The following is a 468,851-nucleotide window of genomic DNA, read 5'->3' on the forward strand; positions in this document are numbered from 1 at the left end:
TTTGGACTTGGTCTTGACTCGGTCTCGGACCCCTTGTCCCCTCCCGGTCTCGGTCTTGATCAAATTAAGATCCTACATTTGTAGGTAGGGGTTACATTTGGCAGGTGTAGATTATACAGGAATGTACCACCTGTTGACATACAGCAAATAGGTACCAGTCCATTTCTACTCTAGCCAACATGTCATTGTCTTGTCAAACAAGGCAACAACATAAAATCATTGAATGCAGGAACATTCTGGCACACATGCTAGCTGACACATATATGTACTGAGGCTGCATCTGAAATGGCACCCTGTTCCTTGTATAAAGCACTGCTTTTGGCCAGAGCACTATGAGGCAAACAAGTATTGGACTAAGTAAGGAATAGGATGCCATTTCAGACTTGCCCAAATACTAAGTACAGTATCTAGAACTCCATCCCCCAAAACCCCCACTAAAATTCCCTGGTCCCTCCCCAGGTGCCAATGCCAAGTTGCGCTACCAGATCACGTCGGGCAACACCGGAGGGGTGTTTGACATGGAGCCTGAGGTTGGAACCATCTTCATCGCTCAGCCTCTGGACTACGAGCAGCAGAAGAGGTACAAGCTGCTGGTGCTGGCATCAGACGGGAAGTGGGAGGACTATGCCGCCGTGGTGGTCAACGTGGTCAACAAGAACGACGAGGCGCCCGTCTTCTCCATGAATGAGTACTACGGCTCAGTGACAGAGGAGCTGGATGGCTCGCCGGTCTTTGTGCTCCAGGTGTGTGTTCTTTCTCTAACCTGGGTTTCTGCTTGAGCAGTCAGGTACTGAGGCTCAATCAACCATGTCAAATGCATGCTTCTGTATACTAACTGTACATGTGCTTGATATAGCTAATGACGACATGTCACTCTACATGTTATTTCTGTCTCTAGCCTGGGTGACTATCTGTTTCAGTTTGAGTCAACACATTGTTTTGTTCATTGACAAGGCAGGAATTAATTTTGAATGCACAAACAGTTAGGTACCCATGATAATCTTTATCAAGCATAAATATCAAATGCATGCTTCTGTATGTCATGCATGTACATGACTAATCTGCTATCTATTACATAAACAATGGATGAAAAGATAGATTGATGGGATGTTTGCTTATAAAGACAGGCATATGCGCATGCATGCACGCACACACACACACACACACACACACACACACACACACACACTCACACACACACTCTTAGATGTTGATTGTTGATGAGTTGGGTGTCTCTCCAGGTGACGGCCACGGACCCAGACAAGGATGCCGACCAGGGAGCCGTGCGCTACTCTCTCCATGGTCAGGGGGCGGACTCTCAGTTTGTGATTAATGAGATCACGGGGGAGATGTATGCCCAGAAGATGCTGGACCGCGAGGAGCGGGCTGTGTGGCGCTTCGTGGTCCTGGCCACAGACGAGGAAGGGGAGGGGCTCACCGGCTTCACTGATGTCATCATCAACGTGTGGGACATCAACGACAACGAGCCCGCTTTCACCTGCGCGCCCGATGGCTGCTATGGCAACGTGGCCGAGAACTCATCCCCAGGTACCTTCGTCATGGAGATGACGGCGGCAGACCTTGACGACACAGCAGTGGGTCAGAACGCCATCCTCACCTATCGTATCATTGAGAACGCCCGTGACGCGGATTCTGAGGACCTATTTACCATCGATGCTAGTACGGGCACCGTCTCCCTGGTGACCGGCGGGCTGGACAGGGAGATGGCAGAGCGGCACCAGCTGGTGGTCGAAGCCAGGGATGGAGGGGACATGGTGGGCACAGCTACCGCCACTATCATCATCGTGGACCTGAACGACCATACCCCCCGGTTCAAAGACGAGTGGTGCGGGGCTCGTGTGTCTGAGAGCAGCCCTCCAGACTCAACCGTGCTGGAGCTGGAAGCTGTGGACCCAGACTCGGGCCCTCACGGCCTGCTGGGCTTCAGTGTCGTGGCGGGGGACCAGGGGGAGAGGTTCTACATGGTGAACCACAGAGCAGAGCAGTCTGGGAGTCTGAGGCTGAGGAAGAGGCTGGACTATGAGAGGCCCGGCGAGCAGCGCTTCAACCTCACCATCCGGGTGGAGGACTCTGACTTCTCCAGCCTCATCCACTGCATCATCCAGGTGGTGGATGAGAATGACCACATCCCCGTGTTCACCCCCACCTCCTACCCCCTCGCCCCTCTAGTGGAGGATGTTGCCGTGGGAACCAGCATCACCCAGGTGATGGCCAGTGACTCAGACTCTGACCTGAATGGGGAAATAGTCTACAGGATCTCCCCGGAGTCAGACCCGTACGGTCATTTCATAGTGGACCGAGACGGCATTGTGACCGTGACCCGCCCGCTGGACAGAGAGACGATTCCAGAGTACCAGCTGGTTGTCATGGCGACAGACCGCGGGAGTCCAGCATTGACGGGGAGCGCCACAGTCCAGCTGAGCCTGTTGGATGTAAATGACAATGGGCCAGAGCTGGAAGTGGCCTACACCCCTGTCCTCTGGGAGAACAGCCCTGCTCCACAGCTGGTGTGGCTCAACCAGACCTCCACCCTGCTCCACGTTATCGACAGGGACTCCCCAGAGAACGGGCCTCCCTTCTCCCTCTCCCTCTTCCGCCTCTACACCCCCGACTTCCATCTGCAGGACCATGGCAATGGCACGGCAACGCTCACCGCGCTACGCCGCTTCGACCGTGAGCGCCAGAGGGAGATCCTCCTGCCCGTGGTCATGACGGACAGCGGCCGTCCGCCAATGACGGTCACCAACACGCTCACCATCACCGTGGGCGACCAGAATGACAACGCCCACCAGGAGGGAGAGAAGGAAATTTATGTTCACAGCCGGAGGGGTGAGTCCAAACCTTCAGTCAACTTTCAGACATTCGTATTCACGAAGTGTCTAAGAGTAGGAGTGTCTAAGAGTAGGCGTGCTGATCTAGGATCACGTCCCCCCTTTTATTCATTATAAACACTCCCAACTCTAAGATGCTTTGTGAATATGGACCCAGGCTTTTACCCAAGTTAGCACAGCATGGAGGTGTTCTTTCTGTCTTTCTGTGTACCTATTCTGTATTGTCTGAATGAGTAATTGATACACCTGAATTGTATATTAACATTTTATTGCAGCATTTCATGATTCTTGATTACAAATCCTTCCTTCGGGCTTAAGAAAATTCTACCCCCACACACTCTTTCCACTCTGCTAATTGTATCTGGCCCTGATGTTAACTTGAACATTATAAGATCTGTGGTGTTCCTCAGGGGTGATTGTTAGGCCCGTTAAAGTTCTGATCATGGACATGGCTTTTTTAGTTTACTTTTCAGTAATTGTGTGAAACACTGCAGCAGCGTTGTTGTTTACCCAGCTGCAGTATGCTGGCACTGGGGCTCGATAATATCATAATCCATACTGAGATAGCCCTGACTTCCTTAAGATCTCAGCGCTCCTCGCATCTCAAGTAGTGGAAGCCTATTCAACCCAGACAGTGGGACTTCACACTCATGAACAGAATAGAAAGAACAGAAACAGCAGAATCACAGAACAGCAGATAAGAAAATGGCTGAAGATAAGCGGCCTGGGGCCTCTATCACGTTCGGTTTGGAAACCGTTGTTTTCAGACAAAATCAAAGTCTTTGTGTGTGTTGGACAGGAAGCATGCGGACTACTTCGCTGGGCAAGGTCTATGCCCCTGATCCTGATGATTGGGACAACAAGACCTACACCTTAGACGCAGGAGGAATGAGGTAGGTGTTATGTTTGTCTGTAACCAGCGTGAGTCATAACAGGACAGTTAATCAGTTAACATGTGAGGGATGCAAATATGTATCCCTATAAATATGACCTACTCTCATCTCACTCAAAGTCTCAGAGTCAAATCTTCCCGAGTGGCGCAGTGGTCTAAGGCACTGCATCACAGTGCTAGCTGTGCCACTAGAGATCCTGGTTCGAATCCAGGCTCTGTCGTAGTCGGCCGCGACCGGGAGACCCATGGGGCTGCGCACAATTGGCCCAGGGTAGGGGAGGGAATGGCCGGCAGGGATGTAGCTCACTTGGTAGAGCATGGCGTTTGCAACGCCAGGGTTGTGGGTTCGATTTCCACGGGGGGCCAGTATGAAAAATAAAAAATGTTATGTATGCACTCACTAACTGTAAGTCGCTCTGGATAAGCGCGTCTGCTAAATGACTAAAATGAAAATGTAAATCAAATCAAGTTAACTAACAGTGAAATGCTTACTTACGGGCCCTTTCCAACGATGCAGAGAGAAAAAATATAAAAATAATAACATGAGGGATAAATACACAATGAGTAACGATAACTTGGCTATATACACAGAGTACCAGTACCGAGTCGATGTGCAGGAGTACAAGGTAATTGAGGTAGAGTGACTAGGCAACAGGATAGACAATAAACAGCAACAGTCAAAGAAATGGTAAGGATGGAGGACTACCACAACTCCTACTTGGCCAACAAGTGCCTCTTGCTCAACATGCACTTAACCCTAATTGCTCCTGTAAGTTGCTCTGGATAAGAGCATTTGCTAAATGACTAAAATGTCAAATATGAATGTAATTAGAGCAATTAGAGGATGCATTTGTATCATATCAACTGGTGGACTCGCTGGGGAACAAGGATCAATAATATTTACACCAAGATTGTTTGTAATTTAGCATCTAACACAGTCAGGGAACAGAAGAAAATCCCAATTGCATATTTTACACATTCCTGTTTTATTCATATGCCAATCCCGACCTGTTTCTATGACAACTACCGAGCTCCTTTGGTGGAGATGTAAACAGAATAGCATTTACCTCCCAGCAGGAACAAAATATTTGTATTTCCATTCATTTCCTTTGGTAGTCCAGGGTTGTAGGCACCAAACGGAATAAAACACGGAATAAACACTTAAACAAGGAGGGACTGCTTATTTCCATTTTCTGTTGTCTTTTAAAATGTTTTTTTTTTTTTATCTTCCCTTAATGAATACCACCCAGCCATTTATGTTTTCCACACCATTTATTTCCCCCCCTACAGGTATTTCACTCTAGACAAGAGTACAGGCCACCTGGCCATCAGACAGAACACCCTAGCAGGCAGCTACTATCTCAGAGTGGTCGTGTCGGACGGGGTGTGGCCGGACGTGGTGTCAGGGGTTACAGTTCATGTCCGGGAGCTAGAGGACAAGGCCATCCACTCGTCAGCCTCCCTGCGTCTGACCGGTAAGCTACTGCAGCATGACAACATCGTATTATCTACTCTACAGTTTATGCCATGAGTCATGATTACACTCAGAAAAAAAGGTGCTATCTAGAACCTAAAAGGGTTCTTCACTGTCCCAATAGGGTTCCAGGTAAAACCCTTTTGGTTCCAGGTAGAACCTTTTTGGGTTCAGCAACTAAAGTTGTGCTACTTCAGCTGCTGTTACTCCACAGCAGGGATGCTCTATATGAGATGATAAGTCTGAACCTGTCAACATTAATAACTTTTTCCATTTGTTTTCCTTTCTCTTGCGCTCTATCAGTCATCTTTCCACCCACACCAAACGTCAGGCTTTTTATTTTACTTTGTTCGGTTGTTGGAGAGATAGACAATGTAGCTTTCGAGACATTTGTTTGGTTTGAGAAAGACAATAACAGACAAGGTTTTGTCATTAGGATTCAATAATAATATGCCATTTAGCAGACGCTTTTATCCAAAGCGACTTACAGTCATGCGTGCATACATTTTTGTGTATGGGTGGTCCCGGGGATCGAACCCACTACCTTGACATTACAAGCGCCGTGCTCTACCAGCTGAGCTACAGAGGACCACGTCAATCAGGTTGTCAAATGAATTAATGTGGAATCAGCTGCTGCTCTCTGGATCGAAAGAGAAGAAAGAATAAATTAATTATTAAAAAATGAATGAATTAAAAAACATACAGAAACCTGTAGACTTATACACCTTAAAATAGGGAGTATCTCTGGATCTAGAACTGGTACTTTTAAATCTGAGGCTGCACTGTGAGTCAGCAAATTCAATGGATTGGATTTATGTTAAGCTTTTACAAAAGATTGAAGTGTTTTACGTCGAATGGGGGGATCTCACCTTCTCACCTTTACAAGCTGTGAGGTATGTACTTTATAACAAATCTATTACGTCAACCTATAGTCCCTATCACAAAAAAGCAGCAGTGTGTATCACACCTCTGCTGCCGTTTTCACAAGCGTGAAGTTTAATGTCTTGGTCTTTTGGCTCTCTCTGGGCAAATCCCAATTGTAAAGGTCAATTTCAAAACTGCCAGGTTAGTCCATGACATTTGAAAATCCATTTTATGAATAGACTGCAAGGCTATTAGGCTTGCCAGGGCATCAATTTCACTTTGTAGAGATTAAAGATGACGTTTTCCACCCTCTCCGATATTATTAGAAGAGATGCATTGCATTGCTAATGCTTCGACCTCTAAATCTATTTGTCAGTGAGGCCGTCAATGTTTTATACTGGAGCCAAGAATCGGTCTCAGTGGAAATAATTAGAGAACGGTAAGTTAAATAGTTTCACCACATGATTGAGTGAATCAATGTGAGGCCAGTATAGATCAATCGAGAGGAATGTTGGAAATTCTATTTGCTGATGGAACCAAGACTGAGTTCACTTTGATCAACTTCCCTTGTCAGTGAATAGTGAATGCTCTTGTTTCTATTGCCTGAGGTGTGTTTCTGTGTGTGTGTGTGTGTGTGTGTGTGCGTGCGTGTGTGTGTGTGCGTGTGTGTGTGTGTGTGCGTGCGTGTGTGTGTGATGTTTCCCCCTTCTGCAGGCATCACTTCCAGGGAGTTTATTGAGTCCCGGGTGGACGAGAGGAGTCGACAGGGTATGTTCAGGGGCTTCCTGTCTGAACACCTGTCCGTCAGATCAGGGGCAATCAACGTCTTCAGCCTGACAGACGTAGGACCGAACACGCTGGACGTGCGCTTCTCTGTGCACAGCAAAGGCTACCTGCGCCCAGAGAAACTACACGGATACCTGGCGGCGCATACAAAGAAGGTGCACGCCTCAATGTTTTCCTGTCTTGAAGATAGGGATCTTACCTCATACATCTCTTGCTGCAGAGCTTGGTGTTGTCAATATCGTTTCTTTATCAGCCAATAGGTGCAATGTGCATTCATATCTTTTTTATGAATGTTGTTCTCACCAACTCTCCCCCTTCTGTGTTCATAACTGCTTCCTTACTCATTATCTCTCTCCCTCACCTCATCCCCTCTATCTCTCACTCTCTCGCCGACCCTCCTTTCTCTGTCTGTCTATCTCAGTTCTCATTATTTTATTGAAAATAAATCTGCCATTTTGGAGATGCAGTCTTGTTTCTTTTTAAGTAAATATTTGTATGTCATCACACTCCGTCCTCCCTTACTTCCCTCACCCTCTCTATCTATATCTCTATCTATATCTCTATCTATCTATCTATCTATCTATCTATCTATCTATCTATCTATCTATCTATCTATCTATCTATCTATCTATCTATCTATCTATCTATCTATCTATCTATCTATCTATCTATCTATCTATCTATCTATCTATCTATCTATCTATCTATCTATCTATCTATCTATCTATCTATCTATCTATCTATCTATCTATCTATCTATCTATCTATCTATCTATCTCATCTCTCTCTCTCTCTCTCTCTCTCTCTCTCTCTCTCTCTCTCTCTCTCTCTCTCTCTCTCTCTCTCTCTCTCTCTCTCTCTCTCTCTCCCCCCCCCTCTCTCTCTCTCTCTCTCTCTCTCTCTCTCTCTCTCTCTCTCTCTCTCTCTCTCTCTCCATCTCTCTCTCCCTCTCTCCCTCTCTCTTTCTCTCCCCCCTCTCTCCCTCCCTCACTCTCTTTCTCTCCACCTCTCTCTCCCTCTCTCTCTCCATCTCTCTCTCTATCCCCCCCTCCCCCGTCCCCCCCGTCCCTCTCCTTAGCTGCAGTCTCTGCTGCAGGTGAACGTGTCCCAGGTAGAGGTGGATGAGTGTGTGTACACAGACTGCAGGCCGGGTGGTGGCTGCTCCACACAGCTCAGCGTCAGTGACACACCCACCCTGGTCGATGCCGGGAACATGGCCCTGGTGTCTGTGACGATGATGTCCTCAGCCGTGTGTGGATGCTCTGCCAGGGACCGTGTCCATCAGGCCTGTTCCTCCTACCCCACAAACCCCTGCTTCAATGGAGGCACCTGCATGGATACCCTCAGTGGGTACAGGTGAGCAGAGAGCAGGGACCAAAGCAACACCATCACCTGAGGACTATGTGAACTGGGTTGTGTTCATTAGGGCACATCATAGCAGAAAACACAAATAAGAGTGTCTTATTGGACATGTGCAGATAGTTCCTCCTTTTTTTATTCTATTTCTGACCTTTTTCTTCCAATTTAACTCTACCGAACATGATCGTCTCCTGTCTTTATTGTATTTAATTTATTACACAAGATAAAGATCCTTTCATCGGAGACAGTTGAGAGATAATTAAGAGAAGGTGATAGAGATAGTCAGGATGAAATCTAGACAGATGGTGATGTGGAGAAAATTATATCATGATCAGAAATGACACTAATCAGAATACATTACAGAAGAAGAATGACGATAAATTCAGGGCAAAGAAAATCTACAGTTTGATGATCAATTACCTCCTAATAAAAAAAATTTGTGATGCAATTGACATTTGAGTCATTTAGCAGACGCTCTTATCCAGAGCGACTTAAAATTATTGAGTGCATACATTTTCATACTGGCCCCCCGTGGGAGATATATACTAGAGCCTTGAACGCTAAGCATATACAGTAGTCAGAAATCAATAAAAAAAGTACAAGGCCCCACGTGGGTGTATCACAGAGGAAACAGCATGGAGCTAATTTAAAGATGAGAATTTGTAGGATTTAAGAAATGTGAGATTACAACAAGCACTACCCACCCCTCTCCCAAGTGCTGACAACTTTTCAGAATCCCACTTAATACCATTTACATGAACATGTAAAGTTAAATTAGCCAGACAGACGCACAGGCAGAAGCGCACGTCCGCCTTAAAACCTTAGAACATGAAGATCACACTCATGGAGTGTGTCTCAGAGCCCTATGGGCACTAGTCAAAAGCATGCTGCGGTTTTTATCTGCCACATCTGCTGCAGTCTGCAGTCTTGTGAGAGAGCCCTAGTCAGAATATGGATGCTGCTATATAACCCAATGTGAATTCAGAATGTGTGTGAAAAATCCAATTTTGGGGCCATCCCATGTAGAGAGAGCTTAATATCCAGACTGAGACATTGGCCTTATCAGATCGTGTCAGTCAGAGGAAGAAACATGCCCTGTGCTCTGGAGTCTGGATTGGCATTGCTCTCTGGAGTCACATGGAGAACGCCAGGGAAGGTGTGTTTGTGTTTGTGTGTGTGTGTGTACGTGTGTGTACGTGTATGTATGTGTGTGTAGTGTGTTCTTTCGCCCATGTGTGTATGTCCCGTCTCTCTCTGTATGGATCAGTATTCCTGACATGTCTTGGCCCTCTATAGAATAAATAGAGTTGGAGACATTGAGAAAAAGAGAAAACAGCCCTTAACTGTACATAGCAGAGCCATCCACTCAGATACAACGCCACATGAAAATAAATGACTCTGACATTATCTACCAAGCCCAGTTATTCTCACATCACATTTTGCCAGGGGTCTGCACTGTTTGGGATCGAAAGTGATGTTTTTCTCCCTGCTTGTATTTCTTTTCTCATTTCTTTGATTCCGGTTTACGGCTAGTAGGCATGCAGATTCACTAGTGGAGGCATACAATAAAGAAGTGGAGAAATAGCATGAAGAAGTGGAGGAATAGCATGAAGAAGTGGAGGAATAGCATGAAGAAGTGGATGAATAGCATGAAGAAGTGGAAGAATAGCATGAAGAAGTGGAAGAATAGCATGAAGAAGTGGAAGAATAGCATGAAGAAGTGGAAGTGGAAGAATAGCATGAAGAAGTGGAAGAATAGCATGAAGAAGTGGAGGAATAGCATGAAGAAGTGGAGGAATAGAATGAAGAAGTGGAAGAATAGCATGAAGAAGTGGAGGAATAGCATGAAGAAGTGGAAGAATAGCATGAAGAAGTGGAAGTGGAAGAATAGCATGAAGAAGTGGAAGAATAGCATGAAGAAGTGGAGGAATAGCATGAAGAAGTGGAGGAATAGCATGAAGAAGTGGAAGAATAGCATGAAGAAGTGGAGGAATAGCATGAAGAAGTGGAGGAATAGCATGAAGAAGTGGAGGAATAGCATGAAGAAGTGGAGGAATAGCATGAAGAAGTGGAAGAATAGCATGAAGAAGTGGAAGAATAGCATGAAGAAGTGGATGAATAGCATGAAGAAGTGGAAGAATAGCATGAAGAAGTGGAAGAATAGCATGAAGAAGTGGAGTAATAGCATAAAGAAGTGGAAGAATAGCATGAAGAAGTGGAGGAATAGCATGAAGAAGTGGATGAATAGCATGAAGAAGTGGAAGAATAGCATGAAGAAGTGGAAGAATAGCATGAAGAAGTGGAAGAATAGCATGAAGAAGTGGAGGAATAGCATGAAAAAGTGGAGGAATAGCATGAAGAAGTGGAAGAATAGCATGAAGAAGTGGAAGAATAGCATGAAGAAGTGGAAGAATAGCATGAAGAAGTGGAAGAATAGCATGAAGAAGTGGAAGAATAGCATGAAGAAGTGGAAGTGGAAGAATAGCATGAAGAAGTAGAAGAATAGCATGAAGAAGTGGAAGTGGAAGAATAGCATGAAGAAGTAGAAGAATACCATGAAGAAGTGGAAGAATAGCATGAAGAAGTGGAGGAATAGCATGAATAAGTGGAAGAATAGCATGAAGAAGTAGAAGAATACCATGAAGAAGTGGAAGAATAGCATGAAGAAGTGGAAGAATAGCATGAAGAAGTGGAAGAATAGCATGAAGAAGTGGAGGAATAGCATGAATAAGTAAAGGAATCAGCCATGTCACCCATGATACAAGTCAGTTTTTGAGATCCATCCAGAGACTGAAAAACAGCTTCTATCTCAAGGCCATCAGACTGGGATAGGATAAAGTAATCCTTCTAACCCCCCCCTTACCCCCAAAAAAAAAAAAAAAACTTTGTAAAGTGGTTATCCCACTGGCTATAAGGTGAATGCACCAATTTGTAAGTCGCTCTGGATAAGAGCGTCTGCTAAATGACGTAAATGTAAAATGTAAATGGGCGGCAGGTAGCTTAGTGGTTAAGAGCGTAGTGCCAGTAACCGAAAGGTCGCTGGTTCTAATCCCCGAGCCAACTAGGTGAAAAATCTGTCGATGTGCCCTTGAGCAAGGCACTTAACCCTAATTGCTCCTGTAAGTCGCTCTGGATAAGAGCGTCTGCTAAATGACAAAAATAAAATAAATTAATAAATTAAATAGCCATCACTAACTGGCCTCCACCCAGTACCCTGCCCTGAACTTAGTCACTGTCACTAGCCGGCTACCACCCTGCTGTCCTATGTACATAGGCATGGAATCACTGGTAACTTTAATAATGGAACACTGGTCACTTGAATTATGTTTACATATTGTTTTACTCATTTCACATGTACAGTATATACTGTATTCTAGTAAATGGCATCCTGTTCAACTATTGCTTTATATATACTATTATATCCTACGTATTCTACAGATATACTAAATATTCTATCCACATACTGTCCATAATGTCTATTCATCCCATCACATATATAAATATTACTCGTCTGATATACATTGCTCGTCCTAATATTTATAGATTTCTTAATTCCATTATTTTAAATCAAATCAAATCAACTTTTATTTGTCACATGTGCCAAATACAACAGGTGTAGGCCTTACCATGAAATGCTTACTTACGAGCCCTTAACCAACAACGCAGTTCAAGAAATAGAGTTAAGAATATATTTACTAAATAAACTAAAGTAAAAAATGAAATGAAAAGTAACACAATAAAATAACAATAACGAGGCTATATACAGGGGGTACCATTACCGAGTCAATGTGCGGGGGTACAGGTTAGTCAAGGTAATTTGTACATATAAGTAGTGGTAAAGTGACTATGCATAGATAATAAACAGCGAGTAGCAGCAGTGTAAAAACAAAGGGTGGGGGGGTGTCAATGCAAATAGTCCGGGTGGCCATTTGATTAATTGTTCAGCAGTCTTATGGCTTGGGGGGTAGAAGCTGTTAAGGAGCCTTTAGGACCTAGACTTGGCGCTCCGGTACCGCTTGCCATGCGGTAGCAGAGAGAACAGTCTATGACTTGGGTGACTGGAGTCTTTGACAATTTTTTGGGCCTTCCTCTGACACCGCCTAGTATATAGGTCCTGGATGGCAGGAAGCTTAGCCCCAGTGATGTACTGGGCTGTACGCAGTACCCTCTGTAGCGCATTATGGTCGGATGCCGAGCAGTTGCCATACCAGGCGGTGATACAAATGGTCAGGATGCTCTCAATGGTGCAGCTGTATAATTTTTTGAGGAACTGGGGACCCATGCCAAATCTTTTCAGTCTCCTGAGGGGGAAAAGGCGTTGTTGTGCCCTCTTCACGACTTTCTTGGTGTGTTTGGACCATGATAGTTTGTTGGTGATGTGGACACCAAGGTACTTGAAACTCTCGACCCGCTCCACTACAGCCCCGTCGATGTGAATGGGGGAGTGTTCGGCCCTCCTTTTCCTGTAGTCCATGATCATCTCCTTTGTCTTGCTCACGTTGAGGGAGAGGTTGTTGTCCTTGCACCACACTGCCAGGTCTCTGACCTCCTCCCTATAGGCCGCCTCATCGTTGTCGGTGATCAGGCCTACCACCGTTGTGTCGTCAGCAAACTTAATGATGGTGTTGGAGTCATGCTTGGCCACGCAGTCGTGGGTGAACAGGGAGTACAGGAGGGGACTAAGCATGCACCCCTAAGGGGTCCCAGTGTTGAGGATCAGCGTGGCAGATGTGTTGTTGCCTACCCTTACCACCTGGGGGGCGGCCCGTCAGGAAGTCAAGGATCCAGTTGCAGAGGGAGGTGTTTAGTCCCAGGGTCCTTAGCTTAGTGATGAGCTTTGTGGGCACTATGGTGTTGAACGCTGAGCTGTAGTCAATGAACAGCATTTTGGCATAGGTGTTTTTTTTGTCCAGGTGGGAAAGGGCAGAGTGGAGTGCGATTGAGATTGCGTAATCTGTGGATCTGTTGGGGCAGTATGCGAATTGGAGTAGGTCTAGGGTTTCCGGGAAGATGGTGTTGATGTGAGCCATGACCAACCTTTCAAAGCACTTCATGGCTACCGACGTGAGTGCTACGGGGCGGTAGTCATTTAGGCAGGTTACCTTCGCTTTCTTGGGCACAGGGACTATGGTGGTCTGCTTGAAACATGTAGGTATTACAGACTCGGTCAGGGAGAGGATGAAAATGTCAGTGAAGACACTTTCCAGCTGGTCCGCGCATGCTCTGAGTACATGTCCTGGTAATCTGCCTTGTGAATGTTGACCTGTTTAAAGGTCTTGCTCACATCGGCTACGGAGAGTGTGATCACACAGTCTTCCGGAACAGCTGGTGCTCTCATGCATGCTTCAGTGTTGCTTGCCTCGAAGCGAGCATAAAAGGCATATAACTCGTCTGGTAGGCTCGCATCACTGGGCAGCTCGCGGCTAGGTTTCCCTTTGTAGTCCGTAATAGTTTGCAAGCCCTGCCACATCTGACGAGCATCAGAGCCGGTGTAGTAGTAGGATTCAATCTTAGTCCTGTATTGACGCTTTGCCTGTTTGATGGTTCGTCTGAGGGCATAGCGGGATTTCTTATAAGCGTCCGGATTAGTGTCCTGCTCCTTGAGCCTTTAGCTCGGTGTGGATGTTGCCTGTAATCCATGGCTTCTGGTTGGGATATGTTTGTACGGTCACTGTGGGGACAACCTCGTCGATGCAATTATTGAAGAAGCCGGTGACTGAGGTGGTATACTCCTCAATGCCATGGGATGAATCCCGGAACATAGTCCAGTCTGTGCTAGCAAAACAGTCCTGTAGCATAGCATCCGTGTCATCTGACCACTTCCGTATTGAGCGAGTCACTGGTACTTCCTGCTTTAGTTTTTGCTTGTAAGCAGGAATCAGGAGGATATAATTATGGTCAGATTTGCCAAATGGAGGGCGAGGGAGAGATTTGTATGTGTCTTTGTGTGTGGAGTAAAGGTGTTCTAGAGTTTATTTTCCTCTGGTTGCACGTGACATGAGGTAAAACTGATTTATGTTTGCCTGCATTAAAGTCCTCGGCCACTAGGAACGCCGCTTCTGGATGACCATTTTCTAGTTTGCTTATGGCCTCACTGAGTGCGGTCTTAGTGCCAGCATTGGTTTGTGGTGGTAAATAGACGGCTACGAAAAATATAGATGAAAACTCTCTTGGTAGATAGTGTGGTCTACAGCTTATCATGAGGTACTCTACCTCAGGCGAGCAATACCTCGAGACTTCTTTAATATTAGACATAGCCCACCAGCTGTTATTGACAAATAGACACACACCACCACCCCTCATCTTACCAGACGCAGCAGTTCTGTCCTGCCGATGCACGGAAAATCCAGCCAACTGAATATTATCCGTGTCGTCGTTCAGCCACGACTCGGTGAAACACAAGATATTACAGTTTTTAATGTCCTGTTGGTAGGATAGTCTCGAACGGAGCTCATAAAGTTTATTCAGTGATTGCACGTTGGTCAATAGAACGGATGGTAGAGGCCACTCGCCGACTAATTTTCACAAGGCACCCCGATTTCTGCCCCCTGTACCTCCATATTTTCTTCACGCGAATGATGGGGTTTGGGCCTGGTCTTGGAGAAGCAGTATATCCTTTGATTCATTATATAAAAAATCTTCATCCAGTTCGAGGTGAGTAATCGCTGTTCTGATATCCAGAAGCTCTTTTCGGTCATAAGAGATGGTAGCAGCAACATTATGTACAAAATAAGTTACAAACAATGCGAAGAAACACACAAAATAGCACATTTGGTTAGGAGCCATCCCCTCTGGCGCCATGGTATTGCTTTTAGATTTGTGTGTGCTGTTGTGAATTGTTAGATATTACTGCACTGTTGGAGCTAGGAACACAAGCATTTCACTACACCCGCAATAACGTCTGCTAAATATGTGTATACGACCAATAAAATTCGATTTGATTTATGATTTGATTTGATGTCTGTCAGAAGATGATGTGGAAACCGGCCACTATGGGCAACAGTGAGCCCTGTTACCTTCAAGTAGGTTTTGGTTTTGCTAGGGTGTTGGGGATGGGATAGGAGATGGGCATAAGTATCTGCCTCTGATTCCAAAGGTTGCACGTTCAAATCTTTTTGGGATTTTTGTTTTAAGCCTTTCCCAAACCTTAACCCTTACCTTAACCATTCGGAGTTAATGCCTAACTTTAAGATTTCGGAGTTAATGCCTAAACTTAACCCTAACTTTAAACATTCTGAGTTAAACCTTAAACACTTCGAAATTTGAAGTTTGCAACAACTTCGAAATTTGATGTTTGGATTAACGTCTAATTCTGACGTGATACTGTGTGAGCTAGTTGGGAGGAATACCATGAAGAAGTGGAGGAATAGCATGAAGAGGCACTCTAGCTGATTTATCTGTGATTACCTCTCCTTTCCCTTCCTTTGCCTTGATTATAGACTAGAACGCTTCTATGGACCACTGCTAGCACAACACACACATGCACTTCATCATGCCAGGGAATCTGTACAGCAGAGTAATGGAACGGAAACAAGGAGAGATTGAGAATCAGTGATACTGTAGGGTGCCTAGAAAAGTATGAATCATGTTCTTAATCATGTTTGAACAAAGGGATCTGATGTGCTGCTGAACAGTTGTAAGAGGTTTTTCAGCAACGAAACCTGTTTCGGCTCACAGGCTAAACAATGTGATAAGGCTATCTAATGTATTAAATGCAGTATTTTATATATACTTGATGTGTTTCATGCCTAATGCACTAGCAGCAACTGTATGTAGTGTGTTTTATTAGTCCTATTCTCCTGTCTGTCTAGGAGCCACTGTATGTTGTCATTTGTAAAGATAGACACGTCCCACAGCACTTTACACGCAGCGATATGACAGTAGAGTCAGCCCCATCATAATGTTTCAATAGGGAAAAATCACTGTTAATGTTCTCTGGGGTGCTTTTGTTTCATGCCACCACAGGTGCCAGTGCCCACCGCAGTACGAGGGTCCTGAGTGCCAGCAGACGAGGCGAAGTTTCCTTGGCAACGGCTATGCCTGGTTTCCTCCCATAAGGCCGTGCTTTGATAGCCATCTCTCCCTGGAGTTCATCACAGAGGCTGAGGACGGCCTGCTGCTCTACAGCGGGCCCCTGGCCACCCTGCAGCCCGGAGACCCAGAGGACTACATGGCTATAGGTAGGGTAATGTGTTACCCACCCAGGATTTGAACCCGGGTCATGGAAATCACAAAAGCCCTCTGAGCTAAAGCCTAGGCATTAACTGGAAGCTACTGTAACTCAGGATTTTAGGTCTCAGGCAAGGTTACTCATCATCTTGGGATTTGAACTTGGGTCGTCCGCGTGCCTCAATATGACACATTAGCCCTCTGAGCTAAGAGCTAGGCATTAGCTGGGAGCTAACTTGTTTTTTGGGGGATTCAAGCAAGGTTATTCATCAGCCTAATATGGTTTACCAAACCACCTCTGTTACACAATGGCAAATGTATACTGTCGCTGCCTCCCAGTCCAACCGAGGTGCATGAATTGGTCATCCCCAAAACCAACACCTCCTTTGGCCGCCATTCCTTCCAGTTCTCTGCTGCCAATGACTGGAACGAACTGCAAAAATCTCTGAAGCTGGAGACTCTTATCTCCCTCACTAACTTTAAGCATCAGTTGCCAGAGCACCTTACCGATCACTGCACCTGTACACAGCCATTCTGAAATTAGCCCACCCAACTACCTCATCCCCATATTGTTATTTATTTTGCTCATTTGCACCCCAGTATCTCTATTTGCACATCATCTCTTGTACATCTATCATTCCAGTGTTAACCCTCCCGTTGTCCTAGGGTCAAAATGACCCGCCACTGTGTTGAACCAACTTTATTTAATTTTTATATTTTTGGGATCATTTGTGAGAAGGAGGCAGTGAGACTTTAAAGAAAGTATCACTGCCTCCTTCTCACAAATGATCCAAAAAATATAAAAATTATATAAAGTTGGTTCAATACAGTGGCGGGTCATTTTGACCCTAGGACAACGGGAGGGTTAATACTAATTGTAATTATTTTGCACTATGGCCTATTTATTGCCTTACCTCCATAACTTGCTACATTTGCACACACTGTATATATATATTTTCTGTTGTATTTTTGACTTTATGTTTTGTTTTACCCCATATGTAACTCTGTGTTGTTGTTTTTATCGCACTGCTTTGCTTTATCTTGGCCAGGTCGCAGTTGTAAATGAGAACTTGTTCTCAACTGGCTTACCTGGTTAAATAAAGGTGAAATAAAAATAAAAAATAAAAATGGTTTATTGGTTGACTTTCTCATCATCGTAGACCAAGATAATGGTCCATACCTTTGGGATGAACTATATATGGTGTGGTACCGGAGCGCCAAGTCTAGTTCCAAAAGGCTCCTTAACAGCTTCTACCCCCCAAGCCATAAGACTGCTGAACAATTAATCAAATGGCCACCTGGACTATTTGCACTGACACCCCCCCCCCCCACCCTTTGTTTTTACATTGTTGCTACTCGCTGTTTATTATCAATGCATGTTCACTTTACCCCTACCTACATGTACAAATTACCTCGACTAACCTGTACCCCCGCACATTGACTCGGTACCGATATCCCCTATATGTAGCCTTTATTGTGTTACTTTTTTAATTTAATTTTTTACTTTTATTTTATTTAGTAAATATTTTCTTAACTCTATTTTCTTAAAACTGCATTGTTGGTTAAGGGCTTGTAAGTAAGCATTTCACGGTAAGGTTTACACCTGTTGTATTCGGTGCATGTGACAAATAACATTTGATTTGATTTTGATATATACCGTTTCATGTAAAGTATGCATATTTGTATGAATTGACTATTTGACACTGAACAACATCCCTCTAAGAGTATAAGAAGAGCATCCTACACCACTGTTGAACTTTGACCCTTTAAATCTGTAGGTGGAATGGCATGGTGCTGATATTGATGACCTCTCTTCTCCTCAGAGCTGATTGGTGGGACACCCAGTCTGAAGATCAACCACGGGTCTGGGACCCTGGTCCTGCAGTTGCAGGGCAACGTGGCTGTGTCCGACAGACGCTGGCACCGACTGGATGTTAGGAGCAACAGTAAAGTAAATGGACTATTAGATGGCTGTTTTCACTTCCCCCAACACATTCTTTCATGTTCTTACGTGTGTGTGTGTGTGTATGTGGGTGTGTGTATGTGTATGTGTGTACGCACACACACATGCCCACACACACCCACACACACAGACACACAAGATTGTCACCTCGCTCCTCTTCTCTGGGGTTTTCAGGATGTGCATTTCACCCTGGACCGCTGCTCCAGTGCCATCATTATGGAGGCTGAGGGCGTGGACAGCTGGGCCATGACCGAGGACCGCTCCTCCTGTGAGGTCAGAGGAGTCACGCCTAATAGGGACAGGTAATGTTCTCCTCAGAACCCCGCCCCTTGGGACGTCACACCAATCACACCTGCTAGCCAAGGCATTGTGGATGGACAAAATGGTTCCTCTGAAAGGCATAACAAAAACTACGACCCTCCATCCACAATTCATTCATGGTTATCTGTGATCATGGTAGCATCCACATTCATGTAGAAGTGTTCACAAACATATTCTATTCTTATTTACAGTAAAAGTGACTCCAAAATGACACATTACAATATTTACCATTCATTTCTATTGGGCACAACATAATCTGAAACACACCAAAACAAACTGCAAATGCACAAGCTTGATGTAGTCATTGCGTGCTAGGAATACAGGACCAAATACTAAACTTTTGACTACTTTAATACACATATAAGTTAATTTGTCCAAATACTTATGGCACCTTCAAATGGGGGGACTAGATACATAAAGAGCCTTCATTTCTAAACGGTAAAACAGATATGTACAAAAATACCAGAAAATAAAAGGTGACATTCTGTACTGTCGCCTCATATGAAACATTTGATCTCAAATCCAAAATATGGAGTATAGAGCCAAAAAAACGTTTAGCTTCACTGTCAAAATAAATACGTAGGAGAATGTATATCATGTGTATATGGCAAATAAACAAACGTGAACTTGAACTTGAACTTGATGGATGGATGGATGGATGGATGGATGGATGGATGGATGGATGGATGGATGGATGGATGGATGGATGGATGGATGGATGGATGGATGGACGGAATGGTCAGGCATTGACAGTGAAGTGTGTCCTCCTCCACAGGTACCTGAATGGTAGTCAGGTGTTGCAGCTAGGTGGGGTCAACGAGAACATGTCCTATGAGTATCCACAGCTACAGCACAAGCACTTCACTGGGTGTCTGCGCAACCTGGTTGTGGACAGTAAGGTAAGACACACAAGTCTACAGCTCTGCCCTAAAACACTAACAAGAAAATAGTCTACCTCTCTAACTCCATCTCGGCTCTAGACATTGCAGTTTTATTTATTTTCTCACACCTTGACCTGTTTGGTTGACTCGCTGGAAGGTGTCTTTAAAAATGAGAGTTCAAGAGGATATGTAAATGTGAGCTCAAGGCTAAGCTGGGAGTATCTTCTGAATGCTGATGTCTCTCAGTCATCACATTCCTCTTTAGTCAGGCTCTATCAGTGCTGTCAGACAGGTTACATGTGCTGGTAGAATGTATTCTCCTTCAAGTTCTTTCTCTAATGTATGCCCATGATCTTTGTGCCTCTACTTTAGGCTTCAGAAAAGGATGTATTGTGCATTATTGAAGATACACCTAAAATCTCTCTCTCTCTCTCTCTCTCTCTCTCTCTCTCTCTCTCTCTCTCTCTCTCTCCCCTTATTCTTTTCTCTCTCTCGCCCTAATTTTTTCAAATTTGTTCTCTGTCTCTCTTCTCTCTCCCTCCACATCTCTCTTTCTCCCTCTCTCTTTCCCAATCACCCTCCATCTGTCTCTCTCCTTCCCCTCATTCCTCCCTCCCCTCTCACTCTCCCTCTCTTCCAGCTCTATGACCTTGGTTCTCCCTCGGAGTCCTCCAGCACTGCCCCAGGCTGCGCTCTGACTGATGGGAACTGTATGAACATGGGGGTACCAGTCTGTGGCGCCAGGGGGCGCTGTAACGGGCAGTGGGACTCCTTCAGCTGCCGATGTGGGCCCGGGTACACAGGGATCCACTGTGAAGACGGTATGTCCTTAGAGAATATACAGTCGGATTATAACGGGTGTTGTCTCTGGGTATCATAAGGTGTAGAGTGGACTACATTGCATAGCAGAGTCCTAATATGGGATGTATGTTTTGTTTTCCACCAATATCTAAATGCCATAGCTTTGAATTCTAGGTTTAGCACTCCTGTTAGAGTCAAGATTTAACTATTTTTTAATTGTCCTATCTTGTGGAATGGAAATGTGTCTTAAGGCTTTACATGCATGGCTCACACGTAAGATGACTGTGTTTGGCTCCTCTCACATATGTGAATTGTCTTGAATTGTCTACTGAGTGCATACAGTAGTAGGTACAGTATAATTAATTAATAATATACTGTATTTGAAGCCCTCATTGTATCTCTATTCAACTCTATGTTTTTCTCTCTTGAACTGACAGAAGTCCCAGAGTTCTCCTTCAATGGGAGGAGCCATGTCCAGTACCAGGTGGGCTGGTCACTCCCCACTCGTCACACCAGCGTGCAGCTCCAGGTGCGAACCCACGCCCCCAGCGGTGTCCTCTTCAGCCTCCTCTCCCAGGAGCAGAATGAATACTTACGTCTGGAGGTGAGTCTTGTATTTGTATTTGTATTTATTATGGATCCCCATTAGCTGCTGCCAAGGGTCCAGCAACATAAGACAGTTACATACAGTTTAAAATGCTACATGACGTTACATTTCATAACACCTTACCCAACACATTCAGTGTGTTCCCTCAGGCCACCACGCCACCACAACACATTTACAATACAACATCCATGTGCACGTGTGTGTAGAGTGCATGTCATAATCATGTGTATGTGTGTCTGTGCCTGTGTGTCTCTTCACAGTCCCCGCTGTTCCATAAGGTGTATTTTTATCTGTTTTTTAAATCTGATTTTACTGCTTGCATCAGTTATCTGATGTGGAATAGAGTTTCATGTAGTCATGGCTCTATGTAGTACTGTGCACCTCCAATAGTCTGTTCTTGACTTGGGGATTGTGACCTTTGGTGGCATGTTTTGTGGGGTATGCATGGGTGTCCGAACTGTGTGCTAGTAGTTTAAACAGACACCTCGGTACATTCAGCATGTCAACACTTCTTACAAAAACAAGTAATGATGAAGTCAATCTCTCCTCCACTTTGAGCCATAAGAGATTTACATGCATATTATTAATGTTAGCGCTCCGTGTACATTTAAGGGCCAGCCGTGCTGCCCTGTTCTGAGCCAATTGTAATTTTCTGAGGTCCCTCTTTGTGGCACCTGACCACACGACTTAACAGTAGTCTAGGTGTGACAAAACTAGAGCCTGTTGGACCTACCTTGTTGATAGTGTTGTTAAAAAGGCAGAGCAGCGCTTTATTATGGACAGACTTCTCCCCGTCTTAGCTACTGTTGTATCAACATGTTTTGACCATTACAGTTTAAAATCCAGGGTTACTCCAAGCAGTTTAGTCACCTCAACTTGCTCAATTTCCACATTATTTATTACAAGATTTAGTTGAGGTTTATGGTTTAGTGAATGATTTGTCCCAAATACAATGCTTTTAATTTTTTTAATATTTAAGACTAACTTATTCCTTGCCACCCATTCTGAAACTAACTGCAGCTCTTTGTTAAGTGTTGCAGTGATTTCAGTAACTGTAGTAGCTGACGTGTATAGTGTTGAGTCATCCGCATACATAGCCACACTGGCTTTACTCAAGGCCAGTGGCATGTCATTAGTAAAGATTTTAAAAAGTGAGGGGCCTAGACAGCTGCCCTGGGGAATTCCTGATTCTACCTGGATTACTTTGTAGAGGCTTCCATTAAAGAACACCCTCTGTGTTCTGTTAGACAGGTAACTCTTTATCCACAATATAGCAGGGGGTGTAAATCCATAACACATACATTTTTCCAAGAGCAGACTATGATCGATAATGTCAAAAGCCGTACTGAAGTCTAACAAAACAGCTCCCACAATCTTTTTATCATCAATTTCTCTCAGCCAATCATCAGTCATTTGTGTAAGTGCTGTGCTTGTTGAATGTCCTTCCCTATAAGCGTGCTGAAAGTCTCTTGTCAATTTGTTTACAGTAAAAAAGCATTTTATCTGGTCAAACACATACAAAAAAAATGCAATAGTTTACTAAGGGTTGGTAACAGGCTGATTGGTTGTCTATTTGAGCCAGTAAAGGGGGCTTTACTATTCTTGGGTAGCGAAATTAATTTTACTTCTCTCCAGGCCTGAGGGCACACACTTTCTAGTAGGCTTAGATTGAAGATATGGCAAATAGGAGTGGCAATATCGTCGGCTATTACCCTCAGTAATTTAACATCCAAGTTGTCAGACCCCGGTGGCTTGCCATTGTTGACAAACAACAATGTCAGTTTACCAAATTCAAAATTACAATTCTTGTCTTTCATTATTTGATCAGTTATACTTGGATGTGTAGTGTCAGCGTTTGTTGCTGGCATGTCATGCCTAAGTTTGCTAATCTTGCCAATGATTAAAGTAGTTGGCAATATCAGTGGGTTTTGTGATGAATGAGCCATCGATTCAATGAATGATGGAGCTGAGTTTGCCTTTTTGCCCAAAATGTCATTTAAGGTGCTCCAAAGCTTTTTTTCTATCATTCTTTATGTCATTTATCTTTGTTTCATAGTGTAGTTTATTCTTCTTTTTATTCAGTTGAGTCACATGATTACTCAATTTGCAGCACGTTTGCCATTCGGCAGGTAGCCTGGCGGGTAGGAGCGTTGGGCCAGTAACCAAAAGGTTGCTGGATTGAATCCCCGAGCAGACAAGTTAAAAATCTGTCCTTCTGCCCCTGAGCAAGGCAGTTAACCCACTGTTCCCCGGATGTGGATGTCGATTAAGGCAGCCCCCCGCACCTCTCTGATTTAGAGGGGTTGGGTTAAATGTGGAAAATGCATTCAGTTGTACAACTGACTAGGTGTCATCCTTTCTTTTCCCCAATCAGTTGTGCAGCCAGATTTATTTGCCATTCCTATTGCCTCATCCCTCTCAACCATACCATTGTTTCAATTCCTCATCAATCCACGGGGATTTAACAGTTTTTACAGTCATTTTCTTAATGGGTGTATGCTTATTAATAACTGGGATAAGCAATTTCATAAATGTGTCAAATTGCAGCATCTGGTTGCTCCTCATTACACACCACAGACCACCAAATATTATTTACATCAACAACATAGTAATCACTACAAAACGTATTGAATGACCTCTTATACACTGCTCAAAAAAATAAAGGGAACACTTAAACAACACAATGTAACTCCAAATCAATCACACTTCTGTGAAATCAAACTGTCCACTTAGGAAGCAACACTGATTGACAATACATTTCACATGCTGTTGTGCAAATGGAATAGACAACAGGTGGAAATGATAGGCAATTAGCAAGACACCCCCAATAAAGGACTGGTTTTGCAGGTGGTGACCACAGACCACATCTCAGTTCCTATGCTTCCTGGCTGATGTTTTGGTCACTTTTGAATGCTGGCGGTGCTTTCACTCTAGTGGTAGCATGAGACGGAGTCTACAACCCACACAAGTGGCTCAGGTAGTGCAGCTCATCCAGGATGGCACATAGTGTCCAGAGCATGGAGGCGCTACCAGGAGACAGGCCAGTACATCAGGAGACGTGGAGGAGGCCATAGGAGGGCAACAACCCAGCAGCAGGACTGCTACCTCCGCCTTTGTGCAAGGAGGAGCAGGAGGAGCACTGCCAGAGCCCTGCAAAATGACCTCCAGCAGGCCACAAATGTGCATGTGTCTGCTCAAACGGTCAGAACAGACTCCATGAGGGTGGTATGAGGGCCCGACGTCCACAGGTGGGGGTTGTGCTTACAGCCCAACACCGTGCAGGACGTTTGGCATTTGCCAGAGAACACCAAGATTGGCAAATTCGCCACTGGAGCCCTGTGCTCTTCACAGATGAAAGCAGGTTCACACTGAGCACGTGACAGAGTCTGGAGACGCCGTGGAGAACGTTCTGCTGCCTGCAACATCCTCCAGCATGACCGGTTTGGCGGTGGGTCAGTCATGGTGTGGGGTGGCATTTCTTTGGGGGGCCGCACAGCCCTCCATGTGCTTGCCAGAGATAGCCTGACTGCCATTAGGTACCGAGATGAGATCCTCAGACCCCTTGTGAGACCATATGCTGGTGCGGTTGGCCCTGGGTTCCTCCTAATGCAAGACAATGCTAGACCTCATGTGGCTGGAGTGTGTCAGCAGTTCCTGCAAGAGGAAGGCATTGATGCTATGGACTGGCCCGCCCGTTCCCCAGACCTGAATCCAATTGAGCACATCTGGGACATCATGTCTCGCTCCATCCACCAACGCCACGTTGCACCACAGACTGTCCAGGAATTGGCGGATGCTTTAGTCCAGGTCTGGGAGGAGATCCCTCAGGAGACCATCCGCCACCTCTTCAGGAGCATGCCCAGGCGTTGTAGGGAGGTCATACAGGCACGTGGAGGCCACACACACTACTGAGCCTCATTTTGACTTGTTTTAAGGACATTACATCAAAGTTGGATCAGCCTGTAGTGTGGTTTTCCACTTTAATTTTGAGGGTGACTCCAAATCCAGACCTCCATGGGTTGATACATTTGATTTCTATTGATCATTTTTGTGTGATTTTGTTGTCAGCACATTCAACTATGTAAAGAAAAAAGTATTTAATAAGATTATTTCATTCATTCAGATCTAGGATGTGTTATTTTAGTGTTCCCTTTATTTTTTTGAGCAGTGTTCATTATATTAGTCCCAGCCTTTGGAACTTTGGTTTTCCTAGATATGGCTACTATATTGTGATCACTACATCCAATGGATTTAGATACCACTTTAAAGGACATTTCTGCAGCATTAGTAAAATGTGTTCAATACATGTTGATGATTTAATTCCTGTGCTGTTTGTAACTACCCTGGTAGGTTGACTGATAACCTGAACCAGGTTGCAAGAACTAGTTACAGTTTGAAGCTTTCTCTTGAGTGGGCAGCCTGATGAAAGGCAGTCAATATTTAAATCACCCAGAAATATACTGTACCTCTCTGTTGATATCACATACATTATCAAGCATTTCACACATGTTATCCAGATACTGACTGTTAGCACTTGGTGGACTATAGCATCTTCCCATCAGAATGGGCTTTAGGTGAGGCAGATGAACCTGTAGCCATTTTACTTCAACAGTATTTAACATGAGATCCTCTCTAAGCTTTACAGGAATGTGGTTCTGAATATAAACGGCAACACCTCCATCTTTAGCATTTCTGTCTTTTCTGTAGATGTTATAACCATGTATTGCTATCACTGTATCATCAAAGGTATTTTCTAAGTGAGTTTCAGAGATTGTCTGAATATTAATGTAATCCGTTACTAGCAAATGTTTGATTTAATGAACCTTGTTTCTTAAGCTTCATATGTTAACGTGGGCTATGTTTAGCGCTTTTCTGGGATGCTTGATTGTTTTCATTGCTTTACTGGGAAGCATAGTTGGAGTGATCGTCACTCTGCCTGCAGAAAGGCAATTTTATTGGGTCCTGATGTGGCCTGCTCGTCAACGTTTTTATTATGTTGCATGAATGACTGTTATGATGGCTTGACAATGTTGACAGTGGAGTAAGTAATGGCAGGCTTGGAAGATAGGGTGGGTACTATATGTATGTTCGGAGTGTACTTATATTGCCTTAGGGTTGTTTTGAGATGTGCCTATGGAACATTGCAGAACAGTATTCAGGTATTATTTTAGTGACTAGTGTCTACTGTCTAGTTATAAGCACATCTCTCCTTCAGTAGTACGGTCTAGGAAAGTGGGTAGCTGTTATTAGTTGGATGTAAGACCTCTCTTAAGTGGAAAGATCTAATTCTGTCTTTTCTTCAAGCTCTTATTGAGGGCTTTTTCAGTGGAGCATTTTTGTGTACCCTATTTGAACTGGAAAACATGGAGTGGCATTTACAATCAACGTCACTTGCCTTTAGTGTCTGCTACATCATAAGGCTCTGCTTTGCCATGAAAATAGAAGACATTTTCTGAGTGTGAATGCCATTTCTGTGGAGATAGGATGTTAGGGTTGAACGGTTGTAGGAGCCTTTGGCCTCTTTGAGTGACAGTGTGTCCACAGCACCTGGCAGGAGACTGCTCGGCTAGCGTCTGTCACGCAAGAACACCTACCCAAACAGGTCAGCTGTTTCCACTGCTCTCATCCTACTGTTGCTTCCTCGTGACAAACATATCTCTCCAACAGCTTGTTGGTGTCGAAGAGAGCACCAACATGCAGTCTCACTGCTATAGCTCCTCTTGGAATATCAGAGTCAGTGTAGCAGCAACCCCTCTGTCACGGAATCAGCCGAGGCTGCTCCTCCTTGCTCGGGCAGGTTTCGGCGTTCGTCGTCCCCGGAGTACTAGCTGCCACCGATCTAAGTTTCGGTGTTTGATTTGTTTTGTCCTGATTGTGTACACCTGTTCCCCATTATGTTGTATTGTTTCCCCTATTTAACCCTCTGTCGTGCATTGTGTGTTGTGTGTTATTGTATTCGTCTTCGGCAGTGTTAGTGTGCGGGTTGTTTTCCTCCTTGTATGGAGATGGTTTTCTTTTGACTTCGCCTACCGCATTTCACCGTCGCCACCTGACACCCTCTCTACCCTTCTCTGCCTACCAGCCCCATATATCGAGACCTTGGGACTATAAGGTTCTGTCTGCTAAATAATTATTCTGAGATAATTGGCTTTAAAGTTTCAAACCCTAATGGGTTTGAATGATGTCAGCAATTTTTTTTTTTTTTTTTTTGTTTGCTCTGATGGGTAAGAAGTGGTGGAAATGGATGAGGATGCGCCTGCTGAATGAATAACTAGACATTCACAAGGTTTACCGGGGACTGTTGAGTTTTAGGTTCTTCCTGTTGATGTGTCTTTAACTTTACATAATGGCATCCTTGAACGTGTTTTTAAAACCCACAGGGTTACATTATTTTGTTAAGTGTTAGTGTAAAGGTGTAAATCAATGCTTATAACCCTCATCGCTTATTGAGATGCTTTTTTTTTTTTTCTAGCTGGGGTTTTAAAGGTCTAATAGAAAGGTTTACTCAATAAAATAGTGTCCGTTTTTACTTTGTAGTGAAATGTTTGCATGGTTGGATTCTGTACAAAGTTGGGATCGATTGAGCTCATTGTCTTTTGTTTGCTTAGGCTGTCTGGACTGCATGGGAAGCAAGCAATTAGATGCATTGAGGGGAGCCTATATGCTGTCAAGGGGGGAGAGATTGAAGGGGGGTACAGTGGGGGCGGGGGTTGTTGTCCATAGGGGGGCCGGGGGGGAATAGAATGTTGGCATTATGACCTGATGACAATGCTGAGGGACAATAGTTAAAACAAGCTGGGCTATATTGCTACATATATTAAAACACAGTATTGAATTATCTCTGTCCCACAGTTTCCAACTAGGGGATGGACATGTACAAACTGCGGTTATAGCAGTCAGCAGCCCCTCTCAGCCCTATCTCCAGCCTAGTGTGTTTGCTCAGCCTTAGCTGCTGTGGATAATTGTTGTCTGTGATATTCTCCCTCTGGACTAAATTAATTCATGTCCGTGGCAGTTTTGTAAAGCATGATTTAATACAATGGGCTTAATTGAATTGAAAATAGAAAATTGCCTTCTTAATTGAACATTGCCGTTTTTGCATTGCAAGTTTTAAAGGCGAAATCTGTGATTTTTACAGCAGTTTTTGATTATTTTAATTGATTGATATATACTACATATTTCAGATGTTTCAGGGGCTACTGGCTGTCTTTTACAACCTGGGTGACAGACCCTACAACCTCACGCTGCCCTTCCATCGCCTTGACAACGGAGAATGGCACGAGGTGGAGCTTGATCGTCATGGCAAAGAGTTCACCCTTCAATTGGATGGTGGTGGCGGAAGGCGGGAGGTCACGGCCGCTCCTGGGCGGAGTCAGGAGATAGTCATCAACCAATCAGTGGTGATGCTGGGAAACTCCTTCCCCTCAGGACACAACCGCAGCTTCCTAGGTATGGTACTGATACTGCCATCTGGTACTGACCATTAGTACTGTCCACTTGTACTGCCCCTTGGTACTGCCCCCTGTACTGCCCCCTGATACTGCCCCCTGGTACTGCCCGCTGGTACAGCCCACTAATACTGTACAATCCACCTAACTTCCACTGGTGTACCACACACCCCTCCAGCCCCCACAAGGCTGGGGGCCCACGAGCTTTGGGGGCTCAGGAGGTCGGCCCCCCAGATAGCATATGAACACGTCATAAGCGATGAAATAAAAAAATGTAATTACACAAAATTAGCTTTAAAACGGCAAAATCCTCTCTCAGCCTCATGGAAAACTGTGTAGAATAGAGGTAAATTAGCTCAGAGATTCTTGAAAGTTGGGACAATCCTTGTCCAGCAGGGAAACTTTATTTTTATAGTTGAATTTTTTTTATTGTGTTCCATTATTTGAGCTTAACATTTACAAACAAAATTGCTACTGTGAATACCACTTGAATGAAGAAGAATGAACTTTTTGTCAATTCAATAAAGCATGAACTCCGCAGGTTTTTGTCTTTTTGGGGATTTTTAAATGAATAATTTTCCATATTTTACAAATGTTTGTACTGAACTTTTATTTTTAGAGGCAAAAATATGTCTGTTTTGAGTATCTGTCTATTCCATCAGTGGCTTGTCAACTGCGTCACTGATGGAGGCAATATGTTTTGGTCAATATTCAGAAAATAAGTTTGAAGATTTGTATTACATATTTGAATAATGTAATGTTAGAATTAAACAATGGCCATTAACCACTTGTTGGACTATAATTGTCAAAATGAAATGCCTTTTATTATCACGGCTCAGGCTAAGACCCAGATGCAGACACAGGAGGCAGATAGTACGAGTCTCAGTGTTTAATATAGTTAAAGGGGCAGGCAAAAGATAAGTCAAGGCAGGCAAAGGGTCGTAATCCAATTCAGAGTCAGGCAGGTACAGGACGGCGGGCAGGATCAGGGTCAGGACAGGCAGAAAGGTCAGAACTGGGAAGACTAAGAAAAACTAAAACTAGAGCACAGGAAACACGGGAACACGCTGGTAGGACTTGACGGGACAAGACGAACTGGCAACAGACAAACAGAAAATGCAGGTATAAATGTACAGGGGATAATGAGGGGAGATGGGAGACACCTGGTGGGGGGTGGAGACAAGTACAAAGACAGGTGAACGAGATCAGGGTGTGACATTTATGGTGTCTGACGAAGTTGACATAAATCCAGTTAGTTACATTTTATGAAGAAAAAAATATAATTAGGAGGTTGTTCCTTTACATGGTGTGATAGATCATACTTTGGTCTATCAAAATATATACATTTCTATTACAAATTATGTAAAATTAAAACAAATATTTGTGGTAAAATAGTTGAGATTGTCCAAGCATTTCACTGTAATGTCTGCACCTGTTGTATTCGGCGCATGTGACCAATAAAATTTGATTTGATTTGATTTGATCTTTCAAGAATCCCTGAGCTATAAAACAGCATGAGATTAGCTATAATACTTCACATTTTTCTCTCTGCCCCATGGAAGGAGAACCCCCCAAAAAAAAACAATACCTTGCCTTGCTTGAACCTTGTGGGGAGGGGGGCCGCAAAACTGCGCTACGCCACTGGCATTTCCTATTAGTTGTTACTACCACTCCCATAGGGCCATTAGGAAAGATAACGGATGAATGAAAGTGGTATAAAATCATGTATTATCTGTATGTGATTGGCAACACAAGACTGATGCACTGTCGTGTTTCACTCTTCTAAATCTCAAATGGTTTTAGACTCTGAGGAGGTAGGATATGGATTTAGGGCTGAGGCAGATGAAGTGTGAAGGACTTGATTCAGAAGCAGGCATGTGTCTGTCTGTATAAATGATGTGTTACGCCTCTCCCTCCCAGAGGATGGCCAGACAAACTAACAGAGTAAATATCCTCCAAAACAGAGGGCTTGCACTGACAGCTAAGCCCTGGGCTATCTCAGTGTGTGTGTGTGTGTGTGTGTGTGTGTGTGTGTGTGTGTGTGTGTGTGTGTGGCCTGTGTGTCTGTGTTCCTCTATGCATGTGTGGTCATGTGTTTCCATCCCTTCATGAAACTTACTTAAAAGCTTTTTGCCTCAGGCCTGGTGTGTATGTCTGTGAATGTCACTTATATTGCTGTGTCTCATCTCTCTTTCCCTCTCTGTGTTTTTCCTCCAGGGTGTCTGCGAGACCTGAGGCTGAACGGGCGGCCCATGCCCATTACCAAGCAGCCCTCCGTGGGGTCTGAGGGTCTGAGGGTGGTCACTTCTCAAGGGGTCTCCCCAGGTTGCACCTCAGACGCCTGCAGGAAACACCAGTGCTCTCCCCCCTTCATCTGCATGGACCTCTGGAGGAAACATGAGTGCAGGTACATAAATGGCAGCAGGAAATCATGTAAGGAAAAACTCTTGGCTATAACTGAGGCCCAGTAAAGAAAAATCTAACGAGGTCACATGCTCAGGAATAATTGGTTATAAGCTACAACTCTTTGCTCTATGCCAGCACTGGCCACTCACTGTCCCAGTATAACAAAGAGACACAAACTTCCATTCAAGCAGAAAACATCCCCCCAGACAAGGACAGGTCAGTCGTGCCTGGACTAGATATGTAGCAGCCAAACAACTGGACAAGGCTTAGTAGTCAACAGCATGGCCTATTTTGACCTGTCCTGACCGTTACAACCCTAGCCAGGTCAGACAGGGACACTCTTCTTCTCTGTCTTTCTCTCTTCTCTTTCTCTCTCATTCTCTCTATCTCTTTTGAGAATCCTAGCGGTGTGTCAACCTGAGCTGAATAAAGCCCTGTTCTAATCGTAGTGACAGGGAGTGTCTCGGCAGCAGTGTCTTAAAAGTCCCCAGGACTCCAGTGTTTCCTGTCGTACTGGCTGGGATCAGAGCGTGTGAAACTGCTCAAAGGCCTTTCATCACTATGGGATGTCCACACAGGGTACTAAGCTTGGAGAGACCATCTTCAGGAGCGGCGGAAATATACTGACAGAAAAGAGTAAAGGAAAAACTGGGCTACTGTTACTGAGAGTGCTTTGCTTGGAGTAGATTTCAAATCGTTTTCCAAAAAGAATGAAGAATTATAAAATTACGGGCTCTTTTCCTGTAGTTGTATATTTTGTCCTAATTTATTACAGTAATAAATCTTTCTGAAAGCACAACATTGTATCAGATATACAGTGCCTTTGGAAAGTATTCAGACCCCTTGACTTTTTCCACATTTTCTTACGTTACAGCCTTTTTCTAAAATTGATGAAATAAATAAAATCCTCAGCAACCACACGTAATAAAAAACTGAAATACCTTATTTACATAAGTATTCAGACCCTTTGCTATGAGACTCGAAATTGAGCTCATGTGCATCCTGTTTCCATTGATCATCCTTGAGATGTTTCTACAACTTGATTGCTGTCCACCTGTGGTAAATTCAATTGATTGGACATGATTTGGAAAGGCACACACCTGTCTATATAAGGTCCTACAGTTGACAGTGCATGTCAGAGCAAAAAACAAGCCATGAGGTCGAAGGAATTGTTCGTAGAGCTCCGAGACAGGATTGTGTCGAGGCACAGATCTGGGGAAGGGTACCAAAAAATGTCTGCACCATTGAAGGTCCCCAAGAACACAGTGGCCTCCATCATTCTTAAATGGAAGACGTTTGGAATCACCAAGACTCTTCCTAGAGCTGGCCGCCCGGCCAAACTGAGCAATCGGGGGAGAAGGGCCTTGGTCAGGGAGGTAACCAAGAACCCGATGGCCACTCTGACAGAGCTCTAGAGTTCCTCTGTGGAGATGGGAGAACCTTCCAGAAGGACCATCTCTCTGCAGCACTCCACCAGTCAGGCCTTTATGGTAGAGTGACCAGACGGAAGCCACTCCTCAGTAAAAGGCACATGACAGCCCGCTTGGAGTTTGCCAAAGGCACCAAAAGACTCTCAGACCATGAGAAACAAGATTCTCTGGTCTGATGAAACCAATATTGAACTCTTTGGCCTGAATGCCAAGCATCACGTCTGGAGGAAACCTGGCACCATCCCTACGGTGAAGCATGGTGGTGGCAGCATCATGCTGTGGGGATGTTTTTCAGCGGCAGGGACTGGGAGACTAGTCAGGATCGAGGGAAAAATGAACGGAGCAAAATACAAAGAGATCCTTGATGAAAACCTGCTCCAGAGCGCTCAGGACCTCAGATGGGGAGAAGATTCACCTTCCAACAGGACAACGACCCTAAGCACACAGCCAAGACAACGCAAGAGTGGTTTCGGGACAAGTCTGAATGTCCTTGAGTGGCCCAGCCAGAGCCCGGACTTGAACCCGATCGAACATCTCTGGAGAGACCTGAAAATAGCTGTGCAGCAACGCTCCCCATTCAACCTGACAGAGCTTGAGAGGATCTGCAGAGAAGAATTGGTGAAACTCCCCAAATACAGGTGTGCCAAGCTTGTAGCATCATATCCAAGAGGACTCGAGGCTGTAATCACTGCCAAAGGTACTCCAACAAAGTACTGAGTAAAGGGCCTGAATACTTACGGAAATGTCATATTTCCGTTTTTTTTATAAATTAGCAAACTTTTCTAAAAACCTGTTTTTGCTTTGTCATTATGGGGTATTGTGTGTATATTGATGAGAGGAAAAAACTATGTAATACAGTTTAAAATAAGGCTATAATCTAAAAAAATAATGGAAAAGTCAAGGGGTCTGAATACTTTCCGAAGGCACAATACATTCTTAGAAAAAAAGGGTTCTTTAGCTGTCCCCATAGAATAACCCTTTTTGGTTCCAGGTAGAACCCTTTTGAGTTCCATATAGAACCCTCTGTGGAAAGGATTCTAAATAGAACCCAAAAGGGTTCTACCTGGAACCAAAAAGGGTTATTCAAATGTGTCTCCTATGGGGACAGCCGAAGAACCCTTTTAGGTTCTAGGTAGCACCTTTTTTTCGAAGGGTGTACCTATAGATTTTCACAGTGCCAGGTTGGCTAAACCCTTATAATTAAAAGTTGTCACAATCCAATGAATCCCAGGTGCGGTAGCCTACACACTCACCACAACCTCTTCCTCATTTGCATCTCCACAGGTGCCCCCCTGGTCACATGATGAAGAAGAATGCCTCGGGCAAGGTGTGCGTCTACACGCAGTGCGCCAGCAGGCCCTGTCGCCATGGCACCTGTGTGGCCCACTCCCCCACCAAGTACTCGTGTCACTGCTCGGAGGGTTATCGCGGGCGCCACTGTGAGGTCTCTCTGGCGCTATACCACAACGATGACAACAACACGCTGAGCCTCAGCTCTGCGTTTGCCATCAGTATCTGTGTCCTGGCCTTCCTAGGTAGCTATATGGACTACGTCATCTACTACCTGTGGTGAACATACCGTCTTTCATCTTCACTCTCTCATCTGGTTTCATCTAGTTAAATGTGATTTCATCTGGTTTTGGTTGTTCCCAAGGCTGGAATTTAACGGAACACACCATATTAACGTTTATGCAGTGTCATTATTTATAAACTGGGTACACAGATTTCTAGATCTGAGAACTGAATGCTTAAACCTGTGAGACGTGTCTACCTGGTAATAGGTTATTGCAGTACCCAAAACCATCTGTGATTTTATTTGGCCATGGGAAAAAGAGATACTGTACTGCAGTGTGGGTTCGATGGTATTGAGCCCCAAGTGTTTTGTTAGTTTGGATCTCAGGATCTGTGAGTGGCCTCAGTCAGTGTGGCTGCATGGGTCCTGGCTAGAAACATTGATTTTGTTGACTCTGTGAGCCACAAGAAAACTCAGAAAGCTTTCACTGGGTCACAGTTCAAAAGGTTTGATGGCCCTTCAGTCATCCCCTCCTCACATCTATTTTGTCTTTCCTGATGTTTGTGATGTAAATTCAGACTTTTATTTGTCATCCTCCTTTGTCTTACCTTTTTATCTGTCCAACATGTTTTATCTCATCTGTTTGTCATTCCAGTCCTGTTATGTCTGTTTATGTCTGTTTTTATCTCTCCCTCCGTATTTCTTTGTCAATTACTTTCTCCTCCCTTCTTCCTCTAACCTAAATGTGTCCATGTCTGGGGTCATTCCACCAATTCAGTGCCTTTTGAGAAGTGTAACTCTGATTTCACCCAATTTCAACATTCTGCTACAAAGAGCACATGTTCAACTTAATAAAAAACACGTTTTCCCATCTCAAGAGTGCCAAATAAAGAAACAGGGTTGACGATTGCTTCTTAAATCAGCAATGAATCCCCTTGTGACAGGCAGAATGGAAACTTGTTGTGTGAAACAGGGAGTGGCAATTGAATGCAAGCTTCGCAAAAAAATATTACATTGTTAAGACATTTCTAGCCTGTCTGTACATGGGTAACAGGGTTGAGGTGTGATGCTCGACCCACTCAGTTTTCCACCACAAAACACCATAAAATGGTCAAAAAGAGTAGAACCAGCTCACCTGCTTTTACAATATGATTTGACTATTAGATGTTCAATGTTTCTTTTGAAAAAAATATTTAAAAAGGAATAGTTTCACCATATAAAAAAAAAGAATTCAGTTCACATAACAGGACCGACCCAAAAATGAGGGAGAGACGTAAATTAATCACTAATCACATGAAATAAATAATAATCTTCAAATGACTTTGTCAAAGCAACAAAATAACTAGGGCTTTGCAATGATGGTGAAATTTGGATAAATGTTTGGGTTACTAGAAGTGACAGGGTTGATGAAGGGCACTTTTAGCAAGCCTTTATTCATATAGAAAATCAGATTGATTTAATTATTTATGTAGTCTATATTAAAGGGCACTTCATTTAATATAACAGGCTTTTAAAATGCAATATTGGTGCACAATTTCTGTTTAATATGTCAAAGGGCACTCATTTCGTGGAACGACCCATTTGTTTGTGTTGTTGTGTCCAGTGCAGAGGGCTATCTCTCCATGGAGCTACTACTATACAGTTTATGAGGCTCTCTGTCACAAACAAGGTTATAAAATGGTCTGACGATTCAATACACAGCCTCTGCTACCTCTTTAACTGACTCAACAACCCAACACCTTCCTGGGGCATTTGGCTGGTGAATTGCAACATCAGTTATTTTGACACGCTGGCTCCCTGAGAGAAACCGATAAAACGCTACTTCAGTATTTGATATAATGAATACAAAGATAACAAACTGAGGCCTTGGCATCATTTATGAACATTAATGTGTTGAATGTGTAAATGAAACTGCCTGATGGCGTCATCTAAGGTACCTAGTTGTTACAGTTACTTTAGTTCCTGGCATTTATAAGCTCCACTCAAACTTTTGACCTCCAGAGGTATTAGGCTAATTCCTCAATATATATCAAATTGGAAGTGGGAGGTCACCAAGAGTTTATATTAACTTTTCTCCAACCATCTCTGTAACAGGAAATACAGTACAGTAGCTAGCAACACTTGTCTGTCTCTTACAAGACTCAGGCTACAGTTCTTAGACTGGGGCCGTCTGTAACGTGATAACACGGTTGAAGGTATTTTCATGAACTGTTAAAGTGTTCAGTTGTTGTCATGGTGACCATCTCATCTTCCTCCCTTTACTTCATAACTCCATATACTCCTGAGTGGCGCAGTGGTCTAAGGCACTGCATCGCAGTGCTAACTGTGCCACTAGAGATCCTGGTTCGAATCCAGGCTCTGTCGCAGCCGGCCGCGACCGGGAGACTCATGGGCGGCGCACAATTGGCCCAGCGTCGTCCAGGGTAGGGGAGGGAATGGCCGGCAGGGATGTAGCTCAGTTGATAGAGCATGGCGTTTGCAATGCCAGGGTTGTGGGTTCGATTCCCACGGGGGGCCAGTATAAAAAAAAAAATGTATTCACTAACTGTAAGTCGCTCTGGATAAGAGCGTCTGCTAAATGACGTAAAATGTAGAGAGACTGAGTCAGCACCAGACAAGGCTTGGTGGAGATGACAGCGGCAGGTAGGTTAGTGGTTAAGAGCATTGTGCCAGTAACCGAAAGGTCGCTGGTTCTAATTCCTGAGCCGACTAGGTGAAAAATCTGTTGATGTGCCCTTGAGCAAGGCACTTAACCCTAATTGCTCCTGTAAGTCGCTCTGGATAAGAGTGTCCACTAAATTACTAAAATGTAAATGTGCATGTGTGTTCATGTGTTTGTGAGCGCGCAAGTGACAAACAAGCCTCATAGGCCCAGACAGACTGCGACACCGGGACACAACACACACTAAGGCGGGGTGAAGTCACGCTGCTAAATTAAACTGGAACTCTCTGTCTCTGCTCCTCTGCCTCAAACTCCATTTGTTATGATGTCATTTCATAGTGTTGTGGGAACCAGGTTAAATTTAGTAGATAACTGATTCTGGGTGCCGCAAAGTCTGAATACCAAGGATTCCATTATGTCGAGGGAGCTTACTGAGGTTTATCTTAGAATGATTGATGGACATGATATACTGACTTGGGGTACAAGGTAATAACATCAAAGAAGGGAGTGCCCACTGATGGTTAACAGATGTTGTTGAAGAAACATGTAACATGACGTATATAAACGGAGAGGTTTTCTTTGTCTAGTAGTTCGGATGGCAAGAGGCGAAGCACGTGCCTTTTGTTAGATGAACCCGGTACCGAATCTATTAAATATTTGTATGAACTCTCCATCTAAGTGTTAAATATCTTCTTGCATCATGAATTACTTGATACCCGAGAAACTCATCATAACACCATTAAAAGTGATCATCCATAATTCAGATTGACATAACCCATCAGACTGGCTGATTGCCAAGTTCAACTTGTGCTACAGACAGAACCAGAGACGGGCACATTTGGGCAATATAAGTCTGCTTCATTAAGCCTGTTAAATGGGTTTGAAATTCTAAATTTTAAATCTTTATTGTCCATCACATTTACATTTTTACTGTTGTGTCATTGGATTTGATATTCAATGAAGAGGATATTGCCTTTCTATATATAATGGAAATGGATGTAAATAGTCGTAAAAGTGACTGCATTTTTGTATTAGAACATACTTTTCCTAAAAAAGCCTTCTCACACCATTTCTCTTCTCTCATCTGTCTCCACTTTATGTCCTTCTTTTCTCCTTGCAATTTATATTTTCTATCAATTTTCTATGTTGTGTTGTATATCATTGACTTTCTGACACCTACATTAACATGCATACATTTTTTATGTTTACATCATACTCATTTATCCCTGTCATACCCTTCATGTTACTGTAAACATTCAACCAAACATCCCAAGACCACCATGGTTGGTGGATAACCTCAAAGCAGCAGCATGTGGATTGATGGATAGGAGCTGTGTAAGGTCTCCAGCCTGAGTTATATTGATCTATTTGGAGATATCACAACATGACCACTGCACACCTCTATGTGTGTCTGTGTGTTTTCATCTGTGTCTGTATGTGTGCGTATGCATGCGTGTGTTCTTCCTTGTCCATGGCTTTGCGTGTGTGTGTGTTCGTCCATTTCTCTGTGTGTGTGGCAAAGCCCCCCTGCTGGGTGTGTTGACTGATTGGCCCATAGAGGTGTGTGTGTGTTTGATGTGAGGTTCAAGTGATTGGGGGTGTGTGTGGAGATAAAAGTGGTAAGCACTGTGGAGCTGGTAATACTGTAGCTGAGGGGGAGGTCTGAGTACTGCTGGTAATACTGTGGCTGAGGGGGAGGTCTGAGTACTGCTGGTAATACTGTGGCTGAGGGGGAGGTCTGAGTACTGCTGGTAATACTGTGGCTGAGGGGGAGGTCTGAGAACTGCAGGTAATACTGTGGCTGAGGGCGAGGTCTGAGTACTGCTGGTAATACTGTGGCTGGGGGAGGTCTAAGTACTGCTGGTAATACTGTGGCTGAGGGGAGGACTGAGTACTACTGGTAATACTGTGGCTGAGGGGGAGGTCTGAGTACTGCTGGGATCCTAGCTCATCTGGATTCCTCAGCATGTTTCTCTGGATCTGTACAGCACAGTGATTTGATTTTATGGAGCAAGGTTAGCTGATCAATAGAACTCTACAGTACATATACCTCCAGCACACGCTGAGCAGGCCTGGGGAAGCTTAGCTGGAGCTTTACCTTTTCAGTCGTTGCAGTCAATGGTTACATATCTGTTTTGGCTCTCTTGCCAACTCCTATGGTCCTATGGCCATTGTCATGCTAGAATGACCATAGGAGTTGGCAAGACAACACAAAAAGATCTGGGTCCAGGCTAAGTCAATGTTAGGAAGAGTGAGCTAACTTTTTGGTGCCTCATGAGTTGGCCCTGGTTAATAAAGATATGTGTCCAGATTTCTCTATTGAGGCTCATATCAAATGTAAGTGATTTGCTTTTTTTAGTGTGCTTTTTTAAAAACATTTTATGGAAGTACAGACTCAGAGCTTCAAAATAAATGGTATATCATACACTGTAGTTGGATAAAACATGGGAAAATTATGCTGCTTTACAAGTTGATAAAGTCGTTACCTATCCCACTTGAGACAAGTAGAAGGAAATGCCTTTAGAAAGTTTGATGAGATTTTCACAATTTCTAGAGTTCTTCTTTGTTTACGCCCAGCAGCAATGTTTTTGAGAGCTGTAACAACACTTTTGCTGTTGTCCAAAGCTATATCTTTCCGAAACCCGATTCTGTTATAGACAGAAGCCTGTGACATGACAGACCAATCAGGACTCATCTCTCGGCATGTCCAACCACCCTATTATCTCAGCCAATTATTTCTCCCTGCATAGCTCAGTGCTTTCTCCACGAAAGTTCACAAAGAACGTCCCTACTGTGAAGTAGGAAATAGCATCAAACGCCTCAGATCCTGTAACCGGTCACATATAATCATAGATATAATCATATATATTATAGAATATAAATATATAATTGCTGATTGGTGCCTTGAGTTAAGACGCATAATTGAAAGTCAAATTCCAGCCGCAGACAGTGAGTCTTTTTCTAATCACAATTTTGTAAAACAATTTTAATAGATGGATTTGAAAACCTATTCAGTTGAGTGACCTTGATGAGTGTGATATGGGTTCAGTAAACCATTACTTCAGTCTAGTGTGATTACTGCAATGCACTTTATCAAACAATCCTCAATTATTAAATGGATGAACGGATGCTTCCAAACCTACCGCACAAGAAAAACACAATAGAAAAGATGCCAGTTCTAATGCATCACCTTTAGTGTGAGAGATAAAAGCCGTACAGTCAAGAGAGACAAGGAGAACGGCGGAAAGAAAAACAAGAGAGTCAAACAAGAATGAGAGAGAGAATGAGAGAGATAAAGAAAGGAGAATGGAAGCGGGAGACGGAGAGAGATGGCAGACAGGAGAATAAATATTGGTTGAGATTAATTAACTTTAAAGGTCAGTGCAACATACTGTATAATTCAACACACAATAGATGTGATTGATGTCAGTGCTTCAGCAGCATTCCTACAACGCTCTCACAACATTTCAGGGAGTGTAGGTTCTGTGAACAGGGTTGAGGGTTTTAAGGGGCGTCATCTTTGATAGGATAGAAAACACAACAGAAGGATGTATCTCTAGTGCTTTGTCGTCATTGATCTTACAGGACTGGATAAATGCAGATTAGCAATGTGATGGAAAGGCAACAAACCCTGCCCATTCTCAATTACACTATACTGCTTTTTTACAAAGAAAGGCTGGTATCGAGAGTTATTGTGTATCCCATATCTGGGTGTAAGGTGTCCATTTTGTGTTGTTGGCCCATCTATCGGACATGTTGTACCCTAAGAAGTGAGGCACAAAATGTGGTTATCGGGTACCACACCCCACGCCCCCAATCACCTTCACAGTCCATTTTAACTTCTTTATTACAAATAGTTGCTGACTCTGTCTGGGACACTGATTTCTTTATAGTGTTTTTAATTGATGGAATTGTGGTCCCTTGTAGCTCAGTTGGTAGAGCATGGCGCTTGCAACGCCAGGGTTGTGGGTTCGAGTATGAAAAATGTATGCACTCACTAACTGTAAGTCGCTCTGGATAAGAGCGTTTGCTAAATGACTAAAATGTAAATGAAATGGAACATTGTGTGAAGACTTCTACCCCTGTCCTAACTTGCTCTATGGCGCCCCCCAGTGCTGATGCTGGGCCTGTTCCTCTACTCCTTCTGGAGGAGACACAAGGGCCTGAAGGAGAGCGTCTACCACGTATCAGCCCACCACGGAGAATGGGAGGACATCCGAGAGAACGTGCTCAACTATGACGAGGAGGGCGGAGGGGAGCAGGACCAGGTACAGATAGACACTGAATCCCAAAATAAGCCAGAGTCCCTGGTTACCCCCATAGGCACTTGTGTAGAACAGAAAGGATGGGATCGGTTTAAACTGTATAATAATTGCTTCACCATACCTTCTGATAGGCTGGGTGAAGCATACACATATACAGGAGTGCCTATAGTGTGTATGAGCTAGGAGATGATTGGGAATTCAAGGAGACACTGGTATTCAGATGGAGGTAGTGAAGCAGGTACAATACAGCTACTGCTGTTTAGACAGGACAGAGACAGTAGAGGAAAAGTATGTCCTTCAACACAGCACAACTACCTATATCTTATAGGTCTATGTAGTGGTTGTATGAGTCAATAGTATGGCTCATAAGACCACTGCAATACAGTAGAGTAGAATACAACTTTATTGATTCCCTTAGGGCAATTAGTATCAAAGCTACAGCTATGCATCAGACACATACCTGTACAACTACTCACACAGGAGAAACCATACAAATCATTGATTAACACAAACTATATAAACGAAGGAAGCGTGGGAAGATATTCACAGTTTACATAGTAAGTGTTAGTTTGGTAGCACAGCTAGGGGAGGACTGGTGTTGGAAGATGCTTGGAAATGAACACCAAACTAATGATCTTAGGAGAGTCAGTTAGAGGAAATGATGTGAGTAGATACTACAGAGAATGATAGTGGCCTAAAGGCCGTATTAGCATGGGCAGCACCATTGAGGGCTTCCACCATTGTAATGTAGTCAACTGGGTGGGACTTCCAACTTCATTGGCTGATCCCTCCTGGTGACCCTGTTGGAGTCATGTCCAACCGGGTCATCAGGAGGGATCAGCCAATCGTGAAGAAGAAAATAGCCTCAATAGCGCTTCCCATGCTGTCACAGACACTATAAATAGCACAGATACAATTACCATTAGTCCATAATGCCTGTATTTGTTTAATTGCGCTGGTAATAGCACTTTTCCCAACTGCAATCAGATAATTAATTACAAGTTTGGCCAATTAATGGGGCTGTTGCTGCCAACGTTGGTGCTTAGGCCGCATGTCTTTTTCTTAGGTAGAAATAAAAAGCATAGCAGACTGGCATTTTTCATAGACAAATATGATTATAAATGCATGTCCTGCTGTTGAGAGTTTTCTATTAGTCTTTATAAACAGCTCATCTCTAATCAACTCTCTCATCTTCATCTCTCTCTCTCTCTCTCTCTCTCTCTCTCGCTCTCTCTCTCTCTGTCTCTGTCTCCCTCTCTTCTCTCTCTCTGTCTCTCTATCCGTCTCCTTCTCCCTCTCCCTCTCTCTCTCTCTCTCTCTCTCTCTCACTCACTCACTATTCCCTCTCTCTCTCTCTCTCTCTCTCTCTCTCTCTCTCTGTCTCTGTCTCTCTCTGTCTCTCTCTCTCTCTCTCTCTCTCTCTCTCTCTCTCTCTCTCTCTCTCTCTCTCTCTCTCTCTCTCTCTCTCTCTCTCTCTCTCTCTCTCTCTGTGTCTCTGTAACCCCCCCCACCCCCCCTCTCTCTCTCTCTCTCTCTCTCTCTCTCTCTCTCTCTCTCTCTCTCTCTCTCTCTCTCTCTCTCTCTCTCTCTCTCTCTCTCTCTCTCACTCTCACTCTCACTCTCACTCTCACTCTCTCTCTCTCTCTCTCCCTCCAGAATGCCTTCAACATGGTGGAGTTACAGAGGTCTCTGCAGCCCAGCCCAGCTCAGTCACTGAGATACAGCTATCCACAATGCATCATCTCCTACCCTCAGACGACCAAGCCACCGGACCACAAGAATGGGACCAAACCAAAAGGACCAAACGGACCCAAAAACGGCAGCACGGCGATCGCCCTGCGCCTGGCCCACCCTCCGTCCGGGTCGGCCACCCTCCCCTCTCCCCTCGCCATGCGGCGATCGCACAAGTCCCGGTCCTTCTCCAGTCAGGACCTGGCCCGCTACCTGTGTGAGGTCATAAGGGACACGGACCGCCCCCTGTTGGACAACCCTGGCTACATGACCTCACCGCGTCTCCTGTCCAATAGGGGGCAGCATGGTTGGCTGGCTGTGCGCTCACTTAGTTCCCTCAGTGCTGGAGGTCAGGGGTCAGAGGTTAGGATTCAGGGGAGTCAGGAGAGCCTGGAGCGTCAGAGAGCCCAGAGCCCATGGCTGGACAGCCTCAAAGCCCTACGAGCTGTAGTCAGTGAGCTCAGAGTGGACGCTGCTGTAGACTCTGCTGCCGCCAAGAACACAGAAGGACAGAAGGACGAAGTGGAGAGGGAGACCAAGGGGCAGCCCAACTGTGAGAAGAGCGGATGAGACTGGAGTTGTGAAATGTTTCAATCGATTGATCCAAAGATGGTGTTGGGGAAAAACCAAATGAGAACAAATATTTAAGAAATTTACATTTCTGATTTGTAATCCCTTTGGAAAGTATTCCATGGGTGGATTGTGGCAAAAATGTGACACATCTTTGATATTACATATTTTAAGACCAATCTGGAAAAGCAGTCACCATTTTATTGGCAATGCCATGTATATACCCCACAAAAACATATGTAAAAGAAGGCAAAAGTAATCCGGATTTTTAAAAGGGTTCTTTTTTGTTGTTGATCATTATCGTAATATAATTTCTGTGAGAAAAAATAATAATATTTAGTTTGTTTTGATTTAACTCCTTTTAAATAAATTAATATCTTTGATACAGAAATCAGAAGAACATTTAGAAATTGATGTCTGTGATAATAAGCCGATTACTATCTTTGAGGTTCATTTTTGTGATACATTTTTTATTTCATATTTTTACCAACCCATTTTCTTTATCAAAAGCTATGTTGGGTAAATGCATGCCTCTATTCCTCAGCAAGTTAAGTATGTCAATGCAGACTTGTTGTCATGCACCACCTCTTATTTACTGATTCATAATAGCGCCTAAATATTATATGCAATTAAAACCCACTTGTCTAGACTGGAAAGTTTGTGGGTTGAGAACCAGGATCAGTATGTACCAATATCCTGACTATGACTACCTCACTCCCCTGAGTATTGTCTCAAACTCGTCATCAACCATGAGCACACAGGTGCTGTTGACCTGGTTAGAACTCTGAAATTCAGCTGAAAAAGGTGTGAAAATTTTACAAAAAGGTAGCATAGCATCCGACTCATGATGGACAATGTAAGAATCAAGAAAACACACAACCACCACACAACGTTGTGCTCCAAAGGTTTTAAAATGACTCCAATGTCCAACGTGTGACTCTAGCAGTTAGCAACAGGCTACAGTACATTTAAATATGATGAGGATGAGGATGATCATGATCATGATGATGAGTTAATTCCTGCTCTAAACCTTGCTGACCCTTTTGGATTTCTCTGACATGCAGTTAAAGAGTATGTAGCTCCCGGCAGACTGACTTGAGTTAAATGGTGGTGAAACTGGAGCTTATCATAGGGGAAGGAAGCAGTGCTGCCTTCATAGAAATATAATTACTAGAATGTACCAAGTCCCTTTTGACCGCACCCTCATGGGTAACTCTATTTCTATGTTGCTTTAGTGCTGCTCAGTGCTTGACTTGGACTGAAATAAGTTCTGGTACTCATTTTGGGTGCAGGTACTGTTTATATTTAGGTGCAGGTGCTCCACAATACTTTTGAGCTAATATTCTATAAGAGGAACAGGAGGAGCTCAAGCAGTAGAAGATCTGAGGTGCGGTACTCAGCTCCGGTGAGATCCTGCCCAAGTCAAGCACTGGTGCTGCTGTTGATAAGTATACCGACCTGCATAAAACAAGTTATACATAACATGAGCTGTAGAGGTCTTACATGTGCCATCTAGACATGGAACACATGCTTATCTATGTCAGTGATGTCACACATAATGGCCTCGTGTTGAAACATGCATAGACCCATAAGCCTTGGAGCCAGAGAAATATAAAAGCATAATTCAGCCGGAAATAGCATCTTCAAGTTCAAACATCCCCAAGACTTATGTAGCTATTTGTAACATAAGCCTTGCTCCTGTAACACATTGCAACCTGTATTTCTGTACCAAGCAGTCTTCTGTCTCTATTGTAGTCTTGAATATGCCTGTTACCATATTCCCATCTAGTGGTAACTTACTAGAATCACATTTCCTCATGATTTCTTTCTTCCATGCATGTAGTTCTCCAATTGACCACTACAGGACAGTGCTAGTCCATTAACTAGACAGCCGGGTCAGGAAAGAGCCTGGAACAGTAACAAAATACACTACCATTCAAAAGTTTGGGGTCACTTAGAAATGTCCTTGTTTTCCATGAAAGCATACATGAAATTAGTTTGAATAGGAAATATAGCAAAATGAATAGGAAATGTAGTCATTGACAAGGTTAGAAATAATGATTTTAATTGAAATAATAATTGTGTCCTTCAGACTTTGCTTTTGTCAAAGAATCCTCCATTTGCAGCAATTACAGCCTTGCAGACCTTTGGCATTCCAGTTGTCAATTTGTTGAGGTAATCTGAAGAGATTTCACCCCATGCTTCCTGAAGCACCTCCCACAAGTTGGAGTGGCTTGATGGGCACTTCTTACGTACCATACGGTCAAGCTGCTCCCACAACAGCTCAATACGGTTGAGATCTGGTGACTGTGCTGGCCACTCCATTATAGACAGAATACCAGCTGACTGCTTCTTCCCTAAATAGATATTGCATAGTTTGGAGCTGTGCTTTGGGTCATTGTCCTGTTGTAGGAGGAAATTGGCTCCAATCAAGCGCCGTCCACAGGGTATGACATGGCGTTGCAAAATGGAGTGATAGCCTTCCTTCTTCAAGATCCCTTTTACCCTGTACAAATCTCCCACTTTACCACCACCAAAGCACCCCCAGACCATCATATTGCCTCCACCATGCTTGACAGATGGCATCAAGCACTCCTGCAGCATCTTTTCATTTGGTCTGCGTCTCACAAATGTTCTTCTTTGTGATCCGAACACCTCAAACTTCGATTCGTCTGTCCATAACACTTTTTTTTGGCCAGTCTGAGATATGGCTTTTTCTTTGCAACTCTGCCTAGAAGGTCAGCATCCCGGAGTCGCCTCTTCACTTCACTGTTGATGTTGAGACTGGTGTTTTGCGGGTGCTATTTAATAAAGCTGCCAGTTGAGGACCTGTGAGGCGTCTGTTTCTCAAACTAGACACTCTAATGTATTTGTCCTCTTGCTCAGTTGTGCACCGGGGCCTCCCACTCCTCGTTCTATTCTGGTTCGAGCCAGTTTGCGCTGTTCTGTGAAGGGAGTAGTATACAGCGTTGTACGAGATCTTCCGTTTCTTGGCAATTTCTTGCATAGAATAGCCTTCATTTCTCAGAACAAGAATAGACTGACGAGTTTCAGAAGAAAGTTATTTGTTTCTGGCCAAATTTTGAGCCTGTAATCGAACCCACAATTGCTGATGCTCCAGATACTCAACTAGTCTCAAGAAGGCCAGTTTTATTACTTCTTTAATCAGCACAACAGTTTTCAGCTGTGCTAACATAATTGCAAAAGGGTTTTCTAATGATCAATTAGCCTTTTAAAATGATAAACTTGGATTAGCAAACACAACGTGCCATTGGAACACATGACTGATGGTTGCTGATAATGGGCCTCTGTACGCCTACAGTGAGGGAAAAAAGTATTTGATCCCCTGATGATTTTGTATGTTTGCCCACTGACAAAGACATGATCAGTCTATAATTTTAATGGTAGGTTTATTTGAACAGTGAGAGACAAAATAACAACAATTTTTTTTTAGAAAAATGCATGTCAAAATGTTATAAATTGATTTGCATTTTAATGAGGGAAATAAGTATTTGACCCTTCTGCAAAACATGACTTAGTACTTGGTGGCAAATCCCTTGTTGGCAATCACAGAGGTCAGATGTTTCTTGTAGTTGGCCACCAGGTTTGCACACATCTCAGGAGGGATTTTATCCCACTCCTCTTTGCAGATCTTCTCCAAGTCATTAAGGTTTCGAGGCTGACGTTTGGCAACTCGAACCTTCAGCTCCCTCCACAGATTTTCTATGGGATTAAGGTCTGGAGACTGGCTAGGCCACTCCAGGACCTTAATGTGCTTCTTTTTGAGCCACTCCTTTGTTGCCTTGGCCGTGTGTTTTGGGTCATTGTCATGCTGGAATACCCATCCACGACCCATTTTCAATGCCCTGGCTGAGGGAAGGAGGTTCTCACCCAAGATTTGACGGTACATGGCCCCGTCCATCGTCCCTTTGATGCGGTGAAGTTGTCCTGTCCCCTAAGCAGAAAAACACCCCCAAAGCATAATGTTTCCACCTCCACGTTTGACGGTGGGGATGGTGTTCTTGGGGTCATAGGCAGCATTCCTCCTCCTCCAAACACGGCGAGTTGAGTTGATGCCAAAGAGCTCGATTTTGGTCTCATCTGACCACAACACTTTCACCCAGTTCTCCTCTGAATCATTCAGATGTTCATTGGCAATCTTCAGACGGGCCTGTATATGCGCTTTCTTGAGCAGGGGGACCTTGCGGGCACTGCAGGATTTCAGTCCTTCACGGCGTAGTGTGTTACCAATTGTTTTCTTGGTGACAATGGTCCCAGCTGCCTTGAGATCATTGACAAGATCCTCCTGTGTAGTTCTGGGCTGATTCCTCACCGTTCTCATGATCATTGCAACTCCACGAGGTGAGAACTTGCATGGAGCCCCAGGCCGAGGGAGATTGACAGTTCTTTTGTGTTTCTTCCATTTGCGAATAATCACACCAACTGTTGTCACCTTCTCACCAAGCTGCTTGGCGATGGTCTTGTAGCCCATTCCAGCCTTGTGTAGGTCTACAATCTTGTCCCTGACATCCTTGGAGAGCTCTTTGGTCTTGGCCATGGTGGAGAGTTTGGAATATGATTGATTGATTGCTTCTGTGGACAGGTGTCTTTCATACAGGTAACAAGTTGAGATTAGGAGCATTACCTTTAAGAGTGTGCTCCTAATCTCAGCTCGTTACCTGTATAAAAGACACCTGGGAGCCAGAAATCTTTCTGATTGAGAGGGGGTCAAATATTTATTTCCCTCATTAAAATGCAAATCAATTGCCAAACGTCCTGCACGGTGTTGGGCTGTAAGCACAACCCCCACCTGTGGACGTCGGGCCCTCATACCACCCTCATGGAGTCTGTTTCTGACCGTTTGAGCAGACACATGCACATTTGTGGCCTGCTGGAGGTCATTTTGCAGGGCTCTGGCAGTGCTCCTCCTGCTCCTCCTTGCACAAAGGCGGAAGTAGCAGTCCTGCTGCTGGGTTGTTGCCTTCCTACGGCCTCCTCCACGTCTCCTGATGTACTGGCCTGTCTCCTGGTAGCGCCTCCATGCTCTGGACACTACGCCTGACAGACACAGCAAACCTTCTTGCCACAGCTTGCATTGATGTGCCATCCTGGATGAGCTGCACTACCTGAGCCACTTGTGTGGGTTGTAGACTCCGTCTCATGCTACCACTAGAGTGAAAGCACCGCCAGCATTCAAAAGTGACCAAAACATTAGCCAGGAAGCATAGGAACTGAGAAGTGGTCTGTGGTCACCAACTGCAAAACCAGTCCTTTATTGGGGGTGTCTTGCTAATTGCCTATAATTTCCACCTGTTGTCTATTCCATTTGCACAACAGCATGTGAAATGTATTGTCAATCAGTGTTGCTTCCTAAGTGGACAGTTTGATTTCACAGAAGTGTGATTGACATGGAGTTACATTGTGTTGTTTAAGTGTTCCCTTTATTTTTTTGAGCAGTGTATTTATAGCCATTGTACCAGATCCAAATGGTTTCATTCAAAATGTTTATGTCAACACCAATCTGTGGTGTTCTATACTGTAGGCCTATAGATGCAGTTCAACTGATCCATCAGAAAGTGGCAATATCTTGGTCTGTCAAGTGATGCAGCGAAACTATCAAGCTAATGCGATCTCAGTGAAGAATGGATAGGGAGAAGAGAGAGATGTGCGAGAAGGGAAGTGGGGAGGTGGTGTAGGAGGGGGAAGGGCAACTGCTTGATGTGAAAGCTGGAGATTGTTGGAATGAGGGGTGACAGAGCCAGAGCCCTAGCCCCAGCCAGTCAGTCAATCGTCACTCCCACAGACGGTGTGCCCCCTTCTCACCCCTGTGTCATCACACTGTGTGTGTGTGTTTCTGTGTGTGTCTGTTTCTGTCTGTGTCTGTTTGTGTGTCTGTGTCTGTTTGTGTGTGTGTGTGTGTGTGTGTGTGTGTGTGTGTGTGTGTGTGTGTGTGTGTGTGTGTGTGTGTGTGTGTATGCGCTTGCATGTTTGTGCCTGCGAATGTTTACACATATCCCCAGGCTATGGATCCAGGAATGAGACGTTATGGAGGCCTCCTCTGTCAGTCGTGCCAAAAAATGGGACGCATGTCAGCTCCACTGACAAACGCACTCATCCTCCTGCCCACGATCCCGGCTGCAAATGCGGGCCATGTCTTCTGACAGAGCGACACAGCGACACAGCCTACACGACAACACAGTGACATCACAGAGGACAGACAGAACACGAGCAGTCAGGTTTGATGTGAGGGGTCACAGACAAGAGACGGCAGGGTGAGTGAAAGCACTCTGATGTCAACACAGCTCTAGCTGCACCTTACTGACATCCCTTTGTTCCCATAGGAGAAGCCATTATCAACAAGTTTTCATCTTAAAAATAGAATTTGTGAATGCTGGGTAACATATAATGAGACATAAGAATTGAGGGTATGTTTGCTTTGTATGGAATGTATAAGCGGACAGACAGAGGTAATCTATAGAGATTGTAATTCTTCATTTTAGATCTATAGTGTAGAAGGGATTTTGACAGTCATGTTATGCTGTACCTCTGTGTAATTCTGGCAATACGTCTACAGGTGGCAGTCTAATCCACATCTGAGGAGTGTCACACCACTGGTCTGTGCACTGGTCTGTCCTCAATTTTCTTTATGCTCTCATACCTTACCTGTGTGGTTTAGCTCTAACATTCACTCTGCTCTGCAATGTTGTAGGAATGTTGTAGAAATGTTGTGATGTCTATCGTTGGAGTTATTGGGATTGTCTAATGACACAAACCTGATTGATTCTAGAAGAAAGGTTGTATTGATTATATCTCCTCAGCATAGCTGTGAATAATCAAAGAGTTAGCATTCACCTCTGTAGTAAACCACCTCTGGATTTCCCCCTAATTTCTCAAGAGTTTAGCATTGTCTCTTTATCCAACGCTTCTTGATTCCTCCATATTCCTTCATTATTATGAAAGTGGTGTAGTCTAAGTTCCATGTCTGTCTGTCTGTCTGTCTGTCTGTCTGTCTGTGAGAATGTGAGATATTCTGTTGTCAAGTTTCATAAGAACACATTGGTGTCGAATGTGAGACATTCTGTTGTCTCATGTAACTTACCATTTTGTGGATACGCAGCACAGCCATCCGTCATGGAGGAAGAGGAGGTAGGAGAGGAGAGGAGGAGAGGAGGAGAGGAGGAGAGGACAGGCAGTTGGGCCTGACAGATGGGCTTAGTGAGTGAATCATTGACAGGGTCATGCTAACGGATGCTGGGCCCATCAATAGCTCAAAGCCCCCGTGATGAATTACTGCAGACAAACAATGCTGACCGAGCAAATGTGCTTTTAACAAAGTCAGGCCAAATATTACAGCTTCTTTGGAAGAGGGCTGAGGGAGAGAGAGAGATCTAAAGACAACTGTAGTACTGATCTCACCTGTTCTTAGTTGGTGGAGTCTAACTTGTGGTGCAAAGTATTACTTTAGTTTTTTTTTAAACAACAGGAAGGAGTGTGTGTATGTGTGTATGTGTGTATGTGTGTATGTGTGTGTGTGTGCATGTGCATTAGAGAGAGCATTAATCATTCATATCTAATGAAATAAGAATGAAACATCGCAATCCTAATTTGTGTTGGAGAGAATGATGTTGTGTATGTTCCTAAAAAGAGAAGTAGAAACCCCCCTCTACTTCATCTTTTTCTCTACTCCTTTTTCCTCATCCTTCAGAGACTGTTCTGCACGTTGTTTCCTCTCTCTCATTACAAGCCAGTGCTACACCACGTGCAGGGATAAACAATGGCTCTGGCCCTACAGGGATCAATGCCAGTTCACTCAGAACGAGTGTCTCATTCCTTCAAGAGGTGATAAATAACATGGTCCATATGTCTCAGCAGCATCCAGATTACTGCTGAAGGAGCCCTGCCCAGACTACAAGCCTGCCTGCAGCCTCAATTGTTTGAACATCAAGAGGGAGTTACACGGTGACATAACACAATCACACACCCATAGCTAAAGTCCCAACAATATGTCAATGGCAAACTCCAGTCTTGTATTTCATCAATATTACAAATTGCTCAAAAATTATTGCATTTTTAAACAATGTCTCTATGTGGATGCTTTATGAATCTCACTGAAAGTCTGTGTGCTGTGTGCTGGCCCTTCCGTGTCCCAGGCATCTTGTCACCTGTCAGAGACAGCCGCCTGCAGACAGGGATGACATGACCGGTAGGCCGGGGCTGTGGAGGACGGGTCAGCAGCGTCAGTGTTACAGGCAGACAGAAAGACAGACAGACAGACAGACATGGGGCAGGGATCTCCCAGTAACAGGCTGTCTGTCAGCCCACCTCATCTGACTACAGGGGGGCCACCTCTGCATTAACGCAAAAACTAGTATTAAATATTCAACATTATTTACTGTATTTACTTGTATTTATTCAGGGGAGCCCAATTGAGACTACTCTCTCATTTGTAATGGTGCCCTGAGGACAAAAATTCCATCAACACAACAACAAAAATATAAAAAACTACAAGACAGCTATACATACATTACATCAGGTTATTACAACAAGTTATAATAATCAATTGAAACAATTGCACACTTCAGTGAATCATTTAACAGAGTTTTAAACTGCCCTATTGGCACCAGGGAATCCAGGTGTAATATAACTCCAATTGGGTCCATCACTTAACTTTGTGGATTCGCTTCACCCCCTCATCCTCAAAATATAGGCTGCACAGGTTTCTTCTTTCAACATGAGATAAAATGGGTGTCACCGTCATCATGTTACATGTTACATGTATTGTTTCAAACATAGCCCTGTACCTTTAAGGTCATATGTCTGTCTAGTTATCCACACATTTTGAGTTCCACAGGAGATGTGTGTTGCCATTTGTAATGCTGGCAGGGTCACAGACAGCAGTATGACCTGTTGGAGGCAGGGACACAGAGAGAAAACAATAGCCTATCAGATCAATACAGGACACAGATAGGTCATTGACTGCTGTCAATCCATTGTGTTTGTCATGTGGTCATTACCTGCCCCTCACTGTGTGTCTCTGCGCTGGACAAACAAGCAGGGTTGGTGAGGCTGGAGGTTTGTAAACACAATCTTCACGAAAGTGACTCAGTTCAATCAAAGCTACATTGCATACTCTTAGAAAACAAGTGGCTACCTAGAATCATAAAAAAGGTCCCTGGCTGTCCCTGTAGGAGAACCCTTTCTGGTTCCAAGTAGAATCTTAACACCTAAGGGTTCTTTGTGAATTCTTTGTTGGGTAAAAAATGCTCAAACTGCAAGCGAAAGTATTCTATCCTGAACCAAGAAAGGGTTTGCCTACTTACAGGAACAACAACCGAAGATCCCTTCATGGTTCTAGATATAACCTTTTTTTCAAAGAGTGTAGCGTTAAAAAACATACTTTCCACTCTGAAGGACTCTGTGAAATAGCACAGACAAGTACTCCCCTTAGAAGAAGATACTGTACTTTCACAAAGAGACACATACATTACAGTGCAGACCAGGCAGTATGGTGGAGTAAACAAAGCCACTGCATAAACACTGCTGTGGCAGGACTGATTGAACACCAGCCTGTAAGCTAGTGTCTGTGTTAAAGCCCAGTGATGTATGCCGGTGCTGTGGAAGCCTATTGTCTGCTCAGGTCTAACTAGAGAGGTATGTGAGGTACTGGAGAGATGGAAGATGACATCAGAATATGCACAAAAAAATACTTTTTTAATGATTAATATATTCATTATGGAATGAGGTCATTATGCTTTTTTGTTGTGGAAAGTACATATTCATCATGAATCCACCCAAGAACAAGTCTGTTGTTTTGCTTTACAGCACGACCTTGGGTGTAGCTTTTACAAAGTTAACAATTATATAAATATAAACACGCACACACAGACACACACAGGGTGGGGAGTAACTGATTACATGTCATCTGATTACAAAACAACTTTAACTGTAATCAGTTACGTTACCAGCAAAAATATTATAAGCAGATTACAGATACTTTTGTAAAATGATATGATTACTTCTTGGATTACTTTTACATTTAGAAAGAATGTGTGCAAAACAAAAATACATTATGACACCTTTCTGTTTTTTTCAGTGACATTCAATTCATTATTGAAAAAAGGCGCAAGTTTAAATTTGTTCCACGGGAGCAAATCTGACCCCAATTCAGAGATCACAAGTCAGAGACAACTATGATGACACAGAAAATGTGTTTGATGGATCCTTTTTGTCTTCTTCTAATGCCTCTTAAAGGGAAAGTAATCCAAAAGTTACGTTACTGATTAAAATGTTGGACAGATAACTAGTTACTTTAACGGATTACATTTAGAAAGTAAGTTACCCAACCCTGCACACACACACAAACACACACACACACACACACTTTCATGGCTACATTTGTCAAAACATTTGAGACAAGGCAAAAGGTTTTCTATTTTCCCCCCTGTGGGAAGTTCATCAGTGCTGTAACATCATTACAATATCACCCAGATATATGAGCCTGTAATCAAACATTTTATGCTAATTGTATTTGTTTATGAGCAAATTAACGTCAGGGATGCAAAACAAATGATGATGTGAGTGCGCACTGCACACAACATGATGGGATTCCTGAAGAATTCATTAGTTATTTACAGGTAATTAGAGGTTAAAATTAAGGTGATTAGTGTGCATGACACAGACACGCACACATACACACGCATGCACACATGGATGAATGAAGGCACAAATGCACGCACACACACACACGCACACACACACACACAACATCAAATGATCTAATTCTCCCCTGTACCTCCCTCCCTGGGTTTCTCAGTGTCATTATGGAAAGTGCTGACTTAGTTGTCTGCTATAACCCAAGTGTTGGATGTAGTGAGTTTTGGTAACACGTTATTTTAAGGGTTCATACTAAACCCTCAGTGTCATTTATAAGGCAATTACAAACCGTTTGCTCACCATTTATGAATTATTACTCCAACAATTGTAAATGTTAGTAAGCTAGTTATTCACACGTGAATATACTGTATATATATATATATATATACTTTACCATACTACCTCACTTCTACCAACACGTCTCCTGCGCCTCTAGGGGCTGCAAGACTGTTTTGCTAGTACAGACTGGGATATGTTCTGGGATTCATCCGATAGAATTGAGTAGTTTACCACAACTGTCACGGGCTTTATAAATGAGTGCATAGACGATGCTGTCCCCACAGTAACTATAAGAACATATCCAAACCAAAAACCATGGATTACAGGCAATATCCGCACTGAGCTAAAGGCTAGAGCTACCGCTTACAAGGAATGGAACATGGACATGGACACATACAAGAAAGCCCACTACGACCTCCGACGAGACATCAAACATGCAAAAGGACAATATAGGAGGAAGGTGGAATTCTATTTCACCGGCTCCAACGCTCGTCGAATGTGGCAGGGCTTGCAGACGATAACGGATTACAAAGGGAAACCCAGCCATGCGCTGCCCAGCGATGCAGAACTCCCAAACAAACTAAATGCCTTTTATGGTTACTTCGATGAATATAACACTGTGCCTTGCGTGAAAGCCCCTGTTTTTCCGGATGACTGTGTGATCTCGCTCTCCGTGGCCGATGTGAGCAAAACGCTTAAACACATTAACAATCACAAGGCTGCCAGGCCAGACGGAATACCAAGGCACGTTCTCAAAGCATGCGCAGACCAGCTGGCAAGTGTCTTCACAGACATTTTCAATCTGACGTTGTCCCAGTCTTTAATCCCAAAATGTTTCAAGCTGACCACCATTGTCTCTGTTCCCAAGAGCTCCAAGGTAACCTGCCTAAATGACTATCGCCCTGTAGCACTTACATCTGTAAGTATGAAGTGCTTTGAAAGGCTGGTCATGACAAACATCAACACCATAATCCCAGACACCCTAGACAGACTCCAATTCACATACTACCAGAGCAGATCCACAGATGACGCAATCTCAATTGCACTTCACACTGCCCTCTCCTACCTGGACAAACGGGGAAATAACTACAGTATGTGAGAATGATGTTATTCAACACCATAGTCCTCTCCAAGCTCATCACCAACTCAATATTAGGAAGATGTTCCTAATGTTTGGTATACTCAGTGTATACACACCATATACACACTTACTTACACACACTACATTGACACTCCCACACAAAACCCATACACATTCACATACACTACATGTGCACACACACACGTAACACACACACATAACGACACAACACAAACACACATACATACACATTACACACACACGTACACTCACACACTTTTACACTCATCATTTGCTGGTGCTACTCTGTTCTTTATTTTACTCTTATTATTATTTATCCTGATGCCTAATCACTTAACCCTGCCTTCATCTACATATCTACCTGAAATACCTCGTACCGCTACACATTGATCTGGTACTGGTACTCCCTGTATATAACTCCATACTTGTGTATTTTATTTTATTCCTCTTGTGTTACTATTTTATTTTTACTATTATTTTCAAATTCTGCATAGTTGGGAAGGGTTCGTAAGCAAGCATTTCATGGTAAAGTCTACACTAGTTTTTCAGCGCATGTGACAAATAAACATTTATTTGATTTGATTTGATTTCCTTAAACATCCTGTGTTTGTGTGATTATTCTTTACCAGGTACTGCAGGAATGTCTACCAATGGCATGCCCATCTTTTGTGCTACATTTCACTGCTCACTCAAAATATTTATAAAGCATTTATTAAGTATAAATAGCGCTCACTTTAGATTAGGGACAAAAAAAATACTTTACTAATGATTAGTAAATTGTTTATAAATGTGGGAGTATCAATCAAATTTCAATCACATTTATTTACATCAGCAGAGGCCCAGCCTAAAACCCCAAACAGCAAGCAATGCAGATGTAGAATCACGGTGGCTAGGAAAAACTCCCTAGAAAGGCAGGAACCTAGGAAGAAACCTAAAGAGGAAGCAGGCTCTGAGGGGTGGCCAGTCCTCTTCTGGCTGTGCCGGGTGGAGATTATAAGAGTACATGGCCATTAAGGCCAGATTGTTCTTCAAGATATTCAAACATTCATAGGTGACCAGAGTAATGATGAATAGATGGTAAACAGACTGAACACAGAATGTATAAATGCCTTATAAATGGTTTATTACAGGCCCTTAAAATAAAGTCTTACTGAGTGTTTTTTGAACCCCCTCTCTCTCCCCCATCACTGTTTTTCCTTCTTTCTACCATTCCCCTCCAGTAATAAATCCCTCACACCAAGCAGAGTAGGAATCTGACACAGGCAGATGGCATATATTGGCACACTAAAACTATTGCAGATCTATGCTTCTACAGTACAGTACAGCCTAAATCATTGAATCATTAAATATCCAATCCCCTATCTTTCATTAGACAATATCTCACTTCCCACCTGGGTCGAAGCCTACAAGTACAGAATAAAACCAGGTGATTATTTTACGGTGCTAAGCGGCTAGGCAGCAGCCAGTAGCCCCTCCCTCCTGGAGGTGTAATTTGCCTGCAATAGGTTCTGAGTACAGGGCAGTCCTTGTGCACAAGAATACATTTGGAGCACTAGCTATACGTTTATTTAAGAGTATTATGGATAGGCAGTAGTAGATAAGATGGCTGCTACTGACAAAGGCTGAAACGTTTCTTCATATTGATAAACTAAGAGCTGAGAATGTTCCAGTGTGTGAAGGGATTATTGTGTAAAAATTGTATAACACTGCCTCTCATTGGCTTAGACAGGGGTTCTGGGCAGATTCTAGGTAGTGACTGATGATCCTGGATGAGACCCAGACAGTCTGAAACTCAGACTCAGACATTTAAAGTTACATGCCACCTGCACTAGAAGTCATTTAAAATGTCACAGTTACAGTGAGAAATTCAATCACCTTGTCTGCTAGTGAAGGGGGACAACTTTCTCCTAAGATTACTAAGAAGAAGCGTAATAGCTAAGAGCATTAAAAGCGGGTTCCTGCTAGCCCGGCTGCCAATAGTGAATAAATGATTGGGTCGCTGCATCCAGACAGCAAAATCAATGCAGCGTACCAGAGGCCTTCTTGTGTTAGTTGTGCTGCTGTGTTCGTGTCAACATGGGAAGTGGTTTTGCTGACATCTCAGAGCTTCATTAGACTATACCTCTTACCACCATAAGCCTAGCTGTGGACCAATCCTCCACCTTCTGCTTCTTTTGGATGTGGTGGAAAGTGAGTGGCGCAGTGGTCTAAGGCACTGCATCGCAGTGCTAGCTGTGCCACTAGAGATCCTGGTTCGAATCCAGGCTCTGCTGTAGCCGGCCGCAACCGGGAGACCAATGGGGCGGCGCACAATTGGCCCAGCGTCATCCAGGGTAGGGGAGGGAATGGCCAGCAGGGAGGTAGCTCAGTTGATAGAGCATGGCGTTTGCAACGCCAGGGTTGTGGGTTCGATTCCTACGGGGGGCCAGTATGAAAATAAAAAAATATTTAAAAAAGAATAATGTATGCACTAACTGTAAGTCGCTCTGGATAAGAGCGTCTGCTAAATGACTAAAATGTAAAATGTATGCTAGATACATTCAGTCGAAGGATAATTGAGCCAGTTATAAGCCTCTTGTCAAATACACTACTTTGTCATGTGAACTTGCTTCATTGAATGGCTCCTAATACTTCTGCCTTCTGCCTTGTCCCTTGTCCCCTATCCCTTTCACCTGTCCCCTCTTTGCTATCCTGTCCCTGAGACTGGGGGACAAGGGAGGTTGAACAGAGGAGTAGAGGGGGATAGCTCTGCTCAGCCGGAGTTACCAGGTGAAAAGGCAGTGCAGATGTAATTTGTCCTCAATGGCTGTTTGGGAAGAGTAATTGTGGTGACATTGGCCGGTCGATAGTATGGATTTTTTGTTTGGAGTGCCCTGCGTGTGTGGTGCTAGGGGGAGGCCAGGAAATATAAGACGGCGTCTCAAACACAATAAAAATGGATCGAGGGTGTGGTGGTTGTTTGCTGGGCTGGTATCCATTGTTTGGCTGTTTGGCTGTGTGTGGATGTTATACTGTAGCCGGGTTGTTTCACAATCACAAATACCCCCTCTGTCCTTGCTTGCATGGCAGGATATTACCATTGGCTTGATGGACATTGAAATAGATATAAATCCTTAAAATATGCATTAAAAACATGTCAGTCAAACCATAACCCAAACACAATTCTTCCTGTGTATGCCCACTAAAAGTCATAGCACACTGAAAAGAAGCCATAATGCCATTATGACTATCAACTATTAAGATGGCTGTAATCATGCAAAACCACCACATACTGTAGTGTAAAGTACTCTGAAATGCTACAGTGGGTAGTTAATTTATGGAAAAGCTCTACTGTGTTTCTACTATAATACATGATGGTGGTGGACAGAGGGAGTTAGTGTGTGGGGTGGACTGACCCCTGCACTGCTGGTACATACAGTCCTGTGACAGTAGGGGGTGAGTAGCCCCGGGGTAGACCACTGGAAGAAGCCTGCTATGGTGTCCCAGTCAGACCTGAATACATGAGGCAACGGTGTGAGCGCTGTGTTCTGCTGTGTGTTGTATGCTCAACCCAGCATGAGTGAGAAGGAAAGGGCTATAACACAGTGGACACACAGTGGACAGACATAGGCTACACTCCCTATCCAGACGTTACACACACGCCCACACACATGCACACACCCATACAAACACACACACATAAACAGACACACACACACAGATGCACGTTCACACACATGGACTTACACACGGATGCACACACATGGACGCACTCACGTACACACACGCACGCACGCATGCACACACACGCATGCACACACACACACACACAGATGAACGTATTCATACAAATACTGTATCTTTGTGATCGTCTTGGTTAATAAAAGGGACAATGTTCTACAGCTGTGATGTTCATTTTAATCATGTCAATTTCACATAGTGGTTTTATTATACCGTACACATTCTCACTACAGTATACCCATAATGCTACCTCACTGCAGTACATGCTGATTAGCCTGGTCTAATCCATCCCCCCAGCAGCATGGAGGTGCCTGGTCTCAGTGTCTGGTCTCAGTGCCTGGTCTCAGTGCCTGGTCTCAGTGCCTGGTCTCAGTGCCTGGTCTCAGTGTCTGGTCTCAGTGCCTGGTCTCAGTGCCTGGTCTCAGTGTCTGGTCTCAGTGCCTGGTCTCAGTGCCTGGTCTCAGTGCCTGGTCTCAGTGCCTGGTCTCAGTGCCTGGTCTCAGTGCCTGATCTCAGTGTCTGGTCTCAGTGCCTGGTCTCAGTGTCTGGTCTCAGTGTCTGGTCTCAGTGTCTTGTCTACTGCATGCACTGATGGGATATGGGCATAAGGGCAACCCCCCTGTCTTCTCTCTCTCTCTAACTATCCCCCACACCCCCCTCTCCCTCTTTCTCTCTCCCTCCCTCTTTCTCAGTCCAGTGTGTGGAGTAATGTCTCTAACCCGAGTTGACTGGCCCTGCCTCCACACTGTCCTCCCTGCAGTCTGGGGGTGTCACCACACGGCCTCTTCTCAGCTTTCGTCTTGGCAGCTGTCCACCACCGCCTGGGTAATGAACAGTGTGTGGTACGTCTTCTTGGGACACCTCCCACTGCGCCCGGGCAACCTCACCCTCCTCGCCCTCTTCGCCTCGACCTGCGCCAGACCGCCTTGTCAGCGTCACCGCTGTATCACAGCTGTCATCTCGCGTCAGGTCCCGTTTCACTCCAAAGCGGCCACTCGATGGGAACAAACAGGAACGTTGGGGAACGTTCACTGAGTCAAAAGAGGCTGAGGGGGCCCCGTTGTGACACGGCGTCCACTGCCCTGACGTAACGGAGCGCGACACCTGACAGGGAAAAAGGTCACATGGCTCGTCAGCGAGCGGAGCGGAGGTTGGACAGCGAGCATCGCTTCAAACGGGATGGCAGGGTCACAAACGAGATGCCTCCCGACAGTGCTGATGGACACATAGCTGGAGCATGGCCTTCTGGGAGCGGTGGGTAGGACAGGAGTCCTGCTGGGAAGTGTCCCTTCTGGTTTCACAGCCAGGGTGACGAGCCGACCTCCAAGCTGGACTGAGACAATGAGGATCACGCTAAGTATTATCATCACAATAGAGTGTACTAAGAAGACATCTGAAATCAAGACAGTTGCTTGAAGATGCAGGTCCCCAGTGAAGTACAGTATATCAAACAAGAGTGTATTTTTGAAAGGACTAAGGCCTAGATTCAATCCGGACCGTGGAAGATCGGCGCTGTAGCGTGCTTGACATTTAATTGAGACAACATATGCAGCGTTTACCGTGAATGCAGTCTCTGCGGGAACATTGCCTTTACAAGCTGCATAGCTGAAAAGGGCAGATCGGATTGAATCCCGGCCTAAGAACATTTCTGAAACCAACACAGTTGCTTGAAGCTACCATTCCACCATAGTGAAATAAGCCACCATCACTGATCAGAAACAAATATGAATAGACAGAATTCCAAGTAGTAGGATGGTGGAGTGAGTGATGATGCAGCTTTGTGTTTTATGCAGTGTTGGGGAGTAGTGAACTACATGTATTTCAACAAGTAATGTATCTACATTTTGCAGTAGCTTGGTGGTAGTTGAACTAAATTCTAATCTTGGTTGTGTTTTCAGTAGTTATTACTTTTCTGCAATGTAGTGGTGGAGTTAACTACTGGAACTACACTACTGTTTTACAAAAAAAAAAGTAGGCAAAAATGTCCTTTCTTTTTCGGCATCAGACCTGCCTAATTCTAATTTGAAACCTAGTTTTTGTGTTTATTGGCTAAATTACATATTCTGTTAACATATGACCCCAAAGTGAGTGTATGACATTTCAGATTTATATATGATAATTTTTCACAAATCTAATCAAATAAAAAAAAAATGCCACATGAGCCAAATACAACAGGTGTAGACCTTACAGTGAAATGCTTACGTACAAGCCCTTAACCAACAATGCATTAAAAAAAATGAGTTAAGTAAAAAATTGATAAGTAAAAAAATAGAAAATTAAAGAGAAGCAGTAAAATAAAATAACAGTAGGGAGGCTATATACAGGGGGTAGCGGTACAGAGTCAATGTGCGGGGGCACCGGTTAGTCGAGGTTATTGAGGTAATATGTACATGTGGGTAGAGTTAAAGTGTCTATGCATAAATAATAAACAGAGTAGCAGCAGCGTGAAAGAGGGGGTTGGGGTGGGGTGGGGTGGGGGGGCAATGCAAATAGTCCGGGTAGCCATGACTAGCTGTTCAGGAGTCTTATGGTTTGGGGGTAGAAGCTGTTAAGAAGCCTTTTGGACCTAGACTTGGCGCTCCGGTACCGCTTGCCGTGCGGTAGCAGAGAGAACAGTCTACGACTAGGGTGGCTGGAGTCTTTGACAATTTTTAGCGCCGTCCTCTGACACCGCCTGGTATAGAGGTCCTGGATGGCAGGAAGCTTGGCCCCAGTGATGTACTGGGCCGTACGCACTACCCTCTGTAGTGCCTTGCGGTCGGAGGCTGAGCAGTTGCCATACCAGGCGGTGATGCAACCAGTCAGAATGCTCTCGATGGTGCAGCTGTAGAACTTTTTAGGATCTGAGGACCCATGCCAAATCTTTTCAGTCTCCTGAGGGGGAATAGGCTTTGTCGTGCCCTCTTCACGACTGTCTTGGTGTGTTTGGACCATGATAGTTTGTTGGTGATGTGGACACCAAGGAACTTGAAGCTCTCAACCTGTTCCACTACAGCCCTGTCGATGAGAATGGGGGCGTGCTCAGTCCTCTTTTTTTTCCTGTAGTCCAAAATCATCTCCTTTGTCTTGATCACGTTGAGGGAGAGGTTGTTATCCTGGCACCACATGGCCAGGTCTCTGACCTCCTCCCTTTAGGCTGTCTCATCGTTGTCGGTGATTAGGCCTACCACTGTTGTGTCATCGGTAAACTTAATGATGGTGTTGGAGTCGTGCCTGGCCATGCAGTCATGGGTGAACAGGGAGTACAGGAGGGGACTGAGCACGCAACCCTGAGGGGCCCCCGTGTTGAGGATCAGCGTGGCAGATGTGTTGTTACCTACCCTTACCACCTGGGGGCGGCCCGTCAGGAAGTCCAGGATCCAGCTGCAGAGGGAGGTGTTTAGTCCCAGGGTCCTTAGCTTAGTGATGAGCTTTGAGGGCACTATGGTGTTGAACGCTGAGCTTTAGTCAATGAATAGCATTCTCACATATGTGTTCCTCTTGTCCAGGTGGGAATAGGCAGTGTGGAGTGCAATAGAGATTGCATCATCTGTGGATCTGTTGGGGAGGTATGCATTGGAGTGGGTCTAGGGTTTCTGGGATAATGGTGTTCATGTGAGCCATGACCAGCCTTTCAAAGCACTTCATTGCTACAGACATGAGTGCTATGGGTCGGTAGTCATTTAGGCAGGTTATCTTAGTGTTCTTGGGCACAGGGACTATGGTGGTCTGCTTGACACATGTTGGTATTACAGACTCAGTCAGGGACATGTTGAAAATGTCAGTGAAGACACTTGCCAGTTGGTCAGCACATGCTCGGAGTACACGTACTGGTAATCCGTCTGGCCCTGCGGCCTTGTGAATGTTGACCTGCTTAAAAGTCTTACTCACATCGGCTACGGAGAGCGTGATCACATAGTCATCCAGAACAGCTGATGCTCTCATGCATGCTTCAGTGTTGCCTTGAAGCGAGCATAGAAGTGATTTAGCTCGTCTGGTAGGCTTGTGTCACTGGGCAGCTCGCGGCTGTGCTTCCCTTTGTAGTCTGTAATAGTTTTCAAGCCCTGCCACATCCGACGAGCGTCAGAGCCGGTGTAGTATGATTCAATCTTAGTCCTGTATTGACTCTTTGCTTGTTTGATGGTTCGTCGGAGGGCATAGCAGGATTTCTTATAAGCGTCCGGGTTAGAGTCCCGCTCCTTGAAAGCGGCAGCTCTACCCTTTAGATCAGTGCGGATGTTTCCTGTAATCCATGGCTTCTGGTTGGGGTATGTACGTACGGTCACTGTGGGGACGACGTCATCGATGCACATATTGATGAAGCCAGTGACTGATGTGGTGTACTCCCTCAATGCTATCGGAAGAATCCCGAACATATTCCAGTCTGTGCTAGCAAAACAGTCCTGTAGCTTAGCATCTGCGTCATCTGACCACTTCCTTATTAACCGAGTCACTGGTGCTTCCTGCTTTAGTTTTTGCTTATAAGCAGGAATCAGGAGGATTAGAGTTATGGTCAGATTTGCCAAATGGAGGGTGAGGAAGAGCTTTGTACATGTCACGATCGTCTACGAGAGAGGACCAATGCGCAGCGTTGAAGGTGAACATAATATATATTTATTAACTGATCACACGATCAAAACAATAACCAACGATGCGTGACGTCTAAGGTTACAACACGAACAAACCTTAACGGAACAAGAAACCACAACACAAAGTGAAAAGACCGATAGTTAAATATGGCTCCCAATCAGAGACAACCAGCTGACACTCGTTGCCTCTGATTGGGAGTCACTCAGGCCCACATAGATATACAAACATAGACTTACATACCCTGGCTCAACATAACATAGTCCCCAGAGCCAGGGCGTGACAGTACCCCCCAAAGGCGCGGACTCCGACCGCGCCAAACAACCACAACAGGGGAGGGACCGGGTGGGCATCTCCGCCTCGGCGGCGGATCCGGCTCGGACATGACCCAGGCACGGGTTGTGCTGGACTGACGACCGCGCACCCCTGGCTTGGTGCGTGGAGGAGGAACGGGCCTTACCAGGCTGACGACGCACACCGTAGGCTTGGTGCGTGGAGCAGGGACAGGCCGGACTGGGCTGACGAAGCACACCACTGACTTGGTGCGGGGAGCAGGAACGGCCGGACCGGGCTGACGAGCGCACCCCTGACTTGGTGCGGGGAGCTTGGATGGGCCGGACTGGGCTGGCGGCACGCACCACAGACTTGGTGCGGAGAGCAGGAACGGGCCGGACAGGGCTGACGAAAGCGCACCACAGACTTGGGTGCGGAGAGCAGGCACGGGCCGTGCCGGACTGACGACGCACACCACTGGCTTGGTGCGGGGAGCTTGGATGGGCCGGACTGGGCTGGCGACGCGCACCACAGACTTGGTGCGGAGAGCAGGAACGGGCCGGGCTGGGCTGTCGACGCACACCGTAGGCTTGGTGCGTGGAGTAGGAACGGGCCGAACCGGGCTGACGCTGCGCACCCCTGACTTGGTGCGGGGAGCAGGAATAGACCGGACCGTACTGGGGACACACACCACTGGCCCTACACCGGGATCTGGAACGGGCCGGACCGGACTGGCAACACACGCCAGTACCTCTCGCCGTGCCTCTACATCCTCCATCCCCTCTTCGACCAGTGGCCCCCATAACCTGGCGGCCTCCTCTGGCAACCCACTGGGCCGCTCTATCGCGGCCTCCTGCTGGTCCGACGTCGTGAGCCCCCCCCTAAAAAAATTCTGGGAGTCTCTCTTCCCTGTGGGCCAGGCCTCGATAATTCTCGCCCACCTCTCGCTCCTCTGCTTCCAATCTCCGTCATTCAGCTCCTCACTAGGCTGCTTGGTCCAGTTCTGGTGGTTTCTTCTGTCACGATCGTCTACGAGAGAGGACCAATGCGCAGCGTTGAAGGTGAACATAATATATATTTATTAACTGATCACACGATCAAAACAATAACCAACGATGCGTGACGTCTAAGGTTACAACACGAACAAACCTTAACGGAACAAGAAACCACAACACAAAGTGAAAAGACCGATAGTTAAATATGGCTCCCAATCAGAGACAACCAGCTGACACTCGTTGCCTCTGATTGGGAGTCACTCAGGCCCACATAGATATACAAACATAGACTTACATACCCTGGCTCAACATAACATAGTCCCCAGAGCCAGGGCGTGACAGTACACGTCTCTGTGTGTGGAGTAAAGGTGGTCTAGAGTTTTTTTCCCTCTGGTTGCACATTTAACATGCTGGTAGAAATGAGGTAGAACGGATTTAAGTTTCCCTGCATTAAAGTCCCCGGCCACTAGGAGCGCTGCCTCTTGATGAGCGTTTTCCTGTTTACTTACGGCCTTATACAGCTCAATGAGTGCAATCTTAGTGCCAGCATCAGTTTGTGGTGGTAAATAGACAGCTACGAAAAATATAGATGAAAACTCTCTTGGTCTACAGCTTATCATGAGATACTCTACCTCAGGCGAGCAAAACCTTGAGACTTCCTTAATATTAGATTTTATGCACCAGCTGTTGTTTACAAATGTCAAGGCTGAGGTGTATGTGGTGTGGGAGTCAGGCGCAGGACACCGAAGCTTAGTCCAACAAAGTTTACTGTGAAACCACTAGGCAAAGATACAGTAAACGGCCTCAAAACAAAACAGAGGCGAGCAATACGCAAACTATGCGTATTACACTAAACAACGAAACAGATACAAAAACACGCAGCACTACGGACAGGCGAAAAACAACACACAACCTAACCAATACAAAACAGGCAACTTATAGGACACGTAATCAGACACAAACGGACACAGGTGTAAGAGACAGACAAAAGCAATCAAACATAGAAACATTCAACGGTGGCAGCTAGTACTCCGGGGACGACGAACGCCGAAGCCTGCCCGAACCAGGAGGAGGAGCAGCCTCGGCAGAATCCGTGACAGTACCCCCCCCCTTGACGCGCGGCTCCAGCCGTGCGCCGACCCCGGCCTCGGGGACGGCCAGGAGGATGCGGACCCGGGCGCGTGGGATGCCCACGGTGGAACTCAGTCAGGAGGGATGGATCTAGGATGTCCCTCCTAGGCACCCAGCACCGTTCCTCCGGACCGTACCCCTCCCACTCCACGAGATACTGGAGACCACTCATCCGGCGCCTCGAGTCCAAGATGGTCCGGACTCTGTACGCCGGGGCCCCCTCGATGTCCAAAGGGGGCGGAGGGGTCTCTCTTATCTCATCTTCTTGGAGTGGGCCAGCCACCACCGGCCTGAGAAGAGACACATGGAACGAGGGGTTAATATTCTTGTACTCAATAGGCAGTTGTAACCTGTAACACACCTCGTTCAATCTTCTCAGGACTTTAAAGGGCCCCACAAACCGCCGACCCAGCTTCCGGCAGGGCAGGCGGAGGGGCAGGTTTCGGGTCGAGAGCCAGACTCGATCTCCCGGTGCATATACCGGTCCCTCACTGCGGTGGCGATCGGTGCTCGCCTTTTGTTGACGGATGGCCCGCTGCAGATGGACATGGGCAGCGTCCCACGTCTCCTCCGAGCGCCGAATCCACTCATCCACTGCAGGGGCCTCGATCTGGCTCTCGTGCCATGGTGCCAGGACCGGCTGATACCCTAAAACACACTGGAAAGGTGTTAAATTGGTGGAGGAGTGGCGGAGAGAGTTCTGGGCAATCTCTGCCCAGGGGATATATCTAGACCACTCCTCCGGCCGGCCCTGGCAATAGGACCTCAGAAACCTACCCACATCCTGGTTGACTCGTTCAACCTGCCCATTGCTCTCTGGGTGGTACCCCGAGGTAAGGCTCACCGAGACCCCCAAGCGTTCCATGAACGCCCCCCAGACTCTGGAGGTGAACTGGGGACCTCGGTCAGACACAATATCCTCGGGGACCCCATAGTGCCGGAACACGTGGGTAAATAGGGCCTCAGCGGTCTGTAGGGCAGTAGGGAGACCCGGCATTGGGAGGAGACGACAGGCCTTGAAAAACCGATCCACAACGACTAAAATGGTGGTATTCCCCTGGGAGGGGGGTAGGTCGGTCATAAAATCCACCGAGAGGTGGGACCATGGTCGTTGTGGAACGGGCAGGGGATGTAACTTTCCCCTGGGCAAATGTCTAGGCGCCTTACACTGGGCGCACACCAAGCAGGAGGAGACATAAACCCTCACATCCTTAGCTAACGTTGGCCACCAGTATTTCACGCTAAGGCAGTGCACTGTCCGGCCAATAGCTGGATGTCCAGAGGAGGGTGATGTATGAGCCCAATAAATAAGGCGATCACGAACCTCGAGCGGAACGTACGTCCGCCCCACCGGACACTCGGGGGGAGTAGGGTCGGTACGCAGTGCCCGCTCGATCTCCGCATCGACCTCCCACACCACCGGAGCCACCAGACAAGACTCCGGCAGTATGGGAATAGGCTCAATGGACCTCTCCTCTGTGTCATACCGCCGGGACAGGGCGTCTGCCTTACCGTTCTGGGACCCTGGGATGTATGTGATCTTAAAAACAAACCGGGTCAGGAACATGTTCCACCTAGCCTGACGAGGGTTCAATTTCCTAGCTGCCCGGATGTACTCCAGGTTACGGTGATCAGTCAGAATGAGGAAAGGGTGTTGAGCCCCCTCAAGCCAATGCCTCCACACCTTTAGGGCCTGGACTACAGCTAACAGCTCCCTGTCCCCTACGTCATAATTACGCTCCGCCGAGCTGAGCTTCTTGGAATAGAACGCACAGGGGCGGAGCTTAGGTGGCGTGCCGGACCGTTGTGACAGGACTGCCCCAATACCGGCCTCGGACGCGTCTACCTCTACTTGGAATGGTAAAGAGGGATTCGGATGCGCCAGCACCGGAGCCGAGGTGAACAGGTTCTTCAGTTTGACAAATGCCCTGTCCGCCTCAGCTGACCACTGCAAACGAACCGGACCCCCCTTTAGCAGGGACGTAATGGGAGCTGCAACCTGTCCAAAGCCCCCGGATAAACCTCCGGTAGTAATTAGCAAAACCCAAAACTGCTGCACCTCTTTTACAGTGGTTGGAGTTTGCCAATTACGCACGGCCGACACACGGTCAACCTCTATCTTCACACCAGACGCGGACAACCGATAACCCAAAAAGGAGACTGACTCCTGGAAGAACAAGCATTTTTCTGCCTTGACATACAAGTCATGCTCCAACAGTCTCCTCAACACTCGGCGCACCAGGGCTACATGCTCGGCTCGTGTAGAAGAGTACACTAGGATGTCGTCGATGTATACTACCACACCCTGCCCATGCATGTCCCGGAAAATCTCGTCAACAAAGGATTGGAAAATTGAAGGAGCATTCATTAACCCGTATGGCATGACGAGATACTCGTAATGACCCGAGGTGGTGCTAAATGCTGTTTTCCATTCATCCCCCTCCCTAATGCGCACCAGATTGTACGCGCTCCTGAGATCCAACTTTGTGAAGAACCGCGCTCCGCGTAATGATTCTGTCATAGTCGCAATCAGTGGAAGAGGGTAACTGTACTTAACCGTGATCTGATTGAGACTACGGTAATCAATACACGGAGCAGCAAACCCCGTCCTTCTTCTTCACAAAGAAGAAACCGGGGAAGTGGAAGACCGTATGTATCCCTGTGCCAAGGACTCGGCTATGTAAGTCTCCATAGCCGCTGTCTCCTCTTGAGACAGGGGATACACACGGCTCCGCGGAAGTGCCGCTCCTGTTTGGAGATCTATCGCACAATCCCCCCTGTCTATGAGGTGGTAGCCGTGTTGCCCTCGTTTTGCTGAACACCAGTGCTAAATCCTCATATTCAGGGGGGAATGCGCATTGCGGGCACTTGGTTCGGACTCTCTACCGAGGTCGCCCCTAAGGAAACCCCTAGACATCTCCCTACACACTGGGCAGACCACTCCATAAGAGCCCTCTGTTGCCACGCAATGGTAGGATCATGGGCGCTTAACCAGGGAAGCCCCAGCACCACGGGATACGCAGGAGAGTCAATCAGATAAAACTGAATGATCTCCTCATGACCCCCTGCGTCGTCATCTTAAGTGGTGCTGTGACTTCTCTGATCAACCCCGACCCCAACGGCCGGCTGTCTAGGGCATGAAGAGGAAAGGGGGCTTCTACCGGCCGAAGGGGAATTCCTAACCTATAACAAAATGCACGATCAACAAAATTCCCAGCTGCGCCTGAATCTACTAGCGCCTTATGCTGGGAATGAGGTGCCACCTGTGGAAATCTCACAGGTATACACATGTGACCAACAGAGAGCTCTGGGTAAGTGGGGCGCCTACTCACCTGAAATGACTCCCCAGTGCGTGACCTGTTGTCCCCTCTCCCAGGAGACCCTCCCCAGCACCTGGCCGCGGTGTGTCCTCCACGGCCACAGTTGGTGCAGGGGATGGCCCCCCCTCGGGTTCTCTCTCCTCCTCTCTCTAGCGCCAGCACCTCCGAGCTCCATGGGAATCGGCTCGGAGGTGCTGGAGGGTGGAATGGACGACCCCCACTTCGGGACGTCCGCGGGTAGCCAGCAGGGTGTCGAGACGGATGGAGATGTCCACCAACTGGTCGAAGGATAGGTTGGTGTCCCTGCAGGCCAGCTCACAACGAACGTCCTCTCGTAGGCTACACCGGTAATGGTCGATGAGGGCCCTCTCATTCCACCCCGCATCCGCCGCTAGAGTCCGGAACTCCAGGGCGAACTCCTGTGCGCTCCTCTTCCCCTGTCGGAGGTGGAACAGACGCTCCCCCGCCGCCTTCCCTCAGGTGGATGATCGAAGACAGCCCTGAAGCGGCGGGGAGAACTCCGCGTAGGTGATGGTAGCGGCGTCTATTCCCCTCCCTTCGGCGTTGGCCCACTCCAACGCCTTGCCGGATAGACAGGAGATGAGGGCGGAGACGCTCTCGTATCCCGAGGGCGCTGGGTGTATGGTGGCCAGGTAGAGTTCCACCTGCAGGAGGAACCCCTGACACCCGGCTGCAGAACCATCATATGCCCTCGGGAGCGAGAGCCGAATGCCACTGGGTTCCGGTGCTGAGAGAGGAGGACTGGCCGTTGGTAATGGGATGGTGTGAGAAGACGTGGGCACCTCTCCCGTAACCAACCGGCACAGAGTGTTGGACACCTCGTTCATGGCGGCCCCAAGTTGCCGGATCATGATGTCTTGGTCGCTGATCCGATCCTCCAGCGACTTGGGTGCCGCCACTGCTCCTGCTGACTCCATACTGGTGTGTTGTTCTGTCAAGGCTGAGGTGTATGTGGTGTGGGAGTCAGGCGCAGGACACCGAAGCTTAGTCCAACAAAGTTTACTGTGAAACCACTAGGCAAAGATACAGTAAACGGCCTCAAAACAAAACAGAGGCGAGCAATACGCAAACTATGCGTATTACACTAAACAACGAAACAGATACAAAAACACGCAGCACTACGGACAGGCGAAAAACAACACACAACCTAACCAATACAAAACAGGCAACTTATAGGACACGTAATCAGACACAAACGGACACAGGTGTAAGAGACAGACAAAAGCAATCAAACATAGAAACATTCAACGGTGGCAGCTAGTACTCCGGGGACGACGAACGCCGAAGCCTGCCCGAACCAGGAGGAGGAGCAGCCTCGGCAGAATCCGTGACAACAAATATACACCGAACGCCACCCCTTGTCTTACCGGAGTCAGCCGTTCTATCCTGCCGATGTAGCGTATATCCCGCCAGCTGTATGTTATCGATGTCGTCGTTCAGCCACGACTCGGTGAAACATAAGATATTACAGTTTTTAATGTCCCGTTGGTAGGATAACCTTAATCTTAGGTTGTCCAATTTATTCTCAAATGATTGAACATTGGCTAATAGGATTGATGGAAGAGGCAGTTTACTCGCTCGCTGTCGGAGCCTTACAAGGCACCCCGACCTACGTCCACGATATCTCCGTCTCTTTCTCATGCGAATGACGCGGATTTGGACCTTGTCTGGTGTCTGTAGACTATCCTTCACGTCCGACTCGTTCAAGAAATTGTTTTTGTCCAATACGAAGTGAGTATTCGCTGTCCTGATTTCCAGAAGCTCTTTTTGGTCATAAGAGACAGTGGCAGAAACATTATGTACAGAATAAATTACAAATAACGCGAAAAAACACATAATAGGACAATTGGTTAGAGGGCTGTAAAACGGCAGCCATCTTCTCCGGCGCCATTCTTCAAGTAGTTTGGATGTAGTGAACTATTTTTCAAAGTAACTTTATTTAGGTAAACTGTATTTTTCTTAAGGGTGGCTTTAGTGTAGCTTAACTTCTTCCAGTGTGAAGTAATTGGTAAGTTGGTCAACTATATTTTCAGAGTAACTTTCCCAACACTGTGTGACAAGGTGGAAAGTTACAGGTTCTATGTCTGGGTTGAGCAGGCAGAGTCAAGCTGAGGCAGACAAAGGGACAGTTTTCAAGATGTATTTTCTATTATTGGTTTTCTATTATTCCGTTTAAACACATTCCAGTTTTATATTTCCGTTCAATTGCTTTGTTTCCATCAATATCATTTATCTTTCTTTTTACACTAAAGACCATGTTGGCAAAAAAGGGGCACAGGAAGCGACGCAGTCCAGCAGGCAGGCATCCATTTTCTCAGACTTAGTCTCTACAGCACAAACTCCATTAACCATGTGCTCCCTCACCAAACACTTCAGCCATAAGCTCTCTGACACAAGGCTCCACCATGCCTCCGGACTTAATCACTTACATTTTACATTTACATTTTAGTCATTTAGCAGACGCTCTTATCCAGAGCGACTTACAGGAGCAATTAGGGTTAAGTGCCTTGCTCAAGGGCACATTTACGTCATTTAGCAGACGCTCTTATCCAGAGCGACTCACAAATTGGTGCATTCACCCTATAGCCAGTGGGATAACCACTTTACAATTTTGGGGGGTAGAAGGATTACTTTATCCTATCCCAGGTATTCCTTAAAGAGGTGGGGTTTCAAATGTCTCCGGAAGGTGGTGAGTGACTCCGCTGTCCTGGCGTCGTGAGGGAGCTTGTTCCACCATTGGGAGCCAGAGCAGCGAACAGTTTTGACTGGGCTGAGCAGGAACTATGCTTCCGCAGAGGAAGGGAGCCAGCAGGCCAGAGGTGGATGAACGCAATGCCCTCGTTTGGGTGTAGGGACTGATCAGAGCCCGAAGGTACAGAGGTGCCGTTCCCCTCACTGCTCCATAGGCAAGCACCATGGTCTTGTAACGGATGCGAGCTTCAACTGGAAGCCAGTGGAGTGTGCGGAGGAGGGGGTGACGTGAGAGAACTTGGGAAGGTTGAACACCAGACGGGCTGCGGCGTTCTGGATGAGTTGTAGGGGTTTAATGGCACAGGCAGGGAGGCCAGCCAACAGCGAGTTGCAGTAATCCAGACGGGAGATGACAAGTGCCTGGATTAGGACCTGTGCCGCTTCCTGTGTAAGGCAGGGTCGTACTCTCCGAATGTTGCAGGAGCGGGTCACCGCCTTGATGTTAGCGGAGAACGACAGGGTGTTGTCCAGGGTCACGCCAAGGCTCTTCGCACTCTGGGAGGAGGACACAACGGAGTTGTCAACCGTGATGGCGAGATCATGGAACGGGCAGTCCTTCCCCGGGAGGAAGAGCAGCTCCGTCTTGCCAGGGTTCAGCTTGAGGTGGTGATCCGTCATCCATACTGATATGTCTGCCAGACATGCAGAGATGCGATTCGCCACCTGGTTATCAGAAGGGGGAAAGGAGAAGATTAGTTGTGTATCGTCAGCGTAGCAATGATAGGAGAGGCCATGTGAGGATATGACAGAGCCAAGTGACTTGGTGTATAGGGAGAAAAGGAGAGGGCCTAGAACTGAGCCCTGGGGGACACCAGTGGTGAGAGCACGTGGTGCGGAGACAGCTTCTCGCCACGCCACTTGGTAGGAGCGACCGGTCAGGTAGGACGCAATCCAGGAGTGAGCCGCGCCGGAGATGCCCAGCTCGGAGAGGGTGGAGAGGAGGATCTGATGGTTCACAGTATCAAAGGCAGCAGACAGGTCTAGAAGGACAAGAGCAGAGGAGAGAGAGTTAGCTTTAGCAGTGCGGAGACTCTCCGTGACACAGAGAAGAGCAGTCTCAGTTGAATGACCAGTCCTGAAACCTGACTGGTTTGGATCAAGAAGGTCATTCTGAGAGAGATAGCAAGAGAGTTGGCTAAAGACGGCACGCTCAATAGTTTTGGAAAGAAAAGAAAGAAGGGATACTGGTCTGTAGTTGTTGACATCAGTGGGATCGAGTGTTGGTTTTTTGAGAAGGGGAGCAACTCTCGCTCTCTTGAAGACGGAAGGGACATGGCCAGCGGTCAAGGATGAGTTGATCAGCGAGGTGAGGTAGGGGAGAATGTCACCGGAGATGGTCTGGAGAAGAGAGGAGGGGATGGGGTCAAGCGGGCAGGTTGTTGGGCGGCCTGCAGTCACAAGTCGCAGGATTTTATCTGGAGAGAGAGGGGAGAAAGAAGTCAAAGCATAGGGTAGGGCAGTGTGAGTAGGCCCAGCAGTGTCATTAGACTTAACAAACGAGGATCGGATGTCGTCAACCTTCTTTTCAAAGTGGTTGACGAAGTCATCCACAGAGAGAGAGGAGGGGGGATTCAGGAGGGAGGAAAATGTGCCAAAGAGCTTCCTAGGGTTAGAGGCAGATGCTTGGAATTTAGAGTGGTAGAAAGTGGCCTTAGCAGCAGAAACAGATGAAGAAAATGTAGAGAGGAGGGAGTGAAAAGATGCCAGGTCGGCAGGGAGTTTAGTTGTCTTCCATTTCCGCTCCGCTGCCCGGAGCTCTGTTCTGTGAGCTCGCAATGAGTCATCGAGCCACGGAGCTGGAGGGGGAGGACCGAGCCGGCCGGGAGGATAGGGGGACACAGAGAGTCAAAGGATGCAGAAAGGGAGGAGAGGAGGGTTGAGGAGGCAGAATCAGGAGATTGGAGGGAGAAGGATTGAGCAGAGGGAAGAGATGATAGGATGGAAGAGGAGAGAGTAGTGGGAGAGAGAGAGCGAAGGTTGCGGCGGCGCATTACCATCTGTGTAGGGGCAGAGTGAGTAGTGTTGGAGGAGAGCGAGAGAGAAAAGGAAACAAAGTAGTGGTCGGAGACATGGAGGGAGTTGCAGTGAGATTAGTAGAAGAGCAGCATCTAGTAAAGATGAGGTCAAGCGTATTGCCTGCCTTGTGAGTAGGGGGGACGGTGAGAGGGTGAGGTCAAAAGAGGAGAGGAGTGGAAAGAAGGAGGCAGAGAGAAATGAGTCAAATGTGGACATAGGGAGGTTGAAATCCCCCAAAACTGTGAGGGTGAGCCATCCTCAGGAAAGGAACTTATCAAGGCGTCAAGCTCATTGATGAACTCTCCAAGGGAACCTGGAGGGCGATAGATGACAAGGATATTAAGCTTAAATGGGCTAGTGACTGTGACAGCATGGAATTCAAATGAGGAGATAGACAGGTGGGTTAGGGGAAAAATTGAGAATGTCCACTTGGGAGAGATGAGGATTCCTGTGCCACCACCCCTCTGACCAGATGCTCTCGGGGTATGCGAGAACACATGGTCAGACGAGGAGAGAGCAGTAGGAGTAGCAGTGTTTTCAGTGGTAATCCATGTTTCCGTCAGCGCCAGGAAGTCGAGGGACTGGAGGTTAGCATAGGCTGGGATGAAGTCAGCTTTGTTGGCAGCAGAACGGCAGTTCCAGAGGCTGCCTGAGACCTGGAACTCCAGGTGTGGGGTGCGTGCAGGGACCACCAGGTTAGAGAGGCAGCAGCCACGCGGTGTGAGGCGTTTGTGTAGCCTGTGCAGAGAGGAGAGAACAGGGATAGGCAGAGGCATAGTTGACAGGCTGTAGCAAATGGCTACAATAATGCAGAGGAGATCGGAATGAAATGAACTAAACATCTGGAAGAGGAGAGAGCAGGGCCTCCCTCACCAAAACCTCCACCTCAGAAACTATAATTGTTTCACTGAACCACCCGAGCAAAAAACTCTCCCAACTTCCACCTTTAGAAATCAGAATTGTTGTGAACCACAGCGGTTCAATGTTTAAAGGAGTAGACTCAACCCACTTTATTCAGCTAGCTAACTATGACACCATAGCTAACTAGCATGCTAGCATCCAATAACACACAGTTTAGCACCAACACTTGGTCACAACAAACCACCAATAGTGTGTTAACACACTAAGCAGATAATTCGTGTCCGTGTCTAGTTCCTTTCATAACGCAGCAATAATTAAACGTTGGCTAGCTTAGCACAAATATATTGTATTTAGCTGCCACAGTACAGCACACAATGGCTACTGTGTTGACTCTGTTCGAAAAACGGCTAGCTAGCTAGCTTCGTGCAACACCGAAGACAATTCCAACCTACAGTAACTACCCACAACAGCCCACGATGCCTAACTATGACACCATAGCTAACTAGCATGCTAGCATCCAATAACACACAGTTTAGCACCAATACTTGGTTACAACAGACTACCAATAGTGTGTTAACACACTAAACAGATCATTCGTGTCCGTGTCTAGTTCCTTTCATAACGCAGCAATAATTAAACGTTGGCTAGCATAAGTATATTGTATTTAGCTACTACAGTAACCTATAGTAGATAAATGCATACATGACTCAAAATCCATTTAGTACAAGGTTACAGTTAGTTTTAGACAGCACTGTGTGCTAATTTCCTGAAGAACCTTGTCTTCACTGTATTACTTCAATCAAAAAACAATTGTATTTCCTGTTCACACCATAGCAACATTTATTGATAAAGACAGCAACTAGTGAATGTGTCTGAATATTAGTACACATGTAGAAAACTGATAATCATTACATTCAGCTTCAAAACAGTAGTGCGACCGTGAAATTGTCTCTCTGATGCACCCGCACTGTCCTCACTTAAGTCCGTCGACGCTGACCGAGAGTAGCCGCCATTTTACCAGCATGAGAATTTTACACAAAAGTAATAATTTGCTAAACGAACTCAGTAATCTCAAATAAATTGATTATTTATTAAACTAAAATTAGAAAATTATGTACATTCACTCAGACAAACGAAAAATCTCTAGCTATGTGACTTGTAAAATAGTTTTTATCACGTTCTTTCACTTACTCGGTTTGACACAAAACTAACACATCAAACCTTTACCAAACGTGATAATACCTTAACGGATGTGTTACCAAACATGGTATGACATGTTCTTTCGACATTAGAAAGTTTAAACGTGCTATTACATACCTGTAGTAATACAATGAAACGGACACAAAGGTTATCTTCAGGGGGAGAGCACTTCCTGTGGGCGGCCGCCTGGAAACACAAAACAGGGGGTTTAAAGACATGCAGTTCAAATCATATGAACTATCAATTAACCAATAGGAATTATTAATATAGATTGCATTCAAATAGGTTAGACCTGTGACATGCATCTCCCCCTAACTTCCACATGGAGCAGCAGTATGCTCGTGGAGATCCTCCTCCTAGTGAGAGGCCAAAGACAATGTCCCTGGGGTCCCATTAGTGTGGCTTTGCTGTGAGCTGGTGACATCTGACTAGATCAGCGCTGCCTCAGACTGCTGCTCTCCTCTTATCCACTGGAATCAATAAGCACATCACCTACACCGTGTAACTGGCCACCAAGGGGAGAGCACATTAATTTGGTGGAAACTGTTTGTCTTTGTGAAGTTAAAGAATGTAATAAGTACTCATCTAGATTTCCTGTGCCATTTCATCAATTCCATTTGTAAAATGTTTTGATGATCGAAACCGTTAACGCAATCCATAAAAATAAGTGTTATGTTGTTGAATGCATTATCTTTTATGTTGTGTGACAACATAAACACATTTACACATTATTATGCTTATATTTCTAAATTCACCAATCTAACGGAGGCATTTTAGGTTGATGAAAAATGCAATTCCTAACAAGATATTTGTATGTTCACTAATAACCAATCTGTCCTGTGCAAGCATTTCTCCCCCCATAAAGGGTGAAACTTTGAAAGTCAAGGGTTCCTTTATCCTTCCCTGCTCTGACCTTTCTGCTAGGCTGCCCTGTATTCACTGGCTGTCAGTGGCTGTTTGTCAGCAGCCATCCATCTCTGTCCGCCTCCTCCCCCTCCCCAAATCCCAGCCGACCCATTAGGCGCGAGGATCCAGGGAGCGGCAGCGCGGCCAGCCTATGGGAGATGGGCTCAGCCTGCCTCAGGGCCCTAGGAGCCCGCCTGGTATCCTTTGGTATCCAGGTAGTGGTACCCAAGTACCCCAGAGAGCTAGCTAGCTCTATATATAACATATAACAAAAACATCAACACAGCACAACTGTCTGACACGGACCCATGGGAGAGGGGAGCTTCGGAGTAGCTGATCACCATTGGGACATGGAGCGGGGGAGAGAGAGCCGGTGGCATCACTGCAGGGGGAGAGAAATGGTTATGCTGTTAGAGAAGGCTCTAGGGTCTGGTCCAATCTAACTGCCACCTGAATCTGTACAAGAGGAAGGGATTACTTTAGACCTGTCTTGAAAATGTGGCGTTATAATGTATTGCATAGCTGTTATGAAGGCTTTATGAAGGCCAAAATGTTCAGGTCTGTTACCAAAATGTTCAGGTCTGTTGATCAGTTTAAAAGCATTCTGCATTACTGGAGTTGCATTGTAAGCTCTGGTGTAACATAGAGCCTTGTTGTGCACCCTCCTACCCAAAAGACAAGAAAGAGGGGAGAATGTTAGGATGAGAGGTAGAGGTAGAGTGTGAGAGAGAAGCAGATAGACAGAGACAGACAAACAAACAGACAGACAGACAGACAGACAGACAGACAGACAGACAGACAGACAGACAGACAGACAGACAGACAGACAGACAGACAGACAGACAGACAGACAGACAGACAGACAGCAGGAAAGAAAGAAAGAGAGAGACGGAGAGGGAGGGAGGCATTTGTAGCAGGTGATTAATCCTGGGGTGGTATTGGGGAGGTGGAGGCAGACTAGGAAAGAGAGAGAGAGAGTAGAGTGACAGTAATAAAGTGAACCTGCCTCCCATTCATCTCCCTCACCCTGTCTCCTGTCTCGCTGTCAGGGCCTTACACCCACTGACTAATGCCACGCTCCACACACTGCCTTACCACACAAACAACGAGTTGGGTTGCCCTGTAACTGGTCTTGTTGGAGCCCAGACTCATTCTATTGACCTCCAAGATGAAAACACTTAAAGATCAGTAGTAATGTAGCTGAGATTTCTGATCTCTAGAATATAGACAATGTTGTTGTGTATGAACATCCATAGTGTTTTTCTATCACATGTTCTGTAGCCTAAATGTGGAGTACCCAGACATTTTTCTTTAAAAGAATGATGGTGACCAAAATGAGTTGTGAAGGTGATATTCTTTTCCTTTTCAATATCAGAACTCAGGACAAGACCCAGATGCAGACAGTTCGAATCACAGATGTTTATTAACAAAACAGGGGGCAGGCAGACGACAGGTCAAGGGCAGGCAGAGGTCGGTAATCCAGGGCAGAGTCAATAAAGTACAGAACGGCAGGCAGCCTCAGGGTCAGGGCAGGCAGAGGTCAGTAATCCAGGGCAGTGTCAGACAGGTACAGAACGGCAGTCAGGGTCAGGGCAGGCATGGTCAAAACCGGAAACACTAGAAAAACAGGGGCTAGAGAGAAACAGGAGTACGGGAAACAGGAGACAGAGGGCTGTGAGACAGAGGTTTAATCCTTGATCAATGAAAAGTGGGATGTATACGGAGGGTGCGGGGGTGCGGGGCAACAGAAGACAAACAGCAGAGGGGCTAAGGATCTTAGAGATGGGAAAAGGGCTGATAAAGCGGGGGGAAGGTTTGCGGGACTCCACCCGGGGGGTCAGATCCCGAGTGGACAGCCATTCCCTCTCTCCGAGATGATAACAGGGAGCCAGGGTCCGGTGGCGGTCCGCCTGTTGTCGATACCTGGAGGTGGTCTTGAGAAGAGCAGACCGGGCTCTCTACCAGGTACGGCGACAGCGGCGGATGAACATCTGGCCTGAGGGTATGTTGATCTCTTCCTCTTGCTCAGGGAAGAGCGGGTGCTGATAACCCATCGAACACTCGAAAGGCGAGAGACCAGTGACTGAGCAGGGGAGGTTGTTGTGTGCATATTCTACCCACACAAGTTTCTGGCTCCAGGTGGTGGGGTTGGCGGAGACGAGGCAACGAAGAGTTGTCTCCAGGTCCTGATTGGCTCGCTCCGACTGGCCTATAGACTGTGGGTGAAACCCAGAGGACAGGCTGATCGACGACCAAATGAGTGTGCAGAATGCCTTCTAGAACCGGGACAAAAACTGAGGACCATGGTCGGAGACCATGTCCACCGGAAGTCCATGGATCCGGAAGAAGTGCTGCACCATGAGCTGGGCCATCTCCTTGGCAGAGGGTAGCTTGAGGATGGGAATGAAATGGGCAGCTTTGGAAAACCTGTCCACCAACGTGAGGATAGTGGTGTTGCCATCAGACGAAGGGAGACTAGTGATGAAGTCCAGGGATATACACTACCGTTCAAAAGTTTGGGGTCACTTAGAAATGTCCTTGTTTTCGAAAGAAAAGCTATTTTTTTGTCCATTAAAATAACATCAAATTGATCAGAAATACAGTGTAGACATTGTTAATGTTGTAAATGGCTATCGTAGCTGGAAACGGCTGGTTTTTTATGGAATATCTACATAGGCGTACAGAGGCCCATTATCAGCAACCATTAGTCCTGTGTTCCAATGGCACGTTTTGTTTGCTAATCCAAGTTTATCATTTTAAAAGGCTAATTGATCATTAGAAAACCCTTTTGCAATTCTGTTAACACAGCTGAAAACTGTTGTGCTGATTAAAGAAGCAATAAAACTGGCCTTGAGACTAGTTGAGTATCTGGAGCATCAGCAATTGTGGGTTTGTCTTTAACCTCCTCCGATAACCCATGAAGGAATGTGTCAAACAGGGATTCCTGGTTCCAGGCACTCTCGGCAGCCAACATGAAATCAACCGCATAGTCCGCCATACTGCGAGAGTCTTGACTAAGCTGGAGTAACTTCCGGGCAGCCTCTCTCCTGGAAAACGGAGAATTGAAAACCTTTTTTACCTCAGCCACGAACTCCTCCAGACTGAAGCACACAGCAGATTGTCGTTCCCACACCGCCGTAGCCCAGGCGAGAGCCCTCCTGGACATCAGCGTTATGAGGTACGCTATCTTTGCGCAGTCCTTTGAGGAAGGACGAGGTCTATAGCTTGAAGATGAGGGAACACTGGGAGAGAAACGCCCGACAGGTTCCTGACTCTCCAGCAAAGCGTTCCGGAGGAGGTAAGCCGGGTTCTCTGGAAGCCGGGGTGGCCTGGAGAGACGCACTGCTGACAGCGGGGTTACTGAGGGGCTGGGAGGTTACTGTCGTGGCCGGCTGCCTAACAGATAATCTGCAGAATTGCTCCAGCAATGTATTCAAGGCACAGTCATGGCGTTCCGCCAAGGTCTGGAATCCTTCCATAAGACATCGAAGTAACTCCTCGTGCCTCCCAATGGTGGCTCCTTGGGAAGAGACAGCATTGCGGAGCTGGTCCGAGTCTGCTGGGTCAGTCATGGCCAGCTCTTACTATCAGAACTCAGGATAAGACCCAGATGCAGTCAGTTCGAATCACAGATGTTTATTAACAAAACAGGGGGCAGGCAGATGATAGGTCAAGGGCAGGCAGAGGTCGGTAATCCAGGGCAGAGTCAGTAAGGTACAGAACGGCAGGCAGGCTCAGGGTCAGGGCAGGCAGAGTGGTCAAAACCGGAAAAACAAGAAAAACAGGGGCTAGAGAGAAACAGGAGTATGGGAAAAACACGCTGGTAGGCTTGACAAGACAAGACGAACTGGCAACAGACAAACAGAAAACACAGGTATAAATGCACAGGGGATAATGGGGAAAATGGCTGACACCTGGACAGGGGTGGAGACAAGCACAAGACAGGTGAAACAGATCAGGGTGTGACATTCAAGGCTGAACATTATTACAAGAGTTGTACAGGCAAATTCCTCACTCTTTTATTAGATATTATTTGGTTAACTTTGGCCTCTTTTCAAAGCTGAGTATTACATGAGATGTTCAGGTGATTTCCTTTTTCATTAATTTGATATTATTTGGTTCATTTTGGCCTCTGTTCAAGGCTATGGTTGTTGTTCCATGAACATCAGTATTTCCCTTTCCTGACCTCCCCCCTGGCTGGCCGTAGTAAGCTAGCTGTGGTAATGATATGCACATCCCACTGTGACCCCATTAACCTGTCCTGAGCTGTTTCAGGTCACTAGCTTTTCATTGATTTGACACTGGGGAAGAATACTGTCCCTGTAATAGGGTTGTGTCAGGCTTGTTACCTCTTCCATTACGCTTTACCTTTAGAGCAAGCCCTGCTATAATTAATGGAAATCAGGCCTGCTAGCATATGTAACGTTCATTAAGGGATGAAGCTCAGAAGCTGAATATTCGTGGTTTTGTTTTAAAAACCAAACCTTTGCTGCAACATGACCTCTCTGGTGCATTACATGGGTTCTTTCCATTGCAGACGCATAAATTACTGCTAAATTAGTAGAACCGGCAGTTGTAAATTTAAAAACAGTGTTTGTAACCGCTCTGTGGTGGTCGGACTAAAACTACAAGGCTACAGATTAGTCTGCTTTGTGTGTTTCTGTGTTTCAAACGAAAATCAAATGTACAACCAATTGGCAAGGCATGGCACTTCTTGATCGAGGACTCCCCGTGTTATTTCAATCATTAGCGACTTTAATTGCACCCAGGTATAATGAAGACATAACTAATTAATAATGAAACCCAAGCAGAGTAGAAACATTAAAACCTCTCCCTCGCTGTGCCCCACTTGCATGGGGTAAATCTGTCTTCATATCAGGCCCCTGACTTTAGCCCGGCCAGACAATAGATTAAACAATGAATGAATGATTTATTAGCTGTCGTTGTCATGCTATTTAGATGGATGGCTGTACACGTGGCGTCACCTCACTTCCTTGTAAGCGAGGGTGTGAGGGAGGGGTGGGGGCGAGGGGGGGAACGGGGGACGGGGGACGTGGCAGGGCGGGGCAGGTCAGGCACACCACTGGCCAGTGACAGAACCCAGCCTCTTGATCAATGATCCCAGGATTCAGTTGTGTCGTTGTGTGTGTGTGTGTGTGTGTGTGTGTGTGTGTGTGTGTGTGTGTGTGTGTGTGTGTGTGTGTGTGTAGGGAGGGGGATAAGAGAGTGTGAAACAACGAGAGAATGTACTTACTCTCCAACCTCACCCCTCTCTCTCTCTCGCTCTCTCTCCATCCATCCTTCCCTCCCTCCCTCCCTCCTTCTCTCTCTCCCTTTTTCTCTCTCTCTCTCTCAAATGGGTAATTCTGGCGATGCCCCTGACAGGCCATGGTTTGGATTTTGATTTATGTTCCTGTGAAGCTCAAATCAAAGATTCCATCTATTGCTGCTTTATGGCAGCTGCTATGATGAATGGTGCAGTCTCTCGGTCAAACCAAGCCGCTGTGTCTTTGCCCCACATTTTAATTGCTAAAGTAGCCAGTTATTGCTCAGCCAGTTTTGCTACCCCCTTCTCTTTCTGTCTCTAAACCTCATCCTTTTCTTTCACTTGCTTTTCTCCCCCATTGTCTTTCCCTTATTCTCACTTTGATTTGTCACCTTATTTACTGGGTATTTTACTGTTCCTTAATAATGCTTTACTAAAGTTGGTGGATGAGAATTTGCCATGACGCCATCTGAAACATGTACAATCGCTATTCCATCTTCAACCCTTAGCGGTATAAAGTCAAACAGACATCGCTCAGTATTTCCAAATAGCATCTTTCTTCTCCTCTGGCCTACATAATGTTTTCACACTTCAAGCGTTGCCGCATGATACACTGCAAACAAGTCTGATGAGGGGGGAAATTCATTCCCTGAATCAACATAAAAAGCCACTTTATTTGGGTAGGAAGAATGTGTTGATGTCAGGCTCTGATAGAGTTTATGTTTTCTCGCAATTTTTCAAAAGTAAACACATTCTCGGTTAGATGACATTACTAAGTAGGTTAAGTATAGCCTGAAGCCATCATACATCACGACGGAAATGAACGTAGCATAAAATTATTTTGCTTCGATGAGAGGTGAAAGTTTTCCACTGTGCCAAGATGACATTTAATTTTTCACATCTCCTGCGTAGTCCTGGGAAGAACTTTGGCAGACCTGGTGCAATTTAGCTGCTTGGCCGATGATTCACAATGTGGATTCAATGGGAGCCAGTCATCATGTAATATTTTTTCTATGTCAGAGACGAGAGGGAGTAGGAGAGAGGGGTGCTGAGGAGGCTTTGGACAATAGTCTCCAATCATCTTTCTCGTTCTCAGCCTCTCTTCCCTCCCTCCCCCTTTCAAAGACAAAGAGCGGAGTCGCAGAGTCCACCTCTATATGGAGAGCCATGTGTGGGTGTCTAGGAGGTGACAAGGTCTGTAAGGTCTGGGGTTTGATATTTTGACAAAGAGCACTAAGGAGAAAAATCTAGAAAGTCAACCCTGGCAGAGCCACTAACTCTAACCCAAAACAAACTCATATGAGCAAAGAATAGACTGACACTGTTCCTGACACAAGCCATTTATTAGCCAGGCAATACGAAACGATGGTGATACAGAGGATTGGACAACTTATGGTCTGTGTCAGTGTATCAGACCACACTGAAAGCACGATACTTTTGACTGGATGTTGTTGGGGAGAATTCAGCCACAGTCATAGTCTGGGCCCAGATCTGTTTGTGGCGTCTTGCCAACTCCTAGTGTCATTCATGTCAGCAGGACAGTATAAACAGACATGGGACCAGGCTAGGGCACTCATACCACGCATGTTTGTTTAGAGCTATACAACTGTATAGTGGGCTATTATGCGTAGGACATGTGATGCATACATGTATGGGGGATTGGTTGTAAATTATTGTATTGTTGTTTGCAGTGATTTGCAGAATGATGCCAGTATTCACCATTCAATTGTAGCCGTTTAAGCCACCAATCAGGCCTCTCAGGCTGGCGGACTCTGCTGCTGTCTGAGCCGGTCAGGCCGACCCAGAGTTCCCATATCCCCACTGCCCCAGAGTGTGAGCGCCTCCACTTTCACTGTGTAAAATCACATTACCCTAATGAGAAGCCAAATAATGAAAGCATAGTGCTGTGGAATGGCCATAGACAAATGAGATGTCAACCAGTTATATTTTCTGCAATAAAGAGAGAGAAGAGAGGGGAGAGAGAGCGAGAAGAGGAGGAGGGAGAAAGAGAGAGAGTGGAAAAGGAGAGAGAGAGGTGAGGAATAAGGAGAGTTCTCAACAAGGTAATGCTTCCTGTTATATTGGCTGGGTGCCAGCGATGAAGCCATCTTGGCTCTACTATGTGTCACTATTGTGATTGCTGCTTCGCAGTTAAAGTCTGAAGTTGGTGTTTCTCAACCATTGCAACTCACTGACTACACTCACTACATTAAAAACAAGAGAGACCATCTTCATGTTGTATCCTATTGTACTGACTGACAAAATGAGCCCATCTTTATACACAGAGCTCTCTGTCTCGTTGAACCTCCTCTGTTGCTTTAAAGTGACATACGGACGGAAAATGTGAAGTGAAATCTGTATGTGTATGGTGAGGATGATTCAAATTGCCACTCAGCTGTGTGAGGACAGCCTTCACAAATACACTCGTCACACAGAGATGTTGTCATGTTCCTCACCCTTGTTGTGTGCTAAGTGATGTCGCCAAGCACCATCAAATACATGTAGGCTACACCCACTAACATTCATTTCTACTCCTCCTCTTCGGGGGAAACTGAGGCATAGCAAAAGGAGATCTTTGAATGTGAGGGTTTTCTGTAGCCGCCCAGTTGAGTCAACATTTTATTAGCACAGATAGTGCTTCTGGGAAATGCTATGTCAACACATACACAGTATACAAATCATTGTTTTAGGAAAGACAATAAACATGGCTCATGGAGCCTTAGACGTTTCATTTGAGTAGCTTTAAGTTACATTCTGAGACAGTTGTATGGAACAACTGCAATATTACAGTGCTTGGCGCCACACTAAGTTATTTCAGTCCCTGTTTAGGTGACTAGTCCATTAAGGCTGTCTCCAGTAGTTACAATGGAGCCAGTGAAGACATTTGGCAGCCCCACTACAGCTTTAGTCCCTCCATCCCCCAAATATCTCTTCTCATTACCTGATCGACCTGGAGGGACCGAGGGAGTGCATTCGTTACACAAAAAGCCTGGCCAGGGCTCCCTGCAGAGTAGTTCAGATAGATTTCCCATTTGAGATCAGAGCAAACTGAAGTCAGCTTTGATTGCACCAGACAACTAGGAGTTATTCGGGGCAAACCAGCTGTGACTGGGCTGATGTGTAGCTGTCACCGCGCCGTGACATTAAATAATATGAAATGATATTGAACAACGCCAGTTTGGCACTAAATTGTTAGCAGGGCTTTAGCTCTGACAGCAGTCAGTTTACGGCCTTAATTCCATTCCATTTTAACCTTGGTTGGCTTTTGGAGAGAGAAAAAACAAATGACAGAGGAAACAATTGATGTCCTTCTTCCTTTTTGCCTCAGCTAAAAACGTTTCTTTCTGATACGGTAATGCTACCAATCAGTGGTTTTGATCTTGTCTGAGCCAATAAATTAGATTGAGATGTAAATGTAGAGGACTTTTATGTGTGTGTGTGTGTGTGTGTGTGTGTGCGCGCGTGCGTGTGTGTGCGTAAGTGCGTGCATGCGTGTGTCGTATCTGATGAATGGTGGCCATTATTGCTGTCAACAAAGAGTCCGTTTTATGCTGCATCGTGTTAGAGGCTTTTAATAAAATCACGAGGTTACAGCATAAATGACAGGTGACATGACACCCGGAGAACGGCTCCCCCGATTGCCATGGCCGTTCTGACGTCTTCCTCGCCTAACCCCCCTATTTATAAACAATGAAACTCCCTCCTCTGGCCAATCACCAGTTTACAACACACTTCCTGTCTATTATATGTGACATTATACTAAACATTGCCTTTTGATACTAACATAACCAACATTCCATTTCTTCATGAAAAACATTTAACAAAGGCATAATCTTCAGATACTATATTCCCCCCTTCGAGACGAACTAAACGTCTCGAAAACAAACAGAATAGGATTATGACTAGTAACAATTTATCTTATTGAGTATCTTTAACATTAAACCAAAAACATTCTCCTCTAGAGTGTAAATACCTTTCTATGCAATAACTGTTTATGAAGTGTGAATACATTACTATGAAATATGAAGAAATCTCTATGGAGTGTAAGAGCGAAAAACTGTCCGGCAGCCATCTTTTCAGATATCCATCCATCAATCAAGACAGTAAAATTCTCTCACGGTCCCTCTGCCCCAGGCAACCACCGTCGGTACTCCAGATAACCTCATAAACCATGTAAATGCATTTTAAACTATGATGCAATTAAATACACATGTAAGCCCCTGCAAACAAAATCCTATCCATAAACATCCACTGTACGGCTGGTCAACCCATCGGATCGTACAATGAATCTCTCCCTTCCTAGCCTCTCTGTCCCTAAACATTCACGAAATAAACACAAACATCTAAGATCCTCACATGTATTCAATAACATCAAATATCATTCTACAAAAATTAATACCTGAGACTATTACACAATTATGTATTACACATGTCTATATTTCATTGCAGACACTGGAATGTAGTCCACTACACTTCATCTCCCTGTAGTCTTGACTTCCAATGGATTGTTGATGATGAAATCGGCCACACCCTCCTTGTTTCATCTCCTCCAGTCATATTGTCCCTTCATATTGTCTTTGTTTGAGTATTTCAATCTCCACATGTTCTCCCAAATGCTTCTGGAATGAAAAGAAAAGAAACAACCAAACAGTATCTTTTGCAAAACAACCCTTTCAAATTAAACATCAATATCCACTAGGAATATAACAATGATATATAAATGATGCATGAATCACATAAACCTATTCCCCCCTTTGATTCATAAATCATACCAACATCACCCTAATATTGAGAAGAAAATTTTTGAAAAATAATCAACTCATAAAAAATGATATTTATCCATCAGTAGTCCATCCATCTTCCTCCAGATCAGGAACAGTCAACACCGGCATCTGAGTGTTGTCTCCAGGAATCACTCTCCAACCTATCTCAATATCATAGCTTTCTCAAAGGTCAGTAACAAATTACAAACATCACACAGAGTTATCAAAGCTGAAACTAAAATCTGACCCATCACTGCCCCTACTGGGCCTAACTGATCTTGCAACCAAGTCTTCCAAATGCATCCCTTATTTAACCCCAGTGATATTATCTGAAAGTATAACTAATATTTATCACTATGATCTTCCCAAATGTTACACCATACCATGAATAAAGTCCCCCCTTCTCCCTTAGACTTATCCTTCAATGATAGGCTTGAAGCCTATGACATGTCCCTTTTCATCCTATTTTGAACTCTAGTTTCAAATTGATCTGTGTTCGGTGCTACTCCTCTTTTAATAGTAAAAGCCTCATATGGAAGCTTCAACGTTGACATGTAACCAAATCCTGTCCATTCATAATGTAAGAATATATATTTTATCATCACAAACCCACCAAATATCTCTAAAATTCTCCATAGTCACATTGTCAGTCAAAAGCTAATCGTTTAACCATCAAAGTCCTGCTCTTCTTACTACCTGGTATATTAAAAATTACATTATATTTGTCATCTCTAACCTTATGTTCATGCTTATCCAAAGTTATCATATAACATCCCAATCTGATATTCCCATAAACATACCCTTTACCTCATATGTTTTATTAGAACAAAAACAACTTTTAGCCCTCAATGTTTCACCTGAATACTTCAGGTTTCCGTTGTTACCTGATTTTCCTTTCCCATTTAACAATTCCCATAGGGTAATTCATTTAACCAAGAATACTTAAACCTAGGCTTAAACCACTGTTCTGACAACGACATTATTTTATCTGTCAATGACTGTTGCTAATACCACAGTCATGACAAAGCATAAGACTGACCCATACCTGATAGAGGCCGCGCGACCGTCTAACATGTTTGGTGCTGGAATCCTCAACAGACATGGACCCTCAAGATTCCTCACTGATCTTACAGAATGAGTTAATCTATCTCTAATTTCCACAACAGAAGAACGAGCGGTACTGATCAGATACCTCTCCTTGTCTGTCATTAAAATCAAAGACCTCATCCTGTATCTCCATGATGAATCTATATTCTCTCTACTACTATCTGTTCTCCTATTTTAACCCCATTCGTACTATCATTGACAGCCCTCTCCATCCGTAACATAACCCATGAGTCTAAAATTCCCCATTTAATTTCAGAAAAGTTGTTGTCGATGTCATACTCCCTCCTTTGCTATTGCCATCGTATCACTAATCCCTTCCAAAGTTACCATTAAAGTAGTTGACTTAATTGCTGTATCAACCCTAATTACTTCTAGTGCAAAAGTTCCCATTATCCTCTGTGTATTATCTACTGTTGGAGTGACTACTGTAATCTACTCCTCCTGAACTCCTTCGGTGACTGCGGAAGCTTCAACAGCTTTCAAATCTTCCATTATAGGCATTACTTTACGAATTACATAGCCCTTTAACCCATAATTCTTAACCGGAACAACTTCTAATGCTTGCACTAGATAAGTATACATATATTCTCCCTGACCTTTCTCTGTAACATTACGCCAAATAAGTGAACAGTCACTCCTAACCTCTTCCACTTCATATCGTTGTACAAACTATCCCTCCTTTGACTAGGTGCAACAGCTTCTACTCCTGGTCCTGATAACAATACTTATTCTCCATAATTATCTCTCCATATGGGAGAAACGTCCCCATCCTAAACCCTAATAAGTATTCTTTCCCCTAAAATTGGTGCTGTCTTCGTTCCCTTATAATCAAATGCGATATATTTATGGCTTTAATAACTATTAATGTTGAAAGAGTTAAATTGCTTCTCCCTGTTGTTCTAATAAACTGAAGTGTTAATGTCCTTAGTTACTCCTAGTTTTCCCCAAAGAAAAGATGTCTCTGCTTGTACTTCCATCTATCACCACTAGTGTCACTTTTTCCCCAAATCTCAGTCCTTTCTCTAAATCCCTGACTTTCAAACTTTTGATTACACAAAATACACCTATAATTACCTTGATCTTCCTGCTGGGAACTGTAACTATAGATACTCAATCACCCTCAATCTTTTCTTATCATTCAGCAACACATACTTTCTCAATGCATCTGCCCCTAACAGATCTAACCTCCTACCATATCTTCCCACTAAACTTCTAAAAATGTCCTTCATCACTGTTCTCTCTCTCTCTTATTACTAACTTTGAAACTTAGCTTACTGTCTCAGAGTTCCTTCAACCCTAATCTACTCCTAACTTATTTTAATCTAATCTTTTCTCCCATAACTTTTAAACCTTTTTCCACTGATATATTTACAAAATCCCTTTACCACCAAATGTTAGAATATGTGATTGGGAAAGTTCCCAACTGCCTTCGACTTTTTACACACAGACTTGGCAAAACGACTAAACACCTTTTAGCCTAGCCTGAAATCCCTTAGTGTAAGAATGTAACCCAGAATAATAGTCACCCCTTTTAACTTTATTTTTCCAGACAGATTGTCTAATAGACAGAACAATAGATTATCATCCTTCCTATGATATTATATTTTTTAAGCAAATGATTCCCAAAAACCCAGTCGTCTAGTGTACATCCTATTGTACAATTCAATTTAAACAATGCATCTCTTCCCAACACTGCCATAACGGTATCTTCTAATATTAGTATGTCTATTTTGATTTCTCTTTGATTTTTATAGCAGAGCTCCATTGATTCCCTAACTTCAATTGTTAGCTATTTTCTCTTCTTCTCTAATCGATTCTCTCAGCTGACACCCCCCTTCGTCTCTTCTAGGCACTAACAGGTGATCTTCACTTACTCCTTTATCTTCCTCTGTTGTTTTCTCCCGACTCATTTTCATCCCAGGTAAAGTACCCAATCTGTCCACAATTATAACAGTCTTCTGAAAGTTGCTGGAAGTGTAGCTGAAATCTTCCTCCTTCTTCTATTTCTTCTTTGTTCTTCTCCAATTCTTGGGATCCTCTCAGCAGTTTCTCCTCTTCTGTATCTTCAGCGTCTCGAGCTGTTCCTCTAGCTCTCTTACCTCTCCCAAAGTCGTCGCTTCCTCCAGGCCTGATACGCTTCGGTCTATATCTCCTATTTCTTCTTTGCCAGTCATTGTAGGATAAAATCCTCTTGAACATAAAGCACCCTTCATCTCCAAATCTTCATCGCTTTCTTCATCAGAACTCGAATCTCTTGTCTCCTTCTTCGTTCAACTTTCATCAGAGATCAAATCTCGTGTATCCTTCTTCGCTTCTCTCTTGCCAACTTCCTTCTGATCACCGAGTCATATCCACCCATAACCTCTTCATCATCACTCTCATCTTCATCATCCTCATCTTCTTTAACCTCACTCTTCTCTTCCATACATCACATTTTCTTTCTTCTGGAGTTCTGGATTCATCTTCATCGTCGTTTCTGCTTGTCCTCTATCTATTATTCGTCTTCATCTCTGATGCCATAATCACCCTGCTGGATGATCACTGAAAGCTGAGGATAAACATCCCTAAGCTGTACTTTTTGCTGAATCCGTATGTGAGAAAGGTGTACTAACATCTGCCATTAGTCTTTCTAACACTACTTTAGTTAAAGGATTACTATTTTTTCCCTATATCAAATCGGTGTAATCACCTTCATCTAGCCTTGCTGTCCTTTCTCCCCATTGTAAAAACCCTTTTATATTCCTTTATTATGAATTAGCTTCTTTTAGACTGTATAGCCTAAGGCTTCCCCCCCTCTAATTATTAATATAACCTAACAACTCCAAATAAATTCAAATAAACTCCAAATAAATCAATTAAAAATCATGAATAATTAAAACCAATTTTTATTCCTATATTACCAATTTATCAATTAGTGTTGGTTATCTTACCACAACCCATCAACTGCAAGTAAATGCAAGTTAGTCATCTTCCGACTAAAATACCCATAAACAAAGCCTGTAACCCCTTGCTCCATAACCCCTAATTATCATAAATTTACAGAAGAATGTCAGTCTTCAATTCCCAACACATCTGTAATCAAACCCCAGTGATACACAGAGCTTCCAAAATGCAATTTTTAATGAAATAGTATTTGCCAAGCCTATGTAAAATTGTCATAACATCACATATCTTGTAACAGTCTCAAAACCTTATTTTTTGACTTGATCCTCTGCCGCGTCACGTGATCACTTCCTGTATCTCCTCGCTCCCCCTCTCTCCTGTCTCTCATGACAAGGGACAAAGACACAGAAACAGCTTTTAGTAGTTAATGCCATCACTGAGTATATCCAACCATTCAATATTCCTTCGTTCACCCATTATTCACTCTAAGACTAAAATCAGAACTAAATAGATCGCTCAAAAACATTTTTATTTTATTTTAATCCGTCATTTAATTCAATTCATTATACTTCGCCAACATATATTTAATGTATAAATTCAATAGGTCACAAAACAAGTTTCATCTTTAACCATCGCCGTTTAAACTAGAATACTCATGTTAAAATCTCTCCTCTTTTGTCTGTGTCCATTTCCCCCTTGCAGGGTAACGCCAAATGGGACCTATGACCTGTACCCACCATTTTGTTTTGTAGGCTTAGCACAACCGCATGTCGTAGTTTTAGCCCCGTAAAATCAAGCACATGCGCACATCCATTCAAAAATACCTTTTCACCGTGAAAGGAAGATTCTCTACTCTCTCTCCCCAAACAGACAGAATAACACTCCAGCTGTAACTCCCGTTTCCCCCTTATAGTCAAACAACATTTAACAGCGCTCACAAAACATATAACCTGACTTACACACAGAGACAAATTTAAGAGACTTTAATCCATCGCAATGGAGTCTCTAAGGATACATTAGCATGTAGCACACAACACAATCAGCATTTAGCATTGACATTAGCCTTAGCCTCTAGCTAACTGCGGCCTATTACACAGAAACATACCCTGCACTGCCCTATCAATTTTAAACATATTTATCCTACCGTTTTTGCTACCGGGACTAATGAGCATTACACCGAGAAATCAAACCCAATCAAACACCCCGTCGGACGAAAGTCAAATCCTAATCACAATCAGATAAACCTCCTTAATCCGAGCTCTCTTTAAAAAGAAAAAACCCACCGTCCACCCATTCTATCGTGTGAACGGATTTGCCGGCCCGACATCTAAAATGGCCCCCCCTGGAGGTCTTAAAGCGGTACAGTGCCCTAAAGAATGCGCATATCTGCCTTAATCGTCACTTCAATACTTAAATCCTACCGTTTTATGCTCTACATTCCAATTATCTGCCGTTTCAATGGAATAACATTTTAGCAGACTCTAGTCAACAGCAACAACACCACCCGAGGCAAGGTCGAAATGGTACATCTCTCCAGTGTACACAAGTCGTATCCAATCTAACAAACTCCGAAGCGGTAAGAAACACTCACCATTTTTGGCCATGCTTCAAAGGGAGTTAGCCTGGCGGTTGACTGAAACAAGGAAGAGACGCAAACCCAGCCCCACGTTGGGCGCCATTATGTCGTATCTGATGAATGGTGGCCATTATTGCTGTCAACAAAGAGTCCGTTTTATGCTGCATCGTGTTAGAGGCTTTTAATAAAATCACGAGGTTACAGCATAAATGACAGGTGACATGACACCCGGAGAACGGCTCCCCCGATTGCCATGGCCGTTCTGACGTCTTCCTCGCCTAACCCCCCTATTTATAAACAATGAAACTCCCTCCTCTGGCCAATCACCAGTTTACAACACACTTCCTGTCTATTATATGTGACATTATACTAAACATTGCCTTTTGATACTAACATAACCAACATTCCATTTCTTCATGAAAAACATTTAACAAAGGCATAATCTTCAGATACTATACGTGCCCATGTGTACATCATAAGAGGCCGGTGGGAGGAGCTATTGGAGGATGGGGTCATTGTAATGGAATAAATGGAACGGTATCAAACACAACAAACATATGGAAACCACATGTTTGACTCCGTTCCATTAATTTCATTCCAGCCATTACAATGAGCCCTTCCTCCTATAGCTCCTCCCACCAGCCCTCTCTGGTGTACATGCATGTATATATGGTGCGTGTATACATACAGTATGTTTGTGTGTCTACTAGACCATATGCATGCATGACAGGGACCTCAAGTCAGATCAAGTGTCTCCATCTGGATGTACTATAGCAGGACCTCAGTGTCACAGAGTGACACTGCACACCTCCACCACCCCTAGAGAGTCGTGTCTCTCTCCAGCTGAACCAGCCCAGCCAGCCCATCACACTGTGATCCATGATTGATCTGCTATGTAAAGTGTCAATGGAAGCTCCTGAACACAGATCAGAAGAAACATTCACCATGACTAATGTCTCAGCTGACAGGGAAAGATAAGAGTCATCGCTCAACTCACCCAAGCCCATTTCTCAGCACTAACGCTTCATAATGAAGGGCTCCCGGCCGGGTCGTTATTGTGTGAATAATTGAAATGGTGATTTAAGTTATTGGGGGCTGAGGTGAAGTCAGAGTCAAAACACCCCAATGAGATGAGATATCGCTTCATTCTGGAAGACGTCGGACTAGGTGGAAACGTATCTAGAGTTACAGTACAGAGAGAGACAAAATAGCACAGACCAAAAAGCTCAAAAACATGGTATGTTACTTAGCTAGATGTTGTGGTGGCATCTGTTTTGAAAGGGAAACTGTAACTACTGCACATAAATTCACAATGAGTAGGGTGTCAGACCAGGATTCAGGCCGTGAATTCAGATATAGGATCTTAATTTGACCACACTGTTGCAGGATAACTTTCCTGCAATGCAGGACATTTAAATTGAGTTGTGTTTTTGAGGTTTTAAAAGGCTGCTGCAATTTGTGATTTCCACTTTGAAATTTCAGACTTCATCTTCCCTTAAGAAAAATGTATCAACCCCTACATAAATGTCCATTAATTTTCATCCATTTAATAATTCACATTTCCTGTTGCTGCATTATTTTCCTGCTGTAGCAAACTGGCTCAAATTAAGATCTGTAATGTTGTGATGCTTTTCCATCTGTTTGGCAAAAATGCTGCATGCTCCTCAGATATTGGCACAGGTACAGGAGAAGAGGGATTCAAAATGGGCTAATGCTGATTGGAATGTCTCTGAAGGGTAAAATGGAACCAAGATGGAGTGGACATTACACCACTGAATCTTAGTTAAGGACGCCTCAAAAGTGGGTGACAGTGTCATTAATCTCATGATATGAACAAAGAATCCAATACAATTGAATCCGGGGACTAATAGAATGCAGTCCTCTATGTGCACTGCAAAAATACCCTGTGAAAAACATCATGTGACTATCAGGATTTATTTCAGTATTACTTTAGCCTTTGGGCAATGTAACATAAACACAGCCTTTTCTGTTTCTGTCTGACTAGATGAAGAGGGCCTCTGCCAGTGTTTCCAGCCTATGTAGCACTGGAGTCCAAGGAGGCCACTTGGCATATGGAGTGACTGCCTGTCATCAGCATGTTAAGATGGGAATCTGAATTATGTTCACTCACTGATAATTAGTGATGGGGGGAAAAATCGATACAGTTATATATCGGGATATTATTTTCGACGATATATCGCATAATTTTGACAATATCGCAATATAATTTTTGTGCTAAACTGGTTTTCAGCACTTTTATTTCCATGACTGATCAAAACTCATTTTCTCATGGCTCTCTCTTGTCCCTCTGGTCCCTCTTGTCCCTCTGGTCCCTCTTGTCCCTCTGGTCCCTCTGGTCCCTCTGGTCCCTCTTGTCCCTCTGGTCCCTCTGGTCCCTCTTGTCCCTCTGGTCCCTCTGGTCCCTCTGGTCTCTCTGGTCCCTCTGGTCCCTCTGGTCTCTCTGGTCCCTCTGGTCCCTCTGGTCCCTCTGGTCCCTCTGGTCTCTCTTGTCCCTCTGGTCCCTCTGGTCTCTCTTGTCCCTCTGGTCTCTCTGGTCCCTCTGCAGCAGATATACAGTATGGTGAGCAAAATGTTTGGAACATCGAATCGCAATCACAGTATTGAATCGCAATACATATAGAATCGTGAGAATCGCAATACACATCATAACAGCACCTAAGTATCGTGACAATATTGTATTGTGAGGTCCCTGGCAATTTCCAGCCCTACTGATAATAACAGGTGATTTACGATACGGGCCACATCCAGAGTGGTTTACGACACATGGCAAAGTCAAGGGGCAAACTTTAAAATCCCAGCAAATGGAGTTGGTACAATTGGCCTCCGTGATCTGTATGCATTAACAGGCAGCTTTGCCTTCCGATTTCTGGCTGGTGAGATATTTCGACAACAAATCCCTCTCTTAAACTATCTCTCCTTTCTATCTTCACACCTTTCTAAGCCCAGGAAGATCAAAGGGTAATTGGTGAATAGGATAAGAAATACGGAGGGGAATGAAATGTATTCACTTTTTGGAGGGTGTGAATTTATGAGATTATTTCCAAGATTGTTCAACCAGCATGCTTTTTCCTAAAACTCAGAAAAACTAAACTCAGAAAAGAAAAGTAATTTTGTCAAGGTAGTGTAGATGTAGCCTACTCAGTATGCTGTGGATGCCATGTAGGCCTATTCAATGTCAAAAAACAGCTGATGTGTTTTATCATGCAAACTTTAACAGTATCCATATCATATGTGATTGTGAGTGGGAAGAAAGTACACTTTTTACACTTTCAAACATTCGGTCACTTTAAATCACAGCTTTTAAATTACAATAAATGACTGAAGTCATAGAAATCAGTCATTGACTGAAATGGTAACTGTAATGGCCATCCTACCCCTCTGTCACCCTCTCACCTTCTCTGCTTCCCTGTCTTCTGGATCCATCACCCTCTCTCTGGAGGAGTGATGATGCTGTCTGTCGTCTCAGCTCAGAATCCCTGGCCTCAACCCGACATGTGGAAAAAGAATGTTCCTGTCTCATCACATCACAAACGTCCTGACTCCACTCCCTTTCTCTCACCCGACACTGTGATTATTTTATTTTCAAATCTGCCTGTCCATCATAAACATGTTCTCTTTTATGTTCCCCACCTGTCTCAGACAGGAAGGAGAAGAGAGAAACCTGACGTCTCACAATATCCAAACTGACAACAATGGCTAACAGTAGACCGATATCAGAACTGATGCCTGTTTTATATAGTGTGTTGTCATTAAACAACACCACAGTATTTTTATTAATTTATCCAAAAATCAATAGTTCTCAAAGTTATTTTTCTGAAATGCTATTAATATACATCCTAGTCCTTTAATCAGTCTTCTCCCAAATGATCTGAGCAATAGTGCCCTGAACCTAAATTAAATATTTCACCTTGACTCTCCATATAAATGTAATTATGTCAATATAAGAGATATAAATAGATAGGCGTGTAACCATTCATAATCTACCTGAATATTTAATGGAATCTTTGGGCGACAAGGGAGAGAAAAGACTTGATCAATCGTCTGAGTTCCACCTCCACAATCGGAAACGTGCTAATTAGAACTGTGATATCATCCATTCTACCACATGTTAACACCATGTAGAGTAATGATGAGACTCATGTTTAGTAGATTTAACATTACAGTAGTAGCATGATAGCCTGGGCACCAGTCTGTTTCTGCTCTCTTGTCAACTCCTTATGAAATTGTCATGCCAAACATGTGAGCAGAAACATACTGGTACCCAGTCCAAAGGCTAGTAGCACTGCACTACAGCCTTATTCTAAAATCTACTCTCCTATCACAAATGCATCTAATAATCTGTCTGGGCATTGATAAATACATTCATTGAGACAGTGTTAGCGGTTGTTGTCTAGGGAGGAATTTTCTGCACTGAGAAATGTTAGGGAGACCTTTTCACTGTTGCACTCAGCACAGTGTGCGAATGTTAATGTTCCTAATGAAGACATGAGCAGAAGTCCCTGAACTATACAACCGTATGAAGAACAAGACAGGGAAGAAACAGGACAGGGAAGAATAATTTGATGAATACTGTAGCTACTGCAAAAATGACCAAAAACAGTTGATGAAAAATAAATGAATATGGGATTGTAAAGTATGGGAATATGATAGGATGGGATGTGATAGGATTGGATAGGTTAACAAATTCTGAATCCTCATCAGATGTCCACCTCTTTTCTATTTTCAGTGTGAAACTAATGAATCTGGTTCTGGAAATGTTCCTCTGCAGGCTTACAATGAGCAATGATGAGAGATTATTTTAGCAAGAAGATCAATGACAACGCCTAAAAGGTAAGTGTGACTATGAAAGCTAAGGAATGAAAGGAGATCCGTAACCCAAGGCAAGACAGTCATCTCATGATCCCTCTACCAGTTAGTAAAAATACCCCACGTCATATACCGCCGATTTATGACCATCGAGTTATTAATAGTTAGAAATGCATATGTTAAACAAAATTAGTAAAGGTAGCTTTAATTATGTATGTATTACGAAACCTGTTTAACTTCAGTGACTTCTAGGCTATGGGACTGGTTGGTTTGGGGCATTAATTATTACTCACTCACAACAACAGTAGACTGGCAAGCAGACATAAAAGTCTGTTTTTCCAAGTTACTGAACTTGTGATTCCAATGATCGGATGATCAGATGCACCCTGAAATTGATGTCTATTTCAAACAATGCATTACTTCGCTATATTGACAAGAAATTTAGAAATGTATGTATTTTATTTTAGGCCAATATTCTTGCCATTCTGTTGTCTTTCAATGTTATCATAAATCAAAACATTACCAAACTATTTTAAACAAAAACAGATTGAATCCATGTTAAATTGAACAGTGATACTGGTGCAGTACAGTTTGGGGACACTAGGCCCTAACAGATGACTATACTGGCCCCCTCTGGTGTTTGAGAGGGACATTGCATTGACCACGGCGTCACCTATCCCTTGGGGGATACCACCATGTGATTTGTGGTGCTGCAAGACTGATGAAGTGCTGTTGCCACCCTGCTTCTTTGCTAGATCAATTCTACATGTCGGAGTGGGCTTTATGAATGATGGAGACCTCCTCAAGTCATCCACACAGCTGCCCAAACACACAGCCCTGGCCACTGTAGCCCTCCAAGGCCAGAATAAAGCAATCACTCTTCTCTACAGGGCCATGCATTACACACCCACACAATGATACACACACACACATCTGTATGTCTGTCGTGTCATTGAGATAGTGTGAATATGACCCCTGTATATTTATCTAATTCAGTATTTCCAATCACATTGCTGAAAATAACCAGATATTAGTTCACAAAAACGAATATACAATCTCTTTTTCTTCAACTACTTTAGTTTAATTCTACTTTTTTAGTTATATCCAGTTGGGACTGATGTGCCTTCTTCTTATGAGAGAAGAGCACAGTCATAGTGCAGTACACTCTGGTATCTCTGGATGGGCCCACAACTGGGTGCATGCCAAGTTGGAGACTAAAAAGATTTGGCATGGGTCCTCAGATCCTCAAAAAATTCTACAGCTGCACCATCGAGAGCATCCTGACTGGTTGCATCACCGCCTGGTATGGCAACTGCTTGGCCTCTGACCGCAAGGCACTACAGAGGGTAGTGCGTACGGCCCAGTACATCACTGGGGCAAAGCTCCCTGCCATCCAAGACCTCTATACCAGGCGGTGTCAGAGGAAGGCCCTCAAAATTGTCAAAGACTCCAGCCACCCTAGTCATAGACTGTTCTCTCTGCTACCGCACGGCAAGCGGTACCGGAGTGCCAAGTCTAGGTCCAAAAGACTTCTCAACAGCTTCTACCCACAAGCCATAAGACTCCTGAACAGCTAATCATGGCTACCCGGACTATTTGCACTGCCCCCCCCACCCCATCCTTTTTACGCTGCTGCTACTCTGTTAAGTATTTATGCATAGTCACTTTAACTCTACCCACATGTACATATTACCTCAACTACCTCAACTAGCCGGTGCCCCCGCACATTGACTCTGCACCGTTACCCCCCTGTATATATATCCTCCCTACTGTCACTTTATTTTACTTCTGCTCTTTGTTTTTCTCAACACTTTTTTTTTTTTTTGTTGTTGTTTTATTCTTACTTTTTTTGTTTAAAATAAACGCACTGTTGGTTAAGGGCTGTAAGTAAGCATTTCACTGTAATGTCTGCACTTGTTGTATTCGGCGCATGTGACCAATAAAAATTTGATTCTTGATTCTTTGATTCTTTGATAAGAGAGATCTGATGGTATTGAGGGATCACTCCCAGCACTCCTCTGAAGGCTGAATAGCATCTTGAAACAGAGCGGCACACATACAGTAGAATGTCATGAGTCCTGCCTCCTGTGGAGAGGTTGAAAGAGAAAAGTAGAGCGCAATGAATACTTGAGTGTTCTGGAGGCTATGAAATTGAAAGGCCTCTCCCCATTTTTTTCAGAAGATTTCAATAGAAGAAAGAAGCAGCGCATACTTTTTAATCACAACTTTTAGATTGATTGGTTGAACTTATGTGTGCAAATCAATGCGGCTCTGACTCTTTTATGGTAATCCTCGTGAGAACAAGGAGGAGAGAACAGCAAGGCTACCTCACGCACAAAGTGGAGCACATGAGCCTTGTACAAAAATAACTATTTTATGTTGTTTGTGTCTTATCAAAGAAACAAGTTAATTATGATTTTCCATGCTTTTTATTTTTACAACTATCAGGAGCATATGCTTCATTTCATAATTCATCATGTTTTATGCCCATGATTCAAGGACATTTACAGTATCTGTGACACAATATGTAAATCAAATTTTTCCCCCATTGGTGTACAGTGTAAGTTATCTACAAGAAGGTATTTTATGTACAGGCGTTCTACAGTCTCCCCCACCAAGACATATGGCACAGATAGTGGAGGAAAAGCACATAGGATGCTGCAGTATTTATGGGTTAATCGATACGCCATCGAGATGACACCATGTTCCTGTTACTTTCTGTCACCATGATGACTCACTAATTTTGGAGAGGATTCTTTCCCCGCCTCCGACAGGCCCTGAGCCAGTTTAATTTGGCCATAAAAATGCCAATCAGCCGGTTACTGTCGGTTACTTGTTGTTCCTTGGGAAGGTCATGATGAGCGGTGAATCCATGGGAGAAATATATATTCACATACTGCAGCTAGACACTTCTAACCCCTGACATCCCATTTGGGTTGTAATTTCATGTTGTTAAAGTGACACTAAGGCTGAGACTGCAGCCACTGTGCTGTTAGAAGGGAGCACGGCCAGATCAGGGGGCTTAATGCTTTAATTTGTGTGCGTGTGTGTGTTTGTTTGTGCAGGCAATCATTTGTGTGTGTGTGTGTGTGTATTGCTGACAGGGGTCAGTATTGGTCAAAAGCAAAAAAGGAGAATCCAAGGACCTTACCCCCCTTGAAGAGTAGGGGAAATGAACATAAGTAATCATTACCCTAATTCCAACACTAAAAATGCATCCTTCCAGTTTCAGTTGCATCCTTCCAGTGCCATAACTGGTAGTTGATTAGAAAAAAAAGCAGCACCATACTTTCATTTAATTTCCTAATGCACTATGATTATTATGAGGCTATTATAAAAAGAGGAGCAGGCAATATTGTCACCTCTGACCACTTGCATATCTAGTGAATTGACTTATATTCTATCTGAAAATGACGTTTTATTGTAGTTCTTATATTCTATTATTTTATATTCTAATTAAATATTTTTTATTGTAGCAAAAAAATATATATATAGAACATTGTAGTCTAATATTAGACTAAAGAAGCCTGTCATTTCTCCTTAGTCCAAGGGACTTACATGTTCTGATTAAAGGGCGAATTGGCTCTGGAAGCCAAAACAGCCAAATACTCCATCCAAAGTTGAATTGATTCTCAATTGCGGTATGGTTCTTGAAACATAAATCCCTCTACTTTCATATCACATCAAAATAATTTCACAAATGAAAAATACACAATTACTTTACACAGTTGCAGCCGATAGTATTTTACAGTGTCAACACGTTTGTGGCGTCCATCTTTCGTTTATACACAGGTGTTCAGAGACGCAAATAGCTAATTAACACAGGTAGTCAGTCCACTCTTGTCTTCCATCTGTTTTCCGTAAACAAGCGCTGTAACATGAAAGATAAGGTCCTTATGCTTCCAAAACCATACAGCAAGCGATGCTTTAGGCTAATGTTCAGACCGAGTGTCGCGGCTCTTAACAAAACTTCGTCCAATGCCTTATGTGTAATGAATGTAATGGAACTGAGCGGGCTAAGAACATTGTAAACTTTAATCATATAGGTCTAGGCCTAATGTAGACTAGACTAAAATGATGTCCCTATCAAAACGTAAACTATTCTAATACTAGTCGTGTTCCCTCTGTCAATAGACGTAACGTTAGCCCACACATTATTGACAGTAAAGAGAATAAGACAGACAGCCTCGTGTCATAATGTCCCTCCCCTCTCGAGGTGTAAAGTGGGTTTGCCCATTCTCATGCTTTGAGTGACGCTATCATCTCGGTTTCGCTGAAGTTTGCCTGTTGCTTCCACAAGAGAGGATCCGACGTGGCCGCGTTTAACGCTGTTGATCATTACCTGTGGTTGCGCCGCAGGGGGATGAAAGACAGATATTCGCAGTTTTTCCCCGACTTGCTTCGTTTTTCTGTGCTATTTGAAAAACAATGCTCTTAGCTTTTTTACGGATAACACTCACTGTTTCGTGTATGAAGGCGTAATTGCTGTGTAGTGGAGCAGCTCTGATTCTGAGGCCAAAGAGAACTCTTTGGGAAAGCAAACATGCCGCGGAGGAAACAAGAAGCGCCCAAGCGCGCTGCAGGTACGTAGGCTACTACGACGGGAATGGTTAAATGTGTAGCTATAGCAGCTGAACGATTTGTTGTTATCAATCTCAAACCTCTGGATTTCCGTTTCCAGTATTTTTTAATAGGAGTGCTAGTGCTTTCACTCGATGTATAGGCTAACTTGATTTGTAACACTCTGTAATGCGAGCCTATTATCCCAGGAGTAGCACGCTACTGTAACTATCCCTCGAATGTTGCCATTTGTTTCCCCTTGTTACAAAGTAGCCATACTATTTTTCACAGTAGCACTCACATCGGATGGCTACAGTCAACTTTCCCCTTCCTATTGTTCCCATGGATAGCTTACTTTCCCGGTAAACGTTAACTTACCGTGGTGGAAGAATTAGAATGTGGGGAAACGGTGCTCAGTCTGCTATAACGGAATGCCCAAGGCGGTGCCAGAGCCTACTGTCTCTGTAGTAGGGTCTTTGTGAACATTTGAGCCAAGCGGCTAACTTTGGAATTGGGAGGTGGAAGAATGACCTCTCCTTTTCTTTGATAAAATAAACAATTGGGTACAGACAAAAGGATTATGTGGACTGGAAGAAGCTATAATCAACCGTTGCCATGTCTGATTTGACGGTTGATTGATTGGCTGTCATCCGGCTTTGATCTGTTCCTTCCCGATCTACATCAGGAAATCACTCCCCCCATGTGATGCAGCCCCTTGACGTCACATTAAAACCACTTTGAAAGCATTGTGTACTTTTTCCTCCCTCTCCTCTGCAATGGTCAAGTGACACACGAAAAAGCAAGGGGGTAAAGTGGTTTCATAGTCAGACATCACTGGCTCTCTAACACACACAAACACACACACATTGCCTGACACACGGGGGGGAGTAGGTAAAAGGAGACGTGAGCTATGTAATGGAGGGGAGGAATGGTTTTCTCTGTCAGACCGGGCCGTCAGGACAGCTTTGTTTCATGTTTGATTTAATTCTCTCCTCTGACAGCCCCATTCATCAATGGCTTTAATGGTCAATCAGAGACAGGCTGAGTGAGTGCTCCCATTCTGTTTAGCCATACGCTGGCCCAGGCTTTTATTTCATCAAAATGCCCCTGCCTAATGTACACGCTCAATCTCATCCAGAGAGAGAGAGAGAGGCTGGGGGGAGCACATAAAGAATGACTGAAAGCTTTCTGATTTGAGATCAGTGGAATATCTTGTTTCTCCTTATTTTTTAAAATTATTTTTATTAACTTGTTTTGTTGTCTCTCTGATGCAGGATCATGGCACATTGTAATATAGACCCATTCTGTGTTTGTTGTGGAAATGTTAGGAAACGTTTTATTTCGACTTCTTTGTTCATTCATTCGTCCATTGATTATTTTCGTTTTTTTTACCTCCTCTTAGTCAGTGGGTCCTTTGCAGCTGCAAGTTATAAAGTTGTCAACTGTTCAGTTGCACACAAAGGGTGATGATGAATTGATTGCAGCACAGAGCATGGGGATGGAGAGAGCAAAGAAAAGGCTGACAGATGATGGGCCTTGATTAGGGACTTTGGGAGAGAGCCGGCCCAAAGCAACCTTGAGACTTGCATGAAAAACCTCTCTCTCTCTCTCTCTCTGCCCCACTCATTTCTCTGCCCCACTTCTCTCTCAGCCTTGTTCTCGGCCAGTAGAAAAAGCGAAGTTGTTTTGCTAGCTTAATTAGAGTTCACCTAATTAGTTGGAAGGACTGATGGAGTCTTGACGGGCTTAATGATTGGAGATGACAAGCCTTGGTGTGCCCGGCCCCAACCAACCAGGTTTGCCACCACTTTGATGTAATCAAGTTGATATTACACAGTGCCTCGGTTCCCGGCGCAGCACTCAGCTTTGGTCGTGCTGTAACTCAATTTTCCGCTGCAGGTGACAAATGGCCCAGCGTACCTGCATAGGTCAGGTTTGAGTGCTCTGAAGGCAGCCTAACAGGAGAAACTCAAACAGCTGGGGAGGAAACTCGGGATGCATTCAGGTGGCTTGTGATTAGCTTAGACTATAGGCCCAGGGGCAATGCTTTTTGCTCTGAAGCATTGTAGTGAGTGTACTCGGTGTAGTGACTGGAACCTAACAGGATGGCCCTTAGGTTAGCCTCCTCACAGTTAGTGGCTGTATTTGGTGTAGGTGTGTGGGTGGGTGTTTCTATGGATGTGAGAGTGAGTTTTTCTGTCCCAGCCAGGTATCGAGTCTCCTACTCAGGCCAGGGTAGTGAAATGCAGGCCCCTGCTCTAATCTGTCCTGTGCTCCAGTCGTGTGTGAGCTAGCGACAGCAGGTGGGGTTCTGGTTTAGACTGGGCTCAACGGCTAGAGGTCTCTTGTTTCTGCAGGGTCAGGCCTATGGCTGCCAGGTCAGCTGTGCCAGAGTGGTAGCAATCAGTCGTGTGTTCAGTGTGTGGTTTGGATGGCAGGGGTGATGAAAGGAATAGCAACTATAGAGTCCGCAGTGAGGAGGGTCAGTCATATGCCATCGTTCCTCTGAACCCTTTTCACCCTCTATCCCTCCTCTCTCTATCTCCTCGCCTCCTCATTCTTCCTTCTAACCCCATCCTCATCGTCACTCAACCATTGTCGTCACTGCAGCATCTCTTATACTTAGACAGAAATGGGCTCAGATACTGTAGATTATCATTAGCGCACATTACAGAAATAACAAATATATACATAGAAATTGAAAAGGCATGCGCTCACTTACAAACTTGCTTATAGACATATGGATTACAGAGACCAACAGCTATTGTAGACAGACACACGTTTATATAGTGTCTGGATTGGAAATCACACCAAAACAAAATATAGTTTTTCTCTGTGGGTGACTGGGTGTTGTCTGCATGTGAGTGTTCTGTATATGTCATTACGGGAATGAGGGTGCATGTAATTGTTCCAGTAAACAATAGATAGGGCTAGACCATGCAGGTGCGAGTCTCGAGGAAGTCTTGTTTTGTACACCGCTCAGCCCATTGCTAATGAACGTTACTGTGGTTGGATTCCGGCGAGGTTGAGTCATGTCTGTGATCTATTTGTCTGATAAGTGCATACCTAATGAGCTCTCCACGCCTGTCTGCCTGGCCATGGAGGGGTGGGTGACAGAGTGCTTCCCACTAGTATTGACAGATGCCTTTTTGTTTTTGCCATAGGGCCTGGCTCCATAAATCCACCCAGTGTAATGATAACAATACCACCCTGAACTGCCAGTGAATGAGGGAAGAGAGGAGAGGAGAGGTGGAACGGGCTCCTCCCTTTTAAACCCCACTTGGCAGATGTCAGACCATAGGGCCGGGCTCTAGAAAAGAAAAGTGAACCTTATGACAGAAATGAAAAACTTTTGCCATCCTCCTCTGTGTTTTAGAGCCCGCCTGTATGTAAGAGCCCTCTGTCTGGACTGGAGTAGGCCTACCTAGGTTTTTATTTTAAAAAGTCCCACCGTACGTTGTTGTGATAGATTCAGCTGTGCTATGGCGACAATTGGAACAGCCTCGCTCACTCAAACCCTCCTCCCCGGGGGTAATGCGTCAGAGCCTAGTGGGATGTGTGCTCTTTTCGGGAAACTGAGCCGACTCTGGTCTTCAGGGGTCCTGAAACTGAATCCAGGAGGAGAATAGCCCGGCCATGCCAAAAAGCCGATTTCCTTTTCAACAGAGTCATTTATCACTGGCCCACCCTTCGCTCCTGACAAACTGACGTGTGTCATTTATCATACTGGCTTTAGCAGACACACAGGGAGGGGGTGAAAGAGGGAGATAATGAAAGAGGAGAAAAGTGGACTGGGAGAAACAAAGAGGGAGAGAGAAGAGAAAGGAATGGAGAAAGAGGGGCAGAGTGAGTAGTGAGAGAAGTAGGAGAAAGAAAGAAATGGAAGGAAAAATAGCAGTTTTACACATTTCTCACAACAGTGTGGCACTGTACAAAGCACTGGTCTAGAGGTGATGGTGGAGGAGGACAAGGAGGTGTTTTTAGATGACAGAGGATTGAGTTACATGAGTTATGTTTTGATGAGTGACAGAATGTTTTTCCATGACGGTCTCTGGATGTTTGTACAAACGTGAGAAATATCTGGTTATTGGATATGTGTTTGTTGAGTGTGTGTGTGTGTGTGTGAATATGTATGTGTGTGTTATGTGTGTAATGACACTTTGTGTAATGTGTGTGCGTGTATCTGTGGCTGTATGTGAGCGAGGGAGGCTTTGTGTGTCTGTAGCCTAACTCCCTGATGAGCAGGCCGACAGGTATCACTCATGCTAGGCTGGCCTCAAAATGAACCCAAGCTGGTCTGCTCTCCCGTGGTCCTAACCGGGGATGCTTCTTTAAAAAGTAGATTAATGATGGATCCCAGGCTTATAGTGCCATTTATCATGGAGAATATTATTTAGGCTGGCCGTGTAGGGCTGTAACTGGAGAGCAGGCCGAGCAGAGGCAGGGTGGAAAGCCTTAGACAGACACTCACTGTGTGATGGATGACCATGCTCTCTGCCTGAGTGTAACTAGATAGCCACGCCACAGCAGTTGTGCCGAATCAGATGGCCCAGCTATAGTGGATGATATGATGTTTATCCCTCAACTACACTACCCAGGTTGCTTTGCTTTGCCGGGAGGGTTCTGCCCTTTGAAAGAGTAGATCCCAGTCTATTATAAGCGAACAATGTGCTTGCAAATCATTTCGTGTGTGAAATTAGCTTTTCTTCCAAGACAGAAAAAAATAGTGATGGTTCGTTTTAATGTATAATCAGTCAGTTGATTGTGTAGTGTAGATTAGAAATACAAACAACTATGCGTCAGACCAAAACCCTCCCATTTGACACTTTCCTGAGGAGGTCGGCAGGCGTCTGCCCCATCGTGCTCCGTGTAGTTACACCACAATCATGAATAAGAGCTCAGTGAGAGGTCAAGGCAAGGCCAGCGCCACTGCTGCTGCTACTTCCCCTCTCTTCCACAAAGAGAGAAAAGGTTGTTTTGTTTTTGTACTTCTTTCTTTCGTTTCTCTCTCTTTTCCTCCCCCCACACACTGGTGTTGTGTGATTTATGGTGGCCATCCATCTTAGGGCCGTCCATCACCACCTCGTTGCTAGGCGATCATCGCAACAGCTGTTTGTTGGGAGTGAAGTGGGCCCTGAAAGGTTGGCCCTATGTCCCGTCAGAGGTACAGGCTAAGGCAGAGGCAGGTGACCTTTGCTGGAGTCACACCATCGTCAGGACATTAATCTAAGGAGCAGTTAAAACATACGACCCATGGAGCTAGCTATAGTGGGGTGGACTAGAGAGATGAGAACAAATAAAAGGAAGTAGGCGTTATGTGGGTAGAGCAACTGTAAGACAAGTGTACTGGCGTGGATAATGTCATCCTATCATACATGGTAGATCTTGAAGGATATAGGTTTGATGTAGAGCCGAGGGGAATTACTGAGTGATATGGGTAGAGCAACTGTACAAGGACTGGATAATATGTGACCCTATGTTATAGTGCTTGGTCTTGGACAATAGGTTTGGTGTAGATCTGAGAGCACAGCTTTCCCATAACATAGAGTTCTTCTACTCTGATGTTTGAGCTTGTGAACCCACTGCCCCTTGATTCTGCACCTGTGTAAGCTGTTTAGGTAGCATTCATTTGTTTGTTTCCATTTATCCATCAGTTATTGTGACTGGGTCTAGTTCTAAACACTTTGATAGGGCGAGAACATAACATCTGAACCGGTCTCTCTCTCCCTCGTCTCCCCCCTCTCTCTCTCTCCCTCTCCCCTCCGATATCTTTTTGTGTGTGGGAGATCGTAATGTCTTTGTACTGTACCCGTTTGAAACCAATATAGCTCGGGTCCTGAAGGTCTGTATATACAGCTGCCCGTTGGAGGTACAGTCATAAAACAACGATGCAGCATTCTGGGAGTACAGTACAGTACAGTACAGTACAGTTTGATATATCTGCCTGCCCAGCCTCTCTCTCTCTTCTCTCTCGCTCTTCTCTCTCTCTTCCCCTGCTTTGACATGGTACAGCGCTAAGGCTTGCCTGGGGCGAGAGGGATCGCTCTGATTTTCCCATCTCCCAGAGCACACTTCCTGCACTACAATCAGCGGACACAGTGTATTCACTCATTCATTAGGGGCTAGAAAATAGGAACAGAATAGGAGGAACAGTGATGTACAGTTACAATAGACTGTCGTGAGCATCTCTTTTTGAGCGACCAGGCGCAGGCACATATTAGTAGTGATGGGGGAAAAATCTATAGTTACATATTGCATAATTATTTTGGGTGATATTATATAGATACTTTGACTCCATGTATCGATTTGTAAAACTATAATAATAATTGCTAGGTTGCGTTAGCTAGTGCTAGTCGGCTGTACATGTGCCAAACTCCTGTGTTTTTCATCCTATAGTTTATTCTCCATCTTCTTTTTAAATGGTGAGCCAAGCTGTTTTCAGCACTTTTATTTCTATGACTGATCAAAACTAATTTTCTCATGCTCTCTCTTGTCTCTTTGCAGCTGACATATAATGAGCAATATGTTTGGAACATCAGATCGCAATAAAATTGCAATATTGAATCGCAATACATATAGAATCATGAGAATCGCAATACATATCGTATCGGCACCTAAGTATCGTGATAATGTCGTATCATGCGGTCCCTGGAAATTCCCATTCCTACATATTAGTAAATCTTTCTCTTGAGGGTATGACTTATGACACCTGTAGCCTATTTGTTCTCTGACAGTGAGTGTCATTTCACCTCATCGTGCTTCCTCCTTCCTAGCAACAGAGGCCACAAGAGGGGAATACCACTGTTAGACCAAGGAGTGGTTAGCCTAGCATGACAAATGCTAATGGAATAAAGACATTTCAATGGGTATAATACTCTCTCCTCCTCCTTTTCCCACTAATCTCAGGACAGTTTAACAGAACCAAACAAGGCTGTTATTGTATGGAATGATTGCCTTCTATTTTAAAGCCTCTTCTCAGTCGACTGCTGGGAAACTGGAGCTAGTGGAAGTCAGTGGCTTGCGGTTGTGTGATTGTGGCAGAAGTGATTTCCTGCCTGGAGGTTCTAAGTGTTTTAAGGCTTCTTCCTGTCAGTAAGGGCCCCCCGCCGAGGGGCTGTATTGCTTTAAGGGCGAGAGGGCCCAGTTAAAGAACACATCAGGAATAAGAAACGCCACGGCCGTGTAGTGAGGCCCCGTTTAACTCTCTGCACTCTCAGTACCCTACCTGTGATCTAGCTATGATCATAGCTCTACTGTAGAGTGTTGTTCCTTACCACCTCAGGATCCTCTAAGGAATTTTTACCACTTTAAATAATATTTTTTTTCACACCTACCTCTATTTTCCAGTTACCCTGAAGGCAGTATATGGGCCAGGATAGATGAATCTACAGTTTGGATTTTTTTAAATAGCCACTGCTAACTCGAGCTAGCATTAGTCAATTATAACTGGACAACGCCTGGCCTCCTAGCTGTGGATCTGTTATTGTTACGTGGTACAGTAGCAGAATGAGAGGCTTAATGATGGAATCCCTTTCCTATGAATATTCATTAGCCACATTTTGCTGCGGTGCTAGATGATGGCCTACGTCTGCAGCTTTAGGCTAGGCAGTGGTTGGACCACCAATGAATATAATACTACTCCTTCCCTTCTCCCTCCTCTCCCTCTTTTCAGCTGCTCTCCGCTCAGCTACTGTAGCTAGCTGTTACAGTATGTCATGCAGTGGTCGTAGTGCAGATTCTGGTAGTAGTGTCTTGGTTACACATCCTGTTTACCCCGGTGTTGTGTGTGATTTGGCTCCCAGCTCTACTGGCAGTTTCCCCAGCTGTGGAGGATGAGTGAGGAGGTTAGTTGTGGGCAGTGGAGGGAGCAGGGAACTGAGGGGCAACAGAGATCCTCCAACACCCTTACCATTCTTAAAGGCTGATTCTTACAAATTGATAACTTCAGTTTACATGTGTTGTTTTCTTTCAACAACAAAAAATCTGGTTGTAGACTAAATCGTGTCTTGCTTCCTTCACTCAACAAGCTTTCCAGTCCAGACTCTGACTATATGATTACTGATGATGAACTAGGGTGTGCCTCTTACTTTGAGACATGCTCTGCTTTGATTATACTATCTACCGTCAGAAGAGGGGGCCTGGTTTTGTTTCTTTTACTTGTGGTGTATAGTCACAGTACCTTTTTATCCCATGTCTCTGCAGCATTTCTATCAGATGATCTATCCTTCTGCGTCTGCAGCCCTGATGTTTATGAAATTGATACTCCACAGGAATGTCGTGAGCATGCCAAGATGTCACTGTCTTTTCTCATTGCCCTGTGTGTGCGTGTGTTGCAACCGACGACAGACTATATTTGTAATTTGTAGGGTTGTGTTTGAGTTTGTGTTCGGGCAGGATGTGTTTCTCTACATGTGAGAGATTCCTGTGTGTGTGTTCTGGTCTTGCTATTTCTGTGTTCTGGTCTCGCTATTTCTGTGTGAAGCGTGACTGAGATGTGAAACTGTGCCTCCCACACTAAGTCCAAAGTGCAGCATTTGGCAGATTTAATCATGATAAAGCCCGCACAACCACTATTAGCAAATACACCACCCAGATACTTTACACTCATAGAATAAAAGGTGCTAGCTAGAAACATAAAGGGTTCCTCAGATGACAAAGCTTCCATGTAGAACCCTACCCCACCACAAATAAACTTTTGAGAACCCATGAGAGTGTAGCGATCTTAATTCTCCATCCAGGTGTATTCTTATTTCTTAATAATCCATTCTGTTTCTCAGAATGAACCCACAAAACCCATCACATTTTATTAGCGTGATAAATCACCTCTGTTGTCAGTCAAACCAGGGAGAATAATTGGATGGTGGTTGTCACCCACAGTGATGGATGATCAGTCATTGGGGATCAAATTAACAGATAGTGCTCAGATGTAATGGCTGTTGTTTGGCATTTTGAATTGCCTGGGACTTTACACTAATGAACAGTAACCTACAGTAGGTTGTATGTCTCCGTGTCTGTATTTAAATGGGCAGAAAAGCTATTTTTTTAAGGACACTGGAATTCTGATCCCTTTTAAAAATTTGTACGGAAAAGTAAGAAAGGATGGCTAGATGACTGGCTCACTTTCAGGTCATATAAAGATAGAACAGAGGTTTTAAGAAATACATGAGACATGTTCATGATAGGTCAAGACTATAAGAGCGACCTAAGGACTTGTTCAACCTGCCTGCTAATACCAGAGTCATAACCTCCGTGATTAAACCTGACATCTGTGACCAGCTGCTCTGGACACAAACACATCAACATAGCTACCTCATCCTGACTGTATATCCTCCTTCAAATGAGACACTCTCACAAACACCATCCGGAGAGGAGAGAAAAAACAACGACCGAGATATGTTCCCTGCCGGTTTGACTGCCGAGCGGTGAGCGATTTACCTCCTCCTTTCACATTATCATAATTGTGTCCAGGACATGGGAGGCCAGGGAAGTGATCATGTCATTTTATTTACACCCTGTTTGGCCCTCTTTACGAGCGGTGTGCCAGGCCCTGCCAAGCGCACGGAGCCCGGTGACATCTTTTGATCAGAGCTGTCGCAGGCGATCAGCGGAGACTGGCAGTTAATGGATACCCAGTGACAAACCAAATCTACGGGCAGGATGGGAGACTAGGCCGCACCTGTCAGGTCCCCATTAGACTGGCCCTCTCAGTGGGGCTGCCTGCCTGCTGACACCCACCGCCCTCAGGGCCCACATCAGACCAGCGCCGCCACTAGTCGCCCAGCCAACCACCTCCCGCCCTGAGATTGGCTGTTAGCACTGGAAGTAGGAGTTATTCCAGCGATTACATTTTTGTTTAGACTGGACGTGTTTGTATTTTTGTGTGTAGGGGATGTGGGATTTGAAGTGGATAGTGTGTGCGTGCGTGCGTAGTTGGATGGGTGGGGCTGGTGGTGGGTGGGTGTTTGGGGTTGGTGGGTGTTTGGGCTTGGTGGGTGTTTGGGCTGGTGGATTGGTGGGTGTGTGTGAGCTGGTGGTGGGTGGGCTGGTGGTGGGTGTGATGGTGGGTGCGTGCGTGCAGAGCCAGTATGCTCGCCTGCATCTATCTGTCATAAGTATACCAGATGTTCCAAACATCTTTGCTCATTGTTTTGAAGATTTAGTTTTTTTGGGGGGGAGTTGAGTCCATAATGAAGTGGACAGCAGAAAGGGAAGGGGCAGAGGGAAGAGGCTGGTGACGCAGCCTTCACTAAGACATTTGTCCCACTTAGCTGTGTCAGTGATGGTGTGTGGGGACCCGGGTGGAGGACAGTCTGTCACTAAAGGGGACCGTCATTCTCTGAGGACGGGAGGAGGGCACTGAGGGACGGGTCGGTGTCCCCTGTGATCTGTCAGGGCCAGGCACCCATCACACACACACCAACACCAACAAGTCACCTGTCTAAGGTGAGCTGAGGGCGCACACATGCAAAGTGACAGGTCGCTTATGTGTTGCCATCGTCTCCTCTTCAACCTCACACACTCTTCTTCCCTCCCTCTCTTTCTCTCTGGGGAAATGTCTCTGATGTCCTGATAGTGTGTGTGTGTTTGCCTAACACCAAGCACCTGTTAGGGACATACAGGGAGACCGCTCCAAAAACCATTCCTGCCCTGTCTGCGATACTCATAATCCACATCACTCTTGATAATCTGTGGTGCCTGACTTCAATCTAGATGACATTGAAAAATGTCATTCAAACATTTACCTAGTCAGTAACACTTTATTTGAAGGGTCCATAATAAAACATTTATAAGGCATTTACAAACAGTTTGCGCACCATTTATTCATCATTACTCCCACATTTGTAAATGTTAGTAAGATAATTATTCACACATATATTTCTTTAAACATCCTGTGTTGACTGGAATGTTTACCAATGGCATGCCCCTCTTTTTGTGAGAAATTAGTGGTCATTCAAAACATTTATAAAGTATAAATAGCACTCACTTTAGGGACTGCAAAAATACTTTACTAATGATTAGTAAATGGTTTCTTAATGTGGGAGTAATTATGAACAAATGGTGAACACAGAATTCATAAATGCCTTTTTAAATGGTTTATTGCGGACCCTAAAAGTAGTGTTACCATATAGTCTTATCGTCATAAATCCGGCTTCCCTTTTTTAGTAATGAGTGACACTTCTTTCTTAATGTGGATGGCATTTGCGTGTGTGTAAGGAGACAGAAGAGAGGCAGATGAAGAGGCGTCAGACATATTAACTGACAGATGGAGGTTGATCCAACTCATTTATTACCCCAGAGGAGAATGCCACTGCGCGATTGGGCTTCATTAATTTCAGATTTAGCTTTCATTTCAAGCTGTTGCGCCCTGAGATAAATAAAATGGCACATTATGTTTTTGCCAAGATTTTAGTTTTTTCCACGCCATAAGCAAAGTCAAGGGGAGAGGAGCATCAATGAGTTATACATGTGGCTGGGGTAGTATATAAACACCTTAACGGTTGATGAGGTGAAATGGGATGACTGTCATTTCTCAACTTGGCTTTATCTCGGATGCCTCACAAATGGCTCATTTATTCCTGTGAGTCCTCAGGCACCCGTAGAAGATAAACTTTCTCTACTGTGTTCACTGGCCTTAATATAACTCTCTCGCTCTCTTTTCTGTTTTCCCTCCAGCCTACTCTCCAGAGGAGTTGGAGGAGATGAAGGAGGAGGTGGAAGGAGAGGACGTGGACTTTCCAGAGGAGGAAGAGAGCTCAGAAAAGGACCTCCTCACCAAAGAGCCACTGGGTGACCAGTACTCCATTACTGGGGCTGAGCTCTCTACTCAGGAGATGGACAGTGAATCACACGTGAGTGAAGCCAGCGACCCCCTGTCAGACTTTGAAACCGCCTCGGTCAAATCCGAGGAGGGGCCTGTCAAAGAGCCTCTGAACAGAGCAGGGGTGAGGGTAGGGACCCCCTCGGGCCTGGACACTCCCTTGGCGCAGGACACCCTGGAACAGATGAAGGCAATCTACTCCAGCTTCCTGACAAACTCCTATTGGTCGCCCCTGAACTTTAACTCAACCCTGACACAGACTCAGACGCCCGTGGAGAAGCCACCGCGGACTAGCAGTACTAGCAGTAGCTGCAGCAGCAGTAGTTATGACTGGCACCAGTCCGCGGTGGCTAAGTCCCTGCAGCAGCAGGCCTCTCAGAGCCTCCACAACCCTCCTCCCTCAGTGCCCAGTCTCTTCAGCACAGTGCAGCTCCACAGGCAGAACCCCAGACTGTACGGCAACATCTTCACCGGGGCCAGCAAGTTTCGCTGCAAGGGTTGCAGCGCCGCCTACGACACCCTGGTGGACCTCACTGTGCACATGAACGATACGGGCCACTACCGCGATGACAACCACGAGAGGGGAACCAATGGGGCCAAGGGGCGCTGGTCCAAGCCTCGCAAGCGCTCCCTACTGGAGATGGAGGGCAAGGAGGATGCCGCGAAGGTGCTGAAGTGCATGTACTGTGGCCACTCCTTCGAGTCCCTGCAGGACCTGAGCGTCCACATGATCAAAACCAAACACTACCAGAAAGTACCTCTGAAGGAGCCCATGGCCCCTGTGGCAGCCAAAATTATCTCAAGGAAGAGAGCCCCACTCTCTGGGAGCCTGGACCTCCCTGGCTCCCCATGCTCAAGAGAGGTGACCCACAAACACAAAACCTCCCTGGGTGGTGACCACAACATCCCCTCCCACAAGGCTTCCAACCCCTACATCACCCCCAACAACCGCTTTGGCCACCAGAACGGCGCCAGCTATGCGTGGCAGTTCGAATCTCGCAAGTCCCAGATCCTCAAGTGCATAGAGTGCGGGAGTTCCCACAATACACTGCAGGAGCTGACTTCCCACATGATGGTGACGGGTCATTTCCTCCGGGTCACCAACGGCAACCCCCCTAGTAAGAGAGGAGGTTGTCCCGTTCCAGGGGCCACCACCCCCAGCCCTGTACAGGCCATGCCCCCCAATGAGGAGCAGGTTCAATCAATCCCATTGGCTCCTTCTACATTCTCCCCTCCTCCACCCTCTGCCATATCACCCCCGGCCATCTCCCCTCCTCTCAAAGACATTAAGAAAGAAGAGATGGAGGAAGAGTTTACCCAGGACATGGTCAGCCATGACAAGCAGGTGTTGAACTGGGACGATGATGAGGAGGTGGAGGAGGAGAAGTTTGACATCTCCACCAAGTATAACTATCTGACTGAGGAGGACCTGAAAGAGAGCCCCAAGGGCGGCTTCGACATCCTCAAGTCCCTGGAGAACACGGTGACGTCGGCGATCAACAAAGCCCAGAGTGGTAACCCCAGCTGGGGGGGATACCCCAGTATCCACGCTGCCTATCAGTTCCCCAACTCCCTGAAAATGCCCCAGGGTAGCCCTGAAAAGAGCTCCCCTGTCAAGTACCTGTTCACTGGAGGGGAGGTGAGGCTCTCCTCCCTCAGTAAGTCCCAGCCCCTGATCTCCCCACCCGGTAGTCAGAGCACCGCCCTCCCCCACCTCAACAACTTCCAGGCCATGGAGGAGCTGGTGAAGAAGGTGACAGAGAAAGTGGCCAAAGTGGAGTGGAAGGTAAAGAACGAGGTGTCCCCCAAGAAAGAGGTGAACCTGTCCCCCTGTAGCATTGAGGGGGCGGAATCCACTGGAGCAGACTCACCCCGAGAGTGGAGGTCAGTGACCCTGGCTAGCAGCGACAGAGGTAGCCATAGCGACAGGGTCTCACCGTCCGAGAGAGAGCGCAGGAGAGAAATGGTCCAATCGCCTGCCTCCGCTTTGAGCTGCAGCACAGCCTTCATAACAGGCCACGCCCCTCTGGAGCAGCCCTTTGTTAACCCTTTAAGTGCTCTTCAGTCTGTGATGAATGTCCACCTGGGGAAAGCAGCCAAGGCCACCCTGCCCAGCCAGGACCCTCTCAGTCTGCTGTCCAGGCTGAGCCAGAGTATGGCCGAGAGGGCTGCCGTGGCCGCTCCCCCCACACACAACAAAAAACACCCAGTGCCCGTGGCTCGTAGTAGTGTCTGTCAGTCCAGTGATGACCAGCCCATGGACCTGACCAAAGGGAAGAGTGATCGAGGGGGCTCTATTGGCTCTGCTCCTCTGACTCCCTCCTCAACAGCCTCCTCCGTCTCCCCTTCCTCAATGGTGACCACTGCTAAGATGACCGTGGTCTCTCCCTTCACATCCAGCAGCCCGCTCCATGAAAACGCCCTGTCGGACATCTCCGACATGCTGAGGAACCTGACGCAATCAGCACACCACATCTCCAAGCCCCCCTCACGGACCCGGATCACGGAGCGGGTCACAGACATAGTGGGCTCCACCACCCCAGAGGAGGCTGAGGGGTCCATGTCCAATAAGCGGAAGGGCCGTCAGTCCAACTGGAACCCCCAACACCTGCTCCTCCTGCAGGCCCAGTTCTCCTCCAGCCTCAGGCAGATGTCCGAGGGGAAGTACATCATGTCCGACCTGAGCCCCCAGGAGAGGATGCACGTGTCCCGCTTCACGGGCCTCTCCATGACCACCATCAGCCACTGGCTGGCCAATGTTAAGTACCAGCTGAGGAGGACTGGCCGGACCAAATTCCTCAAGAACCTAGACTCTGGCCACCCAGTGTTCTTCTGCAGCGAGTGCGCTTCACAGATTCGGACCCCCGCTGCCTACATTTGCCACCTGGAGGCCCACCTGGGCTTCAGACTGAAGGACCTGGCCAAGCTCTCCCCCAAACAGACCCTGAGGGACTCCTTGAAAGGTGTGTCTGATAAACTGCCCCAACTGGACCCCTTCCTCCTCTCTTCTCCACCCTCCTCCCAGTCACAGGAGGAGGGCAGTGGGACTGTGTACCGATGCCAGCTGTGTATCCGTAAGTTTGCCAGTAAGCATGCCATCAAGCTCCACCTCAGCAAGAGCCACGGGATGTCCCCAGAGGACCATCTGCTGTATGTCACTGAGATGGAGAAACACTAGAAGTAGAACTGACATTACATTACATTATAGAAATACTTGAGTGCTCCCAGCATTGGACATACTGGAATATACGCTGTAAAAAAAATTGTTTTCTTGAAAACTTAAAAATAATAAAAGAAAACAAATGAAGTGTGTGACAAATGCACGATGATGCCATTAACTACTGTTAAGTGTCAGCACATGGTGTTTACATCCATGGCCTTTGCTTGTCTGTATTTTTCTCTATTTCAAAAGACGTTAATTTCATATGTTGAAGATATAGGTCATGAATATTCAGCTTTCAAAGGGATAGTTCGCTCGAATTGCAAAGTTACATGTTTCCTTACCTTTTACCGTAAGTTGTCTATTTGCCAGGAAAGACCACGATACACACTTTAGATTTGTTTTCTTCGCTGAAGGTTAGGAAACATTTAAGTCATTTTGTGTTTTGGGTAAACTCTCCCTTTGGAAAATATAGTCATTTCAGATTTATGACGGTGTATTTATTTTGTGAAGTTGATATACATTTGTTGACTCTTGTTGAACTGTATGTATGCATTGAAAAGTTAACAGTTCAAAACAAGTTGAGTGCTTCAGTTTTTATTTGGCCCATTTAAACTGTAAGAGATCTGGCAAGAACATGAGTGCTCTTTCTGAGAATTTGCGAATTGACAACATAGTAGTCTGTTACATCACATTTTATATGATTTTATATACAGTTTCTGTTGCAGATCTGTCGAATCTGCCGCATTGCTTATCATCAAGTCAGGGGACCTCAAAATCCGGGTCTATGTAAAAATGTACATACAGTAGATAGGCTTACCACTTGCTGTTATGCATACTTGTTATATTTCCTCATTTAAGAGGACTATGACTATCCACTGGTGCAGAGCCTTTGAAGAAGACGTACATGAATATGTTTTGCACAATAGTTTTCTAAATGTTATTTGATAAAACAAAATATATAAAATTTAACTTTGTTCATGCCCTGTTGCTTCTATTATTAAATTGACTTAAATTGCTTCACGCAACTGTTGTTTCTTAAAGTATCACAAATGCTTTTTACACCTGATTTTATTATATTGTTACGCAGTCCCAAAACACACCCCAGCAATACAGAAAGTAGCATCCACATCAACACTGTTAGTTACTGCAGGCAGAGCCTTCAGATCTGTCTAGACTGAATTGTCTGCACAGGCCAACCAAACACCAACCAAGCTGTGTGCGCGAGCTAAGAGCAGGGTGTGTTGCACTGAGGCGTCTGCCAGGTGGTGCGTGCTGCATGTAAACAGCCAGATGTTCCTGAAACGAGCCACTGGAGGAGAGAGCAACAGCAGGCAGAGTGGGCTGATGACCACCAGGCTTCAATGCCATCATCATGAGGCAGCTAGGGGCAGAGGAGCTGGGACATCACCGGTTAATGTTCATGACAGACATACAGATGATCCTCACACTCAGACTTACACTGTTCAGTTGCATCCCTAAACAGCTAGGACACTAAACAAACTCAAATTCTGTCTCATGAGGTACTGTAACTTACAACACAGACTCTAACTGCTAGGTCACACTGCATCCTTGAGGCCATGAATAAATTGAATATACACACACACTTTGTTACCGAATGAATGCAGAGTTTGTTATTATGGTATCATGTGCCTTTTGTATTTTGAAAAAATATATACGGTACCAGTCAAAAGTTTGGACACCTCATTCAAGGGTTTTTTCTTTATTTTTTACTATTTTCTACATTGTAGAATAATAGTGAAGACATCAAAACTATGAAATAACACATATGGAATCATGCAGTAACCAACAAAGTGTTAAACAAATCAAAATATATTTTATATTTGAGATTCTTTAAAGTAGCCACCCTTTGCCTTGATGACAGCTTTGCACACTCTTGGCATTCTCTCAACCAGCTTCATGAGGTAGTCACCTGGAATGCATTTCAATTAACAGGTGTGCCTTGTTAAAAGTTAATTTGTGGAATTTCTTTCCTTCTTAATGCATTTGAGACAATCAGTTGTGTTGTGACAAGGTAGGGGTGGTATACAGAACATAGCCCTATTTGGTAAATGACCAAGTCCATATTATGGCAAGAACAGCTCAAATAAGCAAAGAGAAATGACAGTCCATCATTACTTTAAGACATGAAGGTCAGTCAATCAGGAAAATGTCAAGAACTTTGAAAGTTTCTTCAAGTGCAGTCGCAAAAACCATCAAGCGCTATGATGAAACTGGCTCTCATGAGGACCGCCATAGGAAAGGAAGACCCAGAGTTACCTCTGCTGCAGAGAATAAGTTCATTCGAGTTACCAGCCTCAGAAATTGCAGCCCAAATAAATGCTTCACAGAGTTCAAGTAACAGACACATCTCAACATCAACTGTTCAGAGGGGACTGCGTGAATCAGGCCTTCATGGTCGAATTGCTGCAAAGAAACCACTACTAAAGGACACCAATAAGAAGAAGAGACTTGCTTGGGCCAAGAAACACGAGCAATGGACATTATACCGGTGGAAATCTGTTCTTTGGTCTGATGAGTACAAATTTGAGATTTCTGGTTCCAACTGCTGTGTCTTTGTGAGATGCAGAGTAGGTGAACGGATGATCTCCGCATGTGTGGTTCCCATCGTGAAGCATGGAGGAGGAGGTGTGATGGTGTGGGGGTGCTTTGCTGGTGACACTGTCAGTGATTTATTTAGAATTCAAGGCACACTTAACCAGCATGGCTACCACAGCATTCTGCAGCGATACGCCATCCCATCTGGTTTGCGCTTAGTGGGACTATCATTTGTTTTTCAACAGGACAATGACCCAACACACCTCCAGGCTGTGTAAGGGCTATTTGACCAAGAAGGAGAGTGGAGTGCTGCATCAGATGACCTGGCCTCCACCCAATTGAGATGATTTGGGATGAGTTGCACCGCAGATTGAAGGAAAAGCAGTGAACAAGTGCTCAACATACAGTGGGGAAAAAAAGTATTTAGTCAGCCACCAATTGTGCAAGTTCTCCCACTTAAAAAGATGAGAGAGGCCTGTAATTTTCATCATAGGTACACGTCAACTATGACAGACAAAATGAGAAAAAAAAATCCAGAAAATCACATTGTAGGATTTTTAATCAATTTATTTGCAAATTATGGTGGAAAATAAGTATTTGGTCACCTACAAACAAGCAAGATTTCTGGCTCTCACAGACCTGTAACTTCTTCTTTAAGAGGCTCCTCTGTCCTCCACTTGTTACCTGTATTAATGGCACCTGTTTGAACTTGTTATCAGTATAAAAGACACCTGTCCACAACCTCAAACAGTCACACTCCAAACTCCACTATGGCCAAGACCAAAGAGCTGTCAAAGGACACCAGAAACAAAATTGTAGACCTGCACCAGGCTGGGAAGACTGAATCTGCAATAGGTAAGCAGCTTGGTTTGAAGAAATCAACTGTGGGAGCAATTATTAGGAAATGGAAGACATACAAGACCACTGATAATCTCCCTCGATCTGGGGCTCCACGCAAGATCTCACCCTGTGGGGTCAAAATGATCACAAGAACGGTGAGCAAAAATCCCAGAACCACACGGGGGGACCTAGTGAATGACCTGCAGAGAGCTGGGACCAAAGTAACAAAGCCTACCATCAGTAACACACTACGCTGCCAGGGACTCAAATCCTGCAGTACGAGACGTGTCCCCCTGCTTAAGCCAGTACATGTCCAGGCCCGTCTGAAGTTTGCTAGAGTGCATTTGGATGATCCAGAAGAGGTTGGGAGAATGTCAGATGAAACCAAAATATAACTTTTTGGTAAAAACTCAACTCGTCGTGTTTGGAGGACAAAGAATGCTGAGTTGCATCCAAAGAACACCATACCTACTGTGAAGCATGGGGGTGGAAACATCATGCTTTGGGGCTGTTTTTCTGCAAAGGGACCAGGACGACTGATCCGTGTAAAGGAAAGAATGAATGGGGCCATGTATCATGAGATTTTGAGTGAAAACCTCCTTCCATCAGCAAGGGCATTGAAGATGAAACGTGGCTGGGTCTTTCAGCATGACAATGATCCCAAACACACCGCCCGGGCAACGAAGGAGTGGCTTCGTAAGAAGCATTTCAAGGTCCTGGAGTGGCCTAGCCAGTCTCCAGATCTCAACCCCATAGAAAATCTTTGGCGGGAGTTGAAAGTCCGTATTGCCCAGCGACAGCCCCAAAACATCACTGCTCTAGAGGAGATCTGCATGGAGGAATGGGCCAAAATACCAGCAACAGTGTGTGAAAACCTTGTGAAGACTTACAGAAAACGTTTGACCTGTGTCATTGCCAACAAAGGGTATATAACAAAGTATTGAGAAACTTTTGTTATTGACCAAATACTTATTTTCCACCATAATTTGCAAATAAATTCATTAAAAATCCTACAATGTGATTTTCTGGAATTTTTTTTCTCATTTTCTCTGTCATAGTTGACGTGTACCTATGATGAAAATTACAGGCCTCTCTCATATTTTTAAGTGGGAGAACTTGCACAATTGGTGGCTGACTAAATACTTTTTTTCCCCACTGTATGTGGGAACTCCTTCAAGACTGTTTGAAAAGCATTCCAGGTGAAGCTGGTTGAGAGAATGCCAAGAGTGTGCAAAGCTGTCATCAAGGCAAAGGGTGGCTACTTTGAAGAATCTCAAATATAAAATATATTTTGATTTGTTTAACACTTTTTTGGTTACTACATTATTCCGTATGTGTTATTTCATAGTTTTGATGTCTTCACTATTATTCTACAATGTATAAAATTGTAAAAATAAAGAAAAACCCTTGAATGAGTAGGTGTGTCCAAACCTTTGACTGGGACTGTATATATTTAAATTCCGATACAATGCTACATTGACAAGCCACAACATATTTATTTATTGGTCTAAACTGAGTGATCTTGGTTGGAGTTGGCTTGGTTACTATGGTGAGTGATGCAGTTGCCCAGACTCTAACACCCTGTTCTCTCCCCCTCTCACTCACGGAGGACAGTCCGCTCAAGCAGCACACCATTTACTCTTTTAAATCTCATCTCGCTTCAGTTCCTCTCATCCGGGAACACATTAATTAACACACACTGTCCTGAACCCGTCTTCTCACACAAACTCATTACCGCCTCAGACTGCTTACGGCTCCGTCTCAGACATTTGGAATATGTTGCACTAACGTTGCATGAGAACCTTGTGATGAGTTACTTCAGACTAGCCGAATAAAGCCTCTAGCTAACAAAGACTGACCATTGAAAAATGGGGCGTAACACGTAATTGATTATAGTATAGTTCAACTGACAACATTGTGGTGCAGAACGTAAGACTGAGGACATGAAAATGTATACAGTATTCTGTGACTTAAAGGTACAGCCCTGAATCTAAGTGTTTGTCGTTAATGCCTTAGGAATTGATGGGTGAGTGAATCGTATTGACTTCTTGGGGCGAAGATAAGATAGTTGACACTATGGGGGTTAATGAGGGGCTTGAGGGGAAAGTCCTAAATTATTGGACTTCTGTTTGAATGACCATTAATACAGACCGTTATCTAGGCTAAGCAACTGCCTTAGCCCTTGAAAAGCGACCCTTGAAAAGCGACATGTCTGTATGTCAGGAGACTGAGGAAAATGCTTCTAGATGGTTTTATATTGTAGAAAGTAATTCAGATGCGATGTCTCTTCTTTGTCTCGAGGATACCCGAGCCGAGGGAAGGGATAGGCGATGCCACGCCTCACTGATCCCAAAACAAAGTCACTCAGCGTCGGGCAGGCGGGTGGAGAGATAGAGAGGGAGAAAAATGAGTCCCCTCTCCTCCAGAGAGGCCCATCAGCTCTTGTCATCTCTCTAATGAATATCAGTTAAATTGCTCTGTGTGTATCTGACGAGTTAGGATGTCAATGTGATTTGTGTTAGTGTGGCGGACGGAGGGGCCCAGACTAATAAAGAAGAGCCCGGGCTGACAGTGTGATGAGCATCAGACCATCACACCAATCTGAACAGAGAGGCTGACTGACAGGAAAGACAGCTCAGTGTTTTAGGAAAACAAAATGGCTGCCATTGTTTCAGGGGGTTGATTTGGATCAAGCCAAGGATACACTGCACCGGTCTCAAAATGCTAGTGATAGTGTGAAATTCTTGGTGTATATTTCTGTATATATTTATGTCTAAATCAATAGAGATAAAACGTCTAAATCAGTCTTGAAACCAATGACATTGTGTGCCATTGATTCAATGAATTAGTTGTTATTATCTAGGCCAAGAAGTAACGATACAACATTTATATCAGTCCCTTTAGGATTTCGCAGGGATTTTTTGTGATATTTGCAAGCAGAAATGCTTGATGTTGCTGTGGCAATTCTGACATTTTGCATGGCAATATGCAATGATTTTGTCCAATTTGTCATGAAAATGCGTCGACGAGGAAAAAGGTTTGTTGATGTGTGGCTTGAATTAACCATTTTATGCTGTAAATGTGTGGTGATGGGTTGAAATTGCAAGCCCTCTTTTTGTACTGCGGTGATTTGACTGTTTTATGCGGAAATAGTGCAGTGATTGGTCAAATTTGCAAGCCCTCACATAATATGCAGTGGATTGTTGATTTTGCACAAAATAAATAGAAATTGCGGAATCCTGGAGGGACTGATAGATAGAGTATAGCTAGGCTACTGTAAAAAGTAATCAACAACTTTCAGTAACTGACTTGGTGACAAGAAAGACACAACAGCTCATATGTCCAATCCAATTACGGATTACTTTGAGTATCAACTGTATCGCATACTCCACTCTGACATTTGAGTTTCTTAGAACCCTTGCGTGCTTCTTAGGAGTGTGTCTCTTCCCACTGCGGCCGCTCCATCCGAGGTGACATGATGCTTTATGACAGCACAGAGGGGGTAGTGCTGAGATGGCTTCACCTTTGACCCTTGACCTCTGTGTCTACTGAAAGGAAGGGGTCAACACATCCTATGATGACAGCCAGTGTCAAGGTCATTGGCCTGTCCCTTACTAACGCCTAACACTTTGCTTTACCAGGAATGTGTTAAAAACTCAAGATTTAGCGTATTACATGAGTTAGCCTAAAGAACAAGCCAAGAGGGTGATAGAAAAAGGAGAATGCTGAGAAGAGACAAATAGGAGGAAAAAAAATCAGATTTAACAACTTTTCTGTGACTGGCGGGAAGGGTTTCATGCTGCTGAGTTGCAGTGAGGCCCGGCACGACACCTCCATCCTGAGATAGCTGTCAGAAGCGTTTTGCGCTGATATCTGACAGATTTGCTAAAGACACTCTTCTCAGGGCAGTACTCTTTATATCGTTAGTTTAATGCACAATGACATGACCAATTATAGCGAGCTCCATGCTCAAATAGCATGTCAAAACCCGTGTATCAATCCATTAGATCCTGTCTCCTAGCACATTAAGTGGTACCTTAAGAAATCTCTCAAGCGGTACAGAAGTGCTGACTGAATGGAAAATCTGCCTCAGCTCACCATGCTGTCTTTTTTAGAGAGGCACTGGAAGATACATGAACAATATATCTAGATAATGGCTGGCATTGTTTACTTTGCACTGGAAAGTAAACAATGTGTGAAAGCCTAGAATGCATTTTTAGGCATATTAGTCATTTGATTTAAAGCTTTGTTGATACTATGAGCTTTCAAAAACTGGAGAGGTGTCATGACACCATCATATATTATAGTGTCCTGTCAGATTAGTTGATATGATTCACAGGAACCAAAAGTATGGGAACCAAACCTCTGACAAGTCCACTGACTCACTCTGCGCATTGCTCTGCAGCTCTCCCTCCCAATAATCTGTCCTTTCTGAAGTGTCCTCTTGTACTCTCCTTCCCACAATTTTAAAAAGAGTTACAGTAGGGACTTTCCACCATATTTCTTATACCAGTCATTTCTTTTCAAATCCACGAAGGGAAGTGAACACTGAGAAATGACAGACTATTGGAACGCAGGCTCTGTCTTTGTGTTCTCCTGCCCTGTCGACTATGACAGTCAGTGGGCCTGTGGTGTGTGTGTGCGGTGCGTGTGTGTGTGTGTGTGTGATTTAGTACAGCCGGTCCTAACGACCTCCCTGTCCTTGTGATGAGGACACCCCCTCAGGGCGCTGGCATGGAGGATGCATCTCGGACCGACTGGCACCTCGCCTGGCTGGCACCACGCTGCCCACATGGCACCACGTCCACACTCTGCCACCCCTCTGATAGATACCTCTTTGATGCCACCTTTATTAAACTATCCGGTAAATCACTTTTTGATTTGTTGTCATGTTTTTCTGGTGAGTTTTTGTGGATAAAAATACCCTCCAGCTAAGGCATAGGAGTAATTGCATCACCCTTCTATAAATCAGTTAATGCAAGCGCACCTGTTTGTGTGTGGGTGTGTGTGTGTGTGTGCGTTTGTGCGTGCGTAAAACAGTTATTGCAGCAGGTCCACATTACAGAATAGAATTGAATGTCCGGTGACATGGCCACTATATGAAACTGTTGCCTGTAGGGGTGACTGCTCTTTCCAATGTGCCATTTCAGAGCAACCACATCAATAAGGCATGATTACAAGGCTGACAAAATGAATCTCAACTGTCATTATGGTTTGGACAGGCTCTGATCAAGTTACATTAGTGTGAAAGCCAATGAATGATTTGGACCAAGTCTAAATCAATTTAGGCCACACTTTATTTGAATAGTCTGGATTATCCATCTACAGATGGTCATACTATCAACAAACTATCTGTTGATATGCAACTGCTTGCTAAGGTTACGGTTAGGGTTAGGTTTAGAATAAGGGTTAGGGTTAAGTTTAAGGTTAGGATAAGGGTTAAGGTTAGGGCTAGGGTTAGGGTTCGTAGATAGTTAGTTGACATGTTACTGATATTTTGTAGATAGTCTGTAGAGCATCTACAGATGGACTATCCAAATAAAGTGTTAACTGAATTTATCAAGCCTTCTATTTGCCAAGGGATTATTACGTTCAAGAATCATATTCTGTTTGAGACAATTTACATATGGAGCTATGAATTTTAAATCCTCGTTCTTGAGCCTCTGCATTATGAAGCAATTTAGCAGGTAACAGTTTGGGTTACAGTTCAACAATTGGATGTTGTTGGCATGTGTTTACAGTATGGTGTGGCTTTTATTCCCACCACACACACACACACGCACACACACACACACACACACACACACACACACACACACACACACACACACATTGTAGCCTACTGCACAGATGCATACGAGATTTATATGGGTCAAAGATAGAAATGTATAAACAAGAGAGGCCTTACAAATTGTGTTAAATTAACATTTACAGTATCTTGACATTAATGTATACCAGAGAGAGAGAGAGAGCATACAGAGACCAATATTTGGATAAATCAAGTCACTCCTTAAAGCTAAAAAGGCTTCTTTCTTTTTTTTAGCTAAACTGAGAGTTAATTTTTTCCATCTGAAAAGTCTTAAACGTCCTTCAAGACAAGGATTCAGCTTCTGGACAGAGAAGGTAAGAAGGCCAGCTCAGGGCATCCTTTCCTCTCCTCTGCAATCCAGACACAGTGGTTAGACACGGCAGACATTTTGGCACAGTGCGTCAGGCTAATTCAACAAGACATCCTCATGTTTTATCAGAGCTTTCAAAAACGGGCCGTCGGTCTCCCTCTGCGTCTTCCGTATGTCAGTCTGTCTCCTCCCGAATGCGTGGTGTCGTGTAGGTGGCGTTGCCGACTTCTCGAGGAGACTGAGTGCCTGAAAGAAGCAGCAAGCGAGCGGAGCCTGCGCCGTGACCTCCTCGGCTATGCGACGTGTCTGGAGTTGGCAGGGGACGCAATTGAGAGTGACACTCCTGGTTGGAGCTGCCAAACTGCCACTTCCTGTCCTCTTTATTCACACGTAGCGGGAGTTTAGAGTGGACGTTTGAAAAGCCCAGAACAGACATGTGTCTCCACGTCCAACCATCCCATCTGACTGTCATTACCGTAGTGCAGAGCCACTCAGTCAAGATCAGTGCCAGGGCTAGGGCCTGTCTGGGTGAGAGAGATGGCTAGAAAAAGCCATTCACATGAATCCAATGCCTACTTATCATCAGAGTGTGAAGGGAATACTGTATGTATGTATACTTGTTTATTTGTCATGTTAACTCCATTTTATGCCTCCACAATCATTGTGTATTATCTGGACATGGTTATATGTTATCTACTTGGCATAATTGATCTCTTTATTTGAGAGATGAGAGTGAGTCAATCAAGGGAGGCCTCTCACTTCATTGCCCTTCAATTTCATACAAAATAATGTATTTTTTATGTATTTGTACCCAGATCCCCTCCTAGATAAACAAGGGGCCCAACTGAGTAGGTCGTAGCTTTTACATTGGCAAATTGAACACATAGACTGCCTTAAGAAAGTATTCATACCCCTTGACTTATTCCACATTTTGTTGTGTTACAGCTAGAATTCAAAATGGATTAAATATATTTTTTCCCCACACCCATCTACACACAATACCCCATAATGACAAGGTGAAAACATGTTTTTAGACATTTCATTAGAAATTAAATACAGAAATATCTCATTTACATAAGTATTCAACCCCCTGAGTCAATACTTTGTAGATTACAGCTGTGTGTCTTTCTGGGTAAGTCTCTAAGAGCTTTCCACACCTGGATTGTTCCACATTTGCCCATTATTATTTTCAAAATTCTTCAAGCTCTGTCATTGGTCGTTGATCATTGCTAGGCAACCATTTTCAAGTCTTGCCGTAGATAGATTTTTAAGTAGATTTAAGTCAAAACTGTAAATCGGACACTCAGGCCACTCAGGAACATTCACTGTCTTCTTGGTAAGCAACTCCAGTGTAGATTTAGCCTTGTGTTTTAGGTTATTGTCTTGATGAAAGGTGAATTAATCTCCAAGTGTCTGGTGGAAAGCAGATTGAACCAGGTTTTCCTCTAGGATTTTGCCTCTGCTTAGCTCCATATCGTTAATTTTTTTCCCCCTGAAAAACTCCCCAGTCCTAAACGATTACAAGCATACCCATAACATGATACAGCCATCACTATGCTTGAAAATATGGAGAGTGGTACTCAGTAATGTGTTGTATTGGATTTGTATTTCTTGCAGTATTACTTTAGTGCCTTGGTCCAAACAGGACACTGTGTTAACAAACCTCCACACGAGCTTCAATGCCATACAACACTCCTTCCGTAGCCTCCAATTGCTCTTAAACGCTAGTAAAACTAAATGCATGCTCTTCAATCGAACGCTGCTTGCACCCGCCCGCCCGACTAGAATCACTACTCTCGGTAGGTCTGACTTAGAATATGTGGACAACTACAAATACCTAGGTGTCTGGTTAGACCGTAAACTCTCCTTCCAGACTCACATTAAGCATCTCCAATCCAAAGTTAAATCTAGAATCAGCTTCTTATTTCGCAACAAAGCCTCCTTCACTCATGCTGCCAAACATGCCCTCTTAAAACGGACTATCCTACCGATCCTTGACTTCGGCGTTGTCATTTACAAAATAGCCTCCAACACTCTACGCAGCAAATTGGATGTAGTCTATCACAGTGCCATCCGTTTTGTCACCAAAGCCCCATATACTACCCACCATTGTGACCTGTACGCTCTTGTTGGCTGGCCCTCACTACATATTCGTCGCCAAACCCACTGGCTCCAGGTCATCTATAAATCACTGCTAGGCAAATCCCCGCTTTATCTTAGCTCATTGGTCACCATAGCAACACCCACCCGTAGTATGCGCTCCAGCAGGTATATCTCACTGGTCATTCCCAAAGCCAACACCTCCTTTGGCTGCCATTCCTTCCAGTTCTCTGCTGCCAATGACTGGAACGAACTGCAAAAATCTCTGAAGCTGGAGACTCTTATCTCCCTCACTAACTTTAAGCATCAGTTGTCAGAGCAGCTTACTGATCACTGCACCTGTACACAGCCCATCTGTAATTAGCCCACCCAACTACCTCATCCCCATATTGTTATTTATTTTGCTCATTTGCACCCCAGTATCTCTATTTGCACATCGTCTTCTGCACATCTATCACTCCAGTTTTTTTTAATACTAAATTGTAATTATTTTGCACTATGGCCTATTTATTGCCTTACCTCCATAACTTACTACATTTGCACACACTGTATATAGATTTTCTATTTTTCTATTGTGTTATTGACTGTACGTTTTTGTTTATCCCATATGTAACTCTGTGTTGTTGTTGTTTTTATCGCACTGCTTTGCTTTATCTTGGCCAGGTCACAGTTGTAAATGAGAACTTGTTCTCAACTGGCCTACCTGGTTAAATAAAGGTGAAATAAATAAATAAAAATGTTTCGGAATATTTGTATTCTGTAAAAGCTTCCTTCTTTTCACTCTGTCAATTAGGTTAGTATTGTGGAATAATTACACTGTTGAGCCATCCTCAGTTTTCTCCTTTCACAGTCATTAAACTCTGTAACTATTTTTTAAGTCACCACTGGCCTCATGGTGAAACCTTGAGCGGTTTCCTTCCTCTCCCGCAACTGAGTTAGGACGGATGCCTGTATCTTTGTGTATTGATACACCCAAAGTATAATTAATAACTTTACCATGCTCAAAGGGATATTCAATGTCTGCTTATTTATTTTTACCCATCTTTCCAATAGGTGCCCTTCTTTCCGAGGCATTGGTCTTTGTGGTTGAATCTGTGTTTGAAATTCACTGCTCGACTGAGGGACCTTACAGATAATTGTATGTGCGGGGTACAGCAATGAAGTAGTCATTCAGAAATCATGTTAAACACTATTGTTGCACACAGCGAGTCCATGCAATTTATTATGTGACTTGTTAAGCACATTTTTACTCCTGAACTTATTTAGGCTTGCCATAACAAAGGGGTTGAATACTTATTGACTCAAGACATTTCAGCTTTTCATTTTTAATTAATTAGTAAAAAACAAAAACAAAAATTCCATTCCGACATTAAGGGGTATTGTGTGTAGGCCAGTGATAAAAAATCTAAATGTTATCCATTTCAAATTCAGGCTGTAACACAACAAAATGTGGAATAAATCAAGGGGTATGAATACTTTCTGAAGGCACTGTTTATTTTAATGTTTGTGTTGAAAAGGCTTTTAACTTTAGAAGGGATCAAGTTTGTCACTCTCTCCCTCCTCCCTTCTCTGCTTTAATGTCTTTGTTTTTCTCCTTCTGAGTATCCCTAATAACACTTTAGCTGGCCATGAGTCACTTTCACCAATACAAAATCAGATTCAAAGTGATATGTGTCCAGACTGTGGTTTCCATTCAACTCTGTCCCCTCAGGTCAAGTTTGCTTTATGTCTGTGATCTCTCTCTCTCTCTCTCTCTCTCTCTCTCTCTCTCTCTCTCTCTCTCTCTCTCTCTCTCTCTCTCTCTCTCTCTCTCTCTCTCTCTCTCTCTCTCTCTCTCTCTCTCTCTCTCTCTCTCTCTCTCTCTCTCTCTCTCTTGCGCTCTCTCTCTCTCTCTCTCTCTCACACACACATGCATGTGCATATCCTCAAGCTATTACCAGAATAAGCCAATTGTATTCACCCAGCCAAATGGAAATGTAATATATTCTGAAGAGACCACAAGAAGATAGAAAGGCTTCAAGCTTCTTTCTCAGGTCATTGCATCCAGTCATTCTGAGTTCACAAATCAATACATAATAGATCTATAGACATATAGATCTGTTGTTTTAAATGTCACTCTAAAGAACAGCTTTATACAAGTTTGTGCTTTGGCACAATGTCTTCTATTCATCTGTGAGTCACAGACAGAGAGCTGCCAGCGAATGTAAAGAATTGCTGCTGTGACTTAGAGGGCAGCAGGGAGGGAAAAAGTGAGATGTTACAGTGAGTGGAGGGAGGCAGGCACACAGAGCAGAAAAAGTTGGAGCTGGGACAAAAATGTGTCTATTCATGTCAACTGGTGTCCTGACCCTCCTCCAGGCAACCATTGCCTTCTGTCAGGGAGAGGAATTACAGGGACTGGGGAAAAGGACAATACATAGCTGGACAAACATTTTAGACAAAGGAACCAAGTTACTGTTCGTTCATCTTTACAGGTAGTTGTTTCAATCCCAATCCCTATACAGGGTTCAAGCTGATAAAAAGGGAGTGTAGAGAAAATAGGTTTCTGTCACTTTAAGGTGAAACATTGAGGTGCCAAACAGTGAACTGTTCCTTCCAGAGGAGAGAAGGGGAAGGTCACGCAGAGTTCAGCAGTGAGAGAGGATGACTGATGGCTATAGTGAGGGGCTCTGGTGTCTGCTCTCCTCTGCCATGTTCTCTCTGCTGCAACTCTCCCAGGCAGAGAATGGGCACGCACGCACACACACACACACACACACACGTACGCATGCTCGCACACACACACACACACACACACACACACACACACACACACACACACACACAGTGAGTGAACTGCCCCCCACCCCCCTCCCCCAGCTGTGCTTGCAGTCCCCCAGGTGATGTGACCGAAGAGAGGGGATATGTATGTAGGTAGGCAGTATCACAAGGTAAGGTCAGGACATCCTGTGGTGTCTGATGTGTTACCGCTTAGTGCTTTACCATTGCAAGCTGTAGCCTAGGCTAAACCAGGCCTGGGCAACCAACATAAAGAGAGAGAGAGAGAGAGAGAGAGAGAGAGAGAGAGAGAGAGAGAGAGAGAGAGAGAGAGCAGAGAGAGACAGAGAGAGACAGAGAGAGAGCGAGACGGACGGACGGACAGACGGACGGACGACAATTGTATGACTGATGACTGACACGTTTGGGATCTGAATCCCCCTCCTTATCCTCCTCTAGCATTTTCAGCAACCCTCCGTAACACCAGTGGTCATGTTCTCAGGCTGCTCTTCTGTGAAGTGGCCCTTGCCATAAAACAACAGTGACGTGACTGATTGATCCAGCAATGAGGATGGCAATGGTGTTCTGCATCAATATGAGGCCGGGCAGGCAGCCTGGGGGACTGGAGGCCTTTCAGACAGCTCTCGGCTTCTCCTCCTCGGAGGGAAAATCCATACACAATTGATGGCAGTTCAAAGGGAGGCTTTATTGTGGGATATCAAATAAAACATCAGAGAAAGAGAGGGAGAGAATTCGAGGTAGAGAGGGATGGAGAGAGAGAGGGATGGAGGGAGAGAGGGATGGAGAGAGAGTATGTGGGAAATAGAGATGGGAAATGTGCTCTGCATTCTGTGCTGTTGTTTTCACCTGGTAGTGAACTGGACTGGCTGAAATAAGAGGACATTTACATGAAACATCTCACTCTTGGATGTATGTCCTCAATTAATTTTACCTTGATACATTTTTGTCCAATATAGGTACATACAGTACAGTTGCAGTACAGTAGCATCATGTAGTAAAAGGTAGACAAACAACAAACAATTGTCTCTATGAATGAGTGCAATGACCTCTGGATGGGGTTAAACCACAATATTTCTAAGAGTATGACAGGGTGCAGAACAGTGTGACTGACCAGTGACAGAGACATCAGTCCTGCCCTGCATGCATGTCATCCTCTCTGTCCTCTGTACCTGAGCCTCCAGCAGGCCCCTGCATGATTTCATCAACACAACCCCTAATCCACTTTGCTTAATGAAATACATAATTAACATAGCCTAATTGCAGTAAGGACAGTTTTGACAGAAATCATTTCCTGTGGTTAACAGCGTGCTAATTGAACGTGTTCCTCGCTCCCTATCAAGACCTTAGGTTGTTTATTTTTCCTTTAATATGTTTTTTTTATTTTGACTGATCTCTCCTGGATTTGATTGATGGGTGTGTCAGGCTTTGATGGGGCGTCATGGAAGGCAGAGCGGGTTGGCGGAGAGGTCCAACAGCAGATGGTACAGTGGAGTATTAGACAGGGTTCACCTGCTGTGTGGTCTCCTGCATCCACCCTGAGTTATCAAACATCACTGAGAGATAGTGGCGGGGTAGAGAGGAAGGAGGGAGAGGGAAGGAGGGAAGGAAATGGGGAGAGAGAGAAAGGGAGCGGGGGAGGGAAGCAGGGTGAGAAGGAGAGGGCTGATAATTTACACAGGGAAAGAGATAGCAGAGAGAAAAAATAAGTGCTACTAAGATGAACAGTCATATACCTCCTCTCCTCTTTTCTCTTCTACTCTCAACATCACTCCTATTCCCTCCCTCCCCCTTTCTCTCAGTACATAGAAAAGGCCCATAATGGAGATGTTGACTAGGACCCATTAAACACACCTTATAGACCATAGGATGGCCATAGATGTCCATGGAGGGCCTGTAAAGAACATAGAATAACTATGAGTGATCACTGAGTGGGACTACTCCAGGGAACATCCTCTATGTAATTCTCTTAGAGCAGAGCAGTGTCATTTATACTCACAAATAGACATAATGACCCTGCAACACTCCTGTGTCACACAGAGTTCAAGACAGAGTGCAGGAAGAGAGGATCATGCACACACACATGCGCATGTGCACATGTAGGCATTTGCACGAGTTCACACACATTTCATGCACAGGATACAGCAGGTGTAAAACAGTACAGTGAAATGCCTGCGAGCTCTTTCCCAACAATGTGCAATAAAGGTAATAATATGCACTGAACAAAAATATAAACGCAACATGTAAAGTGTTGGCCCCATGTTTCATGAGCTGAAATAAAAGATCCCAGAAAATTTCTATAGGCACAAAAAGCTTATTTCTCTAAACTGTTGTGCACAAATTGGTTTACATCCCTGTTAGTGAGCATTTCTCCTTTGCCAAGATAATCCATCCACCTGACAGGTGTGGCATATCAAGAAGCTGATAAACAGCATGATCATTACACAGGTGCACCATGTGCTGGGGACAATAAAAGGCTACTCTAAAATGTGTAGTTTTGTCACACAACACAATGCCACAGTGCAATTGGCATGCTGACTGCAGGAATGTCCACCAGAGCTGTTGCCAGAGAATTGAATGTTCATTTTCTCTACCATATGCCATTCTTTAAATGTTGTTTTAGAGAATTTGGCAGTATGTCCAACCGGCCTCACAACCGCAGACCACGTGTAACCACGCCAGCCCAGGACCTTCCCATCCGGCTTCTTCACCTGCGGGATCATCTGAGACCAGCCACCGGACAGCTGATGAAACTGTGGATTTGCACAACCGAAGAATTTCTGCACAAACTGTCAGAAACCGTCTCAGGGAAGCTCATCTGCATGCTCGTCGTCCTCACCAGGGCCTTGACCTGATTGCAGTTCGGCGCCGTAACCGACTTCAGTGGGCAAATACTCACCTTCGATGGCCACTGGCACGCAGGAGTAGTGTGCTCTTCACAGATGAATCTCGGTTTAAACTGTACTGAGGAAGATGGCAGACAGCGTGTATGGCATCGTGTGGGCAAGCGGTTTCCTGATGTCAACAGAGTGCCCCATGGTGGCGGTGGGGTTATGGTATGGGCAGGCATAAGCTATGGACAACGAACACAATTGCATTTTATCAATGGCAGTTTGATCCTGAGGCCCATTGTCGTACCATTCATCCGCCGCCATCACCTCATGTTTCAGCATGATAATGCACGGCCCCATGTTGCAAGGATCTGTACATAATTCCTGGAAGCTGAAAATGTCCCAGTTCTTCCATGGCCTGCATACTCACCAGACATGTCACCCATTGAGCATGGTTGGGAAGCTCTGGATCGACATGTACGATGGCGTGTTCCAGTTCCCGCCAATATCCAGCATGTTCGCACAGCCATTGAAGATGAGTGGGACAACATTCCACAGGCCACAATCAGCAGCCTGATCAACTCTTTGCGAAGGAGTCGTGTCATGCTGCATGAGGCAAATTGTGGTCACACCAGATACTGACTGGTTTTCTGATCCACGCCACTACCTTTTTTTTAAAAGGTATCTGTATTCCCAGTCATGTGAAATCCATAGATTAGGAGGGCCTAATTAATTTATTTCAATGGACGGATTTCCTGATATGAACTGTAAATTAGTAAAATCTTTGAAATTGTTGCATGTTGCGTTTATATTTTTGTTCAGTGTATATAAGGGGAAAAAAACATGTACAATTACGACATAAGAAAACAAATTTAAGAAGAGAAACATGCATTCACATGCATGTGAATGCAGTTATATAGAGGTCAGTGCAGTGCCAGTAACGTTATTACAATGTGCAGGGGTACTGGAGTGATTGAGGAAGGAATGTACATGTAAACAGGGGTAAAAGTAGCTGGTAGCAGGATAAATACTAATGGTAATAATAATCGTAATAAACAATATAGCAGCATCAAATAGTAATATTAAGGTTGTTCCATGAAATGGGTGCCTTTTGCGTCCCCTTGATATTTTAAGTAGAAATTGTGCACCAACATTGCATTTTAAAAGCCTGTTATTTTAAAAGAACTGCCCTTTAATATAGACCATATGGAAAATTCTATAAATCAGATTTTTTTTATGAATAAACGTTCACTAAAGTGCCAAAATCCAGCATTTTGACCTTCTGTCACTTCTAGTAAGATTTTAACCCACGTAACCCTTTCCTGCAGTCAATGACCAATTTTCATCATTAATAAAGATGATTAAAAAAAAGAAAAAAGAAATCTGGTGTTTCTATGTCAAACAGTTTGTTATATTTCAGTCTTCTGTGATGTATATAAAATTTAATATTGGGATGAAAACTCAAAATGTAATACATTTCTACTCTATATCTGATATGGTACCGGTGTCTTCTTTTCTTTTAAGCCATAACTATGTGTGTGAGGTGTATACTTTTGTTTCAAAGTAGATTTGTTTAAGACTACCAAGAATCACTCTGTGTGACCCTGATTTAGCCCACTGCAGTAAAAGGTTAATCCTAAAATGTATCCAAGTTTCACCATCATTGTAAAGCCCTAGTTATTTTGTTGCTTTGACGAAGTAATTTCTGGAGATTATTATTTATTTACATTTTAGTCATTTAGGGACTGGGAGGCTTTCTACCAGATGTTGGAACATTGCTGCGGGGACTTGCTTCCATTCAGCCACACGAGCATTAGTGATGTCAAACACTGATGTTGGGCGATTAGGCCTGGCTCGCAGTCGGCATTCCAATTCATCCCAAAGGTGGGGTTGAGGTCAGGGCTCTGTAGAGGCCAGTCAAGTTTTTCCACACCGATCTCGACAAACCATTTCTGTATGGACCTCGCTTTGTGCAAGGGGGCATTGTCATGCTGAAACAGTTGCCACAAAGTTGGAAGCACAGAATCGTCTAGAATGTCATTGTATGCTGTAGCGTTAAGATTTCCCTTCACTGGAACTAAGGGGCCTAGCCCGAACCATGAAAAACAGCCCCAGACCATTATTCCTCCTCCACCAAACTTTACAGTTGGCACTATGCATTGGGGCAGGTAGTGTTCTCCTGGCATCCGCCAAACCCAGATTTGTCAGTCGAACTGCCAGATGGCGAAGTGTGATTCATCACTCCAGAGAACGCATTTCCACTGCTCCAGAGTCCAATGGCGGTGAACTTTACACCACTCCAGCAGACGCTTGGCATTGCGCATTGTGATCTTAGGCTTGTGTGCGGCTGCTCGGCCATGGAAACTCATTTCATGAAGCTCCCGACTAACAGTTACCGTCTGGCCCTGCGGCCTTATGAGTGTTGACCCATTTAAAATACTTACTCACGTCGGCCTCGGAGAGTACCTAGGCTCAAGTACAATACAGCCACACCAAAGCATCTTGAAGTCGGTCCAACATCCAACAGACACACATACTGCGCTCCTCCTATCTGCCCTCTACAGACTCTCCAGACTCTAACCAAGGCTGTTAGGGATGAGTAGGATGAGTGGCAGGTGTGTGTAAATGCTGCCGCTGATATGTCACAGGCACCAATCTGCCGTCTCTAGGGAGCGCTCTGGGAGTTCAGGCGCAGTATCACACAGAGGAGAAAACTAGTTCTGCTGCCAATACTCCCGCGCAGATGAGAAATGTTTTAATATTTGTGGCTGCTTTATGGCGGAGGGTTATGACAGTGATGGGGAAAATGTCAGCTATTTCTCCCCCTCCTTAAATGCCATTCTTTGTCTCAGCCTGTTTCTTTTCATTGATCTCCGCCTTAGGTCGTGAAATCAATAAGGTCGGCCAAAGAATGTATTTTCTTTTCGGAGAATGCAATGTTGCAATGTCTTCACTGACTGGAGCATTGTTGCCTTTCAACAATGTCTCAGAATTCTGAAAAGAACGGGTAGTCTTTCTGTATGCCTAATTAGTCTTCCGATATCTGTCATAATGTATAGTATGTTATGAGAAAGGAAATAGTCTGTCTCTATGGCAGTATGTCATTGGCTGACACATTAGATTAGATAAGATAAGATTTTATTTGATTCGATTAAGATCATCCCTATAGCCTATGGTGTGCTAAATGTCTACTGTTCTGTACTACAGTGGGGAGAACAAGTATTTGATACACTGCCGATTTTGCAGGTTTTCCTACTTACAAAGCATGTAGAGGTCTGTCATTTTTATCATAGGTACACTTCAACTGTGTTGAAAAAAAAAAAATCCAGAAAATCACATTGTATGATTTTTAAGTAATTAATTTGCATTTTATTGCATGACATAAGTATTTGATACATCAGAAAAGCAGAACTTAATATTTGGTACAGAAACCTTTGTTTGCAATTACAGAGATCATACGTTTCCTGTAGGTCTTGACCAGGTTTGCACACACTGCAGCAGGGATTTTGGCCCACTTCTCCATACAGACCTTCTTCAGATCCTTCAGGTTTCGGGGCTGTCGCTGGGCAATACGGACTTTCAGCTCCCTCCAAAGATTTTCTATTGGGTTCAGGTCTGGAGACTGGCTAGGCCACTCCAGGACCTTGAGATGCTTCTTACGGAGCCACTCCTTAGTTGCCCTGGCTGTGTGTTTCGGGTCGTTGTCATGCTGGAAGACCCAGCAACGACTCATCTTCAATGCTCTTACTGAGGGAAGGAGGTTGTTGGCCAAGATCTTGCGATACATGGCCCCATCCATCCTCCCCTCAATACGGTGCAGTCGTCCTGTCCCCTTTGCAGAAAAGCATCCCCAAAGAATTATGTTTCCACCTCCATGCTTCACGGTTGGGATGGTGTTCTTGGGGTTGTACTCATCCTTCTTCTTCCTCCAAACACAGCCAGTGGAGTTTAGACCAAAAGCTCTATTTTTGTCTCATCAGACCACATGACCTTCTCCCATTCCTCCTCTGGATCATCCAGATGGTCATTGGCAAACTTCAGACGGGCCTGGACATGCGCTGGCTTGAGCAGGGGGACCTTGCGTGCGCTGCAGGATTTTAATCCATGACGGCGTAGTGTGTTACTAATGGTTTTCTTTGAGACTGTGGTCCCAGCTCTCTTCAGGTCATTGACCAGGTCCTGCCGTGTAGTTCTGGTCTGATCCCTCACCTTCCTCATGATCATTGATGCCCCACGAGGTGAGATCTTGCATGGAGCCCCAGACCGAGGGTGATTGACCGTCATCTTGAACTTCTTCCATTTTCTAATAATTGCGCCAACAGTTGTTGCCTTCTCACCAAGCTGCTTGCCTATTGTCCTGTAGCCCATCCCAGCCTTGTGCAGGTCTACAATTTTATCCCTGATGTCCTTACACAGCTCTCTGGTCTTGGCCATTGTGGAGAGGTTGGAGTCTGTTTGATTGAGTGTGTGGACAGGTGTCTTTTATACATGTAACAAGTTCAAACAGGTGCAGTTAATACGGGTAATGAGTGGAGAACAGGAGGGCTTCTTAAAGAAAAACTAACAGGTCTGTGAGAGCCGGAATTCTTACTGGTTGGTAGGTGATCAAATACTTATGTCATGCAATAAAATGCAAATTAATTACTTAAAAAACATACAATGTGATTTTCTGGATTTTTGTTTTAGATTCCGTCTCTCACAGTTGAAGTGTACCTATGATAAAAATTACAGACCTCTACATGCTTTGTAAGTAAGAAAACCTGCAAAATCGGCAGTGTATCAAATACTTGTTCTCCCCACTGTATATGTAACATGATGTATATATCTATTTCTATGCCATAGCCCCTACCCAATCAGCAGCACCACTAACATGCCACCACTACACCCTCTCTCCGACCCCCATTCCACAGCTCCCTGGATGTGCATGTCAATAGTAACTGACCCAAACTTGCACCCTCTTGGGCGGTTGAAAAGTAATTCAGTCAGAGTTGTAATTCAATCTGAGCCTCTACTCTTCCCTCGGATACTGGTCCACTGAGGGGAAGAACAAAAGAGGGTGAGAGGAAAGTGTAGTGTATGAAGTACTTCATAGACGGTATAGCATGTGTAGCATGATGTACTACAGCTCTGATATTTGAAGTATTTCTGATTGTCCACCCTAAATTCCCAAAAGCAGACACTACTTCTTCATGGATTGCCGAACTGAAGATCTTATTGGAGGGATGTGTTTTAGACACAAGACAAAGTAGCTTCTGTTTGACAGTGATTGTCTGATTGCCTGAGTCCCATATCTGTTTGTGCTGTCTTGACAACTTTATTGCTGTCATGGGAGTTGGCAAGACAGCACAAACAGATCTGGGACTCAGGCTAACTGTCTGAAGGTTTGAGATTAAAACTTGGTACAACAATAGGCCCATTAAGCTGGAACATTGATTCAGGGGTCATCTGGGGGACTGGTGGGAGAGTGATGATGCAATATAACGCATCATTTCCCTTACATGGCGACAGGGCGAACAATTAAAGGTTTGTTCTCACTAGGAATGTCTTCCAGTCTCCGGGGTTGGGGGGTGGGATGTGAAACTGATCGACCCCTCAGTGACATAATGGACAAACTGTACTGTATATGTAGATACAGACAGAAACACACACACACACAGATCTTGTTTCTCTTGAACAATAGAACAGCAGAAGTAATGCCTAGATACACAAAGATTTAATCTACACAATGGAATTACTTCTAAGGGCTGTTTAAGGCTAATGTTTAAGCAAACATGTCACTTACCCCCCTCCCCTCACTGCCCAGACTCCTGTACTGTATGTCTGCAGATGTTTAACAACTGGAAGCCGCTCATTCTCCTGTCACACACACACACACACACACACACACACACACATAGTGGACATGTGTCAGGTCAGAGACTGGAGGTGAGTGAGAAGAGCTGATGCTGATGGTGTGTTAGTGATGCGAGGCCCTCAGAATAAGTGTTGTCAGTGAGGTGCTACAGCTTGTCAAAGCACAGCAGTGTCAGAGGGCCTTGATGGGACCACATGTTACCTCAATTAGAAATGGTCCAATAACGTCAGAGGCTGTGAACCAGAGGCTTCAGCTCTGTCCATCCATCAGCATTGTGTCTGAACAATACAGTCAGTGTCTCTCTACTGAATCACCTGTACGTGTCCAGTTAGGCTACACAACAGTAGCCTCTGAGTTATTATTGAAAAGCAATTGATTGATCTGGGAACAGGATCTGCGCAGTGGGACACACATCTAGAGATAACACTTTTATACACAAACATGCATGCACACACACACACGCACCCCCTCCCCTATCTTCCACACACACACGTACACACACACACACACAGAGAGAGAGAGAGAGAGACACCACCCACAAACATTCCTAATGACTGGCCCACGGTATCACCACTGACTTGAGACTGACCCAGCCTATAGGAGTGACAGTGGGACTGACCTGAGACTGACCCAGCCTATAAGCGTGACACTGGGACTGACCTGAAACTGACCTGAGACTGACCCAACCTATAGGAGTGACACTGGGACTGACATGAGACTGACCCAGCCTATAGGAGTGACACTGGGACTGACATGAGACTGACCCAGCCTATAGGAGTGACACTGGGACTGACATGAGACTGACCCAGCCTATAGGAGTGACACTGGGACTGACATGAGACTGACACTGGGACCTGAGACTGACCCAGCCTATAGGAGTGACACTGGGACTGACATGAGACTGACCCAGCCTATAGGAGTGACACTGGGACTGACATGAGACTGACCCAGCCTATAGGAGTGACACTGGGACTGACATGAGACTGACCCAGCCTATAGGAGTGACACTGGGACTGACATGAGACTGACACTGGGACCTGAGACTGACCCAGCCTATAGGAGTGACACTGGGACTGACATGAGACTGACCCAGCCTTTAGGAGTGACACTGGGACTGACATGAGACTGACACTGGGACCTGAGACTGACCCAGTCTATAGGAGTGACACTGGGACTGACATGAGACTGACCTGAGACTGACCCAGCCTATAGGGGTGAAACTGGGACTGACCTGAGACTGACCCAGCCTATAAGAGTGAAACTGGGACTGACCGGAGACTGACCCAGCCTATAAGAGTGACACTGGGACTGACTTGAGAGTGATCCAGCCTATAGGAGTGACACTGGGACTGACATGAGACTGACCCAGCCTATAAGAGTGACACTGGGACTGACCTGAGAGTGATCCAGCCTATAGGAGTGACACTGGGACTGACCTGAGAGTGATCCAGCCTATAGGATTGGTACTGGGACTGACCTGACACTGACCCAGCCTATAGGAGTGACACTGGGACTGACCTGACACTGACCCAGCCTATAGGAGTGACACTGGGACTGACCTGACACTGACCCAGCCTATAAGAGTGACACTGGGACTGACCTGACACTGACCCAGCCTATAAGAGTGACACTGGGACTGACCTGAGAGTGATCCAGCCTATAGGATTGGTACTGGGACTGACCTGACACTGACCCAGCCTATAGGAGTGACACTGGGACTGACCTGACACTGACCCAGCCTATAGGAGTGACACTGGGACTGACCTGACACTGACCCAGCCTATAGGAGTGACACTGGGACTGACCTGACACTGACCCAGCCTATAGGAGTGACACTGGGACTGACCTGAGAGTGATCCAGCCTATATGAGTGACACTGGGACTGACCTGACACTGACCCAGCCTATAGGAGTGACACTGGGACTGGGGGACTGCAAGGGAACAATGAAAACACAATAAACAATACATGATATGTGAGCCGGGGCTTTATGTGATGCTTGGCCAGTGATTAAGCAGATATTTCACAATGGAGAAGACTACAAGGGATCCCATGATACCACACAGAGATGAGAGAGGCATAACGATGGGGTTCATGATGATGATCAAATCAGTCCTAAGCACAGGGCATGTTTTGAAATCTATCTTCAGATATATTTTTATCCCCTGGTTTCAAAGAGTGAATTTATTTACAGAACATTTATTTTATGATTTGTGGTTTATTTTATGTTAATGTTTATTTGACGAGGAAGTCCCATTGAGACGTGCAAACTCCCTGACCTCTATGGAGAGAGCAAAGCAAAGATTATTTAGAGCTGGTGCAAAGTCAGAGAACCAACCCCTCATGCAGACAAAGTTTATCTATATACTGTATATAGACTAGAGGAATAAATCAGATCAAAAGTTGAAAGAGACAAAAAGGAGCTCCCACCTATATTAAATATTACATTTTATCATTTTAATTACATCAACAGCACTCAAGATTAATGTCATATCAATCAATATGTAATTAAAGTTGTTTATCTAAGATTTAATGTGATCCATGACCTGATAAAGAAATACATTAAATTATATTTTCATTACAGTTTAACTAATGACGTGCCTGACCTCTATGAAGAAGTACAACAGTAATAATCCAAAACAGACAGTAATAATACTCATTACAGGAAGTACTAACGGGTCTGTGTATCTGTTTTGCTCTGAATCATCATTACTCAAAATTGCACTATTATCTTTAGAAGGATACAATAACAATGTCAAGATCATCAATCTGAATAATGCCTTCAATATGTTTGTCTTCTCTCCTCCGATTCTTTTCTATCTTTCCCTGTCCTTTGTTTCAATAGTTTCATTTTCTTGCTCTTAAAGATGGAGACGCAGTAGGGGGAAACAGCGCCACTGGCCGCCCCACCACCGTTGTTATTGTTTTTGTTGCAGAGCTGAGGAGCGTCGCTCAGCATGGAATTGCAGTGCAGATTGTGCTCTTCTATTCTGCGTGCAACGATGTCCGACGGGAAAAAACAGTGTTCGTTGTTTGCAGTTACTTCTTTATTGTTGTAATATTGCAAACGGATGTGGCTGTTTCACCATTAAGGATTCCAGCTTTAAAGAGTATCTATTATATAAGGGAATATACACTCTTAGAAAAAAGTGTTCCAAAAGGGTTATTTTCAGTACCAAATAGGGTTCTACAAAGGGGGACAGCCGAATAACCCTTTTAGGTTCTAGATAAAGTGCCTTTAGAAAGTATTCACACCCCTTGACTTTTTCCACATTTGTTGTGTTACAGCCTGAATTTAAAATGAATTAAATAGAGATTTTGTGTCACTGGCCTACACACAATACCCCATAATGTCAAAGTGGAATTATGTTTTGACCATTTTTTTTTTTCAATTTAATTAAAAATGAAAATCTGAAATGTATTGAGTCAATAAGTATTCAATCCCTTTGTTATGGCAAGCCTTAAGTTCAGGAGTAAAAATGTGCTTAACAAGTCACATAATAAGTTGCATGGACTCACCCTGAGTCGAGCAGTGAATTTCAAACACAAATTCAACCACAAAGACTAGGGAGGTTTTCCAATTCCTTGCAAAGAAGGGCACCCATTGGTACAGTAGATGGGTAAAAAAAAAAGCAGACATTGAATATCCCTTTGAGCATGGTGAAGTTATAAATTACACAATCAATACACCCAGTCACTACAACGATACAGGTGTCCTTCCTAACTCAGTTGCCGGAGAGGAAGGAAACCGCTCAGCGATTTCACCATGAGGCCAATGGTGACTTTAAAACAGATACAGAGTTTAATGGCTGTGATAGGAGTGTTTTTAGGATAAAAAGAAACGGAATAGAGCTGAGCACAAGCAAAATCCTAGAGGAAAACCTGGTTGAGTCTGCTTTCCAACAGATACTGGGAAACAAATTCATCTTTCAGCAGGACAATAACCTAAAACAGAAGGCCAAATATACACTGGAGTTGCTTACCAAGACGACATTGAATGTTCCTGAGTGGCCTAGTTACAGTTTTAACTTAAATCAGCTTGAAAATGTATGGCAAGACTTGAAAATGGCTGTCTAGTAATCAATCAACAATCAATCAACAATTAACAAACAAAACAACAAACAAAACAACAAACAATCAACAATCAGCAATCAATCAACAACCAACTTCACAGAGCTTGAAGAATTTTTTAAAGAATAATGTGCAAATGTTGTACAATCCAGGTGTGCAAAGCTCTTGGAGACTTACCCAGAAAGACTCACAGCTGTAAATGCTGACAAAGGTGATTCTAACATGTATTGACTCAGGGGTTGAATACTTATGTAATCAAGATATATTAGTGCTGTATTTTTCATGATTTTTTAAAATACATGTAAGATTTTTTTTCTCCCACTTTGACATTAGAGTATTTTGTGTAGATTGTTGGGAAAAAAATTACAATTAAATCAATTTTAATCCCAGCTTGTAACACAACAAAATGTGGAAAAAGTCAAGGGGTGTGAATACTTTCTGAAGGCACTGTCGCACCTTTGTTTGTAAGAGTGTACCATCACGTTCACTTGTGCGAAAAAAGAGAAGAAAGATAGCAATAAGTACATGGATGGGGGAAATAGAGCATACTTGTCTCCACTGCAACAAGTAACATATTGTGTCACAGCTCTACATCTCCCTCAACACTTATAGGTGGGCTGTCGAGAAGGGTTCACTTCAATGTTTTCCCCATCAACCCATGGCACGAGAGATGGCACCAACACCTTCAGTCAGATACATGACATCTAGTGAAGCTATGCAGAGAGACAGGAATAAATACTGTGTATCTCTTTAGTGCCAGATACTGAAATACATCCATATGCCAGGTTAGATTCATTCTGTTGTGTTAGTGTTTGAACATCCCCAAAACTCTTGGCACTTTCAATGTCATTCAAAGTGAGAAGGGAAATAACAGTGAATGTCACCCTCCTCTCCTCTTTCAATCATCCACTTTCAATCCATCCTTGTACCAGGGTTTGTGAGACAGCTTGGTGGTGATGCCAGTAAAATGGGATCAATAGAATAGGGAAACACCGACCAGACAATCTCTTACCCTCTTGAACGTATGTACCCATGATTGATTTGTCCCCTGTCTCAACAGAGGAGACATTACAGGAAAGGAAACGTGGTGCGGTGTGTGTGTGTGTGTGTGTGTTCGTGCTTGCGTGTGCGTGGGTGAGTGCATACATGTGTTTATATGTGTGTGTGTGCATGCTTGCGTGCATACAGTACATGTGTTTATCAGTGGAGGCTGCTGAGGGGAGGACGGCTCATAATAATGGCTGGAATGGAGTAAATTGACTCCATTCCAACCATTATAATGAGCCGTCTTCCCCTCAGCAGCCTCCACTGGTGTTTATGTGTGTGTGTGTGTGTGTGTGTGCGTGTGTGTGTGTGTGCGTGTGCGTGTGTGCGTGTGTGTGTGTGTGTGTGTGTGTGTGTGTGTGTGTGTGTGTGTGTGTGTGTGTGTGTGTGTGTGTGTGTGTGTGTGTGTGTGTACAGTATGTGCGTGTATGTGAGTACGATGCTCTTGCACACTAAGCCCAGTGATTGATGATCTGAAGCACACACACATCATCAGTGAGGCATTTGCGAGGTGTGTGAGTCAGGAGCTGTCATCCCCCTCAGTCTGCCCCAGCAGACGCCACTGCAGCTGATTTATAGTAAATCATTAAAATCTGCTTATTATTGCAGCAGCTCATCACCCACCCCCTCCCTCAGTCCCCATAACCAGCCCCTCCCCCAACCCTGCCACTGCAGAGAGAGAAAAAGGGTGAGAGACAGAGGTAGAGAGAGAGGAGAGAGAGAGAAGTAGAGAGAAGAGAGAGAGAGAAGAGGGGGGGGGGCAGACCAATTCATCAAAACTAGACAGTGTTTGACCAGTCCACACCCATTCTACCCGCCTGACACGAAGAAGCCCTGGAAACTAAAATTAGTCCTTAGGACGTCCCCAGACCGTCCTGAAATGGTCATCTAAAGTCATCAGGACGTTGTGTCATGATCCCCTGGAGGTTTTTGTTTAGTTCTCAGTGTATTACCGGGATGTTCCTGAGGACATTTTTAGGACATTGTGTCAAAAGTTTTAAATATTAAATTCATGTAATTTAAAGTAATAATTTTATCCAACTCAAAATAACAACTTCATCTAACTTAAAGTAATAATTGTATCCAACTCAAAATAACAAGTTGTTACATTTAAGGGTTAGTATATATTTCTTGTGTTGACTGCATGGGAAAGTAAAACATTGATGTTTACAGAGATTTATCCAGAAGAGACACACAAACAAACTCACACACACATTCATAGCCTTGCTTGGTGACACTGACAATGCGATTTGACTTGACCCAATGACAGGTGTATATTTGTCAAGGACATGGCTGTCTCTTCAAATCAAGTGAAAAAAACAATTCCATTTCTGTGCATGTATGTACAGATGTAGGATCTTAATTTGACCATTCTTTTGTTGCTGAGAATGTTCCTGCACAGCAGGAAATGCAACCTTTTTGTGTATTTGAGATTTTAAAAGGCTTCTAAAGTTTGTCATTTCCACTTTGAAATTTCTGACTCGATTTGACCTAATGAAAAATATATCAACCCCTAAAAAAATTTACATTAATTATAATCCACATATTAATTCAAATGTCCTGTTGCTGCAGGCTCAAATTAAGATCCTACATCTGTATATATGTACAGTGAGGGAAAAAAGTATTTGATCCCCTGCTGATTTTGTACGTTTGCCCACTGACAAAGAAATGATCAGTCTATAATTTTAATGGTAGGTTTATTTGAACAGTGAGAGACAGAATAACAACAAAAAAATCCAGAAAAACACATTGATTTGCATTTTAATGAGGGAAATAAGTATTTGACCCCAAAACATGACTTAGTACTTGGTGGCAAAACCCTTGTTGGCAATCACAGAGGTCAGATGTTTCTTGTAGTTGGCCACCAGGTTTGCACACATCTCAGGAGGGATTTTATCCCACTCCTCTTTGCAGATCTTCTCCAAGTCATTAAGGTTTCGAGGCTGACGTTTGGCAACTCCAACCTTCAGCTCCCTCCACAGATTTTCTATGGGATAAAGGTCTGGAGACTGGGTAGGCCACTCCAGGACCTTAATGTGCTTCTTCTTGAGCCACTCCTTTGTTGCCTTGGCCGTGTGTTTTGGGTCATTGTCATGCTGGAATACCCATCCACAACCCATTTTCAATGCTCTGGCTGAGGGAAGGAGGTTCTCACCCAAGATTTGACGGTACATGGCCCCGTCCATCATCCCTTTGATGCGGTGAAGTTGTCCTGTCCCCTTAGCAGAAAAACACCCCCAAAGCATAATGTTTCCACATCCATGTTTGACGGTGGGGATGGTGTTCTTGGGGTCATAGGCAGCATTCCTCCTCCTCCAAACACGGCGAGTTGAGTTGATGCCAAAGAGCTCCATTTTGGTCTTATCCACAACACTTTCACCCAGTTCTCCTCTGTCAGACAGCAGTAATTCTATAACTTTGGCAAATGTATTTCAATATATGAGGGGTGCTGCAGCACCTCCAGCACCCTTCCCGCGGCTATGATCCCACGGCTACCAGGGTCGTATTCATTAGAGCACACCATTGCGAAACGTTTTGCAACAGAAAATGAAAACGAACATTTCTGATTGCACAAGTTCAGATAGTAGGCCTACCTCCCCATTTCGTGCCTAGTGAATAAGACTTGCGTTTGCCGTACCCTCTGCTTCTGTTAAACTGAGTAGTGAACCCCTCTCAGTATCATATTGGCTATGGTGCAAGATGACAACTGAAACATTCATCTTGATCAGGAGTAATTAAAAAACTCAGGGCGTTAATTAATGGGGTACGCTTTAAGGGAAACTGTACATAATTAAGAGTTTGACATGACAATATTTGGGGTGATGCACACAGGTAAGTGTGTGTGTGTGCGTGCATGAGTGCGTGTCTGTGGATGGTTGGGTGACAGAATTCATTCAAAGACGTGGGGATTAGTAGCACCTCTAAACTCTCTGTCCTGTGTCCTCTGTCACCCACCACCCCAGGCAGGTAGGGTAGGGTACAGCATGGCCAGGTTTGGCATGGCCTGGGCAGACTATAGACAGATACTGTATGATAGGTCTCTGATTACCCAGTCAGCTGGAGGACTGGGCCTTGTCACCTGTCAGGTACAGAGATGGAGGGATGAGTGAACAGAGAGAGGGAGGAGAGGAGGAGGAGAGAGACAAGACAGGCAGAGAGGAAGAGAAGCAGCTGTCATCACCAATGACAACATACAGCACAAACATTAAATACATAGACACAAGTCATTTCCTCATACTGTACTAGGTGAGTTGGAGAGCCTTCACAAGCAAACCTCACAGAGACTTAACATACGCAAGAGTCCCCTGCAAAGTGGTTGTGATCTATTCCAATACCTCAGGGATTGTTTCACAGCCAGACAGACAGATGTAACCCCACAAGTGTTTTGGGGTGGAGATTAGAGTGCCCCAATGTCTCAAAAGGAAAACAGGAGGAAAATAGGAAAATGAAGGAAGAAAGAAGAAGTGAATGTGAGGGAGGAGGAGAGCGTGGGCTGCCCAGGCAGCGAGGGAGAGAGCGGGAGAAGAGACCTTTGACAGACACGTCTCACCCAGGCTGACAGCTCCGTCAATAGCCCCGGGATGGCTGCCCTGATTGACAGCTAGCAGGTGGCTGGCTGAATGGAGTTGTCAGGCCGTTGGTCAATCAAACACATCGCCGTGGTTACTGTGGGTCGGATGCAGACACACAGCTGCCCAAGGTGATCTCTTGTTCTACAGGCGGAATGTTGCTAACATTACCGTAGATGGCCGCTACTGTGTGTGTGTGTGTGTGTGTGTGTGTGTGTGTGTGTGTGTGTGTGTGTGTGTGTGTGTGTGTGTGTGTGTGTGTGTGTGTGTGTGTGTGTGTGTGTGTGTGTGTGTGTGTGTGTGTGTGTGTGTGTGTGTGTGTGTCTGTGCAGGGCTTTCTTTATTACAAATGGGCTGATATACAGTAGGCTCATATACACCTATGGATGATTATCATATTTGATTTGTATTGCATTTCAGTGCATCCATGATATAAATTAATCTATGCAGTTTCCATTTCTTTGGTTCCACTTAATTGAACATTGTTCCCATTGTTAATGGGAGATAATGATATGTGTGAGAGTTTTTCCCCCTGAGTGGAATACAGAACAAATTAAAGCATTCTACTCCATTACATCTGCCATGATTACACCCTGAACATCTGGCATAGGATTCTGACTGATAACTGTTCTGAAGAACTCATATCAGGAGATATTTACCAAAACACCAACATTTATAGTGCATGAAAGAGCTTGGGGGAAGTTAGTTTGGTGCCTGCTCACGATCAGACAATCAGTCAGTGTTGAGCTGAAGGATGTATGTGGGTGAATATAAATCATTATGACATTGAGTATAAATTAAGTAAAAAGCACTCAATCTCTCTGTTCTTCACACACCACAATACACTTTATTATAGGCAGTTTGTTTCTTACAGATAAATATATTTTCAAGTCCACACTGGAATGTACATTGTTTTTTTTTCTCCAACTCTTCCAACTCCATCTCCAACAACATCTCTGTCATCCTCCACACCTGAAACTAAAGTACTATCATGGCTGACTATGTCTATATGCAGTTGCCATAGCAACATCAAGTCCCACACAATGATGTCATGATGATATCTCTCCCAGTGGGTGTAGGCCTAGGGGCCTCTCCCAGGCCCATGATGCTGTGGGGCAGGTAGGAGGAGCTAGCAGAGCCAACCTGGAAGGTGTAGGGGGTCACAGAGGTGTTGGCACGGGGCCGTCTGAGGCGTCTGTCTGGGTACAGGCTGCTGTCGAAGGGCCTGCGGTGGACACACAGGACATGAGTCTTCAGGTTCCCCTTCTGGGTGGCGCTGTAGGGGCAGTACCTGCACTGGAAAGGCTTCCCCCCTGGCAGAGAGGAAAGCATTGCTTTAGACAAATCAACCTCCCAGCCCTCCCTACTGATTATACTTCATTGTGTTTAATACAGCCAACTCTCTAGTGCCAACTCTCTAGTGCCAACACTCTAGTGCCAACTCTCTAGTGCCAACTCTCTAGTGCCAACTCTCTAGTGGTAATCATAAAATATCGTGGACTAAATGATAATAATACCAGCGGTGGAATTATGGAGAAGATTACTCTGGTTTCACTTTGGGAACTCCAACCCCATGCATTCCCCATCTAATTCCACCTCTGACTAGTACTACATGGTACATACTGCTGTCATTAGTGATTTGGAAGTCCTTCCCTTCTCATTTTATGCACACAAAAAACAACAGAAACATGCATGCACACACACACACACACACACACACACACACACATGCACACGCACTCATACACACATGAGTGTTGGGCTGAGGAATGAGAGACGTCTGCAGCTGGCTACACTGAGCACAGGCCTCCCTCCATCTCTCTCTCCATCTCTCTCTCGCTCTCTCGCTCTCTCCCATCACTTGACTAATAATTTGACTAATTTGTGCTGGGTTATACTCTGTTTTTACTTTTACACACACACTATAGCCCTATTCGGACGGGATAGGTTTTACTGGGGGAGCTCAGGTAATGTAATTATGTGCACGAGCACAAATCACCACATCTGTCATTTTAGTCCGTCCGAATATGCCATGTCAGTCATTTTCGCTTGGCAGGAAGGTTATTATCTCACCCTTAAAAACCTACAGTTTTTCGTCCTCTGCTAATACTTATCCAGTGCGAATCGTCATCCCTGTGTTTTGAGGGATATTACAGAGTTGAACAGGTGCTGCACCCAGTTTGGGTAAGAACTTGGGAACAAATGGATGCTTAAAACAAAGTGCTATGCACGTAGCCTACAGATTAATTAACTGTTTTGTCACATATCAACTTCAGCCTCCAAGCTTCCGTCATAACGGTCAATTTTGAATGAGGAAAAAAAAATATTACAGGGGCAGTTTGGTAAAACTAATCCCGTCCGAATCGTCCCCTGGAACAACGGACATGCTGGGGTAATAATTACATAACCGACGTTCTATAGAAAATACTAGTCCCGTCCGAATCGTCCACTGGAACAACGGACATGCTGGGGTAATAATTACATAACCGACGTTCTATAGTAATACTAGTCCCATGCGAATAAGGTGTATGTCAAGATGTTGTCTTATGCTATTAAAGGCCCGGTTAAAGCACAACTAATCTCCATGCTTTCTTTCTTCGAATAACTCCATGGCTTCTTCTATGATTCATGATTACAGTAAACCGTTAGGGGATGATGTCATATGACCTCAAAAAACACGCTGCCACAACCTTTTAACCTCTCTCTTCCTCCTCTCCCTCCTCCTCTTCCTCCTCCTTCTGTATGAAATGTAAAGCTTTCTTTAACATCTACATCAAAAGTAATTTTGCTGAAAAATGTAAAAAGCCCACAGGTGTTGGGCAATAAAAGGTAATGCTCCATCTATTGGTGAATAGTAACCAGCAGTACAGGAAATGAGACAGAGTGACACATATGTGTGCCCTCTGAATATCACTGACCTGTCTGTCTGAATATCACTGACCTGTTTGTCTGAAGATCACTGACCTGTCTGTCTGAAGATCACTGACCTGTCTGTCTGAAGATCACTGACCTGTCTGTCTGATATGCAACGTGTCTGAATATCACTGACCTGTCTGTCTGAATATCACTGACCTGTCTGTATGATATGCAACGTGTCTGAATATCACTGACATGTCTGTCTGAAGATCACTGACCTGTCTGTCTGATATGCAATGTGTCTGAATATCACTGACCTGTCTGTCTGAAAAATCACTGACCTGTCTGTCTGAATATCATTGACCTGTCTATCTGAATATCACTGACCTGTCTGTCTGAACATCACTGACCTGTCTGTCTGAATATCACTGACCTGTCTGTCTGAAGATCACTGGCCTGTCTGTCTATCACTGACCTGTATGTCTGTCTATCACTGACCTGTCTATCTGTCTGAATATCACTGACCTGTCTGTCTGAAGATCACTGGCCTGTCTGTCTATCACTGACCTGTATGTCTGTCTATCACTGACCTGTCTCTCTTTCTGAAATGCACTGACCTGTCTATCTGTCTGAATATCACTGACCTGTCTGTTTGTCTATCACTGACCTGTCTGTCTGAAGATCACTGACCTGTCTGTCTGATATGCAACGTGTCTGAATATCACTGACCTGTCTGTCTGAATATCACTGACCTGTCTATCTGAATATCACTGACCTGTCTGTCTGAACATCACTGACCTGTCTGTCTGAATATCACTGACCTGTCTGTCTGAAGATCACTGGCCTGTCTGTCTGAATATCATTGACCTGTCTATCTGAATATCACTGACCTGTCTGTCTGAAGATCTCTGACCTGTCTGTCTGATATGCAACATGTCTGAATATCACTGACCTGTCTGTCTGAAGATCACTGACCTGTCTGTCTGAATATCATTGACCTGTCTATCTGAATATCACTGACATGTCTGTCTGAATATCACTGACCTGTCTGTCTGAATATCACTGACCTATCTGTCGGAATATCACTGACCTGTCTGTCTGAATATCACTGACTTCTCTGTCTGTCTATCACAGACCTGTCTGTCTGTCTATCACTGACCTGCCTATCTGTCTGAAATACACTGACCTGTCTATCTGAATATCACTGACCAGTTTATCTGTCTGAATATCACTGACCTGTCTATCTGTCTGAATATCACTGACCTGTCTGTCTATCACTGACCTGTATGTCTGTCTATCACTGACCTGTCTATCTGTCTGATTATCACTGACATGTCTGTCTATCACTGACCTGTCTATCTTTCTGAAATACACTGACCTGTCTATCTGTCTGAATATCACTGACCTGTCTGTTTGTCTATCACTGACCTGTCTATCTGTCTGAATATCACTGAGCTGTCTGTCTGAATATCACTGACCTGTCTATCTGTCTCAATATCACTGAGCTGTCTGTCTGAATATCACTAACCTGTCTATCTGTCTGAATATCACTGACCTGTCTGTTTGTCTATCACTGACCTGTCTATCTGTCTCAATATCACTGAGCTGTCTGTCTGAATATCACTGACCTGTCTATCTGTCTCAATATCACTGAGCTGTCTGTCTGAATATCACTGACCTGTCTTACTGACGCTCTGGGAGCTAAGATATAAATGACTATATATGTATATATTACAGTGCATTCAGAAAGTATTCAGACCACTTTACTTTTTTCACATTTTGTTACGTTACAGCCTTATTCTAAAATGGATTAAATGTTAGTTTTTTCCTCATCAAGCTACACACAATACCCCATAATGACAAAGCAAAAATAGGTTTTTACAAATTTTCACAAATGTATTAAAAACAAAAAACTGAAATGTCACATTTACATAAGTATTCAGATCCTTTACTCAGTACTTTGTTGAAGCACCGTTGGCAGCAATTACAGCCTCTAGTATTCTTGGGTATGACGCTACAAGATTGGCACACCTATATTTGGGGAGTTTCTCCCATTCTTCTCTGTAGATCCTCTCAAGCTCTGTCAGGTTGGATGGGGAGAGTCGCTGCACAGCTATTTTCAGGTCTCTCCAGAGATGTTTGATCAGGTTCAAGTCCAGGCTCTGGCTGGGCCACTCAAGGTCATTCAGAGACTGTCCCGAAGCCACTCCTGCCTTGTCTTGGCTGTGTGCTTAGGGTGGTTGTCCTGTTGGAAAGGGAACCTTCGCCCCCAGTCTGCAGTCCTGAGCGCTCTGGAACAGGTTTTCATCAAGGATCTCTCTGTACTGATGCTACCACCACCATGCTTCACCGTATGGATGGTGCCAGGTGTCCTCCAGACGTGAGGCTTGGCATTCAGGCCAAAGAGTTCAATCTTGGTTTCATCAGACCAGATAATCTTGTTTCTCATGGTCTGAGTCCTTTAGGTGCCTTTTGGCAAAGTACAAGCGGGCTGTCATGTGCCTTTTACTGAGGAGTGGCTTCCATCTGGCCACTCTACCATAAAGGCCTGATTGGTGGAGTGCTGCAGAGATGGTTGTCCTTCTGGAAGGTTCTCCCATCTCCACAGAGGAACTCTGGAGCTCTGTCAGAGTGACCATTGGGTTCTTGGTCATCTCCCTGACCAAGGTCCTTCTCCCCCGATTGCTCAGTTTGGCTGAGCGGCCAATTTTAGGAAGAGTCTAGGTGGGTCCAAACGTCTTTCATTTAAGAAAGATGGGGACCTTCAATGCAGCAGAATTTTTTTGGTACCCTTCCCCAGATCTGTGCCTCGACACAATCCTGTCTCGGAGCTCTAAGGACAATTCCTTCGACCTCATGACTTGGTTTCTGCTCTGACATGCACTGTCAACTGTAGGACCTTATATAGACAGGTGCGTGCCTTTCCAAATCATGTCCAATCATCTGAATTTACCACAGGTGGACTACAATCAAGTTGTAGAAACATCTCAAGGATGATCAATGGAAACAGGAAGCACCTGAGCTCAATTTCAAGTGTCATAGCAAAGGGTCTTAAATTGGCAAAATTGTCTAAAAACCTGTTTTTCACTTTGTCATTATGGACTATTGTGTGTAGATTGATGAGGGGAAAAAATTATTTTATCCATTTTAGAATAAGGCTGTACCGTAACAACATGTGGGAAAAGAGAAGGGGTCTGAATACTTTCCAAATGCACTACCAGTCAAAAGTTTGGACAGACTTACTAATTCTACAGTGTAGAATAACAGTGAAGATATCAAAACTATGAAATAACACATATGGAATCATGTAGTAACCAACAAAGTGTTAAACAAATCAATATATATTTTTTATATTTGAGATTCTTCAAAGTAGCCACCCTTTGCCTTGATGACAGCTGTGCACACTCTTGGCATTCTCTCAACCAGCTTCATGAGGTAGTCACCTGGAATACATTTCAATTAACAGGTGTGACTTGTTAAAAGTTAATTTGTGGAATTTCTTTCCTTCTTAATGCGTTTGAGCCAATCAGTTGTGTTGTGACAAGGTATGGGGGGTATACAGAAGATAGCCCTATTTGGTAAAATACCAAGTTCATATTATGGCAAGAACAGCTCAAATATGCAAAGAGAAATGACAGTCCATCATTACTTTAAGACATGAAGGTCAGTCAATTTGGAAAATTTCAAGAACTTTGAAAGTTTCTTCAAGTGCAGTCGCAAAAACCATCAAGCGCTATGATGAAACTGGCTCTCATGAGGACTGCCACAGGAAAGGAAGACCCAGAGTTACCTCTGCTGCAGAGGATAAGTTCATTAGAGTTAACTGCACCTCCGATTGCAGCCCAAATAAATGCTTCACAGAGTTCAAGTAACAGACACATCTCAACATCAACTGTTCAGAGGAGACTGCGTGAATCAGGCCTTCATGGCCGAATTGCTGCAAAGAAACCATTACTAAAGGTCACCAATTAGAAGAAGAGACTTGCTTGGGCCAAGAAACACGAGTAAATGACATTAGACCGGTGGAAATATGTCCTTTGGTCTGATGACTCCAAATGTGAGATTTCTGGTTCCAACCACCGTGTCTTTGTGCAACGCAGAGTAGGTGAACGGATGATCTCTGCATGTGTGGTTCCCACCGTGAAGCATGGAGGAGGAGGTGTGATGGTGTGGTGGTGCTTTGCTGATGACACTGTCTGTGATTTATTTAGAATTCAAGGCACACTTAACCAGCATGGCTACCACAGCATTCTGCAGCAATACGCCATCCCATCTGGTTTGCACTTAGTGGGACTATCATTTGTTTTTCAACAGGACAATGACCCAAAACACACCTTCAAATATAACATATATTTTGATTTGTTTAACACTTTTTTGGTTACTACATGATTCCATGTGTTATTTCATAGTTTTGATGTCTTCACTATTATTCTACCATGTAGAAAATAGTAAAAATAAAGAAAATCCCTTGAATGAGTAGGTGTGTCCAAACTTTTGACTGGTACTGTATATATTTTATTGTCACATTCACCGGATAGGTGCAGTGAGATGTGTTGTTGTACAGGGTCAGCCATAGTATTGTCTGCAAATTAAAGGCTTTGCCTATTGTATTGTAAGAAGAAAACAAAAATGTTTAAACCCTGACTTGGAGAATCAGGGATGTAATAAATCGCTAAATGCAGGATAAGATATTTTGGAACAGGTCAGGGCAGTACTTTTGGTTAAGAAAAGGGAATTTTGTTTCAAGAAAAGGGAATTACTCATAATATATCTTACCAAATCTCCTTTCTTCTTAGAGCCATTACAAAATGTAAGCTATCTTTTTAACGTGTTACAAATTAAGCAACATCAGCAAATAATATAATATTAAGCAAGTGTATAGTGCTTGCCCTATCTCTCCCCTCTTTCTCTCTCCTCTTCCTGTCTCGTACATTCTTTCTTCCTGGTATCTCCCTCCCAATGGAGGAGAGGGGAGGTCCAGGAGAGGGCAACCTCCAAATAAGTTCCATTAATCACAGGCCACAGTCTAATCTAACTAATATTTTACAATTAGAGGAGACAGGCCTGGGCCCAGAGCCATCCATCTCACCAACACATGATCACCCATTCATAGGCTAAACACCAGCCTGACACCAGACCAGCTCACACACACATTTACCAGGAAACAAGAAAGGATGTGGGAATGGGAGGGAGTGTGCGTGCGTGTGCACATCTCTGTGTGTAGGTATATCACACACATGGTGTGTGTGTGTGTTAATGTGCGCGCACAAATGAATGTGTGTGTGTGTGTGTTTCAGGCAGAGATAATAACCATGATGACAGTGGCGGGGCTGTAGGGGAGGAGCTGAATGGTGACGGATGACACAGCGCTGAGCTCTGATGGCACAGAGACAGTGAGTGATGACTGCATATCCTTCCCAGCACTCCACCCTTCATTATCTCTATGGGGAGACCCAGGCACAATGGCAGCCTGCTCGGCCTGCCCTTTCTCTGCCCTCAAACGACATCCTCTGTCGCTCCATCTATCTCCATCTATTGTCTCTCTCTCTCCCTCTCTCTCTCTCTCGCTCTTTCTCTCTTCTCCTTTTCAAATCAGGTATTTTCTTTCACTTTCTTTCATTCATTCTTAGATCATTCGTTCTGTATCGATCTACTCATATTCTCAGGGTTTCGCATGGTTTTATTGTTTTTTTTTCAATGTGAAGGAAAAATAAGTGGATTATGTCACCATCTAGTGGCTGTGATTGGGAGATGCAGTTGCAGGACATTAACAATGAGGGAGGGCTCAATACAAAACTAATGAGCATGCAGACAGGTTCATCCAGGGGTCACCATCTGGCCAATTACCACCTTTGGCACACTGTGTCCAACCTGAACTGTCATTGCACACACATCACACATCCCTCCATGTCCACTGTGCCCGGCAATATGTCACTGAGTGACTAGACCTAGAAGTACAGTATGGGGACATATGGACAGGAGGCAGGTTCTTGACAATGCCACCTGGCCAATATTGAAAACAGGGCAGGCAGAAGCAGTTGGTGTGATGAGAATAACTGACTGACCACCTGCTTGTTGTTTGTAGTTAGAGGGCACTCGCTAGGCTCAATGTCAATTATGTCAACTTTGACTGATGCCTTTCCAGCTTAGCTAATGATAGACTCTACTTTAGAGTGTGGTAATGGGGGGCATTTACAATGGGTTTACTTAGTTATCCTCTTTTATCATTTCAATACCAAACTATACTAGCAATGTAACTTATTATAAATTATTGTACAATTATTGTAAAATAAACACCTTTTCAGGAAAGTGACCAAAGGTAAGTTAAAAAATGTGTAAACCCTGGATATGCAATGACCTGAACAGTTGAGATGAGTGCAGAAATGAACGTCAATTCAGGAAGTTGTAATATGCATCTAGTATATCTAACAATTATTCCGACATACTGTAGCCTACACTTTTACCAACAGGAACCATCAATGAGCAGAACAGATGTTGTGTCCAAACAGAGTTGACAGGCACTTTAATGTCTTTCATACGAGCATATTGTGTTTCATATTGTGTTTCTGCATCAGATAGATCAGAATGACGGGGTATCAAGTTGCACTCATAATACATGCATATCATATCAAAGGATCCCAGCTGTCTGAAAGAACTCTCTAGAGAGCCAGGTAATTAAATATTGCTCTCTGCAGGCGTATCACACAAGATTTAAGCCTCTCCATCAAATGGGTCCCATTGCCAGGGTGATTTGTTACCTATCAGATGGTGAAATTGTATCGTGGGGATGTAATCAGTGCCACACACCCGTGACTCCAGTACCCTTGTTTTAGTTCTTCTGAGATTCACAATCACAAGTGTTCAAACTAACTAGAGTTCATCAATTTCCTCTGACAAATTGTCTGCTGAGGTAAGCCTATCTATCTAGTGAAAGAGAGTGTACTAAAGATCCAAACATATAGGATAGGATAGTATAGGAAAGGATGATATAAGGAGGCAGGATCACTACTTGTCCACTAGATGGCATTGTACTCTCATATAATGTGGGAAAGAGTTAGGAACCAAAGGTACAGTTGACATCATTCATGGGGCAGAGAAAAGGACACTCACTTGAAGTATCTGCTCTCTCCATGGGCCCTCCCCCTCCACCATTCAAGCTAGCTGCATGGCCATTGAGGAGCGTGTGATTCTGGCCACTGGAGGACCGGAGGATTGAGAGGTTCCTGTGGTGATGGAGGTAGTGGTGAGGAGTCTGCCCTGGCTTCAACAGCTCCAGAGGAGAGAGGAGAGGCTGGATGACTGACCTGCCCCACTGGCCCTGCTTCTCCTGGGTACACTGAGGGGCCTCACTGGGCCCCTGGGAACCGCCAACCATCATCTCTGTCATCTCCTCACTCAGCCCTGCTTCGTTGCTGCTACTCTTCATCATCCTCCACTTGTTGAGTGCCATTTCTTCCCTCTCTTTGTTGAACACAGGTCTCTCCAGTGTACAATCCCCATTGTGAGCTGAGGAGTCATAGGTGTGTGGGTCCTCCTGCTCTATAGGCTTCTCCAGGTCACTATCAGTGTCAGACTGGGCTGTGTGTTGTCCAGTGGGTGCCTGCAGCCCATTGCTATTGGAGGAGAGGGAGTCATTACACACACTGCTGTGCTGCTGGAATAACCCAGTCAATCCCCTTAAACCAGGCTGAGACAACAGCATCCAGTCTGGCCTGAGAGACAAATCCAGAGGTTCATACTGGGACTTCCTGGTCCTGGGTGTGACTGCAGAGCCACCAGCACCTGCCTCCCTCTCACTGTCCCAGTCACTCCACCTGACTCCAACACTGTCCTCCCCCTCACTGTCCCAGTCACTCCCCCTGACTCCAACACCATCCTCCCCCTCAGAGCTCCCCTGTCCTCCCCCCGGAGGGCTGACCCTCCCTCCCCTTGCTCTCCTCTTTCTACCCCCTCTCAGAATGCTGGACGTCAGGCCATTGATGAAGGTCTGTATGGATTGATGAAGACCCTGTGGGTTCACATTGTTGTCCTCAATAGCTGGAGGTCCTCCATAGGCCCGGTGTAGATTCAGGTTGGAAGAGTTGGGCAGGTTGGGAGGCCTGTCCATTTGCAGTGTACCTGTGTTTCTCCGGTTCTCATCAGTGCCTTCCACCCCACTGTAGAGGGCAGAAGTAGGGTTCCGGTCCTTGGGGCTTGGGGTCTGTGGGGATGAGGTGGCTCTGTTGTCCCTGGTGTCCTGGTTCCACTTGGGGTGTTGGTTGGGGTGGAAGCCCTCCAGATGGTAACTGAGAGAGGCTGACTGTGCGCTGGTGTAGTCACTGGAGAGACAGCTGTAGGACTTCTCCTTACCTGTTAGAGCCACAAGACAGAACAACAGCGCAGCCTGAATCAGACATCTCCATACCAGTATTTCATATGTAAGTTTCTCTGGATAGTTGTAGGTATATGTTATAATTCAGAAACAATTGTGTGACTTGTACGACTAAATCATTGGCATACTGAGAACCAACCTAAAGAACCTGAGCGATTGGATCATCCCTGAGAACTTGGGAAATGTGTGTGTACATATGGCCGCCATTTCTAAACATGAATAATGTGTGCAGTGCCACACAATGCTGAGTTGAATGATTTAAGTCATGCTCCGCAGTAAATCAGGCTTGTAATCAGCTTTCAGCCCAAGCGATACATCATCGCACAGCATGGAGTGTAGAGCACCATCCGCAAGGAATATACTCAAAGATGTTAGCAGCAAATAAAATTATATTATTGGCTTATCCCCATAAACTTGGTGAGCAAGTTGGATTGACTTCTCACCTGTACGGTGTCCATATTAGGCCAAAGTCACATGTCCATGAAACATCTGTCAAAGTCATTTGGAGTTGGATGTGTAACTGTCCTAATATGGACACTGCATACATGAACACTTCTCTCCAGGCGTCATGTTAGGTTGAGCTGTGTTATAACAGCCTTGCCTATAGGGTTACATACACTGCCACCATTTTGAGTTAGCACTTGTCTGAGAGACCCTTGGTTGTGTCCCAAATGACACCATATTGACCCAGGGCTCTGGTCAAAAGTAGTGTTCTATATAGGGTATAGGGTGCCATTTGAGACACACCCGTTGCATTCCACCTTCTTTAAGCAACCCAGCTGTTTCGGTGCCATTCCAATTACTGTAAAAGTCATCTGCCGCTATTAAGCCACAAATATTGGCAGTTTATTGTCCAACACTCTCCTGGCATTTGAAGGTCAGGTCATACATTATACTGTGTCTTTTAGTTATGTGGCATCTGGGATGGCGAGATAAAGTTCCAGCGCCGTTCATTTAATTTTGTGCATATTGATGCCTTATTGTTCTTCTTTAATGGATTAATATCTGACTTACAACAGTGATTCATTCCCCTTGGCTGAAAAATCAATTTCATAACACCTTCAGATCAGATCTGACCCTGAGGTAATTCTCCCTGAGGTAAATCGCTCAATCTAATGATCTGCAGTTGTTTGTATGCTGTCTCCAACTTTAATATCACCGCCATCCGTCATTTAATGAGATAAATTAGATTAAAAAATTGCCTTTGTTTAAATATTGGGATTTTAAACTACTTAATATACCTAGAGGAGAATAAATACATTGAATGGAGCAGATCATAAAACACCACACTAATAGGCTACATTTAGACAGGCAGCCCAATTCTGATATTTCTAACACTAATTGGTCTTTTGACCAATCACATCAGATCTTTTCACATCAGACCTTCTTCAGAGCTGATCTGATTGGTCAAAATATCAAATAGTGAAAAAAAGATCAGAATTGGGCTGGCTCTCTAAACGCAGCCATATTGAGGTAGAAATCACATCTGGAGTCACATATAAATGAGCTTGAACAACACAGTCAACAATAATTAGTGTGTGTGTGTGTGTGTGTGTGTGTGTGTGTGTGTGTGTGTGTGTGTGTGTGTGTGTGTGTGTGTGTGTGTGTGTGTGTGTGTGTGTGTGTGTGTGTGTGTGTGTGTGTGTGCATGTGTTCAGACAGGACAGTGAGTGGGAAGAAGCCTCCTCAGAAACACCACACCCATTGCCTTTAGTCACAAAAAAACTCCTGCTTAATGGCAGTATTTCAGACAGTTAGGCTGTGTTTACACAGGCAGCCCAATTCTGATATTTTTTTCACTAATTGGTCTTTTGACCAATCAGATCAGCACCTGAAAAAGAGCTGATGTGAAAAGATCTGATGTGATTGGTCAAAAGACCAATTAGTGGAAAAATATTATAATTGGTCTGCCTGTGTAAATGCAGGCATAGACACGCTGTTTATCTTAATTAATCTGTGCCTTACGTTACCATGAAACTACCTGCAGGTCTGAAAGAAACAGACATATCTGACCTAATTTTGGCCACTGTCTCTTTCAAAAACACATTTGCTCGCCAATACCCCTCAGAGCAGCGAAACAACACAAAGACTCAAGACCCGACTCATCTTCTGTCTTTGGACGGGTGCCATCTTTGTGATTGCCTGGTTCATGCTAACTTAATCAGTTTTAGATTTACTTACACTGACTAGACCCACATTATGAGTAATTTTAGTGCTTAGATTTATCAACCAAACTCCAATTACTGTATCATTACAGGGCCCTGCTTCTCTCACCTAACACAGAGGATCAGATAATGAAGAGATGCATATGAGTTATCCAACCTGTGATTAGAAATGCAAAAGAAAAAGTATAATAATGTGCTGTGGCAAAGCATACAGCTGGTAGGGAAAGTGATTAATTTCATATGGAAATACACTCTTTATTCAATCTGTTCACCACCCATGTAAACACACACACACACACATGAGTGTGCGCATATACACACACACACACACACACACACACACACATACACACACGCATAATTGTTATATTGTAACAGTCTGCGTGCAGTATAAACTAAAGCACCTAAATGACTAAACCTAGGCGTTTTGCTTTAAGATGAAACCGCCTGAGAGGGATATTCACACCCAAGACTGCTGGGGAGAGACAAAATAGGGGCACCAGATGTTCTTTGATGTTTATAATAGCATATTATTAATATTAATTAGACCACATCGTCAATGACGCATTTGGGACGTTTCCAAGTCAATTAAGCCAAATGGCATTCAGGAGACGTGGAACAATATTTCAAGGCAGGTGTTCACAACTCCCAGGGTAAATCTTTTTATCAGCAGCTAGGAAAACAAGCATTTTGAGCTTAGTTTGAGCCTCATACCTCATATCTGCAATAATAATTAAAAAGAGGATTAAGGGACAAAAATGAGAAGGGGAAGTCAAGCCAACAGGTAATCCGGTTTACAAATCAGAAATCAGCAGTGTTCAAATCTACTTATATAGGCCCAGTTTGTGTATTTAAATAGAAAACAGCCATGGTATAACTTAAAGGGATTGTTTAGCGAAATGACATATTTAGATGTTGTATAAACATGTGCTTTTGTTGAACTATCCATTTAAGAATCATCAGATGCCAAGGGTTGTAGGAACTAGAAGTTAGAACGATTAAAAACAGTTACACTGATTTCTATCCCCCTAAACATGATCCTTCTTTGGCTCTCTGTAACCACTCGTAACATGTTAACATCTATACAGTAGAAGTAGCGTGAAGGCTGCGGAAGGAAACAAAGACTAAGTGAGGATGACATCATTACATGGTGTCTGCTCATTGACCTTGGGGTTAAGAGTTTGAATAGGACTAATGAATAACTGTCAGAGGATTTCAGGCATGTTTGTGTTCCCAATTTAAATCCGGACACTCTGGTGTAGGTCAGGGGCCTCTAACAAGCGAGTCATTATTCATGATCTAAGATTAGAATTACAGTCAAAGGAAGTTTTTTAATCTGTCTTGATTAGATTTTAAGAGCAGCATTTTCAACACTAGCTAGTAGCCATATGAGTAAACAGACCATAATCTAACACGTTGACACTGTATCTATCGGTCCCGTGTGGCTCAGTTGGTAGAGCATGTCGCTTGCAACGCCAGGGTTGTGGGCTCGATTCCCAAGGGGGACCAGTAAACAGAAGAAAAAATGAAAGTGTACAGTTGAAGTCGGAAGTTTACATACACTTAGGTTGGAGTCATTAAAACTCGTTTTTCAACCACTCCACAAATTTCTTGTTAACAAACTATAGTTTTGGCAAGTCGGTTAGGACATCTACTTTGTGCATGACACAAGTCATTTTTCCAACAATTGTTTAAAGACAGATTATTTCACTTATAATTCACTGTATGGCAATTCCAGTGGGTCAGAAGTTTACATACACTAAGTTGACTGTGCCTTTAAAACAGCTTGGAAAATTCCAGAAAATGATGTCATGGCTTTAGAAGCTTCTGATAGGCTAATTGACATCATTTGAGTCAATTGGAGGTGTACTTGTGGATGTATTTCAAGTCCTACCTTCAAACTCAGTGCCTCTTTGCTTGACATCATGGGAAAATCAAAATAAATCAGCCAAGACCTCAGAAAAAGTCTGGTTCATTCTTGGGAGCAATTTCCAAACACCTGAAGGTACCACGTTCATCTGTACAAACCATAGTACGCAAGTATAAACACCATGGGACCACGCAGTCGTCATACTGCTCAGGAAGGAGACGTGTTCTGTCTCCTAGAGATGAACGTACTTTGGTGCGAAAAGTGCAAATCAATCCCAGAACAACAGCAAAGGACCTTGTGAAGATGCTGGAGGAAACAGGTACAAAATTATCTATATCCACAGTAAAACGAGTCCTATATCGACATAACCTGAAAGGCCGCTCAGCAAGGAAGAAGCCACTGCTCCAAAACCACCATAAAAAGCCAGAATACGGTTTGCAACTGCACATGGGGCCAAATATCTTATTTTTTGGTCTGATGAAACAAAAATAGAACTGTTTGGCCATAATGGAAGAAAAAGGGGGTAGCTTGCAAGCCGAAGAACACCATCCCAACCGTGAAGCACAGGGGTGGCAGCATCATGCTGTGGGGGTGCTTTGCTGCAGGAGGGTCTGGTGCACTTCACAAAATAGATGGCATCATGAGGAATGAAAATTATGTAGATATATTGAAGCAACATCTCAAGACATTAGTCAGGAAGTTAAAGCTTGGTCGCAAATGGGTCTTCCAAATGGACAATTACCCCAAGCATACTTCCAAAGTTGTGGCAAAATGGCTTAAAGACAACAAAGTTGTCAGCGTCTGGGTGCAGTGGGGAAACGGAATCAGGCGCAGGACACAGAACTGAGAATTAATGGCTTTACTCGACTCCAAGTAAATAATGCAAACCCTCCACGCAGGGAAGAGCAAAAACAACAGCTCAACAGACGACGTAACAAGAACAATCACGCACACACTCAGGAGGGAAAACAGAGGTAATATAGGGAAACTAATAAGCCTAATGGGTAACAGGTGTGAACAATACAGACAGAACTAGTGAGACACAGAAACATCGATCGGTGGCAGCTAGTACTCCGGTGACGACGACCGCCGAAGCCTGCCCGAACGAGGAGGAGGGGCAGCCTCGGCCGTATCCGTGACAGTACCCCCCCGACGCGCGGCTCCAGCCGTGCGGGCCGACACCGGCCTCGGGACGGCCAGGAGGACGCGGAGCAGGGCAAGTCGGATGACGACGATGGAACTCCCCTTAACAAGGAGGGATCGAGGATGTCCCTCCTGGGAACCCAGCTCCGTTCCTCCGGACCGTACCCCTCCCACTCCACGAGATACTGCAGGCCTCCAACCCGACGCCTCGAATCCATGATGGAACGGACCGAGTACGCCGGTGCCCCCTCAATGTCCAATGGGGGCGGAGGAACCTCCCGCACCTCGGACTCCTGGAGCGGACCAGCTACCACCGGCCTGAGGAGAGACACATGGAACGAGGGGTTAATACTGTAATCAGGGGGGAGCTGTAACCTATAACAAACCTCGTTCAACCTCCTCAGGACTTTAAAGGGCCCCACAAACCGCCGACCCAGTTTCCGGCAGGGCAGGCGAAGGGGCAGGTTTCGGGTCGAGAGCCAGACCCGGTCCCCCGGTGCATAAACCGGAGCCTCACTGCGGTGGCGGTCGGCACTCGCCTTCTGTCTCCTAATCGCCCTTTGCAGGCGTACATGGGCAGCGTTCCATGTCTCCTCCGAGCGCCGAAACCATTCATCCACCGTAGGAGCCTCGATCTGGCTCTGATGCCACGGTGCCAGGACCGGCTGGTAACCTAGTACACACTGAAAGGGAGACAGGTCAGTGGAGGAGTGGCGGAGGGAATTTTGAGCCATTTCGGCCTAGGGGATGTAAACTGACCAATCCCCCTGCCGGTCCTGGCAATACGACCTCAGAAACCTACCCACATCCTGGTTTACTCTTTCCACCTGCCCATTACTCTCGGGGTGAAAACCTGAGGTCAGGCTGACCGAGACCCCCAGATGGTCCATAAACGCCTTCCAGACCCTCGATGTGAACTGGGGACCCCGATCAGACACTATATCCTCAGGCACCCCGTAGTGCCGGAAGACGTGTGTAAACAGGGCCTCTGAGGTCTGTAGGGCAGTAGGGAGACCGGGCAAAGGAATGAGACGACAGGACTTAGAAAACCGATCCACAACAACCAGGATCGTGGTGTTACCCTGTGACGGAGGAAGATCTGTAACAAAGTCCACCGATAGGTGTGACCACGGCCGCTGTGGAACGGGGAGAGGTTGTAATATACCTCTGGGCAGGTGTCTAGGTGCCTTGCACTGAGCGCACACCGAACAGGAAGAAACATAAACCCTCACGTCCTGAGCTAAGGTGGGCCACCAGTACTTCCCACTAAGACAGCGCACTGTCCGACCAATGCCAGGATGGCCAGAAGCAGGTGACGTGTGAGCCCAATAAATCAAACGATCGCGAACCTCGGACGGAACGTACGCATGACCCACTGGACACTGGGGGGGAGTGGGCTCCGTAATGCCCGCTCGATGTCCGTGTCAACCTCCCATACCACCGGCGCCACCAGACAGGAAGCCGGAAGTATGGGAGTAGGCTCCCTGGTCCGATCCTCTGAGTCATATAGCCGTGACAGAGCGTCTGCCTTAGCATTCTGGGAACCTGGTCTATACGATAGGGTGAACACAAAACGCGTGAAAAACATGGCCCACCTTGCCTGATGAGGATTCAGTCTCCTCGCTGCCCGAATGTACTCCAGATTGCGGTGGTCAGTCAAAATGAGAAAAGGGTGTTTAGCCCCCTCAAGGGGGGTTGGGGTAAGGGAGGGGTAGAAGGATTACTTTATCCTATCCCAGGTATTCCTTAAAGAGGTGGGGTTTCAAATGTCTCCGGAAGGTGGTGAGTGACTCCGCTGTCCTGGCGTCGTGAGGGAGCTTGTTCCACCATTGGGGTGCCAGAGCAGCGAACAGTTTTGACTGGGTTGAGCGGGAACTATGCTTCCGCAGAGGAAGGGGAGCCAGCAGGCCAGAGGTGGATGAAGGCAATGCCCTCGTTTGGGTGTAGGGACTGATCAGAGCCTGAAGGTACGGAGGTGCCGTTCCCCTCACAGCTCCATAGGCAAGCACCATGGTCTTGTAACAGATGCGAGCTTCAACTGGAAGCCAGTGGAGTGTGCGGTGGAGGGGGGTGACGTGAGAGAACTTGGGAAGGTTGAACACCAGACGGGCTGCGGCATTCTGGATGAGTTGTAGGGGTTTAATGGCACAGGCAGGGAGCCCAGCCAACAGCGAGTTGCAGTAATCCAGACGGGAGATGACAAGTGCCTGGATTAGGACCTGTGCCGCTTCCTGTGTAAGGCAGGGTCGTACTCTCCGAATGTTGTAGAGCATGAACCTACAGGATCGGGTCACCGCCTTGATGTTAGCGGAGAACGACAGGGTGTTGTCCAGGGTCACGCAAAGGCTCTTCGCACTCTGGGAGGAGGACACAACGGAGTTGTCAACCGTGATGGCGAGATCATGGAACAGGCAGTCCTTCCCCGGGAGGAAGAGCAGCTCCGTCTTGCCAAGGTTCAGCTTGAGGTGGTGATCCGTCATCCATACTGATATGTCTGCCAGACATGCAGAGATGCGATTCGCCACCTGGTTATCAGAAGGGGGAAAGGAGAAGATTAGTTGTGTGTCGTCAGCGTAGCAATGATAGGAGAGGCCATGTGAGGATATGACAGAGCCAAGTGACTTGGTGTATAGCGAGAATAGGAGAGGGCCTAGAACTGAGCCCTGGGGACACCAGTGGTGAGAGCACGTGGTGCGGAGACAGCTTCTCGCCACGCCACTTGGTAGGAGCGACCGGTCAGGTAGGACGCAATCCAAGAGTGAGCCGCGCCGGAGATGCCCAGCTCGGAGAGGGTGGAGAGGAGGATCTGATGGTTCACAGTATCAAAGGCAGCAGACAGGTCTAGAAGGACAAGAGCAGAGGAGAGAGAGTTAGCTTTAGCAGTGCGGAGAGCCTCCGTGACACAGAGAAGAGCAGTCTCAGTTGAATGACCAGTCTTGAAACCTGACTGGTTTGGATCAAGAAGGTCATTCTGAGAGAGATAGCAAGAGAGTTGGCTAAAGACGGCACGCTCAATAGTTTTGGAGAGAAAAGAAAGAAGGGATACTGGTCTGTAGTTGTTGACATCAGAGGGATCGAGTGTTGGTTTTTTGAGAAGGGGTGCAACTCTCGCTCTCTTGAAGACGGAAGGGACATAGCCAGCGGTCAAGGATGAGTTGATCAGCGAGGTGAGGTAGGGGAGAAGGTCACCGGAGATGGTCTGGAGAAGAGAGGAGGGGATAGGGTCAAGCGGGCAGGTTGTTGGGCGGCCTGCAGTCACAAGTCGCAAGATTTTATCTGGAGAGAGAGGGGAGAAAGAAGTCAAAGCATAGGGTAGGGCAGTGTGAGCAGGACCAGCAGTGTCATTTGACTTAACAAAAAACGAGGATCGGATGTCGTCAACCTTCTTTTCAAAGTGGTTGACGAAGTCATCCACAGAGAGGGAGGGGGGGGGGGGGATTCAGCAGGCAGGAGAATGTGGCAAAGAGCTTCCTAGGGTTAGAGGCAGATGCTTGGAATTTAGCGTGGTAGAAAGTGGCCTTAGCAGCAGAAACAGATTAAGAAAATGTAGAGAGGAGGGAGTGAAAAGATGCCAGGTCCGCAGGGAGTCTAGTTTTCTTCCATTTCCGCTCAGCTGCCCGGAGCTCTGTTCTGTGAGCTCGCAATGAGTCATCAAGCCACGGAGCTGGAGGGGAGGACCGAGCCGGCCGGGAGGATAGGGGACATAGAGAGTCAAAGGATGCAGAAAGGGAGGAGAGGAGGGTTGAGGAGGCAGAATCAGGAGATTGGAGGGAGAAGGATTGAGCAGAGGGAAGAGATGATAGGATGGAAGAGGAGAGAGTAGTGGGAGAGAGAGAGCGAAGGTTGCGACGGCGCATTACCATCTGTGTAGGGGCAGAGTGAGTAGTGTTGGAGGAGAGCGAGAGAGAAAAGGATACAAAGTAGTGGTCGGAGACATGGAGGGGAGTTGCAGTGAGATTAGTAGAAGAACAGCATCTAGTAAAGATGAGGTCAAGCGTATTGCCTGCCTTGTGAGTAGGGGGGGACGGTGAGAGGGTGAGGTCAAAAGAGGAGAGGAGTGGAAAGAAGGAGGCAGAGAGAAATGAGTCAAATGTAGACGTAGGGAGGTTGAAATCCCCCAGAACTGTGAGGGGTTAGCCATCCTCTGGAAAGGAACTTATCAAGGCGTCAAGCTCATTGATGAACTCTCCAAGGGAACCTGGAGGGCGATAGATGACAAGGATATTAAGCTTAAATGGGCTAGTGACTGTGACAGCATGGAATTCAAATGAGGAGATAGACAGATGGGTTAGGGGAAAAATTGAGAATGTCCACTTGGGCGATATGAGGATTCCTGTGCCACCACCCCGCTGACCAGATGCTCTCGGGGTATGCGAGAACACATGGTCAGACGAGGAGAGAGCAGTAGGAGTAGCAGTGTTTTCAGTGGTAATCCATGTTTCCGTCAGCGCCAAGAAGTCGAGGGACTGGAGGGTAGCATAGGCTGGGATGAAGTCTGCCTTGTTGGCAGCAGAACGGCAGTTCCAGAGGCTGCCTGAGACCTGGAACTCCAGGTGGGTGGTGCGTGCAGGGACCACCAGGTTAGAGAGGCAGCAGCCACGCGGTGTGAGGCGTTTGTGTAGCCTGTGCGGAGAGGAGAGAACAGGGATAGGCAGAGGCATAGTTGACAGGCTGCAGCAAATGGCTACAATAATGCAGAGGAGATCGGAATGAAATGAACTAAACATCTGGGAAAGGAGAGAGCGGGGCCTCCCTCAGCACAACTCCCAAATATAACTCTCCCAACTTCCACCTCAGAAACTATAATTGTTGTAAACTACAGCGGTTCAATGTTTCTAGGAATAGACTAACTCAGTTTATTCAGCTAGTTAACTAGGTGCAGTATTATTCCGTGAAAATCGTCCGGGCATCAAGTCATATGACGCCACAGCCAGCTAGCATGCCGGACTCCAGCAACACGGTTTAGCGCCAATACTCTGCCACAACAAAACACCAGTGTATCAACACGCAAGCAGATCGTTCGTGTCCGTGTCTAACGTTGTGGGTTAGTCCCGACAGCTTGAGCGAGTCCGTCGTCAACTTATTCAGCCAGTTAGTTAGCTAGAATAGTTAGCAAACTAGCTAGCCATTGCTTTCAGACAAAGAAGAACCCCTCCTTTCACGGCACGAACACGGCTAGCCAGAGAAGGCCCAGCACCACGGGAAAAGCAGGGGTATCAATGAGGAAGAGACTAATTCTCTCTTCATGATCCCCCTGTGTCTCCATCCGAAGTGGAGCTGTGACCTCCCTAACCATACCTGACCCTAATGGGCGACTATCTAGGGCACGTATGGGGAAGGGCAGATCTAACGGCAATATAGGAATCCCTAATCTATGCGCAACCAATCTGTCCATAAAATTCCCAGCTGCGCCGGAATCTACGAGCGCCCTATGCTGGGAATGTGGGGAAAACTCAGGGAAAATAACATTAATCATCATGTGAGCAACAGGGAGCTCTGGGTGAGTTGGGTGCCTACTCACCTGAGATGATCCCCCAGAACCCTGCCTGCTGCCTCGATTCCATGAGGGTCTTCTCCTGCACCGGCCCGCAGTGTGTCCTCTGCGGCCACAGTTGGTGCAGGAGACCACCCCCTTGCTCGGCCTCTCCGCATCAGCACTTCCAAGCTCCATAGGTGTGGACTCGGAAGTGCTGTGGGATGGACTGGACGGACCCTGATCTGGACGTCCGCGGGTAGCCAACAGGTTATCCAGCCAGATCGATAAATCTACCAGCTGGTCCAGGTTAAGATTAGTGTCCCTGCAGGCCAGCTCCCGACGAACGTCCTCCCGTAGACTGCATCGGTAGTGATCAATCAGGGCCCTCTCGTTCCATCCCGCGCTGGCTGCCAGTGTCCTGAAATCCAGGGCGTATTCCTGTGCGCTCCTCCTTCCCTGACTGAGGTGAAACAGACGCTCCCCCGCCGCTCCCCCGCCGCTCCCCCGCCGCTCTCCCCTCAGGCGGATGATCGAATACTGCCCGGAAACGGCGGGTAAAATCCTCATAGCGAACGGACTCAGCGTCTATTCCACCCCACTCCGCGTTGGCCCATTCCAGGGCTCTGCCCGACAGACAGGAGATGAGGGCGGACACGCTCTCGTATCCCGAGGGAGCCGGGTGGATGGTGGCCAGGTAAAGTTCCACCTGGAGCAGGAAACCCTTACACCCGGCAGCTATCCCATCGTATTCCCTCGGGAGCGAGAGCCGAAGACCACTGGACCCAGGGGTTGAGGATCCTGATGGAAGAGAATTCGGCGAAAGAGGAGGTGTAGAAAACCCAACTCTCTCCCATCGATCCATGGTGTGGATCACTTGATCCAGAGCCGAGCCTAGTCGCTGCAGTATGGTCGCGTGCTGGTGGATGCGTTCCTCCACCGAAGCGCTGGGATCGGGCGTGCCTGCTGACTCCATAACGGGTGCGTGATTCTGTCAGCGTCTGGGTGCAGTGGGGAAACGGAATCAGGCGCAGGACACAGAACTGAGAATTAATGGCTTTACTCGACTCCAAGTAAATAATGCAAACCCTCCACGCAGGGAAGAGCAAAAACAACAGCTCAACAGACGACGTAACAAGAACAATCACGCACACACTCAGGAGGGAAAACAGAGGTAATATAGGGAAACTAATAAGCCTAATGGGTAACAGGTGTGAACAATACAGACAGAACTAGTGAGACACAGAAACATCGATCGGTGGCAGCTAGTACTCCGGTGACGACGACCGCCGAAGCCTGCCCGAACGAGGAGGAGGGGCAGCCTCGGCCGTATCCGTGACAAAAGTCAAGGTATTGGAGTGGCCATCACAAAGCCCTGACCTCAATCCTATAGAACATTTGTGGGCAGAACTGAAGAAGCATGTGCGAGCAAGGAGGCCTACAAACCTGACTCAGTTACACCAGCTCTGTCAGGAGGAATGGGCCAATATTCACCCAACTTATTGTGGGAAGCTTGTGGAAGGCTACCCGAAACGTTTGACCCAAGTTAAACAATTTAAAGGCAATGCTACCAAATACTAATTGAGTGTATGTACACTTCTGACCCACTGGGAATGTAATGAAAGAAATAAAAGCTTAAATAAATCATTCTCTCTACTATTATTATGACATTTCACATTCTTAAAATAAAGTGGTGATCCTAACTGACCTAAGACAGGGAATTTTTACTAGGATTAAATGTCAGGAATTGTGAAAAACAGAGTTTAAATGTATTTGGCTAAGGTGTATGTAAACTTCCGACTTCAACTGTATGTAAGTCGCTCTGGATAAGAGTGTCTACCAAATGACTAAAATGTAGCAGAGCAGTCACTAACTCTGACAACTGTAGTCACTATCGATACTGGAAACATAAATATAATAACTTAATGACTACAGCTGTTTGGATAGGAATAAAATCAGCCACTTGTTCAGGCCTAATCAATGTGTCTCAAACTGAAACATCTGGCAACAATGGTAATTCCTCACCATCTCCTGAGTTAGAACTACTCCTGCCCCTGTAATACAGGCGCAGTAAACTTATCCCATTCCTAAAGCCCCTCATCAAGACTTGCACTTAGTGCCTGTACATTCTCCATATGTGTAGGATTTACCTATCTGTCCCGCAGCAGACCTGTGTGTTGAGCCAGGGCCAGCAGAGTGTGATTGTGTTAATGAATCTGTTGTGGAGAGCAGCTGCAGAGGTCTCTGGGCTATACTGTCAGAGCAAAACAATGCAGTGCTTAATCCCCTGAGCGAGTCCTCCATTACACAGGAACAAGAGGAGGAGAGGCGAGCTGGGATCCATCATTTAAAGAAGCACTGACGCCTGACCTTTAAAATGAATTAGTTTCCATGCTTAATATCGACTCAAATTACACTCTGATACCGAACGTGGCAGCCCAGAATTCATCCGATTCATTCTCAGCTAGCTTTTACAAACCTAGTCCTGCAGTATCGGCTGGTTAAATGGGCTGGGGACTGGGGATGCAGGAGAAGCTGAAAAGTACCAATGATTGTAGCTGTTTTGTAAAGGGCTGCGCAGGATTAACCTTAAAATGCTGGTATAAACATGTAAATACAAGTATGAGTAGACAATATGTCAACAAAACATTTAACAAGATTAGACCAGATCCATTTATCTATTCTTCACGGTGGATCAAATCCTCCAAAACCGTGTCAGAGACGCTGACTCTCACCAAGCCTGCTAGAACATCAAACCTGGGTTCAAATACTATTTGAAATCTTTCCAATACTTTGAGTGTTTGCTTTAGTCTGCCTAGAGTGCTCCTGTGCCTGTTGGGAGTTTGCACTTTTCTATTGGTTCCATTGCAACAAGAGATCTCAACTGAGAACAGCTAAAGTATTTTAAAGAATTTCAAATAGTATTTTAACCCAGGTCTGTGGAAGATCCAAAATTCTAAGCTAGGGAGGATAGGAGTAAAGCTTTATGCTTTAAGCTAAAGGTCCGCAAAAACACTACAGTGAATACTGTAGTATTTACTGTAGTATACTGTATTATTTATAGTTAACTATAGCATAAATACTATAGTAAAAGAAAACTGTAGTATATACTATAGTAATTAATGTAGTGTTTTTGCAGATTGAAGTATACTGTAGTATTTACTGTAGTGCTTTTGCGAAATATACTATACTGTAGTATTTTTGCAGACTGTAGTATTTACTATAGGGTTTGTTTTATTATCTTTGACATAGAAATGGAGGCTTTCTCCTTCAGGAAACCTACTGGAGAAATACTAAAATATATTTTTTTACATAATCTATAGGTAGGTAGTGCATTCGGAAAGTATTCAGACCCCTTGTCTTTTTCCACATTTTGTTACGTTACAGCCTTATTCTAAAATTGATTAAATTGTTTTTTTCCCCTCATCAATCTACACACAATACCACATAATGACAAAGCAAAAACAGGTCTAGAAATGTTTGCACAAAAAACAAATTAAAACAACTGAAATATTACATTTACATAAGTATTCAGACCCTTTATTCAGTACTTTGTTGAAGCACCTTTGGCAGCGATTACAGCCTCTAGTCTTCTTGGGTCTGACGCTACAAGCTTGGCACATCTGTATTTGGGGAGTTTCTCCCATTCTTCTCTGCAGATCCTCTTAAGCTCTGTCAAGTTAGATGGGGAGCGTCGCTGCACAGCTATTTTCAGGTCTCTCCAGAGATGTTTGATCGGGTTCAAGTCCGGGCTCTGGCTGGGCCACTCAAGGATATTCAGAGACTTGTCCCGAAGCCACTCCTGTGTTGTCTTGGCTGTGTGCTTAGGGTTGTTGTCCTGTTGGAAGTGGCTTCGGGAGCAGGTTTTCATCAAGGATCTCTCTGTACTTTGCTCCGGTCATCTTTCCCTTGATCCTGACTAGTCTCCCAGTCCCTGCCGCTGATCTGTGCCTCGACACAATCCTGTCTCGGCACTCTACAGACAATTCCTTCAACCTCATGGCTTGGTTTTTGCTGTGGGACCTTATATATACAGGTGTGTGCCTTTCCAAATCATGTCCAATCAACTGAATTTACCACAGGTGGACTCCAATCAAGTTGTAGAAACTAATGTATTAAAAATTTCTATAAAGCTGTTTTTGTTTTGTCTTTATGTGGTATTGTGTGTAGATTGATGAGGGGGAAACATTATTTAATCCATTTTAGAATAAGATTGCAACATAACAAAATGTGGAAAAAGTAAAGGGGTCTGAATACTTTCCGAATGCACTGTAGGTAGGACTGGAGTCTGAACGGATAGTTCAGAGCTTTTGCTCTTTTCTATGACTTGTAGGGAACACAATATATGGTCTATACTTGGCATGTAGGTTTCTCACTTATGGGTGGCACAAACTGAAATATGGGGGAGGGGAATGGGCAGAGTATATGCAAATTGTATACTGTAGTATTTACTATAGTTTAAAAAGTGTAGTGTTTTTGCGGACATTACTGTAGTATTTACTACAGTGTTTTATTGCTGATAATACTGCAGTATACAGTATACTACAACATTATATAGTAAGTACTACACATGATCGAGGGAAACTACTGTGTGGAGAATAGCATTCTACAGTATACTACAGTTTACTATATAATTTTATAGTAAGTACTGTAGTATTCTATAGTAAAATTTTGTATTTTTTCATGTGGGGCAGCTATTTAGAATCCAGACAATGTGTAACTTAACAGGATGCCATGACAAGAAAAGCATGCGCCCATGGAGTCAAATCATCAAAATCACCAGGTGGAACAGGAGACTATCAATAAAAATACCAGGTGGTATATATCAAATAATTAAAAACACCAGATGGAATGCATTAACATATTGTGCCCCATAGGCAAGGCAAGGGTTGGGGTGGGGATGGGACTGATATAAAATAGTGGAGGCTAATTATCTGTAGCATTCAACATGACAGCATTAAAGTTAATAAGAAAAGAAAGGCCTTGTCATTACCGATTATATTTGTTGCTTGGATATGCTGATGTACTGACCCTGTGCTTCAAGACAAGTCCACCTGAGTACATTAGTTAAGTTTAGCCAAAGGCATTGTTTTATCTCCTGATGGAACAGCGCAGTTGCATTCCATTCTAGTCTATGCATGGGAGGGATAGCAAATGGTATACATCTGAAACTTATGGCATATTTATGGAAGTTCTTAAACATCCTATCTATATAAATGTGCCCAAGTCATCATGTGCTGGTCATCCATTTGAACTTGACCCTGGATCTGAGGATACATCAATTACTGTAAAATATTGACCATAGAATATAGAATACATATAGCAGATGAACCTATGACAAATAATTGAGAAAACTGGAAACAACAATGTCTAAAACAATCTGCAACCATTGAGTTGTAAGGAAAGACAGTTGCAGTGCCTTGCAAAAGTATTCATCCCCCTTGGCGTTTTACCTATATTGTTGCATTACAACCTGTAATTTAAATTGATTTTTATTTGGATTTCATGTAATGGACATACACAAAATAGACCAAATTGCTGAAGTGAAATTAAAAAAATAACTTTTTTCAAAAAATTATACAAAATAAATAATGGAAAAGTGGTGCGTGCATATGTATTCTCCCCCTTTGCTATGAAGCCCCTAAATAAGATCTGGTGCAACCAATTACCTTCAGAAGTCACATATTTAGTTAAATAAAGTCCACCTGTGTGCAATCTAAGTGTCACATGATCTCAGTATACCTGTTCTGAAAGGCCCCAGAGTCTGCAACACCACTAAGCAAGGGGCACCACCAAGCCAGCAGCACCATGAAGACCAAGGAGCTCTCCAAACAGGTCAGGGACAAAGTTGTGAAGAAGTACAGATCAGGGTTGGGTTATAGAAAAATATCAGAAGCTTTGAACATCCCACGGAGCACCATTAAATCCATTATAAAAAAATGGAAAGAATATGGCACCACAACAAACCTGCCAAGAGAGGGCCGCCCACCAAAACTCACGGACCAGGCAAGGAGGGCATTAATCAGAGAGGCAACAAAGACACCAAAGATAATCCTGAAGGAGCAGAAAAAAGCCATTGCTTAAAGAAAAAAATAAGCAAACACGTTTGGTGTTCGCCAAAATGCATGTGGGAGACTCCCCAAACATATGGAAGAAGGTACTCTGGTCAGATGAGACAAAAATTGAGCTTTTTGGCCATCAAGGAAAACGCTATGTCTGGCGCAAACTCAACACCTCTCATCACCCCGTGAACACCATCCCCACAGTAAAGCATGGTGGTGGCAGCATCATGCTGTGGGGATGTTTTTCATTGGCAGGGACTGGGAAACTGGTCAGAATTTAAGGAATGATGGATGGCGCTAAATACAGGGAAATTATTGAGGGAAACCTGTTTCAGTCTTCCAGAGATTTGAGACTGGGACGGAGGTTCACCTTCCAGCAGGACAATGACCCTAAGCATACTGCTAAAGCAACACTCGAGTGGTTTAAGGGGAAACATTTAAATGTCTTGGAATGGCTTAGTCAAAGCCCAGACCTCAATCCAATTGAGAATCTGTGGTATGACTTAAAGATTGCTGTACACCAGCGGAACCCATCCAACTTGATGGAGCTGGAGCAGTTTTGCCTTGAAGAATGGGCAAAAATTCCAGTGGCTAGATGTGCCAAGCTTATAGAGACATACCCCAAAAGACTTGCAGCTGTAATTGCTGCAAAAGTTGGCTCTACAAAGTATTGACTTTGGGGGGGTGAATAGTTATGCACGCTCACATTTTCTGTTTTTTTGTCTTATTTCTTGTTTGTTTCACAAGAAAAAATATTTTGTATTTTATTTATATTTGCAAAGTGGTAGGTATGTTGTGTAAATCAAATGATACAAACCCCAAACAAATCAATTTGAATTCCAGGTTGTAAGACAACAAAATAGGAAAAATGCCAAGGGGGGTGAATACTTTCGCAAGCTACTGTATGTACCTGAGACTGAGGAGAGTAGGCTGCTATTATCATGGGTACTGCCGGTCTGAGAGAGGCCTGGTCCTATGGAGCTCTCCTCCAAGACATGGCTCAGTCCTGGGCTACTAGTCCTATTAATAGCCTGGGTCTCTGGGTCGCGCACAGATGCCCGTCGCTCATGTGACACCCTCCGCCCAGCCTGGTAGGCCTGCTGCTGTTCTTTAGCTGTGTATAGGTCCACCTGATCTACAGCCAGTCCTGATGCCATGATCTGCCAGCCTGGGTAGCTTTTTAGGTTGTTTCTCTCATTGGCAGGAGCTTGTAGTTGATACTCCATGCTGCTGGAGCTCAGGGGCGGCACCAGATGATTCAAGCCCAACAAAGAGGGATTATTATCCCCCTCCGTCATTGAATCGTGTCCTGGTGCCAGCATCCTACCCAACATCTCCTTCACCTTCATCCCGATACCTGCTGTGGCAAGGATCTGCTGGAACTCCGACTGGCCCGCTCTCTCTGCGGAGAGGAACCTGCTGTGGAGGCTTGAGATGTACTGGGAGTAGAGGTTTGTGTAGTGGGTATCCTGGGCTACTCTAGCCATGCTAACAGATACCTGAGGGTCAGCAGGGAGCTGCTTGGTGTTAGCAGACGGCTTGTTGAGGTGGACCTTCATGTGGTTCTTGAGGAACCAGGGTTCTTTAAAGCGCCGGCTGCAGATCTGGCAGCAGTGCTCGAACGAGTCCTTGTGCTTCCGCATGTGTCCCTTGAGGAACCAGGCCTGGCTGAAGGTCTGACCACACACCTTGCAGGGGAACTTCCCACCAGGTGGCTTCACGCCCCGATCGCTGCCCACCGCGGGACTCTGACTCTGGGCCGACTCTGAGGTGATGTGGGCCGTCTCCACGTGGCTGATGAGCTCATCCTCCTGGGAGGCCGCGAACTCACACAGGGTGCACTTGTATGGCTTGTGGAGGATCCGGATGTGGCGCTCCAGCTCCTCCTGCTTCCTGAACTTTCCTTTGCAGAAGGAGCAGCGGAAGCCTGTGGAAGGTTGAGCCTGGGTGTGATCCTCCTGGCCTGTGGTGGTCATCTTGGGGGAGGCGGACGGCAGTGAAAGGGTCTCCACAGGGCCAGGGCCTGTGCAAGTCAAGGGGAGCTGGGTGGTGGTAGAGGCAAGCTGGGGCTGCTGGAGCTGGGGATGGGGGATGTGGGGTGGTGGTGGCTGGGTCAGACCACCTATACCTCCCCTGATGTGCCTGTCCCTCAGGATGGCCCTCTCCTCCAGCTCGTGGAGCAGCCTGTTCTCCTCTCTGATCCATCCACGGCCTTTCCCAAGGTTGCCCTGCTTGTGAGTGCGCAGGTGGATCTTGAGGTTGCCCTTCTGCGCTGCCCTGTGGTCACAGTAAGGGCACTTAAAGGGCTTCTCGCCCGTGTGCGTGCGCATGTGCAGCGACAAGATGCTGTTGAAGCGGAAGCGCTTGCCACACAGTGGGCACGGATACTTCCTGTTCTTGTGCGTGTCTTCCTGGGTGGCGTTGACCTGGGTCATGTGACCCTGGTTCTGGACCCTCAGGAACTGTGGGAGGTGGTCCACCCTCCCATTGATGCCATTTAGAACCTTGGCTGAATCCATCAGCTGATTGGCTAGCAGTGCCATCTGGCCCCTTCAGTGTGACTGTCCTAGTCCAATGGCGTGGTGGGTTTCTATACTCAGGGATGTGTGCACTGTTACAGTGTGGAGGTCAGGGATTGGATGTCCCAGAGTCCTTCAGAAGGTTCTGCTTGTGGTTGATGGTATAGCGACCCTTGACACCTTTTCCTCAGAGAGGGGAGTTGGAGACACCAAGACACATAATAGAGATATCCACCTAAAAGAGAGAAAAGGATAGAAAAAATACATAAGGAATGCACATGAACATGAACGATTAATGCAATAGAGCCCTCATTTTACATACTACATTTACAGAAAACTAAAAGTTAAAAATATGAAATATTCAACAACAACAACAAAATATTAGATGGAAATGTCCCAGTTAAACATACAGTGCCTTCGGAAAGTATTCAGACCCCTTGACTTTTTCCACATTTTGTTACGTTGTTGCGATTACAGCACCTGTATTTGGGGATTTTCTCCCATTCTTCTTTGCAGATCCTCTTAAGCTCTGTCAGGTTGGATGAGGAGCGTTGCTGCACAGCTATTTTCAGGTCTCTCCAGAGATGGTTGATCGGGTTCAAGTCCAGACTCTGGCTGGGCCACTCAAGGACATTCAGAGACTTGTCCCGAAGCCACTCGTGCGTTGTCTTGGCTGTGTGTTTAGAGTTGTTGTCCTGTTGGAAGGTGAACCTTCACCCCAGTCTGAGGTTCTGAGCGCTCTGCAGCAGGTTTTCATCAAGGATCTCTCTGTACTTTGCTCCGTTCATCTTTGCCTCGATCCTGATTAGTCTCGCAGTCCCTGCCGCTGAAAAACATCCCACAGCATGATGCTGCCACCACCATGCTTCACCGTAGGGATGGTGCCAGGTTTACTCCAGGCATGATGCTGCCACCACCATGCTTCACCGTAGGGATGGTGTCAGGTTTACTCCAGACATGACGCTTGGCATTCAGGCCAGAGAGTTCAATCTTGGTTTCATCAGACCAAAGAATCGTGTTTCTCATGGTCTGAGAGTCTTTAGGTGTCTTTTGCCAAACTCCAAGCAGGCTGTCTTTTACTGAGGAGTGGCTTCCGTCTGGCCACTCTACCATAAAGGCCTGATTGGTGGAGTGTTGCAGAGATGGTTGTCCTTCTGGAAGGTTCTCCCATCTCCACAGAGGAACTCTAGAGCTCTGTCAGAGTGACCATTGGGTTCTTGGTCACCTCCCTGACCAAGGCCCTTCTTCCCCGATTGCTCAGGAAGAGTCTTGGTGGTTCCAAACTTCTTCAATTTAAGAATGATGGAGGCCACTGTGTTATTGGGGACCTTCAATGCTGCAGAAATGTTTTGGTACCCTTCCCCAGATCTGTTCCTCGACACAATCCTTTCTCTGAGCTCTACGGACAATTCCTTCGACCTCATGGCTTGGTTTTTGCTCTGACATGTACTGTCAACTGTGGGACCTTATATAGACAGGTGTGCGCCTTTCCAAATAATGTCCAATCAAGTTGTAGGAACATCTCAAGGATGATCAATGGAAACAGGTTGCACCTGAGCTCAACTTCGAATCTCATAGCAAAGGGTCTGAATACTTATGTAAATAATGTATTTCTGTTTTTTATTTTTAATACAAAAAAAATCTTAAAAGCTGTTTTCGCTTTGTCATTATGGGGTATTGTGTGTAGATTGCTGAAAAAATTTAATATTTAATCAATTTTAGAATAAGGCTGTAACTTAACAAAAAGTGGAAAAAGTCAAGGGGTCTGAATACTTTCTGAAGGCACTGTATCTGACAAATCAAATATGTATGTTGTTAACATGCTTAGATCATTTTAGCATGAAGCTAATGCACCTGAAATAGGTCATCAAGCAGAGTAAGACAAATGCTGTGTGTCTCTTCTTCCTGTCTTTAGTATAATTGTGGTCTCAGCTTATTGTTGAAGGATGCTAAAATGCTGATTACGCCTAACCACATTCTTCCTCTCCATATATATCGACTCTACTATGATGTGAGATGGAAATCTATCTCTTGATCTCATTTTAGACTGACAGTAAGTAGCTTCAATACTTAACAGTCTTTGCTGCAGGTCTAGTGGTTGCTTTGAAACAACCCTTTTTTAGTGCAACTCAACATAAGAGGTCACTAAAATCTCCATGAGTAACGAGGGAACTTGGGAACTTTAAGAAACGAGTACAAATAAAAGTTTGAGAGAAGAAATCAAAAAATCTGTCCAAATGGAATTAAACATAACCTCTTCTCCTCTTCTCCGCCCACTCCCTCTCCATCGCGCTATACTAACAAACAAAGAGGCAAATTCTCAAAGTGCTACAATGGTAGAGATCACATATTAGAACATACCATGCTTTAGTGTAGTACCAAAGGGCATGGAACAAAGCCTGCATTGTCCACACAGAATTAACACAGGCTTACATCATCCAGGGCTCAAACCTCAGTAATGAAAACGATGTACGCTACCGGTCAAAAGTTTTAGAACACCTACTCATTCAAGGATTTTTCTTTATTTTTACTATTTTCTACATTGTAGAATAATAGTGAAGACATCACAACTATGAAACAACACATATGGAATCATGTAGTAACCAAAAAAGTGTTAAACAAATCAAAATATATTTGAGATTCTTCAAATAGCCACCCTTTGCCTTGATGACAGCTTTGCACACTCTTGGCATTCTCTCAACCAGATTCAGCTAGAATGCTTTTCCAACAGTCTTGAAGGAGTTCCCACATATGCTGAGCACATGTTGGCTGCTTTTCCTTCACTCTGCGGTCCGATTAATCTCAAACCATCACAATTTCAAATCAAATCAAATTTTATTGGCCACATGCGCCGAATACAACAATTGCAGACATTACAGTGAAATGCTTACTTACAGCCCTTAACCAACAGTGCATTTATTTTTAATTAAAAAGGTAGAATAAAACAACAACAAAAAAGTGTTGAGAAAAAAAAGAGCAGAAGTAAAATAAAATAACAGTAGGGAGGCTATATATACAGGGGGGTACCGGTGCAGAGTCAATGTGCGGGGGCACCGGCTAGTTGAGGTAGTTGAAGTAATATGTACATGTGGGTAGAGTTAAAGTGACTATGCATAAATAATTAACAGAGTAGCAGCAGCATAAAAATATGGGGTGGGGGGTGGGGGTGGGGGGCAGTGCAATTAGTCCGGGTAGCCATGATTAGCTGTTCAGGAGTCTTATGGCTTGGGGGTAGAAGCTGTTGAGAAGTCTTTTGGACCTAGACTTGGCACTCCGGTACCGCTTGCCGTGTGGTAGCAAAGAGAACAGTCTATGACTAGGGTGGCTGGAGTCTTTGACAATTTTGAGGGCCTTCCTCTGACACCGCCTGGTATAGAGGTCCTGGATGGCAGGAAGCTTGGCCCCAGTGATGTACTGGGCCGTACGCACTACCCTCTGTAGTGCCTTGCGGTCGGAGGCCAAGGAGTTGCCATACCAGGCGGTGATGCAACCAGTCAGGATGCTCTCGATGGTGCTGCTGTATAATTATTTGAGGATCTGAGGACCCATGCCAAGTCTCCTGAGGGGGAATAGGCTTTGTCGTGCCCTCTTCACGACTGTCTTGGTGTGTTTGGACCATGATAGTTCGTTGGTGATGTGGACACCAAGGAACTTGAAGCTCTCAACCTGTTCCACTACAGCCCCATCGATGAGAATGGGGGCGTGCTCAGTCCTCTTTTTTTTCCTGTAGTCCACAATCATCTCCTTTGTCTTGGTCACGTTGAGGGATAGTTTGTTATCCTGGCACCACACGGCCAGGTCTCTGACCTCCTCCCTATAGGCTGTCTCATCGTTGTCGGTGATCAGGCCTACCACTGTTGTGTCGTCGGCAAACTTAATGATGGAGTCGTGCCTGGCCATGCAGTCATGGGTGAACAGGGAGTACAGGAGAGGACTGAGCACGCACCCCTGAGGGGCCCCTGTGTTGAGGATCAGTGTGGCAGATGTGTTGTTACCTACACTTACCACTTGGGGGCGGCCCGTCAGGAATTCCAGGATCCAGTTGCAGAGGGAGGTGTTTAGTCCCAGGATCCTTAGCTTAGTGATGAGCTTTGAGGGCACTATGGTGTTGAATGCTGAGCTGTAGTCAATTAATAGCATTCTCACATAGGTGTTCCTCTTGTCCAGGTGGGAAAGGGCAGTGTGGAGTGCAATAGAGATTGCATCATCTGTGGATCTGGTGGGGTGGTATGCAAATTGGAGTGGGTCTAGGGTTTCTGGGATAATGGTGTTGATGTGAGCCATGACCAGCCTTTCAAAGCACTTCATGGCTACAGATATCAGTGCTACGGGTCGGTAGTCATTTAGGCAGGTTATCTTAGTGTCCTTGGGCACGGGGACTATGGTGGTCTGCTTGAAACATGTTGGTATTACAGACTCAGTCAGGGATATGTTGAAAATGTCAGTGAAGACACTTGCCAGTTGGTCAGCACATGCTCGGAGTACACGTCCTGGTAATCCGTCTGGCCCCGCGGCCTTGTGAATGTTGACCTGCTTAAAAGTCTTACTCACATCGGCTACGGAGAGCGTGATCACATAGTCATCCGGAACAGCTGGTGCTCTCATGCATGCTTCAGTGTTGCTTGCCTCAAAGCGAGCATTGAAGTGGTTTAGCTCGTCTGGAAGTCTTGTGTCACTGGGAAGCTCGCGGCTGTGCTTCCCTTTGTAGTCTGTAATAGTTTTCAAGCCCTGCCACATCGGACGAGCGTCAGAGCCGGTGTAGTACAATTCAATCTTAGTCCTGTATTGACTCTTTGCCTGTTTGATGGTTCGTCGAAGGGCATAGCGGGATTTCTTATAAGCGTCCGGGTTAGAGTCCCGCTCCTTGAAAGTGGCAGCTCTACCCTTTAGCTCAGTGCGGATGTTTCCTGTAATCCATGGCTTCTGGTTGGGGTATGTACGTACGGTCACTGTGGGGACGACATCATCAATGCACTTATTGATGAAGCCAGTGACTGATGTGGTGTACTCCTCAATGCTATCTGAAGAATCCCGGAACATGTTCCAGTCTGTGCTAGCAAAACAGTCCTGTAGCTTAGCATCTGTGTCATCTGTACACTTTTTTATTAACCGGAGTCACTGGTGCTTCCTGCTTTAAGCAGGAATCAGGAGGATAGAGTTATGGTCAGATTTGCCAAATGGAGGGCGAGGGAGAGCTTTGTATGCGTCTCTGTGTGTGGAGTAAAGGTGGTGTAGAGTTTTGTTTCCTCTGGTTGCACATTTAACATGCTGGTAGAAATTAGGTAAAACGGATTAAAGTTTCCCTGCATTAAAGTCCCCGGCCACTAGGAGCGCTGCCTCTGGATGAGCGTTTCCCTGTTGACTTATGGCCTTATACAGCTCATTCAGTGCAATCTTAATGCCAGCATTGGTTTGTGGTGGTAAATAGACAGCTATGAAAAATATAGATGAAAACTCTCTTGGTAAATAGTGTGGTCTACAGCTTATCATACGATACTCTACCTCAGGCGAGCAAAACCTCGAGACTTCCTTAGTATTTGATTTTGTGCACCAGCTGTTGTTTACAAATATACACAGACCGCCACCCCTTGTCTTACCGGAGTCAGCCGTTCTATCCTGCCGATGTAGCGTATATACCGCTAGCTGTATGTTGTCCATGTCGTCGTTCAGCCACGACTTGTTGAAACATAAGATATTACAGTTTTTAATGTCCCGTTGGTAGGATAACCGTAACCTTAGGTCATCCCATTTATTCTCAAATGATTGAAGATTGGCTAATAGGATTGATGGGAGAGGCAGTTTACTCGCTCGCCGTCGGATCCTTACAAGGTACCCCGACCTACGTCCACGATATCTCCGTCTCTTCCTCATGCGAATGACAGGGATTTGGGCCTTGTCGGGTGTCTGTAGGATATCCTTTGCGGCCGCCTCATTGAAGAAAAAATCTTTGTCCAATACGAGGTGAGTAAGGGCCTGATATCCAGAAGGGCCTGATATCCAGAAGCTCTTTTTGGTTATAAGAGACGATGGCAGAAACATTATGTACAAAACAAATTCAAAATAACGTGGAAAAACACACATAATAGTACAATTGGTTAGAGGGCTGTAAAACAGCAGCCATCTTCTCCGGCGCCATTATCTATAGTATAATTTTTGGTTGAGGTCGGGGGATTATGGAGGCCAGGTCATCTGATGCAGCACTCTATCACTCTCCATCTTGGTTAAATAGCCCTTACACAGCCTGGAGGTGTGTTGGGTCATTGTCCTGTTGAAAAACAAATGATAGTCCCACTAAGCTCAAACCAGATGGGATGGCGTATCGCTGCAGAATGCTGTGGTAGCCATGCTGGTTAAATGTGCCTTGAATTCTAAATGAATCACAGACAGTGTCACCAGCAAAGCACCCCCACACTATAACACCTCCTCCTCCATGCTTTACGGTGGGAAATACACATGCAGAGATCATCCGTTCACCCACAACGCGTCTCACAAAGACACAGCGGTTGGAACCAGAAATCCCCAATTTGGACTCCAGACCAAAGGACCAGTCTAATGTCCATTGCTTGTGTTTACATTTACATTTACATTTTAGTCATTTAGCAGACGCTCTTATCCAGAGTGACTTACAGTTAGTGAGTGCATACATTCTTATTTTTTTTTTTCATACTGGCCCCCCGTGGGAATCGAACCCACAACCCTGGCGTTGCAAACGCCATGTTCTACCAACTGAGCTACATCCCTGCTGGCCATTCCCTCCCCTACCCTGGACGACGCTGGGCCAATTGTGCGCCGCCCCATGGGTCTCCCGGTCGCGGCCGGCTATGACAGAGCCTGTTTCTTGGCCCAAGCAAGTCTCTTCTTCTTATTGGTGTCCTTTAGTAGTGGTTTCTTTGCAGCAATTCGACCATGAAGGCCTGATTCACACAGTCTCCTCTGAACAGTTGATGTTGAGATGTGTCTGTTACTTGAACTCTGTGAAGCATTTATTTGGGCTGCAATTTCTGAGGCTGGTAACTCTAATGAACTTATCTTCTGCAGCAGAGGTAACTCTGGGTCTTCCATTCCTGTGGCGGTCCTCATGAGAGCCAGTTTCATCATAGCACTTGATGATTTTTGCGACTGCACTTGAAGAATGACTGACCTTCATGTCTGAATGTAATGATGGACTGTCGTTTCTCTTTGCTTATTTGAGCTGTTCTTGCCATAATATGGACTTGGTCTTTTACCAAATAGTAAAAAGAGTGCTGGTATAGGATTAGTTCAGCTTTTTAGATAATAATGAATAAAAAATGATACGGACAGAGGTGGACCTGATCCTAGATCATAAATCTTAATCACGTTTTAAATACATGCCCTTAAATATACAACCTAATCCTCCTGAAGCTAAGCACATTTGACAGGTGTGAGAGAAACATTGAAAGAGATCCACCTCTTGTTTTAGTGTTGTTCTGATCATCTAGGTGTGTAATCACAAGGCTTAGAACCATGATCAGGTGCTAGTTAATATGACAGGCTCGATACGGTGGTGGTGGAGGGAGACAGGGTTGCTAGGGAAGCGAATAGGCAGACCTGTCAGGTGCCATCTTTCAGAGCGAAGCACACTCTTTCAAGGGGAGATTGAGAAAGAGGGTGATTGTATAAAGCATTGTGTCACAAGATTGGGCTCCCCAGATGTGGCCATATACATGCTAATGCTATGTATTTTGAATATTCATTGTTGGGTGGGTATGCTTGTTGACTAACTGCTCATATCGACCATTGAACAGCCCTAGAGCACTGGAAAGATATTCAACAGACATTGGACAGATATAAAAACAATTGGAAACAAGATTCTGATTCCAACAGTTCTAACTTCAAGTATGGGTATGGTTTTTGATGATGCAATGTTGCACCTTTTCAGCAGTGCAACTGTGGTAAAATAAAATTCCACACATTTGCTGAGCCTGCAATTGCTTTTAATACACAACAAACAGCAACCCAAGCCAAGTCCAATAACGACATAGTACCACAGTAATGTTGTGACCTATATACTAAAGTCATTTTTACATGAACGAAGAGCAACACAAACTGCAGTTACAGTAGTTGGCCCACATGACAGAATAACCCAGATTCTTTGGCTTAGCCTTGTGTCATCATGATCATGACATAAGTAATGTTCTCAATCATTTCAGTGAAATGTCACATTTAAAATGTCTATGGACATACAAAGGACTCGTAAGAACTTAAATTACTCATTGCAAAAATGTAGCTCAAATATAAACATCTACATTTAAATAATCGAAGTATAGGCACTCTGCTTATCCACATACACATTTTAGTCATTTAGCAGACACTCTTACCCAGAGCGACTAGGGTTAAGTGCCTTGCTCAAGGGCACATCGACAGATTTTTCACCTAGTCTAAGGCTTTCAAACCAGAGGCCTTTCGGTTACTGGCCCAATGCTCTTAACCGCTAGGCTACCTGCCGCCCCACCCAGCCTGTGGATTGTCAAACTGTGGATAAAGTCCCTTTACTAAAGCAGAGAGTAGACCTACTGATAGTGCACCTGACCATCATGGTCTATCTAGCCCTAGACAGAAGATAACACAAATATACACACAGCTCTTTTGACAGGGGGATTAATGCAAACCTATAGGAGCTTCACTGTAGGCATCCAAAAACCCTGACTGAGACAGAATGGCCTAACCAGCCCCATTCGTTACTGGACCACTACGGCGCACAGAAAGAGCACACACGGCACAGACAAACTAGCTTCTCATGAGTAGGGTTGCAAAATTCCGGGAACTTTCAATAAATTCCCTGGTTTTCCCAAAATCCCGGTTGGAGGATTCCCGGAATCAGGAGGGAATAAGCACGAAATCCGGAATCCTCCGTCAAGGATTATTGAAAATTCCCGGAATTTTGCAACCCTTCTCATGAGTAGTCTCTTTCTGCACACGTGAGCAATAGAGAAGACTCATAAAGGCACATGCATTTGTTGTGTATGTAGTATATTTACCACTCTTTTGGTTGGAAATATCAAAATGAGATGTAGCTTATTCTAGCAAACGATATGTCAATTGTCAAAGAAAGGAGGCAGAGGCAAACAATGCCTTCATTCCCAACAATGCAAGACAGTGAGACAGGGATCACGGTGATCTGTTTAGGCATGACAATCACACACTGTGTGATTTGTGCTACACACATTTAACATAGTTCTGACTCAGTGTGTGTCCACATAAGGCATGTGTACACAGCACCATCAGGAAACACACACACACACACACTGATATTAAATCACTAATGTGTAAACAGTTGCTCTTGTTTGCACAGACCAACTGTTCATTCTGGACACAAACAAAGCTCTGGCTCATATCACGGGAAGTGTTAACAGTGGGACAGACAGGGAGGGGATGTCTTGCACGTGAGCAGTGCATCAGTGTATCCGCATGGTGTAGTCCTCTTCAGATGGTTAGACTCTGCAGGGGAACAGCGCTCTCCAACCATCTGCAACGCAGCTCAGAACAGCATCAGTCCAGATACCGCGGCCAAATCCTTCACGTTCACCAACCACCATGTCATTTCACAAGGACATCCTCCATAGTGTCCTCTTCAGAAAGTACACTCCATTTATAGTGAATGTGGTTATAGTGATCAACCACTTATAGTGATTATATTGTCCTACACGGATGTGATCACTTTAAAAGGAGCACACACTGAACTTCAAATACTGTAATATGAATGCCCTAAACAGATTCTAGTCAGTGTACCTGATGTTTTACTTTACATTTTCTGATTTAGTACACATAATGATGTCTTATTTGGCACTGATTTGGCATTGGCTGTGATACATACTACAGTGCACCATAAGACCCCAAGAAGGAGGGACACACAGCAGTTCTCAGAAGTACTAGAACAAAAGTAATTAACCGAGTCATCACAAAATCACAGCAGGCCTACTTATCTCAAAACAAAACATCCACCATTAGACTACAGTGTAGCAGTCGTAATTAGAAAATAACTTATTTTGCAATCCTGGCTACGTAGTTTACATACTGTCATTACAGAGACCAAATCATATTTTCATAATTTCACTGATTGAGCTCATCAACCCAGAAGGATCTCTGTGTTGTGCTTCTTGTGCTCAGGGAGCAACTGGACTCAGAGAATTAGCCTTTATTGTAGCGAACATTACTACATGTACCCTCCTACTGCTGCCATGAGGCTAAGTTCTCATTTTACTTTATTGTTATAATTTGTGCATTAGATAGATCACAATAAAATGTGAAAACATGGGTGGGTCAATATTTGCAATTGAGATTTTAGAGATTGTGGTCTGCACATTTAGCTATTAAGCTCCACATTCACTGTGGAGTATAAACACATTGCAGTGTGGCTAAGTAGAGTGGATTTAACCAGCATTTCCAGATTTCAGGTTAAACTTTTCCATGCACTTTGACGATGACCTTACACTTTGGTAAAGCTTGATACATTGAATAACAGTAAGGGCCATTTTGTGCAAAGGATTTTCTTCATGCATATTTGGCCACACATAATCTCCATTTTAAACTACCTCTCACCTTTGCGTTCCTAAGGTGAAGTACTTTTTCTCTCATGGTCCTATGAGGCAACTAGCTCTGTCACCATGTGTCGCCAATAAAGCCAATAGTTTAATGAGGCAGCTGTTGGATTTTCACTAATCACTCTACCCTGATTACTCTGATGAGTGGATGATGCTCTTAAATAATCACCCTGCAATGAAAAAAATTATGAAAAAAAATGATCATCTCCCTAAGTACTGCAGCTGCACCGCCTGCAATAATTACAAATAGAACAGGGTGTCTTTTATCCTCCCTTATAACCACTTATTATTATAAGAGATAATGCTGAGTGAAATCATGGTATCCAGTGGCATGCATTGAAACGCATGGCTTTCTCGTGACTTTCTTTTGCAAAATAACTATGAATTAACTGACTTAATTTACCAAATAATTGTCAATATATAACACCATAGTCACTGTATTACAAGGAACAACTAGCAGCTCTATTTCTCTCCAGCAGCTAGCATAATCTGTCCGTTTGCAATTCACCTGTGGGAACATGGCGGCTCTCAACACCCGACAACAGAAAGAGTTGGCCGCTACTATTCGAGAGATTGTTCGTAAGGAAATTACATCTGCCCTCAACTTGCAATTAAAACCGGTAAATGAATCTCTTACACTGCTCACTGGATACCTATTCAACTAAAGTGGCAAGTTTGGAGACAGCGGCCAATGTGACAGAGGGTCGACTCCATGATTGGAAACAGCACAAACTAAGCTAGAAGGGGAAATCAATCTCCCCCCAAATAATATAATCACTCGAAAATCATTCCGGTAAAATAAATGTGCGGGTCACAGGACTTGCAACTGGTGTGGAAGCGGGCAACCCAACTTCCTTCATGAGCAATCTTTTCTATGAACTGTTCGGGCAGGAAAAGCTGGGTCCCATGCTGCTGATAAACATTGCGCACCGTACAGGTCTCCGCAACGGATCCCAGTGTATGATTGTACGAATCCACAGTTTTGAAGTTAAATGGCAAATTGTTCGCCTCACAGCAGAATCGGGGGCTCTGACCTATGCTGAGAAGAGGATCAGCATCTACCCAGACCTGAGTGCCGAGCTGCTGAAACAGAGGGCGACCTACAACGAGGTGAGATCCCAGCGACGCAAGCTAAACCTGAGATGCGGCTTCATTCACCCGGCAATTCTTGACCTTCCAGAATACAACACACGTTTTCCACTGCCAAGGAGGCTCAATACTTCTTCGAGAAACACATCAAGCCCAATACACAAGGAGACGAGCCGACAGATCCAGGCTAACCCCAATTTGACTGGCTCAATATTCAGGTATACTATCCATGCACAATGGTTAAGATGCTGCCCTCAGCATACGACAATGATGAGGACACCCCCTTAATTGGGTAAAAGGAACACTATTATTACTATTACAGTATTGCTGAACATTGGACATCGTTATTATTATATTGCCTATGGTCCAGGACATTTAGATAACGATCACACCACGCCAGTTAATGAACCATACAGACTGGGGCTGCTTCCTTGTGGGGCTATGGCATCCCTATATGGGATAAATATGGCAATATAAATTGGAAGCTTGGTAAATAAAAACATGGTAAAAAAAATGAAAATATCTAATGCTGAGAGGAGCAGTACTGTAAAGACAGTATTCGGCGACGGTAACACATTATTTGAGTACCTACATAAAGACTTCATAACACATCCATAACCCATAAATAACCCATTCATAAGCAGTGCATACGCAAAGCTTATGTCAACACCTGCAAGTTGATGTTTTTTCACAGTAATGTAATTTATACTGTAATTATAATTAACCCTAAAGTATGTAATTCTTAATGGGATTCATCATAAAATACCTGCTTTGGTTTTCACAATATCTAGTTAGAGGTCTTGTAGCCAAGGTGTTGTGGTATTGACAGTGCATACTGTGTGAGGAACCCTGATAATCAGTGCAGGGAGGGTAGTAGACTTCATATTGGATCCCCTTGGATCTGCTGTTGCCCTCACCCATCCCCCTTCCCCCTCGCCCAGTATCGGCCTGGCAGACACAATTAACATTTCCATAAAAACAATTCCCTGCCTCCAATAGTCCAATGCAATTAGTTTGGGGCGGCAGGTAGCTTAATGGTTAAGAGAGTTGTGCCAGTAACCAAAAGGTCACTGGTTCTAATCCCTGAGCCGACTAGGTGAAAAATCTGTCGATGTGCCCTTGAGCAAGGCACTTAACCCTAATTGCTCCTGTAAGTCACTCTGGATAAGAGCGTCTGCTAAAATAAATAAAAATTAATTAATTAATTAATCAGTGTCTAAATCGGTGAGCCATCTCTTTCCATCTGCACTCAGCTGTGTTACAGAGATGACACATCGCCTCTTAATCGAAGCTGACAGCCAAGAGGACGCCTGTCCAAATAGCTTTCTGCATACTGTATGTGCACCCCTTCTCCACTCGACATCCCTCATTACTGCCATCAGGTAAAAGTGGGTTATTCAATGGATTCTAATTCATCTAAGAGGTGTGGTCACGCAATGCATACACACACACACACACATGCACATGAAATGCACTTTCTAAATTATGACATGCAAAGCTATGGCTGCTCGTAAAGACAGAAAGAGAACAACAAACGCAACAACAAAGGAATCTCATACATTCCACAATTTGTTCAAGCTGGCAGAAATATTTTTCTCCTGTTAAATGAGTGCACTGTTCCTATACAACACTATTGTTTTCCTGGATTTGGGAGAAAGGTTATTAATTATTCACTGTTTAGTGTCCTTGTATGAGGGAGCTGTGCTTTTCATGCCATTGCCTCATAGTTCACACAGACTTAAGGCAATGGAACTTTGGCAATTTCCCCAGGCAATATGCTTAGAGAGTGTTATTAATCATAAGCCAGGCATTAAAATGAAACTTCACTGTGTTAAGATAAAAGTAACTGTTAAGATAAGAGTAACAGTTTGGATGGTTGAGGTTTCTGAACTCCTTCTCTGACTGGACACCAGCTTGGCCAGTGTACTGCTGAGGACCAGAGGGTCCAGACAAACACCTCAAAATACTTTGGCTACACTTTTTCAAAGTGATTTAAGCCGACCAGCAAACAGCTTAGAACTTTTGGGAGAAAATCCAATTTATGGTGGCAAGAGAGTGCCAAAATGTTCATTTGGTCTGTTCAGTTGAGCTTGGATTATAGATAATCAAATCAGGTGCTTGGTGTTCAAACAAGTGATTCCATCAGAAAGTGGCCATGTAGGTCATCTAACAGCACTTGCAGCATAGTAAAGAGAATAAGATACTAGCACCTGACTTGACATTGATTTCAACTTCACTCAGCCTCACTCTGACTTTCTCCTTCCTGCTTTACTCACATTTACTTGCATTTGATCAAAAATACTCCCTACTTGGATTTTGCATCATATAATAGAAATAGCAGTGAGTTGGTTAAATGCTTTTCTAACATAAGCACAATTCCATTAGCCTGGGTGCCAGTCTGTGTTCTGTTCTCTTGCCAACTTCTTTAGGGAATTGCCAAACTCTTGTACACCGGCTCCATCATAATAAACAGGTCAAACTCTTGTACACCGGCTCCATCATAATAAACAGGTCAAACTCTTGTACACCGGCTCCATCATAATAAACAGGTCAAACTCTTGTACACCGGCTCCATCATAATAAACAGGTCAAACTCTTGTACACCGGCTCCATCATAATAAACAGGTCAAACTCTTGTACACCGGCTCCATCATAATAAACAGGTCAAACTCTTGTACACCGGCTCCATCATAATAAACAGGCCAAACTCTTGGACACCAGCTCCATCATAAAAAACAGGTCAAACTCTTGTACACCGGCTCCATCATAATAAACAGGCCAAACTCTTGTACACCGGCTCCATCATAATAAACAGGTCAAACTCTTGTACACCGGCTCCATCATAATAAACAGGCCAAACTCTTGGACACCAGCTCCATCATAATAAACAGGCCAAACTCTTGTACACCGGCTCCATCATAATAAACAGGTCAAACTCTTGTACACCGGCTCCATCATAATAAACAGGTCAAACTCTTGTACACCAGCTCCATCATAATAAACAGGTCAAACTCTTGTACACCGGCTCCATCATAATAAACAGGCCAAACTCTTGGACACCGGCTCAATCTGTCACGCCCTGATCTAGAGAACTCTTGTTGGTTGGGTCAGGGTGTGAGTTTATGTTGATCTGTTATTGTATTTCTATGTTGTAGATCTAGTTTGTTATTTCTATGTTTGGCCGGGTGTGATTTCCAATCAGAGACAGCTGTCGCTCGTTGTCTCTGATTGGGGATCATACTTAAGTAGCCTGGTTGCCTACCTTAGTTGTGGGATCTTGTTTGTGTTTTCTGTTAGGCTTGTTGTGTGTATAGCCCATAGGACTTCACGTTTTCGTTGTTTTGTTATTTTGTCAAGTGTTTATTCGTATTATTAAAGATGTACGCATATCACACTGCACCTTGGTCTGACCCGTCTCTCAACGAACGTGACAGAAGATCCCACCAAACAAGGACCAAGCAGCGTGCCCAGGAGGAGCAGAAATCATGGACTTGGGAGGAGATATTAAATGGTAAGGGATCATGAACATGGGAAGAGATCCAGGCTGGGATGGATTGCCTTCCTTGGGAGCAGACAGAGGCAGCAAGGGAGGAGAAACGGCGACTTAAAAGGACTCGGTCACGAAGAAAGCCCGAGAAGCAGCCCCAAGAAAAAAACTTGGGGGGCACACGGGGTGTACGACGAGGCAGCAGGAGGCCGTGAAAGGGCTGACTGTAGAGGAGGAGGCCGCTATTTTAGAGGTCCTCCAAGACCTGCGGATCTACAGTTTAAGAGAGGAGGCCACCACATTATAGGGGCTGATAGGGAGAATAGAGCAGGAGAGCTCCCTTAAAGAGGAGGCGCTGCAGGAGGCCCGTAGGGAGAAGGAAGTAGTGGAGGCACGGCGAGAGGAGCGTGTGTTCATTGAGGAACCAGGGTATGCGGAGATACGCACTGTGTCGCCAGTGCGCATTCACAGCCCAGTGCGTCCTGTGCCAGCGCCCCGCACGTGCCGTGCGAAAGTGGGCATCCAGCCAGGACGGGTTGTGCCAGCTCAACGCTCCTGGTCTCCAGTGCGCCTCCACGGTCCAGTATATCCTGCGCCAGTCCTATGCACTGTGTCGCCAGTGCGCGTTCACAGCCCAGTGCATCCTGTGACAGCGCCCCGCACGTGCCGTGCGAAAGTGGGCATCCAGCCAGGACGGGTTGTGCCAGCTCTACGCTCCAGACCTCCAGTGCGCCTCCACAGCCCGGTACGGCCTGTGCCAGCTCCTCGCACCAATCCAGTGGTGCTTGTATCCAGTCCAGTACGGCCTGTGCCATCTCCTAGGCCCCGTACCTGCTCCTCGCTCCAAACCAGTGGTGCACGTATCCAGTCCAGTACGGCCCATACCTGCTCCCCGCACCAAACCAGTGGTGCGTGTCGCCAGCACGGTACGGCCCGTACCTGCTCCCCGCACCAAACCAGTGGTGCGTGTATCCAGTCTGGCACGGCCCGTGCCTGCTCCTCGCACCAAACCAGTGGTGCATGTCTCCAGTCCGGCACGACCCGTGCCTTCTCCCCGCACCAAACCAGTGGTGCGTGTCGCCAGCACGGTACGGCCCGTACCTGCTCCCCGCACCAAACCAGTGGTGCGTGTTCCCAGTCCAGCTCCGGTCAGCTGCTCCACTCCAGAGCCTGAGCAGTCCGCTCAACCAGTGCCTAGTCCAGCTCCGGTCAGCGGCTCCACTCCGGAGCCAGAATAGTCCGCTCCACCGGTGCCTTCTTCAGCTCCGGTCAGCGGCTCCATTCCAGTGCCAGAGCAATCCGCTCTACCGGTGCCTAGTCCAGCCCCAGTCAGCTGCTCCAGTCCAGTGCCAGAGCAGTCCGCTCCACCGGGGTCCAGTTCAGCTCCGGTCAGCTGTTCCGCTCCAGAGCCAGAGCAGTCCGCTCCACCGTTGCCCAGTCCAGCTCCGGTCAGCAGATCCACTCCGGAGCCAGAGCAGTCCGCTCCACCGGTGCCTAGTCCAGCTCCGGTCAGCGGCTCCACTCCGGAGCCAGAGCAGTCCGCTCCACCGGTGCCCAGTCCAGCTCCAGTCAGCGGCTCCACTCCGGAGCCAGAGCAGTCCGCTCCACCGGGGTCTAGTCAGCTCCAGTCAGTGGCTCCACTCCAGGCCCAGACGTCAGCCCCTCTCCAGGGTTGGGGTCTTCCACACCAGGGTCCAGACAGGGCTTGGTGCATCGCGGGAGGATTGCCGATCCAGGCCCAGACGTCAGCCCCTCTTCAGGTTTGGGGCCTCCCACACCAGGGTCCAGACAGGGCTTGGTGCATCGTGGGAGGAAGGAGAGGGGAAGCATCGCGCCAAGGTCCAAACCAGACCAGGGGTGCAACGAGGAGGCAGAGAGGGAGAGGTCGTCACGCCCGGAGCCGGAGCCGCCTCCGAGGCTGGATGCCCACCCGGACCCTCCCCTAATGAGTCAGGTTGGTGCGGCCGGAGTACACACCTTTGGGGGGGGGGGGGTACTGTCACGCCCTGATCTAGAGAACTCTTATTGGTTGGGTCAGGGTGTGAGTTTCTGTTGATCTATGTTATTGTATTTCTATGTTGTAGATCTAGTTTGTTATTTCTATGTTTGGCCGGGTGTGATTCCCAATCAGAGGCAGCTGTCGCTCGTTGTCTCTGATTGGGGATCATACTTAAGTAGCCTGGTTGCCTACCTTAGTTGTGGGATCTTGTTTGTGTTTCCTGTTAGGCTTGTTGTGTGTATAGCCCATAGGACTTCACATTTTCGTTGTTTTGTTATTTTGTCAAGTGGTTATTCGTATTATTAAAGATGTACGCATATCACACTGCACCTTGGTCTGACCCGTCTCTCAACGAACGTGACACCATCATAATAAACAGGTCAAACTCTTGTACATCGGCTCCATCATAATAAACAGGTCAAACTCTTGGACACGGCTCCATCATAATAAACAGGCCAAACTCTTGGACACCGGCTCCATCATAATAAACAGGTCAAACTCTTGTACACCGGCTCCATCATAATAAACAGGCCAAACTCTTGTACACCGGCTCCATCATAATAAACAGGTAAAACTCTGAGACCTTTTCAAATCAAGACATGTATTGCTTTTTTTTTGCTTATTCTCTCATCAACAACAAACACATTTATCAACTAGCTCCAGTTTTTGTTTTTCTAATAAAGAGGGTTGCGGTTCAATTATGTGTAAATTCCAAGGCTGAATATTTCATGTTGATTGATCATACTGGCTGCCACCCACCTGCTCCTCCTCCTGTCCCCTTGGAGCCTGAGAGAGGAGAACTCTGTAATGGAGAGAAGCAGAGCATCATGGACTGTTTTAGCTCACATACAGTGGCTTACGAAAGTATTCACCCCCCTTGGCATTTTTCCTATTTTGTTGCCTTACAACCTGAAATTCAAATTGTTTTGTTTGGGGTTTGTATCAATTGATTTACACAACATACCTACCACTTTGAAGATGCAAAATATTTTTTATTGTGAAACAAACAAGAAATAAGACAAAAAAACAGAAAACTTGAGCGTGCATAACTATTCACCCCCCCAAAGTCAATACTTTGTAGAGCCAACTTTTGCAGCAATTACAGCTGCAAGTCTTTTGGGGTATGTCTCTATAAGCTTGGCACATCTAGCCACTGGGATTTTTGCCCATTCTTCAAGGCAAAACTGCTCCAGCTCCTTCAAGTTGGATGGGTTCCGCTGGTGTACAGCAATCTTTAAGTCATACCACAGATTCTCAATTGGATTGAGGTCTGGGCTTTGACTAGGCCATTCCAAGACATTTAAATGTTTCCCCTTAAACCACTCGAGTGTTGCTTTAGCAGTGTGCTTAGGGTCATTGTCCTGCTGGAAGGTGAACCTCCGTCCCAGTCTCAAATCTCTGGAAGACTGAAACAGGTTTCCCTCAAGAATTTCCCTGTATTTAGCGCCATTCATCGTTCCTTCAATTGATGAAAAACATCCCCACAGCATGATGCGGCAGGTAGCTTAGTGGTTAAGAGCACTCTGCCAATAACCGAAAGGTCACTGGTTCTAATCCCAGAGCCGACTAGGTGAAAAATCTGTCGATGTGCCCTTGAGCACATTGCTCCTGTAAGTCGCTCTGGATAAGAGCGTCTGCTAAATGATGTAAATGTAATGATGCTGCCACCACCATGCTTCACTGTGGGGATGGTGTTCTCGGGGTGATGAGAGGTGTTGCGTTTGTGCCAGACATTTTCCTTGATGGCCAAAAAGCTCAATTTTAGTCTCATCTGACCAGAGTACCTTCTTCCATATGTTTGCGGAGTCTCCCACATGCCTTTTGGCGAACACCAAACGTGTTTGCTTATTTATTTCTTTAAGCAATGGCTTTTTTTCTGGCCACTCTTCGGTAATGCCCAGCTCTGTGGAGTGTACGGCTTAAAGTGGTCCTATGGACAGATACTCCAATCGCCGCTGTGGCGCTTTGCAGCTCCTTCAGGGTTATCTTTGGTCTCTTTGTTGCCTCTCTGATTAATGCCCTCCTTGCCTGGTCCATGGGTTTTGGTGGGCGGCTCTCTCTTGGCAGGTTTGTTGTGGTGCCATATTCTTTCAATTTTTGAATGATGGATTTAATGGTGCTCCGTGGGATGTTCAAAGTTTCTGATATTTTTTTATAACCCAACCCTGATCTGTACTTCTCCACAACTTTGACCCTGACCTGTTTGGAGAGCTTATTGGTCTTCATGGTGCTGCTTACTTGGTGATGCTCCTTGCTTAGTGGTGTTGAAGACTCTGGGGCCTTTCAGAACAGGTGTATATATACTGAGATCATGTGACAGATCATGTGACACTTAGATTGCAAACAGGTGGACTTTATTTAACTAATTATGTGACTCCTGAAGGTAATTGGTTGCACCAGATCTTATTTAGGGGCTTCATAGCAAAGGGGGTGAATACATATGCACGCACCACTTTTCCGTTATTTATTTTTTTCATTTCACTTCACCAATTTGGACTATTTTGTGTATGTCCATTACATGAAATAAAAATCAATTTAAATTACAGGTTGTAATGCAACAAAATAGGTAAAACGCCAAGGAGGATGAATACTTTTGCAAGGCACTGTATGACAGATGGGGTATCATATATCAGATAGGGGTGGTGTGGGTTGGGGGGGTGTAGGTGAGGGCTGGGGGTAGGGGGTATTTCAACCATCACCTCTCTATCCAGGTGACAGTGACTAGAGATTATCTATTATCAAAGTATTTACTGTACACACTCACATAACCTCTGTGGATCACCATTCACATTACACACATTATTATACATATTATGGAGAAGTCTGACAAACACCCTTGATAAAACATCTATACATCCAACAGTCCTTCAGCCACAGCCCTCAACCCAATTACTACTGTGGATCACTTGATATGTGGTGTATTGAAATTAGTATTTACTGCAACATATTATCTTGGATGCAAAGATCACAGTAGGCTGTCATTACACTATATCACACTGTGCGATAAAAAAAAGACATCAGCCTATAAACAGTGTATTTTGACATGCATAAGGACCTGCTATTCAACCACCATACACCAATCCTATTCTATCCATTCAACATGACTTATGAAACATTCACTATACATAGGCCTACACTATCTTATACTTTACTTAGTTTTTAACGATATTTCCCAAGTTCCCTTCACTTAATAGCCTACTGTCATTGGCATTACCAGGGGCAGCCAATCTCACTATAAGGCGCTTAAGCATGCACACAAATCTATTCCGAGAAACCATATTATTCAGAGAAATCAGCATTCGGAGAAACTGAAAGTTAGAGTTGCAGGAGATGAGAAATATGTTTTTATATATACATTTCCTTACCTGGGCATTCAGATCGGAGGGTGTAAGACTCCAGTGCGTATTGGACTCGAAGTACAGCTTGAGTTCAGTCAGTGACGAGTGATAAACTGTGTCTGACTTTTCCGTGATACTGCGCTAAAGGGTAACAATCAAATCAGATCTCCTTCAACATCCTTCAACTATTGACGCATGCTTTCGAAATGAAGTATGGAAGCATATGAGCTTATAGTTTAATTTCTGTGGGAAGGAGGGGATATGACCACTTCGAGATGTGCGTGGACTCCCCCATCTGGTAGGTGGCAAGCATTGTAGGCCTCCTGTTCCTGTGTAAATTACGCATAGGTTATTTGCGTCTCCAAATCCAAGATTATCAACTACTCCTTTTATTTAAATTCGGCCTAGTCATCATGATGCACATAACATTCTGTAAATTATTTGCACTGTAAAAACGTCACAATTTAGTGGGTTCTTTTAAATTCGGCCTTGTCACTCACCATGCACCAACATTCTGTTAATTTCTGCACTGTAAAAACGTCACATTTAGGAGGCCTGGCCTAGTTTATTTTAGGCAACCTCTTGTGACAGACACAGGAAGAGGTTTGGTGCGACTGTGATATATGGCCCACCACCTTGTCATCTTGCTCTCTCCAGATGTGTGTGTGTGTGTGTGTGTGTGTGTGTGTGTGTGTGTGTGTGTGTGTGTGTGTGTGTGTGTGTGTGTGAGTGTGTGTGTGTGTGTGCGTGTGTGTGTGTGTGTGCGTGCGTGCGTGCGTGCGTGCGTGCGTGTGTGTGTGTGCCCTGCTCCTTAAACCCATGTAATAAGTCAATATCCAAAAAGTAGCCCTGTGACCAAAGATCTTCTCTTCTCCAAATATTTATAATGAGGATTTTAGCCACTCTGACCCTTTGTAAAACAAAATGAATAATGCAGGATTTGCTTTGCAATTGTTTCAGGGCATCGGGGAAAGCTCTGACTTGTGATTCAGCTGTATAAGTGCTTAGAGCACTCACAGGCTTCTTTTCAGAAATCTTAATTGGGTGCTTGTAACATCCATCACACTGCTGTCATCCCAATGACCTTCCCACTGGATTACTTTCAAATAGAGAGAGGGAGTTTATTTATACAATAACCACACTCACAATATATGCACATATTGTGCATACATCCTCAGGCATTCTACTTATTTATTATATAAAATGTATAGTCTCAATGTACTGAGGTTAGTTGTTGTTAGCTGCTGGTGCACCCTGACACCATTTACAGAGGTCTTTCTCTTAAATGAACTATTTGACCTAAGATTGTATGAATGTTAAATAGATTCAAGAACATGTGAGTGTGTGCATACTTACAGTATAGACAGGTTGATTTAATACTTCAGGGGATGATTCATAGACCAAGATTAAGCACAACAAAATTATATAGCAGCAATTCTCTATAGAACATGGTTTTAAGTACAGGAGTAGGCTTTATCTGGGTCCATGAAACCAGCCTAGGTGTACAGCAAGGAACAGTTTAATGCCCCATGATATTTGTAGCTGGGAGCAAGAGCCTCTTCTCTGAGCATCTGTCTGGTCAACAATACCTGCAAGGAGATTCTAAATGACCGAACGCTTAAATTCCCTTTAAACCCTGCAATGTAGATCTCTCTGTTGTTTTAGATTATTAACGTGTTCCTCTAGATCTCTATGAAATGTTAAGTATATGTTCCAACATATACCTTCAAAGCTTACGTTTTTAAGTCCAATGATCTGTGTCTAGCCAGCGCTTAACCATGTTAAGCATCAACTAATCTGTCTCATGCTACCTGGATAGATTTTTCCTCTTGCAGCCCTAATCCTGACGAGGGGGAATCACCTAAGGACCAGTTTAAAAGCTGCTTATCGAACCCTGCACTCTCGCTACTTAGCGAGCAGCTACTGATAGCCTTTCAAACTCACAAGGTGCAACATTAATTACAGCGAATCCGGAAGTATGGAGTTCACTGATGCAGAATTTCCGGCCGACCCAGCAGCCATCTGAAGAGGGCGTGCAAAAATATAGTTGGCAAGTCATTTTTAATTGTACATGTTGAATAGTTGACACACAGCAGGTTTTCTACTGTGCACTGACAACTTTTCTGTTGGTCTGTCTTGTCCTTTAGTGAGGATTGGAAATAAGGTTTGAGAAAATCTACCCAAAGGGGAGTAACACTTGACTTTGTCCAAAAATCTTTTATTTTCATTCCAGTTTACAACAATATTTATTTTTCACATAAAGCTGGTCACAGAGGTGGACATACATTCAATAGGCAGGTACAAGGGGATTGGGGCAATACAGGGTAGTTAGCATCTGACCCTGTGTAGAATAATTAAGAAAGGAAAAGGCAAAAATAAATTCAATGATGCAGAGTATGTCGTCTTAGCATAGCAGGCAAAATCATGAATCAAACAATTAATAGAGTGGTAAACCACTGGCCTTGTCACAGAGTATAGTCAAGACACTGACAAGACCAACCACCATAAAATGAGCACCTAGGCAGTGTTGACTAGTGTAGTGCCATAATGTTGGAGGACGAGGGTTCTAAATAAACTACCTCTTTACTTAAATACATATTGCAGTGAAGTACTAACTCATAAAGAACGGGGTTCATAGCTAAAAAGCTTAATGTTCCATTATACAAGGCAGGTAAATGGTTAAGCGTGAGGGCGTTGGGTTGCCTTCTCAACTATGTTATGCTACTCTTACAGAGTACTGCCTCTTACAGAATAGCCATATTGCAATAGAAACCATGTGTACTAACAGGAAAAGCGTTATCAAAGAGAAGAAGTGAGGCTTGACGAGTGATGCAAAAAATAAGAGCCATGGCAGATCATAGTGTGTGTTCACGGTCTGTCCGACTCAAAAAAGTGTAGGTGTAGAAAATCAATGTTAAAAAAGGAGCCAGTAGTGTGGATCCTGGAGACTGGCTCTGCTGGGTCACTTCTGCTGCAGCCGGGCAGCTTTGAACTTGGACACCCTCTTGGGGGCCTCCTGGGGGGCTTCGGGGGCCACCTCCTCCAGCTTCCTCTCTGGGATGGTGGGCAGCGCTTGCAGAGCAATGGTGAATTGAGGGATCGACGAGGGAATGGGCTCCTTCTCAACCACTGTGCCTGAAAAGGCCTGGATCAATGACAAAGAATAAGATGGAGGTTAATGTGACACTGTAAACTTGGGAGGACATAGACCACTCCTGCTCTATGCATTTATTTAACATTCAAAGTTCAAAGACATTGCTGTTCAATGTGAACTAATCACCCCTGTCTCTTGTATATGTTTTGTACTGATTATCTTATGTTTTGCACTGTACATTTAAATCATTATCTCTCATGTTTCTTTTCTATTTATTGTATCTGTGCCGGTTTGTTGTATGCGTCTGAAGCGCTGCTGTAGCCGTAATAAGAATTGGCCTAAGGGGACAAATAAAGTTGTTGGAACTGAATTGAAGATCTTTACATTATTAGAATATTGCCAGAGTATTGAAAAGTCAGGACCAGCTGAGTTTACCTGGAAGCGGCTGGTGGGGTGCAGAGGGACCCCGGTGGGGCTGTCCTCCTCCGTGATGCCGTCGCTGGTGTCGCTGTACGTGTTCTCGTCATGGCTCAGAGTGCGTCCGAACGTCCGGCGCTCCTCGAAATCAGCAGCGCTGCTCTCGCTGGTGTCGCTACACACACTGCTCTCTCTGCTCCGGGACTTCAGGATGGACTTCCTGGGGATGGGCTCGCCGTTCTTCACATCCACAAACAACCTGACAAAAGGCCACAAACATACACCCAGTCAGCCATTATACCAAATCAGATCGCAGAACTTGTTAATAGACATGGACCCAGTCAACCATTATACCCAATCGGAGCACAGAACCTGTAAGTAGACAGACACCATACTGAATCAGAACAAAGAAATCTGGAAACATTCAGAGTAAACAACATTTCATATAAGCCAATTGTACATTTGATCCAAAATGTTGCCTAAAGGTTTATGCCAACCAAACATTTTATGACTGATGTGTAGCCTGTAGTGTGTGTACCTGTAGAGGTCTGTGGGCGTGGTGATGTTGTGGAGCCCGTGGTGAGAGTGGCCGTTGCTGGTACCGTTCTTCTTTTTCCTCTTGGCTTGCTGCTTCTGTTCTTTCAGCTCACTGAACTTCAACATGGTGTTCTTCCCTGTGTTTATCCTCACCTGGAGAAACAGAGGGAGACAGACAGAGATGTAGTACATTGATTTACATAGCTCAAATAACATAATGGACTACATGTTGACTGCATTGAGTTTAATACGCTTTATACACACTGACCTTCTTAGGTTCCACCGTATGAGAGAAATAGATGGTAGGCAAACAGTTGCCTTCCTCCTCCTCCCCGTCCCTGGTTGACTGGGCTGTACCGTTGAGTTGGTCACCGTTGTGAGGCACAGACGTCCTGCCTTTGCTCCTCTCATCATGTCCATTGACACGATGATGGCTGCCGCTATCTCCCTCCTTCTCCTCCTCAGAGGAAGAGGATGTTGTGTCGTCGTTGCCGTTGCCATTGGTGTCTGCACTGTCAAACCGTCTGAAAACAATAGAAACAAAGTATCAAGCCGAGATAAATCTAATCTTCGCTATATTTTGCAATGAAACACAGGTGTGAAGGTGGATAGAGTGGCGCTGAATTACTCCTCAATTTGAACATCTATGCATTTTGTGTGTGTGTGTGTATGTAACTCTACCTGTGACGCTCCTCTTCCTGCTCCTCCAGCACTTCCAGCTCGTCCAGTCTGGCCCATAGCTCCTCCTCAGACAGCACTCCTCTCCTGCTCCCTCCATCTCCCTCTCCACCGCCCTCTTCGTCCACCTCCTCTTCTTCCTCTATCTTCACAACAGCCTCCATCTTTGGCTTAGAGTGGGGCTTAAGGGCCACACGCTGCTTTCCTTTGCTGACAATTTCTTCAATACTTCCAACCTCTTCTCTGATTTCCACATAGTCCCCTTTAGCCTGAGGAAAGAGAGAAGGGTATAAGTGTGTGTGTGTGTTTACAATATCTGATCATATAAATTGATTTTCCGCACATGGAGTTTGTCTATCAGATAAGCTGGCTGAAGGATCCTAAAAGCTTTTTGTTATCACAGTAATTACACTTACGCCTGAGAGTTTTTCTAGATCCTCTGTGAACCCAACTCTGGCTTCAAAGTTCTTCCTCGTCTTGTGCAAGTCATCCAGCGCACTATTTACATCTAAAAAACAAAGAGCAAAAATGGTGTGATGGAATCTGAAAAATCAGCCAGCAAGGGGTTAAACTCAGAACGCAGTCAAAAAAAGGGAAAATGATGACACAAACAGTTCATAATATCGCACGCCCTCGGTGCTACTTCGGATCATTAAATCTTCACAACAATTAAACCCCCGTTCGCTAATGGCAGCAGGGGCCCCGTTGCCATGGCGACAGCGAGCCTTCAAGCCGTACTTCTCCGAAACGTTGGGGAAAGGTCAAATGCGGAAGGCCTGACAGCGGGGCTGTTTGAAAGATCTCAGCCATCCATGTTTGCATTATGGCACTTAGTTGTGTAAAAGCAGCCTGGGCAAGGTCAGGGAAGGTTATGGCACATTCACGCTTCAGGTAAACACCAGTCTAATAATGCTCCCATCATCATCACACATTGTTATTTAGGCCCATTTGACACTATATTAAATAGCTTTTTCGGGTGCAGAGTGAATACCAAAGGGGAGCGAAGGGGAAACAACGTTCTCTTACGTGGGTGTTTATGTATGCACTTTTTTTCCATGTATGTTCATGTTTTTCATTAGTAAGAAAGGCCAGCAGTGGAATGGACAGGAGGATTTAAGGCTGGACTTATTGTGACGAAATGATTGCAGAGGATGGCCAAAATCCATTTGAGTAACCAACCAATGGCATTATCGCTGTGAAACATTCTGGACACAATTCCACATTTTCAATAGAAATGAACTTTCAGTATTGCAAATTATGACCAAGATGATTGTGTGTTATTACTTATTTGCTAATGCAGTTGTAATTTTTCATAGACAATTGCCCACCAGCAAGAATAGATCAAACATTCTAACAATCCAAGTATTCACAAAAAAAGTAGCCATTCAACTTTGAGTTTGAGCTGAGGGATCACCTCTTTCTCGGTTTGTCTGACAGCAAATCTATGACAACAGCCCCCCCTGCTGGATGAACCGTGGTAGTGTTGAGAAGACATTCAAAACATGACCTCAATCTTTCTCAATAAGCATTATCACTAGTATACATTGCTAAACAATATATAGGCCTACAATTGAGGAGTTATCTAGTATTTTCATAATATTAGTTATGTGAGTGTCAGAGTTGGGCAAGGTGCCATGGTATCTGAAAAAATTAAAAATGGCTTCCAAAACAAACACACGTTTCTTCCTGTGCTCCACGAGCTTCTGGGCCTGCTTGGCAGAGCACTTTGCAAACCAGTTGTCCCCCAGCAGCACGGTGATCTCATTGGTATGGACCAGCTTCCCAGGCATGAAGGCCAAAGGACCAAACGGCACCTGTTACAGCAGAGAGGAGGGGAAGGAGATCAACATTGGGAAGGGGGGGGGGTTAGGGGGTCATAGGTGTTTTTTTATTACTGCATTATTCAAGTTTCGAGTTCAAGTTTCAACTTGACTTTCAATCGTTTTTATTGTATTTTATACATTAATATATATATCTATATATATATATATATATATTAGGGCAGTTAAACATGGTTCTGCATATTTTTTTACAAACTAAAAGTGAAACTGAATAGCTGAAAGAAAAGGACAATAGAAACTGGTAGTCAAAGATAAGGCCTTCCCTACAACACACCACATGTAAACATCTCAGAAGCACCCATCTCGCTGTATTAACTGCTCTGTGTTTTCACTCTAGATCAAGAGGGGACAATTCATAGTAAGGTTGCATGGCCTGGGAATTAACTCTGTTGACACACCTCATTCAATGAACCGTAAATAAGAACCTGCTATGGAAACTCACTCCCCAGTGCATTTACTGCATTTGACTGGATAAGATGGCGCCAACGGACATGGTCACTCTGTTTTCTAGCGCCTAGCCAACTTTGCAGTATTTCACTTTTTTGTGTTATTTCTTACATTATTTACTCAGAAAGTTTCTAGTATTACCTCCAGGTCCTAATACAGGCACTTGTCCTCTCCCATCTGGATTACTGCAACTCACTGTTGGCTGGGCTCCCTGCCTGTGCCATTAAACCCTTACAACTTATCCAGAACACTGCAGCCCGTCTGGTGTTCAACCTCCCCAAGTTCTCTCATGTCACCCCGCTCCTCCGGACACTCCACTGGCTTCCAGTTGAGGCTCGCATCTACTACAAAACCATGGTGCTTGCCTACGGAGCTGTGAGGGGAACGGCACCTCCTTACCTTCAGGCTCTGATCAGACCCTATACCCAAACGAGGGCACTACGTTCATCCACCTCTGGCCTGCTAGCCCCCCTACCTCTCAGCCCAGTCAAAGCTATTCGCTGCTCTGGCACCCCAATGGTGGAACAAGCACCCCCACGACGCCAGGACAGCGGAGTCACTGACCACCTTCCGGAGACACTTGAAACCCTACCTCTTTAAGGAATACCTGGAATAGTATAAAAGTAATCCTTCTACCCCACCCCCCTCCCCCAGTGGTGGTTGTCCCACTGGCTATCCTAAGTTGAATGCACCAATTTGTAAGTCGCTCTGGATAAGAGCGTCTGCTAAATGACTTAAATGTAAATGTATTATTTCCTACAGCCGAAAAAAAGGTTTGGACTGTTTTACCCACTTTTTATATGGGTACTTACATTTGTCCTATTTCACACATGTACAAGTGTGAATTGGACATTTATTTTTTGCATTTCCCACTCCCCCTGAGAGACCCTCAGCTATTATTGACGGCGACCCTGGAGCAATTAAGGTTAAGTGCCTTGCTCAAGGGCACAGACTTTTCACCTAGTCGGCTCAGGGATTTGAACCAGCGACCTTTCGGTTACTGGCCCAACGCTCCTAAACGCTAGGCTACTGCCGCGGTTAAAATATATATACACTGTATTCTATTCATGGCTCATCCGATATAACTACTACCGTACACACCTTTTCTGATCATATGCTGTCCTTACTGTCTTTGGAAAGTATTCAGACCCCTTCTCTTTATCCACATTTTGTTATGTTACAGCCTTATTCTAAAAATCATTAAATTAATTTTTTACTCATCAATCTACACAATACCTGATAATGACAAAGCGAAAACAGGTTATGAAATTTTTGCTAACTTATTTTTAAACATTTGAAAAAAACCTTATGTAAATAAGTATTCAGACCCTTTGCTATGATACTCGAAATTGAGCTCAGGTGCATCCTGTTTCCATTGATCATCCTTGAGAAGTTTCTACAACTTGATTGGAGTCCACCTGTGGTAAATTCAATTGATTGGACATGATTTGGAAAGGCACACACCTGTCTATATAAGGTCCCACAGTTGACAGTCAAAGGAATTGTCCGTAGAGCTCCAAGACAGGATTGTGTCAAAGCACAGATCTGGGGAAGGGTACCAAAACATTTCTGCAGCATTGAAGGTCCCCAAGAACACAGTGGCCTCCATCATTCTTAAATGGAAGAAGTTTGTAGCATTATTTACATAAGTATTCAGACCCTTTACTCAGTACTTTGTTGAAGCACCTTTGGCAGCGATTACAGCCTCGAGTCTTCTTGGGTATGACACTACAAGCTCGGCACACCTGTATTTGGGGAGTTTCTCCCATTCTTCTCTGCAGATCCTCTCAAGCTCTGTCAGGTTGGATGGGGAGCGTCACTGCACAGCTATTTTCAGGTCTCTCCAGAGATGTTCGATCAGGTCAAGTCTGGGCTCTGGCTAGGCCACTCAAGGACATTCAGAGACTTGTCCCGAAGCCACTCCTGCGTTGTCTTGGCTGTGTGCTTAGGGTCGATGTCCTGTTGGAAGGTGAACCTTCATCCCAATCTGAGGTCCTGAGCACTCTGGAGCAGGTTTTCATCAAGGATCTCTCTGTACTTTGCGCCGTTCATATTTCCCTCGATCCTTACTAGTCTCCCAGTCCCTGCCACTGAAAAACATCCCCACAGCATGATGCTGCCACCACCATTGGCCAGGTGATGAGCGGTGCCTGGTTTCCCCCAGACGTGACGCTTGGCATTCAGGCCAAAGAGTTCAATCTTGGTTTCATCAGACCAGAGAATCTTGTTTCTCATGGTCTGAGAGTCCTTTAGGTGCCTTTTGGGAACTCCAAGCGGGCTGTCATGTGCCTTACTACTGAGGAGCAGCTTCCGTCTGGCCACTCTACCATAAAGGCCTGAATGGTGGAGTGCTGCAGCGATGGTTGTCCTTCAATGCTGCTGACATTTTTTGGTACCCTTCCCCAGATCTGTGCCTCGACACAATCCTGTCTCAGAGCTCTATGGACAATTCCTTCGACCTCTTGGCTTGGTTTTTGCTCTGACATGCACTGTCAACTGTGGGACCTTATATAGACAGGTGTATGCCTTTCCAAATCATGTCCAATCAATTGAATTTACCACAGATGGACTCCAATCAAGTTGTAGAAACATCAAAGATGATCAATGGAAACAGGATGCACCTGAGCTCAATTTTGAGTCTCATCGCAAAGGGTCTGAATACTTATGTAAATAAGGTATCTGTTTTTTATTTTTTAGACATTTGAAAAAAATTCTAAACCTGTTTTTGCTTTGTCATTATGGGGTATTGTGTGTAGATTGATGAAGAAAAAATGTAATTTAACAAAATGCGGAAAAAGTGCAGGGGTCTGAATACTTTCCGAATGCACTATATATATATATATATATATATATATATATATATATATATATATATATTGCTCCTGCAATAACATCTGCAAATCTGTGTACACCACCAATAAACTTTAATTTGATAAGAGAGGTGGAACGTACCATGATGTCATAGGACACCTGATCTGGAAGAGTTTTGAGTCGATCCTCGAGGGCTTCATAGTCGCCTTTTACCATCTCCCTGAAAGTCCAAAGTTGTTTTTATTTCAGTTCAATACTGGCACACACACAAAATGTTACACATGCCCTTCCTGGTATACTGGTTATGCCTGAAAGAACACACAGATCTTATGTTTAGCCTATCTATCTATGTACTATCAAGGAAGTGGTGAGTGACTCGGGGTGTAACTAGTAATGTAATCTAGAAGCACAGCAGCACCATAACTCACGAGATGCTGTGTGTATGAGCGGTAGTGTCTGACTCCTATGCCATAGTCACTACGTGGAATTACTACACAAACTCACCAGTGCTGGATCTGACCTTCGCAGCCTTGCACCACCTGTTGTTGACAGAGTGACAATTATTTAGGTCAAACTTTGCATTTCTATTCTTCCTAAAAAACGGTCAGAAGACCCCCTCCATTTTCCAGTTGTTTACACTTACTCACTGGGGGAAAACAACACGGAAGCAAATTATCGGGAAGTTTAGTGTTTTGGTTAAACAGCTGTCAAAGATGAACTGTATCAAAACGTAAAAAGGATCAAACGTTTTTCTGAACCTCACAGTCTATACTTACATAAACAGGAGCACCAGCCTGGGGGCAGGAAGGGGCATCTGCATACTTTGCTATGGATGTCATACTAGGAAGTAGCCTACTACAGTACTACACTTTGGGTAGAGTTATGAAACATGCTGTGGGCTATGGAACGTGCCATAGCACAATTCTTTATTTAACATGACAGAGATTGAACCAAGCATGTCTCCTCAACACATTAGGCCTATGTTTCTATTTGAAAGAAAGCGTAAAGTTCCACGCTCCTTCATTGCATACTGTATGACTCCAATTCTAATGTAACACAACAAGACTTTCCCAACTGACTAGCTAGCTGTCTATTTACTGTTGTCCTGTAATGCATTTGCATTGCCAGCTAATGCCTTTTATTAAACATCCCATCAGTCATCAATGCCCTACACTTTGGATTGATATTCTCTTTACATTTAGATAAAATGAAACTAGTTAGTTATGTATGTTGAATCTAGGTCCATTTTTATTCGGCAGTAGGCCGGCCGCACAAGGAAATGCGTGTGTGTATAGTTACGTGCATGGTTCATTTGTTTATTTTTCATGAATTGTACTTGCTGAAAAATATAATTAAACATGGGTCAACATCAGAGCAATTGAAAAACTGGATGCATACTCGACGGTTCCACAACATGGCTTGGCCAGGATCCACGCTGAAATAAACAAGAACAAGCAACATGTGACCGCTGGCTCAAGGAAGCTTCTAGAAAAAAGGTTTAGAAAGTTTCCACGATAAATGATCTGTCGAAGAGGCCACACGCGCATAAATGAATATGCAACCTGCTGAAAGAGAATGCATTTATGTCTCATCTCATGAAAGTGCAAAAAGATTAGCAAAATTCTACAGTCGACCGCGTGCATTGTCAACACACACAGCTCACGCTAGCCAGGTTGCTACAGTAGCAAGCTAATTCGTTATTTGTTTTACCTTTTTATGCTCCACTCGAAGTCTATCAACTCCTTGTGGGACCTCTATATTCCTTTTATTTCTCTCAGCCATTTTCCAATGTAATAATCAGATGAAAATGTGACGTTTGTGAATCAAAAACAATGCTCAGGGGTTGTAAGTCCTAAAGAAATGTTTATGAATGCAATTGCAGGTATTCCTGAGAGGCGTTTTCCTATTATTCATCAAAGGGGCAGTGGTAGATATCCAAGACTTCGGAAGTGAGACCATTTCACACTCTCATTTTAGGATTTCAGCATGATCTCAGAAATATCGACGGAATATAACCCTCAATTGCTCAGCGTCCTCCTCACCGACCCTGCGCCATGTTCCTCTGTCCGTTTCCCGGTGTACTCTGGGTAAAATGCTCACAATCACAACAATGTTGCAAATGCATGAAAAATGATCACATAATGTAAATAATATCGAGTAGGCTAAAGACAGGCAGCATTTCCCTCTCTCGCAATGTTGTTAAATGAAACATATTACAAACTTGCTCTTTCCACATCCCGTGAGCCAAGTTGACTGTATATTTTGTGTGATAGGTTATAATCCCCTCGCACCCATCAAATGCCATAATAATATTTACATTTGACAGACGCTCTTATACATTTACATTACATTTTAGTCATTTAGCAGACGCTCTTATCCAGAGCGACTTACAGTTTAGTGAGTGCATACATTTGTTATATCATACTGGCCCCCCGTGGGAAACGAACCCACAACCCTGGCGTTGCAAACGCCATGCTCTACAAACTGAGCTACACGGGGCCTGTACAGAGCGACCTACAGTAGTGAGTGCATACATTTACATACTTTGCAAATGATACAAAATAGTTACAGTTGTAAATTCACTAAAGTTACAGAGCACTGGTTAAAAGTGTTCATCATCAGCTTTATTCCATCAATCCAATTGGTATGATAGATTGAGGTTGTAAAATGACTGTAAGGATGGTCTTTTACATTATTGTGCATAATGCAAGATCGAATCTTCTACTTATAATGTTGCACCAAGATGTACATGGTATAATTAATTGGTCAGATGCTCTCATGATAGAGGATAGAGGTATAGTCGGGAAGATCCGTTATCTGTTTACTTTGCTAAATATACTTTAAATTCAAATGGTAAAATATCAGGAAAGGTCACACAAGCTCAGGGCTGCGTACGAAAACAAGTAATACAACGTTCAATTAAATGGAGAAGGTTCTAAACGACCACTTAAAAAACGGGGAGGTGTAAGGTTGTGGGATCAGGTTCAAAACGTACCACTGCCCTTTAAACAACGCCACTTCCGCTTCAAGCCACACCCCACCCCACCCACTAAACGGAATACACCAGAGAGGAAGAGGCGAAGAGAGAGGTTTCACATTCACCAAAATCTTTCTAAAATAAGCCTAATGCGTTTCCATGGCCTTATTTTGGACCTAAGCTTTGGGACAACGACTCCCATTGTTAGGGCGGAGACATGAGCATCTCGTCATTATATATGAATCTCTGAATAAACATACCTCAAGGTGCTGGTGGGGCGTTTAAACCAGTGTTGTAGTACTCGAGACCACATTTTGAGTGACTCGTAATTTCTTCCCGAGACCAGCGGAGTAGAAAATCAGCTTCCATTCAATAAGCGCATAAAACCGCTTCTCCAGGCCAAATATATACACTCCTGTATATATACACCTATTGGACCTAGGCCTTCAGTGTGTGACAGGTTCGTGATGCTGAAAGTACAGCAACGGTAATAATACCAGCGCACTCATGTAGATGAGCGCACTTTTTGTAAAACACAAAGGGCCAGTGGTGTGATGGAGGCTATATGCAGGTATGCCGTACACCCACTTTTTTTCAATAGGCATTGCGTATATTCACTTATTACTCCCCACTGATGCGTATCAAAGTAGTGTAGTGGATGTATACGATTTATCAATGATGTAGTACAATAGTGAAATCGTGCACAAAGTAGCCTACACAATCGCACAGCACGTAAAATATATTCACATGCGTGCCACACACATAGCCTAGCCTAGTTTCAACGGAATATCATCTGCAGGTAGCAAGAGCATGCAGCACTCAACTGGTTTTTGCATGGAGCAGCTCACAGATGAATGTCATCGGTAACCGGTAGGTAGGAAAGACGTTTTAACTTATGATATCTACCAATAAATGCTAATTAAGGCAACAATAGGTGTGCAAACCAGGTATTGAAAAAGTTGGTTAGTAGGCTATTTGTGATGTACAATTCCGTCATCATGCGCTGTTTGCATCAGGGGCATAGGCAATCAGATTGAGCTAAAACAAAACATGTAAACATTATTATTACAAAAAACATAGTTCCACTCACCAGGTGATGACCATTTGAAACAACCCTTTCCTGCAGTCAATGACCAAAAGCACCCACTTTGGCCTCATGGGTGGAATGTTATTAATATTTGTCAACATTTCATAATTATAAAATATTATTATATTTTTAACCTGACAAATCCGGTGTTTCTACACTGAACAAAAATATAAATGCAACATGCAACAATTTCAAAGATGTTACTGAGTTACAGTTCATTTATGGAAATCAGTCAATTGAAATAAATTCATTAGGCCCTAATCTATGCATTTCACATTACAAGGAATACAGACACAGTACCAGTCAAAAGTTTGGACACACCTACTAATTCAAGGGTTTTTCTTTATTTTTACTATTTTCTACATTGTAGAATAATAGTGAAGACACCAAAACTATGAAATAACACATATGGAATCATGTAGTAACCAAAAAAGTGTTAAACAAATAAAAATATTGTATATTCAAATAGCCACACTTTGCCTTGATGACAGCTTTGCACACTCTTGGCATTCTCTCAACCAGCTTCACCTGGAATGCTTTTCCAACAGTCTTGAAGGAGTTCCCACATATGCTGAGCACTTGTTGGCTGCTTTTCCTTCACTCTGCCGTCCGACTCATCACAAACCATCTTAATTGGGTTGAGGTCGGGGGATTATGGAGGCCAGGTCATCTGATGCAGCACTCCATCACTCTCCTTCTTGGTAAAATAGCCCTTACACAGCCTGGAGGTGTGTTGGATCATTGTCCTGTTGAAAAACAAATGATAGTCCCACTAAGCCCAAACCAGATGGGATGGCGTATCGCTGCAGAATGCTGTGGTAGCCATGCTGGTTAAGTGTGCCTTGAATAAATCACAGATCGTGTCACCAGCAAAGCACCCCCACACCATAACACCTCCTCCTCCATGCTTTACGGTGGGAAATACACATGCAGAGATCATCCGTTCACCCACACCGCGTCTCACAAAGACACAGCAGTTGGAACCAAAAATCTCAAATTTGGACTCCAAACCAAAGGACACATTTCCACCGGTCTAATGTCCATTGCTTGTGTTTCTTGGCCCAAGCAGGTCTCTTCTTCTTATTGGTGTCCTTTATTATTATTATTAGTAGTAGTGGTTTCTTTGCAGCAATTCGACCATGAAGGCCTGATTCACACAGTCCCCTAAGAATAGTTGATGTTGAGATGTGTCTGTCACTTGAACTCTGTGAAGCATTTATTTGGGCTGCAATTTCTGAGGCTGGTAACTCTAATGAATTTATCCTATACAGCAGAGGTAACTCTGGACCATACCTGTGGCGGTCCTCATGAGAGCCAGTTTCATCATAGCGCTTGATGGTTTTTGCGACTGCACTTGAAGAAACTGTTGAAATGTTCCATATTGACTGACCTTCATGTCTTAAAGTAATGATGGACTGTCGTTTCTCTTTGCTTATTTGAGCTGTTCTTGCCATAATATGGACTTGGTCTTTTACCAAATAGGGCTATCTTCTGTATACCCCCCCACAACACAACTGATTGGCTCAAACGCATTAAGAAGGAAAGAAATTCCACAAATTAACTTTTAAAAAGACACACCTGTTAATTGAGACGCATTCCAGGTGACTACCTCATGAAGCTGGTTGAGAGATTGCCAAGAGTGTGCAAAGCTGTCATCAAGGCAAAGGGTGGCTATTTGAAGAATCTCAAATATAAAATATATTTTGATTTGTTTAACACTTTTTTGATTAATACATGATTCCATATGTGTTATTTCATAGTTTTGATGTCTTCACTTTTATTATACAATGTAAAAAATAGTAAAAATAAAGAAAAACCCTTGAATGAGTAGGTGTGTCCAAACTTTTGACTGGTAGTGTATGTATCTGTTGGTCACAGATACTTAAAAAAAATAAAGGTAGGGGCTTGGATCAGAAAACCATTCAGTATCTGGTGTGACCACCATTTGCTTCACGCAGCGCGACATCTCCTTCGCATAGAGTTGATCAGGCTAGGCCTCTCGAGTGGCGCAGCGATCTAAGGCACTGCATCGCGGTGTCTACAATTATTTTTCTGAGGTCTTGGCTGATTTATTTTGATTTTCCCATGATGTCAAGCAAAGATGCACTGAGTTTGAAGGTAGGCCTTGAAATACATCCACAGGTACACCTCCAATTGACTCAAATGATGTCAATTAGCCTATCAGAAGCTTCTAAAGCCATGACATCATTTTCTGGAATTTAAGCTGTTTAAAGGCACAGTCAACTTAGTGTATGTAAACTTCTGACCCACTGGAATTGTGATACAGTGAATTATAAGGGAAATAATCTGTCTGTAAACAATTGTTGGAAAAATTGTGTCATGCACAAAGTAGATGTCCTAACCGACTTGTCAAAACTATAGTTTGTTAACAAGACATTTGTGGAGTGGTTGAAAAACGAGTTTTAATGACTCCAACCTCAGTGTATGTAAACTGTATATACTGTATTCTATACTATCTTTTGAATCTTAGCCTATGCCGCTCTGACAATGACATTGCTCATCCATATATTTATATATTCTTATTCCATTCCTTTACTTAGATTTGTGTGAATTAGGTATATGTTGTGGAACTGTTAGATATTACTTGTTAGATATTGCTGCACTGTCGGAACTAGAAGCACAAGCATTTCGCTACACTCGCAATAACATCTGCTAACCATGTGTATGTGACCAATACATTTTATTTTATTTGAGTTTGATAACAGCTGCTGCAGCCACTGCAAACTAGCCTACAACAAAATATAACTAGCTAGACCGTGGGAAAACTATACTGCTCGCTATTGTGCAGTGACCTGTTAGCCTTTGAGAAGGCAGACGTTTCCATACGTTTTTTGTGACAACGGTCCCACCCATTACAAGTCAAAATGTGATTGGTTGATTCCACTGTCATCCCCAAAATGTCCCCTAATACAGTTGAATGGCAGATGCCTTCTATCTGGCTTCTGATGGCCTAGCCAATGGCTGACTTAGCTAGCTAGGTTTATGTCCAAAGACGAAAGAAAGAAAAATCTTGATTGGATCTTTTTTTCTCTTCAATGATGTTCTGAGAATAAATCAGAACATCATTGAAAAGAATAATAAGTATAATTATTATTGTTATTATATATATATATTTTTTATCGTCAGCCCTTCTCTGAAGGCGTAGCAGGCTCTCATTGTTCCCCACTGTGTTTGGGTTAGTAATAATGTGTAGATTGTCTCTATTTGCCCCCAGCATGCATGTTTTCACCATTCTGTTCTTTAGAAATATGAACTCAGAAATACTGGACATTTTGAACTGTTATTATGGTGGAGAATTGACAAAATTACAATCATGGTCTTGAATTGGACTCACATTTTTCTGGTCTTGACACTGTCTCGTACCCCTTGTCCCCCTCCCGGTCTCGGTCTTGACTCGGTCTTGCCTAGGGCTGTTATGGTGACTGTATTACCGCCACACCGGGGGTCACGAGTCATGACGGCAGTCAAATTTCACGTGACCGTTTAGTCACGGTAATTAGGCTTCTCGAAGCTCTAATGATGCTGATGGTCATTAGTAGCTACCAAACTTGCTAACTGCCTGGTACTCAGCACTCTATTGTCCCTCTAATCACTCTGACATCAATGCAAATGTAATTAAACATCTAATTAAACACTTAATGAGAGCCCATGAGCTCATATTGCGCAACATTTCTATGGGCTATGCAATTGAGCGAGAAAACAGAGTGATGGCCTCTATTAAAAAGAGGAGGGGCGCCGTAGAGAGAACACCATGTTTCAGCGAGCTCCCGTGGTATTCGTTAATTTCTCTCTTTATATTCATTTTCTAGTTTGAAAAAGTGATAGAATTGGCTAAATAAGTTACCCTACAATGAGTCTTGATGGCTATTTCTAATAATATAATAATATGCCATTTAGCAGACGCTTTTATCCAAAGCGACTTACAGTCATGTGTGCATACATTTTTACGTATGGGTGGTCCCGGGGATCGAACCCACTACCCTGGCGTTACAAGCGCCATGCTCTACCAATTGAGCTACAGAGGACCTACTTAGAACTCGACCAAAACCACCACCCCTGTAGATGTGCAGGAGGAGCTAACTAATGTTAGCAAAGCTAACGCCGCCATTGCGGATCCAGGCACAATGGGCCTGGTGATTCAAGATGGCGTAGCAGTGCGGTCGTGTTTTTTTCTGTCCTTGTGTAAATAGCCAGTTTGTTTTGTTTTTTGTCTATTTTGTATATATTTCTCAATTTTACTTTTCATTCTTTAACTAAATATACTTTCCTGCAACCCGCCTCACCCAACGTGGAAAGGATTTCTTTGTAACTTTTATCAAGAACCTTAAGCTGAAACGAGTCTAGCTGCAACCGAATGGCTACTTGCTATTAGCCACCGTTAGCGTCTTCACCATTGTCCGTGGCCTGCACTACCCACCAGGCAGCTCTAGCTCTAGCCTGGACAATTTGTCGGCCAGTCTCCACAGCGTGCTATCGACCCAGAGCATATCGGATTTTCTGCCGGAATCACTGGACCCTAGCGCCGGATCATCGCAACCAGCTAGCTGCAACCAAATGGCTGTTGTCGTTGGCTAATTACCATTGCCCCTTAGCAAGCACCAGTTAGCCTTGAGCTAGCCTCGAGCCAGGCCCATCTCCCGGCTATCTACCTCTCTGTCAACCGGACGGGACCTCCTAGTGTTGACATGGAGCCCCGCCAATCCAACATGACTGGTTTGCCGACGAAATCGTCTGATGTGGTTTCAACAGGCTTCCCGTTACGACGTCGACCACGAAGATCCATCTGCTAGCCCCGGCCCGCTAGCACACGCAGGCCGGGCCTCTTGCTCGCCAGTGCTGTAGCAGCCCCCGAACTACCTCCGAACTCTCCTATTGCTGTTCACCGGACCTTATGATAACTCAGCTATACAGCTGATGCCTGCTGGACTGTTCCTTTATACGGTACCGCATCCTGTTTATGTTTAGCCTCAGCCCAAACTTTGTCGCCATTACCAGCTGTTGTCTTAGCTCTCTCGAATAACACCTGTGATTGCTTTACGCCTCTCTCTCATGTAAATATGCCTTGCTTATTGCTGTTTCGGTTATTTCTTATTGTACTATTTCACTGTAGAGCCCCCAGCCCAGCTCAACCTGCCTTAGATTGGGGTTGCAATCTACTGTAGAGATAGCCTGCAGAGCTCTATCATACTATCCAGGTCTGTGCCCAAACAGTTACAACTTCTACTTCTAAAAATTCACCTTTCAAGAAATAAGTCTCTCACTGTTGCCGCTTGCTACAGACCCCCCTCAGCCCGAGCTGTGCCCTGGACACCATATGTGAACTGATTGCCCCCCATCTATCCTCAGAGTTCGTACTGCTTGGTGACCTAAACTGGGATATGCTTAACACCAAGGCCAACCTTCAAAAAATTCAGAACTAAGAACAGATATAGCCCCTGGTTCTCCTCAGACTTGACTGCCCTTGACCAGCACAAAAACATCCTGTGGTGTACTGCATTAGCATCGAACAGCCCCCGCGATATGCAACTTTTCAGGGAAGTCAGGAACCAATATACACAATCAGTTAGGAAAGCAAAGGCTAGCTTTTTCAAACAGAAATGTGCATCCTGTAGCACTAACTCCAACAAGTTTTGGGACACTGTAAAGTCCATGGAGAATAAGAGCACCTCCTCCCAACTGCCCACTGCACTGAGGCTAGGAAACACTGTCACCACCGATAAATCTACAATAATCGAGAATTTCAACAAGCCATGCTTTCCACCTGGCTACCACTACCCCGGCCACCAGCTCTGCACCCTCCGCTGCAATTTGCCCATGCCCCCCCCCCCTGATGTTCTGAAAGAGCAGAAAAATCTGGACCCCTAAAAATCAGCTGGGCTAGACAATCTGGACCCTTTCTTTCTAAAATTAGCCGCCGAAATTGTCGCAACCCCTGTTACTAGCCTCTCTTTCGTAACGTCTGAGTTCCCCAGAGATTGGAAAGCTGCCGCGGTCATCCCCCTCTTCAAAGGGGGTGACACTCCAAACTGTTACAGACCTATATCCATCCTGCCCTGCCCTGCCCTTCAAAAGTTTTTGAAAGCCAAGTTAACAAACAGATCACCGACCATTTCAAATCCCACTGTACCTTCTCCGCTATGCAATCCGGTGTCCGAGCTGGTCATGGGTGCACCTCAGCCACGCTCAAGGTCCTAAACAATATTATAACCGCGATCGATAAAAGACAGTACTGCGCAGCCGTCTTCATCGACCTGGCCAAGGCTTTCGACTCTGTCAACCACCGCATTCTTATTGGCAGACTAAATAGCCTTGGTTTCTCAAAATGACTGCCTCGCCTGGTTCACCAACTACTTCTCAGATAGAGTTCACTGTGTCAAATCGGAGGGCCTGTTGTCTGGACCTCTGGCAGTCTCTATGGGGGTGCCACAGGGTTCCATTCTCTGGCCGACTCTATTCTCTGTGTATATCAATGATGTTGCTCTTGCTGCTGGTGACGCTCGGATCCACCTCTATGCGGACGACACCATTTTGGATACATCTGGCCCTTCATTGGACTGTGTTAACAAACCTCCAATCGAGCTTCAACGCCATACAACACTCCTTCCATAGCCTCCAACTGCTCTTAAACACTAGTAAAACTAAATGCATGCTCTTCAACCGAACGCTGCTTTCACCCGCCCACCCGACTAGAATCACTACTCTCGGCGGGTCTGACCTAGAGTATGTGGACAACTACAAATACCTAGGTGTCTGGTTAGACTGTAAACTCTCCTTCCAGACTCACATTAAGCATCTCCAATCAAAAGTTAGATCTAGAATCGGCTTCCTATTTCGCAACAAAGCCTCCTTCACTCATGCTGCCAAACATGCCCTCGTAAAACTGACTATCCTACCGATCCTTGACTTCGGCGATGTCATTTACAAAATAGCCTCCAACACTCTACTCAGCAAATTGGATGTAGTCTATCACAGTGCCATCCGTTTTGTCACCAAAGCCCCATAGACTACCCACCATTGTGACCTGTACGCTCTTGTTGGCTGGCCCTCACTACATATTCGTCGCCAAACCCACTGGCTCCAGGTCATCTATAAATCACTGCTAGGCAAATCCCCATCTCATCTTAGCTCACTGGTCATCTTCTGCTAAATGACGAAAATGTAAATGTAAATGTAATAGCAACACCCACCCGTAGTCTGCGCTCCAGCAGGTATATCTCACTGGTCATCCCCAAAGTCAACACATCCTTTGGCCGCCATTCCTTCCAGTTCTCTGCTGCCAATGACTGGAACAAACTGCAAAGATCTCTGAAGCTGGAGACTCTTATCTCCCTCACTAACTTTAGGCGTCAGTTGTCAGAGCAGCTTACCGATCACTGCACCTGTACACAGCCCATCTGTAATTAGCCCATCCAACTACCTCATCTCCATATTGTTATTTATTTTGCTAATTTGCACCCCAGTATCTCTATTTGCACATCATCTTTTGCACATCTATCATTCCAGTGTTAATACGAAATTGTAACTATTTTGCACTATGGCCTATTTATTGCCATACCTCCATAATTTACTACATTCACACACACTGTATATATATTTTCTGTTGTATTTTTGACTTTATGTTTTGTTTACCCCATATGTAACTCTGTGTTGTTGTTTTTATCGCACTGCTTTGCTTTATCTTGGCCAGGTCGCAGTTGTAAATGAGAACTTGTTCTCAACTGGCTTACCTGGTTAAATAAAGGTGAAAAAATTTTTAAAAAATAAAACACCTTCAAATGGATACTAAGGCTGGACGTGTGAAGCTGGATAGAGCCCATCGCTCTCAGGCACCGATACCCGGTCCCAACCAGCGCCCGCGGCCAGTGGTTATAAAGTTCCACAACTTCACCGACAAGCAGCGCGTCATGGATGCGGCCAGACGCATCGGATCTGATGGTATTCAACGTCAAGGTCCAAGGGTCTCATTCTTCAATGATTACTCCATGACGGTGGTACAAAGACGCAAGGCGTTTGATGAGGTGAAGGTTCGACTCAAGAGAATGAAGATGGATTACGCACTGCTATACCCGGCCACATTGAAGATCATGGTCAACGGTTCACCTAAGAAGCTCTACACACCTGAAGAGGCTGCTGCGTTTATTGACTCTCTCAGGTAAATAACTTTACGCTGCGCTTTTGCAGCATTGGATAACTTTTTTTATTCAAATCTGATCATGAAGCAGTGATGTGAGTTCTCAAGTGCTCTTGTTCAGTAATATTTTTATTTTGTATACTTTTTCTTGCTAAAGTAACTGCCACCATAGCTCAGACTGAGATCTGTGTGAATCTATATTGGTGCCCAGGCTTGGTTTTAGGTGGAAGAGCCTCAATCTTCTTTTATTGATTTTCATTTTCAAATATATATAGGATGAGGCTATAGAGTGGTTATGCAGACTTAAGAGTCTACATTGGAGAGTTGGAATCCCCTGCATGTTAGCTAGCGGGAAAACCCCCTTTTGGATCTTTACATGTTTATTTTTCAGATGTAGTATAGTTCGGGTTCAGGGTTCATATAGTTTGTTTACGCTCGGTGAGAATGGGGAGAGTTCAACACATGGGGAAAGGTACCACCCTATCTTTACAGTAGGATTCAGTCTGCATATTGGTTGGTCAAAGTGTAATGGCAGGTTACAGACTGAGTTTATGTACATGGAACATTAGAGGGAGCCATAACCCCATTAAAAGGAAAAAGGTACTATCTTTTCTTAGAAAATAAAATATTGATATTGCTCTGTTGCAAGAAACTCATTCGGATGATAAGGAGCATCTGAAATTGCAACAAGGAGGGTTTGGTCAAGTGTTTTTCTCATCATTTACATCCAGAAGTAGAAGTGTGGCAATTCTTGTGAAAAAGAACCTAACACTTAAGGTGTTGAATTGTGTGAAAGATACATTTGGTCGTTTTGTTATAATTAAAAGGTACTGCCCACCCCCCTGATTTCCTCACTAACGTATTTCTAGACTTCTCAGAATGAAACTCAGACACTGCAGTGGTTGGAGGAGATTTTAATTATTTGTTGAACCCCCTTATTGACAAGTTTCCCAGCGGCATAGCTTCACCCTCTCCTCAAGCTAGGTCACTTAAAGCTATTTGTGATGATTTGGTGTATGCTGATGTTTGGAGAACCTTTAATCCCTCCAACAGAGAGTTCACCTTTTTCTCTGCACCTCATGGATGTCAGACTAGAATAGATTACTTTTTTATGCCCAGGACGTCTTTGCAGTCTGTCGTATCTGCTAATATAGGAAGCATAGTCATATCTGATCATGCTGAGGTGATCCTGGACATAAAACTCAAAGGGGCACCCAATCCATCAAGACATTGGAGAATGAATACAACCATTCTTAAAGACCATACATTTACGTCATATTTTATTACAGAGTTTAAAGCATTTTTCTCTATTAACTCTCAATCAACAGATAATCCCTCACTCCTTTGGGAAACCTGTAAAGCGTATGCCAGGGGTCTGATTATGTCATACTCAGCCACTAAGAGGCGGAAAAAACGTGAAAAGCAAAAAACGTTAGAGGGTGAATTAGGAACTAAAGAGAAGGACTACATTAAAATTCCCACTCCTGCCCTATTAAAGGAAATATCAGTCCTTAGATCGTTGGACTCTCTAACATAGGATGCTGAAAAGAAAATGAGATTTGTCAGGCAAAAGCTTTATGAACATGGCAATAAACCAGGAAAATATTTGGCGTACCTAGCTAAAAAGAGAGCTGACTCCCAGTCAATTGCTACTATTACTGATTCTGATGGCAACCATTTATATGAAAATCAATTGATAAATGAGTCATTTAAGACATTTTATGCAAATCTTTATGCCTCAGAACTGACAAATGATGCACCCAAACTAATGGAGGACTTATTTTCTAAGATTGAGCTCCCTACTATTTCTGAAGAACAGAGGTCTCTCCTTAATGCCCCTATCACCAAGGAAAGATAATGTTTGCAATGAAGTATCTGCAAAATAGTAGGGCCCCAGGACCAGACGGGTTTTGTAGTGAGTTCTATAAGGAGTTCCATGGCCTGATCCTTGAGCCATTGCTTTGATATGTTTAACCACTCACTTTCAAATGACCACCCCCTCTAACGCTGAGGGAAGCCAACATATCACTTATTCTCAAAAATGGAAAATGGCCAGAGTCTTGTTCCTCGTACAGACCCATTGCCCTTCTGAGGGCAGCAGGTAGCTTAGTGGGTAAGAGCGTTGTGCCAGTAACCGAAAGGTCGCTGGTTCTAATCCCAGAGCCGACTAGGTGAAAAATCTGTCGATGTGCCCTTGAGCAAGGCACTTAACCCTAATTGCTCCTGTAAGTCGCTCTGGATAAGAGTGTCTGCTAAATGACCAAAAAAAATAATAATAAAAAAAATAAAAATAATAATGTGGATAGAAAATTGCTTTCTAAAATCCTAGCCACACAACTAGAGGACTTGTTGCCACTAATTGTGAAAGGGGACCAAAGTGGCTTCATTAAGGGCCGTAAGTCATGTAACAATGTCAGGCAGCTTCTTAATGTTATTAAAGCCTATCAACAAAGTGCTATGGATGGTATTGTGCTCTCCCTAGATGCTGAGAAAGCATTTGACCGTGTGGAGAGGTCCTACCTATTCTTTGCTCTGACTAAATTTGGTCTAGGGGACAACTTTGTAAAATGGGTTAAGGTTTTATATGATGACCCTCAGGCTGCTGTCCTTACTAATGGGCTAAGGTCAAACAGCTTCTCCACACACAGAGGTACCAGGCAGGGCCGTCCTTTGTCCCCTCTCCTATTTGCACTCGCTATGGAACCACGTAACGCCTGCTATACAGGGTCCGCTCATTGGTGACATTCATCATAAAATAAGCTTGTATGCTGATGATGTTCTGATATTCATCTCTAGCCCCGAGACTTCAATTACATCTCTTGTTAATATTATTGAATTATTCAGTGAATTCTCAGGCTACAAGATTAATTTAACTAAATCAGAGGCTATGCCATTTGGTAGTCTTAGCTCTGTACCTACTACCTCTCCCCCCTTTCCTTTTAAATAGTCTCCCTCAGGTTTTACGTATCTGGGTATATTCATAACTCCTAAATTCCAGCAAATATACAAAGCCAATTTTGTTCCCTTGTTTGATACAATAAGACAGGATCTGGAGCGCTGGAACTCTCTTCCGATATCATGGTTGGGTAGAATATCCTTCTTGAAAATGAACATTTTACCTAGACTACTTTACCCAATCCAAATGATCCCAGTCTTACTTTCCAATAAGGTAATGCAATATTTAAATGGCTGGTTAAGTTCCTTCATATGGAGTAAACGCAAGCCAAGACTTAAGATGGCAATATTGCAGCTGCCAGCTTCAATGGGTGGCTTGGATCTGCCCAATATTAGGTTTTATCAGTGGTGTGTTATATTTCTGACATGATCACAAATGATGACTCCTCTATTTGGTTAGACATTGAGACTTCTTTTTCAAAATACCCCTTGCAGGATCTTTAATTTTTCATAAGTTTCAAGTCTGTAAAAGATCACTGCAGTAATCCCATTACACTTAACACACTCTAAGCATGGAGGTCAGTTCAACGTTTTTTGGGAAGGTCCAAACTAACCTCTGCTCTTACCCTGATTCTTAACAACCCAGATTTTGGACCAGGATTGCTGGATGCTGGCTTTAACACTTGGCTTAATAAGGGCATATGCAGACTAAATTATTTATTTGCTGATAAGATTTTATTGTCATTTGAGCAGATGGTTGAGAAATATCGACTCCCAAAGCAGGACTTTTTCCGCTTTCCACAAGTAAGACACTATATTTTGAGGAGCACCACCTTGTTGGCAACCCTGATGTGTCTGTCATTGAAATAATGCTTTTTCTCTCACAAAGGAAAATATCTCTAAGTTTGTTTTATGATGCATTAAGGTCCTTTTCTACTGTTGACACAAAGAGGAGCAAGAGGACAAATACATTAGTGTCTAGTTTGAGAAACAGACGCCTCACAGGTCCTCAACTGACAGGTTCATTAAATAGTACCCGCAAAACACCAGTCTCATTATCTTCTTAAAATGTTTTTTTTTGCTGTGGATTGTTTCAAATCGCAAGTGTGTTTGGGAAGCCCGCGATTTTGGTAGTGCGCGTGGAAATATGTCTAGCTGCGGCTGTCAGTGAAAAGCGTCTAAAATGTGTTAAGCAGTTGTGTAAAGTAACGAAGTAGAAATATTTTGTTACTGTACTTAAGTAGTTTTTTTGGGTATCTGTACTTTACTATTTATAATTCTGTCGACTTTTACTTTTACTTCACTACATAAAAAAATATATATACTTTTACTCCGATACATTTCCCCTGACACCTTCGTTACTTGCTACAAAATCAAATCAATCTGAAGCTGGAAGAAAAAAACGAATCATGTTGGGAAAAAGATGCAAACAACATCCGCAAGTCGGCACACTCATGGGTGAACTTGTTTTGCAATGCAGCAGGCGACGACATGCAGAGTTGATCCAATCCTCATCAGTTTGGGCAAATCCAAGGGTCCTAAAGTGCAAACCCCAATCCATTCAGTAGCACTTTGCACAATCATGTCCGACATTTACATTTGACATTTTAGTCATTTAGCAGACGCTCTTATCCAGAGCGACTTACAGTTAGTGAGTGCATACATTTCTTTTTTTCCCTTTTATACTGGCCCCCCGTGGGCCAGTATCGAACCCACAACCCTGGCGTTGCAAGCACCATGCTCTACCAACTGATCCATCGCTCTACCACCACCTCCTGATGAGGAGGAACACCCTTGGCTGTATCTAAAATAAATGTTTTATTTTCTCGGAATGAAGGATTCATCCTACCGGATGAAATGTCTTATGTTTACCAAAAGTTCAGGAAATACTAGCGTTGAAGAACTCGCCTTCGAACCTAAAAAAACACATTGAGGTAAGCCTACTGTTAGCTTGCTAGCTAGAATAATTAGCTAATTAGCATGCTAGCTAACATTAGGTAACCTAGCTAGCCCACATTTGCTAATGCAACAAGCAGTGTTAGTTGATGCTAGCTAATCCTATATACCTAAATAGTTCACTAGCTAGTAGCTACCTACTACATTTTAGCCAGCTGTGCCCAGATTCTGAAGCTTTATTATCTAACGCAATCTAACTAAACTGACACGAGCTAACTAGCTAGCAGTTTCCGAATCTGGGCACAATTTAGTCAGCTAACGTTAGTCTAGCCAAATACCTTTTCTCTAAAAACCTGGTCAAGCTAGCTATCTAACTAATGTTAGCTTTTGGGTGTTTTATTCCTTGTGTTAGTTGATAAAGTTGTTCTTACCTAGCTAATTGCTGTAGACTTAAGTTATTTACGTAACCAACTTGCTAGATCAATTAACATAGTTTTGTGTCATTGTAATATTAAACTCTCCCTTAACTAATGTTGTTTACAGCTTTAAAATTAGGATCCTATACCTTACGTATTTGGTGATGGTAGTTACAGTGGGGAGAACAAGTATTTGATACACTGCCGATTTTGCAGGTTTTCCTACTTACAAAGCATGTAGAGGTCTGTAATCTTTATCATAGGTACACTTCAACTGTGAGAGACGGAATCTAAAACAAAAATCCAGAAAATCACATTGTATGAACTTTAAGTAATTAATTTGCATTTTATTGCATGACATAAGTATTTGATCACCTACCAACCAGTAAGAATTCCAGCTCTCACAGACCTGTTAGTTTTTCTTTAAGAAGCCCTCCTGTTCTCCACTCATTACCTGTATTAACTGCACCTGTTTGAACTCGTTACCTGTATAAAAGACAACTGTCCACACACTCAATCAAACAGACTCCAACCTCTCCACAATGGCCAAGACCAGAGGGCTGTGTAAGGACATCAGGGATAAAATTGTAGACCTGCACAAGGCTGGGATGGGCTACAGGACAATAGGCAAGCAGCTTGGTGAGAAGGCAACAACTGTTGGCGCAATTATTAGAAAATGGAAGAAGTTCAAGATGACGGTCAATCACCCTCGGTCTGGGGCTCCATGCAAGATCTCACCTCGTGGGGCATCAATGATCATGAGGAAGGTGAGGGATCAGCCCAGAACTACACGGCAGGACCTGGTCAATGACCTGAAGAGAGCTGGGACCACAGTCTCAAAGAAAACCATTAGTAACACACTACGCCGTCATGGATTAAAATCCTGCAACGCACACAAGGTCCCCCTGCTCAAGCCAGCGCTTGTCCAGGCCCGTCTGAAGTTTGCCAATGACATCTGGATGATCCAGAGGAGGAATGGGAGAAGGTCATGTGGTCTGATGAGACAAAAATAGAGCTTTTTGGTCTAAACTCCACTCGCCGTGTTTGGAGGAAGAAGAAGGATGAGTACAACCCCAAGAACACCATCCCAACTGTGAAGCATGGAGGTGGAAACATCATTCTTTGGGGATGCTTTTCTGCAAAGGGGACAGGACGACTGCACCGTATTGAGGGGAGGATGGATGGGGCCATGTATCGCGAGATCTTGGCCAACAACCTCCTTCCCTCAGTAAGAGCATTGAAGATGGGTCGTGGCTGGGTCTTCCAGCATGACAACGACCCGAAACATACAGCCAGGGCAACTAAGGAGTGGCTCCGTAAGAAGCATCTCAAGGTCCTGGAGTGGCCTAGCCAGTCTCCAGACCTGAACCCAATAGAAAATCTTTGGAGGGAGCTGAAAGTCCGTATTGCCCAGCGACAGCCCCGAAACCTGAAGGATCTGGAGAAGGTCTGTATGGAGGAGTGGGCCAAAATCCTTGCTGCAGTGTGTGCAAACCTGGTCACGACCTACAGGAAACATATGATCTCTGTAATTGCAAACAAAGGTTTCTGTACCAAATATTAAGTTCTGCTTTTCTGATGTGTCAAATACTTATGTCATGCAATAAAATGCAAATGAATTACTTAAAAATCATACAATGTGATTTTCTGGATTTTTGTTTTAGATTCCGTCTCTCACAGTTGACGTGTACCTATGACCTCTACATGCTTTGTAAGTAGGAAAACCTGCAAAATCGGCAGTGTATCAAATACTTGTTCTCCCCACTGTACGTAGCTAAGTAACTGTCTTTCTCTTTTCCTTTTCTTCTTATTTCAGAGAAAGCATGTACACCATCTTAAGAATTATGGAGAACTGGCGGCAATCACACTGAAGAGAAAACATGCCCCTAAGACTCCCTCCACCATCAAGCAGAGAACATTACTGAAGACAGTGTCTCTAAAATCCATCGACAAAGCTGTGGTGAAGTATGTGGTCCAAGGGCTCCAACCATTCGCAGTTGTAGAACAAGAACCGTTCAGAGTTTGTCCAGGATCTGCAGCCTAACTCAAAGATCTTATCAAGGCCCACACTGCGCTCCAGGATTGATGAAGCCTCTACGGAAATGAAGAAGAAGGTGACTGAGGCCATGAGAGGAGTTGACCACATCGCCACCACCACCGACTGCTGGTTTGCAAGAAGACGGAGCTTCATTGGTGTTACAGCCCACTGGATAGACCCTGACAGTCTCAACAGATGCTCTGCAGTCCTGGCCTGTAAACGGTTGAGAGGATCGCACACCTTTGATGTGTTGGCAGGCGTCCTAAATTACATCCATTCTGAGTTTGAAATCCGGGGTAAGATTGTGAGAACAACAACAGACAACGGCTCTAACTTCTTGAAAGCTTTCCCAAGTTTTTGGAGAAGATGAAAACAATGAGGCAGTGTAAGCAGTGGGTGGTGAAGCAGCTCAGCCAGGACAGGAAGATGGTGAAGAGGAACAAGAGGAGAGTGAAGAAGTGGAGTTTGTTGATGTGGCAACAATCCTGGCTGAGCTGAATGAAGATTATGGTTTTGAGTACCAGCTGCCGAAGCACCAGCGCTGTGCTTGCCACCTACTCAACTTAGTATCTACAGTCGATGCCCTGAAAGCAACATCCAGTGAGGCTTACAAAAAAGTGTCCAGTTCAACATTTGGCAAGTGCCAATGACTTTGGAACAAATGTGGAAGATCCACACTTGCAGCCGAAACGGTTGAAGATGCTTGCGACCTCCAGCTGCTGCGCCCGAATGCTACAAGGTGGAACTCCTGGTTCATGGCTGTAGAAAGACTCCTGAGGATCGTCAAAGACAAAGGAGAGGCGGCCGTCAGAGTTCTCTGCACAGATTTCGAGGTTCCAATGTAAGTAAGGATTATGTATTATTTTGTCATAATAAAGGTCCCCTAATAACTGTTTCACATGTTGTAGCCATACACTATCATTGATCCATTTAGTCAACTACTCATCCAGGCATTGATTACTGTAGTTAAATCAGGTGAAATGGTTAGTGGTCCCCTTTTGTATAGGGTTAGGAAACAGTATTATTATTTTTATTTATTTTTTCATAGGTTCAATCCAGCTGAACTCGCCTTCCTCAGAGTATGCTGCCACTATGAGCCCAGTCGCAAAGGCCATCAACATCCTGCAGGCTGAAACCAATGTCCAGATGGGGTGGCTACTTCCAACTATCAACCTGCTGATCACAAAACTTGACCGAATCAAGTTGTCCCTGAAGTACTGTAAGCCTCTGGTGGATGCGCTACAACTGGGACTGACGAAGCGCTTCAGCCACGTTTCACGACCCTGAGCTGATCGCAGCTGCAATCCTTCTCCCCAAATTCAAAACAACATGGACAAAGGATGACGCCAACATCTGAATGGGTAAGACAACGTGGTTAATTAACAGTATTTTATTATTCATAAACAACTGTGGATAGTGTACATTTTGACACTTCATAGATTTGAGAACCACCCATTTAAACTACAATCCTGACTTTGTGGTTCAGTCCAATGGGTAGCCTACTTAGCCCTGTTGCTTGGTTTAAGTCGCTCTGGATAAGAGCATCTGCTAAAGGATGTAAATGTAAATATAGATGGGGGATGGGGATGGATTAATGTAGGATCATAACTGCATGATTTCTATTGTCATCTTCCTTGTATTTCAGGAATGGACTACATCAAGGACCACCTGGAAGAACCCTTGCTGCAGCTCGGTAATGGCACCAGTTCATCAGATGAGGACTTCTTCTCTGGCATGAAGACGTCTCAAGCACAAGAAAGCTCCAAACAGCTGGATGGATACCTGGCCTGTTCAGCTGATCATATGGAGTTGCTCAAGTCCTTCCCGGCAGTCTGTAATCTGTCTCTGAGGCTAAACACACCCTTACCTGTGAAAGGCTGTTCCGCATTGCAGGACTTGTTTTCGGCCCCAGGAGAGCAAGGCTGGATTCCAGAAACTTTGAAAACCAGCTTTTACTGAAGATGAACCGTAAATTCTTCAACTTCAAGTAATGACAGCTTAACGCTAGCAAGCCCAAGGTCACGGAGGCCTTATGCGTTTTGTTAATTTATGTTTAAAATTCACAAGTTATAGGTGTCCTTGTTACAAAGGCATGACCTGACACACTGCTTTTCCACCGCTGCTTAATATAAGGAATTTGATGTATAACATTTACTTAAGTATGATGATTGAGTACTTTTTCCACCACTGTACTTAAGTACATTTAAAAACAGATACTTTTAGACTTTTACTCAAGTAGTATTTTACTTGATGACTTTCACTTTTACTATAGTAATTTTCCATTAAGGTATCTTTACTTTTACTCAAGTATGACAATTTAGTACTTTTTCCACCACTGGTGTTAAGATCATGTGTTTTGAGTATAATTTAAAATGTTGCAGAGGGGTGTGGCGAAGACATGGTGGACATGTAGGAAAGTGCCCATTTGGCAATGTCTGATTTGTGATTGTCTTTGTGATTGACACCTCACACAGGTCAACGAAGTCTGCTTTTTAACATCCATTGCAATTGATAGTTCCTCAGTATTTGAACAATCTTTCCAACACTCCCAATCACCAAGCCTCGGTGTGAAAGAGCAAAATATCATGATCCAGCGGAAACGTCATAAAAAACAGCATTCTGTCGCGAACTCACTGGCGTAGGAAACTGACGGCCCAGAATAGGCTAGTTGATACAATGTTGCAAGTTCGCTAGGGACAGCTTCGGGACGAACCAAGTGATGATTTGATAATATGTTGCACTTCACTAGCAATAGCTCAAGTCAAGACAGATAGAAAGGGAGGCAGACAGGCGGGGTAGAGAGATGAATGTGATTGAAAGAACCAGAATTTTAATCAGGATATTTTCTACTATTTTTATTTGTCGGCTTTAGGCCTATTTATTTGACTTAGTTGATGATGGAAGTTATAGGCCTACTGCTGCATCTTTGAGATCTATGCTCTCATTTCTTTAGCCGCCAATGGATCACAGTGTGTCAATGTGTCCATAAGGCAGAGGCTAGTGATCTCGCCATAATTAAATTTTTACTTTGAGATTTTTATCATTTTACTTCAGATTTTTATGATTAACCACGTGGCAATGATTTTTTTAGAAAGGAAAACGTTATTATTAAAAATGAAACTGTTCCACGAAAATGTGCATATAAAAATAATCATAACTGGTACGCAGATCGGTAGAAATGGTAGGATAAATTGTACGCTTCCCCAAACTTGAAACTCACGAGCTGCCTATGGTCTTTGCTATTACAGCCATTCAACAAATACCCCCTAGAGTAGACATTGTGGTTGTTGTCGTGGAAATTCTAATCAATTTTGAGGAGAGATAAGGTCAATCACCAATCAGGATATTACTTTATTCAAAACGTATTAATAAGGTAGTGAGGCTGGTCGACCAACACTCTTGAGTGTTGGGCCGAGAGCTCTGACATACAGAAAATTCAGAGTTCTTTATATTGTAGATCTAAAAATGCTTAGTCATGGCTGGTTCCACCCTTCCCATGCAGACCGGGGCATCACAAGCCACTTTGGGTTCATCTGTTAGTTATTTGCACAGGGTGTTGTTCTACCCCCAACCCGGCTTAGTTTCCCAGATGGCAAGATGATTAGGAACAATTGGGATTTTCGTTCTACTCCTCCAGGCTCTCTCTATCTTGGTTACACACACACCACATCTTGTCTATGGAATGCAGGCTCAGTCAACTGTCAGCTCAAGCTATCTCTAGTGACCGTACGCCCAGATTAGCTGCAGGGAGCTAGAGTGGAGACCATCCCTTTACAAAAACACAGCATTAGTAGAACAGAAATGTCTTACTATTTGTTAAGTATATCATTTAACTATTAATATCAAACAAATCAGGTAAATAAGTAATTTCTCTCTCACATTGTTCTAGAGGGACAATTTGAGCTTTTCACAAATTATTTAATCTACAAAACACCTCAACTCCCAAACAACTGGGCATAAACCGGTCCATATCATACAAAGGACTAGTGTTCCATTATTAAAGTGACCAGTGATTCCATGTATATGTATATAGGGCAGCAGCATCTAAGGTGCAGGGTTGAGTAACCGGGTGGTAGCCGGCTAGTGATGGCTATTTAGCAGTCTGATGGCCTTGAGATAGAAGCTGTTTTTCAGTCTCTCGGTCCCAGCTTTGATGCACCTGTACTGACCTCGCCTTCTGGATGGTAGCGGGGTGAACAGGCCGTGGCTCGGGTAGTTGATGTCCTTGATTATCTTTTTGGTTCAGTTGCCGTACCAGGCGGTGATACAGCCTGACGATGCTCTCAATTGTGCATTTGTAAAAGTTTGTGAGGGTCTTAAGGGCCAAGCCAAATTTTTTCAGCCTCCTGTGGGTGGACCATTTTAGATTGTCAGTGATGTGTACGCCGAGGAACTTGAAGCCTTTCACCTTCTCCACTGAGGTCCCGTCGATGTGGATAGGGGGGGTGCTCCCTCTGCTGTTTCCTGAAGTCCACGATCAGCTCCTTCATTTTGTTGACGTTGAGAGAGAGGTTATTAATATAGTGCAATCAGATCTGAAATTGATTTGATAAAGCCTCTGTGCTTTGATGTCATGTTGATTACTCACTATTCATCATGTTTATAGCCTAAACGTAAAAAGACCGGAAGAATCTGAAAAATATAACCTTATTAGCCTACCGAATTGAAGTTATCCAGCATTTGAATTGTTGAAGGAAATGTAAAGAAAATGTATTTTAAAAATCACACAAACCCTCAAAATGAAGTGGCCTAGTTTGAAATATTTTATCCACATGTTTTACATGTCATTTGTGTGAATAAAGTAGCCTAGGCCTACTTTAATATGCTCCAAACAGTTTGCTTAAAAAGGATCATTCGATGACACCCAATATGGGAATGACTAAATATTATTGGAAAAATAAAAACATAGACCGTATGAAAAACTATAAACACATTTCAGACCGCTTCTTATTGGCTCATCGCCCTCTTTAGTGGCTTTAGAGGAAATTGACCAATCCCATGAAGCACTGTGCTAGTTCATTTTGCATGGCCCGGTACCCCGGTTGAGCTAAAATGTGCTAACTCCGCTCACTGGGCCATGCAAAACGAATTTGCCCACTGCGACCGTGACAAGGCTCAATAGAAATCAAGAATGACGCCTGAAAACCAATGACGTAGATATATAAACACATTGTAAAAAAACTGACATCGAACCTTCAAATAAATCTAGCGAGCAGACATTTTAAGGATTTTAGTTCATCAGCAAGGTAGGTTGACTATTAGTTTATATTACATACTTTTTATCTCATCACTGTGTAGCTCACATGCAATGTCAGAGAGCAAATTATACTTGTATCCTCATCATTAGCCCTTATCATGAAGTGATACATTGTACCTTGAATTGTAGCAAATACATTGTAGCAAATATGAATTTGCATTAGAATTAATCAATTAAAATGTCTTAACCATAACAAGTAGAATACTTACATCTCTATTATACTAAAGTAACATGACAATGCTTATCTATTTCTGGCCACATACAGTTGAAGTCGGAAGTTTACATACACTTAGGTTGGAGTCATTAAAACTTGTTTTTCAACCACTCCACAAATGTCTTGTTAACAAACTATAGTTTTGGCAAGTCGGTTACGACATCTACTTTGTGCATGACACAAGTAATATTTCCAACAATTGTTTACAGACAGATTATTTCCCTTATAATTCACTGTATCACAATTCCAGTGGGTCAGAAGTTTACATACACTTAGTTGACTGTGCCTTTAAAAAGCTTGGAAAATTCCAGAAAATGATGTCATGGCTTTAGAAGCTTCTGATAGGCTAATTGACATCATTTGAGTCAATTGGAGGTGTACCTGTGGATGTATTTCAAGGCCTACCTTCAAACTCAGTGCCTCTTTGCTTGACATCATGGGAAAATCAAAAGAAATCAGCCAAGACCTCAGAAAAAGAATTGTAGACCTCCACAAGTCTGGTTCATCCTTGGGAGCAATTTCCAAAACGCCTGAAGGTACCTCGTTCATCTGTACAAACAATAGTATGCAAGTATAAACACCATGGGACCACGCAGCCATCATCCCGCTCAGGAAGGAGACACGTTCTGTCTACTAGAGATGAACGTACTTTGGTGCGAAAAGTGCAAATCAATCCCAGAACAACAGCAAAGGACCTTGTGAAAATGCTGGAGGAAACAGGTACAAAACTATCTATATCCACAGTAAAACGAGTCCTATATCGACATAACCTGAAAGGCCGCTCAGCAAGGAAGAAGCCACTGCTCCAAAACCGCCATAAATAAGCCAGACTACAGTTTGAACTGCACATGTGGACAAAGATCGTACTTTTTGGAGAAATGTCCTCTGATCTGATGAAACAAAAATAGAACTGTTTGGCCATAATAACCATCGTTATGTTTGGAGGAAAAAGGGGGTCACTTGCAAGCCCAAGAACACCATCCCAAACGTGAAGCACGGGGGTGGCAGCATCATGCTGTGGGGGTGCTTTGCTGCAGGAGGGACTGGTGCACTTCACAAAATAGATGGCATCATGAGGAAGGAAAATTATGTGGATATATTGAAGCAACATCTCAAGACATCAGTCAGGAAGTTAAAGCTTGATCGCAAATGGGTCTTCAAAATGGACAATGACCCCAAGCATACTTCCAAAGTTGTGGCAAAATGGCTTAAGGACAACAAGGTCAAGGTATTGGAGTGGCCATCACAAAGCCCTGACCTCAAACCTATAGAAAATGTGTGGGCAGAACTGAAAAAGCGTGTGCGAGCAAGGAGGCCTACAAACCTGACTCAGTTACACCAGCTCTGTCAGGAGGAATGGGCCAAAATTCACCCAACTTATTGTGGGAAGCTTGTGGAAGGCTACCCGAAATGTTTGACCCAAGTTAAACAATTTAAAGGCAATGCTACCAAATACTAATTGAGTGCATGTAAACTTCTGACCCACTGGGAATGTGGTGAAAGAAATAAAAGCTGAAATAAATCACTCTACTATTATTCTGACATTTCACATTCTTAAAATAAAGTGGTGATCCTAACTGACCTAAGTCAGGGAAATGTTACTAAGATTAAATGACAGGAATTGTGAAAAACTGAGTTTAAATGTATTTGGCTAAGGTGTATGTAAACTTCTGACTTCAACTGTATTTACTGCTGTTCAAATGTAATTTCTAGGTTTTTAAAGTCATCATACCCATTTGATTATTGAAGAATACATAATGACCTTTATGACCTTAGTACAGTTCGCTTATCGTATCAGAACCCAAGATATATGTCTGTAATAGTCAATGTTTAGTGTTTGTAAACGTTGTATAGCTTCTAAATATGTTTTAAACTATCATGACGATCTCACACTGTCAATTCTGGCATTCATAGCTCTATGAATTTTAGAGCGGTTACATTTCCCCAGCCCTATCCATCAGTTTAGCCAAAAAGTTGCTTGGTCAGGCTGTTGAATTGCCAAACAGCAATAGCCTATTTTTTTGTTTTTTCCTCAGCCCATTCACTCTATGCAGCCTTCAGTTGCATTGTTGAATTATTGTCAATGTGGGTCTGAACCCTCAACGTTTGTTCCCCAGAATGTCACAATTGAAAGATGTGTTCTGAGTTGTCTGCAAAACAGCAGGTAAAGACCACTGTGAAGGGATCTTCCAAAGGGGCCGTGGCAGCAGGGGTCTAGGCTTTGGAGGACTGGTTGGAGGCCCCCTTGGCATCGCTGTTGGGGAGTTCACTGAGGATTATCTCAATCAAAATAATGTGTTTGTCACCTCTGAGAATTCCTAACTAATATTGATAGTAGCCAACTGTGAATAATGTCAAGGGGTCAGATCACTTAAGTCCATACACTTCAAAATAGTTATAAGAATTGTGTATGAAGTAAACTTCATAGAAAACAATAATGGCTTGTAACATGGTGGTTTCCAAATAAACTGATGCTTGATTTCAGACATATCTCCCCAACTCTTCCGAATCATCTGTCAGGGGATGCTGGATGACCAGTGGACAGTTCCTGCCACTTCCTCCGATCATTATGGAACTGACCCCGGTGCAGCAGCAGAAGCTCTACGATGACATCATGGGCGATGTCCAGTGGACCGAGATGGCCCAGCTGACTGCCCTGGTCATGGGCAACGCCAACCTACAGCAGCAGGTTACCAAGGAGCTCCAGGCAGAGGTGCACTATGTGGACTGACAAGGCCTCTGTGAGAGGGGAGTTCATCAGAGAGCACATCTCTTTAGGGTTTTCAAAGGAAACGATGCTGGTATGCCATTTTGAACAATCTCAAAGGAGGATTTTCAAATGAAGGACAAGAGACTATTTATTAAAAGTGGGGCTGTACACTGAAGGATGAAAACCTCCATGGTCCGTGAGAAGGGAAGGAGCCACTGATTGAAAGAACAAGTTCATGAAATTAATTACTGTGACTAATTATTTCAAAAGGTTTGTCCTTTGTGACTGTTTTGACTACCCAAATTAAGAATTGTGTGAAAAGACAACCTATAAACTATTTAATCCATTCAATTATGTCCTGTACATCTGTGAAAGCTGCCACTGTTATCAAGTCAGTGTCTAGACTGGTGTGCTCTGCATGTTTAAACAGCAAGAATATAGGGGCCTAACCCTTCCTCATGGTTTGGTTTATCATACTCACACCACAGTCCTCTTATGGATTCGGTGCCATAAATAAAGATAATGCATTCAACTTATATCATGTTGACATAAACTGACATTCACACTGATACACTGGCCTATCTTACCTGTGTAGATGGTAATATCATCACTGACTATAGAGCAATCCAAATGTACTGCTGTTTGCTGCCTAGAATCTGAAAGGTACATTTTCAACAATTAAAAGGCAAAAGGAATGTTTGTGTTGATATGCAGCTGTTAGAATGATGTTCCTCCATTTCAGTGAGGCAAACCACCCTCGTTCCTGACACTATAGCCTACCAAGATATCCTGGAGGCCCTAAAACTATTCAGGAGAGTTCAGAGCATTGTAGACGAAATGTAGAACGTAACCATCTCTTTGGCAAGAGGTTTAACAGACCACCCAGTGTAGACCACCTGAGAGCAAAGCACTGGATCCAGTGTTAAAAGGAGTTTTTATCTTACCTTTGAACAAGTGAAGTACACAAAAATACCAAACATGTTTCAGGTTATTTTAAGTGTCCCTTTATTAGTCAAAGAGTATTAGTAACCGGTCTTTTTCACCCAAGTTCTCAGACAGACCCATTTGAAAAAACATACTAGAGAGGGAGGTAATGGAGTGCGAGCATCTATCCCACAACAACTGTGTCGTCATCTGGGAACTCGTAATAGGGCACCTCTAGGTTGAGAGGCGCGGGTCCCTTCCTAATCCTCCCTGAGGCGTCGTAGTGGGAGCCGTGGCAGGGGCAGTAGTAGCCTCCGTAGTCTCCGGCGTTGGCGATGGGCACACAGCCCAGGTGGGTGCAGACACCGATCACGATAATCCACTTGGGGTTGGCTACGCGGTCCTTGTCGTGTTGGGGGTCACGCAGCATGGCCATATCCACGGCTTCCTCTGTGGCAATCTCCTTCTCAGTCCGGTGGCGGATGAACAGAGGCTTGCCCCTCCACTTGAAGGTCATGTTCTTGCCCTCTGGGATCTCTCCCAGCTTCACCTCGATCTTGGACATGGCCAGCACGTCGGCTGAGGCGCTCATGGAGGAGATGAACTGGGTGGCCACTGTCTTGGCTGTGTAGACGCCCACCACGGCTGTGGCCCCAGTGACCAGGTAGGAGAAGGTCTTCCTGGACTCGCTGCTCTCCTGAGAGGACTTCTTGGGGTCCAGCAACTCAGGACGACGGTAGTCAGAGAAGTCTGGGACCTTGATGTCTGTGTGGGCCATGCGAATTCCACCAGGAGCTGCATATGAGACATATATTATGCAAAATAGCAACAACATTCTGTTCACACTTAATATGGTTTGCGTTATTAGACAGGTTCTTCACACATAAGAGTGATGACAATCAAAGCTGTGGTACATCTAAGGCAACAATGTGACTTGAGATCATGCAGACAGTGTAGCCAGCAGACCCGACCCGCTTGCTTACAGCTGCACTAGGGTCGGACAGAGTTCCTGTGTAGAGGAGTTCCTGTGTAGAGGAGTTCCCCGGAGTCGGCGCGAGATATGGCTCGGAAAACATACCTCAATCCAGGGATGAGATATGTGTTGTGATTCAAATTGTCCCATTATCCCAACTGTTACATGAGAAGATTGAACGATTTATAGTTTTTCCGGAAACTGCCGTTTGTCCTCTTGCTAGCTAGCTAGCTAGCGCCTTCTATATCATGGCGGTCCGCAAACAATCGTTTAAGTGCATGCCGCCATCTACTGTGCTGGAATGTACGATCAATCATGATCTGCCCAATTCCGTACTACCATGAAAATAAAAACCAATTAAATCCATACTACTTCTACCACATCCTCCCCCCAAAACCCCTCCCCAACCCCATTAAACTTGATCTATATCATGCTGAAACACGCCACCCTTAGGATTGTTCAGCATGTTAACCATTTCAGCAGTAACATCTGTTACCCCTAATATCTATTTTGCCGCCTCCACAATAAACCTTCAACCTGGCATTTCTGCTTTCCACAACCTGAGTTGTATTGATAACCTTAACAATAAAAGCTATGATGTCAACTTTATTCATTATCAAAGTGTCCTTTGACACCGCACATTCATGAGCGCAAGATTTCTGAACAAGCCTCCAAACCATGCCAGGACCAGCAGAAACACCAGCCCCGACATTAGGTCCATTTACTAAAGGAGCAGCCATCATTCCACACTGTAGTTCCACCAATCTGTCTTACAGCCTCTGCATACGATACATCATAACTTATTCTATATCTCTGAGCCTCTCTAGCCTGTCTCTGCACCGGGCATCCACCAATGTCCCCCCCCATTTACAACACTTAACCTTCACATTGCTCCCACATTCACCATAACCATGTTCCCCTCCACACTTGGCACATATTTTCCTTCCTTTACATTGAACTGCTCCATGTCCCATTCTTTGGCATTTAAAACACCACAATGGGGATGGGACGAATCCTCAGACATTGAAACGAAGGAATCCTATCTGTACTTTCCCAGGCATAACCTTCTCAAACCTCTGCAGCACTGGCTTTCACGTCTTTTACCTTCTTTCCTACTGATCAACCTTTTGGCCTCAATCACTCTTCCTCTCTTCACATTTTCTTTAATATGGACATAGATATTGGGACCCCAGTGATGACTCACCTCAATCTAGCATAAGCACCTGGGACATGGCTTTTAATTTTCTTCCCATTAAGCGTTCCATTTTCAGAATATTCTCTTGCTGACCCTGGCTACCACAAAATATTAACAATCTACCCTTTACAATGAACCGAGCTAATTTCACTTCACCTACCTCTTTCTCTAGGGCATTATTAGTTAGTCGGATATGGTGTAAGTGAGGCCCTGTGGACTCATCAAACACCATCACCACTTTCCACTCCAACATATCATTACTCTTGCTTCCTACCTTGGCCCTCTTTATGAGACGCTCCACTGCATCATGAGCTCTCTTCTTCCAAATCTTTCCACTACTGACGATTCCGGTCCTCCTCCCGCGCCATACCATCAGAACTGACACCCATATTGTTCGCATTCCAACACAGCTGTTGCTTCATCAACTTTTTCTCAATTTCGTCCGCACTACTCGCCGATATTTCTGACTCCTCGTCTCCACTTTCTACGCGCGCGAAACTCTGAAAGTGGACCAGATTTTCCAGTCCTTTCTAGCTAGCATAAGCCACCGCAGCCTTTATGGAGACACGTCACGTTGAACAACAAAGGAGCTGATTGGCAGACACTGCCATTCCAAAATGACTACTGTGGCTTCTGCTACCTAGCATGAGGACGAAAAGGACAGCTTTCCGTTTTTTTGCTCGGTTAACAGTTGGGATAATTGGACAATTCGGAGAACACCACATTTCTCATCCCTGGATTGAGGTACGTTTTCTGAGCCATCTCTCCCATCCGCACCGCCGTGTCTTAATCTACACAGGAAGTCTGTATGACACTAGACGCAAGCGGGTCGGCTCTGCTGGCTATTAGACAGTGCAGCGTTTGATATGTAGAACGTAGCTGCTTTTACATTATTTTATGATGCGTTTGTATTAATATGTAATAGTGAAGCTTCTTGTACAGGACGTTATGACATAAGACCGCTCAGGACGCCATGTCTTGGTCACATAACATGAAGTTGACAAGACAACCATAATCTACCTGTAGCTCAGTTGGTAGAGCATGGCGCTTGCAACACCAGGGTTGTGGGTTCGATTCCCACGGGGGGGCAGTATGAAAATGTATGCACTCACTAACTGTAAGTCGCTCTGTAAAAGAGCGTCTGCTAAATGACTAAAATGTAAAGCCAAGGAGCAAAGTACCAAAAGGTCTAGTTGAGACAACCAATCCCCCCCCATAAAAAAAAAAAAATAACATCACCTGACATTGAAGCGGGTTAAAAATGACAATCTACATTGCTCAAGTAAAGTAAGCCCAAGATCAGCAGCTAGCAAGCTAGTTTGCTGAATGCGACCTTACCACTGACGCAAGCTGAAATAGCGGGCGCCGTCTTTGAGCTGGATTTCAGCAGTGAATCTCCCTTCATGGCTCCGGGGAGCAGAGCTTTGAGGGATCCATTCACAGCTACATTGGTCGCCTGCAAGTACGGGGACAAAGCCCCGGAACGAGCGGCTAAGGACAGCATCTTTATCCGAACCAGCAACTTAACTCGGTTGGGGACACACCGACCTTTGAAAAGACCAGTGAGTTCCTCCCTTTATTGGCAGCTCGCTCCGCCTGCGTAACATCCTGACGTATAGTTTAGGATGCAGTCTCGATTCTTATAACATATTTGTAAGCAATTTGTTTAGCATTTTGCTTCCATTATGCCCCAAGAGCCGCAATAATTATCAAAATATAAAATAGGTTATTTATTTCGTAATAAGAAGATGCTTCACGTAGATGAATTCCAAAAAGTGAATATTTTTTCTCCGGCAATTCTTATGCCAGCATTTGAGCTGGGTCCTTGAACTGTAAACAGTCGCTTTATGGATGTTTCCACTAGCTAGGTACCACAGCCACAAAGTATTGTATGGCTAAATCAGAAACTTGTTAGTAAAAAATAAAATAATTGGCTTAACAGTTTTTGCAACAGAAAAAAACATGCTTGCCTGTTTTGCATGTTATTTTGGCATTAATACGTGTCACATATCAGTTTCCAAACAATGTAAAATAAATACATATATATCATTGAGTTAATAAAGCCGCATACAAACATGGTCTATTTTTTCTTGAGTAAGGCAGCTCCAAAATGCAGGTGTTTTAGCCTAGCTCAGTGCTTTCTGTGGTGGTGGGGTAAGCCAGCAGAAAATAGGAGCGTTGCGCCGTGATTGGCTCAGTGTTCTGTCGCTCATGGGGACACTACTTCACCGCCAAGTCTAAGTCCTTAGTAAGGGTAGACATCGAAAATTCAAGCCTTTTGGGTCCTGCCATCGAGTTACATTAGAAGTGCCCTAACAAGAAGCTCAAGGTCATTGGCCACTGATAAAATGATGTCAAATCACATTATATGTACAGTAGCTTTGATTGGACAGATCATGTCAACCTCTTACTTTCAAAATCTTAGCTAGCAGTCATCATTATGAATCAAGTCGACAATCTTCTGGCAAATCCTTTTTAATCCTTGTCATATGAAGATAAATAATGAAGAGAAATTACAGATAAAACACATTGGTGCTCATCGGCCATTGGACATAAACATTACACAACAAGTTGGAAATCGCAAATTCAACAATGAGTGGTGAGCACATCACAACAAGGTGAGTTAAAAAATGTCTTATATGCTGCTGCATAAATGATGTAATATGCCAGGGAGATATGTATACTGTAGCTAAGAAAGTAATACTAAGTGTATGTTGTGCCATCATTTGTACATCTCAATTGTCAGTAGAAACCACATTTGTTTAAGCAAGTCAGCCATATCAGCTATGTTTTTTTAAAAGGCAGTAAATGAGGCTGAATTAACTGTTTCGCTGCCAGACAAGGCTCCACTGATAGCCAGGTGTAGCAGTGGTAAGGTGTTGGGACTGCTGTTGGGACTCTGCTGTTGGGACAGCTTTATGTAGGCCCTAACAGTTTGTGGGCACCGTTTGTCACCGTTATAGTGCAATTAATGTATTGTTTAGTGTTGTGTTGTGGCTTTGCTGGCATGTGATAGAAGATTTGTATGTTTAAAGTAAATTACTAAAGTATTCCACCCCGATACTGTATAACTGTTTAAACTGTGTTAGAGTTATAATACAATAAAACCACTAACAGAGAAGAGGGATAGAAACTGCTGGAGACAAACATTCCATGGGAAAGGAGACCTAGAAACTGTTAAACTTAGACATTTTATACTGTGGAAAGTCACAGGCCGCCTAAAGGTGGGCAGAGCAAGTTCCTTTGTGTGAATGCATATAAAAAGGCTGTGTGTGTTTTTAGCATGAGAGCTCTCATGAATAAAGAAACTGATTCATTGCAGAAATGGGACTTTGTTTAATTCATTATTAACTAGAGTCTTACAACCTCTGGGAATTATTCAAAGCTTGAGTAACAGTTGAGTTTAACTATTAGAGATAGAAATTCTCGTGACAGCATGCATCCCACATATTTTTTGTTGTTGTTGCCCCACCAAGATTTACATGCTAAAATCGCCACTGTTTGGCTATATTGTAAAACATAATTAAAACAAAAATGTGCTTTTTGGTCTTATTATTTAAGGTTAGCCATAAGGTTAGCAGTGTGGTTAAGGTTACGTTGATCACATTTTAAGAGGATACATTGTATAAATAGGCAAGGTTTATGCTTTGTGGTTTATGCTTTGCGGCTGTGGTAATTAGAGACGACCCTTTCTGAGACAAGTAGACAGTATATTTAAAATCAAATCTAATCTTATTTGTCACATGCACCGAATACAACAGGTGTAGACCTTACAGTGAAATGCTTACTTACAAGCCCTTAACCAACAATGCAGTTTTAAGAAAAATAAGTGTTAAGTAAAAAATAGACAAGTAAAAAAAAAATATATCAATCAATCAATCAAATGTACTTAGAAAACCCTTTTTACATCAGCAGATGTCACAAAGTGCTATACAGAAACCCAGCCTAAAACCCCAAACAGCAAGCAATGCAGATGTAAAAATAAGAAATAATTAAAGAGCTGCAGTAAAATAACAGTATATACAGGGTTTTCCGGTACGTAGTCAATGTGCGGGGGCACAGGTTAGTCGAGGTAATTGAGGTAATATGTACACGTGGGTAGAGGTAAAGTGACTATGCATAGATAATATTCAATGCAAATAGTCCGGGTAGCCATTTGATTAGCTGTTCAGGAGTTTATGGCGAGGGGGTAGAAGCTGTTAAGAAGCCTTTTGGACCTAGACTTGGCGCTCCGGTACCGCTTGCCGTGCGGTAGCAGAGAGAACAGTCTATAACTAGGGTGGCTGGAGTCTTTGGCAATTTTTAGGGCCTTCCTCTGACACCGCCTGGTATAGAGGTCCTGGATGGCAGGAAGCTTGGCCCCAGTGATGTACTGGGCCATACACACTACCCTCTGTAGTGCCTTGTGGTCGGAGGCCGAGCAGTTGCCATACCAGGCGGTGATGCAGCCAGTCATGATGCTCTCGATGGTGCAGCTGTATAACTTTTTGAGGATCTGAGGACCCATGCCAAATCTTTTCAGTCTCCTGAGGCGGAATAGGCTTTGTCGTGCCCTCTTCACGACTGTCTTGGTGTGTTTGGACCATGATAGTTTGTTAGTGATGTGGACACCAAGGAACTTGAAGCTCTGAACCTGCTCCACTACAGCCCCGTCGATGAGAATGGGGGAGTGCTCGGGTCCTCCTTTTCCTGTAGTCCACAATCATCTCCTTTGTCTTGATCACGTTGATGGAGAGGTTGTTATCCTGGCACCACACGGCCAGGTCTCTGACCTCCTCCCTTTAGGCTGTCTCATCGTTGTCGGTGATCAGGCCTACCACTTATAAGCGTCCGGGTTAGAGTCCCGATCCTTGAAAGCGGCAGCTCTACCCTTTAGCTCAGTGCAGAATGGTAACGTGAGAAGGAAAACATGAAAATACATCAAATAAATAATATTCCTCCTGATAGTTTTTGTGTATGTAGTGTTTCCCTTGTATGCTGCATACGATATATTTTTTTATACAAAGCCAAAGGTGATCACCCGTGTCCACAGAGTGGTGAAGAAAATCACAGCTGCAACCCCAGGTACGTTAACTAGCTAGCTAACTTTACCTACTTAGCTGACAAAATAACCTCTGTCCATAGCTTTTGGGCCATGTCCAATGATGTGTATATACAATTATAAAAACAACACGTGAATACCCTGAGATGGTTATGGACAGGTCATGTGAATTGACTACTGAAGACCACTAGCTAGCTACCTCCAATATTATTATTGTTTTGGTGATTTACAGGTGGTGGTGATGTGGCTCCATACAATGGGGATGAACCCTTGGGAGGATGAGCAGGCTGATGATCTCTCTGCTCTGCTCAAACGGAGGGAGGCTATCAGACAATACCAGGAGCTCATTGACAAGAACAGGCCGAAGAGATACAAAGTTCAAATCTGGGGGAAAGCTGCCATAGGTAAGCCATGCCTTTTTAGCGGTGCTCCGAAATAAGTTGTCAAGTATTGCTTGATATCTCCTCTTTGCTTGATGCTTCCTCTTACAGTAACAGTTAAGCTACATGATGGTGTAAAACACAAGTTATTATGGACATTGTCACTCTGAAGTAACTCCTCTCTTCTTTCAGGACTTTACCTTTGGGAACATATTTTATTAGACATAACAGCACAGTGGAGAGAGAGGGAGATACAGGCGGGAAAAATAGATTGCAGGTAAGGCATCACAAATTAGACTTTTATCATAATAAAATATACATATGATCTAGCTGATGTCACCTATTCTGACACCCCCCACCCTCTCTCTCTTTTTTGTTTATCTGTCTATAGTTTCTTCACAGGCCCAGCGGTGATCCAGGGCCACATTCCTTTGGACATAGACAGTGTGGTTCTGGTGCTGAATGGCCAGGAGCAGTAGAAGATCTCCAATCCACCCGGTGGTTGCAGCACATCCAGACCCTCATGCAGGTCGATGCTGTGAACCGTGTAGCCGTGGTACTGCTGGGCAGCGAGTGCTGCACCAACGACTGGATCAGCACCTACCTGAGGAGGCATGGGGGCTTCGTGGACCTGCTCTTCCTGGTCTATGACAGCCCCTGGGTCAACGACAAGGATGTCTTCCAGTGGCCCCTTGGAGTAGCCACGTATGTCTTCATTTCTGGGATCTGGGGCCATGTAGCAAGCATTTCAGAGTATGAGTGCTGATCTAGGATCAGTTTGATATTTTAGAGACATAAATATATGGACGGGAGGAACTGATCAGCACTTTGAATATGGACCATGATTCTGTTTCTGAAGCCTTTTCTTGATTTTTTTTTCTTCTCATGATCTAAGAGTTCCTCTCTTCTTGTTTGTCGTCTACTCTCACCATACACCTTTTATTTAGCTCATGTTTCCATTTCAGTACACCATACATATCCATTGTACCAGAAATAAGCGTGATTTGACTGTGGATTTCTATGCCTCTCTCTGTTCATATACAGACAGTTTCCTGTGGTCATGGCAAACTCCCAGATGGTGAGCTCCACCAGGCCCTTCCTCTGAAACTTCCTGGGAACCGTCTACAAGAACTCCTCGAGGGAAACACTAATGGGGATCTTGAAAAAAACAGGACTGGACAAAGAGTGCATCACTACTGCCCAAGAGAAGTATGTCACTATGCTATGCTGTCACTCACTGTCTGTATCAGTTCACTCTAATGGTTTTCAGTCCAGTTTTTGCATCCTGGAAATACTGGAAATACTGTTGTTAGGCCTTGTTTACCAATGAAACTCTGAGTCAACATTCTCAAACAGCAGTTCAACTCATTTTTTATCTTTGCATAAAATAATTAATGAAGAGCAAAGGAGAATTTACAAGAACTGTGTATATATTCACAGCAGAAGCACTGTTTAAATGCGTAATACATTGAATTAACCCTCTGCTCACTAGTCCTTACTCCTCCTCCTCCTCCTCTCCTGCATCAGGTGGCTTCCTTAGGAGACGGCAGAGAGTCTGAGACGGTACCAGACAGCCCTGGCCCAAAGCGAGTTCACCCTCTGCCCGGTGGGAATCAACACAGAGTGCTACCACATCTACGAGGCCTGTGCCTACGGTTCGGTGCCCGTGGTGGAGGACATTGTGACCCCAGGTGGGTGCTCTGCTGCACGCAGCTCCCCACTGCGTCTCCTCAAAGCTGCAGGAGCCCCCTTCATCTTTCTCAAGGACTGAAAGGAGCTGCCAGGCCTCCTGGAGAAGGAGAAGGGGATGACCCAGGAGGAGGAGAGGACTGAGAGGAGGATGAGAGGACTGAGAGGAGGAGGAGACTGCTGGAGTGGTATAGTAGTTTCCGCCTGCAGATGAAGGACAGGTTCACTGAGGTCTTAGAGGAGGCGTTCTTCAAAAACAGCTGAGAGAAAAACGTACAGTTCAGAGGAAAATGGCACATACTTACGAGGAACAATGTGGATTTCATTGGTAGTGTGTCTTGAGGGAGAGAAGCCAAATGTCTTGGGGTTTATGTGGGTAATGGCTATTTGTAAAGCTACCACTAGACAACAAAGTGTCAACAACCTGCTCTCTCACAAGATAATGTTCCATATCAAATTGTATTTGTTACATGCGCCAAATACAACGGGTGTAGACTTAACCATGAAATGCTTGCTTTCTAACCCTTCCCAACGATACAAAAAATAAAATAATTAAGTAGCACGAGGAATAAAATACACAAGAATGAAGCTATATACAGGTTGTACCAGTATCAGATCAATGTGTAGGAGTATGAGGTAGATGTGTACATGAAGGCAGGGTAAAGTGACTAGGCATCAGGATAGATAATAATAAGAGTCAAATAAAAAACCGTAGCAGCAGCAAATGATGAGTGTGAAAGTATGTGTTTGTGGTTGTTGTCAGTATGCATGTGTGTGCGTATGAAATGTATGTGAATGTGTGTGAGAGTGTCAGGAGCGGTCATGCCCTTTTCACGACTGTGCGGGTGTGTGTGAACCATGTAAGTCCTTAGTAATGTGGATGCCAAGGAACTTGAAGCTCTCGACCAGCTTCACTACAGCCTTGTCGATGTGAATGGGGACGTGCTCTCCCTTCTTTCTCATATAGTCCACTATCAGCTCCTTGGTCTTACTGACGTTGAGGAAGAAGCTGTTGTCCTGGCACCACACTGCCAAATCACTGACCTCCTCCCTGTAGGCTGTCTCATCACCGTCGGTGATCAGGCCTACCACCGTTGTGTCATCAGCGAACTTGATGATGGTGTTTGAGGCAGTCGTGGGTGAACAGGGAGTACAAGAGGGTACTAAGCACACACACCTGAGGGGCCTCCGTGTTGAGGGTCAGCGTGGCGGAGGTGTTGTTGCCTACCCTCACCACCTGGGGCCGATCATTTGCTCTCCATATTTGTTTTTATAGTTCAAGATTTACATGTATTTATCTTTTTATGTTATAACATAACTGATTTTAATTGTGGTTGAACTTAAACTGAATGCACACAATCCAAAGCAATATTGTGATGGGCCTTTTAGTATTTTTTTTACCCATCTAGATATTTGTCAGTTGGATATCTAATTTTCCTTTATGTTTATTCATAGATCCGTCCTTAAACTGTTATATAGGGTTTGTTATTGTGACAGCAGGTCTATCTCCAATGCAATTGCTGTAAACCATATCCTGCGAATGCTGTGATAAACCATATCCTAAAATATGTTCATGCTGCTAATGAATTGTAGCTTGAAAAATTATTTACACTGTTCCTGTTGCATCACCTTTTCTGTGAAATGTTGTACAATGTTTGTCTTGCCATTAAAACATGTTTTATCCTATTAAATAACCATTAAAAAAATTATGTGGCCCCGTGTAGCTCAGTTGGTAGAGCATGGCGTTTGCAACGCCAGGGTTGTGGGTTCGATTCCCACGGGGGGCCAGTATGAAAAATTTATGCATTCACTAACTGTAAGTCGCTCTGGATAAGAGCATCTGCTAAATGACGTAAATGTAATGTGTACAGGAGACTGGAAAGAATGAATCTGTACCATAACATGATCTCCAGCAGATGGGGTTATAGAACCACAGTAATTTCAGTACATATCGCTTTGCTGAACATACAGGTGTAGTGAGCAGAATTATCACTTGGTTACAATGGGAATGGTTATATTAAGTAGTAAGTAAATATTAAGAGGTCTCTTCTCACAAAGCATGCTAAACACCAAATGTGCTCCATTTTCTCATAGGGCCCTCATCAGGGACTTTGATCCTGGTAAAGAAAACAACTGTATGTAAATTGATGGCACTTTTATATAAGATATTTTTTGTTTGTTACACAGATTTGTACATTCTAGTCTTATACCATAGACATAAGGGATATGTCACACAGCAGAGCATAGTGAGGATAGATGGATGACTTCTAATGTAAATAATTAAAACTAAAATATTGTATTGAATATATTTTTTCTTTCTTACGAAGCCATTTGTAAGTGTAGAAACCCCCAAGGTTATTTAACCAATGGAAATATTGTAACACTGGTAGCAGTTACTTTGTATAATAATTCCAATGTCACTGGTGCAACTTCAATAAAATGTTACAGCCGTGCTTATAATATCAACACTGCCTTGAGGCGTATGTGAATCACACCATGTAAATGGCGTTGAAAAAGTCCAGCACTGATATTAGCCCGAAAACATAATCGGCACTATTGGTTAGATACAAATCATTTCAAAGCATCTCTTGTTTCCGCTATGCCTCTTCGATCCCTCCCATTTCCACAGTGAGCGTGGCAGCTGTGCTGCAGTCAGTCTTGTCTGGGGAAAACGAGGCAAATGGGAAGTGTGGGACCGGGGAAACTAGAGAGCACCAAAGGAACGATATATATAGGACACGTGACGTACAGTTGCAGTGTGCTACCTTGGTACTCCGTGTGCGATAAAACCGCGCGCCTTCTCACCCACATTGAAGATTTTATATTTACTGCGTGGATTAACGGATTATAAAAGGTTATGCAGTTGCATCGACTCGACATCTCCGCTCTGCCTGGCCTGGCATAGCCAGCAGTTATCAGTGATTTCATTGATTGATATCAGGATTTCGTGTTGGTCTCCTTTTCCAGCATTACTCGTGTAGAAGGAGAACAATGGACTAAACGTTTTCTTGATTAGCTACTTTACAAGGGAAGAACTCTAATTGGAAAATTGGCGTTGAGTTTTCTTGACTACAAATTGTTGTCTGGTAGTGGAACACTACTCAATCTGTGTGATGCGTCGGAAGTTATAGGCGTGCAGCAAGACGACACTTTTAATAGTTTAACTTCCTAACCACTGAATCGACCCGAAAATGTCTAATACAAAGTTCAAAAAGGATAAAGAAATCATTGCTGATTACGAGAGTCAAGTTAAAGGTAAATTTGTTTTACATTTAGCCTACTTTGATTATGGGGTTAATTTAGTGAGCTTTGTCTAAACTCAGCCAGAGTATGAGATGTATAGCCTAGCTGACTCCCTGTGCTCCGTAAAAGCTTTTGCCGGGCTTCAGTCACTGATGAGAGATCAACAAGATGATTGGGCCACTAAAGTAGAATCTAACAAACTGTTATATTCTGCTTTTGTGTCCAATATTATATACCAGTCTGACTGAATATTGAGAAAGAGATACCATTTACCAGTAGGTTGAAAGATATTTAGTTAGACCCAAACGCTAGAAATGTTAATCTTTCAATCTAAGGTTCTATCTGCATTTGTTAACATTGAGTTATTGACAGAGAACATTGAACAGAACAAGGTTAACTATATAGTACTCTAAATACCCCAAATTATGTTGTTAAATTCAAAAGAATAAAATATAACAATTGCTGACACCATTTAAACCAATGAGGATTCAGGACTTTAAAGACAATTATTTCAGAATCATCTTTGCAGATATTACCTTATAGTCCAAAGCTCTTGATTTGTCAGGCTGTACTATGTTCCCTTTCATTCTCACTGTTATAAAATGCTCTATCCTTTATTTTGGGTTCATTTCATTTGCCTTCCTCGTGTTTTGTATGACTTGTTTCAAATATACCTTCATTGGGCACTGTCTGCAGCCCAGGTCGGTAAAGGTAGCCACATCTTATTTCAGGCGTGTCCTAATCCATTTTAACAGAATGTTCTGATTTTAAATAGGTCCGCTTTGGTGTGTTCTTGTCACCTCAAACTAGCAAACAATAGAACCTGTTGCTTATACATGATTTATACAGGTGCCTCTTGTGATACTTGGCATGGGGACATTGACATGCATTTCCAGTCTCCTTCAAGCTCCCTGCAAACAGACAAATGCACACAGAAAAGGGGCAGTTACTGCTGCTCTGTCGTAACCATGGGGACTTGGCCCTGGCCAAGGAACTGTGTTCTCCAGAGCTGTTGGGAGCTCTGACATACCACCTATTCACGTCTCCATAGCAAACCTTAAATCCAGAGAGAGGGCTGGTGGGCTGGGTGGGGGGGAGAGAGAGAGAGCGGGAGCAACTCTGCTTGAGGAATTACCAGATTGTGTACAAGCTCTCATTTGTGAGGAATGTGTGTAGCCCCTTCGCTTGTGATGACTAAGGCCTTTCAGCCTCTAGTAGAAGGGTGATGCACAGTCATAAGGGACACAGTGGGTGCGGAACCTCCTGTTTGTCATGCAAAGCAAGCCAAATGGGGTAATAATAACACAGCCGATACAACTGGAGCATTCCTCTTGGGGAACAGAGGTCTGAATATAGCACACAGAGACAACCTGTTACTCTATGGCGGATCAGCCTTGATCTCGCTCTGTTGGTTTTGAAGTTGAGTTATTTGGCCTGAATAAATAGTCATAGTTTGCCCCATATTACATTTTTTGAAAGATTGATTTACCCCATGATTAGGTGGAGGGGAGAGTTCCATGATATTGGCATTGTCCTGTGTGGTCCTCTGTAGCTCAGCTGGTAGAGCACGGCGCTTGTAACGCCAGGGTAGTGGGTTCGATCCCCGGGACCCACCCATACGTAAAATTGTATGCACACGTGACTAAGTCGCTTTGGATAAAAGCGTCTGCTAAATGGAATATTATTATATTATTTTATTTGCATACCTTGCTGTCCTCTTTGCATTGCAAATCTTTAACCTTTGTATACTCTGTGAGAACTGTATGTTCCAGCCTGTTTACCTTAGATTTGTTGTATATTCATCCTATATAGCCATTCAGTTTTTCATGAATAGTGGTAGGCAGCATGAACTAAAAGTGTATATAATGTGATTGTCAGTGTAGTGTAAATAAGGGGAAGCATGTGATGTCTCCCTTATCCTTTGTCCATAGGCTAGTCTGTGTGATGAGGTGAAAGAGTGGCTATACTTATTATTTTGTATCTTATTATGTTCAGGGAAGATTGCCATCAGTCTCTACTCCCAGCCTCTTGATTTGTACAAATTCCTTGGCTGTTTTATTCACCATAATCGTGACCCTTGAGAGGAATGCTGTTGTGAACTTTCATACTCTGCTAAAGCTGTCATTATCTAATTTTACACACAAATACATTTGGTGTTGCAGACATCAAAGTCATGAGTTATATTTGTAAAATGCTTACTAAAAACACAACATTCTCCATTCACTGTAAACACAAGGTTGTGAAATCCTTTTGGCACCCCAGTTTTGTTGCATCTTTGAACGGGTGTCTCTATTAGCCGACGCCTATCTCTGAAGCCGGAGGCGAGTTTTGTACAGACATTGATTACTCAAGGAGAAGAACCACAAGCAACTCCAGAGGAAAGGAGAGGAGTATGTTTGATGTGCTAGTTCCCAGCCTCGCAGCCTCTCTTTTGGAAGATGAGGACTGATCTGCTTTATTTGGACAAATAGTTGTCTTAGAGGACCCTCTCAACCTCCAGTATCCTATCAACTAGCAGCCCAACATCATTGTCCATCTGGCAGTTATGCCTGACACCAACTCCAGTGATTCTACTTAGAAAATTAATATAAAGCATTTCCTACTCTTTCTACTGACAACTTCTGAGAGCTATATGGAGAAAAGCTAAGTGATTATTATTCAAGTCAATAGTTTATCCTCGTATTTCATCCTCTGTAGTTCTTTGCTGTCTGGCTTTGGCAGTCTCTCTTGGCTGGCTGACAGTGTTTTCAATCAGAGCCTAATCTGTCATTCAACTGAGCAGCTTTTTATCCTTCCCCACCAAATATAATTAAAGTTGGAAGTTATTTTGCATTCAAGGTTAGAGGAAATTATTCATAGGTGATATTACAGGAACGTCTACAACTCTGAACATCAGGTTTTAGGCCTATACATTATGTATTATTATTAAATGTTGGATAGCTCATTAGTATTTAAGCCAGTTGAGGGGTGTAGGTGAAATGGGACTTCATCTGTCATGTCCCTGTGACCAGCTGAACAGAGCACAACAACTTTCCCCGGTCTGTTCTCTCTTGGCCCCAGAGGCCCCTCTTGTTGGTTTGATGTCTAGCGATAGCATGCTCTCGTGACTGTCGGCCCGTCCCCCACGAGCTGCTGACAGGGGTCCTGTCCCAAACATCATAAAGTGTACCCCTGTGGTCTGCCCCACTGCCTTTGAAATGAGAGGCTCGCCCCTCAGCATTGCTGATGAGAATGGCTGGGAGTGTTGTCCATACAGTGGGGAAAAAAAGTATTTAGTCAGCCATCAATTGTGCAAGTTCTCCCACTTAAAAAGATGAGAGGCCTGTAATTTTCATCATAGGTACACGTCAACTATGACAGACAAAATGAGAATTATTTTCTCCAGAAAATCACATTGTAGGATTTTTAATGAATTTATTTGCAAATTATGGTGGAAAATAAGTATTTGGTCAATAACAAAAGTTTCTCAATACTTTTATATACCTTTTGTTGGCAATGACACAGGTCAAACGTTTTCTGTAAGTCTTCACAAGGTTTTCACACACTGTTGCTGGTATTTTGGCCCATTCCTCCATGCAGATATCTTCTAGAGCAGTGATGTTTTGGGGCTGTCGCTGGGCAACACGGACTTTCAACTCCCTCCAAAGATTTTCTATGGGGTTGAGATCTGGAGACTGGCTAGGCCACTCCAGGACCTTGAAATGCTTCTTACGAAGCCACTCCTTCGTTGCCCGGGCGGTGTGTTTGGGATCATTGTCATGCTGAAAGACCCAACCACGTTTCATCTTCAATGCCCTTGCTGATGGAAGGAGGTTTTCACTCAAAATCTCACAATACATGGACCCATTCATTCTTTCCTTTACACGGATCAGTCGTCCTGGTCCCTTTGCAAAAAAACAGCCCCAAAGCATGATGTTTCCACTCCCATGCTTCACAGTAGGTATGGTGTTCTTTGGATGCAACTCAGCATTCTTTGTCCTCCAAACACGACGAGTTGAGTTTTTACCAAAAAGTTATATTTTGGTTTCATCTGACCATATGACATTCTCCCAATCCTCTTCTGGATCATCCAAATGCACTCTAGCAAACTTCTGACGGGCCTGGACATGTACTGGCTTAAGCAGTGGGACACGTCTGGCACTGCAGGATTTGAGTCCCTGGTGGCGTAGTGTGTTACTGATGGTAGGCTTTGTTACTTTGGTCCCAGCTCTCTGCAGGTCATTCACTAGGTCCCCTCGTGTGGTTCTGGGATTTTTGCTCACCGTTCTTGTGATCATTTTGACCCCACGGGGTGAGATCTTGCGTGGAGCCCCAGATCGAGGGAGATTATCAGTGGTCTTGTATGTCTTCCATTTCCTAATAATTGCTCCCACAGTTGATTTCTTCAAACCAAGCTGCTTACCTATTGCAGATTCAGTCTTCCCAGCCTGGTGCAGGTCTACAATTTTGTTTCTGGTGTCCTTTGACAGCTCTTTGGTCTTGGCCATAGTGGAGTTTGGAGTGTGACTGTTTGAGGTTGTGGACAGGTGTCTTTTTATACTGATAACAAGTTCAAACAGGTGCCATTAATACAGGTAACGAGTGGAGGACAGAGGAGCCTCTTAAAGAAGAAGTTACAGGTCTGTGAGAGCCAGAAATCTTGCTTGTTTGTAGGTGACCAAATACTTATTTTCCACCATAATTTGCAAATAAATTCATAAAAAATCCTACAATGTGATTTTCTGGATTTTTTTCTCTCAATTTGTCTGTCATAGTTGACGTGTACCTATGATGAAAATTACAGGCCTCTCTCATCTTTTTAAGGGGGAGAACATGCACAATTGGTGGCTGACTAAATACTTTTTCCCCCCACTGTATGTATGCAAGGCAATGGGTGGGTGAAGATAAGAAACCCGCACACTGCTCTTTATTAAGCTTCAATTGGTGGGGGCACACATCATAGTCCGTTGATCTAGTTATGTTTTAATAGAATTTGTATTGGGGCAAAATACGTTTGTTTAGCCTACTTGTCTACTTGGATTCATGTTTTGTTTACTTGTGGTACTAGATTCATGTTTTGTTTAGGCGACTTGAGCAGAATCTGGAATATGTGTATACTGGAAGAAAATAAATGGTGTACGTTCATGATTAATAGCGCAAAATGTTTTTACAATTTTACTTCTACTACTATGAGTAATCAGAACATAGGCCTAATGTTGCCAGTACTCTGAATGGCTGGTGAAACAGAGACAGTAGTGTGTTATATGATTCCCAATGTAAGGTGGTGATCCAGAAAGCCATGTACACTAAAGCTGCCTGCTCTTTATTTAGACAGGATTCCCAGCTGTACTTGTGGCTCATCGTGCTGACACCACCATTTTGCATTACTAAAACATTGAGACTTTCTCTTTACAGTACATTACCAAATAGTCTCGTAGAACAGGGGTTCTCAAACTTTTTGGCGCCAGGGACCCCTTTTGTGATGGCAAATTCATCAGGGACCCCCTCATAAACAGAACACAACTCGAGTGAGATTAAAAAAAAAAAAAAAAAAAAATGGCATACAAGGATTTTTGCTATGACTTCAGCAGTGCATGGCCGGACAAATCAGGTCTCGAGCCAAGGGAAATAACATTTTAAAGGCCCGCCTCTTGGCATCGGAGAGAATGTTGCAGTTCTCAAGCTAATTCCCAGCAATTCTACAGATTGTGTCTTGTAGCAGAGATTTGTTGTTGCATGTTTAAAGCTAATATCTTGCATATTTCCACGAGGCAGAAAAAACTTTACAGTGCATTTATGTATGAAGAAGAATTGACTTGAAAAATGTGTAATTGGTGGATTACTGTTGATACCAATATCCCTGTGAGCCTCCAAGGCCCATGTTACCCATGGCAAGAACATAAATTGTGGAGTAATAAAATTACATCGTATTACCCCTCTAAACGTATTCCACAGATCCCTTGGCTGAAATTAGTTTAATCTGTTAGAAATATTCATTGTGTGTTTTCCGGCCCGCGGACCCCACTTTGAGAACCCCTGCCTTTTGAGAGAAGACCCACCACAAAGGGCAGCTCATGGAAAGCTTGCTCAGAATGTTGAACACATGGGGAGCTGTCTGTTTTCTGTCTGCTCTGCCTACTAGTTTCCTAAAGTCTTTACTCTGGTCTAGGATATCCTGTTTTTCATTCCTTTTTTTTTACTGTCCATCCCCATGGAAAAATACTAACTAAGGTCAGGACTTTTTTCAAATGGCCAACCTGGAGGTACTTTCTAGTTGCCAGCTGTTTCCTACGGTATGTAATAGACCCAATGCCCTCTACTGAGATTTTCATGATTCTTGCGAGTCACAATCCAAATAATGTATCGGCCTTCCTTTGATCAGTTGATTTTATGGCGATGCCTCGGAGCATGTAATACTAGCGCTTTTATGAGCAATATAGTCAATCTAGCTGTGCCCAGGAGGCTTCTGGGGGATACCAGTGAGCAGTTTATGGGCAGGCAGCTGTTCTTCCTCAGCATCTTCATTCTGGAACACACTAAAAGGTGTCATGTGCAAGGTTATGAGACACATTCAAACTCTGTGGTCTGTGTGATTGCATTCTGGTTGAGGTGGCAGAGAATGGTGCGAGACTGAACAGCTAGAGAGTAGTGGATTTATTGTGGTCTTTTGTGCGCTAGTATAGTGCCCAGGGCTTGTGCATTGTCGTGCTCTGTTGACGCTATGAATGAAGTTGGTCAGGACCTATGATTTGTGCAGATAACCTGTTATGTGAGCCTGGAAAACAGTGTTTCCTTGACGGAAAGGTTGAATGGTATGATTGTACCATTGATATAATCAACTGGAGAAAAATATATTTACATTGTCGAGAAATGTCTGTCTCACAATGGCCGTGCCTTGTCACTTTTCCCCCTCTGTTGCTAAACATCATAATAGGGGTGTGAGTTAAGCTTAAGACCGCTGTCAGCGTCGCCACCTTATTTGGGGTGACTTCTACATTTCTCGTTAACGCTCGGGTCACATGGCTCAACGCTGCTGACTCCCGGGTGTTTCTAATTATAATGGAGACGTCTTAATGAACACAGAGAGCACAGCTCTCACATAATACGCAGTGGTGAATGGCGACATCATGATAGCAAATACAGTAATGAAATGCTTGTTGGTTTTCAATCTCCTTCTTCCATTCTCAAAATGAGAAATAATTGATGAATTCCATTGTTTATATTCTCTTGGACTTGGTTAGACGGACATCGCCTCATCCAAATCACTACATAATGGCACACGTCCAAAGAGTCAAGCAAGTCCTCTAGTCGTGTGTGTCAGCTGAGTTATACACTTTTCACACAGGATTTACAGTATGTTGCCTGTAAAAAATAAAATTAAAATAATGGGCAAGGTTTATATTACCCCCTTTCAAACAGTCCCATTTGACCACATTCTTGCTGGCATAAGCCTTTTATATATCCCGTGCGCATGCTGGCAAGTTGACGAGTGGGAGTAGGGGTGGGCCGATGTGGGTGGAGGTCTATTTTAATAAATAATTTAAAATACACCATCACAAAGAAGTCCATTTATTAATTTTAGGCAGGTCCTAAGAAACATTTATAAGACTAATAAAATGTATTTTCAAAATAATAGAATGGCATATTTTGAGATTAATTGTTACTGGTCTGTGCAGCCTATAGCCGACATGGTTGTCCCACGCACACTAGTTATTTTGTTCATTAAACAGACAAGATACACTTACATTCCCCTGCCCTGATAAGTCAACACATAATTTTATAGAAATAATTAAATTAAATGTAACAGAATAAAATATAAATATTTTCCCCACACAAGTTTTGAGAGTTTGTAGGTGCCCATATGTGTTTAGAAACCTTAATCTGCTCTTTTCGATCATGTAAAGAAATACAAAATATGACCTGGGTGAACCTCCTGTAGGATTTCTTTTTTTTTTTATCCACGTTTCAACCTTTTTTCCTACCCTCCGCTTTCAGGGAGTAGGGTGTTAAATTGGGAGTATCTTCATCATGATACCGATAAATAAATAATAGCAATATATATTTTCAAAAGCATGGGAGTCTTGTGTTCATATTTCACAACCTCTGCAGGCTTTTGGAGTTGCTTATACGCAATCAAGAAAAATAATAGGCCTACACTTGATTTAGGCAACACTATTGGATGCTAAATGTTTCTGATCAGTGATCGATGAGCAAACTAATAGATGAGCTATACCACCTCCACTTACTTGCACAGCCAGAGACGATGAACAAAATAGCCTATACAGACGGAGATTCAGTTAAACAAAATCACATTGATTTATCAGACAAGTCACAGGCTTTGGTCGGGAGTAGGCTACTAAGCCAGTGAAGAGCAACATAATCCACTAGACTAAAGATGATCATGAGCATCCAAACTGAGATTCAGTGAAAACACATCTGACATTGATTGATTTATCAAAACTAGTCCCCATGCTTGTCTCAAAGCAGCGTGATGGCGCTGTCCCAATCAAAACGGTGCTGAAATTATCATAGTTGACCACATTGGTATTGCTTCAAATTTAATATAATGCTTGGATGACTTTGGGACAGGGCCGGCACCAGAATGAATCAGTTGGACGGGCCTTTGATCTCCATAGGCTGGCACGTTTATTTTTATGCGCTTGCGGCGTTCACAATTTATTTTACGGGTATTCTAGTAAAAACCATAGGCAGCTTGTGAGTTTCAAGTTTGGGGAAGCTTACAATTTATCTTACCATTTCGACCAATCTGCGTGACAGTTAAGATCATTTTTATATGCTCATTTTCCTGGAACAGTTTCATTTAAAAAATAACGTTTTAGTTTCTCAGAATCATTGTCACGTGGTTAATCATAAAACTCTGAAGTAAAATTTCAACTAAGGCAAGAGCGCCAGCCTCTGCCATATGGACACACAGTGCATTCAAAGTATTCAGACACCTTGACTTTTTACACATTTTGTTACATTACAGCCTTATTCTAAAATTTATGAAATTGTTTGTTTCCCTCAATCTACACACAATACCCCATAATGACAAAGCAAAACCAGCTTCTCAAATTGTTGCAAAATAATAAAATAAACTGAAATATCACATTTACAAAAGTATTCAGACCCTTTACTCAGTACTTTGTTGAAGCACCTTTGGCAGCGATTACAGCTTCGAGTCTTCTTTGGTATGATGCTACAAGTTTGGCACACCTGTATTTTGGGAGTTTCTGCCATTCTTCTCTGCAGATCCTCTCAAGCTCTGTCAGGTTGGATGGGGCACCTCGCTGCACAGCTATATTCAGGTCTCTCCAGAGATGTTAGATCGGGTTCAAGTCCGGGCTCTGGCTGGGCCACTCAAGGACATTCAGACTTGTCCCGACACCACTCCTGCATTGTCTTGTCTGTGTGCTTAGGGTCGTTGTCCTGTTGGAAGGTGAACCTTCGCCCCAGTCTGAGGTCCTGAGCACTCTGGAGCAGGTTTTCATCAAGGATCTTTCTTTACTTTGCTCTGTTCGTCTTTCACTCGATCCTGACTAGTCTCCCAGTCCCTGCCGCTGAAAAACATCCCCACAGCATGATGCTGCCACCACCATGCTTAACCGTAGGGATGGTGCCAGGATTCCTCCAGACATGACGCTTTGCATTCAGGCCAAAGAGTTCAATCTTGGTTTCATCAGACCAGAGAATCTTGTTTCTGAGGAGTGGCTTCTGTCTGGCCACTCTACCATAAAGGCCTGATTGGTGGAGTGCTACAGAGATGGTTGTCCTTCTGGAAGGTTCTCCCATCTCTACAGAGGAACTGTGGAGCTATGTCAGAGTGACCAGCGGGTTCTTGGTCACCTCCCTGACCAAGGCCCTTCTCCCCCGATTGCTCAGTTTGGCCAGGCGGCCAGCTCTAGGAAGAGTCTTGGTGGTTCCAAACATCTTCCATTTAAGAATGATGGAGGCCACTGCTCTTGGGGACCTTCAATGCTGCAGCTGTTTGTGTTTTGGTACCCTTCCCCAGATCTGTGCCTTGACACAATCCTGTCTCGGAGCTCTACGGACAATTCCTTCGACCTCATGGCTTGGTTTTTGTTCTGACATGCACTGTCAACTGTGGGACCTTTTTTATATAGACAGGTGTGTGCCTTTCCAAATCATGTCCAATCAATTACATTTACCACAGGTGGACTCCAACCAATTTGTAGAAACATCTCAAGGATAATCATTGGAAAAAGGATGCGCCTGAGCTCAATTGTCGAGTCTCATAGCAAAGAGTCTGAATACATATGTAAATAAGGTATTTCTGTTTTTTATTTTTAATACATTTGTAAAAATTTCTAAAAACCTGTTTGCTTTGTCATTATGGGGTATTGTGTGTAGATTGAGGAAAATCATTTGATTTAATCAATTTTAGAATAAGGCTGTAATGTAACAATGTGGAAAAAGTCAAGGGGTCTGAATACATTCCGAATGCACTGTAGGTTGTAAATTAAAGTGTTGTTGTTGTTGCTAAGAGTATTATTAAATTACTGATCGATTTGACTATGACTTTTCAAATCACCCAGCAGTGCCATTTGCAGAGTTAGATACATGTAAATGTTGCAGTTTTTCATCCATTCCTAAACCTGCGACCAAAAACAAGCTACATATGGGCAGTAACAAAACAAGTGATCTCATTTACTTTAGGGGAAGCCAGCATCCTAACAGTGCACTGTGCACCCGCCAACTTTCCTTTTAAATTTGCAAGAAACGCATTGGGCTTATTCTGGACAGGTTTTGGTGAGAGTGAGCCCTCTCTGTCTTACTATATGTATCTGATGCTGTCTGGACAGAACTAGTATGACATGCCATACTCTTTTGGTCCAGACAGCATCAGATCCATGGGTTTAGACAGAGGGGTGCTGTTTCGCTCGCTCGGATGCTTTATTTGAGATTGATGCGTCTTTCTGTCGGTGCGCATCTCGGTCAAATAAATGATCAATATTTCAATATTTTATTTAGACGGGCAACGAGGTGCGGTAAGGTGGGCCAGGCCCCCTAAGGCCTCCCATAACGCCTGCCCTGCTGTGGGAGTTTCAGTTAAGCAACAATTTGATGCCTTCAATTGCATTATCCTACTTTATTCCAATATTTTCGTCATTCTGTGATATTCATTCCCACAGTAATTTTTATCGATCGATCCAGTTGTGGTTAAGAAAACAGGTCATGCATAGTGGTGGGCTATGCGAAGTGATGGGCGAAGTGACATGCCTCGCAAAGTTTAGAACTGCCACAAGGATGGTAACAGCCTAGTAAAGGGAGCTGCCTAGCAACCATCGAGTGTAGTGCGTGCCAATGCCGCTTCAGCATTACAACTACGTTTTACACTAAGCCGTAGGCAAAACTTTACCACAGTCATGACCACCTCGGTGGCGGACATAAAAGTACGGGTTTGTTACTGGCAATACCTTTTCAGATATAAAGAAAAGGTGGCAAAAAGTTGACGGCATGTTAAAGTTGGCTACTTTTCGTGTTGATTTGAAACGGAAATTACTAACAGAGTAAAAGTGAACCTGTTAACAGTGCTCAACCACTTCTCTTGTTAAGCTCAGGTCATCACCAGTGTACTCACTAATGCCTCAGAGGTATTAATAAAGTTTGAGCTTAATGGAATTCTCACACTTCCTACAGGACGTTGTCTTAAAAGTACCACACACATACACCTACCATCTGTCTCGCCAGCCCCCTCTGCTTTGTGCTGAGGTGTGCTGCCTTGCGAGTGTGCTTTGCTGCCTTCAACCCTGGTGGTATGGAGATGGGTGTGGATGGTAGGTTATTGACTGCACCATCTGTGGTCACTTGCGCTTTCTGCCATTTTAATAAACTCAGCTGAGCACCAGCCCCTCCTGCTGTGCTTTTCACTCAGGCCACAAAAGCCATCAGAACAACAGTGCAGCCCCCTCCCATGCCCGACCCCATCCCAAAACCAAACAATAAAACTGTAACTCAAGTGGCACTGATGCAGGGGGAACAGAAAAGAAAAGGAGCCCTTTTGTCTTGGGCTGTAACGGAAACTGGTTAATTGAATTCCATTCTACTCCACAACCCAGCAAATGCAAGCCACACATTATATTTCACTACACTTCTCTACCTGAGAGTGGATTAAATAAATCATGGAAGGGCTATATGAAGAAAGATACCATTCCCCTTGCATAGGTTGTAGCTGGCATTGTTTCTCTCCCCCTCTCTCTCTGCTTGTGGTGTTAGCCATGGAGTGGTCCAATTTCTCTGCTTTAGACCGGACCTGACCGGAGAGCCCGGTAATTTGCTGGATGGGAATCAGTATTTGGCTGTGTGGAGCTGCTCTGCATCAGTGCTGTTATGAGATATGCAGCGTTAATGAAATTGGACCACGCTGTTGAGCAAGGCTGCTGGGATTTCACCCACCCTGCCTGGCAGCCACTCCATTCCTTTGAACCTCCTGAGAGGACCGACAGATGGACGAACGGACGGACAGACTCCTAGCCTGTCTGTTGGGTGAGGCTGCTGCCTGACTGAGTTGGGTGTAACTATTTGGGACGGATGGGCAAATGGACATACAAACAGACCAACAGCCTGTCCGTTTGGCGAGTTGGGTGTAAATCTTTTGGGTGAATGGACAGACGGATGAGGTCAGACTAGGAATTAGACTGTTCAGGTCATCGCCTCTCTCACAGTTGACTACTCATTTTAATCTGTGTTCGTGTTTAGCAAACTCATCTCTTGTGTGGAGGTAAGCTGTTTATGTGTTTTGCGGTGGAGGATCTCTTTAAGACAAGTGTAAACATCCTACAAGGCAGGCTGAGGCAGCCGGTCCCGGGCCCCCCTATTTCCTCCATTTGCTTAAACAATGTGACATCTGCCACTTTGGCTTCCTCCTTTCTATTTTTAAAGCCCGAGTGACCACAGCAATCAGTCCACAAGCTGTTGCTGCTCGGCTCAGGTACTCTGCTTGTCCTGTAACAACCCTCTGGGAAGAAATCGGGCTAGAGCTACATGTCCTCAACAAATGTCACAAGTCTCCACTTCTTCCCTTTTTAAAAATACACATTGGGCTTACTCTAGGGGCCGGTTAGCCGGACACAGATTAAGCCAAGTCATGGGCTAAGATAAGAGGCTATTTCAATGTGGAATCTAGTGAATATCTCTTAGTCCGGGATTAGTCTTAATCTTTGTCTGGGAAACCGGCCCTAGATGCATAATAACCATGAGCTGCATTGCTGGTACTGTAAGCGCATCAGAAAGGTAACATAAACTGAAACCACTTCATTACCAAGACATGTAAACTATTGAGTCATGAAGTCATCCCATCCATTATGGATGCGTTCAGAGAGGAGACTGTTTTAGTGGATGTGTCACAGTGCTAACATGATGCCTTCTCGTTGACAAATGAGGTTCATTCAGCCCTAAATCAGGGAAACTAATATCACTCTCCCCTCTCCTCTTCAGTGTCTAACCATTGTGGCCTATCTTTTATGATGAGTCAGATTATTTCTCTCAATATTTCCTGACATATTTTGTCTTCGATATCATGGCTGTTTGGCCAAACCTCATTGTGTCCTTACTGTCTAATGTTACTGATGTACAGTGTTATCCATAGTAGTGTTATCTATAGCAGTGATATCCATTATGTAAGGTTCCATATGTAAGACTCATTCATGTGGTTTTATGGCAGTTGTTTCCTCCACTGTAAAGATGCAGCCCAGAACTAAGCTTACATGCTCTGGTGTTGTGTGTTCCCTATGGCCTCCCTGGCTGCATCCCAACTAGCACCCTGTTCCCAATACACTGAGTATACAAAACATTAGGAACACCTGCTCTTTCCATGACAGACTGACCAGGTGAATTCAAATGAAAGTTATGATCCCTTATTGATGTCACTTGTTAAATCCTCTTCAATCAGTGTAGATGAAGGGGAGGAGACAGGTTAAAGAAGGATTTTTAAGCCTTGAGACAATTGAGACATGGATTGTATATGTGTGCCATTCAGAAGGTGAATGGGCAAGACACAATATTTAAGTGCCTTTGAACGGGGTATTGTAGTAGGTGCCAGGCGCACCGGTTTGTGTCAAGAACTGCGACGCTGCTGGGTTTTTCACGTTCAACTGTTTTTCCTGTGTGTATCAAGAATGATCCACCAACCAAAGGACATCCAGCCAACTTGACACAACTGTGGGAATCATTGGAGTTAACATGGGCCATCATCCCTGTGGAACGCTTTTGACACCTTGTAGAGTCCATTCCCTGACGAATTGAGGCTGTTCTGAGGGCAAAAGGGGGTGCAACTCAATATTAGGAAGGTGTTCCTAATGTTTTGTACACTCAGTGTATAGTGCCATATGGGCCCTTGTCAAAAGCACTGCACTACATAGGGAATATGGTGCTATTTAGGATACAGCCCCTCTGTTGTTCCTACAGCTCCACCTGGCATTCTTCCCAGCCTGCCTCGCTATAGGGTTCAGAAACAAATTAATGCAATTCAAAACAATCTAATGTTTGGCAAAGAAGCAGCCTTTATTGGGCTGTCAAGCCGTGTCTGCGTCCATCAAATAGGCAGTCATATTTACTGGAGTTGACAAAGACTGCTGTGTAACAATAGGTTTGAGTTGTTAAACAGTAGGGATCCATTATGGTTCTCTTTAGTTTTACAGTGTGATTTTTAGCCTCATGGTAAACTTGGTGTAAGTGGTTGTAGTTCTATGCGAATAGCCTATAAATGTTCCTGTTCATGTCTGAAGTAGTTAAAACAATCACCCGTCTTTATATTCTTCTATTGATTCTAGTCAATAAATTGTTGCTGCCATTTACTAGTGCTTCAGAATAGGGGGAAACTCACCATGTGTCCAGTGTGTGTAGTTACACCAAGAAGCCCTTTAGAAAATAAAAAATTCTACAGACGTTAGAATAGGTTTTGTCACCTGGAGTGAAAGATTCTCTGGACAATGGACACGACACAGGTTGCACTTGCTCTTTTTCCTGATGGAAAGGAGATTCATCGACTGATCCTTTGACTCTGGGCATTTCCATGGTAACAGTGATGCTGAGATTTTTCGCTTTAAAATGTGTGCCAAACAAAAAACAATGATTGCAAAGTTAAACAAACCATACAACTCTATGCACAAGGACGACTTTTAACAATTTCCACTGAACGTTTTACAAGAACCGTGCAGATGCAAAGTTTGGTAATAGAATGACTGCACCAACAGCACAAACCGTCATTCTGTTACTAAACTTTGCATATGCACGGTTCTTGTAAAACGTTCTTCAAGTAAATGTGTTTTTGTAAAAAAGTAGTCCTTGTTCCTAGAGTTGTATGGTTTTGCAATAATTAGTTTTTGTTTGACATTTTAAAGTGACAAATCTGATTCTCAGCATCACTCTGTTACTGTGGAATTGCCCCTCATGTCCCCCACGTTGAACTCTTGACCTGCGGGAAAGGAGGCTTAGAGCAGACTGCCACCGTAATCAATAGCTAAAGGCCACCACTTCAGCCAGGCAGCCTCAAACAGACGTCCGGGACCACGGTGAGGAGGAGACGAGAGGGGGAAGCTGCTCTTTTAAAAAGCAGCGGTCAATGAAATGTCAGCTAGAGGCCTCCTCTCCTTTGTATCCTCTAAGCCTGATTTGATTATAGCTGGGAACCAAAAGGAGGAATCCCCTGTCCTTTTAGTTTGTAAAAATACAATGCTGTTTCATAACTGTGGACACATTAAATGTCTCCACTGGTTTATGTGGCCACCGCCACCTCGTTCTCGCCCTCTGTCCCCAAGCTGGGACAATTTTGGAGTAGTGCCGGAAATGGGGAAGAGTTTCCCATGGCTTACCACCCACACATTAAAGGGCTGTTGTAGGAAGCAGGAGACTGAGGAGAGGGTCTGGGCCTGTGTGGAGGTCTGAAGGAGGGCTGGCTGTCTGAGTCGGGGGCACCAGGCTGGTCTTGTGAGCGGTGTGCCGACCTGAACTCTCCTGCACTGGAGACATGGGTACGTTTCCTGCCACGGTTGTGAGGGGCGCTCTGCTCTGAAAGAAAGGCCCATTTAGGGGAGAGAGATATGTGCACCATATTCCTCATTGTGTGCTTGGTGGCAGCGGTCACGCATGGAGAAGTGGTTCTTCAAAGGTGCGGCCCTCCTATGGTCTTCGCTGTGTTAATGCAAAGCCTCTGTTCTGTCCTTCCCTCTGCCTGCAGTCTATTTTAGGTTTTCTTGGACAGGATTTGTCCTCTGTCTGCAATTAGGTTGCAATGATAACTGCTGAAGAAATGGGACATTTGTGGAAAGCCAAAGGGGTCATAATGTTGAGATCATGGGCATACATTTGCTTAGATCTCAATGTAATGACCCGTCTGGCTTTCCATACATGTTATATTTGTCATGAGACTGCACTATTACGTCTGTTTACAGAATGGATGCACCATATCGCTATGGGATTCCCAACCTGAAGCCATGTTTCTACTAGGACTGGGAATTGCCAGGGACCACAAGATATTATCACGATACTTAGGTGTCAATACCTATTGCGATTCTCGCGATTCGATACTGCAATTTTATTGCGATTTGCTGTTCCTAACATATTGCTCACTATATGTCTGCTATATAGAGACAAGAACATAAGAACATAATAATAAATAAGTGTTGGCTCACTATTTAAATAGAAGATGGAGAACAAGCTATAGGATGAAAAATACTGGAGTTTTGGCACAGGTACAGCCGACTAGCGATCGATATATCATCGTCCAAAAATATAGTGATCTGTATCGATTTTAATTATTATATATATATTTTTTCCCATCACTAGTTTCTACCAAGGGTTGGAACCGGTTCAGGGAACAAAACTGAAAACTGTAAAATAACGAAATTATTTGAGGAACAAAACCCGTTATTTTAAAAGCATGAGAACTGGTTAATAAGCCCTCACTCTGTCACTCAAACTTATACCGTGTTCACGTGCTAGTCGGAACTAGGAAACTCAAATGTTCGACTTGCTAACTGGTTGAACGCAGCACGTGTATAACTACAACCGGTTAGCAAGTCAGAAATGTCAGAGTTCCGACTAGCACGTGAACACAGAATTATTCCAGCGTCTGCCTGCCAGATGGAAATCTTTGCCAGTGGGTGTGCATAGGCTAACTGCCCCTCCCCTCTGAAGCATAGGTTACTGTAGCCTACTGAAGACGTTACAAGCGTAAATTAGGGAGAGATGTTTAATTAGAGAAGATTTTTCAATGCTACAAAAAGTTAAGTGTTTATAATTTTTGTGGCTGCTCTGCACACACAAGCTTGTTAGCTGACGTTTGCTCTGGTCCAACATTAAACCTACTCGGAAGTTCAGACATTCAAAGTTCCTCCATAGAAGCCGCTCCTCTGTAGCTATAATTCGGTGGTCCTAATTCAGATAATGCATGTCATAACAAGATGCCCAGCTCTTCAAGGCAAGCTTCCTCCATCCTCTCTCGCTCGCTCCTCACCCTCAATTTCAGTTGCATCTCGCACCCTACACTGTGACTGTGCGTATTTCTTTCATTATGATTAAACCATGCTGTTACAGCAAAATACAATTTGCTCTTAACGACTTTCCCATACAGATTAAATCGCTTACCCGCTCTACAGCAAGCTGCTCTATCCACACTGATTGGTGAAGTAATTTAATGTTGCGCTGTGTGTGTGTGTGTGTGTGTGTGTGTGTATATAGATATCTAGCTATCGTGTATACCTTTTGGTATGATCTTATTGTGGAATGCAGAGTTTGTTTTTCGCCAGGCATTACTGGAACCATGTCGTCCAAAAAGTTATACTTTTGAATCATCTGTCCATAGACCGTTCTTCCAAGAGTCTTGCTGATCATCCAGGTGCTTTTTGGCAAACTTGAGTCAACTTTTTGGACGAGATGGGTCCCATTATGCCTGGTGAAAACCAAACACTGCATTCCACAGTAAGAACATCATACCAAAGGTCAAGCATGGTGGTGATGGTTTGGGGATGCTTTGCTGCCTCAGGACCTGGACAACTTGCCTTAATAGAAGGAACCATGAATTCTGCTCTGTATCAGAGAATTCTACAGGAGAATGTCAGACCATCCGTCTGTAAGCTGAAGCGCAGCTGGGTCATGCAGCAAGACAATGAACCAAAACACACAATCAAGTCTACATGAAAATTGCTAAAAAGCAACAAATTGGAAGTTTTGGAATGGCCTAGTCAAAGTCCAGACCTAATCCCAATAGAGATGTTGTGGCAGGACTTGAAACGAGCAGTTCATGCTTGAAAACCCACACGTCACTGAGTTAAAGCAGTTCTGCATGGATGAGTGGGCCAAAATTCCTCCACAGCGACGTGAGAGACTGATCAACAACTACAGGAAGCATTTGGTTGGAGTCATTGCAGCTAAAGGTGGCACAACCAGTTATTGAGTGTAAGGGGGCAATTTACTTTTTCACACAGGGGAATTGGGTGTTGCATAACATTGTTTATGAAATAAATGAAATCAATATGTAATTGTTGTGTTAATTGTTCACTTATGTTCCCTTTATCTAATATTAGGTTTTGGTTGAAGATCTGATAACATTCAGTATCACAAATATGCAAAAGTAGAGAAAATTAGAAAGGGGACAAATACTTTTCCATAGCACTTTATATACATACATACAATCGGCAGCGTATCAAATACTTGTTCTTCCCACTGTGTGTATATATATATATATATACAGTGGGGGAAAAAAGTATTTAGTCAGCCACCAATTGTGCAAGTTCTCCCACTTAAAAAGATGAGAGAGGCCTGTAATTTTCATCATAGGTACACGTCAACTATGACAGACAAAATGAGGAAAAAAATCCAGAAAATCACATTGTATGATTTTTAATGAATTTATTTGCAAATTATGGTGGAAAATAAGTATTTGGTCAATAACAAAAAGTTTCTCAATACTTTGTTATATACCCTTTGTTGGCAATGACACAGGTCAAACGTTTTCTGTACGTCTTCACAAGGTTTTTCACACACTGTTGCTGGTATTTTGGCCCATTCCTCCATGCAGATCTCCTCTAGAGCAGTGATGTTTTGGGGCTGTCGCTGGCCAACATGGACTTTCAACTCCCTCCAAAGATTTTCTATGGGGTTGAGATCTGGAGACTGGCTAGGCCATTCCAGGACCTTGAAATGCTTCTTCACGAAGCCACTCCTTCGTTGCCCGGGCGGTGTGTTTGGGATCATTGTCATACTGAAAGACCCAGCCACGTTTCATCTTCAATGCCCTTGCTGATGGAAGGAGGTTTTCACTCAAAATCTCACGATACATGGCCCCATTCATTCTTTCCTTTACACGAATCAGTCGTCCTGGTCCCTTTGCAGAAAAACAGCCCCAAAGCATGATGTTTCCACCCCCATGCTTCACAGTAGGTATGGTGTTCTTTGGATGCAACTCAGCATTCTTTGTCCTCCAAACACGACGAGTTGAGTTTTTACCAAAAAGTTCTATTTTGGTTTCATCTGACCATATGACATTCTCCCAATCCTCTTCTGGATCATCCAAATGCACTCTAGCACGGGCCTGGACATGTACTGGCTTAAGCAGGGGGACACGTCTGGCACTGCAGGATTTAAGTCCCTGGCGGCGTAGTGTGTTACTGATGGTAGGCTTTGTTACTTTGGTCCCAGCTCTCTGCAGGTCATTCACTAGGTCCCCCTGTGTGGTTCTGGGATTTTTGCTCACCGGGTCTTGTGATCATTTTGACCCCACGGGGTGAGATCTTTCGTGGAGCCCCAGATCGAGGGAGATTATCAGTGGTCTTGTATGCCTTCCATTTCCTAATAATTGCTCCCACAGTTGATTTCTTCAAACCAAGCTGCTTACCTATTGCAGATTCAGTCTTCCCAGCCTGGTGCATGTCTACAATTTTGTTTCTGGTGTCCTTTGACAGCTCTTTGGTCTTGACCATAGTGGAGTTTGGAGTGTGACTGTTTGAGCTTGTGGGCAGGTGTCTTTTATACTGATAACAAGTTCAAACAGGTGCCATTAATACAGGTAACGAGTGGAGGACAGAGGAGCCTCTTAAAGAAGAAGTTACAGGTCTGTGAGAGCCAGAAATCTTGCTTGTTTGTAGGTGACCAAATACTTATTTTCCACCATAATTTGCAAATAAATTCATTAAAAATCCTACTATGTGATTTTCTGGAATTTTTTTCTCAATTTGTCTGTCATAGTTGACGTGTTCCTATGATGAAAATTACAGGCCTCTCTCATCTTTTTAAGTGGGAGAACTTGCACAATTGGTGGCTGACTAAATACTTTTTTTTCCCCACTGTGTGTATATATATATATATATATATATATATATATATATATATATATATATATATATATACACACACACACATCTGTGTGTGTATATATATATACACACACACACACACACACATATGTGTGTGTATGTATATGTGTGTGTATGTATACAGTGGGGAGAACAAGTATTTGATACGCTGCCGATTTTGCAGGTTTTCCTACTTACAAAGCATGTAGAGGTCTGTACTTTTTATCATAGGTACACTTCAACTGTGAGAGACGGAATCTAAAACAAAAATCCCAAAAATCACATTGTATGATTTTTAAGTAATTCATTTGCATTTTATTGCATGACATAAGTATTTGATCACCTACCAACCAGTAAGAATTCCGTCTCTCACAGACCTGTTAGTTTTTCTTCACTCATTACCTGTATTAACTGCACCTGTTTGAACTCGTTACCTGTAGAAAAGACACCTGTCCACACACTCAGACTCCAACCTCTCCACAATGGCCAAGACCAGAGAGCTGTGTAAGGACATCAGGGATAAGTTGTAGACCTGCACAAGGCTGAGATGGGCTACAGGACAATAGGCAAGCAGCTTGGTGAGAAGGCAACAACTGTTGGCGCAATTATTAGAAAATGGAAGAAGTTCAAGATGACGGTCAATCACCCTCGGTCTGGGGCTCCATGCAAGATCTCACCTCGTGGGGCATCAATTGAGCTTTTTGGTCTAAACTCCACTCGCTGTGTTTGGAGGAAGAAGAAGGATGAGTACAACCCCAAGAACACCATCCCAACCGTGAAGCATGGAGGTGGGAACATCATTCTTTGGGGATGCTTTTCTGCAAAGGGGACAGGACGACTGCACCGTATTGAGGGGAGGATGGATGGGGCCATGTATCGCGAGATCTTGGCCAACAACCTCATTCCCTCAGTAAGAGCATTGAAGATGGGTCGTGGCTGGGTCTTCCAGCATGACAACGTCCCGAAACACACAGCCAGGGCAACTAAGGAGTGGCTCCGTAAGAAGCATCTCAAGGTCCTGGAGTGGCCTAGCCAGTCTCCAGACCTGAACCCAATAGAATATATTTGGAGGGAGCTGAAAGTCCGTATTGCCCAGCGACAGCCCCGAAACCTGAAGGATCTGGAGAAGGTCTGTATGGAGGAGTGGGCCAAAATCCCTGCTGCAGTGTGTGCAAACCTGGTCAAGACCTACAGGAAACGTATGATCTCTGTAATTGCAAACAAAGGTTTCTGTACCAAATATTAAGTTCTGCTTTTCTGATGTATCAAATACTTATGTCATGCAATAAAATGCAAATTAATTACTTAATCATACAATGTGATTTTCTGGATTTTTGTTTTAGATTCCGTCTCTCACAGTTGAAGTGTACCTATGATAAAAATTACAGACCTCTACATGCTTTGTAAGTAGGAAAACCTGCAAAATCGGCAGTGTATCATACTTGTTCTCCCCACTGTATGTATATATATACGCAGATATGTGTGTATGTATGTATGTATGTATATATGTGTGTATGTATATGTGTATATGTATGTATATATGTATATGTATATGTATATGTATATGTATATATGTATATATATGTATATATATGTATATGTATATGTGTGTGTATTTTTCAGATGTTTAAAAAGGAACAATATAACCCGGTACTTTTTGGGGGATTCGAACTGGTTCAGAGCTGCTCAGTTACAGACACCCACATATTATTTTTCAGACACTGAAACCTCTCTCTCTCATTTACTCTCTCACACTCACACTTGAGAATAAACACACACTCATATGTACGCACACGCCTGCGTGCACACACACACTCAATCAGTGCTGGGGTGATCTTGAAAGCATAGAGGCCTGACAGGTCAAGTAAAGGGCCTTGAATAAAGATCAGGCTTAGCAGAGAACAAAATGACATCAGGTCCCCGTTCTATCCCCCTCTGTCCACCCCCCTGACCCCCTGCTGTTTCCCCTCTGTCTAGTGCACACTGACCCTCGACCCCTGCTCCTCCAGTCCCATGTTGCTGCCTTACTGCTGGGTGTAATGTGGAGCCTCTGGCCCTGACAGCTGTGGCTGCAGGATGGCCCTGTGGCCATGCAACTGAATTATTCACCCTCTTCTACCCTTTTACATCAGGTTAGGTGATTACCCCACTGTGACATAAATTAGAATAAGTGCTCAACCTCTCTCTCATGTCCAGTTAGTCTTTTTATAGCCAGCGAGTGGGCCGGTCCATGAGGTAATAAAGACACACCAGATGCCTGAGCTATCAGAGATTTCCATCCAGCGTTTTTTATTATGTCATTGTTAGACTGTGTGACTACACACAGCAAGTCAGACATTGCACAAGGATTGGAGCAGGGGATGCAATGCAGTTTAATGCACATTTTTGTCATGCATTCTTTTTTTGGTTTCTTAGTTTTTTTGAAGTTAGAATGAAAGTGGAGCACAGTGTGAGTCCCTGTAGGCTCATTTTTATAATGATTGAGACTGGCAGGGCACTGGCAGCAGGCACACAGCAATCCAAAGTTAGTCTTTGAAATCCGGTTGGTCTGGAAATAGACGGTGCCTGCCTGACGCTGTTTTGTTCAGTTCTGTTACTCAAAAGTCATTGACCCAAGTAGAGCAAAGATAGTTTTAGCCAAAGAGGACACTCAGGAATAATGGAAAAGGGGCATTCACAGTATTTCGATTAACTGCTTCAGTTTTTTTTTAAATCATAGGCAAAGTAGGAGGGATTGGATATTCATGACAATATTGCTCATTATAATAATACCTTTTTAAGCATGATTCTTAACTTCCCTAGCAATCATTTTGATTAAGCAACTCATAATGTAATTATCTAATTGAGATCAAAGATATGCAATACATCAGGATGTTGAGGATGTCTGAAAGCAAAACACTTTATCCTCACAAGTACTAAGGGTAACTCATTTCCTGGCTATATGGGTATACTGAATGAATACTGTGAAGTTGCAAACACTAGTGCTCTGTCCATCGTGTGTGTGTGTGTGTCGCCCGACTCGTCTGTCTTACTTTTTAATCAGGCCGTGTGTGGGGAGGAAGCGTCGGTCTTCCTCGGGGTGCTGTGATTTCTTCTGTTTAACGGGGTGTCAGAGGAGGGGTGATGTATGGTCACCTGGGCGTGTGGCACATGCGTGAGCAGAGGTCCGAGGCCACACACACACACACTTTGGCATGCACGCATACACACGTAGACTCCCGCAGCGCAGAGGAGGGAGTGGGCCCCCGTCATTGGTTAATGGCTCTGAGGGAGACTGACCCACAGAGAAAGGCCCAGACAGACCTGCTCTCTAGTGCGGAGAAACAAAGGGCTGGGTCTGTAAGCTGATATCCTCTCCTTCTCGCTCTTTCTCATACACACTGTGGGCAGATGCCTCCATTTCTACTCCAGCCTTGTGGTTCTGTAGTGCTGTGGCCCAATATAAAAAATGGCTTCCTCTCTTTATTATATCCTGCATGACGTATGATCCAGCTTACTGTTAAGCGCTTTGGGGAAACTGTTGATATAATTTCATTGATTCATCTCAAAGGCCTGGATATGTCAACACAATAAAGTGAAAAGCCAAACTAGCTTTCAGTGTCACTTAGAGGTCTACTGATTTTAAGGGATCAAAGGAAAAGGGATGAGAAATTGAACAGATTATGTGTTGAAACACAGGCTTGTTGGCCCAGACAGAGAGACCTTTGCTATGGGAAAGCGGGTGGAACCTGGCTGCTGAACAGCCCCTGAGGGCTAGTCACAGGAGGAGACAACAGTATGTGACCCTCTGTCACTTCCTCCACATTGCCTTCCAATGTAATTACCTGGGAACGGGGGCTTTATGAAGCGTCTTCCTCTCCTCTCAGATCTGGCCCCAGATTAAGGCTCTGGGAGAGGATGATTACGTTAGCCTCCCCTGGCCTCTGGTCCCCTGTGGGGACGGGTTCTTTCATCTTTTGTACACTTCCTCATTTTCCACGGCTAAGCTTTCACTACAGATGCTTACTGACAAAGCAATACAGTTTGGCTGGCTGGGACACTGAGGGGGGAGTGAGACTGAGCTAGCCACAGGCTGCAAGGTAGGGCCGGGGTTGGGGCCATCCTAAAATAGTTTAAACCTGAGTGAACAGAAAATAAATATCACATGGACCAAACCTATGAAGACTTTTAAGTGAAAAAATCCAACACTTGATGAAAGCTACATAGATGAAATACGTTTTGTTTACAGGAGTTAGGGCCCAGACAAGATCCTTTTTACCGCATTATAACAAGCATAGCAAGGAATTTGGTAAGCGTGATTACAGTAGAGTTTTTCCTATAGGGAGTGACACCTACAGCGTTGTCACACTACTCGGCACCCAGTCAAATGTCCGGTGTAAACCTGTAATTAACCTACCTCTTCCATAAACCACCTCGCCCCTCCCCCCTACATTGTCAGGTAGGGGATCCACCCACAGCCTCGTCTCCAAGCCCAAGGTCATTCCTCCATCGCTCTATAGATTTCAGTGTGAGGAAATGTTTACCCATCATGCCCCAGGGTAAAACCACCAGAATGGCCACAACAACCACCATCAGCTTTCTTCATCAAGAGATACTCATCTTCGTATCCACATTTATAGTGCTACAATCTTTTCTGTTTGTTTTTTAATTTTGAGTTTAGTTTGGTGAGGTGGAATTGAGAGTTTTCCTACTTAGTATTTTGTCTGTATAGGCTTGTGTTGCACCAGTCAGGGTGGGTGGATGTCTGCTGCAGACTGCATGTGTAACGATGGTAGGGTGTATACACCTCTCCCTCCCTGCGGTGTGAGTCTGTTGGGATTCGTCAGCATTCTGAGTCATTAGCAGATAGGCCTGTAAAACAGCCATTCAAAATCCATGCGCATCTTTGGTCGTAAAACTCTTTGAATTGAGATTAGGCTGGCGCTTTGAAGATGGGCTCTTGGCAAAATGTCAGCGAGCGTAGCTCTCCTGTGGCCATCAGATAGAGAATTCTCCACAAGTGTCTGAAGTGATGCTAATGAGTGTGATTGCGGAAGTATTGTGTGCGCCTTCAATAGTTGATTTTCAAGGGGGAAAGTGTTCAGCAAGAAGGGAAGTGATTGAATTGAACAGTGCCTGATGCATTCTAACATCCTAAGTTACCTCATTCTCAAGCTTCATAGCATGTTTTCGTCTACACTTACTATCACTGTCAAACTGATCTTGAATCAGTGAGGTTCAACCCCAATGTGAAGAGTCATTCCTTCATAAAGGAATCTCCTTCTCTCTGGGTCCCTGTGAGTGCATGCTGCTATGTATGGCGTCAGCCTGGCCCATCAGCCCCAACCAGGCTCCATCTATTCTACTGATCCACTGTGTCTCAGGGCCTTGGCTCGGACCCACTCATGTTCTCCTTGTGACTGTCCAGATGTACCTCAGGTGTTTGCGCTGCTGCCTCCACTATCATCCCTCTGTCCCAGGGAGTTGAGGGCATTGTCAGTGCTTAGAAGGGAGCTAGTTTGATGGTGAAAATAGACATTTTCCATTTCTGCGCTACATTCTTGCATGCTAGAAGCAGAGAAGCTTGAGAACCAAGACTCGACACGTGATTACTTCCTGTGAAATAAGAACATACCACTCTCCCACTCTTCCCTGCAGGAGTTACAGAAAGTAATGGAATCTTTTGAGTCTCTTGATTTTTCAAACTTCTGTGGTGCTAGCACACATTGGTTTGCATGGATATCGCATGATAATGGCGAAGGAATAGCGTAAGAAATCAGCAGACATGAGATTGATGTGAGGCTCGTTGTGTATGTGTAAGGGAGGTCATCCCGAGGTGTGAAGATGCGGTGAAGATGCTCTTGGCTGTTTATGTTGATGACTTTGTCCACTGGCCTGTGGTTGGTGTTTTTACTGGGGATGGTTGGGGGGGTAGGTGAAGTGCACTTTGAGCTTTCTGCCTCGGCTCTCAGTGTAGTAAATGTGATTTGTGTTATCGTCTGTCAGAGACTGCAGACCATTATTAACTGTCTGGAGGCTCATATGCTGTTGTCCTGCAATGCGCATCCCTATACAGTTTTATGTTACAGCCTATGATATGTAGTAATTACATTTATAGGGCACTCCAATGATGCAAATCACCTATAACCTGTACGACTTTATACATGTAAATTATTTGATACATGATTGATTTTACTGGAGCTTGATCATAGAGGAACATGCAGAGTGGTTCAGTAGTAACTGGCAGCTCTGAGAATGAGATCACAAGAATGGCGCCGGAGAAGATGGCTGCCGTTTTACAGCCCTCTAACCAATTGTACTATTATGTGTGTTTTTTCGCGTTATTTGTAATTTATTCTGTACATAATGTTTCTGCCATCGTCTCTTATAACCAAAAAGAGCTTCTGGATATCAGGACAGCGATTACTCACCTCGTATTGGACAAAGATTTTTTCTTCAACGAGTCAGACGCGAAGGATAGTCTACAGACACCAGACAAGGCCCAAATCCCCGTCATTCGCATGAGAAAGAGACCGAGATATCGTGGACGTAGGTCTGGGTGCCTTTTAAGGATTCGACGGCGAGCGAGTAAACTGCCTCTTCCATCAATTCTATTAGCCAATGTTCAATCATTTGAAAATAAATTATATGACCTAAGATTACGGTTATCCTACCAACGGGACATTAAAAACTGTAATATCTTATGTTTCACCGAGTCGTGGCTGAACGACGACATGGACAACATACAGCTGACGGGATATACGCTGACTCCGGTAAGACAAGGGGTGGCAGTCTGTGTATATTTGTAAACAACAGCTGGTGCACAAAATCAAATACTAAGGAAGTCTCGAGATTTTGCTCGTCTGAGGTAGAGTATCTTATGATAAGCTGTAGACCACACTATTTACCAAGAGAGTTTTCATCTATATTTTTCATAGCTGTCTATTTACCACCACAAACCAATGCTGGCATTAAGATTGCACTCAATGAGCTGTATAAGGCCATAACTAAACAGGAAAATGCTCATCCAGAGGCAGCGCTCCTAGTGGCCGGGGACTTTAATGCAGGGAAACTTAAATCCGTTCTACCTAATTTCTACCAGCATGTTAAATGTGCAACCAGAGGGAAAAAAACTCTAGACCACCTTTACTCCACACACAGAGACGCATACAAAGCTCTCCCTCGCCCTCCATTTGGCAAATCTGACCATAACTCTATCCTCCTGATTCCTGCTTATAAGCAAAAATTAAAGCAGGAAGCACCAGTGACTCGGTTAATAAAAAAGTGGTCAGATGACGCAGATGCTAAGCTACAGGACTGTTTTGCTAGCACAGACTGGAACATGTTCCGGGATTCTTCAGATAGCATTGAGGTGTACACCACATCAGTCACTGGCTTCAACAATAAGTGCATCGATGATGTTGTCCCCACAGTGACCGTACGTACATACCCCAACCAGAAGCCATGGATTACAGGAAACATCCGCACTGAACTAAAGAGTAGAGCTGCCGCTTTCAAGGAGCGGGACTCTAACCCGGACACTTATAGGAAATCCCGCTATGCCCTCCGACGAACCATCAAACAGGCAAATAGTCAATACAGGACTAAGATTGAATCGTACTACACCGGCTCTGACGCTCGTCGGATGTGGCAGGGCTTGAAAACTATTACAGACTACAAAGGGAAGCACAGCCGCGAGCTGCCCAGTGACACAAGCCTACCAGACGAGCAAAACCACTTCTATGCTCGCTTCAAGGCAAGCAACACTGAAGCATGTATGAGCGCACCAGCTGTTCCGGATGACTATGTGATCACGCTCTCCGTAGCCGATGTGAGTAAGACTTTTAAGCAGGTCAACATTCACAAGGCCGCAGGGCCAGACGGATTACCAGGACATGTACTCTGAGCATGTGCTGACCAACTGGCAAGTGTCTTCACTGACATTTTCAACATGTTCCTGACGGAGTCTGTAATACCAACATGTTTCAAGCAGACCACTATAGTCCCCGTGCCCAAGGACACTAGGATAACCTGCCTAAATGACTACCGACCCGTAGCACTGACGTCTGTAGCCATGAAGTGCTTTGAAAGGCTGCTATGAGACAGCCTATAGGGAGGAGGTCAGAGACCTGGCCGTGTGGTGCCAGGATAACAACCTCTCCCTCAATGTGACCAAGACAAAGGAGATGATTGTGGACTACAGGGGGAAAAAAAGAGGACTGAGCACGCCCCCATTCTCATCGACGGGGCTGTAGTGGAACAGGTTGAGAGCTTCAAGTTCCTTGGTGTCCACATCACCAACAAACTATCATGGTCCAAACACACCAAGACAGTCATGAAGAGGGCACAACAAAGCCTATTCCCCCTCTGGAGACTGAAAAGATTTGGCATGGGTCCTCAGATCCTCAAAGTTCTACTGGTTGCATCACCGCCTGGTATGGCAACTGCTCGGCCTCCGACCGCAAGGCACTACAGAGGATAGTGCGTACGGCCCAGTACATCACTGGGGCCAAGCTTCCTGCCATCCAGGACCTCTATAACAGGCGGTGTCAGAGGAAGGCCCTAAAAATGGTCAAAGACTCCAGCCACCCTAGTCATAGACTGTTCTCTCTGCTACCGCACGGCAAGTGGTACCGGAGCGCCAAGCCTAGGTCCAAAAGGCTTCTCAACAGCTTCTACCCCCAAGCCATAAGACTCCTGAACAACTAATCATGGCTACCCGGACTATTTGCACTGCCCCCCCCCACCCCACCCCATCTTTTTACGCTGCTGCTACTCTGTTAATTATTCACTTTCTCTACCCACACGTACATATTACCTCAACTAGCCAGTGCCCCCGCACATTAACTCTGCACCGGTGCCTCCCTGCTGTTATTTAACTGTACTTCTGCTCTTTTTTTCTCAACACTTTTTTGTTTTATTTTACTTTTTTATGAAAAAATAAATGCATTGTTGGTTAAGGACTGTAAGTAAGCATTTCACGGTAATGTCTACACCTGTTGTATTCGGCGCATGCGGCAAATACATTTTTATTTTATTTGACTGGTCCAGTTGTGCTACAACTTCTCCAGAGTCACTCCAGGGCATGGGAATCCAAGTAATCCTATTGGCCACAGGGGCTGTTTTTAAATTGATTGTGGGAATTGTTCAATAAAACTGAGATGCTATTCTTCTTTCGCACGCACACAAACACACACACACACACACACACACACAGAGAGAGCGAGAGGAATACATCAGCAAATATTAATAGATCCTATATACGCTCAGCATGCTAGGACACAAGGGCACAGTGTGTTTGTTACCTAATGTGGCTAATGTGAAAATCATTTCCCCAGGAATCAATACTGCCACTGTTTAGACAGAGGGATTTTTAGACGAGCCAATATATGTGCGTGTGTAATTGTGTGTTTGAAAGGGGGGGAGAGAGAGAGAGAGAGGGACTGTGTGTGTGCATGTGAGCGATCAACTTCCAGCTGTGCTTTGCCTCTGCCCACCAGCCAGCTGCTTCTTGAAGATAAGTTTCCCCCCAATCTTACCTATTCCGCAAAAGAAGCCCCTATTTCCTGTAAAAACTCAACAACAAAAAATGTAAGCGGTCTGCTCTTTTTCTGTGTTTTCTGTTATTCCAAGGATATCTTTGTTTCTAATTAGAGGGGGTTGTTATGCTTTGTAAAGACCTTGATTTGAAATGGATGACTGAAACAAGAGGAATGGAAAGAATCTACAGATTTGTGGCCAGGATAAGTGAAAGCAAGAGATAAAAGCTTTTGTGTACAGTCCAGAAAAGACACCATTGTTGTCATGGACTTTGCGTCATCAATATGCACAAGCTTGTAACTTTCCATACCACCCACTCCCTCTATGCTTATACAACTATTCAATGATAAATGGTGTTATGATGTGATGCAAACTAGCTACAGGTAATTTGTATTGCTCTTGTTGTGGGATGAATCATACGTTTTCTGGGTCGAAGAAAACTTGTTAAACAAACCCAGATAGAATGCAACCCCTAGAGGTATACTCTTATATGATCACCTCACTGTCTCCAACTATTCTCTCACATACATCCTTCATAGCTCCAGGTCAAAAGTATTAGTCCATAAGAGATGAGGAAATAAGAGGCCTGGCCCCTATCACTACTGTAGCTTAGCTTCTCATCTGGACTTCCAACAATCCCGTGTCTTGGTATAGGCTTTCATGGTGGTTACCCTGTTATTACTCTAAACCAGCCCCTTGAATGGAAGCGCTGGTCTTGAATGGAAGTGCTGTTGCTCTCTGGTTACCCTCCCTCTAACTGGCTCAACTCTATCAAAGGCGGGCTAAACCACACATTCTGCACAGTGCGGTCTTTTGTGGTCGAGTGAGGGAGAGGAGGGGGGGGGCGAGGAGAAGGGTGGAAGGGTGTTCTTCGATGAGGTTTATCGGCAGTTGGCATCCAGTAAATGTTGCATTACCGCCACCTACTAGACTGGAGTACAACTCCCTTATACTTTGCTTGAAAAAATAAAATAAAATAACCCTACTCCACTATTTAAATCTATTTAGTCCTACCTCAGGCCAACAACCTGAAAGGATGGGACACCACCACTTAACTCACCCTGTAACTCATCTGATGTCAAGTCTCGCACACCCAAATACCTCTCTGCAGCTGCCACCACAACCTCAATTTTCTGAGACTTACGTTCCATCCCTGCAGTACAGTTGATAACCATTGCTATAAATGCTAAATATCCAATCTTACTGAAATATATAACTGGTTGGCCTATCCCTCTGTACTGGTACAGATCTACTACTCTCATCACTCCTCTCAAGATCCCTCCCCTTTGACCCATCTTCCTCTACTTTCTTCACTGCCTCAGCATATGACAACTTCTGCACTACTCTAACCCTGGAAACCTCAACCTGCCTCTCTCGCATGGGACATTTCTGATCCCCAGCCCCATGGGCACCCCTACAATTAACACATACCACTACTTTCCCCAATGCTACACATTCCTTTGTCTCATGCCCTTCTGCATACTTCTCACATCTAGGAACCTCCCTCCTACACACTGCTGCCACATGCCCATAAGCTTGACACCTGTAACAACGTAATGTATTCGGCACAAAAGCTCGTACAGTATAACTTATGTATCCTAACATCACAGACACTGACTCTTCTGTTTCACGACTCACGCCACCCTGTCTGCGTCGCACCAAACAACGAGCATCACAAACACTGGGAATCTTCCCCTTCAGTTGGTCAAATGTTACATTTAATACTACCCCAGTAATCACTCCTTTTCAATGGCGCCTTTTTCTTGAGAGCAAAACAATTCACATCTCTTGCCCCCATTACTTTAACTCTGAGCGCCTGCTCCCTCTGACCAGCAGAAACACAAACAATTATCACAAGACCACTTCTGGTTACCCTCACCGATTCCACAGCACACAACTCTGTTTTCACCCACCCTGAAACCACAAATGGATCAGCCAAAAGGCAAGGATCCACTTTTTCCAAAAACTTCACACCTACTGTCACAGACTCATTTTTATCCTGACCCTCCGCGCAAGCCTCGGGCTCCGAGAACTTCACCACACCTACCACCTCAGATACTTTGCCCGCATTCACGTCCATTTCTCCTCCTGTCTTCAGCTCACTCTGCTTACACTTTCTACCATTCTTCTTTAACAAACCATTTCCCTTTTTTCCACCATTTTTAACCGACTCAAGCTCACCCTCTTCCTCCCTCTCTCTTAGACCTCCTCTGCCTCTTTTTCCCTCCATTCCTCCTTCGTATTCCAAGTATATGTCTCCTTATGATAATACTGCACTTCTCCTGACATACATCTTGTTCTTGCCTTCTCAAGGGACGCCATTTAACCGGCTGTCACAATGTCCGTACAATCGGCACAAACCCCTCGGTGGAAGGGTGGTTAGGCATGGAGAAAGAAAACACATGAGTGGAATAAGACATGTATTTTATTTTTTTGCTGTTTAGAGGATATGGTCATACAAATCACGAAGGAACGTTTGTTTCCCATGTGGCTTTTTTGGGGTTAATGCACTCCTCGGCTCTCTGTAGTTTTGAGGTCTGTTGTCTCTTCGGTCGGTCTCTCTGGCAGCAGACATGTGCCATCCGGCTGTGTGTTCCCTTTCCTGAGGAGACGTCATCCATCACTTGGCTGCATGTCAGAGAGACTAGAGGATGATTAGAGTGGGGATCATCATCTGGGGGAAATCTCTGCCTGCTGTCCACAATAAGAGCAGAAGAAACATGAGCTGTTTTCAAATACCCATGCTAACATACTGTATGCTGCATACTTAATGAGTATATACTATATACTATTAGTTCATTTTAGTATACTTTAAAAGAATGGTTTCCTTTCAGTTGAGCATACTAGCCCTTCACATGTCTACCGGAAGTTGATGCTGTTGGTATGCAACCTCTTGCTAGCTTGTTAGCATAACAAATTACTAGCTAGACATTTTACGACTTTTAGTGTGTTATTCAATTCAATCTGGAGAGCCTGAGTGCGCTCTGGTCGTTCGTAAATTCCGAGCGTTGTCAGATTGTCCTTTTGTAAATTCAGAGTGTTTCGCTCTCGGAGCGTTCAGAGCGCACACTGGACGCTCTGGCCGAGGAGTAGGGTTGATCCGAGCGTTCTGACCTCACAATGGCAGTCAAGCACCCATTTTACTCGCCCTAGCAGAGCTGGTTAGGCTGTTTTCATGATAGATAGCCAGAACGCACCCGAATGTCCATTGAGAACGCACAACGACTATACCACTTAGCTAAACTAAGAATGACGAGAATAATCAAGTCAATGAACGTTGGGTAGTTAGTTAGATAGCATATAGTTAATATACTGGCAAGTTCGATGCATTAGTAGCCAACTAACGTTAGGTAGCTAGCTAACATACCGGTACATACTGCTGTAATGATATGCTATGCAGTTCGTAAGGATAGCGTAGCTAACAAATTGTCAGCCAACATAGCGTGTAAGGTAACTTATTTGAAAAGTCATTACTTTAGTACATTGCTCAACGTTTTCTTAACATTGTCATAATTAGTTAAAGCAATGAATTTGTATCCGCTCTCGTTGGACTTCAGCTGCATATTTTCCGCCTTTTTCTTCAAATCTGAAAACATTCTGAATTGCATTATGGGCCCTAAAAGCACGGAAATAGTGTCCACTGCTTGTATACTTGGTATTTTTGCGAATGTAGTATGACATCCGGGAACTTGTGGCATACTAACTATATCCATACTATATACTCAATTTACGTCACAAATAGTGTGGTTAGTATGAGTATTCGAACACAGCTATGGTCTTCTGTTATTGGGTTTGACATGGTGGAATGTGCTTTACTTGAGGGTCTGTACACACTGCTCACGGCAAAAAACGATGTGTCTACATCCCTCCACAAACCAACACAACTCTGGCACTGAACAAACTGTATGGGGCCATAAACAAACGAGAAACTGCTCACCCAGAGCCAGCGTTTCTGGTGGGCGGAGACTTTAATGCAGGGAGACTTAAAACCATCCTACCTCACTTCTACCAACACATCTCCTGTGCCACTAGGGGCGCTAAAACTCTAGACTACTTTTATTCTACCCACAGAAATGCACACAAGGCCCTCCCTCTGGCCATTACTCCATTCTCCTGCTTCCTGTTTACAAACAAAAGCTCAAACAGGAAGTACCAGTGACGTGGTCGGATGAAGTAGACACGAGGCTATAAGACTGTTTTGCTAGTACGGACTGGGATATGTTTTGGGATTCATGCGATAGCATTGAGGAGTTTACCACAACAGTCAAGGGCTTCATCAATAAGTGCATAGACGCTGTCGTCCCCACGGTGACTAAGAATGTATCCAAACCAAAAACCATGGATTACAGGCAATATCCGCTCTGGGCTAAAGGCTAGAGCTACCGCTTACAAGGAACGGGACACGGACATAGATGCATACAAGAAAGCCCGCTACGACCTCCGAGACATCAAACATGCAAAAGGACAATGTAGGAGGAAGGTGGAATCATATTACACTGGCTCCGACACTCGTCGTATGTGGCAGGGCTTGCAGACGATAACGGATTACGAAGGGAAACCCAGCTGTGAGTTGCCCAGCGATACAGAACTCCTAAATTAGCTAAATACCTTTTTTATGCTTGCTTCGAGGATATAACACTGTGCCTTTGCGTGAAAGCCCCTGTTGTTCCGTATTACTCATTCTCCATGGCCGACGTGAGCAAAACATTTAAACAGGTTAACAATCACAAAGCTGCCAGACGGAATACCAGGGTGCGTTCTCAAAGCATGCACAGACCAGCTGGCAAGTGTCTTCAGACATTTTCAATCTGTCCTTGTCCCAGTCTGTAATCCCAACATGTTTCAAGCTGACCAGCATTGTCCCTGTTCCCAAGTGCTCCAAGGTAACTTGCCTAAATGACTATCGCACTGTAGCACTCATCTGTAATTATGAAGTGTTTGAAAGGCTGGTCATGACACACATCAACATCATCATCCCAGACACCCTAGACCCACTACAATTCGCATACCGCCCCAACAGATCCACGGATGAAGCAATCTCAATTGCGCTTAACACTACCCTCTCTCACCTGTACAAGAGGGTAAATAACTGTGAGAATGCTGTTCATAGACTACAGCTCAGTGTTCAACACCATAGTTCCCTCCAAGCTAATCACCAAGCTAGGGACTTTGGGACTGAACCCCTCCCTCTATAACTGGATCCTGCACTTCCTGACGGGCTGGCCCTAGGTGGTGAGGGTAGGCAACAACACCTCCGCCAGGACAACAACCTCTCCCTCAACGTCAGTAAGACCAAGGAGCTGATCGTGGACTATAGGAGAAAGAAGGGAGAGCACGCACACATCCACATCAACAGGGCTGTTGCGGAGCAGGTCGAGAGCTTCAAGTTCCTTGGCGTCCAGATCACTAAGGACTTAAAATGGTCCACACACACCCAAACAGTTGTGAAAAGGGCATGGCAGCACCTCTTCCCCCTCAGGAGACTGAAAAGATTTGGCATGGGCCATCGGATCCTCAAAAGTTCTACAGTGGCACCATCGAGCAACTTGACTGGCTGCATCACCGCTTGCTATGGCAAACGCACCTCCCTTGATCGCAAAGCGCCTCAAAGGGTGGTGCAGACAGCCCAGTACATAACTTGGGCCAAGCTCCCTGCCATCCAGGATCTCTATATCAGGCGGTGTCAGAGAAAGGCCAGAAATGTCCAAAGACTTCAGCCAACCAAGCCATAGACTGTCCACTCTGCTACCGTCTGGCAAAAAGTACCGGTGCATTGGGCCTCGGACCAACAGGCTCCGAGACAGCTTCTACCCCCAAGCTGTAAGACTGCTAAATAGCCAGACTGCTAAATAGTTCATTAATGGTACCCAAACTATCTGCACTGACTCAATCTTGCACTGACCCTACGCACACTCACTAGACTGTACTGTATATACACACCATATACTCACTCACACACTACATTGACAATCCCACACAAAACCCACACACATTCACATACGCACACGCATACCAACAGAACACAAACACACATACAGTGCATTCAGAAAGTATTCAGACCCCTTGACTTTATCCTTTCTTACGTTACAGACTTATTCTAAAATTGATGTTAAAAAAATTCCTCATCTATCTACAACCAATACCCCATAATGACAAAGCGAAAACAGGTTTTTAGAAATTTTCGCTAATTTATTTAAAATAAAAAACTGATACCTTATTTACATACACTACCGGTAAAAGTTTTAGAACACCTACTCATTCAAGGGTTTTTCTGTATTTTTACTATTTTCTATGTTGTAGAATAATAGTGAAGACATCAAAACTATGAAATAACACATATGGAATCCTGTAGTAACCAAAAACGTGTTAAACAAATCAAAATATATTTTATATTTGAGATTCTTCAAATAGCCACCCTTTGCCTTCATGACAGCTTTGCACACTCTTGGCATTCTCTCAACCAGCTTCATGAGGTAGTCACCTGGAATGCATTTCAATTAACAGGTGTGCCTTCTTAAAAGTTAATTTGTGGAATTTCTTTCCTTCTAAATGCGCTTGAGCCAATCAGTTGTGTTGTGACAAGGTAGGGGGGTATACAGAAGAGAGCCCTATTTGGTAAAATACCAAGGCCATATTATGGCAAGAACAGCTCAAATAAGCAAAGAGATCGTCAGTCCATCAATACTTTAAGACATGAAGGTCAGTCAATACGGAACATTTTAAGAACTTTGAACATTTCTTCAAGTGCAGTTGCAAAACCCATCAAGCGCTATGATGAAACTGGCTCTCATGAGGACCGCCACAGGAATGGAAGACCCAGAGTTACCTCTGTTGCAGAGGATAAGTTCATTAGAGTTACCAGCCTCAGAAAATGCAGCCCAAATAAATGCTTCACAGAGTTCAAGTGACAGACACATCTCAACATCAATTGTTCAGAGGAGATTTTGTGAATCAGGCCTTCATGGTCGAATTGCTGCAAAGTAACCACTACTAAAGGACACTAATAATAAGAAGAGACTTGCTTGGGCCAAGAAACACGAGCAATGGACATTAGACCAGTGGAAATTTGTCCTTTTGGTCTGGAGTCCAAATTGGAGAGTTTTGGTTCCAACCGCCATGTCTTTGTGAGACGCGGTGTGGGTGAAAGAATGATCTCTGCATGTGTATTTCACACCGTAAAGCATGGAGGAGGAGGTGTTATGGTGTGGGGGTGCTTTGCTGGTTACACTGTCTGTGATTTATTTAGAATTCAAGGCACACTTAAGCAGCATGGCTACCACAGCATTCTGCAGTGATACGCCATTCCATCTGGTTTGGGCTTAGTGGGACTATCATTTGTTTTTCAACAGGACAATGACCCAACACAGCTCCAGGCTTTACCAAGAAGGAGAGTGATGGAGTACTGCATCAGATGACCTGGCCTCCACAATCCCCCGACCTCAACCAAATTGAGATGTTTGGGATGAGTTGGACCGCAGAGTGAAGGAAAAGCAGCCAACAAGTGCTCAGCATATGTGGGAACTCCTTCAAGACTGTTGGAAAAACATTCCAGGTGAAGCTGGTTGAGAGAATGTCAAGAGTGTGCAAAGCTGTCATCAAGGCAAAGGGTGGTTATTTGAAGAATCTCAAATCTCCAAATATATTTTGATTTGTTTAACACTTTTTTTTGGTTACTACATGTTTCCATATGTGTCATTTCATAGTTTTGATGTCTTCACTATTATTCTACAATGTAGAAAATAGTAAAAATAAAGAAAAACACTTGAATGAGTAGGTGTTCTAAAAGTATTCAGACCCTTTGAAATTGCGCTCAGGTGCATCGGGGGAGAAGGGCCTTGGTCAGGGAGGTGACCAAGAACCCGATGGTCACTCTGACAGAGCTCCAGAGGTCCTCTGTGGAGATGGGAGAACCTTCCAGAAGGACAACTATCTCTGCAGCAGTCCACCAATCAGGCCTTTACGGTAGAGTGGCCAGACTGAAGCCACTCCTCAGTAAAAGGACATGACCGCCCTCTTGGTGTTTGACAAATGCACCTAAAGACTCTCAGACCATGAGAAACAAGATTATCTGGTCTGATGAAACCAAGATTGAACTCTTTGGCCTGAATGCCAAGCGTTACATCTGGAGGAAACCTGGCACCATCACTACGGTGAAGCATGTTGGTGGCAGCATCATGCTGTGGGGATGTTTTTCAGCAGTGGAGACTGGAAGGCTAGTCAGGATCAAGGGAAAGATGAACAGAGCGAAGTACGGAGATCTTTGATGAAAACCTGCTCCAGAGCGCTCAGGACCTCAGACTGGGGCGAAGGTTCACCTTCCAACAGGACAACTACACTAAGCACACAGCCAAGACAACGCAGGAGTGGCTTCGGGACAAGTCTCTGAATATTCTTGAGTGGCCCAGCCAGAGCCGGGACTTGAACCCGGTCGAACATCTCTGGAGAGACCTGGAAATAGTTGTGCAGCGATGCTCTCCATCCAACCTGACAGAGCTTGAGAGGATCTGCAGAGAATAATGGGAGAAACTCTCCAAATACAGGTGTGCCAAGGTTGTAGCATCATACCCAAGAAGACTCGAGGCTGTAATCGCTGCCAAAGGTGCTTCAACAGAGTACTCAGTAAAGGTCAATTAGCAAACATTTCTCAATCTATTTTTGCTTTGTCATTATGGGGTATTGTGTGTAGATTGATGAGGGGGAAAAAAACTATTTAATACATTTTAGAATAAGGCTGTAATGTAACAAAGTGGAAAAAGTCAAGGGGTCTGAATACTTTTCGAATGCACTGTACATACACATTACACACGCGTGCACACTTTTACACTCATTTGCTGCTGCTACTCTGTTCTTTATTTTACTCTTATTATTATCTATCCTGATGCCTAGTCACTTTACCCTGCCTTCATGTACATATCTAACTCAAATACCTCATACCTCTGCACATTGATCTGGCACTTCCTGTGTATATGCAGTGAGCTCCAGAAATATTGGGATAGTGACAGATATTTTGTTGTTTTGGCTCTGTACTCCAGCACTTTGGATTTGATATATTCCTAGCACGCAATGATTACATCAAGCTTGTGACTCTACAAACTTGTTGGATGCATTTGCTGTTTGGTTTGGTTGTGTTTCAGATTTATTTTGTGCCCAATGATATTTGTGCGTCTAACTTTCTCACTTATCGTTATTCACGATCTATTCAGGACTCATTATTCACGGTTCATTCAGGACTATCCGTAAAAATGGAATCATCCACATTAATGGTGAAGTGTTTAGAAACATTATTTTTCTTATTCACAAAAAAAGTTACTCAAATTACACTACATGATTTACCATTCATTTCTATTGGGCAGAAAAGTATCTTAAACACAACCAAAACAAACAGCAAATACATCCTACAAGTTTGTAGAGTCACAAGCTTGTTGTAATTATTGCATGCTAGGAATATGGAACCAAATACTAAACTTTTGACTGCTTTTAATACACATAAGTGAATTTGTCCCAATACTTTTGGTCCCCTAAAATGGGGGGACTATGTACAAAAAGTGCTGTAAGTTCTGAATGGTTCACCCGATATAGATGAAAATACCTTCAAATTAAAGCTGACAGTCTGCATTTTAACATCATAGTCATTGTATCATTTAAAGTGCTGAAGTACAGAGCCAAAACAACACATTTCACTGTCCCAATACACTGTAGCTCCATTCTTGTGTATTTTATTCCTCTTGTTATTTCTGTACTCTGCCTTGTTTGGAAGGGCTCCTAAGTAAGCATTTCACGGTAGTCTACACCAGTTGTATTCGGCGCATGTGACAAATACAATTTTATTTATGCCAGAAAGAAAGTAATTGGTTCTAGTCATGAACTGTGTGTACAGACCGTTATGCTGTCCTTATGCAACTTTAAAAGTGGTCTAACCCTATTACCTTTCTGAAGAAACCGGTGTTTGATTCATATGATCCCAGCCAACAAAGACCTATAGTATGTTTTAAGTACTAGCCGGCATGGTATCAGTCATACGGCCTGATTTGTATTACCGTATTACATAATGAAAGTAAATAATGCTCCTACTCACCGAATCGGGTAATAACTTTAGAGGTTAAGTGACACCACCGTACGTTACCATGGCAACAGGTATTCGGGCACTAATAATGATGTGTATATAAACCCTGGATTGCGGACACTATGTATTGGCCATTGAGAGGCTTTGAAGCCACCAGTCGGCCATATTGGCACTCCCCAGTAAGAGCAGTCCTCCATTGGAATGAATGGAATTGTACAGTATTTCAATGAAAGGAAAAAAATGCATGTGTGTGTATATAAGTATTTTTGTTGTTGTAGGGGGGGCAGTCACATTAGTACTCTCTAAAACAAAAATAATTTAAGGAAAAAGTTATTTTTGTTTAGCTCACAATATTATTTAAAAGTATACATTAAGGTGTCTGTAATATAATAAACAATATATAAAACGAATGTAGACATTTCTATAGTTTTTCAACGGGAGTACCAAGATGTCTGTATGGTGGCTTCAATACAGCGCCCCCTGTCAGTCATCCAGGGTTTATACACATCATTTGCACTAAGCACTTTAAAGGTGTCTGGTGTGAGTCTACGGTTGGGTTTCTGCCACAGGGAAGAATGCTATTTTCATTCCCAGCCTGCATAGGATATGTCTTCTAATGTTATTGAGATTCATAAAGGGAGATTATGAAATTTTAGACATGGCTGCCCTCTGGTCATGTGGAGAAAGTCTATTGAGATTGAAGAAGGAGAGAGGAAGAAAGTATTGAGACTGTCAGGCCCAGACCACAACTGCTGATCTAGATCAGGGTTTTTAAAACTTTTACGGTCCGAGGCCGATTGAAACACTTTCAAAAAATCTAGATCAGAGATCACATTTGTAAGCGTGTTCAATACATTCTAAATATGAAATTGTCCAATGTTTTTAATGCTTGTCAAACATTAAATGTGAGATATTTTGGCCTTTAGTTTAATCACATCGTTTTCAGGGACCCCCCCTATAAGCTCTAAGCTCCCCCCGGGGTCCAAAGCTCCCTGGTTGAGAATCACTGGTCTAGAGGGCAAGTCATGATTTAAAGATCAAGCCATTGATTTGTATTTACTGCTTAGAGCAGTTTGTCTTTAAAACCTACTTTAAATTCCTACATTAAAGTGCTTTGAAGAGTACGTCCTCTTTCATCTTTTGATAATTTCTTGACGTTATAATAACCGGATTAAGAAATGGCCAAACTCTCAGTTATTGTTTTTATATGAAATTTGGGATAAAAAATTAAGCTAAGCCCTCCCAGGATCCTCAACCCCTATTGACCTCCAATCTGCAAGGATCATTAAGCCAGCCATCCACCAAAATTGTATTGGGGGTCTAACTGTAGCCTCTCTGAAAAGTCTTGAGGGGAAACATTCGGCCTGGCTGTTTATGGTGATGGAGTGTAATAAGAAGAGACCCATAACAGAGAGGAACATCCATGGGTCTGTGCATTCTCTCTGGTCCTGAGCCAGCACTCTTTAGCTAGCTGCTATGCTATATGTTAGCGTTAGCAAGCACTTAGCACTGTCTCCACTCTCTCCCCTAGCCTCTCCTCCATGGTCTCCCTTGTTTCACGTGCCTGGCGGGTTGCCTTTTAGTAATATTATATTACCCTACTCCAGCAGCACCAGTGAGGGCCCCGTCCGTTTCTCCTAAGTGATTATTGAACGGCATGGCTGTGATACGCTTGGACCATTGGCTAGTGGTTTCAATGGAACTGGGGTCATGGGTGGGGGGAACCTGAACTGAACTCCACTTACTCCGACTCAGACATTCTCTCACAAAGGCCACTGGGGGGTCAGATGACTTCATTTTGGGGGTCAGTTGGGATTTATTAGAGGGTTAGAGCTATAAGGCCATATCTGGTTTCAGCTTTAACATATGATGTAGACCACGTGTCAAACTCCTTCCACGGAGGGCAGAGTGTCTGCGGGTTTTCGCTCCTGCCTTGGACTTGATTGATGAATTAAGGTCACTGATTGTTAGGTCTTAATTGAAAGGAAAAATGATGTAGACCTACAGAACAGAAATGGCTAGGTCCTGTGTTATATGTATCAGAGTAAGAGGTTGCTAATGGGAAGGTTTAGCCCACCAATAGCCATTTTATAAGCAGCAGTAGTGCTAGTTCATAGTTTCTGTACTGAGGAAGTTTCCCTTGGTGCACTGGAATTCAATCCGGTACAGTGGGGAGAACAAGTATTTGATACACTGCCGATTTTGCAGGTTTTCCTACTTACAAAGCATGTAGAGGTCTGTAATCTAAAACAAAAATCCAGAAAATCACATTGTATGATTTTTAAGTAATTCATTTGCATTTTATTGCATGACATAAGTATTTGATCACCTACCAACCAGAAAGAATTCCGGCTCTCACAGACCTGTTAGTTTATCTTTAAGAAGCCCTCCTGTTCTCCACTCATTACCTGTATTAACTGCACCTGTTTGAACTCGTTACCTGTATAAAAGACACCTGTCCACACACTCAAACAGACTCCAACCTCTCCACAATGGCCAAGACCAGAGAGCTGTGTAAGGACATCAGAGATACAATTGTAGACCTGCACAAGGCTGGGATGGGCTACAGGACAATAGGTAAGCAGCTTGGTGAGAAGGCAACAACTGTTGGCGCAATTATTAGAAAATGGAAGAAGTTCAAGATGACGGTCAATCACCCTCGGTCTGGGGCTCCATGCAAGAACTCACCTCGTGGGGCATCAATGATCATGAGGAAGGTGAGGGATCAGCCCAGACCTACACGGCAGGACTTGGTCAATGACCTGAAGAGAGCTGGGACCACAGTCTCAAAGAAAACCATTAGTAACACACTACGCTGTCATGCATTAAAATCCTGCAGCGCACGCAAGGTCCCCCTGCTCAAGCCAGCGCATGTCCAGGCCCGTCTGAAGTTTGCCAATGACCATCTGGATGATCCAGAGGAGGAATGGGAGAAGGTCATGTGGTCTGATGAGACAAAAATAGAGCTTTTTGGTCTAAACTCCACTCGCCGTGTTTGGAGGAAGAAGGATGAGTACAACCCCAAGAACACCATCCCAACCGTGAAGCATGGAGGTGGAAACATCATTCTTTGGGGATGCTTTTCTGCAAAGGGGACAGGACGACTGCACCGTATTGAGGGGAGGATGGATGGGGCCATGTATCGCGAGATCTTGGCCAACAACCTCCTTCCCTCAGTAAGAGCATTGAAGATGGGTCGTGGTTGGGTCTTCCAGCATGACAACGACCCCGAAACATACAGCCAGGGCAACTAAGGAGTGGCTCCGTAAGAAGCATCTCAAGGTCCTGGAGTGGCCTAGCCAGTCTCCAGACCTGAACCCAATAGAAAATCTTTGGAGGGAGCTGAAAGTCCGTATTGCCCAGCGACAGCCCCGAAACCTGAAGGATCTGGAGAAGGTCTGTATGGAGGAGTGGGCCAAAATCCCTGCTGCAGTGTGCGCAAACCTGGTCAAGACCTACAGGAAACGTATGATCTCTGTAATTGCAAACAAAGGTTTCTGTACTAAATATTAAGTTCTGCTTTTCTGATGTATCAAATACTTATGTCATGCAATAAAATGCAAATTAATTACTTAAAAATCATAATGTGATTTTTGGGATTTTTGTTTTAGATTCTGTCTCTCACAGTTGAAGTGTACCTATGATAAAAATTACAGACCTCTACATGCTTTGTAAGTAGGAAAACCTGCAAAATCGGCAGTGTATCAAATACTTGTTCTCCCCACTGTAAGTGGTAATGTATGACCTTTCACAGGGCAATGGATCTAACTTCGAAATGACACCTCAGTTGTAGTTGTGTGCACTCACTCACCAGCCCTCTCCTCCTCTGGCTCCCTGGTGCCACAGTGTCCCTGCTGTGGGGATGTGTTGTCAGCCCAGGCTGGCAGGCAGTGACACCCTGGCTGGCCCTGCGTCTCTGGTTTCTGCCCTCTGGTGTTGCGGTGGGAGGAGAGGCTGGGGGAGATGGCAGCACCCAGGGTCAGAGGCTCTGTTAGGGGCTGCACACAAGGCCTGACCAGACAGGAGCAGACAGACCAGGGTGCAGTGGAGGGAGACTGGGTGAGCAATAAGAAACGGGTGAGGAGGACTGTCTGATTCACTTTCCCCTGTGACATGTCAGAAGAATGGTCTGCTTTGCTAGATGTGGCTCCATACACACACAGGTGCATTGTCTTGTATCTCTTCCCTCTGAACTATAGGCCTACTCTCTTCCCTGTGTGTGTAGGTGCATGGGCGTTGGACTAGGCGCATCATTGTGTGGCTCCTCTTCTCTCAAGGCTGCATGCTTTGTCCCAGGCGCACCTCGGGTTTCATGCTTTATCCTAGGGGACCCTCAGGCTGAGGGCTCAGCAGTAATACAGCCTCGGCATTACAACTACTCTGACATTGATGTGGTTCACCTATGAATTTTTTAGAATCCATATTGAGTGTTTACCTCAGTGGAAGCATATGGAATTTTTATATGGGCTGTACTTTAAGTTGTTTGGGAGGATTTTCTAAACCACAGGATTTTGAGTATATTTTCCCAAACAAATATAAGAGCTGTGGCCTGCCCAGACAGGCCTACCCCAGGGTAAGTTCAACGTGTGAGGGAGCAGGGAGGTGGTGGTCTGACCTGTGTGGTGACTGACATACAAGCCTTATCCCCCTCTATCTCTCTCCATCACTGGGATTACCAAACCAAAGTACAAAGCCAGCACAGATGCTAGCCTCCGTGTCACTTTTCAGCACTGTGGGAGAAAAGAGACGGTAGATCTGAAACGCAGAGTTGAAATGTAATTTTCCAAGTGGGAGTGTATGGGATGGGATGGCCCCGTTCAACACAAAACCGTAGCCTGGATGCCTGTATTGAGTTTCCAAAGCCAAGGAGTTCTCTCTCCACTGCTGTCCCCTCAGGGCAGACAGACAGCTGGACAGGGACTGGAGATAAATGAGGAGGGAGGTTAAAGAGGTGAAGCAGGGGGGTTGAGGGTGTAGGAGGCTAGGGAAATGGGAGAGGCTGAGTGGCTAGGGCCAAGGGGCTGATGTTGAGTAGGTAAAAGCAGGGGGTGGAGACAGGGTAGGTAAGGAAATGCATAGAGGACGAAGAAGACACAGAATGGACATTCTCACTCTGACGTTCTTTCCTCTATCTAACGTCCTAGCTCCTGTCGAGGCTCTAGGGAGGGTGTACATACTGGATTTGTAGCCAACCCAACCCCCCTCGGCCCACACACACTCAACCCCACCAGCCACGGAGTCAAAGTGCAGAACCAAAGGCATCCAGCGCAAACAGGACAGCTGCTGGATATTACAGAGCAGCTGAATAAATACAATTTCCTTCTAAAGTGTGCTTACTTCTCCCACCATTCAGCTCCATGAACTCTTCTATTTGGGTTGGAGCTGAATGATGATCCTCACATTCCACCAACTTGATGCATTGATGCCCCCCTCTCTGCCGGTGTTCAGTCTTGTTGAAGCGTCGCCTTAGCAACCGCTGCTGTTGGCTATTGTGCCTGCTTGGCAGATATGACCTAATACTGATTTGAGGATTATTACATCTCAGTTATTGCATGTGTGATTATACACTTGAATAATTACCCTGTTGAATGGGGCTAAAAAAAAAATCATATCACAATACAATGAGCCGCTTTGGCCTGGTCTGTTTGTGAAGGATTTTTCCTCGTCAGTCAAATATAAATACGCAGAAATCTGATCAGAATTCGCTCATAAATCACAGCACATTAACTTTTATCCCCCTTTTTGTGAAACAGAGCTACTTTTCTGCTACTACAGAGTTACAAGCATTAGAGGCCTATGCTTAGTCACTGCTTACTGTTTTAAGTATAGCATTTAATGATGTGTAAGTGGGCATGGCAAGAGGGAATGGCCGAGACAGACGGAGATGTTTTGTGAATCAGCCTATCAAAACCAGTGAACAGGAAGGAACCGGAGCTCTCTGCATCAGCGGCCCACAATCCTCTTGGGCCGGAGAGAAAACAAAAGAAAAAACTGGCCAGTAGAGCAGCATATCCTGTGTGTGGCCGTGACCCAGTGTGTGTTTAGAGGGTGTGAGAGTCAGGAAATAGTGACATGCTAATAGTAGATCACAGGCCTCTGCACCCCAGCGGTATTGATGTGGCTGTAGTAACAAACAAAGCTGCTCCTGCTGTTCCTGACAAAACAACCCTGAGACTCCCTGCCTGATAACAAAATCAAATCAAATGTTTTTTGTTGCGTACACATATTTAGCAGATGTTATTGCGGGTGTAGCGAAATACTGGAACAAGACAGACAGAAGGGGGAACTAGCCCAACATCACTGCATACTGTATTGACTTCACAATGTTGGTTTAAACAATCTATGAAGATATATTTTTGATGGCTCCCATGGATTGCATAATTGAAATCTCAGAATATTGTGTTCTGTCATTTCCAATTGCCTAATTTCCAACAGCCTCTCCTTTTTTGGTGTGTACTACTAGTATTTATCGATCAGGATCTCTGACTCGGAGGAGGAAGCATCGCTCTGACTCATTGCCACACAGGCGTCCCGAAGGATGCATGCTCAGTGTGTGAGTGTCCTGGGCAGCTCTGGCTGAACTCTCCCTCTCTCTCTCACACACACACACACACACACACACACACAGCATTAAACAAACAGTCTACATCCAAAGGAATGTTTTTGGTGTAAGAATACACTACACAGTATTGGAAAATGCCTGAGATAATGATACTGTCCAGCTTTTGTCAGTCATGTTTGTGCTTTCTCAAACATGCCAAGTCACCAGGCCATAATTGTGGCATTGTGAATTCTTAGCCACCCTTGAGAAATTAAGCCTATTGGTTGTTTATTTCTGTCACATTGCAGGTGGATAAATTAGACTATTCACTATTCCACCTTTTAGGGCAGTAGGCCACAAGCCCTAGTCTGGACGTCCCAAATAGGAGTTGTCAAAACAGCACAACAGATCTGGGACCACCAGGCTATACTAGCAACGTTGTTTAGCTTCTCTCATCTCTATATGTTGTCATCTTGGATGTGGCAGCTCAACAGACAGTTGGACACTGGGTTCTTCAGTGACTGCTCTGTGACATCATAACACTGAGGTGGTGACACATTCTGGCCTCTATCTGCCCAGCGTTGTCACTGACAAGAGACTCCACTGTTGCAGTTCAGTTCAGTCTCTCTCACATAACAAATGAATGATGAATCGCTTAGTATATTATTCCCACTGGCTCTCTTTGTAATAACACGCGTCGTGACATGGGTACTGCTTCACCGCAACACATTTGAGTCATTGCATAATGATTTTTATCTCTCCACAAAAGTTGTGAATCAGTACAGTATGTGACAAAAGTACCTGTTTGTACTTATTTGGGCACACTGGGGCTATCATGATATTATGATCAAACTAAATCTGAAAGACTTTGAGCTCAGTCTCTCCATTGCATGAGGTCATCTTAACTATAATATTATTATTATTATTATTATTATTATACCATTTAGCAGACGCTTTTATCCAAAGCGACTTAGTCATGTGTGCATAAATTTTTACGTATGGGTGGTCCCGGGGATCGAACCCACTACCCTGGCGTTACAAGCGCCATGCTCTACCAATTGAGCTACAGAGGAACAAAACTACACTGAACAAAAATATAAATGCAACATGTAAACATGATCATTAAATCAAATTTTATTTGTCACATACACGTGTTTAGCAGATGTTATTGCGGGTGTAGCGAAATGCTTGTATTACACAGGTGCACCTTGTGCTGGGGACAAAGGGCCACTCTAAAATGTGCAGTTTTGTCAAACAACACAATGCCACAGATGTCTCAAGTTTTGAGGCGGTGTGCAATTGGCATGCTGACTGCAGGAATGCCCACCAGAGCTGTTGCCAGAGAATTTAATGTTAATTTCTCTACCATAAGCCGCCTCCAATGTTGTTTTAGAGAAATTTGGCAGTACATCCAACCGGCCTCACAACCACAGACCACGTATATGGCGTTGTGTGGGTGAACGGTTTGCTGACGTCAACGGTGTGAACAGAGTGCCCCATGGTGGCGGTGGGGTTATGGTATGGGCAGGCATAAGCTACGGACAACAAACAAAATAGCATTTTATCGATGGCAATTTGAATGCACAGAGTTACCGTGACGAGATCCTGAGGCCCATTGTCGTGCCATTCATCCGCTGCCATCCCCTCACGTTTCAGCATGATAATGCATGGCCCCATGCCGCAAGGATCTGTGAACAATTCCTGGTAGCTGAAAATGTCCCAGTTCTTCCATGGCCTGGATACACACCCATTGAGCATGTTTGGGATGCTCTGGATTGACGTGTACAACATCGTGTTCCAGTTCCTGCCAATATCCAGCAACTTCGCACAGCCATTGAAGAGGAGTGGGACAACATTCCACAGGCCGGAATCAACAGCCTGATCAACTCTATGCGAAGGAGATGTCACACTGCATGAGGCAAATGGTGGTCAAACCAGATACTGACTACTTTTTTTTTTTATCCAGGCCCCTACCTTTTTTTTTAAAGGTATCTGTTACCAACTGATACATATCTGTATTCCCAGTCGTGAAATCCATATATTAGGGCCTAATTTATTTATTTCAATTGACTGATTTCCTTATGAACTGTAACTCAGTAAAATCTTTGAAATTGTTGCATGTTGTGTTTTATATTTTTGTTCAGTAAAAATTCCTTGGGTCGTTAGTAATTGGGTCTATAGAAGGCTGTGCTTGGCATTTCCTCTGCGAGGTAGAAGTCATCCTGATCTGTTGTGTGAGCTGGCTGGCCCTTGTCCGTGTGGGTGATAAAACGCTGTGAGGCAGCCTGGTGGAATGGAGCTGGTGAGAATCAATTACGCCACGGGGCAGGCCCTCACACTGCATCCATTTGCCTTTCTCAGGGCTGTTGGGGGTGGGGGCAGTGGGCTGGGGCGGGTGGGATCAGAGGGCTGGGGGAATGGGGCAGAGTGCTTGAGGGGATGAGAGCTGAGGTGCGGGAGGTGCAGTATAACATTCAGCAACTGGGCAGAACTCAACTGAAATGATATTTACTGGGAATGGTCAACTACTGTAGTACTAGCCACAACAACAACTAATCAAAAAAATTATCACGGTTTTCGATTTATCATTTTGATCATAAAACTATTAATAAAAGTCCCATGACGGTAGTGACTGCCAGTTACTGCTTATCACTTAACCATCATTTATTCACATTACTTTACTTCAATAAAATATTTCAGTTGTTTATATTACATTTGTTTTACTTGATGACTATTATTTATTTCCAAGTCATCATCTCTATAGAGCTGACGGCTATGCTGTAGTTCTTCAAAGTTAATAAGGCTTACTTTTATGACTGCTGAATACCAATTACAGTGGGGGAAAAAAGTATTTAGTCAGCCACCAATTGTGCAAGTTCTCCCACTTAAAAAGATGAGAGAGGCCTGTAATTTTCATCATAGGTACACGTCAACTATGACAGACAAATTGAGAAAAAAAAAATTCAGAAAATCACATTGTAGGATTTTTAATGAATTTATTTGCAAATTATGGTGGAAAATAAGTATTTGGTCAATAACAAAAGTTTCTCAATACTTTGTAATATACCCTTTGTTGGCAATGACACAGGTCAAACGTTTTCTGTAAGTCTTCACAAGGTTTTCACACACTGTTGCTGGTATTTTGGCCCATTCCTCCATGCAGATCTTCTCTAGAGCAGTGATGTTTTGGGGCTGTCGCTGGGCAACACGGACTTTCAACTCCCTCCAAAGATTTTCTATGGGGTTGAGATCTGGAGACTGGCTAGGCCACTCCAGGACCTTGAAATGCTTCTTACGAAGCCACTCCTTCGTTGCCCGGGCGGTGTGTTTGGGATCATTGTCATGCTGAATGACCCAGCCACGTTTCATCTTCAATGCCCTTGCTGATGGAAGGAGGTTTTCACTCAAAATCTCACGATACTTGGCCCCATTCATTCTTTCCTTTACACGGATCAGTCGTCCTGGTCCCTTTGCAGAAAAACAGCCCCAAAGCATGATGTTTTCACCCCCATGCTTCACAGTAGGTATGGTGTTCTTTGGATGCAACTCAGCATTCTTTGTCCTCCAAACACGACGAGTTGAGTTTTTACCAAAAAGTTCTATTTTGGTTTCATCTGACCATATGACATTCTCCCAATCCTCTTCTGGATCATCCAAATGCACTCTAGCAAACCTCAGACGGGCCTGGACATGTACTGGCTTAAGCAGGGGGACACGTCTGGCACTGCAGGATTTGAGTCCCTGGCGGCGTAGTGTGTTACTGATGGTAGGCTTTGTTACTTTGGTCCCAGCTCTCTGCAGGTCATTCACTAGGTCCCCCCGTGTGGTTCTGGGATTTTTGCTCACCGTTCTTGTGATCATTTTGACCCCACGGGGTGAGATCTTGCGTGGAGCCCCAGATCGAGGGAGATTATCAGTGGTCTTGTATGTCTTCTATTTCCTAATAATTGCTCCCACAGTTGATTTATTCAAATCAAGCTGCTTACCTATTGCAGATTGTCTTCCCAGCCTGGTGCAGGTCTACAATTTTGTTTCTGGTGTCCTTTGACAGCTCTTTGGTCTTGGCCATAGTGGAGTTTGGAGTGTGACTGTTTGAGGTTGTGGACAGGTGTCTTTTATACTGATAACAAGTTCAAACAGGTGCCATTAATACAGGTAACGAGTGTCATTGCACCAATTTGCCTTGCTGCGGCACAGCTGCTGCCCTCGACGTAGCATTTTCGCCCCCTCTCCCGCCGCACACTCCCTCCCTTTGTGCTTCTGCGTGTGTGTGTGTATGCGCCGTTGCTGTGACTTCTGTTGCACAGACTGCTTCTCCCGCTCTAATTTGCGGCAGAATTGAGAGGGAAAAGTTGCTAAACGCTATTAAAACCATAGAAGCCATTGGTGTCAACACTCCCCAAAGGCAGCCTGAAAAGTAGCTGAATTTGTCGCTAGACTTTTGTACCAATAAAAGTTGCTAGAGGGTCTGCAAACTCTCTAAATATAGCAACAAAGTCGCTAAGTTGGCAACAAGGTGTCGGACTCTACGACAGTTGCTATCCATTGGAGTGCTGCGATTGGTTGCCTAAAATTCTGGGACGGGGCTTAGTGAAGGATGAATTGAATACTCTCCCCAAATGTCAGAACACAAGAGACCCAGCTCTCAGCGGTAATTGAAAGCTTGTTATCGGGTAAAGAATCATGAGCCTAGTCCATAATTACCTTTTGATGCTATTTAGCTAGTCGATCTTCCTCCGTTTGAAGCCATGGTGGGCAGCCCTCCTAACCCCACATACAGTGCATTCGGACAGTATTCAGACCCCTTCACTTTTTCCACATTTTGTTACATTTTAGAATAAGGCTGTAAAGTATAAAATAAATACAAATCCTCATCAATCTACACACAATACCCCATAATAACAAAGTGAAAACAGGTTTTTAGAAATTGTAGCAAATGTATAAAAAAAAAAAACAGATACCTTATTTACGTAAGTATTCAGACCCTTTGCTATGAGACTCAATTGCACTCAGGTGCATCCTGTTTCCATTGAACATCCTTGGAGTCCACCTGTGGTCAATTAAATTGATTGGACATGATTTGGAAAAGCACACACCTGTCTGTATAAGGTCCAACAGTTGACAGTTCATGTCAGAGCAAAAATCAAGCCATGGGGTTGACGGAATTGTCCGTAGAGTTCCGAGACAGGATTGTGTTGAGGCACAGATCTGGGTAAGGGTACCTAAACATTTCTGCAGCATTGAAGGTCCCCAAGAACACAGTGGCCTCAATCATTATTAAATGGAAGAAGTTTGGAACCACCAAGACTGTTCCTAGAGCTGGCTGCCCGGCCAAACTGAGCAATCGGGGGAGAAGGGCCTTGGTCAGGGAGGTGACCAAGAACCCGATGGTCACTCTGACATAGCTCCAGAGTTCCTCTGTGGAAATGGGAGAACCTTCCAGAAGGACAACCATCTCTGCAGCACTCCACCAATCAGGCCCTTATGGTAGAGTGGATAGACTGAAGACACTCTTCAGTAAAAGGCACATGACAGCCCGCTTGGAGTTTGCCAAAAGGCACCTAAAGGACTCTCAGACCATGAGAAACAAGATTATCTGGTCTGATGAAACCAAGCGTGAACTCTTTGGCCTGAATGCCAAGAGTCACGTCTGGAGGAAACCTGGCACCATCCCTACGGTGAAGCATGGTGGTGGCAGCATCATGCTGTGGGGATGTTTTTCAGCAGCAGGGACTGGGAGACTAGTCAGGAACGAGGGAAAAATTATTGGAGCAAAGTACAGAGATCCTTGATGAAAACCTGCTTCAGAGTGGTCAGGACCTCAGACTGGGGCGAAGGTTCACCTTCCAACAGGACAATAACCCTAAGCACACAACAAAGACAACGCAGGAGTGGCTTTGAGATATGTCCTTGAGTGGCCCAGCCAGAGCCCGGACTTGAACCCGATCGAACATCTCTGGAGAGACCTGAAAATAGCTGTGCAGTGACGCTCCCCATCCAACCTGACAGAGCTTGAGAGGATCTGCAGAAAATAATGGGAGAAACTCCCCAAATACAGGTGTGCCAAGCTTGTAGCATCATACCCAAGAAGACTTGAGGCTGTAATCTCTGCCAAAGGTGCTTCAACAAAGTACTGAGTAAAGGGTCTGAATACTTATGTAAATGTAATGCACTCCGAATGCACTGTATCTACCAGATGGTGAGGCAGGGGACCCTCCTGCATCATCATCCCCCAGACAACATGCTGAGCTGCTGAACTATTTCAGGTGCTGCTGGTGAGCATGTGGAGACCCTTGGAGGACTAATTATACAACTAATGGAAAAAGATAACCGGGGAAGAAGAGCAGTGAGCGGGCCAGTGGAGCATTTTAGTGGATTTGATTCATAGCAAAGTGAATTGGTGGAACGATAGAGAGCCTTTTTGCATGGCAGAGGCAGGGAAAACTTGTCTCTGCTTCTCTGACAGTGGGCGAGTTGTTTTCACTGATGCTCGTTTCTCTCAGGAGGTCATCAGTGTTTCATTCTGTCGTCCTGCTTACACAGCACTTTCTCTCTCACAACAAATGGGCCTGCAATTAAAAACAATGAGAGTTGCAACTTTGGACATATTTGCCACCATGAATGGGGTTATGGGAAGTAGCCTATGTTGTCGTGCGCTCTTCGAAAGGGCTGGTTGGATGACATCCAGTCCAGAACAAAAGGCCTTTGGTTCCCACTGATCGCCACAAAGACCAAACCGCTCTTTCTCTCATTGTCTACGTCCAACCGCTGTGCATCCTGGGACACATACCCTTCATTAGTATTGGACGGTTGGTTTTGTGCTGTCAGCCCTGGACATGCTGTGGCCGCAAAGGCCCACGGAGTCAGTATGCATGTCCTCGTATGCTCCTTTTCCAAACCAGGCTGAACCGTAATATTCCAGGTTACATGAACCAACCATGAACTTCTAGAATCCCTCAAAGCCCATCCATAGACTCCCTCCTTGGCCCTGTCCCCTCCTCTTTTAAAGCCACAGAGGTGCTTGTAAACTGTCCCAGCCTCCTCATCTCTACTGCCCCGTTGACTTTATTTCTAGGTCCTGCTAGTGTCAGTTCACAGCAGTGCACAGGTGCTCTCATCTCCCTGCTGCCTGTTTGAAGTGGGTTACAGAGGGCTTTGATTTAATCGTAGTCAACCCCCCCCACAAATGCTATCGAAAATCACAACACTTACCAGCAGAAGACTTGATACCCAATCCGTTTGATCAGAGCAAGGCGTTCAGCTGTCCTGAGATGCCAGAGAAAATTGGTGGAAATCTCAGTGATATCCACTTGAGTTGCCTCAGGTCATTTCCATGTAAAAGGATCCATGAGCACCAACGGAAAGTTCATAGGAGCATGTCGAATTGGGTGTCAAATGAAATCTAAATTAGGGTATATATATATACATTTGTCATCCATTTTCCATCTTAAACATTGGGAATAAGCAAATGCTTTGATTTTCTGGTCAAACAGATGGAAAAGGGGTCTTAGAAAACATCTACCAGAAAAATCTTAAAGGGTATCAGAAATACATCACCTAGTGTGGCTCAGTTGGTAGAGCATGGCGCTTGCAACGCCAGGGTTGTGGGTTCGATTCCCACGGTGGACCAGTATGAAAATTTATGCACTCGCTACTTCCTGTAAGTCGCTCTGGATAAGAGCTTCTGCAAAATGACAACATTTATTTTGGATACATTTTTCTGCCTTCTGTAAGTTTTAAGAAACATTGCCTTGTGCCTTGAAATTCCCTTACCAAAAACCCACATCTTTAAGATAATTTCTAATCGCTCCCTCATGAGGATAATCAAAGTTCACAGAATTAACAAGTAAAGGTAGACCTATCAATTAGTTTGTGTTTTTACTGATATCAATTTTATTTATGAATTATTAAGTAAATTATCAAATCAGTAATGGAATTTCTGAAAATTAAGTAACGGAATTTCTGCAATTGATTTGGCTACAATAGGAAATGATTGTAGGCACAAACCACAGTTGGGTTCACAAGTTTGGACAGTACAGTAAAGAAAAGTAGACTATAGTAGAGTTCAATACAGCACAGAGTACACTAGAGTTGAGTACACTACTGTACTGAACTCTACTGAGCTGTACTTTTGATGTCCAAATTTATGAAACATACATGTCTATGATTGGTTCAGATTGTCAGGACTAGCCAAATTTGGTATTGTTTGGGGGCAGAGCTCATTAAAATAATAGCCAGTGTGTAAAATAATACCCCAAAATCCGAAGGAAGACATTGCATATTTAGACCTTTTTGTGTAGTACAGATCAGGGACCCATGATGAAATTCCGTTACCGCAATTCCACTTCACTTACTGTAGTTAAATAACCAACAGATTTTTCTGTGTCATGTCATAGCTCACACCACATTCTTTCTGCAGACATCATTTGAATCTTAACCTGACTCTTGAAGTAACCCTTTAACTCGTGGATACCATTTGTATGTCTCTGCGTGCAGTTTGAAGGAAGTTGCTAACTAGCGCTAGCTCAATTGCTAACTAGCATTACTCAGACTTCCAGTCATTATGCTAATGCTAGTTAGCATTGGCTCACGAAACTACCTCTAACATCCGTCATATTGGACACAGAGACATACAAATGGTATCGACGAGTTCATCTGACTCTGGGGAAGTAGATAAAGGGCCTCATTGCCAAAATCCCAAAGTATTCCTTTAATTCAAATCAGATATTTAAATGTTCTTGGAAAACGTGGACACAAAAAACTGAGGGAGATTTTACAGAAATTCTGTTACCAAACTTTGCATCTGCACAGTTCTTCCAGTAAATGTGTTTTTGTAAAAAGTTCAGTGTAAATTGTTAAAGTAGTCCTTGTGCATGGAGTTGTAGGGTTTGTTAAACTTTGAAATCAATGGTTTTTGTTTGGCATACATTTGAAGTGAAAAATACTAGTTACTCTGGAATAGCCCCTCACTGACTAGGGGATAGGGCTGTTGCAGTGACCATACTACCACCACACCGGCAGTCATGAGTCATGACCGCAGTACAATTCTATGTGACCGCAGAGTCACAGTAATCACCTCTTATGCACAGCGCTTTCTAAGGTGATGATTAATTCATAAGCATAGGCCTATACAGTGCATTCGGAAAGTATTCAGACCCCTTGACTTTTTCTGCATTTTGTTACGTTACAGCCTTATTCTAAAATTAATTGTTTTCCTCATCAATTTACACACAATACCCCAAAATGACAGTGAAAACAGGTTTTTAGACATTTTTGCAAATGTATTAAAAATAAAAAAACATCACATTTACATAAGTATTCAGACCATAAGTATTCAAGGAACAGAGCGCAAGCTTTTTTGCAACTTTCTCAAATCATCAATAGCTATAGTCGCATCATGCAGCCCTTATCTTTAGATTTTTAAGGCTTTCTAAGGTTTGTATCATTCACAACTAAAGTTGCCAAATAACTAAGTATAGGACCTGTTTCAAATGATCACTTTTACGCGCAACATAGCCACTTCATATGCACGCTCTCGCTCCGGAATGGGAAAAATGTCCTTTATTTTATTCAGCTAATTCAATAATATAATGTAAAATAGTGGCACGGGACTTATCTTGTCTGCTAAATTAACAAGCCTACAGCCTATGGCATGGCGCATAGCCGGATGACATACAGTGGGGGAAAAAAGTATTTAGTCAGCCACCAATTGTGCAGGTTCTCCCACTTAAAAAGATGAGAGGCCTGTAATTTTCATCATAGGTACAGGTCAACTATGACAGACAAATTGAGATTTTTTTCTCCAGAAAATCACATTGTAGGATTTTTAATGAATTTATTTGCAAATTATGGTGGAAAATAAGTATTTGGTCAATAACAAAAGTTTCTCAATACTTTGTTATATACCCTTTGTTGGCAATGACACAGGTCAAACGTTTTCACACACTGTTGCTGGTATTTTGGCCCATTCCTCCATGCAGATCTCCTCTAGAGCAGTGATGTTTTGGGGCTGTCGCTGGGCAACACGGACTTTCAACTCCCTCCAAAGATTTTCTATGGGGTTGAGATCTGGAGACTGGCTAGGCCACTCCAGGACCTTGAAATGCTTCTTACGAAGCCACTCCTTCGTTGCCCGGGCGGTGTGTTTGGGATCATTGTCATGCTGAAAGACCCAGCCACGTTTCATCTTCAATGCCCTTGCTGATGGAAGGAGGTTTTCACTCAATCTCACGATACATGGCCCCATTCATTCTTTCCTTTACACGGATCAGTCGTCCTGGTCCCTTTGCAGAAAAACAGCCCCAAAGCATGATGTTTCCACCCCCATGCTTCACAGTAGGTATGGTGTTCTTTGGATGCAACTCAGCATTCTTTGTCCTCCAAACACGACGAGTTGAGTTTTTACCAAAAAGTTATATTTTGGTTTCATCTGACCATATGACATTCTCCCAATCCTCTTCTGGATCATCCAAATGCACTCTAGCAAACTTCAGACGGGCCTGGACATGTACTGGCTTAAGCAGGGGGACACGTCTGGCACTGCAGGATTTGAGTCCCTGGCGGCGTAGTGTGTTACTGATGGTAGGCTTTGTTACTTTGGTCCCAGCTCTCTGCAGGTCATTCACTAGGTCCCCCCGTGTGGTTCTGGGATTTTTGCTCACCGTTCTTGTGATCATTTTGACCCCACGGGGTGAGATCTTGCGTGGAGCCCCAGATCGAGGGAGATTATCAGTGGTCTTGTATGTCTTCCATTTCCTAATAATTGCTCCCACAGTTGATTTCTTCAAACCAAGCTGCTTACCTATTGCAGATTCAGTCTTCCCAGCCTGGTGCAGGTCTACAATTTTGTTTCTGGTGTCCATTGACAGCTCTTTGGTCTTGGCTATAGTGGAGTTTGGAGTGTGACTGTTTGAGGTTGTGGACAGGTGTCTTTTATACTGATAACAAGTTCAAACAGGTGCCATTAATACAGGTAACGAGTGGAGGACAGAGGAGCCTCTTAAAGAAGAAGTTACAGGTCTGTGAGAGCCAGAAATCTTGCTTGTTTGTAGGTGACCAAAGACTTATTTTCCACCATAATTTGCAAATAAATTCATTAAATATCCTACAATGTGATTTTCTGGATTTTTTTTTTCCTCAATTTGTCTGTCATAGTTGACGTGTACCTATGATGAAAATTACAGGCCTCTCTCATCTTTTTAAGTGGGAGAACTTGCACAATTGGTGGCTGACTAAATACTTTTTTTCCCCACTGTACAGTAGGCCAACTCATATTCTGTTCTTCTGAAGTACATTTTCTTCATATCATGTTTGTTTAGACCTGCCTAAAAATAAATAATGGATTTATTGTGATGGTGTATATTCAATTGATTTTAGACTTTTTTTAAATGTAGATTTTCCAAAGGCTGCATCAGCGGCTTGTATGTGTGGAGGCCTGGAGATGCTAAACGTGTTCATGTTAATTAACAGTCAATTACTGTGAGACCGGCAGTCTTTTTTGCATGACAATAACCGTCTGACAATTGTATGACCGCCACAGCCCTACTAGGGGATTAGGCTTCTCTGACAAATGTATTCAGCCTCTGAGTCACTCAAGGGAAATAATTATAATATCGTTGTCAAATTTGATCTTTAGTTGAATACAATAAGTTATGTGTAGGGAGAGCGTCGCGTGTGGCTCAGTTGGTAGAACATGGCTGAAACGTAATATTCCTGGTTCCATGAACCAACCATGAACTTCTAGAATCCCTCTACAAGAGCATTGTGCTTGCAACGCCAGTGTTGTGGGTTTAATTCTCAGGAGTGACCAGTATGAATAATGTATGCACTCACTACTGTAAGTCGCTCTGGATAAGAGCGTCTGCTTAGTGACTAAAAAAGAATAATAAAAAGGAGTCCTAGTTTTATACTGTGTAGTCCCCTGTTTTACACGTGACTAGATTATCATGGGTGAATATTCACCAAATATTGACAGGTGATTTTTTTTTCTTTTTTTTTTTTTTTTCTGCAATGTCATTCATCATGCTTCAACATGGCATAGTGTCACTAGTCAATGTTTGACTTGCACTATGAATTATTTTAAGGAGATGCCATGTTCAGTCATGAATATAATTGTGTTAAATGATCCACTCAGCTCCTTTGTGTTAATGTCATGCTTGCCTAATAATTCCAAATCCTCATTCACTGTTTTGAAGTTAGGAATTATACACACTTGAAATTCTGGGTTTCTCATTCATAAAAAAACTCAAAGTTCTGGTAGCCTCAATCTCCTTTCTCCTTTACTTCAGCTCCCCATATAAATATCTGTCTCTCTCAATGTTGTTGAAGAACCTGGTTGATCTTGTGAGATCCAAACATTGACCAACAGCCCTTGACAGCCCACCATGATTGAAAAAGGAAACTAGCACCAATCCCAGCTTCCTTATAGGCCTACCTTACCTGCACTGGACCTACAATCTACAATGTTGCTTAGATTAAACAAAGTTACATTTAAAGTTGAAGTTTAGAATAAAGTGGCTATGGCTTGGTTACCCATACAGGGGTGAAGGGTGTCTTTGCTGCCCTGCAGCCATAGGGCTCTTCCGGCTTATGGTTGGTTTCTCTCTGGCCACTCACACTGAATGCATATCACTGCCGTTTGTTCCGTTAACAAATCAGACTAAGCAAAAGCCCCTCCCCAGTTTACCCCCCTCCCTCCTTTCCTGTCCCGCCTGCCCCCATTTGAATGTGCCAGGATGAAAGAGCCGCTCCTGAAACCTTGGGAATGAAAATACCTAATCAAGGATTTCTAATAGACCCCACTTAAATCATTAATTTATCAAGATTGGGAAGGCATTTACGCTGATGTATGAAGCCAAGCTCTCGGCTAATTCAACCACTGCATTTTGGAACACACAACGAGCAGCTCTCAGAGCCCAGTTTAATTGAGTCCGCAGTTAATTAGTCAATGATTCTACTCAATCGCTTGTCTTGGCCAGTTATTGATGAATGCCAAATGGAGGAGTTTACATTTAGTTTACTCTTTGGGGATCCTTGGGGCAGTTTGGAAAAGGCCTCTGTTGCTATTTTATCCTCTTAAACAAATTAATCCCGTCTGTTTTCATACAGTGTAATAGCCTGTACTTTACGGTCATTGATGGCTGAGTGGTCATCAAGCACAAAGTTGCGGTGAAATTAGGTATAGTTCTCAACCTTTGCCTGAACTGGCGATTGAGGTGTGTTTTGTGGTATTATACTATTTACTGTATGTCAGTGTATCAGTTTTATGCTGGCTGACTACTAAAACCAGAATCTCTGGAGACATTAACCAGATTTCGATCCAACCTTTTTATTTGACTCAGGTACTTGTCGGATAGAAAATGACAGGCCTGATGGAAACAGACAATTTGTTGGTAAACTTTCCAAATGTCTACAAAACATAATATGCTAGACAAGGTGGGATCTTTATGTCGGTAAAATGAATTATTGGAGAAATGGTGGTGGAAACTCCATTATGCGCAAATATTGATATACTAACCATCACACGATATGTTGTTTGGTCCTCCCACTAAGACTCGGGAAAGCATGCTGTTTATTAGGCTACAGATGAAATAAATTATGATGAACTTCACAGGGTGGTGAAAGGGCACGGTGATGAGCTTGATGCTCCTTTCCAATAAATATCGATGGTCTTATTCTGGTGGCATGATGATCGATGCTTGGCTGGCGTTTTGAAAACTAAAAATAATCTCTTTTTGTAGGCCATACCTGCATTATTTTGGTGACAAAACAATCGGTAGAGTAGAAAATGCGATGGAAACCCATTTCACTTGTATTTTTTATTTGGTACATAGGAATTTAAAGTTTTTTTATGTGCACTACGTCATCACGCACACCCTTTTATCCGCAACATGTCAATTTGATTGCAACAAATCTCTAGTGGGAAAATGTGCATATTGTTTTTTGTTGTTGCTGATTTTCAAATATTTGCATGAAAATCTGTCGCCAATTGGATGTAAATCTAGCTTGTGACAGTGATTATTTTATTTTACTCAGACTTTCATGGTTGTTTCACCTTCTTACAGGGGATCATCTCCAAAACACTGACACTGACTTGTCTCCCACATCCACCCCATGTGCGTGTTTGTGTAAGGGATGTAGCCTACAGTAGTGGCCGATTGTAAATTAAATGAGACACATTCCCAGTGACGGGTGAGATATCTCATAAGGGAGTGTGATGGAGGGAAATGTAGTTCCATATACAGCCTGGTTAAGCCTCCTGTCTCTCCCCTGTTTCCCTGTTGGTGAATATGGTATGCAGTTACAAGTACCACTACCACTGTGGTGTGCAGTAGTGTGGTCATCTGTTTGTTCACCTGCATCTGCCCGCAATTGCTAATAACCCATCCGCAACTGCCCGACCTATGTGATGAAGTGAAAATGAGGCCCGCACCCGACCGTAACCCACAAATATAGAAAATGCGCTGTAAGCCTAATTTAGATAGGCCTATGTTTCTGCTTATAATTTCTGGATATTTGTTATTCAACTTATCTATAATTGGGTACATGCAGCTTCTCTTCTGTCATTACTTGTTGCCCTAGAAGACTAAATAAACCTTGCTCACAAGAAAATCTGTCATACATCGATAAAATGAATGCTTCAATCTAGCTGACATTTGTCTTTCATCTCTGCTTCTCTTGTGCAGCAAATACCTTTAGGGACCTGGGAGAAAATGCAACCCAAAAAAAACGTGAAAGATTTTCTGTAAAAAATGTCCAAATTACATCCGTTTGACCGGTTTTAAGGGAATGAAAAGCTGTGAAAACGACCCAACATGTTTCTGATAAGATTTCAATTCAGCTCGATGCATATGCGGTTGAAATACTATTCGTTTTTATTATGCTGATAAAGACGGCACCTTTACAGACTGTCCCTAACCGCACATTCATTATCTACTACTGTTCCCGAGTGAAAATATATATTTGGTGTATCATTTTACTGCAAGAACTGCTTCATTCTGCAGGAGTTCATATTATATTAGGCTATGTGAGTGGTTATAGACCTACAGTCAGTTTCCAGATTTCAGTTACTATTCCATTCAACCCATTTGAACAGTAGACTACAGTTCCCTTGATGTGCCATATTTTACGTCCCTGTCTTGTGACTGTTCAGTCTGCTTTTCAGTCTGCTTTTCACCAGACACTGGGGGATGTATTCACTTTTTAGCAGGACAATAACCTAAAACGCAAGGCCAAATCTACACTGGAGTTGCTTACCAAGAAGACTGTGAATGTTATAGTTTTGACTTAAATCTACTTGAAAATCTATGGCAAGACATGAAAATGGTTGTCTAGCAATAATCAACAACCAATTTGACAGAGCTTGAATAATTTTGAAAAGAGTAATGGGCAAATGTTGAACAATCCAGGTGTGGAAAGCTCTTAGAGATTAACCCAGAAAGATTCACCGCTATAATCGCTACCAAATGTGCTTTTACAAAGTATTGACTCGGGGGTGTAAATACTTACAGTACCAGTCAAAAGTTTGGACACACCTACTCATTCCATGGTTTTTCTTTATTTTTTACTATTTTCTACATTGTAGAATAATAGTGAAGACATCAAAACTATTAAATAACACATATGTAATCATGTAGTAACCAAGAAAGTGTTAAACAAATCAAAATATATTTTATATTTGAGATTCTTCAAGGTAGTCACCATTTGCCTTGATGACAGCTTTGCACACTCTTGGCATTCTCTCAAACAACTTCACGTGGAATGCTTTTCCAACAGTCTTGAAGGAGTTCCCACAAATGCTGAGCACTTGTTGGCTGCTTTTCCTTCACTCTGCGGTCCAACTCATCCCAAACCATCTCAATTGGGTTGAGGTCGGGGGATTGTGGAGGCCAGGTCATCTGATGCAGCACTCAATCACTCTCCTTGGTCAAATAGCCCTTACACAGCCTGGAGGTGTGTTTTGGGTCATTATCCTGTTGAAAAACAAATGATTGTCCCACTAAGCCCAAACCAGATGGGATGGCGTATCGCTGCAGAATGCTGTGGTAGCCATGCTGGTTATATGTGCCTTGAATTCTAAATAAATCACAGACAGTGTCACCAGCAAAGCACCCCCACACCATCACACCACCTCCTCCATGCTTCACAGTGGGAACCACACATGCGGAGATCATCCGTTCACCTACTCTGCGTCTCACAAAGACACGGCGGTTGGAACCAAAAATCTAATCTCTATTGCTCGTGTTTCTTGGCCCAAGCAAGTCTCTTCTTCTTATTGGTGTCCTTTAGTAGTGGTTTCTTTGTAGCAATTCGACCATGAAGGCCTGATTTCACGCAGTCTCCTCTGAACAGTTGATGTTGAGATGTGTCTGTTTACTTGAAATCTGTGAAACATTTATTTGGGCTGCAATCTGAGGTGCAGTTAACTCTAATGAACTTATCCTCTAATGTTGGACTGTCGTTTCTCTTTGCTTATTTGAACTGTTCTTGCGATAATATGGACATGGTCTTTTACCAAATAGGGCTATCTTCTGTATACCACCCCTACCTTGTCACAACACAACTGATTGGCTCAAAGGCATTAAGAAGGAATTAAATTCCACAAATGAACTTTTAACAAGGCACACCTGTTAATTGAAATGCGTTCCAGGTGACTACCTCATGAAGCTGGTTGAGAGAATGCCAAGAGTGTGCAAAGCTGTCAAGGCAAAGGGTGGCTACTTTAAAGAATCTCAAATATAAAATATATTTTGATTTGTTTAACACTTTTTTGGTTACTACATGATTCCATATGTGTTATTTAATAGTTTTGATGTCTTCACTATTATTCTACAATGTAGAAAATAGTAAAAATAAAGGAAAAACCCTTGAATGAGTAGGTGTCAAGTTTTTACTGGTACTGTATGTAAATTAGATATTTCTGTATTTCAGTTTCAATACATTTGCAAAGATTTCTAAAACATGTTTTCACTTTTTCATTATGGGGTATTGTGTGTGTGTGTGTGTGTGTAGATGTAGTGTAGTCAATTTTTTTATTCAGGCTGTAACAACAAAATGTGGATTAAGTCAAGGGTTTTGAATACTTTCTGAAGGCATTGTATTAAATTGGAATATGGGCTGGTGTTGACTAGTAAGAATTACAGATTTCTGATCTGTCTGCTCTGTGTGGTTCTAAGATATCTACAGTGGGGGAAAAAAGTATTTAGTCAGCCACCAATCGTGCAAGTTCTCCCACTTTAAAAAGATGAGAGAGGCCTGTCATTTTCATCATAGGTACACGTCAACTATGACAGACAAATTGAGAATTTTTTTCTCCACAAAATCACATTGTAGGATTTTTTATGAATTTATTTGCAAATTATGGTGGAAAATAAGTATTTGGTCACCTACAAACAAGCAAGATTTCTGGCTCTCACAGACCTGTAACTTCTTCTTTAAGAGGCTCCTCTGTCCTCCACTCATTACCTGTATTAATGGCACCTGTTTGAACTTGTTATCAGTATAAAAGACACCTGTCCACAACCTCAGTCACACTCCAAACTCCACTATGGCCAAGACCAAAGAGCTGTCAAAGGACACCAGAAACAAAATTGTAGACCTGCACCAGGCTGGGAAGACTGAATCTGCAATAGGTAAGCAGCTTGGTTTGAAGAAATCAACTGTGGGAGCAATTATTAGGAAATGGAAGACATACAAGACCACTGATAATCTCCCTCGATCTGGGGCTCCACGCAAGATCTCACCCCGTGGGGTCAAAATGATCACAAGAACGGTGAGCAAAAATCCCAGAACCACACGGGGGGACCTAGTGAATGACCTGCAGAGCGCTGGGACCAAAGTAACAAAGCCTACCATCAGTAACACATTACGCCGCCAGGGACTCAAATCCTGCAGTGCCAGACGTGTCCCCCTGCTTAAGCCAGTACATGTCCAGGCCCGTCAGAAGTTTGCTAGAGTGCATTTGGATGATCCAGAAGAGGATTGGGAGAATGTCATATGGTCAGATGAAACCAAAATAGAACTTTTTGGTAAAAACTCAACTCGTCGCGTTTGGAGGACAAAGAATGCTGAGTTGCATCCAAAGAACACCATACCTACTGTGAAGCGTGGGGGTGGAAACATCATGCTTTGGGGCTGTTTTTCTGCAAAGGGACCAGGACGACTGATCCGTGTAAAGGAAAGAATGAATGGGGCCATGTATCGTGAGATTTTAAGTGAAATTTCCTTCCATCAGCAAGGGCATTGAAAATGAAACGTGGCTGGGTCTTTCAGCATGACAATGATCCCAAACACACCGCCCGGGCAACGAAGGAGTGGCTTCGTAAGAAGCATTTAAAGGTCCTGGAGTGGCCTAGCCAGTCTCCAGATCTCAACCCCATAGAAAATCTTTGGAGGGAGTTGAAAGTCCGTGTTGCCCAGCGACAGCCCCAAAACATCACTGCTCTAGAGGAGATCTGCATGGAGGAATGGGCCAAAATACCAGCAACAGTGTGTGAAAACTTACAGAAAACGTTTGACCTGTGTCATTACCAACAAAGGGTATATAACAAAGTATTGAGAAACTTTTGACTTTTGTTATTGACCAAATACTTATTTTCCACCATAATTTGCAAATAAATTCATAAAAAAATCCTACAATGTGATTTTCTATATATTTTTTTTCTCAATTTGTCTGTCATAGTTGACGTGTACCTATGATGAAAATTACAGGCCTCTCTCATCTTTTTAAGTGGGAGAACTTGCACAATTGGTGGCTGACTAAATACTTTTTTCCCCCACTGTACATACCTCTGACGTGTGGTTGTCTACATCCATCTGACTTGGTTGTGTCTGTCTGTGTCTCAGAGATCCGTGCCCAACTGGTGGAGCAGCAGAAATGCCTGGACCAGCAGACGGAGATGAGGGTCCAGCTCCTCCAGGACCTGCAGGACTTCTTCAGGAAGAAGTCGGAGATCGAGATGGAGTACTCCAGGAACCTGGAGAAACTGGCAGAGAGGTTCATGGCTAAGACTCGTAGCACCAAGGACCACCAGCAGTACAAGTGAGTACAAGTGTATCTAGGTCTTGTCTGTGTTTTTCTCTGTTCCTGGGTCTGTGTCGATCTCTATGCCTGACTTTGGGTCTGTGTACCTGGGTCTAGGTTTGAGCCTTTCTGTCAGTGTTTCTTCTGTACAAGTTAAGTCACTGCATGGAACACTGTCTCAGTCTGAAATATGCCTCTCTCAGGTTCAGTATTCATGAATACCTGTTGCATTAGGCAACCAAAATCAAAGTAATATTTGATTATATGTTCATGACTATCAATCTGGAAAATGCATTCAAATTTGAAAATGTTGACGCGGCGATTCAATACGTGTTTTTTATTTACAGTCTGTCTGGTCACACACACACACATATCAGCAGCGCTCAATGATTCATTTTCCTATTTATTTCTCATTATCAAACTGCATAAGACTTTTTATTGTCATGTCATTCTACTAATTTCCTCTCCTCCATTAGACGGCTGAAATCGATTTAGACGGGTGGGTTTTATTTCTCATTTTTTTCATACATTTTAAAATGTATGTGTTTCCGATATGAAGAAATGAACATTAATTATTGGAAGGCAATATCCTATGAAGGCAGGCTGTTACACCAGGGGCTCCAGCAATAAATATCCATATCCTCTATTTTTCCCCTCTGCATAATGTCCCTTTGTTCATCGGTACTTCCGATGGTTAGCAGGAGTAGCCCTATATTTAAAATACTTTCCCCCATCTTACCTCACAATTCACAAACTGTCACCCTCTCTGTCAATGCGCAGATGGTATTTCCAGCATAATGTGAATTATGGAAGTGGAGAAACTCCAATGAACGAACCGATACCTCCCAGAATGGGTATATAAATAAAATTGATATCAGATTCATGACTGCTCACTCTCCATTGGTGACCAGATCCAGAATATATGGAATGGTGAGAGGACCCCTATTTCTACATTCATTCTTGTGGAGAAAAACCTTGTCTATAGTGAGTTGGTCTCAGTCTGATGTAGTCTTTCACAAATGAAAACCTCAATGGCTCTACCAGCTGTGTGTGTGTGTGCAGGACTGGGAGACTGAGGAGAATCCGATGGCATGGATCGCTAGCTGTGGATTTCATCGCGTGATATAGAGTCTGGTCTGTTCATTCGTAGGGTAAACATTTGTCGAGCGGCATATTTCGGTGCTCTGTAAACGCCAGACGTTTGACTAACAGTGAATGCCCTGCAGTGAATGCCCTGTGGCCTATTTATTTTTTGTATAAACAAGGTTAATACAGAAGAGCTTATGTATTCTCCACATTCTCTAGGATGTTTTCTTTGGAACGACTTGTGTGAGGATTGAGAAAGTGCACTTCATCTGACTCTAAGCTTTCTGGCCTAATGTTAGTGCAGAGCCTCATCCTAGTTTGGGCTGGCTGTGTGTGTGTAATAAGATGGATTAGCTTTAAAAATGCACTCTTTAAATCATTGGCTAATTAGCTGGCATTTCCGCACTGGAGAGCAGTGAATACTGACAAGCTGCGTGCAGTTGGGCTGCTGAGTGCTGCTAACTGAGTTGAGCATTGTCACAGATTTTGAATGCAGTTTTTCCACATTTGACAGGGAGCCAAGTTATGTTCATTTAGTTTTTGTTGGTCAAATAATAAAAATCACCTGAGAAGTTGGAGAAGTCAAGTCTTTGTCAGGTAATGTAAGACTCTTTGTTTAGGTAGGACGCTTTGTACTATCCTTGATATCTGGCCTCTGTTTTCCTCCATGAGGAGCTGTGGTACATTTCAGTTTCCAGGACAAGGAATGTCTCGTCAGCCGTAGTTTTCTTCTCTATCGGGTCGCTTTCAGGAGTGAGATGAAGTGACTGTTTGTAAGCAAGTACACAATTTGTGCTACCTATGGGATTATTGCTACAGCACCTCAGTTGGTCCAGAAGCAATCTTGCCTGGGTACAGCTCCACAGCAGCGGTAGGCGGTAGTGATGGGGGGGAAAGATAGTTACATATTGCAATATTATTTTGGACGGTGTTATATCGATATTTTGACTCCAAGTATTGATTTAAAAAATGTTATTTTTGCTAGATAGCGTTAGCTAGCGCTAGTCGGCTGTACCTGTGCGAAAACACCAGCATTTTTCATCCTATAGTTTGTTCTCCATCTTCCTTTTTAAATAGTGAGCAAACATGTTTTCAGCACTTTTATTTTCATGACTGATCAAAACTAATTTTCTCATGCTCTCTCGTCTCTCTGCAGCAGACATGCACTGAGTGTAATAAACATTAGGAACACCTGCTCTTTCCATGACATAGACTGACCAGGTAAATCCAGGTGAAAGCTATGATCCCTTATTGATGTCACTTGTTAAATCCACTTCAATCAGTGTAGATGAAGGGGAGGAGACCGGTTAAAGAAGGATTTTTAAGCCTTGAGACAATTGAGACATGGATTGTATATGTGTGTCGTTCAGAGGGTGAATGTGAAAGACAAAAGATTTAAGTGCCTTTTGAACGTGGTATGGTAGTAGGTGCCAGGCGCACCGGTTTGTGTCAAGAACTACAACACTGCTGGGTTAATTATGGATGCTGACATAGCTATGGGCTGGTTCAGTCAAATTGTTGTCACATCTTGTGACAAATATAGTTAATATATTTTATGATATATACAGTACCAGTCAGAAGTTTGGACACCTACTCATTCAAGGGTTTTTCTTTATTTTTTTTACTATTTTCTACATTGTAAAACAAATCAAAATATATTTTATATTTGAGATTCTTCAAATAGCCACCCTGACCGCTTTGCACATTCTTGGCATTCTCTCAACCAGCATCATGAGGTAATCACCTGGAATGCATTTCAATTAACAGGTGTGCCTTCTTAAAAGTTAATTTGTGGAATTTCTTTCCTCCTTAATGCGTTTGAGCCAATTAGTTGTGTTGTGACAAGGTAGGGGGGTATACAGAAGATAGCCCTATTTGGTAAAATACCAAGTTCATATTATGGCAAGAACAGCTCAAATAAGCAAAGAGAAACGACAGTCCATCATTACTTTAAGACATGAAGGTCAGTCAATATGGAACATTTTAAGAACTTTGCACGTTTCTTCAAGTGCAGTCGCAAAAAACATCAAGCGCTATGATGAAACTGGCACTCGTGAGGACCGCCACAGGAGTGGAAGATCCAGAGTTACCTCTGCTGCAGAGGATAAGTTCATTCGAGTTACCAGCCTCAGAAATTGCAGCCCAAATAAATGCTTCACAGAGTTCAAGTAACAGACACATCTCAACATCAACTGTTCAGAGGACTGTGTGAATCAGGCCTTCATGGTCAAATTGCTGCAAATAAACCACTACTGAAGGACACCAATAAGAAGAAGAGACTTGCTTGGGCCAAGAAACACGAGCGATGGACATTAGACCGGTGGAAATTTGTCCTTTGGTCTTGAATCCAAATTGGAGATTTTTGGTTCCAACCGTCGTGTCTTTGTGAGACGCAGTGTGGGTGAACGGATGATCTCCGCATGTATATTTCCCACCATAAAGCATGGAGGAGGAGGTGTTATGGTGTGGGGGTGCTTTGTTGGTGACAGTGTCTAATTTATTTAGAATTCAAGGCACACTTAACCAGCATGGCTACCACAACATTCTGCAGCGATATCCCATCTGGTTTGGGCTTAGTGGGACTATATATTTTTTTTTTCAACAGGACAATGACCCAACACACCTCCAGGCTATGTAAGGGCTATTTTACCAAGAAGGAGATTGACGGAGTGCTGCATCAGATGACCTGGCCTCCACAATCCCACGACCTCAGCCAAATTGAGATGTTTGGGATAAGTCAGACCGCAGACTGAAGGAAAAGCACCCAACAAGTGCTCAGCATATGTGGGAACTCCTTCAAGACTGTTGGAAAAGCATTCCAGGTTAAGCTGGTTGAGAGAATGCCAAGAGTGTGCAAAGCTGTCATCAAGGCAAAGGGTGGCTATTTGAAGAATCTCAAATATAAAATATACTTTGATTTGTTTAACACTTTTTTTGGTTACTACATGATTCCAAATGTGTTAATAGTTTTGATGTCTTCACTATTATTCTGCAATGTAGAAAATAGTAAAAATAAAGAAAAAACATTTGAATGTGTAGGTGTTCTAAAACTTTTGACTGTGTGTGTGTATATAGTTGAAGTCGGAAGTTTGCATACACTTAGGTTGGAGTCATTAAAACTCGTTTTTCAACCACTCCACAAATTTCTTGTTAACAAACTATAGTTTTGGCAAGTCGGTTAGGACATCTACTTTGTGCATGACACACGTAATTTTTTCAACAATTGTTTACAGACAGATTATTTCACTGTCTGTAAACAGAATCACAATCCCAGTGGGTCAGAAGTTTACATACACTAAATTGACTGTGCCTTTAAAAAGCTTGGAAAATTCCAGAAAATGATGTCATGGCTTTAGAAGGTTCTGATAGGCTAATTTACATAATTTGAGTCAATTGGAGGTGTACCTGTGGATGTATTTCAAGTTCTACCTTCAAACTCAGTGCCTCTTTGCTTGACATCATGGGAAAATCAAAATAAATCAGCCAAGACCTCAGAAAAATAATTGTAGACCTCCACAAGTCTGGTTCATCCTTGGGAGCAATTTCCAAACGCCTGAAGGTACCACATTCATCTGTACAAACAATAGTACGCAAGTATAAACACCATGGGACCACGCAGCCATCATACCGCTCAGGAAGGAGACGCGTTCATTCTCCTAGAGATGAACGTACTTTGGTGCGAAAAGTGCAAATCAATCCCAGAACAACAGCAAAGGACCTTGTGAAGATGCTGGAGGAAACAGGTACAACAGTATAATATCCACAGTAAAACAAGTCCTATATCGACATAACCTGAAAGGCCGCTCAGCAATGAAGAAGCCACTGCTCCAAAACCGCCATAAAAAAAACCAGACTACGGTTTGCAACTGCACATGGGGACAAAGATCGTACTTTTTGTAGAAATGTCCTCTGGTCTGATGAAACAAAAATAGAACTGTTTGGCCATAATGACCATCGTTATGTTTGGTGGAAAAAGGGGGGACTTGCAAGAAGAACACCATCCCAACCATGAAGCACAGGGGTGGCAGCATCATGCTGTGGGGGTGCTTTGCTGCAGGATGGACTGGTACACTTCACAAAATGGATGGCATCATGAGGAAGGAAAATGATGTGGATATATTGAAGCAACATCTCAAGACATCAGTCAGGAAGTTAAAGCTTGATCGCAAATGGGTTTTCCAAATGGACAATGACCCCAAGCATACTTCCAAATTTGTGGCAAAATGGCTTAAGGACAACAAAGTCAAGGTATTGGAGTGGCCATCACAAAGCCCTGACCTCAATCCTATAGGAAATGTGTGGGCAGAACTGAATAAGTGTGTGCGAGCAAGGAGGCCTACAAACCTGACTCAGTTACACCAGCTCTGTCAGGAGGAATGGGCCAAAATTCACCCAACTTATTGTGGGAAGCTTGTGGAAGGCTACCCGAAATGTTTGACCCAAGTTAAACAATTTAAAGGCAATGATACCAAATACAAATTGAGTGTATGTAAACTTTAGACCCATTGGGAATGTGATGAAAGAAATAAAAGCTGAAATAAATAATTTTCTCTACTATTATTCTGACATTTCACATTCTTAACATAAAGTGGTCATCCTAACTGACCTAAGACAGGGAATTTTTACTAGGATTAAATGTCAGGAATTGTGAAAAACTGAGTTTAAATGTATTTGGCTAAGGTGTCACCACCTTCCGGAGACATTTGAAACCCCACCTCTTTAAGGAATACCTGGGATAGGATAAAGTAATCCTCCTACCCCCCCCCTAAAAAAAAAAAAGGGGGCTAACCCACTGGCTATAGGGTGAATGCACCAATTTGTAAGTCGCTCTGGATAAGCGCGTCTGCTAAATGACGTAAATGTGTATGTAACTTCCGACTTCAACTTTTCTAGTCCAAAGTTTGGACACACCTACTCATTCAGGGTTTTTCTTTATTTTTACTATTTTCTACATTGTCCCACAGTTGACAGTGCATGTCAGAGCAAAAACCAAGCCATGAGGTCGAATGAATTGTCCGTAGAGCTCAGAAACAGGATTGTGTCGAGGCACAGATCTGGGGAAGGGTACCAAAAACGTTCTGCAGCATTGAAGGTCCCCAAGAACACAGTGGCCTCCATCGTTCTTAAATGGAAGAAGTTTGGAACCACCAAGACTCTTCCTAGAGCTGGCCGCCCGGGAGAGAATGGCCTTGGTCAGGGTGGTGACCAAGAACCTGATGGTCACTCTTGCTCCAGAGTTCCTCTGTGGAGATAGGAGAACCTTCCAGAAGGACAACCATCTCTGCATCACTCCACCAATCAGGCCTTTATAGTAGTGTGGCACCTAAAGGACTTTCCGACCATGAGAAAAAGATTATCTGGTCTGATGAAACCAAGATTTAACTCTTTTTGGCCTGAACGCCAAGCTTCACGTCTGGAGGAAACCAGGCACCGCTCATCACCTGGCCAATACCATCCCTACGGTGAAGCATGGTGGTGGCAGCATCTTGCTGTGGGGATGTTTTTCAGCGGCAGGGACTGGGAGACTAGTCAGGATCGAGGGGAAAAATGTACGGAGCAAAGTACAGGGAGATCCTTGATGAAAATCTGCTCCAGGACCTCAGACTATGGTGCAGGTTCACCTTTCAACAGGACAACGACCCTAAGCACACAGCCAAGACAACACAGGAATGGCTTTGGGACAAGTCTCTGAATGTCCTTGAGTGGCCCAGCCAAAGCCCAGACTTGAACCCGATCAAACATCTCTGGAGAGACCTGAAAATAGCTGTGCAGTGACGCTCCACATTCAGCCTGACCGAGCTTGAGAGGATCTGCAGAGACGAATGGGAGAAACTCCCCAAATACAGGTGTGCCAAGCTTGTAGCGTCATACCCAAGAAGACTCAAGGCTGTAATCTCTTCCAAAGGTGCTTCAACAAAGTACTGAGTAAAGAGTCAGAATACTTATGTAAATGTGATATTTCCGTTGTTAATTTTTATAAATTTGCACAAAATTCTAAAAACCTGTTTGCTTTGTCATTATGGGGTATTGTGTGTAGCTTGATGAGGGGAAAAAAACAATAATCAATTATTATTATCAATTTTAGAATAAGGCTGTAATGTAACAAAGTGGAAAAGGTCAAGGGGTCTGAATACTTTCCGGATGCACTGTATATACACACACACACAATATATATTAGTTAATGAGATCTGATCATATGCATAGTTGATCAACCCTGGTCATTAGAAATGTCATGAACAACATGCAGAGGTAATATTGTGTGTGCGGGAGTTGTCTTTGCTACAATGAAGTCGACCCTGATCATTGCAATAATAAAACCATTGGGACAGTGTTGTCGATCCTCTAGCACCTCCTCTTTTTGCTCCACTCTTTTGGGATCCAAACGGACTGTTTTCCTGTGTGGACAGTACTCTCTCCTCGTTGCTCCCCTCCAGAGCAGACAGCCACCCTGAGCATATAAGGCTCCAGCTGGGTCAGCAGCTCTTTTGTCCACTTCTCTCATTTCCTCCCAGAATGCAGTGGGAGAGAGCAACAACGGCCCCCACAGCGGAGTGGCCAGAGCCCCGTCCCAGGGAGTGACAGTCAGTGAATGAACACATTAAACACACACACACACACTATGCAGTACTGTTTGTTTAGGGAGTGTCAGAGGGATGGAAGGGGGATGGGTATAATTGAATTATTTATAAAGCCAAAGCCACACATGAGAGAGAGATTAACTTGAATAGACCAGATTTCTTTCCCCCATCAAATAAAGCCAATCGGTTAAAGAGACTTCCCGTTTTGTGTCTCATAGGATTTAAATTACCTTTAATTTGTGGTGATATGATACAGATATACACTAAATACTCCCAATTTCAAATAGTAGCTGTCCACCTTTGTAAATGCCACTTGCAATTGTAATACACTAATATAATATACCATTTAGCAGACATTTTTATCCAAAACGACTTACAATCATGCATGCATACATTTTTCGTATGGGTGGCCCCAGCATGAATCTGGGCTGAATGAAACCGACAATACTGGTGTTGGAAGTGCCATGCTTGACCAACTAAGCCACAGAGGACCAATTGTCTACTGTAGCAGCTGATATTATAGCCTCACTCACCAGGCAAATAATTAGACTACTAACTATAACAGTTTGCAATCCACCCAGAGAGAGACTGCCATTAAAGCTAGTGAGGTGGCTTATTAATGAAAAAGTATTATCGTAGAGGAAGTAAAGGGCTTTGCTATTTCAGATAAGGCCTCTGCTGCTGTGTAAAGACACTGCATAGTATGTCACTGCTGTATGAAGGGACATATAGTTTTATATGGTTATAATGGCTTTTCAATGGCGTTGGAGCAGTCAGGACAGTTACTTTCCCCTGCACACACATGCACATGTAGTCCATGCACATGTGGTCCTCTGTAGCTCAATTGGTAGAGCATGGCGCTTGTAACGCCAGGGTAGTGGGTTCCATCCCTGGGACCACCCATACGTAAAACATGTATGCGCACATGACTGTAAGTCGCTTTGGATAAAAGCGTCTGCTAAATGGCATATTATTATTATATTATGCACCTACGCACGCCCACACGCGTAAGCACACACACAAACTGTTAATGAGATTCCTCTCGCTCGCTCTCTCCCTCTTTCTCTCTCTCGCTCATCTCCTCCAAGGACGGTAGTTAACTCTCCCTCGTTTCTACCTGTGTCGTCCTCTCAATGGTTTAACCTAATTCCTGCATTGGGGGGAAATTATGACGTTGAGAGAGTTTCCTGTCATTATGTAGGCTAGCTAGCAGAGTCCCAGAGGTCACTGTGCTGCCATGGCCCTCGTCACCTCCCTACACCACACACACACGTAAGCACACACACGTAAGCACACTAGGGCTGATCCCATTTAGTCAAATGGTCGATTGTTTGGTCGATAGGCTGTTGGTCGACCAAGATTTCTTTAGTCGAGCAGACACCTGTCTGATTTGCGCCTGTCTGAGTGGACTAATCCATTGTGGAGTCCACAGGGATGGCACAGTCCATCACTCTAAGACGTGATACTGAAATTGTATATGGTTATATTATGTAAAAATAATGGTGCAACACTGATAAATATAAAATTATTTTATAACATGCGCTTTCTCCCTCGTTGGATACAGACACTGTCCGCGGTTCTGAAACAATCTTCAGTGCGCCGTAGAATTAGCGCCTTTCCCTATGTTGCTATGTGCATAATGGCAAAGTTAACCAGCATATTGGGATTGAGAGCAATGCGGCAGAGGCAGTAGCAGAGACGAGGAAACAGCCCTTGCCTTAGCCTAATTGTCTAAGAAAATTGAGAGGAAACCCCTGAATTAGGTCTATAATCAATAGCCTAGGGCTGGGCGTATGGCCAAAATATCATATCACGGTATTTAAATAAAAAAATAGACGGCATGACAGTGTTTTAATACCGGTGTATCATAAAATACGGTATACCGCCCAGCCCTACAATAGCCTAACTGTTAAATGTGCCTGTCTTTATAAATCATCCATATACAGTACAGTATATCTACAGAAATAAGACAGATCTTGCTTCTGTTGCCTGTTTGAGTGTTTGTTTAATAGCCTACTGATTCTGTGAGCGCCAAGCCTCATACAACACCAAAATGTCGGATAAAGAAATTCCACAGATTCGGCTGTTTTAGAATCTTTGCTATGCTGTAATAAAGGCTTTACAATTTTTTCCCGTTAGAACAGACTGGTATTACTTATAATTTATTTAGTGTTTACACCGTTCTAAACAGGCAGAAAAATAATATTGTAATCTAACCGCACCTGTTTGTCACACACAATATGCACGCAGCGCTCGCTCCTATACCCTCCTTTTTCTTAATCTCCTTATTGTTATTATGAGTCATGTCGTTATCATTAGTAGGCTTTGTATAGTAGCCTTGTATAACCACCACCGAGCTGTAGGCCTAAGAGTGCATCCTGTTTAGTCTTAATACCGTAACTTATTTAGGCCTATATTTCAATATATAGGCTACTGTATCAGTCAATCAATCATTCATTCGTTCATGCTATCACACAGCATACGAGACATTAATGCTTTGAAATGCAATTAAGCATTTTAGTTTTAAAATTAAATAACAAAGCTTTGAGCTTTGAATAATTAGCCTAAACAATAATAAACCGCAATTCACGAATGCATGCAACTGTTTTTAGTATGCTGTAATAAAGGCTTTGTATATCTTTTTTTGTTGTTAGAACAGACTCTCTGGTACACTTATTTAGTGTTGTTTACACTTCCAAATGGTCAGAAAAAATTATATTGTAATCTAACGGCAACTCTTTGGCACACATAATACTCACTTGCAATACAATGCTTGCTCCTATACCCTCCTTTTTCTTGCTCCTATACCCTCCTTTTTCTTGATCTCCAGTAGTTTCCACAACTAAGTCAAATGTCTTCCACAGATCTGACTTCCCCTTTCCCTCCTGAGCAACCAGTAAACATTCACGTCCTCTGCATCCATTTTGCTGTCACGTGTTACAAGTTTGTTATAACCAATTTATTGATGTGATTATGATAGGCTATAGGTCAGGCCCTTTTTGTCACATGCATGCGGTGTTTCACGTAAAGAGAGCAAGGGTTGAGGGAATAGGAAATGTTTTTTCCAAAAACAAATTAGGATTTCGGTAACAGAACTTTTCAGTCAGAAGTAAGAAACTAAATGGCTGAAATGATGTTGCAGCTTCAGCACGGACAGCGAAATAAACACTTGCTGTGCTGTGGTGCCTTTTCGCTGCAGTAGGGAGGAGAGTGAGACCACCTGCACCAGTCACACAGGCACTCGCTGTCATTTGTATGTCTTCGTTATTTAGTCTAACGGTGTGCTTAAAGTATCAGACAAGCTCAGTGCATATGTAGTTGATTTTATTCAAAGACATACGGTGTGTCTGTCTATACATGGAAAAATAAGTTTAAACATTTCGACCAATCGATTGGTCGAAAGAACAGGACGAGACTCGGTCGACCAAGATTTTTTTAGTCGGGGACAGCCCTAAAACACGCACGCTCGCACATAATAATATAATTATAATATGCCATTTAGCAGACGCTTTTATCCAAAGCGACTTACAGTCATGTGCGCATACATTTTATTTTATTTTTTACACGTATGGGTGGTCCCGGGGATCGAACCCACTACCCTGGCGTTACAAGTGCCATGCTCTACCAATTGAGCTACAGAGGACCACATGCATGCATGCACGCACGCCTACCTCAATGGCCTGTCATTTGGTCCAGCAGTATGTCTCAATAGCCAGCACACAACCCCACTATTAGGCCATTGATTTATTTCAACAGTTACTGTTCATTCAATGGCTCCCCGTAGTGTTTCCATCTACACTAGTTACACATTTGGAATAATGACCCTGTTTGTTCCCAAAGCCTATCCTCCATTCACTCTGACTTTTCGGGGACTGTAATTGTAAGTTCCTGTCCGTTCTTCATTACAGCCATTATGCGCAACAAAGCGTGTGATGAAAGAAGGCTACGGTGGTGACTCATCCTTTCAGCCCTCTCTTTTCAGGTTGCATCCCAAATTGCACCCTATTCCCAATCCCTATATAGTACACTATTGTTAACTAGGGGCCCATATGACTCTGGTCAAAAGTAGTGCGCTATAAATAGGGAATAGGGTGCCATTTGGGACGCAAGCACTGTCTGTATTCAGGAACTTGCCTGCGTGTTCTGGCGAATCGGGTCAGTCCATTCACAGCGCCCGGGCCTCGCTCTATGCTGTTCTCTACACTGAGGTGAGCCAGAGTGAGTGGAGTGGGTCGGATGGATGGACACACACTGTAGTGCACCCCTCTCTCAGCAGAGCCCAGCCAATAGTGGACCGGGATATTAAAAGGCCCAGTGATCTAATTATCTAACCCGCGGTCACAGCTGATGTCCCATGACCAAGCTCATTACAGTAGAGACCGGCTAATCACATACTCAGGTGTGTACACACACACACACACACACACACACACACACACACACACACACAGTAGATGCACATGCACACACACATTTCACACAAACACTCACTTTCTGGTAGCCCTCGCCCTCCCATACATACTAGGCTAAACAAACACACACTCGCACACACAGGCAGGAACAGAAGATAAATGAAAGAATGGCACTCCACTGAAACATAAGAATAAAAATATTTACGGGAACTGCAGTCTTGACAGTGTGTGTTTGATGCTGTCCAGCAACTCTGCCATAAGTCTTCCATTGCCATAACTGTGTGTTTCTTCCTGGTAACTTCCCTGCCAATGCCATGCTCTGTACATGTTGCCCCCATGCGTCACTTATGCTTTTAGCTAAATTTGATTATTCCTTTTATGAAAAATGGCCTTGCGTTTGGCAGTCACCAGGATGTTTTTCATTTCCTGTCCTTTGTCACATGCACTATATTTCCTGTTTTCCAAACGTCCCAGAGTTCTGAGAGAGCGAGCGAGACGGAATGTTTCAGCTCTGTGGTCCGGGATGTTTTGTCCGCTTCCAGCAGCTATCATCAAAGAGTTATGTAGTTCAGGGATACAGCATTGGTCGTGGGCCAGGGCGAGGGTACAGAGTTTCACCTGTTGCGTTGACAAGTGCGGGTGTACTGCCTGTCTTTGCTGACTGACCTTCGGGGTGGAGCCCTTCCAGAGTTCCAAAGGAGAGCTTCCATATGGTTCCTGCCAGCTGGCCCTAAGGCCTCAGGACCTGGCCTCTCTTCTGGCCTCCTTCCTCCCTTCGGCTAACTGCTCTGCTCCACAGCAGGAGGAATGTTTTAGATTAAACTGAGGAATTCAGCCTGCTGCATGCCGCTGCTTAAGCACACCCATGTCTCACTCGCTGTCGCTTTCTCTCTCGCTCTCTTTCTCTCTCTTTCCCTCTTTCTTTTCCTCTTTCCTTCTCTTTCTGACTCGTCTCTTGTAATGTGCTATTCCAAAACTTTACTATGTGTAAAGTAACTTCTCTAGCAAATTATCTAACAAGGAAGTCTCTAGTCTCCTAAGTTTACTTAAGCTTGTGGCGGGCTCTCTCCCCTGTTGCGAGAAGTCAGATCGGCTCAGAACATCGCTCCAGCTATGCCCCAGAAATGTCGTTGATACACACTCTCCAACCCAACTCCCCCACAGGTGCACTGCGCAGTGTGCACCCGGTGCTGCTATATAGTACATGTTATTATATAGGGCACTCATCGCCTGGGGAGGGCTGTGGAAGAAGCATCCCTACTAGCTAATGCTTTTTGTGATGGGGCCTGATCCACTTTAAGAAGTCGAAACATCTCGCTAGGTGAGTGTTGAGCAGACAGGACAGAGCTGTCAGGGAACTGAGACCTTGATCTCCAAGCACACATTCACTTTTCAACATAGTGTGATCATCACGTCACTTCCTGTTGAACGAGGGAGAGCTTGGTTTGTTGTTTTGGAAAGTTTGTTGTTTTGAAAGTCTATTGAAAAAGTTTAGTTACTAGCAAGCTACCTTTTTGAGTTTGGATACCGCGATGCGGTTGGCATCAGTTGCTGGGACCGCTACTATCTGTCCAGTGATCCTGCCGACCAAGGCTGGGTCTGAGGAGCTGCTTGGCGTAGCAGCCTATCAAGCTAGTGGGGTTTTCTTGAGGGCTTGAACGCAGCACGCGACAAGGTTAGCCATTGTGGCTGGGACCGCGGATTGTCCCGGGCTTGTGGCTGTCTAGATCCCTGCTGTTTTGTTGTTGTTTCAAATCAAATTGTATTTGTCACATGCCCTGAATACAACAGATGTAGACCTTACCGTGAAATGCTTACTTACAAGCCCTTAACCAACAATGCCGTTTTTGTTGTTGTTGAAGTAAGCAAATATTAGCAGAACAAAGTAAAATAAAATAAAAGGTACACAAAATACCAATAACGAGTATACGGTATATACAGGGGTTACCGAGTCAATGTGCGGGGGTACAGGTTAGTCAAGGTAATATGTACATGTAGGTAGGGGTGAAGTGACTATGCATAGATAATAAACAGCGAGTAGCAGCAGCGTAAAAAAGGTGGTCAATGCTGTCCGGGTAGCCATTTGATTAACTGTTTAGCAGTCTAATGGCTTGGGGGTAGAAGCTGTTAAGGAGCCTTTTGGACCTAGACTTGGTGCTCCGCTACCGCTTGCCATGCGGTAGCAGAGAGAACCGTTTATGACTAGGGTGGCTGGAGTCTTTGACCATTTTTAGGGCCTTCCTCTGACACCGCCTAGTATAGAGGTCCTGGATGGCAGGAAGCTTTGCCCTAGTGATGTACTGGGCTGTACGCACTAACCTCTGTAGCGCATTGCGGTCAGATGCCGAGCAGTTGCCATACCAGGCGGTGATGCAAACAGTCCAAATGCTCTCGATGGTGCAGCTGTATAACTTTTTGAGGATCTGAGGACCTATGCCAAATCTTTTCAGTCGCCTGAGGGGGAATAGGCGTTGTTGTGCCCTCTTCACGACTAACCTACGTTACTACCATGACAAAGACCAAAGCCGGCAGGAGTACCGTTGAGGACAGTGGGGTCTCTATCACAGGTGAAAAATCTTTTAAATGACAAAAGCTGTGGGCCAGAAGAGGAAAGAACTTATCCCAGCCATGAAAGCTGCCAGACCGCGTGGAGACATTGCTTACATCCGCTTTGACAGCCTCATTGTCGACCCTCCCTCCCAAAAGCCTGGAAGGGATGAGAGAGCCAAGCCTATAGGTTTGCAGCGTCAACCCTGCAGCACACACACTTACACACACCAACTGATTTTAAGAAAGAATACCAAAAAAACATGTATTATAAGAAATAAAAGTAACAAATAATTAAAGAGCAGCAGTAGCTTAGTGGTTAAGAGCGTTGTGCCAGTAACCGAAAGGTCGCTGGTTCTAATTCCAGAGCCGACTAGGTAAAAAATATGTCGGTGCCCTTGAGCAAGGCACTTAACCCTAGTCTGCTAAATGACTAATTCTTTAATTATTAAAATAACAATAGCGAGGCTATAAACGGGGTACCGGTACCGAGCCAATGTGCGGGGGCACCGGTTAGTCAAGGTAATTGAGGTAATATGTACATGTAGGTAGAGATATTCAAGTCTATGCATAGGTTTCTGGGATAATGGTGTTGATGTGAGACATGACCAGCCTTTCAAAGCACTTCATGGCTACCAACGTGAGTGCTACGGGTCGGTAGTCATTTAGGCAGGTTACCTTAGTGTTCTTGTGCACAGGGACTATGGTGGTCTGCTTGAAACATGTTGGTATTATAGACTCAGACAGGGAGAGTTTGAAAATGTCAGTGAAGACACTTGCCAGTTGGTCAGCACATGCTCGGAGTACACATCCTGGTAATCCGTCTGGACCTGCGGCCTTGTGAATGTTGACCTGTTTAAAGGTCTTACTCACATCGGCTACAGAGAGCGTGATCACACAGTCGTCCAGAACAGCTGATGCTCTCATGCATGTTTCAGTGTTACTTGCCTTGAAGCGAGCATAGAAGTAATTTAGCTCGTCTGGTAGGCTCGTGTCACTGGGCAATTCGCGGCTGTGCTTCCCTTTTGTAGTCTGTAATAGTTTGCAAGCCCTGCCACATCCGACAAGCGTCGGAGCCAGTGTAGTACGATTCGATCTCAGTCCTGTATTGACGCTTTGCCTGTTTGATGGTTCGTCGAAGGGCATAGTGGGATTTCTTATAAGCTTCCGAGTTAGAGTCCCGCTCCTTGAAAGCGGCAGCTCTACCCTTTAGCTCAGTGCGGATGTTGCCTGTAATCCATGCCTTCCGGTTGGGGTATGTATGTACAGTCACTGTGGGGACGACGTCATCGATTTACTTATTGATGAAGCCATGACTGATGTGGTGTACTCCTCAATGCCATCGGAAGAATCCCGGAACATATTCCAGTCTGTGCTAGCAAAACAGTCCTGTAGCTTAGCATCTGCTTCAACTGACCACTTTTTTATTGACAGAGTCACTGGTGCTTCCTGCTTTAGTTTTTGCTTGTAAGCAGGAATCAGGAGGATAGAATTATGTTCAGATTTGCCAAATGGAGGGCGAGGGAGAGCTTTGTATGCGTCTCTGTGTGTGGAGTAAAGGTGGTCTAGAGTTTTTTTTCCCCTCTGGTTGCACATTTAACATGCTGGTAGAAATGAGGTAAAATGGATTTCAGTTTCCCTGTGTTAAAGTCCCCGGCCACTAGGAGCGCCGCCTCTGGATGAGTGTTTTCCTGTTTGTTTATGGCCATATACAGTTCATTGAGTGCGGTCTTAGTACCAGCATCGGTTTGTGGTGGTAAATAGACCGCTACGAAGAATATAGATGAAAACTCTCTTGGTAGATAGTGTTGTGTACAGCTTATGATGAGATGCTCTACCTCAGGTGAGCAAAACCTCAAGACTTCCTTAGATATCATGCACCAGCTGTTGTTTACAGATACAGTGGGGAGAACAAGTATTTCATACACTGCCAATTTTGCAGGTTTTCCTACTTACGAAGCATGTAGAGGTCTGTAATTTTTATCATAGGTACACTTCAACTGTGAGAGACGGAATCTAAAACAAAAATCCAGAAAATCACATTGTATGATTTTTAAGTAATTCATTTGCATTTTATTGCATGACATAAGTATTTGATACATCAGAAAAGCTGAATTTAATATTTGGTACAGAAACCTTTGTTTGCTATTACAGAGATCATACGTTTCCTGTAGGTCTTGACCAGGTTTGCACACACTGCAGCAGGGATTTTGGCCCACTCCTCCATACAGACCTTCTCCAGATCCTTCAGGTTTCGGGGCTGTCGCTGGGCAATACGGACTTTCAGTCCCTCCAAAGATTTTCTATTGGGTTCAGGTCTGGAGACTGGCTAGGCCACTCCAGGACCTTGAGATGCTTCTTACGGAGCCACTCCTTAGTTGCCCTGGCTGTGTGTTTCGGGTCGTTGTCATGCTGGAAGACCCAGCCACGACCCCATCTTCAATGCTCTTACTGAGGGAAGGAGGTTGTTGGCCAAGATCTCGCGATACATGGCCCCATCCATCCTCCCCTCAATACGGTGCAGTCGTCCTGTCCCCTTTGCAGAAAAAGCATCCCCAAAGAATGACGTTTCCACCTCCATGCTTCACGGTTGGGATGGTGTTCTTGGGGTTGTACTCATCCTTCTTCTTCCTCCAAACACGGCGAGTGGAGTTTAGACCAAAAAGCTCTATTTTTGTCTCATCAGACCACATGACCTTCTCCCATTCCTCCTCTGGATCATCCAGATGGTCATTGGCAAACTTCAGACGGGCCTGGACATGCACTGGCTTGAGCAGGGGGACCTTGCGTGCGCTGCAGGATTTTAATCCATGATGGCGTAGTGTGTTACTAATGGTTTTCTTTGAGACTGTGGTCCCAGCTCTCTTCAGGTCATTGACCAGGTCCTGCCGTGTAGGTCTGGGCTGATCCCTCACCGTGTAGGTCTGGGCTGATCCCTCAGTGTGTGCAAACCTGGTCAAGACCTACAGGAAACGTATGATCTCTGTAATAGCAAACAAAGGTTTCTGTACCAAATATTAAATTCAGCTTTTCTGATGTATCAAATACTTATGTCATGCAATAAAATGCAAATAAATTACTTAAAAATCATACAATGTAATTTTCTGGATTTTTGTTTTAGATTCCGTCTCTCACAGTTGATGTGTACCTATGATACAAATTACAGACCTCTACATGCTTTGTAAGTAGGAAAACCTGAAAAATCGTCAGTGTATCAAATACTTGTTCTCCCCACTGTATATATAGACCGCCACCTCTTGTCTTACCAGAGGCTGCTGTTCTATCCTGCCGATACAGTGTATAATCTGGCAGCTGTGTGTTATTCATGTCATCGTTCAGCCACGACTCGGTGAAACATAAGATATTACAGTTTTTAATGTCCCGTTGGTAGGATATACAGTGGGGAAAAAAAGTATTTAGTCAGCCACCAATTGTGCAAGTTCTCCCACTTAAAAAGATGAGAGAGGCCTGTAATTTTCATCATAGGTTACGCGTCAACTATGACAGACAAATTGAGAAAAAAAATCCAGAAAATCAGATTGTATGATTTTTAATGAATTTATTTGCAAATTATGGTGGAAAATAAGTATTTGGTCACCTACAAACAAGCAAGATTTCTGGCTCTCACAGACCTGTAACTTCTTCTTTAAGAGCCTCTGTCCTCCATTCGTTAGCTGATTAATGGCAACTGTTTGAACTTGTTATCAGTATAAAAGACACCTGTCCACAACCTCAAACAGTCACACTCCAACCCCCAATGGCCAAGACCAAAGAGCTGTCAAAGGACACCAAAACAAAATTGTAGACCTGCACCAGGCTGGGAAGACTGAATCTGCAATAGGTAAGCAGCTTGGTTTGAAGGAAATCAACTGTGGGAACAATTATTGGGAAATGGAAGACACAAGACCACTGATAATCTCCCTCGATCTGGGGCTCCACGCAAGATCTCACCCTGTGGGGTCAAAATGATCACAAGAACGGTGAGCAAAAATCCCAGAACCACACGGGGGACCTAGTGAATGACCTGCAGAGAGCTGGGACCAAAGTAACAAAGCCTACCATCAGTAACACACACGCCCGCCAGGACTCAAATCCTGCAGTGCGAGACGTGTCCCCCTGCTTAAGCCAGTACATGTCCAGGCCGGTCGGAAGTGCATTTGGATGATCCAGAAGAGGATTGGGAGAATGTCATATGGTCAGATGAAACCAAAATATAACTTTTTTGGTAAAAACTCAACTCGTCATGTTTGGAGGACAAAGAATGCTGAGTTGCATCCAAAGAACACCATACCTACTGTGAAGCATGGGGTTGGAAACATCATGCTTTGGGGCTGTTCTTTTCTGCAAAGGGACAGGACGAATGATCCGTATAAAGGAAAGAATGAATGGGGCCATGTATCGATGAGATTTGGAGTGAAACCCTCCTTCCATCAGCAAGGGCATTGAAGATGAAACGTGGCTGGGTCTTTCAGCATGACAATGATCCCAAACACACCGCCCGGGCAACGAGGTGGCTTCGTGAAGAAGCATTTCAAGGTCCTGGAGTGGCCTAGCCAGTCTCCAGATCTCAACCCCATAGAAAAGGAGGGAGTTGAAAGTCTGTGTTGCCCAGCGACAGCCCCAAAACATCACTGCTCTAGAGGAGATCTGCATGGAGGAATGGGCCAAAATACCAGCAACAGTGTGTGAAAACCTTGTGAAGACTTACAGAAAACGTTTGACCTGTGTCCATTCCAACAAAGGGTATATAACAAAGTATTGAGACACTTTTGTTATTGACCAAATAATTATTTTCCACCATCATATGCCAATAAATTCATTAAAAATCCTACAATGTGATTTTCTGGATTTTTTTTTCTCATTTTGTCTGTCATAGTTGACGTGTACCTATGATGAAAATTACAGGCCTCTCTCATCTTTTTAAGTGGGAGAACTTGCACATTTGGTGGCTGACTAAATACTTTTTTTCCCCACTGTACGTGCTTATAGTTCATCCACTTTATTATCAAACGATTGTAAATTGGCCAATAGTATCGATGGCAAAGGCAGATTAGCCACTCGTCGCCAGCTCCTTACCAGGCACCCCGATCTCCTTCCGCGATATCTTATTTTCTTTCTACTGCGAATGACGGGGATGAGGACCCTGTCTGGTGTCTGGAGCAAATCCCTCTCGTCCGACTCATTAAAGAAAAATTATTCGTCCAGTTCAAGGTGAGTAATCACTGTTCTGAAGTCCAGAAGCTCTTTTCGGTCATAAGAGACGGTAGCAGCAACATTATGTACAAAATAAGTTACAAACAACCTACCGGGGAGTTTACAAACACTACAGGAACAAGATCATCCACTTGTATTGATCACATTTTTACTAATACTGTACTAAAGCTGTATCCGTACCCATTGGATGCATTGAGCAGAATATAGTGGCTATACACAGGAAAGTCAAAGTTCCAAAAGCTGGGCCTAAAATAGTGTATAAGAGATCATACAAAAGATTTTGCTGTGACTCTTATGTGGATGATGTAAAAAAAAAATTTTTATATTTGTTGTTTTGATGTGATTAATAAGGAGCATCCAGACACTGCACTTGATGAATTTATGAAATTGCTTTTTCCAATTATTGATAAACATGCACCTGTTAAGAAACTGACTGTTAGAACTGTTAAGGCTCCATGGATTGATGAGGAATTGAAAAACTGTATGGTTGAAAGAGATTGGGCAAAAGGAGTGTCTAAGTTACTGGCTGAGTTACTGCAAATTTAGAAATGATGTGACTAAACTCAACAAAAAGAAGAAGAAACTGTATTTTGAAGCCAAGATCAATGATAGAAAGAATGATGGAAAAAACCTTTGGAGTACTTTAAATTAAATTATGGGCAGAAAGACATTCAACTCCATCTTTCATCGAATCAGATGACTTATTCATCACAAAATCATTTTATGTTGCAAATTATTTTAATAATTACTTAATTGGCAAAGTGGGCAAACTTAGGCAGGAAATGCCAACAACAAATAGTGAGCCAGCGTACTCTTGCATAAAAAAACTAATAATGAAAGAAAAGCATTGTAAGTTAAAATTTTGTAAAGTTGGTGTGGGAGAGGTGGAAAAATTGTTATCGATCAATAATGACGAACCTCTGGCATTGACAACGTAGATGGAAAGCTACTGAGGATGGTAGCTGAGTCTATAGCCACCCCCATCTGTTATTTATTTAATCTGAGCCTAGAGGAAAGTCTTTGTCCTCAGGCCTGGAGGGAAGGCAATTTCATTCTGCTTGCTGCCAGCTCTTAGTAAACTGTTAGATTATTTTGTTGTTGACCAAAATCAATGCTATTTCTCTGTAAACAAATTAACAGACTTTCAGCATGCTTATACAGACGGGCACTCAACATGTACTGCACTGACACAAATTACTCATGATTGGTTGAAAGAAATTGACTATAAGAAGATTGTGGGAGCTGTACTGTTAGATTTCAGTGCAGCCTTTGATATTAATGACCATAACCTGTTGTTGAGAAAACGTATGTAATGGCTTTTCAACCTCTGCCATATTGTGGATTCAGAGCTATCCATCTAATAGAACTCAAAGGGTTTTCTTTAATGGAAGCTTCTCTAATGTCAAACATGTAAAGTGTGGTGTACCGCAGGGCAGCTCTCTAGGTCCTCTACTCTATTTTTACCAATGACCTGCCACTGGCATTAAACAAAGTATGTGTGTCCATGTAAGCTGATGATTCAACCATATATGCATCAGCAACCACAGCTAATGAAGTCACTGAAACCCTTAACAAATAGTTGCAGTCTGTTTTGGAATGGGTGGCCAGTAATAAACTGGTCCTGAACATCTCTAAATCTAAGAGCATTGTAAGTTCTAGACCTCTGGTAATGAATGGTGTGGCTGTTGAACAAGTTGAGGAGACTAAGTTACTTGGTGTTACCTTAGATTGTAAACTGTCATGAGGGGTCTGTCCGTAATAAAGAGATGCTCTGCTTTTTTGACACCACTCTCCACAAAGCAAGTCCTGCAGGCTCTAGTTTTATCTTATCTTGATTATTGTCCAGCCATATGATCAAGTGCAGCAAAGAAAGACCTAGTTAAGCTGCAGCTGGCCCAGAACAGAGCCACACGCCTTGCTCTTCATTGTAATGAAGGGCTAATATTAATACTATGCATGCCATTCTCTCTTGGCTATGAGTTGAGGAAAGACAGACATACCACCAGGGGTATTTTGGCAGTCCCCAGGTCCAGAAAAATGTAAATGAAACATACAGTATTATACAGAGCCATGCGTGCATGGAACTCCCTTCCATCTTAAATAGCGCAAGTGAACAGCAAACCTTGTTTCAAAAAACAAATAAAGCAACACCTCACGGCACAACGCCTCCCCCATATGACCTACTTGTTGTGTGTATGTACTGACATGTATGTGTAACTGACAGATGCACACACACATTACATGTTAATGTTGTTAAAAGTATGTAAATTGTAAAGTATTTTGTCTAATGTCTTTTTCGTTATGTGTCGGACCACAGTAAGACTAGCTGTCGCCATTTGTGTCGGCTAATGGGGATCCTAATAATCAAATCAGATGGCAAAGTCAGCCTTCAGAGAGCCAAGGAAAGTGGGAAACACAGACACACGCACACGCACACACATCTCTGTGTCTTAGGGAGCCTGAACACATCCCTACATGTCCCTGTCTCCACTTGTGTCGGTCTCGTTTGTCAATGCAGTGATCAGTGTAGGATAATGAAGAGTTGTGCACAGTCACTGTTCTGTTTTGTATGAATGAACATGAGTCAAGTGAAGATCTTTCGGTAAAGAGGGTCATGTTCATTAGAGTACACTGCAGCAAAACGTTTTGCAATGAGAAACGGAAATTAGCATTTCTTATTGGACAAGCTCAGGTAGTCCCTCGCTGTTTCGGTCGGTTTTCTTCCGTTTGGTACGTAATTAATACGACCCAGTTGATTGATAGAGCTTCTCTTATGAAATCCTTTTTAGGAAGGACCAGAACCTGCTGTCCCCGGTCAACTGCTGGTACCTGCTGCTGAACCAGGTGAGGAGGGAGAGCAAGGACCACGCCACCCTCAGTGACATCTACCTGAACAACGTCATCATGCGCTTCATGCAGATCAGCGAGGACTCCACACGCCTGCTCAAGAAGGTGAGATCTATAATGTAGTTTGTACTCTGACATTTGACCTGGCTAGATGAGGTCAGAGGTTAGAGGTCAGACGAGGTGAGGTCCCAGTGATCTGATGGAAGGAAGTGCAACTGATTAGGGCCAGGAGTCGTTCCTTACCACTTGTCTTGAATTGATCAGAGAGAACCCTTGTTATATTGGATAAATCCTGGGCTCATTCACATAGTCCGGACAAAACTGGACCCTGCTGCTAATGATACATTTATCAATCTTCAGCCTTAGAATCGGTTTCCTATTTCGCAACAAAGCCTCCTTCACTCATGCTGCCAAACATGCCCTTGTAAAACTGACTATCCTACCGATCCTTGACTTCGGCGATGTCATTTACAAAATAGCCTCCAACACTCTACTCAGCAAATTGGATGTAATCTATCACAGTGCCATCCGTTTTGTCTCCAAAGCCCCATATACTACCCACCACTGTGACCTGTACGCTCTTGTTGGCTGGTCCTCACTACATATTCGTCGCCAAACCCACTGGCTCCAGGCCATCTATAAATCACTGCTAGGCAAATCCCCGCCTTATCTTAGCTCATTGGTCACCATAGCAACACCCACCCGTAGTCTGCGCTCCAGCAGGTATATCTCACTGGTCATCCCCAAAGCCAACACCTCCTTTGGCCGCCATTCCTTCCAGTTCTCTGCTCCCAATGACTGGAACAAATTGCAAAAATCTCTGAAGCTGGAGACACTTATCTCTCTCACTAACTTTAAGCATCAGTTGTCAGAGCACCTTACCGATCACTGCACCTGTACACAGCCCATCTTAAATTAGCCCGCCCAACTACCTCATCCCTATATTGTTATTTATTTTGCTCATTTGTACCCCAGTATCTCTATTTGCACATCATCTCTTGCACATCTATCATTCCAGTGTTAATACTAATTGTAATTATTTTGCACTATAGCCTATTTATTGCCTTACCTCCATAACTTGCTACATTTGCACACACTGTATATATATATATATTTCTGTTGTATTTTTGACTTTGTTTTGTTTTACCCCATATGTAACTCTGTGTTGTTGTTTTTATCGCACTGCTTTGCTTTATCTTGGCCAGGTCGCAGTTGTAAATGAGAACTTGTTCTCAACTGGTTTACCTGGTTAAATAAAGGATGGCTGGGTGTAGCAGTAGACTATTACATTTTAAGTTCTGTTTGATGACATCTTGATGGCAGCTCAGTTGCTGGGTTGTGTACAGAGCGAGGACCCTCCTCTTCCCACACAACCCTGATCATCAGCCTAAACGCCCTACCTAACCTTCCCATCTGAAGTGTGGCCTCATGACAGAAACCCTGCTACTACTGCTGCTGCCACCTGTTTCTCTCCGGCCACAAAGAGGACAACTCCCTACCAGATTATGAGCTCTCCTATGCACCAGGAGTCACATGAACCGACCACAACCCCGAAAATGACAAACCAGGGCCTGTTTCAATGGGGTGCTTTGCATCAAATGTTTAGTATGTTTTCTCTTTCGCTGCGGGGTCTTTAGATCTGTCTGCTAGATCAAGACTAAAACAGAGGGGTCTTTAGATCTGTCTGCTAGATCAAGACTAAACCAGATGGGTCTTTAGATCTGTTTGCTAGATCAAGACTAAAACAGAGGGGTATTTTATTCATGTTAGAAGTCATTATCGTCTGTGGTTTAATCTGTCTTGTATAGAGGACTGGTCTACACACACACACAAACTGTGGTTTGTCAGATGTTTCTTTCTTCCCCCGACTCAACCCACATTACTGATGTTTAAAATGATAGACCACTAAACTCATCAATGTGTTCCCCTCCTGCAGTGCAATTGAAGCAATTATACTGTATCTATACAATTTGGGGTATTTAAATCAAGACTATACTCTACTTCATTCTGTTAGTTGGTACCTGAGAAGCATTGATAAGAGTGAAAATATAATGTATGAAGTTTAGTTCATAGCATCCCTCATAAGAAGAGGTTTGCATTCAGACATTACACACAGTGCATGAGGGGAACAAATTATTACCCCTCCTTATTGCTCCACCAATTATAGTTGTTGGTTGGCCTTGAACATAACAGGCAACGACTGCTTGAACACAACAGGCAATGACCTGCATTCATCAGATACAGTTAGGTCTTCAGTGTTTGTGACTGTGTGCATGTGTGTTTGTGTCTCCCCTCTGGCTCGTATAGTGATGTTTGGCAGCCAGGGGCCAAACCAAACAGGCAGTCTGTCACAGGGGAGCAGAGACACCCCTGCCCTTTAATTAGTAAGTCCCAGTGTCTTTGATCTCTCCAGTAACGAGTGACAAACACCGGGGGAGGCCCCCCAGTTACAACAGCTCCTCTTCTTTTAACACAACACGGCTGCTGGTTTGTCATCCTGGCATCAAAGACTAGTGTTTTTATATTTTATAATTCTGATGTTTTCTACCTTTTTATGTTATGAGGTTAAGCAGTATAGGACCTTAAATGACTTATCCTAACAGGCTTCTGCATGGTGGACCTTTTTAGAGTAGACCGTTGGCTTGTGTTCATGCCTTGTTTATTTATGAATAGTACTATGGACAAGAAAGTCACAGCTTACCTCGATTTGTCTTTGTTCGAAGGAGAAGCCTCTAAATGCAAGTTTTGTCACGCAGTCCGTTCGTGGTCGGGCAGGTCTTATCACATGTATTCTCTTTTCATTATTCATACAACTCTCTTTTTGTTTTACTTAGTCAGTCCTCTTTTATTTATGGAAGTCCCATTCTGGTGCAAGGTGAATTTCTCCCAAGGCTTGAAAGCATCATCTGCATGGAGGAAGGAGAAAGGAAGGTATTAGTTTGTCTAGTTCCTCCATTGCACACTCCTCCATTCATTCACAACAGTGGTAGGGACACAGGGTGAGGGAAACACAAAACTGCATCAGCTACCACTAAATTATAATAATAATAATAATTGGTCTTGGCATTTGATCAAGGGCAGTGTAAAGTGTTTTAACACTTCATTAGGATTAGAGCTCGACAATTTACTGCCTGGCTTGGTCCATTACTAGACTACCTCCATGGGCTGCTTCTGTATAGTATATGAGCCAATATGATTTGTGTAGCCTCTCACTAGAGTCCCAGTGTGTTTCTTCTGCCATATGGAGCAGCCACCAGACATTGACTCCAGGGGTATATACAGCCCCTCTCTGGGGTCTAATTAATGTTGGAGGCAACGTGAAACCCATCACCCCCATTTGTTTAGTCCTTTAATAAATTATCCGTATTGGGAAAAACCCAAGTTGACATTCCCCTTTAAATAATAGAGGGCAAGACCGTTAAATTTAATCACAACATTGGCTGGCCCATAGGCCGCAAAACGTACAGGCCAAGAAAAGTTATCAAGGCTCCTTTCTTACTGTTATAACTAATCATTATGAAGTGTATGGTTTGTACTTCAGAGGCTCTCAGTCTCTGATTTACTGTGTCTTCAGTGGCCAGTGGAGTGGCTGAGGTGACTTCCTGTCGAAGGCCCTGCTCAGGTCAACTGACAGGGGCATCTGCAAAGCCAGGAAGTGGATGAGCTGTCGGAGCCGTGCCCAAGCTTTCCTGAGGGGCCTTTTCATTGACCACTGGACTGCTTCCCAGTCCTCTCAATAGGAAAGAGCTGACAAGCGTTAGATCTGACATTGTCTTAGGTCCTCTTCTCTGAACGGAGGGCTGCTAATGGCACTTCCCAGGGGAAGGAGGGCGAGTGATTTCAGTAAAGGCCTCATTTTGCTGGTAATGTTCATGAATACAGTTATTGACAGTGCAACATTAAAGCGCAATTCTCGGACGATGATGAACAACAGGCTTGTTCATATATTAATTTTTTTGCAGCCTGCTTCACATATTTGGGCATGAGGAATGATCTCACCAGTCCATAACTTACCTGGCCCAAACCTCCGTGCCCCAACCAGCCTATAGATCCTGTCCTTCATTCTCTAAATGTGTGTGAGAGCACCCTAGCTTAAGCTTAGGTGACTTAGCTCTATTTATACAGGGCAAAGTCTGTTTGTCCGGTGCCTGTCTGTGTGGTAATAGGTAAGTAAAAGAGAGAACTGGCTGAGTAGGTGTAGGCCAGTGCCAGGACAGGTGTGGGCTGGACTGGGTGCATGTGTGGCTGATTACTTAATTACGCACACATGCACAAACACACACACAACGGGGGCTAGTCCTCTATGGTTTACGTCCACGTCTGGACTGGACACCACCTCTTCCACCTGAGTCAGTCAGCAGGACTTACAGTAGAGTAGAGCTCTCTTTGGGATGGACTTGTGTTTGTTTGAGCCCTGACTTCCTCCTTCAAACATTCATAGATGCTCTGAGTTTCTCCTAAGAGTTTCACCCTAACCATGGCTTTGTTGCAGATCTGTTGGTGCTTTAGCCAACTCCCCTGGTATACTGTGTTTGTTGTCATGCCAAACATTTATGGCATGACGACAAGAGCATTATAGGTTTTGGCTAAAGCATATTATTCAGATATGTCGGCTAGGCTAGAGATTCCCGACTCCAACCCATGATGTTCCATTGGAGTGTTGTTGACTGTCTGCAGTGGTTCACTCTAACATGGGTGTTTGTGGCAACTAGGATGTGTGCAGATCCTCCTGGATCAGTGAGGTTGGTGACCTCAGCAGAGACTCTTCCTCATCGGTTACGGCGTCACGCCCATACAGGAAACCACAGTTGTGGTGGGATAGATCATATTTTCACAGCCATCTGAGGGCCCATTACTGGAAAAGGCCGCCACAATCATTTCGGGCCCAGATAATAGGGTTAGTGTGAGACTCTGAGTGCAGTGGAAGACTACATGCTAATGCCCAGGTAATACATAAATTGAATGGGATATCCATGTGCATTGTCACATTTTATACAACGGGTGGGTCTAATCCTGAATGCTGATTGGTTAAAACCGCATTCCAGCCGGTGTCTATTCTGCATCTGGTCCGCAGGCTGCCAGTTTCAGACCCCTGCTTTAACCCTGCATCAATCACATAACTGTTATTTCCCTGTAGGGAGAATCTCAGAAATATTAATTGTGGGCTCATATCTGATGGCATTGAGTGAATATTGTGGCATGGAATGGCAGATTTAATTTATTCATTTGAGATCTCTCTCACGCCATGCAGACAGATGGCTCTATGGGCAACTGTCTCTTTTTGATGACCTCATTACAGGTCTCAGTGCCCTACTCTATTCCCAACTCTGTATGCTTGTTTGTTCCATGTGACAAGTGTGACAATGTATGAATATGTGACTGTACTGCAAAGTCGATAGATGTCGCGCATTGAACACGTTCTTTCTTTCTCTTTCAGAGTAAGGAGATAACGTTTCAGCTTCAGGAAGACTTGATGAAGGTCCTCAATGAGCTCTACACTGTAAGTTCGAATGTGTCATTTAATTGACTGTTTCCTGATTTACTATATCACCACAGTTAGAGCAAGGAGCCAGATCTCTCAAAGGATGTATAAATCTGAAGCATCCGTTTAGAACATCTTCTCACAACCAATTATGTCCATTGGCGGGAAGTGGGAGAAGATGGCGCTAGATGAAACATGTCAGGCCGACATTCTGCTAATTTTCTTATTTATTAAACATCCGATCTCAATACAGTTTTCTGTTCCCAAAACTAGAATCCGTTATGAACAGAGTGGACTAAGTTTTGTTGACTTGACCCTTTCTAGTTTCTAAAAACTGCATTGTTTAGAAGGAGTGCAAGGGCGAATTGAGTTATTGCACAAGCGCACTTCACAGATTAGGCGTTCCCTAAAGGAAATACAGTCCATTCAGAAAGTATTCAGAGCCCTTCCCTTTTTCCACATTTTGTTATGTTGCAGCCTTATTCTAAAATTGATTAAAGTATTTTTTTGTGTGGCTCATTCTCAACCAGCCAACCACAGCCCTCCACGTTAGGTCAATAACGTCAAATTCACTTAATCACTCTGCACTGGTGGTTGTTAAGTGCTCGGTGACAATTCTGATAATCGTTTCTGATGCGTAACCCCAAAACAGATATCATGTTATGATTACAGCATTGATTGTTATGGTAAAACCCAAGGAACAGATGGGGGAACAGTTACTCTGTTGTCCCAGGAGACGTGCAGCAGGGGTTCAACTTCCCTGTAGAGTAAGTCTTTGGTTACGAATGAAGATTACATCGTGTTATACTTACAATCATCCATGACACGTGTAACGGCCACAGCTCAAAGTGTGTTACTCTCACTGCAGCCCAATTTGACCTGATTTACCCTGCAGAAAAACACACACACTCAGTAGGCGATTGCATCACACTGCCACAGGAGCCTGTGTGGTCAGGGCCTGTGAAATAACAGGTCTGGTCCCAGTCGTTCTAAATCTGGCCCTCTAATAGAAGCAGGGGAGAGTCAAAGTAAACACACCAGTGGTGATCCAGACCAGTAAGTGAGGACTATGGCTGCGGTTGGTCGCCCCTTTCTGGCTCTCTCCACTGGTCCCAATTACGTGGCTCTGGCCACCAGCACAAAACAAACAGGGCGAAGTCTGTTATTGTTCCACCCGTTACCAAAATATCTCATTTTTTGGGGGGGTGGAGAGGAGATGTTTAGGTTTTAGACACAGTCTGTATTTTAATTCCGATTGAGGTTATAATGTATACGGCCGGTGCGACTGTAATTTACTCTGGGTTATGCCGCGTGATCACTTTTTTTTCTTCAGTGGCTGGTCTTGGGTCAGTAATGGGTTTAAGGACAGCCCTTGGCAGGGGATGGCACGATAAGGGCTAGAACTGGCCTAGCCTGAGTTCCAGTTCTGTTTGCGCGATCTTGACAACTCCATTGCTATCATTGTCTGTTGGCAAGACGGCACAAACAAATCTGGGACTCAGGCTAGGGCTGGCCTGCCACAGCAGGGGAAAGGGTGCTGGTTCTCTCAGACCCAGCTGGCCACAGTGACAGCCAGGCTAAGGTCCTCTCCCCAGCAGCCTTCTGGCAGTACTACCCCCACCCATCCTGCTGTCCACACTGTCCATGACCTCTAAAGATCCTGAAAGAGAGAAGTGTGTTTGTCAAAGTTCAGAGATCTTATCGCTTTTGGGTGGTTTAAAAAGCTAGCTGATCGAGACCGGAGGAAAGCAATGTTTACAAACATTTTACTCGAGTGCGTCAGTCAGTCATGACCAGGGCACAATTTAATATATATAATCCATTGGTAGCACCACATGAAATTTAGGAGCACCAGAAAAGCCAAAAAGGACATCAACCACCCGAGCCACTGCCTGTTCACCCCGCTATCATCCAGAAGGCGAGGTCAGTACAGGTACATCAAAGCTGGGACCGAGAGAATGAAAAACAGCTTCCATCTCAAGGCCATCAGACTGTTAAATAGCCATCACTAGCACATTAGAGGCTGCTGCTGCCTATTGAAATCACTGGCCACTTTAAAAAATGGAACACTAGTCACTTTAATAATGTTTACATATCTTGCACTACTCATCTCATATGTATATACTGCATTCTATTCTATAATATACTTCTGTATCTTAGTCCATGCCGCTCTGTCATTGCTTGTCCATATATGTATATATTCTTAAATCCCATTCCTTACTTTTTTGTGTGTATTGGGTATATGTTGTGTAATTGTTAGATATTACTGCACTGTTGGAGCTAGAAGCACAAGCATTTCGCTACACGCGCTATAACATCTGCTAAACACGTGTATGTGACAAATACAATTTGATTTGATTTGACATGCAAGAGATCTGTCATTAATTCATTGCTATGATCATTGATCTGCTGAAGAAGCTATCCCTTTTCCGTTCTGTGCACCCAAATGTTTGGATATACTGGCAAAGTTACCAGGTTGTTAGCTAGGTAGCCAATGAGGTAACATGACTGAACAAAGTGTAAACGAACGTTTAACGACGTCGACGCGCGAGTAGTTTTAGAACGGCCCACGGCATGGTTTACGAATGTAAAATGCAGTCCTGGCGATTCGCTATAGGAAGATAGAAATGTTGCGCCGGTAATATGGGTCAGATCTTTTGACGTGTTGGGCTAGAAGCAAGCTTTTTTCGCTGTAGTAATAATGGTGCAACCATGACGCCAATAAATCTTCACTTGCTTGTTTTTCTAGGGCACTCGGAAACAACGGTGCAGCGAAACCTTATCATTACAACAATTATTATCTGGGCGATGTTTAAAAAAAAATCTGTCGCACATTGCTCCCAAAATACAACTGTTGGTAGCACAGCAAAATATTTGGGCGCACTTTAGAGCCCTGGTCGTGATTCCCGTTGGTGGTGATCGTCAGTTACATGGAGTCCCTGCCTTCATTTCTATGTCAGCCTTCCATTCCAATCAGAGAGCCATAATGATGTGTTATAAATAGTCTCTTGAACTCATGTCATGGCAGTATGAAAATGTATGCACTCACTAACTGTAAGTCGCTCTGGATAAGAGCGTCTGCTAAATGACTAAAATGTAAATGTAATGGCCCTTGAAGAAATCGTGGTTTACTTGAGCAGCAGTTGTACCTGGCTACTCATGAGTCACTTCCTAATATTTTCAACAGTCATTTGAGTGTGAGTAATAGTAATAGCTCCCTCCTGTTTGGATAACAATGAGTCAAACCAAAGGAAGTAGCTTTAATCGGCGTGTTGCTGTGGAGGTAATGCTTCCCACTATGCCTACATCACTGCTCCTCAATTATGGTTCTGATGTATTGACATAGGGAGCATACCCACTTAAAATGTAGTGTATAGATCTGAGTAAATACTATTTGAAATCTTTCAAATACTTTGAGCTTTTGTTTTAGCCTGCCTGGAGTGCCAGGTGGGCGGGGCTTGCACTTTACAGACTGTTCTATTGGTTCGCTTGGCATGCTCAATCAAGCACAGCTATAGTATTTGAACCCAGGTCTGCTTATCACATCATGCCAAGCCATATTTACAAGTTGGTGTCTTTTGAAACTCCTGGCCTCAGGAATTATACGTTAATTCTGAGGGTTCATTTCTTTCCACTTCAAAGGGGAGAGAACAGGGTTGTGTTAAGTGGTTTAGTCTGTACGTCTGTCACCATCTGATCTGATGTGGGCCCTGCCTGCCTGCCTGCTGGCACCCCGCTGACGGCACTCTGCTTTGGGCTACAGCAGCCAGGGATGATTGGGTGTCTGTGGGTGGATTGAAGTCCCTCGGTGCCCCATTACAGAGCTATAGCATTTCTTACACGACAGATGGAATTGTCATTCCGTATAAATTGGTGGTTGTAATTCCAGCAAACTGCTAGGTGTAGATGTAGTTCACTGTAGCTGGAATTTCAAACACAGAGCAATATGGTAAATGGGAACAGCAGTGAATCGTGGTTGTTGAGGTCGTACTGTATAAGAGCGTCATATAAAAAGAGAGGGAATCTGCCTTTGATTTGTGGTGGCGTAGGAGAGTCCTATTGTGAAGTAGAGCTGGAATCGATCTGTGAAGAGTGGGTGGGTAGTAGATGAAAGCTTTGTTTGGTTCAAAGCAGCCTCTGACTCTTACTGTGAGGTTGAATGACTCTAACCTTTTCCTCCAACCCCCAGGTGATGAAGACCTACCACATGTACCACACGGAGAGCATTAGTGCAGAGAGCAAGCTGAAAGAGGCGGAGAAGCAGGAGGAGAAGCAGATTGGCCGGGCCGAGCCCGTCTTTAGCATCCGCCTGGAAGACAAGCACCAGAGACGCAGCTCCGTCAAGAAGATTGAGAAGATGAAGGAAAAGGTACAGCACACTTATGCCTGATTCACACTACAGGGCCAAACCAAGTCAAGCAAAGCTGTACTGGGATGGCCTGCTTATGCATCCATCATAGTTGGTGGATCTGTGCTAGAAAAGACGACGTGAAAAGGATCAGAGCCAGCCCAGTATGGTTTGGGATTGCACGATGGTGTGAGAGAAGGGAATTGTGAAGGTCTTTACACTGGTAACGATGATAATGGTTGCTAGAGGCAATGTTGGAATGTCTTCTCATTAAACACAGTTAGGGGTCAATCTCAGCCAGCTGCGATTAGTCAAGCTCAGACTGTAGATTCTATTTCTATGGTGACGCTCTCCTCTACATGAATATATGGCCCAAACCTTGATGAACTCAGGTTGATATCCAGGTGTCCCTGAAAGTGTTCATCATTTGTAACAGAAATAGACTTGTATTGGCCAGCCAGACTACTGGCCAGCCAGACTTCTACTGGCCACCCCTCGTGTCTCTGTGTCTGTGTCGTGTCTGTGTCGTGTGTGTGTGTGTGTGTGTGTGAGAGAGATGGAAACCACACTATGAACACTCTAACTTACAGCCAGACTGCTTTGTGTTCTTCTCGGAAGGAACAGGCCTGTTTTCTGTTAGAACTCCGTGACCAATAGTTTAATGGCCACAGGAACAGCATTTTCTCACAGGCTTTTCCTGGAATGCGTTGGGATTGGGGAAACGTTAAAATATGGAAGACCGTGTCAGTGGGTGAGTCAGTGTCCATTGTCATTGGCTAGTGACTAACAGTCTGTGTCTGGCAGGCAGCTAGGGAGGAAGAAGGAAGTCTGAATGAGCATGTCTGCCAGCTCCTGTTTGCCAATCATCTTGAGTTGTGTTGTGCGAGAGCTGTGTGCATGCAGATATGAAAGCATGCTCAGCTGTCCATAAATGCATTTTTGCTCATTAATTTCTCTCTCTCTCTCGCTCTCTCTCTCTCTCTCTCACTCACACATTCATATATATATATCTATCAGCGCCAGGCCAAGTACTCGGAGAACAAGCTGAAGTCAATCAAAGCACGGAACGAGTACCTGCTGACACTGGAGGCGACAAATTCCTCCGTCTTCAAGTACTACATCCACGACTTGTCCGACTTAATTGACGTAAGTAAATCATTGGAAGAAACTTCAAGCTAAAGAACAGACTCCTTCATCTGTACTCTAAAACTGGGAACGTTTGGTTGTCAGATTAGACAGTGTGTTACCGAACAGCGTCTACTCCCTCTTCTCTCGTTAATAACCCCTTGGCTGCATCCAAATTGGCCCCATATACCCTACATAGTGCATTTCTTTTGACCAGAGCCCTAAGGGCCCTGGTCAAAAGTAGTGCACTATGAAGGGTGTAGGGTGCCATTTCAGACACAGCCCTAAAGAGCTGAGGGAATGTGTAAACTGAGTGAGTGTACAAAACATTAAGAACACCTTCCTAATATTGAGTTTCCCCCCTGCCCTCAGAACAGCCTTAATTTGTTGGGGCATGGACTCTACAAGGTGTCGAAATCGTTCCACATGGATGCTGGCCCATGTTGACTCCAATGCTTCCCACAGTTGTCAAGTTGGCTGGATGTCCTTTGGGTGGTGGACCATTCTTGATACACACGGGAAACTGTTGAGCATGAAAACCCCAGCAGCGTTGCAGTTCTTGACAAAAACCGGTGCGCCGTTCAAAGGCACTTAAATATTTTGTCTTGCCCATTCACCCTCTGAATGTTTTGTACACTCAGTGTTTGTCTGCTGCATAGAGGGAAGCTGCGGAGAGATTCTGCCACAAACGGAGAGCTGCTTCTCAGTCTAAGCCTCTCCCTCTACCCAGACTTCAAATGAAGTCGTCTGCCACCCAATCAATGTTTTTTCAAAAATCACATCTCACTGCTACAGTCAATTGTATTACTCTTTTTTTTTCTTCTTCTATCCTCATAATGCTGAAGAAACCCTGCCATTCAGCAGTATTTTCTGAGTGCATTTTGACCTCTGAACTGTAGAAATAAACTGAGTTTAGCAGCAGAGCTGAAATCTGAGCGATGGTGAGAGAGGACACACCAGACAGACTGTGGGATGGAAATGCCCAGGAGATTATTAGCGTTTGTGATCCGAGCTACTCTACTATTCTACCCTCCGTCCTCATGTTAAACCATACTGCATGACCAACAGTACAGACAGAGAGTACAGACATACAGATAATACATACAGTACCAGTCAAAAGTTTGGACACACCTACTCATTCAAGAGTTTTTCTTTATTTTTACTATTTCCTACATTGACATCACAGTACAGTTGAAATACAGTGGGGAAAAAAAGTATTTAGTCAGCCACCAATTGTGCAAGTTCTCCCACTTAAAAAGATGAGAGAGGCCTGTAATTTTCATCATAGGTACACGTCAACTATGACAGACAAATTGAGATTTTTTTTTCCAGAAGATCACATTGTAGGATTTTTAATGAATTTATTTGCAAATTATGGTGGAAAATAAGTATTTGGTCACCTACAAACAAGCAAGATTTCTGGCTCTCACAGACCTGTAACTTCTTCTTTAAGAGGCTCCTCTGTCCTCCACTCGTTACCTGTATTAATGGCACCTGTTTGAACTTGTTATCAGTATAAAAGACACCTGTCCACAACCTCAAACAGTCACACTCCAAACTCCACTATGGCCAAGACCAAAGAGCTGTCAAAGGACACCAGAAACAAAATTGTAGACCTGCACCAGGCTGGGAAGACTGAATCTGCAATAGGTAAGCAGCTTGGTTTGAAGAAATCAACTGTGGGAGCAATTATTAGGAAATGGAAGACATACAAGACCACTGATAATCTCCCTCGATCTGGGGCTCCACGCAAGATCTCACCCCGTGGGGTCAAAATGATCCCAAGAACGGTGAGCAAAAATCCCAGAACCACACGGGGGGACCTAGTGAATGACCTGCAGAGAGCTGGGACCAAAGTAACAAAGCCTACCATCAGTAACACACTACGCCGCCAGGGACTCAAATCCTGCAGTGCCAGACGTGTCCCCCCTGCTTAAGCCAGTACATGTCCAGGCCCATCTGAAGTTTGCTAGAGTGCATTTGGATGATCCAGAAGAGGATTGGGAGAATGTCATATGGTCAGATGAAACCAAAATAGAACTTTTTGGTAAAAACTCAACTCGTCGTGTTTGGAGGACAAAGAATGCTGAGTTGCATCCAAAGAACACCATACCTACTGTGAAGCATGGGGGTGGAAACTTCATGCTTTGGGGCTGTTTTTTCTGCAAAGGGACCAGGACGACTGATCCGTGTAAAGGAAAGAATGAATGGGGCCATGTATCGTGAGATTTTGAGTGAAAACCTCCTTCCATCAGCAAGGGCATTGAAAATGAAACGTGGCTGGGTCTTTCAGCATGACAATGATCCCAAACACACCGCCCGGGCAACAAAGGAGTGGCTTCGTAAGAAGCATTTCAAGGTCCTGGAGTGGCCTAGCCAGTCTCCAGATCTCAACCCCATAGAAAATCTTTGGAGGGAGTTGAAAGTCCGTGTTGCCCAGCGACAGCCCCAAAACATCACTGCTCTAGAGGAGATCTGCATGGAGGAATGGGCCAAAATACCAGCAACAGTGTGTGAAAACCTTGAAGACTTACAGAAAACGTTTGACCTGTGTCATTGCCAACAAATGGTATATAACAAAGTATTGAGAAACTTTTGTTATTGACCAAATACTTATTTTCCACCATAATTTGCAAATAAATTCATAAAAAATCCTACAATGTGATATTCTGGAATTTTTTTCCTCATTTTGTCAGTCATAGTTGACGTGTACCTATGATGAAAATTACAGGCCTCTCTCATCTTTTTAAGTGGGAGAACTTGCACAATTGGTGGCTGACTAAATACTTTTTTCCCCCCACTGTACATATACATATATATACACACACATACACACATACATACATACATATCCTTTATTACTTTCCAACCCCGCCACCCTTTCCCCACTTGGAGTAAACTAGTGAACAACAACGCCTAGGCCTCTACTTCCAGCCCATACCCACTATCTACATTTTATGGACACAGTCAATTCTACAATAATTACATTTTGTTTGTTCTTTCTCCTGAACTTCTTCTACTCTCAACCTCTCCGATCATTTTCATGATGTCCATCCGGTTTGCTTAAGTTCTTTGCTTAAGTTCTCCCACTTAAAAAGATGAGAGGCCTGTAATTTTCATCATAGGTACACGTCAACTATGACAGACAAAATGAGGAAAAAAAATCCAGAAAATCACATTGTAGGATTTTTAATGAATTTATTTGCAAATTATGGTGGAAAATAAGTATTTGGTCAATAACAAAAGTTTCTCAATACTTTGTTATATACCCTTTGTTGGCAATGACACAGGTCAAACGTTTTCTGTAAGTCTTCACAAGGTTTTCACACACTGTTGCTGGTATTTTGGCCCATTCCTCCATGCAGATCTCCTCTAGAGCAGTGATGTTTTGGGGCTGTCGCTGGGCAACACGGACTTTCAACTCCCTCCAAAGATTTTCTATGGGGTTGAGATCTGGAGACTGGCTAGGCCACTCCAGGACCTTGAAATGCTTCTTACGAAGCCACTCCTTCGTTGCCCGGGCGGTGTGTTTGGGATCGTTGTCATGCTGAAAGACCCAGCCACGTTTCATCTTCAATGCCCTTGCTGATGGAAGGAGGTTTTCACTCAAAATCTCACGATACATGGCCCCATTCATTCTTTCCTTTACACGGATCAGTCGTCCTGGTCCCTTTGCAGAAAAACAGCCCCAAAGCATGATGTTTCCACCCCCATGCTTCACAGTAGGTATGGTGTTCTTTGGATGCAACTCAGCATTCTTTGTCCTCCAAACACGACGAGTTGAGTTTTTACCAAAAAGTTCTATTTTGGTTTCACCTGACCAAATGACATTCTCCCAATCCTCTTCTGGATCATCCAAATGCACTCTAGCAAACTTCAGACGGGCCTGGACATGTACTGGCTTAAGCAGGGGGACACGTCTGGCACTGCAGGATTTGAGTCCCTGGCGGCGTAGTGTGTTACTGATGGTAGGCTTTGTTACTTTGGTCCCAGCTCTCTGCAGGTCATTCACTAGGTCCCCCCGTGTGGTGAGATCTTGCGTGGAGCCCCAGATCGAGGGAGATTATCAGTGGTCTTGTATGTCTTCCATTTCCTAATAATTTCTCCCACAGTTGATTTCTTCAAACCAAGCTGCTTACCTATTGCAGATTCAGTCTTCCCAGCCTGGTGCAGGTCTACAATTTTGTTTCTGGTGACCTTTGACAGCTCTTTGGTCTTGGCCATAGTGGAGTTTGGAGTGTGACTGTTTGAGGTTGTGGACAGGTGTCTTTTATACTGATAACAAGTTCAAACAGGTGCCATTAATACAGGTAACGAGTGGAGGACAGAGGAGCCTCTTAAAGAAGTTGTTACAGGTCTGTGAGAGCCAGAAATCTTGCTTGTTTGTAGGTGACCAAATACTTATTTTCCACCATAATTTGCAAATAAATTCATTAAAAATCCTACAATGTGATTTTCTGGAGAAAAAAAAATCTCAATTTGTCTGTCATAGTTGACGTGTACCTATGATGAAAATTACAGGCCTCTCTCATCTTTTTAAGTGGGAGAACTTGCACAATTGGTGGCTGACTAAATACTTTTTTCCCCCACTGTACATGTATGTATGTATGTATGTATGTATATATAAAAAAACATGGGGGATTGGAAGTGATGCAGACAATTACATTGATGGAAGTTACAATCTATCTGCGATATTAAGCTGGTCTACCCCAAATAAAAAATAATAAAGATATCAAATCTATGAAATAACATATATATATATATCTCCTGAGTGGCGCAGTGGTCTAAGGCGCTGCATCGCAGTGCTAACTGTGCCACTAGAGATCCTGGTTCGAATCCAGGCTCTGTCGCAGCCGGCCGCGACCGGGAGACTCATGGGCGGCGCACAATTGGCCCAGCGTCGTCCAGGGTAGGGGAGGGAATGGCCGGCAGGGATGTAGCTCAGTTGATAGAGCATGGCGTTTGCAACGCCAGGGTTGTGGGTTCGCTTCCCACGGGGGGCCAGTATAAAAAATATATATATGTATTCACTAACTGTAAGTCGCTCTGGATAAGAGCGTCTGCTAAATGACGTAAATGTAAATATATATATATATATATATATATATATATATATATGGAATCATGTAGGAATCAAAAAAGTGTTAAACAAATCAAAATATATTTTATATTTGAGATTCTTCAAAGTAGCCACCCTTTGCCTTGATGACAGCTTTGCACTCTCTTGGCATTCTCTCAACCAGCTTCATGAGGTAGTCACCTGTAATGCATTTCAATTAACAGGTGTGCCTTCTTAAAAGTTAATTTGTGGAATTTCTTTCCTTAGTGTGTTTGAGCCAATCAGTTGTGTTGTGACAAGGTAGGGTTGGTATACAGAAGATAGCCCTATTTGGTAAAAGACCAAGTCAATATTATGGCAAGAACAGCTCAAAAAAGCAAAGAGAAATGACAGTCCATCATTACTTTAAGACATGAAGGTCAGTCAATCCGGAAAATGTCAAGAACTTTGGAAGTTTCTTCAAGTGCAGTCGCAAAAACCATCGAGCTATGATGAAACTGGCTCTCATGAGGACCGCCACAGGAAAGGAAGACCCAGAGTTACCTCTGCTGCAGAGCATAAGTTCATTAGAGTTACCAGCCTCAGATATCGGCAATTAACTGCACCTCAGATTGCAGCCCAAGTAAATGCTTCACAGAGTTCAAGTAACAGACACATCTCAACATCAACTGTTCAGAGAAGACTGTGTGAATCAGGCCTTCATGGTCGAATTGCTAAAAAGAAACCACTACTAAAGGACACCAATAATAAGAAGAGACTTGCTTGGGCCAAGAAACACGAGCAATGGACATTAGACAGGTGGAAATCTGTCCTTTGGTCTGATGAGTCCAGATTTTTGGTTCCAACCGCTGTGTCTTTCTGAGACGCAGAGTAGGTGAACGGATGATCTCCCCATGTGTGGTTCCCACCGTGAAGCATGGAGGAGGAGGTGTTATGGTGTGGGGGTGCTTTGCTGGTGACACTGTCAGTGATTTATTTAGAATTCAAGGCACACATAACCAGCATGGCTAACACGGCATTCTGCAGCGATACGCCATCCCATCTGGTTTGGGCTTAGTGGGACTATCATTTGTTTTTCAACAGGACAATGACCCAAAACACACCTCCAGGCTGTGTAAGGGCTATTTCACCAAGAAGGAGAGTAATGGAGTGCTGCATCAGATGACCTGGCCTCCAGAATCACCTGACCTCAACCCAATTGAGATGGTTTGGGATGAGTTGGACCGCAGAGTGAAGGAAAAGCAGCCAACAAGTGCTCAGCATATGTGGGAACTCCTTCAAGACGGTTGGAAAAGCATTCCAGGTGACTACCTCATGAAGCTGGTTGAGAGAATGCCAAGAGCTGCCAAGAGCTGAATGCCAAGAGAATGCCAAGAGCTGTCATCAAGGCAAAGGGTGGCTACTTTGAAGAATCTAAAAGATAAAATATATTTTGATTTGTTGAACACCTTTTTGGTTACTACATGATTCCATATGTGTTTTTTCATAGTTTTGATGTCTTCACTATTATTCTACAATGTAGAAAATAGTAAAAATAAAGAAAAACCCTTGAATGAGTAGGTGTGTCCAAACCTTTGACTGGTACTGTACATACATACATGCATGCATACATGCATGCATACATACATACATACATACATACTGTATGTGGACACCCCTTCAAATTAATGGATTCGACTATTTCAGCCACACCCGTTGCTGACAGACAAATTGAGCACACAGCCATGCAATCTTGGAAGACAAACATTGGCAGTAGGATGGTCTTACTGAAGAGCTCAGAGACAGGATTGTGTTGAGGCACAGATCTGGGGAAGGGTACCAAAACATTTCTGCAGTATTGAAGGTCCCCAAGAACACAGTGGCCTGCATCATTCTTAAATGGAAGAAGTTTGGAACCACCAAGACCCTTCCTAGAGCTGGCCATCTGGCCAAACTGAGCAATCGGGGGAGAAGGGCCTTGGTCAGGGAGGTGACCAATAATCCGATGGTCACTCTTACAGAGCTCCAGTTCCTCTGTGGAGATGCGAGAACCTTCCAGAAGGACAACCATCTCTGCAGCACTCCATCAATCAGGCTTTTATGGTAGAGTGGCCAGACGGAAGCCACTCCTCAGTAAAAGGCACATGACAGCCCGCTTGGAGTTTGCCAAAAGGCACCTAAAGGACTCTCAGACCATGAGAAACTAGATTCTCTGGTCTGATGAAACCAAGATTGAACTCTTTGGCCTGAATCCCAAGCGTCACGTCTGGAGGAAACCTGGCACCATCCCTACGGTGAAGCATGGTGGTGGCAGCATCATGCTGTGGGGATGTTTTTCAGCGGCAGGGACTGGGAGACTAGTCAGGAGCGAGAGAAAGATTAACGGAGCAAAGTACAGAGAGATCCTTGATGAAAACCTTTTCCAGAACACTCAGGACCTCAGACTGCGGTGAAGGTTCACCTTCCAACAGGACAACGACTCTAAGCACACAGCCAAGACAACGCGGGAGTGGCTTTGGGACAAGTCTCTGAATGTCCTTGAGTGGCCCAACCAGAGCCCGGACTTGAACCCGATCCAACATATCTGGAGAGACCTGAAACTAGCTGTGCAGCGACGTTCCCCATCCAACCTGACAGAGCTTGAGAGGATCTGCAGAGAAGAATGGGAGAAACTCCCCAAATACAGGTGTGCCAAGCTTGTAGCATCATACCCAAGAAGACTCAAGGCTGTAATCGCTGCCAAAGGGGCTTCAACAAAGTACTGAGTAAAGTGTCTGAATACGTATGTAAATGTGATATTTCAGTTTTTTAATTCTAAAAACTGTTTTTTGCTTTGTCATTATGGAGTATTGTGTGTAGATAGATTGATGAGAGAAAAATAAACAATTTCATACATTTTAGAATAAGGCTGTAACGTAACAAATGCACTGTACATACACACACATATACATTATTGCATCTTTAGCTTGAATGGGGTTTGGGAAAGACCCTGCCCCTTAAACCCATATTTGGGAATTGCTGGTGTGTGTTGCAGGTCAGCCATCCCATCCCTCCTATCACCACTCTGTACTCTGTCTTCTGTTCTCTACTCTGCCTACCAAGCAGATGGCTTTGTTTTCTCTTCCAGAACCCAGACCTATAAACGGGACTTACTTATACACTAGCCTACCTGGGAGATTATTTTTCCCCCTTAGAAATAATGTACTGAACCATTTATCCGGTGTTGCCAGGACAACCCGGGAGAACGCTGGGTACTTTTAGCGATTGTGTATTCCAGACAGACGGTGAGGAAGGGCCATGCTGAGTGCTAAAATGTGCACCTCGTCCCTCCCTCCTGCTCTCAAGCCTTTGTAAATCACTAGGGTGTGTGCGCGTATGTGTACCTGTGTGTGAGCTCCTGCGTGTTTGTGCATGTGTGTTTGTGTGTACCAGTGTCCGTGGGTGTGTGCGTGCACTTGTTTTAGTATGTTGTGCAGTCTGTCATAAGAGTTGACAGTCAATTGTTCAAAAAATGAGAGTTGATGAATTGGACAGATAACGACCAATGTAATGTGGACAAGCAGGGCATTAGGTAGCCTGGCAGACAATGCTCCTGTGTCTGGGTGTCTTCCATCACCTCCAAGGCTGTCTGTGTGAACTCACAGGCCCTGGTTTACCAAGGTCCTAGTTAATGAGATCCAGCATCAGATGTTGGAAACAGTATTCATGTTGGAAACCGTATTCAGGTTCTATAACTCTGGGCCAAGCCAGCTGTCAGAGAAAGTATCAGACTACTCAGTTAACGGCCAATAATGTTCATTACTACAGTGTGTGGAGAGACTAAGAGAGCAGACATTGTCGACCGTGTTGAAACCGTTACAAAGTTGTTGGTTTTTCCATAAACGTATGTGTTTTTGCTGGAAACGAAATGTCATGTTTTAGGACAGTCTGCAGAATGTGTTTGGTGTACTGTTGTGGGCACTAAAAAGCTAGTTTTCTAAAACCCTGTACCGTGGCTGGACTTAATATTTTAGTGCCTGCAACGTTCTACAAGAAGCTTCTTATCAGTTTGTCAGAAGTTGCAGTAAACGGGGCATCCTGATCCAATACAGTCTCACCTTCCCCTCTACCAGTGCTGTGATCTAGGCTACCACGCCAGCCTGAACCGTGCCCTGCGGACCTACCTATCGGCTGAGTACAACCTGGAGACTAGTCGCCATGAGGGCCTAGACATCATCGAGAACGCCGTGGACAGCCTGGACCCCCGCAGCGACCGCCAGCGCTTCATGGAGTTGTACCCCACAGCCTTCTGCCCGCCCATCAAGTTCCAGTTCCAGTCCCACATGGGCGATGAGGTGAGACATTGAGAGACCCACAGGCTTGTTGTTCTTTGCGTCCATTTGTCCATCCATCTATCCACTCATTCATTCATTAATCCATTACTGTAGTGAAAGCTAGTGCTGTTTGTCCTAATGGTCGAGGAGACCTCAGTTTGTTTAACAGAACCGATATGTTCAGTCCTATATGCTGTTCAGGGTGGATGTAAATGAGAGGTTGATTAAAAGGTCTTGTACTAAATGAGCCCTGGCTTTGGCAGCTTAATTGCACCGTTTTACTGTGTCTGGGCCGGCAGAGCAGATTTTTATAGGCCGAAGCCAATGACAAGCACGTCTCATTTCTCAGCTTCAAGTCGAGGAGCAGCGCAACACGCTGAATCAATTTTACTGTGGAGTCGTTGGCTTTGGGGTCCCTGATATCATGTCTGTTTACAAGCTATTGGTCTGTGGCTGTCTGGATTCAAATCTGGGTCAGTGACCTTTTGTGGTGTAGTTTAAACCAAATTTCTGATGTCTTTGCCATTTTAGGATAAGATTAAGTAAGCCCTCTGTCAGACGGTGGTGACGAAGTGACTTTCTGTTTAGTGATGATTTGTTTCCTCTACCTGTCCAGGTGTGCCAGATCGCGATGCAGCCGCCAGTGAGCGGAGAGCTGATGTTGAGGTTCCAGCAGCTACAGTCCCGCCTGGCCACTCTGAACATCGAGAACGAGGAGGTAAGAGGGAGCATAACTCTGCCATACCTTGGCCGTATTCAGTAGGGTATGCAACAGAAAAAGTATTGCAATGAAAAACACAAATGAGTGTTTCTTATTGGACCAGCTAGTCTTTAAGTCCAAGTTGTCCCTCCCTGTTTCAGTCAGTTTTTTCCATTTGGAGCCTAATGAACACAACCCTGACTCGCTTAGGCAGGGAACCACGCCAACCAACATCCTCTGCTTGCATTTGGGTCCATTGTGGTCGCATGTTGGGAAGGGTTGGAAATGCTGTATGAAAAGTTCACTTCAGTCAGAAGGTAGCCAAGGAGAGTTGACGGCTTAAATCTATCAGAAATCGAAGTTGCAATAGTTTCCATACAACAAAACTCTCTCCTACGCTGCAGGCAGCCTTCAGAACCACACAGAGAAGTATTCTCCCTCGCTCCCAATGTTGGAATAAATAAATCTGTCTTTCTCACACACACACACACACACACACACAGTCTCTTTTATTTGTACACTCTGTCCCACTTCTCTCAGTTTCGACATTGGAGGTGCATCCCTGGCTGTAACATTTTAATCGGACTCGGGCTGGCTGGCTGACATGCCTGAGTGATTGCTAAATAAAAAGCCAATGGGAAGGAAATTACTGTCTGCTGCTGTGGTGTTAGGGAGTGCAGTCACGTCCATCAGTCTGGCTTCTTGTCTCTTGTTGTCTCACGTCTGACCTGCTTCTTCTATCTCCACTCACATCAGCGCACACAGCCTTCTCTCTTTTATATCACAAAGAAAGAATGACTTGGGAAAGAATGCTTGTAAATGTGAAGAACGATTTCAGACCGGCTTGATTATACAACTAAAGAAAATGTATAGGTACAGTGAGGGAAAAAAGTATTTGATCCCCTGCTGATTTTGTACGTTTGCCCACTGACAAAGACATGATCAGTCTATAATTTTAATGGTAGGTTTATTTGAACAGTGATAGACAGAATAACAACAACAAAATCCAGAAAACGCATGTCATAAATGTTATAAATTGATTTGCATTTTAATGAGGGAAATAAATTATTTGACCCCTCTGCAAAACATGACTTAGTACTTGGTGGCAAAACCCTTGTTGGCAATCACAGAGGTCAGACGTTTCTTGTAGTTGGCCACCAGGTTTGCACACATCTCAGGAGGGATTTTGTTCCACTCCTCTTTGCAGATCTTCTCCAAGTCATTAAGGTTTCGAGGCTGACGTTTGGCAACTCTAACCTTCAGCTCCCTCCACAGATTTTCTATGGGATTAAGGTCTGGAGACTGGCTAGGCCACTCCAGGACCTTAATGTGCTTCTTCTTGAGCCACTCCTTTGTTGCCTTGGCCGTGTGTTTTGGGTCATTGTCATGCTGGAATACCCATCCACGACCCATTTTCAATGCCCTGGCTGAGGGAATGAGGTTCTCACCCAAGATTTGACGGTACATGGCCCCGTCCATCGTCCCTTTGATGCAGTGAAGTTGTCCTGTCCCCTTAGCAGAAAAACACCCCTAAAGCATAATGTTTCCACCTCCATGTTTGACGGTGGGGATGGTGTTCTTGGGGTCATAGGCAGCATTCTTCCTCCTCCAAACACGGCGAGTTGAGTTGATGCCAAAGAGCTCGATTTTGGTCTCATCTGACCACAACACTTTCACCCAGTTCTCCTCTGAATCATTCAGATGGTGCTTTCTTGAGCAGGGGGACCTTGCGGGCGCTGCAGGATTTCAGTCCTTCACGGCGTAGTGTGTTACCAATTGTTTTCTTGGTGACTATGGTCCCAGCTGCCTTTAAATCATTGACAAGATCCTCCCGTGTAGTTCTGGGCTGATTCCTCACCTTTCTCATGATCATTGCAACTCCACGAGTTGAGATCTTGCATGGAGCCCCAGGCTGAGGGAGATTGACAGATATTTTGTGTTTCTTCCATTTGCGAATAATCGCACCAACTGTTGTCACCTTCTCACCAAGCTGCTTGGCGATGGTCTTGTAGCCCATTCCAGCCTTGTGTAGGTCTACAATCTTGTTCCTGACATCCTTGGAGAGCTCTTTGGTCTTGGCCATGGTGGAGAGTTTGGAATCTGATTGATTGCTTCTGTGGACAGGTGTCTTTTATACAGATAACAAGCTGAGATTAGGAGCACTCCCTTTAAGAGTGTGCTCCTAATCTCAGCTCGTTACCTGTATAAAAGACACCTGGGAGCCAGAAATCTTTCTGATTGAGAGGGGGTCAAATACTTATTTCCCTAATTCAAATGCAAATCAATTTATAAAATTTTTTACATGCGTTTTTCTGGATATTTTTGTTGTTATTCTGTCTCTCACTGTTCAAATAAACCTACCATTAAAATTATAGACTGATCATTTCTTTGTCAGTGGGCAAACGTACAAAATCAGCAGGGGATCAAATACTTTTTTCCCTCACTGTATGTGTTTTTGTCAGATGTTGCATAGTATGTCTGCAAGATCTCCGTATCTTTTTTACTTCTTCATTGTAGAGTCTAGTCCTCTACTGTATGTTTGTGGTTTGAGTGGTGTGTTTCAGAGTGGGCTACAAGGCTCAGGCTATCCCACTGGGTGTGCAATGAATTTCTGTATAGGAGTTGTTGTTGACACCTAAGCCCAGCTGGTGCTTTCACACTGCATGTATGTAGTCAGTGCAGGCAGGACCCATCTGTGTGAAGGTTCGTGAAAAGCCATGGTGCTGCATGCCCTTGTCTGCTTGGATGAAACGGATGCTCCACACATGGATCAGGACGGGGAACCACTGCTCCGTGTCAAGTCCAGCAGATGGCCTCTTCCTGGTGTCTCATTGAAAAGGCCTTTCCAGGGGCTGTCATTTAAAGACGCTGAAGCAGAACTGTACACACACGTTACTAGCTGTCAAATCCTTGCTTCCTCCGTCCTTGTTTCCTCTATTCCTCTCCAAGCTCATTCGAAGAGGTCTGAGGGAGGGTCTTGGATCCTCTCCTCCAATGCGGTTTGAGAGGAATTGAGGAAACGAGGACAGCGGAGGCAAGGATTTGACGGACCAAGATCTACTCCAGCCAGGAAAAGTGAAAAACTGGGTTTTGTTGTGTTTTTCTCTGGTATCATGATCTGCAGCGGTTTCCTTGACTGCACGAGAGGATGAAGGAAAACATGGATGAATAATTGATTGGCATGAGAGTAGGAAGTCTCTGAAAGCTACTCACCATAGGATGGCCCACTGTGGCCCCCTGGTCTGATTTGCGTGCCCCTCTAAAGATGTCTGGATGTACAGTATATATGCAGATATATCTGCAGAAATTATGGAGTATGTTCTGCTGTGTTGGTTAAACCTCTACTTCTGAGGACAGCGTTGTGTTCATTACAATTCCTTTGCCATTCCACGTGGGTATTTCTCAGAGCTAGCTAATAATCTAGTGATTTAAATTTAAATTCCCTTTGCTTTAGACGGATACAGACAGCGTCTCTATCTCTCGCTAGATGTGTACCGAACTTAATGAATATTCTCCAGGCGTTTTGCACTAAACCCCGACAATCCAATACGGTCTCCTTTGTAGGGAGCCGGTGTGTTGTTTTTCTACAGATAAACCTCAGGGTGTCACATCAAAGCCTGGGAGATGTGTGCTCAGTGTTAGCTCAGTGTTGGCCTGCCGCAGCCCTGACTCAATGATCCGGAGATTAGCCTGCTACTCACCACAGGCCCTGAGGAATAGAAATCCTGCTATTTATACTGGAGGCGACGTGCTAGTTGCGAAGTCGCTTGTCAGGCTGCCCATGAAATCAGAAACCCCCAGAGTTCAGAAGGCAAGTACACCATGAGGATGCAGACCCTAAATGCCAAATATCAAGAAGGTCTGTATTTCTAGAATCAAGGTAATCAGAAATGTCTATATTCCATTAGGAACAAGCGTCTTACTCCTTCTGGCCTCGTAGTCTCAGGGATTACATCCAGGCCTCCTGGTCTGATCCTGCTGGGCACCAATGGGCAGATCCCAGTGAGCGTCTCCATCTAAAAGCCCTGCTGTAATTGAGCCTAGCAGAACACTGGTAACTAGAAGTCTGCTGAATGATGGAGTGACTTTCATGCATGGGTCCTATCCATACTGTGATAGCTGGGCCCCTTGGCCTCCACTGTCACACCCGGGAGAGGCTGGTAGAGCGGGGGCTCGCCTCTTATTCAGGGGCTTGTTAGGAAAGGTACTCCTATGCCCAGGGCACAGAGATGATTGAACCCATGGGCTGGTCCTAAATAGTACAACTCTGGACTCATATTCAGTATGCGTATTCACAAAGCGTCTAGGAAGACCCAGGTCTTTTGATCCTATCAAAGCAGAATGTTGGAAAAGGAAGTATTTTGAGCACCCTCATTCCTCGGTATTATCACTCTTCATCTGAAACTATAAATAACTATCAAATAACCCAGTTCCCTTAGTTATTGTAGTTCTACTTTCAATTACTATGTCATCATCAGACGTCCTTAATCACCACACTATAGATCAAACTTCTCAAACTGTCAGGTAGACTTTTTTAAATTTGAATCTTCTCTTATTAGAAGTTGAATTGCCTGCCAGTCCTTCATTTCCTCTCGTAGACTGTCATTATCCCTGTCCAGACCTGTAGTGTTGTTTCTGGTCTATGCTCCACTTAGAGACGAATGACAGTGTAACTACAGCCGCATTGTGTGTGTGTGTGTGTGTGTGTGTGTGCGCACAGAATCAGTCGTGTGATCCTAACCGTTACAGCACGTAGATGAAAGGGGAGTTGAATGAAAGAGAGGCTTGGGGTTATTCATTCATACCACCCTGTTTTTCTAAGGTGCCTCAAACGTTGAATGAGTCATGGGTCAGACAATTAGAAACAAGCTATAATACATTCCTGTCTCTGTGTGTATAGTAGCTATGTGGAACCAAAGGAACACTCCCTTTGACTATGGTATGCCCGAGTCTGACTTTGAGATTGAGATGAATTGACGTAGTCAAGCCCACCTTGAACTATTTCTCATTCAAGGGCTCACAGCTCGACCTAGTTACTATCTCTCCTGTCAGAAGAACGGCTTCTGACTTTGGTCACACTCCTTAACCTCCCTGTCAGAGTTCTGTGTTGTATGCAGAGTGGCTCTCTCTCTCGCTCTCCTTCCTCTCTCGCTCTCCTTCCTCTCTCGCTCTCCTTCCTCTCTCGCTCCCCTTTCTCTTTCCCCTCTCTCTCGCTCCTTTCTCTCACTCGATCTCTCCTTCCTCTCGCTCGCTCTCTCCTTCATCTCGCTCTCATTTGCTCTGTCTCCTTCCTCTATCTATCCTTCCTCTCTTTCACCTTTCGCTCTCTCCCCCCTCTCCCCCGTTCTCTTCTCTCTCACTTGCTCTCTCCTTCCTCAAGCTCTCTCCTTCCCCTCTCGATATCTCTCTCTCTCCTTCCCCTCTCTCTCCTTCCCCTCTCTCTCTCTCTCCTTCCCCTCGATCTCGCTCTCTCTCCTTCCCCTCGATCTAGCTCTCTCCTCGCTCTTTCTCTCTCTCGCGTTCTCTCTCTCTGAACCACTCCATCAGGTGAACACATGCGCTCTGCTGTTGCGTGAGCCATTGGCATGCAAAAACATCCTTTCCCTCCTGTCTATCTACCTCCTAACTCTCTTCTAACTCTCTCTCTCATCTCTCTCCTTCGCTCTGTCTCACCCAAATGTATCACATCAGGGCATCAGTTTAGGCCTCCTCATGGAATGGAAGTATTATCAGTGCCTAGAACTTCTCTCAAATTGAGACGGGAGATTTCTGAGGTGGGAATTTTTGGGGGGCAAATAAGATGGAAATCATTAAAGCTTTACACAATTAATATATCATATCCCCTGGAAATAAGTATATTTTTGACTTAGAGACTGTTACCGTCAGTATCTAGTGGAGTCTTGCATTGTGGTGTTGTCCCTCTGTTGTAAGTGATGGGATATGCTTGGCCAAGCCTTGACATTTATAAGCTCCTGGAAAAGCACTTGGGCTGACGGCGAAGTGGCCACTATGGAAATGAGTTTTTAAAGCCTGAGACTGAGTACCATTCCTCCCTACCTTCCTTCCACCTCTATTCTTTCTGAGTGCATGCAAATTGATTGCTCTGGTCTGGACTCATGCTCAAGGACAGATGCATTTGTCATGCTGAGTGTGAAAAGAAGGCTACAGAGGATGTGGTCCTTTGTTTATAGGCATACAGCTAAATAGATGTAATAAATCATGCATAATATGTATAAACTTACTGTACGAAAAGCCTCTCCAGCTGTCCTTGCAGCTCACTCAAGTATCCGCCCCAGCCATGCCTAGGAGTTTAGGGGTCATTTGGTCAGTGGTCGTCACTGAGCACTGCTCTTTCAAGCCAGATGTGGAAACTTGAGTGAGTTTATGAGTATTTGAGGGAAACAAATTTTACATTTTAGTCATTTAGCAGACGCTCTTATCCAGAGCGACTTAGTTAGTGAGTGCATACATTTTTCATACTGGCCCCCCGTGGGAATCGAACCCACAACCCTGGTATTGCAAGCGCCATGCTCTACCAACTGAGCTACAGGAGGCTTAAAGTGTAATGTGTTTGAATGTGTTTACACCTGTGGCACTGTAAACCTATCCTAAAGCTCCGGTCCTCTTTGTGTGCTCTCCAGATCAAGAAGACGTCGGAGGCCACCCTGACCACCATCCAGGACATGGTGACCATCGAGGACTACGACGTCTCCGAGTGTTTCCACCACAGCCGCTCCACCGAGTCGGTGAAGTCCACCGTGTCGGAGACCTACCTCAGCAAGCCCAGCATCGCCAAACGGAGGGCCAACCAGCAGGAGACGGAGCAGTTCTACTTCATGGTGAGTGGAGCGCCCCCTATTGGTAACCTCTGGGTTATGACTGTAGAGAACTGGGCAGGGTCATATTCATGTGCATAGTAGCAAAACGTAGCAAAATGTTTTGCAATGGAAAGCGAAAACGATAGTTTCTTATTGGACACGTTCAGTAAGTTCTGCTGACTTTAAATTCAGACTGACAGTCACTATGGAAACTGCTGTTGATAGATGGCTAGGAAATTAATACATTGGATTTTGACTACTTTGGATGGTTGTGATCCATGGTCTTATACTGTATTTGTGGTAGTAGTTGTAATGTATCTGAGGAATGTGAACAGAAGCTGTGCTTGTATTTCTAGTGTTTTGTTAGAGCTTTAAAATGCTGCATATCATATGTATTCCCTCTCTTGGCATTTTAACTCTCAGAAACAAAGCTCTCCAAAATATCTCTTCTTTAGCGAGCGGCTAGGCTATTTTCTGTTTTTCTGTCCTCCTGGCTGTCTAAAGATGGTGCGATAAAGCTTTAAAAAGACTCCCGTTGGCATTCTGTCCTTTGTCCTTGGCTGCCTTATCAGAGATTGGTGTCTTAAGGGCAGGCAACGCTTACTTGGCTCATCAGCCCAAGTAATCACTCTGAATTCTCCACAGAAATTCCGGGAGTTTCTGGAGGGCAGCAATCTCATCTCCAAACTGCAGGCCAAGCACGACCTGCTGAAGAGGACTCTGGGAGAAGGTAAGGGATCAGAGACCCACATTGACCTGGCTTACTTCCTGTCTGGCTGTTGGTTAGTTAGTCTGTCTGTCTGTGTCTGTCTAACCTCTCTGTCTGTATGTCCCCTCTGTCCATTTGGCTGAGTTGTGAACTAAGCAGGTTTCCATATGTATGAAATGATACACTGAACGTCTCAGCTATTGTCTGTGTCCAGTGGGCTGGGGTTTGTAAAGGAACTCCTGAATAAATGAAAGGGAAAGATTGCATGCAGATTCTAAACGAAATGCAGTGCTTTAGAACTCAGCTAATTAGAAACAGTTAAAAACATATTCGGTTGATTCTAAAATTGTCCACTTCAATCTCCCCTCGATGCGGTAAAATGTCCATTGTGCTACTTTCTCCATCAGGCCTCACAACCGAGATGCTAACCTCAGCATTAGCGAGCGAAGTCAGAGCTAAAGGGATTGTGCTGTTGTATTATCCCTCTTAGTGATTGATTAGTGGTTAGCTTAATGCTGCGTTAGCGCGGTATGACTATTATGACTGGGGTCCCTGTGTTCTACATTGGTGGGATCTCCTCAAGGCCTTTGACTAAGAACTGTCAACACTGAGCTGCTGCTGAATGCTAGCTAACAATGCAGGCAGCAAGCTCTCAGGGTGGTATAAATCCGTCAGTCTCAGTCAATCTGTTGGCTGTACAGGGAGTTGAGGAAGAGAACGGGGACTTCGATTATAATGAGCCATGGACTCCTGCCTTCTACAAAGCTTTCAATCACGTGGGTGTCAGTGTTCAAGTAGGTCTAGGTAAAGCTAGCCCCACCCTGGTGTTACTCTCACAGGTTTAAGTTGAAACCACTCCTCTTGTTAGGAGCAATTTGAGGGATTTTGAGTTTCTTGACTTGTGAAACATGCGTTTTTGCATGTGAAGGTAAAATTGCAAGTGAAGGTTGTGAGTGTGCGCTTAGACAGGTGTTTTTTGTCTTTTTTACTGCAGTTAAAGTATAAGTGTGTGTTACTGTGTGTGAGTCATTGTGTCATTGTGTGTGTCACTATGAGGACAGTGGTTGTGGGCAGATGGCAGGGCTGCATATGCTTTACTGAGCGTGTGCACAATACTCTGCAGGGTCCTCTGGGACAGGTCCCATGTCTCATCTCACCTCCTCTCTCTCTCTCTCTCTCTCTCCTCTCTTCTCTCTCCTCTCTCTCCTCTCCTCTCTCTCCTCTCTCCCTTCCTCCCCTCGGTCTCCACAGGTCACCAAGGGGACTATATGACCACAAGGTAAGACACTACCACTCTCTCTCTCCCTCACACACAAACCTCTTAGGTATTAATAAGACCCTTTCTGTCTATTTAGCTGTCTCTATTCAGTTCTTTGAAAACCTATCCCCATAAGTAAAAGTCAGTGTACTCTACTTAGCGAACGCCATTTCTCTTTATCCTCCTACAGTCAAATTACCAACAACATCTAGACACATTTTTGTCTCATTGTAAATAGATATTGCCACTGGTTTGTAAAGAAAATAAAAGTTTCCCTTTTCACTGTGTGCACAGTAGATAACCCCCTACTGTACTTTAGCTATTATCAAACTCCTGACCCTGGAGAGGGAGAGACCAGATGTTACTGCTCTAGACTCCCCAGGGTTTGAATTTGCCATATGCCCAGCATGGTATGGCTTGGTAATATTCTCCCTTTCAAAGAGCACCAACACACTCACACTCACACTCTCTCGCCCTCTCTCTCGCCCTCTCTCTCTCGCCCACAGAGATCTGGCTGCATCACTCAGGGTTGCAGAATGGTTCTGAATTTTCTCTGACAGGGAGAGAAAGAGGGAGAAATACTGTTCTTTGCATGCAAATGCACTGTGTGTTAGTATCAAGATCAAAGGCTCTTGGAAGGAAATATTTAAGGTTGAGGGTGATTCTATGAAAATTCTCAACTTCTTTGGAAACACAGTCTGATATATTGATTGTTTTGACACTTTTTTTCTCTTGCCTATTCCAGTAAAAATGTGTTTTAATGTAACCATGAGAATGACAGTAGAGTTAATGTCAGTATGAGTAGGGGAGCAACGGGGGGAGGTGACAAGGGGGACAACCCCGCTGGTATCTGTCGTGAGATTGCTGAACTCATGAGACGACCACCCCCCGGTCCTACATGCCACAGACACGCATACACACACCCTCTCCCACCGGGACGTTGTGAGGTGGATGCTGCCGAACAGCGCCCTCTCACACTCCTCCCAGCAGGCCTGGTATTTTCATGACCTTAGAATTTCCACCCAACTTCAATCTCTAGGAAATGGTGACAGACTAGTGTGGATATCAAACCCTCCATCTCTAATTCTCTCTCTAGGAGATGGTGACAGGCTAGTGGGGATATCAGGATCTGGGCCCAGCATCATCTCACAACTAACACTCAAACTCACAGGACAGGCTTAGCTGTCCCTGGGTGACCACGTACACAACTCCACAACACAATAAGTCACTTTTGTGTCATAGTTTAGGATTGTTCACATTTGCATGCATAGTTTGTCTGAACTCTCAGATGTCAGATTTTTGTACTTCGGACATTGGTGAGTTCATGGTGGGAGATTTCTCTAACGCAGTCTCCATTTTCCAGGCCTCCCAATGTGCCGCCCAAACCTCATGGTGGCACAAATAGGAGGGCTAGGCCCCGCTCGGTCTTTAACGTTAAGTTGTTTAATGGCAATCTGGAGTCCTTTGTCAAGGTACTGGTCAAGCCTGGCCTCGGACTGCTACCGACCGTCTCTCCGACCGTTTCCATAATAATGACCATAACTCAACCACTCACACTTCGTCTTTTTCCTGGGGTCTGATCATTATGCTGACCACACCAGTCAGTGATTCTATCTTTTCGGTTCTCTCTGTAGTCTCAAACGCTGGGAAAGCACCAGGGTGGCATTGCTACTGACAGGGTGCATCCAGGGGAGGAGGTATGATGGAAGGAAGATGTTTGTCTCCTCCATCTTTCCCCCGAGTCACTGCTGTCAACTAGGGCATTGGTATTCCTCCCTATTTCTCTCTCTCTCTCTCTCTCTCTCTCTCTCTCTCTCTCTCTCTCTCTCTCTCTCTCTCTCTCTCTCTCTCTCTCTCTCTCTCTCTCTCTCTCTCTCTCTCTCTCTCTCTCTCTCTCTCTCTCTCTCTCTCTCTCTCTCTCTCTCTCTCTCTCTCTCTCTCTCTCTCTCTCTCTCTCTCTCTCTCTCTCTCTCTCTCTCTCTCTCTCTCTCTCTCTCTCTCTCTCTCTCTCTCTCTCTCTCTCTCTCTCTCTCTCTCTCTCTCTCTCTCTCTCTCTCTCTCTCTCTCTCTCTCTCTCTCTCTCTCTCTCTCTCTCTCTCTCTCTCTCTCTCTCTCTCTCTCTCTCTCTCTCTCTCTCTCTCTCTCTCTCTCTCTCTCTCTCTCTCTCTCTCTCTCTTCTCTCACTCTCTCTCTCTCTCTCCTCTCTCTCTCTCTCTCCATTTTCTCTCACTCTTCTCTTCTCACACACTCTCTCTCTCTCCCACTCTCTCTCTCTCACACACTCTCTCACACTCTCTCTCTCTCACACACACACACACACACATATCTGGCTGGTATGAAAGCAGCCATTGTCAGCAGGATATATGTGACAGCCAGGGGACGGTGGCCAGAGCGATAAGGAATCCACGACCTCCCCACAATGCTCTGCTGCTTCCCCTGCGTTTGATGCCAGCTCTGTTCTCAGTGTGTGGGGGGTGAGGGCTGGGCTAGGCTGTGGTACTCTAGCTGGCTGCTGTGGTGATTTTAATCTGGGTTTCTCTCTCTCTCTCTCTCTCTCTCTCTCTCTCTCTCTCTCTCTCATTCTCTCTCTCTCCCCTTCTACGCTTCCTTGTAGCCGCGGACGACGGAACTCGCACGCCAGACACCAGGTAGAGTGGAGTAGAGAGGGACGTGTCCCTACTGCTACCTGTCTGTCTATTAGGGCCGGGGCGATAACAGTATCGCAATACTCGTTATTATTGTGGCAAGGAAACAAAACACGAAGCGGGTTTAACTTCTTTAGGAAGACCGCCCTGATGTTGGAAACAAACATCATTATGTTGTCATCCAGAGTCACATTTAATTACTTTCCAAGCTATAGCATACAATATTTTACATACAGCAGGTTTTTAAAGGAACAAAGAGTTTGGTCTGCTTTGTGTTTTCATTTTGCCATGGAAAAAATATTGTGATACTGGTATCGTCACAGTCCTAATGTCTATGCTGACTTCCTATCTCTGTCTTTCTGTCTCTTTTTCTGCCCCTAACATCACCTCCACTTCCTGACTGTGATAAACTTTGACCTATGTTTGTTGATGTGCAATACTAACTCCCTGGAGATTTGCCCTGACAGACTGATATCGTTATTCATATATTCCTGTGTCCAGGGTTGCAACTGGATTCTGAAGTACAACTTGACCTGTACCCTATGAATTGCAAATGTACCCTATACTTACAATTTGGCTTTGTTTACATTGTAAAATTCTTAGAATTCCCAACACTTATTTCAGACCTTGCAACTTCTACATTGACAGGTATTGAATTCCTTCCTTCCTGGAATCCCAGCATGGTTGATGTATTTAGGGCCATGTGTCTATTCCCTCTGGGTGAAAACCGATCCACAACATTATTAGAAGCATGTAGGAGTTCTCTGCCCAAGCAGGGAGCTAGCAGCTGGTACTTTTGCCAAGTGTACTCTGGAGTGCAGCTCTTGTTACCCTTCTACTGAGGGAGGAATGTGTCCTCTTTAAAGGGACAGCTCCTCTCTCACTCTCCTCTCCTCTCTCTCGCTCACTCGCCACTCCATATGAAGTGTGTGGTAGTGGCTCTGTTACGTAACCTCACATCTCTTATCAGTGTCCCAAGTGTGCTCTCAAGTGTTGACGTAACACAATAACACGATAAAGATGCAATTTTTAGTACCACTGGAGCCCCATTGAGTTGTATTGGCTAAGAGAAACCCTTTGCACGGGCTTCTCAGTGTGGTCAATGAGTCACTACTGTAGATTTAGTGATCTATAAAAATTATTGAGGCATTGTGAGAGACTGGTCAGGGCATGAATGGTTCTGCAGCTGCAAAACTTTAGTCTGTCTCGGTAAACCTTCAGCATGATCATTGGTAACACTTTACTGTAGTCCCTTTTATGCCTATGACAGATGTTATAATGTCTTATGTAGTTGTTATTATAAAGGCTTTATGAATGCATACAGAAGGGTGGCTACAGTAAAATGTCACCGGTCATTTCTCCCTTCACCCATTAAGTATAATAATGGTGGGCATGCATGTAGAAAGAAATAAGCATGTAAAGACTAAATAATGTAATGTATTTGAGGTCAGAATAATCCATCTGTTAATATAACATGCCCTTCCTCTAATTGTGAAGGACTCTGGACAAGCTATTCCCCGTGTGGTCGAAAGCTGTATTCGATTCATCAATCTCTATGGTGAGTTGGTAGTCCATTAATTACTTGTATTTGTTTTGCAATGCGACAGCAATGGTTTTCTCTCATTTTCACACCTCTTGCAGGCCAATCAATGGTAACAGTCCAAAATGACTGTGGTGCTAAATCTTCTCCTCTTATTAAAAGCTCCTAAATTGTGTGCAACCGTTTCAATGTTTGACCCATCCAAGTTTGGTCAAGGGTAACATTGCTGCAATTTCAGAGTGTTAATTGTCTGGGTGTGTCCATTCTTCCCGTGTCTGTGTTAGAATCCGTTCCATTTTAGTCACGGTCATGGGAAAGACTATGCAGATGCCATCTTGTTTACAGCATCTGTCCATGCAGCCAATGGGATGCAACACACACACTCCACACACACACTCCCTTCACACACACCATCAAATAGGTTAGTTAGACTATCACTGTGAGACGCATTAATAAAACTCAAACAGAACACGTCGGCTTAAGCTTTTGATGGCGTGACGCTAATGACCTCTCACTGTATTTTGCGGACACCGGCGACGTCTCTAGCGGGGAAGACCCTGACTAATTAAGTTCCGAACTGACCTCTCTCCTTAGTAAATGCTAATCCTGACTGGAGGGCACTTTAGTAAGACTTGGTTGCGTTCTCTCTCCCTCATTTAATTATCTTTAATTGGAAAAGTGAAGGGCTAGAGGAATGGGATGTGGCCTTTTAGTTTGGATTTAAACTGGCTTTTCTTTTTGCACTGGTGGTCTTTTATAATGGCTGCCTGTCACAATGGACTAAACGTGTGTGTGTTCTCTCTTTCTCTCTCTGTCTCCCTTTCTGTCTAACCTCTCTCTTCCTCTTTCTCTCTCTGGTCTCTACTTCTCTCTCTCCCTCTCCCATTCTTTGTTCACTGCAGGCCTTCAACATCAAGGGATATTCCGTGTGTCCGGGTCTCAGATGGAAATCAATGACATCAAGAACTCATTCGAGAGAGGTACTGTAGGATGTTATTAACATGTTACTGTACAGTCAGCCCAATACTTTTATACTGTCCAGGATTGCCACTTTAGTTAGTCAAATTACACTTCACACATTTGATACCATCAGTGGATTGCAGCACATAGGGACAAAACAAAAAGCAAATGCAGGAAATCAATTATATAGTTAATTTGAGCTGCAGAATATGACTTGGCTTAATTGCCACTTAATTTTCTGTTTTGAGAGAATTAGTTGACACTGGAAATAACTTATGAAGCTAATGAAAGAAGCAGAAACATTGACATTTATAATTTACACTGGTCAAAGGGCATAACTTGTTTGTAAGATTGAAACTTCCTTCTAGTCAGGGGAAATGTAACGATTGCCTGCATACAACACCCTCACATACACTTATCGGTCTCCCAGGTAACGACCCATTGACAGATGAAGAGAACAACCACGACATCAACTCGGTGGCCGGGGTTCTCAAACTCTACTTCCGGGGCCTGGAGAAATCCCTCTTGCCCAAGGAAAGATTTAACGACCTACTGTCCTGCGTCAGTAAGTACCTCTGCTTGACATTGTCTCTGGACCAGCACAGCTGGGGGTGCTACCTTATAACAAGCACACACATTATTGGCATATCTGCAAAGTTGAACTTAATGTCTTCATATTGAATGGAAGTGTATACATTGTGCCAGTCAGATGGAGCAGATGCCCTCTAGGAGTCATGGAAGTGGCATTGACAGGACGTCTAGTAGATAAAGTGATGTCATTAGTTAGACAGTGTTCACATACCCTCTGCAGATCAACTCTTAATGTCCCACTTTGGGGAAATCATCACAAACAGCCTCAGGACCAGACATCATATCTACTACTTACTCTTCTGTGGTGTGTTCATCAGTAGCATTGTGTTATCCCGTCTTTGTGCCTGGAGGTGAATAGTACCACTTTGTGTTGTTGTCTATCTTCTCCACTGACTAGAGCATTCATTGGGTGAGCTAGGACACAAAGCTCACCATACAGCCTGGTGTTGGGTGATGAAAAGTATAAACGCACAACTACAGTAGTGTTTACATCAAACCATACAGTGGCGAGTTCACTACAGACGGCCATATTGTTCTCTTACTGTAAAGGCAGTGTTACACTGTCTTCCATAGTTTAGTCCGCTCTTTGTGGGACTCGCTCTGACCTTTATAAGATGTCATGTGGGGGCTTTGTGGGGGGACTAGTGGAATAGCCACTGTTGTTCAAGAACAATGGACTGGCTAGTGTGGGTCACATGTACTGTACACAACATTTGCCGTAATGCCTTTGGTGTGTGTGAGGGTGGGGGGGATGGGGTAGGTGTGGGAGGGGTTCTGTGTGTGCACTGGCATGTGGCCTAAGCGTGTGTGTGCGCTCGCCTTCGTGTGTGTGTTTGTGTGAGATATGGCATTGGTTTACATTGTGCAGTCAGTGTGTGAGTGATGGGGATTCCCTGTTGTCTACATTCTCTCAGGCTTGACATACCAGCGCTTGGAGAGTGGGCCTCTTGCCCAGCCAACAGTCTCCATATTAATAAAACCCTCCACTCCTTTCAAAATGAGCCAGATATTTAGCACAGTATCACCTTTACTTTAAATGGCTGGCTCACTGGGCACTGGGTAAACACATTTATCAGAAGGTTGTCTATGTTTTTGTTTTTGACAGTGCTGCATTTGAACTTTAACTTGGTCTCTGTTGTACAATTGCAAATGTCTGTCTACTGTCTTTCAATTTGGGATTTGCAACGAGTGGGGTGATTGTGAGGGGGGGGTATGACTGTTCTTTAAATAGCATCCATCTGAAGAGTTCAGGAACCATGCAGAAGGAAACCTAGTTAGGTACTCATGTAAGATGAATAACATCACAAGTATTCCCAAAAGCCCAACTCCCAGATGGCCCAAACTCGTTTCACGGTGTCAGCACTATTTCAGGCAGCCATCGGTGTCGCCAATGAAAAAATTAAATGGGCTGCTTTGGAACAGAGATAGGCGGATTCGAGTGAAACGGATCAGTGCTCAACCCTTTGTATGATCGTTCTGAGATGAGACTAAAGGGATGTTTTGTGAGATTGTTTGTCCTTGATCATTATTGCAGTAGTGACAAAAATGGATTAAGAAAAATAAATAGTTTTTTTTCTCTCGCTGACAAGAGAGAATAGAGAGACAGAGATGTTATTTTATTTTATTAGGATCTCTTTTAGTCCTCATTTGGACTAATCTTCCAAGAGTCCTTAAACATTAAAATACAATTTATAATACGATCACATTTTCACATATAGCACACTGTTACAAACATACATAATACACTGACATATTGACCAGATAAGTCAGTCTGAAATTATAGATTGATTCCTGCACAACCGTAGTCCTGCACAACCTTCAAATGTATTATATTTAAATGGTTCTAAAGTATTGTTTGAATTTATATATTGAAAGGTTTCTGGTTTCAATTTCTTTATTGCTCTCAATCGAATGGTTATTTTGCCTATTTCTCTTTTCTGTCTGGATAACACACAGATGGTGGACAATCTATTCCTAGTATTTACTGTCTGGATAACACACAGATGGTGGACAATCTATTCCTAGTATTTACTGTCTGGATAACACACAGATGGTGGACAATCTATTCCTAGTATTTACTGTCTGGATAACACACAGATGGTGGACAATCTATTCCTAGTATTTACTGTCTGGATAACACATAGATGGTGGACAATCTATTCCTAGTATTTACTGTCTGGATAACACACAGATGGTGGACAATCTATTCCTAGTATTTACTGTCTGGATAACACATAGATGGTGGACAATCTATTCCTAGTATTTACTGTCTGGATAACACACAGATGGTGGACAATCTATTCCTAGTATTTACTGTCTGGATAACACATAGATGGTGGACAATCTATTCCTAGTATTTACTGTCTGGATAACACACAGATGGTGGACAATCTATTCCTAGTATTTACTGTCTGGATAACACACAGATGGTGGACAATCTATTCCTAGTATTTACTGTCTGGATAACACATAGATGGTGGACAATCTATTCCTAGTATTTACTGTCTGGATAACACACAGATGGTGGACAATCTATTCCTAGTATTTACTGTCTGGATAACACACAGATGGTGGACAATCTATTCCTAGTATTTACTGTCTGGATAACACACAGATGGTGGACAATCTATTCCTAGTATTTACTGTCTGGATAACACACAGATGGTGGACAATCTATTCCTAGTATTTACTGTCTGGATAACACACAGATGGTGGACAATCTATTCCTAGTATTTACTGTCTGGATAACACATAGATGGTGGACAATCTATTCCTAGTATTTACTGTCTGGATAACACACAGATGGTGGACAATCTATTCCTAGTATTTACTGTCTGGATAACACACAGATGGTGGACAATCTATTCCTAGTATTTACTGTCTGGATAACACACAGATGGTGGACAATCTATTCCTAGTATTTACTGTCTGGATAACACACAGATGGTGGACAATCTATTCCTAGTATTTACTGTCTGGATAACACACAGATGGTGGACAATCTATTCCTAGTATTTACTGTCTGGATAACACACAGATGGTGGACAATCTATTCCTAGTATTTACTGTCTGGATAACACACAGATGGTGGACAATCTATTCCTAGTATTTACTGTCTGGATAACACACAGATGGTGGACAATCTATTCCTAGTATTTACTGTCTGGATAACACACAGATGGTGGACAATCTATTCCTAGTATTTACTGTCTGGATAACACACAGATGGTGGACAATCTATTCCTAGTATTTACTGTCTGGATAACACACAGATGGTGGACAATCTATTCCTAGTATTTACTGTCTGGATAACACACAGATGGTGGACAATCTATTCCTAGTATTTATTGAATGTCTGTCTCTTACCAACTGAATACTGTTGTGAATGGAGTTTGGCCGTTTTAAATGGTGCACATTGTGAAATAAAATAACCATGTTTTTTTCAATTATCTTGTTGATTGATGACCAACTAAGAGCATTGTGCATGACTACAACAGAATAACCATATTTCCACCTTAAAACAATCCTTGCTGCTTTGTTCAGTGCAATCTGCAGCTTCTTAATTTCACTTGCTGATGCATTTCCCCAGACCACAGAACAGTAGTTCACCTGACTCCCAATTAATGCTTGGGTTGTTTGCTTAAGAATCTTTCCCGGTAAATATTTAGCTATCCTTCTGATCACGCATGCATTTTTTTTTTTTACATAGATGAGTTATTTGAGACGACCATGATAAGCAGTTGTCTAGCTGCACCCCTAGTAGTTTGGTTTCTGCCACTTCCTCAATTTGTATTCCAGTATGAGGTCTGTACATTTGTGTTTTAGTCCTTTAGCAGACACTCTTGTCCAGACACTTATAATAATATGCCATTTAGCAGACGCTTTTATCCAAAGCGACTTACAGTCATGCGTGCATACATTTTTGTGTATGGGCGGTCCCGGGGATCGAACCCACTACCTTGGTGTTACAAGCGTCGTGCTCTACCAGCTGAGCTACAGAGGAGCACAATCAGAATTTTGTGCTCTGAGACACCTAAAGAAGACACACACACGCTCCCTCTCCCCTCTGATAGAAGAGTGTAACTTTCTTTCGATGTTTAGGACAGCAACAGAACTGGAAACAGCAGAACTTATCATGGTGTGATTTATAACTGTGCAATTGTACTCCATGATATGTATAACGGTTCTTCACTGGAATTCTAAGAACAGTGCAAGCATCCATAGTGGTATTGTGAGCAGCTTTGTGCTCTGAGACAACTTCATCAGTGGTTAGTATCTTTGTGAGGGCTCCAGAGACTTGTAACCTGGTTAAACCATACTGAATATTGCGCTCGCCATTGAGTGCAGCATTGCGTCTGGTTCAACCAGGCTATAGAAGTTGTGAGCTATCCTAATGGCCTCGGCCCTAATATGCTGCTGTGCTATTTATAGCTGCAGCCTGCACTGGGTATCAATGAGTGAGTGGTCACATTCAGATGGATAACTGTCATTAAATATGCAGCCCTGTAAAGTGGTGGGTCAGACCCATTTTAGAGAAGAGCATGGATGACGCACTGACAGAAATCACAGTGACAGGAGGACGTTCTCTGGATGTGTTGGCTTCTTGGCTGATCCGTTCGCGCGTGTGTGCGTGTGTGCGTGTGTGCGTGTGTGCGTGTGTGTGTGCGTGTGTGTGTGTGCGTGTGTGTGTGTGCGTGCGTGGCGTGCGTGCGTGTGCGTGCGTGCGTGTGTGTGAGAACACGACACACACACACACACACACACACACACCTCGGATACATGTATTTTTAATTGTGCATACTGATAAGAAATATACCTCAAGCTAAAAACAGTTCAACCGGACTAAATCATTTTTGTCTAAATGACTCCGGTCTGTATTACTAAGATTTATATGATGAGTAATATTGAAAGATTGAATACAACCCCTAGAGTAATAACATTTCTCTCTCTCTCTCTCTCTCCCTCCCAGGAATAGAGAACCTGTATGAGAGGTCCCTGTACATCCGTAAGATCCTCCTGACCGCCGTGCCCAGGTCCATCCTCATCGTGATGCGCTACCTCTTCGCCTTTCTCAACCAGTAAGTCGTCAACAACCGGTCCAGGGTCATATTCATTAGGCATCAAACTGAAAAAAATTGACTGAAAGGGGGAGGTACTACCTGGCAAATTTTTGTTTCCTGTTGTGAATCGTTTTCCATTGCGTGCCCTAATGAATAATATGACCCAGGCTTGTTCACTGACTCTTTATTGTCTGATATACCGTTTGTAAGTACAAAACACACATTGACTGGCCTACTGTACTACTGTATGGGGACATGTTAATCAATCACCAAATAGCCCTAATAACTTGCACCTTTTAAGATCATTGTACAGTACACGTCTCCTGTTTGTTACTGTATGTAGAGACAGGGAGAGAAAATGAGCTAGCGTTAAATTCAATGTGTCCAGTGATAACAGATGACTGGAGAGATTTACTGCTTAGTCATTTACTCCACCTGAAAGGCACTCATTGTTTTACTGCTTAGCTGATAAAGAGAGGAGCATAATGCCGCTGTGTGATCAGTTAGGTTATTAAAAAGGTTTGAGAATGTATCACTACCCAGACAGTGAGAGGATAGGCAGTCAATTTGGTGCCTCGGCTGAATGCAGCTGCATGACACAGAACTAATTCCTGTTTGTACACAAACAAATTAAAACACTGTGTTTGAGAAGGGCCAAGTTTATCCACTTTATCTTGTTAGAGATTATACTAACTTAATGTAAAGTCAATTGTTGTGTGTAAACCCTTTATCTCTCTGTCTCTCTCACCTCTCTCTGTCTATCTCCCTCTCTTTCTCTCTCACTCTCACTCCCCCTCACTTTGCTCCCTCTCCCCCCTCTCCCCCTCAGCCTGTCCCAGTACAGCGACGAGAACATGATGGACCCCTATAACCTGGCCATCTGCTTCGGGCCCACCCTCATGCCCACACCCAACATCGAGGACCAGGTGTCGTGCCAGGCACACGTCAACGAGATCATCAAGACCATCATCATCCACCACGAGACCATCTTCCCCGACACCAAGGAGCTGGATGGGCCTGTCTACGAGAAATGCATGGCCGGGGAAGACTACTGGTGAGCTGAACATATAAGTAGAATTAATAGAAAGGCAACTGGTGAGCTGAATGATTGAGCTGAACGATTGAGCAGGGTCTGTGAGAAGTGCATGGCTGGCGGAGACTACTGGTGAGATCAGGGTTCTCACCCTTAGACACTTTATAAAGAAGAATACATTTGAATCAACATTTCATTTCCAAACAGCAATTAATCTGACGTTTCATGATTTTCCTTCATTGTATCAATAGATGTGTTCAATTCTCTAGCTTTCCCTGTCTGGAATGGACTTTTCCCTGGTATTCCAGAAGTTCCCTGACCTGTGGGAACCCTGTGAGATTATTGACTGAGCAGGGTTGCCCTTCTGTGGGGTCAGGGGTCATTCATTAGTGAAACTCTATGCGGGCGACTTGCGATGATGTCATTTTGACGAGCCTCACTGAGATGTTGGCTGGGGAGCCAGTAGGTTTTTTTTTTTCTCATTCCTGTCCTGTGAATGTAACATAACTCAGGCTCACAGCCAAATACCCCTTCATATGGGACATAATTTTCCATGCTGCAGGTATGTGTGTCTCTGCACTGCAGTGGGGGCTGCAGCGGTCTCAATACGTCGTTAGTAAGAGTTAATGCAGGTAATTATGCTAAATGATTAAGGTGTCTGTGGTGAGACAATATGACAGGGTAGAGCTCTCTTTTCTGTGTCAGCTTTAGATATCTGCCTTGATGAAGTGAGACTGACTGAATCGATCACCATAGTGACCCTCATCAAGGTAGAAGAAAAGAGACAAGTCACTTGGCAAGGAAACAGCCATTTTAACATCCAAGTAATGCAGCATGTAGAAGTATGTTAAAACAGAGCAGAGTAAAGTCCCTGGGCCAGCTAGCTCCACAGCTGTGAGGAGCTGAGCAGGGAGAGGTTATGGTTCTCTTCCCCTGAAGAGCACTAGCCTGGTCCCAGATCTGTTTGTGCTGTCTTGCCAACTCCTAAGCTTTAAATATTGGCCTAGAAAAGGTGACGGACCGAAGCGATCACGATTGGGAAGGAAACACTAATTATAACCTAAAGTGCAGCACATAGAAGTACATTAAAACAGACCAAAGTAAAGTTTGTCAAGATGGCTCCACAGCTGTGAGGAGAGCCTATCACTTCCTTCCTCTGAAGAGCACGTCTCTCTCTGTTCCTTGGCAGAGCGTAAGCCTTAGCTCCGCCAGAGATAATCACCCGTCACAGCCATCAGGACGCCATCCCTGACCGAGCCACATCAAACCCAGGGAGATTTGTTGTCGTCTCTCCATCCCTCTTCCTCCCCCGGTGGGTGAGGCGAGGCGGGTGGCGGTGGTGTGTTACCCTGGGAAGCGGCACTAAGTGCCAGCCGGAGGTAATCTGTGGAAGATTTAAGGGGCATTAATGCCAGGGATGTCTGAACAGATAAACAGCACCCAGGCTGTGTCATGGGAATACTGATGAACAGCACCCAGGCTGTGTCATGGGAATACTGATGAACAGCACCCAGGCTGTGTCATGGGAATACTGATGAACAGCACCCAGGCTGTGTCATGGGAATACTGATGAACAGCACCCAGGCTGTGTCATGGGAATACTGATGAACAGCACCCAGGCTGTGTCATGGGAATACTGATGAACAGCACCCAGGCTGTGTCATGGGAATACTGATGAACAGCACCCAGGCTGTGTCATGGGAATACTGATGAACAGCACCCAGGCTGTGTCATGGGAATACTGATGAACAGCACCCAGGCTGTGTCATGGGAATACTGATAAACAGCACCCAGGCTGTGTCATGGGAATACTGATGAACAGCACCCAGGCTGTGTCATGGGAATACTGATGAACAGCACCCAGGCTGTGTCATGGGAATACTGATGAACAGCACCCAGGCTGTGTCATGGGAATACTGATGAACAGCACCCAGGCTATGTCATGGGAATACTGATGAACAGCACCCAGGCTGTGTCATGGGAATACTGATAAACAGCACCCAGGCTGTGTCATGGGAATACTGATGAACAGCACCCAGGCTGTGTCATGGGAATACTGATGAACAGCACCCAGGCTGTGTCATGGGAATACTGATGAACAGCACCCAGGCTGTGTCATGGGAATACTGATGATGCCCTCTATTTGGGCTTCTCAATAGTGGGTGGCTGCCTCTCAATGTGGCTGTAGGTGCATCGCAATAGTCTAAAGTCTGTGAGACAGACCTGTCTATTATGCAGGGCCTCGGACTCTGACTTGTTTACATAGGACAACACGTAGCCAATGTTAATTGGTCCCTAAGCCCTTTATGTAGGGCGGCAGGTAGCTTAGTGGTTAAGAGCGTTGTGCCAGTAACCTAAAGGTCGCTGGTTCTAATCCCCGAGCCGACTAGGTGAAAAATCTGTCGATGTGCCCTTGAGCAAGGCACTTAACCCTAATTGCTCCTGTAAGTCGCTCTGGATAAGAGCGTCTGCTAAATGACTAAAAATGTAAATGTAGTGGCCACTTCCTGATGTGTTTGATAGTGACCATTCGAGTCTGCTACTGTTTTGGGCAAAATGAGAACTGAGATGATGCGCACTTCCATCCCAACTGCCACTGGTCAATATTCCAAAATTGAAAACCCATTCGCGAGCATCTTGTGTCCTGCCGCAACCTGTTTTATAACATGATTTGCTATGAAACACAAAGCTGATTTAGCTAACGGGGCCTGCCTGCTCAATGTGCCTGCTAGTTACTACTAGTTAGCTTAATTGACAAACACAGAGATGGAACTTAGCTAGCTAGCTAGTAGTGATTTTAGTTTGACAGCTTGCTGATGATGAGGTTGTTCTCAGAACAACCTCATCATCAGCGCAGCCAGCAAGCAGCTGACTTTATACTGTCTGCAGTGCACTGACTTTTTCCATGCACATTTTTTTACTTAAAAGATACTGCACCAAACAGCTTAGCTAGATGTACAATCGTGCAACTAAGACCTGCTCTGCAAAAACATCAAAATGAATTACAGATTTCTTGATTTATATTTTGAGGAAGTGGTAGTTGCTACCGTGACTCAGGAGGGACAAACGACAGTGACTGCCAGGATAAGATATGCGAACATTATACACCCACATCGAACCACACCCCCAAGACCCAAATCTTGTTTTTCTTAATGAGCAGCAGAAAAACACATGCGGAATCGGTGCGTTCAGCCCCCCTTTAACAGCGGCCCTCCGGACCTCGGTGAAGACTGAATGTGGCCTGTGGGGAAAAATGTGTTTGACACCCCTGATCTACACTAAAAGTCTTACATACTACTTACTACCAGGTATTTGCTTTCGCCAGTCCAGTTGTGTCACATCATTACCGAAGAAGGAAAGGAGGCAAATGGGGGAATCCACTTTAAACTATTAAGATACAGCCTGAGGCTGGATGAAATTGAGTAGGGGGTACAATTGTATCCATGGTAGCCTGAACTCAACCTATAACCTCTGACCCCTAACCCTGACCTCTGACTTTGTCTCTTCCCCCACAGTGAGAGTCCCTACAGCGAGCATGGGGCCATAGAGGAGGTGGACAATGAGGGAGGCACTGAGACGCATACCAGCGAGGACGGTGAGTACCCTTCAACCAGGCACCCTCATAACCCTATGATGTAATTACATACCAGATGTTAACGTCATGGGAAAAGCATACACTTTCTTTCCCCTGTGTCTGTGCTGTGGTCTAGTGAGGGTTAAATCCAGACTTTCTCCAGTGGCGCAGTGGTCTAAGGCACTGCATCGCAGTGCTAGCTGTGCCACTAGAGATCCTGGTTCGAATCCAGGCTACGTCGTAGCCGGCCGCGACCGGGAGACCCATGGGGCGGCGCACAATTGGCCCAGCGTCGTCCAGGGTAGGGGAGGGAATGGCCGGCAGGGGATGTTGGTAGAGCATGGCGTTTGCAACGCCAGGGTTGTGGGTTCGATTCCCACGGGGGGGGCCAGTATGAAAAAATAAAAAATAAATAATGTATGCACTCACTAACTGTAAGTCGCTCTGGATAAGAGCGTCTGCTAAATGACTAAAATGTAAATGTAAATGTAAAATGTCTGTGCTGTGGTCTAGTGAGGGTTAAATCCAGACTTTCTCCAGTGTCTGTGCTGTGGTCTAGTGAGGGTTAAATCCAGACTTTCTCCAGTGTCTGTGCTGTGGTCTAGTGAGGGTTAAATCCAGAATAATACTTTCCCTACTGTCTGTGCTGTGGTCTAGCGAGGGTTAAACCAAGAGCCTACATGCATTTGTTACTTCTAGATTAGACTACTGCAATGCTCTATTTTCCGGCTACCCGGATAAAGCACTAAATAAACTTCAGTTAGTGCTAAATGCGGCTGCCTAGAATCCTGACTAGAACCAAGAAATTTGATCATATTACTCCAGTGCTAGCTTCCCTACACTGGCTTCCTGTTAAGGCAAGGGCTGATTTCAAGGTTTTACTGTTAACCTATAAAGCGTTACATGGGCTTGCTCCTACCTATCTTTCGAGTTGGTCCTCCGTACATACCAATATCGCTACGGTCACAAGCGCAGGCCTCTAATTGTCCCTAGAATTTCTAAGCAAACAGCGGGAGGCAGGGCTTTCTCCTATAGATCTCCATTTTTATGGAACAGTCTGCCTACCCATGTGAGAGACGCAGACTCGGTCTCAACCTTTAAGTCTTTACTGAAGACTTATCTCTTCAGTAGGTCATATGATTGGTGTAGTCTGGCCCAGAGTGTGAAGGTGAACGGAAAGGCTGAGCAACGAACAGCCCTTGCTGTCTCTGCCGGGCCGTTCCCCTCTCCACTGGGGTTCTCTGCCTCTAACCCTGTTGCAGGGGCTGAGTCACTGGCTTGCTGGTGCTCTTTCATGCCCGTCCCTGGGAGGGTGCGTCACTTGAGTGGGTTGAGTTACTGACGTGATCTTCCTGTCTGGGTTAGCGCCCCCCCTTGGTTTGTGCTGTGGTGGAGACCTCTGTGGGCTATACTCGGCCTTGTCTCAGGATTGTAAGTTGGTGGTTGGGGATATCCCTCTAGTGGTGCGGGGGCTGTGCTTTGGCGGAGTGGGTGGGGTTATATCCTTCCTGTTTGGCCCTGTCCGTGGTTTCTTCGGATGGGGCCACAGTGTCTCCGGACCGCTCCTGTCTCAGCCTCCCAGTATTTATGCTGCAGTAGTTTATGTGTCCGGGGGCTGGGGTTAGTTGGTTATACCTGGAGTACTTCTCCTGTCTTATCCAGTGTCCTGTGTGAATTTAAGTATGCTCTCTCTAATTCTCTCGTTCTCTCTTTCTCTCTGAGAACCTGAGCCCTAGGACCATACGTCAGGACTACCGGGCATGATGACACCTTGCTGTCCCCAGTCCGCCTGGCCTTGCTGCTATTCCAGTTTAAACTGTTCTGCCTGCGGTTATGGAACCCCCTACCTGTCCCAGACCTGCTGTTTTAAACTCTAATGATCGGCTATGAAAAGCCAACTGAGATTTATTCCTGATTATTATTTGACCATGCTTGTCACTTATGAACATTTTTGAACATCTTGCATGGTTCTGTTATAACCTCCACCCGGCACAGCCAGAAGAGGACTGGCCACCCCTCATAGCCTGGTTCCTCTCTAGGTTTCTTCCTAGGTTTTGCCTTTCTAGGGAGTTTTTCCTAGCCACCGTGCTTCTACACCTGCATTACTAGCTGTTTGGGGTTTTAGGCTGGGTTTCTGTACAGCACTTCGAGATATTAGCTGATGTAAGAAGGGCTATATAAAATAAAATTGATTGATTGATTGATTGAAGAGCCCACTGGTCTATGTGGATAATCCTGCCTTTCAGCCTGTTAAATGGAATGACCTTGGAGGGGCAGGGAACTGGGCTCCAGAGATGTGGGCATCTATTCATATACTAATTCCTACTGTGTCGCCAACACCCCATGTGACCTGGGCCACACAGTGATAGCAGCACCCCCCTCCCAGGCCCCTGGTGGGCTCTTCTGCATCCCTCCGGACCCCTCGGGTGATGTGATGAGAGATCTTTACGTTTTTGGGTCAGCCGATAGCATTTCAACGAGCCCTAATCCCATGGGTTGGTCACTCAAGGATACCCAGCATAGAACTACTTTTGGGGGAATTATTTTGAACTCCAAATAGGAATGGGGAGTGATGAGAATTAATGATTGTGTCTATAATAATACCATCTGTATTGTCTATGCTTTTAAACTACTTCAGCATGTGTTCATTTGATAAGCCTCACTCACACCAACCTCAGAGACACTGCACTGCAGGCCAGGGAACTATATACTTCTCAGACTAAGTAAAATGTGTGAGTTGAGATGTCTGCTCTTCCAGCTGGTCTGTTGGACCCGGTCTCAGACGAGGGGCATGCGATGGAGTTGGTCTGTTCCAAATCAAATACAGTGACTCACCTCCTCCGTGGGCTACAGAGGGGTCAGGTTGGCTGAGTAGGCCAGAAACGGGTTGCTTCTCAGGGAAACGTTTTAAAAAACGCTGTACAACTACAGTGCCTTCAGAAAGTATTCACACGCCTTTTTTTCCACATTTTGTTGTTACAGCCTGAATTTAAAATGGATTGAATTTAGATTTTGGGTCATTAGCCTAAACACAATACCCCATAATGTCAAAATGGAATTATGTTTTTAGAAATTTTGTAGAGAATAAAACTGCAAGAGAATTGGCAAATAAATGTACTTTATGTCCTGAATACAAAGCATTATGTTTGGGGCAAATCCAACACATCACTGAGTACCACTCTTCATATTTTCAAGCATGCTGGTGGCTGCATCATGTTATGGGTATGCTTGTCATCGGCAAGGACTAGAGAGGTTATTTGGGGGATAAAAATAAACGGAATAGAGCTGAGCACAGGCAAAATCTTAGAGGAAAACCTGGTTCAGTCTGCTTTCCAACAGACACTGGGAGACAAATTCACCTTTCAGCATGACAATAACCTAAAACATAAGGCCAAATATACACTGGAGTTGCTTACCAGGACGACATTGAATGTTCCTGTGTGGCTTAGTTACAGTTTTGACTTAAATCGGCTTAAATCTATGGCAAGACTTGAAAATGACTGTCTAGCAATGATCAACAACCAACTTGACAGAGCCTGAAGAATTTTTAAAAGAATAATGTGCAAATATTGTGCGATCCAAGTGTGCAAAGCTCTTAGAGACATGCCCAGTAAGACTCACAGCTGTAATCGCTGGCGAAGGTGATTCTAACATGTATTGACTCGGGTATGAATACTTAAAGTATTTAATTTTAATACATTTGCACAAATTTATAAAAACATGTTTTCACTTTATCATTATGGGGTATTGTGTGTAGATGGGTGAGAAATCTATTTAATCCATTTTGAATTCAAAACACAACAATGTGAAATAAGTCAAGGGGTATGAATACTTTCTGAAGGCACTGTACATAAAACATTTTACAAAAACGCTGTACAACTACGTAACAAAAACGTTACAAAAATGCTGTAAAACTACGTTACAAAAACTTTCAAAATTGTGTTGGAGAGCAGACAATGTGGACGGCTACAATGGAGCCCAACCCGTTTCCGTGGTAATAATAAAAGCACACATTAGTAGCCTAATCATAATAACAGGCAAAAATCCCTTTCCGTTTAGGTCTGAAAGTGTTTTTAGATGTCCTTTAAACAGAATTTATACAAGAGCTCCAGGATGGAAATGTAGGCCATCACTTCTCATAACATACTGTAGCCTTGCTAGCACATCCTCTTTCAGAGTCAGACACATTTATGCCCATTCTAACAAATTAAGACACCTGGGGCAAAATAATAAAACGGGGGAGGGACTGACTGCTTGGACATAAGAAATCCAATAAGAAAAACAATTTTTCACTGCAAACATTTTCCATTGAATGCCCTAATGAATGACACCTGATGGTACATATTAAAGCACGTAGGCTACATCATAGTTTTCCATTCTAGAACGGTAAAAACACACATGGCAGCTATCCATTGCAAAGCAATTAATTATGGACAAGCAAGCCTAATAAACCATATGAACCTAACTCGGGCTACCATGGTTTTGGTCCAAATATTGTCTCCCTGTCGGGTTGAGTGGAAAGCCTTTCTGACCCCAATGTTATTGCCATTCCCTGTGGGCTCTTGAAGCCTGTTCACAGACCTATTGTCCTCCAGTTAGTGGTTGAAAATACTTAGGATCTTACACAGATTTACAGTTCTGACGTCAATGTTCGATCCTAGTTGTCTTCAGGGCTTCAATGTCTTTGTTCGCTCTCGTTGTATTGGCCACCTTTTGTAACCAGCCAATAAGGCCAAGCCCTCTCCTCTGTTAAAGCCCATTTACTCCCATTATGGATGAACTGGAGAGTCCACATTTACAGAACTGACTCCGTGAGTGTGTGTGTGTGTGGACGTGTTTATCTATTCTTGATTCAGCCTGACCAGAAGTCCCCACAAGAATAGTAAACATTTTGTTAGTCCCCATGAGATCAAATGCTATTTCTAGGGGGTTTAGGGTTAAGGTTAGAATTAGTGTTAGGGTTAGTTTTAGGGTTAGGAGTTAGGTTTAGGGTTAAGGTTAGGCTTTTGGGTTAAGGTTAGGGTAAGAGTAGGGTTAGGTTTAGGGGTTAAGGGAAAATATGATTTTGAATGGGACTGAATTGTATGTCCCCACAAGGTTAGCTGTACAAGACTGTGTGAGTGTGTCTGTGCGATAGGAAACACATGCATCATGTGGGGAACATCACATGGGGAAAACTAGGGGAAATGGTTTGAATTGTTGGTGCTTGATCATTTCCCAGACATAATAGGTTGTCACTTCCCAGTGTCCCTTCGTTCTTTCACGTACTACAGACAGTACTCAATTTTAATTAACTGCATTCCATCAACTCCTGTAAAAAGTTTCTGGTCGGCAATGACATGCATGACATCGTCGAGTAATATGACTGCGAGTGACAGTGTCCTTTTTTTAGACACCCATTTCTCACTCTCTGTCAATACATTGATGTTCCTTCCCTCTGCTGGTAAAACACTATAGGGTCAAAGGTGAATGAGCTGGCACATTGATTTTATCTCAGAGTGCAAAAGCTGTTTCATGTAAAGCTTTTTTTTTGCTGTATGTTGGACAGCCATGGTTGGAGTAGTGCATTCTCTTTACCCAGTGTAGTATACACTGAACAGGTCATTACTCTTCCCCTATGACCCCCCTCTGTCTCTGCTCAGCATGTCCTGTAGCAGATAAGCAGGATTTTAGATGTATTTACAGAGAGAGTGAGAGAGAATTCATTGGGGCCTGCCTAGCTGCTTCTTTTCTTTTCTGCCTCTCACGTTATCAATTGTATCCGTATCTCACTCCAAGGTGGTGGTCCCTATTCGCATCATGAGCAGAGCGAGCCATGGGACTACTCCACTGGGGTGTACCAGCATCCTACATCCTACACTGCTATATCAGACCCTCTGACCTTTTCAGTTCAGCTATTTTTGTGTATGCGTGCACGCACGTCTGAGCGTCCTTGTCTATGAGCGTGCACACTATGAAATTTAAAATGTAATCAGACAGATCAAATTCCTGTCTGTCACATCTTATTGACTCCACAACACACCTGTCATTCCCCACGGCAGAGAGGGGAGAGAGGGAGAAAAAACAAGAGAACCAAGATGCATGTTAACTCCATTTGGAAACACTGTCCTCTCCACTGCTCCTCTCACCAGGATGCTCATCAGGGAATCTCACTGAGTTGTTTGTGTGAAAAGAATATCATGGTGGCTTTTCACACATGCTGCTCTGGTTTCCTGCTATCTGAGCTCTGTGGTGCTTCTCCACTGATACCTCTTATCAAGGAAGCCTTGCTGTGGGAGGGAGCAGCAGGGACCCCTGTCTGGCTTAATGGGTTCTGGTGGTTGGATGTTCTTGGAGGGTGGTTGGGGGTGGAAGGAAACTGACCAATGACGATTGCTGTATCGTCATTGGTCGGGAGTCATGGCTGACGCCACCTAAGAGGAAAGGCCCATATGACTGTTCCTTGATGTTTTTAGCTCACCTGGCAGCAGAAACGGCTATGTCTTAGTGTGATACTGACTGCGTTACAAGGGGCTATGTGATAAAGGTTTCTAACAACATTATATAAACTATATGTGGTGTGGTAATGTACTCACAACATAGACACTCACAACAAAAAGCAGATGACAGTGTTTGTATTGGGTTTATCTTATTAACACTGTCCTCACTCAGACATCCCATGCAGAATTGCCATAGGTCTTTGTGATAGCTTGTAGTTTGGATACAGACTCTCTATTGTCTAGTAGTCTAACCTCAGCAGAAGTCCATAGTCTGGCTAACATACTGTACTGAGCAGTATAGATCTCCTTTCACTAAGAACTATAATTATCCCTGTTCAGGGCCTTCAGGGTCTGTTGTCCAGGGTGCTCTATTGTATGTGTGTAGCTCAGTTGTTATTGACACTGACTAAAATAGGCTGACTGACTGCTGCTTTCAATGATAGGTCGATAATACCAGACCCATTTGTGACATAATTCAGACATACATAATCGTGACATACATAATACTGACATATACAGTGGGGGAAAAAAGTATTTAGTCAGCCACCAATTGTGCAAGTTCTCCCACTTAAAAAGATGAGAGAGGCCTGTAATTTTCGTCATAGGTACACGTCAACTATGACAGACAAATTGAGATTTTTTTTCTCCAGAAAATCACATTGTAGGATTTTTAATGAATTTATTTGCAAATTATGGTGGAAAATAAGTATTTGGTCACCTACAAACAAGCAAGATTTCTGGCTCTCACAGACCTGTAACTTCTTCTTTAAGAGGCTCCTCTGTCCTCCACTCGTTACCTGTATTAATGGCACCTGTTTGAACTTGTTATCAGTATAAAAGACACCTGTCCACAACCTCAAACAGTCACACTCCAAACTCCACTATGGCCAAGACCAAAGAGCTGTCAAAGGACACCAGAAACAAAATTGTAGACCTGCACCAGGCTGGGAAGACTGAATCTGCAATAGGTAAGCAGCTTGGTTTGAAGAAATCAACTGTGGGAGCAATTATTAGGAAATGGAAGACATACAAGACCACTGATAATCTCCCTCGATCTGGGGCTCCACGCAAGATCTCACCCCATGGGGTCAAAATGATCACAAGAATGGTGAGCAAAAATCCCAGAACCACAGGGGGGACCCTATCAATCAATCAATCAATTTTATTTTATATAGCCCTTCTTACATCAGCTAATATCTCGAAGTGCTGTACAGAAACCCAGCCTAAAACCCCAAACAGCTAGTAATGCAGGTGTAGAAGCACGGTGGCTAGGAAAACTCCCTAGAAAGGCAAAACCTAGGAAGAAACCTAGAGAGGAACCAGGCTATGAGGGTGGCCAGTCCTCTTCTGGCTGTGCCGGGTGGAGATTATAACAGAACCATGCCAAGATGTTCAAAAATGTTCATAAGTGACAAGCATGGTCAAATAATAATCAGGAATAAATCTCAGTTGGCTTTTTCATAGCCGATCATTAGAGTTTAAAACAGCAGGTCTGGGACAGGTAGGGGTTCCATAACCGCAGGCAGAACAGTTTAAACTGGAATAGCAGCAAGGCCAGGCGGACTGGGGACAGCAAGGAGTCACCACGGCCGGTAGTCCGGCGTATGGTCCTAGGGCTCAGGTCTCTCAGTTGGCTTTTCATAGCCGATCATTTAGAGTTGAAAACAGCAGGTCTGGGACAGGTAGGGGTTTCGTAGGGCCGCAGGCAGAACAGTTGAAACTGGAATAGCAGCAAGGCCAGGCGGACTGGGGACAGCAGGTGTCATCATGCCCGGTAGTCCTGACGTATGGTCCTAGGGCTCAGGTTCTCAGAGAGAAAGAGAGAACGAGAGAATTAGAGAGAGCATACTTAAATTCACACAGGACACTGGATAAGACAGGAGAAGTACTCCAGGTATAACCAACTAACCCCAGCCCCCCGACACATAAACTACTGCAGCATAAATACTGGAGGCTGAGACAGGAGCGGTCCTAGTGACCTAGTGAATGACCTGCAGAGAGCTGGGACCAAAGTAACAAAGCCTACCATCAGTAACACACTACGCCGCCAGGGACTCAAATACTGCAGTGCCAGACGTGTCCCCCTGCTTAAGCCATTACATGTCCAGGCCCATCTGAAGTTTGCTAGAGTGCATTTGGATGATCCAGAAGAGGATTGGGAGAATGTCATATGGTCAGATGAAACCAAAATAGAACTTTTTGGTAAAAACTCAACTTGTCGTGTTTGGAGGACAAAGAATGCGGAGTTGCATCCAAAGAACACCATACCTACTGTGAAGCATGGGGGTGGAAACATCATGCTTTGGGGCTGTTTTTCTGCAAAGGGACCAGGATGACTGATCCGTGTAAAGGACTGAATGAATGGGATTTTGAGTGAAAACCTCCTTCCATCAGCAAGGGCATTGAAGATGAAACGTGGCTGGGTCTTTCAGCATGACAATGATCCCAAACACACCGCCCGGGCAACGAAGGAGTGGCTTCGTAAGAAGCATTTCAAGGTCCTGGCGTGGCCTAGCCAGTCTCCAGATCTCAACCCCATAGAAAATATTTGGAGGGAGTTGAAAGTCCGTGTTGCCCAGCGACAGCCCCAAAACATCACTGCTCTAGAGGAGATCTGCATGGAGGAATGGGCCAAAATACCAGCAACAGTGTGTGAAAACCTTGTGAAGACTTACAGAAAACGTTTGACCTGTGTCATTGCCAACAAAGGGTATATAACAAAGTATTGAGAAACTTTTGTTATTGACCAAATACTTATTTTCCACCATAATTTGCAAATAAATTCATTAAATATCCTACAATGTGATTTTCTGGATTTTTTTCCCTCATTTTGTCTGTCATAGTTGACGTGTACCTATGATGAAAATTACAGGCCGCTCTCATCTTTTTAAGTGGGAGAACTTGCACAATTGGTGGCTGACTAAATACTTTTTTTCCCCACTGTAATTGCCAGAAATGTTTATACTCTGACAGCACTTATTTAAAAAAAAATTGTAATGGGTTCCTTCATGTACTTTATCAGACGTTTGACATACCTGACTGTTCTCCTTGTTTCTTCTGCAGAGGGTGAGCCCATCGAAGCGATTGCCAAGTTTGACTACGTGGGGCGTTCGGCCAGAGAGCTGTGCTTCAAGAAAGGCGCCTCCCTGCTGCTGTACCAGCGGGCATCGGACGACTGGTGGGAGGGACGGCACAACGGCATTGACGGCCTGGTACCTCACCAGTACATCGTGGTGCAGGACATGTGAGTATGCAGCCCATAGAGATACACAGACAGCTTATAGAGGAGATACTATCACATATATTATGTACATATTCTTACTCCATTTCAGACATCAGGGACAAGTAATATAAATCAATCTGGTGACATTATAATATGTTGAGTTAAAAGTTAAACGTTTTTTTAAGACTACAATCCAGACAAGTGGTTTTGCACAGGAATCGTTAGTGGGGCAGGATTTGTAGTTGCACTCCAATAATGGTACTTGCACATTATGTCCTCATCCTTGAAGTCTAGACCACTACTCCCTTAACAATACATAAGACTGCTGTTTAGAGAGGACTCTTGTATGCAGTAAATGTTCCACTTCCTTGAAGGGGACTCCTCATTACAACTTGTGTCCTGTTCAAGCTATTGCTCACTCACATAACTGACCAATCAGTCACTCAATCACATTGTATTTAGTATTTTATTTTCACTCTTAACAGAGAAGACCCACCCTCCCTTAATCCCATTTGGGGTTCCTTTTCAGAGTGTAAGTGACATTACCTGTCCATCTTTAATGTTCTTCCTCTGAATTAATCACTGCTTTTTCTCACTGACAGTGACTCTGAGGGGCCAAGGCTCTAGGGCTGTGTGAAGCAGGGTCCTGGGCTGGGGGCCTCTGTCTGTCCTACCCATTCTATGATGAACAAGTGTTCTCTAAGGGTCCTTAATTACCCCTTCTGCCCTCTGTCACCCTCTTAATTACCCCCGAGAAAGACACTCGACATTGTTTAGTAGCTGGCCAGAGAAACGCATGTATAAAGCTCTCCTCCTTTGTTAGTGCTGCAGGTCCTTTTCCAGCTGTCCCTACATGTGCCTGTATCAATAATTCACTGGGGGAGGACCCGGCGCTGATGGCTGTTTTCTTAGTTAATGGAACGACCCAGAGAATTTCCAGCCGGGTGTCCCGTAGCATAGCCTAGCATACTGTACTGGTGTGTGGAGGCTCAGAGACAGTGTTGAGACACACGGCCCCCATAAAAGGGTATCATCTTTCAGAGCTGAGCTATGGGGCCAGGAAAAAATTCACAGTGCAGCATACACTGAGTTTACCAAACATTAGGAACACCTTCCTAATATTGAGTTTTACCCCCAGAACAGCCTCAATTCGTTGGGCCATGGACTCTACAAGGTGTGTGTGTCGAAAGCGTTCCACAGGGCCAATGTTGACTCCAATGCCCACAGTTGTGTCAAGTTGGCTGGATGTCCTTTGGGTGGTGGACGATTCTTGATACACACAGGAAACTGTTGAGCGTGAAAAACATAGCAGCGTTGCAGTTCTTGACACAAACCGGTGTGCCTGGCACCTACTACCATACCCTGTTCAAAGGGACTTGCCCATTCACCCTCTGACACAATCCATACACAATCCAGTGGATTTAACAAGTGACATCAATAAGGGATCATCGCTTTCACCTGGTCAGTCTGTCATGGAAAGAGCCGGTGTTCTTAATGTTTTGTATACTCTGTGTATAGAAGCACTTGGGTGAAATACAGTAAGATGAGCTTTGCGTATCAGATTGCTGGGCCTCAGTCATCCTTCTTGTGATACTTGTGTGTGTAGCATGCGTGCACATGTGGTGTGTGTGTAGGATTGCAAAACTCCTGGTAATTTACCAGTAGTTTACTAGTAAAATTAGAAAATGACCGGTAATATTCCTGCGCTTTGTAACCCTAGGTGGTTTATCAGCCAGTCCAGTCCATTAGTCCCCACTCTACCAGGCTATGTGGCTACTAAGCAGCTCTGATTGCTGCCACCTGACAAGATCAGGCACCAACTATAGTGTATGCAGCTAGCGCTCAGCTCAGTCACACACACAGCCCAATGAGATAACCCATACACCTGGCTCTGGTCATGCTGCCTGGCAGCCCTGGACACACCACTACTAATGGAAGGGTAATAGATCCAGGCCTATGAGTCAACATGAGCCTGGAGGAGAGGCTAGTTAGGAATGCTTGACTGAACTCAATGCACTGTGTTATCAGATGCCTTCATCTTCTAAACTATTCACTGTGGTATCAGATGCCTTCATCTTCTAAACTATTCACTGTGGTGTCAGATGCCTTCATCTTCTAAACTATTCACTGTGGTGTCAGATGCCTTCATCTTCTAAACTATTCACTGTGGTTTCAGATGCCTTCATCTTCTAAACTATTCACTGTGGTGTCAGATGTCGCCGCCTTCTAAATTATTGTTGCATAAAATTGCATGGATTTTTGTCTTCTTTTGTGTGTGTGTGTGTGTGCGCGCACCTGTGCGTGTATGTGTGCGTGTCACAGGGATGATAATTTCTCAGACACGCTGAGTCAAAAGGCTGACAGTGAGGCCAGCAGCGGTCATGGAGCTGAGGACAAGTGTTCAGGAAAAGACATGAGCTCTCCTACGGACACCAGGATCTCTGACGCCTACATTGGCAGGTGAGTTCAACCACATCTTACCTCAACCTTACCTAGTTAGGCAGTATTTATTAGGCACCAAACAGAAGAATACGGACTGAAACATTGGGGGGACTACTTGGACTTGTCCAACAAGAAACGCGCATTTCTGTTTTACGTTGCATGCCAAACACACACACACACACACACACACACACACACACACACAAACACACCGTAGCCTACTGGAACAGCACACCTTGACGTCTCACTGTGGAATATTCTCAGGCATCTCACTAATGAAAGACAGCCAAGCCAATAACTGCTTGATTTATGGGTCTGTCTGCCAGTCGGTGGCTCTGGCTTGGACTACCACCACCACACCCTCTTCCGACTCCACTGTACTCTGTGGTCAACGACAGTTTAAAAGGCAAAAGGGCTACATTACATTAGGTAGATGCACGTAAAAAAATAAAATGTACAAATATAAACATTCTGTGGAATGGAGATGAATCTAGAATGAGTTCCAATAGAGGAAAAAAAGTTATGTGTACCTGGCTTTACTTATGACTAACACTGAGGGACAAGTATTGGAGTTAGTCAGTGAGTCTACATGAGAAGGGCCAGATGCCATCTTCCATGCAGGGTCATCCACACTGTTAGCTAAACCTGGGCCCGTATTCACAAAGACACTAAAGAGCTTTACTTTTTTTTTGAAAAATATAATATGGACAGGGGAGACCTGATTCTAGATCAGCGCTACTCAGCCTAATGGCCAATAGAGTCATCGTTGATGATGAGTTGTCCCATTCAGTGGGTAATCGAAGTCCATTTTCAGATGGTTGGCATCAGTCAAAATCAGGGTGTAAATACAATAGAGGGGTGATTTCATAGTGGTCATTCTCAGAGCAATCTAGGGCGGACGCATACACACACACACTCCTGGTGTATCTTTTTGACAGGGACTATGAAGGCTTCTGGGAGAGTGACATTATTTTGTCTCACTCGTTCTTCTGTTCATTGCTGCATTCTAATTTGTGTGGTGGAGTAGGCAACCTTGAAAAATATGCCACTGGCATCAGCCCTGTATACGAGTTTAGATACTGTTTTATTGAAAGGCTTGCTCACTTCACCTGTCTCTCTGCTGGATAAGTGTTGATGAATCATACTTTTGCCTAGCTATGCGTTCCATTCCTTGTTATCCTCCCCCTGGCACCCCTCTATTTTCTCATGTGATCCCTTGAGCCAGGACTACTTTCTCTACCCCCTCTCTACCCCCCTCTCTACCCCTCCTCTCTCCCTCTACCCCCCTCTCTACCCCTCCTCTCTCCCTCTCTACCCCTCCTCTCTCCCTCTACCCCTCCTCTCTCTCCCTCTCTACCCCTCCTCTCTCTCCCTCTCTACCCCTCCTCTCTCCCTCTCTACCCCTCCTCTCTCCCCCTCTCTACCCCTCCTCTCTCTCCCTCTACCCTCCTCTCTCCCTCTACCCCCCTCTCTACCCATCCTCTCTCTCCCTCTCTACCCCTCCTCTCTCCCCCTCTCTACCCCTCCTCTCTCCCCCTCTCTACCCCTCCTCTCTCCCCCTCTACACCCCTCCTCTCTCCCCCTCTACCCCTCCTCTCTCCCCCTCTCTACCCCTCCTCTCTCTCCCTCGCTACCCCTCCTCTCTCCCCCTCTCTACCCTCCTCTCTCCCTCTCTACCCCTCCTCTCTCCCTCTCTACCCCTCCTCTCTCTCCCTCTACCCTCCTCTCTCCCTCTCTACCCTCCTCTCTCCCTCTCTACCCCTCCTCTCTCTCCCTCTCTACCCCTCCTCTCTCCCTCTCTACCCCTCCTCTCTCTCCCTCTCTACCCTCCTCTCTCCCCCTCTCTACCCCTCCTCTCTCTCCCTCTCTACCCCTCCTCTCTCCCTCTCTACCCCTCCTCTCTCTCCCTCTCTACCCTCCTCTCTCCCTCTCTCCCCTCTCTCTCCCTCTCTACCCCTCCTCTCTCTCCTCTACCCTCCTCTCTCCCTCTCTACCCTCCTCTCTCCCTCTCTACCCCTCCTCTCTCTCCCTCTCTACCCCCTCCTCTCTCCCTCTCTACCCATCCTCTCTCTCCCTCTCTACCCCTCCTCTCTCTCCCTCTCTACCCCTCCTCTCTCCCTCTCTACCCCTCCTCTCTCCCTCTCTACCCCTCCTCTCTCTCCCTCTCTACCCTCCTCTCTCCCTCTCTACCCCTCCTCTCTCTCCCTCTCTACCCCTCCTCTCTCCCTCTCTACCCCTCCTCTCTCCCTCTCTACCCCTCCTCTCTCTCCCTCTCTACCCTCCTCTCTCCCTCTCTACCCCTCCTCTCTCTCCCTCTCTACCCCCTCTCTCCCTCTCTACCCCTCCTCTCTCCCTCTCTCCCCTCTCTCCCTCTCTACCCCTCCTCTCTCTCCCTCTCTACCCCTCCTCTCTCTCCCTCTCTACCCCTCCTCTCTTCCCTCTCTACCCCCTCCTCTCTCTCCCTCTCTACCCCTACTCTCTCCCCCTCTCTACCCCTCCTCTCTCTCCCTCTCTACCCCCTCCTCTCTCCCTCTCTACCCCTCCTCTCTCTCCCTCTCTACCCCTCCTCTCTCCCTCTCTACCCCTCCTCTCTCTCCCTCTCTACCCCTCCTCTCTCTCCCTCTCCCCTCCTCTCTCCCTCTCTACCCTCCTCTCTCCCTCTCTACCCCTCCTCTCTCTCCCTCTCTACCCCTCCTCTCTCCCTCTCTACCCATCCTCTCTCTCCCTCTCTACCCCTCCTCTCTCTCCCTCTCTACCCCTCCTCTCTCTCCCTCTCTACCCCTCCTCTCTCCCTCTCTACCCCTCCTCTCTCTCCCTCTCTACCCCTCCCTCCTCTCTACCCCTCCTCTCTCTCCCTCTCTACCCTCCTCTCTCCCTCTCTACCCCTCCTCTCTCTCCCTCTCTACCCCTCCTCTCTCCCTCTCTACCCCTCCTCTCTCCCTCTCTACCCCCTCCTCTCTCTCCCTCTCTACCCATCCTCTCTCTCCCTCTCTACCCATCCTCTCTCCCCTCTCTACCCCTCCTCTCTCTCCCTCTCTACCCCTCCTCTCTCTCCCTCTCTACCCTCCTCTCTCTCCCTCTACCCTCCTCTCTCCCTCTCTACCCCTCCTCTCTCTCCCTCTCTACCCCTCCTCTCTCTCCCTCTCTACCCCTCCTCTCTCCCTCTCTACCCCTCCTCTCTCTCCCTCTCTACCCCTCCTCTCTCCCTCTCTACCCCTCCTCTCTCTCCCTCTCTACCCCTCCTCTCTCCCTCTCTACCCATCCTCTCTCTCCCTCTCTACCCCTCCTCTCTCTCCCTCTCTACCCCCTCCTCTCTCCCTCTCTACCCCTCCTCTCTCCCTCTCTACCCTCCTCTCTCCCTCTCTACCCCTCCTCTCTCTCCCTCTCTACCCCTCCTCTCTCCCTCTCTACCCATCCTCTCTCTCCCTCTCTACCCCTCCTCTCTCTCCCTCTCTCCCCCTCCTCTCTCTCCCTCTCTCCCCCTCCTCTCTCCCTCTCTACCCATCCTCTCTCTCCCTCTCTACCCATCCTCTCTCTCCCTCTCTACCCCTCCTCTCTCTCCCTCTCTACTCCTCCTCTCTCTCCCTCTACCCTCCTCTCTCCCTCTCTACCCTCCTCTCTCCCTCTCTACCCCCTCCTCTCTCTCCCTCTCTACCCCTCCTCTCTCCCTCTCTACCCATCCTCTCTCTCCCTCTCTACCCCTCCTCTCTCTCCCTCTCTACCCCTCCTCTCTCTCCCTCTCTACCCCTCCTCTCTCCCTCTCTACCCATCCTCTCTCCCTCTCTACCCATCCTCTCTCTCCCTCTCTACCCCTCCTCTCTCTCCCTCTCTACCCCTCCTCTCTCTCCCTCTCTACCCCTCCTCTCTCTCCCTCGCTACCCCTCCTCTCTCTCCCTCGCTACCCATCCTCTCTCTCCCTCTCTACCCTCCTCTCTCCCTCTCTACCCCTCCTCTCTCTCCCTCTCTACCCCTCCTCTCTCCCCCTCTCTACCCTCCTCTCTCCCCCTCTCTACCCCTCCTCTCTCCCCCTCTCTACCCCTCCTCTCTCCCCCTCTCTACCCCTCCTCTCTCCCCCTCTACCCCTCCTCTCTCCCCCTCTCCCCTCCTCTCTCTACCCCTCCTCTCTCCCCCTCTACCCCTCCTCTCTCTACCCCTCCTCTCTCCCCCTCTCTACCCCTCCTCTCTACCCCTCCTCTCTCTCCCTCTCTACCCCTCCTCTCTCTCCCTCTCTACCCCTCCTCTCTCCCTCTCTACCCCTCCTCTCTCTCCCTCGCTACCCCTCCTCTCTCTCCCTCGCTACCCCTCCTCTCTCTCCCTCTCTACCCTCCTCTCTCCCTCTCTACCCCTCCTCTCTCCCTTTTTTTTTTTTTTTTTTGTCATTTAGCAGACGCTCTTATCTCCCTCTCTACCCCTCCTGTCAACCTCTCTACCCTCCTCCCTCCCTCTCTACCCTCTCCCTACCTCTCTACCCTCCTCCCTCCCTCTCTACCCCCTCCCTCTCTCTTTCTTTCTCTCTCCCTCTCTCTACTGTTCTATGCAGACATGGCTCAGCACTGTTGAATCATTCATATCTTTGGCTTTATTTAGATATCTCTCCTTCTACTCCCACTGTTCTCGATCAACAACAATCCACTCACTAGCTAGTCAAAAGCCCTAAAGTGTCTGGTATGTTGTCAGGCATTTACATCATTTCTATTATACAACAGCAGTAATTAATTGTACTCAGCCAGAGAACATTATTGTATTATCTGGTTTGCTTTTGTATGACATTATCAATACTATGGGAAAAATTGCAGTCATGAGCCATCTTACATGAATAACTTATAATATGGTTTATAAGTACCCAATGACTGTCTATGGGTTGTACTGTAGCAGTTCTTTTCCTTCCTATAAGCCTGTCCATAGATTGAGTTGTGATCTTACTCCCCCTACTGGTTATGAAGAGTCCATGCATGTGTTTACCCCTCCATGTGTTTACCTCACCCCTGCAGTAACAGACCCCTCTCAAATCAAATCAAATCAAATCAAATTTTATTGGTCACATGCGCCGAATACAACAGGTGCAGACATTACAGTGAAATGCTTACTTACAGCCCTTAACCAACCGTGCATTTCTTTTAAACAAAAAAAGTAAGAATAAAACAACAACAAAAAAAGTGTTGAGGAAAAAAAAGAGCAGAAGTAAAATAAAGTGACAGTAGGGAGGCTATATATACAGGGGGATACCGTTGCAGAGTCAATGTGCGGGGGCACCGGCTAGTTGAGGTAGTTGAGGTAATATGTACATGTGGGTAGAGTTAAAGTGACTATGCATAAATACTTAACAGAGTAGCAGCAGCGTAAAAAGGATGGGGTGGGGGGCAGTGCAAATAGTCCGGGTAGCCATGATTAGCTGTTCAGAGTCTTATGGCTTGGGGGTAGAAGCTGTTGAGAAGTCTTTTGGACCTAGACTTGGCACTCCGGTACCGCTTGCCGTGCGGTAGCAGAGAGAACAGTCTATGACTAGGGTGGCTGGAGTCTTTGACAATTTTGAGGGCCTTCCTCTGACACCGCCTGGTATAGAGGTCCTGGATGGCAGGAAGCTTTGCCCCAGTGATGTACTGGGCCGTACGCACTACCCTCTGTAGTGCCTTGCGGTCGGAGGCCAAGCAGTTGCCATACCAGGCGGTGATGCAACCAGTCAGGATGCTCTCGATGGTGCAGCTGTAGAATTTTTTGAGGATCTGAGGACCCATGCCAAATCTTTTAGTCTCCTGAGGGGGAATAGGCTTTGTCGTGCCCTCTTCACGACTGTCTTGGTGTGTTTGGACCATGATAGTTTGTTGGTGATGTGGACACCAAGGAACTTGAAGCTCTCAACCTGTTCCACTACAGCCCCTGTCGATGAGAATGGGGGCGTGCTCAGTCCTCTTTTTTTTCCTGTAGTCCACAATCATCTCCTTTGTCTTGGTCACGTTGAGGGAGAGGTTGTTGTCCTGGCACCACACGGCCAGATCTCTGACCTCCTCCCTATAGGCTGTCTCATCGTTGTCGGGTGATCAGGCCTACCACTGTTGTGTCGTCGGCAAACTTAATGATGGTGTTGGAGTCGTGCCTGGCCATGCAGTCATGGGTGAACAGAGAGTACAGGAGGGGACTGAGCACGCACCCCTGAGGGGCCCCGTGTTGAGGATCAGTGTGGCAGATGTGTTGTTACCTACCCTTACCCCTGGGGGCGGCCCGTCAGGAAGTCCAGGATCCAGTTGCAGAGGGAGGTGTTTAGTCCCAGGATCCTTAGCTTAGTGATGAGCTTAGAGGGCACTATGGTGTTGAATGCTGAGCTGTAGTCAATGAATAGCATTCTCACGTAGGTGTTCCTCTTGTCCAGGTGGGAAAGGGCAGTGTGGAGTGCGATAGAGATTGCATCATCTGTGGATCTGTTGGGGCGGTATGCAAATTGGAGTGGGTCTAGGGTTTCTGGGATAATGCTGTTGATGTGAGCCATGACCAGCCTTTCAAAGCACTTCATGGCTACAGACGTCAGTGCTACGGGTCGGTAGTCATTTAGGCAGGTTATCTTAGAGTCCTTGGGCACGGGGACTATGGTGGTCTGCTTGAAACATGTTGGTATTACAGACTCAGTCAGGGACATGTTGAAAATGTCAGTGAAGACACTTGCCAGTTGGTCAGCACATGCTCGGAGTATCCCCAGTCAGTCCTCCATACTCTATCAGAACACATCATGGCCCATATTTAGCTCCATGATGAATCTCCACTCTCTTAATGACGGTGGCTGAGACAGACAATGTTAACTAGGTAGGAATTAGACTGAGACTTGAAACACGCCTAGGAGGGATGATTAAGGAATTAATAGATGCTAGACTCATGAATGACACTTGATGGAGATAAAGGTTTTGTCACAACACTGATATGAGATCGGAAGTACTGTGTAGCTAGCCTGGTCCCAGATCAGTTTGTGCTGTCTTGCCAACTACTATGGTCTTGTCGCATGTTAATGACTGAAGGAGTTGGCTACACAGCACAAACAGATCTGGGAACAGGCTACAGCACAACAATACCCATTTGGACAAATGTTAAACCCTCAGTAGATGTTATTTGTCCGTTTCTGTGTCGTTGCCTAATAAGTCATTGATTTTGGGTTTCTGCCTGGTGTTGTGTAGAGAATATTAGTTTGATATTATGTTAGTGGTGAGGCAAAAATTGTCATCTCAATGGTAAATTGAAGAATTAAAAAGGACCGAAAAAAACGATTAGTAAATGGAAGAAGTCCCCTATCGCCCCTCAAAATACTTTTGTCCCCTCACAACCTCCCATCATAAAGATCTTTCAATTAACTTTTTCCTCAGAGTATATCCCCTGGAACAATCGTATATTGTTATCTCTCTATGGTTAAATATCTTTATATATTTCTCTTATATCATCCCCCGACACTGCTGCCAGACAGGCAGCCTATCACATTTGGTGCTGATTTTAGGTAGTGTGATGAAACATTATGGCACACGCATTTGGCTGTCTCCTGGGCTGTGTCCAAAATGGCACCATATTCCCTATATAGTGAACTACTTTTAAATAGAGCCTAATGGGCCCTGGACTTTATAGGGAATAGGGTGCCATTTGGGACAGCCCCCTGCTAGGCTGGGTTTCATAAATATGCAGAGCAGAGCAGGGTCTTATTAGAGCCCCAGTAGAGATGACGGGCTGCTCCACTCTGCCGGCCCATTACAGAGGAATGAGATGGCTTCAGGGGAGCATTAGTTACTGTGGAGCGGCAGGACCCAGACATGTACTGCACGTGTCTGTGGGTCTGTATGAGTGTGCGAACGGAATGTATGTGTGTCTGTGTACAACTATGTCTCTGTGTGCGTGCCATGCGTATGGATGCGCACCTGTGTGTGTGTGGCATGTCAGGTGTCCAGTGCATTGGGAAAGTATTCAGAGCCCTTCCCTTTTTCCACATTTAGTTACATTACAGCCTTAGTCTTAAATGGATTAAATGACATGTTTTCCTCATCAATCTACACACAGTACCCCAGAATGACAAAGCAAAAACTGGTTTTATCATTTTTTGCATATTTATTAAAATAAAAAACTGAAATAACTTATTTACATAAGTATTCAGCCCCTTTGCTATGATACTCGAAATTGAGCTCAGGTGCATCCTGTTTCCATTGAACATCCTTGAGATGTTTCTGCAACTTGATTGGAGTCCACCTATGGTAAATTCAATGGATTGGAAAGGCACACACCTGTCTATATAAGGTCCCACAGTTGACAGTGCATGTCAGAGCAAAAACCAAGCAATGAGGTCGAAGGAATTATCCGTAGAGCTCCGAGACGGGATTGTGTCGAGGCACAGATCTGGGGAAGGGTACCAAACAATGTCTGCAACATTGAAGGTCCCAAGAACACAGTGGCCTCCATCATTCTTAAATGGAAGACGTTTGGAACCACCAAGACTCTTCCTAGAGCTGGCCGCCCGGCCAAACTGAGCAATCGGGGGAGAAGGGCCTTGGTCAGGGAGGTGACCAAGAACCTGATGGTCACTCTTACAGAGCTCCAGTTCCTCTGTGGAGATGGTTGTCCTTCTGGAAGGGAGGCACCTAAAGGACTCTCAGACCATGAGAAACAAGATTCTCTGGTCTGATGAAACCAAGATTGAACTCTATGGCCTGAATGCCAAGCATCACGTCTGGAGGAAACCTGGCACCATCCCTACGGTGAAGCATGGTGGTGGCAGCATCATGCTGTGGGGATGTTTTTGAGTGGCAGGGACTGGGTGACTAGTCAGGATCGAGGGAAAGATGAACAGCGCAAAGAACAGAGAGATCCTTGATGAAAACCTGCTCCAGATTGCTCAGGACCTCATTCTGGGGTGAAGGTTCACCTTCCAACAGGACAATGACCCTAAGCACACAGCCAAGACAACGCAGGAATGGCTTCGGTACAAGTCTCTGAATGTCCTTGAGTGGCCCAGACTTGAACCCGATCAAATATATCTGGAGAGACCTGAAAATAGCTGTGCAGTGACGCTCCCTATCCAAACTGACAGGGCTTGAGAGGATCTGCAGAGAAGAATGGGAGAAACTCCCCAAATACAGGTGTGCCAAGCTTGTAGTGTCATACCCAAGAAGACTAGAGGCTGTAATCGCTGCCAAAGGTGCTTCAACAAAGTACTGAGTAAAGGGTCTGAAAACGTATGTAAATGTGATATTTAAGTTGTTTTTTTGCTTTTTCATTATGGGGTATTGTGTGTAGATTGATGAAGGAAAAAAACTATTTAATCCATTTTAGAATAAGGCTGTAACGTAACAAAATGTGGAAAAAGTCAAGGGGTCTGAATACTTAATGAATGCAATGTATATCTATGTTCAGGAGTGTGTGTTGAGACAGCCAGGTTCAGATGGAGGACAGCTTTAATGCTGAACCTTCTCCCAGGCAGGCAGGGGGGCTGGCAGAGGGCTTGCTGTGGCTCTGTGTGGCTAAAGGTGCAGATTAAGACCCAGCCTGCAGGCCTCAGTGCTGGATTCCTGCCTGCCCTCACTGTACTTGGGCTCAGAACAAGCTACTAGGAGCACTTTGGGACTGACATATAGGTTTACGTCTGAACACTACATTCAGACAGAAGGCTTCAACAACTCTGTCTAGAGTCTATATCCCCTTACTGACTAAGAATCTGTGAGTGACTGTACATTACCACGGCTGTTTACTGACAATGCAACGTTTATAAGGTAAAGGTTTAGCTAAAGCCCATAGACTTGACCTCAGTGTCTGTCTGTCTCTTCCCGCCCTCTCCCATATCCCAGCAGGCATAGGAAGAGGACAGAGCCCCCCTCCCGCCGCCCCCCGGCACGCCCCAATGATGTCAACTGCATGGTGCACCCCTCCCAGCAGACCCACGGGGGCCAGGCTCACACCCCTGAGATGGGCTCCCCGGTGCTGGGTCACTCCTTCAGCCCCCGGGACCTGCTGCGGAGCCGCAACCACGGCCAGCTTCTCATGGATAGCCCCGAACACCGACGCCGCACCGGCCACGGCAGCCTGACCAACATCAGCCGCCACGAGTCGCTGAAGAAGATCGAAAGCCCGCCCATTCGACGCTCCACAAGCTCGGGCCAGTACACGGCCATGTTCCAGGAGCCCCACCCCCACCCGCACGGTGGTGGCAAGGCCCTTGATCCGGAGACCATCGCACAGGTCAGCGTCAGCACTGCGGGACGAGCGCAGCTCACTCCACCAGCAGCAGCACAGCCCTGCCCCGCCCTGTAAACCTAGTCAGTCTGCTAACTCTGAGTTCTGCTACTACTGAACACCTCTGTCACAACACTCCCAAACACATTCACATTGACAATCTAGTTTTCATTTATAGTTATCAAGACGCTCTTATTCAGAGTGACTTAAAATAAATGCAGTAAGCTAAAGTAGGCGAGACAAGACAACCACATATCACAATCATTTCAAGGGCGGCAGGTAGCTTAGTGGTTAAGAGCGTTGAGCCAGTAACCGAAAGGTCGCTGGTTCTAATCCCCGAGCCGACTAGGTGAAAAATCTGTCTGTGCCCTTGAGCAAGGCACTTAACCCTAATTGCTCCTGTAAGTCGCTCTGGATAAGAGTGTCTGCTAAATGACAAAAAATAAATAAAAAAATACAACTTTCTTCAAAAATAACTGCTAGCAGCAACCCCAGTGCTAGTAAGAATATCAAAAATACAATTGTTCGTGTCTGTGTTGTTACAGCATCAAATAGCTTCGGAGATTCTTGGACATTGATGTTGAGTTAAATAGCTTTTGAGACTATCTAATATTATAATGTTACACAAGCTGTTAATTTGGTCTGAGTGCTACGTGTCAGAACAGATAATATAAAGTCATTATTACAAAGCAGCATCAGTGTCTGCATGGTAATACTTTGTCGGCACAGGCCCCAATTACCTTATCAGAGCTCTGATAACAATGTAGCGCATCTTCGCTGTAGCAGTGTTCATTGTGCGAAAGCATGATAAGCAATCAGCAGCGTGGAGAGACATCTAATTAGGAAGCTGAGGGTCAGAGAGAGGACGATGTCTCTCTCTGTTGGGTTGTCGGTCTCTGGGAGATGCTTGGATGAATATATCTTGTCATCTCTGCGTCTTGTCTTTGGTATTTGAAGTCAGGAACATGCCCAGGGATTTCAGTCTTAAGCAGCACTCTTATCCTGACTGTGCTCACATACATGTACTGTATGTATGATGCATGCTGGTAGTGTGATGTCACTGTGTTCTCTTAACTTGTCTATCGTTCTTTTCTCTTTCTCTCCCCCCCTCGATTGGCCTCCCTCTCTCCCTCCCCCTCTCTCTCCCTCCTCCCCTCTCTCTCGCTCTCTACCTGCAGGACATAGAGGAGACAATGAACACGGCGCTGAACGAGCTGCGTGAGCTGGAGAGGCAGAGTTCGGCCAAGCACGCCCCCGATGTTGTGCTGGACACCCTGGAGCAGAGGCAGTCGACTGGGGGTCCCACCCCAGCCAGCTCCAGCGAGTCCCTCAGCCCCCTCCACAACATCCTTCTGAGGGCTCAGACCGGCGAGGCTGGGGGGCCCCCGATGCGCCGCAGCACCAGCTCTTCCAGCGACACCATGAGCACCTTCAAGCCGGTAGTGGTACCCCGCATGGGAGTGCAGCTCAAGCCGCCTGCCCTGAGGCCCAAGCCCCTGGTGCTGCCCAAGACGGGCCCAGCTCACCCCCCCGCGCACCCTCCCCAAGACCCCCTGGACAAGTCGTGCACCATGTGAACTTTGAACTCTGGGACGGGACCACGGACCGACAGGAAACTGGGAGAGGGTCTCTGACTACATACAGTAGCAACATGTTGTCATTGTCTATAGATAGATAGATAGATAGATAGATAGATAGATAGATAGATAGATAATAACAACAACAACATTGTGTAAGACAGTATGAGAACAATCCATTGCCTGGACATTGATCAAAGACATTAAAGTAAGCAATATGTGTTTTCTTGCAGTGTCTAGAAGTTAACCAGAGTCCAGTAAGTTAACCACATTTATTAACAATGAAAACGGGAACATTGTCAGGTCTGCTAGACAGACTGAACTACCACAAGGAAAGGGGCATGTTTCAGTGTGACTAACTATTTAACAGACAAATAATTTTGTCAAGATCCATATGGAAAATACTGTAGAATCTGCTGAAATGCCTAGCGTCGCTAGATAAGTCAACTTTTTCTTCTTGATCATTACTATATACAGAACAACAAATCACAAAGGCTTCCTTTGAGGTTAGAGAAACGAGTCTGGTAGTTTACAAATACTAGAGAACTACAAAAGAATGAATGCTAAAGAAACAAAGTAGTGCACGTTGCAATTCTGTTTTGTTTACTACTCAGCCATGGGAACTATGGGAAATGTAGTCCGTGTCAGCTGAACCTGACTGGGGTTTTCTTCTCACTTAGATGGACAACGCTTAGATTTAGAGTACTGATCGTAAGGCCTTACTGCCACTCAGAAATATAAGCTGTCAATAGTGAAAGTTCAAACCACCATTTGAAAGCTGCTGGGAGTTTGGATGTAGCTAATGTTTATAGCCGAGACTGAAGCAGGGAGGGCAAGAGTCCAGGTATGTGTGTGATCATAAGGATGCACTCTCACATACAGCTTTGGCCAAATATATTAGCACCCTTGCACTTTTCTTAAATAATTCCCTATTTCTTCTAAATAAATTGCAATTGGAAAAAACTTTTGGTCTCCACACCTTGTTATTGAATTTTCAACATTGCAGAACATATTTTATTTTTGTAAATTAAATGTGTAAACTGAAGATAAATGGCCTGGGCAAAATGAATGGCACCCAGGAGCTAGTACTTGGTTGCACAGCATTTGACCAAGATAACGGTAGAGAAACACTTATTGTAGCCATGAATGAGCTTGCTGCACATTTCTACTCATAATTTGGCCCACTCTTCAGCAGCAAACTGCTCTAATTCTGCTATGTTTGAGGGTGCCCTCCACCTGCTGTTTTCAGATCTCACCATGGATCATGGATGTGATTCAGATCTGGACTCTTCGCTGGCCACATACCGAATAGTCCAACGACCAAATGAAGCGTTCAAAGAAAAGCACACCCTCCTTACAATCTAACATGGTGGAGGTTCGATAATGCTGTTGTGTTGCTTTGCTGCCTCTGGTACTGGGGGCCTTGAACGTGTGCAAGACATCATGAAATCAGAAGAATATCAAGGTGTTTTGGAGTTCAATGTTCAACCCAGTGTCCAAAAATGGTGTCTCTGTTTAAGGTTGTGAGTCTTGCAGCAGGACAACAACCCCAATCATACTACAAAAGCACCCTGAAATGGTTCAAGAAGAAACGCTGGACTGTTCTGGAGTGGCCAGCGAAGAATCCAGATCTGAATCACATCCATAACCTATGGCGGAATCTGAAAACAGCAATTGGTGGAAGGCACCCTCAAACATTGAAGAATTAGAGCAGTTTGCTGCAGAAAAGTCGGCCAAATTGCCAGTAGAAAGGTACAGCAAGCTCACTGATGGCTACAAGAAGCATTTGTCTGCAGTTATCTTAGCCAAAGGCTGTGCAACCAAGTACAAGCTCTGGGCTGCTAATCATTTTGTCCATGCCATTTGTCTTTATTTTCTCAATTAAATTGTAAACTAAAGTTCACAAATATAAAATTGGTTCTGCAATGTTAAAAATCCAATATCAAGGTGTGGAGACCAGTTTATTTTTTTCAATTTAAACTTATTTGAGAAGAAATAGGGAATTATTTACGGAAAGTGCAAAGGTGCCAATGTATTTTTGCTGCAACTGTATATACTGTAGATATAATTGGACAGTAGACGATGAGATGTTTATTTTGTTTATTTGGTGCACTTGGCAACAGAAGAGGAGTACAAATGAACTGGATACACTTCTGTCAAGGACTAGGCTGCACCTCCCAAAAGTTCTGAGAATGATGTTACAAGATTGCCTACATGTTGATTTCATATGGCTTTAATTTTAACGCAGCAGCATAGTTCTAAACAAGGTCTGGAAGGAGACAAGAGGATACAACCACTATGTGAAATATGACCCATTATGGAAATCCTGTGAACATTTTTATATACTCTTGAAGACCTGTGTCGAACCTTCATTGGCTTTTTGTCTTTAGATTCAAGGGGTTGAGAATGGTTTGCATATGAAACAGGGTATAGAAAACACACCAGCGCTTGTTTTACAACAACACACAATGCCTGGCTTTCTCTGCCCAAAGACGACATATACTTTTAGAGCATGGATGTTTGTTTCTCTCTCTCCCTCCTTGTGCAATGCAAGCATTATTTTAGACTCATAAAGTAAATTCTCCCAACAACGGAATGCTGGACTGACTGTTACTGTAAAATACAAATGTTCTTCATACTGCTTCTTGTCAATGTTAGTGTGTGTGAGCTTTATATCCCATCCCCATAGCCCCTTCTGACCATGTAGGCTAATCCTTGTGTTGTGGAAGGGGAGATGGGCTGGTCCATTACTCTGTGGGGGAGATGTGACTGATGTTTAGATTCTCCATCAGGACTTGGTCACTATTTGCCTGTTGACTGGTCTTTACGTTATAAACTCCCTTTTGAATAATTGATGTGTGCCAGATCCCGGCTGTATAGAGTAGCAGACGCAGCACATGTGGTCCTGGGGAATGCATACTCACATGTTCGCTGAAGATCATGTCACATGATGTGGGTGTCAGTGGAGGCTGCTGAGTGGACGACGGCTCATAATAATGCCTGGAATGGAGTATAATCTAGTGAATGGAATGGTATCAAACACATGAAAATCATGTGTTTGATACTATTCCCTTCACTCCATTCCGGCCATTATTATGAGCCGTCCTCCCCTCAGCAGCCTCCACTGGTGGGTGCATGTGACAACGAACCATCACAAGGGAAATGGCCTCGTCATACTGTAACTGTATGTTCCTCTGTGACAGTGCCCTCTATGGGTCTCTTTTAAAGGTGCTGTGTAGCTGAAGAAAAGAGACTGATGGGTGCATGTGTGGGGAAGCTTGCATCTGGTTAAAGAACAAGGACTCCAAAAAGCATTGTCTCAAGTTTGCAATAAGCAATGTTTTCCTTGGCATACAAACTGCAACAGGTTTATTTTTGTCTGTTGCCTCAATCTCATGTATATTAAAAGTGAATATGATTTGAATTCTGGATTACTAACCCTTTCTGAATTTTGTAATTTATGTTTATTAAGATTTTGTTTGTTAGAATTTAATGGGATTTTTAGTACAACGGTTGGAGAAATGTAAAGGTCCAATGAACAGAGCCACGGAATTTGCAGGTGTCCCACCCAAACTTGGGTCGTATTCATTAGACACCAAATGGAAGAAAACGAACAAACAGGGAGGGACTACCCCAATAAGAAACGCTCATTTTGTTTTCCGTTTTGCAAAAGTGTCCTAATGAACATGAGCCTGTTGTAATCTGTGCTGTCTTTCTATATGCCATTATCCACAGTTAGCAGTGGTGTCTTGCCTGTTGACTGGTCTTTATTTGTGTCCATGTACATCTGTAGTATGTACATGTGAAAGTGCCTTTGAAAATGTTTTAGAGGAACTTTGAACTATGTTCTGTACTGTTGCATTCTCATTTCAGATCCTATGATATGAGCAAGTGCAGTAGGAACCGAGACAAATTAATTAATGAGCAAATTCTTGTGTAAGAGCGAAGTCTTGCATCTCGCTCATCTCAATATCTGCGGTGCTGCTCGTGGCAATGTAATTTCGCTGAGTCTACCTTTAAATAATGAAGATACTGCTTATCCATTGTGACATTGCACTTTTATGTATAGAACTGTATTTGGCATATAACATCTTAGCAACTTTTAGAGCTCTGAGGGCTGTTCCTCAAAGGTTTTTCTGTCTAATAAAGGAAATACACTGAACAAAAATATAAAGCGCAACATGTAAAGTGTTGGTCCCATGAGCTGAAATAAAAGATCCCAGAAATTTTCCATATGCACAAAAGTTTATTTCTCTCATTTTGTGCACAATTGTTTACTTCCCTGTTAGTGAGCATTTCTCCTTTGTCAAGATAATCCATCCACCTGACAGGTGTGGCATATCAAGAAGCTGATTAAACAGCATGATCATTACATAGGTACACCTTGTGCTGGGGAAAATAAAAGGCCACTCTAAAATGTGCAGTTTTGTCACACAACACAATGCCACAGATGTGTCAAGTTTTGAGGGAGTGTGCAATTGGCATGCTGACTGCAGGAATGTCCACCAGAGCTGTTGGCAGAGAATTTAATGTTAATTTCTCTACCAATGTCGTTTTAGAGAACTTGGCAGTATGTCCAACCGGCCTCATAACCGCAGACCACGTGTGACCACGCCAGCCCAGGACCTCCACATCCGGCGGCTTCACCTGTGGGATCATCTGAGACCATCCACACAGACAGTTTATGAAACTGTGGGTTGGCACAACCAAAGAATTTCTACAAAAACTGTCAGAAACCGTCTCAGGGAAACTCATCTGCATGCTCGTCGTCCTCACCGGGGTCTTGGCCTGACTGCAGTTCGGCGTCGTAACCGACAAATGCTCACCTTCGATGGCCACTGGCACGCTGGAGAAGTGTGATCTTCACAGATTAATCCTGGTTTGAACTGTACCGGGCAGATAGCAGACAGCGTGTATGGCGTAGTGTGGGTGAGTGGTTTGCTGATGTCAACGCTGTGAACAGAGTGCCCCGCGGTGGTGTTATGGTATGAGCAGGCATAAGCTACGGACAACGAACACAATTACATTTTATCGATGGCAATTTGAATGCACAGAGATACCATGATGAGATCCTGAGGCCCATTGTCATGCCATTCATCTGCCACCATCACCATGTTTCAGCATGATAATGCACGGCCCCATGTCGCAAGGATCTGTGTCCAGCAGATGCATGTCTGTATTCCCAGTCGTGAAATCCATAGATTAGGGCCTCATTTATTTATTTCAATTGACTGATTTCCATATGAGCTGTAACTCAGTAAAAAAAACAAAATTCAGTCTGAAGTGGCCTTGTACTCTTGTGATAACATGAGCACTGTGCACATTGTCAGTGGCACTACAAGCATCTGTCATTGGTCATTGTGTTACAGGACATACTTCACTATTTACATCTCATTCGCAAGCTAAATGTTTTCTGAGGAAAATGGGTATAGGACCTAAGCTAACATGAAAAGCTAAAAACGATTTTCAATATTTTAAGAAAGAACATTAGAATAGTTTCTGCACCATTAAATGCACACAAATCAAGGGGTAGCATAAATGCCATTATCATAAGTTCCTTATTCTCTAGCGGTTAGCCCATATTTAAAAGTCTGGCGTAGAGTTTAGTGCTGCTCCATATTCAAATGAACCAGTTTCAATGGTGACTCCCACATACTCCTCAAACACACTAGCAGTTGAGGACTGGGACTGGGCCCCTACAGCAGTAGCCGGCTGTGTCATGCTGTTGGCAGAGGACCTTCACACGATCACAAATACAGTTCAAAATAGCACATTACTACCCACTAGCACTAGCACAAGATCTTAGCATTAAAAATTAAGCAGGAGAGAGAATTATCTCTGCAGCGTACTCTGGTTTCTTTGACATGCTGGGCTGATGCTGGGGCATTCAGAAGCAAAGCTGGCCAGTGTCGGAGGCTACTATAGGGAAGAGTGGGGTGGAAATAAAGATAGACATGGTTTTAAAAAGGTAGTGGTAATATTTCATTTAGTACAGACATTTGTAGGTGGCTTAACTTACCCAATACCTGGGGTAAGTTGTGCCAAGAGACCACTTTTTTGGACACGCTATGTTTTCAAAACTGTCATGTTTACATGAATTCTGATTATTTCCAGGGATACACAACATCCTGAAATATATGTAGTTATCTTTGTTAGAAAGAATACTATATTTCCCTTGATGGAGTGATGCTGAATGTAACAAATGGCACAACTTAACCCACTCTCTCCTACAGCAGGTGTCTCCTGAAAAGTTAACCTGCCTGAAGGAGAAACTATGGACCTGGGTTTCTATAGGCCAACAAAATATCTTGTAAATTGCAATTATCATAATGTTCATCATTTACTGTAATACAAGTATGATTATGAATTTGCAATGCAGTAGGTTATACCAAGGAGGGTTTTCTGTATTTGTAACTTTAAAAGCTGACTCATACACAGCTCAGGTAACATCACCTCCATTTACTCTCTCTATAGGCCCTCTTTTTATGCTACCCGTTAGGCCTACTGACTAACCATTCTCTTCCATGGTTGATGGTTGATGTTTTTAAAATGATTGCTTGAAATACAAATTGTAAATGGGAGAAATGTAGGGAAGGGTACTCCAAATAAAACTATGTAGCCATAAAAGGTTCCCACATAAAGTATCCTATTTTATTATAACAGTTATACCAGTATGACAGACAGTACTTTTGAAGTTGGAAGTTTACATACACCTTAGCCAAATACATTTAAACTCAGTTTTTCACAATTCCTGACATTTAATCCTAGTAAAAATTCCCTGTCTTAGGTCAGTTAGGATCACCACTTTATTTTAAGAATGTGAAATGTCAGAATAATAGTAGAGAGAATGATTTATTTCAGCTTTTATTTCTTTCATCACATTCCCAATGGGTCAAACGTTTACATACACTCAATGAGTATTTGGTATCATTGCCTTTAAATTGTTTAACTTGGGTCAAACGTTTCGGGTAGCCTTCCACAAGCTTCCCACAATAAGTTGGGTGAATTTTGGCCCATTCCTCCTGACAGAGCTGGTGTAACTGAGTCAGGTTTGTAGGCCTCCTTGCTTGCACACACTTTTTCAGTTCTGCCCACACATTTCCTATAGGATTGAGGTCAGGGCTTTGTGATGGCCACTCCAATACCTTGACTTTGTTGTCCTTAAGCCATTTTGCCACAAATTTGGAAGTATGCTTGGGGTCATTGTCCATTTGGAAAACCCATTTGCGACCAAGCTTTAACTTCCTGACTGATGTCTTGAGATGTTGCTTCAATATATCCACATAATTTTCCTTCCTCATGATGCCATCTATTTTGTGAAGTGCACCAGTCCCTCCTGCAGCAAAGCACCCCCACAGCATGATGCTGCCACCCCCGTGCTTCACGGTTGGGATGGTGTTCTTCGGCTTGCAAGCTGCCCCCTTTTTCCTCCAAACATAACAATGGTCATTATGGCCAAACAGTTCTATTTTTGTTTCATCAGACCAGAGGACATTTCTCCAAAAAGTATGATCTTTGTCCCCATGTGCAGTTGCAAACCGTAGTCTGGTTTTTTTATGCTGGTTTTGGAGCAGTGGCTTCTTCCTTGCTGAGCGGCCTTTCAGGTTATGTCGATATCGGACTTGTTTTACTGTGGATATAGATACTTTTGTACCTGTTTCCTCCAGCATCTTCACAAGGTCCTTTGCTGTTGTTCTGGAATTGATTTGTACTTTTCGCACCAAAGTAAGTTCATCTCTAGGAGACAGAACGCGTCTCCTTCCTGAGCGGTATGACGGCTGCATGGTCCCATGGTGTTTATACTTGCGTACTATTGTTTGTACAGATGAATGTGGTACCTTCAGGCATTTGGAAATTGCTCCCAAGGATGAACCAGACTTGTGGAGTTCTACAATTATTTTTCTGAGGTCTTGACTGATTTATTTTGATTTTCCCATGATGTCAAGCAAAGAGGCACTGAGTTTGAAGGTAGGCCTTGAAATACATCCACAGGTACACCTTCAATTGACTCAAATGATGTCAATTAGCCTATCAGAAGCTTCTATAGCCATGACATCATTTTCTGGAGTTTTCCAAGCTGTTTAAAGGCACAGTCAACTTAGTGTATGTAAACTTCTGACCCACTGGAATTGTGATACAGTGAATTATAAGTGAAATAATCTGTCTGTAAACAATTGTTGGAAAAATTACTTGTCATGCACAAAGTAGATGTCCTAACCGACTTGCCAAAACTATAGTTTGTTAAAAAAATTTGTGGAGTGGTTGAAAAACGAGTTTTAATGACTCCAACCTAAGTGTACGTAAGCTTCCGACTTCAACTGTATATTGTAACAAAAGTTGTAGTGTGTTCTTTGCAATACTGTAGTGCCATCGTGTGACGATTAGTATTGTTACATCAATGTACTTATTTCATGCTTTACATAACACAGTTGAATAAAAAGCAGAGGGGTCCATGTAAGGCAAAATCTTTTGTTAATCATATCAACAGAAGAGAGGAATGAATTTTCAACAAATGCCACATTGTTCATGTTAAAAGCAGAGGTAACTTTAAGGTCAGCCATCTTAGATCCTTCCTAGGGAGGTCCCTACCCAAAACCCTAACCTCCACCCTTACCCTAGCCTTAACCATAACCTTCACCTAATCCTAACCCTACCCGTAACCATTTTAAAATGGGATAGGGACGTCCCAACAATCCCAGATAGGGCATGAGCTTTGACTTAGTTTTGTTTCTCCAGAAGTGACGACCAAAGAATATAGGGTGAGGTTATGAGCATTTTTACAACTGGTGGGTCTAATCCTGAATGCTGATTTGTTAAAACCGCATTCCAGCCGGTGTCTATTCCACAAGTTGCCACCTCTAAATCTATGACGTTAAAGGGCATGAGCTTTGACTTTCAGTTTTGTTTCTCCAGAAGTGGGACAGACGACCAAAGAATTTAGGGTGAGGTTATGAGCATTTTTACAACGGGTGGGTCTAATCCTGAATGCTGATTGGTTAAAACCGCATTCCAGCCAGTGTCTATTCTACAAGTTGCCACCGGCTAAATCTATGACATTAAAATGCCTATTTACTCTGTTCCATCTGAATGCGCAATCCACTGTCTCATTAGCCCAACCAGGCAATTTATAAACTTGATCTCCACTATAAAAAGCATCTAGACATTATCTCACATTTCTTTTAGACATTTCGTTTTCAACAGCAGAGATTTGTATAAACCTTGCTGTCTGTCTCTCCAACATTTGCAACATTGTTTCAATATTCAAATTCGATCTCCTGGTGTCCCATAGTAATGAACGTGTCAGGACGAGACAGACAGACAGGCAGCGTTTCTCAGCCAGTCGAAATCATGAATCAGCTGGCATAATTTTTATGGATATATACAAATAAAATTCAATTGAAAAAAGGTCAAACGAAATGCAGCTAATTTGCAGTCATTCCAGCTTCAGTTTGAAGTGATTGTGTTACTGTAACTGTGTTGTTGGCTAGCTCCTTTGAACAACAGTGTCCTGACGAGTGAGCACATTTTCTATGCCAGGCGAAATCGCGCCTCATTAGCTCATTGTTATGGATGTCTCCAAATAAATGTCACTAGAAAACAGTTTAAACAAATGCAAATGCAGCTACTTTGCTGTTATTCTTGCTGCACTTTTTGACGTGACTGTAAGTTAGCCATAGTTGGCTAGCTAGCAAGCAAGGGATGAGAACGTTGCCAGCCAGTATGACAATGGAATATTTAGAACGAACGACTAGGTCGCGTCCATAAATAAAGAACAAAAAAGACTGAACGACTGGGTCGCGTCTCTAGCAACCCTAGATTTGTGTCGGGACTATATCTTGTGGAAGGATGAAATAGTATGAATAAATTAATCAAAATAATGTTTTTAATGAGAATATGTCAATCATTATTTGAATATGTTGGTAACCCGTTGTATAAAAGTGATAATGCCCTCGAAGCCGGTGTCTGGAGGATATATTGACTTCGTCTCGGGCCTAACAACACCCGTGCCAATATATCCTCCAAACACCGGCTTCTCTGGCATTATCACTTAAAAGATACCAGGTGCCTACAGTAACAAGATGTCGTCTGTAGTTTCTCAATATGTACAAAAAAATGTATCTGTGGAAATCAAGGATGTTTGGACTTCAAGCAGCTTGACCAGATCGTTGGTCAAAGGTTCACTGTTGCAGAGGAGGTCCTACTTGGAATACTTTGTGACAGCGGAAAATATGCCATCAGTGAAGGCACAGAAAAGGCTTTGGGTCGTGTTATGAGCCAGGACAGTGTTATTGTTGCTAAGACTTCACTACGAGTCTGTCAAAGTTCTCCTGGTGAGTGTCTTCAGTGCAACAACTTACACCTGAGCAGATACTTTGTATGCGGTAGAGTGGCGTCCCATCATTCAGGGCAGGTGAGGCAGAGCCTCACCTGTTTAGCTAAACAAAATTTGTTTTTAAACAAAATATTTGTGTGCCTGTTTTGCATGTTATTTTGGCAATAATACATGTCACATATCAGTTTGCAAACATGGTCTCTTTTTTTCTTTCTTGAGTAAGGCAGCTCCAAAATGCAGGTGTTTCAGCCTAGCTCAGTGCTTTCTGTGGTGGTGGGGCAGCCAGCGGAAAATACAGAGGGTAGGGGTTGGTAATGTTCTCTAGTTGCGCCGTGATTGGCTCAGTGTTCTGTCACTCATTGGGACACTACGTCATCCGCAAAACCTACAGGGAGAGCTCGAAAATTAAAGCCCCCTGTAGCTCAGTTGGTAGAGCATGGCGCTTGCAACGCCAGGGTTGTGGGTTCATTTCCCACGGGGGGCCAGTATGAAAAATGTATGCACTCACTAACTGTAAGTCACTCTGGATAAGAGCGTCTGCTAAATGACTAAAATGTAAATGTGCTGCCATAGAGTTACATTAGAAGTGCCCATCCAAGAAGGCTCAAGGTCATTGGCCACAGATAAAATGACGTCAAATCACGTTATATCTACCGTAGCTTTGACTGGACTGATCATGTCAACATCATACCTTCAAAATCTTAGCTAGCAAGCGAGACAAGCAGAACTCTGCTTGGAAGGCGTGGGCTTACTTGAGAAATCTTGTTGTAACAAATACATAAGACACATTTTCCATTCACGGAACTAACTTACGCCTAGAGGAAATGTTTTTTGGAACATGCTTATTCCTGACATTGTCTGGAAAAAAGCTTGGTTGATGCCTTACAAATATTATATACCAAATGAATTTAAGGAAGTGCACTTTAAGATTCTACAGAAGATATATCCATGTAATTCTGTTGTCCACATTTGTTGATATTGATGATATCTGCTTTTTCTGCAAAAAAGTGAAAATCTTACACACCTGTTCTATGAATGTAAATCTGTGATAGATTTTTGGGAAAACCTTGCAGAATACTTTATACACACACAGAAATTCCAGAATTCTATACCAAAATTACAAATATTTTTGATTGAATTTATCATCTTGTTAATATATTATCCATAGTGAATAACAAAAAGAATAACATCTTCCTGAATCATTATAATTATATTTTTTCTGAGTGAATACACTTGCGCTTACATTTTTTTATCAATGTACTTATTTCTTGTTTTACATACAACACAGTTGAATAAACAGCAGAGGTGTCCATGTCAGGCAAAATCTTATGTTAATCATATCAACAGAAGAGAGGACTGAATTTTCAACAAATGCCAAATTGTTCATGTCGAAAGTAGAGGTAACTTTAAGGTCAGCCATCTTAGATCCTTCCTTGGGACGTCCCTACCCAAAACATTAACCTCCACCCTAACCTTAACCCTACCCTTAACCATTTTATACGTCAACTTCGATGGAATAGGGACGTCCCAACAATCCCAGATAGCACGGATTTAACTTTAAAGGGCATATGCTTTGACTATAAATTTCGTTTCTCCAGAAGTAGAAAGGACGACTTACCAATTTAGGGTGAGGTGATGAGCATAAAAATACCAGGTGCCTACCATAACAAGATGTCGTCTGTAGTGTCTCAATATATTACAACAATTATCTGTGGAAATCAAGGATGTTTGGAATTCAAGCAGCTTGACCAGATCGTTGGTCAAAAGTTCCCTGTTGCAGATGAGGTTCTACTTGAAATACTTCGTGACAGCGGAAAATATGCCATCAGTGAAGGCAAAGAAAAGGCTTCGGGTCGTGTTATGAGCCAGGACAGTGTTATTGTTGCTAAGACTTCACTACGAGTCTGTCAAAGCTCACCTAGAGAGTGTCTCCAGTGCGACAACTTACACTTGTGCAAACACTTTGTATGCGGTAACTGCAAGTACGGGTAAGTGTCATGTTCTTTTCGACTATTATATGTAGGCTATTAAGTTTCTTAACTAATAGGCTATACGCAGTGGGCCTGCAGATGTTTCATAGCATATGTAAATACAACTTAGTTATGAGTCCAGTATGTTGATAATTTGGGTGTAGCAACAGGCACCGTAATTTCGTTACATTTGTAGTGCCTATCTGAGTAAATTCACTCTGGCTATCTACTCCGATTCCAGAGCACTCTCGTCTGAGTGTGCCAGAGCGCAGAATAACTGATGGCTTTACGAAGGCGCAAAACCCTTTGAATATGACTGGTGTCAGTAAACATCAGCAAAAAATAGTTATTAAATTGTTGCCAGCAGCAGTTTGTCACCAACGCTCTAGATAACATGAAAACAGCCACCAGCTCTGCTAGGGCGATTAAAATGGTCAGTGAGGTGTTCTCTCATTTGTGTCTGGAAGTAGCTAGCAAGTTTGCCAATTTAAGCCAGTTAGCTTGGGTGCTTGACTATGGAACGCCGTTTGGGTCTTTGCGTGTCAAAAAAGATACACGTCAAATAATACTATTTGATATGGAACACCATTTGGGTCTTAGCGTGTCAAAAAAGATACAAGTGAAATTATGCTATTTGACGTGTCAAATAAGCTTGTTGACCAATCAGCACCTGAATATGACTGCATGTCACATAATAATTTAACACGTTCATAATTTTAAAAGTAGTTATTACACATAGATTACACTATCACTCGTATTTATGGGACGCCGTTTGTGTATTTGCGTGTCAAAAAAAATACACGTCAAATAACACTATTTGACTCGTCAAATAAGCTTTTAATTTGACACGTCAAATAATACAATTCTATTATAGAATGTGCTGAATTTGCAAGTGCAAGCCAAGCGTCACCATTACCATCACTGTCAAAGCTGTACAATACTGCGTTGGTAATAAGGCATTATTTGTTAGACCGAATGGGTAAAGCTGTCATCAAGGCAAAGGGTGGCTATTTGAATATAAAATATATTTTTATTTGTTGAACACTTTTTTTTGGTTACTACATGATACCATATGTTATTTCATAGTTTTGATGCCTTCACTATTATTCTACAATGTAGAAAATAGTAAAAATAAAGAGAAACCCTTGAATGAGTAGGTGTGTCCAAACTTTTGACTGGTACTGTACATGTTATTCAATCATTGCACCCACACTGCTATCGCTCGTCAACGAGCGTCTGTGTAGCCAGGCGCTAAAAGGTTTTTGTTTTTTGCATGTTATTTTGGCATTCATATGTGTCACATATCAGTTTGTAAAAAAAATAATAATAATGATTGAATTAATAAAGCCCCGTACAAACATGGTCTCTTTCTTGCTTTCTTGATTAAGGCAGCTCCAAAATGCAGGTGTTTCAGCCTACCTCGGTGCTTTCTGTGTTGGTGGGGGAGCCAGCAGAAAATACAGAGCGTAGGGTTTGGTAATGTTCTCTGGTTGTGCCGTGATTGGCTCAGTGTTCTGTCACTCATGGGGACACTACATCATTGCAAAATAAATATGCCATTTAGCAGACGCTTTTATCCAAAGCGACTTACAGTCATGCGTGCATACATTTTTGTGTATGGGTGGTCCCGGGGATCGAACCCACTACCTTGGCGTTACAAGCGCCGTGCTCTACCAGCTGAGCTACAGAGGACCACACATCAACGGGGAGAGCTCAAATTCAAGCCCCCTGGGTGCTGCCATAGATTTACATTAAAGTGCCCATCCAAGAAGCCTCAAGGTCATTGGCCACAGATAAAATGATGTCAAATCACGTTATATCTACCGTAGCTTTGATTGGACTGATCATGTCAACATCATACTTTCAAAATCTTAGCTAGCAAGCAAGACAAGCAGTCATCATCATGAATCAAGTCGACAATCTACTGGCAAATCCTTCACATGAAGAGAAATTATAGATAAAACGTATCTGTGCTCATCAGCCATTGGACATAAACATTACACAACAAGTTTGAAATTGCAAAAATCAACAGAGTGGTTTGGAAGGAATCAGTGGCTAACTGCAAGCGTTGCAAAGCAATCATTAGCCTGCTATTCAGTGGAGTGGGTGTGCGGTCTGGGTTTAAGGGTCTCTTTTTTCCAAGCTTAAAAGGATACACATTCACATGCAACACCATGGGCCAGAAAAGACTGAATACATTGGCCATGCTGTCAATCCAGCATGACTTCTGCCGCGTTCAAAACAACTGGCAACTCGGAATTGGGAAATCTCAGACTTTAGGGAGTTCAAGACAACTGGGAACTCGGGGGGAAAAAAAGAGCTCCAACTGGGAAAATACTTTTTGAACGGTCATCCAACTTGGAATTCCAAGTCGGGAACTCGGGCCTCTTTCTAGAGCTCCAACCTGAAGATCACTGACGTCATGATTCAAGCATGTTTTTTTCAGAGTTCCCAGTTGTCTTAAGCACCATAAATCCAGAGAATGCCAGACTTTGATGACAAAGTTTAATGACAAAATTTGGCCACAAGAAGGACCGCCGCGCCACCTTCCTGTTCAAGTGAGCACAGCACAACAAGGTGAGTCCAAAAATGTATTGTATGCTGCTGCATAAATGATGTAATATGCCAGGGAGAAACAGTGCCTTCGGAAAGTATTCAGACCCCTTGACTTTTTCCACATTTTGTTACGTTACAGCCTTATTCTAAAATTGATTAAATAAAAAAATCCTCAGCAATCTACACACAAATACCCCATAATGAGTGAAAACAGGTTTTTAAACATTTTTGCAAATGTATTACAAATTATAAACAGAAATACCTTATTTACATAAGTATTCAGACCCTTTGATATGAGACTCGAAATTGCGCTCCAGTGCATCCTGTTTCCATTGATCATCCTTGATGTTTCTACAACTTGATTGGAGTCCAATACAATTGATTGGACATGATTTGGAAAGGCACACAACTGTCTATATGAGGTCCCACAGTTGACAGTGCATGTCAAAGCAAAAAGCAAGCCATTAGGTCGAAGGAATTTTCCATAGAGATCCGAGACAGGATTGTGTCGAGGCACAGATCTGGGGAAGGGTACCACAACATTTCTGCAGCATTGAAGATCCCCAAGAACACAGTGGCCTCCATCATCAGGCATGAGAGCACCAGCTGTTCCGGATGACTATGTGATCACGCTCTCCGTAGCCGATGTGAGTAAGACTTTTAAGCAGGTCAACATTCACAAGGCCGCAGGGCCAGACGGATTACCAGGACGTGTACTCCGAGCATGTGCTGACCAACTGGCAAGTGTCTTCACTGACATTTTCAACATGTCCCTGACTGAGTCTGTAATACCAACATGTTTCAAGCAGACCACCATAGTCCCCGTGCCCAAGGACACTAAGATAACCTGCCTAAATGACTACCGACCCGTAGCACTGACGTCTGTAGCCATGAAGTGCTTTGAAAGGCTGGTCATGGCTCACATCAACACCATTATCCCAGAAACCCTAGACCCACTCCAATTTGCATACCGCCCCAACAGATCCACAGATGATGCAATCTCTATTGCACTCCACACTGCCCTTTCCCACCTGGACAAGAGGAACACCTACGTGAGAATGCTATTCATTGACTACAGCTCAGCATTCAACACCATAGTGCCCTCAAAGCTCATCACTAAGCTAAGGATCCTGGGACTAAACACCTCCCTCTGCAACTGGATCCTGGACTTCCTGACGGGCCGCCCCCAGGTGGTAAGGGTAGGTAACAACACATCTGCCACACTAATCCTCAACACGGGGGCCCCTCAGGGGTGCGTGCTCAGTCCCCTCCTGTACTCCCTGTTCACCCATGACTGCATGGCCAGGCACGACTCCAACACCATCATTAAGTTTGCCGACCACACAACAGTGGTAGGCCTGATCACCGACAACGATGAGACAGCCTATAGGGAGGAGGTCAGAGACCTGGCCGTGTGGTGCCAGGCTAACAACCTCTCCCTCAACGTGACCAAGACAAAGGAGATGATTGTGGACTACAGGAAAAAAAGAGGACTGAGTACGCCCCCATTCTCATCGACGGGCTGTAGTGGAACAGGTTGAGAGCTACAGCTGCACCATCGAGAGCATCCTGACTGGTTGCATCACCGCCTGGTATGGCAACTGCTTGGCCTCCGACCGCAAGGCACTACAGAGGGTAGTGCGTACGGCCCAGTACATCACTGGGGCCAAGCTTCCTGCCATCCAGGACCTCTATACCAAGCGGTGTCAGAGGAAGGCCCTCAAAATTGTCAAAGACTCCAGCCACCCTAGTCATAGACTGTTCTCTCTGCTACCGCACGGCAAGCGGTACCGGAGTGCCAAGTCTAGGTCCAAAAGACTTCTCAACAGCTTCTACCCCCAAGCCATAAGACTCCTGAACAGCTAATCATGGCTACCCAGACTATTTGCACTGCCGCCCCACCCCATCTTTTTACGCTGCTGCTACTCTGTTAATTATTTATGCATAGTCACTTTAACTCTACCCACATGTACATATTACTTCAATTACCTCAACTAGCCGGTGCCCCCAAACATTGACTCTGCACCGGTACCCCCCTGTATATATAGCCTCCCTACTGTTATTTTATTTTACTTCTGCTCTTTTTTTCTCAACACTTTTTTGTTGTTTTATTTTACTTTTTTATAAAAAATAAATGCACTGTTGGTTAAGGGCTGTAAGTAAGCATTTCACTGTAATGTCTGCACCTGTTGTATTCGGCGCATGTGGCCAATGTACTCCTGAGTGGCGCAGTGGTCTAAGGCACTGCATCGCAGTGCAAACTGTGCCACTAGAGATCCTGGTTTGAATCCAGGCTCTGTCGCAGCCGGCCGCGACCGGGAGGCCCATGGGGCGGCGCACAATTGGCCCAGGGTAGGGGAGGGAATGGCCGGCAGGGATGTAGCTCAGTTGATAGAGCATGGCGTTTGCAACGCCAGGGTTGTGGGTTCGATTCCCGACTGTAAGTCGCTCTGGATAAGAGCGTCTGCTAAATGACTAAAATGTAAATGTAAAATGTAAATGTAATAAAAAATGATTTGATTTTATTCTTAAATGGAAGAAGTTTGGAAACACCAACTCTTCCTAGAGCTGGCAGCCTGGCCAAACTGGGCAATCGGGGGAGAAGGGCCTTGGTCAGGGAGGTGACCAAGAACCCGATGGTCACTCTGACAGCGTTTCACTGTGGAGATGGGAGAACCTTCCAGAAGGACAACCATCTCTGCAGCACTCCACAAATCAGGCCTTTATGGTAGAGTGGCCAGACGGAAGCCACTCCTCAGTAAAAGGCACATGACAGCCCGCTTGGAGTTTGCCAAAAGGCACCTAAAGACTCTCAGACCATGAGAAACAAGATTTTCTGGTCTGATGAAACCAAGATTGAATTCTTTGGCCTGAATGCCAAGTGTCACATCTGGAGGAAACCTGGCACCATCCCTACGGTGAAGCATGGTGGTGGTAGCATCATGCTGTGGGGATGTTTTTCAGCGGCAGGGACTGGGAGACTAGTCAGGATCGAGGCAAAGATGAACGGAGCATAGTACAGAGATCCTTGATGATAACCTGCTCCAGAGCGATCAGGACCTCAGACTGGGGTGACGGTTCACCTTCCAACAGGACAACGACCCTAAGCACACAGCCAAGACAATGCAGGAGTGGCTTCGGGACAAGTCTCTGAATGTAGTTGAGTGGCCCAGCCAGAGCCCGGAATATATACAGCATCCTATGTACATAAGTAGAAATTATAAAGGGCGATATTTTTTCAAATAAAACAATGTCCCGCAAATTCGTTAATTTTTTTAATTTGGCCCGTGTGCTCATTTTGAGTTTGACACCCCTGGGCTATTTTATCTATTTATGTAGCTAGCTAATTTATTTAGCTAAAAACATGGAGCATAATGTTAGCTAGCTAGCCAAAATTGCTAGCTATCTGCTGGGAGGATGGCATGTCATTGGAGGAGTGGGTGAGTGACTGACTTTTTCCCCTCGTATCATTTTTTGGTGGCTACAGCTAAAGATTCAGGTGTCATTTGGTTAGCTAGCAAGAAATATGAATCGCTTCGCTAGCTAGCTATGCTGAACTTTAACGACTGTGATTCACAGTTAGCATATCTCTTAGTTGTCAATCAAATGTATTTGGCATCGATCAAATGGGTGGGCAGGCAAGTTCCCATTCAGTTGTCAAAATGGGGGTTGGGACAAGCATGCACTGGCAGGCAAGCTGCAGAAGGACGAGCAGGCTACTATTCCCCATTGTTTATCAGTGCAATTTTGACGGCCAACTAGCGGGAAAAAGTTTGAGATGTTAGATTAGATTTTAGCTCATCTCGTTCTGGCTAGCATTAGTTGTTGATCTTGTTGTTGTTGATGTGCATAAGCAACTGCGGGAGAGAGAGCCTACCTTTTCATGGTTGTTTGATCAATAGGACTGTGAAGTTCCCAAATGTCCCTGGGTATTTACATTTTTGCAGAAATCTATTCAGGTGTATTTTGTGGCTTTTGGTGAATGCGTGTTGTAAAGTCGCGCTGTTGCTATTGCCTGTAAACACACAGTTCAGTTCAAAGTGAATGATGGCAGGCCTGTGTGGCAAATGGCTTATTTGCATATAGGCCAACTGTAGCTCTCATTGGCTATGGCGCACCGGTCTGTGTAGACCCCGGTCCTGGACAAGACCAATGTTTTTATTTATTTCCTGCAGTGTCTATTAATTGTCCAAACGCACAGCCGCTTTCCCACTCTCTATATTGCTATAGATTTTTCACAAATGCCTTACTATACTTCATTCCCAACCATTCTATGAATTTATGAAAACGTGAAAATTACCATATCTAAGTGCTCGCTTGTCAGAAAATGTAAAAATAAATAAAAATATATGCCATTCTTCCTGGGGGTGTATATGAACAGATTTTTAATAAGATTTAATGTTGCTTAAAACGCTGTCAGTTACATTTTAAGCATTAATCGGTTAAATTAGACATTGAACTTAAACCCTGTAAGAATCCTGGATCTACAGTGCCTTCAGAAAGTATTCATACCCCTTTTCCTTTTCTTTTTTGAACTACCCAGTCCTTAACGATTACAAGCATACCCATAACATGATGCAGCCACCACCATGCTTGAAAATATGGAGAGTAGTACTCAGTAATGTATTGGATTTGCCCCAAACATAACACTTTGTATTCAGGACAAAGAGTTTATTGCTTTGCCACTTTTGTTTTTGCCACTTAAGTGCCTTGTTGCAAACAGGATGCATGTTTTGGAATATTTTTATTCTGTACAGCAGGATTCTTCAATTCCGGTCCTGGAGGGCCGAAACACTTCTGTTTTTTATTTCTACCTGGTAGATAATTGCACTCACCTGGTGTCCCAGGTCTGAATTAGCCCCTGATTAGAAGGAGAGGATGAAAAACAGAGGTGTTTCGGCCCTCCAGGACCGGAATTGAAGAACCCTGCTGTACAGGCTTCCTTTTCACTCTCATTTAGATTAGTATTGTGGAGAACCTACAATGTTGTTGATCCATCCTCAGTTTTCGCCCATCGCAGCCATTAAACTATGTATCTGTTTTAAAGTCACCATTGGCCTCATGGTGAAATCCCTGAGTGGTTTCTTTCCTCTCCGGCAATTGAGTTAGGAAGGACGCCTGTATCTTTGTAGTGAATGGGTGTATTGATACACCATCCAAAGTGTAATTAATAACTTTACCATGTTCAACTTGATATTCAGTGTCTGCAAAACATTTTTTGACCCATCTACCAATAGGTGCTCTTCTTTGCGAGGCATTGGAAAACCTCCCTGGTCTTTGTGGTTGAATCTGTATTTGAAATTCACTGCTCAAATGAGGGACCTTACAATTATCTGTATGTGGGAGGTACAGAGATGAGGTAGTCAGGTAGTCATTCAAAAATCATGTTAAAGTCTGTGCAACTTATTATGTGACGTGTTGGCAAATTTTTACTCCTGAATTTATTTAGGCTTGCCATAACAAAGGGGTTGATTACTTGTTGACTCAAGACATTTCAGCATTTCATTTTTAATTAATTCGTTAAATTTTTTTTAAAAAAATTCCACTTTGACATTATTGGGTATTGTGTGTAGGCCAGTGACAAAACACATCTCAATTTAATCAATTTTAAATCCAGGCTGCAACAGAACAAAATGTGGAAAAAATCAAGGGGTGTGAATCCTTTCTGAAGCCTACTTAACCTAAAACGATAATGTCAATAACGTGGTTCTTCAATAATTTTGCATAATACTTGTAGGCTGCGCATTTGGTGTCAAGCTGTTTAATTACGCTGTGAAGGAAGGAATTTTCTGAATGACAGTCAAGTGACGAACAACTGTTGTGATAGCGCATGCAATGCAACAACAGCCCAAGTGTTGGAAAAAAGGTGTTCGAAGAATGTCCAGAATATTTTGGTGTCTCATTCGTTACGCTGTGGAAGACAGTTGTGCCTGGATCCACGTTAGGTCTAATATCCCTAGCGAATTGATGTTGATCATCTGTTGTTGGCTGCTTGATTTACAGCAGGGTCTCGTTAGATGTATCAGAGAAAGCATCAAGGTAATGAGTTCATAGTTTTCATATGTTTTTGTGCCTCGGATTGGACACTGAGTCTACTGTGTGCAATTGTATAAGATATACTATTGCGCAACACCCAACGCTATTCCTATTATTTTGGATATAATGACAATAAATATCTGAACTCTCCTATTGCTGTTCACCGGATCTTATGATAACTCAGCTATACAGCTGATGCCTGCTGGACTGTTCCTTTATACGGTACCACATCCTGTTTATGTTTAGCCTCAGCCCAAACTTTGTCGCCTTTACCAGCTGTTGTCTTAGCTCTCTCGAATAACACCTGTGATTGCTTTATGCCTCTCTCCCATGTCAATACGCCTTGCTTATTGCTGTTTCGGTTATTTCTTATTTTACTATTTCACTGTAGATCCCCCAGCCCAGCTCAACCTGCCTTAGATAGCTCCTTTGTCCCACCCCCCATACACGCGGAGATCGACTCAATCGGTGCCTCCAGTGATGCTATCTCTTTCATCGTTACCCAACGCTTCGGTTTACCTCCACTGTACTCATATCCTTCCATATCCTTGTCTGTACATAATGCCCTGAATCTATTCTACAACGCCCGGAAACCTGCCCCTTTTTTTCTCTGTACCCAACGCACTAGAAGACCAGTACTTAAAGCCTTTAGCCGTATCCTTATTCTACTCCTCCTCTGTTCCTCTGGTGATGTAGAGGTTAACCCAGGCCCTGTAGCCCCCAGTATCACTCCTACTCCCCAGGCTTTATCATTTGTTGACTTCTGTAACTGTAAAAGCCTTGGTTTCTTGCACGTTAACATCCAAAGCCTCCTCCCTAAGTTTGAGTTATTCACTGCGTTAGCACACTCCGCCAACCCTGATGTTCTAGCAGTGTCTGAATCCTGGCTTAGGAAGGCCACCAAAAATTCAGAAATGTCCATCCCCAACTACAACATTTTCCGTCTCGATAGAACTGCCAAAGAGGGTGGGGTTGCAATCTACTGTAGAGATAGCCTGCAGAGCTCTATCATACTATCCAGGTCTGTGCCCAAACAGTTTGAGGGTCTACTTCTAAAAATCCACCTTTCCAGAAATAAGTCTCTCACTGTTGCCGCTTGCTACAGACCCCCCTCAGCCCCGAGCTGTGCCCTGGACACCATATGTGAACTGATTGCCCCCAATCTATCCTCAGAGTTCGTACTGCTTGGTGACCTAAACTGGGATATGCTTAACACCCCGGCCAAGCTACGATCTAAACTAGATGCCCTCGATCTTACACAAATTATCAAGCAACCTACCAGGTACAACCCTAAATCTGTAAACATGGGCACCCTCATAGATATCATCCTGACAAATCTACCCTCTAAATACACCTCCGCTGTCTTCAACCAGGATCACAGCAATCACTGCCTTATTGCCTGCGTCCGTAATGGGTCCGCGGTCAAACGACCACCCCTCATCACTGTCAAACGCTCCCTAAAACACTTTAGCGAGCAGGCCTTTCTAATTGACCTGGCCCGGGTATCCTGGATGGATATTGACCTCATTCCGTCAGTAGAGGATGCCTGGTTGTTCTTTAAAAGTGCTTTCCTCTCCATCTTAAATAAGCATGCCCCATTCAAAAAATTCAGAACTAAGAACTGGTCCTCTGTAGCTCAATTGGTAGAGCATGGCACTTGTAACGCCAGGGTAGTGGGTTCGATCCCCGGGACCACCCATATGTAAAAAAATTATGCACACATGACTGTAAGTCGCTTTGGATAAAAGCGTCTGCTAAATGGCATATTGACAGATATAGCCCCTGGTTCTCCTCAGACTTGACTGCCCTTGACCAGCACAAAAACATCCTGTGGCGTACTGCATTAGCATCGAACAGCCCCCGTGATATGCAACTTTTCAGGGAAGTCAGGAACAAATATACACAATCAGTTAGGAAAGCAAAGGCTAGCTTTTTCAAACAGAAATGTGCATCCTGTAGCACTAACTCCAAAAAGTTTTGGGACACTGTAAAGTCCATGGAGAATAAGAGCACCTCCCAACTGCCCACTGCACTGAGGCTAGGAAACACTGTCACCACCGATAAATCTACAATAATCGAGAATTTCAACAAGCATTTTGCTACGGCTGGCCATGCTTTCCACCTGGCTACCACTACCCCACTACCTCCGCTGCAACTTGACCATGCCCCCCCCCGCTTCTCCTTCACACAAATTCAGACAGCTGATGTTCTGAAAGAGCTGAAAAATCTGGACCCCTACAAATCAGCTGGGCTAGACAATCTGGACCCTTTCTTTCTAAAATTAGCCGCCGAAATTGTCGCAACCCCTATTACTAGCCTGTTCAACCTCTCTTTCGTAACGTCTGAGATCCCCAGAGATTGGGAAGCTGCCGCGGTCATCCCCCTCTTCAAAGGGGGTGACACTCTAGATCCAAACTGTTACAGACCTATATCCATCCTGCCTTGCCTTTCGAAAGTATTTGAAAGCCAAGTTAACAAACAGATCACCAACCATTTAGAATCCCACCAGAAGGAATATAATATCTATTGTATACAGGAAACTCATTCAACAATTCGAGATGAAGTAGCGTGGAAAAAACAATGGGGGGGGGGGGGAATATACTTCTCCCATGGGCAAAGAAATTCAAAAGGGGTGATGATATTAATGAATAGTAATTTCGATCCGAATGTGCAAATTGTCCAAATAGATACGCAAGGTAGATGGATTATTTTTAAATATGTTATTGGACCATAAACAGATATGGCTCATTAACCTTTACGGACCAAATAATGATTATCCACAATTCTTTGACAATATATATAATAAATTATCAAGCCTGCAAGCAACTCAAGACAATATTATTATGGTGGGGGATTATAATACTGTTTTAAATAGCTCAATGGACCGTAAAGGAAATCACACCACAAACAATCACCCACATGCTCTTAAGGAAATTGTGAATGTCATGGATACATTAGAACTAGTAGATATATGGAGGCTTAAATATACTGATCTAGTGAGATATACATGGCGGAGACTGAATCAAGCTAGTCGTCTTGACTTCTTTCTTATCTCATTCTCGTTGGCACCAAAAGTAAAAAAAGTGTTGATAGGGGACAGAATGCGGTCGGACCATCATATAATAGGCATATACATTACTCTTACTGAATTTCCACGTGGGTGAGGATATTGGAAATTTAATCAAAGCCTATTGGATGATAATTTATTCATAATTAGAACAAAGTAATTTATAACTGACTTTTTCCAACATAACATAGGTACAGCGAATCCCCTTATTGTATGGGACACCTTTAAATGTGCCTTTAGAGGCCATGCAATTCAGTACTCATCTCGAAAACAAAAGCAATTTAGGTCAAAATAGTTTATACTAAGAAAGGAAATAGAAAATCTAACAGAACAGATAGATGGCAATAAAAACTGTAACATAGAGGCTCAGAATAAATTAGAGGAAAAACAAAAAGAAATGGAGAAACTTATTCAAGAAAGATCAAGTGTAATATATTATAAAAATAAAGCAAACTGGATAGAATATGGGGAAAAATGCACAAAATTCTTTTTTAATCTTCAACATAGGAATGCTACCAAAAAGAACTTAATGAAACTGGTTACAATTGATGGAGTCACCCATAATTCACCAAATTATATTTTGAAGGAAGAAACAAAGTACTTTAAGCATATGTTTTCTTTTCAGTCGCCTCCATCTCCTCTAACTGAAGCTAATTGTAGAGATTTCTTTTCTATTGATAATGTCAAATTAACAGCCACACAGAAAGACTCATGTGAAGGTGAAATTACAGAGGAGGAACTTCTGGATGCAATTAAAGACTTTAAATCCGGGAAAACTCCAGGGTTGGATGGCATACCAGTCGAGGTATACCAAACCTTTTTTGATATACTAAGCGGACCGTTATTAGCATGTTTTAACCACTCCTATGTAAATGGTAGATTATCTGACACTCAAGAAGAAGGTCTGATCTCATTATTACTGAAACAGGATACAAGTGGAAAATATAAAGATCCAGTCCATTTACAAAATTGGAGGCCCCTTACACTTCAGTGTTGTGATGCAAAAATTCTAGCAAAATGTATAGCGCATAGAATTAAAAAGGTATTGTCGGATATTATTCATTCTATTCAGACAGGTTTTTTACATGGAAGATACATTGGAGATAATATAAGGCAAGTATTGGAAACAATAGAACACTATGGAAAATATGGGAAACCAGGCCTGCTATTCATAGCAGACTTCGAAAAGGCATTTGATAAAGTTCGACTGGGGTTTATATATAAATGCCTGGAGCATTTCAATTTAGGAGAATCTCTTATAAAATGGGTCAAAATCATGTATAGTAACCCTAGGTGTAAAATAGTAAATAATGGCTATTTCTCAGAAAGTTTTAAACTGTCAAGAGGAGTGAAACAAGGTTGTCCACTATCGGCATATCTATTTATTGTGGCCATCGAGATGTTAGCTATTAAAATCAGATCCAATAATAATATCAGAGGATTAGAAATACAGGGCTTAAAAACAAAGTTGTCATTGTACGCTGATGATTCATGTTTTCTTTTAAATCCACAACTAGAATCCCTCCACAGCCTCATAGAGGATTTAGATACATTTTCTAACCTCTCTGGATTACAACCAAATTATGACAAATGTACTATATTACGTATTGGATCACTAAAAAATACAATTTTTACATTACCATGTAGTTTACCAATAAAATGGTCTGATGGTGATGTGGATATACTCGGAATACATATCCCAAAGGAAATAAATGATCTCACTTCAATACATTTTAATAGAAAGTTAGCAAAAATAGATAAGATCTTACTACCATGGAAAGGAAAATACCTGTCAATTTGTGGAAAAATCACCCTGATTAACTCTTTAGTATTATCCCAGTTTACCTATTTGCTTATGGTCTTGCCTACGCCTAGCGAACAGTTTTTTAAATTATATGAGAAAAATATATTCAATTTTATTTGGAACGGCAAGCCAGACAAAATTAAAAGAGCATATTTATATAATGAATATGAATTCGGAGGACAGAAATTATTAAATATTAAAGCATTAGACCTATCACTAAAAGCTTCAGTCATACAAAAGTTATACTTAAATCCGAACTGGTTCTCAAGCAAATTAGTAAGATTGTCTCACCCAATGTTCAAGAAAGGCCTTTTTCCCTTTATTCAGATTACAACCTCTCACTCTCAGTTATTTGAAAAGGAAATAATCTCCCAAATGTCACTATTTCTAAAACAAGCCATAGAAAGTTGGTTGCAATTTCAATTTAATCCTCCAGAAACGACAGAACAAATAATGCAACAAATATTGTGGTTAAATTCAAATATACAAATTGACAAAAAACCTTTATTTTTTGACAGAATGTTTAAAAAAGGTATAATCTTCGTAAATGATATCATCGGTAGGACTGGTGGAGTTATGTCACACATGCAGCTAACAAAAACATATGGAAATGTCTGCTCTACCCAAAATTACAACCAAATAATTGCAGCCTTACCGCAAAAGTGGAAGAGGAAAGTGGAAGGGGGAGAAGGTAAGGAACTTGTCTGTCGGCCTTGCATTAAAGAACATAATTGGTTAAGGAAAACTGTGATAAATAAAAAAGTATATCAGTTTCACTTAAGGACCAAAGGATTGACAGCCGTCCCATATAGATTGCAAAATAGTTGGGAAGAGATCTTTGACGTACCGATCCCATGGCATAGTGTTTATGAACTGACACGCAAAACGACACCGGATTCAAAAATTAGAATGTTTCAATTTAAATTATTATATAAAATTCTTGCTACCAGTAGAATGTTATTTATATGGGGGATACAATCTTCCCAGCTCTGCAGGTTTTGCTGTGAAGAGACAGAATCATTAGATCATTTGTTTTGGTTCTGTCCATTTGTAGCTTATTTTTCGACACAGGTCCAGGAATGGCTAAAGGATTGCAATATTTACCTGGAACTAACCTTGCAGATAGCATTACTGGGTGATCTGAAAAGTCATAGTCAATCAATAATATAATAATACTTTTATCAAAAATGTTTATTTTTAATTCACAATCTGTAGAAGCAATGAGAATAGAAAGGTTCAGAATTTTTTTAAAACATCACAGTACGGTTGAAATATATATGGCAAATAGAAATCCTATATGGATGGTGTTAAGAGATAGATGGGAGGTATTGAATAGAGTTGAAGGATGGGACTAATAACAAATAACAACAAATAAAAACAAAGATAGCTAATAATGTAAGCATACTGTGTCCATAATAAGTATATAGGTTGTATGTTGGGAGCTTTTGGGAAGGAGCACAGTTAGAAAGATATGCCATATAGAAGCAAACCGGATGGACACCATGAAAATGATCGGAGAGGTTGAGAGTAGAAGAAGTTCAGGAGCAAAAATAAATAAATAAATATATATATATATATATATATATATATATATATATAATAGAATTATTGTAAAATTAACTCTGTCCATAAGGTGTAGATAGTAAGTATAGACCGGAAGTAGAGGCCTGGGCATTGTTGTTCACTAATTTACTCCAAGTAGGGAAAGGATGGTGGGGTTGAAAAGTAATATATATAAGGGGAGTATATATATAAAAAATAAAAAATAAACATGGGGGATTGGAAGTGATGCAGACAATTACATTGATAGAAGATACAATCTATCTGCAATATTAAGCTGATCCATTCCCCCCCCCAAAAAATAAAAAAACAGATCACCAACCATTTCGATTCCCACCGTACCTTCTCCGCTATGCAATCCGGTTTCCGAGCTGGTCATGGGTGCACCTCAGCCACGCTCAAGGTCCTAAACGATATTATAACCGCGATCGATAAAAGACAGTACTGCGCAGCCGCCTTCATCGACCTGGCCAAGGCTTTCGACTCTGTATTCTTATTGGCAGACTAAATAGCCTTGGTTTCTCAAATGACTGCCTCGCCTGGTTCACCAACTACTTATCAGATAGAGTTCAATGTGTCAAATCGGAGGGCCTGTTGTCTGGACCTCTGGCCGTCTCTATGGGGGTGCCACTGGGTTCAATTCTCGGGCCCGACTCTATTCTCTGTGTATATCAATGATGTCGCTCTTGCTGCTGGTGACGCTCGGATCCACCTCTATGCGGACGACAAATGAGCTTCAACGCCATACAACACTCCTTCCGTAGCCTCCAACTGCTCTTAAACACTAGTAAAACTAAATGCATGCTCTTCAACCGAACGCTGCTTGCACCAGCCCACCCGACTAGAATCACTACTCTCGGCGGGTCTGACCTAGAGTATGTGGACAACTACAAATACCTAGGTGTCTGGTTAGACTGTAAACTCTCCTTCCAGACTCACATTAAGCATCTCCAATCAAAAGTTAGATCTAGAATCGGCTTCCTATTTCGCAACAAAGCCTCCTTCACTCATGCTGCCAAACATGCCCTCGTAAAACTGACTATAATATAATATGCCATTTAGCAGACGCTTTTATCCAAAGCGACTTACAGTCATGTGCGCATACATTTTTACATATGGGTGGTCCCGGGGATCGAACCCACTACCCTGGCGTTAAAAGTGCCATGCTCTACCAATTGAGCTACAGAGGACCACTATCCTACCGATCCTTGACTTCGGTGATGTCATTTACAAAATAGCCTCCAACACTCTACTCACCAAATTGGATGTAGTCTATCACAGTGCCATCCGTTTTGTCACCAAAGCCCCATATACTACCCGCCATTGTGACCTGTACGCTCTTGTTGGCTGGCCCTCACTACATATTTGTCGCCAAACCCACTGGCTCCAGGTCATATATAAATCACTGCTAGGCAAATCCCCGTCTTATCTTATCTCACTGGTCACCATAGCAACACCCACCCGTAGTCTGCGCTCCAGCAGGTATATCTCAATGGTCATCCCCAAAGCCAACACCTCCTTTGGCCGCCATTCCTTCCAGTTCTCTGCTGCCAATGACTGGAACGAACTGCAAAAATCTCTGAAGCTGGAGACTCTTATCTCCCTCACTAACTTTAAGCGTCAGTTGTCAGAGCAGCTTACCGATCACTGCACCTGTACACAGCCATTCTGAAATTAGCCCACCCAACTACCTCATCCCCATATTGTTATTTAATTAGCTAATTCGCACCCCAGTATCTCTATTTGCACATCATCTTTTGCACATCTATCATTCCAGTGTTAATACTAATTGTAACTATTTTGCACTATGGCCTATTTATTGCCTTACCTCCATTGCCTTACCTCCATGCCCAAGGCTCCCGAGTGGCGCAGTGGTCTAAGGCCGTGCCACTAGAGGTCCTGGTTCAAATCCAGGCTTTGTCGTAGCAGGCCGCGACCGGGAGACCCATGGGGTGGCGCACAATTGTCCAGGGTAGGGGCAGGGATGTAGCTCAGTTGGTAGAGCATGGCATTTGCAACGCCAGGGTTGTGGGTTCGATTCCCACGGGGGGCAAGTATGAAAAATAAAATAATGTATGCACTCACTAACTGTAAGTTGCTCTGGAATACAGCGTCTGCTAAATGACTAAAATGTAAATGTATAACTTACTACATTCGCACACACTGTATATATATTTTATGTTGTATTTTTGACTTTATGTTTTGTTTACTCCATATGTAACTCTGTGTTGTTGTTTTTATCTTGGCCAGGTCGCAGTTGTAAATGAGAACTTGTTCTCAACTGGCTTACCTGGTTAAATAAAGGTGAAATAAAATAAAATAAATAAAAAATAAAACATAGCCTAGTGGGCTTCTTCACAATATGATCTGATAATGAAATAACATGACAAATGCATTTTGGTTTCCATGTTAAACCTGCAATATTAAACAATACAAGGGCTTGAAGTAGCCTACTTCAACTAGAATTTGGAACTCAGAAATTCAAGTACTGGAATAGGCCTACCTTGAAAATCAGACATTTCCTCAATTTGGTACTTGAAAAGTCCTTGTAATTATTGTAGCCAATTTATAAGTTTATGCCCAAGGCTATAAATTCCTACTGCCAGCAGGCAATCGGCATTTGACCTTGTCTGTGATTTGCATCTCTGGCAGGTAGCCATCATTCAGAGGCCCGCTATAAGCCCTCGGCAGGGCTGTTGCTACATTCAGTATGAGGACACCGAGGTCCAGACCTCAAAAAAATAAAAAAAGTTTACTTACTGTTGAGAGTAAAGCTTACCGTATGCTTCCCAGTCTAAACAGTTTGCATATATTATGACATTTTGTGATGTTTTGGTGATCGGCAGCATTCGGCAGTTTTTTTTTCCGCTGTTCAAGAACACAATTTTGTCTTGAGGCTAGTCGACATTCCTTGAAACAGATTTCTTGATTTATCTTAGATTAATACTGATTATTTTCAGTAAGTGTTCTGGCTATGTTGCTACGGTGTCTCAAGAGGGAGAAACAACAGTAATATTGCCGCTTTTTTATTGTTTTTCAAGCAAAGGTCTTTACGAAGTATGCAAGCACAGACGTTCACTTCTCCTTGCCGAGAAACTTGGTTGTGCATCAGTTTTCCTCTTGCTATGTCACTCACTGACAGTCACTCAATTAGCCCATGTCAGTTAAACATGTTTAGATTAGTCTAGTTAGTCTAGCCAGCTATCTAAACTTGTAGTAATCATGGCCGAATTACCGACCGGGCATGCAGGGCACGTGCCCAGGGGCCCTGACTTCCAGGGGGCCCCCATTGTTTTTGTTAGACAATCGCACTCCGATATCATATTAACTTGGCATAAGTCATGGCAAAATGTGTATAATTGCATGACATTAGCTGTAAAACTGCAACAGAAATACGTTCTGTAAAGCAAACTGATAGAGAATTTGTATGTTTAGAGTAATGACTAAAAGTGTTCCACCCCGATACTGTTTAACTGTGTAAACTGTGTTAGAGTTATAAGACAATAAAACACCACTAACAGAGAAGAGGGATAGAAACTGCTGGAGACAAACATTCCATGGGAAAGGAGACCTAGAAACTGTCAAACTTAGACATTCTATACTGTGGAAAGTCACAGGCCGCCTAAAGGTGGGCGGAGCAAGTTCCTTTGTGTGAACGCATATAAAAAGGCTGTGTGTGTTTTTAGTGGCAGAGATCTCATGAATAAAAAGACTGACCTATTGCAGAATGGGACTTTGTTTAATGCATTATTAAACCAGAGCCTTACACCCTCTGGGAATTATTCAAAGCTTGAGTGCAACCATTGAGATAACAAAATTCTCGTGACACAAACTTGTTTACCTTTTTGGTTAATGAAAAACTTGTTCTTCTAAACTTCTTCCCTCTGTATGTATTAAATGATCCTCCTGGTGCTGAGTTAATATGTAGCGGCTAATTGTATAGCTAATAGGTTGTGTTTGTAGATCAACTGAGGTGAATGAAGCTACAGCAACCAATGTGATAATGGCTGGGGTAATTTTTGCTTGTTTTTGCTGTTCTCTAAATAGTAATTTAGAGGTTTTTTTTATTGTACAAAAATGCAGTAAATGAGCTTCAACTTTCTTAAAATGTCTTGGATGTAATTAAGGGTGAAATTGTCTATGGTCATGAAAACATTTCTAGCCTATTAGGCCATTAATGCATAGCATACATGTACAGTGGGGAAAAAAGTATTTAGTCAGCCACCAATTGTGCAAGTTCTCCCACTTAAAAAGATGAGAGAGGCCTGTAATTTTCATCATAGGTACACGTCAACTATGACAGACAAAATGAGAAATAAAATCCAGAAAATCACATTGTAGGATTTTTAATGAATTTATTTGCAAATTATGGTGGAAAATAAGTATTTGGTCACCTACAAACAAGCAAGATTTCTGGCTCTCACAGACCTGTAACTTCTTCTTTAAGAGGCTCCTCTGTCCTCCACTCGTTACCTGTATTAATGGCACCTGTTTGAACTTGTTATCAGTATAAAAGACACCTGTCCACAACCTCAAACAGTCACACTCCAAACTCCACTATGGCCAAGACCAAAGAGCTGTCAAAGGACACCAGAAACAAAATTGTAGACTTGCACCAGGCTGGGAAGACTGAATCTGCAATAGGTAAGCAGCTTGGTTTGAAGAAATCAACTGTGGGAGCAATTATTAGGAAATGGAAGACATACAAGACCACTGATAATCTCCCTCGATCTGGGGCTCCACGCAAGATCTCACCCCGTGGGGTCAAAATGATCACAAGAACGGTGAGCAAAAATCCCAGAACCACACGGGGGGACCTAGTGAATGACCTGCAGAGAGCTGGGACCAAAGTAACAAAGCCTACCATCAGTAACACACTACGCCGCCAGGGACTCAAATCCTGCAGTGCCAGACGTGTCCCCCTGCTTAAGCCAGTACATGTCCAGGCCCGTCTGAAGTTTGCTAGAGTGCATTTGGATGATCCAGAAGAGGATTGGGAGAATGTCATATGGTCAGATGAAACCGTCGTGTTTGGAGGACAAAGAATGCTGAGTTGCATCCAAAGAACACCATACCTACTGTGAAGCATGGGGGTGGAAACATCATGCTTTGGGGCTGTTTTTCTGCAAAGGGACCAGGACGACTGATCCGTGTAAAGGAAAGAATCAATGGGACCATGTATCGTGAGATTTTGAGTGAAAACCTGGCTGGGTCTTTCAGCATGACAATGATACCAAACACACCGCCCGGGCAACGAAGGAGTGGCTTCGTAAGAAGCATTTCAAGGTCCTGGAGTGGCCTAGCCAGCCTCCAGATCTCAACCCCATAGAAAATCTTTGGAGGGAGTTGAAAGTCCGTGTTGCCCAGCGACAGCCCCAAAACATCACTGCTCTAGAGGAGATCTGCATGGAGGAATGGGCCAAAATACCAGCAACAGTGTGTGAAAACCTTGTGAAGACTTACAGAAAACGTTTGACCTGTGTCATTGCCAACAAAGGGTATATAACAAAGTATTGAGAAACTTTTGTTATTGACCAAATACTTATTTTCCACCATAATTTGCAAATAAATTCATAAAAAAATCCTACAATGTGATTTTCTGGATTTTCTTTTCTCATTTTGTCTGTCATAGTTGACGTGTACCTATGATGAAAATTACAGGCCTCTCTCATCTTTTTAAGTGGGAGAACTTGCACAATTGGTGGCTGACTAAATACTTTTTTTCCCCACTGTACATTTCATAGCTTCAAACTACTGTATGTTCAAATCGAATCCAATGTTGCAACTTGCAATGTAAATAATTTAGATTGCAAGTCTTTCAATGAAGCCTGCATTGCTAAACTGTTGGAATCCATAGCCATTTCATTGGGAGGATGTTAGCCTTTTGTACTGTGACCAATAATAGTGGAGAGTAAACTCTATCTACCCACTTTTTACCCTCCTTTGCCAAAGTAATGTTGTTTGCATTAAGGTTTTTGATATAGGCTACAGTCTATGATTCATACTCTCAATCCTGTCAATAAATAAATAAATGCACACTACATACAGTAGGTGGAGGCACCTCTTAAACCCCACAGAAGTCAAAAAGCCCAACTTCAACAGGAAGTTAGTTACCATTCTCCATTGAACCTAGGCTAGTAGCAAGAATAATGGCGAATTTTGGAAAGAAAACGCCACAGGCTTTTGGAACTAAAGAACAGTTTAATTGTTTATTTACCACCACTGAACGTTTTGACATACCCTAGTGGCACCCATTTAGTTGATCTAGATAGATAGCGCACCAGCTAACGTTAGCTAGCCTGGATTTTGAATCATGGAGAACATAGGCAAATGCACCTTAATAATAAAGCATTCCATGCATCACCGCATTTGCAGACTTATGTAAGATGGCCTACTACTCCTAATGTGATGAGTAGATTGGATAGTCATAATTTAGGCTAATAATATAACTCAATCGCTGTTTGCAAAAATGCTTGGCTGAGTGCATAGTAGCGTAGAGTAGGCCTAGGCTATAGGCCAGGGTTCCCCAACTTTATCCCGCGGGTGGTTTTATTTGGTCCCCTAAGTTTTCTGAGTAAATGTAAGCAAGGTTTGAAATGATTATTTAAATGAAATATTATATCTGTTTGGGCTTCTTGCGGTCAATTTGTATTCGACAAATTATTTGTAATTATGTTCTGGCCCCCCCCCCCCCGAGCATCCACTCAAGAAAAAATTGGCCCGCGGTTGAATCTAGTTGATGATCCCTGCTATAGGTGTCACGCCCTGGCTCTGGGACTCTGTTATGTTGAGCCAGGGTGTGTTGTTTCTATGTGTTTTGTGTGCTAGGGGGATTATCTAGTTCATTTGTTTCTATGTTGGCCGGTGTGGTTCTCAATCAGAGGCAACATGTATCAGCTGTTGCTTGTTGTCTCTGATTGGGAACCATACTTAGGCAGCCTGTTTTCCACAGTGTGTTGTGGGATCTTGTTCCGTATGGTTTGTATTGTAACCAAGGACTTCACATTTCGTATCGTTTGTTGTTTTGTTTCATGTGGTGAAAATAAAGTATGTTCACTTATCACGCTGTGCATTGGTCCACTTCTCAAGACGATCGTGACAGAAGATCCAACCATAACTGGACCAAGCAGCATGTCCAGGAGCCAACGCCAGAGAGGGCTCTAAAGGATATCAACCTCGACTGGGTCAAGCCGCGGGAGGAGGAGAGAGGCTGGACTTGGGAGCAGAGGAGTGAGAGTCTGGCGAGAGCCATGGAGGCCTGGCCCACGGGGAGGAGAGACGCCCAGAAATTTTTTAGGGGGGGGCTCACGCCGTGGACGACGGGGCAGCAGGAGATCGGGATAAAGTGGTTCAGCGGGTTGGCAAAGGAGGCCGCCAGGTTACGGGAGTCACTGGTCACCAGGGGGAAGGAGAATGTAGAGGCACGGCGAGAGGTACTGGGGTGTGTCCCCAGTACGGTCCTGCTTGTTCCTGTCCCTCGCACCAAGCTTGTGGTGCGCGTCGTCAGCCCGGTCCGGCCTGTTCCTGCTCCCCGCACCAAGCCAGTGGTGCGCTTCGTCAGCCCGGTCCGGCCCGTCCCTGCTCCCCGCACCAAGCCTGTGGTGCGCGTCGTCAGTCCGGCACAGCCCGTGCCTGTTCCACCGGTGCCTGGTCCGGCACCGGTCAGCTGCTCCACTCCGGAGCTAGAGCAATCCGATCCACCTGTGTTCAGTCCAGCTCCGGCCAGAAGGGCCAGACCGGACCAGGGGCGCTTTGGGGGGTTTGTTGGAGGGTGGGGGTCAAGCCCGGAGCCGGAACCGCCTCCGGGGAGGAATGCCCACCCGGCCCTCCCCTGTTCGGTTTATGTTTGGCGCGGTCGCAGTCTGCGCCTTTGGGGGGTACTGTCACGCCCTGGCTCTGGGACTCTGTTATGTTGAGCCAGGGTGTGTTGTTTCTATGTGTTTTGTGTGCTAGGGGGATTATCTAGTTCATTTGTTTCTATGTTGGCCGGTGTGGTTCTCAATCAGAGGCAATGTGTATCAGCTGTTGCTTGTTGTCTCTGATTGGGAACCATACTTAGGCAGCCTGTTTTCCACAGTGTGTTGTGGGATCTTGTTCCGTATGGTTTGTATTGTAACCAAGGACTTCACGTTTCGTATCGTTTGTTGTTTTGTTTCGTGTGGTGAAAATAAAGTATGTTCACTTATCACGCTGCGCATTGGTCCACTTCCTCCGACGATCGTGACAATAGGCTACATCAGATATGTTTCTTCTCCTTTCTTTGCACGGAAGAAATCGGGCCTTTTTTATAAAAACATTTGATGCAATTCTACTACACTTTATATGACTGGAGACATTAGCAGAATCTTTTTTTAATACGACACAAATTACAAGGTAGCCTACTCTGCTGACACAGATCAATAAAAACGATGTTGTCTGATCCATATAATAGGCCTACGAGAAGGGGAGACTAAAATGACATCCATTTAACCTGGGGTCCTCAGATCCTCAAAGTTCTACAGCTGCACCATTGAGAGCATCTTGACTGGCTGCATCACCGCTTGGTATGGCAATTGCTTGGCATCCATCTGCAAGGCGCTACAGAAGGTAGTGTGGGCCAAGCTCCCTGCCATCCAGGACCTCTATACCAGGCGGTGTCAGAGGAAGGCTCTACAAATTGTCAGACACCAGCGACCCAAGTCATAGACGGTTCTTTCTGCTACTGCACGGAAAGCGCTACCTATGCACCAAGTCTGGAACCAACAGGACCCTGAACAGCTTCTACCCCCAAGCCATAAGATTGCTAAATAGTTAGTCGGTAGTTATTTGGTTAACTATTTAATTAAATAGCTACCCAGACTATCTGCATTGAGCCTTTTTGCGCACATTCTTTTTTACCCTTCACATACGCTGCTGCTACTGTTTTACTGTCTGTCAGTTTATTCCTAGTTATATGTACATATCTACCTCAATTACCTCGTACCCCTACACATCGACTCGGTACTGGTACCCGTTGTATATAGCCAAGTTATTGTGTATCTATTATTACATGTTTTATTTGTCTATTATGTCTCTTTTCTTTCTCTGCATTGTTGGGAATGGCCCGTAAGTAAGCATTTCACTGTTATCCCACACTTGTTGTTTACGAAGCATGTGACGAATACGATTTGATTTGAGGAGGAGATTGTCAAAAAACTAACTTTTTCAAGTGGCACTGACCCAACAATGATAAAAAATGAATATGCGCACTCACTGGGGATTTGGCCGATGCGCTCCGCTGGTGCCAATAAGATACTGTTCACTCAATTAATTTGAGGATTTTGATAACTAAAAAACAGATTCAAGTATTTTCATTTTCTTCTCTTTACAGCAATAGCCATTTGCTTTCCAAACTATGTTTTCCCACGATTGTATTTTGAAATGTTGCGATATGCCTGGCTGGGCCTCTACTTTTCACTGATAGTCGCAACTCAACATTCATTTATTTGGTATTTGCAGTACACGCTGCCCAAATTGCGGGCCCTTTCGACTGTAGGCAATGCGATTTTAAAACAATCCACAGCTTACATTTTTTAAAAAGAAGCTAATGATTTTCTGTTGCCAAATCATGCTTTCTGGTGTTGTAGCTTATTTTTAATGATTTTATTAATTTCTGTATAGACAGGAGTAGGCTAATTAGGCTATAATTTTGGCAATTTAATTCAATTTACTTTAGGAGAAACTTAGCCTTATGGGCCTGTGATTGAGAGAGTGGATCACTCGCCGGAGACGATAGACCTCGTTTAGGGCCCTATAAAATCTTAATATATATTTTTATTTTATCCAGGTTTCCGTTTTTCCCAGTTCAGGTTTTCGCTCTCAAAATATTTTTTTTTAAATAGAAAAACATCCAAATTGGATGTTGTAAGTCCACAACAATGCTTAAACCACATCAGGATACAATTTTTTAGGTCTGGGAAAAATAGATTTTTGGCTGTAGTTACCCTTTTCATTAAACTGTGCACCAGCCAGAGACCATTGTTTGGTTAGCGATGTTTCTGTAGCACTCATGTGATTGCAGAGTTTGCTAAACAAATGGGCACTGGATTAATGCAAATAATCATGATATCATTCTGCCAGGTAGGCATAGGCTACTTTGTAGTTAACATTTAATTGAGAAGGTTTTTGGGAACCTTTCCACGTTTGTCATGACATTAGCATAGTCGCCAATGGCTACACAAAGTGGTAGACCAGTGGTCACTAACTGGTCGATCGCGATCGATGGGTCGATCTCCAAGGCATTCCTAGTCGATCACCAAAAAACCTACAATAAAGCGTGGCGTTTCTGTTCTATTTTTGTTTTTTTGTTTCACGCTGTTGGCGGTTGGTGCACTTGATTCAGCAGCCCTAGCCCTAGTGGTATGAGCATCTTAAAACAATTCCATATGTTAGCTTAGTAGAACCCCCCCAGCTTAGACTCTTAAGAATTAAGAAAAAATAGTTGACAGGCATGTGTAACTCCATTAACAATAACAGGAAGGACCCATGTGAATAATGCCAGCTAGCCTGTCCTAGCAACCACTTTCTGATCTTCTGTACTGTCTCCTGTTCCAACAGGATTTTCATGTCTGTATGTCTACACTTCTGCAGGGACCAATGCCCAAATTCAATCACTTGCAGATAGCGGCTTTCCAGTGCATGAATATGAGCCTTCTTGAGTGGGAATAATAATTGTACGGATTTAAGTCCTACACATTCTTTACGGTGTAAAAATAGAAAAAGGTTACACATGCACGCAAACACACGCACACAGAAACTTTCGGAGGTCCGTACGGGAGTTGCAGCAATAGGACGAGACTGTATATACCAATTGGATATTACGAAATTGGGGAGAAAAAGGGGTAAAATCGTTTCAAAATACAAAATAAAAACGATTTACTTGCACATGACAGAACTAAATTGTAGCTGGTCTCATCAGATAACAAAGCACACGTTAGCCCTATGCTAACCTCACCAGATGGCAGTGATTATATTCTGGAACAAGTTCTGCATCAGCCAATTAAAATTGTTGACCTTGTTGACCAACACATACCTCAGTCCAACAGCACATTCTGATCATCAAAGCAACTATCATGTGTATTTGACTGACTGGTCAAATTGCTCTCTGTGTAAAGTGCCAAGTCCACGTAATTGTTGCAGATTGTGACAAGGGTTTGAATCTAAGACCGCACTCAATGAACTGTATACGGCCATAAGCAAACAGGAAAACGCTCATCCAGAGGCGGCACTCCTAGTGGCCAGGGACTTTAATGCAGGGAAACTTAAATCCGTTTTGCCTAATTTCTACCAGCATGTTAAATGTGCAACCAGAGGGAAAAAACCTCTAGACCCCCTTTACTCCACACACAGAGACGCATACAAAGCCCTCCATTTGGAAAATCTGACCATAATTCTATCCTCCTGATTCCTGCTTACAGGCTAAAACTAAAGCAGGAAGCACCAGTGACTCGGTCAATAAAAAAGTGGTCAGATGAAGCAGATGCTAGGCTACAGGACTGTTTTGCTAGCAGACTGGAATATGTTCCGGGATTCTTCCGATGGCATTGAGGAGTACACCACATCAGTCACTGGCTTCATCAATAAGTGCATTGATGACGTCGTCCCCACAGTGACTGTACGTACATACCCCAACCAGAAGCCATGGATTACAGGCAACATCTGCACTGAGCTAAATGGTAGAGCTGCCGCTTATAAGCTTATAAGAAATCCCACTATGCCCTCCGACAAACCATCAAACAGGCAAAGCGTCAATACAGGACTAAGATCGAATCGTACTACACCGGCTCCGACGCTTGTCAGATGTGACAGGGCTTGCAAACTATTACAGACTACAAAGGGAAGCACAGCCGCGAGCTGCCCAGTGACACGAGCCTACCAGACGAGCTAAATTACTTCTATGCTCGCTTTGAGGCAAGTAACACTGAAACATGCATGAGAGCATCAGCTGTTCCGGACGACTGTGTGATCACGCTCTCCGTAGCCGATGTGAGTAAGACCTTTAAACAGGTCAACATTCACAAGGCCGCAGGGCCAGACGGATTACCAGGACGTGTACTCCGAACATGTGCTGACATTTTTCACTGACATTTTCAACCTCTCCCTGTCTGAGTCTGTAATACCAACATATTTCAAGCAGACCACCATAGTCCCTGTGCCCAAGAACACTTGACTACCGACCCGTAGCACTCACGCCTGTAGCCATGAAGTGCTTTGAAAGGCTGGTCATGGCTCACATCAACACCATTATCCCGGAAACCCTAGACCCACTCCAATTTGCATATCGCCCCAACAGATCCACAGATGATACAATCTCTATTGCGCTCCACACTGCCCTTTCACACCTGGACAAAAGGAACACCTATGTGAGAATGCTATTCATTGATTACAGCTCAGCGTTCAACACCATAGTGCCCTCAAAGCTCATCACTAAGCTAAGGACCCTGGGACTAAACACCTCCCTCTGCAACTGGATCCTGGACTTTCTGACGGGCCGCCCCCAAGTGGTAAGGGTAGGTAACAACACATCCGCCACGCTGATCCTCAACACAGGGGCCCCTCAGGGGTACTCCCTGTTCGCTCATGACTGCATGGCCAGGCACGACTCCAACACCATCATTAAGTTTGCTGATGACACAACAGTGGTAGGCCTGATCACCGACAACGACGAGACAGCCTATAAGGTGGAGGTCAGAGACCTGGCCGTGTGGTGCCAGGACAACAACCTCTCCCTCAACTTGATCAAGACAAAGGAGATGATTGTGGACTACAGGAAAAAGAAGAGGACTGAGCACACCTCCGTTCTCATCGACGGGGCTGTAGTGGAGCAGGTTGAGAGCTTCAAGTTCCTTGGTGTCCACATCACCAACAAACTAACATAGTCCAAGCACACCAAATCAGTTGTGAAGAGGGCACGACAAAACCTATTCCCCATAAGGAGACTGAAAATATTTGGCATGGGTCCTCAGATCCTCAAAAGGTTCTACAGCTGCACCATCTAGAGCATCCTGACTGGTTGCATCACCGCCTGGTATGGCAACTGCTCGGCCTCCGACCGCAAGGCACTACAGAGGGTAGTGCGTACGGCCCAGTACATCACTGGGGCCAAGCTTCCTGCCATCCAAGAACTCTATACCAGGCGGTGTCAGAGGAAAGCCCTAAAATGGTCAAAGACTCCAGCCACCCTAGTCATAGACGTTTCTCTCTGCTACCGCATGGCAAGCAGTACCGGAGCGCCAAGTCTAGGTCCAAGATGCTTCTAAACAGCTTCTACCCCCAAGCCATAAGACTCCTGAAAATCTAATCAAATGGCTACCCAGACTATTTGCGTTGCCCCCCCCCCCACACTTTTACGCTGCTGCTACTCTCTGTTTATTATCTATGCATAGTCACTTTAATAACTCTACTTACATGTACATATTACCCCATTTACCTCAACTAACTGGTGCCCCCGCACATTGACTCGGTACCGGTACCCTCTGTATATAGCCTCGCTATTGTTATTTTTACTGCTGCTCTACTTTTATTTTGTATAATTTTATATTGTGTTTCTTTTTATTATTATTTTAAAAAAATTTAATGGGGGGGGGTATTCTTTCTTAAAACTGCATTGTTGGTTAAGGGCTTGTAAGTAAGCATTTCACTGTAAGGTCTACACCTGTGACAAATACTATTTTATTTTATTTTATTTGAATCTCACATAGTCGTCGTCCCTCCTCTTTGAAATGGAAATGTCCTTGTATTGTGTTAATGTGAAAAGGGATGTAGCCTACAGCCAACAATTAGTATTTGAAGATTGAGAATGAATTGAATAAGGAGCTACCACTTTCTTCAGCCTTGCACACGAACACACTGCTATTGCCTAATAATAATATTGCAAAGGCTATATTACATTATTATTATAGGCTATGCATTATTATAATCATCCACTTCGTCACATGCGTTTTGAATCGAGCACCTAGGACCGGCAGTGAATAGTTTTTTCCTCAACAAAAAAAGCTTCATATGAGGGGGGCACGAACCCATGGTTTAAGTGCACTATCAATTTCAAATCAACAGCTTTAGCAGGTTGTGCCACCTAGAAGCGATGGTGATGATGGTAGCCTACATTACTACTATTTGAAAAAAACCATAAGGCTCTTAGTGTTGTTGTTTTTTACAATGTACGATAAACTTACTTGTTGTAAAGACCTCATTTATCTTTTTTTCCATAAAAGCATATGGATGTGTGTGAAACGGATAAACAAAAACGTGGGGTTTTGTCATGTATGCGAAAACGTTAGTAGTAGCTGGTATCCTAGTCAAGGATGCATCAATTAAATATTGACACACATTTTGTTACAGACCAACGAACAAAAGTAATCCTTGAATTTGTAGCTTTAAAATATCCCTCTTGTGGCCAAGGTGACCTATTTTTAGAAATGCTAATGGTTGGTGGATATAAAGTCTAAGATCTTTGATAAACTGATGAAGAATTTGTTCTAGGATATAATCACTGCCACCTAGTGAGTCAGCATAGGGCTAATGTGTGCCATGTTCTCTGATGGGACCAGCTAAAATGTTGCGTTCTGTCACGTGCAAGGAAATGCAAGATTTTTAGCTGGTGCTCTTATCCAGAGCGACTTACAGGAGCAATTAGAGTTAACCCACACTGGTTGAATCAACATTGTTTCCACATCATTTCAATGAAATTACATTCAACCAATGTGGAATAGACGTTGAATTGACATCTATGCCCAGTGGGAAGCTGTTCGTTCCCGGGTAAGTGTCATCGAATACTTAACCCAATCACGCTGGGTAAACAGACCCGTTCATGTCGTCTGAACACCACTGTGTTAATTTCCCAACAAACACGCAGGGTGTGAAGCAGTGTATGTGTGACACCTATGTATTGATAACTTCCGAGAACTGTGACTCATTACTTGGATATCTTGCACAATGAGTATCAGACAAGCTTTGATTGGACTTGTTAGTGAATAGATAAAGTAGCTAACATATTTTTGCTGAGGAGCCTTCTGTTGTCTTGGTTTAATTTGCACATCTTATGTCAGTATACTCAAACATTGTTTGCGTGTCTCTTTAAACTCTAGGAACAAGTGCAAAAAGGCCCACAGTCTAGATTCCCCACAAAACACAGCTGTTATAAGTAAGGTGGGTCACCATGACCTGGGTGAGGCAGAGATGTTCCAACTCCTGCTGCAGAATGACCCCTACTTGATGCCTGAGGTGAGTGGCACCCAAAATTACCTTTACCAATTAATGTAAAGTCATTTAGGCAGGTTACCTTAGTGTTCTTGGGCACAGGGACTATGGTGGCTGCTTTAGTGGATCTAAAAATATTGGATAGGTTAGTGGGTAGGTTAGTGGATAGGTTAGCACTGTACCTCCAGCACCAACTGATATGGAAAAAGAGTATGCCAAATGTCAATTGCATGTCGTATGTGCTCTGGATGTTTGACCATCTCCTTTCAACTCCTTCCAGATCTGCTTCCATTACAACAAGGGCTTTGGTGAGCATGGCACCTGCAAGTTTAAAACCAGCTGCACAAGCCTCCACCTCTGCCTGCACTTCCTCCAGGGTGACTGTAGGTTTGGTGCTGGTTGTAAGAGGGCCCACACGTTCGACACCCCCGCAATGAAGATTCTAAACAGCAGAGGATTCAGCCTAGAGAACATCAAGATCCTCCACGTTATCTTCAAGAATAAGTTCATCATCATGACTCACAAAGAAAATCCAGCTGGTAAGGAAATGACAATGCAAACAAATCCATGCAAACAGAGAATCCATGCAAACAGAGCTTTAGTAACTGTGTCTGTCCTGTGTCTAGCAGTACCACCCTTCCTTACTCCAGTCATGAAGCCAGTTGGGAAACAACGTTCTCGTCAGCCCTCCTCCAGCTCCACCAGTGAGACTGACAGGAATGAAATCTGCCTCTTCTTCATCCGCGGTCACTGCAGCTTCAAAGGTAACATCAACCTAAACATACTTTATTATCAACATTTCAGTTTACAGTGGTGTGTTTTGAAGTGTTTGCATGTGTTTCTGTGGTTGTGTGTTGTCAGAGACATGTGTCCGTGTCCACTACCATCTGCCTTACAAATGGCAGATCTTAGAGGGACATGGAGTGACTTGGAGAGACCTGGCCAATGTAGAGGAGATTGAGAAGGCCTACTGTAACCCAGGAAATGACACAAGGTACTGTTGTCATCATGTCAGGTTTGGTGTGGATTTTTGTTACCTGTTAAAGCAGATCCAAAATATATTAGCGTTTTATTAGAGACAATATATAACCTTTTTTTTTAAACAACAGGTCTAATTTTGTTGTTCATCTCTGTTGTAAATTGCTCTGGATAAGAGCGTCTGCTAAATGATGTAAATGTAAATGTGTTGCCCCCAGTGGAGGAAGTGAGCCTGTGAACTTCCTCACCATGACATGTGGAAGCCGTCCAGTTCGTCGTCTGTCCACTGTGTCATCCGTAACCAAACCCCCTAACTTCATCCTTACCACAGAGTGGCTGTGGCACTGGAGAGATGATCGTGGCCAGTGGATAGAGTATGGCCATGAGGTCAGTCTGAATACTGAATATGCATGGCGTGGTTTTTATTGTGATTTTACTCCACCCTCTTTGGGTTGATCTAAACTGTGGTCTTATTCTGTGCAGGATGATGATGGGAATGTGGCCTCTGTCACTTCCCAGACTCTGGAGAATTCTTACCAAACTGACTCTGACAGCAAGATTCTATTTGAAGATCGGGGGTACATTCTCAATCTCAAAGGTATGCCCCTTGTCACAGATGTATAGTAATTCAGCAGTTATTAAGTTAATCAGCTCTTTATTGGTTAACAACCTGACAAAATATTTTATCATAAATATTGTCTCTGTTTCAGAGATGCATCAGCAGAATATTAGATTTACAACCAAAATAGCAATTTGTAGAAGGCCCCGTTTTCTCTCTGAGGAAGAGCTGAAGGCCAAGCTGAAGAGGTATTGTCCTTCATGGTTGTACTGTATGTCTGTAATAAATACTGAGCCGAATAATACTGAGCATTCAGCAAGTCCTATTGGATATCTGTGTCTGAATCAGCCAAACTAGAAGGCAACCCTTATCTATTGGAACTTCCCTGTTGAATTTCCTGTTTCTTCTTTTGTCTCCCTTTTAGTGAGTCTAAGGAGAGCTCCAGCTCCTCTGTGACTGTCCCTCCACACTGGGACAAGGGAGTCTTGTCTGACTCCACAGACTACAAGGTACTATGTAGTGATACTGTACTGTTTAATTTAGTTGAGTTTAAATGAAAAACACGTGAGCTCACAGACACAGTAAGTAAGCATTTCACTGTAGTCTACACCTGTTGTATTCAACACGTGACACATAAAATTTCATTTGATTTGCTTTGACACTATTATAATGGTGGGCACCAATATGATAACGATATCTTTTGATATCGATATGAGCAAGGGATATCGTGATATCGGTTTATCCTTGCTGTTAACCTAAACCATTATGTAAAATAGCATACATGACTGTTCCTGCAGGCACAAAAACCTCTCAATGCCTCTCAATTTAGCATACTTCATTGCCTACTGATGGGCCATCAACGGGCTTACCATTGTATTCAAACTGGTTGGGTAGGTTAGGCCCCCAGAACATTTGCACCTGGCCTAATGGGCAATTAGCAAGCCGTTGTCTGGACTTCACAAAGCCGTGGAAGTGAACAGAAAGTTTAACATTCACACAGTTGCAATGCTATATATCGATATCGGATTGAAAAAATGCAACTGATATAGATTTTCCATATCAGTGCCCATCATATTAGTGATATTAATATTAGCTTATATTAGTGTGGAATATTTCCCATGGAGACATCTCACTCAATAAAGTAATATGTGGTTTCCTTCAGCTGGTTCCACTCTCAAGCCAGATAGAAGAGTACCAAAAGATGGAGAAGCTGTTCAAACATACCATGGCCAGCAGCACCATCCACAGCATCAAACGGATCCAGAACCCCTCACTCTGGAAGGTCTTCCAGTGGTATGTTCTGTAGGCTACTGTATTCAGTTGAAAAACGAGTGTGTAGTAGATCACTTAGAAAATAAAATAGAAACTGCAGATGGGGTCTGTGAGACTCACTCCTCAGCCTTGTGACGTTGAAGAAGGCCTTTTTCAATAGCGCGATGAGTTGGAACGCTTCAGGGGGGTAGTGAGGCAGAGGTCCTGTGTTCTGTGCAATAAATTGAATAGATACCAACTTTTTGACATCTGTGCTGGTTTCATCAGGTTTTCTTCTGAGTGGGTAGTGGATAGCAGCTAGTCATACTGTAGCTAGCTTAGAATCGGGGCACTACCTTCTTGAGACCACAAATGGGTTTCTGTAGTATAACAGTAACTATGGTGACCTTGGCTTGCAGAGTTCTGTATTGTAAGTTGGCATTGAATCTCGCAGTGGTTTGGTACATTAAATATTTGCAATTCAGCAACTTTACATAATCATATTTGTTTCCTTACAGTTGCGCTGCTTGTTACCCTTAAGCACAACAGGTTTCTTTTTATTGTTCCCGATGCAAATTCAGTACATACCCGGACAAGGAGTGACTGCAATCCACACTTTTATTTTGACTAGCAACTGGAAACATCAATATTAGCATATTTGGACCAAAAAAAGTATATCTTCCCCATTTAGCATGTTTAAAATGTCATGCCAAAATCATAGCAAAATAATTTTACACCAAATGTATTGAGTAACACAATCCATGTAGCCCTTAACTTGTACCCGTATACGTGTTGAAAATGACAGATTTGGGCACTGATAAATGCGTAAATCGGAACGCAGTGGCTGTACAGTAACATGCTATACATGATGTCAAAGCTCTGGATCTGCGCTTCACAGTGCTGTACCAGAGCATGTGAGCGGTACCAGAGCATGTGAGCGGTACCAAAGCGTGTCAGCAGTACCAGAGCATGTCAGCAGTACCAGAGCATGTGAGCAGTACCAGAGCATGTGAGCGGTACCAGAGCGTGTCAGCAGTACCAGAGCATGTCAGCAGTACCAGAGCATGTGAGCAGTACCAGAGCATGTGAGCGGTACCAGAGCGTGTCAGCAGTACCAGAGCATGTGAGCGGTACCAGAGCATCACTAAAGAGGGAACTTCCGGTAGAGGGCAGGTATACAAGATGGCGTATTGAATACACAGCGGTACAAATCACCTCAAGATAAAAACATAATATTAAATATCAGTAAGTTAGACTAAATATTAACATTTAATATATTTGAGGGTAATAACATTCAATCTGGATAATAACCCAAAACAAATTATAAGGCTAGAGAAATGTATCGACAAATATTACAACAACACGCAACACCCAAACACGACGGAAGATAAACGAGGAGAATCAATCTCCAAGAGAAAACGCGACTCCTCGACTGATACAGATGATTTATGCTTTTCACCACTGGGACTGGTAAGTGTGGAAAGCGACCTGTTGAAGTCGATAAATGACAAACTGGGCATACTAGAGTTGGTCAGTAATGATGTAAAAGAGTTGAATGCGAGTCTTGAAATGAGTGATGGAAAAGCTGCGATAATGGAGAGCGATACAAAAAAACTAAAAGGGACAGTCGCTAAGATGGAAACGGACGTTAAGGAACTTAAAAAGGATAACAACTTTCTGAGAGAAGCCTTACTAGACATACAAACTAGATTGATGAGAGAAAATCTAGTACTTACGGGTATCCAGGAAAAAGAGGGAGAGATTACTGAAGAAATTGACTTCTTTCTTACAGCGCTTCAAATTCCACTCGAGGCTGTCGACAAAATCCAACTCGAACGTGTACACCGTTTCGGACAAAGAGGACAGAGATATGAGCATCCAATCGTTGCCAAATTTGCTTTTTTTAAGTATAAAGTAATGGTTAAAAGCCTTGGTAAAAGACTTGCTGGCACGAAAATAGGCAAGAATGATCAGTTCCCGAGGGAGATTGCAGAACGGCGCAAAGTTCTGTACCCAATCTTCAAGGAAAATAATAGCACACCCAATACTAGCCATGGTAGGGATTGTAATAATAAAGCACATTTATAGTAGGTATATTATTTTATAAAGGAATAAGACGGTATTACAAGAAAAGATAACAAGCAAAATAATACATCTTCAAATACAACTCAATTAGAACACAAGTACTCAATCAACATAGTGGAGAGAAAAACATAGCAAACAGAAGACATAGAATGTGTATGTATGTGGGTATGTGTGGATGAATTGTGATGGAAGGTGTGGTGTGCGTTTTTGTGTTTGAATAAGTGTGGCGTTAAGTGAGTGAGGAGGAAATGGTTGCATATCCCAGAACCAATGTGTGTCTGTGAGCAGGGGTTGTGAGAGAGAGCTTTCAATTTTGTGCAGATGAGGGATATACATTTTAAAATATAGTATACATCTAATATATTTTTTTTATTGTCCTATCATGATGGAACGATCCCCAACCCTATATCCTAGACACCCACCTGAGCGACCCATACACCAAAGAGAAGTCCCCATCTGTTTTATGAACCTGCTGTGAGTTGCCTATATGCAGCCAAAACAGAAAAATAAATGCGGTCAGAGACCTACTTGAGCAGCACCGCCCCCTCAAGATTCTGAGCCTGCCTGGCAGGGTTGGTCCTACAAAGCCAGAGCCCCCTGATGGGAGAGCATAATATACAAGGACATGATCAAAGCTGCTAATGAGAACCTTGACGACCTTGTACCTAGCCGGTGGGGATTCCGGTGGGGTACCCCCACCCAGGTAGTGGCAGTGCTGGCAACACTGGCTTTTTTTATATACTCAGAGGACCGTTATTAGCATGTTTTAACCACTCCTATGTAAATGGTAGATTATCAGACACTCAAGAAGAAGGTCTGATTTCATTATTACTGAAACAGGATACAAGTGGAAAATATAAAGATCCAGTCCATTAAAACAATTGGAGGCCCCTTACACTTCAGTGTTGTGATGCAAAAATTCTAGCAAAATGTATAGCGCATAGAATTAATAAGGTATTGTCGGACATTATTCATTTTAATCAGACAGGTTTTTTTACATGGAAGATACATTGGAGATAATATATGGCAAGTACTGGAAACAATAGAACACTATGAAAAATCTGGGAAACCAGGCCTGCTATACATAGCAGACTTTGAAAAGGCATTTGATAAAGTACGACTGGGGTTTATATTTAAATGCCTGGAACATTTCCATTTTGGAGAATCTCTTATAAAATGGGTTAAAATCATGTATAGTAACCCTATGTGTAAAATAGTAAATAATGGCTATTTCTCAGAAAGTTTTAAACTTTCAAGAGGAGTGAAACAAGGTTGTCCACTATCGGCATATCTATTTATTATGGCCATCGAGATGTTAGCTATTAAAATCAGATCCAACAATAATATCAAGGGATTAGAAATCCAGGGCTTAAAAACAAAGGTGTCATTGTACGCTGATGATTTTCTTTAAATCCACAACTTGAATCCCTCCACAGCCTCATAGAGGATCTGGATACATTTTCTAACCTCTCTGGATTACAACCAAATTATGATAAATGTACTATATTACGTATTGATCACTAAAAATACAAAAAATAACCAATAAAATGGTCTGATGGTGATGTGGATATACTGAATACATATCCCAAATGAAATAAATGATCTCACTCCAATAAATTGTAATAGAAAGTTACCTGTTAATTTGTGGAAAAATTACATTACATACTGGCCCCCTGTGGGAAACGAACCCACAACCCTGGCGTTGCAAACACCATGCTCTACCAACTGAGCTACAGCCCTGCCGGCCATTCCCTCCCCTACCCTGGACGACGCTGGGCAATTGTGCACCACCCCATGGGTCTCCCGGTCGCGGCCGCTACGACAGAGCCTGGATACGAACCAGGATCTCTAGTGGCACAGCTAGCACTGCGATGCAGTGCCTTAGACCACTGCGCGACTCAGGAAAAATCACCCTGATGAACTCTTTAGTATTATCCCAGTTTACCTATTTGCTTATGGTCTTGCCTACGCCTAGCAAACAGTTTTTTTAATTATATGAGAATATTAAACGGGCCTATTTATATAATGAATATGAATTCGGAGGACAGAAATTATTAAATATTAAAGCATTAGACCTATCACTAAAAGATTCAGTCATACAAAAGTTATTCTTAAATCCGAACAGGTTCTCTAGCAAATTAGTAAGATTGTCTCAACCAATGTTCAAGAATGGCCTTTTTCCCTTTATTCAGATTACAACCTCTCACTTTCAGTTATTTGAAAAGTAAATAATCTCCCAATTATCACTATTTCTAAAACAAACCATAGAAAGTTGGTTGCAGTTTCAATTTAATCCTCCAGAAACTACAGAACAAATAATGCAACAAATATTGTGGTTAAACTCAAATATACTAATTGATAAAAAACCTTTTTTTTTTGACAACATGTTTAAAAAAGGTATAATCTTCGTAAATTATATCATCGGTAGGACTGGTGGAGTTATGTCGCACATGCAGCTAACAAAAACATATGGAAATGTCTGCTCTACCCAAAATTACCGCAAAAATGGAAGAGGAAAGTGGAAGGGGGAAAAGGTAAGGAACTTGTCTGTCAGCCTTGCATTAAATAACATAATTGGTTAAAGAAAACTGTAATAAATAAAAAAGTATACCAGTTTCATTTAAGGACCAAAGGATTGACAGCCATCCAATATAGATTGCAAAATAGTTGGGAAGAGATTTTTGACGTACCGATCCCATGGCATAGTGTTTATGAACTGATATGCAAAACAACGCCGGATTCAAAACGTATAATTTTTCAAATTAAATTATAAATTCTTGCTACCAATAGAATGTTATTTATATGGGGGATACAATCTTCCCAGCTCTGCAGATTTTGCTGCGAAGAGACAGAATCATTAGATCATTTGTTTTGGTACTGTCCATTTGTAGCTTGTTTTTGGACACAGGTCCAGGAATGGCTAAAGGATTGCAATATTTACCTGGCGCTAACCCTGCGGATAGCATTACTGGGTGATCTGAAAAGTCATAGTCAATCGATCAATAATATAATAATACTTTTAGCAAACATTTTTATTTTCAATTTACAATCTGTAGAAACAATGAGAATAGAAAGGTTCAGAACTTTTGTAAAACATCACAGTACAGTTGAAAAATATATGGCAAATAGAAATCCAATATGGATGGTGTTAAGAGATAGATGGGTGGTGTTGAATGGAGTTGAAGGCTGGGACTAATAACAACTAACAACAACTAATAACAACAAGATAACTAATAATGTAAGCATACTGTGTCCATAATAAGTATATAGGTTATAGGTTGAGCGCTTTTGTGAAAGAGCACAGTTAGAAAGAAATGGCATATAGAAGCAAACCGAATGGACATCATGAAAATGATCAGAGGTTGAGGGTAGAGTAAAGTTCAGGAGTAAAAACAAACAAAATAGATTTATTGTAAAATTGACTGTGTCCATAAAATGTATATAGTATGTATCAGCTGGAAGTAGAGGCCTAAGCATTGTTGTTCACTAGTTCACTCCAATTAGGGAAGGGGTGGTGGGGTTGGAAAATAACAAAGGGAAATATATTTTTTTAAAGGATATGTATGTGTATATATGTATGTATATATACAGTGGGGAGAACAAGTATTTGATACACTGCCGATTTTGCAGGTTTTCCTACTTACAAAGCATTTAGAGGTCTATAATTTTTATCATAGGTACACTTCAACTGTGAGAGACGGAATCTAAAACAGAAATCCAGAAAATCACATTGTATGATTTTAAAGTAATTAATTTGCATTTTATTGCATGACATAAGTATTTGCTACATCAGAAAAGTAGAACTTAATATTTGGTACAGAAACATTTGTTTGCAATTACAGAGATCATACTTTTCCTGTAGGTCTTGACCAGGTTTGCACACACTGCAGCAGGGATTTTGTCCCACTCCTCCATACAGACCTTCTCTAGATCCTTCAGGTTTCGGGGCTGTCGCTGGGCAATACGGACTTTCAGCTCCCTCCAAAGATTTTCTATTGGGTTCAGGTCTGGAGACTGGCTAGGCCACTCCAGGACCTTGAGATGCCTCTTACGGAGCCACTCCTTAGTTGCCCTGGCTGTGTATTTCGGGTCGTTGTCATGCTGGAAGACCCAGCCACGACCCATCTTCAATGCTCTTACTGAGGGAAGGAGGTTGTTGGCCAAGATCTCGCGATACATGGCCCCATCCATCCTCCCCTCAATACGGTGCAGTCGTCCTGTCCCCTTTGCAGAAAAGTATCCCCAAAGAATGATGTTTCCACCTCCATGCTTCACGGTTGGGATGGTGTTCTTGGGGTTGTACTCATCCTTCTTCTTCCTCCAAACACGGCGATTGGAGTTTAGCCCAAAAAGCTCTATTTTTGTCTCATCAGACCACATGACCTTCTCCCATTCCTTCTCTGGATCATCCAGATGGTCATTGGCAAACTTCAGACGGGCCTGGACATGCGCTGGCTTGAGCAGGGGGACCTTGCGTGCACTGCAGGATTTTAATCCATGACGGCGTAGTGTGTTACTAATGGTTTTCTTTGAGACTGTGGTCCCAGCTCTCTTCAGGTCATTGACCAGGTCCTGCCGTGTAGTTCTGGGCTGATCCCTCACCTTCCTCATGATCATTGATGCCCCACGAGGTGAGAGCTTGCATGGAGCCCCAGACCGAGGGTGATTGACCGTCATCTTGAACTTCTTCCATTTTCTAATAATTGTGCCAACAGTTGTTGCCTTCTCACCAAGCTGCTTGCCTATTGTCCTGTAGCCCATCCCAGCCTTGTGCAGGTCTACAATTTTATCCCTGATGTCCTTACACAGCTCTCTGGTCTTGGCCATTGTGGAGAGGTTGGAGTCTGTTTGATTGAGTGTGTGGACAGGTATCTTTTATACAGGTAACGAGTTCAAACAGGTGCAGTTAATACAGGTAATGAGTGGAGAACAGGAGGGCTTCTTAAAGAAAAACTAACACGTCTGTGAGAGCCGGAATTCTTACTGGTTGGTAGGTGATCAAATACTTATGTCATGCAATAAAATGCAAATGAATTACTTAAAAATCATACAATGTGATTTTCTGGATTTTAGATTCCGTCTCTCACAGTTGAAGTGTACCTATGATAAAAATTACAGACCTCTACATGCTTTGTAAGTAGGAAAACCTGCAAATTCGGCAGTGTATCAAATACTTGTTCTCCCCACTGTATGTATGTGTATGTATGTATGTATGTATGTATGTATGTATGTATGTGTATATATATATATATATATATATATATATATATATATATATTTGGGAGAAAAAAAACATATGGGGGATTGGAAGTGATGCAGACAATTACATTGATGGAAGTGAAAATCTATCTGCAATATTAAATATCTACCCCCTAAAAAATAAATAAATAAAATAAGTACCTCTCATCGCTCACTGGTGCTCAATGTCCTTTCCAACCCCTCTGCTAAAAACTGTTCCTCGCTCACAGAAAAAAACAACTGCTGATCCAAATTCACTCCATTCATTAAAATCACAATTTAACCAACACCCATTTATTTTTGTGACTACCTGGACCTACTATTTGGTTTTGAAGCATTGAAACCAAAACATATGATTTGAATGAAAATTATTTTAATAAACAACATGGAAAAGGTGACAGTAAGAAGCGCTCATCATTTCAAATAGGCTACATGTCGCTTCAGAGAATAACATTGACGTTTACATGGACACGGTGACTGAGTTCATCAGGAAGTGTATAGGGGATGTTGTTCCCACAGTGTCTATTAAAACCTACCCAAACCAGAAACCGTGGATAGATGGCAGCATTCGCGCAAAACTGAAAGCGCGAACCACCGCATTTAACCATGGCAAGGTGACTGGGAATATGGTTGAATACAAACAGTGCAGTTATTCCCTCCGTAAGGCAATCAAAAAGGCAAAACGTCAGTACAGAGACCAAGTGGAGTCGCAATTCAACGGCTCAGACGGCTGTGACAGAGTCTACAGACAATCATGGATTACAACGGGAAAACCAGCTACGTCGCGGACACCGACGTCTTGCTCCCAGACAAGCTAAACACCTTTGCACGTTTTGAGGATAACACAGTGCCACCGACTGTGTGCTCTCGTTCTCCGTGGCCGATGTGAGTAAGTCATTTAAGCGTGTTAATCCTGCAAGGCTGCCGCCCAGACGGCATCCTAGCCAGCGTCCTCAGAGCATGCTCAGACCAGCTGGCTGGAGTGTTTACGGACATATTCAATCTCTCCCTATCCCAGTCTGCTGTCCCCACTTGCTTCAAGATGTCCACCATTGTTCCTGTACCCAAGAAAGCAAAGGTAACTGAACTAAATGACTATCGCCCCGTAGCACTCACTTCTGTCATCATGAAGTGCTTTGAGAGGCTAGTTAAGGATCATATCACCTCCACCTTACCTGACACCCTAGACCCACTTCAATTTGCTTACCGCCCCAATAGATCCATAGACGATGCAATCGCCATCGCACTGCACACTGCCCTATCCCATCTGGACAAGAGGAATACCTACGTCAGAATGCTGTTCATTGACTATATCTCAGCCTTCAACACCATAGTTCCCTCCAAGCTCATCATTAAGCTCGGGGCCCTGGGTCTGAACCCCGCCCTGTGCAACTGGGTCCTGGACATCGAGACGGGCCACTCCTGGGTGATGAAGGTAGGAAACAACACCTCCACTGTGCTGATCCTCAACACAGGGGCCCCACAAGGGTGCGTGCTCAGCCTCTTCCTGTACTCCCTGTTCACCCATGACTGCGTGGCCACGCACACCTCCAACTCAATCATCAAGTTTGCAGACGACACAACTTTAGTAGGCCTGATTACCAACAATGACGAGACAGCCTACAGGGAGGAGGTGAGGGCCCAGGCGGAGTGGTGCCAGGAAAGTGACTGAAAAACAGCTTCTATCTCAAGGCCATCAGACTATTAAATAGCCATCACTAGCCGGCTACCACCTGGCTACTCAACCCTGCATCTTAGAGGCTGCTGCCCTATATACATAGACATGGAATCGCAGGCCACTTTAATAATGGAATACTAGTCACTTTAATAATGTTTACATACTGCTTTACTCATCTCATATGTATATACTGTATTCTAGTCTACTGTATTTTAGTCAATGCCATGCCGACATTGCTCGTCCTAATATTTATATATTTCTTTATTCCATTATTTTACTTTCAGATTTGTGTATTGTTGTGAATTGTTAGATACTACTGCTCTGTTAGAGCTAGGAACACAAGCCTTTCGCTATACCCACAATAACATCTTCTAAATATGTGTATGTGACCAATAACATTTGATTTGAGAATACCCTCTCCACACTGGCAGAGCCACTGGGGATGCTAAACACCCTTCGGGCCACTCTTGCCAGGCTGGCCAGGGATGGATAGTTGTTGTTTTAATTTTTCTATAGTTAGGCCTAAAGGTCTTTTGGCAAAATAACCCTATCAAAACGGAAAGCTCCTTGAAAGAGGTAATATGTCAGCAGGCCTATTGGGCCAAAATCAATTAAAAATATACGAAACTTTTAAGAGATCAGATTTTTTTGTTTCTGAATACTTTGCTACAATGACACACTTAGCTAGTAAGTACACCAACATGCTTTCGGCATGCGTGTCTTTTCAGATATCACAATGATTCTTTAGTTGTGGACACTAAATCCCTGCACTCTCTTGCTCTTGGTCCTCATCTTTGTAAGTCACCTTGATTTTGCACCTGAGTGTTATCAGTTTCTTTATTAAAATATTTTGCGAACTCCAGGACAGCAAGGGGCTATATCAGCACACAAGTAGCCTACAAATGCATGCTGGGCCGGGTATGCCCTGAGCTCGTAAGAGAAGTGAGCGCTACTGGAGCGAAATTGGAGCGGGCGAGGGGGCTGGAGCTCCAGTCAAATTGGGCACCGCTCATACTCTACGCTGTACGGGTTTTGACTGACAGCTACTCTGAACATGAGCATCTCACACGACAAGAAGTTGCCCTCATCCCTTCTACTAATTGGGCAACTTTTGCACATTTTGTATTTGAGTGAGGGAAATGCTGTAAATTGTATTTTGAGGATTATAATAAATATGGCTTTGATGCCATACAAGCAAGCCAAACACCTGTGAGTCCAAATGTGAGTCCAAATTGTGTGATTGCAGGGTATTCCAAAGAAAACAACTACAAGTGTGCTTGCTGTTCCTCAACGGCACAGCTAGGAGAGCTAAACAAAGCACCTTATTGTTGAAGACTCTTCTTTGAGTCATAAAAGTTTCTTGAAATGACTTAGGAACTGTCCACATTTTGGAGAGGTGTGTGGCCACTTGGAAACACCAGTTAGTCCTCTCACTCAAACCCTTGTCATTTTTTTCTTATGTTGCACCTACCCCACATTTCCCAGGAATATTGTTATGTTACTGAACGTATCCAGAGTATTTGCAGTGAGTGGGGTCACGGCCAGGGTCCCTACCGATATTTGAAACAGCAACCTTTCGGTTACTGGCCCAACACTCTAACCTCGAGGCTACCTGCCACCCTGTTGTGTCTTGACCTTTTGGGCTAATAATTTTCCCATCAACTCCAAACTGTTGTCTTTCAATCGCTACCATGGTTATGCATATGCTTGTCATATTTCTTCTGTAAGAAACATTTACATTTAGCCCTATACATATAGGCCAATTCCCACCAGTGTAAAGAGCTAAGAGATTATTTAGGCATGACATTTCAAACTTGCAAAATGTAATGTCCTGGTTTGATATTTCCTGTTTGTTGACCGGTCAGTCTGCAACTCTGAGGTTCGTATCTTTGAGGTTTTACTGTATAAGCATTTGTTGGCAGTGGCTAGTTTAACAAAACCAAATGTATGGATTGCAGCCACTCCTTGTCCATAGACTGCTTTCAAGGTAAGGAAACAAACATATCTTAATATTTAAAATCGCTGAACTATCCCTTTTACTGTATTGTTTTGTGTGTTTGTGGTTAGGCAGAAGGAACAGATGATGAAGAAGAATGGAGGGAAACCGGTTTACGAGAGAAACTTGTTTCACGGCACAGATGAGTCTATCATAGATGCCATCTGTGAACAGAACTTTGACTGGAGGACCTGCGGTGTCAATGGAACACCTTATGGTCAAGGTAAATCTCTCTATTGCTATATCAATAGTCACACAAAAGCAAATGTTTCTGCTAGACCTTTGAAATGTCTCTAACGCGCTGTCATTGTTATTTTCCAGGGAGCTACTTTGCTAGAGATGCCTCATTCTCCAACAACTACATCAAGTCTCAGAGCAGGAGCCAGAAGATCATGTTTGTGGCTCTGGTCTTGGTTGGAGAGTTCACCAAGGGACATGACAATTACCGTCGTCCCCCTCAGAAAGGCACCAGCATGGTCCTCTACGACAGCTGTGTCGACTCACAACACAACCCATCCATTTTTGTTGTGTTTGAGAAACATCAGATTTATCCTGAATTCCTAATTGAGTACTCCTAAAATCCACAGGGGTCCATACCAATGTCTTGCACTGAAGACAACAGATATTTTGTGACTTGCTACCATTCTCACATGCTCTACCTACTGTATTTCTGTGATTTATTGAATTGGGGCTAGTGATTTATTGAATTGGGTTTAGGTTTAGGGCTATCTTTTTGTTAGTATTTTGGGCTCGTTTTAATCCACATTCACCGAAGTTCAGCGCTATAGCACGATTTGAAATTTAAAGGCAATGTTCCGCGCTCACTGAGACTGCATTCACGGTAAATGCTGCATATGCCGGCTCAATTGGAAATTACCTTTACATTGAAGTTGCGCTGAACTTCGGCGATATGGATTGAATTGAGCCTAAGATGTTTTATTTTCCTTTTCAATATGTAATGAATAACATAACACATGGCACAACAGTTGCAGAGGATTGAGCTCTTTTTATATATTTCATTTTTTAAAGAGTGTGGCAGTCCCACTCCTTACATATTTTATTGTTGATAGAACAACGGCGAGAACACAGGAAATGGAGAGAGATGTGAGTCAGAAGGGCACTGGGTCAGATTTGAACACATGCCAACTCCGTACATGTGTGCCAGGGTCTTTGGCCCTGTAACCGTAGAACATGGGTAGGTTTTTTAATCTAATGGTCATTGGTTCTTCTATATTAATGTACACATGGAAATTCTTATGTCAGAGACATCATTGTAATATCTTATGATGTGTTTTCTCTCTTAGGTAGGTGATAGCTAAAACGTATTCCTTGAGGTGGATATGAAATAACTGTACAGTGTCAAACTTAAACATTCCTAGTAATGTGAAATATCAATTTCTTAAGCTGAGTACTGAATACCGATCTTGTTAAAGTTGTGAAAAATCCTGTCATGCACTTTTCTTATTTACACTATCAACTTGATATTTATCTTTACAACATTATAAATTGTTACACTGCAATAAAATGGCTCTTCACTCAGTTTGTCTTCCTCATTGACAAGAAACATATCCAATATTCAAGAAATCAGACCCTAAATAGATAAAACATGAACTATTAAATGTTACACAGAAATTCTGAATGATTGTGGAGAGATTTGTCCCATTTCAGCATTTATTCCACCTTTGCATTTACTCTTTCATAGCATGTCATCATTATTCCTGTCAATTAAAATGGAATATTTCAGAAATTATATTGATAACATCTTTCCCTGATTTTGATTTCACATTTAATGAATATGTAACATCAAATTGCAGAGCAACACTCCAATCCAACACAATTAACACCATCCCATGGGTATAAAGCACATACAGTCAAGCTTTAATAAAAATCAACACAGTAACATCAGAGCTTTTCAACTTAAGAGGCAATGAGAAATGGAGTGAGCTGATATTGCTTTCCTCTCTCCTCGAGTCGTGATCCTATGAATATTACCTTCATGTAAATCATAGCTGCATTTTAAAGATGAAAGATTGGGAAATCTGTGTGAGGGGGGAAAAAAAGAGAAGTCCTATAACATTTAGTCAATGCCTACACTGTTATGATTGATTGGATGGATAATTGCAAGGATGCTTGCAAAGACTCGCTTTCCAGCCATAGAGCTGTTGGGAGCCTATACAAATCCTTACAGGGATAGTCCATCCAAATGACAAAAACATTTGGATGACTTTACCCTGTAAGAAGTCCATGGACAAGGTAATTTCATAGCATTTGGAGACAGAGGACTGGTAAACCAAACTGAAGCATGGATCGCTCTCTTACCTTATCCATAGACTGCTTACAGGAAAACCAATATTATATCATTTTGTAATTTGGGTGAACTATCCCTTTAATAGTTCATGGGCATGTTCTAACATACTTTGAATTGATCATTCCCTTTAATGCAGTCCTGCGGTGACTATTCAGTAACAATGGATATCAATATTAATTTATACAGAGGTCAAGGTATGTTGTCCTATTGTAATAAGAACAGCATTTTGCCACAGTCTTCCCCTCCCCCCAGCTCACAGTTCCCCCAGCATGCTTCTCCCCCTCCCTCTCTTTAGTCCTGCAGAATCACTGTGGTGATCAATGTGCCATTGGCAGGGGCCTCTTGGAGGGTTTGACCTCCGTCCAGCACACTGGCTGATTAAAAAGGTGAGCCGCCCCTGGCCCAACCTCACTTTTTCTGTGCAAATTGTCATTTACCAATGGAGCAGTGGTGTAAAAATACTTTGAAGTACTACTTAAGTAGTTTTTTAGGGTATCTGTACTTTACTGTTTATATTTTTGACAACTTTTACTTTTAATAAATGTACTTTTCACTCCACACATTTTCCCTGACACCCAAATGTACTCGTTACATTTTGAATGCTTAGCAGAACAGGAAAATGGTGCAATTCACGCACTTATCAAGGGAACATCCCTGGTAATCCCTACTGCCTCTGATCTGGCGTACTCACTAAACACACATGCTTCATTTGTAAATTATGTCTGAGTGTTGGAGTGTGCCCCTGGCTATCCATAAAAAAATATAAATAATAATAAAACATTAAAATGGTCCCGTCTGGTTTGCTTAATATAAGGAATTTTAAATTATTTATAATTTTACTTTTGATACTTACAGAGAGGGAAAAAAGTATTTGATCCCCTGCTGATTTTGTACGTTTGCCCACTGACAAAGAAATGATCAGTCTATAATTTTAATGGTAGGTTTATTTGAACAATGAGAGACAGAATAACAACAAAGAAATCCAGAAAAATGCATGTAAAAAATGTTATAAATTGATTTGCATTTTAATGAGGGAAATAAGTATTTGACCCACGGGGGACAGTATAAAAAATATATATATATATATATATGTATTCACTAACTGTAAGTCGCTCTGGATAAGAGCGTCTGCTAAATGACTAAAATGTAAATGTAAAATGTAAATGAAAGATTTCTGGCTCCCAGGTGCCTTTTATACAGGTAACGAGCTGAGATTAGGAGCACAATCTTAAAGGGAGTTCTCCTAATCTCAGTTTGTTACCTGTATAAAAGACACCTGTCCACAGAAGCAATCAATCAATCAGATTCCAAACTCTCCACCATGGCCAAGACCAAAGAGCTCTCCAAGGATGTCAGGGACAAGATTGTAGACCTACACAAGGCTGGAATGGGCTACAAGACCATCGCCAAGCAGCTTGGTGAAAAGGTGACAACAGTTGGTGCGATTATTCGCAAATGGAAGAAACACAAAAGACCTGTCAATCTCCCTCGGCCTGGGGCTCCATGCAAGATCTCACCTCGTGGAGTTGCAATGATCATGAGAACGGTGAGGAATTAGTCCAGAACTAGGACCTTGTCAATGATCTCAAGGCAGCTGGGACCATAGTCACCAAGAAAACAATTGGTAACACACTACGCCGTGAAGGACTGAAATCCTGCAGCGCCCGCAAGGTCCCCCTGCTCAAGAAAGCACATATACAAGTTTGCCAATGAACATCTGAATGATTCAGAGGAGAACTGGGTGAAAGTGTTGTGGTCAGATGAGACCAAAATGGAGCTCTTTGGCATCAACTCAACTCGCTGTGTTTGGAGGAGGAGGAATGCTGCCTATGACCCCAAGAACACCATCCCCACCGTCAAACATGGAGGTGGAAACATTATGCTTTGGGGGTGTTTTTCTGCTAAGGGGACAGGACAACTTCACTGCATCAAAGGGACGATGGACAGGGCCATGTACCGTCAAATCTTGGGTGAGAACCTCCTTCCCTCAGCTAGGGCATTGAAAATGGGTCGTGGATGGGTATTCCAGCATGACAATGACCGAAAACACATGGCCAAGGCAACAAAGGAGTGGCTCAAGAAGAAGCACATTAAGGTCCTGGAGTGGCCTAGCCAGTCTCCAGACCTTAATCCCATAGAAAATCTGTGGAGAGAGCTGAAGGTTTGAGTTGCCAAACGTCAGCCTCGAAACCTTAATGACTTGGAGAAGATCTGCAAAGAGGAGTGGGACAAAATCCCTCCTGAGATGTGTGCAAACCCTGGTGGCCAACTACAAGAAACGTCTGACCTCTGTGATTGCCAACAAGGGTTTTGCCACCAAGTACTAAGTCATGTTTTGCAGAGGGGTCAAATATTTATTTCCCTCATTAAAATGCAAATCAATTTATAACATTTTTGACATGCGTTTTTCTGGATTTTTTTGTTGTTATTCTGTCTCTCACTGTTCAAATAAACCTACCATTAAAATTATAGACTGATAATTTCTTTGTCAGTGGGAAAACGTACAAAATCAGCAGGGGATCAAATACTTTTTTCCCTCACTGTAAGTATATTTAAAACCATATACTTGTAGACTTTTACTCAAGTAGTATTTTACTGGGTGACTTTCACTTGAGTCATTTTCTATTAAGGTATCTTTTC

The 468,851-nt window shown here is 44.0% G+C and overlaps 7 protein-coding genes, 2 long non-coding RNA genes and 1 pseudogene across 11 annotated transcripts in view; 6 read left to right on the forward strand and 4 right to left on the reverse strand.

The window, feature by feature from the left end:
- LOC121532273 (neural-cadherin-like) overlaps positions 1 to 43,918 on the forward strand; it is a 93,387-nt gene extending 49,469 nt beyond the window's left edge. Inside the window, exons 17-33 of the mRNA XM_041838119.1 lie at positions 460 to 743; positions 1,242 to 2,850; positions 3,652 to 3,745; positions 5,035 to 5,219; positions 6,797 to 7,023; positions 7,947 to 8,224; positions 16,193 to 16,407; positions 18,220 to 18,347; positions 18,534 to 18,661; positions 19,456 to 19,579; positions 20,202 to 20,382; positions 20,800 to 20,966; positions 28,154 to 28,418; positions 30,635 to 30,824; positions 33,538 to 33,788; positions 40,542 to 40,696; positions 42,350 to 43,918. Of these exons, the coding sequence (XP_041694053.1) occupies positions 460 to 743; positions 1,242 to 2,850; positions 3,652 to 3,745; positions 5,035 to 5,219; positions 6,797 to 7,023; positions 7,947 to 8,224; positions 16,193 to 16,407; positions 18,220 to 18,347; positions 18,534 to 18,661; positions 19,456 to 19,579; positions 20,202 to 20,382; positions 20,800 to 20,966; positions 28,154 to 28,418; positions 30,635 to 30,824; positions 33,538 to 33,788; positions 40,542 to 40,696; positions 42,350 to 42,994 (5,126 nt within the window). The 3' untranslated portion in view covers positions 42,995 to 43,918. The remainder of the gene's footprint in view (positions 1 to 459; positions 744 to 1,241; positions 2,851 to 3,651; positions 3,746 to 5,034; positions 5,220 to 6,796; positions 7,024 to 7,946; positions 8,225 to 16,192; positions 16,408 to 18,219; positions 18,348 to 18,533; positions 18,662 to 19,455; positions 19,580 to 20,201; positions 20,383 to 20,799; positions 20,967 to 28,153; positions 28,419 to 30,634; positions 30,825 to 33,537; positions 33,789 to 40,541; positions 40,697 to 42,349) is intronic.
- A 50,989-nt stretch (positions 43,919 to 94,907) lies between these two features.
- LOC121532275 lies at positions 94,908 to 102,430 on the reverse strand. Its single transcript, XR_005994268.1, has 3 exons — positions 102,149 to 102,430; positions 95,798 to 95,885; positions 94,908 to 94,943 (listed from the first exon to the last, which is right to left on the reverse strand). It is a non-coding gene; the product is annotated as an uncharacterized LOC121532275 (long non-coding RNA).
- LOC121532274 (teashirt homolog 3) lies at positions 101,507 to 117,771 on the forward strand. Its single transcript, XM_041838121.2, has 2 exons — positions 101,507 to 101,793; positions 113,444 to 117,771. Exons 1-2 carry the CDS (start codon positions 101,754 to 101,756, stop codon positions 116,764 to 116,766), a joined length of 3,363 nt encoding a protein of 1,120 aa, XP_041694055.1. The 5' UTR covers positions 101,507 to 101,753; the 3' UTR covers positions 116,767 to 117,771.
- Positions 117,772 to 156,657: 38,886 nt separating this feature from the next.
- Positions 156,658 to 199,703, reverse strand: LOC121531229 (zinc finger protein 536-like). The gene is made up of 6 exons (XM_045205106.1): positions 199,470 to 199,703; positions 196,864 to 196,906; positions 177,359 to 179,202; positions 159,332 to 159,713; positions 158,475 to 158,977; positions 156,658 to 156,740 (listed from the first exon to the last, which is right to left on the reverse strand). Exons 3-6 carry the CDS (start codon positions 178,989 to 178,991, stop codon positions 156,658 to 156,660), a joined length of 2,601 nt encoding a protein of 866 aa, XP_045061041.1. The 5' UTR covers positions 178,992 to 179,202; positions 196,864 to 196,906; positions 199,470 to 199,703.
- Positions 199,704 to 201,643: 1,940 nt separating this feature from the next.
- On the reverse strand, positions 201,644 to 211,353 carry LOC121532276 (unconventional prefoldin RPB5 interactor 1). Its single transcript, XM_041838122.2, has 10 exons — positions 210,978 to 211,353; positions 209,772 to 209,806; positions 209,409 to 209,487; positions 205,847 to 205,982; positions 204,585 to 204,676; positions 204,172 to 204,437; positions 203,759 to 204,014; positions 203,492 to 203,643; positions 202,972 to 203,212; positions 201,644 to 202,587 (listed from the first exon to the last, which is right to left on the reverse strand). Exons 1-10 carry the CDS (start codon positions 211,047 to 211,049, stop codon positions 202,405 to 202,407), a joined length of 1,512 nt encoding a protein of 503 aa, XP_041694056.1. The 5' UTR covers positions 211,050 to 211,353; the 3' UTR covers positions 201,644 to 202,404.
- Positions 211,354 to 228,487: 17,134 nt separating this feature from the next.
- Positions 228,488 to 230,904, forward strand: LOC121531435. The gene is made up of 3 exons (XR_005994154.1): positions 228,488 to 229,569; positions 229,777 to 230,089; positions 230,374 to 230,904. It is a non-coding gene; the product is annotated as an uncharacterized LOC121531435 (long non-coding RNA).
- A 6,993-nt stretch (positions 230,905 to 237,897) lies between these two features.
- On the reverse strand, positions 237,898 to 241,590 carry LOC121532277 (cytochrome b-c1 complex subunit Rieske, mitochondrial). The gene is made up of 2 exons (XM_041838123.1): positions 241,340 to 241,590; positions 237,898 to 238,628 (listed from the first exon to the last, which is right to left on the reverse strand). The coding sequence occupies exons 1-2, from the start codon at positions 241,503 to 241,505 to the stop codon at positions 238,018 to 238,020; spliced, it is 777 nt and encodes a 258-aa protein (XP_041694057.1). The 5' UTR covers positions 241,506 to 241,590; the 3' UTR covers positions 237,898 to 238,017.
- Positions 241,591 to 246,491: 4,901 nt separating this feature from the next.
- Positions 246,492 to 247,637, forward strand: LOC121531436 (annotated as a pseudogene).
- Positions 247,638 to 249,792: 2,155 nt separating this feature from the next.
- On the forward strand, positions 249,793 to 408,596 carry LOC121532278 (SLIT-ROBO Rho GTPase-activating protein 1). 3 transcript variants are annotated; one of them, XM_045205016.1, is made up of 22 exons: positions 249,793 to 250,366; positions 315,612 to 315,807; positions 338,416 to 338,578; positions 343,911 to 343,973; positions 348,145 to 348,324; positions 349,321 to 349,449; positions 358,579 to 358,800; positions 359,396 to 359,497; positions 366,121 to 366,318; positions 366,943 to 367,027; positions 368,258 to 368,285; positions 369,628 to 369,736; positions 372,407 to 372,467; positions 373,352 to 373,429; positions 373,840 to 373,974; positions 378,970 to 379,078; positions 379,890 to 380,114; positions 383,609 to 383,688; positions 393,210 to 393,390; positions 395,692 to 395,829; positions 405,618 to 406,005; positions 407,178 to 408,596. In XM_045205016.1, exons 1-22 carry the CDS (start codon positions 250,303 to 250,305, stop codon positions 407,574 to 407,576), a joined length of 3,333 nt encoding a protein of 1,110 aa, XP_045060951.1. In that variant the 5' UTR covers positions 249,793 to 250,302; the 3' UTR covers positions 407,577 to 408,596. The 3 variants fall into 3 exon arrangements, with proteins under 3 accessions (XP_045060951.1, XP_041694058.2, XP_041694059.2); XM_041838124.2 differs by lacking the exon at positions 369,628 to 369,736 and adding an exon at positions 370,879 to 370,912 and having other exon boundaries at positions 405,615 to 406,005; XM_041838125.2 differs by lacking the exon at positions 369,628 to 369,736 and adding an exon at positions 370,879 to 370,912.
- A 10,899-nt stretch (positions 408,597 to 419,495) lies between these two features.
- On the forward strand, positions 419,496 to 464,531 carry LOC121532279 (protein mono-ADP-ribosyltransferase PARP12-like). Its single transcript, XM_041838126.2, has 12 exons — positions 419,496 to 419,897; positions 450,007 to 450,142; positions 450,399 to 450,657; positions 450,748 to 450,882; positions 450,980 to 451,112; positions 451,315 to 451,483; positions 451,580 to 451,694; positions 451,807 to 451,903; positions 452,080 to 452,164; positions 452,818 to 452,948; positions 463,975 to 464,126; positions 464,225 to 464,531. Exons 1-12 carry the CDS (start codon positions 419,545 to 419,547, stop codon positions 464,479 to 464,481), a joined length of 2,022 nt encoding a protein of 673 aa, XP_041694060.1. The 5' UTR covers positions 419,496 to 419,544; the 3' UTR covers positions 464,482 to 464,531.
- Positions 464,532 to 468,851: the final 4,320 nt, after the last annotated feature.

This window comes from Coregonus clupeaformis, chromosome 19 (assembly GCF_020615455.1).
Source record: "Coregonus clupeaformis isolate EN_2021a chromosome 19, ASM2061545v1, whole genome shotgun sequence".
In the NCBI taxonomy this organism is placed as follows: domain Eukaryota; kingdom Metazoa; phylum Chordata; class Actinopteri; order Salmoniformes; family Salmonidae; genus Coregonus; species Coregonus clupeaformis.

What these genes read in the sequence shown, in the direction of transcription:
- LOC121532274 (XM_041838121.2), top strand. Translation starts at nt 101,754, where the DNA reads ATGCCGCGGAGGAAACAAGAAGCGCCCAAGCGCGCTGCAG. An exon ending in AGCGCCCAAGCGCGCTGCAG is followed by an intron (nt 101,794 to 113,443) that starts GTACGTAGGCTA and finishes TTTTCCCTCCAG; the next exon opens with CCTACTCTCCAGAGGAGTTG.
- LOC121531229 (XM_045205106.1), bottom strand. Translation starts at nt 178,991, where the DNA reads ATGGCACTGCTAGCCAATCAGCTGATGGATTCAGCCAAGGTTCTAAAT. An exon ending in ACCTTCATCAATGGCCTGAC is followed by an intron (nt 158,978 to 159,331) that starts GTCCAGCATTCT and finishes CTCCTCCAATAG; the next exon opens with CAATGGGCTGCAGGCACCCA. An exon ending in GGAGAGAGCAGATACTTCAA is followed by an intron (nt 156,741 to 158,474) that starts GTGAGTGTCCTT and finishes CTGTGCCATCAG; the next exon opens with AGCTCAGCGCTGTGTCATCC.
- LOC121532276 (XM_041838122.2), bottom strand. Translation starts at nt 211,049, where the DNA reads ATGGCTGAGAGAAATAAAAGGAATATAGAGGTCCCACAAGGAGTTGAT. An exon ending in GAAGGTCAGATCCAGCACTG is followed by an intron (nt 209,488 to 209,771) that starts GTGAGTTTGTGT and finishes TTGGACTTTCAG; the next exon opens with GGAGATGGTAAAAGGCGACT. An exon ending in CGTGGAGCACAGGAAGAAAC is followed by an intron (nt 204,677 to 205,846) that starts GTGTGTTTGTTT and finishes TTTGTTTTTTAG; the next exon opens with ATGTAAATAGTGCGCTGGAT.
- LOC121532277 (XM_041838123.1), bottom strand. Translation starts at nt 241,505, where the DNA reads ATGCTGTCCTTAGCCGCTCGTTCCGGGGCTTTGTCCCCGTACTTGCAG. An exon ending in TATTTCAGCTTGCGTCAGTG is followed by an intron (nt 238,629 to 241,339) that starts GTAAGGTCGCAT and finishes TCTCATATGCAG; the next exon opens with CTCCTGGTGGAATTCGCATG.
- LOC121532278 (XM_045205016.1), top strand. Translation starts at nt 250,303, where the DNA reads ATGTCTAATACAAAGTTCAAAAAGGATAAAGAAATCATTGCTGATTAC. An exon ending in AGTCCCACATGGGCGATGAG is followed by an intron (nt 358,801 to 359,395) that starts GTGAGACATTGA and finishes CTACCTGTCCAG; the next exon opens with GTGTGCCAGATCGCGATGCA. An exon ending in ATGGCCGGGGAAGACTACTG is followed by an intron (nt 380,115 to 383,608) that starts GTGAGCTGAACA and finishes CTTCCCCCACAG; the next exon opens with TGAGAGTCCCTACAGCGAGC.
- LOC121532279 (XM_041838126.2), top strand. Translation starts at nt 419,545, where the DNA reads ATGAGCATAAAAATACCAGGTGCCTACCATAACAAGATGTCGTCTGTA. An exon ending in CGGTCACTGCAGCTTCAAAG is followed by an intron (nt 450,883 to 450,979) that starts GTAACATCAACC and finishes GTGTGTTGTCAG; the next exon opens with AGACATGTGTCCGTGTCCAC. An exon ending in TGGAACACCTTATGGTCAAG is followed by an intron (nt 464,127 to 464,224) that starts GTAAATCTCTCT and finishes GTTATTTTCCAG; the next exon opens with GGAGCTACTTTGCTAGAGAT.